Source organism: Macaca fascicularis, chromosome 2, assembly GCF_037993035.2.
Source record: "Macaca fascicularis isolate 582-1 chromosome 2, T2T-MFA8v1.1".
NCBI classification, from domain to species: Eukaryota; Metazoa; Chordata; class Mammalia; order Primates; family Cercopithecidae; genus Macaca; species Macaca fascicularis.
This window is the reverse complement of record NC_088376.1, coordinates 174,584,594-175,144,927: the sequence shown is the minus strand read 5'-3', so window position 1 is coordinate 175,144,927 and position 560,334 is coordinate 174,584,594. Positions and strand designations below refer to the sequence as shown.

General features: G+C 39.5%; 4 protein-coding genes and 2 long non-coding RNA genes across 17 annotated transcripts; 1 reads left to right on the top strand and 5 right to left on the bottom strand.

The window, feature by feature from the left end:
- Nucleotides 1–59,900: 59,900 nt before the first annotated feature.
- Nucleotides 59,901–71,901, bottom strand: LOC141409738 (uncharacterized). Its single transcript, XR_012431724.1, has 3 exons — nucleotides 71,535–71,901; nucleotides 62,528–62,664; nucleotides 59,901–61,685 (listed from the first exon to the last, which is right to left on the bottom strand). It is a non-coding gene; the product is annotated as an uncharacterized lncRNA (long non-coding RNA).
- A 17,783-nt stretch (nucleotides 71,902–89,684) lies between these two features.
- On the bottom strand, nucleotides 89,685–138,587 carry CD47 (CD47 molecule). Of its 9 annotated transcripts, XR_001488934.4 has the most exons (12): nucleotides 138,418–138,587; nucleotides 127,314–127,667; nucleotides 117,431–117,520; nucleotides 107,120–107,227; nucleotides 105,846–105,938; nucleotides 104,712–104,804; nucleotides 103,846–103,938; nucleotides 101,719–101,765; nucleotides 98,157–98,188; nucleotides 96,809–96,833; nucleotides 95,854–95,886; nucleotides 93,657–93,884 (listed from the first exon to the last, which is right to left on the bottom strand). XR_001488934.4 is itself a non-coding variant. In XM_005548232.5 (11 exons), the coding sequence occupies exons 1-11, from the start codon at nucleotides 138,461–138,463 to the stop codon at nucleotides 93,880–93,882; spliced, it is 972 nt and encodes a 323-aa protein (XP_005548289.1). In that variant the 5' UTR covers nucleotides 138,464–138,587; the 3' UTR covers nucleotides 89,685–93,879. The 9 variants fall into 9 exon arrangements, 4 of the variants coding, with proteins under 4 accessions (XP_005548289.1, XP_005548291.1, XP_005548290.1 ...); XM_005548232.5 differs by lacking the exon at nucleotides 101,719–101,765 and having other exon boundaries at nucleotides 89,685–93,884; XR_012431723.1 differs by lacking the exon at nucleotides 95,854–95,886 and having other exon boundaries at nucleotides 101,719–103,484.
- A 7,469-nt stretch (nucleotides 138,588–146,056) lies between these two features.
- LOC141409739 (uncharacterized) lies at nucleotides 146,057–146,892 on the bottom strand. The gene is made up of 2 exons (XR_012431725.1): nucleotides 146,765–146,892; nucleotides 146,057–146,232 (listed from the first exon to the last, which is right to left on the bottom strand). It is a non-coding gene; the product is annotated as an uncharacterized lncRNA (long non-coding RNA).
- Nucleotides 146,893–211,205: 64,313 nt separating this feature from the next.
- On the bottom strand, nucleotides 211,206–275,101 carry IFT57 (intraflagellar transport 57). The gene is made up of 11 exons (XM_005548231.5): nucleotides 274,788–275,101; nucleotides 272,067–272,229; nucleotides 271,179–271,297; nucleotides 266,559–266,649; nucleotides 259,666–259,734; nucleotides 244,347–244,469; nucleotides 217,037–217,108; nucleotides 216,099–216,230; nucleotides 214,678–214,740; nucleotides 212,601–212,667; nucleotides 211,206–211,590 (listed from the first exon to the last, which is right to left on the bottom strand). Exons 1-11 carry the CDS (start codon nucleotides 274,997–274,999, stop codon nucleotides 211,412–211,414), a joined length of 1,290 nt encoding a protein of 429 aa, XP_005548288.1. The 5' UTR covers nucleotides 275,000–275,101; the 3' UTR covers nucleotides 211,206–211,411.
- HHLA2 (HHLA2 member of B7 family) lies at nucleotides 230,006–414,304 on the top strand. 4 transcript variants are annotated; one of them, XM_065539227.2, is made up of 8 exons: nucleotides 230,006–230,137; nucleotides 394,106–394,189; nucleotides 395,743–396,105; nucleotides 397,426–397,692; nucleotides 400,177–400,494; nucleotides 404,681–404,791; nucleotides 412,432–412,499; nucleotides 413,197–414,304. In XM_065539227.2, the coding sequence occupies exons 2-8, from the start codon at nucleotides 394,132–394,134 to the stop codon at nucleotides 413,245–413,247; spliced, it is 1,236 nt and encodes a 411-aa protein (XP_065395299.1). In that variant the 5' UTR covers nucleotides 230,006–230,137; nucleotides 394,106–394,131; the 3' UTR covers nucleotides 413,248–414,304. The 4 variants fall into 4 exon arrangements, with proteins under 4 accessions (XP_065395299.1, XP_065395300.1, XP_005548285.3 ...); XM_065539228.2 differs by lacking the exon at nucleotides 230,006–230,137 and adding an exon at nucleotides 337,784–337,847; XM_005548228.5 differs by lacking the exon at nucleotides 230,006–230,137 and adding an exon at nucleotides 338,670–338,762.
- Nucleotides 414,305–416,663: 2,359 nt separating this feature from the next.
- MYH15 (myosin heavy chain 15) lies at nucleotides 416,664–545,554 on the bottom strand. Its single transcript, XM_065539230.2, has 41 exons — nucleotides 545,264–545,554; nucleotides 540,622–540,728; nucleotides 536,610–536,753; nucleotides 535,015–535,171; nucleotides 534,355–534,382; nucleotides 532,953–533,046; nucleotides 531,000–531,092; nucleotides 528,359–528,422; nucleotides 527,760–527,855; nucleotides 521,662–521,765; nucleotides 520,326–520,464; nucleotides 511,658–511,776; nucleotides 505,693–505,842; nucleotides 505,043–505,213; nucleotides 499,220–499,396; nucleotides 497,670–497,802; nucleotides 494,968–495,035; nucleotides 494,033–494,120; nucleotides 491,436–491,553; nucleotides 490,408–490,531; nucleotides 488,704–488,840; nucleotides 478,996–479,251; nucleotides 475,565–475,807; nucleotides 474,283–474,459; nucleotides 472,030–472,175; nucleotides 466,660–466,750; nucleotides 464,303–464,692; nucleotides 456,865–456,991; nucleotides 452,542–452,660; nucleotides 449,979–450,175; nucleotides 445,991–446,340; nucleotides 443,700–443,824; nucleotides 440,757–440,872; nucleotides 434,594–434,786; nucleotides 434,145–434,348; nucleotides 429,494–429,619; nucleotides 427,191–427,361; nucleotides 424,380–424,484; nucleotides 420,089–420,184; nucleotides 419,004–419,138; nucleotides 416,664–416,981 (listed from the first exon to the last, which is right to left on the bottom strand). The coding sequence occupies exons 1-41, from the start codon at nucleotides 545,349–545,351 to the stop codon at nucleotides 416,967–416,969; spliced, it is 5,781 nt and encodes a 1,926-aa protein (XP_065395302.1). The 5' UTR covers nucleotides 545,352–545,554; the 3' UTR covers nucleotides 416,664–416,966.
- Between the last annotated feature and the right edge of the window lie 14,780 nt (nucleotides 545,555–560,334).

Genomic DNA, 560,334 nt, shown 5'->3' with positions numbered 1-560,334 from the left:
TAAGGAGGGAAGATTCATACTACCATATCTGCAGGTGTATTATAAAGCTACAGAAAATATAGCAGTATGTCATTGACAAATAGACCGTTGGAGTAGAATTGAGACTCCATTGTCAAAACATAAATATTTGGGGAGTCCATGGCACAGGTAGCATTATGAGAAAAAGTTAAGCTATCAATAAATACTGCTAAAAAGTGGCTATTCATGTGAGAAAAAAATAGACTTCCTACCCATACTGCACTTAAAAATAAATTCCAGATGGATCCATGTAGAAGCAAAATTTTAAAACTTTTAATAGAAAATTTAAGAAAAATGTTTTTATATGAGGGAAGATAAGTGTTTCTTAAATGAGACATAAAAAGTACAAACCATAAAGTAAATAATAATAAGCCAATATTTATTAAGCTATTCTATGTACTATACAATATTCTGAATATATAATCTAACTAACTCATGTAATTCTCATGAAAACCTATGACGCAGTAATTATTATAATCTTCATAAAAGACAGAGGCCTAGAGAGACTATTATCTTCCCTAACTTGTGTGGTAAGTGGTAGAGGTGTCAGTTGAACCCAGGCATTCTGGCTCTGTACTACCTCTCAAGATAGAAAAATTGATTACATTCAAGTTAAAATAATATATATTAAATGAACTAATTAAAAATACAACCCAAAGACAAGAATATCTTTTCAATGCATGTAACCATCAAAAGAATATATATATATATTTTCAAATCACTATGAAACAATCCAATAGGAAAATGGGCACAGACCATGAAGAGCCAATTCATCAAAAAGGCACATAGCCATAATTACATGAAAATATGCATGTTAATAAACAGATAAATCAGTATAATCACTTTGGAGGGCAATTTGGCAATATCTACTAAAGTAGAAGGTATACATTCCCTATAATCTAGGAAACGCTTTGTGTATATAAAGGTAGTGTTTGCAGAGTTGCTACAGCAAAACATTGAAGAAAATAACTCAGTAAAGAAACGGTGCAATAAATTGTGAGATAATTACATTTTGGAATGTGTCTAATACATCTAAATGTGTCTGAATGGATAAAGTTCAAAAAGAAATGTTGAGTGAAAAAAGGTAATTTGAACAGGACATATACCATATGATAGCACTTGGGCAGAGCCCAAAATCTCATAAAATCTTACTATCTATTATTATGGGTACATAACATTGCCACACATAGATTAGCTTCAGAATAATGGTAATTCTTGGGAGATAGGGGAGTAGGGAAGTGTCATCCCAAACCCCTATCAACCTCAGTAGGGATGGCACCAGAGTCAAGAGGCTGAAGAAGAGACTGGGAACCAGCAAACAAGACATGGGGTTTTACTGGAGGCTTACGTACAAGACATGGGGTTTTACTGGAGGCTTACGTACAAGACATGGGGTTTTACTGGAGGCTTACGTACAAGACATGGGGTTTTATTGGAGGCTTACATACTGTCAAGTGGTGGTGGGCTGGACAAGAAAACCACAACCCACTTGCAAACAGCATGCAGCTGACATGGCATTTTCACTTAATATCCTCCCCCTAACGACCTTTATCTCCAACCTTCATTTAACCCAAGACTCAGGGCCTCAATTCCCTGAACAGCCTGTGTTCCATGGGACAGGCAGGGGGCTCAGATGTTCCTCATAGATGAGGAATGAATCTCTGGGTTGGTCACTCCTGGATTCTCTAACTCAGAACACACATTCTGGTGCATCTGCCAGATAGGGTCATTCTAAGGGTACGCATAAATTAATGCTATTAGATGTGTTTACAGAAGGACATAAACAGGAAGAGAGGTTTAGCGTTATCTTATTTTCTTTATTTATGAAAAAAAAAATCCTTAAGGAGACATGGCAAAATATTAAGATGTGTTAAATCTGGGTAGTGGGTCCTGAGTGTTTTTTTATTTTCTATATATTTGTAATTGTTCATAATTACATGTTTTTGAATAAATAAAAATATGATCACCACTTTCATTATTTTTAATATGCAATTGTAATTCTTTTTCCTGGTGATTAAAATGCATGGGCTTTCTCCTTTCTGCATATTATTTTTTGAGGTATCCTTTCTACTCATTTTTTATAAAGTCCTAGAATAGGAAGGAGATGTAGAAAACATTTGTTCAAATCTACTACTTAACAAAGGCACTTCTGAATTCAAGTTGGTGTTCCAGGTAAAAACCCTTGCTAGAATTTTCTTTTATGCTTAATAATCTGGAAGATATGGTTTTGGTTAACTGACTATTTTGCTTTAACTAAGTCAATGTTCATGGATAATGAGTTGTTTTTTTTTAAATGTAGACCATACTCAATTACACCTAACATTGATACTATACTGAACACATAGTTTTATCTGTAATGACACAGTGGCTGCGAAGAATCTCAGTGTTATCATCATAGTCTTCAGTTATCATTTTAGTCATATGTGAAAGCGCCAATTGAAAGAGAACTGGTTGGCAAAATGTCAGATAACCTGGAATAAGGAGAATACAGGAAGAGGCGAGAATTACCGTTTATTGAGGTATTGTAGGTGTGAAAGTTGTCAGAATCAGAATGGAGTCAGTAATATTAAAAAGCAAACACATGAACAAAAAACCCTGACATATATAGCTGGAGAAGGCTATGAAGAGAGGGTTCTTATGCTCGTATGCCCAAAAATAAAACCACCACAAAAGACTCTGCAAAAACCACAACTTTGTCCAAAAGCCATCATAACCTTACACAAAAAATACTTCTGCAAGGACATCTGCCCAGCAACTGCCTGTCAACCTCAGACAGGCGCCACCTTGTTATTGATTTTTGTAGCCAAGGGTAATTATCTCGAAACAATTCTGTAATAGTCCTCCTCATTTTTTCCTTAAAAACCCTTGTCTCACTTTACTTCCCTGAATACGCACAAAATTTACTATGGCACGTGTATTCCCACTGCAATACTCAATTCTCAAATCAACACAATTTTCTTTTAGAGAGCCTCTCTCTGCTATTTAGGTTGACATGGGAGGTGCTTTAGATACATGATTTTCTGCTAATCTGTAAGGTAGATGTTGTTATACTCATTTTTCAGAGGTTCAGAGAGATGAAGTAATTTGCCCTACATCCTGTTAAAAAACATTACCTCAAACCTGAATATAAGGCAAAAAGATGCCTATATATCATTTCAATATCAAACTGGGCCCAGGAGATTATTAATTCTATTGGAGACTATACCTTTGTTTGACTTACTGTTTACTATTGATTAGGACTAGATTCTATGAATCTGTGGTTAGCTGGTAGATTTTTGTTTGATAAAAATGCAAATGAATTCTGTTCAGTAAAAAGTATAATGTCAGAGGACATTATCCATCTATCTACCTATTTATCTGTAAATATATATTTAGTCTCTTTGATTCTGGAATCAATTTTAAAATCCTAATGCTTCCCTCATTAATAATTAAGTTTTACATGTATCTTTGTATTTTTCTATGACAGACAAAGTTTTGACTTACTATAATTTATACCCTGAAGATCTGACAGCTTATAACTGAGAAAGCCAGTACGCAAGCCAGGGCTTTAGCTCTAGAGCTGATGCTCTTGCTCCCACATCCACTTTTTCTGGCCATATGTAGTGTACTGCATTACTGAAAGCTTATGTTCAACTAAAAAGCTAGTCCTCCAAAGTGGGGGTAGGGAAAGATCTCATTATCAGAAAAACAGTCCCATTTTTCATGTATCTGAGAGTTAGAAACAAAATGGAGAAATCCTATCTCTGGATATGAATCTCCTAATATATAAAGGCCTTATCACTTGGACCCATACAGTTGCTCTCTCCTATAAGTGTCTTCCCTCTCCCCGTCCAATAAATAGAGGAATAGAACAGATTATCCACAATTCTGTACTTCGTATAACCCTTCATAGTCTGGGCTATATTGAATGCATACTATAAATGACTAGTCAGTGTTCCCACTCTCAGCTTCTATCACCATCCCTACTCAACCAATTTGTAGCTCTACACCAAATCCCCATAACCCAAGGCATTTTACAAAGATAGTTACATTCTATAAACTCCAGGAACATACACTCACAAACAGATACGGTAAAATCCCACTTGTTCAGTTTAATCAAGAAAGTTTGGACTGAATTAGTGAAAATATGGCATTGTGGAGTATTTTTAAAGAACTGAAGTAGTATTAATTTCAAGTATCTATATGATGGTATTTCAGTTATAAAACTATACCTGGTATTTGTCCTTGGGGACTTAATTAATGGGAAGATAAAAATGGTATGTAATCAGCTTATCAACGGAAGGAAGAAATGTGAGCCTTTCTTAAGTGATTGCAAAGTTTGTTCTCTTAAGCAGGTTAAACAACTCCCAGTTTCCTTGTAACCCTTTCCAGATTCTAAATTAATGCACAGTATCATGTCTTCATAAAAAATATCGACTGAGCTCTTTCAAATCCAAAGCAAGGATGTGTAAACTAAGGAGGTTTTATTGCTTCTACATTTTTTCCCTATAAGTTCCTTCAATTAAAGGAGCCAATTACTTAGTCCATGTTCCTGGTAACACCATCTTGAAACAAAATGTTGGACAAGGTCTCCTGGCAACCAGTGGCCACCACCCTTTTGCTCAGAAAATGGGGGCTACTGTTGTACCAGCCGGAGCCCAGAGGACACAGGCAGGCAGCCGGCAGCACTCCCTGCTCATGCTAATGATCCCAGTCCAGCACTTCCCTTCTGGGGAAGAAGGAGGACAGAACTGGATGCCAAGTTCTTGCACAAGGTCAAATGTTTCTGGAGGAAAGGAGCCAAGGTTAAATTAGCAGTCAGAATGACATAGGAAGCTGGGTGGAGAAAAACACTGGCTGAGGGGGGAAAGTCTGGAAACGCAAATGGAGACAGCAGTAAAAAGTAATTACTAACACATTTCCCAACTTGGAAAGCCAGCCACATCCCACACCAGGGCCAGACTCAGAGCTCTTCTGTTCCAAGGAGGTTGGAGCAGGCTCAGGGACAGGAAAGGATTTTGCAAGCCAGCCACCTCCCTCTCACTGGCTTTGGAACTGTGCTCCCTGAAAAGTGGAATTCATCCTGAAAGAGAAAACAGAGGACATTTCTGCCTAAATTCTCCATTAAGATACACATTTTCCATACATACAGTGTATCTATCCTTTTAGTACCACTCAATAGCAAAAGATAATCAACATCAAAACAAAGGAAAGGGAAATCTTTGAGGAGAATGTAAGCTTTTGCAAACCTAAAATATCTCCCTTCTCTGCCTTTTATCAACATCACTGGAGGAGAGAAACTGTTTGTGGGAGGGACAGACCTAAGGAAAGGAGGAGGAGGAGGAAAGAAAGCGGGAGGGAAAAGAGAAGCAATGCTCCCTGGTGTCAGGGAGAAATTCATGACTGGATTGACTGTTTTGACAGTTGATTTTTACTTTTTTTTTCCTCTAACTTCAGAACCATGACAGACAATTGCCGAACATCAAATTGATGAGTGAACACTTCATCAGATCTGCTTGCCTTAACAACAAAAATAGCCAAAATGTTAAGACAGTCAAACTAGATTGATTATTTTTGATACAATCTGTGGGTGGTTGACCCAAGAATGCTCAACCTAATCACGCCTGTAAACACAGAGACTGTATCCACAGATGCAAAAGCAGCCAGAGGACAAGGGAGAAATTCGTCCGTCACCTGGATGCCTCATCTCTACAATGGCACTGAACAGCGTCTGGAGAGACACCCGCAAGGGTCTGTGAGTGACTTCTGGGTGCTGGGTCTCACAGGAGGCATCTACTTTAAAAGCTGGGAATGCTGATCCTTTCAGTTTCTATCAAGAAGACAAAGTCTGGCTTGTAATAGTAACACAGACTCCCCCAAATCATTGTCTAGAGGTGCTGAATCATGCATGAATGTCAGCAGATGATGCCAACTATGGCTCCCTTTCCTGGGGACTTTATCTGGTGTGAACCAAGAGAATCCTACTTCATGCATTTTTTTAAACATCCACAGATAACTGTTGTGCTGTGTCATAGACCAAAAGGGAAATTACATTTTTCTTATAATTGGATTGGGTACTTGTAGGCTTTCCTGAAGACAAGGAAAAGGAAATTTATTTTAGATTCTTAAAAAATCTTGAACTAAAAAAATTCGATCCGCATATCAGGTGCCTATCTGAATTCAATCGCCACTGTGGCAGAGATGGATGCCTTCATGTGCGGGTATAGGAGAAAAAGGTTCCTGAAGCTTCATTCTTGTTTGTTTGTTTGGTTGGGCTTTTTCTTTTCATTCTGAGTTCTAAAAAAAATTATTACTTGATAGCTTGGTGGCAATGCAGTCTGTGTTGAGAAAATAGGAATTGATTAAGAAGTGAGAGACTGTGAGAGACTGAAAATGAGTAAGAAAAAAAAGCCTACAAAGCATTTACAGTGTAATTTTCCAATACAGATTTGAGTAGATACTGCATGCACTTAGAAACAGATGCATTGTCAAGCCTTTATTATTGAACAAAGAATAAGTTTTGAGTTTCCCCCTTTTAAAAAGAATCCAAGAAAATACAATGCTAAAATCTATATATTAGCACAGCATTCATTTGAATGCCTAATTGCTTGAGACTTGCAAGATTCTGTCTCAACTCTTGGAGGTCCTGACGTAACTCGTGTATGGCTGGATGCTAAGGAAGAATGGTTGCAATGATCATCTGTGGAAACAAAACACTAATCTATAAATCTCAATTTGCTGGGCTAATTACCAAGGATGTTAACTTGATGTATTGATTATTAAAAAATAAATCTGTGGATACATTTAAATGTATGTTTGTCATAGTCTGTTTTGCATTGCTATAACAGAATACAGCAGACTGGGTAATTTATTTTTGAAAATGTATTTTATACATCTCTGGAGTCTGGGAAGCCTAGGGTCTGGGAGCCACATCTGATGAGGGCCTTCTTGCTGGCTGGGACTCTCTGCAGGCCTGGAGGTGGGACAGGGCATCACATGGCAAGAGGGCTCGTGAGAGACAGCCAAGAAGGCATTTACAGCAAACTGACTCTCACGATAACTAGTCATTCATGGTGACCTAATTACCCTCAAATGATTCCACCTTTAAAACTGTTGCACTGGGGATCAAATTGCCAACACATGAACTTTTTGGGAACACATTTAAACCATAGCAGTGTTTAAAACCTAGCATCACGTCTCCTTAATATGCTTTGTATTTTACAGTACCTCTTACTTTTCTTATTTAAATTGATCCATGCCACAATCCTTTGAGGTAGACATTTCCATTGGACTATGCCGATTAATATACATTAATATGCTGGCATGCCTGTATTTCCTTACAGCTTGAATTGCTAAGAGCTAAGCTTTTCTTTACACAAGAGTGGTTGCTAAATGAACAAGAAAAGATGTGACCCAAACACAATCCACTTTGAGGCCAGCAAATTATCCCTTTCCTGAGAATTTGAACCAAGAAATTCCCAAAGAGTAAGAGAGTGGTGAGAGCTGATGTTGAAATGTCTTAATGTAGAGAGATGTGGCAGAGGCCATGAAACTATCTGAAGTTCTAAGAGCAAAAACTATGAGTCAGCAGAAGTGGTAAGGAAGAGACATAGAGACAGCAGAAGGTGGTTAGGGAGTAGGAGGCAGAAAATGAAAGGTAGAGAACAGCTAAGTCAGATAGATTCAAGAGCACTAGAGTGAGATTCCATGACCTACTACTGTTAAAGTCATGAAGATCCACCTCCAGTTCCGGGACAGCTGTAGTTCCTGCTTTTAGTCTGTTTTTTTTTTTTTTTTTTCTGGAAACCCTTGGTGACATGAGTGAGTCTCTATTCCTTGCATTCAAAGGAATTTTACTAAAAAGCATTGTCATCCTCCATATTGCTATTGAGGAAACTAAAGCAAAAAGAGATTATAGGTCATAACCACACGAACAGGAAGTGGTAGAGCCAAGACACATGCCAAGATTTTTCTAGAATTGGTGCTGATTCCAGTTTATCATACTATAGCAGTTTCACAAAATGGCCCCCCAAATCCTTTGACCCTCCATTCATCAGAAGGAGGTGCGTATGTCCCCTGCCCATGAGTTTGAGTGGGGGCTGTGACATCTCCAACCAGTGGAGAATGGTAGAGGTAATGCTGCATGATTTTTGAGGCTAGGTTAGAAAAGACCAAGCAACTTCAACCCTGCCTTCTGGGAATGTTTGCTTTTGAAACCTAGCTACTATGTCGTGAGGAAGCCCAACCTAGTCCACGTGGAGGGACTATCTGGAGAGATCCTGAGACTACAGTGGGGAGGGAGAGAGAGAAGAAGGGGGAAAGGGGGAGGGGCTCTGGTCAGTTCTCAGCTGCTCCAGTCTTCCTTTCCTCTCCCTGGTTGTCCTCTTTCCTCTCCCACTATTTTAGGTCCAACAACTGTTTGACTGCAAGTACACGAGAGACTCAAACCAGATTCATCTGAATGATACCTTCCTGAATTTCTGGATTCCCATGGAAACTACGAATAAAATTATTACTGTTTTAAGTTATGTTTTGAACATAGCAATAAACACTTGGTCTGAGCACTGTTACAAAGTATGTAATATGCTACATCCAGAACCTAAAGAGGCCCACCAGGCGTTATGCTTCCTCCTTAGTGGTGGGAGGGGTAATATACAATACTTTGTTCTTTGCCTTGAGAGGGATGTCATGGTATGCCCAAACCACTAGACCCCACCCCCCCACCAAGAAATTTTCTTGATATTTCAGGGCCCTCAATCTTCATTAGATGTATTTTCCACATTCTACAATTCACGTGTCTCACCAAGGCCTCCAAAATGCTTGTGACCTCCTGCTTAAAGTGGAGAAATGTATGGCTCTCAGGAGTTCACAGTCTGGTCACTATACTAGGAGAGAGGGAAAGAGTTAACATAGTCCTGGGGCAAGATCACAAGTATATATTGTTGTTCATTTCAGTGTAGATCAATGGCTCCATGCCATGTCTGGTACATAGGAGAAAACCGAACCAAAGTGCTTTTTCTATTCTCCCACTCAACAATCAACAACAGATCCCACGGGCTGAGGGCTCAGTCCCACAAGACTGCCCCACACTTCAGATGGTAATCACAGGCTCAAGGTTGTTTGACCTCTGTTTCTGACCTACTGTCTGTAAATCAGGGATCCTGTGACCACCTCCTTGAGTTCAATTAATTTGTTAGGGTAGCTCACAAAACTCAGGGAAATACTTACTTATGCTATCTGGTTTACTATAAAGGATATTACAAAGAAACAGCTGGATGGAAGATATACACAGGGCAAGGTATGGGAGAGGAGGAGCTTCCACGGCCTCTCTGGGCACACCATCCTCCAGGGATCTCCATGTGTTCTGCTGTCTGCATGCCCACTTGAACCCTGTCCTTTTGGGTTTGTATAGAGGCTTCATTACACAGGCATAATTGATTATATCATTGACCACTAGTGATGAACTCAACTTTCAGCCACTCTCCTTTCCCTGGAAGTCAGGGGGTGGGGCTGAAACCTCCAACCTTCTAATCCCATAGTTGGTTCCCTGATCACTGGCCCTCATCTAGAGGTTATGGGAAAGCCCACCAAGAGTCACCTTATTAGAGCAAAAGAAGCTCCTGTCACCCATAAAATGCCAAAGGACTTAGGAGCACTGGGTCAGGATCCAGAGTCAAAGACCAAATATTAAAACAAAAGATGCTTGTAGCACCCCTATTCATCAGGAAATTACAAAGGCTTGAGGAGCTCTGTGCCAAGGACTGCTGGTGGAAACCAATATGTGTATTTCTTATCATCTTCACAGCACGTATTAGATTCCATGTTAACCTGCTCTAGCAAAGACACCACAATTTGTCCAGCAGCTACAAGTGGGGCTGCTACTTGGTAGAATTTTCGGTTGCCCACTGTCAAACCAAAGGAGCCACACGGCTTTTATAGATATAAGGCTAGTCAATTAAATAGGGATAGGGTGTGGCTTCTAACCCTGCATCCTTTTGGTCTTCAAGATGGACCCTAATCTCTGTCATTTCCCCCAGGATGCAATATTGTTCTTGATTTAATGTGTTGTCCAGAGTTAATATAGTAGTATCAGAGGCTTCCACTTGGATTTCCCATTATAATTCTTATCTTATAGGCCAAAAACCAATAGAAGGGTTCTGTCAATTGTTTATTCCAATTACATATTCAGAAACTAGGGAAATACCACTGGTTGGGCCCATACACCTAACTGATCTACTATGAGCCAATTTTTATCCAGAGTCCTCATTTGTACCCTTTTAAACAGGTGTGTGTGTGTGTGTAACTGATGATGCTTTGGGCCACCAGGTGTTCATGTTAACACTCAGTTCTTAAAAGGCTTAAGTGTTCCCCTTCCTCCAGTACATTGTTACCTAAGTAAATGATTGTAGGTCCTTTTGGAGAAGGACAGGGAGAATCACTGGAATTAAAACTTGCCATGATTTTGCAGTCTCTTTCTCATGAGACACAGCCTTTCCTTCAGTCATGTGGGCTCAGGGTAGAGAACAGGACCAGGTATAGAAACTCAGCAAGAAACTGTGACATTTTATTGGGACAGCAGCCCTCAGCCTTTGTTTCTTTTTGTTGTGTAGATTGAGAAATAACCTCATTGCCTGCTCATTGTATCTTGACCCTGGAAATGCTGTTTTCTATTAACTGTCTCTATAGCACTAGGTGAGTCATACCACTCTACCCCAGCCTGGCTACTCTTTCCAGTGATTGAGCTCACCTCGCTTTTGACAGTTAAGTGCTACCATCTGTCCTCTATCCTTTTTAGGCATCTACCAATGTTTTGCTATCTGAAAACCCATTTTGGGGACAGCATCTTCCAAAATCAATCCTGGTCTACGGAGGTCAGCCACCACTGAGATTTTTAACAATGCTGGTCCCCCCAGTGCATCCCATTTAACTTCGGTAAATGGAATGTCCTCTGAACTCTGTCACAGAACATAATCAGCTAACAGGTTTTCTGACATTGCAAAATATACGCACTTCCATATGCTCACTTTCCATCCTTTTCTTCATCATTTGCTCCAACAGTGTTGGTATGTCTCTTGAGGTTTCTGCCAGGGTCAGAAATTCTGTACTAAAGGTGAGTGCCCCAAAAATAAAGTATCCTTAATCCAACATTATATTCCACCTCCTTTGATGCAGCACCTCCAAGAAGCCAGTCCATTTGTATTCTGTTGGCCCTTTCCAGTAAATGTTGGCTAGGTCCTTCAGCTCCTTAGTGTATAATCCCTTTCTTTGCTTTGCAATCCCAGCACTTCCTCAACTGAGTTATGTTGTGGCTTGACCCTACATTGTTATTCTGGTGATTAGCAGGGGAGATGGGGTAAATTCTTAGGGTTGCATGTTGTCTTGCAAGGCAGAGGCTTCTGCAACAACTTCAAGTAAAGAGAAGGCACTAGCATTTAACAGAAAGGAAGGGGTTTTTCTTTTTACTAGTCCCAGAGAACCCAGCAAAATCTGAGATTTTAGATTCCTCAGCCTAAATCTCACGGTCCCACTTTTTCCCAAACAGGCCCTTGACTTTGGTGCAGCCAACCTGTTAAGTTGAGATTTCAACCTCCAGGAAGCTCTGCTACTCTTCCACTTAAATCCTGGCCCTGACCCTCAGCTTTTTCTGTCTTCCTGCTGCAGGAGAAGAGCCTTCAAATACTGCCAAGGAGAACCTCTGGCTCCCATGCTTTGCTTCCCCTGTTGGTTAGTTGCCGTCAGCTTTTCATTGATTTTCTCTAATACATGGGTGGCCCCTAGCAAATCTTCCAAATCCAAAGTCCTAATAGTTTTATCTACCACAAAGGTATCTGATGCCAGAAATACTGCACTTGCTACTGTATTCCCTTTCACCAATATCCCATCCCAGTTCACCCCATAAACTTAACAACTGTACTGCAAGTATATACCAAGGGCTATTCATGCTTCATCTCCCACCAATGATGGGGTCATCATTTCCAGGAGGCCCAAATCTGCTCTCTCAGGCCACTTTTGGTACCATCCTTGACAGGTCAGGTTTCCAAGGAGACAGACTCTGATAGTATTAGATTTGTGTGCAGGAGGTTTATTGAGAGCATACTTTTGAGAACAATAGCCATAAGAGGTAAGGGAAAGTGTAGGGCCTAATAAGAAATGGAACTGTAATTCATTTACAACAAAGGCCTCAGCCAAGCTTATAAGGACTTCTGGAAAAGAAATGGTCTGTCAGAGCTGTTCTGCCCTGAGGAAGAGGTGTTGGACTTTTATAAATCACTTCTCCTTTAGCCAAACATTCTTCTACCGGAGAGGTGAGGATGATCTTGGTGGAGGCAACTATCTGGCTGTTGCCAGTTGCTAGAGAGGAACTCAGACAAGAGTGCCCAGAATCTAGGGAAGTGGGAGCTTTGGTTCTGAAAGAGGGATCTGATTGGCACACCATAACTTCCGTTATAAGGATCCACAAGATAAAAACTATTTTCTGACTCTGATTTAGGTCTACCAAACACTCCTGACCGATGGACCGTGTACACCATTTTAGACACAGCAGAGTAACAGAATGGGCAGAATTAGAGAGTGGCAATACAGTGAGACAAACACTATCAATAAGAATTCCAGGTCCTGACTTCCTATCTTCCATCAGGTGATTCTGAACATTTGGCATTACGTGGTCCCAAAGCACATGGGAAGTGGTGCTCTAGGCTTTCCAGGAGGTTCTCGCATCAGACTAGATACATTGCTCAAGTCCAAATGCTCTATGAAGTAAAGGAAAGGCTACCAAAGCAACAAGGTTTGGACTTTTATCATCATTTGGGCCACAGTCATAGGTGGCAGCAGTGTTGTGGGGAAATCCACTGCCCCTGGAACGGGAAGACAAAGATGTTTGGAGTCCAGCCCTGGCTTTGCCGTTCATTAGCTAAGTTGTGGTGAGCAAGTCACTTCACCCCTCTGCATCTCAATCTTCCAACTGTGAAACAAACATAATATACCAAAGTTATGTTACACTCATTTTACACGTGGCTATAACAGCCAGAGGAGCAACGTCTATGAAATCGGAAGGATTATTATTGTTTTGGTTAAAAGGGGAATTTCTTCAAGGATTGTAACAAGGTATCTAAATTGACTTGACTTTTGTACTTCACTAGCTTTCTATTCCTAATCGACAAATAGTTCCAAATTATACTTACTATTTTACATTAAAATGGTTGTTTTCTCATCTCTACAGGATGCTAAAGGTAAACCCAAAAGAAATCTTGCCAGCTGAGACTCACTGACAATCAATCTAGGATGCTTTGGTTTGGAAACCTCCCCTCTGATGGTATAGAAAGGACCAATTTCAAACAAATCACTTAATAATAGGAGATGGCCATTTTCCACAATAGTAACCAAAAGTAAAACCATGCATAATGCTCACTGAGTTTCCCAGGAAGGCAATCCTTTAAAAGAGAGGGTGGAAACAGGAGGGGTAAGAGAGTGAAGAGGAAGTCAGGCGGGACTGACAATGATACTTTATATTCATATAGATTTTTCCCTCCATTGATTCCCAAGCATTTGGCAAACTTTAATTGGCTAATCCTCACATATCCCTTTGAGGTTAAGTAGGCGGCAAGTATTATCTCTAATTTTCAAATGGAGGAATGAAGGTACAAAGAGCTTAAGTGCCTTGCCTAAGGTCACAAACATGAGCTAGTGAGAAAGCTGACAGCCAACAAGACTTACAGGGCCCCTAACTCCTCATCCACAGCCTGAACTCTGAGGCTCACCCTGCAGAATCATTTAGTCTTTTCTTGATCTTTCTGAAGCAAAATCCTTGACAATTCATTTTACTAAAGGTGGAAGATATGACATCTTTATTCCAATATAGCACTTGCTTTGGATCAAAGGAAAGATACATATTTTCAGGCGTGATGAACTTTTCCACAGTTACACAATGCTCAGTGCAGGCAGAAAAGAAGACACGTGTGTGTGTGTGTGTGTGTGTGTGTGTGTAATTTTCAAGAAAGACATTGATGTCCTTTTCTGACGTTGCACATTGTTTGAATCCAGCAGCAAGGCAGGGCCTGTGAACAAAACCCTTTCTATTCACTTCAAAATGTAGTATCTTTGCTAGACATTCTTCAGAGAATTCTCAGCTTTGTCTAACAGATTACCAAGGCTTCTCTTCAAACTACCCGGCTGACCCCTGTTCATCTAGTAGCCTTAGTGTTGCCAGGAGAAACAGATAGTCCTCACAGGATTAAAGCTTGCTGTGGGGTGTAAGACAATTTTGTATCTTAAAAAATATATATACCCCGGCAAGAATTGCAAAAAGTCTTTAGGTATACATGCAGGCAGAAAATCTATGAATCAATGAGAACAGAATTATTTCACCTTATTGAGACTTACAGAACACTGGACACTTTACAGCCCAGTCATTGTGTGAAGAAAATGAAATTTTCACCCAGGTTTGGTTAAGTGCAGTTTTATGTTCAGGGAACCCTGCTCTAACTGCGGCCCTGAGCCTCATCACAGAGTCCTGAGACCCTCAGCTCAAGGCCCACAACACTGGTGATGCTAGCACGTCCTCCTAAGGAAGTAAAAGCCTGAGTTCCTCTGAATTGGAAGTACAGAGGGAGAAAGAGTGGGGGGATATTTTCAAGGGAAGAAGGGAAGAGAAAAGGCAAATTGAAAAAGGACAATTTGTGTCATAACAAATTGGTAACAATCCCCAAGCCTCATATTTAAGCCAAACTACACCCATTTCCGATGCGAGGGTGAACATGTGGTTAGTCCAAGGCTCACTTCTCTTGATCCCAGAGGTTCCAGGTTGAGGGCAACTCTGACCCTCACTGTATCCAAGGCCTTGGGTCAGATTTTTGATATTTATGGGTCTTAGTTTCCTCATAAATCCAACAAGGGAATGAGGGAGTTTGAAGGCCCTCTGTCTTAGTCTCTGAGTGACCAGCAGCCAAAACAACCCATCTGTCCTCCTTTCCTCTTCACTTCCTTGCTTCTGACTGGCTGGTGGCCTGTGCTAAGGCCCGGATACTATTCAGATGGGTTACCTGGCCATTTTGGTTTTTGCCTTCTAGGAATCTCTTCTTCCCTCTGCTGGCTGCTCAGAGCTGTTTAGGTACATCTCCTGGGAAAGAGGGAGAAAGAGCACTTGGGGGAAAGGCAGGAAACTGTCTGTGTTGTTGCTCATGCTTGTGGAGCAGGCCCTTTGCATATCTAAGTTCATGGTACAGAGGAGGAAACTGAAAGTCGGAGGAGAGAAAATTATTTCTGAGATCATGCAGTCATAGAATAGAGTTAGGACTGACAATGTAAAGCGTGAGGCTGAGTGCAAAAGAAAATTGTGAGGCCCCTTGTTCAGACAATTTTTATTTATTTATTCTATTCGAGACAAGGGCCCATCACCCAGGCTGGAGTGCAGTGGCATATCACAGCTCACTGCAGCCTCGAACTCCTGAGCTCATGAGATCCTCCCGCCTTAGCTTCCCACAGTGCTGTGATTACAGGCATGCACTGCCACACCAGTCTCAGATATTATTAAAAATTTCAAGACATGAGAGCAGAACATGAAACCAAGGACAGGGACCTTCTGCCTTTAGGCTCTCTGTGAGTGTGCGGGGTGTAAGCCACCCAGAGTAGATTCAGAACGTGAACGCTGCTCTCTCTTGTGGACACGGTGTCAGGATTTCTTCCACTTACTGCTCCTGATCCACTCCCCATGCTCCTCCATCTTGCTCTGTGCCCAGGAAGTCGGCCTCTTGGATTTGGCCTCTGGCTTCTGGTTGGCTTGGCTGGAGGGTGGGGAAAGTGGGAGCTTTCTCTCCCCTGGGCTGCTGTTTAGTGGTTGCTGTGTTCTCTCTCTCTCCAGCTCAGGGACCAAGCTGACAGTCAAGGCTCCTGTAGATTTAGGTAATGACTCCCCTCCGTTACCCCTTCAGGCCTAACTGTCCTCTGTTCCTTGTCCCAATGCTCTTCTCCATCCTTCCACGCTGTCCACGCTGTTGGAAGTAGTCCTCTTTTAAGAGTGACATCTGTTTTCTTACAGGGTATCCTATTGAGCTTTCCCAGTGACTCTTCCCTTTTCTTTGGGAAACTGTACACTGCTTTTTCTTGGGAGAGCTCCTGTCCTGCCCCCAGGTACCCAGAGGTCACATGCTTGGTCGATCAACATCTCTGGTCTCCCTTGCCACATTGACTCTTCAGGGAGGACTCCTCTCTCCCTGGGAAGTTTCTGTTAGAATTGATGGAGGGACTGTCTCTTACCTTCTAGGAGTCAGCAAATTTTTTCTATAAAGGGCCAGATAGTAAATATTTCAGGCTTTGCAGGCCTTCATTGTTTGTTTGCTTTTACACAACCTTATAACAATTTAATATCATTTTAACTTGCCAGGTGTGGGAAGGGGGGGTATACAGAAACAGGTTACCAGGCCAGTAGGTTGCTGACCCCTTAGGGTCATATTAGAGAAAAAATGAGGCAAAGAAAGACTCATAGCCCTCTTCTTTGCTAGAATAAAGGAAGCCAGCACGCTACCATTTAATGAGGTTTCATTATAAGCAAGTACATGCAAACATGTAGGTGTGTAGGTATGATATAGATACACACACACAGCAAGGAGAGAAACTCCTGGAAACATTAAGATCCCCATTATAGTTCATAAGTTTCTGGTTCTATAACTCTTTCTTCTACCCGTGAGCCACCCAGAATTCTTCCTCGTTACTAAGCTAATCTGAGCTGGCTTGAGTTGGTTTTGTATTACTTGGAAATGACCAAATCCCAGCTACCATATCATACTATCTCCAGAACCCACAGTCAGCCCCTCCTTTGATTCTAGTGGTGGCCAGAACAATTCCATGCAGCCCATGAACTGTACAGTTCTTGGTCAAGGCTACTTGATGAGGCCCACTCTGGCTAAAAGTTTCACACATATATATCTTCTAGAATGGGAAATCGGAAAAATAGACAGTCATTACAAAAAATGAATGTGAACTGAACTCCCTTTGCACAAACATTTAGAGTCACAGCTCACAGTTCAGGGGGCACTGCTGCTTCCAAACAAGGTCTCCGTGGCATCGCATGCGGGAACCAGAGGCCTGGGACCAGGAAACCAAAGCTTTTGCAGCAGCAGCTGTCTCTGCCTCTAATTCAGTCAGTCCTGATGAAGTGGTAGCTCTCTGGCAAGTATGCATTGCAAGTCACATTCAGAAATTGCTGTTGCAAATAGCCTGGTGTCCTGCCCGTGCAGCTGAAATAAAGGGGCATCGAAAAGGCAGGGTGTGAGGCATTCATTGAAGAGGGGACGCCAGGCATTACCTGGGCCAGCTCCATCAGTGCAGGGACTGATCTCCAGAAGAAGGCAGATTTCCATGGTGTGTCTGCTGGGGAACCTTTTTTCCTTAGAAGAAATGTTTAGGCAGAGAAGTTCATAAAAAGCTACCATATAGCCACACCCATGGCTAGAATAAAAGGGGCTGGAGTGGTGGACTGTTTAAAATAATTCTTCCCCTTTTTCAGAAATAGGAAAGCAAACTGGTTATGAGATAGGAGTAAAAAATAGCGATAGTGAAACTCAATGTCAAATACTCTATCTCATTCTTTCCATTAGGTGAATTCGTGTTTGATTTGACTATGTGCCTAGATTTGGGTTGTAGAAAAAATGTTGACCACAGGAGAGATTGTCCTGAAAAAAGCATTGTGACTGGCTGGGTTGGCCCTTCCAGGATCCGGGGAGTGTTGACTAGACAGCAGCACTTCCCAAACGTTAATGTGTAGGAACTTCCCGGGGATCTTGCTAAAATGGAGATTCTGATGCATTTCTAACAAGCTTCCTGTGATGCAGAAGCAGCTGGTCTGTGGGAACATTATGAGTAGCAAGGGACTAGAGGACAATAGTGTCTTAACCCTGGTGGCATTTGTCACTAATAAATGTTAACAATGGCTACCACGTACTGCATGCCAACTATGAGACATGAAGTCACAGAGCTTGTAAGGAAGGTTGCTAGAAACTGTCTCTGAAATGTATGCTCTTGCCATCACTCCAAGCTGGCTCACTACAGGGTACTGGGGTGAGTGGCAATGCTCTGGCCCTCACAATCCAACTCGAGGCCCAGACCCCTTGCAGCCCGGGAGCCGGTAGTCCAGGTGCAGCACCTGGAGCCCTCCCTGGGCAGATACTTGGCCAAGTTCTGTGAAAAGCATTCCAGGCTTAAAAAAAAAAAAAAAAATATGTACATCTGGCATTTCCAGACACTGATGAACAGGCTAGCCTTTCTGCTCAGCCAACCTGACTGATTGTGCAGTAGTAGGGTATTAGGATGAATGAAAGTAGAAAAATCTTGATCTGATTGAAAAATGGTTGTTTGTGTACAAAATACAGTCAAATGATGAACGGCTCCTCCAGGGCAAATGCAGGATATCTTTGTGCTATCCACAGAGGATTGAAGTTGGTACTGAGTCCTGCCTTTGTTTCTCCACTCGACAGTTAAGAAAACATAGGGCCATGATGAACAAATTATCCAGATGGAAATTGTATTATCTGTCCCTGAAAAGAAGCCTGGATCCCAGAAACTTTTGTGATGTGGGTTTATTGTCTCAGTCTTTGTGCTGATTGGACTCTGGACCGGCATGACTAGGAAGAAATGTAATCAGCTTTTCAGAAATGTGTACCCCTGGAAAACCTCACAGAGGAGTTTATTTTCCGCCCTCTCTCTTTGGCCTCCTTTCTGAACAGCTTTTCTTGTACGGCTCCAGGCAGAAGCAGCTCCAGGCAAATTGGGACTCAAGGGAAATTTCTCTCTGACATTTTCCCACCTCTTCCATCTGGGTTCTTTCTTCCTACCCTCCACCCCCTCCAGCCTCCTCCACTTCCAATGCTGCACCCCATCCACTGGCACAAGGTGTGCTTACATTTGTAGGGGATGGAAGGGATGGGAACAACTACTTGGGTATTGTAGTGATTCATATTTATTTTCTATTTTGATGAAAAATTACCCATTATTTATTTGTCACAAGTAGAATCATGACTTATGTTCTATAATTTATCTAACTGATTTCATGTACAAATTTTAATTAGATTTCTGACAGTTACGTATCACTTTCCTCTTCTGGAAGGATGACGGTGCATGTCTCCCACTTCTGCCCACCTGTAGTCATCTCTGGGCTTGTAGTTCCACATTGTTCCTCCCTGGGTAGTAATTAAGTACCTGAAGTATTTACTGATGAGAATTCAGACTATCCAGACTCCAAAGGCCATAAGGCCCATGAGGTACTGTCCTGGTGGAAAGGCCTTGAAAGAGTTAAAGTGGATGACCCAGGTCGTTTGCATCTCTGCTCCATCAGCACGGGGCACTGTGGGAGACCATGTGAAGACCGATGACCAAGAGCCTCGAGGTTTTGAAGAGTAAGTTGAGGCTCCCTTCTACTAAGGAAGAGAGAGCCATCTGTGATGAGTACACTTATTCAGCAACAAACTTCACTGAATGACAAATAACTGGAAATACTTATCAATGGTGGAGGCAGGGCTGGCCAAAGATTATGAAACTAGTCAATAAATCATGGTATTGCCATGACAATGAAGCATTAAAATAATAAGTTAGAGCTGCATGAGCTGTTAGGCAGAGGTCTCTAAGCATATTGTCGAATGAAAAAGGTAAGATATGCAAAATTTGCTGCCATTTGCTCTTCAAAAATCATAAATATATCATATATATTTATGTATGCATATAACATTTCTAGAGTAATACATAAGAAAATATTAATAATGATTGTCATTGATAAGGGAAGCTACTGATTTTTATAATACTCTTGCTATTATTAATAATAATATTAGTTAATATTTATTGAGTACTTGCCCTGTAGCAGACAGCGTTCTAAGTACTTGACATATATTACCTCATTTAATCGTCCAAAAAACCCACAGGACACATTTTAATTTACCTTTCCATAAACTTTAGTTCATCTTTACCTTACCTTTGTATAAATGGGGGTACAGAGACACCAAGTGACTTGCCCAAGGTCACACAGGTAGCCGGTGGCAGAGCTGGGACTTGAGCTCAGCCTCTAGAACCCTTGCACTTCACCACTCTGCAATAGTGCCTCTACTATCAACTCCTTTTTATAGATGTAGAGATGGAGGCACATCATGAAGTTAGGCAGTTAGGCAGTGAATCTTAGATTCAAACTCAGGTGACCACATCTGTTATGCTACATGATCCCTTTTCTTGTACTGTTTGAGTTTTTACCAAGCAGACGTATTAATTTTCAGAATTTAAAAATCTTGACAAAAACTGCAGATATTCTATAACTTTAAAAATTATTTGAGAAGTTACTGTGTATTTGTTCTGTGCACGGAATACAGAAACTGACCACCCTGTCTTGCCCTTCAGGGCTCACAGTGGAATGGGAGCTACTTACAAATGAAGAGACACTTTGAACACAGTAGTAGAGAGGTAAGTGCAGGATACTATGGGAGCCCAGGCTCAGGCCCCAGGCTGGGGAGGGAAGGACAAGGAGGGCCTCTGACCTGTGACATCAGAGCTGAGTCCAGAAGGATGAGAAGGAAGAAGTTAGCAAACGAAGAAGTTGGTGAATACAGGGTGAGGGGGAGCTCTGTGGGGAGGGGAAGCAAAGGCAGAGGCATAAGATAATAGGTACCTCCAGGAACTGCAAAGTTCAAGATGGTTCCAGAATAAGGTAAAGAAGTTTGAGTAGCCAGAAATAAAAAATCATAAGCCAACCGGCGTAATTCAACTCACTATCTGTTGTTTTTTTGGATAGCACAATTGTTCATTGGGCAGAACTGCATCTTCCACCTCAAGATTTTTAGCATCTCTGATCCTTGCCCAGTAAATGTTGGTAACATCCTGGCCATTGAGAAACCCAAAATAACCCTTAAAGAGATGATACTGTGGCTGGGCATGGTGGTTCATGCCTGTAATCCCAAAACTTTGGGAAGCTGAGGTGGGAGGATTGCTTGAGCCCAGGAGTTCAAGACTGGCCTGGGCAACATGGCAAGACTCTGTCTCTACAAAAATACAAAACTTAGCCAGGTGTGGTGGCATGCACCTGTGATTCCAATTACTTGGGAGGCTGAGGCAGGAGAATAGCTTGAGCCCCAGAGGTGGAGGCTGCAGTGAACCGTGATTTTGTGATTATGCCACTACACTCCAGCCTGGGCAACACAGCAAGACCCTGTCTCAAAAAGAGAGAGAGAGAGAAAGAGAGATAATACTGCCAGATCCCAACCTCCTTTGATAATCACGAGATAAAAGATTCTTGTGGGTGTTTACCAAAAGGCAATAGGAGACATGGAAGAAGAAGAGTATCATCAAATTTGTGTTTCAGAAAAATGTCCCTGATTGAAGGATTCCACAGGCTTTGGAGATGTGAGAAAATTGGAGGCAGAGAAAATAATTAGGAGGTTGTTACTAGAATGCCAGTAAGGAATTGTGAGAATTTAGAAGACAGCAGGGGGGAAGTAGAAAGAAGATTAAACACTATGAAGAAGATATTATTAACATATGTGTCTATCAACTGAGATAGAGGGTTTAAGAAAGAACAGCTACGAATGTTCCCTTGGGTAGAATTTGGTGCCTTTGGATAATGGAGGTACTTGCCACAGGAATATAGAATGAGCAGGTCTGAAGTGGGGAACAATGATGTTATTCTGGACATCACAGATTTGGGGTACATTTGTCACATCCAAATGAGGATGCCTGACAGGTCAGAAGAGAAGTTGAATTGGAGATGCATATTTGAGAATTATTCAGGTGTGTGCAGTGCTTGAAGTCAAGGGTATCCAATGAGCTTCGCTGACTTAGGCAACTGATGTGAGGTCACAGTGCCTCCTTAGGCAAAAAGAACCATTAGATAAATCATCTGAAATTGCCAATACTTAACTGCTTTTTGACCAATGAGAAAGGAATTTCAAATGATTCAAACTAAAAGTAGTCCCATCTTTATACCTTATTACTTTATGCCTTATATTACTTTCACTCTCACCATCTGCAAATAGGGATTTAGATCATCGATCTCCTGCTTGAGTAGAGGGAGGAATGGAAGAGGTGGGTGGGCTGTGGGGTGGAAACTGGTAAGTAAGACATCATCCTCAAAATATGAGAGTCTTGGCAGGGTCAGCCAGGAGAAAGTCAGCCCACAGTGAGACAGGGAGGTGTCAATGAACTGTTCCGCTGTGCAGTTAAGGGGGGATTCATTTTGGGGATGGAGTTCCTACAAATCTTAAGAGGAAACAGACCCTTCTGTCTTCTTTACAGGAAAACCCAGAGAGATAGGGAGAGAGTTGTTAGCAAAAGAGCAGTGTGCAGGTAGGTCAAAAGCATTTTGGCTCAAAGAAGGTAGTTGATGAGCTGATTTTTTCCAGGCCTGAGCTTATCTTGTTAGGAACAGTTCAGCCTCTCTCTTTAGGCCAAGAAGAATAACTCAGCAAGCCAGCTATACCTTGGAGCAAACGAATGTGCCCTTGCAATCCAAGTATAAGGCTTCTCTGCGTAAAGAGTTCCATCCTTCTAGAGTACTTTGAGAAAGAGGGGGTTTATCCAATGTCTTCTACTGAGCTATCTGCTGGGCAGATGTTCCTTCACATTATGTGTTCTTTATTGCCATTCTTCCAACCACCATTCACATTACTGATGGTCACAGTCTCAACCCCGGGACCGCAGGCTCCCTTAATAGAAAGCTGCTTTCCACATGTGGTTAGTAATAGAGGGATAAATGTGGAAGTTAGCCATACTTCCCTTTACTGTCCTTACTTCTAGTGTCTAAAATGCTACTATATGGGAGGGGTAGCATCATTATGCAAAATGTTCCTTAAGGATTGTGTATAACTAAAAGGATGCTTGGCTGGGGGACAGGGATTTTTATTTTGCCTACATGTTTTTTAGGGAAGAGAATGTTCTATGAATATCTGACATTTCTTCAAAGTCAGGGTCCTCTGAACAAAGACATTTACAGCCAAATCGAGAATACTTGTATAAGGAAATATTCCAAGACAGTAAACCTTAGAGATGTTTCCCTCTCTGGAGATGTTGCAATGTAGCATAGATAAAAGCCTACACTTCCTTCACCCAAAGAAGGGCAGTTTAAATTTCAGACTAAAGATAATACTTTTGTTTCTATGGATAGTATGATGTGCAGATCACTTGCGGTTCTATATAAGACCAGAGTTTCCTAATTGTGGGGTTTCTTTCCAATAATGTACCCCACTGTGCATATAGGTGCCATTTGGCCTTCACTGCATAGCTCTGTGGGGGATATTACTCTAACCTGCTGATTTTGCTGAGAGTAATAAAAGATCTTTAACTCCGACCCAGAGATCTCATATTTTGTGTATGTGTGTGTATACATATATATGTATTTATATATATGTTTATTTATCTGTGTGTATGCATGTCAATCTGTTAAATTTATATATAAATAAAACTGTGGCCAGCTAACTTGTTAGCTTGGAAGTAAGACAAAATCTCAGACCCTTCACAAATTCTCATTTAACAATTTTATATGTAGATCTCCTCCAAGCAAATCTGCTCCCCAGCTAGAAGGAGTATCCTGGCCTAGAATCCATCCCATCCTTCCCCCAGGAAACAGTGGGGATAGGGACTTTTAGGCTACTTCAGAAAGCATGTTTTTGCACTCCGAGTCCAGGACTGTTTGTGGTGTTTCCTATAGAGTGAAGTACGGATTGTCTCCTCACTATGCAAGGTCATCCAACAGATTGTCACTGAATCAAGTGCATCATATTCTCGCAGGTAGATAAGGTCCTAAGACAATCATTAATTATCAGAGACAGAAATTTCTGAATCTTACTGAGGAGGAGACACTCTTTCTAATGGCAGCACTAATTTTGTACAACTAACTCTCCCTCTAGCAACCTTAGCACTTGACATCTGCCTGCAGAGCAGACTTCAGCAACACTTTATTTCTCTTCCAGTTCCAGACCATGCCTCAAGGCCTGCAGATGCCAAAGAAGGGGCCGCTCCTCAGGCACCACCACATCACGGCAGCATCTCAGCAGCTCAAAGACCTGGCAGCTGTGTGTGTGCTCATAGAGAAAAGCTTCAGCAGCTTTGAAATTAGTGTGTGCTTGTACAGAAATGCTTTGTAATTACAGCCCGGCTTCCCTTCCCCACCTAGAACATTCTGCAACTCCCAACAATTCTCACTACTCAGAGGTTCAAGCAGTTGAGGAACTTTAAGCTCTATTAACTTTAGAGAAAATCTACGTCTCTTTTTATGTCTTTCTTTTTGCTGAGGCTGCTTCATTGAAGTCCCCCCACACTTTCAAAATTTTAAAGGGAACAATGCTAACAGGAAGTAATGCTTAAGGTCATTATATTTCTGATCAGGGCACACTTAAAAATTTTTATTTTGTAGAGACAAGGTCTTGCTGTGCTGCTCAGGCTGATTTCAAACTCCTTGCCTCAAGTGATCCACCTGCCTTGGCCTCCAAAAATGCTGGGCATGAGCCTCTGTCTGGCATCAAGGTCCACTTTTGATGCACTCAAATTATTACCTCTCCAATCCCCACCCCCTCACATCCCCACATATAGATACTTACTTATCTCCATCTAACAAAGCCAGCCTGCACCGTGCATGAGATGGTGATCTGTATGGAAGATTCCAGACTTGCCTTTATGGAGACAGCAAGACTGTCCTGATGACCACCTCCGTATTTATTTTTCCTCTAGGATGAAATTTATTCTAACCTCCCAGTTGTCTGCCCTGTCATCCACTAATAGAAAAGATTTTGTGTTAATCCTACCTCTTCCATCCAGGAAGGAAAAAAAGAGCTCATCCCAGCCTGTTGTGCAGCACCACCTGCCCGTTTGTCCATAGCCAAGCAATGATGGATCTGTGCTAGGGGGATGAATGGGAATTGTGTTTATTTTATGAGCTGCAGAAAGTTGGCTAGGGAACCCAGCAGGAGGTTTAACAGGAAAAAAATGATTTTATCTTATGCTGTGTATCTGCTGTCTAGAAAAATATATGGCATTATCCTGGCTTGAAATTGAGAAAGAAAATAAAGGAGGACGGATTTTTTTTCCCCAAATACTGGGTTTGAGGGATTAACTTCAGATAGGTCTTTCTCTGTTTTAGGGGATGACCTGCTCAAACCGAGGGCCCTCTGCTCAAACTGGGTGGTGGCAGGAAGGGAGTGTGAGCCACTCAGGGACAGGGGCCTGCCAGAGGGTCCCCAGGCCAGTGCTCAGTGACCTGGAGAGAGTCCTACACTATGTGCAACCTTTTGGATGACGGGAGGGTGCAGCTGTCCTCAAGAATTGTTTTCCTCATGGCAATATTATGGTTTGTTTTCTCTTGGAAGTCACTACACTTATCTTAATGAGAATTTAGCTAAACAATTTAATATGGAACTGCTTTAGAGGATGTTATAAAGAAAAGCTCATTGTTGAAGTCTGCACTTTTAATTTTGATTGACTGATTGATCCATCGATTGGTCACAGTGTCTGAGTTGCTTTCTGGCTAAAGCAGATCCCCTAAGTTTTATTTTCCACAAGATCCAGATTGACTCAGGTTGTGAGAAGAGGGTTTTGGTGTGGACATTTGAAAAATATCTCACTTGCAATTCCTGGCTGGAAAACTACTGGGAAGGGGGACATAGTGAGAAAAGGATCTTATTGATGAAAAGAAACAGTGCCAACAGAGTCAAGGCCAGATGGGATTTCGTTCTTAATGTAGTAACTGTATGTCTTGTTTCTCACTCTCTTTATGCCATATGAGAGGAGACAGATACCGCAGAAAAATACAGAGGGCAATGGGAGTAGCGTGGGAACATTAGAAAGACAAGTAAAAATGGTGCCTTTAAGTTGCTCTTGCAGCCCAAGCAGTGGTCCTTGACTATGACGGAAGAGCTGAGGACCCCTGCTAACCCAGGTAGCACCTTTATACAAATTAGAAAATGAGCCCTTTCCTCCAGGAGTTCAGGTAAGGTGAGAGAGGAAGGGTTGAATTTCAGCCTCTCTGCAGCCCCTTGGGAAAATGCCCTTGTGCGGTAAACAGCCTGTAGTCCTGGGAGAGAAGCCCCCAGTGACTGAGGAAAGACTCATGAACGTGAATGTCTTCCCTGGGATCAGTCTTCCTGGGAGTCCCAGCCCTCCTGGCTGGAACACAGCTCCAGGACTTCTGGGCAACCCAATTAGATGAGGGCAAATGTCGCAGCCACAAAATATCTTTTCATTTTTTTCTTCAGTAAGAAGCCCTTTCCCATCAGAGTCCACTGTAATTAACCCAAGAGAGAATAAGCCATCCTTCCAGCCCAACGAGCAGCTGCCATCACAGTTTGACATATTTAAACTGAAAATCTGTTTTCAGGGCTCACCCAATGTATATGTCCTTCCACGTGAAAACCTTATAGCTAGTGTTTAAAAAAGAAAGAAAGAAAAGAAAAGCCACGTTTGCAGTCCATCTACCTTTATCCCCTTCCTCCTAGATCCACACCAAGTCTAACCATACAATAATCTATATGAGGGAGTTTCTCTGCTCATTAAGGAATCAGACAATGACAATCCTCTTGCCTGTGCCAGGGTGGGCGCCGGCTGCAAGCTCCTTTGTCTAAATGCCACAAATTGTTACAGTTTTGCTCTGCACTTTGGGTGTTGGCGTCATCACCCTTTAATTGGCCAGACGACTCTGCTGTAACATTGAAAAGGAATAACAACATTCTCAGTCCCTGTCCGCTTTTCAATATAATTATTTGTCAGAATCATATTAACCTGATATATGACAAACCCATAAAATAGATTCATTTAGGTCTCCAGGAGTCCTCCCTCATTAACTCTGATATTTATAGCCATGACTTCAATGCTACAATTCCTCCTCCTGTGAAACACTGAGCAAGGATGTCAGATTTCTCTGACGCTATTAGAGGAGTTGTTTGTTTTCCAGTGTTGTGAAGAGGAACAGAAGAAACCTCGCCTTGGGTCCAGGCCCCTGTGAACCCTGATTGGCTCTTCTGCCCATTCCTCTCTTTTTAGGGAAGGGGAAGCGAGCTAAAACTAGTCCTTGCTCACAAATCCTACACATTTAGTAACTTACCCAAGGTAATGAGGCAGAACTAATTAGACTGAGTTATTCAGAAAGCTTGTTCTGAAATGCAACTTCCTGGAATCAAAGTCTGGCTTTACCACCTCCTAGCTTGGATAAATTGCTGTATTTCCTTTGACTTTGGCTTCCTCATCTTAAGTGAGGGGTAATAATAGTTCCTAATTCATGGGGTTGCTGTGGGGGGTTCAATAAATTAATGTTAAGTTATTAGAATAATCTGTGGCACATAATAAGTGAAAAATAAGTGTAACTTAAAAGTGTGATTATAATTAATAACATTACTGTGGGCCGCAGCTAAGCCAAGTTTTCACCTGCAGGTGTATGCCCTAGGCCAGCTGGCTCTACATTGTGTTTTAGGGATCCCTGGGGTTGGGTAGAGATGGCTTAGGCTCTCCAGAGATAGAGGTCTCTTAGCTGTGGACAGCGTAGTGGGCAAAAAATTCATCAGAAAGGGTACCCCTATCCTATAGCCAGAGCCTTGGCACTTTTATTCGTTCAATGTATTGGAATTCTAGATGAGTTCTCATTTAAAGAATGGGTTCTAAGCTCACAACAAATGGAAAACTGTGGCTCCCCACCTCATTTAAGTGGCCCTGTGAGCACCTGTCCCTGCTGCTTGCCAGGAGTTCTTCACGGAACTGTGACCATGAGGCCCACAGAAGTTTCTTTTACATCTAAATCGTGGGAACTCACATGGCTGCAACTTTGATTTCCTGGCATTGCCAAAGGCTAAGCGTGCTTCTAAGGGGTGTAAATGGCTGTGTTGGAAATGTTGTCCAGGACAACCATGAAAACGTGAGCTTTTGTTCCATCAGGCTTGACAAAGATGGGCTATAAATAATGACAGGATCTGATTTCATTGAGGTATTTCTCCTGTTGCGTTCTTCATGGCTGATCTTGTTCCAGGAATCCAGGGACTATTGTGTTCTCAGATTGTCCACCTGTCTCCTGGAAACCAAGCGTAAGGCATTTGCAATCAGCTCACATTCCTGGCGAGGGCCCTGTTTGACTCCCACAGAGCCCTTCAGGATTGATTCGTTAATTCTGAACAATAAAGAGAATGCAATGAAGCTCTGTCCACTGATACCAAACAATCTAAGTAAAACACCAATTTCATCCTGTCATTCATTTCCTCAGAATTTTAGTATCTCCTCCATACGTGTGTTGGATAAAGCCCAAACCTTCAAGCCTGGCTTTCAGGTTGACCTGACCAACTTTCTTTCTCCCTGCTCCTCCAAAACAAACTTTCTGATAGAGCAAATTGGTTTCATCCCCACCATCCAAATCATCTTTCCTCCATCCTCTCCATCTTTCCAGAACAGATTCATTTTCTTAAAATCCATCCCTGGCCCCTTTTTGTTTCTGAGACTCCCTTGACCATTGAAAACAAAGTAATTATTTCCGTCTTTGATCTACAACTGTGCCTCCTATCCGCTTTGCTTATTTGGGCCCTTATTCTGTGATGCCAATTGCAGGAGGAAACGGATGATGAACTGGACCAAGGGTCTGACAGGGTCTGATTTCATGGAGGTATTTCAAGGAAGATTGGTTGCAGTTACCAAGACAGGATCCCAAAAAGTGACATCTGACTCAGGGACATGGAGGGAGGCTAACCCGATAATCCAGACACCAAAATGTAAGTCAGAATGCTCATTATGAAGAGACACAGACCATTCGTATCAGCAGCATGCCAGTGCCGGGTGTCCTGTCCAGGCTCCTTTCTCCCCGCATCAAAATGTCAGGGAAGCTTAATTGGTCATTAGGAGGTTGAGTAGATGTTTTAGCAAAGAAGGCAAATAGTCCTGTAAACTCTAGTATGGGTTACAGTGAGAGCTGGTTACATACTTCTGCTCCCTAACAGCAATGGAGACCCTAGTGACCAAATGCTCCAGTCTCCCAAATTCAGTGTCTCTCTCCAGTGAATAGTGTCATATCAACAATAAAAGTATCTGCCTCCCTGTTCTGAGGTTTTCCTAAGCCCCCAAGACTTTTTCCCTCCTATGACTCATTAATTGTATTCTTTTATTCGAGAAATATTTGCTGAACATCAGCTACTGCACGCCAAGTGCTGGGAATATAAAGGTGAACAATACCCGAGATGCTTTCATGCCACTGGTTTTACTATGGCTGAGTCTTGCTGTAGATCTAATAGTCATTCTTTCTTTCTAAGGTGACTTTGGTGTGTCTGATCTGATCCATTTAGGCCTCAATATTGATATCCAGCATAGCACTATTACCTAACTTTCCTGAGTGAAAATCTTATCGCTTCAACAATATTTTAAGCTCCTAGAAGGCAGAGAACACCACCGTTTCTGGTGGATCCCTTGTGGTGTCTAGGATAATGTTGTGTACATAATAGCAACTAAATATGTGTCTCTTTACAAGAGACATCATGTTTCTTACCAGCCATAAAAAAGGGAGGCAGTCTTATATGATTTTATTTTAGATTCCCAAACCAGTGGTACATATAGGTTAAATCCAGCCAGCAGATATGTTATATTTGGTCACACAGTGTTTTTGTAATGGAGCCAACATTTTAAACAGTTAGATTTCTTACACACATACGTGAGGTGTGTGCATATGCAAGAATTCCAAGCTCCTCTGGCTTTTCAGCTTTCCTTAAGAAACTGGAAGACTTGCAACCCTTGGCCTTACACCTGATAGGCAAAAGTGCTGGCATGAAACTACGCCGGACCGCTTCAGAGAGCAAGCCTTCCCAGTATGTCGCAGTCCCTGTCACTCCGTGTCTCATCACACTTAGCCTGCCTCACTTACATAACAGCCTCATCCTGAGGCACTGGAATCTGTGACCTCTGTGGTACACAAAGCCAGGGATATAGGGAAAGGGGAGAGGAAATATCCTCCTCAACACACTGCAAAAGAACAACTCGGCACTGCCGCTGTGTTTCCTGGCACACTGGAGGTGAGGACAGGCTCGCAAGCTTGGCCAGGGGCGGTGCTTACAGCGAGCCTTCTCTGGAATGTTGGTTTTTCCTGCCGGGCAACCTACTGGGGCTCCAAATGGCCTGTCTCCTCTTATCCAAACGATTCCAACCTGCCTCCCAGGCCTTTTGCCAACTGCCCCGAACCCCGTCTCAGCAGCTTCTGGCTCATTGCTCGCTGCCACCGCTGCTCCTGCCAAGGAAATCTGCTGGCCTTAGCTTCCCCTCCCCACCTCCATCTCGCTCAGTTTCTCCTCAGGCCACAGGCAGGCCTGAGTGGAAAATGGCAGCGAAGAGGAAGATGAAAAAGGGAGGAAGAACGGGAGGAAGGGAGTCCGAAAGAAAACATTCAGAGGGGGGAGTTTATGTACATTATCCAATTGGATGTCAGGTCCCTGTCGACAAAGATTTTAATCATGTGTGGGTGTGTCTGTGTGTTGTGTGGGTATGTGGGGTGTGTGTGGTAGTTTATGGGGAGAGGGAATAAAATGAATAGTACAAATATATTCACAACTGTTATTCAAACTAAGGGGGAAAATCTATAAAGATATTGAGCTTATGACACAGGAGGCAACCCTGTCAAGACACCAAATATATATATATGTATCTGTGTGTGCATGCCTGTGTATGTAGAAATATGCACACACACAGGTATGCATTTCTTTTTTAGATTATAAATTATTTGCTTATTATAGAAATTTGAGAAACAGAATAAAAAAAAAGGAAAGAAAATGGAATAAAAACCAGAGACCCTTATCACTCAGAGATATAATTTTTAATCTATTTCCCATTTCTATGTATACTACATATTATTTTATATGATGAGAATTTATATTGAATATTAAATTTTAGTAGCTTGCTTTTTTCCTTTTAAAATTATATCATACCTCAATGATATTAAAAAAGAACTATAACTAACATTTTAATAGTTCCATTACATCCATAGTGTGGATTTTCATAATTTACTTAATCAATCTCCAATGTTTGAGCATTTAGATTGACAGCACTTTTCGACTTTTTTAAGTATCGTGCTAATGAACTATGATCAAGTCACTGCACTCCAGCCTGGGTGAAGGAGTGAGACCCTGTCTCTTAAAAAAAAGGAAAATAACACACTAATAATAAAAATCTTTATGCATCGATCTTTGCATTTAGCATTCTTTCTTTGGAATAAGTTTCTAAAAATGGAATTACTGGACAAAGAGTAAAAGTGCCTTTAAAATTCATGGGGTATGTATTGGTAAATTGCTTTCCTAAAGGTGATACTACTTTATCTTCCCAACATCCTTATATAAAAGTGGACACTAGAAGGATCGCTGAAATTTTCTAGTGGATACACCTAGCTAAGACATCTAGCCATCTACAAGAAGGGGTTGTTTTATTATATAATTTATATGTTACAACAGAATATGTCATTTAAGAATAATCAGAGTCACTAGCTGGAGTTTGCCTATTCCATCCCCGCAAATCAGTCTTTCAAAGAGATACACAAGAAACTCCTGGGTTTGTTCTCAGATACAGCTCTAGGGTCTTCTCCCTAATTCCATCTTTGATTCCAGCACAAACCCATAGCGTGTCACACAATTGCTTGTGGAAGAAGCAGCACCCTGTCTGCTACTGGCAAAGATGGCTGCCTGCACCATCCTAGTGGCCAGAGCAGGAAGTCCGTCACCGCCACAGAAGTGCCTTGCAGAGCCTGTGGGGCCCCATTTTATTTCTACTGCCAGTTTCATTACCAAGTCTCTCCCAATCTTCTTCCAATGTGTGATCCTTGTTTCCCCTCCTTTCCATACCAAACATCTCTCTCTGAAATGGAAGAGAAGAAACACCTCTTCAAGGTATACCGTAAGTAAAGCAGTGCTGTCCTGTGCCTTTAGATGTTGTTTGTTTGCATGTTTCTTTATTACTGCTGTTATTATATTTTGCTCTGTATCACAGAGCCGTTTCTCCTTATAACTCATGGAACTGGTCCAAATGAGGCTGGCTTGGTAGCCAATCTGGCATCTGCTATTGAACCTGCATACTTAAGGAAATTACTGCTTACCTCAACTCTCCTGCTCCTGCCTGGAGGGAACACTGCCTGTCCTGTACACTGCTGGAGGCTGGGTGAGGGGAGGGTGTTTAGAGGTAAACTTTGTTTTCCTCTGGCTTAAGGATTTTAGAGCCATGGCTCAGTGGTCATCCTCAAAATGTCCAGTCAATTTCCCATGCCGCGAGGCTCCTTGGTATCCCACCCGAATGATGGCTTGAAGTTTGCCCACAGGCCTAGTAGACATCCCTGAAGTTTCAACTTGTATAGACCGTAAGCCCTTCCTGGAGACTCAGTTATGGACCGTTCAGTATAAAACATGTAGTGTGGTTTTGATGTTTAAACCCAATCCCTTCCTCCTAAGAAATAGTAAAACATCTCTTTTCCTATCTTTTCTTAGGGATTGTCAGCCTGATTCTCTGTCTTTTGCTAATCCTTTTGCTTTTCATTCAGTTTGTTTCAAATTAGTCGTTTCCATTGGTCTGGGAATTTACATATATATATAAAATAAATATGTATATTTATATAAATATGTATATATAAAATAAATATGTATATATACATGTATATTACATTTACTGTTTTACTATAAAGGATGCTACATCTCTTCCTACATGAAGAGATGCATAGGGCGAGGTACAGGGAAGGGGTGTGGAGCTTCCATGCGTTTCCTGGGTCCACCACCTGCCAGGAACCTCCACATATTCAGCTATCCAGAAGCTCTAGGAATTTTTATATTAATTGCAAAAAGTTCTCAGTCTTTCTGTCTCTGAGCTTCAACTATCTGAATTCAGCAACATGTGAAAGGTTTTGATACCTCCTCCTTCACTGGCCGGAAGAGAGCAACTTGAAGGCCGAACACAGTCTGAAAAGAATTCCCTGTTGTTTAAAAATCATGGCCCTATGATGAACTCTGAGTCATAACATCAATCATTTCTCTAGGATGCAGCTCCCTAAAGATTTTACTAACTGAGCGAATTGTCAGGGAGATGTTCCCTATACCCCGGTCTTAGAAATTCTGGGTCTGGAATGATGACAGTCCAGCTGATAAGACAAATTGCTATGATGTCCCTTTTGGGTTTTCAGTTTTCTTTTTTTTTAAAAGCCCATCCATGAAGGTAACCCATATAGGTCTCTTTCTTGCTAACTTAAAGACCCTACTTAATGGACTTGAGGATTAAATTAAGTTTATCTGTTTTTAATTTTTTCCTCATGTTATAAATGTAATTCAGATCTATTACAGGAAATTTTAAAAAATCAGTTAGCAAAAAATAAAATCAATAAAAAATTACCTGCAATTTACCAAGATAATTTTTGCATATATTCTGCCAGACATTATATATATATATGTGTGAATATGTATATATATTTAAATGAAAATAGGATCCTATGGTTTGGTAATCCTTTTTCTTTTGTGTAAAGAGTAATGTCTGCTTTGGATTAATATTAAACCTGAAAGTGACAATTCTTCAATTTTCTCCATAGTGAATAGAGTTTTCTGAAAGTCAGGCAAGAACAAACCAAAAATAAATGCAATAGCTTATAAAATCTCTAGGTTGTGTGCATGTTGCACTTCTTCTCTTCATTTTTCTAGTACTGGAAAATAAAAGTAAAGACGAGATGACAGGGAAGAAAGGAACCTATACCCTGTCAGGTCATCATGCTACCTCTCTCTACACTGGGTCTTGGCTTATTTATTTTTGACCAAGAAAGGAGCCTCCTCTGGGTAGCATGACAGGCCTTTTGTAGCTTTGGGCTCTTAGGTAGGCACCAGTTAATCATCACATAATAACGGGAAGTGGGTCCTACGGCTGCCTCATGTCGGGGTGCCTTGTTTTCACTCAACTGGGTGTGGTTACAACATGGAAGTGATGACCAGAAGCTCCCACCAGAGTAGGGGTCCACCCTCTTGATCCCCTGACACAAATACTTCACCCACTTTGTATGTTGGAGTCCAAGACTTGACAGACCCTTTTAATTAAATATTTCAGTTATTTTAGTGAATGTTCTCTGCTATCATTTTAGGTGGTTTATAGAGGTGACCTTGCTACAACTTCCTACTTCATAATCATCACAATCCATATTAAAAAATATTTCCACAGCTGTATGCATGAGACACAGCTTACGAGTATTTTAAATACTAATATTTTGGGGTAAATTGTGACACTCAGACAAATATAAAATGAATATATGTTATTCATTTATTCGTTTTGTATTTATATTTATAAATAAGATTTTATTTATTTAGCTCTAACTAACGAATAAGCAGTAAGATGTTACAACTGGTTCCAAGAAGAAGCCATATATATATATATATGGCTTCTCTCTCTCTCTCTCTATATATATATATACACACACACATATATATATATGCAGGTATGCTGAAATAAATAGGTAAAAAACTGATGAATATGCTCAGTGCAATAATCAATTGCATTTCAGCAGACACAATTCACTGCTTTCCTTTCTGTAGATAATAATATTTTAGATGATCAGTTTTCTATAACTTACAGAGTTGTAAAATAGCTCAAAGACAATGAAAGTTAGAGATAACCCCTTGACAAGACACCCAGTGATCCTTTTTACCCATTTAAAAATCTTTCACATTTACATTGGAGTTTGTGCGCCCCTGCCTTAGCTGTAAGATTCTTTTCCATGTAGCTATTTGCCATTAAGCAATGTGAATGCAAGCAAGGGAGTAAATAGTACCCAATGGAGAAGCTGCTCTCATGCAAAAGTTTATTGCCACACCCTCTGGATCACCAGCTTGTCCCTGAGAGATTGGGTAGAAGAAACAGTAAGAGGCTGGCTTCTTGAGTGAATTCCCTTAATACCAGTGAAGTATCTGAGCAACCAATGGGATTCCAGATAACACAGGGATCAGAAAGCCTAACTCAGATCATCCTGATCCAAGAACCTCATTGTCATCAGGGTCGGAATCACTTTCCATGGAGTGAAGCTGTGAGGTCAGGTTGCCCTATTAGATTGAGCCAGAGGGTGACTACAGAGTGAAATCAACCAAATTCACACATCTTTTTAAATACACATTTTCCTACCACATAAACAATTTAAATATTTAAATCATTCCCATCAGCATCAGCTTCACTGGGATTGTTATTAATACATCTTCCAATTCTACTACTGCAATTAAAATGCATTAACATAACCTTCAAACAGGCCTGCCAATGCTCAATTTAAATCATCTCTTTAAAACTGTGTGTTTACAGAACTAGCCAGAGTAATGCATGGCCTCTGGAAACCAGCAAGGGGAAGCATTATGAAATTTTCTGTTGTTAGCAGCAGACCAGCTCTCCAGGGGATTTCCCAGACTGCCCAATAAAATCAGGCCTCCTGGACAGGAGGTGAAGTCCTCATAAAGTACAGTAGATACTTGTTTTGGCGACAGTCCAGATACCATGAATGGTTTTTTCTAAGTCAGTTTGATTCTAGCTTGACTGGGAGAAGACACCCTCCCTGTCTACTTTGCCTAAATGAAAGGCATGAAAGAGGTGGGGCAGAGGAGAGGCCTTCTATCATTCTCTAAGACCTAGAAATCTACTTTCACAGGAAGAAACAGACTTCACAGAAGAATTGAGCAAGAGCCAGCATGGAAATATTGGACAGCTTCCCAGCAACTCTTGAGTCAGGTCATTATTGTGCAGTTTCATCACTTTGTTTGAAGGGAATTCCCAGGACTATAGGCGTATTCAGGTTCATATGTTATGCAGAAATGCATTCCAAAATTAAAAATACAGTTACTGTGATTTGGGACTTTCTACCCCTCTACTTCCTGCTATCCACTAATATAATTATGCATGTTTTATAATTAGAGTATGTTAGGATACACATTTGCATCTTGTATGTGGTTGGGAACACATTCTCAAATCTATTTGTGGGCCCAATAAGCCATGTGACCATGGCAAGTTTCCTCATGGCTCTGTATGTCAATGTTCTCATCTGTGAGCTAGAGGCAGGGGTGCCAGATGGTCTTTCAACTCCCTTTGACTCTGCACATACATTTCCATCTCCAAACTAAGTCTGAGTTCCTTTAGAAAAGGTGTCAAGAGATTTGTGCCTGGCCAAGACCTTGAAGGATGATGGTGTTGCACTTCGTCTAGTTATTCAAGTAAAAGTAATGACTACTTATATATATTTTTAGGGTCTCTCTGCTAGGGTTAAGCTTCATGAAGACAGGGATGACATCTTTCTTGCTCAGCACTGTCTACCCAGTGCCTAACACAGTGCCTGGCACGTACAAAGCACTTGGTAATTATATGTTGAATGAATGAAGGTCACCAGGGGCCTGGATTCTTGTCTGTTCAACCTAGGTGGTGAAGAAGCCTGGCAAGACTAGAATTGGGAAAGTTTCTCTAGCTGCTCTGAGTTTAAAGGCAACGGAAGAATCCAGACAATGGTGACCACCTTCCGGGGCCTCTTCTGGCAGCTGAGCCTGCAGGATCTGCAATGCCCAATCCCTAAACCTTCCTAGCCATGTCCTCACACTCCAGGACTCACAATATTAACACATCCCCTGCAGCTCTATGCTTGCCTGGTCTTTACCTGCAGAGATGGTGGGTGGGACCACGTATGTCAATGCTTAGGGGGTTCCTACATGAGTTTGGTGCTGCCTCTCACCTCTGCAGTTTGAACCAGGCCTGCCAGACCAACTCTGGTTCCACTCACAGAGCTCCACATGCATCGCTGCAGCCCTGGGCACTCTCCTGCCAATCCCGATGCCACTCTGGCAAGTCCAAGTCACTGTAAGGATCACTGCAAGGACACTCAAGACAAGGAAACAAGTGACACCTGGAACCCTGCTCAAATTCCCCTCCCTAGCAGTGAGCCCTGCCTGGCATAAAGTTTTGCTCAGCAAAAGGAAAGGCAAACACGGAAGGGTGGGGTTAGAGAAAGCCGTAATCCAGATGAGTCACTTTTAATACTTTGCATATAGGCAGCCCTGCCAGAAGCATCTTTTTTTGGTTTTTCTTTTAAAAAAAATCTAAATAGTTAAGTGTCCAATATATGCTGGTGGGTCAATACATTTTATATCAAAGTGCAGGATTTGAGTATTTATGTAAAGTGCAGAGCTTGCTCTGTGTACCACCGCCATGTGGAAGCAGGGCTGGTCCATTCCCCCTTAGTTACGCTTGAAATTTCTTCATCCGGGCTCAACTCAGAGAAGGAGAAGCTGGGAGAAAGCTCTGTTTTCCCTGGCGTCTTGGGGCAGCCCTGTTTGCCTCGCAGACAGAGAAGAACCAAGCCCTGTATGAACACGCGTGGCCTCTCCCCAGCATACAAAGCAAGATATTTTCACCTAATGTGAAGCTGAATTTTGGTAACAGTATCAAGCTTTACAATGTTCCTTATGGCCTCCACATTTTGTGTCACTCTTTTGAAATCTGTGATCTCCACTAGAGATCTCTAAACATAACATTCAGAATTTGGAATATCAGCAATTGGAAGTCCCACTAGCATTGTGATTGAGTTGGGGCTGGGTGGCAGAGTGAGAGTTCAGTTGTACTTGGGCAGGCTCTCTGCTTGTCTACAGGGCTTTAAAATTTCCCAGGACTAAACCATTTGATCAGTATATGATTTTTCCATAAACATTGTCCATAGATTATGATCAAAAGTAATGTGCACTTAAACAAAGATATGTGAGAATGAACACACTTCTTTTCTCTCCTTTGCTGAGTCTTTCCTTAGGCTCACAATCCTAAGTCTTGGGGGATGTTTGACGATGTCAACATCCATTTTTAAATGTCCAGCAACTTCTACACATCATTCAGATGGGATGACAATTAACAAAATGAATCTGTTTTGCAAACTGCTGAATGGAAGATTTGTAATTATAAGATATCTGAAGTTCACGGGTTTTTTTTTTTTTTTTAATTTACTAAAAGTCTACAGGGAAAGGAAAACATTGAATTTTAAGTGTGTGTGCATGTTGTGTGTGTATGTGTATGTAAATTGTGCAAAGGATGGGGGAGGGCAAAAGAACAAGAGATGACTGAAAGTGCTTCTCTTTTAATAATAAGAAACAAATGGAAATGATTTGGTCTGGGAAGTCTCACTGTACTTCTGCAAAGTCATTTGTATATTGGCTAAGTGATTTGCATACTGCTGGGGCTACCGGCTCCCTGAACTGCATTCCCCCCAGGCCTCTCTTTTTGCTCCTGCTCCTGCCTTCTTCTTTCCACTAGGAATATGGTAATAATTAAGCTAGCAAGGAAACACGAGAACAAAAGACTCAGTGGCAGGCGTTCAAAGTCACCTCTTACTTTTAACTCCATAAAGATCTGGGGACAGATCTGCCCTGTCAGCTTCTCAGAAGAAGAGTCAGACATTAATTTCTCTCTTCTAGAAAGGAAACCCATTTGAGGGATTATGAATGTTACTCCCTGTCTGGGTCTGAAGTTTAAATCTTTCCAAGCATGCAATTATTAAGATGCCAAGTTGCCTCACTTAATTACAACCTTTATTATAGTATTGAATACTTTAAATGCACTATTTATCACACCTCAAGAGAAGAGCAGTGCTGCTTTAATGGACCACACCCAGTGGGCCATCTATTGATTATCTTCTCTACTGAATTAATTCCTAGTAATCGCCTAGTGAGCAGTCATTAAAGGAACGTCTTCCTGGGCATCCAGGGTTGGGGTGGATGGGGTCTGATGGGCCTTTCAGATGGTAGCAGCTTTTGTCCCCCTTACTGCAATTTTAGCCGTGCCCTTATTGAACTAAGTTCTTGAGACTACATGGTGTCTTCATGGTAGAAAGGCTTTGTTCATAGGGAGGCACCAGACAGAGCAGGACAAACCAATTCCTTCCCTGTGAGTGGCTTTTAAGCAAGCACACCTGCACTTCCCTTGCTCCCCACTGAAGATCGCTTCTGATATCAAAACAAGAGACTATTCTGTTGAAGAAAAGTCCAGCCCCAGTAGAAGGATAGTGCTTCGGGAGTTTTCATCGTGGGATGGGTGTTACCTGACATACGCGCTCTCATTTCACTGAATTTAATTCAATCATTGAATGAATTTCCTGTTCAGAATGTAAACTTCCAAGTATGTATGATGAGTCCAGTATTTAGTTGAGCTGCCTGAGGTCCGGAGAGGTTATATATGTCGTCCAAACAAATAGGTGGTAGGTGGCAGCCCTGTCCAATTTCAAGGAGGAAACCGATTTAGAAAAGCAGCATGCTGAGTTTCAACAGGGACAAGGAAACGCAATCCAGAGCTGTGATTTTGCCTTTCGCTTGGGGAGGAAAGAGGTCCCTGCAGACCCATCATCTCCCAGGTGACCTCGGTTCTCTTGTCCTTTTATAAATCCCATTCAAGAGTCACTTTATAGCACTCAGCAGAGCCTGCCTGTCACAGACACTTCAGTCTTTTACAAATGAACTGCCTCCTCTAATTTAATTCCACTGCAATGCCCAGCGGCCAGTGTAGAGGTAGATTTGCAAAGCCAAATAATGAATAGTCGGGTTGGCTTTCTCTTTTCAGACTTCTCTTCCCTGTGCTGGACCCTAGGCCACCTGCTCCCTTCCCTGGCCTCCTCTTCCCGAGCCAGGCCACAGAGGGTGGCAGAATAGGGAGTGAGATGATTTTAGGCAAGCCACCAAGTCAGGGACTCTGCGGTCCCACAGGTGCCACACTCAGCCTAACACAGAAGTTGGTGGAGTTAGATTTGGCCCCCCAGAATGCCTCTAAGCTTGTGTTCATGACCTCCAATCTACTTCCATGCATCCTTTTCTTTCCTTGTGATATCTTATAATAGCAACAATAATGATACTTTTTCAAAATACCATTTATTAAATGCTTATTGAGAACCAAGCACTATGCTTAATGCATTACATGTATTACTTCATTTAATTCTGACAACAACCTAATGAGTTAGACATGGTTGTCTCATTACTAATGAGAGTCTATGACTGTCAGCCCTCGCCGTACATTATAATCACCCAAACAGTATTTTAAAATGTAGGCTGCCAGGCCTGCCCTGTAGAGGCTGTTTTAATTGCATGGGGGTAGAGCCTAAGAATAAATGCAGCTCCTAACAGGTGCTGCATATTGGAAACACCTGGAGAGCTTTAGCAACATACTGATCCCTGATCCCACTCCCACATAATTCTGATTTGGTTGAGCTGGGATGAGGTTCAGGCACTGGGATTTTTAAAGTTTCCCCAGGTGTGTTTCATGTACAGTCAAGATGGAGCTCCCCTGTACTGGGTTGAATAATTGGCCTAAGATCTACAGACTCTGGGGAGTAAAGCTGGGATTAAGACTGGCCAGCCCCAATTTGTGTGTGATACCTGTCCCTTTCACTCATCATTACAACACCTATTATTAACCTCTACACCAATGAGTTCTTATTATTACACCCCTACACCCCTTTCCTATTTGTAGAAGGAAACCACTATATATATTATACTCCATGGAAATTATTTAAGGATCCTGGAAGCTGGTGGAAGCATTTTAGAGGTTAGAGGGAGCAGAGCCCTGCCCACTAAATTTCCACACCTGCCTTTACGCATAATACCAACGCAATGCATCCTAAGGGTCGCTGTGCTCAGTGGCTGCTAGGACCAGAGCAGAGACTACGTGTGCTTCAAGTCCAGGTAAAAATGTCCTCTGAGACCACCCTCCTGCTCCTCTCCTCCTGATATGATAGTTACTCTCACTTTGCAGCTTAATTCTCACTCAAGGAGTAAACAATTTTTAAAAAATTCTAATAGAGTGGGCCAGGCGCGGTGGCTCACCCCTGTAATTCCGGCACTTTCGGAGGCTGAGGCAGGCGGATCATGAGGTCAGGAGATCAAGACCATCCTGGCCAACATGGTGAACCCCGTCTCCACTAAAATTACAAAAAATTAGCCAGGTGTGGTGGCGTTCAGCTGTAGTCCCAGTTACTTGAGAGGCTGAGGCAGGAGAATAGCTTGAACCCGGGAGGTGGAGCTTGCAGTGAACCGAGATCGCGCCACTGCACTCCAGCCTAGCGACAGAGCAAGACTCCATCAAAGAAAAAACCAAAATCGAATAGAGTTAAAAGTTGAAAAACTCTCATCTCAAACGTTTTAACCATTTGAAGTCTCCCACCCTTGATGTGGATCTCCACTATTGTTTTTGTCCCAAATTTAGCATATAGCACTTGTCACCCTGGCCGTACTTGGGGCTGTCCCAGCTGGGCATGGGCTGCCAATCCTATTCCAAGGTCTGGTGGGATGCCAGGTTCTCTGGAAGCCACTGCTTAATGGAAGACCTACATAGTCCCTGCTGCAGGCGTGGTTCCCACCAGGCATTTCTGGGAGTTCCCAGCAACTGTCCTGCATTTCCTCACAAAGGAACTCTGTCCAACCTGTTTTTCTTCTCCCCAGTCCTGTCCTTCTCTGTATACACCTGGCAGCCCCCAATAGGGTGGCGGGAGAGGATGAGGCACAGGCACTGGGACTCCCACGCAGTGTCATGGCTAGGTTCTGCTCAGGGCGGGGGCCCTGTAGAGATTTTAACAAACACTGCTCTCTTTCAGGTGTTATTCACATCATTCTTTCTCCCTGGGACCCAGAGAGAAGTCAGTAGAGCTCTGGGCTGGGGACAAACCCACGGACCAGGAGCTGCCTGTGCTGACTCGGCAAGTTCCCCACCCCTTCTGTTACTAATGACTAAGTAGTCATCAGTCTGGTGACTCTTACTCTCTTTTCCCTTGGGGAAAGTTCTCTTCTGGGAAAGGCTTCAGTTGCGCAGAAAGACTCCTAGGGCCCACGCCCTAGTCTTTGCCCCCCTCACCCTGTGCCTTGGGTGCACCAATTTGCTGAAGCTCATACTGATTGCAGCTTAGGCGTGCCCAGGGCCAGACCCTAGGGACACTTTTTAAAAAATACTTTCAGTTCTGGGGTACATGTGCAGAACGTGCAGGTTTGTTATATAGGTGTACACGTGCCATGGCACACTTTTGAAATTGCCCTGTGACTGAGAAAGACCCTGCCTGCATATTGGTTCACTGAGGCTGTATCTTTATAACTCTCAGAAAACTAATAGCTGAGAACTTTACTGAAAGAATAAATTAGATAAAACTGGGCACATCCGCTGCATTCTTCCAGTTGCCCATGATGCAAAACCTTAGCCTTACCCTTCCCTCCTCTCCCACCCCACATTCCACGGGCCAGCAAAACCTGAGAGTTGGTCCTTCAAATCACATCCAGAGTCTGACCATTTCTCACCACCTCCACTGCTTCCAACCTGGTCCAAAACACTATCTTCTCTTTCAACAGCTTCCAACATCTCCTTTCTTGCTCCACCTTTGCTGCTCTGTGGTCTAATCAATGCAGTAAATTGATGCTGCCAAAATTAAATCAGATCATGCCACTTCTCTGTTTAATACCCTCCCATCAATGGCTTTCCAGCTTGGCGGAGTAAGGTCAAAGTCTCTACAATGGACAATGGCTGCAAGGCCCTCTAAGGTCTGGCCTTCTGGAACCTCTCTGAATTCCTCTTCTGCTGTTGTTCTCTAACTCATTACATTTCAACCACAGGACCTCTGCACTAATTGCTGTGCCTGCAATGGTCCTCCCCAAAGTACAGACATGACTTGCTGCCTACTGGGCTTTATTCAAATAATTACTCCATTGCATTGCATTGAATTCTAAATCCGGGTATTTGACTTTAAGCTTTTGTTTCTCATTAATCAGTCAAACCTGTGTAAAAGACAGAGGAAAACTGCCCATAAATCTGCACAGGTAACTCCACTCCTCCCCTGCCCTCCTTGTTAAAGATTTTGCATTTGGCTACATGTGGTTTATATATTATGGCACATGGAAGAAATAGGTCCACTTGATAACAAGAATATCTCAAGGGATATCTGAATGAACCCTGGGCAAGTTCTGACAACCATTTTTGACCAACAAGAACTAACTGAAGTGTGAATTTATTTTGAAAAATGGCTATTAGTAATGAAAATGTCAAGCAAATTCTGACTTTCTATAACTGCAGTAGATGGATTCACCTTTTCACAAAGCTTCAGCAAGCAAAACAGGTTCTGATCTTTCACAAGGATAAAAACCTATTCAAGGCTATGGCTGGAAGCCCACGGCAGTAGTAGGAATTTAATGGTTTTTAAATTATGGTTTTGGATGCCTCTAAATTATTCTCAGAACCTGGGTAAGGCCAGCCTGACCACTTGAATGTATTCATTTTCAAGTTAGAATATTTCACAGATTGGCTGCAACATGGAGATACAAAATTCATACACATATGTGAAGTAAGGAATTCTGTGCCATCTCAATTTGTAACTGTCTATATTATATATGGTTAATCTATGATTAAGCAAGAAGAAATTTAGAAAATGCTGGCTCAATGCCAGCTTGAATTATAGACTCTAAGTTAAAACAGAGTTTAAAACTCAAAGTGTCTTGGACCTATCGTCCCACTCAGTAGTTGAGTATTTCTGCATATTTCCTCAAAATCTATACTCTAAGTCTTCAGAATCTGGCACCAGAATTTGAATCTATGATGGTTTCCTTTTATGTACCAGTTGAAATTCTTAAAACTAACAGTCTCAATTATAACCTGAGGCAATGAATAAACACTTGACTTCATTTATATTTACATAATGGTACCCTATAGTTAACCATGTAATTAATCAGTCTAACAGAACTGTACATTCAAAAGGAAGAAAACAGAACAGTTTCCCGCATTTGTTTCCTACCCTACCTATCACACAGACAATGTCCTCCTTTGACACAGCAGTCATGCTGCCAACAGAGAGTAGTTTGAGGAGGAAGGCATGCTGTCCTCTTTAGGATAAACTACGTCAAATGAAAGAACCAGCTGTTTGCCTCTGGCTGGGCTGAGGAGAGGGGAAGTTTAAATTGCAGTTATTTTTCTAGCTTCATCTGTCTCTCACCTCTTCTTTTTGTTCTTTATTTTTACCTTTTCCCTCTTCCAAATGGGGGTAAAAACGGGAAAGGCTTGAAATTAGCTGGAAAATCAAAGGTCTTGAAAAACTGAAACATCAAAAGAAAGGAAGATTCTACATGTCAATACTGCCTTTGAGGTTATTTCTAAATTATCTCTATGTCCATCTACTTGCTTTTCTTTCACATTCAATTAGTACCATCATTTCTATCACCTACCATGTGCTAGGGCACAATGCCAGTCACTGGAGATGTTCCAAAAACCGAGACAGGACCAAGAGACGCATCATGATGTAGGGACACACATGTGAGCCATCATGACATCATGGGAAATCACCAAAGACACACAAAACTCAAAATCAGTCAAATTCCCATCGTTTTAAAAACATTATATAGTAAGAGGTAAAGTGAGCGTTTCAACCCACTACTGACAATTAAACATCTTCAACGGTTGTAGACGTTTTCCTGTGCCTCTGCATAAATAAAGCCATGTGTTCATGCATTAGGGGCCCTCAAGATCACTGCCAGTTTCTCTGATTCGCTAGAAGGACTAAAGGACTCAGCATATAGTTTTACTCCCGCTAAGATTTATTACAGTGAAAGGATACAGAATGAGATCAACAAAGGGAAAAGGTGTGTGGGGCAAAGGCTGAGAGAAACCAGACACAAGCTTCCAAGGTTCCTTGCCCAGTGGATTCACATGGAACATGCTTAATTCCCCAGGCAAGGAGTTGTGACACATGTTAAATGTCTACCAGGGAAGCTCCTTAGAAACTCAATGTCCAGCATTTTACTGGGGACTGGTCACACAGGCAGCCTCTAACTGGTATATATCAAAATTTCAGAATCTGCCACAGGAAAGCAGATGTTCAGCACAAACCACGTGGTTCCTATAAACAGTTTGGGCGCAGGGAGCCGCTTTTAACAGTTGGTAATGGCAGGAACTCTCCTAACTTCCAAGTTCCCAGATGCCAGCCAAGAACCTTTCAAAGGATAGCAGTCAGGCCTCCTGTGTTAACTCTTTCTTGCACAATTTATCTGTACATTTTATACAAAATGCCGTTATGTTCTGTCTACAAATTTTCTTTTAAAGATGACACAGATATCTTTCCACGTTAGTTCATATAGACCTTCCTAATTCTTTGTCATAGTTACATAATATTCCATTCATAGGCAATTTAAGCATTCTTTCATAGGTAGATATTTGGCTTGTTTCCAATTCTTAAGCTACAAATTATGATGCAATGAGCATCATTAGACATATATTCTTCATGTAGTCATGTTTATTGTTTCTGTTACATAGGCTTCTTGAAATGATACTCCTGATGTCATTCAATTTGTAAAGGAAGGCCACTGTATTGAAACTTTAGCATGTATAGGCCAGGCACAGTGGCTCATGCCTGTAATTCCAGAACTTTAGGAGGCCAAGGTGGGTGGATTATTTGAAGTCAGGAGTTTGAAACCAGCCTGGCCAACATGGTGAAACCCCGTCTTTACTAAAAATACAAAAATTAGCTGGGCATGGTGATGCATGCCTATAATCCCAACTACTCGGGGGGCTGAGGCAGGAGAATCACTTGAACTGGGGAGGTGGAGGTTGCAGTGAGCCGAGATTGTGCCACTGCACTCCAGTCTGGGTGACAGAGTGAGACCCTGTCTTAAAATAAAGTAAAATAAAAATAGAAATTTTAGCATATGTACTAGATGTAGACAGAATGTCAGAAAAGAGGACAGTGAGGAGGCTATTGAAATAATTTGGCGACAGTTGATCAGGGCCAACAGAAAGCTGTGGCAAAGAGCATGGTGAGGAGCAGAAATAGTGTAGATTTAGAAGCCAATATAACAGCCCCTGACAATGGATGAGAAGAGGAGAATGAGCAAGGAGGAATTAAGGGTGATTCCTAGTTATACCATCTGCTGGACAGCAGCTAGGTGAAATGCAAGGAGAGCAATTATGAAGCAGTTGGAATAATTTAGAGAAGAAATAGTGGGGGCTAAGATTAATTCCTCTCTGCTCACTCTCCTCTTCCTGTCCATCATCAGGGGCTATTGTATTGCCTTCTAACTAAGTCTACAGCATTTCTGCTTCCCCGCATGGTCCTTGCCACAGCTTAGTTCAGGCCCTGATCAACTGTCACCCAGATTATTTCAATTGTTCATTCATTCACCCATCCATTCATAATACGGAACATCTGTTGTGTGTCAGCCACTCTGTTAGTTGCTTATCACTGGCGCAATTTTTTTTTTCTTTTTTCTATTCTTCTTGCCAAAAACATTGAGATAGAAATTTGATGCAATATAGATTCCAAGTAACTTCCAACTAATTTGGCCATTAATTAACTTCACTGCAATTCTTTTGTGAATGGCACAAAGCTTAATAAAAGCTGCAGTGAGTGATGGTGCATTGGGTCCTAGATGCTTGAATAATTTGCACACACTTTGGAGTAAAAATATGAGAAGAGAGAGAAAAGGAATCAAGAAAGCAAATAAAATCTCTTTTATGTCTAGGTTTGAAGACAGACTCCCTCCCACGCATCCATTTCAAGCAAATGCCCTTAGCAAACGTGAGCAGGTGATCCACCTCCTTACTTCCACCAAAGACTCTTCTCTCCTGCACAGTTCCAAGTATCACTTGTGTGGGCCTTCAGTGTGATGTGAAAGAGAAAAGTCAGCAATCAGTTCTCTTTATTTTTTTTTTTTACTGACTTGCTGTGCCCATCACATTTGCCCTCCTTCTTACCACATGAACCTGAATGGCAACTTCCCATCATTTGAAGCCCAGAGTCATAAAATTACAATTTGAATGATAAGGAGAGTTTTATTTTTATAGGATTTTATGTAGTGTTTAATAGAAATTCATGTGCTTTAATGCATTTTATTTCACAACTTGTTTGAGTTTATATTGGAATCTGCCTTTTGATTAAGTTTATTTGACTAGGCAGAGAAGTCCCAATCTGCATTTGTTCCTACCCAATTTATGTAAGGAATGTGATCTCACACATTCTTTACAAATTTTTTTTCATAATTTCTGAGGCCCCAATGGAATCACTTTTTTCCCTTCCTACAGACTTAAATTTCTTTCTTCTTTTTTTAATTCATGTAAAAAGTCAAGTTACATTTTCCCAAGAAGATATATAAATGGCCAATAAGCACATAAAAGGATGTTCAACATCACTCATCATTAGGGAAATGCAAATCAAAACTACAATGAGATACCACTTCACACCCATTAGAATGGCTATTATTTAAAAAGCAGAAAACAACACCTGTTGGTGAGGATGTGGAGAAATTGGAATCCTTGTGCATTGCTGGCGGGAATGTAAGATAGCACGGGTGCTATGGAAAGCAGTATGATAGTTCCTCAACAATTAAACCTAGAATTACCATGTGATTCAGCAATTCCACTTTCATGTAGAATTTTTTTACCCAAAAGAATTGAAATCAGAGACTTGAAAAGATATTTGTACATTAATGATCATAGTGTTACCAAACAGAACCTGGATCTGCCTGCCTGGTGCAGTAGAGTCAAACATCCACATGGAGGTTTGCAGCGAGAAGAAGGAGGGCATTCATTTGCAGGGCACCGTGCAGGGAGAACTGGGAATGTTTAAGACCTGACCTCCCTCATAGCCTACAAGCAAGGGTTTTTAAAGACAGGGCTACATTTTAGAAAAGCAAAAGTCACAGGCAGAATTGTAAATCAATACATGAGGGTCATATATTGGTTTGGCCCAGGAAGGCAGGCTACCTTGACGTGAGGGCTTACAGGTCATAGGTAGATTCAGAGATTATTTGATTTTCAATTGGTTAAGCAAATAAAGCCTTGTTTAAAACTTCAGGTCATCAGAAAGGAATGTTGAGGTTTGGCCTGTGGGCATGACTCTCCAGGCCCATTCTCTCCAGGGAGAAATTTAGAACAAAAAAATGGCACTCAGAGTTCAGTCCTCAGTGCCCTCTTACCTGAGGTCTATGTGACCGTGCTCAGCATTTTCCATCTGGTGGGGGTCCGGCTTTGTGAAAAACAACTCGGGGACATATGTCAAGATATAAAGTTAATTTCTTTATATCTTATAAGGAACCAAACAGCCTGTGGCTCTAACCTTTTTGGGTGACTATTGTTTTGTAATTACTAACCTTCATGCATATGAAGTTGCTCATTCCCTTCACAAGGCTAGTTAGGTCCCTGTAATTTCTCTTGAAGAAACTCAAGATTTTCCTTTATTTCCATCCTTGGGGTTGAGGAGGGAGTGGCTGGCAGGGCCCAAAGAGAGGTCCCTGCTCCGTCTCAACAGTGGCATTATTCACAATAGCCCAAAAGGTGGAAACAATCCAACTGTCCATTGATGAAAGAATAGAGAGAAAAAATATGGTATAAACACATAATGGAGTATTATGCAGCCTTAAAAAGGAATGAAATTCTGACACATGCTACAACATGGATGAACCTGGAAGACATTATGTTAAGTGAAATAAGCCAGACACAAAAGGACAAATTATTGTATGATTCCACTGATATCATGTTCCTAGACTAATTAAATTCATAGAGACAGACAGTGGAATGGTGGTTGTCAGGGGGTAGCGGGAGGGGAAAATGAGGAGTTACTGTATAAACAATGAAGAATTTCAGTTTGGAAATATGTTAAAGTTTTGGGGATGGATAGTGGTGATGGTTATACAATATGAATGTGCATAAGGCTACTGAACTATATACTTAAAATGGTGAAAATAACAAAATCTATGTTATGTATATTTTACAAAAATTTAAAACATTAAAAAAAGTCAAATTATAGTTAAAGCTGCCTGGGCAGGCCTGCACTTTTCTCCACTGATACTTTTTCCTCAAGCTGAGGGCTTTTCTCTCTTTACTGTTTCTCATTACAGCTTCCTCCTCCTGCCCTGTTGCTTTTAGCACCCTGTCCCCTCTTCCTCCTTGACACAGAAAACCTTCTCTAAGGACAGACTCTGATATAATCAAATGATTCCCGGTAAGTATCTGAGCAAATATGATAGCTATCCCTGGCACATTTTCATTTTAAGCTTATCTGTAATTGAGAATATAAGATTGTATTTTCTGGTGAAGATGGCCTTCTAGAGCTCCCAAAATCTCTATGCCGTGGCCTCTGTGCTTTGCAGAGGACTGATGTATTGGTTATGGATTCATTCAAGAAAATAAAAGTCTCTCTAGGTATTTCAAGCAAGGAGGGATTGAATATAGGGAGTGAAGTTCCCAAGTTGTTATAAGGAAAGGAGGAACACAAATGGGAGTGAGGGTAGTATTGCTGCCCGGAGATCAGGCCTGCAATTTACCTGTTTGATCCCTGTGTGAAGTCACTTGCCCCTGAGCTCATGGGACTCTGCATCCCTGCTGCCTGCTCAGCTGCTTCAGAAGCCAGCTGTCATCAGCCACGGCCTGGAGAATCATGCTGCTGCCACCACCCACTCTGCAGGAGCTGGCATTAGACTGTCACTGCCCAGGCTGCAGTCAGAATGAGAATCCCTCTGCCTGCCTCCTGCTCTCATGCCAGTGCTTTCCATAAGCAAAATCTAAACTGAAACCCTCTAGCAGAGAAGTCTGAGGAATGTAGTTTGCAGGTTTCTAGCCCTTGTGACTGGAGGATAATGCAGAAAAGTAGAGGTTTATACATGGCAGGTAATTTCCTGTGCAAATCAATGTTGTGTGGCCATGGAAATGAGCACCTTCTCAGAGATAGTCTGAGCCCTGCATGATGAGTCAGCCCCAGGCTCTAGAAGGATCACAGTTCCCAAGGCAGACAGGCTTGTCTTACCAGTCCTGTAATCTTGGGCAATAATAGCAATAGCCATTTCTCAAGCCCTGCCAGGGAGCCAAGTGCTCTGTGAAGTGCTGTGAACTTTACGCCAACAAGCTTGTGATGTAGGTTTTACAATTTCCATTTTACAGACAAGGAAACTGGAGTCAGAGAGGACAGGTCACATAGCAACTAAGTGGTGGAGCTAGGGTTTGAACGAGGGTCTGATCAACTCCTCGGCCATTTAACTCTGATCTTCAATTTCCAACTCACAAGGGGTGTGATGAGACCCTGGATATCCATCTACAGTTTTACGTTTCTGCTTCCTTATCCCTAGGAGTGTTGCACTTACCTCTTTCCACTGGCTCCTGATTTCAGCAAGCACCTCCATCCAGAGCATGCACTGTGTGGTCTCCTTCTCCTCTGAGATTCGGCACTGTCCTCTGCACAGATCAAGTGCCAGACAATACCATCGCCTTCCTTGTCTGACTTAAGAAAAGTCATAAGAGTCAAAAGACCTGGTCCTGGACTTAAGAAAAGTCATAAGATTCAGAGTTGCTTCTGCCACTGGGCAACTTCTTCGCATGACCACCTGTATTAGTTTCCAGTGGCTTCTGTAATAAATTACCATAAACTTAGTGGCTTTAAACAAAATCAGTGTGTTCTCTCCCAGTTCTGGAGGCCAAAAGTCCAGAATCCAGGTGTGAGCAGGGCCACATTCCCTCCAGAGGCTCTCGGAGAGAATCCTGCCTTGTCTCTTCCAGCTTCTGGTGACTCCAGCATTCCTTGGAGGTTCTGCCTCCATCTTCACATCGCTGGCTCCTTCTTTGTGTCTGTTAAATCTCCCCCGCCTTACTCTTCAAAGGCTACCAGTGATGACTTTTAGACCCTTTCCCCAAATAAGATACCATTCACAGCTTTCAGGGATTAGGAAGTGGTAGTGTCTGTGAGGATCCCATTCAGTCCGTGCCACCTTCTTGCGACCTGGAAGAAAAGAAAGGCTTTGTGTTTCTTCCTCCTCCAGGAGCATCTCTTTAGATCTAGGTCTTTCCCCTTCATTCTGTAGCTTCTTTCCTTTCCTTCAGTATCTTCTAGGCATTGCCCCTGCAAAAATGAGAAACTGAGGCACACACTAAAAAGGTGGATATTTACCAACGCAGGTGTGTGGTCCTCTTTAGTTGGGTGAAGTTAATGAGCTCAGTCCAGGATTGTTTCCAATTCAGGCCAGACAACACTTCTAGGAGCTCCCTGATCTCGTGTCAGAAATCCCTACATGGTCCTCACCTCGGAGGAACTAACCAAATTAATCTTTCTTCTTTCTGGCACTCTGCTCTGGACAAAAATGCAAGAGAAGCCTCTCCAACTAACTATTTCCCTCTGGCTTCTTCATTCTAGACTCTATTTCACTAAAAACCGTTTCAGTGTTTTCTCGTCAGTTTCATCCTGCACGGAGCCCTGCATTCAAACTTTCTGTTTCCTCCCTTCCGCATCTCCATCCCCAGCCTCCAGTAGCAGAAAGCATTCACCGCATTTTTACTTCTTGTTCTCTTCCCAGGCTGTCATTAATAAAAGTGTGAAACACAAGCTTTGGGCAACTCAGTGACATTTTCTTGACCGAGGAAGAAGTGATTACTTTGGTTTCTCATGCAGGATTTGAGAGAAGGGGTTTCCGCTCTGAAACTTCAATGGCAAAATGATCGGCAGGCTCATCTCTCTGCTGTCTCTGCCCAGAAACACTAGCCGGAAGCACAAGGGTCATCTTTCCCTATACGGGGTCAATTCTATAAGAAATGAGATTTGCAGGCTCTCACACAATGTGGCTCCCAATCTGAGGGGGGGTTTTTGTGGGCTCCCTTTACCACTTGGTAGACGTTCCCATTCACTGTGACCTGGAGGCCTGGCCTTTTGATTCTCATCTATCCACATGACTTGTATAGACACAGCTCCTGTAAACACCATTAAAGGCCGAGTGTGGTGGCTCACACCTGTAATCCCAGCACTCTGGGAGGCTGAGGCAGGCAGATCATTTGAGCTCAGGAGTTCAAGACCAGCCTGGGCAACATGATGAAACCTTGTCTCTACTAAAAATATAAAAATTAGCCAGGCGTGCTGGTGCACACCTGTAGTCCCAGCTACTTGGGAAGCTGAGGTGAGGGACTCACCTGAGCCCAGAGAGGCTGAGACCCAAAGAGCTGTAATCCTGCCACTGCACTCCAGCCTAAGCAACAGAGCAAGAGCCTGTCTCAAAATTAAATTAAATTATTTTTTAAAACACTATTGAATAATAGCTTCCATTTGCAGACATTTTCACATATATTTTTATTTGATCCCGGAAACAAACCAGTGAAGCAGTTGGCTGGATCCCACTGATACAGGAGCAGCGCGGTCAGGGAAGAGAAAGGCGGGTCCCTGGCTCGGGCTCCACCCTTGGGCCTATGCCGTGGACCTAGGTGAAGACAGGCACTCTTGCTTTCGTGCCCAAATGTTGCATTTTCCAAGACCACCCTGGCCCGGTACAACCCCATCATGTGCCTATAAAAACCCTGAGACCCCAGCGGGTAGACACACAAGCAGCTGGATGTCCAGAGAAACGCACCGGCGGAAGAAGGCACAAGTGGCTAGACGTCAAGAGGCGCGCGGCTGCGTAAGAGCACACCGACAGACCCACGGGCGGAATGAGCCAGAATTTGAACGGTGCTGTCAGAGAAGCCCCCAGGCCGCTGAGCAGCCTGACTCCAGGGGAAAACCACCTTTCTATTCCGTCTCCTTTCTAGCTCCCTCATCTGCTGAGAGCTACTTCCACTCAGTAAAACCTTGCACGCTTTCTCCAAGCCCACGTGTGAGCCGATCCTTCCTATACACCAGGGCAAGAAAGCCTGGAATACAGAAAGCCTTCTGTCCTTGTGATAAGTCAGGGGGTCTAATTGAGATGATAAACAGAAGCCGCCTACGGACGGCTAAACTAAAAGAGCACCGAGGTGTAACACATGCCCACTGGGGCCTCAGGAGCTGTGAGCATTCAGCCCTAGACACTGCTGTGGGATCGGAGCCCCACAGCTTGCCCGACTGCCTGCTCCCCCTAGGGGTTTTGAGCAGAGGGGCACCAAAGAAGCAACCACACCCTCATCGTGTGCCCTGCGAGGGGGATAAGGGAGCTCTTCCCATTTCATTACTAACCTCATTTTACAGATTAAGAAACTGTGGTTATATGATTTGTACCAAGTCACCAGCCTGTGTGTGGCAGAGCTGAGGCCCCAGGGCAGGAATTCCGGTTACACAGGCAGCTTGCTTTCTGCTCTTGGACTTGTCTTCTTGTTCCCTTTTTTTCTTTCTCTTTTCATTTTCTCTTTGCCCCCCAGACTCAGTTTCCTACCATGTAATCTTCCTCTCTATTCTAATTCTTTCTGCTATCATCCTATACTAGCTTCACTACTTAATAACTGTGTGACCTTGCACACATTTCTTAACCTCACTGAGCTTCAGTCTCCTCATCTTAAAACAGGAATAATGTTGGCTTCTTCATAGGGTTGTGGTGGAGGTTTTATAAGATTATATATAGAAGGCCTGGTGCAGTGGCTCATGCCTGTAATCCCAGCACTTTGAGAGGCTGAGGGGAGTGCATTGGTTGAGCTCAACAGTTTGAGACCAGATTCAGCAACATGGCAAAGCCCCGTTTCTACAAAAAATACAAAAATTAGTGAGGTATGGTGATGCACACCTGTAGTCCCAGCTATTCAAAAAGCTAAGATGGGAGGATGGCTTGAGTCCAGGAGGCAGAGGCTGCAGTGAGCCAAGATTGTGCCACTGCACTCCAGCCGGGGCAATAGAGCCAGACTTTGTCTCAAAAAAAAAAAAAAAGATTTTATGTATAGAGAGAGATAAAAAAGAATAAGATAGAAATGAGAGAGTGAGAGAAAGAGGCAGAGAGAGTAATTAATAGTCTCTGGCACTTGGTTAGCAGTCCGTAAAAATTTTCGTCCTCCATTTTTTTAATGGCGTGGACTCATGGCTACACCTGTATGCTTTTGTCCTTCATTCACCTGTGTCATCCTTATCATAGAACTGTTGGATTTGATTTATCAGGAGACCCTGGTTGTGCCTCTGTGACTATGAGCCGTGGCCAAATGAGAGAAGCCTGATAGATGTGGTCGGAGTGATTAATAGCGACCTGTCTCCAGAGCTACGAGAGTGGTGAGTGAGACGCACTGCCCTGACTCCACTTCTCATTCTGTGTTGTTCTATGCGGCTGTTTGGCCAAGCAGAGGCTCCACACCCACAGCACGGTATCTGGCTACAAGCCCTGGATTTCCTGGGTCACCAAGATAGATTCTTTCCGTGGAAAAGAAAATGATCCGGGGCAATGGTATTTACCCAGAGCAGGGTGTGAGCACAGGGCGCATGTGCAGCTGCACTTCCATCCCTGACTGATTTCATCACTGGACAAAGTGTGAGCTGGAGAAGTCACAGCAAAGGCATGTTGGTGCAGGTTTCACCCCATTCCTGCAATGCCATTATCTGGTGCTTTCCCAGTGAGAAATTCATCAGTAGGACAGGATGCCCAGGAATGTGAGAGCTGAGTCCAGGGAAGTGGTGTCTGTTTTTAGACATTATAGTTGCTAAGCTTCACCATCTTCTGCAAATAAAATAGCATTACTTTGCAAAGCCAGGTACTTACCTACTTCTGTTCTGCAGATATCTAAATGTCCTAGCATAAGGAGGATTAAACAGAAAAAAATCTCCGGATATATCGTTGTGACTTACTAATGTTAGGATTTTCTTCCCCCAGCAACATGTCTTCAACATTGTCAGAGCACTTACTGATTGCATTCAAGGGAAAAAGCAATGGTGACTATATCTTCCTTCTCAAGCCAGTTACTAAATTCTTAAACAGAGCTTCCGGGACTGTCATCTGTCAGGAAAGGGGAAATCGAGGTCCTGGTGTGCTGGGCCAGCGGCCCTGATCTTAGCCTAGCAGTGGAATTGGAGACAACACCACAGTTCCTATTTGAAATTATACAGTTGGATGATGTTTTTCTTGGCTTCAACTATAAAAGCTGGTGCCCAGAGCCAATTTTTGGCAAAACTGAGAAGTATGAAGTTTTTTTTTCCTTCGAACATTCCCAGCATCCTTCTTTAGCACTTTTTGTCTTGATCTTCCTCCAAGTTCCCCAAGACTTCTTTCTTCCTTTACCTCATCCACATGTGAACAGTGAAGGCTCAGAAACATATTGTCTCTATCTGTAAGTGGTTGATAAAATCTGGAGCAGTGCTTCACAACTGGATGTAGGTATGAACCTCCTACTTTTTTTGTTTGTTTTTGTTATTTGTTTTTTTGAGATGGAGCCTTGCTCTGTCGCTCAGGCTGGAGTTCAGTGGTGCGATCTTGGCTCACTGCAAGTTCCACCTCCTGGGTTCAAGCTATTCTCCAGTCTCAGCTTCCCAAGTAGCTGGGACTACAGGTGCCTGCCACCATGCCCCGCTAATTTTTTTTTTTTTTTTTGTATTTTTAGTACAGACGGGGTTTCACCATGTTGATCAGGTTGGTCTTGAACTGATGACCTCAAGTGATCCACCCGCCTTGGCCTCCCAACATACTGAGATTACAGGCATGAGTCACCGCATCCAGCTCCTATGTTTTTAAAATGCAAGTTCGGATCTGGGATTCTGGAGTGAGGTCTGACTGAAGGTCTGCCTTTCTAACCAGCTTCCAAGTGATGCTGATGTTGCTGGTTTGTGGACCACACTTTGAGTAGCAAAGCTTTAAACCAATCCTAAGGGGAAAAAATGGGAATGGGGAAAGGTCCCTTTGCGGTTTAGGGAAGTACATGTGCGTGTGTGTGTGTGTGTGTGGTGTGTGTGTGGTGTGTGTGTGGTGTGACTTTTTATCCTACTGACTAGTTATATCCTTGTTCTGTCTCTAGATCACACAGTATGATTGGTTTACTTGATCAAAATTTTAAATTAATTGCTTAGGTTTCAGTTCTCAATGCTGTGATAAATACAATGATCACTTTTTAGAAATGTGTTTTCCCTTGAAGAGAGACAAATCAAGAGATCTCAGACTTAAAAAGTTTCTTCCAAACCTTGTTTTCCTACTCTGTGTTTGGGGGTAGAGGTGAGTAGAGAGGAGTCCCTGGCTAAGGGTGAAAGGAAATGGCCTGAGCTTATGGACCGCTGCCATTCATTGCATCTAGTGAACTGCCAGAAGAAACAATTTGCCTGAGACACTGAAGAGCCTTCAGATGGAACTCATTTTGGAAAGCAGAAAGAATCCAGCCCACAAACCTGATCTAGGACCAAAGCCACAGTCCTCGGTGATACAGATTGATCCTCATCCCAGCCTTCCACTGACTCAATTATGCTGTTACAGGGAGAAAGAAGCCTGTGAACCAACACAAAAAGTTTATTTTCATGATGATTCTGGCTTTAGTACCCTTTTACCAGAATGGAATGCATAAAAGAAGGAGGTCAACCTTAGACAGAGCCTTCCCATCTCCACGGCCTTAGCGGGGATACTCACTGCAGAAGGTGGCAGCAGACGTGCCCAGCAAAAGCAGTAGCAATGCCTGTTGGATTTACCAGCATAGACTCCACCCTGCATGGAGTCGAGAGGGCAACAAAGGCAGGGGAGATGGTGCTGTGTGGGGAGCTGGCCAATTTCATTCATGATCATAGGTGACAAATTCTCTGGAACCTTCCAAGAAGATTCGGGAAGAGGTGGCAGTGAAGGGGGATTTCGCAGGGACAGAGACCCCACGTTCACTATTAGGAATTAAAGGCTAGGGCTATGAACCCAATGTATTCAAAATCCCAGGTGGTGTATAAAACAAGAACATAGGCTGAAATCAGTGGTTTGAAGTCTACATATATGCTTTAGTCGGAGAAGCTCTGTTCTTTCTTATGGGACTTCCATGTATGATTCATTTGAGGAAAGCATTCCTAGGCTAAATACCCTGAGCAGGATGCTCTCCAAAGGTCCGTCCACCACTAGGACTCTATGACTCTCTTCCTCTATAAGTAAGGAAGCAGTGGGCTTGTCAGAGCCAGGGAACCAGGCCAGGAGAGATTATAGTTAAAGAGGCGATTCCCAGGGTCTGTGTTCAAAGAAGGGTTTTGTGGTCAAAGAGGAGATTCCAGAAGTCTGAGCCCTTCAAAGCTCAACAGCTCTAAGTGCTGATGAAGTCCAGTCCCCTGTAGACACAGAAGTCACCCAGGACCATTGTGGCACCATTTCGAACAGGGAGAGAATCTTCAGGACAGGGGCCAAAATCCCTGGAAACAATGGTGATGGGCAAGGCCCCAGGCCTTGCAGGCTATTTTAAGCCAGGAATTGAGAAGCTATGGCTCATACTCCTAGCTTTGCAGTATTCAAATTCAGGCCCCATCACCAGCTGGCTTCAGCCACTCTAAATGTCCCCAGGGAGAGAGGCCATTTCTAAATTAACCGGGACCCAGATCAGAGACCTCATTCCACTGTGATTGAAATGTTCCGAGTAATGGGATTGTTAATAAATTAGTTATTCATCATGGAAGAGGTATTATAGATAAATACCATACCTTATTGCTATTCCAATCTGTCTACCAGCCATCTCTTTTAAGGAGAAAAATAGAGGAATTAATGTCTTTCCGAACAGTGATCTGCTTAATGATTTCAAGGTTTTTATCTGGAGAGGATTTCAATAAACTACTTTAAAAGAAGTGGAATGCAAAAAAAAATTGTGTGAAGGGCTTGTATAATTGCTGAAAGGTTGGTTCTCTAGGGCTAGAAATCAACAAAAAGGGTGAATGTTATGGAAAGATTTTTAAGTACTTTTTCAGGAGAAACTAAATAGAAAATCAATCAGGAAAATAAAAAATTCATAAATCCAATTGCTTCTAATTGGCTCAGAACATAGTACAGAATTCGAAATGTTTGGCTGTGAACAGCTCAGTCTCTTGAAATTTTAATTCTTATCATAGGAGAGTACATTTGGGTTATGCTTTTTTTCCATCAAAGAAAACTCATCAAGGCCAGAGCAATCCTACAAATGGCTCAAGCTGAAAAACTCTTCATCTTGACTATTTATGGAGAAATTTCTACTAAAGATTTACTCAAACCAGGGGAGAACATATTCTTATTTCAAGTCTTTAAACATTGATTAAGCCCCTATCGTGAACACAGCACTAGGCTGGGCCCTGTGGAAGGTACACAAACTAATGAGGTATGATTCCTGAGATTTCACAATTTAGAAGAGGAAATGAATGGGCAAATGTCTAATTAGTCTTAGGTAGGACGAGCACTAATGCAATCAGCCTTAATAATAGACATATCACTGTATAACATGAGAAGAGAGAGGGGGCACAGACTATTTCTGACTAAGGGGATCCGAGACGTTTTCTTGGAGGAGGTAAAATCTATTTCAAGGGCTAAGAAGATATTCCACATGGAGAAAAAACTTTGAGCAACTGTTCAGTGGAAACGTGAACTAGGCTTAGGGAATTCAGAATATTTTATAATAACTTAAAATAGTTGGTACAAGGTGAAATCCTGAAGAACGCGACATTTACATTCAGCACTGTAATCTCCGCCTCTCCATCTTCAGCTTTTGTGGGCATTTATCATTTGTGTACTGCGTTTGTTTCTCTTGTTGGGATGAAAATATCCCAGTAAGCATACACACCCTTAAGTGTTACTGACTCAATAGGTCACCCCTCCCAAGGAGTATTTGCTTTTTACAATCAAAAAACTTTTAAAATGTATTAGTTTAAGGTAAAGAAGATTCAAGATATAAAAGTATTCATAATTTAAACAGTAAGGACAGCTTTAAGAAGCTGCTGGTCCCCTTTTCTTTATTGTAAGCATTTTCAGCGTTTTGAAGCTTGCCCAGTGTTTGTTTTGATAATTACAACAGGGGCATGGGAAAAGAACCACGTTATTTTCTTCTTCTTTTTTCTTTTTCTTTTTAGTTTACTTTAAGTTATTGGAATACGTGTGCAGAATGTGCAGGTTTGTTACATATGTATTCATGTGCCATGGTGGTTTGCTGCACCTATCAACCCGTCATCTAGGTTTTAAGCCCTGCATGCATTAGGTATTTGTCCTAATGCTCTCCCTCCCCTTTCCCCCAACCCCCTGACAGGCCCTGGTGTGTGATGTTCCCCTCCCTGTGTCCATGTGTTCTCACTGTTCAGCTCCCACTTATGAGTGAGAACACGCAGTGCTTGGTTTTCTGTTCCTGTGTCAGCTTGCTGAGAATGATGGCTCCCAGCTTTATCCATGTCCCTGCAAAGGACAGGAACTCATTCTTTGTTATGGCTGCATAGTATTCCATGGCATATATGTGCCACATTTTCTTTATCCAGTCTATCACTGATAGGCATTTGGGTTGGTTCCAAGTCTTTGCTATTGTGAGTAGTGCTGCAATAAACATATGTGTGTATGTGTCTTTATAGTAGAATGATTTATAATCCTTTGGGTATATACCCAGTAATGGGATTGCTGGGTCAAACGGTATTCCTGAACTATGTTATTTTCTAAGACCTAACCTTTCTGTGGTGGATGGGTTGCAGTCATCTGTGTAAAGATGGTATTTTCAGACAGGAAGTTTCACCTAAGAAAACCTCTAGGAGTTACCTTAGTCTTGAGGAAAAAGCACACGTTTCAGGGACAGACAATCCTGGGTTCTAATTCCAGCTCTGCCTCTCAGAGTGTTGAGTCTGGGGCAAGTTGCTCTGCTTCTCAGAGACTAGACCTCCACGTGTGCAAACTGGAAGTGATCACAGATGACCAAGACCAGAGTGTGGCACAAAATCCCCTCAACTCACAGCAGGATGTGGCAGCTGATTTCATCTCTAAGCAAAGCCACCCCTAGCACAGATGTAGTAGAAGAGATCTTCTGGAAGTGCCCAGGGCTACAGGCATCCCTCAGAGCAGCTGCAGGTTGAGGCCAGGAGCACGTGCTGCTTGAGTGCAAAAGAGCTCCCATACCCTTCTCCCACGGCCCCTGCTGGCCCCCACGCTCCCTCTTCCTAGCCTGTTTCTCCCAGCTGATCTGCTCATTTTTCGTATCTCCAGGGATAATTATTTCTTCCAGGGCACCTTCTCTCATTCTGCAGAAATGGGTTCGGTCTTATCTCTTCTTACTCCCATGGCAACTTCTAATTTACTAACACTCAATGTCTGTGTTCCTAGCTAGATTGTAAGAGTCACAAGAGTAAGTACCAACTCAGTATGGTTTACTGCCTGGCCTGTGGTAGATAGCCTTAAATATCCTTGAGTGAATTAATAAAGGAAAACAGAAATGAAGAAAGAAAGGGAGAGAAAGAGTAAAGGAGGGAAGGAGGGAAGGGGAGAGGAAGGAGGAAGGACCCTGTTAAAATTCATTCCATCATAACCAAATAGACCATGCAGAGAACTGAAGGATGGTGTGTTCAGAGTGCTGTGGCAGCCGCCGAGGAAGAATCAGAAGTCGTTCCCATTAATATGCTATGATCTTTTTGAAAGAACAAAAAGGCAGCACCGGGGCCCACTCATTCCTATATATGTCAGCTTTGCTTTCAGCGCTATTCTTGCTAAGGTTTAAATGCCAACATCATGACCCCAAGGCCCTAGGAACTCCATACAATAAATTCCCACGAACTGACACTCTGCTACTGTTCAAGAGTGAGCCTCAAAATATCGTTCACCTGCTTTGCAAATCGACCCTCTTTTACTAATTAGGGTAGATGAATATTTTAAAATAGTCTTTCAGGAAAATATAGCAGAGTATTCCATCAGAAAACATTCTGCTTCCGTTTGCAATTCAAAATATTTGATGGGATCTGGGAATGGAGAATTTGGATTGTTCTTTTCATTCTTATCTTGACTTCAGATGAGAAGTTCTAGCAAGGGGGAGAGTGAGGTTAGAGAAAGGTGAGGATGAGGTGATAGGAGATTAGCAATGGGATTTAGCATTCAATTCAATGCAAAGAACATCTATTAAGTGCTTATTGGGTTGAGTGGATTAAAATAATTCCAAGTGTCAGACACAATGTTAATAATAAAAATGTTTTATGCAATTATGGTGCCAGGTAATAAATGATCTCATTTAATCCTATCAGCTCTGTAGTTGGTATGGCACTACTGTTATCCCAACTTCCAGATGAGAAACCAGACACAGAGATTAATTTTAAAAGTGCAGAAAAAGCCCACAAAACTTCAGAACAACCTAACAAACAAAAAACACCATTTCCAGGGACTCTTACTTATTAAATGGTGAAGCTGAGAATCCAATGTGGGCATCTGACTCAGCCTGTGTTCTTGGCCACTGTGGGAAGGGGCAGGGCAGATGGAATGGGAGGACAAAGGAATATGGGTGTGAAAGGAAAGACAGACAGAGAAGGAAGAAGGAGTGAGCAAGGCTAGACAGAAACACGTTGTCTGATGATTTGGCACCCTTTAAAACTTTGTTCTTTAAATATTTATCCAACATTTGCTTAAATGAGAGGCTGAGCTCTGCCTGGGGAAAGGGCAGCAGACAGGCTGCACTCATTTGTGCCACTGTTCTAATTTAGCTCCAACCTCAAACATCATGGCCAACTCGGCAAAACAGAAGGTCTATGGGAAACAGGGTCTACCACCTCCAAGTTGTCCCTCTCAACCTACCTCACGCCTCACTCCAGCCACCATCTATTGTTCCTCCAGCATACCCCTTGGGTGTCTCATCCCCTCACCCATCCCCAAGTATCTTAAGCTTTCCAAAAACATGCAGAAATCTCTGAGAGGAGATATTTCTCTGCTAACAATTTGATGCCAGGTTACATTTGGTGTTTCTCAGAGAAGCTGCTCCAGTGGAATGGTTCCAAGCTTATCCTTGGCCTACTTCTGAGATGAGGACAGGTGAATTGCAGAGGGTCAAGTTCAAAATCACACAGGGCATTGGGAGTCACTGAAGGTTTTAAATGGAAGTGATCTGGAGACAGTTCACAGAATCCTGCATGGGGCATGATTGGTAGGTCTGGAGAGCTGAGGGCAAGAGAAATGGAAAGAACAGTATTAGTATCTCCCAATCTCAAGGCTGCCTAAGTGCCTGACTCCTTTTCAAAAATAGCAATCATTTTTGTCACTGTGGTCACCACCATCATCATAATTTGCAGGACTCAGTACAAAATGAAAATGCAGACCCCTGAGAATTTCAAGCCAGCCACAGCAAGTGGCGGCATTTCTCAGCACAGGTCACATGCCCATGAAGCCAGTCCTTCTAGGAGTCATCTTTTCTCTGTCCTAGAATTTTCTTTCTTTCTTTTTTTTTCAGACTGAGTCTCATTCTGTCACCCAGGCTAGAGGGCAATGGCGCGATCTCGGCTCACTACAACCTCTGGCTCCCAGGTTCAAGTGATTCTCCTGCCTCAGCTTCCTGAGTATCTGGGATTACAGGCACACGCAGCCATGCTCAGCTAATTTTTGTATTTTTAGTAGAGACGAGGTTTCACCATGTTGGCCAGGCTGGTCTCGAACTCCTGACCTCAAGTAATCCTTCCAAAGGGCTGGGATTATAGGTGTGAGCCACCACACCTGGCCATAATTTTCTGTAGTAACTCAGCCACTCCCTGTTTCAACTTCTTGTTTCACTGTTTGTTGACTTTACTCTGCTTTTTTCTGCTTTATAGTTTCTGCTCACTGCCTTCTTTCTGTATGTCACCTGGCCTCTGACCTTGCTATTGACTGATGATTGTCTCTGAATATCTCATTTTCAGACTCCACATAAAAGAGGGTCTGATACATTGAAATAGACACTCTAATCTAGTGGAGATCATTTTTGTTGGCAAGAGCTCTAGCAATATTTAATCTCAAGGTCACAGACTGACCTTGACTAAGGTGTCCACTCCTGGCCAGACTGGCAAGGCACCTGGGAAGATGGAGGTCCTGGGTAGGGCAGGCACAATTGTAGGAGCCTCTTCTCCAGTGAAAAATGTAGGAATGAGTCCTCTTCCAGGCTTTAGAGCTATAAAGAACGAGAAAAACCTGGGGGCTGGGTGTGGTGGCTCAGGCCTGTAATCCTAAAACTGAGTACCCTATTTTGAAGGTTTCTTATTTTCTTTTCCTTCTGCAGCTCTTTGTATTAAGCTTTTAGTAATGCAAATGTAATCTCTACCTTCCTTTCTTTCCACCAGGTACTCCCCTGCAAGGACTGCTAGCTTACCTAATTATATGTTTGCTTAGAAGTTCCAGGGACCAAATCTTAAGACAAACAAGGTACATTCAAAATTCTCCACCAGGAGACTGCCTCAAGACAATGATTAATTTACAACCTGGTCATGCCCACAATGGTGCCAGCCAGACCACCAGATGGCCTATCGCTCAAGATAAGTCCTCAGAGCAAATCTTCTAGGCGCCACACCTCCATGCCCTTCCTGCATGCCCTGCATACCAAAATGTCCCTTCTTAAGACCCTGCTTTCTGCCCAGAAATCTGAAGTGGTTCCTTTAGAGGTGAGTCTGGTCACCTCCCCACTGCTAAGCTCTGGAATAAAGTAGCTTTCTTTTTATTGAATCTCATCCTTGTCATTTGCTTGCAAAGCTGCAAGCGGCGAGCAGCCAAGCCTGCCCTTGATAACAATCTTAGTGCTTTGGGAGGCTGAGGAGGGAGGATCACTTGAGGCCAGGAGTTCAACAGTATTGCTCACTAGACAACAGACAAGAGATAACAGAGTGAGACCCCATCTCTACAAAATATAGGAAAAAAACACAAAAAAACAATTAGCCGGGCATGGTGGCTCACTCCTATAGTTCTAACTACTCAGGAGGCTGAGGTGGGAGGATCGCTTGAGTCTGGGAGTAAGAGGCTGCAATGAGATATGATCTCAGCACTGCACTCCACCAGCCTGGGTGACAGAGAGAGACCCAGTCAAAAAAAAAAAAAAAAAAAAAAAAGGAAGGAAGGAAAAGAAAAAGAAAAGAAACACTGTAAACACTGTAGTCTTTCTTCCTGCACTCACAGGGCTTATACCCTTATTGGGGAGATAGGACATGGCTAAATCATGCTAGGAGGCATCAGGCAGAACAGAAATGAGAAATAAGAAAAGCAGCTCACTGGTTATCCCCACCCTTGAGGCCATACCCTCTCCTCCCGTGCTGGCCAGGAGGTCGGACAGCCCATGCCACCACATTCCTGCCCCACCACTTGATTGTGCTGTGTCTTGGGCATGTTCCTTCACATTTCTGTGCCTCAATGTTCTCATTTATGCAATATAAAATTAGGATATTAAGAGTACGGTCCTGATTTCACAGAGTTTTGTGAGGTTAAATGAGATAATCAGTTCCTAACTCAATAAGTGATTAGACCTAGCATTTTCTACCATAAGCCATTCTCTCTTCCTTTACTCATTTCTCCCACTGCTCTTGAAAGGGCAAATCTTACCTTTTTCCATCCAGAAGGTCGATGCTCGTTTCTGCTCCTGGGATTCTGCTCAGGGTTCATCTATCACCTAGTGTGTCCTCCCTTCTCTCAGCCCCCTTTTTAAGCGTGGTCTGTCTTCACAGCTCAATTTAAGTCCCAAGACTTTCATGAAACTTTCCTTGATTGTTTCAACCCACATACAAAGACTCATGGGGCAGGACGGGGTGTTGAAAGCACTGAGACCTCAGGGCACAGCCCCCCTTTGTAGCTCAGGAAATGGAGGCTGACAGCCTCACCTCTGTCTCTCCCCAAATCTCCTGCTTCCATCACTCATTTGTATCACCCATCATGGCATTTAATCATCCATTGCCTCGCTTCCTCCTTCTTCCTGTCATAAAAACTTCCCATCTTAGGCATCAGGCCTCAACTCAAATGACTCTCAACTAAGTCTTCCTCTCCCCAGAATAGATCAATATTACCAGTCATTCTTTCTCATCACCACCTGTTTTTCCCCTCAGCAGACTTCATCAAAAGGTGATTTAAGAATTACTGCTGTAATTAGTTGCCTAAGCTTTGGTTGTCGTTGTTTAAAAAATCAAACATTTACCAGATGCCTAGGTGCCCACTATGTGTGTGGCAGTGTGCCAACTGTGGGGATTTGATGGTGAACTGGACAGATCTGGTCCCTGCCTTCATGGATTTTATATATAGCTATGAAATTAAGAAGTGAGAATGAGCTCCTAAACCTTTTGGGAACCCTCATGGACTAGAAGGAGCTTTAAAAAAAAAAAAAAAAAGAATAGTACTGGGAATTTCCTCTACACTAACTTGAAGCCAAGTAGTGAAGTGATTTCTATAGTCAAACATAAGCTGATAGAAATATTAAGTGTTCCATGTAGCATAATAAAGAAAATGAAATACCATCTTCCTTAGTCTAGGGTCCTCTTTCAAAGGGCAAGAGTCAACATTTGTTTTAGTCTTACTTGTCTACACTGATGTAATGCTTTGTTTTTTTCCAATTATTTGTTTCACAAGAAACAATCTAGGTCTTCATTATGAAGGTGGCATGACCGCTGAACACCCAAGCAATTGTCTTCCTTTGTTAACTAATCTGAGTGCAAACAAAGCCCTTCATTTGAAGGTCAAGAGTTTCTTTTGCCCTTTATTTAAAGGAACTAACTCCTTCTGAAATGGCACTAAATTATAAGCACCCGATCCATTTAGTGTGAGATTAGTAATTTTATAGGCTCCAAATTGTCCACTTATGGGGACCTCCACCTTCTGCTAGCCTGTTTGAAAATACCCTCCTTAGAGATTACAATGTTCACATCCTTCAAATGTTATGAGGTTCCAATTGCCTAAAGGGCATTTCTGCTTAGCTATCTCCACAGGCACTTCAATAACATGTCTCAAATAAATTATGATCTGGTTACTCTCTTTTTATTCTTAATATCTGTTAATGAAACCTCCCAACTAGCAATCCGAGATGCACTCTTGACTCCTTATTCAAATACAAAATCCTGCTGTTTTTACCTAAACATCTCTCACCTCCCAGCCCCTAAACTTCTCAGCCCCTTCCTTTCAACACTCTTTCCTCTCTTGCCATACCTCCTTCCCCTGCCCTGGCTGAGACTGTATTATCTCCATTACCCTTGAAAGTACTTGAACTGTGGCTTCCTAATTTTTCTCAAGCCTTCACTTTTGTCTCTCCAATCTCACACTCCCATTGCACCCGAATGATCTGTTCGCAATTCCTATCTTGTCACTTCTTTCTTTAAACCCCTTCGGTGGTTCCAATCATCACCCAGCAGTTTTTCTCAAGGGAATGGAGCTCTTTTATAATTTGGGGAGGGACAAGAACATCTTGCTTGTGCTGGACTGTCCATCACACTGAAAGACAGTAAGCTTGCCTGGCTGCAAGGCCACTAAATGCCGACACACAAATTTCCAAACATGCCCTACGCTGCCTCAGCTGATAATAATCTCTAAGAGAAAAGTGTGTGCTTCCTAATATAGCCTGCAAAGCCCTCCAACACCTGGCCCTTTTCTCAGCTTCCAGCCTTCCTCACTCTTGCCTCACACTGATTCCCTGTGAACAGTGGACTGCTGTGCTGTTCTCCCTGCCTGATGCCTCGTCCAGCTTCCTCCCCCAGATGATGTCTTCTCATTCTTCAAGACTCAGTTCTTGGTCTCCTTGAACAGGTTCCCTTTCCTTGTCTCCATGACTGCCCTTCCTCCCACTACCTGAGCACCGATTAGACAGGTGTGTCTCCCAGCTCATGCTAACTTCTAAATGCCTCTAAAGGTTCATGTTAACTAAACTCATAAGGCATTAATAAATATAAATCTGCATAGCTGTTTGTTAATTTTCATGAGAAATTAACATGAGGAACACCCCTCATGTCAAGTAACGATGCCCTGTTTATGCTTGAAGGGTCCACGGGTATTTCTGAGGAAAGTGTGGCAGAGGCAGATGCACTTTTCAGGTGTGGCATCAAGGAGGTACTTGCTGTCTGTATTAGCTTCCTAGGGCTTCCATAACAAATTAAAACAACCATAACGTATTCTGCACAGTTCTGGAGGCCAGAAGTTGGAAATCAGGGTTCAGCAGGGCTGCGCTTCCTTTACAGGCTCTAAGGGAGCATCTTCCCTTGCCTCTCCCAGCTTCGGTGGCTCCAGGCCCTTGGTTTATGGCTCTACAACTCCAATCTCTGTCTCCACATGACCTTCTTGCCTTCTCTGTGTCTTTTTTTTTTCTTGTTTCTTATAAAGACATGTGTCACTGGATTTAGGGCCCACCCTGATGATGATCTCAACTCCAGATCCTTAATTATATCTGACAGGACCCTTTTTCCAAATAAGGTCACCACGACAGGTTCTGGGGGTTAGGAGGTGGATCTATCTTTTTTGGGGGGCACTATCCAATCCACTACAATCTCCAACACATTTGTGGGATCCTCTTCATAGCAGAGCTGTGTTAGACCAGGTGACCTGAATATTGGCTTGAATATTGGGATGGGTCACTGAGAATTAGGCTACCTTGTCACCTGGCAATGATTGGAAATACCCATGGCCAAGCTCTTTGTCTTTTACTTTACTTTCCCTATACTGGCACAGCTCACTTTCTCTCTGAGTATCCTTCAGTGTTAATTTATGGAGAGTCTTTTAAGCCTCTCCCTGAATGAGATGCTGAGGTTGCTATAGAAGAAGCCTAATGGATTTCCTCATCTTCCTGGGGCCAACCTTCCTCTTAAGAAAGATGATGATTACTTGTCATAATGAATGGTAAAGAAAAGTGGTGGCTTCAGAAAGGGAGCATGGCTAGGCTTTGTCAGACTCAATTTCCTGAGCGGTAAAGGGAGGCTGCACCCTGAGGTCTACATGTTTTCAACACCGGGTACTTCTCTGCAAGTCTCTCTGTGTGAATGGAAACAATCAAGGAAAAATTTCACGAAAGCCTTGGGTCTTAAGCTGAGTCATAGAGTTAGATCAGGCTTCAACAGGGAAGAAAGACAAGGAAAGCCAGTCCATCCAGCCTGAACAAACATATGGGGACAGGAGGGGGAGGGGTATCTAGAGGAAAAGGACTAGAATTCATCTGCTCTAGAGGAGGAGGCAGAACTGGTTTGGGAACAGAGGGGCAGGGTTAGGATATGAAACAGTAGGAGATAAGGATGGAAAAAACCACAGATGCGCAGGGCTTAGAGGCCAGTCTGCTGCAAATGTGGAGTCATAGAGCCATTGAAAGAGTTTCCAGACAGGAGGAGAAATAGGAGTCGAGGTTATTAAAGTGGTATTTGTTTCTTCAAAAAAGTATTTAAGGCACGAAGAAAGGGTGAGACCAGGAACGAGAAGCCAACTCAGGATACTGTGACAGTTGCCCAGGTGTATGACAGGGTGGGACTTGGAGTAAGGTAATGATAAGGCTAGAAACCTATGTGAGTTGTTGATTTATTAATTGGTCTCTTTAAAGAGAGAGAAATCTCAACTCGTGAGTTAGGAGGCTGAGGGACACCTAGAAATCGGGACATTTGGGAGTCGAACTTGAACGTGTTGAGTTGTGGTAATGTCAGGACATTCAAATAGAAATGTCCAGCTGTTTGTTAGAGACAGCTCATTGCTGCCCTGCCACTGCCACAGCAGTGTCCTGTCACAGTCTGTCCTGATGGGCTGTCTCTCCATTGCTCCTGGGAAGACAGCCTCCTGTTAACTCCACGAAGGCATTCTCTGTCTTATCTTGAATGTGACCTTTTCCTTAATTTATAATAGTGGCTCCTGAATCTTTTGTTGTGTTAGCATCCATTCTCCACTCTCTAGTGGTTGAAAAAGAGGCACAAGGGGAGGTCAGGGCAGCGTCCATTTATCTATTTGTTCAGCAGATATTTATTGAGTACTTCTTACTTTGTCTCAGGTACTATGATAATCACGGGGCATCTAAGAGTCAGTAAAACCAACCTGGCCCCCTTCAAGGTGGGGCAGATAGATGGCAAACAAGGGTGAAAAGTGCAAGAAAGGAAAGTGCAGGATTCTTAGAGCATAACACAAGGAAGCCAAATAACTCTGGAGTGGGGGGGCTCTTCACTCTGCAGGTGCCTGCTAAGGAAGCAGAATTTAAGTGGAGCCCTATGGAGTTATTCAGGGCAGGGCTGCAGGATGGCACAACTCCAGGGGGCACCTCATACATCACAGTCTGTCAATGGGCCCCTGGAGATGTGCAAGAAAATGGCCTAGGATAAGGGCTGGGAAATAAGGTGGGGCATGGGGCAGGGTTGGACTTTTTGACCAGAGGAGAATCTTGGGGAACTCATTGCAGCTCAAGTCTTACAGGGACCTCTAAGCTGATCAGAGTTGATACCAACTCGTGCTAACTAAACTCATAAGGCATTAATAAATATAAATCCGCATAGCTGTTTGTTAATTTTCATGAGAAATTAGAGTATATCTGTCATGCAGACCAGAGATTGACAGCTTTGAGGTGCTGACTCATACTAACTAAACTCCCAAGACATGAATATATGCAAACCAGCATGCTGGCTTGTTAATTTTCCATGAGAAACAGAGTCTATCTGTCAAGTAGACCAGAGATTGACAGCCCATCCTCTCCCTGTGTGAGGGGCTCCCTGGGAAGCCCAATTATCCCAGGGTTTCGTGGTGAGCCTGAAATCAGAGGAAAGAGCAGTTATTACACGACCTGAAGATTTACAAACCTAAGGTTCTGTGCCTGATGCATCCGCCGCCTGCTGGGGACAGGCTCAGGGGGCTTGTCAGGGGAAAGGGGCAATGTGGGGTCTCTGCTCACAGGAACCTCTTTGTGCCCCTCTGTGCCAAAGCTCATTTAGTCTCCTGATTCTCATACTCTTGAGACAGAGTAGGAACAAGACTTGGCCTTGTTACCGGTGGTGAATCCGACTGCTCTGCAGCAAACTCGATCCTTGCCTCCTCAGAGGAAGGAATTTGGCCAAGGGGCAGAAGTAGGTTTAAGGCAGAGGCAGAGACCGAGGCAAGTTTTAGAGTAGGAGTGAAAGTTTATTAAAGAGTTTAAGAGCAGGAACCAAAGGAAGTAAAGTACATTTGGAAGGGGGCCAAGTGGGTAACTTGAGAGATCCAAGTTCCCTGTTTGGCCCTTGACTTGGGGTTTCATACATTGACATGGTTCCAGGGTTTTCATTTCTCTTCCCTTGATTTTTCCCTCGGGATGGGCTGTCTGACTATGCAGAGGCCTGCCAGCACTTAGGAGGGGCCGCACATGCAGTGTGTTTACTGACACGCCCACTTGAGGTGCTTTTCCCTTAGCAGCTGAGCATTCCTAGAGGAAGGTCATAGACCAGTTAAATTCTGCCATTTTGCCTCTTAGTGCACATGCTTGAGCCCACTTGCCCAGCTCATGAGATCTTAGCAGGAAGCTGCTGATCGTGAGCATCAGGCATTTTCTATAGGGAGACTGTCTTTCCTTGTCACCAACTACCTGACCATCACCTGATGATCACCCAACATTCCTTGCGGTGGGGGCCTCTCCTGCCCTGCTCCTGTCTGCCTACCTACCTAGTCTAACAGCTTCAGGACACTTCCACTAGAGCATTCTTGCATGCATTCCCACTGACCACAAGCCCTACACCACTACCTCACTGCCTTTTACTTAAAGATGTCTGGGAACTGGCCTTAGGAAATCCAGATACACAAACCAAGGTTGTGTAATGTTTCACCTCAGAAAGGAATGCTGAACAACTTATTTACAGCCTTGTTGCTGCTGGCCAGACCATTGGGTGGCCCGTTACTCAAGATAACCATTGAAACCAAATATGGTGACCTGCATACCCTACCCTTCAGTGCTTTGCCCTTCCAAGTCCAGCCTGCATACTCTACTCCTGATGTCATTTCCTGTGTTTTGCCTAATAAAAAAGCCCAAGCATCTCTTTTTGGAGAGCCAGAGAATTCTCTCTCTCCTGTGCTGCCACCCTTATGTCCAGACATAAACTCCAATGAAGTCTTGTCTGAGAAAACTCTTTTGGCTTCATGTCAATTAGTGCACTGAGAGTCCAAGAACCCTCGTTAACACTCTTCTTTTCAATGTGTGGATGCTAACTGGAGCCTGGGATTAGCCTATTGACCTCACACAACTGTATAAAATCAATGTTTGTGTTGATTTTAAGAATTTAAAATTAACAGGGGCAACTCATTGTTCAGGTTCTTGGTGGCACCTTCCTGCTGTCCTCAGTCCTACCCACACTTACAAGCTAATTTGGTATCATGGATTGTCAGTAACAGCTTTATGGTTTTAGAGAACGCTGAATGCAAATCAGCCTGTAACCAGGTAAAATGCAGGGTAGCTTTGGCCATTGTGTAAGTCATTTTGCTAGGATTAGAACTCACACCTACAGACTTCCTGCCCCGCTCTGCTGGTGCTGTGAAGGCCTGACTAAACACTACCCTACTACTGTGGGGGCAGGGTGCCTAGGCTCTGGCCTGATCTACACTGGTCCCTCCTCAATCTGGATACTCAATGTGGTGGCAGAGTAACAGCCCCCCAAAGACCTCCACATGCTAATACGAACCTTATATGGCAAAAGGACCTTGCGGATGTCATTAGATTAATCAAGTCTTGAGATGGGGAGATGATTGTGGATTATATGGACCCAATGTAATCTCAAGGGTCCTTATAAGGGAGAGGAGTTAGATGAATGAAAGAATGAGATGTGAGGGTGAATGTCGAGGTCAGAGGTTTGAAGATGCTATTCTGCTGGCTCTGAAGATGGAAGAAAGGGCCATGAGCCAAGGAACATGGCAGCCTCTAGAAACTGGAAAAGGCAAGGATACAGATATTCCTCTAGAGCCTTCAGAAGAGACACAGCCCTTCTGATGTCTTGATTTTAGGACTTCTGACCTACGGAACTGCCAGATAATGAATTTGTGTTGTTTTACCCGCATCTCAACAATTGGAAATGGATACAGTTGGCTTCTCCTGTCTTCAGGACTTACCTAGCCATGTTCACCTTGCTCTTGAGAGCCCCATCACTCCATACACATGAGAGTCTGTTGGTGGGAGACAAGTCATCAGAATTTGTGCAGCGTGGAGAGTTACATTTCTCACAAGCTGTGCAGTGTTAAATGCCCCAGCTCATTGCTCCTCATGCATAAGTGGTGATTCCATGCCCTGGGCCAAAAATACAGTTCCATTGTCACCGCCTGTGTCCAACACAGCTCTCCTGGGGTGCTGATGAAGATGTTGGCTTTCTTTGAAGCTAGTCATTCAGATCAGCTCTATGGGGGCCGTATGCAAGATGAGAAATAGATCCAAGATCCTCATCATCATGCAGGTTTTGTATCAAAATGCACAATGAACTGACTGGAACAGGAAATAATTAATCAGGACATTACAGAGCAGTTAAGTATAATTAATTCATACAAAAGAATGTGAGTGTGCAGTTTTAGCTGCTAGAGTGATTTTATTTCCCTGCAAATTTAGTTCAAGATAAACAAACATCAGAATAGTCTTTTCAGGTTTTTCATGACTCATGGGTTATTTCCTCCTTTCTAGTTACCAAAAATATTATTAAACTTATACACTAGCACCGCCAAGTTGATCATATTTTAGAAAAAACTCCTTGCTCATAGTAAATGGGAAATTAACTCTATCATAGAAGTCACTTTCCACATATGTTAATATCTGTGTGAGTATGTGTGCGTGAGGCAGAAACCTAGCACTTACTGCAGAATAAAAACTGGAGGGAAATTTTGATTTCTGCCCAAATATCTTAAAATCTAAGCAGAATGCATAAAAAATTATGTTGTGAAAACACTATCTGAGAATGCAACTTAATCTCAAGGGTAAACTTTATTGATATTGTGTGGGTTTTCCTTTCCTCTTTTTTTTCTCTTCTTGGAGCTGGGAGCTCTTTATAAGAAGAGAGGTGAAAAATGTCAGGCAATATGGGTTGGTGATAGTAGCAGCATTATTGGTCTTCTACCAGTTCTCCTGTCATAGTCGGGACACTCAAAAAGCCAAAAAGACATGCCCTGTGAGCAGAACTTAATGTAGAGGTAGAAAAATTCATCATGCAGGAGTGTTGGAGGGAATATTTTCTTCTCTTTGTGGCTCCAGAGAACACAGTGTGTTCTGTCGAGCTAGAAAAAATAGAATTGGGCTGGTGTGATGGATGATGAGTGTTTGGAAGTGCCAATCCATCAAGGCCACAATAGAAAAGGCAGGGCTCCTGATGGCTTTCATCAGGCCAGTGTGCTTCTCTCCTCCAATGGATCACTGTAGGATATTGATTCACTTCCAAGATTAACCGGATCACACATTACAACCAAAGGGCTGTTTGACTACCTATGTCACATAATGTTTTATTATGTGACAAATATAGACATGCTCCAATTTCTGATCTAATTCACAGGGTAATGATGCTCCAGTTTCTTAAGCCATAATTCTTGTATTTGGAATCAGTCTAGTTCCCAAGAACTTCAGTTTGATGCTCTTCAAGTTCTACCTTCACTATAGGATGTGGTTTTCAAGATGAAAGTTATGACCCACCCATGGGTTTTGAAATAAATGTAGTAGGCTACAACCAGTATTTTTTTTAACAAAGGAATAGAATAGAAAAGAAAATATCAGGATATATAATACATGGAAAGCATGATAATATGTAAAACTTTGGTTTCAAAGATAATATGTGTGTCTATTTATATATCTATTTCATACCATACATGCTGACTACATACCTACATGTTTGTGTGTACTTGGTTATGATAAAAATTTATTAAATGATGGTAAAAACATGTTTGAAAAAACAAATAATTCAATCTAAAAATGAGAAAAGCATCTCAATAGACATTTCTCAAAAGAAGACATACAAATGGTCGACGAGAATATGAAAACATGTTCAACATCTCTATTAGGGAAATGTAAATCAAAATCACATGAAATATCATCCAACTCCCATTAGAATGGCTGCCATCAGAAAGACAAAACAACAACAGCAACAACAACAAAAACCAAGTGTCAGTAAGGATGTGGAGAGAAGGGAATTCTTATATTACATTTTTGGTAAGAATGTAAATTAGTACAGCCATTATAGAAAACAATATGGAGGTTTCTCAAAAACCTAAAAACATAACCGCCGTATGATTCAGCAATGCCACTACTTCCCCAAAGGGAAGGAAATCAGTAATGGAAAAGACATCTGCATTGCCATGTTTATTCCAGCACTATTCACAATAGCCAAGGTATGGAGTCAACCTAAATGTCCATCAACAGAAGAATGAATAAAGAAAATGTGGCATGTATACACAATGGAGTACTATTCAACCATATAAAAGGAATGAAACTGGGCGGGGCATGGTGGCTCACGCCTGTAATCTCAGCACTTTAGGAAGCCGAGGTGGGAGGATCACCTGAGGTCAGGAGTTCAAGACCAGCCTGACCAACATGGAGACACCCCATCTCTACTAAGAATATACAATTAGTCAGGCATGGTGGTGTATGCCTGTAATCCCAGCTACTCGGGAGGCTGAGGCGGGAGAATCGCTTGAACCCGGGAGGCAGAGGTTGCAGTGAGCCGAGATCGTACCATTGCACTCCAGCCTGGGCAAGAAGAGCAAAACTCCATCTCAGAAAAAAAAAAAAAAAGGAATGAAATCCTGAATCCTGTCATTTGTGACAACCTGGATGAGCTTGGAGGACATTATGTTAAGTGAAATAAACCAGGAACAGAAAATATATGTTCTCTCTCATACATGAGAGCTAAAAAAAGTTGGTCTCTTGGAAGTAGAGAGTAGACTAGTGGTTATTAGAGGCTGGGAAGCATAGTGGGAGAGGTTGGTTAACAGACACAAAATTACAGATAGATAGGGGAATAAGTTCTAAGTGTTCTATAGAACTGTAGAGTGAATATAGTTAACAATAATTTATTGTATATTTTTAAAAATCTAGAAGAGAGGATTTTGAATGTTACCAATACAAAGAAAAGATCAATGTTTTAGGTAATAGATACGTCAATTACCCTGATCTGGTTATTACACATTATATACATGTATTCAAATAGTGCTCTGTATCCCATAATATGTGCAATTATTATATGTCAACTAAAAATAAAAGGAAAAACATTTGAAGGCTTGCACTGTATGTTTTGAGCCATTCTAATGCCTGAATCACTTACAGAGAGATGCAGAATGTGATGAAGCTAGTCTGAACTGAGAAAAGAGATGGCTAGAGCCAAAAAAAGAAAGGGACATATGGAAGCATACTCACAGTGGCTACTCAGCTCCCTACCATTGCCTCTGACGAGTTGAGGTCCCCAGGAGGTCTCCTTATACACATCGTTCTTCCGTGATTGCCTGTGAGATACCTCTTTCCTTTCTTTCCTATCTGTATACACAGCATGAGTTTCCATATGCTAAATGGGACATAACATGATTGATTAACTAGGAGACATGTGTAGACCCTCTTATGACCCACACAGAAGTAGAGTGTGTGGGCAGAGAGAAAGGCCTGTTGCATAAGTGCCACAGCCTCTTTGTTGTGCTAAAAGTAATGGAAATGTCTAAGAAGTATTGTGATGGCCTCAGACATCATTCCTGAGCAAGAGCTAGATGGAATCACACTCCACATTTTTACGTTTACAATTCCAGTGTTCTAGCTATATACTTGAAACTATAAACAATGCTTTTGTTATAGAGATTCCTGCAGTCCCCCTGCCCCTCTTTTTTTTTTTTTTTTTTTGGTTAACTGAAACAAAAGTGTGTATAATGCTGTTTTTGTTAAGGTAAGGTTGCCTGGGCACACCACCCTCACATCACTGCAGAACACACTATACTAGCGCCTACAGTCGTTTGGGCCAACCCAAGGGAATTGCTCTCCCTTGTAATCGTAATGACCTAAAAGTGAACAGGTAACATACCCAACATCTCCGATTCATTATTTTTAATGTATATTTTTTTGGTAGCTTTAGTATGGGGCAGTCACATCAAAGGTGCTTGTTATAACCTAAGCAATCATCCTCAATAGCTGATAACATCCAAAGAGAGAGACAACCAGACATCATGCACCTTCTGATTACAGTACCAAAAAATGCAAACTAAGTCTGCACAACCTCCGGCTCTAAGTACCAATGCCCAGGAAACACAGGAGAAAAGGAAACGTCCTAAACAATGTTATTATGGGAATGCCATTAACCAAAGCCAACATGTGGGAGACTACCAGACAAGATTTAGTTCCTTTAACAACATTAACAACACAGCAAACAGGGAAAAAGAGGATGGAGCTTTCATGCCTCAGGGATACTGAGGCAAATAAACTGTCAGTAAAGAAAAGACAGCAAGGTAGAAAGAGGCTATCTATAGGATAATTAGGAAAATGTAAATACTAAATGAATATCTGACAATATTACAGAATTATTAATATTGGTTTTTAGGGAGCTGTGATGATTCTTAGGGAGCTGTCATGATGCTGTCATAGTTGCTTTTAAAAAGGCCACTCTTTGTCTTTTACAGATCCACACTGAAATGTTTACTGATGAAATGCTCTCTAACATCTGGGATTTCCTTCAAAATTATCTGGGGCAGAGAGGGAGTGGGTAGGGGCAGAGGAAATAAGATAGGACGTAAGTTGAAAATACTGAAGCTGAGTGAAGGGAGTTCATTGTAATACACTCCACACTTTGGTATATGTTTGAAGATTTCCCTAATAAAAAAAATTCAGTGTCTATTTTACAGATGTATTTGTCATTTCAACAAACATATATTGAAATCATGTTGCACACTACGGATTGGAGACATATAAACAAATTAGCATTCTGGCCAGACTGTTTATCATTACTTCTTATTTCCTCTTTGTAAGATGCCACTTGTCTGGGCAAGGTAGCACATGCCTGTAATCCCAGCTCTTTGGGAGGCTGCAGTGGGACCATCACTAGAGGTCAGCACTTGGAGACCAACCTGGGCAACACAGTGAGACACCATCTCTACAAAAAGTAAAAATAAAAAAATTAGCCAGGTATGGCATCATGTGCCTATAGACCCAGCTACTCAGGAGGCTGAGGTGGGAAGATAACCTAGTCCCAGGAGTTCGAGTCTGCAGTGAGCTAAGAAGATGCCACTGCACTCCTCCCTGGGTGACAGGGCGAGACCCTGTCTCTATAAAATAAAATAAAATGCCATTTATTTTAAGACACACAATTATATTAATTGCAGCTTTTGAAGTCTCCCGAAGGTCAATGCTCACTTAGAGTGGGAGAGGGGAAAAAAAGACCACCATGTTCAAATTAAACATTGATTTTAAGGCACATCCTAGTTTCAGACTATCCAAACTATGTATCTTGAGATCAAGGAAGAATGGTGATTCTCACTTTCTTTTGGATCTATAGTAAATATCTAGTTATAAAATCCAAGTGTATCCTAAGGGAAAATATTGTGTTCAGTGTAACTGGGGTTTTGATCCTATAGTTTTTTCTTTCTTCTTCTTTTTTTTTTTTTTCCAATGTGTCAGAATCTAGCCATCAAGTTGAAATAGGTTAATCTGAACTTATCACCAGCAGATGCATCTCAGTCATCTGGAAGAAAATGCTGTTATAAGAAGTAACTCTGGGTATGTGCTTCAAGAATGCAGTTGTGGAAACCATGTTTGCAGCTGTTTTAAACTGTTTCCCAGGAGTCAAGGAAAATTCAAGAGTCTGAGACCAAATGGTACCTTCAGCACAGTCTTCCTTGGCACAGCTGTGGAGAACAGGGCCAGGGCTTTGAGTCAGAGGAACTGGGTTGAAACCTGCGTGTATTGGTTGCCAACCTGGTGACCTTGGATATCCTTTTAATTCTCTGAACCTTATATTCCCCCTGGATAAAATATATCTGATGAAACCTGCTGTTGCGTGTTCTGGGATTTAAATGAGTAACACCATACCTAAAGCATTTGGTGCAGTGTTAGGACGTGTAGAAGCTTAAGTTGTTATTCTTCTTAACATTTTCCTGGAACCAGGGTGAGGCTCCCCGAGCATGTGACTTTTTAGCTCCGTCTGATGACTGGTCCCTGCAGTTAACTGATCGTTCTACAAAGCAACCATTTGCTGAATTCATTGCCAAAGAATCGATACAGGTGAGATCTCAGCTCAAGCTGCTATATCAAAATACTATCGACTGAGTGGCTTAAACCACATTTATTTCTTACAGCTGTGGAGGCTGGGAAGCCCAAGCTGAAAGTGCTGGCAGATCCTGTGTCTAGTGAGGGCTGTCTTCTTGCTGTATCCTCACATGGTGGAGAGAGAGGTCTCATGTTTTTCCATTTCTTTAATGAGGGCATTCATCCCGTCATGAGGGCCCCACCCTCACCCTCATCACTTAATCTAACCCGGTGACTCCCAAAGCCCCTACCTCCAAGTACCATGAGGATTAGGGTTTCTACATATGAACTGAGGGGAGGAAGACACAAACATTTAGTCTATAGCAGGTGAACTGGCTGCTTCCATCCTGGCTTGGAACTTCAGACACAGAAGCCTTGGGACTTTCTCAGGACTTTCTCCAGGTCTGACTCATGCTCAGCAAACAAGCATCTCTGTGGATCATGTGACCTTAGCCAGAGATGTTGGTGTAACTGTGTGTTGATCTAGGTACCTAGCCCATGCTAGGTGCTCATCAAGTAGCTTTAGTGAGTGACTGTGACTGAAAAGGCATCCTGGGCTGTGCTTTCACACCACCGGTGCCAATGCTGTGCATTTGTTCTTTTTCCAGGTTTTTTTTTTTTTTTTTTTTTTTGAGATGGAATCTTGCTTTGTCTCCCGGGCTGGAGTGCAGTGGTGCGATCCTGGCTCACTGCAACCTCCGCCTCCCAAGTTCAAGCAATCCTCCTGCCTCAGCCTCCCAAGTAGCTGGGATTATAGACGTGCACTACCTTGCCCTGCTAATTTTTGTATTTTTGGTGGAGATGGGGTTTCTCCAGGTTGGCCAGGCTGGTCTTGAACTCCCGACCTTAGGTGATCTTCCTACCTCTGCCTCCCAAAGTGCTGGGATTACAGGTGTGAGCCACCATGCCTGGCCTCTAGGATGTTTATATGCTCTCTATGCACCATGATATTAGCGCCCTGGCAGAGCAGTCTCAGTTCCACTTCTGAGCTGGGATGAGTATTTAACTCCTTCCCCATCCCCTCCCTGAAGGGAACTAGGCAGCACTACAGGGCCAGAGGCAGAAAATGGGGAGGGCTTCTCACCTGTCCTTGTCCATGAATAGCCAATGCTCTGCTGAGGACTCCAGGAACCCACTCTTCATGATCAGCCTCAATTGGCAGTGGCCATCTCCTCTGGCAGCAAGCACCAGTGGATTTCTCTTCCTGCCCACATCTGCTAGATGAGGGTGACCCCCTGGAGAGAGGCTGGGAGAAGCTAGCCAGCCTGTAACCAGTGAGCCAGTGTGTGTGCATATTGTATGCATGCTGGGGGCAGAATTGGGTGTGGGGAAGGGCACCTTGCTTTCCCCAGGTGAAGAAGCAAGGAAATGTGTCCTTCCCAACCTTCTTTCTAGACCAGCTAATACTCCACTTCCACCCTTTGGGCAAGACACTTATCTGTCTGAGCCTGAATTCCCTCATGTATATGAAAGATGGAGAAGACCATCATAGAAATTCATGTTTATTAGTATTCCAAGCAAAAGAGCTAAAGGTTAGTCTCTCAAATTCCTACCCCTTTGAAGACTGATGGATAAGAGTCTTTAAGTTTACTGCAGGTGATTAAGCATGTAAGGGCTAAAGACAGCAGAACTTTTGCCAAAGTAGGTGCCACGGTAATTCTGCCATGACCTATGTAACAGGAAATGGGTGGATTAATAGTTGCAGACTATCTACAGATTTCCATCCTCTAAGTCTTCCAGGCAGAGGCTACAAAATAAAATACGCTTAAGAGCCAGGCAGGTAATGAGAGTGAGTGGTGCATGCCAGGGGTTTGCATGGTAAATATTAGCACTATTCCTTGCTTCCACAAAGGCACTTTCTGCACTTGCTGGTAAAACACACAGTCCTCTGGGTATATGTTTTGTTTTCTCACATTTTGTAGATTCATGAGCACAGATAAATATTTCTCCACTACTAGCAAAACACTAAAATATAGGCTCAAGTAGCAACTGTGGAAGGAGCCCTGGAGAATTGGGAAGCATATGCACTCTACCCAAAGAGGACCGAAGCTGTGCAACTCTAGCTCACCGTTAGGGGAGGGGAGTAATGTGGGCCCAGTGTAGCCAGATCCTCTACTTCTTTATTAACAGAAACTGGAAATTCAGATTTTTTAAAATGTAGAGTCTCCTGCTTTTGCTGTTTTTCTTCTTTTTCCCTTTTAACGGTGCACATGTATTTTTTTAAAACTTTGTGCACACCAAATAAAACCCACCTGCCGGTGGCCTGTCAGCCTCTTACCTTCCACACAGCACACTGAATTTTGAAGGGTTCTTGCTGAATCGCTCTGAATCTGACATTCTGGGTAACCTCCTCATGCAACTGGGAGCCTTTGGAATCTTCACAACCAAGAGGGCCGTGTCTTTGACCTTGATTTAGGCCTCGTGTCTTCAGGGCATGCCAAGGGGCTGGTGCAGGCTGGACAGAGGTGTGATCTCCTTTTCTCAGCATAATAATTTCCTTCCTGGGGTTTTCATATCACTCTGAGGCAGGAGCTGGGGTGTTGGCTTCTTCTGAAGGTCACTTTCTGGCCTTTGCCTGGGTGGAGATTAGAGAAGAAAGGCAATCCTGGAAACCTGATCAGCTTCCCGGGAGAGATGATAGGCAAGTAGCGCTGGGCGAGCCATTGAGGCATCTGGGCCAAGTCCTTCATTTTACAGACAAACAAGCTGAGATGCAGGAAGCCACAGCATCTTCTCTGGGTCCCCAGTTCATCAGCAACAGCTAAGGGGTGAGATCCCGTGTTTCCCGCCCCACCACCCAACGCTTCATCCACTGTGCTTTTTGGCCTCTGCCTCTACAAAGCACACTCAGCCCCTCCCAGCCATCTCTGGAGTTTAGTTGGGATTTGAACTGACTGAATGATGGGACTTCACTACTAAGCCTGAGGACCTAGGTAAGGCCAAAGGAAAAGTTGAGGAAGGGAGAGGAAGAATTGGAAACACTCGTTTTCCTCTGGCTGTGAGCAGAATTCACCTGAGATCCACCCGGAAAAGGGTCTGTTGCTTATTTTGTCACCAGGGTCTGGAGTCGCCCATGTCCAAAGTGCCTATCAGGTCATGAGGGACAGACCTGGCAGTGGCATTTCCATGGCTCTCCACCAATTTTCATTGGCCTGTTGCTTGATTCAAACGAGCACCTTTCTCACTGCCAGCGAAGGGTCTGCTCCCCTCTGGCAGGTGTCCTGACAGAAAAAGCTTGGCTGAAAGAATTGTTTGTCCTGTGATTTCTGACATACGATTTGCTATTTAATCCTAAGTAGCTATTTTTTTTAATCAAAAGTTTCAGGTTTCTCCCAACACCACCCTTAAAAAAAAAAAACTCTTAAAAAATGGGGAAATGTATGGATTTAATATTTTTCTTTTCCTGCTTATGACTGGGGGAAAAAAAGTTTAACATTTGTTGAGCTCCTAGTTATATTCCACTAGGCTCTTTTATATACATTATTTTATGTAGTCTTCAAAATATTTCCAGGGCCAGGCATGGTGGCTCACACCTGTAATGCCAGCTGTTTGGGAGGCCAAAGCAGGAGGATTGCTAGAGCCCAGGAGTTTGAGGCCAGCATGGGCTACATAGTAAGACCCAGTCTGTATGTCTCTACAAAATGTTTTTTAAAAAATTAGCCAGTATACTGGTGCATGCCTGTAGTCCCAGCTACTTGGGAGGCTGAGGCAGGAGGATTGCTTGAGCCCAGGAGATCAAGGCTGCAGTGAGTCATGATCATGCTATTACACTCCAGCCTTGGTGACAGAGCAGTACCCTGTTTCAGGAAAAAAAAAAAAAAAAAAAAAAAAAAAATCCAGAATGTATGTATCACTATTTTAAAAAATGTCCTATGTAATAAATGAGGGGATCAAAGTTCAGAGAAAGTAAAAAATGTACTAAATTTATATCTCCCATCTTGGAGGGACAGTGTCTGATCCTGACTGTCTTCTTAGGCCTTGCATAGTGCCCAGCACAGAATAAATGCTCAACAAATAGCTTCTGATAATGTTATTTCCAGGGTAAGAGAGTCAATAAATGATGAGCCTTTCATGAAAGATTAAAAAAAAAAACACGCAAAAAAACCTTGTGAGATAAAGAAAAGAAAGACATTTGCATCATTACTAGTGAAATAAGAAATGACCGTGATTTGTGGACCATCACATCTTTCTTTCAAGGATTTGGCTTTATTTGACGTGGTATCTCACTTGTCTCTTTCACCAATCCTGGCAATATTCCTGACAAGTGAGAGGAAGTGAGACAAGAAATGATAGAGTAACGGCCAAGTATGCAACTCCAGGGCCAGGCATAGTCATTGTCTGCTTGGGCCCCAGCTCCTTCCTGCACCCCCGGGGTCATCAAAGCACACTGTCTCTTCAGATTCCTCTGGAGAGAGGGGTTTCTGCCTCTTACCCCATCCCCTTCACCTAGGAGAGAATGGTCATTAAACTCAGCAAGCAAGATTATCTTATCGCCGGGCGCGGTGGCTCAAGCCTGTAATCCCAGCACTTTGGGAGGCCGAGACGGGCGGATCACGAGGTCAGGAGATCGAGACCATCCTGGCTAATATGGTGAAACCCCGTCTCTACTAAAAATACAAAAAACTAGCCGGGCGCGGTGGCGGGCGCCTGTAGTCCCAGCTACTTGGGAGGCGGAGGCAGGAGAATGGCGTAAACCCGGGAGGCGGAGCTTGCAGTGAGCTGAGATCCGGCCACTGCACTCCAGCCTGGGCGACAAAGCGAGACTCCGTCTCAAAAAAAAAAAAAAAAAAAGATTATCTTACCTTAGGTTTTTAGTTAATGGGGGTAGACACAAAACAACTAAGGAAATTGACTGTGGTAAGGTATTTAGACAAAGCAGGTAGAAACAACCCCTGCCCCCTAATCTGACTTCTGCACATCTGACATTTACTGTGTACTAAAATTTAGTTGAAAAGAAGCAAAATCCTAAGTCAACGTTTTGCTGAGCATTTATGTATTGCTTTTAATTGCCAGAAAAAAATAACACCACACTGATACTTTTAGCTATAGCTCTAGATACAAGCTTTGCTTATATTAGCCCAACATGGTATCTTTTCATCAGAATCACAGAGTAAGTTATAGAAGTGGCTTTACAGTCACATTCTTCTAGAAGATTTCTATACTCCAACTGGAGATCTACAGACCTGTCCACTGCAGGGCAATGGGAAGTTTGCATGAGACTCCTGCTTACACTCCTACCGCTACCCATCTTAAAAGCTTGTGTGAGACACGGAAGTCTTGATTAAATGCAGACGACAGTGTCCTGAGTTGATTTTTCTCATTTGACATTAGACTGTCTCGATTTAAGTAGCTCGGTAAGAAGTGAGACATAATTGGGTCTTGCTTTTAATTAAACATAGACATATATTTATTTACTAGTACCACTGAGATACTGCTTAATTTTCATTAATGCTGTTGACTTTTTCCTCTCCTTAGAACAACATTCTTGTTAATCGTGCGGCTGCAATTAGTTGTCCTGTGTTTATCTTTCCGGTTCCACAGCTAATTCCAGTGTAGAACCAATTTATTTATAGTTTTCACTGCTCAGAACATCCTACCCACTAAAAATTCATTGATAATGCCATAACTGAGTGTCCTTTTATTTTTGGGTGGAAGGAAGCAGGGATTGGTTCGGAGGCAGAAGCAAGAGGGAGGTGTCAATAAGATCCTCTTCATTTGGTAGCATAGAATGGCAATGTTCCTAATGAAGGACACAAGCATACGCTTTCTGATATAATTACGGTGTTGAGATTGGCTCTTTGCATCACTTTCTGTTCCCTGAGAAGCAGACGACAGCCTAACAAAGAACTCTAGTATAGTTATTGCATTTCTAAACACCAAACAAACACAAACAGGGAAGCATCTTTTAATGGAATGTGACATATTGATTCACCACACATCTCTGGCCAAGTTGGGAGTCAGGAGCTAAAATGCCTTCATATTAGGACAGTTTAGTTCCCTCTATATGGAAAATATATACTTCTGTAGCATTAAAGGCTTAATAGAAAACCATGCCTTCAAATGGACTTGGAGCCTTTAATCAGGCTTTCTTAAAGCAAGTTTCTGTGCTCCACTCGAAGGACTTAGGCCAGTTAGCCCTGCATGGTGTTTTATTCCTGCTTGAACTGGGCACCATCCGTGGCCATATGAGTAGGTGGAGAAGAGGTAAATAGAAGCCACTTCCAAATCACAGCATGTCACCAACTGCCTTTTCTGCGTTCCACAGCCACTCAGGAGGACTGATGGAACAAGGACTCTAATCATTTTAGAGAAGAGAGCAGGCTGATTACAGTATAAACCTAAGCCTTATCAAAACCCCCAACTGAAATACTTCCATTTGCTAAATAATATTTACTAGGCCTCAATATTTTCAACATCCATCTTCACTCCCAAATACTTGGATTTAGTTTCTGCTGGTTATTAGCCTGAAGACAGCTCTAAGTTCCTAATCATATTCTTTCTGGTGTGATTGGAGAGCCTGCTCTTAACATATTTTCAGAGGTCTTGAGAATCTGTCACTGACATGAATAAATAAACGAATGAGTTGGCAGGAGGCGCCGGGTCCGAAAGCCTCTTCGTGTGCTACAGGAGCGGGCGCCTTTCCTTCCACCTTCTTTGCATTCCAGGAAAGGGCAAATAGGATCACCCAATGCCAAATGTCACTTTCTGTCCTCTGCTTTCACTAAGGGAACCAGAGGGTGGCCTAACGTGAATATTGTGCTTGGAGTGAACATGTCTGCAACTTAGCTGCACTTGTTATATTATTTTATATTCTCAGTCATTTTGTGTCCTGTTTGCTTCTTTGGCAATAATCTAGCATAGGAAAATACATATTCCAGCATATGTTATGTTCATTGTTAGACTGTGTCATGGTAAGCTTTTTCACCTTGGCTAAAGTATAATAAGAGGACAAAGACAAACAGCTTACATGTATTGAGAGCTTACATTGAGCCAGGCACCATGCTACCCACCTGACATGCTTTCTCTAATTTAATCTTCACATTTAATCTCCATTTTACAAATGAAGACATTGAGGCACAGAGAAGTCAGGTTATGTGCACCAGGTCACACAGGTGGGGAAGTGCAGGCTGGGGCACTCAGCTCTGTGCACACTGCCTCTCTTCTAAGCGCCTGCACCAACAGCCAATGTCTTTCATCAGGTGCTCAGAAGAGATGAAACCTGGGAGCACAGGAAGCACTTCTACTCCGTGGAAAAAGAAGCAATTATCAGAAAACATAGACGCTTCTGTGGCTGTCTCTCAAGGGCAAGAATAAATGTGCTGAACTATCCTCGAAGGCACTAATAACTGGGCTGCTGAACACCACCATGGCGATTATTGTTTTCCGGCTGACACTTGGCCAGTTCTTTCTCCTTTTTACTTTCAGGCTAATAATTAGATTTAAATCCCTGACAGGACTCTAACCATCTCCTCAGGGGGTTCTGGATTTCTTTACTATTGCTTGCAAAGATTTCATTTTTAAAAAGCCCTTTGAAACTATAAGTAAGTTACACTAGCAACAGCTTTTTAAAAAATCTATTATCTTATTGAGTCTTTTGAAGAACATATGCTGCTCTCCTCCTCCTAACCTTGAGAGACCAACCCTTATTTTTATCTCCAGTTTGAAGAATAAAAAATGCCCAGGAGGACGAGTAAAGGCAGACTCATAAAATGTGGTTTCCACCAGTGCTGGTGTCACTGCCAGGCTGATTTGGACAGCCCTTGGAATGTGTTGAATCAGGAATTTCGTTTCGTTTTTGATTAAAAAAATTTTTTCCGCCGGGCGCGGTGGCTCACGCCCGTAATCCCAGCACTTTGGGAGGCTGAGGTGGGTAGATCACGAGGTCAGGAGATCGAGACCATCCTGGCTAACACGGCGAAACTGTCTCTATTACAAACACAAATAATTAGCCAGGCGAGGTGGCGGACGCCTGGTCCCAGCTACTCGGGAGGCTGAGGCAGGAGAATGGCGGGAACCCGGGAGGCGGAGCTTGCAGTGAGCAGAGATCCGGCCACTGCACTCCAGCCTGGGTGACAAAGCGAGACTCCGTCTTGGGAAAAAAGAAAAAAAAAAATTTCCTATAGATAGTGAAAATCATTATGGTGGCTTTGCTTCTCAGGGGTGGGGGAGAAAGAACTGTTCTTTCTATGAGTAAATGACACTCTGGACCTCTGCGGCGGGTTGCTTTGAGCAAGGCAGTTAGAGGCGAGGTTTCGCAGACAGCGTTTTACCCTCCACGGCCCTGCGCTCCTTGGACGCCCATACCGACGGCCGAGTGCACTCACCTGGCTGTGACTGTGGAACGCCGCTTTTCTCCCTGTGAAGACACCTGGCCCAAACAGGGCACTTTCAAGCCTTGAAGAGTAAGATGGAGTCATATAAATAAGTAACTGGGTCAGGTGAGGACCCACTGGCAACCTGGCCTCATTAGCACTGTTACAGCAACGGAGTGGCCTCCCTGGAGGCTCTGGCACACACGAAACATCTGTTCTGGGGCCTGTCACCTTATGACTACTCTGGAGAATCCCAGTTGCTTCTGAGGAGAAGGCGGAGAGCCTGTTGGTCTCTGTATTGAGTCTGATCTATCCACACAATAAAGAAAAGCGATTCTGCCCAGAAGGCCCAAGGATGAGCTATGGGAAACTAGTCCAGCCAAGCCCTTCAGCGAAGCTTTTTCCGGGAAAACGAATTTAATACCTTTCCAGAGACATAAAAATAATACAAGAATATTTAATTTTACTCGGCTGGGTGCGGTGACTTACGCCTGTAATCCCAGCGCTTTGGAAGGCCCAGGCAGGGGGATCACCTGAGGTCAGGAGTTCGAGACCAGCCTGGCCAACATGGTGAAACCGTGTCTCTACTAAAAACGCAAAAATTAACCGGGGGTGGTGGCGGGCACCTGGGATCCCACCTACTCGGGAGGCTGAGGCAGGAGAATCTCTTGAACCTGGGAGGCAGAGGTTGCAGTGAGCTGAGATCCTGCCATTGCACTCCAGCCTAGGGGACAAGAGTGAGACTTTGTCTCAAAAAAAAAAAAAAAAAAAAAAAATTTAATTTTACTAGAGTGTTTTTGAAAAAAACTAAAAAAAAAATTTCGATATAACTTCAAGGATCATTCTTTTAGGCAATTAATAAATGCCCCATCTTCTATCATCATCAGCTTAAAGCAGAAAGGTTCTGTAATTTTCTGACCACTTTCCTTGAGCAGAAATGAGAAAAACTGATTTTTGTGGATGCTTTCAAACATATTCTCGCACAGGATCCATGGTAATCTTTTCTGTTCCCTGTAGTAATAGTTGTTAGCAGACAATTCCCACTGCCACTGATAGCTAGGCATATAGCTAAAGACAGGAAGAGACGTGGGCTCTACTGAATTCATGATAATCAAATTTAAAAATCTAAGATATGTACCTAACCAATTCAATTGTGAGAAGTGAATACTTGATAGTATTGCAATAAAGGTTTATTCGGGTTACCAAATATATACAACTTGCCCAAGTGACACTTATAAACATCACATTCCAAAAACATTAGGTTGAGCTGTGGATGAAAACTCTGCAGAGTATACGGAGCATTCCTAGAATGAGCTGCCTGGGAGGCAGGGGCTGAAGGCAGCCGACACAGGGCTCTCATCCCATATGGTGGGGCCGCTAGTCCTGCAACTGCTGGGGGAGGAGGCTGCAATGGTAGGGAGAGCAAAGGGTCTAGTTGTTCCCAGTTAGCATGCCAGAGACATATTTCCTCACAGAATCTGTGACATATATGATGATTGGTAGAGACACAGGGGTTCACTCTGCCCACAGTGCAGCTTAACCACAACACCCTTCACAAACAGTACTTTTAATAAAAATGAGTAAAAATTAGAGAGCTCCACAAAAGACATATTCCATGCTGTGTTATTTTAATTATTATTATTATTCTTTGAGACAGGGTCTCGCTCTGTCTCCCAGGCTGGAGTGCAGTGGTGTGATCATGGCTTCCTGCAGCCTCTATCCAGGGCTCAAGCGATCCTTCCACCTCAGCCTCTCAAGTAACTGAGACTACAGGTGCCCACCAGCACCCCCAGCTATCTTTTGTATTTTTTGTAGAGATAGGATTTTGCCATGTTGCCCAGGCTGGTCTCAAATTCCTGGCCTCAAGCAATCCACCTGCCTCAGCCTCCCTAAGTGCTGGGTGAGGCAGTGAGGCAGTGTCCGGCTTGTGTTATAAACAATATGTTTAAATTTTTTAAATAATCCATTTGTTTAGAAAGTCAAACCACTTACAGGCTGTTAATCTTGAAGAATTTCTTAGGCAACCCAGAGAAAAGTAGGAAGCAACATTATAGTTTTGCTTTTTATTAGGGGAGGCCTACGATCAGATAAGATTATTTTCAGTAGAGGCTTCCAGAAAGCCTGTCCATTAAGTGAGGAATGGTAGCAGTCTTGCAGTCTGGCTTCAAAACTGACATAAGACTGCCGTCTTTAGATTTACAAATCACTTCTCTCCAAACTGGACTTCTTACCAAGCATTTCTCATCATCCAGATTTGGAAAATATGCCTAGTCTTTCACAACTGGCTATCATCAGAGCTGAAAAGTTGCTGCCTGCTATTCAAGTGATTAAATACTTGCTAAGTACATAGAGTTCCAATCATTAGCCCCACTGTTCTATGTAGTCATAGATACATAAAATAACCAGGCCAATTATCCCTAACTTAGGAGTAAGTACTTCATTTCCCTCTGATTTGGTGAATGGGTACTTAGTGTGAAGCTTACAAAAGATAAAGATTACTTCTAACACCAAACACTGCCAATTGTGCTTAAATCTCTGAGCCACCGGTAAAATCATGTCTTACCTGCATAGTGTTACCGTAGCCATTATTTTCTAAAGCTATCAAAGCTAAGGCCTTGAGGTGGACAGGTGCTGCACCAAAATGAAATTCAGTTGCGTTTGGAAGCCTACCCCTCCGTGGGAGTTCAATCAAGTTGAGTACAGTTGTGTGCTGCACAGAGCAGCTTTCAGTGCAGGAGGCAGGCCATTAAATGCTTTCTGAACTCCATTAGTTACCCCTGCTGAGAGTGAAAAGTTCTCATAAGTGCATAAAATTTAAATTGCCTATGAGGTAAGGAATGAGACGGTATTTTGCTGCAAATATTACTTTCTGTTCAAATGGTCTACAATCACACATATAATGCAGAATCATAGAGTACAGACCTGAAGGAATGAAGCGTTGACTAGGAATACTGTGCCTCAAATCAAATCTCATCATCTGGAAAGACCCCCCGAGTTTGCTTCAGGTGAACTTCCCTCCGCCTGGCACCTCCAGCCAGGTACATGTGCTCCAATGGAGGCCAGAACTTCCACTCCAGTCTAGACTCAGGAGTCAGCCAGGCCCGATCAGAGCACCAGAGACGCTTGGCCTCAGTGACTGAAGGAGGCATGGCACATGACTCAGAGCACTGAGGTGAGGTGCAACCCAGGGTGGACAGGACTATTAAGAGAGAGAGACATGTGCTCTTTTTCACCCCTCTACTCTCCCTGAACCTGGGAGAAAATGGGTTTGGGACTGCCGCTGGCCATTTGCCATCACAGGAAACCTGGGAGAGTAAAGCCACATGAAGGACAGTAAAGCTGAGAGCTGGCAAGACATCGTGTCCTTATCACACTTTTCAGAGGCCCAGGATCCAGTTGCATGTCTGAATTTTCAGGTTACGTTAGCCAGCAGATCCCATTTTTCTTAGATTTAAGTTTTCTTTCACTTGTAATCAAAACAGTCCTAACTGATAATTAAAATGGAGAACCATACATTTCAGTCTTGAAGAGACTTATCTCATTCTACAGGTAGAGACAGACACTGAGATCCAGAGAAGTAGCTTTCCCAGGTCCTCTGCTAGCTGGTAGTGTAGCCAGGACTAGCACCCAGGTCTCCTGCTTTCTCATGTGATGTTTTCACTGTGCCATGGAGAAAATTAAAAAATAATTATGAAACACATTGGACTGGTTTAAAACTTTTAATTAAAACTCTGCTCTAATTAAAAGCTTATTGGATATTATACTCAAAAAATCCATAATTAATATTTTAAATCATTCTTTACATTGTTACCTAGAATATAAGCAACTTAAAAATACATTAATAAATTAAAATTTTCAGAAATGTGCTTGTGGTCTGCTGTAGCAGCAATAGAAATAGCCCAACAAAATAGCTTAAAATGTTTTATTAAGTATATATAATATTACAGGGTAATATTTACAAAGTTATGTTTTTTTTAAATAAAAAAGTACCTTGGCAAAGATTGCAGATATTCAAAGCTTCAAACAGTGATAAATTGATTTAATACATATAAAAAAAAAAAACCTTTAACGGTAACACAGCTGTTAAACAACTTTGGTCTTCAAATCACTGCAAAAAAATGGCTACTGACAAATAGCACACCTTTAATTGCTATGCAAAAAAGCTCTCTAGAGAGGATCTTGCACATAGCAACACTGGAGTTCTCTTTATTTAGAATGGTTAATAGATATTTATACGATGTGGGATCTAATTGTCAACAATGGCTTTTTGTAAATAATGCTCCATTTAATAAAAACAAAATGTTTTCTTCTCTCACCAGCCATGGTAACAACACTTTTAAGATTTAAGATGTTGTCTTACAGAGGAGCTTAGTACAAATGCTTTCTTTTTTTCAAAAAGAGAAATTTATGAGAAAGCTGGTTTTCGATGATCATAATTAAGAACTGTCAAAGTTAAAGGCAGAAAAACTTCCTGGTCACTCACTGCTCATCTCTTCAAAGTTACCTGGATTATCCCTATTAGTCACTGAAAATGACTTAACAAAGGACCCCCAGCAGGTGATGGCAGTTAGTAATTTTAAAATATGACACAAGTAAAACTGTTTATAAAAAAATCCCTCAACCAAATAAAATACAATAAAAGATAAACGGTTGCCCGACAATCATTTCTCCAGCTTCCAACAACAGGTAAATTAAGGAGTATGTGTTTCCACACACACACCACAGATCCCCCTTTTTGAATACCATTTTAAGACAAGAGAAACCTAGAAGGTTGATTACAGCTTAATTTTTATTATTGAGATGGAGGAGTAAACTTATCGTGTTTTGAGCTTTGTTAGTGCAAATAACAATTTGGTGGTCACTTACTAAATTGACTACAGCATCCGGAAAAAATAAATATTTCCAATTATGGGAAAGACCGTTATTTTAATTCTGACATTCTTAGGGATTTAAACAGAATGGACCTGGAGTTTCCAGGAGAAAAATAATCACCTCTGAAGGTTTTTAGAGCATGTGAAATTCGTCAAAAAAAAAAAAAAAAAAAGACAAGAAAACTCTCAAGCTCATCCTATTAAAAAGTGATAAATCTAAATACAGCCAACTCTCAATCATTTAACTTATGTACCTAGCTTCTGATGTATGCAAAACACTGCAGGAAGAGAGAATGGAAGAAAGAAAAGCTCTAGCTATAGAAGGAATTTTAAAATCAAGGGAGAGGAGCAAGACCAAAAAACTAATAGAACTAAGCAAAGATGCATAAAGTACTGTAGGAATGGTAAGTTAAGAGATAAAAGAGCAGCTACACAGATGGAGAGAGACTGCAAAGGAGAGCTGGGGGAAGGGGCTGCAAGGCTGGAGAAGAATGTTTTGAAGGAGAAGACAAATAGAATTTGGCAAAAGCAGCTGGAAAGGTTGTTGCAGAAAAGGACAAATGGTGTCACTGTGAGAACAGACAATAAATAAAACTGAATGGAAGAGTCGACAGCAGAAACTGGGATCAGGGAGTAAAAAGCATATTATGGGACAAAACAGATACATAATGTGTAAAACATTGTCTGCAATTTAAATGTAATGCGATGGAATTTGGGAGCCATTACAAATCTGATTTAAAGAGAAGGAACTGGCCCAATGATGCCCAAGCAGGAGGACTCCTGCTGCTGTGGTCCCTTATCCAGAGAAGCTGACAACTAGTTAGAGCAAGAGTTGGTTTCATCTGGCATTTCCCCCACTACCTCTGGTGGCATTGTCTAGGGCAGTGAATGCCTCAAAAGGCAGGCAGCATTAAAGAGAACACAATGGATGGATGAGATCCAAGAGTGAACCCCAAATAAATGAGAGTTTACTACATAATAAAAGGTACAACTTTAGTTTATAAAAGATTTTACTATAAAGATTTTCATACGTTTCCTAATAGGAGTTTGGATGTTTTTCAAGTCCATCTGCTTTTCCCTCGTTTCATCAAAACTGATTTTTAAAGTAACAAACTATGTTAGCAAAGTGTAAATATTTTCAGAAGGAAAAAGTGCTGCAGGAGCCATCGGATTTGTATAAAGGAATACAGCTCCCTCTATATATGTTATTATTTTGGACAGCTACACAATCAGGGAATAATATACATGTGTGTATAGATATACGTATATATAGATATACGTATATATTTGTGTATACATTTCTTTTTTTCAAGAAGCGCTGTCTTGCTAGTATGTTCAGTTTTCCGAGAGGCTTCAGCAGGTCATAAATTTAGGTTTGCCGTCGGCAAACTACTTGGTCCCAACATGGAATATGACCATTAATTTGGCATAAAAGAGGCACACGGGAACATCTGATGGACTAAGAAATAACTATTATTAATGCAACTACAAATATGAATATCTCATTACACAAACAGGAAGAATTACGTATTTTTACAGGGTATTGGTGAGCAGTCAAAAAGCGTGGCGAATTACCTAGAAGTTTTAAAAGTTTTAAGTGATCAAATATTTGCATCAAATATAATTCCACCCAATAAAGAACTTTGTATTTAAATGTTTTTACTAAAAGCACAAAATTAACCTTTGCTCTCCTGTAGGTACCCCACCTTTGTCCATACAGAAGATGCATGTGCCCTTCTCATACATATGCACATACAAACACACACCCACAAACAGGTAAAAAAACGAGTGCTAAAAGTCTAAAAGTACTCCAGGCGATCACAACTGTCAGAACGTTAATTTTCTTCTAACCAGGATAGGAAATGTGGGTTTTGTTTACTTTTCAATCATAGGGGAAGGGGAGTACGAGGCAGGACTACAGGAGGAAGGTGATGAATGTTTATCATGCAACATAGATACAACAGTAATAAACCCCCATTCAAGGGCTGGCCCATTGGCCTGATGGTGACACACATTTTGTTGCCATGCAGGAGACTCATAGTTCAAATTTCAATCTTGCTTTTTCATGCCCCAGATCAGAAAAGAAGTGAAGAAACACTGTAGATTTTTGCCTTCAAATCAGAGGAAGGGAATACATATGTTACAACCATAGCTATTTTTGCTGAAAAGTGTGAACAAAGTGCTCTGAGAACACGTCTGGCTCCTTCCTGCAACTGGTGCTACCGTGTCACTAGACCATGTTCAAAGAGGAGAAAAGGTGCTACATCTTGTACAGCAGAAGCAAGTAACAGGAGGACAAGACAGAGTTTCAAGGGGTTATGTGAATAAAAGGAAAACATATCCATCAATAAAAGTACCCTAAATCTGGGAAGGACCTGTTACACTGTTTGTTGAAGGGGAAATGTGGGAATGGCAACCCCCAAGAATGAGGACCACTATCTCCATCAATATCACATCATATAGAGATGGCATACAAGATGCTCCCAACCAAATTCCTGCCTGTACTTAATTTATTATTCCCTTGACCCAGAAGTGGCGGACACATCTCGGCTAGTGCCATACTGCCATAACTGCCCAAAGCTGCTGTGAACCTGAGTTGGCAAAGGTTTGATGGAAGCCACTGGTTTTCATAGCTATCTCTGGGTAATCACCAGGGCAGTGCTAAGTAGTTATCACCCTGAACCAATTTAAACCGGTTACCTAGAGACCAGAGGCCCTAGGATCTGAAAGGCATCATTCTTGGAAATTGTCCATTTTACTTTTGCCCCTAATTGATGAAAAATAACAACAAAAAACTGGATCTCAATTGGGCAAACAACAAAGATCATAATTATTTTATTAACTAAATTACAGCTGCTTTGAATAAAAACTTAACTAACAATCACGTAAGGGTCTCATAGGTGACAACCAGTTACTTTTCTTGTTTCTTCTCCCCAACAGTGAATCATCAAGGCCATGGTGCTTAAACACAAGTGTATTCCTTTCACGTCTTACTACTCTCCAAATCGGAGTCCATCACTTCACTTCAGTTATTCTGGAAAATTGAAAAATGAACATATAATCACTATTCGTGTCTATTTTCTAGCCATTAAAAAGTTGATGCATTAAAAAATAGTTTCAGATATATAGTATCTAAAAATTAAGAAAATACATCTGCAAAGGTCAGAGACAGAAACCAGGCGGATCATTAGCCTTTTTAATTTCAGTAAGAAAAAGGCCAATGCCAAATCAAAGTGAAAAGTCAACACAGTCTGATTATCTCTGTTTGCTCGGTTGGCTGAGGAAAAGCCAAGAGATGTTGATTTTTCAAAGCAAAAGACATTGATCCTAGAATAATATTCTATAATATTCACTTTGGATCTCCACCATTCAGTTAATGTAAGTAAAATAAACATCTGATCAGCTGTAGATGAAAGAGAAAAACGGTACTGACTCTGATCCCTGGGAAGCACCTTGAACCTCATTCATTGACAAGGCAGACACACTGTGAGCACTGAGCAGCTGTCAGTGGGAAGCACCCGCCAGACAGACATTTTAAAAACAAATGCTGATCAGGTGAATATTAGCAAAATTAAGGGAATCTTGAAGATCATCGTAGATTTCATCACAAATATTCAAGGCAAAACTGATTTACAATATTTCCTGATGCAGTAGTTTAAAAAAGTCACATCTTAAGAGAAATTAACAAAGGAAGAGGCACTCAAGATTCTTAGATTGCTTTCCTGAAAATGGAGAAAAGTTTAGTTTCTTCATACAACTACAGAACAATGACACCACCAAGGAAAAGGAAAGGACATAGAAAAAAAAAAAAAAAAAAAAAAAAGGACATCAGACTGTAAACATTAACAAACCATGCCACAGTTACTGGAACAAACCATGCCACGCCACAGTTACTGGAACAAACCATGCCACAATTCCTGGTACCAGTTGTTTTTTGTTTTTTTAATATCTTTTAGTTTATTCCTGTGAATTTATTCCTTGAAGTCTTTTTTAGGAGGGTAATGGCTTACATAACAAAACATGCTTTTAAAGGCTGTGACACAAACGTACAAAAGTAGGATCATTCTGTGACTCCATTTTGAATATACATGGTTTTAAACTTTGTTCACCAATGCATGAAGTGTTTTTAATCTTATGCAAATATTAATGGTACTTGGGGGAATATAGCTTCCTGAGTTAAATGCTGCACTTTGCTACAGAAGTGGGCAGGTAACGTCACAGACTTTAAAACAGTAAAATATAAAGCAAACTATTTACATGACCGAGGAGTGATTATAAATATCAAAGGTAAGAAGATGTTTTTGATACTAAATGCCAACAAAACTGAGGAATCATAATATGTTAAGGTAAAACCAAAATGAACGCTTGTAGCACTCAATATCTCAAACCTATGTATCTTTAAGAACAAATATATATCTTTGAAATATTCTATAAAGATTAGAAGTTATTAGCCCAGAGTCCTTAAAAAAAAAAAAAAAAAAAAAAGCAGCAGCATCAGCAGCAAAAGCTCAGGACAAAACATCTCTCTTTCTCTCTCTCTCGCTCTTTAATCATCTCCCAAAAGGTTAGAACCAAGCTCCTGATTGGAAAAGCAGAGATGTTAAGTCCCCATGGGTTAAAAGCAACAAAATCACCAACACAAGCAAAAAAGAAACTTTGTCAAAATGATAAAGATCTGTGGCAGATTATTTATGTGCCTTATAAAAGGCAGTTTACAGTCACCAGACACTGAATCTGAAAAACGTTTTACAAAAAGTGGTAATTTCTCTTTGCTGAGAGCCATATGACTGGAGTCTGATTCGTGACACCCTACAGCTTTTATAGTAGTAGTTTTGCAATTTTTAGCGAAGTAGATTTAAGTTATATACATCAAGAAATGTGAACCTTTATTATCTGACAGTGTCCCTTTTACTAAAAAAGAGCCACATTTTCAAGAAGCTTTTTTGTTTTTCAATGTCCGTGTTTTAACTGATCTATAATTATTAAGTGCAGTTTATACTTACCATCATTCATCATTCCTTTTGATTCTTTGAATGCTAGGGATTAGTAACAAGCCAAGCAGGCAGTTAGTAAGGTTCCACAATTGGAAATCATTTCTAAATCAACAAATATGCCATGATATGCTAACTAGTCTACAACTCTACAGCCAAATTAATTGTAAAGCTATCATTTTATTATGTAGCCTTTTTGTGGATCATACCCACAGCATTCACAAAGGAAACAGACTTAGCTGGGAAATCAGATCTAGGTTTACAAAGAAAGGAAATGAGATGTTTTGGTCTCACTGTGTGGCAACAGCGTGTATCTTTCTAAAACGTGTAAATCAGAAATTGGAAGTAATTGGGATCCTTCTCTACTAGGGGGTGTCACACTTCATCTGAGCCAGTACCAAAAGGCAACGATCTCCTTGCCCATATAGCACTTGGCTAAGGTAAGCAACTACTTAGACACAGAATGTGCATTTTTCCCACAGGTGAGAATATTATAAAATATTCATAATTCTTTTTTTTTTTTTTTTGAGATGGAGTCTTGCTCTGTCGCCAGGCTGGAGTGCAGTGGCACGATCTCGACTCAATGCAACCTCCACATTCTGGGTTCAAGCAATTCTCCTGCCTCGGCCTCCCGAGTAGCTGGGAATACAGGCATGCACCACCACGCCCAGCTAATTTTTGTATTTTCAGTAGAGACAGGGTTTCAACATGTTGGCCAGGATGGTCTCAATCTGTTGAACTCATGATCTGCTTGCCTCGGCCTCCCAAGGTGCTGGGATTACAGGTGTGAGCCACAGTGCCCAGCCAATAATTCTTGATGAATAATCAAGAGTAGAGATGCCAAGGCAAGAGGAAAAGAGGAAAAAACTCTATATTCTTCCTAAGGCATAGACGGGGCATTCTACAGTTTTGCGGGCCAGTTCAAATTATGATCTGGTAAGGGATTAAGAGTGAAATAACCACATACCATTAAGGGGTTCCTCTACAGCTTTCTGAAAAATATTTAAAATATATTTACATAAAAATATAATTTGTCATGTCCTTTTATAGTAAAACTTATATATGCTAATATTTAAACTATGTAGTAAGCAGTAAATCCTACAGTCCAAAAAAAAAAAAAAAACCATGAAATAAGGCTATAAATGTTAAAGCAAAGCTTGCCAAGTCTGGTTAATAGTTTAGTAATAATTGCATTATTCTCTTAATATTATTTTTCTCAACAGAATTTCCCACTTCACCACTCTCAGCTCAAGAAATTCTAACTTCTAAAAATATTAAAGTGCAAGCATAAATAGCAACAACAGAATAAATAATACAGTGAAGAGGTGGAAGCAAAACAGAATCATCTTTAAGTATCGCAAAATTGCGCTCAGTAACCAGGAAAGAAAATGTGTTAGGATTTACAGGTCCGGTTAAGTTGCTGGCCTCTTGTGACCAACGTAGCTATGGCACCAATCTTTCTAGAATATACTCCTGTGGTCGACACACATACCCGCCCCACCTGCCCTTTAAGCACACTGAGGCTTGTCAGAAGCATTATGTGACCTCTACCTCCGGCCACAGACAGAAGACTCTCTTTGGCATTCCAGATAAATCTATCATCACTCCGTAAAAGGAAGCTAAGTACAATATAATCCTTTCCAGAGCTTATCTCCACAAAATAGCCGTTGGGCCTGTCACCGTGATAAGTCTATGTTTATAAACATGCTTTTCTCTTCATTTATGCCCTCCTAAAATTACTCCTTTCTTGGAATTTTCTCAGATGGCTTAATAAGGTATCTAAGGTACAATGAAACCTTAAGCACAGTTTTAAGGGAAAAAATGTGTAAAACATTTGTATGGGAGGGGATCGAATCATAACTCCGAATAGATGTTTTCAGCAATATTTACATTTGTTTTTATAATTATCATTTTTAATGATGTCAATTTAGTATGAATTTCTCCTCATTTTTAAGCCTGAAATTGTCATTCTGTGTATGCATATCCAATGAATCCAAGAGGTGAGGCGATATATTGGAATCAGCTTCCTTCTGATTGCAGAGATAATATAGCCATTATTCCTACTTTGCAGTTCTGGGTGTGAGAAGTCAGTACAATCTTAAGAAATCATGTATTCCATCCCATTGATACTAAAATGACCAAACACAGGTTTTAAAATAGAACTGGGCCCATTCATGCAAAGGTCATGCAATGACTTCAAACTTCTCTTAATTTGATGTGACACTAAACAGATAGCAAAATATATCAATTACCAATTTCCTCAGTCTAATCCCTCAAATGATCATTCACAATTCATTTAATAAACTTTAACTTACCCTAGGAGGTTGTATAGTCTTCTGATTGGAAGCTGATATAAATAACAAATAAGAATATAAATTTAATAAATGAAATAAACTAAGGCATTTGGTAATGTTTAATTTTAAGATAAAATGTTCAGGGCTAAAACTAAAGGTGCCAGAGATGTTAATGAAAGAGTTCCAGCTCTGTCTATTCAAACATGCTGAATATTCTTGATTATATATACTGATTTGAAAAATGAAGCAAATAACCCACCTACATCAAATAATAAACACATTCTCTCATTTGTTAAGCTCATCTTTCCCCCAAATCAGCCACTTGTTAACACTGGTTGGTGGGAAAACGCTGTCACCAACATACCCCCACTGTGGGTGCTCCATCCTCCCTCCTCTGTCTACCCAGAGTGTGGACAGAATGTGCCAGAATTTGTCCCCACTACTCCATCTCCCTTAGCTCACTGTTCCTGTTTCTTACTGCTCAGTCTCTTTCTTCACACCACTCCCTGGGTCTTTCCAGTTTCAAAGCTCCAAAGAGCTAACAAACTAAAGAAAATACTCAGATCGCTCTGAGTATTCCTGCAGGTATTTCTTTTTAGCTTTCGGACTCGCCTTCTTCACTGCTTCTAAATGGATCCATTAATGAAGCTGAAGGAATATAGGACATGAGCAAAGTGGCGAAAGGGAAAAGAAAACCCTTAGTTGGGTAGGGAAGAAGAGATAGCTTCCTTATAAAAAACAAATGAGAAGGCCGGCCGTGGTGGCTGACACCTGTAATCCCAGCACTTTGGGAGGCCAAGGCAAATAGATTGCTTGAGCTCAGGTGTTCAAGACCAGCCTGGGCAACACGATGAAACCCTGTCTCTACCAAAAATACAAAAATTAGCTGGCATGGTGGTGCATGCCTATAGCCCCAGCTGCGTGGGAGGCTGAGGTGGGAGGATCTCCCTCGGCCTGGCAGGCAGAGGCTGCAGAGAGTTGGGGTCACGCCACTGCACTCCAGCCTGGGTGACAGAGCGAGACTCTGTCTCAAAAAATAAAAGAACCCAAAAAACCAAATAAATACAGAATTAGAATCCTACAGATGGAAAAGCATCGAACAGAAACATGCCATGAACCACGCAGCAGGAGGGGGATCCTACTGAACAGAGAGGTCCATTCCACTGAGACCTGGGCTGGATGACAGCATTGGATTTTCTCATCAGCAGATCGAGGCACACCTCTAGGACTGCTCTGTGTTCCTTACTATTTATTTACCACCACTGCACACCTGCACTCTGTTAAGCTTCTGAAGCTGGCAGGGAAAAGGGCAGGTCCTGACCCAAGGAAAGCCAATCTGTGAGCCAGCCAAAAGCTGACGAGTCTTTCTCCAACAGGAAAAATGGCAAAGGACTGGACTGACAAGTTTCTCCCCACCACTGGACTCTAAGGAGAAACAGAAAAAAGACCAGAAAGTTGGTGATGGGAAGGGAAAGTGAAAAAGAAACAGAAAGGAGGCAAGGACGAGCTCAAAGCTGTAGGTAAGAAAAGCTGTCTGTGAGAAGGCATGAATAGGATAAAAAACGGGGGCATAAAGGAGAGGGTGAGCTAGCTGGCTAACAGGCAAAGAATCAAAGACAGAGGAACTCAGGAACTATAACCGACAGGAGCATCACCTTACTCTCGCGGCTGAGAGGGCAACACGATGCTTCAGCTCGTTGAGATGGAATGGATCCTTCCAATTCCTAGACTACATACTGTCCCACCCCTGTGAGGCCCAGTTATGTATCTGAACTCATAGGAGTCCAGTCTCTGTTAGTGCCATGGGTGGCTTTAAATAGACCTCCCTTACTGTGGAGGAACCTGGGGGAGTGATCTGGTCCTTGCATCCAAACAAGAAGCCAACCTCTTTTTAAAGTAGAACGGGGTAAAATGGGTTGGGATGCACTACATTTAGCAGCTTCCCCAATAAACCAAGCAGAAATATAGAGCTTTATTTGGCAACATCAAGATAGCTACATGTATATACAACTGAACTTCAATGAAACCATGCCTTATATCTATGTTCTACAAAGAAAAAGAGAACTAAACAGCTACCTAAATTTCTGATGATAATATATAAGGTCAGAGATACGGTTTTAGAGTTACATTTTTGAGCTCATAAATTTACTTATCAGAATAAACATTGCCAGGTGTGGTGGCACATGCCTGTAGTCCCAGCTACTTGGGAGGCTGAGGTGGGAGCATAGATTGAGCCCAGGAGCTTAAGGCCAGCCTGGTCAACATAATGAGACCCTGTCTCTAAAAACAAAACAAAACAAAATAGAATATTGCTAACTGCCAAGTAACTCATTTTCTTCCCTAATAATGTGTAAAGAATAGTTTCTAGTTCTAAATCTCACATCCAAGGGATGTCACATTTGGCTGTCCCATTCTGAAAAAAGAGATTTATGAAGAACGGTACTTCAAAGGGACATCAGTCAGTTGTGATCCCTCTAAATATTATAAAACCAAATAGTGTAGAAGTTAATTTCACCTGAGTTAATTCTCTCCAATATGGATATAACCCATGTGACAAAAGAATTATTATGATTAAGCTACTGCTATCATAAGCCTAAGACATTGACAGCCATATACAGATATTTTTTTTTAACCACAAGCCTTAAGCATTCCATACGAGCTTACTTGCAGAGCTTTTTGATTTGTTCTTCTCTCCCTGAAACATCTGACTCCATGCCATAAATGTATTTCCAGGGTTTAAATTTTTCAAAAACATTTTTTCTACTGATACCAAATTTACCTCTCAAATTGAACAAGAAAATATCTGAATTTATACCTATACATACATATAAATTCTACATATACATTCTGCATCTGCATCATTCTAAAATATCTGGGATGTTGTGGTAAATATGGTTCTTACTGCTACTAGATTGATTTGTATCAAAACACTATATGCCCTTATATTGAACTAACTGGTAATAGCTTTAAAAATGAGAAAGTATTGACCCTTATAATCATATAAACGTTCTCTACAAACAACAAGCCCAACTTTAGTGAGTTTGGTTAGTTGCTTGTAATCTTTTCTATGCTTTCACATTAAGTTATTGTGCCCAGTCCTTTGTCTCATCTTATAAAACTAAAATGCTTCCAATAAAAGAAAAAAAAATACAACAGTTTAAAAAATTAAAAAATAGAAAGTGAAAGTCACTTTCACAGAAAGTTGTAGAAAGTGAAAGGCCTACTCTTTAAAATAACAATTAAGGCTACAAATTTAAAGTTGGAAATAATAAAAATTATAAAAGTTAAAAATCTCATCGTGACATTAACTTCTTCTTGAAGAGAAAGCTTGGATTTTTAACTATCTGAGGATTTTATTGCATTTAAATCAAAGCACAATCATTAGAGTTTTCTAAAATAGAACACATGCAATGAGTAAAAATTGTTTTGGAGACACTTAAAATTTTAACTTCCTAATACAAACGCTCAAATTTGCAACCTTAATGTAACATAGATTCAGATTTACACAGTCAGATTATATAAGCAAACCATATTAATGTTCCTCCTAGTCTACCACATTATCTAAAGAGCAACTTTCCTGTACCTTGTCTCTTCTTGCCTTTCAACTGACCGTAGGTGTCCCTCTGAACTCTGGCATCAGACAAGTTGATTTAAAAAGTTAACTTAGGATACTATCAATAAAATTAGGACACTATCAATAAAATTGCACTAAATTTTAAACATATAGCATAAACTTTAGCATATAGTATACTTATATGCTAATCTATGACAAAGAAAAAATAATTTGGGGTACTTGTCAGGATTTCAGTCATTTTAATTTTAATGTCAGAACAGTGACAGATACAGTAGAGTGGTTTCACAGGCTTGGAGGAATGTAAGTGATGGAGAAGGCAGGAGAGTGAGGTTAAGGAGGTGGCAGATAGACAATGCTTAGTTCCACTTGAGGCATTGTCACCAGACCTGCTAGCAACTGTACTGAAGATCATTCTATGCTAGATATGGAAGGTATGGGGTGGCATGGGAGTAAAAGGGAGGACAACCCAGATAGTGAGGAAAAAATAAGAGCATGCTGCCCATCAGCCAAAGGTATCTAATACTAATTAACCAGAGTTGTATGGATACTGCAAATCACATACTATTCTCAGGCATTCGTGGGGAGCAACAAAACCAGGAGTGTCATCTTCCAGAACCAGACACATGGTGATTGGAAGATGTAGCAAAAATAGAATATGCACCAACATTCAAGATGTTCACTGTAGCTACCACATGGATTCCATTCTGCTTTAGATGTCTCCATTGTATTTTATGGCATTATGTGGTATAAAATTAGAAAATTTCATTGAGCAACAACTAAGACTTATGAACTCATATGCTAAAGATAGGTAGATTTTGGTTAAGTATTTTAATTATCTAATAAGCATTAATTAAAGAAAGACACAGAATATATGACAGAATTGAATTCAATTACCAAGAACCAAAAGTTCAGAAATAAAGGTAAAATTTTTTCGAAACTATTATGTGAGTCATATGGGAAATTATTCGACTGTAACAATTCAAGTTTTGTATTAGTTTTTAGAAACACATACAGCAAAGTTTACCTACAACAAAGCAGAAACACTATTTTTTTACTCCATTAATTTATAACTTTGGATTATTAAGAGTATGTTTTATTTCATAAAAAATATAATTTTTTTTTTTTTTTGAGACGGAGTCTCGCTCTGTCGCCCAGGCTGGAGTGCAGTGGTGCGATCTCGGCTCACTGCAAGCTCCGCCTCCCGGGTTCACGCCATTCTCCTGCCTCAGCCTCCCGAGTAGCTGGGACTACAGGCGCCCACTACCGCGCCCGGCTAATTTTTTGTATTTTTAGTAGAGACGGGGTTTCACCGTGGTCTCGATCTCCTGACCTTGTGATCCGCCCGCCTCGGCCTCCCAAAGTGCTGGGATTACAGGCGTGAGCCACCGCGCCCGGCAAAAATATAATTTTTTTAAAAAGGGAAACTAATATAAATGACATTATCGGGAATATCTTGAGCTTAGGTAAGATGACATTAGTTTCAGGCACAATTAAAAATATCTCTCTGTGTGCACATATCTCAATAAAAATAAGAATTTATGCAGAAACACTACTTGAAAATTGGCAGATTAAATATAAAAGTTAGAAACAATGAAGTAAATTCCATACTTAATAATTGATTTTAAAAGGAGTAAGTCTACATTTTGAAACTCAATGTTTTCATAATTTGGTTTTAACTAGAACTGTTTTAAAGTCATGCATTAGAGGTCACTGTTCTTTAAATGAACAAAACGGATAGATTGTGAATCTTCATTCCTGTCTAGGGGTGTCTATGTCTGCAAGAAAAAGAGCAAGTGATAAACAAACAGGTCTCTGCAGGAGAGCTCTACACAGAAACACTGCAACAATTACAACTCCTATTCTATTACTTAACATGGATCCTCAAAGATAGCTCCCCTTTTACTTAGTATAAAAAGATACACATTCTAATAGGTAAAGCCATTTTCTTTAAACTAGTTTGAAAACCAAACTTTTCATTAATCCTATATGTCTTCCACCCTCTTTAATTACCCTCAAATCATTCCAATTGTATTTTCTGATTTTTGGTCTTAAACTGGAAGAACAAACTAAAAAGCATTTTCTAAGTGTTATATCTGAAATTACTGGCATAGGTTAATGAAAATAAGATTGACTTACCCACAAATTTCATATAAACTAGTCCAAGTAATTGTGCTAGAGCTAAGATACTCAAACCTGAAATCAGAAGAGGGCCATGCATTGGTATACACGCTGTAAAAAAAAAAATACAATTCTGTATTAGAAAAGCATATGAAACAACTTACTAAAAAACAGTAATGATCCCAAGTTTTAAGAGTTATTCTAATGATCAAAAAACAAAAAGTATCCATATATGTTTATTAACTTAACCAGTAAAATGACTCAAAATTATTATAAGAACAAAGCCCTCCTTTGCATAACACATACCTTATCATATCAAGAAATGGGAACCAGTGTTTCAAGTCTAAGGCTCCAACCAATTTGAGCCCAGTTATTTTAAAAGTTCTTCCATAAATACAGGCATATCAGTTTGGGTGCTAGAACAATCAGCCACAAAGTCATATATACAGCTAATATCTTTGTAGCAAGGAGGAAAGCACTATTACCACTGGGGTAAATTGGAAGTTTAAAAAGAAAAGCTCAGAATGCTAAATGCTGTCAAGTATATGAATAAACAAAAACTCTTATTTATTGGTGGTGATAATACAAAATGGTACAGCCATTTTGATACAGAGAGTTTGGCAGTTTATTACAACATACTCTTAACATACAGTCCAGTAATTGCACTCCTTGGTATTTGCTCAAACAGAACTGAAAACTTATGTCCACACAAAAATATGTATTTGAATGTACTTTCCACTCAATTTTGCCATGAACCAAAAACTGCAATAAAAAAAAAATCAAGTCTATATATTTTTAAAACGAGAGAAAGAAAAAGAAGAAAAAGGAAGAAGAGCTCTGTCCAAGAGTAACCCAAATTAGGTCTACAGAAAGATGACTCTTACCCGCAATACAGAGACTCAGTCCAACCACAGCGAGGATATAGGCTATCACCTGAATAACCAATATGGCAATGACGAAGGAGGTTAATCCAATCGCTGGAGGAAGGAAAAGGATGTAACAGAAGCGTGTCAAGAGTATTTAAAAAGCAATCACCTCCACTTGCATTTGGTATAATCAGGGATCTCCTAAGACCAAAGACTGTTCATTGTCTTTGGTCTTAGGACCAAAGAGTTCATTGTCTGATGGTAGATGTTAGCTCAGTGATCTAACCATTCCACACAAGTAGTCAGCTCCAAATTCACACATTCAGCAGCCTTTAATTTTCACAGTCAGCTAAGCTGGACTGGAAGTTTTTACCCTAAATCTTAGAACAATGCTGCTTTTACCACACTCGTGCATTTTACAATATGAACGGCTATTATGAATGGCTTCTCCACATGCACACAGAATTGCTCTTGCTGAGAGAACCATTATGCAAATCCGTGACTGTAAACATCATGCTCTCTATCTCTAGATCTGTCATTTTATAACAAACTAATACCTTTCCAATGTACAACAAGCCAGAGATAGGCTCTAAGACCAAGTGTTAAATGTGACTCTTTAATCGTAATAACTAAATATGGTAGTGATCTACTTTCAAAATGCAGTGTAAATGATACTGATTATAGTTTGGATATCCATACCATCTTTTAAAACTACAGTATTAAGGTTTGCTAATAATTAAAACAAGTATGTTTCTACTATTTGTGATTCATAATTCCATTTCATAGAACCAGTCTTCTTAATACAGAAGCAGAAGCTTAGCAAAAGAAGAGAAAGACTGTTTAGCATCCACTTATAACTTCAAAAAACTGAAATTAGAATATGAAAATAATCATTAAGAAATGATATGGCATAATTTAAAATTATGCTGATTGGCATCAAATACATACGAAAATCACTTTTTACAAAATAGCTAACCTAGAATAAACTTAAAGTTAATATGAATGGGAAAATGTCACTAAGAATAGCATGAAAAATCTTTTAATAAACCAACTCTTATTGAGTTGTAAAAAAACTATGAGTATTTTCACCAAAACTACTGTTTTGTAAATGAAAAAGGTAGGCAAAGTCATACTGTAACAACAAATACTCACCTGTACTAAACACATAGTAGTGAAGTAATATTAATATCCCTGTAGAAGTCACAATTAAACCAAGGCCAGTAGCATTCTTTAATGAATATTCACCTGTCAATAAATAAAAACATTTAAAATATTTTCCTGCATACTTTTTAAATGTACTAATCTAAATTCTACGCTTAACAACTGTGAAAATTTAAAAAATATACGTTTCCCTGAAAACCTCATACAAAATTAGTGACTATTTTTTCATTAAGACCAAACTTAAAACATCTAAATCTCAACACTGAAGTTTCAACATGCTGAAACCATGAATTGGCTCTGCCTCCTTCTTAACTAGCTTACAGAATTCCAGATGAGAAACTGGTATTCATCATTCACCGTTCCCTTCAATTGCTGTGTTCAGTATGTCCCAAAGTCAACTCAACTGTTCTTTCAAGTTGTCTTCTGAATCCACCTCCTTCCTCCCGTTGTCTTCACTAACTTCAGATACCAACAGAGCTGCCAGGCCCATGTTCCTAAGCATTACATCCGTACTGCATTCTTCTCCAGAAACGATGGTGTGCTATAGTTATCAGGTTGAGTCCCAGCTTTCCTTTGCTTTTCTTGTGCTACATATCCTCATTTCCCACTCACATTCCCATTCTCCAAATGCAACTGCCAATTTCCACCTTCATTCCACTTTCATGTCTTGGCCAATGGAGTTTGCCTCTGTAGTGAGTTGAATGATGGCCCTAAAATTATTTCTACCTCCTAATCCCCAAAACCTGTGAATATTACCTAATAAAGCAAAAGAGTGAATACTGCATTATATGGCAAAAGATATGATGAAGTTAAGGATGTGGAAGGAGGAGCTTACCCTGGATTATATGAGTGGGCTCTAATTCCAATGACAAATGTGCTCGTAAGAGAGAGGCTGAGGGAGATTTAACAAAAACACACAGGCAAAGACATAGAGGAAGGAGAAGGCAATGTGACCAGAGAGGCAGAGGGTGGAGTTATGCTGTCACAACTAAGGAATGATAAACACCGTCATTCTTTAGCAAATTCCAGAAGCTAGAAGAGGCAAAAAATGGATTCTTCCCTAGAGCCTTGAGAGGGAGTATGGCCCTGATGACATCCTGATTTCAGACTTATGGCCTCCAGCGTGGAGAGGGAATTGCTATTGTTTAAGCCACCCAGTTTGCAGTCATTTGTTCCAACAGCCCTAGGAAACTAATGCAGCCCTCCTCACCTTGGCATGCACTCATCTACCGCCTGTGTTCCTGCCTAGGAACTGCACATCTTACCTGGGACGAAAAGAATGGCTCCAACAATGACAATGACAGTGATCATCAGTCCAGCAACAAGTAAAGCAATCGTTTTCTCATCCATACCACCGGATCTATATTTAAGTGCTTAAAAAAGAAAAACAAAGAATTACATGAACTCAATCACAAGTGAAGCCATTTTAATAACTTATACAGAGACAAAGTGACAAAAGTACTATAACGTAATAACTTCTGAGGAACAACTCCTTCATATCATCAAGTCACCTCACATCTCTTTCACAAGCAAATGGATACTGTCACGGCATATAAATATGGATGGTGAATTTATAGGTGACACTTTATTTTCCTACACTAACAAATGAGGTTCTATACATCAGTCTTTCTCGGTTGATGTATTACTAATATCTTGAGCTAGATAAGTTTTCTGGGGGAGGGGGGACACTGCTCTGCATAATACAGAATGTTTAGGAGCATCCTTGGCCTGTACATACTAGATGCTAGTAACTAGATGCCAGTTATGTCAATCAAACTGTTTTCAGACATTGTCAATGTCCCCTGACGAGCAAAACCACTCCAGACTGAAAACACAGCACTGAGGTACGTAATACTAATGGGAAACAACAGGTTAATTAACAATATTGAGAAAAAGAGAATTTTGTTCCACCTTATATAAAATTAGTAAACCATCTGGAAATCTGGTTATTTTGTTTTGAAAAAAATGACAGAATAAAACTGGGCAAATTACACCCTTGTGAAATCCTGATGAAGAAAAAAAGCTTAAATTGTTCAACTGAAATATTTTAATAAAAACAAACTGCAAAGACTCAACAGGAATCATCATACATGTTATTGTTTCTGCTGCTAGCTCTACTGTCATGTATCTCGTACCTCCTCTGAAAGACAAATGGCATAGATCAATCTGCAAATGTTAGTTCTTTTACTATATATGAATCTTTTAAATTTTGGTTAACACTGAAGTTGATTTTTTCACTAAGGAAGTCGTTTAAGGTAACCTAAAAGCAAACTGAGTAGCAGAAAGAAACAGTGTGTGACTGAAATGCTTCTGTGTGTTATCCACATAGAGATATTCTCCATGCCAGTAATCAATGGGTGACTGTCATGAAGGGAAAAATATTTTAAATGTTATATTTAGCATTTAGGTTTTTTTTCTTCTGCAGTGACAAACATTAAATAAAGTAAAAGCAATAAATAAGCCCCTAAATGATCATGATAAAAATCTATGTTTAAGGTATATGACAGGTACCTAAATATTTTTGGAATTTCTATCTACCTATACTTTATAACCTCAATTTTAGTCTCTTTACAGGGAGATAAGTCCTAAGCAATAAATAAGCAATAAATAACCAATTTATTAATGTGGATACTCAGAGTAACTGAAATCCACATTAATAAGAGAAGAGAATCCATATTAATCAGAAAACATCCAATAGCAAGTTCCCCAAGTTTTTATTTGATTCGTTACTTCCGCCCAGCCCTGGGATTTATGTGCCTAATAGTCATAGCCTTGCCTTCTTATAAGGCACAGAGTTTTTACAGCTTCCCTATTTTCTAGGCTAAAATGCTGGCTAGAATGAAACTGAGTGTGTAAGTCACAAAAGGCACACACACAGAAAAAGGAACTTTCTCTAGATATATGTCACATTTTCCATTTTAATCCCATATATATTGTGATCTAAATAGAGCTTGAAGGTTCTGCAAAGGGTTATAAAATAGAAGCTGTTTCAAACGCACCTCACGATCAATCAAACATTCATAAGAAACTCTTCCAGGTTTAAGTCAATGCATAAAAGAGCTACTAAGATCAAGCAACAAGAATTTGCCTTAGAGTACAGTATAATTTCATAGAAAAAGGTTGACTTACGTTCTTCTTCTATTTTCTTTCTTTTTTTTTTTTTTTTTGAGACAGAGTCTCTTGCTCTGTTACTGAGGCTGGAATGCAGTGGCACAATCTCGGCTCACTGCAACCTCTGCCTCCCAGGTTCAAGTGACTCTCCTGCCTCTGCCTCCCGAGTAGCTAGGACTACAGGCACGTGTCACCACGCCCGGCTAATTTTTGAATTTTTTTTTTTTTTTTAGCAGAGACGGGGTTTCACCATGTTGGCCAGGCTGATCTCCAGCTCCTGACCTCATGATCCGCCCGCCTCAGCCTCCCGAAGTGCTGGGATTACAGGCATGAGTCACTGCTCCCAGTAACTTACATCCTTCTTAATAAAAATAAGAGTTTGAATCTCATATAAAATTTATCCTCTTCAGGCTTAGAAGAGCTGTTATAGGAGAAAACAGTGTGAACAATAGCAACAAAAATAAAACACCACAAAATACTACCATAGACAGGGTTCTATCCTAAAATGGTCTGTCTCCCTTTGAATATAAGTACACTATATATTGGAAGTAGCTTTGGTTCCTGTTGATTAGTTCAACTACCACTTGTTTTCCAGGCCACCTTAACCTTTTCCTTAAATTAAGCGGCCATTTCCAACAAATACACACGTTGAGGATCCCAAGTGTGAAAAAATCTGAAATCCAAAACACTCTGGTCCCAGGACGGACACTCCACTGGTCTCTGTGGGGTCTACCTAATAACCACAGGCAATGAAAGAGTATCTCCAGGTTTTCTTCAGTGAATCTTCAGAAAGAGTTTCTTTTGGCTCATTTTCTTTGCTAGCATAGCCACATTTCAGCAGGTACCATGGCAAATGTGGAGTAGGTATCTTGTTGCTAGCCCAGTCGTCAAATTTCTCAGTGTAGCGAAAGGGCAAGGAATTTGATACAACAGATACCATAGAACCCAATAACCTCAAGGATCTTACTGATCTTTTCTTATCCTTCAATAAGTGGATTTATCCTTATTTACTGTATGTATCAAAACATTAAATGCAACAAAAAAATAAATTGAAGTAATTCTCCACTTAGTATTAAGACAAAAATAACTTAATGTGTTCTTAACAGCAGGCTCTTATCAAATTTCCTAGTATGATTTTCAGACTGCTTGGCAAGGCAATCTATGTAATTTTTAAAATCTGTGTGCTCTTAAGGATTCCCTCAGCTACAACTACTGAAATCAATACACAAAATAAAGTACATGAGAAATAATAGTAGTTACACGCTTAACAAAAAATTTATAACCTTAGTGCTTAGCCTGGCACAGGAAAACCAAGTATCAGGGGAGGCAATATAACATTTTTGTGAACAAATTACGTATTCTAAAATTTTCTTTTATATGTTCTATAAAATAATCAATAACCAAAAGCAGGCTACTTCTCAGAAATCTGTTGGGTTGGTTCATTCATTTGTTCTACAAATATTTACTGTGTACCTACAATGTACCAGCCCCTTCTGCTAGTCTACATCAAGGAACAAGTAGAAGATTACTTAATTTGACAATAATTGATTGAGCACTATCAATCTGTATGACAATCACTATTCTAAATGCTGACGGTGAACATAAAAAGCAAACACAAGGCCTGCTTCAAGGCCCTTACATTCTAATGGGTGAGTGTGTGTGTTTGAGGGCAGGAGAGGGTGAGTGATGAGTATGTTACTCCCAAAACTTCTTTCCCAGTTAAACAGATGGTGAAGGCCTACTCTAGTCTAAGAAAATTCCTTTATGCATTTAATCTTTCGAATTCATGCAGATGAAGCAATGACATGTCCCTCTAGCCGCCTGAGAAAACAGCTAATGTTATGGATGGACAAGAAGGTGTTCTGATTTTGTGACTGATAGACAGCACATATAAGATAAAATGCAGGTTGTGACTGATGAAATCTAATGAAATTACCAAGTCAACTTGGGGATAAAATCAAGTCTATCATGTTAAGTTTCCATGACACCCCAAAGACTGGAGCTGACACACCCATATAGGCTCACACAGACTGCAGTCCATCCAAGGAAACCCAAAACCCAGGAATTTAATGCCTGCCCAAAGACATGACATTTGGAGTGATTGGTAAGTAAGGAGAGAGACAGGAAGGCTTACCAGGCTGATGCGTATCAGACTAAGAATAAATCATAAAGAAAGATGGGTTTGATTTCATTATTATAGTGCTGTTTTCTGATAACTCTAGGAAAGTAATTTTAGAATCTTTTTCGTATCTGTTGAGCTGTAAATGAATATTGTTTTCAGTGCAGAATAAAGCGCATCTGACACCTTTACACATAAAATTACTATTTCATTTTTTAAATTATTTAAATTTAAATTACTATTTTTCAAATATCTAATACACCTATTTAACACACACAAGCACACACAAATGAAAGCTTCTGAAACTGGTACTGGAAAAAAAAAAGAACATTAATACCAATTATAAACTGGTTACTTGACAGAAGGCAAGTTAAATAATTTTATAATAAACTCCATACACTATCCAACTTGCTCTGATGAAACAATTTTGTCACAATGAATACTGACTAGACATCAGTCTATAGGATAGAGATAAAAGAGCCCAGGCTTTGTGCATCAAGTACTTTGAACATAAAAGATGAAAGAAGAGGATGTCCAACAGACCAAACTTCCTTTTTTTTATTATCAACTTTCCCTGCCTTGTGGATTTCACAATTTTAGAGTGTATGGAGAAAGTTGTGATGTCCGGATTTGGAAAAGGTCAAGGGATTTCTACAAAAGAGTAAAATGCTGAGCTATAGATTTGTTCAATTCCTCCTACAATAAAATCAGCACATAATCACATTAATAACAGAACGTGCTCATTATATGGACAGGACCAAGGGAAAGCACTGGGAGTTCAAGATTATTGAATAGAATTCACAGTAAGGGGCCAGGCACGTGGCTCACGACTGTAATCCCAACACTTTGGGAGGCCAAGGCAGACGGATCATGAGGTCGGGAGTTCAAGACCAGCCTGGTCAATATGGTGAAACCCAGTCTCTACTAAAAATACAAAAATTAGCCAGGAATAGTGGTGCACACCAGTAGCCTGTAGCTACTTGGGAGGCTAAGACAGAAGAAATGCTTGAACCCAGGAGGCGGAGGTTGCAGTGTGCCAAGACCACGCCACTGCACTCCAGCCTGGGCGACAGAGAGAGACTCTATCTCAAAAAAATAAAATAAAAAGAATTCACAGTAAACATAATAACAAAGTCTTATTATCAGGGGCCATCAACCAGGTCACAGAATGATTCTTTGTGATAATATTTATTGTATATTTTACTTTCTTGGATGGAAATTTCCTAGTCCAAGTTAGGATATGTCTTCACTTTTTCAGAGTATTTTCTAATCTATGAAGAGATTTCCTGTTCCATTACTTATTTTAAATATGCTTTCATGGCCGAATTACTTTCATTATTAAGCTGTCCTCAAGTCAAAACTCAAGGACTTAATAGGATCTCAAGGTAGTATAATGAGAACTTTTTTCCTTGAATTTTCTAACAATGATTCTACAGGAACATCTACTCAAAGACATCTGAGCCATAACCAAAATCTCTGTGGAATAATTTTGAGTAGGGAGGGGAAAGTTGAAAAAAAATTAAAGATGCCTAGAATACACAATTTTAAATTTGGAATCAATTACAGCAGTCCTCACTTTGCACTATTCTGATAGGAATTCCAGTTACCATGGTTTAATCAAATAAATTCCTCACAAATAGTCCAAATTTCAATTACCACAATATATTAACTGAGTAACTGCATGAAGTACAACTTCACTGCTATTTCTTCAGTTCAAAAATAACTATGTAAACAGCAGATGCCCCATCATGATCAGTGGTCAATCATGTCACTTCTTTTGAAGACTGTTGGTGACTAGTCACTGTACATCTGACATTTCGGTCATGCACAGACAGCAAAGTATGGAGTTTTGTTACCTCCTTGTTTCCCAGTGATAAACCCATGTGACATTTTATAATGGAGAAATCAAAAGAGGAAACTAGGCAAGAAACATGAAAGAGTAAAGAAATAAAAACTGACAAATGCTGGGAGTGAAATTTGAATAGACCATAAACAGAATAAGAGAAGAAATAGCTGACTGTGGGAATGTTGACATTACTGCAATGCAAGAAACTCTAGAGACGAAGCCAGAAGAACTCAGCGAAGGTGGACTTACTGATATAAATGAGGAAAGTGAGGAGGATGTAACAAAAAGAATAAAGCTGTCCCAAAGGAAGTGACTGGCAATAAAATAAACTTTAAACATTCAAAAACATTAAAGGAATTCTTTCATGACATTGAGAGTGCAAAGGATAAAACGGTAGAAACTGATCCAAACTTAGAAAGGGGTATGACAATTCACCAAGCCACAGAGAAGACGCTTGCTCTGTATCCAAAGTTATACAAGAAGAACACACAAGTGTTGTTCAAACTACTCTTGATAACACACTTTCATTCTCAATGTTTCTAATGGTTTAATTTACCACATACTAAATACTAGCTTTACTATTTTTCATTTCTCAATGTCATTGTTATTGATAATAACAGAGTTTTTAAGGTTTTAACAAAAAAAATTTTTAAGGTCATGGAACAATACAATAATAGTTTTTCCCATTCATCGTGAAGATTGTTTTGCAGAATTTCAGCTTACACGGTCATGTTTATGGTCTTGAAGCAAGTATTGCCTGTATAAGACACAGTTATAAAGGCAAAGAAAGAACAGACAGACCTATCTCAAAGAATTTCAAAATGTTAGCCAGTTCTTTACATACAGCTGGACCTTAATCCTGCAGGAACTGGAGCTGTAGGTGGACAGAACTTAAAATGATATCAAAGAGTGAGAAAGAAGAATCCTGAAAATCAGCCAGGAACTTAATTGTCAGTAGAGTGGCAAACTGAGTTGGTGTAGTTTTCAGAACACAAACAAAGCGTGTTAAATGCAACACTATCAGTTAAGGCTTGGTGTCTGATTCTAGCAATCTCAGAGTCGTTTGCTAAGCATAGAGATTCTGCTTAAAAGTTCCTCAGTTAAAGCTAAGCTAAAGATGAAGGTATTCAGGAACATTTCCCTGTGAGAGGCCTTTATCTTTGACACATGGTCCAGGGCTCACCAAGTCCTGGCTGGGCTCTGGGAGTTTAAGAGTCTTCTCGGGCTTCTTCCTCAGGAGGACCAATGGCATCCTGAGATACCATTCAAGATACAGCTCTGGTATAAAGAAACTCTTTCTCTGCAGTGAGCAAATGAGGGCATAACCTGCTGTCTTTACTGAAAGTTTAGCCTGGTAAAGGTCCAGGTTTTGTCTTGGATCACAAAGTCTCACATGCAGGGCTGGAAAAACCACTGAGAGAAATCCCCTGTAGCCAAGTACAGACCACAAATGGTAATCAGGAAAAGTGAAAGAGAACTAGAAATCTATAAAATAAAAGTCATGGGTCTGAGTTATTATGAATGCTTTAGGGGCTTTACCATACTGGATTCTAAAAAACATACATCGAAGCAGGTGGAAAATAGAGGTGCTTTCTGTTTCTATTTGGTGGAATGCTCAGGCCATCAACAGGAGGCACTAACAGAAAAGTCAGATTTGGATCCATGACTATCTCGAAGATGTGACAAAGCACAGGATGCACATACATACATGCCTCCCTGGCTGCAATGACTTAAATGTGGGTGCTACAAAGCCAGGGCAATATGCACGTCATACCCACATTTCAGGCATGTAGCTAGCTCAGTGCCCAGCAATCAGCAGGCATCCCATCACTAGGTATTTGCGAGTAAGTAAACAAATTAGGTCAACATTCTGCTCTCCTAATAAGTTTTAACTACTCACTATTATGTGCTTAGGTACAGGTTCACCCTTCATGGAAAGAAAATCCTCAAAATAAATGCAAAATGGGGAGGCAGCAGTACAGTGCAGAGGTACACAGTACTAGTTCAAATCCTAGTACTACCAGGAAACGGCTGGGGGATTGCGGGCAAATTGCCTCATCTATCTGTGCCTGTTTCTTATCTACAAAATGGGAATAACAACAGTGCCTACGCCCATAGAGTTCCTGGGAGAAATAAATGTCATTTCAGATACAGAGTACTTTGCACAGAGCCTGTCATGCAGAGCAAGAGCTCCACAAATGGCTAGCTACTATCATCATCAACACCTTTAAACGTGAGCACAGGCTGGGTGAATCGTGCATAGACATACCTCTTCCATGCACATACACACACATCTACCTGTTTCAAGATGAGCCAAAACAAAAAATTCCCACCAAAATACTTCTTTAGGTTTATAAGCACGTTCCTTAAAATATGACCAGTATAAAAAATATAAAAAAAGAACATTCCACCTAACACAAAAATTTCAATTAAAATAAGATGCTTTTTCACCCATCGAATTAGCAGAGATTTTAGAGTTATAATATCAGAATTATAACTGAGGTGAAAGACAGGTATTCTCATCTGCAATAGTAGTTGATACAAACGTTTCTGGAAAACATTTTGGCAGTATGTATCTAGAGTCTTAAAATATCTCTGCCATTTCCAGGCTTCATATCTTTAGCAGAGTTATTTTCATAGTATCAAAAAAATTGGAAACATCCTTAAAATCCATCAAGATGAGAGTTAAGTAAATTATAGTGCATTCACGAAAGTAGAACACAGGCAGCTATAACAAGATTTCTGAAGACACGGGGGAAAATCAGAATGTACAAGCGTATAAGCTGTATGAGTCCATTTATGGTTACCTTTTTAAAAAAAACATAACAAAAATGAATAGAAAAAGACAGAAAGGGAAATAGGAAATTCACTAGAATATACCAATAGTTTATTTCTAGGTTTGGGGACTACAGATGAGTTTTTTTTTTTTTCAATAACTTCCTACTTTGTATGAGGTGTTCTAAAGTGACATGTATTTTTTTTTAAGTCAGAAAAAATATTGTAAAGCTCATTTTGTAAAAATACAGCCAACAGTGCACAAACTCACTCCTGGTAGTTCACTAAAAATAATGTCACCAATGATAACATCTGGATCAGCAAACATCCATCAAGCCAAACTCAAAAAATCGCACTATGTGAAATAATTTCATGATCTTTAAAAAACGCTGTTCCCTGCCCACATCATATGATTTAGCGCTTAAAAAGCCTGGCTCTACCAATATGGTTAAAAGCTTTCCCTAATATCACTGATGTCAGAATAGGTCTTAATGCTATGCCAGTCCTTTTCTTGATATAAAAAACTAAGAAATTCTAGGGAAATTTCAAAAAGAAGTCTAGGGACTATCTTGAAAGTAAAAGTTATTAAATGTCTTGACAATTGCCACTGCCACTCCTTTCTCCCCCTTTTTCCCTTTCAGACAAAAGTTGAGAACATTTCTGAAATCACTGAGCATTTCCAGAATGCCATACTTTGAGAAAAGTGCTTAAAACATATAATCAATCAGTCATCTCCCTTCCATGTTTATATATCACCATAGATATACACAGCTTAAACTGCTGAGTAAAAGTAAAATTCATAAAATATACAACTGGGCAATCCACTGCAATATTTTGCTAGCTTTTGTATGTTTAAAGGTTGCAGAATAAATTAAAGAAGCAGTATTTATTCCTTGCCTATATAAATGTTTACTGGTCTTCAGGATGCTACAAGGAAAGAAGGAATAAATCTTGTATTTAAAAAGCTTAAAAGTTTAGACTGTCACCTCTGAACTTCATTAATTTTGTAAATTTTCTTTACCAAAATATGAAAATATGGTTGATTAAACATTAACCATAATACATATTACCTATCTGCCTAGTAATGACAATTCTATATTGTTGAAGCTAAATCTAGTGCAGCATCAAGATCTGCCCTAGGAAGTCTGGTTATGTTACTATTATAGGAAAGCAAGATCAGAGAACATAACTCTCTGGTAGCTGCTTCTTTAGAGGCTGCAGAACTGCACAGAGAGGAGGACAAAACATGGTTCCATGGGACTTTTCCAAGGGTGAACACATGTACACAGAGAAATTCAAACTGGGAAAATAAAAAGAGGGGAATCTAAATGCTCCAAAGTATAACATCCTATCTCAAAACTAATGCAGGCTGTCACCACCTGTTTACCAAATAACATAGTGTGTGTGTGTAGATGTTCTGTGACTATTAAAATGTGACATGGGTTTCAGGTGTTGTTACTAATATTCCCACTATCCATTCTTAAGAGATTAAAAAAAAAAAAAAACACCAAATGAAAACCACCTTCTTAGGAATTAAAAGTGAACTACAGCAAAACGTGGGTGACAACATATACTTCAAGGAGACTAGCAGTATTCAAATTACATACTCATATTTATCATAATAGCACTTTTCCTAGTACAACTTTAAATATTTCACTGATAATGTCTCCTAGAAATAACTATATCATCACTGAAGCATAAATGAAAAGTAGAAATAATACTTACTTTTAATACCAAACTGTCCCCAAAACAGGAGTATAGCAAAAATTGGGAAAATAACAATGAGAATATTTTCATTTGGAGAAAACCACGAAACTGGGGAAAAAGAAAACAAAAGTCACAATTAATATTTACTGTAACACTTTAAATCCTGCTAATGGTCTATAATACATGCTTTATTATGGAGATGGAAAAAAATTAAAACTGTGGCCTTATTTTTACATATATTTATTTATATACACACATATATTTTATGTATACACACATATAGGTAAAACAAATCACATATACAAGGTACTTACGTAAATTTTATTTATGAAAAAATACTACACTTACTTAAGCGTTTCTTACATTTTTTCCTATGTTTCACGGAAGGAGGTAGTGCAGTGCAGTGGCTGAGAACAAGGCTCTGTGGCCACACTGCCAGGGTTTGAACCCAACTCTAACTTAACAGTCTGTGGAACCGTGACCACCACTTGACACCTCTTTGTTCTTCGGTGTCCTCAACTGTTACACCAGTATAGCACAGTACATGTATCTTGAAGGACTGTTGTAACTACTAACAAAGTCAATAAAGTACATGCAAAGGGCTTAAAACAAAGCTTAGCACTCACCAGTACTCAGTTAACTAAAATTAGTATGTGTTCATGTGCTGAGTAGCTGTGTATGTGAAGTCCCAAGAATGCACCTTCAAGTAACAATGAAGCATTCCTGTAAAGACAGACTCAGGGAACCTAAGCGAGGAAGACGCACCACTAGGTACTCGCTTCTCACTGTGGCTAAGATGGAGAGCAATGTGCCCGGTCGGTCTTTTCTCAAACTCACTCTGCAATTATCCATGCACAATTAGGCTTCAGAAGGACTGTTTATATGTAAAGTAACATGAGTGGCTTTAGGGTATTAACGAAGCTGTTATTAAGTGGGTCACATGTTACTTTTATCATAAAAATATATCCACATATCCTATATAAAGGAAATTAAGATATTAAGACTTCAAATAAGATTTGTGAGAACTTTTAAAAATTAAGTTTAATTGCCTCTTATAAACCCCTAAGACCATAATTTTAGCCATGAAATTTCTGCTCTAACAATAAAGCCAAGTAAATGGACTGAAAGTATTCCGGAGTTTGCCTGTACAAGGGGACGTGCGGCTGGAAGAGTACTTCTGATACTGCCTTAAGCAAGCACTGGCATTCCTCTGAAATCAACATTTCTTTCGAATTCAACCATGCACTACCCCTCAGGTCAACAGGTGAGGAATTTTCCAACCTTTTACTCCATAATGATAGCCACATGTTTCTTGTGTTAAGCTTATAATGCTATAATAAATCCTGGTAAAATGCTTATATCAATCCCCAGAATACAACAACATTATAAACTCTGCTTTACAGATACTAGCTTTTCAGAATCCAGCATTTTGTTCTATTCGTAGTAGAGACTCAATATGTTTGCTGTTGAAGGTTACAATAGTCATAAGACAGTTTCATGAGTGAATGGAAGACCTTTTTTTTTTATGCTTCTTTGGTTGTAGATCTCTACCGAGAGATGTTTTTGGATACTCTGAATCAATACCTTAATTTCCAATTGTATAACTGAGTATCTTCTTATACCAAAGAAAAGTCACTTCAGTATAGCCTAAATCCCTACCAGGAAAAAATTTTGGAGATCATGCTTGGATTTTTGTACCTAATCCCCAATGGATTTGGTAAAGCTGTATGATCTAATAGCCATGCTTAATCGATGTACTTTTCCTTACTTCCTCTGTGCTTTTGTTTTTAATTGTGTACCTAAACTCAAGTCCTCACAATTATCATGTGAGAAATTATTAACCCCTCCTTATAGTCATAGAAACTGAGGAACAGTGAATTCAGGCTCTTCAGTTATCTTAACTGGTCAAGTTCCACACTGAATCCTGGTATTGCCCTCAGCCCATCCTCCACAAACTCCCCCTCTCATTTTCCTCATTTCAGTCGTGGTGACCCTATCTCTCCAGTTGCTTGAGGCTGAAAACCTTGGAGTTATACCTGACTCCTTGATTTCTCCCACATCTCACTCTAGTTTTAAACAGCAAATCCTGCTGGCCAATATCTGATCTCATATTCAAGATGAGCTGACAATGAAATGTTCTTTCATTGGTCTCTGCCCCTGTACACACAAAAAATTTAGAATATATTAATAGACTATTAATATACTAATATTAATTTGAATATATTAATAAAAGTAAGAGGTGCCTTCGACCCTGGAGTGACCACTCATTTTTCACTTATTCCACGAACACTTATTGAAAGTCCACCATGGAGAGGAACTCCTCTATGCTCTTGAAGGCCAGCAGTGAACAATGCAGGGGACCCTGAGTGTACAGAGTGGGAGAAGCTGAGGCAGTAAGGAAAGGCCTCTAGGGAGAGGAACAAAACTAAGCCTAGGATGGAAAGGAGCCTACATTGTGAAGACAGAGAGGAAGAGATGCCAAAGTAACAGCAAGTTTGAGAAACCAAAGGATGGCCACTGTGGCTGGAATTCAGTGATGAAATCAGATGGGAAGAGTTTGCTGGGGCAAGACCATGTAGAGTCTTAACAGCTTGTTGGGAGAGTTTGGATTTTATTCTAAGAGCAATGACAAGCGGCTGGAAGGCTTTAAACAGGGAAGAAAAATAACCTGACTTATTTCAAATCTTCTTTGGCAGCCACATGGAGAATGGATTACAGGGAAGCAGGACCTGTCAGAAAGTTACAGCAGCAGTAATTTGGAAGGGAGAAGAGTGTGACCAACAAATGCAGTCCTGAACTCAGTTTTACTCATCACATTTGAAGATATAACAGGGAATTGCTCCAAAGGAAGATGACTAGAATGGGGATCCTGAAACCATGAGCAATGGCTAAAAGAACAGAGATTTTCATCACAGAGAGGAATACATTTGAGAGAAATACTACAGCCCTCCCAGTGAGTGAGAATAGCAGCAAGTTTTAGCTTGACTTAAGGAAGAACTGAAACTGCCTGAAAACAGACCAAGATCCTCTGGGAAGTAACAATGTCTCATCACGTCAAGTTTTTGGTAAAAAATCTGAATCGCCAGCTACTTGGGATGTGATAGAAATAATTCGTAAATTAGATGATGATATAGACTAGATGACTACTGAATGACTCCCAGATTCTACGTGAAAACAAGAAATATGAGACATTTCAACGACAGAGAGGAAGATTATAGAACAAAAAATACTGTCTAAATGATTCTTTTTTTTTTCTTTTGAGATGGAGTCTCACTCTGTTGCCCAGGCTGGAGTGCAGTGGTGCGGTCTCAGCTCACTCAACCTAGCGGGTTCAAGCAATTCTCCTGTTTCAGTCTCCCAAGTAGCTGGGATTATAGGCAGGCGCCACCATGCCCAGCTAATTTTTGTAATTTTGGTAGAGACAGGGTTTTGTCATGTTGGCCAGGCTGGTCTCAAACTCCTGACCTAAGGTGATCCACCTGCCTCAGCCTTCCAAAGTGCTGGGATTACAGGCGTGGGCTGCCACACCCACCCTAAGTGATTCTTAACTGGAACTTATCAGTTTGTCACTCTCCCTTCTCACTATTGTGCCAGGATTTTAAATTGTTCCCTGGTGTGTGTGGGGGATGGGGAGGGCAATCTATGGAGAAGGGCATCCATAATTCTCTGTTTGAAATCACTGTTGCACATTTCTGCTGGATTTGAGCTACAGTCACTGATGAACATGTTCCTCCTCTAATTTGTTACAGTGGGAAAAGTTTGAGGATCACTGAATTAGATATTTAAGAACCAACTGAGATGCTGGGAGAAAAAAACCAACATTTTATATAAAGACACTTGCATGCCTGTTAATCTATTGATTTGTTATGGTAGTATTGTCAGATGACGTTAACTCTTGTTCCTCAAGGGGAGAGTGAGACATGATACTTCTTTCAGCTCTGAATTTCTATGCCACTAAGAACATAAATTAAGCTTAAAATGGACTAAGAACAATGTCAGATATTTTTCCATCACAAGATTAATAAAGGTAAGCCAAGAACATTCACATCCTTATTCTACCCAAGCTATGGCTGACAACTGTGTCTATCATTCTCCACCAATTCCTGGACAGGCAGAATGGCTTTCACAAAAATGAACTTCTTGCTAGTAGAAAGGCAAAGAAGTGATATTACAAGGGTGTAGTCTACGAACGAGTGTCTAATTTTTACTTCCAAGCTTAAGTGTTATTAAAACCCAGAAACCCAGGACCTCATTTGTCTTACCACCGTACAAAAATGAGACAACCTAAAAAAGTGAAGACACCATTTCTATCAACAAAGTGTCTCCTTCAAACCTCCACAAACACAGGGAACACCAGGTTACACACACACCCCACAGTAACATTTACAATACTAAAATGCAAACTAAATTTTTACTTGATGTTTCAGGATTGTGATGGCTTTTTTTGATGTGTTGACTTGCTAGGCTACAGTCCCATTATTTATTTAATCAAACCCAGAATTCTAAGGTGGTCCCAAAACCACTGCCCTAGCCATGCATCTTTTATACTTCCCTCCCCTTGTGTGTGGGAGACTGAGACTGTGGATGTATTGGATTTCATTTCCGTGCTTATACCACCTCGCAAAAGGGAGTCTGCTGACGTAATTAAGATCCTGAATCAGCTGACTTTAAGAAAGAGAGATTATTTTTGAGGGAGAGCGAGCTGACCTAATCAAGTGGTCTCTTAAAAGGGTCTGGGTTCTTCCTGGCAAAATAAACTCAGTATGTGAGAGGGATTCAACAAGAGGAAGATTCTCCTTTGCTGGCTTTAAATATGCAAGGGGCCAGGGGGCAAGCAATGAGGGCAATCTCTAGGAGCTGCTAGAATTCCCTGGCAGATATTTAGCAAAGAAACAGGGACCTCAGTCTTACAATCACAAGGAATTGAATTCTGCCATAATTATGTGAGCCTAGAACAAGACCCCAAACTCCAAATGAAAGTATGCCCTGGGCAACACCTTTAGTCTTTTAAGACCTTGATCAGAGAACCCAGTCACGCCATGACCAGGCTTGCCACTTACAAAACTGTGAACTAAAAAATGAGTATTGTTTCAAGCTGCTGTATTTGTAGTTGTTATGCAGCACTAGAAAATTAACACAAAGATCTTGCAATGCCTTCATGTCTTCATCATGAACAGACCGTATGTCCTGTTGATAATAACGGAACTGGCAACTCTGTGGAACTTGAACTGACCTTTCTAAACAAAACTCTAATAGCTTAGAGAAAAATAAATTTTACGTTTTCAAGTTTTGGTATTGCTAATAGAATAGAAATATTAACGACAAATTTTATGGTTACTATTACTTGCATTTAGTATTTAGTTATTTACAAGCTGTTGTCACATGAACCACATACTATGGTGGTAAAAATACTGGGTTTTGATGCCAAAGAGATCTAGTGTAATTCCTGGCTATTACTCTGACCTTGAACAACCTTGAATCTCTTTTGCTTCCCTGTTTGTTAAATGGTAAGACCTCCATCTATCTCCTAGAGTTCTTGAGAGGATAACAGGACACGACTTACATAAAGTATGTGGCACATGTGCAAATAAATGTTAGGTCACTTTACATATTTGTACTGCAACTACTTCCTTGAAATCAGCAATGATGTCTTCTTCATCACGGAATCTGTGATGCCTAGCATGGTACCTGACACATGGTAGGCACTTAGTAAAATTTTGTTAAGTAAGAGAGATATTATTTATATCTCAAACATTTCCATGATGGTGATGGCATCTTTATTGTACTAAGAAAAATTTGAGGGCCAGATAGGTTGAGTTTCTTATCTAACTTTTTTTAAAGCTATTAAACAGTAAAGTCTAGAAAACAGTGAAGTCTAGAAAACAGTGAAGTCTAGAAAACAGCTTTGTAAATTCAAGTCCAGTGCTCCTTCCAATGGACTACACTATACACAGGCACAGAGGTATATAAAACTATATCTTACAGTGTTTCCATGTATTCAGTCCTAGTCCTCTAAAAAATAAAAAAAGGCACAAAGAATGGTCACTATTATCTGCGTTCTATTAAGTATAATTCACTTCTCTATTGAGCAAATTCTGTTTCTCATTTATGCCTGTATTTGCAAAAATCACAACATAGTAAAAATGGTTTCTAATGCCTAAATCCTCAAAGTCCATAACAGGTAAGTATTCTTACTAGAAAAAACTTATTCTCCATAGTAAGAGTCCTGCCCCATTTAACCTTTTTGTGCAGATAAGTTTTTAACTGTTTTTTGTTTGTTTGCTTGCTTGCTTTTTTTTTTTCAGTTAAAAATGGTTACAACATAGTGGTACCAGATACTGCTGAGGATGTGGAGAAACTAGATCACTCTTACAATGTTGATGGAAATGTAAAATGAAATAGCCACTCTGGAAAAGTCTGGCAGTTTCTTTAAAAACTAAGCATATACTTACCATATAGCCCAGTAACCATACTTCTGAGCATTTATCCCAGAGAAATGAAAACTGTGTCTACACAAGAAACTGTACACAATTGTGCACAGCAGTTTCATTTGTAACAACCCAAACTTGGAAACAACCAAAACGTCCTACTGTAGGTAAATGATTAAAAAACTGCAATATATTCATACTAGGGACTACTACTCAGCAAAAAAAGAAAGGAAAAAAAAAACTATTGATAGATGCAATCACTTGAATAGATCTCAAGGGCACTGTGCTGAGTGAAAAAGCCCTCAAAACGTCACATCCTGTATCATTCCATTTATATAGTATTGCTGAAATGACAAAATCATAGATATGGAGGGCAAATTGGTGCTTGCCAGGTTAGGGACAGTGGGAGGTGGTGGTATGACTAGCAAGAATAAGCATGAGGGAGATGTTTGTGATGATGGATAGGTCTATGTCCTGATTGTGTAGGTAGTTATGCAAATATACACATGATAAAACGAGAGAGAACCATTCACACACTGCACCATTGTGAATTTCCTGATTTTCATATTGTGTTATTGTCACCTAAGAGGAAACCACTGGGGGGACCAGGTGAAGGGCACATGGAACCTATCTTTGAATCATCCTGTAAATCAATAATTATTTCAAAAAATTAAAATGGATGCAAAGCCAAATGTCTCAAACCTCTGGTAGAATTTTCTACATTCTCTATAATAAAACAACACTTTCTCCTTTTAATGGCCCCCAAAATAAGTCTAGTTCTTATTTTTATAGGATATTTTGAAAACAAAGAAAGATAAAACAATCTTTCAATCACATGCAAAATAATAAACTGCTTTCTTCTCAGATCCTGGCACTCCTTTCTCTTCCATCTTCATTTCATCTTCTGGCCTTTCGAATCTCGCATCTTGAGTTTTCCAGTATACCTCTCAGATGATCTAACTCCAGTTAGCTGCAGTGCATATGACTGACTGATTACACCCTTCCTGAAAGGTATACTTAACAACAACAAAAAAAGCTCCTTTGCCCAAATAAATATCAATAGTAAAAGCTACAATGTAAGAGAGAGTTCTTAGCAGAAAGACCTTTCAAATTCTCCTTGCCTACTCGGAGCCATTCCCTGCCCATTCCTCACTGCACACAAATCCCTCTCACAATGCTCCAGGCTAACTTCAACAACTTGATACCTTCCTTCACAAAATAAACATCCCAGGAAAACAACTAATGTTTACAACACACTTTGGTTTACAAAAAAACATGTTTACACGGGATCTCATTTGATGCTCATTAGACTATAGAATACATAAAAGCAAGTATCTATTGTAATCTCTTGGACATGAGGTCACTTGGACTCGGTTAAGTACCTTCTCAAGATCACACAGGTGAATAGTAAGTTGCTGAACAGGGGCTGTAACTCAGACCTCCTGATTCTCAATCCTAAGTAATGTCCAAACATTTCATCAAACCAAACACCCCATTCCTAATCTGGTAGCAGATTATTTTACAAAAGCTAGGCAAATAGTTGATCCAACTGAACAGAACTGAAGCTACCAGAGTTAAGGTTCACAGAATGTGGTTAACCCATGATGGGTAATATGACAGGTAATTTTATTTTATTTTTTTGAGATTTTTTTTTAATTTTTAAATTATTATTATTATACTTTAAGTTCTAGGGTACATGTGCATAACATGCAGGTTTGTTACATATGTATACTTGTGCCACGTTGGTGTGCTGCACCCATCAACTCGTCAGCACCCATCAACTCGTCATTTACATCAGGTATAACTCCCAATGCAATCCCTCCCGCCCCCCCATGATAGGCCCCGGTGTGTGATGTTCCCCTTCCCGAGTCCAAGTGATCTCATTGTTCAGTTCCCACCTATGAGTGAGAACATGCGGTGTTTGGTTTTCTGTTCTTGCAATACTTTGCTGAGAATGATGGTTTCCAGCTGCATCCATGTCCCTACAAAGGACATAAACTCATCCTTTTTTATGGTTGCATAGTATTCCATGGTGTATATGTGCCACATTTTCTTAATCCAGTCTGTCACTGATGGACATTTGGGTTGATTCCAAGTCTTTGCTATTGTGAATAGTGCCGCAATAAACATACGTGTGCATGTGTCTTTATAGCAGCATGATTTATAATGCTTTGGGTATATACCCAGTAATGGGATGGCTGCGTCATATGGTACTTCTAGTTCTAGATCCTTGAGGAATTGCCATACTGTTTTCCATAATGGTTGAACTAGTTTACAATCCCACGAACAGTGTAAAAGTGTTCCTATTTCTCCACATCCTCTCCAGCACCTGTTGTTTCCTGACTTTTCAATGATTGCCATTCTAACTGGTGCAAGATGGTATCTCATTGTGGTTTTGATTTGCATTTCTCTGATGGCCAGTGATGATGAGTATTTTTTCATGTGTCTGTTGGCTGTATGAATGTCTTCTTTTGAGAAATGTCTGTTCATATCCTTTGCCCACTTTTTGATGGGGTTGTTTGTTTTTTTCTTGTAAATTTGTTTGAGTTCTTTGTAGGTTCTGGATATTAGCCCTTTGTCAGATGAGTAGATTGCAAAAATTTTCTCCCATTCTGTAGGCTGCCTGTTCACTCTGATGGTAGTTTCTTTTGCTGTGCAGAAGCTCTTTAGTTTAATTAGATCCCATTTGTATGACAGGTAATTTTAAATAGAGATTTCAAAACAGAAAGAACAGACTCATATGGGGCTGAAGAACTCAGCTAGCACAGCAGGAAAGAGCAAAGAGAGGAGACTATTCAGCTAATTTTACTACCTTCTACACCTCACCAACCCAAGTTTGTGACAAAAAGGGCAGAATCATGGTGCTATAATCAAGTCTGAATTTGAATAAATTAATTTGAATCCCTAGCTCTCTCATATTTTGGCCGAGAAAAAGAAGACCAAAGTAAGGCTAAGCACAGAAAATCTGAAGAAATCATCCATGATAATGTGATTTAATCTCCTGATTCTCCTCTACTATCTCCAGAGGAAGCATGGCTGGGACTTGCCAACCCTTGGTCAAAGTGTAAGGTTAAAAAAAAAAATACCAGAAGGCTGAATAATTGGAAAGAGACTTTAAAATTAGTCACAGTAAAGAAAGTATTTGGATGGCAGCAAACAGAAATGAAGAGTACATTACCCCAGGACCAATCACCCAAATAGAATGGTCCTTAGACCAAAAGTTTGAGAACCACACAACATACAAATTAACAAGTAATACAAATTAAATAGTAAATGTGTTTTACTGTGAAGAGTAGACTAACAAATAGGATAGAAATCACAACCTTAAACCTGCTAAACATTACATCAACATTTATTATTAATAGCCTGCTTTTTGATTCAAAGGAGTACCTATCCCCATTTGGCCTCCTCTCGAAAGAGGATCAGGTTGTACCAGGACAAATAAAAAAAAAGAGCTTTCATAGAAGTCTTACCAACACGATATTTTAGCTCAATGATCGTTTCACCTTCTCTGGTTAATTCTGTTACTTCACAAGTGTAGTTTCCTGTGTGTGAGACAGCATCACTCTTATCCATCTTCAAAGAGGCATCTCCTTTTAGTAATTGTGAGACTTCAATTTTTGCACTACTAAAGTTAGCGGGGGCAGTGGACTTGTTTAGAGCTCCATCAAACGTGTAAATATCTCTTCCTTTAAATTTCCACTTTACATATACTTCGGTAGTGTTTTGTGCCTCCATATTAGTAACAAAGCATGGAATGACGACAGTGTCATTACAGAACGTGAATTCTACAGATTTTGTTTTATTAAATAGTAGCTGAGCTGATCCTGGAAAGGAAAAAGAAAAATATTTCATTAGTTATAGAAGTCTGTACTGTAAGATCTTAAGTTACAAATCCTTAGGATAAACAGCAACATTTCCATTGTTCACTTAAGTAAACAGTATAGCAATGAAGAAGACCTATTAGGTGAAACATGGAAACAAATTATATTTTAATATTAACTTGCACAGCTGGAAGGCATCATTATGACTTTTCTTTATTCATTCTCAATAATATAAAGTATACATTACATGCATCTTGGGAATAAATTCAGCAACTATGTTAGAACATGCAGGTGTAGTATCTGGCTTGCAAAGCTTTGAAGTAATCATTACTGCCTAGTGATATATGTAGAAAAACATTGTACTTATCAAGGTAAAATTTTGAACAGAAAATCAAACCAAATATTTTATTCAGTTTCAACTTCAATACACTGCTAAACAGAACTTGCTGAACTGATATGAAATTTATCTTTACCCTTATGCTGCATTTCCAAAAAAAGTGGCAGGTTCTACTGTACTTTAATATACAAAGTAAATAGGATGAATCAAATCATATCTTTCCACTAGGATGGAAAATCCTAAAATACTAATGAGGAAAAAAACCCAGTATCTGTGGCTACTTTCCCATTGCAAAATATAGGCAGCAATAGACATTTTGTATGGGAGTCTTGAATGACATTTTTCCACCCCTACATTTCATTGACACTACAGAACAACAATCTCCAAATGTGTATTACAGGTATTCTTCCTCCAAGAAACCACAAAACAGTGAAAAAGCTAAGTAAGATACAAGCTGAAACCAAGAGCAGTTACTGCTAACAAGCATCCTTTCAACACTTCTCAATAGGATAAACTACCAGTTGTTGCCTTATAGAAGAGGGACTGGGTAAATAAATGTAATCACTCATTGTTCAACTAAAACGTACAAGAATGTGTAGGAATTATAGTTATCTTCCATATTCTTCAGCCACTCAGCAATTCTTTTATCTAAGTAGCTACTTGGCCTTCCCCTCAAAATATAAACAAAAACAAAACACAAATTACTAACAAATATAAATAAAACATCAACTTTGTTAATAGTTCACAATTAGGATTTCCTTCTACATAAACTGGAATAAAAATCAGAGGCATAGAATGTTTCTATTGTAAGAACACAATGTTTATTCAATAAATACCCCATGAATTGAATGCAAGGATGCATGGTGGAATATGTACTGGATAATGTTCAAAACACCTGAGTAAAAATTCTACCTCTTTTTAATATGCTGCCTTAAGCAACTCACTTTTCTATGCCTTGATTTACTCTCTAAAATAGGCGGATCTCTTAAATAGGAGGATCAAAAACAAACACTGGGCTACTTCACAGAACTGTGTTGAGCATTAACATGGAAAATACAGCAGCAAGTACTCTCTAAACAATACTATGCTGTAAAAACGTAGGGCGATACTATAAAAACTAGATAATCTGGCATTTTAATGTAATGATATGGACCTTCTTTGACTAGTCCAAATGGTTATATTTCTGGGAAACTGCAGTCTGAACCTACATTGTGGGCATCCACAGCTCACCTCTTCCCAGTTTTCTACATTTCTAGCTGCCCAAGTATGAGGAAGCCCAAGGCAAAACCTGGACTTCTGTTGCATTCTTTAAAACTTTGGAATTGTGAATTCTTTCCCCTGAGAGAGAAACACTGAGGTAGAGAGAACGTAGTATACAAGAGAAGAAAAAGGGGGTGAAGATGTTCAAATTACAAAGGAAGGCAAGTATCAGAAAATATGGTCAAGATTTTGAAAGGGATACAAAGATTACTGGGTATTCTTTCAGCGAAGTGCTGGGCAATGTCTAACAGACCCTGTGGAATTACCTGACTCTATAGAAGCCTGCGTCTTTCACTGACTTTGACTGGGCTGTTTTAGTTTCATAAGTTGTAGAAAACTGAAGGTAATTCAAATGGATTGGTGTCCCTAGAGATAAAAATAAATCGTGTTCTGCAATTGATTTCCACCTGGTGGAAGAGAGGACTCCAAAAGATTACATTTTACTGCCCTGAGGATATTGACCAATTTGGAATTTATTAGCAAATTCACTTAGGCATTCTTGATTACCTATAAAAGTGTCTGTTTTTCCAATTTTCTTTTAAAAGGGTTTTGCCTTCTTGCTGGTTTGCTTGTTAATTAATGAGTAAAATAAAATCTTTGACATATTTTCATTTTATATTTGCATGAATCATGGTTTGACTTTTTAGAGATTATTCTTAAAAAAAAAAAAGAGGTACAAATGAACTCAGTCATCCTATGAAACTTTTTGCAAAGGCTTTAATTAAGTAAGTAAGAAGTAGTTGGTGAACAATCCACAATTTCATAAATGTTTAGAGAATGAATTTTCAAAGGAATACAGAAAGCAATAATTGCACTGCATTATGTTATAATAAAAACATTTTATAGCTGAAGCAATTTAAGTAGAATAAATGCTACTAGTAAAAATAACAGTAAAATTGACCTGGATAAACCATAATTTGAATAACCTTTGCACTAGTAATTAATAAATAAGGGCAGGCCAAAAATATCACTCTAGCTGTTAACTACAACTTCAATCTCTATACTAAGATGCATTAAAAAACTATTAAGCAGTAAAACTGTCTGATTTGGGGTTTCTTCCTTTTGCCTACTGCCTTCTCATAAAACAGCAAAGTGAAGAAACTATTTAAAATGTAGAGAGCAAATAAAGAAACACAGATAATTAACATGAATAAGAAAACTCTGAATAAACAATAATGCTTATAGCAGTCTAAATCAGATAGAAGTAAACAAATGTAACCAAGAGTAATGCCAGAGTTATAGATAAATTAGCAAATAAAATGGGAAAATAATTTTATATCAAATGCCAAAAGTATTAGACTTGAAACCTTCACTGGAACTGTACAAGTACTGGTGAATATAGACTATCAGCCCAAACCATCTCAGATCACAGTCTAGAAAACAGCTTTTTAGTGGCAGAGAAGACTCAATCCATGGTGGTCACAGCACACAAGTTCAGGTTAGAAATTTTAAAAATGCAACCAACATTTGTCGAGAATTACCTGTGATGAAATATTGTGACAGGATGTGGGGATACAGCAATGAAAAAATATAGTTATTATCTTTTACGAGCTTAAATTCTCATATGGGCGATGATAAGTACTTTATGTAATACAAGGTTACAAGTGTTATCTTCTCTGTATGGATAACGTCCTTATGGATGGGCAGAAGAGTAATCGGTCTTACAGATTTCTAAGAAAATTTGTGTTGCTACTAGGCAAAAACAGAAGAATGTCATAGTCCCTGCTCCTCCAGGCCTTCAATCTTTATCCTTTTACATGTTTCATGTAAATGTTCTCTTCTTTTTAACAACTCTTAAATTACTCCCTTTTGCCTTTTATCCCACACTCTCCAACAGTCCTGTCTCCCTATTTCTTAATACAAACTGAATCCTTCAGAGGAGAATCCTGAAGCTTCCAATACTCCTTCCCTATAAACTTACCTGCAACCCCAACTATCCACACTGTTTTTTGTTTTTGTTTTTTTTTTTTTTGCTTCCTTTTCAGAAATGAATCCCATCACCTGAGAGCTAGTTTCCATTTCTGCATCAGTCTCCTCAAGGACTTCCCTTAGTTGATTATCAGCCTCCCACATCCCCCATTCCATTTACAAGGTGTTTTGTGTGTGTCTTTAAAAATTGCTTGAATATTCGCCAATTTAAAAAAAAAAATCCCTCATACTTGTCTCTCTCTTCCCTAGCATCCCAAATTAACAATCTAAAGCATTTCCTCACTTCCAATTCAATCCTTAAATCTGTTACCGGCCTCCACCCATTCACCCCTATTTCTTTACTACTACAGCTCTTGCCAAAGTCACCATCAATCCCTTGTGAAAAATCAAATATGCATGGTTCACTTTCTGTCTTGTCTTTTCCACAGTTCTTGAGCCAGTGGGTGGTTTCTTTCTTGCTCTTCTCTCTTGGCCTCCATGGTATCTCCTGATTATGAATTTCCTCCTGCTTGGTCCATCCCATGCTAGTTTGCTTTCTTTGTTGAAATCTATTCCTTGACTCACACTAAATGTTAGTGTCCCTAAGGGCTTCCGATTCAGCACCCTCTGCCCCCCAGTATTTTCCCTGACTCCCATGGTTTTCTTCACCTGCAAACTTTTAAATAAAAAACTTAATCATGCACTGCCTTTCTTCTAAACTGCAGATGTTGGACAGCCAACTGCCTGCTGCGCACTTCCACTTGGATATAATACAGTTACGTCAAAGTCAGTATGTCCAAAAATTTATGTACCCCCTCAGCCTAAATCACTTTGCTAAAGCATTTTCTATCATCTACCAGTGAACCAGACCTGGACCTGAGAATCACGTTAGATTCCTCCCTCTCCTTAGCCATGGAGAATTCTTAGTAGGTTCAACCTAATTAATAATTCCTAAATCCAATGTCTGTTGAATGAATGAATTAGACACTTATCCTCTCCCTCGAACTACTGCCATACCCTCCTAACCAGCTCCCTGCCTCCATCCTCAAGGTTTCTCCATCCTGGCCCTGACGTATTTTCTACAGTTCCCAAAATAACTGTTCTAAATGCAAATGTGCACTCCTTTGCCTAAGATACTTTAACAACACCCTCAACCCTTTTCAGGCTAAATTCTAAGTACATTAGCATGGAATACAAACGAGGTCCTTCAAGATCCTTTCCAGCCCCACCTCCTGTACTCCCTCATTTCCACACTAAGCTCCAATCATAATGACCTTACTGCAATTCCATGACTATGCAAATGCACTCTCACCCCCATGCCTTAGCACACATACTGTTCCTCAAACCTAAATAGCCTCTTAACTATTATACACTATTACCCCACTGAGTACATAGGGTGTATAATAGTTAAGAGCACACATTTAGGGGTCAGACCCTGGTTTAAGGCTCAGCTCATGCACTTATTAGCTGTATAACCTTGGGTAAGTTACTTACCTCTGCCTCTCGGTTTCCTCATCTATAAAATGTGAATACTGGTGGCATATACCTCATAGAGATATTGTTAAGATTTAATAAGATAATGAACATGTTCTTGTACCACCTTTCACATATACAGCAAGTATTCAATAAATGGCAGCTACAGTTGCTAACTTTTGCTCTTCTTACAAAGGCGCAGTTGAGTTGTTCAGTCTTGTTTCCCTTCCCTACCATTACTCAAATGTATTCTTCCCCTCCTTATTGCTCCCACTGCCTTGTGTTCAAATGTTGTCACTGTACCTACTACTGTATAATTACTATTTTACTTAACTGATCTCTCCAGGCTCAGAAAGTAAGACATTGTCTTCATTTGGTATCCCAAGAATCTAACACAGGGTCCAGAAAGTAGGATTCAGTACATTCCTTGTGAATGTAAACAGTTTAAAGTACAAATTCCATAGAAGAAAAATCTAAAAGTCATGTGGAAGAAGATACACTTTTCTTCCATATTTCAAGAGAACTTGCCACTGCTTCTCACTTGTATAGACTTGATTATGAAATCATGAAGCTGCATATTTTCATGGAAAATCTCAAGTCACTTGTATGGTTGGATAGAAAAGTTCCTTAAAAATCACAAGAATGTGTCTTCCTAGAGGGTGAATGATCTTCCTAGAGGGTGATGTTTAAACTGGGTCTTAAAGGATGAATAACAATGTTATGGGAAAGAAGGGGCTTTCTAGGCAGAGTAACGTGTACAGCCAGAAAGTGAAGAACGGAAAGCAGAGAATTATTTAGGTGAGCTCTAGGAAATGAGGTTGGAAAAGATGATTAAGAAAAATTCTAAAGGGCTTCCTTGAATGTCATGCTGAGTTTAGACTTGATAACATAAACAATCGTAAACCACTCAGATTTAATTTCATTAAAAAAAAAAAATAACATTGACAGCAGTGTAAAGGAAGGACTGAGGGCAGCAAGGGAAAAGAGAAAGGGAGATCCATTAAGAGACTATTGCAATAGTCCAGGTAAAGAACAACTGGAGAGAAGACCTAAAACAGTAATCAACAGAAGTTAGTTGTGGAAAGCAGGTGAGATAAAGAGGGGAAAATTGAAATTGTTAACCAAAATGGTATGCATAGCTAGTTGAATGGTAGGTTAATTATAGAGAAAAGATGCTTAAATATTTGTGGGGAATATCTTTCCATCTGTTAACGGACTACTGAGATCTGATGTACACTATGTTTGAGAAATGAAAGAGAAAGAAGATGGCTTTATCAAGCACTTAAAATATATTAAGTGGCAGTGATTCTTTTACAATAAATTTGGCAGTGTAAGAAAGTAGAGAAGGCAACAACTGACAATGTGGAAGCAGGGACAAGGGCAAGGACATTTTGGTTCTTGAGGTTTTTTGTTTTATTTTTAAATATGGGGTAAATTTGATCACGTGTGCAAGCTAAGGGGAAGGAGTCAATGGAGAGGGATGGATCTAAGATGCAAGACTGAAGAATTAAGCTGACTGAGCAGGTCTCCAAGATGGTATAAGTGAAAAGATGGTAGACAGGTTGTCCTTTCCTTGGAAAGGTGAGTAGGTTTTCTTCTGAAGCTGGATGAGGGAAGAGAATGAGATGAAGGTTATCTAAGACGTTATAGATCAGTTTAGTAATGGTGGGAGGGAAGCTGAGGGAGTCCAAACCACACACCACTATTTTTTGCGGTAGAGTAGGAAGTTAATTATCTGCTGGGAATGGATGTTCAGGAATAGGGTAAGAAGTCTCAGCAGCCTCTAAGGTAAAGAAGCAAAGATCACCAGTAAAGATACATGCCAGAAAGGAATTCTACCTACTTTTGCCCTTAGAACTAGCGTCTGGCTTGAATAACTGGAGTCTCTAACTAAATTGGGTTATGTACAGAAAGGATGAAGGCAGATCTCTCCTCAATGAATGCTAAAATAAAGGTCTGGGGGTAGAGTGGAGTGTCCACAAGTTGTACTTAGTTCTGACCCAAAGCAATCCCCCTAACGAATTTAAAAGTAGCCTTGGCTGGGTGCGGTGGCTCACGCCTGTAATCCCAGCACTTTGGGAGGCCCAGGCGGGAGGATCACGAGGTCAGGAGATTGAGACCACGGCGAAACCCCGTCTCTACTAAAAATACAAAAAATTAGCCGGGCATGGTGGCGGGCGCCTGTAGTCCCAGCTACTTGGGGGAGGCTGAGTCAAGAGAATGGTGTGAACCCGGGAGGCGGAGCTTGCAGTGAGCCAAGATTGAGCCACTGCACTCCAGCCTGGGCGACAGAGCGAGACTCTGTCTCAAGAAAAAAAAAAAAAAAAGGTGGCCTTATAAGAATAGAAGAGGCCAACTTAGAATTACAAGGGGCAGGGCAGTTTAAAGTCAATAACATCCAGAATTATGGCCTTATCAAGCACCTAAGTACCATCAGGGGATAAAAACAGATATCCCTATGGTCTATATACTACATCTTAAGTCATTAAGAGACATACTGTCTGAAATTTGTCTATATGCCAAACAGGGCTTTGCAAACTGCTTGGTGCATAGCATAGGCCCATACTTGCTTGAAATGGAAAAAGTGGTTTTGACAGACCTTGAACTTGCCAAACCCCTTGCTTTACCTTTTAACCTACAGGTGTGATATATATTCAAATATGCACATTAATTCTCCTAATCTGAATCTCAAACCATAAGACTGACCAGATTCTGACTCTTATGCAACTGCTCCATGGATTTGGAATGAAATATTCAGAGGTGGGTATAGCTTGATTTCTGTTTCAACACTGTATAATCATGAAGAGGAAAACCCCAGATTCTATTGTCTTAGTCTAGATATATCAGAATCAAATTTCCTGGGTGCTCTGTATTTTCTACTTCAGTACTACAATGAGTTTAACAAAACTGATCCTACACTATTATTGTTGCTCTTTTTATCACAGAAGAATTATCTACACCAGTATACAAAGTGAAAGTAACTTCATGATAACCCAAGACAATATTATTAAAATCAGACTGAGATATAAGATATGAAAATAGAAATGTTTATCTTGTATAAAAAGGTAGGCAGAAACCTAAAAGACAGGGAAAGTGATTGAAAATTATGTCACAAAAAGAACATTACTATATTAAAAACAATGCCTATATACTAGCTATAGCTGAATTCGTATTATGAAATGTAAATCTAGTTTTGCTAACATGCGTGATTATTTTGGATTTAGAATATGCAACAATTTGGGGGAAAGTCATCTATCTCTCATCTTTAGAACCTGGCCTTTCAAATCTCCATGAACAACTCAGTGGCAAAGATAAAACATCTGCCAAAACACAGATGACAGCATGAGCAAGTGTCCTAATGGTAGGCATTTAGTGTAATGCTTTAAAAAACACTGCCTCTAGACTGCTGGGGCGGCCCCATAAATACGTACTTTTAAATAGGCGTTTACTTCCTTAAAATGGCAACTTGTATTTAAAAATAATATATTCTTTAAGAGAAAACATTTTTATTTAAACAAGCCGAATTACTACTAGACTTAGACAATGGAAAAAAATTTTATTTAATCATATGTGCCCTGATTTAAAAAAAAAAAAAAAAAAAAAAACAAACTCATTTTGTACAAAGAGAAATCATTCAACCACTAAAAAGACAGTTCACAACACCATCATTATTTATTTAAGGTTTTATTTGCTAGCTAATAAATACCACTGAAACTATGCACTTTTAAACAAAGTATAATTGGACATGAGTGGGGGCAGAGTGGAACGCAACATAGTAATTCATTCCACATCTCGCAAACCATTAAGGTGCCTTGCAGTTTGCCTGTAATTGCATGAAATGAGTATCTGAGATAACTTCTTTCACCACAAAGGCCACTAGCACTGTAGAGGGTGCCAGGAAAGGTCCCTGATTCCTGGGGCTTAATTAATGAAACTGAAAACAAAATCAAACTTCAACAGAAATGAATGTACAGATCCATGACTTTCTTACTCATTCTAGATTCTAAAGTCAGTCTCTCAAACCCTTGGTTTGCTGAGACATCTTCATACATGTCCCTTTCGAAGCTATATATTAAACACATACAAAAACATATTTTATAACAAATACTATCACTTCCTGTTTTACAGTCCACACTTAAATCAATTGCATAATGCCTGTATTTTGCGGGTTTTTTTCAGGTTAATATTAACTAAGTACAATAAAATACTATAAATTCTGAATTCTATGACTCTAGGGATTCGAACACATTAAAATTGTGTGTAAACGAATGCTAATTACATGATATTAACTATTACTAAAGAAGGCCTAACATAAATCCTATCAAAGTACCATTCCAACAGTTCTAATCTACTTGATTTAAATCTAACCTACCTGTTTTAAAAATAGTATACGGTTTATACTTTTTACTATTTAGGCAATTTGAATAAGTGATACTGTATCACTTCATATCTGGATCAAAATGAAAGCGTTCTGAAATTATTATGCGATTATACAACACATCTCTGAAAGCAGTTTTGGCAATAATGATAGTAAAGGCAACAAGCATACTAAACGTGATGACAGGAAACACTAACATCAACCATTTAGATAACGGAGATGTTGATTCAAGTGGTCAGCAGAGACTTAAGGGCATCTTGGAAATAGCTAAAGTCACAAGCCTTTAGGAATGGCACACTGAGGCTAATAATCAGTTTAAAATTGAATTAATTTAGCATTCTAGGATAAATGTAACAATTGCTGTTACTGGTACTCAAGCTGAATTCTGAATCTTACAAAAGTTCACAAAAGGCTCTATAGATGTGAAGTGTGACAGGCACTCACTGTAGAGCTACGAATGTTTCTATTCCTCGCTCAGTTTTTACAGACGAAGCACACGTTTTACAAAAGCGAAATGGATTCCAAAAGCTCGGGGTGGGGGGTGGCGGGGGGGAGGTTCTTTGGCGTCGAAAGACACCAAATCCCATTCTGTTGCACATGTTTTGACTGGAGGTTACTGTCTTCCTATTTCAGGCGAAATCCAGATTACTTTTAAAACGGTTCCCCCAAATAAAGTGGGAAAAACTTCAACGTACAATTTAGAATGTATGCAAGTGGCTGATGGGGCGTGGGGGTCACGAGAAAGAAAGAGTTTCCAGCAAGCTTATTTTTAGGATTAAAAACTACAGCAAAAATTACACGGCCGGAAGATTCTTCTGATTGAACGCTGAGTTGAAAATGAAACTTAATTGTGTCCTTTACGTCCTCTTCGCTCCTATGTTCATGTGGGAGGCAAACGGCAGAAACCCCTTCTCACCGACTTCGCCAAAATGCGCACTTCCATCGCAAGAGGCCCGGGCCCTCCCACTCCCTCCCTCAACCCCAAATGCGTCTAAGCACTGAGAAGGGAGAGGGGTGCGAAAGAAGGGGATCCCTGGCAGCTGCAGCCCCTCGCCTCCGATTGCGCCCTTTCTTTCTAGTTAATTTTTGCGCGAGGTGCGCGGTTTAGAGTCTTCCTCTGCGTGTGCATTTGGAGATGGAGAACCGGGGGGAGGAGATGAGCCCCGCTCTCACCCAGGGGGAAGACGACGACCAGGGAAAGGAAGGGAGGAAGAAAGGGGGCGCCCGATTCCCCGCGGGGCCCTCCCACGTCTGCACTTCGGGCGCTCGGGGCCCGAGCGTTCTGCGACCCGGCCACCCTCTTTTCAGGGCGCCGCCGGGCTGGCTGGGGCGCAGCCCACACACCCGCGGGGGCGAAGCGACAGCAGCCGCAGGGCTGGGAGCGAGGAGCCACTCACCGCAGCACGCCGAGCCCAGCAACAGCGCCGCTACCAGGGGCCACATCTCTGCGCCCGCCGCGGGGTCGCCGCCGCCGCCGCCGCAGGTGTCTGGAGCAGCAGCCGCCGCCGCCGTTACAGGCAGGACCGACCGCCGCCGCCCGTCACAGGCAGGACCCACTGCCCAGGCTGCCCGGCCGCGCGCACGCGCGCTCCCACCGCTTCCCGCCCGCTCCCCCGCCTGCTCCCCGCCCGCGAGAGCCGCGCACGCGCACTCGGCCCCGCCCCGCAACCGCGGCTGTTGACGCGGCGCCCTCCCCAGTCAAAGGCTCCAGACCCGGGGCCCGCCTGCCCGCTCCACGAAGACCAGATGCCTGCTCTAGGGCGGTGGCACGCGCCGCGCTTCCGGGTCACGTCCTGTCGCACCCGCCCGCCCCTGGGGTCCGCGTGCTCTCCCGCCGCAGGAGGCTGAACCCTGTGTTCCCACGCTCGCCGTGGACCTCCTTGCACCCGTCCCTCTCCGCGGGTCTGTTCCTGCCTTTCGCGCGGCGCTGGGCCCCACTGTCCTCTCTCTCTACTTTTTCCCTCTTTGCTTTCACTCTCACCCTCGCGCTTCAGGGGCCCGGCCCCGCCCGCCCGGCCGCAGCCCTAGTCTCTCCCTGGACCCGACGTCCGGCTGCGCGCGTGGACCCGGACGCCTTCTAGGCTTTCACCAGCACCCACTTCCACCGAACGCGGCCGTCTGGTCCCGAAGCGCACTCGGCGTGGGGGTGTCTCGCTGCTTCCAGCGCGTCCCTGAGCCCGAGGCCGCCACGCCCAGGGCAGGGCGGCGGCCCGGTCCTTGCCCGCAGGGAGCTTCCACTCGCTCCTGGCGGGCTCTGCGTTCCGCTCGTCCACTCGCTCTGCTGTTTCCTATGCGGTTCTCTTCCGTCTTTCTCACTTGGTTCTTTAGTGTTTTCATCCTCTGATCAGGGTTAATCAAACAAATTCCATTCACGGTGGTAAACATTGTTACCTGCGAACACCGCCACCACCGGGACTAGCGAGTATTGTCGCAAACAGGCATTAGCAGCGTATCCAACACATCCCCACCAGCAAGGTTATTCAGCTTGGTTTGTGACTGCCCCGTGTGCAGCCCTCTGCGCTGCGCTTGGGTTTAACATGCTTGAAAAATGGGTTCGAAATGTGGCCGCAAGCCACAATAGGGACAAGGCTTCCTAATTTATCGCTGAATCACACAGGCCACATCATTCATCCTGAAGCAAAAATACTTTTAACAGTATCTTTACTTTTGAAGATACTTTTAACAGTTGTTCTAACTGATGTACTCTCGTCAAAAAGTCAGGCTCTGGTGGCTGCTGTAATGGGGTGCCCATCCTGTCCACCTCCTTGATTGTTTTTCTCCTACCTGCTGGGAAAGAAAGCAATTTCCCACCACAATACCCCACTTCTCCAAATCCTCTACACAGTGCGGCTCCTCCCAAGCACCCCATTGCCACAGAAATAAAACCCAGCATATGAAAGTGGCACTGTCTATGACACTCTGTGCCAGTGTATTGTGTACTATCGAGCTTCTTCCTGTAATTGTTTTTTTGTGTGAACCTCTTCCCCACAGCATTATCAATTCTTTTAAATCCGAGAGCATTTAAAGTATTCCCTGCTCCAAGACCTTCCATTGAGCTCGGCAAACAGAAGGGGTTTAATAAATGTGTTGATGCAACTTGAGGCAAGCTTTGCTCTAGTGAAATTTGATTGCTTTTTTAATGATTAAAAAATAAAGAAAAACAATTGTCTGGCAGACATCTCACTAAAACAATGGTTAATAATTATGGTGGTAATGATTTGAATGGCAGCCTTGACACCCCGAGGCAACCAAAGGGACTCATCGATTCTCCTCCAACTGCTGCTTATGTGGATACAAAAGAATCATCCACCAGACTTTGAGCATTAGGGACATTGTGTATCACAGAGCAGCTGGTTGGCTAAATAAGGCTGTCAGCTGTCCCTGATATCAACCAACCCCCCTAAAGCTGAAGAGTGGCTAGAAAGGACTGTCCCCAACCTTCAGAGGTAGAGATCGGGTGATGTTCTGTTTTACACTGGGAGCTACTGAGCTATATGTTTAATGTCTTTTTGTGCAGAAAACGGGATGAGAGGCCACCTGGGTGACCACTGCTGCTCTTGGGAATCTAGCTGGGGTATGTTTTGGTGGTGAGGGAAGAGCAGGCCTCTCTCAGGAGAGACAGTCCAAAGCAGCCTGCCTAGGTTTGATTATCCTCTCCCTGAGATAACCTTAAGCTCTTTTCAGTATTTAATCATTTTAAAGGTTTCCCTTTTAACTTTTCGAAGCATTTTAATTTAGATGTTGAGCTCATCTGTATGTAAGGAGTTTCTTGGGTGGAGAGGGAGGGAATAATACATATTAGAATGTTTTGAACACAGGAAGTACACATTAGCTATATCACCTAAGTTAATCTTCATAACAACCTCAGAAAGCATAAATGTTATGATATCCCTTTTTGAGATGAGGAAACAAAGGGAAAGAGGCATGGTGAGCGCTTTGCCCACAGTTATACGTGACACTGCTCTCTCTCTCGTCTCTCTCCCTTGTTCTCATGTTCATCCTTTTTTCTTTTGACCCTGTAATATCAAAGTTGTTGCAGTTTTCCCTTTACAGATAAATAAACTTACAAAAATCACTCTTGTTATCTTTATAGATAAGGAAAGTGAGGCTTGGTCACAAGCTCAGGGTGGACTGAAGTCTCCCTGACTTCACGGCCAGCGAAAAAATTCACAAACTTCCTCTCTCAATGCATAAAAATTTCCCTTTCCCTCATTTCTGTCTCAAGGATACATCAGGCCGGGCGCGGTGGCTCAAGCCTGTAATCCCAGCACTTTGGGAGGCCGAGACGGGCGGATCACGACGTCAGGAGATCGAGACCATCCTGGCTAACCCGGTGAAACCCCGTCTCTACTAAAAAAAAAAATACAAAAAACTAGCCGGGCGAGGTGGCGGGTGCCTGTAGTCCCAGCTACTCGGGAGGCTGAGGCAGGAGAATGGCGCAAACCCGGGAGGCGGAGCTTGCAGTGAGCTGAGATCAGGCCACTGCACTCTAGCCCGGTTGACAAAGCAAGACTCCGTCTCAAAAAAAAAAAAAAAAGGATACATCTACTTTTATCTTCCTCCCCACACAACATCAAGATCCTACCACATAGTAGGTATGGATATGATAGTATCTTTAAACGTTTACGTAGATACAATTGTATCCTTATTGTAACTTTTCATTCAGCAAATGTTTTGCGCCATACTGGTGTGTCATGCAACGACATGAGACAGTGCTGTCTCCTGGTACCCCCAGGGGTTAGCTTAGAACTGTATGTGCCTACCTACTCATATTCTGTGTTTTGTGTAGGGCCAGATGCATCTTTCAACATAAGGGAACATAACAGCAAAGGATCCCACAGTAAATCAGGGTCCAAGATAATGCCAGTATAAGTTAACTGCTCTTCTCTGTGTTTTAGTCTCACTTTGGTGCATATCAGTTACCATCTTTTATTGAAATTATCTGTTTATATAGTTGTCTTCCTGTTCAGTAGCCTGGCACATAGTATGTACTCAACAAATGGTTGTTAAAAGAATAAATAGAATGAAGAAATGAATGACTGAATGAGTAAATAAAGCTCTCAGGGTCAGGAACCGTATCTTCCATCAGTGTCTGACAAAGCACCCAGCATTAAAGGGTGTTGTGTAAACATATGTGAATGAAACTATTGAACTAACCTTGGAGCTGACCTGACATATTAGAGGTTCTTAGCGTCATTAAGTTCCTATTTTTGACTTATCAGTCATCAGCTAGTTGTAGTTTCTGAGTATTACCTCTTTCTTCTTAGTGTCTCTGAATATGTGCTTTCTTTTGTAATTAAGATTCGTCACTTGGTAATAATTCTGGCCAATGGAATGCAAACTAACATCTGTTGCATGGCCAGGCAACACTAGCAACACTGGATTATTCCATGCCTGGACTATGCAACTTTCAGGCTTTTGTGCTTCAATTACACTGTTTGCTCTGCTTCTCATAATTCTCCCTCATGTTTTCTTCTCTGCTCCTCAACTCAAAGAATTCCAACTCATTCTTCAAGGCCAAGATCAAATATCACTTCCTCAAAGAAGCCTTTCTCAACCCTACTTTTTTCTTTGCCATGATTCTCTATCATTTCATAGTTCTAGTTATCTCTCCCATGATGCTTTGTTCATACACTAACAAAATGTGTCAGTAGATATTTGTTTCTATGTAATAGTTTCCTCTTCTATCACGTTAGCTTGGAGAAAATGAAATTTGTCCTGAGTATATTTGCATGTCTGTATTAGGGTTCTCTAGAGGGACAGAACTAATAGGATAGAGAGATAGGTGGATTGGCTCATGTGATTAAAGAGGCTGAGACATTCATCGATAGACCATCTGTAAGCCTGGAGACCCAGGAATGCCAGTAGCATGGTTGTCCAAACTGGAGGGCCTCAGAACCAGAGGAAGCCCTTGGTGCACCTCTCATTCTGAGGCTGAAGACCTAAGAAGCCAGGAGGCCACTGGTGCAAGTCTCAGAGTTCAAAGTTTGGAGAACCTAGAGTTCCGATGGCCAACGACAGGATAAGAAGAGTGTCTCAGCTCCTGTAGAAAGAGCAAGAGAGCCTTTCCTCCGCTTTTTACTCTATCCACACCCCCAGCTGATTAGATGGTGCCCACCCACGTGGAAGGAGGATCTCCCCAACTCAGTCCACTAACTCACATGCCAATATCCTCTGGAAATAACCTCATAGACACACCCAGAAATAATGGTTTAACACCTATCTCTTAATCCAGTCAAGTTAATACCTAAAATTAACCATCACAATCTCCAAAGTCAAACATAGTGCCTGGTTGGAGACCTACATGTGTCGAATCAATCAAGAAAACTCACAGTGTGGTGTGTAGTATACAGAGTTACTTTAACCTAGGTCTGAGTTATAGCTCAAGCCACTTACTACCTGTTAACCTTGGACACATTATTTAACCTTTCTGAACCCTTGTTTTCTCATTTGTAAAGCAAGGATGATAAAAATAATATAAATTAACTTTTGAACATGGCTTGAGAATTTAATGAGTTAACACCTTTACAGTTATGTAGAGCAGTGCCCGAGGCACAGTAGGCACACAATAAATATTAGCCCTTATTTTAATAATCATCTTATGTCGTGAGATTGGTCTCCAAGAAGGGCAGTGAAAATATTATCAAAAGAATCACCAATTGCTTCTCAGGAGCATTGAAGGAGCACTTTGAGTTGGAAAAGTGTCAACAATTTTCATTGAAGCTAGATGCGCATGTCTATGCCTAGTGGGTAGCCCTTAATTTGCTTTTTCTTCACATTTCTTGGCGATTCAATGCTGAGGGACCCATGTCTCTGATACCTGGCTCAGAGCCCAGTCTCCAAGGATGCTATTTCAACTTGACCCAGCTATAAAAGCATAGGAGCCCCAGTCATCAAATAAAGCAGCAGAGCAACGAAGGTCTGTGCTGTCTGGTCAAGGGTTAGATTTAGATGGTTAGGGAGCTGGAAAATATTGGTATGGGATTGTGGGGTTGGAGAGATGGATTTGGCTTAGGAGAACGGAAGGAAGCCTCCAGCAGCAGGAAATCATTTTCTTGCTAGCCTGTGTTTCAGTTAGGGGCAAATATTAGAAGCAGGAACTGCCTCAAGGTAGGAGATAATAGGACTGAGGGTTTTAGGTAAGGGATATCCTGCTACAGAGATGATAACGTGATCTGGTATGTGTTTTTCTCTGCATGTCAAATGAATAACAAGGATTCATTTGCTTTTGCCACAAGATGCACAACATTCTCTACTCCTCCCTCTGCGGTTGCTGCTGGAGGCCACTCATGTAGGGCACCCATATTCATGACAGCTTGAAAGCACCAGAGACAGCCAGCTTCTATGTTACATTGTAAAATTGCAGCAGGCTTATTTCTTTGAGAGCACGTACTGTTTTGAGTCCTGAGAAGACCCCTTTGTATCTTGCCTACCTCTCCTCTTTGAGAGCCTGTAACATACGTGCAGTGGGCATAGAGCATGCACCAAGACTGCGCTGTGCTAGTGGATTTACTTTCGATTGCTAGTATAACAAATTACTACCAATTTAGGGGCTTAAAACAGCACCCATTTATTATCTCACAGTTCTGTAGGTCAGAAGTCCAGTAGGCTCAGATGGTTTCTCTGTTTCAAGTCTCACAAGACTGACATCAAGGCATTCGCTGAGCCGCTTTCCCTTCCGGAGGCTCTAGGGGAGAGTCCATTTCCAGGTTAATCCAGGTAGTGGGCAGAAATCACTGTCTGTAGGATTGAGGTCTGTTTCCTTGCTGGTTGCCATCTGGGCATCTCCCTTGGTATTTAGAGGCCTCTTTTGAGTCATTGTAGGTAGTCTCTGCACACCCAGAGCTAGGAATGGCATATTAAATTCTTCTCACCCTGGATTTCTTCTGTCTCTGCTTCTTGTGCTGCGTCTCTATGACAAACTCTTCTGCCTTCCACTTCTGCTTTTAAGTGCTCAAGTGATTAGATGGGGCCCCCTTGATAATCCACGATAATCTTCCTATTTTAAGGTCTGTAATCTCAATCATATCCACATTGTCTCTCTTGCCATGTAAAGTAACGTATTCACAAGTTCCCAGAGATTAGGGCTTGGAAATCTTTGGGGGACATTATTCTGCCTATCATAGCTAGGTTCTTTTCATATTTTTCTCCCATAATCCACATAACAGCCTTGTAAAGGAAGCATTGTTATACCCACGATACACGTATAGTAGCTGAGGTTCAGAGAGGTTCCTATTACAGCTGATAAACGGGGAAGCCAGAGTTTGAATCTTGCTTCAGAGCTCACACTTCTTCCTCTGTCAGAGAGGGAGGGGTGGAAGCAAAGCCATCGTTTGACCTGCCACTCTCATTGCATTTCCCACGATTGTTTCACTAGAGCTGCTTCTCAATTTAGCAAGGTCGTCACTGTGTCCACCAAAGATTTCTAAGGCTCCTCCTGGGTGCATGGTATGTGTGTCTGCTGGGTCTCAGCAGAAAACAGATGGCATGCTCAAATGAAGTTATTGAGAAGAGATTAATAAAAGGACTGTTTACAAGGCTGTGAGTGGGGCAATGGGAAACCAACCAGGAATGACAGAGCACGTTGGCTAACAACAGCTGTTGCACCCCGCGCCTAGAGGAGCATGGGGAAGAAACAAGTTACTAGAACCCCGAGAGAAAGGAGAAACTGAAGGAGGAGCTGCCTGGCTGGAGCTGTGGCCTTCCATAGTGGAACACCGCTACAACCAGCCTGGCAGGGAAGTAGGTGGCAAACTAGATGACTTCACTCTCCTCACTCCCTCTGAACTCCCACTATTGGCAAATCTTAACCAGGAGCCAGAGGAAAGGGGAGTCTGTTTATGCAGTTCTTGAATTTTAACTTTCCAGGCTCAGAGCAGAGTATAGAAAGGTAGAGGGTGGATCTGAGAGAGACTATCCAGCACTGTGAGACTGTCCTTCCCTGTGCCGTTGAAATCGGGTATGGCAGTGGGACTCACTCAGGCCGGTATGTTAGTTTCCTAGGATGACCATAGCAAATTACCATAAACAGAAGGCTTAAAACAAGAGAAGTTTATTCTCTCACTATTCTGAGGGCCACGCCCTCTCCAAAGGCTCCTGAGAAGACTGCTGCCTTCCTAGCCTGGCAGCCTTTGGCATTCCTTAACTTGAGCTGCATCACTCCAGGCTCTGCTGCTGTCTTCGCGGGGTCTTCTCTGTCTCCGTGTGCTCTCCTGTTCGTATAAGGACATCCATCATTAGATTTAGGGACCATCATTAGATTTAGGGATCATCTTGAGATCCTTAACTAAATATACCTGCAAAGACCCTATTTCTAAATAAAGATCACATTCTAAAGTTTGGGGTGAACATGAATTTGTGGAGGGAGGTGGGGTGGATAATATTCAACTCACAAGGCCGGGCACTGTGGCTCACACCTGTAATCACAGCACTTTGGGAGGCCGAGGCAGGCGGATCATGAGGTCAAGAGATTGAGACCATCCTGGCCAACATGATGAAGCCCTATCTCTACTAAAAATACAAAAATTAGCTGGGTGTAGTGGTGCACACCTGTAGTCCCAGCTACTCAGGAAGCTGAGGCACGAGAATCGCTTGAACCCAGGAGGCAGAGGTTGCACTGAGCCGAGATGGCACCACTGCACTCTAGCCTGGCAATAGAGCGAAAGACTCCGTCTAAAAAAAAACCAAACAAACAAAAAAACAGAATGAATGAATGAATAAATAAATAAATAAAATTCAACTTACAATAACCATGTACATCTGGACCAAAGTTTTTAGGCCTAGCTTGCAATTTTTTTCTTTTTTCTTTCCCTCTGCCATGGCAATCAGCAATGCTCAGACAGCAGCTGCCCGCGCAGCCTGGGTCCTAGAGTGAGGATGAGGCAGAGCAGAGCCCTGGGTGACCTACAAAGGAAACATAACATAAATAGAGATAAATGTGTCATCTCTCCTGAAGTATGCCACGTATGTACGGTAGTTAATGACCACAGCCCATCCCTTCAGAGATACTGCCGGCAGCCACGGTAACTCCCTACTTCCTTCCTTTCACACAAACACCCTTGAATTGACCGAAACCATTCTATAGACTCATTGTTTCTTTTAATCCCAACCCCATTGGCAACATTTTCCTGCACTGGAATTCCTCTTTGGGGCCAAGGCATAGAAAGAAATAGATCTCCAAGGACTGCCTTTTGTATCCTTAGAGGGAGAAGTTTTGTAGGAAAAGAAAATGAAGGCTAGAGTACATGGGTGTTCTCTGAAATGAGCTGCAGAGTAGCTGTCTGCATTGCAGACTGACAATTTCAAATGAATCCTCCATCAGAAGCAGCCAGGAATGTCTGTTGAGAAAACTGTTTTCTGCCTACACAGGGCTCTCTAGGTGCACCCTTCTCTGCCCTGCTATGACCACTTGTGCAAAACCGCTGGAGAAACTGTGCCTCATGAAGTTTTCTTATTGATGCTACTACATGAGCTCTCTGAGTTCCATCTGCCAATCTTCTTTTCTCTAATACTGACCTCATTGCTATGGGTGTGGGCCAATGGACTCGAACTATCTTTAGGGGGCCTTAAAAGTGAAATGGATAAACTGGGTTTGAACAGACGAGACAGACAGACATGTCTGGAATCATGAGAAAGGTTGCCTGATTCCAGGCCCCGCCCACCTCACTAATCCGTCTTGAACAGCCTCTGAGTTTGACTGCTCCCACATACTAACTGCTGCTGCAGAAGCTGCAACTTCCCTCATCTCTTCACCAACCACAAGCCCTGGGAACCACAAACGGTAGCAAGAAAGAAAGATGTTATACCAACACTGAGCTTAGAGGGGTGGTTCTGAAAGGGTGCTACTTGGATTTACAGCATCTGCAGCACCGGGAAACTTGGAAATGCAAATTCTTGGGCCCAGCCCTAAACCTACTAAAGGAGACACACTGGAGTGTGGCCGAGCAATCTGTGTTTTATCAAGTTTTCCAGGTGATTCTGGGGCATGCTAAAGTTTGTGAGCCACTGGCTTAGTGTCCGACCTCAGAAGACAAGCAGCCTGCCTGTTCCATGATTTATCTTGGTAAAAGTATCACCAGTTCCTCTGTCCCCTTTGCTTGGTCAGGAGGGATCCACCTGTAGTAGAGTGGAGAATCCCTGTGAACCCAAGTTGTATCCTGGCCTCCTGGGTGTTTTGTATTAGCTTCAGGTCACAAGTGCTAGTCGGGGTTGTGTAGCACCCAGGAGACAGGAACAAGTCAGCTACAAGTGAAGCCTCTCATGTGGACAGCAGGATCTCTAACATCTGTTAAAGCAGCACATGTTCTACCTTTGTTCTGATAGAAACCAATGTGTACTTCAAAGTGGCTTGAGGATCTCTTTAATTCTATATTTGGTGAGTTTAGAAATACTTTAAGAAACTGGTTTCACTGTAGTTTACAAAATGCCCTTTTTGTGTGTCTATCAAAGTACTTTGTATCTGAAATCTTTGCTAATCTCTTGTGAGTTTCCATTTACAAGATGCCATTTTGATAAAATGCAGGAAGTGTCCATACGGTTATGCAATTGTATCTCTTTGTCTGGAGAATGAAGGAAACGAAACTGGGGGATCCCCTGGAGGAATGACAGATCAATAACCCATTTCACCAGGTGGAAAATTCAGTGGGTCCCATGAGGCAGTGTGTGGAGTAGGGGAGAAATGAGTCATACTCTATAATTCAAAAGAAAATGATACGTTCATTTTTGACAGCCATCTGGGCTAGACCACCTGGAGCTGTTTCTGGCGCACTAAGGTAAAGAGCTCATCCTAACCTGCCCTGTCCTCGAAAGCAGCGTTCTCTACACAGGACTTGCATCAGTGCTGCACTGGGCTCCTGGCAGACAAATCAGTCAGACCTAACCGATGAACTCCGCTTCTTCAGTAGTTTGGATAATTCTCTTAATTTTGTCTGATAGTACTGAATTGCCTGAGAAAACTCACTGGTTTCTTGCACAGCGCAGTCTGTGAATCAGGATTTTTTTTTTGTCCTTTTTATGTGAAAAAGTTGTACTTCTTAATCTTGTCCTCCTCTCCACCTTCAGAGCTCTCACTGTGTTTTGGAGTGTGGTAAGTATGGCCCCAGGAGGCCAATAGAATCCTGTGATTTGTGCTCTAATAATCTGTATCCTGCCTGCCTTTTTGGGGTCTATTAGTCCATTTTCACACTGCTGTAAAGACATACCCGAGACTGGGTAATTTATAAAGAAAAGAGGTTTAATTAACTCACAGTTCTGCATGACTGGGGAGGCCTCAGGAAACTTACAATCAAGACAGAAAGGGAAGAGACACATCTGACGTGGCGGCAGGCAAGAGGGACAAAAGTGAGTAGTGAAGAGCGAAGAGCCTCTTATAAAACCATCAAATCTTGTGAGAACTAAGTCATTATCATGAGAACATCATGGAGAAACCACTCCCGTGATCCAATCACCTCCCACCAGGTCTCTCCCTAGACATGTGGGGATTATGGGGATTAAAAGATGAAATCTGGATGGGACATAGCCAAACCGTATCAGAGTCTGAGCCTTATGCCTATCTGCCTTCATTTTTCTTCCAAGAAATGCTTTGTGTTAATGGGACTGTAAGCTAGGCAAAAAGGTATCAAAGGGCTAAGGGAAATAGTATATGTAAGTGAGCATGCATATCACAAGTGACAGCTTTTTTCCATGGAAGTTAAGATGGTCTCAGTGTCCCTAATTGGCACCTGCATATCTGTGTGCATGCACACTCTGAGGGGGTCATACATGGCTGAATCCACCCTACAGAGCCCGAGTGGACAGTTGTCCACGGGCTGTGATTGAATTTTGCTTCAGGGACCTCTTGATGACTACCCCAGCTGGTCCAGGCCAAGTGCCTGTTGGAAATTCCCACAATCTTTGAAAGTTGGACTTAGGCATTGAAAGTTGTTTAAATGCAAATTACTTTCCACAAGGTAGAGACATTATTATTCATTAATATTTGGGCTTTAATGAATCTATCAACTTAGAAGAGAATGTGCCAGGGTCCTCATTTGGCCATGCAAGTCAAAGAGAGGTGTTTTAATAATGACAGTTCAAAGAGGAAAGAGTAAGTTCTGAAACGTTGTAGAAACTAAAGCCACAGACTTAAGGAGTAGTATGAGGACACTAGTGATTGGTAAGACATGAAATGAAAAAAGGGAAGTGGGAAAGTGGAAGATAAAATGCCTTCATAAGTCCACAGGTCATTTCTGCCTATGGCTCCTAGTGACTGTCCTAAGCACAACTGTTTGTGGAAACCCTTGCTGAGACACTGATACATTTTACCTCTGCTGTAGCGTTATTGCTTCAAAGAATTTATTCATTTATTAAACACCTGGAGCATGCCTATACACCGTGGGCGTATCAGGAAAACAAAACAGGCAAAATCCTCTGCCCTCATGGAGCTTGCATTTTAGTGGTGAGATGGGGAGAGACAACAGACACAATGAATAAGGAAAATGTGGTGTTAAATGGTGTTAGATGCTATGGAGAAAAGTAAAGCAGTGAGGGGGTGCTGTTTTAAATAAGGTGGTCAGAGAAAGCTCACTAGGAGATAGCATTTGAGTATAAAGTGAGTAAAGGGTGAGCAAGCCAGGCAGATGTCAATGTAGAGATCGTTTCAGACAGAGGGGAAGGTCCATGCAAGGCCCTGCAACAGGAGCATGCCTGGCTTATAGAGGAAGATCAGGGGCTCGGGGAGTGGTCAGTTTGGCCAGCCCCAAGTGAGAAAGGAAAACAGCAGCAGATGAGATCAGAGAGATCATGGTGCAGGGACGGGAAGGGAGGTGGGGATGGGGAAGTTCAGATCATACAGGGCCTTAGAAGACTTTAACGCTGAATGAGGGAGTTTTGAGCAGGACAATAATATTATTCAACTTACAATTTAAATAGGCTATCACAGGGGTTAGCAAACTTTTTCCGTAAAAGGGAAGAGATGGTAAATATTTTTTCAGGCCGTGAGATCTCTTGCAACTCACTGACTCTGCCATTATAGCATGAAAGAACCACAGACAAGGTAAACTAATGAGTAGGGCTGTGTTCCAATACAACTTTATTTACCAAAGCAGTTCATAGGACAGATTTTGCCCATGTCGACCCCTAGGCTATTGCAATAATCTGGAGGAGAGATGAAGGTGTTTTGGATCAGAATTGTAATAGTAGTAGAAGCAAGAAGGGGTCAGATACTGGCTGTATTTTCAAGGTAGAGCCAGCAGGATTTGCTGTCAGACCAAATACTCCAAGGTTTGTGGTCTGAGCAACTAGAGTCACACTGTTGAAATGGGGAAAACCAAAAGGGGAGGTGGGTAGGAGGAGAGGTATAAGGAATCCATTTGGGACATGAACATTTGAGATTCCTTTAGGATAAAAGAATTGGATTCAATGTTCTGTAACTCCCCTTCTAGCTCTAATATTCTATGACTCTACAACTGTGAGAGAATGACGTCTACCCCAGTGGCTTCTGCTGTGATCGTGTTCTTCAGGGAGACCTTCCACACTGCATTACTCCATCCTTCCCAAATGCAATTGGTGATTATGTTGGCTAGAGATAAGTTGCTGGAAGGAAGAAATGCTGAAAGGGAGGCAACTTCCAGCTGAAACTAGCAGAGGGACTTGGAAGAGTGTCTTAAACAGTATATGTGCCGGAGGAGGCTTTGAGGGCTGGAGGCAAGTTCCTGTGTATCTTAGTTTCTGGGGGGTTACTAGTAATGGAGTGTTGTCAGTGGAGCAGGCTAATTTTTAACATGTTTTCAGAAAAGAGCAATGCAACTTCTTAAACTTCACATTTACTCCATGGTCAAAATGGCCAGACTTCAGTTGTGCTTACCCTCTGTAGAGATGCCCTGGAGCCCTATGTGGATTCCGATGGCCTCTATACGCCTGCAGGACACAGCCGTGGTCTTTGTCACTAGCTTCCCAGGCAATTTCGTCTGTCTTCTCTCTCATCTCTCGTCACTGGGAGATATGTCTTCTGTCTGCCCAAATTCTTTCCACCCAAAAAGTGGCTGTGTGCCAGTGGGATTGTTTGCTATATGGAGAGCCGGCAAACCACTTTGGGAGTGAGCTGATAGCAATATATTTAAAATATGAGCATTTATCAGAAGCAGCAGATGGAGGCAGCAGAGTGGAGCTCCCAGAACTGAGGGCAGGGAGTGTTTCATTCAAGTGTAAAGGCACACCATCTAGACTCAGCTGGCACCAGCTCATGAAACCAGTGAAGAGAAGGAGGGGAAAAAAAGGCCACCTTTGTGCTAGGTTCGGAAGGTCACAGCGTTCCCTGACCTTGAGTCCTCGGTGCCTCAAAGACAGCATTCACTCTACGACTGGAAAAAACAAAAACCTTCCCGGTTGCTCTCTTTAATATTTTTTACTTCCTTAAAGCCTAGTAAATAGAACAAAAATCCTGAAGCTCAGAACAAATGGAAATATAGCCCATTTCATTTATGCATGCGTGCATTAATTCATTGGAAAAATGTTTGTTACATGGCTCGGACATGGCAGAATCTATGGAATACTCTGGGGCAGAGAACAGCAAGGCAGAGAGATATGTTGTAATTATTAAAGATTAAACATGTTGAAAGTATTTTAATTTTAATTTTTTATCACTGTCTCCTAACCCACCCCTAAAAATAAAAATATATTCACAGCCTCTTCTACTATTTGAACTAAAAGAAGTATATGTTTCAGTTGTAAATTTCCTCAGGGTACAAGTAACAAACTCAATGCATTAGTGGGAATAGGGCAACAATATTAATTTCAAATCACCAGTTTGAGAAGAGTACCATGATGGTGACATCCACTTGGAAAGGTCAGTTTTAACAGCTGATGTCAGGTCTGCAGATGAAGGTGTTTTGGATCAGAATTGTAGTAGTAGTGGAAGCAAGAAGGGGTCAGATACTGGCTGTATTTTGAAGGTAGAGCCAGTAGGATTTGGGCCCCAAGGAAAAGGCCCGAAGTCACCCAACAGAGGGCTTATACATTATACCCATAACAAGGAACCTTTGGGGAAATGCTTGCCTTCAGTTCTTTTTGAGAGACTTTGAAAAGTGCCATTAGTGAATAAATCACGTATTTCTTCATATTGCCTTTATATGAGAGTTTCAAAATATGAATCTTTTCAAAATATGGAAGGTGTGGATCTTTGGAACTGTGTAGAACTGTCTTTTGAAAAGTTCTCCCCAAATCCCCTGGTCAAAATTAATCACTCCTTCCCTTGGTGCCATCAGGGAGGCATAAAGTCACATTTAACGTTACCAAGTTATGTATGTAGCTGTTTCTCATGATGCATTGTGAATTTGCCAAAAGAATCTGTCGCTCAGTGCTTGGCACACAATTGACACTCGAGTATGTTGAATAAAGGAGCAGAGATTGCAGAAATTGTTTCCGTTATAATGAGGGAAAAATGAAAGATTACCAAATGTCCATTTTTATCATACTATCTTCAGGGTAAAATAGATATATTAGAAAACATTCCACTTTAATGGATGCCAATATCATATTTACATACTCTCACAGTTTTTCTTTTTACTTTTTTTAAAAGTCATTTATTCCACAATTTTTGTTACACATTTACTCAGTTTCAGATTGTGATGTCCTGGGGGGTACAAAGGTAATTAAAAAGCATTCCTGATGTAGTTAGTAAAGTTAAGAAGAGAAGGTCATATTGAAGTGGGGTTGGCCAGTATGATGGGTGTCCAGTATGACGGGTGTCCTTATAAGAAGAGGACAGACAGAGATGAGGAAAAAATGTCATGTGAAGATAGAGGAATAGAGTGATGCATCTACAAGCCAAGGAATACCTGAGATCACCAAAAGCTAAGAGAGAGGCATAGAACATCAGCTTCTTCCCTAGAGCCTTCAGAGGGAACGTGGCCCTGCCAGTACCTTGATTTCGGACTTCTGGCCTCCACAACTGCGAGACAACAAATTTCTCTTTTTTCAAACCAGAGAGAGGGAAACTCTTGCTAACAGCTGAGTACACTAAAAAGGACTGGGTTAGAACTACACTTCGGGGAGCTGGGAGAGCGCCATGGAAGGAAAGAACCAGGAAATCACCAGAGACGGAGAGAGAAACTGTGTCACTCTCAATTGACTTCCTTCCTTCCACTGAGGCTTGAAGGAAGCTTTAGAGTGTGTCAGGTTGTCTTAGTTCATTTGTGTTGCTATAAAGGAATACCCAAGGCTGGGTAAATTATAAAGAAAGGAATTTTATTTGGTTCATGGTTCTGCAGGCTGCATAAGAAGCATGGTGCCAGCATCCGCTTCTGGTGAAGGCTTCAAGCCACTTGCACTCATGGTGGAAGGCAAAAGGGAGCTGATGTGTGCAGAGATCACATGGCAAAAGGGAGGAAGCAAGAGGGAGGATGCAAGAGAGAGGGGAGGGGGATACCAGGCTCTTTGTAACAACCAGATCTCTCAGGAACTAATACCAAGAGCTCACTTACCCCTCCTCCCCTAGGAAGGCCATTCATCTATTCATCAGGAATGAGCCCCCATGACCAAAATAATTACCAGTAGGCCCCACCTCCAAAATTGGGGATCAAATTTCAACATGAGGTTTAGAGGGTCGAGTATCCAAACTATGTACAGGCAGACCAATATTCTCAGTAGGAAAGGCATTGGCCTCTCGGGGAGTTTGGAAATTTTAGGAGTCATTACTGGTGGTCACTGATGGCAGGACAGCTCTGGCATATGGTGGATGAAGGCCAGATATGCTAGATGTCCTGCTGTGCTATGGTTTAATCTTACACGACAAAGATTCATCCTGTATCCAGCATGATGTTTGAATGTCTCACAAGATATCCATGTAGGTGAAAATGTGGTTATAATTATCTGAACCTAAAACCTAACTCATGTCACATGTACACAAAGCATACTTTACACAATTTTAATGAAAGCTGCATTTTGCAGAAATATGAATCCCTTATGAATCAAAGGAATATTTTGTTTTGCTATCTTTGGAACTTTGCCAAAAGCAGTTCACCGTCTTGGAAAACCACATCACCGACTATCTCATCGCTCATGGTATTTGTATGTCCAATGTAATACACCTGAATCAGTCTTGTATCTGTCAATCCCCAGTGATCCTAAGCAAACATCTCATTACTTTTTTATGTCTTTGAGTATAGTCATACCAACACATTTAAATAGAGAAATAGGGAGGGATAGCATTAGGACAAATACCCAATGCATGCGGGGCTTAAAACCTAGATGATGGGTTGATGGGTGCAGTAAACCACCATGGCACCTATATACCTATGTAACAAACCTGCATGTTCTGCACATGTATCCCAGAACTTAAAGTATAATTAAAAATAATAGAGAAATAGATATTTTATTTCATATTACTTGTCTTTTTCAACATTATAGTGAAAGCATTATATTGAATTTTTAAAATTATGAGTATAGATCATATATGATATCCATAACATTTATTCCAAGATTGTAAAGGGCAGGTTAATGTCATTTAATATATGCCAAAGGGAGCAATGGATCTCTAAGGACAAGAACCAGTGAGATGGGCAAAGTAGGAAGGAAGAACATTTTAGGCAGCACTTTAAAACCTTAACGTGCACATGAATCACCAGGGGATCTTGTTCCAATGTGGCTACTGCTTCAGTAGTTCTGGGGTGAGGCCTGAGAGTCTGCATTTCCAACAAGCCCCCAGATGACGCTGATGCTGCTGGCCCATGGGTCACATTTTCAGTAGCAAAGTTCTAGACAGAGGGGATTGAAGGTGCTAAGGTTTGAAGGTTTGGAAGAGTTTTTCTGGGAAACAATCAGTGACTTGGTATAATCAGAGCACAAAATGCAGAGCATTACATGATGGTTGATGAGACAGTCAAGGCAAGCAGGGTCAGAGCACGCAGGACCTGATTCCTGTGTTTGGGCTTCATTTTGTAGGCAATGGAGGATCCTGAAATGATTATAAGCAGAGTTCTATAATTTAGATCTCCCTGCCACCACGTGGAATGGCTCTGCTGGACACAGAGAGTCCAGTGAAGATGCTTTTCCAATTATGTTGCCAAGAAGTAATAAGGACCTGAACTGAAGAAGCCACAGTAAGAAAGGAAGGAAGAAGACAAGCTCGTTTTTTTAGAGTTAGATTTCCTGAGCCTTGGTGATTGATTGAGTGTGAACTGTGAAGAGGAGGGAGGTCGAGGATGACTTGTAAGATCCTGACTTGTGCTCTGGGTGTATGATGATGCCATTGGCCAGCACAGGGAGCACAGAAGGAGATGCAAGCTTGGGAGACAAAGTTCGGGGGGACTAGCTTTCAGACATGTGAATTTGAGATGCTGTCTTATCAAAAACCAGAAAGATATCTGTTTGAACTTTGATGTTAAGACTTTTATTAAAAGTGTATTGAGTTTCATCATAACAGGCATCACTCATATAGGTGTGTTCATTTGCCAGGCTTCTGTGGATTTCTGAGAGTGGAGGGGGAGCATGTACAATCACCACAAGCTCCATGGCTGACCAGCACAGACATTAGGGTGAGAAGAAAAGGGGCAGTACTAACTTTTCCGTACGTTAAGTATTCACTTGGGGAAGCTGAGGCGAGAGGATCACCTGAGATCAGGAATTCCAGACTAGTATGGTCAACATGGTGAAACCCCATGTCTACTAAAAATACAAAAATTAGCTGGGTGTGATGGTGCATGCCTGTAATCTCAGCTACTTGGATGGCTGAGGCAGGAGAATTGCTTGAACCCGGAAGGCACAGGCTGCAGCTAGCCGAGATTGCACCACTGCACTCCAACCTGGGCAACAGAGCGAGACTCCGTCTCAAAAAAAAAAAAAAAAAAAAAAAAATGAAAGAAAGAAAGAAAGAAAAATGTGTAAAGTATCTAATCAGCATGGTGTCAGAAAGTAGGAAACACAGTTGGAATCCTGCTTCCCAGGGTTGGTCTTTCTATCTCTGTCTTTTTGTCTGTCTCACTCACACAACACACACCCCACCCACACTACTGTCTTTACTATACCACTGGTTCACAGATGTTTGCAGGGTGGTGAGTTTGAGGTGGTCCTATGAGACGACAGGCCTGGTGTCCCCATTTCGTGTACTTAACCATGTCAAACTCCACCAAGACCGTGCTGCTAGTCTTCAGTGAGTGCTAGGGGCCAGGTCTTTGTCCATAATCATAAACAACATAGCTCTAGGAAGAAATTTTATAAATAAGTAAATGGAAGCTTATGGAGACCAGATAATTTGCCTCAGGTCACACAGAGAGAAGAAAAGGTGAATCTAGCCTGATCCCATTTCTTTTCTCACTAAGGCTACAATTCATTTCCTCTAACCTCTCCCAGTCCTACCGAAGTAAAACTGTCTCTCAAACACAGCATGCTGGTTCACATCTCTGCACCTCAGAGTATTTCTGCTTGGAATCCTCCTGTCTGATATTTAACTGTCAAAGTCCTACCTAGTAATCTGTCAAAATCCTACCCAGTGATCACCACATCTGTGAAGACTCTTCTAAGTCTTCTGATTTGATGCCCAGTGCATATTTCCTGTCTTGCACGTTTCATGCTGCACTGTAACTGTGTGTTTACAAGTCCCTTTCTCTCTCAAGGCTGTGGGCTCCTAAAGGGCAGGGACCATGTCTTAGTCCTCTTCCATCGTTGTGTCTGTTCCCGTAAAGACTTTTGAAGTGAACTAGTGTGCATAGTCATTAGAGGGTTCTCTGTAAATTTCATGGATTGTAATAATGCCTGGAAAGTATAAGCCAGTTTCTAAAGAAAGCAGATATTAGTAATGGACAAAAAAAGTGGCTTGGAAAATCATAATCTTTTAACACATTATTTACATACACAACTTTCTATAAAAAATCGGTTTCACAATGGACTCTCTTCCTCCTCCCTCCTGTCATCCCTCACCAGTAACATTAGGCTTAATTATTTAAATTAATTTAGTGGGAGTCAATAGCTAATTTAAAGTCTAATTCTTATTAGGATTTTAATAAATAACATTTAATATCTACCAATGACACTTCAGCATACAAGAATGCTTAATTCTTAACATTATTAATTTTTAAATAGACTCTAATGGAAACAATTACTCCACACGGAAGTCTATACCTTGACCAAGTTTGAATTCTAAGTCTTATCCTTGGTTCTCTTTGTGTTGCTCATGTCTGTTGCTTTCTCTCTCTCTTTTCCTATTATTTCTTGAGTGGGTTTTATGTGAAAGAAGATGGACTTCCTTCAGGCCTACAATAAAGTGAAGTGACACTGACTTAAGAAAAACAAAATATCATTTATGTTTATATACAAGAAGATATAAAATGTCTACAAATTAGCGGATTTGGGTTTGAACATTAAACTTCATCATTCGCATGCTGCATTATTCTGTAGCATGTGTTTAATTTTGTCATAAATTATCAAGTACTTTAAAAAACATGTAAAATGCTGTTTTCTGACTTTTGTAATTCAGATAACATTCTGGAATGGGACATACACACACACACACACACACACATACACTCTTATATCTCCCTAAAACCACTACATTAGTTAGGATCTTAAGGGAACAGTCACCCAGATAACATAAAGTAATATAAGTTTATTGTAAGATCATATGTCTCAAACTGAGGTAGCCATGTCTCAAGGGATTACATGGCATTAGCCAAAAATTATGGGAAGTAACTGAAACAAAAAAATACGTCATGTCTCTCTAAATTATCCATTTTAAATGAATGCAACATTTTTAATAAAAAATAATACCAATCTCTCAAGGAGGAAAATGTAAATGGAATTTTGAAGATGAAAACAACATGAGACGGCAAAGAAATGCTAAGCTCGTGATAAGCCTCTTGGGCTGTGCCCCAGACAGCTAGTAGTACTAGCATCTCCTTTTCTTTTCTTTTCTTTTCTTTTGTTTAGTAGAAAAGTCAGAAAAGTGTTGTATAAGATTCACGTAGAAATAAGGACAATAACAAGAGCTGCACAAGAGTTGATACTGGAGACTGGAATACTACTCAAAGAACAGAATTCCCCCAAACATGCAAGACGACCCGTAGCAACTGAATTATCTTGACATCACCTCAGCAGTAGAGTGCTGTTAGGTAACTCTGGCAAAGGTATACATATAATCTGCTTCAACAGTCCTTATTTCCACCAACCAACTACCCTTCCTGCCCTTTGTTTATCTTTTGGTTACAGCTTTCTTATAGCTGTTGCCGACTTCTAATTTCAGTATACCCAATGGCTTTTCACAATATCTACAGCTGACTTTCTCTCTGGGTATCTTCTGCTTCCACTCCATCTTCCAAATGCTCAAACCAATTTGTGCATTAAATGTTAAAAAAAAAAATCACCCAAAGAAGCATATCATTCCTTCAATTAATCACCATCATCCCCATTTTGACAAAGATTTTGTGCCATGCTGCCCGTAGCGCACCGGCCAGTCTACATGTTGTTTGCCTTTGAGTTCACTTCCCACTTGTGGCAAGGCTGGCTGTTGTTCTGTAGCAAGGTAACACAGGCTAAGAATTGAGATATGTCAACTTAAGGATTCGCCGTGGTCAGGTTTCCTCCGCAGAAGACCATGGAAGTGTGTCATGGGCATTCTGACTCTTGCCCTCTTCAAAATAGCCCCGCTAACAGGTGTCAGAAACTGATTCCTTTGGTAGGATAAACAAATGGTATCACCAGATAAGGCTTTGAAGGCTTTGCAATGAACCCCAATTTGTAAGTAGTTGCACAGAAATTTAAAGAACGGAATCTCTGTTTGGATAGATGTCCTATATAATGCAGGTATCCTTTTTTATTTATTTTCCTTTCCATTTTTTTAAGTTTTGTATTTCAGCCACAGTGGTTTCAGTTAATCATACTTCTTAGTTCCTATTCCACCATTACTACTGGTTCATCACCTCCTTAGTCCTTTAGTGCTACTGTAACAAAATGTCAGTGGCTAGGTAATTTATAAAGAACATAATTTTATTTCTCTCAGTTCTGGAGGCTGGGAGTACAGAATAGAGATGCCAGCAGGTTTGGTGTCTGGTAAGAACCTGGTCTCTGTTTCCAAGATGGTGCCTGTTGCTTTATCCTCTGGAGTGGGGTAATGCAGTGTCCTCACATGGTGGAAGGGATGGGAGGGCAAAAGGGTGCTTCCTCCAACCTTGAGGTCTAAAGGGCCTAATGCTAATACTGTTTTTTAAGATGAAGCCCTCGTGACTTAACTACATCTTAGAGGCCACACTTCTTAATACTGTTGCATTGGGCGGACAAAAACATTGAAGCCCTAGCACCTCTGTTGATTGGTTGGTTGATTGGAATCCTTTTCACAATCTCTGACAGGGATTTTAACCTACTGCTGGAACTTACTATCTCATAAGGGCAACAGCTTATTTCATATATTGAACTTGCTAATTCTCAGTTAATTCTTTCATACATTAAACCAAAAATAACTTTCCCTTAACTTTGCCCTAATGTCCTCAGTTCTTTCTTGTAGAACCATATAGAAAATGTCTATTTCTTCCCCCAACACAATAGCCTTTCAACCCTACAAGGTTGGCTATTAACATACCTGAGTCTTCACCTTTCTATGTGAAACATAGTCTGTTGTTTCATCAATTCTTCATATGATGTGGGTTTAAGGCACTTTACTACCTAGTCACTTTCCTTTGGACACACTCTAACTTGATAATGTCTTTTTTAAATATATATATACATTTAAAAATAGATATGCTCTGCCATTGAAGAACATGGTGGGTACAACCTTGTCCCTCCCATCTCTAGTTTTGGTTTTTATTAATGCATCCCAAAATTTTTATCAGTTTTTTTGGAAATAATATCACATTTTTGACTCTCATTGAACTTTAAATTTTTTTCAAGTGAACTGCTGTCAATTCAGAGCTTTCCTACCTTATATTTAAGTAGTTGATTCTTTGAACTTAGACGCAGAACTTAACATTTAACCCTATTAAATTGTATATTGTTAATTTCATTCCATCCTTCTCCTTTTCCAAGGTCTTTTTCAAATTTGATTCTTTAATATTGTCTATCAGCTTTACCTCCAACTTTCAGCCATCTACTTGATAGGCAAAGTTTTTATTGAAATTCACCCAATTCACTGATTAAAATGTTTAGAATTTCAGAATAGAAGACAAAGAATCACTTTTAGTAGTGGTTCTAAAATTTTAGTGTGCAAAATAATTACCCAGGACATTTGCTAAACTTGCAGATCCCCAAGTCCCATTTCCAGAAATTTTGATTTAATAAGTCTGGGATGTGGTTCCAGGAATGCACATTTTTAACTAGCACCACATTTGATTCTGATGCTTTTTGTCCTGGACTACACCTTTAGACATATCTTCAAAATTTTCCTTTTGGTCTAAATTGACATTAACATGTTCATTAATTTTAATAGGGTGCTTTTTTTTTAGTACAGTGTTGGACACATGATTAATACTGAATGAATGACTGAACAAAAGAAAGAATGAAGGGTGGAAGCAGTGCTCAACTAATAATTCAGCTACATTTCTTCGTTTTAGTCACAAAGTCAATATGATCAGCTTTTTCAAATGTTTTGTTGTAATTGAATTATATTATGTCTTTGATGTTTCCCACCGAGGGAAAAAAAGAGATGTATTTTGCATGACCTTTTCTTAATGAACATATGTTTTCTCTTAGTGATCATTGCTTTCCTTTCTAAGTGCTCACAAATCATGTATTTAACTCTTCTGTCTACAATTTCATTGGAAATTAAAAGTGTGTTATATTTAAACCTGGAAATCTCCCGTTATGAATTCTTGCTTTACTTTTAAGAAATTAGGGCATAGGTGTAGTGTTTTACTTATTTGCTATGCTTTAGGCCATGTTAGTTGTCCTTTATGTCTTAATATGTTTGCAGATAAATAAGAACTCAAGTACTGGACACTTCGGCAAAAAGAAATGTCTTACTTTTTCCTAGAATTCATATTTACAAAAACTTTCAAAATCTGCAGAAAGACTCAAAGAATATTACAATGTTCTTAATCTAGAGCAACAATTGTTAGCATTTTGCTATATTTGTTTTTTTTTTTTTTTTTGAGATGGAGTCTCGCTCTGCCGCCCAGGCTGGAGTGCAGTGGCCGGATCTCAGCTCACTGCAAGCTCCGCCTCCCGGGTTTACGCCATTCTCCCGCCTCAGCCTCCCAAGTAGCTGGGACTACTAGCCCGCCACCTCGCCCGGCTAGTTTTTTGTATTTTTTAGTAGAGACGGGGTTTCACCATGTTAGCCAGGATGGTCTTAATTTCCTGACCTCGTGATCCGCCCGTCTCGGCCTCCCAAAGTGCTGGGATTACAGGCTTGAGCCACCGCGCCCGGCTATATTTGTTTTTTTATATCTAGCAAGATATATAGCTAGCTAGATTTTCCCTTCCCCGCCTCATGAACCAGTTGGCTGCCATGTTATTTAATCTCCTTTAGTCTAGAACAATTTCTCTGCACTGCTTTCTGCCTTTCAGAATGGATGCCTGAATTCTCTGATTATACTTCTTGGTTTTCTCTGTTTAGTTGAGTTTTGGCTTTTGAGCCATGTGAAGTTTTATACGTTCAAAATAAAATTAAAGAGGATTAAAAATAGCAAATTTTAAAATTTTTTCCTAAAGGGGAACTGGGGTGGCACATTACCATGTTCATCATCAATTTTAGGGAAGCCAGAGAAGGCTGATCCAAAGTACGGAAGAGAGGGAAGGGAGGCTGGGCGGAAGAATACTCGACCGCTATGAAGGCTCGGAAACATTCAGCAAGGTCATCGGGGATTTCCCCAGATAAAAATCAGCTATCACATCAGTCGCCTGCTCCCAGCAAGGGGCCTGCCTCAGTATCCCCGCTGGCTCTGTTATCGGCTGGGAGCATCCAGGGCAAGGCGCGGCCTGCGCGGTGCAATGCAGCCATGGATTTCAGATCTCAGTCCGGAGGGCTGTGGGAGGAAACCTGAGGTGACTCTCAGGGTTGCCAAGTCAAGGCCCAGCCCCTTTCGAGGGGTGGCTGGGTGATTGATTGCAGGGATATCAAGGACCCATCTCTAGCCCCAAGTCAGGGAAGATGTGGTGGTCCCCACTGAGGCTCTGTCAAGATTTCATCGCAGCTCGACCTTTTGCTCTGCTCTGCTCAATCCTGTTTCCTTCCCTTCGCTGCCCGTGGGGCTGATTTTACGTGCACCCCCTAATAAACCGCCTGCGTGCCCATCTGCAAGCATTGCTCCAAGCTCTTATTACCCTGTTAACACGTATGTAATCCTCACAACGCTGAGGTGGGTGCTGTTAGCATCTTCATTTTATGCATGAGGAAACTAAGGAACAGAGACTGGCTAAGTGGCTGCCCAGAGGAATGCATGCTCCTGGGAGGTAGCAAAGGCTTGCCTCAAACATAGACATGGTGACTCCCTGCCGCCCCCTTATCTGCCACTCACTGCTCTTCTCTGTGACATAGAGATTGCTGTTAGCATACCCAGTATCGTAGTCCTATTATATTTCCCAGATGCTTTCCTAAGCAGAAATGTAGAAAAACTTCCTGGAGACTTAGCGTAGGAGGAGATGTGCCCTGATTGTGTGAAGGCAGTTCCAACCTCAATCTATTCATCCGCAGGGCTTTAGCTCCAATCTGGAGAACTAACTTCACCCTGTAAGTTGCATTCCCCAGCACTCAGCTTTCCTCTGGCAACGTGATACACCTGCCACTCCCATTCTGCAAAAGGAAAGACTATGTACAGCACAAATACCGAAATGGGAGATAAATACTCTCCTCTTCCCTAAGACAAGAGCTAGTTCTTGTTTCCTGACCTATTTGACTGCACATTCAGAGCTTGTATAACGCAGCTAAACTAGCCTACTTAGCATTTATGCAATCTGCTCTGTTTTCCACAAGCTCTTTAAGATGTGACTTTAAAAAATCTTCTAAAAAAATAACGGCAAGGTCACAATAGCCATTTGTATAGGGAGACTGAGGAATGATCAAGACTCCGGTTGCAATTTAGGGTGGGGAAATCTTTCCACTCCGATGAGCTTCTCAGGTGTTGGAAGGGTCATCAGTTGTCCCAGTTTTCCCTGGGGCTGATAGGTTTCCCAGGACATGGGACTTTCCTCTCTGAAACTGGGAGAGTCACAGGTAAACTGCGACAATCAGTCACCCTACAATGCACACTTTAAGGCCTAGCATTGCTATGTTACAGAAATATCTGCCCCTCTACGGTAACTACTTTGTATTATTTCAAAAAAATACTGATTTTTTTTTTTATTGGCCTAGGAAATTCCCTATAGAAACTATGGAGATAAACAAAGAGAAAAGCAAAAACCATTCAGTAGCTCATTATGCAGAAGTCAATGTTTAAACCTTTCAGCATCTTCTGTGTTTTTCTTTGCGTGTGTGTGTACACATATCTTTTATACATCTAAAATTGTGCAGTAAGAACAATTCTGTACGCTGATTTTCACTTAGTCTAAGCATTTTCCCCTATCAGTAAGTATTTTTTGAAAACACCATTGCTATTGATTGCATAATTTCCACTGAGGATGTACTACATTTTATTTAATCATTCCCTTATTGTTCAGCATTTAAACTAATTTTTGCTGTTAACGATAATTTTGCTGTGAAGATCTTTGGGTTTCTAATGGTTTCTTTTGGAGTGGTTTCTAGCACTTTACTGGATGAAAAGTTATGGGCTTAGTTAAAGCTACTGAATCCTGTTTCTAAAATGCTTCTGGAAAAGGCAGTAAGTCAGCAGTGTTAATGCCCACTCCACTGAACTCCTGCCAACACTGAGAGTTTTTTCAATCTTCACTCACTTATAGATTTTTTTTTTTAAAGTTATACTAGACAATCTTCATTTCTTTGTTTACTAATGAAGTCCAAACCTCTTTCATATCTTTCTCATTTGAATTTTCCTGGGAAATTGTTTGTGCATATATTTTTCCAGATAATTTATTGAGTTGTCATGTCTTCTCAATTTATATGAACTCTTTACAGACTAACTACAATAAGTCTTTTTAGGTCATAATTGTTTCAAATACATTTTTGACTCACTGTTTGACAGATGTCTTAAAATACCCTAAAACCGTTTAAATGTTTATGCTCTTTAAGCAGTATTTTAAGCCCTGCACTCATATACATACGCACTTGGTGGAGGTTTATGCTTTCCTTTAAAAGTCTCTGATTTTTTTCACTTTTAGCCCATCTCTGCTGATTTAAAACTATTTGGTAATATTTGAAAAGAATATGTGTAATGCATATGTAATCATAAAGATAAAAGGTAAAACAAAATTACATGAGTCCACCACCCAACTTAAGGAGTGGAACATACCTAGTTCACACACTAGAACATATACCCTGTGTTCCTCCCCAATCTCAGATCCCTAATTTTCCCAAGATGGAATTGTCATCCTGCTTTTGCCTTTGTTATTTGATTGCTTTTAAAAAACTAGTTTTATTATATATATGTTTGTGCCTCTAAGCATATGTTTAGTTTTAATATTTTTGAGCTTTACAAAACTAGATTCTTCTTTTATCTCTTCATCTCAGTCTTGCTTTTTTCAGTAAGTACTGTGTATGTTTATCCATATTTTATGAGAAGATGTAGTTCATTCATTTTCAGCACTGGATAATATTTCATTTCATTTCTCATCTATATGTATGTAAGTATTCATGGTGCATATGTACAATAATTTCTCCTAGAGAAATATTATATTATATTATATTCTTATTACATATACTATGTGGGAGTGGAATTGCTGGGTTGGAGTCGAAGTGCATGTTCAATTTTACAAGCCATTGCTAAATTGTTTTCCTGAATGGCTGTACTAATTACATTCCCAACTGTAGAATATAAGATTCCTGTTGCTTGACTTTCTTGCCAATACTTTGATATTTTCAAGTATTGAAATCTGGTAGCCATTTTTCACCCAGTAGAATTGCCCTCACTTTTAAGGCTTATTGGTACAAGTTCTTAAAGACTGAAAAGGAGTTCTCAGAAACAAATCAAACCTCTTTTATGTGGGTTTCTCGTTTCTCCTTGGGGTCAGACACTTAACAAGCTGTTCATAATATGCCATGCTGGGCCTAATGTTCAGCCCTTAGAAGAAAAGGCCGTATCAGCTGGGACAAGTGAACAGCAGACAGAGTTAGGAATTAGGAAGCTTGGGCTCTAACCTGCTTCTGTCACTGAAGCTTTGCAGGGCCCACGTATGAGTCATGTCCCCGCTCCGCATCCTATCTGCTCACTAGGCATAACAGAACTGACCTTCCTCCCAGCCCCGCCGTGAGGATGAAATCCTGTGTGGAGCACTTTGAAATCTTTGGATGAAAAGCACGACAGAAGTGCCAAGTATGATTGTTACCCGTGCCAGCCACACTAGAAGACAGCATAAAAATAGGAAGCAAAGAAAATTTCATTTTACAAAAGCTTCAGTGAGAAAATTGGCTGGTCAGAATGTCATTCCCTGGTTTTGATTCACATACACGTTGTCTTTTATAAAATTAGAAGAAAAAAATAATTGTACACATTTTTAACTTTGCCGGGGAGAAGCCCTTTGATCACCGCCATCCCTGTAATGCCAGGTGAGTCCCTGATGCAGAAGGAAGATCGATACATGAGGAGACCATGTGGAATCAGTTCTTTGTAGTTGCTCACCAATTTCTGTTTTTCATTGCAAGGAATCGAAGCCATAAAGTCTGAGGGGATGTTACAGGTTGAGGATTAGGGAGTGTCTAAACCTTGACGTCATCACAACATAGGATCCGAGATACCTCCGGCTGAAAAGGAGACTGTGCTTTCAGAACTGGCCCAGCACCCGGTCTCTACTCCAATGCTCTCAGGATCTGGCCCTTAATAGGAGAACATGAGAGTTGCAGATTAAAAAACCCAAGAGGGAACTTTGCAACAACCTTTGTCATTTTAGGAATCCCAAAATAAGGTGAGTCATGCCCGTTAGTGTGCACCTTCGTCCTAAAAATGACTTAGCTGTAGTTTTAATAGCTTCTGTCCATCTTGGTATAATGCTGTAAGTGAGTTGTGATAAGCTGTAATCACCTTTGCTTATAAATTGGATAGACTGTGGAAACAGTTGCAAACCACGGAAAAGACATTTCAAACTCTGAGCTTCCTGCCTGATATGACACGCAGAGAATTTAGAATAGGAGTTTTGGATGCTGTTGCCACGTCTTTACTGCCTGTCTTTTACACTGGAGTTTTAAAAAGTCAAAACCCGACAGGGTGGTTTGGTTGCTGCATCCCACTGAGAAGCTGAGAAAGTAAAAGGTAAGGGGGCGTAGCCATGGGCTTGTCAGGGGGACGTGAGTGACACGAGTCCACCCACAACAACTGTTCCATGAAGGTATGAATCATATTGTACTCGACTTGTAATTTCCACCCAGGAAGGGAAAGCTACTGAGCACTATTGAAATGTTTTGTTCAGAAGTTTCTCAGAAGGAGGGTCTTCATAGTGTTTTATGGAATAATTTGCATTCTAATCGGCATAATTGAATTATTGCCATAGAATTTGCATGGTATGGCTCCAGTAGAAATACTTTCCATTAAGAAATAAATACTTTTTAGAGGGGAAAAAAATGTCCATCAACTGTAGTAGCCAATCACACAACAATCTCTATTTATTCCTCTTCATAACCCCATGAGAAGGGTCATCCTCACTGGATTTTCAATTTCTTAACTGAAGAAATTAGTTGAAAAGTGGAAATCCAACCTGCTGATAGTTTCTTTATCTGTCCACACCTCATAATGGGTTTGACTGATTCTTCTATTTAAATTGACAGATTATTTACACCTCTGTGAATTACAGTGTTGCTATGGTCTTTCTTTCCTTTACATTTGTGTGTGTGCATGTGTGTAGAACGTCTGTAGTCAGGCTAAAATTCAGATCCCATCTTTATAATTCTTGTTTGTGTAATATGAATTTATCACAACGGCAAGATAGTGGATTATCATACAGCCTTGAAATATCACACTGATTAAGACAGTGGAGAGCCATAGGGAAATGATGGCATGTTAAGTGGAAAAGAATATGAAATTATATCTTTACCAAGCTTTCAAGTACTTAAATTGTGCATATAGAAACATGAGCTGAAAAAGAAATATGGAAAAAAGAAACAGATGGTTGGTTGAAATTATGGGATTATGAGAGTTCCCTCTCCACCTTTTTATTCTTTTGTTTTCCATTAACACTCTTACAACATTGCCTGTGTAATAAACATGGTATTAAAATTATTCAGCTGGGTGATTAACAATAGCCGAGATATGCAATCTACTTAAGTGTCCATCAACAGATGAATGGATAAAGAACATGTGGTATATATATACAATGGAATATTATTCAGCCATAAAAAAGAATGAAACCTGTCATTTGCAGTAACATGAATGAGCCTGGGGGCCATTCTGTTAAGTGAAATAAACCAGGCACAGAAAGACAAATACCACATTATCTCACTCATATGTGGAATCCAAAAAGTAAAAGGTAAGGAGGTGTAGCCATGGGCTTGTCAGGGGGACTTGAGTGATACGAGTCCACCCACAGCAACTGGAAGTTGCTGGAAGTAGAGTAGACTAGTGGTTACCAGAGGCTGGGAAGAGTGGGGTGGGGAGTGGGGAGAAGTTGGTGAAAGGGTACAAAGTTACAGTAAGGCAGGAGGAAGTTAGATAGGAGTGACATAGCAGTTACAGTCTGGGGGTGGTGGCTCACACCTATAATCCTAGAACTTCAGGTGGCTGAGGTGGGCAGATGGCCTGAGCCCAGGAGTCTGAGACCAGCCTGGGCAACATAGCAAAATCCCATCTCTACAAAAATTAAAAAAAAATTAGCCAAGCATGGTGGCACGTGCCTGTGGTCCCAGCTACTCAGGTGACTGAGCTGGGAGGATCACCCGAGCCTGGGAAGGTCCAGGCTGCGGTTAGCCGTGATCACACACTGCACTCCAGCCTGGATGATAGGCTTAAACATTTTTGAAACCCCATCTCAAAAAAATGAAAATAAAAAATAAGAATAGTTACAGTTAGGTAAGTTCTAGTGTTCCATTGCACAGTAGGGTGACTATAGTTAATAAAAATTTATTGTGTATTTCAAAGCAGCTAGAAGAGAGGAATTTGAATGTTCTCAACACAAAGAAATGATAAATGTTTGAGATGACGGATATGCTAAATATACTTATTTGATCATTAAACATCATATACAGGTATGGAAATATCACATGTACCCCATATATATGTACAATTATTATGTATTGATTAAAAATAAAATATTAAAATTGTATTTCAAAAAAGTACTTGGTTACAAGAGAAGATCTATCATAAAACGAATAAAGTTTAATAAACAAAGGACCTGAGTTACAGGTCCTTTCCCATGCAGGGCCCCTGTGAGAGCCTGGGTTGCTAAGAGTGATAGAGTTCCAGGTGGAGAGAGGAAGCCGGGTTACAATCAGGAAACATTTCTATGTCAGCATTTCGGGTAAATTGCTTAAAGCGATCTCGGAAGAAAAGGAACTAATTCTCCAGCACTCCTGTAATTTGTCATGATATAATTTCTCATTCTAAGTAAATATTCGCTTTCATGCCTAATTTTGTATTTGCAATTTTGCATTCTTCTTCTTAAAGAGGGCTCCCATAATTGTATAAGCCTCATGCCTCACAAAACCTGAAGGTGCCTTTGGTGAGGCGGATCATCAGAACACCAGCTGAGCACCTTGAAGTGTGAAATCTAGCATTGGATTCCATCCCTGACTTTTCCTAAGAATCACTGTGAATGCGCTGGACAAACTGCTGCTGCGCCGGGTGCTCCCTGTGTCATCACACTTCCTCATTGTACTTCTGGGTCCTCTGAAGCTGTTCCCAGTGCTTAATCATAAGAAAAGTAGCTCCAAATACTAGTTCAGAAACTCAGGTAGAAAGAGATCTTAAAGGTCATGTCCAGTCACTCATCTGATGCTTGGGTCTTCTCTTCAGGAGGCATCTGGGCCTGAGCTTGGACCTCTTGCCTCAGTCAACCTATTAGAAAGGTCTTTCCTTGTCTTGAGTCAAAACCAGTCCACTGCTACTGGCATTGCTCTGTACTTCCACGCTCTATAAAAGGTGTCTAACCTTTCAGATGAGAATGGCAGAGGAAAGCGAGAAGAAATTTTAGTTGTTCTTCAACTTCCCAATTAGGCACGCCGTTAGGGATTTTTAATACGGTGCTTGATTTAATCTTCTCATTAACTTTCTGATGTAAGTATTATTATTTTATTCTAGGGGTCCCAGATGTAGCAAATAAAAATAGAGGATGTCCAGTTATATCTGAATTTCAGATCAAAACAAATGATTTTTAAAAAACGTACACTCTCAAAAGTGTGAAATTAATTTGTCCTTGGACAAGAGATATGTAAATGTCATGTATTTTACCTGGAAATCCTGTTACTATGCCCATTTTTGGAGCTGAGGAAACTAAAGGTCGGAGCCTAGGTAAGTAGTGGAGCTGGAATCTAAGCCCAGGTCCTTGATTTCAAAGCACCACCCCATGGCCCACAATATCTACACTGATTTAGTATCTGCCTCCTACCTACCCCCAAGAAAAATGTGAAATTAATTTGTCTTTAGATAAGAGCTACCAAAGTTATAAAAACAAAAGAAAACAAATGTATTCACAACTAAGAGAAGACAATCTCCAGGAAACTACTGCTTCATTTATTTGATACTGGGAAGAATTTTTGATGAGAAATCAGCAAGATCATAGCCTGGAGTGAACACTGGAGGCATGAGATGTCCTAGAGAAAGAGGCTAGAACAGAGGGTGGAACACCTCTTCTATTAAAGCGGCTGTTTTCCAGAGTCTCTGGAAGGCTCCCTCCTTTGTCATGGCAGTGGTGGGGAAGGGCAGGCTGGGACCCTAATGCATGACTTTCCACCTGGGTGTTACTGGCACCTGATGTCCTAATCATATTTCCCTGTCACCTCTCAGTGCTGATTTACTTTCTCTTCCCATTCTACACGCTGCAGAACTAATTGCCTGCCTAATTGCCAAAACTAATTGCTGTGACATTCGTTGTTCATCTGCTCCTTTCTCTGGCTTGAGCTCGGGCAGGTGGCTCCCATGAAGGCAAGGGTGGAATTATTCCTGCTTTGGGGCCAGGATGCTTCAGAGTGATGGCCCAACACTTATCTTCCTCATGGAGGCGGACCAAGGAATCACCTTCCTCACTGAGCAAGGGACAATAATTCTTGGCAGGGGTTCACCTTCTTCTGGTGTGAGATTGGGTAGCTTTGACAGATTGTGAGTCAATTAAATTGTACTTTTCAGGGAGTTCCTCTCTCCCATGTAGAGATTAGGATTAGATTTGTTCGTGAGGAAATTGACCCAGAGAGGTGAGACAGCTCCTTGCTGGCCACATAGCTCATTCATGGTGAAGTTGAAACTGGGGCTCAGATATCCCAATTCATAGCCCAGAATAATTTCTACTGCACCACACCACAACTGTTGCAGTTGCAATAATTACAGTTTTATATTTCCTAATAAACTTTTATTAAACCACTGTCGAGTAGTATGTCCTCATTGGTAGCAAGAATAATAAATATTTATTGAGTTGTTATGAATATTAAGCCCACTTTTTTTTCATGTAATCCTGAAAAAAGACAACATGACACAGATGCTCTCCGTATCCTTATTTTATATCAGGGAAAATGGAGGCAGAGGGAGGATGATAACTTGCCCAGGTCTGACGCCAGATCCCATCCTCTTACCCCCACAAGGCCACGTGCAGACTCCTCCTGACAGCTTTTGGATTCTGATACACGAAAGAACTTGTGAAGATGACTTGAAGGTTGGAACTGGAGCAACATGAAACTAATCAACCAGATTATGCAAATTATTATGTAAACTCCTATTATTGAGCCAGGATTCATGATAGTCCCTCTCTTCCAACACGGCTGAGACAAAAGCAAATGGATTGCAACACTAGCTTGGGATGAATTCAGGGAGCTTGGAAAGAATTCCTGGGATTTTCTGGGCAGTGGAAAAGACAGTGGGTTGGGAGTCAGGAACCTGAAGTTTAGTTCTAGGTCTGGCACTAGGTAGCTGCGTGGCCCTGGGAGGACCTAGTGCCTCAGTTTCTTCAACTGTGAAATGAGATAAGACTCCATGCTCTGAAGACCCCTGCCATTCTAGGCATCTCGGATGGCATGTCCAAGATGGAAGCACACAATGACAGAGGCTTGTAGTGACCTTCAGGACAGCTTTCCAGTAGCTGTAAATAAAAGTCTTATTGTTTGGTTCTTGGTCTTTCCCCCCTGTCAGTGACAGGAAGAATAATAAAAGCAATGGCACTATTGTGTGAAATAAGTGTTTTCTCATCCAAAAGAAAACATGACATATACAATAGCAAACCATTTGCAAGCTGAAAAAGTAATTAATTGTATAAGTCATTGAACATGATAGGAAAAGTGAATTATGATAAGGGAGGACTGAAAGTTAACAAATGAAAATTTTATTTAAAAGTTTAAAAAGACAGTTTTTTTTAAAAGGAGAGCATTGAAAGGTGATTAACCTACAGAAAGAAAGAACTATTTCAAACACATTTAAAAAGGCACAATTAGAAGAATACTGGAAAAATAAAAAGAAAAAATCAGTTTGATCTGAGGAGGGGGAAAAAAGCTGTCTTCATGAAAAACAGATTTTGAAGTACTTTTGTCATCAGTTTCCTTTCAATTCTTCTGGTTAATTTCATGAAGGCTGTGCGAACTCTCAACTTCCCAGTGTTTGTAGGAGGGGAGGGTGGTAAGGTGTGAGTGGAAAAAAAATGAATTTTCAAGGTATGGGATTTTATAGTAGAGACTTCCTTAGCAGGATGGACCGTAACAGGGTGTTAGTGATGGAGACCTTGGGAGGAGCAGGCAGAAGATATGGATTTGAGGCCTTGACGTACTCTGCCTGCTGTATGATCTTGGACAAGTTCGACCCCTCTCAGGGCTTCAATATCTTCTTACCTACATGAAGCGATGGGATTGAACACCTCTGTGGCCCTCTCTAGTCTATATGTTTGCATTTCTAACAGTATAGCATGATTAAAAAAAAATAGAAAGTCAGTGGTCTTTAGGTTACTAGTCAGGATGAAACTCAAAAAATCTATTTTTAAAATTGTGAGTATTGGGTGTGGTGAAAATATTCATATTTGGGGTCAGAGAGTTTTTCTAATAGAATCAACTCTAGAGTATTCAGACTTGCTCTCACTCCAAAGAGGAAGTGAAGGCAAGCTCTGCTTTCTCCTCTGCTGCTTTCTTTGTTCATGGGAGTGTGCAAATTTTTCTGGCAACACAGAAGACTGAACACAGGAAGCCTGAACCCCGTGAAGCCATAAGGCTTAGCATGGGCGTGGGGGGTGATCAGCCCTTCATCTGTCATTCAGAACTCCATGCTGCAACACAGAGGGGGTAAAAAACCTTCTGCTCTCTGTTTCAACCTCAAGGGCAGAGCACACAGGCCGAGTTGCTGTTCTTGTCTCACAATCTGGAGGCCAGAAGTCTGAAATCAAGGTGTCGGCAGGGTTGGCTCCTTCTGGGAGCTGTGAGGGAAGTATCTGTTCCCGGCCTCTCTCCTTGGCTTACAGATGGCTGTTGATATGGTTTGGCTGTGTCCCCACCCAAATCCCATCTTGAATTGTAGTTCCCATAGTCCCCACGTGTCATGGAAGGGACCTGGGGAGAGGTAATTTAATCATGGGGGCAGTTATCTTCATGCTGTTCTCGTGAAAGTGAGTGAGTTCTCAGGAGATCTGATAAGGGGACTTTCCCCGTTTTACTCACTCAGTTCTCTTCCTGCCACCACTTGAAGAAGGACATGTTTGCTTCCCCTTCTGTAAGTTTCCTGAGGCCTCCCCAGCCATGCTGAACTATGAGTCAATTACACCTCTTGCCTTTATAAATTACCCAGTCTTGAGTATGTCCTTATAGCAGCATGAGAATGGAAATACAGCCATCTTCTCCGTGTGTCTCTTTGCATTGTCTTCCCTCTATACGTGTCTGTTTCTGTGTCCAAACTTCACCTTGTTATAAGACACTAGTCTTATTGGATTAGAGACTCTAATGACCTCATTTAAATTTGATTACCTTGGTAAACACACTGTCTCCAAATAAGGTCACATTCTGAAACATTCGGGGTTGGGACTCCAGTAATATCTTTTTGCGGGGAGACACACTTTAATGCATAACATACTACAAGAGAAGGGAGCTGCTTATCATTGTCCATTACCTGGAATCGGTTCAGACAACCATCATCTTCCTACATGCAAAGGAGAAAACAGTTCACCTGGTCATTTTTGCTATGGCAGGAGGAAATGTCAATACCAAACCATTGGAGAAGGTTGCTGAGTCATTCAGTTGTGGCAGCAACCACCTTTCTTCCCTGCACCCCCTGGCTAGGCTGCTCCATGTTGAGAGGCAGGGTGTTCAGTACAGCCACCGTGAGCTGAGTGAGGGCTTCAGCTGCAGGCTGGAGTGACCCAGGGAGGAACTGCCGCCTATCAAACGGAAACACCTGCCACGGAAGGTTCACTGAAGCCCAAGAAAATAAACGTCAACGGCTCTGGGCTGTGCCGCCACCAGTCTCCACCACTATTCTGGGGCAGAATACACCTATTGGCTCACAATGCTGTGAAAGAAAACAAGAAAGTCATGATGGTGAGCACTGCCCTACAGAGATAATGAGCCACTGGAGTAGTTCTGAGGCAGGAGCCAGAGGAGCTGCGATTCAGAGGCAGTCAGGGAGTGGGACTGGGGTCATGGGAGAGACTGGACCCAGTGGTCTAGTGGGTCATCTCATTCCAGATATGTGACCTAAGACCTGCATGTGTGTGTCTGTGCATGTGTGTGGTGTGTGCCTGTGCATGTGTGTGGTGTGTGCCTATGTGTATGTGGACGTGTGGATACATATATGTGTGTGCATGTGAGTATGCATGCATGTGCATGTGGGGGGTATGGGTGACTAGATAGGGGGAGCATGGGGAAAGGAAGGGAAAAGAGAGGGTTAAAATCATGACAGGATAATAAGCATCTGAAATACTTAACTACAACAAAATGTTCTGAGGCTTTGTACAGCCATATTTTCCAAACTGCAGGTTGTGGCTCAGCAGTCAGCTGGGAAATCAATTTACCCATGCAGAGGTTCTTAACCTGGGGTCTGTGGACACTGCCCTCTCCCCACAAGAGGCCCAAGGATAGAATTGTATTTCAATATCATTGATTTCCTTTGTAAGCCTACGAGTTTTGCTTTATGCCTTTAAAAACACTCCAAGAAAGGATCCATAGACCTCATCACATGGGGTAGAAATGGCACGCGCACACACACACACAAGCGCATACACACACACAGATACACACACACACACACACAAACACATACACACATACACACACACACACACACACAAGATTAAAAATCTCTAGGTCAAAACCAGCATTTTAAAAAGTTGTTAAGATAAATAGATTATAAAGAAATTAAAAAATTTGAGCTATGCATGTAATGAGGGTATTGTTTTGTGAAACTTTTGTTTTAGATATACAAATACTTGTGTATGTAAAATATACATATGTATATGTGTGTATACATATTTATGCACACACATATTTATTTATTTATTTTGTGATGGAGTCTTGTTCTGTCACCCAGGCTAGAGTGCAGTGGCATGATCTCAGCTCACTGCAACCTCTGTCTCCCAGGTTCAAGCGATTCTCCTGCCTCAGCCTCCTGAGTAGCTGGAACTATAGGCGTGCACCACCATGCCCAATTTTTGTATTTTTGTATTTTTAGTACAATTACTAAAAATAAAAATTTACTAAAAATTACTAAAAAATTACTAAACAATTACTAAAAAAAATTTTTACTAAGTTTTGTATTTTTAGTAGAGATGAGTTTTCACCATGTTGGCCAGGATGGCTTTGATCTCCTGACCTCGTGATCTACCCACCTCAGTCTCCCAAAGTGCTGGGATTACAGGCATGAGCCACCCTGCCTGGCCATTTATTTCTAACTGTAGAGCATGGGGCAAAAATTTGATAGCCACAGTTCAATAGCCTACTGGACATTAGGGTAAAAGATTAAAAAAAAATTTTTTTTTTTAATTATGAGTGAGGAATGTAGTGGGCCATTTGTGTTTTGGATTGGAGGGCTCTGCTATTAGGCAGACATTTGACTTTTCACTCAGCATAGCCACATTCCAGCCAATCTCCCAGGGAATGGTGATAAGCTGGTCCTGACCATGCCTGTATGGCTATAGCCCTCTCTGCCTTGTTGAGGCCTGAGTTAATTGTAAGTGTTGCAGAGACATGTGTTGATTCCTGCGGCTACAAGGCTCCTGGAAGTGTCAGAGGCAGGGATATTGTTTCCTGGGAGGGGTGTCTTCCTGTGTACCGCTGGTGTATGCCTGCCCGGAAGTTTGTTCTTTCACACTCACAAGGCCACCCGAAGAAACAGAGAGAGGGTCTCCCACAGAATGGGGCAGCAAAAGAAGTCAAGCAAAAGTGAAGAAAAGAGAAATAGGGGACAGAGAGGGGAGCTGTAACAAGTGTTCAGGAAAAGGGGGGTCAGATAGGAGAGAGAAGCAAAGAGAAAATCGCAAGTGTATAAAGCAAGTGGCGGGACTCGCTGAGCCGCAGGTGTAGTAAGAAGCTATGGCACCAGCCCGTTAGCTCCCTGCAGGTTTCACAGCATCAAGGATGGTGAAACCGAAAGAAAGAAAAGGCAGTTCAGCAGGAAAGATCAACAAGGACAAATCCTGGGACAAATCCAAACTGCTGTTAGGATTGAACCAAGCAAAGATATGACTACCCATGATAGCGACCTGTTGCTTAGTTTATTTTAAATGAAACTCATATTTACTTGATTAATTTAGAAAATCTGAGATTCACTAGAGCAGGAACTGTGCCTTCCTCAGTTTCTAGATCAGTACCAGTTACATGGTGAAGGCTTAATAAATATCTATAAAGGAATGTTAATGAATCAGCTGGTAATTGATATGTAAAATTGCTTGAAATGATAAATAATAGTGATAACTAAAAGTAATACAGTGCATAATAGTATAGAAATCAACTTCATGGTTATCTCATTTAATCCTCACACAGTCCCATCAGGTATCACCATGATCATCCGCACCTTAAGATTAAGACACTAGTTCAAAGCCACTCTATGATTGTGCCTGGGATTTTAAACAATATTCTCTGATGCAAAAGCCAACATAGACTTTGCCTCTTTGGGCGTGTTGTGTATGCCCACTCATGACGAATGCTTTGTATATTTAAGTAGGCATATCCATAGTAGGTATGGGTATCAGTTTGGATTCTCCAGGAAGCAGACACCCCGATGAAATTAGGAGTGTGTGAGGAGGAGGGGGTCACACCTGGGAAAGATAAAGGGAGATTGATCAGGGTGGGGCAATGTATTAGTCCATTTTCACACTGCTCTAAAAAAATACCTGAGCCTGGGCAATTTATAAAGGAAAGAGGTGTAATTGATTCACATTTCCACATTGCTGGGGGAGATCCATACTTAGAATCACGGCAGCAGACAAAGAGAAACCAAGGACCTTCTTCACATAGTGGCAAGAGAGAGAAGAGCCAGTGAGTGAGGAAGTGCCACACTTTTAAAATTATCAGATCTCATGAGAACTTCCTTACTACCACGAGAACAGTTTGAGGGAAACCTTCCCCGTTATCCAATCACTTCCCACTAGGCTCCTACCTTAACACCTGGGGATTACAACGCAAGATGGGATTTGGGTAGGGACACAAAGCTCAGCCATATCAGACAGGGATGCTGATGTGCCACTTATGAAAGGAGAGGCAGAAGGAAGCAAGATGGAGCTGGGAGTGCCTCAGTCCATGATGTAGATCTGATGAAGTCTTCGCCAATACAATGGAAGTCCCATAGCAAGGACTGCCTGCAAAAGAGCCTCACACTGGATAGAAATGGCCTGGCCTGGCCGTGAATCTCCATGCTCAGGCAATGTCTGGGTCTGCCTAGGATGTGCATGACCTTGGCTTGAAATTTAAGGTGCATTCTACAGGCAGTGTAGCTGGATGCTGTCGGCTAACTGCACATCTTGCAACCGGACAGCAAGTTCTTCCTTGAAGGGAGAAGCAAGTGGTGCACCTCATGACTATATATGTTTACAGTTTTAAAGACATGACATTTTAATACAATTCCTACTTAAATGCTTTAGCTGGCTGTTGTTTTCTTTACTATACCCTGACTTTCTAGTTAGTGAACCATAGCCAACATAGAGACCAAATGTCCCAGTTTGAAAATACTAAATTCCTACCTACAGGGTTAAGAGAAGAGAAGGGATTATGCTAGATTGAGCAATTAAAATTTGATACACTGGATCAAGTCAACTGTTACAAAAATACAGGTGCTGCCACTCCATTTTTCACATCCGTGGCGGACTTGGCCGATTGATCACAGCACTCTTCCTTATGAGTTGTGTTGTCTGCCTCAAAATTATTTTCAACATTGTGATCCAGACAGCCATTCCCAATCTACCACCATTGGCACCTAAGATGAAACCAATTTATCATCCCATCACTAGGTAATGGGGGGAAAACACTGGTCTTGGAGCAGGTGTGTGTGCCCAAATGCTTGTAAGGGTGCTAATGAGAGTGTGAGATTGAGGGAGATGTAATGAAAATAAACACTTGAAGTTGTTTATCAATTAGAAGGTAGGTTTTAATGTTTTAATTAATAAATCTGTTTGAACCCAGAATACCTTTTACCCAGAGGCAATATTACAAATAAGGATTATATACAAAAGTCAGCATCTAAATCTCTACCTATGTATATATAACTATTAGTGAATTTGCTTTTGGATCCTAACAATAAACTCAGAGCTCATTGACCTTAACAAATAGAGGTTTATTCTTTCTCCCATAAAACGAAATCCGTAGGTAGGCAACTATCAGCATACATTCAGGCTTTTAGCAACAGATCTTTGTGATTCTGTTGCTACTTTCCTCGTAGTTACAGAATGGCTGTTGTTTCAGGCATTGTCTTCAATATTATTTGGAGGTAGGGTGCCCCTATTCATCAGGAAATTTAAAACTCTGTAAGTAGTCTCCCCCAGAAGAATTCCATGTACATTTCATGTGCCAGACAGGATAACATGACTGTCCGTAGCTTCAAGAACGATGGGCAAACCACATATCTTATATTCCAGCCTCTGTGCTGGGAGGTAGCAAGGGAGAAGGGGTTAGACATAGCTTTTAGATAGTTTGCCAATAGTGAATGGTACTTAGACCTAAAAATAGCAGTACTAGTTTTCTAGAGGTTAAAATAATACTCGATGTTTTCGGGCATGAGCAGAAATATCCTACGTTCACTCCTCTACTACTCACGTCCACTTTCTAATAAAAAAGAATTTGATAAATGTAATGAGCATGTCTGTATATTTGCTGGATGAGCATGGATTCTACATGTTTGTGCTTTAGCAAAATAGTTCCTACTTTGAGTTTCAATAGACTTATGTCTTAAAATCTAGTCATTGGATAGCTTTAAGCTGAAATGCTGTTGATACATTACTATTCACTGTAGGATTAACCTGACAACCCACCACAATTTAAATGGGAATTTAAAAATTAAATTAACAATGAGTTATAAAGAAAGGTAAGAATGGTAGAAACGGAAATCTCCAGCCCACTCAGGATAACACTCAAAATGTATAGCATATTTACTAAAAATTACAGAAGTTCCAAACTATCTCCATGTCTCTAAGTGAGTCACGTGCCAGAATTAACAGTTCTTTGGTGCTCTGCAATCTTCTTAGCAGAGTACAGAATTAAGTCCTTGGCAAACTGTAATAATGTGTTAATTTTAGATCATTATGCCATAATGTAGTAATCCTTAGTAAATACTTAGTAAGTTACTAGAAAGTAGCTCTTCATCATATGCAAAAAATAAAATTGAAGACATTGCATGTCATTGGCTTCCAAGAATAGGAGAAAGGAGATTTTAGAGTCAGTTTCTGGTTCATCTATAAGACAGTGTGTTGGATCACATTGTAAAGAATTGTGATGCATAGATGAGAGCACTAGTTTGAAATCAACAGCTGGATTTGAATTTCCATTCCACCTATGACTACTCAGGACAAGTCTCTTAAGCCCTGCATAGCCCAGTTTCCTCATTATTAGACTGGCAACTACTAACACAGAAACTATTCTACTTACAGTATGTTTGTAATTGAATCTATTTGTTGGAAATTCCAAAGTGACTAAGCTTGCCGTCACAAATGCACTTCCAGGAACAGGAGCATGAATCAGTTTCTCAAAGCTTTTAATAAAAGCTGGTGTGCTTGTTTATACATGTTCAATGCCATGTCTGCCTAGGTGATAAAATAATGCTTGGTACACAGAAGACACTAAAAAATATAGCTTCTGAGTGAGTGAAGGACATTTTCCCCCAAATTATTGTCATTTGTCTCTGCTGGAAGTCTGTGGGGGCAGATAACTGTTCTCCTTGGGGATCTCCCAAGTGTCCTGAGGAGGTCCTTAGGAGCCACAGCCTGCATTCTTGTCGCCTCACCCCTCATGTGGATGTGAACCAGACTGGAAGAGGCGTTCCCTTTGCCTTCATGCAACAGTTTCAAGAGCAGAGTCTCTTCTGGCAGCTGTTAAACTTCTCCCACGCTAGCCCTCCCCGGAATGAACAGGAGGCTCCTCTGCCCATCTAGTGTCGAGGTGTTGACTCAAGAAAAGTCATCCTTTGTCTTCGTCTTCCATTCTCTTGCTGATATTGTCCACGGGCACAGGCATAGCACTTCTGTATGTTGCACGATTTGCTCTTTGCCCTTTATAATCATTTCTACTATTGAATAATTCATCTTATATTGCTGTGAAGAGTTCCTGTGTCTCTCATCCCTTCTAGTTTTTAAAAATCTCTTCTGTTTCCATGGTAATTGTATATATCAACAAGGACTTTGAACACTCTCCATTTTCTTGGATTTTTTGAACCTGATGTGGTTAATAATGCTTGGGAAAACTTCTCAAAAAAAGACTCTCACAAACACAGCAAAATGCATTGATGGTGAACAGCACAGTTTTTTAGTTCAAAAGGCAACATATACATTCCATATCATCTGCTGGTACCATATAGTAGGTTCTCACAGGAGAGCTTGGGATTTTACCTGTGGCTATCCACAGGTTGAAAGCTGGCAAGCAGAAGAATATCTGTAACTAACCTACTTTTTTCTGCAGTTTTGTTGGGATAAAAGTTAAAGTGCTCTAGTGCACTGTAGCCTATAAAATGTTATCCTTTCTGTGACTCGTGCCCCATTTCCACAGTGCCATGTGGGGACACAAGGAACAGATCTTTGTCCTCAGGAAAAGTGGAAACTCAGAGTTGAATTTCCTCCTCACTCCAAACATCACCATGCACGCGCGCATGCGCGCGCGCGCGCACACACACACACACACACACACACACACACACACACACACAGAGGCATAGGCACACAAACTCCTAAGAGCTGGAGACAGGGACACAGCAGGAAGGATAGTATAGACAAAATTCCTAGTTGCTGATCACTTGCTAACTCTCTTCATTTTCACAAGAAAACACCTCCTGGCATTTGCTTAATGGAAGGCACCTTTCTAGTCAGTCACTTGACAAGTGTTCTAAATTGGATTTTAAAAGGACAGAGGTTGAGATTAGGGTTAGGGATTTTTATTACATCTCGAAGTGCCTGTATAAATTACACAGTGGGGATTTTCAGTTGAAAGCTTTTCCAGATAATAAACAGGAGACTCATGTATTGGCATTTTTGTAATGCTATAAGAATGAGGAAGTGTAGGTGCTGGCACGTATTCATGTAAACAAAAAGCGAGCGACAAATTTTTACCTTGAGTTTTAGAATCACACTCTCCTAAATAATTTACATATAAGGAGAGATCATAGAGATAACCTGTAGGAAAACAGAAAGATGAATTTTTTTCCAGCTAAACTTGTCTTGCTGCATAACTATCTTGGGCATATCAGATTTTATAAAGATACTTTTCCTCTTACATTTCACACTTCACTTTCACTATCGAGAAGCCAAGTGGAGGCATTTTCCCTGGTGAGTGGGAGTTGTAAGGACTAGCTCAAGAGTAGAATAGGCTTAGGCAAAACGATAATGTAGGTGAAGTCATTCATGTAACCTGAATCCTCTTTTAGTGTCTTGAGCCTAAGTCCTGTCTTAATCCCCAGAACCCCAAAGTTCTGCAGACAAAAAGTTCCCCATAGAAGTGGCCTCGTGATCTTTAAACAGAGCCCTGGGCTTAATCTTCCTTTTGCTGCCATCTAACATTTAACAATTCTAGTATTCATTTCCTCAGGGCCTCAGCTTGTGGACAAGCTAATGTGTGCCAACATACCCAGAGTTCTTATGATCTAAAAGTGTTATTCTCCTGGGTAAGTGGTAAGTGGTTTGCATTTCAGCAAGGATAAGTAAATGCCTTGGTTCAAAAGAATAACAGGATAGGATTGTTAAAAATATTACTTCCTCCAGGAAGCTTCTGCCTCCCTCTAGCCTCGTGGATTAGAAGTTCCTGGGAAGGCTCCTAAGTAAAGCGTGCTTCTCCTGTCATGGTACTTGGCACTCGTCATTGACAACACTTGTTTAATAAGCTCTGTGGGTTCAGCCCCATGTATATTCATATACATGTACTGTTATATTAATTCCCACCACCCGGCTCCCTGATGGAACACTTGCAGGACATTAATAAATACTGTCGATTGAAGAATGAACAATGCTAAGGGTGTCAGGAACTCTAGAAAGATAATAGAGTGAGGGAGAGAAAAGCAGTATTTGAAGGCCAGATGGCTTTCACTGATTCTTCCTACTTGGTTATTTTATAACTGACAAACATCTGAAAATAACACTTAAAAGTAATAGTTTTCAGTATCGCTTTAAGTGCTTTAGAATCACACTCAGCATTGGATGTAAATAGTTAAGGAGGGTAGCCTTGATCTGCTACTGCCATAGGTACGTTTAACATACAGAAATTACACTGAAAGTGTCACGGCTTTCTTGTTTTACCCAGTGAGAAAATCCACTGCTCAAATTGAAACCAATGTGGAAATTACTCCTTCCATCAAAAGGAGCAGAGAATGAAAACAAAAACGACAAAATCTCCTCAGCTCCACAGTGATGACATAGAATGTTCAGATAAGAAAGAGAAAGAAGGCTTTGGGAAAACAACAATAAGAAAGTATTTCAATGGCATTCCAAGTAAATAGTGACTAGAGTTTTGGCTCACTGTAGTAGCAACACAGTGATAAGGGCTCTCCTCAAAGTAAAGTGAACTTGGAGCAAGTGAACGAGGAAACACTGAAAACAAGGGTGGGCTGAGAAAAACGCATCCTCTCAGAGGATGCAGTGAAGGCTCAGCTGAATTAATACTAGGAATTACCCCAGACTATAGATCACTCTGTTAACCTTTCTGATGGGAGTCTTCTTCAGTTATTAGTGAGGGGGAGTTGTAGGTTTATATTAGATCTGCATTGTAACACAACACAGAGTTTAGCAATGCACTGTGGGTAAGACAACGGTGCGACCAACTGGATGTAGTTCTCAGTGATAGCACACTTGGTCATTTTCAATTCTGCTTTTCTTTCGTTTTCCCTTTTTCCTTCTCATTTTCTCTCTTTCTATCATACTTCAAGTTAAAGAATCTCTTTATATGCTGCCATAGACAAATATATATGAACCACGTAGACCAAGAAACTAGGTAGTACACAAAGTGACCAAACCCAGTAAAAGCCTATAACTTCTACATGTTTTACACATACACACACACTGCACTCATTTAATTCCCTCAACACCTCTACTCTGTAAACATTTTATACCTCCCCTGCTTTTGGATTAGTAAACAAATTCAGGTAGGCTCAGTCATTTGACCAATGACAAACGACTAGAACATGGAGGATGAATTTGAAGCATCAGAGTCGGTACCCTTTTCTCTGAATATCTTGGGAGATAATTGGCGTACAAAGTACATAAAAATCAATATTGTCATTATTGTGTACTTAGATAACAAAGCAGTGTCTTCATTCATAATGGATTGCGGCTCCCCGCTCAGAAAGAGGACATTTTTTAAAACTACAAGATACAACTGAGAGCTTGGAAGCTATCCATGCATAAGTTTTAAAACCCAGCAGCTTCATGGCTTCCTTCTTCCTTTGGCCTGGCCAGTGGACACAGTGGTCACGTTCCTGGCATGGAGATGTCATTCACGGCAGGTGTTCTTGAATTGGAGCTTAAGGCTCCAGGATTTTTGTGGGTTCCTCCAGAATCCTACACTCCTTATACACTCCCACAGGGTGCCTGCCCAGGTGAGTGGCACGCTTCATGGTATCCTTTCAGATTCTATCACTAATACTTCTCCAACCGTGACTTACAATGTAACCTGAGGCAGGATTAGAATGTTGGTATATTTTAATTTGCTCCTATGCCAAATCACAGTGCTTATATTTGCAACTCTGAGAATTGATGGGGGCAATAAACAGATTTAGAATTCACATGTGTGAGCACCACAAAGTACTTTGAACTTCACTAAATGGGGAGAATATAAGACATTACATTTAGAAACTGTTTAGGAGCAGTAAATGGAGAGAAGCAACATTTTTGCTTAAAAACAACAACAACAACATCACAACCCCTTCATTATGTGCAGCACACAATTTAACAGGTGTGTGATTTATTCATTTATTCACAGACTCATGGACCAACCATTCGACCACAGCACTATTGTCTGTGAAGCAAAACACGTTTACAACAAACTGTATCGGCTCCTCAGAGAGACTGAATTAGCCCATCTAAAAACCCTTTGCTTCCGATTGAAAAAAGGGTTAATAATCATCAAACTGATGTACATAAATAAACTTTACCTCAGTAAATTGTTTCCATCTTTGGATTTCTGGGTCATCTCGAATCAGTGCTTGATATGAAAGGGGGAAAAATAAAACTTATGTATTATCTTTAGTGGATAAATGAAATATAATTGTTTCTCCATGTGTATTTAGAATTACGGCCTTCTTGAGAAAAGTACCACAGTCTGTCCCTTCCCTGCTCACTCATTTCTTTTCTTGGGAGAAAGACAGTTTTTCTGATTGGTGAGACTGGAGAAAATTTGATACTCACTCTCCCAAATTTCTTTATCTCACACAGTTAAGTGTTGATGAGTCATTTCTCTTTTTCTCTAACTCTCTCAGACCCAAGTGTTACCAGTGAAGGGGTGTCCAGGTTCTTGGCGCTTTGAACAAAGAACTGGACAAAACTCACAAACAAAGCAAGAAAAGAATGACGCAACAAAAGCAGAGATTTATTGAAAATGAGAACACACTCCACAGGGTGGCAGTGGGCAAGCAAGCAGGTCAAGGGCCCAGTTACAGAAATTTCTGGGGTTTAAATACCCTTTAGAAGTTTCCATTGGTTACTTGGTGTACACCCTATGTATAGGAAGTAGTGGCCTGTGATCAGTCTGATAGGTTGGAAGGGATCAATCAGAATGCAAACATCTGATTGGTTGTGGAGAGTGACCAATTAATACTCCTATGCAAATAAAGACTTTTTCCACAACCAACCTGTGAGAGGGGACCGATCAGAGGTACTTTCATTTTTTCACCTGTGATGCAAAAAAAGGGTGGCAGGGGAGAGGCGTTGCAAAGGGAGTAGCCTCTGGTCCTTTTGTTACTTGAGCACTTGGGTGTGGGAAGTTGGGGTTTTCCTTTTGATTTAGTTCTAGGAAGTCAGCATGAATCAGCCTTAGATTCCCTGCCTCCAGACCCTCCTGCCTCACAAGTGCTCCTAGGAGCTGTACATGCCTCTCTTGTGTCCCCATATGATCAGCTCATTACGGGTGGGTCCTGCCGGGTCTCTCGTTCTTGTCTCTCCACTTCAAGATGGCTAGTAAGTCCTGGTCCAGTGAGTCCCCAGTGCAGACATAGAGCAGAAGGGAAGTAGCTCCGGTTGTATTTCCTGAAGTTTAATAAAGAACCCTATGCTCTCCGTCCCATTACCTAAAGCTGATATTGTGCTTGGAACGTGCAGTGTTATCCAATCCAGCTTTACCACTGCTAAAGTTGAACTACCCTTTGATCCTCTGCTTGCTCGTTTTGCCAAGTTCTTAACTGCCTGGAATTGGAAGTTGAGGGCTGGATTATTGATTTTTCACCCTGCCCCCAAACTCCAACAGAAACCAAGGGTTCCTGAAGAGGGGCAGGGCAGCAAGAGGGAGACTGTAACTGGGGCACCAGAACGGAATGTCTTTGAAGTGTGTGTTTGCCTAAGGTGTGTGTAGAAAGATAGCCACTTTTCAGTTTCTGCCTGCCTTTAATACATTACAATGTCCTAATTAAAAACATTTAAAAAGCTACATTGGAAAATGATCCCTGAGGCTAGAATGCTGTTGGCACAGTGAAAAAGATGCAATCAATAAGTAAACAGACAATGTCAGCCCGAAGACCTTTCAGAACAACATGTGTACTCCAGGGAAAAAAAATTAGAAGTCTCTTTAGCCTATTTAAATATTTTCCAAGATCTTTGTTAAATTTCAGGTAATAGTATTTCTTCTTTTGAACAAGCATTGTATGTTTGCCTTTGACTGAGAATGGCCTAGGCTAGAGACCATTTGGTATTCAACCTGTGACTATTTTAGTGTGGGGCTGGACCCCAAAAATTCATGCTCGATGAAATGATTTTCACTTACTGAGATGAATTTACTTTTTCTTCCTTCAGCAGTTCATCAATCTAATGGAAGAAAGAGTAGCTATCATAATAATGAGAATAGACTTCTAGGAGCATGAGCCAATGTCAATACTTTATTTAATAACGCAAATTCTATTACTATATATTTGGTCTCAATCCAAATTTGCTTTAAATTGAGTTTTCTTGCCATTGCACACTCCTATCTCTCTGAACACACACCACACACACACACACCACACACTTGTTTTATTGTGTTTCATTTTATTGCACTTCTCAGAGAATGTGTTTTTTGCAAATTGAAGATTTGTGGCAACTTTGCATCAAACGAGTCTATTGGCATCATTTTTCCAAGAGCATATGCTCACTTCCTGTCTCTGTGACAGCATTTTTTAGCAATAAAATATTTTTAATGAAGGTATGTACATTGTTTTTTAGACATAATGCTATTGCACACTTGACTAAAATATAGTGTAAGTATAATTTTTATATGCCATGGGAAACTAAAAAAAAGTGACTTACTTTATTGCAATATTTGCTTTATTACTTTGGTCTGGAACTGAACTCACAATATCTCTAAAAGTATGCCTATATAGCTTTTCATAACACAGATATCACATTTTACCATATCCTATTGTTACTGAACAATGTTGGTGATAACATTGATGATATCAATCACTATTACTGGTATCATTATCAACATATCAATAAACATTTTTAGAACATTTTGAAATTGTCAGCTGGGTTTTGGTTAAAGTAAATACTTCTTGTCTGATATATTATATTCCAAAACAATAACAGTAACTGAAACTACCGAAGAAGATATACTTTTCAAAGTAACATATTGTCCTTATGTATAAATATCAAAATTTCATACTGTAGCATGACTGATATAAAGAACACTTTGTTGTTGTTGTTGTTTTGTTGTTGTTTTGTTTTGTTTTGTTGTTGTTGTTTTGAGACAGATTCTCGCTCTGTCACCCAGGCTGGAGTGCAGTGACCAGTGGCACAATCTTCACCATGTTGGCCAGACTGGGCTCGAACTCCTGACCTCAGGCAATCTGCCCACATCGGCCTCCCAAAGTGCTAGGATTACAGGTGTGAGGCACCATGCTCAGCCACAGAACACTTTTAAACCATTGAACTAGATAGAGGGGCTATAAAACTCTCATATTTCATTCTTTTTTTTTTTTTTTTTTTTGAGACAGAGTCTTGCTCTGTCACCCAGGCTGGAGTACAGTGGTGCAATCTCAGCTCACTGCAACCTCTGTATTCCGGGTTCAAGCAATACTTGTGCTACAGCCTCCTGAGTAGCTGGGATTACAGGTGCGTGCCACCAAGCCCAGCTAATTTTTGTACTTTTAGTCAAGACAGGGTTTTGCCATGTTGGCCAGGCTGGTATCGAACTCCCGACCTCAAGTGATCTGCCCGCCTTGGACTCCTGAAGTGCTGGGATTTCAGGCATGACTGACTTCACCTGGTCTATTTCATTCTTTATATGCAGAAAAACTCTAAATCTAGGGTTGGTGGTTCTGAGCAGTAGGCATCTATGTATTTAAGAATATTATGGAATCTTCTGGTTTCTCCAATCCTGTCCACCTACCTTCATTAGGATGTCCTGGGCATCTCATGTGTTACAGTGCCGTTGACCCTTGAACAACATGGGTTTCAACTGCCCTGGTCCACTTATACATGGGTTTTCTTTTGCCTCTGTTATTCCTACAAAAACAACTCCTTCCTCTTCCTCTTCTGCCTCTTCAACATGAAGATGATGAGAATGAAGACCTTGATGATTGATCCACTCCACTTAATGAATAATAACCATATTTTCTCTTGGTTGTAATTTTCTTAATAACGTTCTCTTTTTCGAGCTTACTTCATTGTAATAACTCAATATATAATACATATTATATGCAGAATATGTGCTAACTGACTGTTAATGTTATTGGCAAGGCTTTGGGCCATCAGTGGGGTATTCGTAGTTAAGTTCTTGAGGATCAAAAGTTATACTTGGATTTTCAGCTGCATGAGGGGCTGGTGCCCCTAATCTCCACATTGTTCCAGGGTCAAATGTGATTTCCCAGCCCCTGTGTCTCTGGTTTCTGACCTGCTACTGACCTGTTTCCAACTTGTTCCTGACTTGGATTTATAGTCTCCTACTTTATGTCCCCCTTTATTCCTTGAACCAGGCCTTTGACTTTGGGATTCCTTCAAGAATGCTTGGCTCCTTCCCTCTTGGCTACACATACACATTGTTAGGAGAGATAAGCACCCTAGCAGGCTCTAGATGCAGCTGCTGTCCTAGTTTCTCTTGTGGGTGGATTTGGGACAGCAGGGATTCAGACCATAACGTGGTTGTTCCTCATCCTTTTTTACCTATTAAGCGTTGGATTTCTTCAAGGCATAGTGCTAGGGAAGCCTACTTACTAACTCTGTATGCTCTCTGAAAGAAGAAAAATCCACATTTATTGAGTAGTTAATTGAGTGGTTACTAAATACTGAGAACTATGCTAAAAGTTTTAAATGCAACAAGCCATTTTAATACTCCCAACAGCGTTATAAGGTAGAGAATAGTATATTCTCTGTTTTAAATATATGGGAAATTTGGAGTATTTGAGTAATTTCTTCATGGTTGCACAGCTAGGAAGTAGCAGAGCTGGGCTGCAAACTGAGGTGGCTTCATTCCAGGACTCCTGCTCTGAACTACTGCCTTATATTGGCATTGGTTTCTATGGAAATCTTTAAGTTATCTCATCCACACTTTTGAGTGCAGTTGCCATCAAAGCATTGATGACTCCCAAACTTCAGTTGCCTACTCAACATCTCCATTGGAATGTCTCAAAGACACTTCAAACTAACCACATTGAAAAGGGAACTCAGGTACACCAACCCCTTCAAACCCGATCTTCTTATGTGTTTCCTTCCTCAGTGAAGGAAATCATCTTACATTAGTAGTATGAGCCAGATACCTCGGTGTCATCACTGGCTCATCACTCTCCTTCAATTCTGTACCCAATCCATTATTAAGTCCAGTGATTAACACCTCTGAAATACATTTCAAAGCAGTCCTCTTCTCTCTGTCTTCACAGCAACCACCTTTGTCCAAGCCACATTATCTTTCATCCAATCTAGTAGATAATGCTGTGCTAGTTAGGGTTTTTCAGAGAAACAGAAACAATAGGCTATATAGACAGTCCTTGACTTTGGGTGGTTCAAGTTAAGATTTTTTGACCTTACAATGGCGAGAACCTGTCTCAGTTTTGACATAATGCAGTACGGTATTCAATAAATGACATGAGATATTCAACACCTTATTATAAAACAAGCTTTCTGTTTGATGTAGTCTACAGCCTCAACTGTAGGCTAATGTAAATGTTCTGAGCATGTTTAAGGTAGCCCGGGCTAAGCTATGATGTTTGAGAGGCTATGTGTATTAAATGCATTTTCAACTTATAATATTTTCAATTTACAAAGGTTTATCAGAACATGACCTCATCATAAGCTGAGGAGCCTCTCTCTATATAGATGTATAACAAGAGATTTATGAGGGATTGGCTCATGTGATTGTGGAGGCTAAGTCCCACATTCTGAAATCTGCAAGCTGGAGGCCCAAGTCAACCAGTGGCTGAAAGACCTGAGAACCAGGCCAATGGTTTAAGTCTCAGCCTGAATCTGAAGGCCCAATAATTGGGAGCACCAATTTATGAGGGCAGGAAAAGATGGATGTTACAACTCAAGCAGAGACAGTGAATTTGTTTTTTCTAAAGGGGATCTCAAAAAATTAGATGATGCCCACCTATGTTGGTGAGGTGATCTTATTTACTCAGTCTACCCACTTAAATGATCTTTTCTTTTGGAAATGCCCTCAAAGATACACCAAGAAATAATGTTTTCCCAGCTATCTGGACAGCTTTTCGCTGAGACAAAGTGACACATAAAATTAACCATCGCAATCCCTGGCTGGTCTCCTCCTATACGGCCTTGTTCTTCTTCATTTGCTCTTTACACTTAGTCTAAGTGATCTTTTCAAGATGCAAATCTGACTATATCAACTCCTGCTTCAACTCTTCAATGGTTCTCATTGTTCTTAGAGAATCTGCTTAGCATGAGACCTTGCAAAGTTTGGCCTCTGCCTGGAGCTCCAAAACCATCCAAATCTGTTCTCCCTTGCTCTGCGCTCAGGCACAGTTGCCTTCTGTCATTTGGACCTCTTCAAACCACTGCAGAACCTTTGCACATGCTATTGCCCCCACTGTTTGAAAGGCTCTCTAACCCTGAGTCGGGTTAACTTTCACTCATCCTTCAGTTTTTAGATCATCTATCAATTCTTTATGGACATCTTTCCTGGCCCCCTCGCAGACCGGGTTAGGTTGTCCCGTCATATACCCTCACAACACCATGAACCTCACTGTCATAAAACTTAGTACAGTTTATAATTATGCTTTTATTTATGTGATTATACAATGGCTGTCTTCTTCAATGGAATATAAACCCCATATGGGCAGGGACCAGGTCAATGTCAGCTAAGCATTATATACCCTGTAGGCATTGGATAAATATTCATTGAGTGAATTACTTTAAAAACACAACAAAGTTAATTTAATTTAATTTTTTTGAGACAGGGTGTCACTCTATCACCCGCACTCAAGTGCAGTGGCATGATCATAGCTCACTGCAACCTCAAACTCCTGGGCTCAAGCAATCCTTCCACCCCCACCTGCCAAATAGCTGGGACTACAGGCATGCCCTGCCATGCCTGGCTAATTTTTAAAAAATTAGTTTTTTGTAGCTACAGTGTCTCACTATGTTGCTCAGGCTGGACTCAAACTCCTGGCCTCAAGCGATCTTCCTGCCTCAACCTCCCAAAGTGGTGGGATTACAGGAGCGAGTCACTGAGCCTGACAGTTAATTTTAAATATAAGAGATTAAAGGGTAAACACTAAATCTATGGTGAATGATAGATCATATATTAAATTTTAAGTCAGTTAAAGTGTTTCTCCATTCTATTGTGAACTTCTTAACATACTCTGAATATCTCATTGTATAATCCTTTTAATTTTCTCAGTGGCATGTGACAGAAGGACATGATCTGGTCTTTTCCATCCCTGGGTCCTGAGACTTGTCCCCACTCTGATCTGTGGAGGGAGAGCGGGCTGCTCCAGGACATTGGCTGGCTGCCTGCTTTCCATCACACCCAGGACACTTCCCTGCATCTCCTCCTTCTGGTGTTCCCAGGTTCCTGCCTTGATGTCAGAACTGCTTGCTTCGGGCAACTCCTCAAACTCTTCTTTCTGTTTTTGTTTTTTTTTGTTGTTGTTGTTGTTTTGTTTTGTTTTAAAATTTTATGTTCCTATAGGTTCAGCAGAAGTCGGGAATTGGGGGTTGGTGGGGGTAAAGGGATGGTGGTGGTAATACCGATGGCTGGGCTAATTCCTGGGTCCTGGCAGTAGGAGAATTTGTGAAGATCTGACCTGAAATCCAAACTGTCTGGAAGAAGGGACAGGGAGTTTGGGATTGCATGGAAGAATGAGATGCTGGTAGGAACCACAATTTTCAGTGTGTTTTGGGAGAAATGATTAAGTGGCAGGTCTACCAACTCTCATCCTCTGAGACTAGCCCAGAAATCTGCATCTTAATCTGCAGCCCAAGTAATTCTGAGGCATTTGGTCCCTGTATTGCAGTTTGAAAAATTACTGGCATAGAGATACCTTTGGCTGGGCATGGTGGCTCACCCTGATAATCCCAGCATTCTGGGAGGCTGAGGCAGGTGGATCGCTTGAGCCCAGGAGTTTGAGACCAGCCTGGGCAACATGGTGAAACCCTGTCTGTATGAGAAATACAAAAAATTTAGCCAGGTATGGTGGTGTGCCCCTGTAGTCCCAGCTACTCGCCACAGCACTCCAGCCTGGATGACAGACTGGACTGAGACCTTGTTTCAAAAAAAGAAAAAAAAAAAAAAAAGAGAGCGATATCTTTTATTCAAAACAACATTAACCCTTATTCTTAAAACAAAAAAGCCCTACTATATTCTCATTTCTAATGACTTGCTTGGAACAACATACACAGATGCCATCATATGGGCTGATCCACAGGTCCCTTCCATTACAGTATCATTATAGTACAGTAATGGGTGTCATTGTATTTTTGTGCTAAGAAGCATGCAGGAGCAATTACCTGCTTTTCTTTGTGAGTCTCAGGAACACCTGTAGACTAACACCTGGTGTTTTCTGTAACAGGTGTATGCTAGAGCTAGCAATGGTAAAAGAATCATATGATGTTAGCCTACATTATCATCTGCAGCCTGTCTCTCCTGCCAAGTGGGTCAGCTGAGATAGAGACCACAATTTGAGCAGATGTATATTAATAATTAAGAGAAGCATCACAATATTACAGTATAAGAATATGGAAGAAATGGGAAAGGCAATTTTCAACAGTTCAGGAAATTAATTTTCTTCCTTTCCCTCCATAAGTTTTCATCCCCTGCTCTACTTATCCACAAAGCTTTAGCTCCTCCCAAAGACTTTCTGAAGGAGATGAAAATAAGAAAGTTGTTTGAACAAAGGAAAGCAGTTGCATAAATGATGGAGACACATCAGAGTTGGAAGGACCTCAGATAATCTGGTTCAAGCTCTCCATTATATGATGAGGAAATGAAGGCCCAGGGATATTACGTGACTGAGCCAGGAGATAGGCAACATTATCTTTTATTCTGTTTGGAACCCAAAGCAGGACTGGAGTCCAGGTGTCAGATGTGCTTCATTAGTCTTTCCACAGTACCACAACACATTAACTCAAAGAGCACTAGGTAAGGGAAATTATCAATGATATTCTCTCTACTACGATGGAAGTTGTATAACAACAGACACCTTGCCTATCTGGTTCACCACTGCATTTAAAATAGTGCTATGCACACTTTTAGTGCTTGGTAAGTGTTAAGAAGGCCTGTGCAGCTTCCACTTTTGTGGTTCTGAGAAACTTGAACTGCTTGTAAGTTCTCTCTCTGATGGAGAGTCCATGTAATGACCACATGGAGAGGTGCACTGAGCTGAATAGTATCCCTCCAAAATTCATGCTCACCCAGAACCTGTGAATGTGACCTTATTTGAAAACAAGGTCTTTACTGATATAATCAAGTTAAAATGAAATCATACCAGTTTAGATAAAACCTAAACCTAGTGGCTGGTGTCCTTATGAGCAGGCTATCTGAAGACTAGACACACAGAGAGAAGGCCATGTGATGACACAACAGAGATTGGAGTAATATAGCTGCAAGCCAGCGGCATCAAGGATTGTCAACAACCACCTAAAAAGAGGCAAGTGGGGATTCTTCCCTAGAACCTTCAGAAGTAGCATGACCCTTCTGATACCTTGGCTTTAGACTCCTAGCCCCCAGAACGGTGAGAGAACAAATGTCTGTTGTTTTAAGTCACCCAGTCTATGGCATTTTGCTATGGCAACCCTAGGAAACTAATCCAAGAGAAGAAGGGATGAAGACTAGCTATCCCAGCATTCTGGTTAACCTTTCAGGTGACTCTAGTGCCAGCTGCTGTCTGACTACAACCATATGTGAGACCTCATAGAGACAAACTGAACTCTCAAGGACTGAGGGAATTCCAGTATGCAGAACTTTTAAGGGGGCCTCAGACACATGAGTGTGCTGGCATGAGACATCTTAGACATTCCAGCCCGGAGAGCCCCCAGATGATTACAGTCACAGCTGTCAACACGTGAAATAGAACCACCCCACTGAGTCCAGCCAACCCACCAATTGTGATGACAAATATTGTGAGAAATAATTAAAAAGTTGTTTTGATCACTATATTTCACAGTTGTTTATCACACAGCAACAGATCACCAAGGCATTTGAGCTCTCCAGAAGCAGGCTCTGAGATAAGGAAGTGATTTGTTAGGACCTGTCCTCAGGGAAAACCAGAAGCATCGTGGAGTATCGGGACAATAAAGTGAAGCAAACCAAGTAAGTGTGTTATCAAGCAAAGTTCTAGGGAGGGTAAGTTTGATTTAATCCTGCAGGGAGTTTTGGAGACAGTGTAAGTCATAACTCAGCACTACCCAATCAGGGTCAAAGGCACTAGAGTACCTAAGCTCCTTTAACTGTCAGTCATTGGTTAAGGGCTGTGTCCAGGATACAAAAACTTGCAGTCACTTTAGAGAAGTGTATCCCTGGGGAACAGTCCCCATGGCCCACTCACTGGGGGAGTAGACACAGGGGCATTTGGCAGCCTAAGGGAAGTCTTCCAACAAGGAGACACAGGTGTCAGTCTTTGGGAGTGAAGGCACACCCAGAGGCAGTCTGTGTGACAACGGTAAGCTTGGGTGACCAATTTATTCTGGTTTCCCTAGGACTGTCCATGTTTAAAACGGAAAGTTCTGCATCCTGGAAATTCCCTCAGTCCTGAGCAAACTGAACAGCTGGCCACTCTAGAAATGGATCCCAGGGGTCACAGGCAGAGCCTGATAATATCTTCTACAGCCAATGCATGAATATCTCCAAACTAGAGTAAGTGGGGACCACAGGATCCTCTAGAGGCGGGTCTGTAAGAGGCCAAGGATGTGGGAGGTTAACAAGCAGGCAAGAACTCTTTTAATGATAAGAGCCTGTGATCTATGACAGGGATAAGCAGTTTCACACCGTGTCAAACAGTGCAGCAGAGCTAAGGATCATCTTATGGGAAAATGTCTTTTAGTTTGGCAATTAGAGGCATGGATGAGAAAAGAGGCACATTGGTGCTACTAGGAGCTGGGCTGGAATAGGAAGCTCAAACAATGGACACATGGACACAGCATCATCCTCAGACGAGGATATAAAGGGAACCAGAGCTAGGCTAAAAACTGGGGCTAGAGGAAGGATGGGGGACAGGAAGAGGTGAGTTTATTGTTAGGATTTTGAAACAATTTTCTGTGCTTCAAAAGTATCATTTTCGGATGTTTTCTGAGAGAAAGGAGTTCATGGATAAAAATGCAAGTAAAAGGTAGTCCTGGGGTAGTGAGGCTGGTGGCTTTGTAGAAGGAAGAAATGGAGGCCTAGTCACCCCAATTACAAACAGAGATGGTTTCATTTGCATTAAGGTTTATGTAACCAACAGGATGGAAATTAAGAATTTGTTAGCAGGAATCAGAACTCTTCTGTGAGAGAAGACAAAGGTAACCGGGAGATTTCATTAAGGTTTATAGGTGTATTAGTCAGGGTTCTCTTAAAGGGACAGAACTAATAGGACATATATATATATATATCCTATTATATATATAACATATACTATATATATTTCATATCCCTGGCACAGCACCTTATATATCTGTATGTAAAGGGGAGTTTATTAAGTATTAACTTACACCTTACACAATCACAAGGTCCTGCAATAGGCTGTCTGAAAGCTGAGGAGCAAGGAGAGCCAGTCTGAGTCCCAAAACTGAAGATGTTCGAGGGCAGGAAGCACCCAGCACAGGAGAAAGATGTGGGCTGAGAGTCTAGGCCAGTCTAACCTCTTCATGTTTTCCTGCCTGCTTTATATTTGCTGGTGGCTGATTAGACGGTGCCCACCCAATTAAGGGTGTATCTGTCTTCCCCAGCCCAGTGACTCAAATGTTAACCTCTTTTGGTCAACATCCTCACAGACACACCTAGGATTAATACTTTGTGTCCCTTGGTCGGGCGCGGTGGCTCAAGCCTGTAATCCCAGCACTTTGGGAGGCCGAGACGGGCGGATCACGAGGTCAGGAGATCGAGATCATCCTGGCTAACACGGTGAAACCCCGTCTCTACTAAAAAATACAAAAAACTAGCCCGGCGAGGTGGCGGGCGCCTGTAGTCCCAACTACTTGGGAGGCTGAGGCAGGAGAATGGCGTGAACCCGGGAGGCGGAGCTTGCAGTGAGCTGAGATCCGGCCACTGCACTCCAGCCTGGGCGGCAGAGCGAGACTCCGTCTCAAAAAAAAAAAAAAAAAAAAAAAAAAAAAAAAATACTTTGTGTCCCTCAATCCAATCAAATTGACACTCAGTATTAACCATCACAATAGGTTAATAGATGGTTCAAGGACAACAAACACAAATTTGTTCATTTAACCTCAGAATATTAGATGAAAGGGGTGTTTTGAAATTAAGAAAGAAATTTGTACAAGAGAATCAAAAGGAATACCATTTTATTTAAATTCCACAAGTAAATATATGGAAAAGGCTATGCTAACAAGGCCTAACACTTAAGGCCTAACCTGTCTTAAACAGGTTCAAGACAGGTTTGGATAAATTAATGAGTGCAGATCAGTACCAGATTAACAAAGAAAGGTGCTTAATCTTTACCTGTTAATGAGAACACATGGACACAGGGAGGGGAACATCCCACACCGGGGCCTGTGGTGGGTGGGGGAGCTAGGGGAGGGATAGCATTAGGAGAAATACCTAATGTAGATGACAGGTTGATGAGTGCAGCAAACCACCATGGCACAGGTATACCTGTGTAACGAACCTGCACGTTCTGCACATGTATCCCAGAACTTAAAATATACTTAAAAAATTAAAAAATTTACCTGTTAATTTTTTCATTTGTATTTTATTTAGTTTAAATATTTAAGAAACATAAAAGTATAGGCAGTGGCAACTTGCTGTCTCGCATTTGTCCCATATCTGCACGGCCCCTGCCTCCCCAAATAGAAATTACTCATATGGGTTTCTTGTGTATTGTTTCAAAGATTTTTAAGCATGTATCTAAAAGCAAATAGAATAACCTTCTTGAAGGCAGGACGTTAGGTCTATTTTCTCCACTGTGATATCCCTGGTAGTTAGAATGGTTCCTGAGACACAGAAGATATTCAGTAAATACATGTCAAACGGTTAAAAATATTTAACCCCACAATTTTAAACAATTAGTATCATCTGATATAGTTTGGATGTGTGTCCCTGCCTGAATCTCATATTCAAATGTAACCCCTAATGTTGGAGGTAGAGAAGGTGGGAGGTGATTGGATCATGGGGGTGGATCTCTAATGAATGGTTTAGCACCATCCTCCTTGGTACTGTCCTCCTGAGAGTGAGATCTAGTCATTTAAAACTGTGTATCACCCCTCTGTCCCTCTGCCCCCTTGCTCCTGCTTTTGTTGTGTGATGCACCTGCTCTCCTTTTGCCTTCTGCCATAATTGGAAGTTTTCTTAGGTCTCCTCAGAAGCAGATGCCGCTATGCTTCCTGTACAGCCTGCAGAACCATGAGCCTCTTTTCTTTATAAATTACCCAGTCTCAGGTATTTCTTTTTTTTTTCCGAGACGGCGTCTCGCTCTGTCGCCCAGGCTGGAGTGCAGTGGCGCGATCTCTGCTCATTGCAAGCTCTGCCGCCTCCCGGGTTAACGCCATTCTTCTGCCTCAGCCTCCCTAGAAGCTGGGACTACAGGCGCCCGCCACCACGCCCGGCTAAGTTTTTGTATTTTCAGTAGAGACGGGGTTTCACCGTGTTCGCCAGGATGGTCTCCATCTCCTGACCTCGTGATCTGCCCGCCTCGGCCTCCCAAAGTGCTGGGATTACAGGCGTGAGCCACCGCGCCCGGCCTCAGGTATTTCTTTGTAGCAATGTTAGAATAGACTAGTACAGCATCCTATACACACTTGAGTGTGTGCATCTTGCTTTATTTACTTACCATTATATCCTTGAGATTGTTCTTTATTGATACATAATTTTATTTATTTCTTTATTTTTTTTTTTTTTTAAGCTGAGTTATAGTCCATTGTATATATACCACAACGTATTCAACCAATCCCTTATTCAGGGCTGCTTAGTCCATTCCCAGGTGTTTTTTTTTGCTATTACAAATATCACTGCAATGAATTTTCTTGTATGATTTTTGTATCTGTAGGATAAAGTTTTCAGAAGTGCAACACTAGTTTTTAGGAAGTCATGCTATCCCACAAATGTCTCAGATGATGGTGACAGAATTCTTGATCAAATGGACCACAACATAGGCATGACACTGCCTATGTTCTTTCAGTGGTTATTGGGATTGCTAATGCCAGGTGTTTTTGGCCTGCTTTTTAAAAAATGCAGAGAGATTTTGCAGAATGAGAAATAGTGACAAGCGATGGAAGCAGTGAAATTGACACATGTATGCTCACGGTGATGCTGAATGATCAGAGCAGAATCAAATCTAAAATCCCAGTTCTTGTGTGGCCATGGCTCGGATCTCTAAGCTGGCTGTTTTAACTGTGAGGTTTAGGTTTTAATTGCCATAGTATACTAATACATATCTGTGTTTTAGATATTTTTCTAAGAACATTTGAGTACCCAGGCCTATGCATAATGGCTTCTTTGCCCATCTCCCTTTATCATGGCCTTTCATTTTCATCATAGCCTTAGGGCTTTGATCTTATTACTTTTGGTCAGACTCTGATACTGGGGACATCAGGCTGAAATGACAGCACCCCACGTGGTTTATCTCAGCGTTGTTCCTTGTGGGGGAGGGCAAAGCCGAATCAGACATGGGCGATGGTGCTAAAAGCAAACAGTCTCTGATTCCTGAACCCAGACACACAGGGCTCTGCTTCTTCTCACTGCCTATTTCCATGTGAAACGTGAAGATAATGATACATGCCCCACACCCTTTGAGGTTGTGGTGGGGAATATTAATGAGATAAGCTTCAAAATGCAGTTTGAGCCTTCAGGCCTGAGGTCCTTGATAAAAATTGGGTTATAGAATTAGTGATATAAAGGAGCACATTCAAACCATGACCATTTTTCATTAAAGACTACCTTGACAACTGCTTTAAGCCTTTAACTCCAATACAATACCTAGGAACTTTCACTACAGTGCAAATGTATTTGTAATACTCTGCTTTATCTTCTTATGTACTAACTGCCAAAGACAGTGGGTAGTTTATCCATTCAGCAGATATGTTTTAAATGTTCACCTAATTCTGATGGAGTCGTTGGTCTCAGAGAGAGCCTTGGGCTGCCAGCAGGGCAGTCTGCTTTTCTCTGGCTCCACCTCAACCATCTGAATGGCCTTGAGCACTTTAGCTGAGCCTCAGTTTCCTTTTCAGTACATCAGGGTAATCAGAACTTCTGCTCTTTGTGGATGAATGGAAAATTTCAATGAGAATGGATGTACAAGGTTGCTCAGTAGAATAAGGTCCATTAAAAATTAATATTACTATGAACGTCTACACAGGTTACTTTTCAAGTTGAAAAGAAAACTGAGATGTTGGGAAACAGACCGGTATACTCTAGGTAAAGGCTTCCTATCAACTGAACCACAGACCAGTAACAAATCTAAATTTTCTACTGTGACATAGCAAAATCATGTAGGCCTAATATATATGCATAAAACATGTGTAAAAGATATATGTAAAATACGCACATATGGGTACAAAATATAGGGATAATAGTTCAGTAATAACAACAACAAAAATCTTTTCAGCCAGTGCACACTGAACTGGCCTCTGCGGGGACTGGCTTTCTGTGCCCTGGAAGAGTTAGGATGTGTCAAAGGGGCCCAGTGTCAAACCCAGGGCCCTGCCGGCATGCATTGCATCCTTAGGGGTAGTCCCATGGCCTTTGGATGGTCTTGGGAGCCTAGTACAGAGTTTTATTATGAGAGCTCTAGGGACTCGAAGAGAGGAAAACCACCTGTTGATCTTTTATTTTTCCCACTGAAAGTGGATGGCAACATGGAAGCTGGTGATGCTGGTAGCTATGGTGATGATTAGAGTCCAGCGGGCAGTGAGAATTCTCTAGATTCCACTTAAACGCCATCTGGGCAAAGTTGATAATGCAGAAGAGTAAAGCAGGTGAGATAAGGATTCTTATAACCCAGGGTCATTATATTTAGTATTCAGAATTGCTACTGATGGTCTCATTTCAGGAAGACAATAGGGAGTGGTGAGGACTGAGGTACAATGGAGAACAGTGGTCTGCTTGATCTGATTTTCACAGGTGGGAATGCAGGCTTTGCATTGTGGCATCTTTTGTTTCTTAGGATATCCACAATCTGGATTTTTATGTGAAAGTCTCTTTTATGAATGTTGGTGTGTGTATACACATGCCCATACCTTTACAACCACAGATCATGACATGAGGCAAGCTGGAGTGGTCTCCTCGGGGACCCTTGGGTCCTCTGGTGGTGGAGGGGAGAGGGTGGTACCAGGCCAGGAGTGGAAGATACAATTTTAGCTTAGCACTGCAGCAACATGATCCTGAGTTCCCACTTCCCCTGCTCTCCTGGAGCTCAGCCCAACCTCCAGAGAATGAGAGAAAGATACGGTTTTTCTAGCGCCTGAGGCTGGTAGGGAACTAGCAAGTAGGTAAGGATACTGAGTGAGATTCCCCTACTTTTGGAAGGGATCCAAGAAGTCTGAGACATCAGAAAACTCTATGTGGCTCTCAGAAACCATTCAGCAGCCCACAGAGAGGCTTCTGGGCCAAGAGGTAAGAATGTGTCACCTTCCTAGGGACTGGCAGCTGAGAAACGCTGCTTTAGAACTGTTTTAGGTTTCCCATTTGGTGTGTCCAATATCACGGGTCCTCTTGGCCGTAGGGAGTTAACATGTGGATAATGGAATTATGCTTTGGATGCCATGTGAGTTTCTAAGATAAACTGTATGAGCTGTATTACAGGAAAGGTGGGTCCATGAAGCGGAACTAATGGTGACTCCAGTAATCATAAACACCAGCTATTTCTAATAAGGGGGAGGGTAACAGGCCAGTGATTCCCACCTTTGCACTTGTAAAATGCACTGCTGGGGTATAATAGCTAAGCAGCAGACATCTTCCACATGATTCTGGGGAACTGGCTTGCTCCAGAATTGGAAGGATAAGCAGCATTAAATGATTCATTATCTTGCTTCTTTCCACTTCCTGGAATGTCCCAAATGGTAAGCAATGGGCAGGAAAGTGTTGGCCAGGGCACAGACTACAACTATGAATTTGGAGACGGCACTTCTGCTCAGCTGATTATTTCAATTTTCTCACCCATAAAAGGGTATAGCCAAAGAGCACCTTTTCAGTACACTGTGAAAGCTGATTTGAAAACCAAAGGCTTGATTCTTTTTTTTTTCCTCTCACTGTTAAGCCTGTATGTAGAAATCAATTGAACCCAGTTTAATCAGACTTGTTTCTGTTTTGATGATAAGATCAAAGGACTAATAAATGAAGGCATATAACCCCCGGGAAGGGGAGAGTGGGCAGTGATGCTGGGGTGGTGAGAATTAATACACATTTGAACACCAAATAGGTGCAGTTACCTACATTAGCCCATTGAATTCTCACAACTTCCCCACGAGGGAGGCATCATTACCTTCTTTTTCCAGAGAGGGCAGTTTTCTTTTTGAAGGTTTGTTCCAATTACAAATCAAAACTAAAAATAAGTGAGATACACGGGAAATGAGGGAAGAAGAGAGAGGAAATGTTGGAAACTACATTCTTCTCCATTGCCTTTAACTTCTCTGATGAATCTTCCTTAGTTTGCTTCCTCTGATCAGTCCTGAAGGGGAAGCATTTCCAAGTCTTGGTCCTTTTCTCAGCCTCTATTGCTGACCCATCTTACCCACTCTGGGATTGAAGCATAGCTTCCAGGTCGATGATTTCCATTTCTAGCTCTGATTCTACCCCAAGCGCCAGAACCATGCCAGCCTGGCCCCCTCCTGGAAGGCTGCCTGAACACATAAATGAGAGGGCTCAACTGCTCATGGCCAACCAGTGTGTGTCAGGCAAGCCCCTCTGGCCTCTCCAGAATCCCAGGAAGTTTAAGACTAAATAGCATCTGCTGAAACCAAAATGTCATGAATATGACTGAAGGGGGCGCCTCTGGATCAGCTCGCCTTCTGGAAAGCTCGTGGGCTGCTGAATGGTTTCTGAGAGCCACATAGAGTTTTCTGGTGTCTCAGACTTCTTGGATCCCTTCCAAAAGTAGGGGAATCTCACTCAGTATCCTTACCTACTTGCTAGTTCCCTACCAGCCTCAGGCGCTAGAAAGACCGTATCTTTCTCTCATTCTCTAGGACCTGGCATTACTCAAAGTTTAGTATTTGGTATTATACCAATACCAACTCTTCTGCCCTGATCCCTGGCTTGCTTGCCCCAGATTGAAACTCTAGGACTGCCACTTCCTCATTCCTAACTGGACGAAATCATGGCATCCTTGGACAGACTTGGTCTTTGCCCTACTGGCCTTCTCTGAAGGAATGGAAGCTTGGCCTATTGCTTCATATTTCATTATAGTGTCTGGTCCGGTTGCCCCACCATTGCTTATTATAAGATATTCCCCTAGCAAATGCTCTCTAATGCTATTTGCAACTGACTCATTGAGCATATCCACATGGACATCTCCAATATGCTTCAAATTCAACAAAATTCAAATCTAGTAGGGTCTCCCTCTTGACCCCGAATCAGAAACTTTTTCTGTTTGCATTATGTAGGAAGGGTCAATGGCAGTAGGCACAGAATAGTGTAGTAGTCACCCATAGCTTCCGAAACTTCCTTGCTCTTTTTCCACTGATACTGCTCTGAAAAGTCATGACTGGAGTCCTCTCTCCCACCCTTCACCAGATCCCTCTGCCCTTTTCATATGGGAGAAATTTCTAGCTTTGCTACTGACTAGGTGACTTTGGTCAATTTTTTTTCTTCAAGCTATTGATTTAATACACATACAAAGTTCCTTTCAAAATAGTAGCTGCTCAATAAAGGGTATTTACAATTTTAAAAATTTTACATAGCCAGCTTGACTTACTATTGTCCTCATGTATCATGTACCATTACATTTCTCAGATTGAAGGTTTTATGGCATAATGGATTCATATAAAGTCCACTATTATGTGGCCTTGGGCATGTTACTTATCTTCTCTGGATCTCAGTTTTATATCAGTAGAATGGAAATAATACCTCCCTCAACTGCAGAATAAAAGGTGATCATATAGACAGGATGCTCAGCACAGGGCCTGACACACAGAGTGATAATAATGGTCATCGATACTATCTCAGTGCCTTTGCTCATGTTAGTTCTTCCTCCTGCTGCTTCTCCTCTTTTTCATTTTGAAAAATTCTAAAAGACCTGGCTCAACATATTTTCTCAACTGTGCTCCACTGTGCATAGTTTTGTTATCATATTTTATTGTTTTATGCCTATTTGCATTGCCCACGTTTTCTGCTTGACTCCTTAGCCTAGCATTCAAAACCCTCCACTTTATCCTTCTTTCTCTCAGTGTTCTTCTAATTCTTCCCCTCCACCACCTGATCCCTTGATGCCCTTCCAGACCTCAGGACTTTGTGTCTTTTTCTCTGCCCAGAATGGCCCTTCCCGTTTTTCTTTGCTACCAGGATCTTATTCATCCTTCAAGGACCAACTCTATTAATTCTTACTTTCCTCCATGTTAGAATTCCTTCTTCACCCCCATTTCAATAATAGTGTGTTTATATCTCTATTATTAAACTCACCACTATAACATTTTAATTATGTACACAAACATTTCCCATTAGACTGTGAGTGTGCAGAGGGAGGGATTGTGCCTTGTTCATTTTTGTTTCCCTCAGTACCCATTACTGTGTTCAAAATATAATGGGTAGCCATCAAATGTTTGTTGTATTTGCATGACATAGATGTACTATGTTACATCTGCCTAAACCAAGAGGCCAGAAATGTGATTAAAAGTGATGCTTCTGGGTCCACAGCCCTCTCTGTAATGCTTGTAGGCCACTGAATGTTTTCCAAGTTCCAAATGAAAAGGTCTAAAATGTATCATAATCTGTCTGAAATAAAATATCTAGTCACAGCTGGGTGCAGTGGCACAAACCTATAATCCCAGTACTTTGGGAGACTGAGGCAGGCTGATTACCTGAGGTCAGGAGTTTGAGATCTGCTGGCAACGTGTTGAAAACCCATCTCTATGAAAAATACAAAAAAATTAGCCAGGTGTGGTGGTGGGCGCCTGTAATCCCAGCTACTCGGGAGGCTGAGGCAGGAGAATTGCTTGAACCCAGGAGGCGGAGGTTGCAGTGAGCCAAGATCATGCCATTGCACTCCAGCCTGGGCGACAAGAGCAACACTCCGTCTCAAAATAAATAAATAAATAGTCACAAACATAAGTATAGGCTAACACTTAATGACTAATGAAGTTCAGGAAGCATAAGAGAAATTGGGTCACATGTAAGGTAAATAGGCCAGCAAAACAAAGAAAAAACTGTAAACTCTGGCTATGATATCTAGTCCCTGGGTATTATGTAGAATCCTTATTGAAATTTATGGTTGTGGAAAACTGGCCAGTTTCATTTTCAGCATGGTCGGGTCAGGGACATTTCCTCTTATCAATAGGAAGCTGCTATACAATTAAATGGATCAATGATGCAGTGAGCTGAATTAGTTTTTTTATGGTCATATAATGGGACTAGTTGTGCATTCTACATTATTTCAGTTGTACAAACATGATATTTGAATCTATCTTACAGGACGATGCTTGGGCTGCTTTAGCATATTGATTTGAGGAGCAGTAAAAGGAACTGGTGATAGGAAGGCAGTAAAGTAATATCAATAAAATTGTGCAGGGGATGCACATTTGACACACTGAATAGCTTTATGTAGACTTAATGATTTTTGAGAATAATTTACAAATCTGCTCTAATTCAATTAGTACTATAATAATCTACCTTAAAATATGGTGGGGTATTCTGTTATGTATTTACTGCATTTGGTTCTGGTCTGTGGAACATTATGACACTTGTTATCAGTGGCATGCTGGTAAACTGGCTCTATGTTTTGTTTTGCTTTTTAAAACCCTGATTTCTAGTGTTTTCCTACTTCCATGGTATAAATACAGTACTCTCATAAGGGGCTAGTTTTAAGATACCAACAGTTTAACATCTAGCTTTCGAAGTTTCTGAATATGTGACAGTTTGCTTTTTGGAGATGGTTAAGAGTGGCCTCCAGCACACCACCGAAAGCTATTGTAAATAAGATAGTCTGCTAACAATTTAAAATCCCAAAAGTTTAGGACTAAAAGCATTCAGAATATTCTAGACCTACCCCTACCTTTGTAGGAAAAAAAGATTAAATTGAAGAACAGTGACATCCTAAAAGTCATGCAGTAAGTTAGCTTGTGATATGAGAAATAGATATTTGGTCTTTGTTCCAAGTTTCTGGTACAAAACTCCTAAAACCCTTGTAATTTCCTGAGTGATAGGGATTAAAGGAGCATCAGTTGTTATTCATAATAAGCCTCTTTCAAGCATACTTGAGTTTAGGCTGATGAGGTAGCTCTTGGAGGATAGTGGGTTGAAGAACCATGTGATTAGACAGTAGGAACTTCTACACCACCCTCTGACCTCTGGGGAGAGGAGAGGGCCTGGAGATTGAGTTCAATCATCAAAGGCCAATAATTTAATCAGTCATCCCTATGTCATGGATCCTCCATAAAAACTAAAGGATTTCAGAGAGCTTTCAGGATGGTGAACACATGGAGGTGCTGGGACAGTGGCATGGAAACTTCATATTCCTTCTAATACCTTCCCCCATGTCCCTCTCATCTGGCTGTTCATTTGTATCATATAAACTGTCAAACATAGGTAAAGCGTTTTCCTGAGTTCTATCAGCTGTTACAGGAAATGCTCAAACCTGAGGAGGTGGTCATGGGAATCCCCAGCTTACAGCCAGTTGTTCAGAAGTGTAGGAGCCCTTGACTTGTGATTGGCATCTAAAGTGTCTTGTGGGATTGAGCACAGTCGGGTCTGTGCTAACACTGGATGTTTAGTATCAGAAATGAATTGTTGGACGCTCAGTTGGTATTCAAAGAGCTGGAGAATTAGTTGTTGGTGTGAAAAAAAACCTCACACATCTGGCGTCAGAAGTGCTGTGAGTACAAAAAAAAGGTGTCTTTTTTTTTTTTTTTTCTGTTTACTAGCAAATTTGGGATTGGAATCAAGGTGTCTGGATTCCCAGTGTATTCTATACACAAATCTTCACATAGGGAGGATAAAAGTCACTGGACATGAATGAAAACATGACTGTATAATCTTGACTTGAAATATGGATGGGACAAGGTGGGTGACAGGAGCTGTGGTCATGAAATTCTCACAGGGCTGCTCCAAACGACACTGAAAACCATTTAGGAAACCATGCAATTGGTTACCCTGCTCTTTGGTTTTCTGATTTAAGTGATGGTTTTTAATATCAGTATGTCCTAAAGTCCAGTGTGTATTAAGTCATCTAGGGTATTTATTAAAAATCTGCCAAGGCAGGGCTAATGTTAAGGCAATCCACAGGCCACACTGAGAATCCCTAGTTCAGATCCTCTTTAAAGACCCCTTCTGAGCTAAGATGCTTTGTTTACACAGAGCCAGGGGAAAATTCTAGATTGGTGGCTCCCTAAAGTGGTTCTTAAGTAAGCTGCATCAAAGGCACATGAGAAACTTTTTAAAATTTCTGACCCCACCCCCCTCATTTCTACCCAAGCCGATGAAATAAAAATTGAGGGGAAGGGAGCTGAGAAATTGTATATGAGGGACTTGAGCATATATGCATTTCAGTATACTCCGGGGGTCCTGGAACCAATCTTCCAAGGACACTGAGAGGCGACTGTATATATTTGTAAAAAATAATGGGACATTTGCTGATTGCAGATTCACAGCGTAGATAGGAAATTGTGAAGAAAATGAAACAATTCTCAAATTTCCTTGATTACACAAACTTTTGTTTTTGCGTAAAACTCATGGGAAGTGCTGACCTAGATAAATTAGAGGGCAGTAGAAAAATACTTCCTTAGAATTGTCAAAAAATTGTTCTACTTGGCCAGCAAACCAATGACTATAAAATTATTAAAGTTGTGTTCAATGTACCACAGAATTTTATTGAGAGTGAAATCCTATTTCAATAAGTTGATTAGCTATTTGATTCAGGGACAGACTGACTTCCATATAGAGCACATAATCTTTAAGAACTATCATTTTTTAAACTATTATTTTGAAATAATTTCAGATTTATAGAAAAGTTTTTAAAAGTACAGTTCAGTATTTCCTGCTCCCACATTCCCAAAATGTTAGCAATTTCCCACATTTTTTCACTATCCTTCTCTCTGTATATGTATGAATATACAAACACACATACTTTTTTTTTCCTGAACCATTTGAGAGTAAGTTGGTGACAGGGTGCCTCTTTAGAATCAAATAGATGTGTGTATTGGTAAAAGTATATTCTCTTATGTACAGCATAAATATCAAGAAATTAACATTAATGCTATTATCCAATCCACAGGCTGTCTTCAAAATTTTCCTGTTGCACCAATAATTTCCTTTATACCAGGGGTCCCCAACTCCTGAGGCCATGCACCAGTCCCAGTCCCAGTTCCTGGCCTGTTAGGAACTGGACCTCACAGCAGGTGGTGAGCAGCGGGCCAGCCAGCAATGCCACCTGAGCTCTTCCTCCTGTCAGATCAGCAGTATTAGATGATTAGATTCTCATAGGACTGGGAACCGTATTGTGAACTGCACACGCGAGGAATCCAGCTTGTGTGCTCCTTATGAGAATCTGACTAATGCCTGACGATCTAAGGTGGAACAGTTTCATCCCGGAATCATCCCCGTCCCCTTGCCCCTGGTCAGTGGAAAAACGGTCTTGCACAAAAGGGGTCCCTGGTGCCAAAAAAGTTGGGGACGACTGCTTTATTATATATGTATAATATATATGTGTGTGCATGCACATATATATGCTATATATTATATATACACATATACACAGACACATTAAAAATATTCATATGTATATATTTTTTCCTTTCCTGGCCCAGGGTCCAATCTGGAATCTCCTCTTGCATCTAGCTGTCTTATCTCTTTAGTCTCCTTTGCTCCTGAACTGTTCCTTAGTATTTGTTTTTCATGACATTTTTTGAGGAATATAGGCTATTTTGTACAAATCCCTCAGTTTGGATTCATCTGATGTTTCATGAGTAGATTCAAGTTATGCATTTTCAGCAGGAACCATGTAAGTGTGTGCTCTTCTCAGCAGGCCTTTGGTCTCTATTTGTCCCATTACTAGTGATGTTAACTATTATCACCTAAAGTGGTATCTACCAGGTTTCTATACTATAAACAACTTTTTCCTTGTAAAGTGTCTTACATAATTCAAGACTATGTAAATATCCTGTTTCCATCAAACTTTCACCTACTAATTTTAGCATCCATTGATGAGTCTTGCCCTAAACAATTACTACCATGGTAGATGCCATGTGGTTATTTTCTAAATCCAGCATTCCTCTTACATGACCAGGAAGACCTTTCTCACCTCTCCATTTATTCATTCATTCATTTATATCTGTGTGGACTCGTGGTTTCTTATTCCATGTGTTACTATTCATTACTATGACAATTGACTTTGATGCTCAAATTGTCCCAGATTGGCCGATGGTAAACCCTCAATCTGCTGTGTCCTTTAGATATTTCCCATCATTATTTGAGTACTTCCTTTCTGGCAGAGAAAGTATTTTAGACTCACCTTGTGCTTTTCCTGTTGCAACCCAGGAATCAGAAATCTAAGACTTCCTTTTTTTTTTTCTTTAAAGAAGAGAATTTAGATATCAAGATCTGAGTGTCCACAGTTGTAGTTGGGCTGTCACTGCTACTAGGCTCCCTCAGAGCACAGAACTAGGAAATATGTGTGTGTGTGTGTGTGTGTGCCTGTATTTCTACATTTTAAATATTTCTGTATTTCTATTAATCTATACATACTTTAAAAAACCCATGAATTCATACTGATGCTTCTAATTCTAATCCAATACCATAGGAAAAGAACTCATTGTTTTTAATCACTCTCTTGAAACTATACCAAGCATGCAGGCTTAATGTCATTAAACTCTTCATGCTATAGAATAAGAGCTAGAAGGTATCTTGGATCCACATAGTGCCAGTCATCTACTCATCCATTTACTAACTTAATACATTTACTAGACACTTTCTATGTGCTGGGTACCTGGCAAGGAATATGGAAATAAAAGATTTTGTACTATCCTAAAGTAGCTCAATTCATTAGGTAGGACAGAAGAAAATAACAATATAGTATAATAAGCTCTTTATTCAAGGTATGCACAGTGTTCTATAGGAAGAGAGGAGGAGCATAGAGGCCAACCTGAGTTAACTGAAACATTTCAGAGAAGGAGGTAAAAATAGGAGGCTTATACTACTCATTGGAAGAATTTTTAGATTTTTACATGTTTGCATAAATAAAGGGTGTACTTTGCTTCTGATAGAAATGCATTTTAAGGAAAGTTCTGATTATCTAAAAGTGTTCTCTGCGTTGATTGAATTCATCAAAAAAACTGCTCAGCCATGACAACAGTCATGCAAATAAATTCCCAGGACCAAAAGTTATGTTTCAGTTTTTGTACTAGACTCCTCCCAAAGACCATACAGGAAAAAAGCAACTTCAGATTTTTAAAAATGCTTATTTTCCCATGGTGGGTTTTCTGCCTTCTTTTTTTTTTTTTTTTTTTCTTAACAAATTAAATACACTGGCTTATTTGTCATTGTATTGATGGTCATCCTCTTGCGTAGTTTATATACACTAACTTTCTCCTATCTAAACTTATCTTAAACTAAAGGGAGGTCTAGTAAGGAAAGGGAAAGATTTATGTATGTGAGCATGTTGCAGGATACATCTAGAAAGTAAAAGCTAAGAAAAAAATAATAATATTCAGTGGAGAAAAGTATTAGGGTAAAAAATAACTTTTTAAAATTATTTTTGTTGTCCTAAACATAAAGCATTCTTATCAAATTTTACTACCACTGCTTTTGAAAATTATTTAAAAAAAAATAATGCAGGCTGTCTCCTGCTTTGTATTCCCCTGGCCAGTTTTCCCCAGTGCTGTCTGGCACTCTAATGCTGCTTTTTTCACCAATTTAGAAATCCTAGCCTAGAAAGTTGCTCAGGAAGATGCATAAGTAAAGATCATCAGTACTAGAGGCTGATCTTCATGCGACCTGTCGTCGTTCCTTCTTCTACAAAATGGTTCCCTAGTATAGCTGATACCACAGAAAAAGGTAGAAATTGAGACATGCATATGCACCTTCTCTTCATTCTAAGACCAGAACCAAACACGACTGACTTATCATCATTCATTTATCCTTTTATTTAGTGGCCTTAGATCCTAGAAGATAGATTCCCTATAAAATCATTTTAGCCATGAAATATTCATAAGAAATAAACTTCAAATGTTAATGAGGATACTGAAGTTTTTTTTAACCTAAAAAAAGTGGCAATTTTAGGTAGCCATAAAGCTGAGGCAAAGGTAGTTTGGGTTCTTGGAAAGAATCCTGCCTACCCATCTTTAGTGGCCTCTGGGCACAAAGCACTTATGATCACTGTAGAGGTGGAGCGATGCAAAGGACTGTGTCAGCAGTCCCTGTTGTGACAGCAGCAGCATCTACAGAAAACATAGGTCATATACCTTGGCTTACACAAGGAATGCTAAGAAAAATGAGCCACCAGGTGGGAGCTTTAACATAGGAATGATTAGTAAAAGCTCCTTAGAAAGTGAGAATTTGTAATTACTTTATTAAACATTACATTCAGTGTAAAGGCTTTAACCATCATAATCACCATGATATAATACGTGAGTATGTACATGTAAAAAAAAACCTATTGAACATAAAATTATGTTTTGAAATCTATGCAACATGAAATATAGTCTGATATAAAAAACCCAACTAATCAGAAACATGAAAACCAGTACGTTTTAATAAAAGCCTGTTGCTGGTTCTGGAATAACTGTGGCATGCATGTTCCTAGTCATGTTGGACTTCTCCTTCAGCTTTGATTGGAGTAGTGTGTGTTCCACAATGCCAATTCTAATGTCCATCTCTACAGTTTCTTGTTTCAGTTTTGTTAAGCTCTGTTTAATCTTCACCAAAGGAGCTGCAGAATGAAAATAACATGAAATGAAAATGTTCATTTGGAGTATCAGTGTATTACAGAATTGTATGACATTTTCCTCACTTTGTCTTAAGCCAAAAATAGGGTTAAAAACATAGCCAAAAACTTACTGACATTCACACAGTTTTGCTGTGGCATTTTAAGCACCTGAGATTTTTTAGGATGAAAAATGATGTAGTATTTGATGTACTGAGACTAAACTTTCTTCCTTTTCTAGGGGAAGAGCTGCTAAACAGGTGTTTAAGGAGGTGTTCAAGATGATTTTATGAGCTAGTATATTTGTCTGTAGGAAAAGGAAATACAAAGGGGGAAAAGGGGAAGAGAGAATTATCTTTGAGATGTAGATAATGGGCCCACTTAAAACATATTGCAAAAAAAAAAAAAATTCCTAAACATTCCCTTTTGCAAGATCATTCGGTATATATCAATAGAACTCTAGAAAATTTTTCTAGGGCATAGAAAAGCCTTCAGCAATCACTACTAGCCCATATCAAAGTAACCTGCTCACAATGGAGGATGATTACCAGAGGATGATTAATTCTTCTCTATTTGACCCCTGCCCAGTCAGTTCTACTGGGGAGGAGGGAAAATAAATTAAGGGTTATCACATCACTGCCTTAGTGTCATTTGGGCATATACTTAGTGCCCTTTTGTACATAAAATAGAAAAAGTGAAGCTCATTTGATGAAAACAGAACACAATATTATTTTTTAAATTGGCATAACAAAGTACATATTTAAATACTTCCCACTCTTTGAATCAATAGTTTGAATTTTTAAAACCTCTAAATTATAGTAAAAAAGCCTACCCTTCTCAGCTGATTTGTAAGACAAACAGTACGCTGATTATCAGACATTTTTGCACAACGAATCTCTCTTCAAACAAGCAACAAATAATTTGTTTTATATATTAATACTATTTTGTTAAGTAGGTGTCTTGAAGAGCTATTTTTCTCTTGCTCAGTTTTTTCCCTAAAATGAGCATGTACTTACCACCATCAGTCATGCTGCTGCCCTTTTCTTCCATTTCTTGTTTTACCTTTTCTAATTCTTCCATAACCTTTCATGAAAACAAGTTTTCATAAGCATTACATTTTAATAAACTTTCAAAATTTTTGAATTACGTACTAAGAAAATGTAATTTAGATATTAGCCACACATATAGAAAAATACAGACATTAGGAATATTTTGGACATAATTCAAATAAGATAAAATATGCAGATATACAAAGCTTTTCAGTTTTTCAGAATGCTCCTAATGATAAACTTCACCAAATGGCCGCCACGTCCGTTTTCTCATGTTGCAATATACTAGACACAATCAAAGTTGTTTTAGTCACTAGACACTCAAACCTCGCAATTATCTCATCGCATATACTTTGAAATTCTCTAACAATTGGTTATTAATTAAAATAGTATAAACATCCTAAAGAGATTTTAGATTTCTAAAGGTTTTCTGGATATCTTTCTTAATATTATAGTTCTATAAGACATTATGTCACTTTTTCCTCTATAGGACACTAAAAATGTTTATATCGGCCGGGCGCGGTGGCTCACGCCTGTAATCCCAGCACTATGGGAGGCCGAGGCGGGCGGATCACAAGGTCAGGAAATCAAGAACATCCTGACTAACGCGGTGAAACTCCGTCTCTACTAAAAAATACAAAAAATTAGCCCGGCGCGGTGGCGGGCGCCTGTAGTCCCAGCTACTGGGGAGGCTGAGGCAAGAAAATGGCGGGAACCCGGGAGGCGGAGCTTGCAGTGAGCCGAGATCGCGCCACTGCACTCCAGCCTGGGTGACAGAGCGAGACTCCACCTCAAAAAAAACAAAAAAATAAATGTTTATATCATATGGCTATGTATAAGAATATTCTTATTGCTTTATCCAAATCATGAACTCCAAACTCCAGGAGGCATACTTTGCTGTCACACTTGTTCCTATCTGCACTCTATTTGGCGATTATACTACCATAGCCTCTATTATTAGCAAAATTCCAAACCAGCATTAATATAAGTAGAAAATACCATCTTTAAGAAATTGAAACATTTTACATGATCTACAACTAAGCTATAATTATTGTGACTTAGTAGGCTTTATTTTTATCATACTGGTGAGTAAAACTTTCCCTGGGAATAAAGTGCTCATCCAAGTAAAGCAAATTAATTTTTTCAGGCACCTGAAACGTTACAACTGGGGATAACTATCTACTCCAAAAGAAGTAAATGGTTCCCTGGACTCCCTTCAAGTGTTAATTTACCTAACATAAGTGAATACTTTACTTCTACATACCGTTTTATTTGCTTAGAAGCACCACAGGATTAGAGTCTAAATATTTCTAATGTAATATTTTTAGTGTTTTAAAATAACTTTATTCCTCAAATAATTTCTATAAAAAAGGCTTAATTCTTTCCTGTCAAAACAGTAAAGTTTGTTCCAATTATACTGGATTGTAACCAAAGATCATCTTGGATTTTAGTCCCAAATAAACTACTGACCTTTTTCCAAGGTTTTTTCCTCCTTTGGCTCTTCATTGAAAAATGGGAAAATATATCAGGTCCTGCCTCTCTTGCAAGATCATAAAAATAAATGCAACTATTTATTTTTATGCAAATATCCTAAAGGAGGAGGTTATAAGCCACTCCCAATTGTGGACAGAGAAATACACTCAGGATCACACACAAGTTATCAATAACAGTCACTAAAAATAAACCTCATATCTTGCAGACTAACGTTAAAATTTGTTATAGATTCCTTAAGTCAGTGCTTTACCTATTCATCTCCATGTTAATAATAATTATTATGTAAAAATATTGAGGAAAATTATAAGTGTGCTAATATTATGAGCAGGTTTTTTGTTGAATTTAATACAGAAACTTCAGGCATCTTGTGGAAACAAGAAATGTATCAATTATTGATTCAGTGATAGGAAAATTAGGGATTATCTCCTAAAGAAAATGATTTAAAGGCACAGAAAGCAACTGAAATTAGCAGTGTTAAACCATCTGTAGGTTCTCAATGGCTGGGGCCCAGCTGACAGGTGAGAAGCAGGGCGAAAGCATTGGTGTGTACCTCAGAGAGGAGTCTGGTTCTTTCCGTTACTCCTCCGTTTCCCTGTTGGTATCGCTCCTTTGCCTGAAAGGAAAAACATTTTGTTTAATGGCAAATACAAAGCAGCAGAAGATTAAATATGACTGACCTCTTTGTGTCTGCAATTTCTGCATGTCATTTTATGACAACCCCCTCCTTGTTTGTGAATACATTTGTGAAAGTGACATTTAACTGTAGCTGTTTTATGTCCCTAATAGGCACCATGTATTTAACTAAAGCACTACAAAATGATGAACTACCTTAACCTTCATAAACTGACTGTGTACCTCGCATGGGCATGGTTCACAATAAAAACTGTCCTTGGTCATTCCTAAACAGTTTAGGAGAGCGGCTCTTGGTCAATCTAATTTGCATGCTATGCAGAGAAAATCAGTCTAAAACAAAAAATCAATCAAAGTAGAGCACGAAGCTCAGCAATTAATAAGGATTAACATTCAGTAAGACAGTACAATCAATTGGAGTATGTTAGAAACAAACAATTATACAATATTAATATTAGACAAATACATGGTGGCTTCAATCAGAGAGTTTTACATTATTTCGATAGTTAAAATATTCATAAGTAATTGTGTATATGAGGGAATACATTAAACAAATAATATAATCGAAAAGTACAGATTTCTATTTGGTCTTTGAGAACTTCTGAAAGTATAGAGGTATCTCAAATTTATTTCTACTTTTTTCTCTTTCTCAACTTTGTCTGCTAAAGACAAAAAATATGCCTTCAACTGATGTTTACAAGTGTCCTTACTAGTCTTCTTTAACATCAGAAAATAGAGGGCATAAATCCCAAAGGAAAGCTTTTAGATCCCTACTGCTGGGACAAAGAACTGGTGCTTTCAAAGTCTAGTGATTTTATTTTTTGGTTAAAATTCTAAAACTTTGAAAGAATGAAAAATTTGTCTTATTTTATTAATTAAACTGCTTGTCTCTGAATGTGTCTTGCTTTCACATTCCTTATTATGTGGTTGTAAGCCAGAATGGCAAGGACTGTCTTCTTCCTTTGACACATGTAAATGCATACTATTCTTCCTCCTATGCCAATGGTAAATTAACAACAGACTTAGAAACAAAACCAGGTGTCCTGATACTCTGTTCCTAGTTTTCAGTTTTAAGCTATGTTCCCCCAACAGCATATGCCTTCATTTACTTAAATCAAATGAAGACGTGCATTTAAAGGCTTCTAGGAGAAAACAACTTCTATTACATGTAAAATGGAAGTAAGTTCACTTGGCTCTCTTGGCTTCCTAAAGTGGGCAGAAAATTGATGTTTTGCTGTTTATGAAAAGCATTTCATGATTCTCAAATGAACAGTATTGTGTCAAGTTTAGGGTTTAGGGTTGTTAACTTGAATAAATCCCTGGAAATAATTCTTAAATTACCTCACTCAGCTGGGCTTGAGCTGCACGATATTCTTGAACCAAATTCTCAAGCTGATTGTTGATGTACTTTTCTCGGCTGCCGATCTTTTCCAAAGTCCTAGTAATTTCATTATGGAGTTTGTCCAAAAATCCCTAGAAATTCCATGGAATTTGCAGACAGAAGAACTCACAAACATATTTTTTCAAAAATAGTTAAAAATGGGTTAAATCTCAATCTATTCTACAAATAATCAACTACATGTGCAAAAGAAGACACCTTGAAATTTTCAATAGCATAAAATGTCTGTGATGAGAAATATTTTAATCACACTTAGAGGAATTTTAGAATAAAAATGCACCTGGCAGTGTTAGTCAATTCATTTGTCATTATACATACTATAAAATTTATGTGACTATAATTAGCATTATATAATGTTCACAATCAAAGTAGGTAAGGGAATAACATGAGTTTTCTATAGCACAATTCAAGGGGGACTGAAATATTCCAGATGGAAATAGACCCCTAAGCCTATAGCTCTAGCCTGGGACACATAACTTCTCAGTCTAGCTTTGCTTCTTTGTGACATTCTCCAAAGTCCCTATTTCTGGCAGGGCAACAAGCCTGCGGAGGCTGTAAGTTCTAGACATTGCTGGCCTGGTGTTCTCTCCTCCCTTAAGATTCAGAGAGGAAAGAATGATGAAATGTTTCTAATATATGTATTATCTATATATTATACATATATATCTTATGTATATACATATATAGCTTTTATTAACATGTAAGTTAGCTTTCTTTAGTTGGCTTAAATGTAAGGTCAGTTGAAATGTAATACGGTACATTCAATTAGTAAGTTTCTTAAAGGCAAAAATTGTGTCTTTTTCTTCTTTCATGTTCTCTTATAACAGGTGTTCCACAGATGAGTAAATGTACATTGATTCACCTAAAGTAATTCATATACCTTGGTCTCCTTTAGAGCAGATTCAATTCCACTTTTGTGCTGGTGCATTTGGTCAACATGGATTCTCCAATCCTACAGGCATAGAGAACACAGAACTAATGTAAAAAATATTACATTTCCTTCTTTCCCCTACTTCTTTTATTTATTTATTTATTTATTATTATACTTTAAGTTGTAGGGTACATGTGCATAACGTGCAGGTTTGTTACATATGTATACTTGTGCCATGTTGGTGTGCTGCACCCATCAACTCGTCATTTACATCAGGTATAACTCCCAATGCAATCCCTCCCCCCTCCCCCCTCCCCATGATAGGCCCCGGTGTGTGATGTTCCCCTTCCCGAGTCCAGGTGATCTCATTGTTCAGTTCCCACCTATGAGTGAGAACATGCAGTGTTTGGTTTTCTGTTCTTGTGATAGTTTGCTAAGAATGATGGTTTCCAGCTGCATCCATGTCCCTACAAAGGACACAAACTCATCCTTTTTGATGGCTGCATAGTATTCCATGGTGTATATGTGCCACATTTTCTTAATCCAATCTGTCACTGATGGACATTTGGGTTGATTCCAAGTCTTTGCTATTGTGAATAGTGCTGCAATAAACATACGTGTGCATGTGTCTTTATAGCAGCATAATTTATAATCCTTTGGGTATATACCCAGTAATGGGATGGCTGGGTCATATGGTAAGGATCTTTCCCCTACTTCTTGTGAAGTTGTAACCTTTAATTACTTTGGTTCCTGCCCTATTTCAGGTGGGACAGTCCTATTTATAGCTTCCAATCAGATTATAAAGAAATATGTGTAGAGCACTTTAGGATAAAAGGTTCTAAATAAAGGTAAATTATTTTACATGTTCACAGAGTGATGTCTGACAATTTAAATATAAATTATTCCTGCACTGCTGGTAGTTAATATTTATGACTACCCATCAAAATGAAAAAAAAAAAATTCTAATTACTAGAAAAGAACTACTTGTTTAAGCAGTTACAATTCCGTTTGCCAAAAGCAATTCTGAACTCAAATATCATATATCAAAGATTAGTTTGTCCCTTGGAAATGAAAATGGGGCCCTCATCTTCATGAAGCCTTTTGAGTCTCTTTCTTAATAAAGGAAGTTTATAATAATTACTGGAGTTCATGTATTTTAAAATATCATCTATTACTATTAGACTGATCTGAATTAGTGTGCAAATCTGAAATCTACATCAACATTTTAATTTCCTACAAAATATATTTAAAATATTTCAGTTTACTACAAAGTAATAATTTTTTATTTTATTTTATTCTACTTTAAGTTCTGGGATACATGTGCTGAATGTGCAGGTTTGTTACACGGCTATACATGTGCCATGGTGGTTCGCTGCACCCATCAACCTGTCACCTAGGTTTTAAGCCCTGCATGCATTAGGTATTTGTCCTACTGCTCTCCCTCCCTGTCCCCCATCTCCCAACAGGTCTCGGTGTGTGATGTTCCCCTCCCTGTGTCCATGTGTTCTCACTGTTCAACTCCCACTTATGAGTGAGAACATGCGGTGTTTGGTTTTCTGTTCCTGTGTTAGTTTGCTGAGAATGATGGCTCCCAGCTTCATCCATGTCCCTGCAAAGGACAGGAATTCATTCTTTTTTATGACTGCATGGTATTCCACGGTGTATATTTTCTTTATCCAGTCTATCACTGATGCAGATTTGGGTTGGTTCCAAGTCTTTGCTATTGTAAATAGTGCTGCAATAAACATATATGTGCATGTGTCTTTATAGTAAAATGACTTATAGTCCTTTGGGTATATACCCAGTAATGGGATTGCTGGGTCAAATGGTATTTCTGGTTCTAGATCCTTGAGGAATTGCCACACTGTCTTCCACAATGGTTGAACAAATTTACACTCCCACCAACAGTGTAAAAGTGTTCCTATTCTCCACATCCTCTCCAGCATGTGTTGTTTCCAGGCTTTTTTGATTACCACTCTAACTGGCATGTGATGGTATCTCATTGTGGTTTTGATTTGCATTGCTCTAATGAACAGTGGTGATGAGCTTTTTTTCATGTTTTTTGGCCACATACATGTCTTCTTTAGAGAAGTGTCGGTTCATATCCTTTGCACACTTTTTGATGTTTTTTTTCTTGAAATTTGTCTAAGCTCCTTGTAGATTCTGGATACTAGACTTTTGTCAGATGGATAGATTGCAAAAATTTTCTCCCATTCTCTAGGCTGCCTGTTCACTCGGATGATAGTTTCTTTTGGTATGCAGAAGCTCTTCAGTTTAATTAGAGGCTATTTGTCAATTTTGGCTTTTGTTAACATTTCTTTTGGTGTTTTAGTCATGAGGTCTTTGCCCATGCCTATGTCCTGAATGGTATGGCCTAGGTTTTCTTCTTGGGTTTTTGTGGTTTTAGGTTTTACATTTAAGTCTTTAGACCATCTTGAGCTAATTTTTGTATAAGGTGTAAGGAAGGGGTACAGTTTCTGTTTTCTGTATATGGGTAGCCAGTTTTATCCCTGATCAACATCAATGTGAAAATCCTCAATAAAATACTGGCAAACCAAATCCAGCAGCACATCAAAAAGCTTATCCACCACAATCAAGTCGGTTTCAGTCCCAGGATGCAAGACTGGTTCAACATACACAAATCAACAAATGTAATCCATCATATAAACAGAACCAATGACAAAAACCACATGATTATCTCAATAGATGCAGAAAAGGCCTTTGATAAAATTCAACACTCTTTCATGCTAAAAACTCTCAATAAACTCAGTATTGATGGAACATATCTCAAAATAATAAGAGCTACTTATGACAAACCCATTGCCAATATCATACTAAATGGGCAAAAGCTAGAAGCATTCCCTTTGAAAACCAGCAAAAGACAAGGATGCCCTCTCTCCTCACTCCTATTCAACATAGTATTGGAAGTTCTAGCCCAGGCAATCAGTCAACAGAAAGAAATAAAGGGTATTCAAGTAGGAACTGAGGAAGTTAAATTGTCTCTGTTTGCAGATAACATGATTGTATATTTAGAAACCCTTATGTCTCAGTCCCAAAACTCCTTAAGCTAATAAGCAATTTCAGCAAAGCCTCAGGATACAAAATCAATGTGCAAAACTCACAAGCATTCCTATATGCCAATAATATACAAGTAGAGAGCCAAATCATGAGTGAACTTCTATTCACAATTGATACAAATAAAATAAAATATCTAGGAATACAACTTACAAGGGATGTGGAGGACTTCTTCAAGAAGAACTAAAAACCACTGCTCAAGGAAATAAGAAAGGACACAAACAAATGGAAAAACATTCCATGTTCATGGATAGGACCAATCAATATCATGAAAATGGCCATACTGCCCAAAGTAATTTATAGATTCAAAGCTATCCCCATCAAACTACCATTGACTTTCTTCCCAGATTAGAAAAAACTACTTTAAATTTCATATGAAGCCAAAACAAACAAACAAAAATCCATACAGCCAAAAAAATCCTAAGCAAAAACAACAAAGCTGGAGGCATCACACTATTTTGACTTCAAACTACACAAGGCTACAGTAATCAAAACAGCGTGGTACTGGTACCAAAACAGATATATAGACCAATGTTAACAGAATAGAGACCTCAGAAATAACACCACACATCTACGACCATCTGATCTTCAACAAACCTGACAAAAACAAACAATGGGAAAAGGATTCCCTATTTAATACAAAGTAATAATTTTAAGAAAGAAATTGAGAAATACCCATTGTAAAAGAAAAATATAGTAAGTTAAAGTAAGTGATGCAACTAGGCGATTTCTTCATTGCACATATATGTTTGCATACCCTGATGCTCCACTTTGCTATCTACACTATTTTGTGAGTAAAAGGATATTTTGTGAATAGTCCCATTCTACTATGACTTGACTTTGAAATGGCCTAGTGACTGCAGGGTAAAAAACTACTTGGGTACTTCAAATGTAACAATTATAAAATTATAATATATTAAAGCTGCAAAGAACCTCAAAAAGCATCCAGTCTCAATCTTGTCATTTCACAGATAAGCAAACAGAGGCCTGGTGACAGCAAGGGGAACACCCAAGGCCACATAGCTATTGTTGCACCTGCACAGAAGCCAAATGTAGTCATTTCCACACAACACATACTGGCAGTTTGACGTAAAGAAAAGGGGCAACTGGCTACCTGATAGTGAAGGTGCTAGAGTAGAAAACCAATCAGCACTTTCCTTTATCCTTAAACATTTTTCTGTTTCATGAGCAAAAAGTATCTCAGAATTGGAGAGCTGAAAAGAACCTTAGAGATCTATTCATCTACTTAACAATCATCTAGTGTAACGTTTTCATTTTATAGTTGAGGTGACTATTCACCACCCGTGACTATGACTACACAGAGTTGGCAACGGAACAAGGCCCCTCCAAGTCAGCTAATCAACACTGAAATAGAGAGAAGGGACAACTGGCTGGCCTCCTGCACCTGGTCCAAAAATGGCTAAGCCTCAAAATGGAAACCTACTGAAGCCCAGGTTAGCATCTTTATGAAAGAAAGTGAACCTAACATGCATCATTATATTATCATTAATTTTTTTGAAAAAGAACTCATTCTGCCTGGTTCCAAAAAGAATTTCAGAGGCCTTAATAAACACCAAGCTCAAGTATTTACATTGTTTCCCTCTTCCTAACAGTCTCTGTTTCTCTTTGCCTGTTTCTCTCCTTATATATGTATTTAGAAAAATGTATACATACATACATAGACAAATATATATTTTTATATATAGCTTTATTATAATGGATATGTTAAAATAGTTTGTGTTCTGCCATTTCTACCCAGCATTATTTATAAATATATTTTTGCATGTATTGACATTTAAAACATTTTGAGAGAAGCAACCATGCCTGACTCATCTAGGTATAACTATGACAGTGTACACTGATGTAAAACTCCATGGAGGGGTTGGTATTTCTGTGGAACCTTGAAGCATGAGTAGCATTTCAACAGGCTGTAAAGATGTGGGGAGGAAGCATGTTCTTGGCTGAGGGAGTAACATGAACAAGGAAAATACATGGAGACCAAGCAGCCTAAGGCTGGCTAGCATGGAAAACACAAAGTTCTTGGGGTGGGCTCGGGAGGATGGATCACAAGAAAATAAAGCTGGAGAGGGAGGTTCAATTAGATCAAGGGCTTTTCTTACAACAACTAAAGAGTACAGATTTTATTATGTAGATAATGGGGACCTATCAGATATTTTTGGTTTCAGTTTTAAAGATAAGTGTGTGTTTTGAGAAAGTAACAGCGTAAAGAACTGATTAGAAAAGGAAGAGACTGAAGGTAGGTAGGAACCCAGTTAGGAGGCTAATAGTTCACATGACATAGATTAGCCAGGTCTGAATTAGAGCAGTGCTTGTGAGAATAGAAAGGAAGGGATGCATTCAAGGGACATTGTAGAAGCAGAAATAGCAAAACTTGAAGACTGACTAAAGGGAAGTATGCACATGGGGTGACTGAAGATGGAGTAGTAGAGAGAATGTGTCTTTAAGGTTTCCAGCCTGAGGAACTGTGGGGATATTAATACTACAGTGTGACAAGAACAGCACAGATTTTAGGGAAGTCAAAAATACTAGCAATTTGTGTTTGCACTTAAGTTTGATAAGCTACTGGGACATTCTTGTATTTATAAAGCCCATTAAAGTGCTGATGGGCCAGCATTGATTTGTAATTACCTGCGAGGCAAATCTTAATATTTGTTTTATTAAAATCTTCTACATGGACACATTCCTGATATAAAGTTAAAAACAGTCAAAAGGTATTCTTACTTTAACTTTTAGAAATTGTTCTCACAGAAATAATTGGAAATACACAAAGATTAATGTATAAGTTCTTGATAAAAGTAAAACAGCAGAAAACTAAATATCTAACAGCAGAGGACAGTTTAAACTAATTTTGTAATATTCATTCCACTACTAAAAATAATGCAGTATGATACTGTTTTTATAAATCTGGAAACCAAGTAAAACTCAGTGATACTCTGTTTGGAGATACAAACATATGCGAACACACACACAAAAAAGACACTGTACACAAACTTGAGGATAGTGATTATTGTGGGTGGGAAGAGGCAGCAGCAGAGGAGCACACAGCTAACTTCAAGTGGTAATGGTCTAGTTCTCAAGTTGGGGGTTGGTTTATTATTGGGCTTCATAATTAAAATTGCTTCTCAACTTAAGATGGGGTACAACCTGATATACCCATCATAAACTAAAAATATCCAGTCAAAACTGCATGTAATACACCTAACTTTCCGAACATCATAGCTTAGTCTAGCTTACCTTCAATGTGCTTGAAAGGCTTACATTAGCCTCAGTTGGGCAAAACCATCTAACACAAACCCTACTTTATAATAAAACAGTGAATATCTCATGTAATTTATTAAATATTGTACAGAAATTGAAAACCAGAATGGAGTTCTGGGTGCTCAAAGTACAATTTCTACTGAATGAATATCACTTTTGCACCACTGTAAAGTCGAAAAATTGTTAAGTTGAACCATGGTAAGTCAGGGACTCTGTGTGTGTGTATGTGTGTGTGTATGTGTGTATATAATCAGGAAAAAAAAGACAAAAACCTTCTAGATGCCCAAGAAGTTCTTGAAAGGGGTTTAATATAGTTATAGTGGAAATAAATATAAATGATTATAACCGTGGCATTTTAAAAACATGAATATAAAAAGGCAAAATATGTATCTTTTGAAAAACTATTAATACAACTTAGATAGTCAAAAGCTTTACAAAGGTTTGTGTCAAAATGAAGAAGAAATGGGTTTTAATGATATGTAAGGACTTGAAATCTATCTGGATCCCTGAAATAAATAACATTAAAAGGAACTGTTAAACGATAAGATTAATTCTTAACATTAGCAGAGAATCCATTAGATTACAATGCACTTTTATATGACTTCCTTTATTTGAGACTCACAAAGGTTTGGAGAGATTAAGTAGATATGGTCATCTCTTCTTATACTTCTACCTTCCCTTAAAGAGGGTTATGAGATTTGCTGGCTGGTTGTGGCACGAGTTCACTTTCTTGCTTCATTGATGCTGATCTTGACTATGTGGTTCTCTTTAGTCTGTGGAATGATGGTGGACATGGTCTACGACAGGATTGTGCAGAAGCTGTCAGAAGCATCCATTTCCCTGCTCTCTTGCTGTTTCAGACATGATAATAATAAGCATGCCCCACATAGGGACTATCCTTTCAGCCTGGGTCTGAGAGTAAGAAACATAGAACCCAGCTGGCGCAGACCTGCAGCCGAAGCAGGTATCAGCAGATACGTATTGTACATGAAAATAAATGTGTTATTGTAAGCCACTGTGATTTGGGGGTTGTTATGCAGAAAAATTAACTACATATATGTATCTTATACTGAGAAAAACTAAGAATCAGATAGGCTAATTGACTTTGGCAAAGTTTTATGTCCGAAAAATGGAGTGCGATCTCAAAACTGTGTTTTCCACATATTACAGAATGCTTTTTGGGGGGATAAAATAAACTACCAAAGAATTTATAAGGTAAACCAAGAATTCTTTTTACAATTTATCAAGTTCTTGCTGGGGTCTACTGGTCAACTATTCTAAAGTGCTCTAACATGTTCATTTGGCATCATTTCTCCTCTCGATTGAAGATGAATATTTCACAAAATTTTGCGTATTTTCTCTCTCACTGGAATTGAGAACACTAATACTACAGTATATCATTTCTTTAGAATTTCTATTTTTCAAAAATCCTCTCATATGAAATCACATGTATAATGCTAACACTTATTAGGTAAATAGCAAAGGTATCAACGTAACCATAGATCCCCTTCCCACTCCAAATTCTTTAGCACTGAATTATAACATTATCTATCTCCCTTCTTCAGAAACTGAAAAACTGTGATGAAGTATCTGGAGATGGTGATTCATAGTACTCCATAAAATCAAAAAGTATGAGATCTAGTTGCAGCTGTTAAGGTGACTCGCAGGACTATAAGGATCTCTGGGTTTTACTTCAACACAATGACACCTGAAAGATTTCCTTTGCATATGCAGAGACATGTTCTTTGTGTAGATTTCCAACTCAATGTTTAAAGCTTCTCTCTGAAACTGCAGGAGAAAGAGAAACTAAATCATGAGCTACAGCTAGAGATGGTAAATGGAACTTACATCTGTGTAGAGGTTTCATTAATTTACAACTTGTAAAATACCAAATCCTCTTTTTTTTCAAAAAAAGTTGACTTTATGAGTGGAGAGGCATAGTGCTAAAGAATTATTGATAGAAAAAAGCCAAAGAAGTCACCTTCCTGTGTGCTGTGATGCTTTTTCTATGCTCAGAAAAAACCCACGCCAGACCACAACTGACCATAGCAGTTCATGGAGGTCTATTCGCACTTTTTGCTTCTCCCTGCAAAAAAGCAAGAGCAGAGCTCCAAGGCTCTGATGTGTGTTGAATCATTTCCCATCACAAAAGCGTTACTTATATTCTGACATTGACTCTACCCTTCCCTATTTTCACTGACCACAATTATAAAGGTAATTACGATTCCATTATAATTACCGGTGAAACCTTAATTCAATGTTCTGTTTTGCACTTTTAGTGAATATAAAACTATTTACAAGGGGGATTATAGGCTCCATTTAAGACATCTAACTGCATTTTTCTCAGGCCATTGTTTCAACACAGAATTCACTTTCTCTAGAGATTTTCAAGATCACTCTAATGTATGGGAAAGAAATCCTATACCTCCATTTCACAGATCGGGTAACAAATTGAGGTTGTGTGGTGTTTTAACACCACCAATCACAAAATGAACAAGAAACCAAGTATCCTTTCTCTCTCTTATAGGTTTTCTATTATATCAAGCAGCCTCCTTCATTTCCTTTCTTTGTTACCCAATTTCAATAAGAAGCACAAGAAGTTCTTATAACTCTCAATTCAAAGTCTGCAATTAAATGAATGTTTATTATCCTGGTTGTTTTGCTAAAGCATGAACACTAGGGATGCTTGCTGCTTCTAATCTTCTGCAGACAGACAATCCAGATAAAATAACCTTGCTATAATCATCACTAAAACTAGGATAAATAAGTCCCAAAGAAGGATTTATAGGACTCTCCTGCAAACAAAAGGCATAAAGCTTCAGTACAGTTTCTTTTGTGGTATCTACTTTAGTTACTTAGAAATTTTTAATCTCTCCTTCCTTGGGTATGGAGTAGTACCTCAACAGTCACATCCCTCCAGGGATCTTTTTAAATCTAATAATGATAATTATAATGTTAACATTCACGGAATGCTTAGTATGTGTCAGGCACTATGCTAAGCACTACTGGTACATCAACACATACAATTCTCTTAAAAAGTCTACTAAGATGAGGAAATTGAGACTTAGCTATTTTTAAGTAGACTGTAAACTCACACAGGTCAATCCATTGGTAGAGCCCAAAGTTGCAATGACCACTATATCATAACATCATTTTCCTTGATAAAATGCAGTAAAGTATACCTAAAAATTTTAAGTGGATAATGGTTAGGGGAGACTTCAGTTTGCTTGTAATATCTGAGTTCTTACAAGAAGGTTATTCATATATTAATAGTGCAATAAAAATGAATTGAAAACATTCTTAGGATAAACATATGTAATTATCGGTGTTATCAGAAAAAATATCCAGCCCCCAGATGGCTTCATTATCTTCCCAAACATTTAAGAAATAATTAACAACCTTATACAAACTCTACCATACAACAGAAAAACACGGAGAGCAATTGCCAACTTGTTTTATGAGACCTGCATAACATTATACCCAAACCTGACAAAGATCCCTAAAAACAAACAAAAATTACAGATCAATACTTTTTGTAATTATAGAAATAAAAGTCTTAAAATATTAGCAAATCAAGCCCAGTGATATGTAAGGAGGATAATATATCATAATCAAGTTGCATTTATTCCAAAATGCAAGGTTAGTTTAACACCAAAAAAAATCAATCGATATAATTCAACACAAAGCGGGGGGCGGGGGTGGAGAGGAGACAGGAAATTGTATAAATCATTTCAATCGATGAAGAAAAAAGTTATTTGAAACAAAATTTAATGTCCTTTCATGACAAAACCTCTTGCAAACAAGGAACAAAAGAGAACTTCCCTAATTTACTACAGGATATTTCTAAAAGACATAAAGATAATATCATCCTTCATGGTGAAACTGAAATACTGAAAGCATTCTCCCTGATAACACTGCTTACAGCCAAAATAAGTCTACAGTTCTTAACCAGTATAACAGGCAAGATAAAGTAAAAAGACAAAAGGCTCACAAAGAAAGGCGACTGATGTTATTTGCGAATGACATAATTATAAATCAGAAAAGGCAAAATAATTTACAGGCCTACTGTTAAGTTAATTTAGCAAGTCACACACACACACACACACACAAACACACACACAGCTAGATACAGATATACATAAAAAATTGTATTTCTATATACCAGCAACAAATAAACATAAAATATACTTAAAAGATACCATTTTCAATAGTATCAAATAACAACAAATAGACTAAAGTGATAAGATACAGAGTCCAGATACAGACCCGCACATACACGCTCACTTGATTTATGACAAAGCAGTGTACTGGTGAAAGAATAACCTTTTCAGTAAACTGTCTGGGTCAGTTGCATATACATATGAAAACCAAGTAAGTCTTGAGTTCCACCTCACAACCATACACAAGAATCAAACTTAGATGGACTGCAAATCTTCTGAAGGGCAAAACAATAAAGCTTAAAAAAGAAAACAGTATGAGAATATCTTCATAATATTGGGGTTAGCAAAGACTTCTTAAAACATATGTATTAGCCATACTTACTCCCTCCAAAAAAATCATTTTGAGTATATTAACATTAAGTCACTGTTTATCATAATACACAAAGGAAAAGGAGAGCTAGAGTAGATATTTGCAGTACACGTATCTGACAAGGGATTCATATCCTGCACATATAAAGAACTTCTATAAATCAAAAAGAAAAGGAGATGGCCCGATGGCTAAACGTAAAAGAAGATATCCAAAAGCTAAATAGGCATATGAAAAAGTGGCTCAACCTCGTAAGTCAACCGGGAAATGCAAATTAAAATGACAATGAGATATCATAACATACCTACCACGATGATTAAACTAAAAAAGACTAAAACACTACTGAATGTTGACAAAGATGTGAAGTAACTGGAAGTTCATACAGTGCTGGCAGGAATATAATTTTTTTAACCGCTTTCAAAATTTATTTGGCAGAGTCTACTACAGCTGATCACATACCTACACCATGACCTAGCAATTCCACTCCTAGCAGAAATTCCAGTAGAAATGTACATAATGCTATGAAAATTCTTCTATATGCTAAAACACATATAGAACAATTTTCATAGCAGCATTATGTATAATAGTCCCAAACTGGAAATAACTCACATATACTCAGATGCAGGAAGGACGAGACCTTGAGTTACGCAAATCTGCCACTGAAAGAGTGGAGAGCTAGAGACTGTCTGCTGACCATACTTTCTGTGGCTGGGCAGCAAGGCCCTGGGGATCTGGATAACAAATCCCTATTTCAACCACAGGGAGAGACTCAGTTATTAAATTTTTAAATTTTAGTTGCAGTGGTAGAAAGGTAGGGCCAAGTGGGAGTTATATTCCAAAAGTGACAAGTCTTGCGATTTCCTATGACATGTCTAAAAACTCATCTAGGGTCAACAATTCTTTGCAAATCTGAATGGCAGAAAATCTGATTAAGTAAAAGGGGCAAGGAAAATACTGTGATAGAAGGAGGTGCACATATCTAAGTTTACTCTAGGAAATACTTCTCAGACAAAAATCTATAAATTATCATGCTTTCTGCAAGGATGTGAGCAGCATATTTCTTTCATCCACAGAAAATCCTCCCTTCCCTAATAAAAGAACATTATCTGTATTCTCTTTTTGCCACTTGGCACAAGCAGATTTGCAATCTCTTCTTGTTCTCATTCTCAGAGTTATCTGTTTCATTACTGCACCCATTTGTGTATTTATTTGTGTATGTATGTGTGAGAGAAAGAGAAAAAAAGAGAGTGAGACTGTCTATTCAATTAAATAACTTTTAAAAAATGAGACTGAATTTTTCTAATGAAAAACGCCCATTAGGTTACAGGATAATTATAGAATGTGGTTTTCCTGAATTTTTAAATCTGACATTTTCTTCCATTGTCAGCAGCTTAAAGTTTTCTATGGTACACTCTTGTGGTGTAAAAGCATAATTTTTATTTTTATGTGTTAAAGAACTACACATATGACTTAAAAAGAGTTAAGTAGCTATGTGTGGTATATATTGTGCTAATAAGGGAGGAGACCACCCCTCATATTGTCTTATGCCCAATTTCTGCCTCCAAGGGAAGAAGTAAAAACTAAAAGGCAGAAATGAAATCCACAAGCAGACAGCCCGGTGCCACACCCTGGGCCTGGTAGTTAAAGATCGACCCCTGACCTAACTGGTTCTGTTATCTATAGATTACAGACATTGTATAGGAATACACTGTGAAAATCCCTATCTTGTTTTGTTCCGATCCAATTACCGGTGCATGCAGCCCCCAGTCACGTACCCCCTGCTTGCTCAATCACGATCACACGCACCCCCTTAGAGTTGTGAGCCCTTAAAAGGGACAGGAATTGCTCACTCAGGGAGCTTGGCTCTTGAGACTGAAGTCTTGCCAAAGCCCCTGGCCTAATAAACCCCTTCCTTCTGTAACTTGGTGTCTGAGGAGTTTTGTCTGCCGCTCGTCCTGCTACATTTCCTGGTTCCCTGACCGGGAAGCGAGGTGAATGGTGGATGGAGGAGGCATCTCCTTAGGCGGCTTAAGCCTGCCCTGTGGAACATCCCTGCGGGGGACTCCGACCAGCCCGAGCCACGCGCATCCTGAGAGCGCTCCCGGGTAGGCATTTGCCCTGGTGGGGCGCCTCGCCAGAGCAGTGTGTGGCAGGCCCCTGTGGAGGATCAATGCGGTGGCTGAACACCGGGAAGGAACGGGCACTTGGAGTCTGGACATCTAAAACTTGGTAAGACTAGTCTTCAAAACTTGCCCACTCTGTTTGAGTGGAAGCATGGACTGATCACCCACAGTGTGCCTTTATTGGCACTTTGGTTTTGGTTTTGATTTGGTTTGAATTGCTTGACAGGACCGGTCTTGGGAACTTGCCCACTCCGTTTGAGTGGAAGCATGGCCTGATCACCCACGATGTGGCCTGATCACCCACAGCGTGCCTTTATCGGCACTTTGGTTTTGGTTTTGACTTGGTTTGAATTGCTTGACAGGACTGGTCTTGGGAACTTGCCTACTCCATTTGAGTGGAAGCGTGGCCTGATCACCCACGGTGTGCCTGTACCGGCACTTTGGTTTTTGTTTTTGACTTGAGTTGGATTGCCTGATTCTTTGGTTTTGGTTTTGACCTGGCTTGGATTTCGGATACTCTGATTTTGGTTTTGATTTTGGTTTGGTGTAAACTACAAAAGTGTATGTGTGCCCTTTTTACTCATTGTGTTGTGGTGTGTGTGTGGTGTGAGCGTGGTGTTTTGTCTAGAGGAAACATGGGTGAGGCACAAAGTAAACCCACCCCACTAGGAACTATGTTCAAAATTTTCCAAGAAAAAAAAAGGGGGTGCAGAATTTATATAAAAAGAGTGTTATATGGTAAATTCTTGTCCTGAAATAAATTAACTGGTTGTTTAAAGAAATAAATGTTTGTAAAAGCCAGAAAGTTAAGGCATGTCAAAAAAAATTGCCTGTAAAAGTCGTGAAAGAAAAAAAGGTTATAAAAAAAGTGTTTAAAAAAAAAAGAATTTATGCAAAAAATGTTGTATAATTTAAAAGTAACTAGGCCTCCTGAATGTAAAACTATAGAAAAAACAAAAAAACAAAAAACAGTTTATGTGCAAGGTATATGAGAAAAGCAAAATACACCTTTGGTAAAAGGATTATAAGAAGGCATAAGAATGTACATTTTTACCTACATTAAAAAGTTAAAAATTACTGTTTTGAAGGTTTAAGCAAGGTTTAAAATGTTAATGGTAAAGAACATTCTGTGTGTAAGCATATTAGCTAAAGTTAAAGAAGTATCATCCAGTTTTTCTGTGAACTGGACATTAAAGTAAAAGCCTAACAGGTTTCTCTTAAAGCACCAACCTGCTCTTTAGCAAAAATTGTAAAAGATTAAAAAGAGTCTATAAAATCTTACCTTATGATCAAACATTAAAAATTAAATAAATATGTCCACAAGGTTTTATTAAAATTAGGTTTAACATTAATAACACACTAATATAAAGATAAAATTTAGCTTATCTGGTATAAAAATCATATGAGAAGCATTGTTAAATGTAAAACGGTATTTGGCTTTCTTTGGTTTAAAAACTAATAAAAATAGCTGCTAAAGGAAATTTCTCAGTAAAAAGGCACTAAGGACTATAAAGTCCACTGCCAAGGTCCCCACATTTAAAACAAAAGGTCAATTTCTTAAAAATTATATACTTGGTTTATCTTCCACTTTCCTTTCCCGCAAAAGAAAAAAAAAAAAAAACACGAAGTCTTTTAGCACATGTACCACCCCTAGAATTTCCAGTAAGCCAACACCAGCCTGAAGATCACATTCTCATCAAAAGGTAGAAAAAAGAAAAACTCGAGCCAGCCTGGGAAGGACCCTACCTTGTGCTGCTAACCACCAAGACTGCTGTTCGTACAGCAAGAAAAAAAAAAAAAAAAGATGGACTCATCACACCCAAGTCAAGAAAGCGCCAACCCCTCCAGAGTCATGGGCCATAGTCCCAGGGGAAAACTGTCATGCGCGTCCGTGTGAAGAGACCACCAAACAGGCTTTGTGTGAGCAATAAGCTGTTTATTTCACCTGGGTGTAGGCGGGCTGAGTCCGAAAAGAGAGTCAGGGAAGGGAGATGGGGTGGGGCCATTTTATAGGATTTGGGTAGGTAAAAGGAAATTGCAGTCAAAGGGAGGTTATTCTCTGGCGGGCAGGAGTGGGAGTCACAAGGTGCTCAGTGGGGTAGCTTTTTGAGTCAGGATGAGCCAGGAGAAGGAATTTCACAAGATAATGTCATCACTTAAGACAGGGACCGGCCATTTTCACTTCTTTTGTGATTCTTCAGTTACTTCAGGCCATCTGGGTGTATACCTGCAAGTCACAGGGGAGCACTGGGGATGCGATGGCTTGGCTTGGACTCAGAGGCCTGACAAAAACTCTACTAAAGTAAAGCTAAGAAAAATTTAACTCTTTTAATCTATTCTATTACTCTTTCTTCTTTCCTCATTCTATTTGCAGACCATCTAGTTATTAATATAACCAAGTCAATTTCGCCTCAAACTATTGCATTTGATGCTTGCTTTATTACACCCTGTGAGGACTTGCCAAGTCAAAGACAGCTTTCTACTTCAGAAAAGTACTTCTGTCCCTCCTGACTCTCCTCAGACTAGACATTAGTAAACTAGGACCATTTAATCCGGGGAGATTTCGATAAAGACCCCAGTGCCAACCAGGAATGTTGCCCCCCGATGTACAGCTTTCATGCCATAGTTGGTCCAACGTTCTGTGGACCACTAAAGAGCAAGGATGGACTGCCCCAATTGGTTTCTGTAATTTCCCTAAAACCATACATTCATTTTACTAGAGGATCATAGAAGTTAAAGACTTAAAACAAACTTTAGCAATTAAGACAGGATACCAAGATGCAAATGCTTGGTTAAAATGGATCAAATATTCCATCTGCACATTAAACAAAAGCAATTGTTATGCTTGTGCACATGACAGGCCAGAGGCCCAGACTGTCCCCCTTCCACTAAGGTGGTCCTCCAGTCCACCAGGCATAGGATGCATGATAGTTCTTTTCCAGGATTCTACAGCCTGGAGTAATAAGTCATGCCAGGCTCTCTCTGCTATATCCCAAAGTCCCTGCGGGTCAGCCCCCGAGGGCCATCCAGCTTCTGTCTCCCAACACTAAGTTCACTTCGTGTCTCTCACAGCACGGAGGAAATTTAGCATTCCTTGGAGACTTGAAAGGATGCAGTGAGCTTAAGAATTTTCAAGAGCTTATCAATCAGTCAGCCCTTGTTCATCCCTGAGTGGATGTGTGGTGGTATTGTGGTGGACCTTTACTAGGCACTCTGCCGAATAACTGGAGTGGCACTTGTACTTTAGTCCAATTGGCTATCCCTTTCACCCTGGCATTTCATCAACCAGAAGGAAAAATAATAATAATAATAAGACATCATAAAGCGAGAGAAGCCCCTTAGGGGTCTTTCGACTCTCATGTCTATTTAGACACAATTAGAGTCCCTCGAGGAATACCAGATCAATTTAAAGCTTGAAATAAAATAGTTGCATGATTTGAGTCAATATTTTAGTAGGTGACAGTTAATAAAAATGTGGATTAAACTACATCTATTACAACCAATAGCAACAAGCTTTTCATGAGTTAAAAGAAAAACTCATGTCGGCCCCAGCCCTGAGGCTACCTGACCTGACAAAACTCTTTACACTCTATGTGTCAGAAAGAGAAAAAAAAATGGCAGTTGGAGTTTTAACCCAGACTGTGGGGCCTGGCCAAGGCCAGTGGCCTGTCTCTCAAAACAACTAGACAGAGTTTCCAAAGGCTGGCCCCCAGGTCTAAGGGCCCTAGCAGCAAAGGCCCTGTTAGCACAAGAAGCAGATAAACTAACCCTTAGGCAAACCTGAATATAAAGCCTCCCCATGCTGTGGTAACTTTAATAAATACCAAAGGATATCATTGGTTAACAAATGCTAGATTAACCAAGTACCAAAGCTTGCTATGTGAAAATCCCCACATGACCATTGAAGTTTGCAACACCCTAAACCCCACCACCTTGCTCCTGGTATCAGAGAGCCCAGCTGAACATAACTGTGTAGAGGTGCTGGACTCGGTTTATTCTAGCAGGCCCAACCTCCAAGACCATCCTTAAACATCAGTAGACTGTGAGTGGTACGTGGATGGGAGCAGCTTCACCAACCCCTGAAAAGTGACTCTGAAGACGACGACAAGCCCTGCTCCAGTCACACCCGGAAGCTGACTGGTCCACGCACGGCTGAAGCATGAGGAAACTCATTGCGGGACTCATTTTCCTTAAAATTTGGACTTGTACAGTAAGGACTTCAACTGACCTTCCTCAGACTGAGGGCTGTTCCCAGTGTATACATTAAGTCACTGAGGTAGGACAAAAGGTTGCTACGGTCCTATTATTTTATGGTTATTATAAGCGTACTGGAACTCTAAAAAAAAACTTGTTTGTATAATATTATTCTATACAAGGTACGTAGCCCAGGAAATGACCAACCTGATGTGTATTATGACCCATCTGAGCCTCCCATGACCACAGTTCTTAAAATAAGATTAAGGACTAAGGACTGGTGGGAGCTCATAAATGATATGGGTAAAGTGTTAGCCAAAACAAAACAAAACAAAAAGGTTGCCCAAACAAGTCACCTTAAAATTTGATGCCTGTGCTGTCATTAATAGTAATAAGTTAGGAATAAAGTGTGGTTCTCTTAGTTAGAAAAGAGGCTAAATGGCAGAAAATAAGTACATCTGTCATAAGTTAGGACTGTGTGAAAATAAATGTAAATACTGGTCTTGTGTCATTTAGGCCACTTGAATAAAAGAAAAAAAAATGATGAAGAGGATCCAGTCCACCTTCAGAAAGGAAAAAATTGCCCTTCCTGTACTAAGGGACAATGTAACCCCTTAGAGTTAGTAATAACCAATCCCCTTGATCCTCGCTGGAAACAAAAGGGGAATGTGTAACCCTAAAAATTGATGGAGCTAGACTGGATCTTCAAGTAAATATCATGGTTTGAAAAGAAGTTTATAAATGCTGTCCTGAGCCAGTATCAAATCTTCTATAATAAACTAAATGTGCCAGTACCAGAAATTCTAGGAAAAACAAGAAATTTGTTTTTGCAATTAGCCGAGCATGTAGCACAGTCTCTCAATGTCACTTCATGTTATGTATGTGGAGGAACTGTAATGAGAGATCAATGGCCATCGGAAGCCCAAGAATTAGTACCTACAGACCCAGTTCCTGATGAATTCTCGGCTCAAAAGAATCACCCTAATAATTTCTGGGTCCTAAAAGCCTCAATTATTGGACAATATTGCATAGCTAGAAAAGGAAAAGAATTCACTCAGCCCGTAGGATGACTTAGTTGTCTGAGACAGAAACTGTGTAATAGTACCACAAAAACAGTCACTTGGTGGAGTTCAAATCATACAGAGAAAAATCCATTTAGCAAATTCCCAAAGTTGCAAACTGTGCGAACCCACCCGGAGTTCCACCAGGACTGGACAGCTCCCACTAGACTGTATTGGATACGTGGGCATAGAGCTTACACCAAATTACCTAACCAGTGGGCAGGTAGTTGTGTTATTGGCACTATTAAACCACCTTTCTTCCTACTGCCCATAAAAACAGGTGAACTCCTGGGCTTCCCTGTCTATGCTTCCCACAAAAAGAGAAGAACAGCTATAAGAAATTGAAAAAATGATAAATGGCCCTCTGAGAGAATCATACAATATTATAGACCTGCTACTTGGGCACAAGACGGCTCATGGGGATACTGGACCCCCATTTACATGATCAACTGAATCACACGGTTACAAGCTGTCTTAAAAATAATCACTATAAAACCGGCAGAGCCTTGACTATTCTGGCCCGGCAAGAAACTCAGATGAGAAATGCTATCTATCAAAATAGACTGGCTCTCGACTACTTATTAGCAGCTGAAGGAGAGGTCTGTAGGAAATTTAACCTTACTAGTTGCTGCCTACACATAGATAATCAAGGGCAAGTAGTTGAAAACATGGTTAGAGATATGACAAAACTGGCACATGTGCCCGTGCAAGTATGGCATAGATTTGATCCTGGGGCCATGTTTAGAAAATGACTCCCAGCGCTAGGAGGATTTAAAACCCTTATAATAAGAGTTATAATAGTAATAGGAACCTACTTACCGCTCCCTTGTTTGCTACCTGTACTTCTTCGAATGATAGCTTCATTGCTACCTTAGTTCACCAAAATGCCTCAGCACAAATGTACTATATAAATCACTATCGATCTGTCTTGCAAGAAGACATGGATAGTGAAAATGAAAGTGAGAACTCCCACTAATAAAATGAGTGACAGTCTCAAAGGGGGGAATAAGGGAGGAGACCACCCCTCATATTGTCTTATGCCCAATTTCTGCCTCCAAGGGAAGAAGAAGTAAAAACTAAAAGGCAGAAATGAAATCCACAAGCAGACAGCCCGGTGCCACACCCTGGGCCTGGTAGTTAAAGATCGACCCCTGACCTAACTGGTTCTATTATCTATAGATTACAGACATTGTATAGGAATACACTGTGAAAATCCCTATCTTGTTTTGTTCCGATCCAATTACCGGTGCATGCAGCCCCCAGTCACGTACCCCCTGCTTGCTCAATCATGACCCTCTCACACGCACCCCCTTAGAGTTGTGAGCCCTTAAAAGGGACAGGAATTGCTCACTCGGGGAGCTCGGCTCTTGAGACTGAAGTCTTACCAATGCCCCTGGCCGAATAAACCCCTTCCTTCTGTAACTTGGTGTCTGAGGAGTTTTGTCTGCTGCCCGTCCTGCTACACTGTATTTGTTGCAGGCAATGTGGGAATAATCATGATCACTGGAAATATGTGTTTCCTCAGGGATGTTCCTGCTTTCTAGAAATTCCTCTCGTTGTAGAGAAAAATAAAACATTGTACATCATCGGTAAGGAAGGCGATGATAATCACTGGTATTCTCACACCTACCTATCACATAATTGAAACTGGAGATCTATAATCTCTAAATATAATACCTTTTAGTGAAAAAATTATATTTCTAACATGCTCAAAGACTATCTTTACTGAAACTAAAGAGTTTTCATATGTTGACTCAGACCTATTATTCATGCTTACTCTATTAACACCCCCTTTCATATGGCCACATTGATCTTCTGAGTGAGAATTTCCAGGCTTTAGAAGGAGTTACAAGCAAAGAGAAGAGATTTGGCAAGTCAGACAGGGAGTGAATCAGGCCTCTGTGAGAATGTGGGAACACCCAGAGGCCAAATGAGAATTTAATTATTTTATAAGATGCTGAGTAACTACAGTGGAACACCAGAACAGGTGACCCCAATAGTACTCCCAACTTCAGGAATGTACGAACCAAAACTTGGATCTCATGCTGATAAAACTCCCCACTTCCTCCCAGCTCAAAAAACCCTAAAAACAATAGAGGTTTCTCCTGTATATTTGAGAAACCAAGAAACATAAATTGTTACTTGGTAGAAGGAAACAAAATCAAATTAATGGGATAAAAACCATAGAGGTAAAATTTGTTAGAATATTAAGAAATTTTTAATAAAACTCAGTGATAGAACCACTTTAATATAATTGATTAGAAAAATGAGTCAAGCCAACAAAAAGTACATTTTATAGGAAGGTCCATATGACAAAGGCTTTATGCTTCAATTCATAGTTCATATTAAGTAATTTTTAAAAATCATTCTTTGCAATAATAAAATATTTAGGTAGTCTAGAAATTTTAATTATAATCAATGTGTATTAATTCACTGCTTTCAATCACAAATGTCTAGTTGAGGTATATCAGCAGTGAGGCACCAGCAACTTCCCTCTGCAGTATTTATATAACATGGAGTCTATTGGTTATTTCCTTAAAACTGCTACCACTGTTGATGCTCTTTAGTTACAACTGATGGTAATCTCTAAAGCAAAAACAGTCATTCTCTTATTTCAACTTGTGATAAATGGAAACTTTCTCTGATCCAGTTGAAACATTTATCACACTCAGGGTAAACAGGAAGGAAGGAATCATCAACTATCTTTAAACACAGAATATCCTGAATGTTCAACAAGACTATGACAGAAGCAACTACAAATCTTTTTTAGTTGCTTAAGAATAGCTGGGTTTTTCTCCAACCCTTTACTGTATTTTTACATGTATAATTTTAAGCACAATATTCCCACAACTTTGATCTCTGTCCAGGATCCACATGAAACAAACAAACAGCTGACCTTGCAATACAACTTTAAGTCCACAAAATAACACTTGTTTACAAATACAACAGCCCAAAACAACATTCTGTTTTGTGTAGTCTTTTAAAGAAAGCTTGTCTGTGAAAGTCCATCAGTGAATAGTTCCCCTCATTCTCTGGGACGTCATGGCAGTTGAGTAATCATACAAGCTGCTCTAAAAATGTATGTGTGTCTAGTTAATTTAGGCTGTTTATTTTGATAGCATTCACCTCTTTCTGGTTATAGCAGGTGTTTTAAGAATACATTCGCTGAAAATTGTATTTTGTTTAAACAACAGCAGCATGTACATTTATGGCCTTACTATATTAAAAAGCATTTATTGTCTGGCAGCAATAGATACGATTACAAACATTTGTGACAGTAATTGGAGCTATTATTCCTGCATCGAGCCACATGGAGACCGACTTATTGCCACCTGTATTTACATTTGTTACTGGTAATTGTAAAAGCTATTTTTTTTTTGTTTGGCACCTTGTTTTTCTTTAAATTACGTGGATATTTCTCAACAGAAGGTCTACCAGAAAATCTTTAAGAATTATAACTGTAGTTTCTCCATTATTCAAATAACAGGCAGAGTCCCATTTTAATAACGATTATATACATAAAACGTATTCCCATATTCTAGGCCACAGATTATATATAATATATATATTATTATATATTGTATATGTGGATTATATATATATATTTGCTCATGGATGCAAGAAACCTACCAACATATCCTAACAACCAGAGTATAAGTCTTAACAAAGACTCTTTATTCCTAAATCATAACAATTTATAAATCCCTGCAGGTCAAAAATATTTAGAAAAGCTAAATTTTATTAATACCCACTTATACTGCATCCATGGCAGAAGGTCAAATCAAGTTACCCTCTCCACTGCTTTGGAATGAGAGGGAAAAATCCTCTATTGTTTCTAGAGGATACAGATTTGTCTATAATATGAGAAAGTCTACCATTGTAACTTTCTGCAGGATTTGGCTTCCAATTCTAAGAGACTTAGATTTAATATAGCAATTCTGTGGTCCCTCCAGGTTCATTCAAATGGAATTCTACCTGCTGATTAAAGGAGGCCTCTCTTCTCTCTCTCAGGTTTTGGCTCTCACTGTGACTAGAGAGGCCCAGGGGCTCAATACTATTGCAATGATTCCATCCTTAGCACAATGACTCTTCTAGAAATGTTTCCTGCTGTGAATCACTCAAGGCAACGCTTATACAGTTTATTTATGTTAAAACAAAATCCAATGGCTTGGAGTTGAAATTTAAAGTTTAAGGTTCTTTTCACAACTGCACTCTAAGTCAGACACTAAAGGAATAGGTAAGTATTAAAAAGCAGTGCAGTAAATCAAAGGTTTGAGATAATTAGAAACACATGCTGTAATACTTCCAAGGCCTTTTAAAAATAATCTCTTTATCTAAATTCCTTGTAATGAACCTGAAGATTTACATAATTATTAATACTAGAGACATTTTGGTGGAATGAAGGGGATACCTACCCAACTATCTTTTAAAACAACAAAGTAGGAAACATTTAATTATAATTTGGAAAAAATTTACTTAAGTCATTAATCAAAATTCTAATTACAATATCCACAGGGCATTAAAGCATGTTAGAACATTTTTTCATTGCATTAAATACCTAATATTAAATCACTATAATGCACAATCGTTTAGTAATAAGTACTGCATAATTGAAGAAAAGGGCCTAAGTAGGGTTTAGTTGAAAACTGATTTCACACTTTCTGCTCTTCCTTATTTCTAGAGAACAGGAATAAATATTATTAATGATTATTTGGTTTCCATTGTGATTAAAAAAAACTTGCCTTGAAAAAAAATCATGCTCTTGATAAAGACTAATAGGATTGATGATTTTAGAAGCCACTTTCCTTTGGGTCAATACATGAAGTTGAGACACTAATTGTACAAGTAAACAACAGACAACAGCCAGCTCATATACAAATATGTAACTGTGACCCACCATCTGCAGCAGCCAGACCAGGAAGCAAAACCACAGCCTCTGTATCAATCAGCCCCAAACAGGGTTTAATCAATGACTGCTGGCTTTTCCACTTTTGCGTGCCACCCACTTCCAGTGTAGGACCAACCAGACAAAGCCAAATATCCTCCCCTCCCTTAACCAGCCAGTCACATATTATATCCTGCTTCTAGTTTAGCCCACCTGAAGATTACCAGCCATATCTGAACATATAGTAAATCTTCCCTTTTTTCCACTAAAAATCATTTAAATTTCCCTACCTGCTTTTGAGTCTTTGCCAAACAGATATGACGGTGGCTGACTCCCTTGCTATACAGTAAGCTCTGAATAAATAGCCTTTGCTTGGTCTCACTTGGGTGGTCTCCATTTATTTTAACAAAGTCAAAGGTTTGCTTTGTATAGTAAAAAGAAAACTCAAAAAGATAGAATATTCTTCCTCAAGAAACAGTATTAAATATTTCTTTAGCAATTTAAAATTAATCAAAATTACAGAAAGTGAAAATTTATATGAATATGCATTGACCTTTTCTATTTCTCCAGAAATATGGAACATGGAGAATTCATTGGCAGCTCAGCTTCAACTTTTGTTATATTCAACTCAGCAACTTTCAATTGATTCATTTAAAAATTTAAAAAGTTTGCATGTTACTATAAGGAATTTAAAAATTTTCAATTATGTAGGAAAATATTATCCTTCAATAATTGTCCTAAAGGACTACTCTAGTTTAGGTATCCTCAGACAGTCAGTTTCTAAGAAATTGACTCCTGAGCTGTACTCATTAGGTCATAACTGAGGCATTACTAAAGTGGCATGAGCTAGGATTTCGCTGATTTTTACTCTCTTAGCAGAACTTCTGGCTGCATCTTTAGCCACATTATTCCAACTTGGGGCAGATCTGAATTGTTCTCTGGATATATAACCACCCTAGAAGTGTAGTTGGCCCTTGAACAACACTAGTTTGAACTCCATAGGTCCACTTATATGCAGATTTTTTTCAATAAATACATACAAAAAATTTCTAGAGATTTGCAACAATTTGAAAAAAGTTGCAGATGAACCACATAGGCTAAAATATCGAAAAAATTAAGAAAAAGCTAGATATGTTATAAACACATAAAATATACATAGATACTAGTCTATGTTATTTACTACCATAAATATACAAAAAAACTATTACGAAAAGTTAAAGTTTACCAAAATTTATGCACACAAACACAGACTGTACATGGTGGCACCATTTGCAGTTGACAGAAATGTAAACGAAGGTAGATATGCAGTATTAAATCATAAGTGTATAAAATTAACTGTAGTATAATCTGTACTACTATAATAATTTTGTAGCCACCTTTTGTTATTGTGATGAGCTCAAGTGTTGCAAATATTGCTTAAAATGTGTGAGGTTAATCACGTCCAAGTGAGCAGTTAGTCTCTATAATAAATCATGTATCACAGTAAAAAGTTATTTCTTGAGGTTTTCATGTACTTTTCATGTTTAGTGCAATATCTTCAAGTATTTTTCATGTTTAGCGTAAACCCTGAATAACACCATGGGACCCATACAAATGTCACCTGCAATGCTGGAAGTGCTCCCAAGAAGCAGAGAAAAGTCCTGACATTACAATAAAGAGATGAATTCCTTGATATGTACTGTAGATTGAGGTCTGCAGCTGAGGATGCCTGTCATTTCAAGATAAATGAATCCAGCATAAGAACCATTGTAAAAAAAAGAAAATTTATGAAGCCATCACTGCAGCTACGACAGCAGGCACAAAAACCTTTTACTTTTTGCAAAATACTTTTTCTCTTTTACTGAAAATGCAGCTTTTATGTGGGTGTAAGAAAGACATACTTACAGCCTCCATTATGATTCAAGAAAAAAGGAAGTTATTATTATATGACAATTTAAAGCAAAAGGAGGGTGAAGGATCTAAAGCTGGAGAATTTGATGCCAGCAAAGGATGGTTTGATAATGTTTGAAAGAGGTTTGGCTTTAAGAAGTGTCAAGGTAACAGGAGACTCAGCTTCTGATGACTAAATGGCAGAAGATGAGTTCCTAGGTGCCATTAAGAATATCACTGTGGAGAAAAGATATCTGCCTAAACAGGTTTTTAATGCAGACTAAAGTGCCCTGTTATGAAAAAAATAAGTGTCACAAAGACATGTATTAGTAAGAAAGAGATGTGAGCACTAAGATTTTTTTTTTTTTTTTTTTTTTTTTTTTTTTTTTGAGACGGAGTTTCGCTCTTGTTGCCCAGGCTGGAGTGCAATGGCGCAATCTCAGCGCAACCTCCCCCTCCCGGGTTCAAGCGATTCTCCTGCCAGCACTAAGATTTAAAGCAGGAAGGGATAAGCTAATTCTACTGTTTTATGCAAATATAGTTGGGTTTATGATTAGGGCTGCCCATGTATAAGTTTTGACTCCTTAAAAATTTAACTACTAACAGCTTACTTTTGACTAGAAATGATACTGATAATATAAACAACATGTATTCCTTATGTTATATGTATTATATACTGCATTCTCACAACAAAGTAAACTAGAGAAAAGAAAGTGTTATTAAGAAAATCATAAGAAAGAAAATACATATTTACTATTCATTAAGTGGAAGTGTATCACTAAAAAGATTTTTATCCTCATTGTCTTCATGTGGAGTAAGAGGAGTGGTTGGTCTTGCTGTCTCAGAGGTGGCAGAGGCAGAAGGGGAAGAGGAGGTGGAAGAGGATGCAGAATAGCAGGCATACTGGGTATAACGTTTATTGGGAAGTCTGCCTATAAGTGGACCTGTGCAGTTCAAATCCTGATTTTACAGGCTACTAGGCAGAAGGTACTTGCCTTGTCTCAGATTAACCTTGTCTTTGGACTTGGACTTTTGGGGTTAATGCTGGAATGAGTTAAGACTTTGGGGGACTATCGGGAAGGCATGATTGTGTTTTGAAATGTTAAGGACATGAGCCAGGGGCAGAATCATATGGTTTAGCTTTGTGTCCCCACCGAAATCTCATCTTGAATTGTAATCCCCAAGTGTTAAGGGAGGAACCTGGTGGGAAGTGATTGGATTATGGGTATGGTTTCCCCACGGGGTTCTTGTGAAAGCGAGTGAGTTATCACGAGATCTGATGGTTTTATAACTGTCTGGCATTTCCCCTGCTCACTTCTTCTCCTTCCTATGGCCTTGTAAAGAAGATGCCTTGCTTCCCCTTGGCCATCTGCCATGATTGTAAGTTTCCTAAGGCCTCCACAGCCATGCTGAACTATGAGTCAGTTATACCTCTCCTTTATAAATTACCCAGTCTTGGGCAGTTCTTTATAGCAGTATGAAAACGAACTAATACAACAGTATTTATCAAATTGTAACTAGAAAGGAAGTAGAAACTTGATACAATGGGTGAATTAATCTGGTCTAATCCCTAAATCTTATTAAACATGACTTCTTGATTATTTTAACATTTTATTTATTTATTTAGAGATGGAGTTTCGCTGTGTCATCCAGGCTGGAGTGCAGTGGTGCAATCTTGGCTCACTGCAACCTCTGCCTCCCGGGTTCAAGCGATTCTCCTGCCTCAGCCTCCTGAGTAGCTGGGATTACAAGCGTGTGCTACCATGCCCAGCTAATTTTTGAACTTTTAGTAGAGACGGGGTTTCGGTGTGTTGGCCAGGCTGGTCTTGAACTCCTGACCTCATGATTTGCCCACCTCGGCCTCCCAAAGTGTTGGGACCAGCATTTTATTTTTAATCACATGTATTGAATAGATTATCTAAGAGCACTTCCAGACTGCTTTCTGTTTTGCCATGCAGCAGAGCTCTGACCTATCTTATAACTCTAATCCGTTGGTATGGTCATGGAATTCCTATTCATCTAAACATAATATGACTTCCTAGAAAATCTTCTGAGAAAATACCCCTCAACACCAGGCAAATATGATGTCTTCCAAATCACTCTTTTAAAGATCTTTGCTTCGCTTTTTGGACCAGATTACATTATTCAGTTATTCAACAACAATTTGTTAAATCCTTATTAAGACAAAAATGCTGAAAACTGAATCCTACTGCCCTTCTTTAATAATTTTTATAATTGGGAGTACCCCTAACCCTGAAGTTTCCTTATAACATTTTTTTTAAGATAATGTGTTCCCTCTTTGATACCTTATTGTCAGTCCTAATCGTGACTTTCAGTTGCGGTAGTACACGTTCCACTTCTAGGCTCCATTCCGCAGCATCTGTTGTGGATTCCAAAATATCTTCTTGTTTGGCAGTCTCGTTCATATCCTAAGAAAGGAAAGATATCACAAGATTGAGAGTTTATAAAAAGAAATGGTAAAAATTTGAGGCATTTTAGCAGTACTGCACAATTTAAATCAAGAATTGGTAGTGTTAAAATTATAGTGGAAGAAGAAATTCTTTTCTGTCTTCCTACAATGTTGAAAGAAAATAATGCACCAACCTGGTAGAATAGCAAAATACATATTAAAAAAGAAGCAAATATATGATTCAACTATTTTTACAAGGAAAAATGTTTCTAAGACATCAGATTGAACTCAACAGGAATACCATCAAATGGACCAACAAGCCATTTAGGTATGTTAATTGGTAACAGTAGAAAAGATGTTTGGTAAGAAAACTCACTCATGTTTGGTAAGAAGGCATGGTGGCGGGTGCCTGTAGTCCCAGCTACTTGGGAGGCTGAGGCAGGAGAATGGCATAAACCCGGGAGGCGGAGCTTGCAGTGAGCCAAAATTATGCCACTGCACTACTCCAACCTGGGTGACAGAGCAAGACTCTGTCTCGAAAAAAAAAAAGAAAAAAAAGGAAGAAACACTTAAATTTATTATACTGAAATACAAACCCCAAATCTGAAAGACACAATATAAAAAAATTCCAGAAGGAAAGAATTGCTATTTACAAAATTTGTATTCATAACTGAAGTGAAAATTTATTAGGTCAAATTATAATATAGCTTAAAGTGTAATTTAATATAGACATACTTGAACTCAAATAGGGAGGGGGCCAAATTTCTGCATTTGGTTTCTGCATTGGAATAACAAAAATCCATCATAATTGTTTTTGAATTACAACAAAAAAAGGCCCACTCTTTTTTTTCCCCCCACCCCTTCACATTTCAGCATTATGTATGGATCTGAAAATATAAATAATGTAGATTAATGATTTAAAGATAAAATCTAAGGCAGTAATTCTGGTACCAATTCTTCCCTTTAACTCTCTTAATTATAAATCTAAAGAAAAAATTAAAATATCAATGTTTATATAGAGAAAAAGAGACTAAAGAGATATAAACAGACATAAAATGTATGAATCTTATATGAATTCTAATTTTAATAATCTATAAAAAGATATTTTTGAGACAATCAGTGAAGTTTTAATATGGGAGAATACTGGATGATATTAAGAAATTACTAATTTTATAGGTATGACATGACATGGTTTTGTTTAAAAAGGCCTTATAAGTTAGAAATAAATGCTAAAATATTTACTGATGAATTGACAAGATGTCTGAATTTTACTTTGAAATACTATGAGGCAAAGAAAAAAAGGGAGGCAGCTTTAAATAAAACATGATTGACAAAATGTTAACAACTGCTGAAACTGGATAATGTGGCATGTTCATTATCTTATTCTAATTTTGTATACATTTGAAACATTCCATAATACAAAATTTAAAAATAAAAACTAGGTGAACAACCTCATGATGAAATTACATTCCCAATATATATTTATGTCACTAAAATCACATTTCTTAAATGAAAGCTCATTGGATTAGTCTTTCCAATCAGATGTAACACTAACCAGAAGATTAATCTTACATTAGGGTTTGTATTTCTGTGGGAGCCTGAGGTCTTTAGAGGCTTTGAACTCACTCCCAACTAAGACTCTGGAACAGTGCTAACATAAGAAAGCCTCTCCTACCTCCTAGCTCATAACAGCAAGTCCTGTTTAGACTCAGAGCCTTAAAGCCTATACTGCTTTTTGTTCAGATTCAAGGGACTATATATTTTTAACTTCACCATTTGAGAATGGATAACTAATACACGTTTTTACACTTTATAATACGTGGTCTGAATGTATTCCATTTAGAAAACCAGAAGTATAAAAAACCAAAACATTAAGTAAAATGTGAAAAAAAAAAAAAGCTCAAGATTCTACTTTAAATATGGAAACATTGTATTATTTAGAGTACTTAATGCTGTATACTTCTATATAAATTGGATCTAGGGTAGCACAAGAGTATCATAGCTGGCGAAGGAGGTGCTTCATTCACAAAGTAGATACGTGTGAAGTTACATGAGACTGTGTATGACGGCAGGAAAAGAGATAATGGGTCTCTGTGTCAAAACCTAAAGCAATAGGGAAGGTTCTCTGCCATGTAAATTCACACTGGCATCAATAAGATGCATATGTTTGGAAGAACTAGGCATATGCACATTCACTGGCACATCTGAGTACCTGTCTTAGACTCCACGAGACCCAATTTCTCATTTTATATACCACACAGGATAAACTAGTGGGGGCTGGGGTAGGGAGGACATATGCCTTGCTAGTGGTATATGAGCCCTGACCTCAGGGCATGTGTGTGGGTATACACACAGGGTTACTCCTGCCAAGGTTATGGGCCCCCACATCCCAACCCTGCAAAATCAGGCTGCAACAAGACAGCATGCCTTCTCAGCAGCAGTTTTGAGTGATTCTTAATAGAATGTAGATACTGCATCAAATGATAAATTCAGTAACGTTACAGGGAACAAAATCAATATATAAAAATCGGTATCATTTATATATGCCAACAGTAAACAATTTGAAGTAGAAACCAAGAAAGTAATCCCATTCACGACAGCTAAAATAAAATACCTAGGAATAAACTTAATCAAAGGAGTGAAAAAATCTTTAGAATGAAACTACAAAAACACTGATGAAAGAATTGAAGAGGACACAGAAAAGGGAAAGATATTCCAAGTTCATGGACTGGAAAAATAAATATTATTAAACTGTCCATACTACCCAAAGCAATCTACAGATGCAATCCCTATAAAAATACTAATGACATTCTTCACAGAAATAAAAAAAAAAAAAATCTAAAATTTATAAGGAACTACAAAAGACCCAGAATAGTCAAAGTAATCCTGAGCAAAAAGAACAAAGCTGGAATCATTGCATTACCTGACTTCAAATTATACTACAAAGCTACCATAACTAAAACAGCATGGTTCTGGCATAAAAACAGACACAAAGACCAATGGAAAAGAACAGAGAATCCAGATTTAAATCCATGCATTTACAGCCAACTCATTTCTGATAAAAACACCAAGAGTATACATTGTGGAAAGGACAGTCTCTTCAATACATAGTGCTGGAAAAACTGGATATTCATATGTAGAAGAATGAAACTAGATGCCTATCTCTTACCATACACAAAAATCAAATCAATATGGATTAAACACTTAAATCTATGACATGAAACTATAAAACTACTAAAAGAAAACACTGGGGAAATGCTCCAGAACATTGGTCTGGGCAAAGATTTCTTAAGTAAGACCTCAAAAGCACAGGTAAACAAAGCAAAAATGGACAAATGGGATCATGTCAAGCTAAAAAGCTTCTGCACAGAAAAGGAAGCCATCAACATAATGAAGAGACAACCCACAGAATGGGAGAAAATACCTGCAAACTACCCATCTGAAAGGGGATTAACAATCAGAATATATAAGGAGCTCAAACAACTCAGTAGGAAAAAACCCCAAATGATCTAATTAAAAAATAGGCAAAAGATCAAAAGAGACATTTCTCAAAACAAGGCATACAAATGGCCAACAATTATATGAAAAAATGATCTCTAATCATTACTAATCACCAGAGAAATGAGAACCAAAACCACAAGATACCATCTTACCTCATTAAAATGGTTTTTATCACAAAGACAGGCAATAACAAATGCTGGCAAAGATATGGAGAAAGGGGAACACTTGTATACTGTTGGTGGGAAAGTAAATTAATATAGCCACTATGGAGAACACTTTGGAGGTTCCTCAAAAAAATCTAAAAATCTATCATATAATCTAGCAATGCTGCTGTGGAGCATATACCCAAAAGAAAGGAAATCAGTATGTTGAAGAGAAATCTGCATTCCCATGTTTACTGCAGCACTATTCACAATACCCCAGATAGGGAATCAACCTAAGTGTTGATCAAGGGATGAATGGATAAAGAAAATATGGTATATATACACAATGGGATATTATTTAGCCATAAAAAGAATGAAATCCTGTCATTTGTAGCAACATGGATGGAACTGGAGGTCATTATGTTAAATGAAATATGCCAGGAACAGTAAGACAAATATCACATGTTCTCACTCATATGTGGGAGCTAAAAAAAAATGTAGATTTCATGGAGGTAGAGAGTAGAATGATGGTTACCAGAGATTGAGAATGGTAGCGGGGAGGAAGGATAAAAAGGGAATGGTTAGTAGATATGAAAATATAGTTATTTAAAACTGCATTAGTTATATAGAAAAAATAAGACCTAGTGTTTGGTAGCACAATAGGGCAACTATAATTAACAATAATGTATTATATATTTCAAAATACCTAAAAATGTGGAATGGGAATGTTCTTAACACAAAGAAATGATAAATGCTTGAGGTGATTGATATCCCAACTACCCTGATCTGATCATTACGTATTGTATGCCTTGTATCAAAATATCACATACAACCCATAAATATGCACTATGTATTCATAATAACTAAAGATAAAAAAATTAAAAAATAAATAAAAATAAGTTTGATTTATGGAGTACCATTGGGGTGAACTGAAGCTAGATGCTGTTGATTAAATCCCAAAGCCAGGGCTCTCCAACCCTCATTTCCACCCTCATTTCCAACCCTCATTTCTACCCCCTCTTTCTTTCTCTCCTTACAAGATTGAAGTTCAGAATCACCAAACAAGACAAGGGGTCACACCCATCCATACTCCCACTTTCTTCAGGCCTGGATGCGGGATTGTTCAAGTTGTGAATAACATACTCAAAATGTTTTACTGAAGGAAGGGCCTTTTTCATAAAGACAGATGGGTTTGCAGTGGCCGTTTGAACCAGACCTAGAATCTGAGGCAGTAGGGTACATAAAGATCAAATGCTGCATTAAGGTATGCCAGTGCATAAGCTATTTGTTTTTATGTTAGACCCTTTAGTAAGTTGCATTTACCCTTACTAGCTTATTATTTGGTTCCCGTAAGCAACAATTTGCTAACTCCCACTCCCAATGTCCTAAAATGATTTAACGTAGGAGCTCAAAAATTTTCACTCACTCGTAGGCCATAATTAATATATGAGGGGAAATGGCCCAGTTACTAAATGAATAAAGGGCAAAAAGAGAACATTAGATTTGGCAGAGCAGCATTAACTTATTCAAACTATACGGTTTCTTTCTACATCCATGGTTGCATATCTATTTCATAACCTCACTCCTCACTCAACATTTCTTAATGCCTAATAACTGGATACATTAACTGAGCAAGCCCTATATATAAAGTATAAATCATTTTAAAACTATACTGTGCCTTGGTTATAATACTTTGAGAAAACTTTTCTTCCCAATTGTTTTTCCATTTAACAAATGGTACTTTATGTGGGTTACTTGAAAAAGAGAAATAAACTGCTGTTTCTTTTAATCAAAATTTTATACCATCATGACAAAGTCCCTCTCTAACATGTTAACTAAGATAAAACATTGCTTTTGGGAAGTTTCATTTTCCAGTTACTGCTGCAGAAGAAACAATTAGAAGCTCATAAGGCACAAGTTATCTAGAAGTCTCATTTATAATTAATTAATTAAACTAATAATCCATTTGTTAAACTCCTACAACATTCAAGGTAAGAATTCAGGCACTGTGCTTGGTGTAGAAAGCTAAAAGGATTTAATTGCTGCCTGCAAAATTTGCAGACTACTAGGAAGAGCCTGAGGCCAGTTAATGGGAGTAATAATTGGTCCTAGGTAAAAAGAGAAACTGATGAGATGGGAACTGATCCTGACTGCCAAAGGAAGAATTGAAAATAACAGTCTACACTATCCCATAAAGTAACCTTGGGCTCAAACAGTGGGGCACACCATCGAAGTCATTTCAAGAATCAAACATACAGTGTTAAAAATCTACTCAGAATCCTGTTCCAGTAATTCTCTGGTCAAGCATCAAAGAAAGGCTATGTTCTGTAAAAATAAACATGAGATGGCAACCTCATGGATATACTAGTGTCCAGATTCATTTGAAGAACTCAAATCATATACCTACTGAGAGGGTGTTAAAAGTCAAATTAACTCTCAAGATTAAATACTCCCAAGACTCAAGGAAAAGGGAACTAAGTTGTCTTAAGAGTCACAACAGCATGGTGTAAATGTTAAGAGGAATGGGTCTGGAATCACATCTGCTCAAATCCCACCTTCATGACTTACTAGCTGTTGGTCAAGTCACGTGACCTCTCTAAATCTCAGAGTACCCATCTGTAAAATGAGAATAACAGCACCTTCCTCATTGGAAGGGGTGCTGTGAGCATTAAATGAGACAATGTATTTAAAAGGCTTGCACAGTGTATAATACATATTAACCCCTGGTATATTTTAGCAGTTATTATCATTATTATTACATGTCAAACATGGTATTAGATGCTTTTACATATAGGTTAAATGCCCAACAATAACACCATGAAACACGGAGTCTTATTACCATCTTTTAAAGTGAGGAAACTGAGGCACAGAATAGGTAGGTGACTTTTTCAATGTCACATCCAGTGATTGGTAGGTCAGGCAGCATTACTCTAGAGCACAAGCTCTAAAACACCTTACCATATGTCTATCAACCCTTTGTCACCTAGGCTATAATTATTTTTCTCCAGTTTGTCACTTGTATTTTAACTTTATGGTGTTCCCCACTCTGCTTTCCCATAATATAAAGTTTTAATTTTTATACATTCAGATTTGTATTTTATGTTTTGGATTTTCTTGTCATGCTTAATTATGCCTACTTCAAACTGTAACACTTGTCACTCCTCATGTTTGGTGTGTGAGTGTGTGTGTTTTGTTTTGTCGAGACAGGATCTCGCTCTGTCACCCAGGTTGGAGTGCAGTGGCATGATCTCGGCTCACTGCAGCCTCTGCCTCCAGGGTTTAAGTGATTCTCCTGCCTCAACCTCCCAAGTAGCTAGGACTACAGGAATGCACCACCATGCTAGGCTGATTTTTGTATTTTTAGTAGAGATGGGGTTTCACCATGTTGGCCAAGGTAGTCTTGAAATTCTGGCCTCAAGTGATCCACCTACCATGGCCCTCAAAGTGCTGGGACTAGAGGCATGAGTCACTGCACTTGGCCTCATGTTTTTGTTTTATTTTTGTGCCTTATTATTTGTTATTGTGATCCGTGTGGAGTTAATTTGGGTGTAATGTATGAGGGAGGAATCCAGCTTTTTCTATAAATGGATTAGCCTATTATCTCTTCACCATTTAATTGAATAGTTCAGTTTTCCTCACTGATTTGCATTGCTTCATATACTAACATGACCACATATTTGTATTATTTTATAGATTCTATACTACTTTGTTAAATTCTGTGTATATTTTCAGACTTATAAAAAATTGTATCAATATTACACAAAAAATTTCCATATACCCTTCGTTCAGATACCACTTCCAAATGTTCTCATCTTACATAACTTTGGGCTAATTACGAATAAAAGGGTACAATGTTTCTATCTGGATGCTGAGATTTGGGAAACTTTTCACATTTTTCTTTACACTCTTTTGTTCTTTCATTTTTTAGAAAACACAAGGAACATATTTTACTTTAAAAAAGAATAAAGTTTTTTCAATAAGCAGGTAAAAATAAAATTTGATTAACTTCCAAAAACCAGCAGGTACAGGTGGTATGCTGTAGGAGTCTGAATGAGAAAGACAAGTATGTTTTAATGCAATAGTGAGTTTTAAGTTTAGCCTTGCAAGAATGTATGGGATATAGACAGGCAGAAAAGAGACAAGCCAAGTGTTTTCAGTGAGGAAAACGGCATAAGCCAAAAAACTGAAATAGGAATGAATATAACTTGTGAGGATCAAAATGAGAAAAGAGTCTAGGGGCTTAAAAAGGTGAATACTGGCTGGGTGCGGTGGCTCATGCCTGTAATCCCAGCACTTTGGGAGGCCGAGGTGGGCGGATCACAAGGTCAGGAGGTCGAGACCATCCTAGCTAACACGGTGAAACCCCGTCTCTACTAAAAAAATACAAAAAATTAGCCGGGCGTGGTGGCGGGCGCCTGTAAGTCCCAGCTACTCGGGAGGCTGAGGCAGGAGAATGGCATGAAACCAGGAGGCGGAGCTGGCAGTGAGCCGAGATCGCGCCACTGTACTCCAGCCTGGGGGGACAGAGCGAGACTCCGTCTCAAACAAACAAAAAAAAAAAAAGTGAATACTGGAGAGGAAAAGAGAGTTAAGTACATTGTGAAAGACCTTCAAATCTAGGGTAAGGAATATGAATTTTGTCCTCCAGCCAGAAAAGAAGCCAAGAAGTTATAGGCAAGGTACAATTACTGTATTTATTAATACTTATCCAACAACTATTTATTTAGTGCCCACTATGTTCCACATACTGCTATAGTCCAGGAATAGTGACTACAACAACAATCCTCACGAATAAAACATGTTAGCTATGTTTTATAAAGATGTATGGGTTTTTGTAGATTTTGGGGTTGGCTATGGGACTAAATGGGGCAAAGTGATAAGGGAAGTGTCATTGAGGAGATAGAAGAGATAGCATTTCAGCTGAACCTTGAACATTTGAGTCAGGTAGAGAGACAGTGGGAAGGTATTTTAGAAAAGAGATAATAGGAAACAGAAGCATTGGATGGGAGCAGATATTCTCACAAGGTATTTGAAAGCCTATGAGGGCACCCATTTAACCGGAATAAAGGGTTTGTAGAAGAAAATGAGGTTAGCTGTGTAGACAATAATCAAATTGCTAAGGGCCTTGAAAGTCAGATCAAAATTTTATTCCTCTATACTCTATATAAATGGACCTGTAGGCAATGAAAGCCATCAAACGTTATTGAATACAAAATGACCTGTAATAGTCATGTTTCAGTAAGTCAGACAGAGAAGCAGGGTGAAAAATATTTTGACAAAGGGTGGGGGTGGGATTGAAAGAGGAAGACCAAAGACTATTTAGAGCATTACTGTTATATAGTCCAGACAGGCAATGAAAAGAACATGGCCTTGCAAGACAGCTGAAGGGATGGATATAGGAAATGTTTCAAAGGCAGCATCCACGGGTCTTAATGACTACATAGATAGCCTGGGTAAAGATGAATCAGACATATATTCAAAGCACTAACATTGCCAGGGGTAAGTGGTAAGTGGCGATCAGGATTTGAGAGATGGGTGGTTTTAAAAAATACAAACTTGTAGAAGACTGAAAAAAACGTATATAGTCTGGTACCCATTTAATATATTGAATTACATAATAAATATCTGCTACTAGTGTTGATGGAAGGAACTATAACCTACCTATTTATAGAATGACAGCTCTCAAATAATATCTTAAAAAATCATTATTTTATTACTTTTCATCAGATCTCCCTGAGTCATTTCTGTAGGAGAGATCTTGTGTGACAGCAAATTTAGTCTAGTGGGCCTTCAATAATAATCCATGTGACAGATTATGAAAATAAAGCCATGACATCACCAGGGCTTCCCAATTTACATAGAAATGCAAGCTTCTTGATAACTTATATCCTATGTAAGTATCTTACTCAAAAATACTCATGGCAATCTAGGGACTCATTTGTATTGAGGGATTGGGGCTTTTTCTAGTCTTCTATGGCACATAAGAATGTTGAGAACTAATTCCAGTTTCTAGGAAAGGTAAAAAATTATAAAAAATAAGAAATGCATGAAGCGCATACTCTATGCCCGCACAATGTCAGGTACTGCCCACAGGTTAGGTTTTAATAATCTCAAAACAAGACTGGTTAGAATTATTTGTGTCCCATTGCCAGATAAGAAAGCAGAGTCACAGAAGTTAGTTAACTTGCTATGGTCATGTGGCGAGTGACACACAGTCAGGAATTCATCTAAGGCTGCTATTTCTGCCATAGAATCTACCTTGAAGGTATGGACTCAGATCTGGGAAGGGACCTTGAAAAGTCCTTGCTTCCTACTTTTTCTAGGCCTACAATGAAAGCAAGAAGAAAACAAGGATCTCTCTTACTTCAAAAGTGGGTGGAAAAGCTACATTGTAGATCAAGCAAAATTCGAACTGGGTGTCTTTTACACCCAGCAGGAACTGCCATTTGAGCCTCCACTGAGCAGTGAGAAGCAGAACTTTTTTCTCTAGCCCACATTTCCTATTCACCTCCAGATGTAAAACTGATGGGGGTGGTAAGGGTTAGTTACCAGAGAAATAAAAGCATTTACTCAGTCATAATGTGTCCCATCACACTGAAACATGTGGCATTTTAATTTCTCCTGTGAAATATCAACCATAGACTTCTCTCATAACACAGATAGGAGGTCTAACACTCAACTGTTTTAGGAAAGCAGAAGAAAAAACATTCTCCTTAAGCAGGAATCAAAAATTAACGGCAACTGATAGGGCAAGCTGTACATAGAACAGTTTTTTCTCCTAGATTACTTAGTAAGGATATTTTGTCTAAAATAAAAACATAAAACATATGTAAAATTTAAAAAATTAAAGTATTTAAGATATTAACCAAAAAAGATCCATCTTCTTCCTCTCTTTGATTACAATACTGCAGTTTTGCCTAGATGAAACTCTAAACCTGAAATGACATTTTTACTCTAAGCTCATATTTTTACTTCCTTTCACCTTTTGTGTTTCAAGCTAAAAAGTCTCTCATTCTTACTTGGTATCATGAATTTCTTGCTAAGTAATTAAAAACCAATTGTGTTTAAACCTTTTGAGATACTTGGTTTTACACTGTGTAACTCAGGATTTGGTTTCCAAAACCTCAAATTTAGCATCCCAAGAAAGAATAGTATCTATGGCATGTTTAAAGAAATGTTTTGAAATGAGGTGATGGGCATTTAGAAATAGAGAGTGCGTGGCTCCCTCTCCTCTTTTCTCACTGGGGGAGGAGAATGACACATCTGCATCATGCTGCCAGAAGTCTGTTGCCATGATTCTGTTGAGTTTCACAAGGGTGAATGGAGATACCAAGACTACTCATAATTACAGCATAGCCACTGTGAACACGCAAGCAGTGCCCAATTGACATATGCAAATTAGAAATGGAAATGACTAGCACACCTTGGTACCACCTCATCACTAGAGTCTTCCTTTCCTGCTCCCACTCCCTAAAGCTCTGAATAGTCTACTATACTCTAAACATCACAGGCCCAGTCCAACTGTCAGAACTTTAATTCAGCACCAGTGTCCTTTCTCATGGCCACTCTTAGGGTAACTTTGGCTAAATTTCAGACTTCAAAAACACTCAGGAATCAGAGGGACATAAAGAACATGGAATTCTGTGGACTAGCCTTGAAGCCTAATATCTGTTCGTAATGCTTTCCTTCTAAGAAAAGTTATCTCAAAATTCAAGTAATTAAATTACAAATGAAATTGTGGAAGATGAAGCAATGCGTCACTAATTACAGTTGTCGGCAAAATCATAATTGGGGTAAGGGAATTAGAATGGAAAATCACACAGAATGACTTTAAATGTATTTTTTAAACCTTAAATAAATGTTCTCAAAAGCAACTGCTTCCAAAACAAACCAATGTCATTGTTATAAGCATTCATCATCAGTAGGAGGAATATATCTCTTTCAGTGTTCATGAAACTACTGCTGTGTCATGATCGACTTAGGCAGATGTTTAAAGTTTAGTCAATGGGCAGATGGTATCTCTTTACAAATTCTTCAAGTTAGCAGTTACAGGCTTCAACTATGCTGTGGTAGTTAGGAAGATGGGTCACCAGGACCTCTTTCAAGGAAGATCTTGCTGCTGAGCTTCAGAGAATGTGGCTAGCAGACAGCCTCCTGCTGTCAGCTCCTGCAGAGAGCCATTTCACCTGGGAGTATGCCCTTCCCAGGGCAACTGGCCTTCAGCAGGTGAGCTAAGCAGGCAACACTTGGCTCTACCAGGTTGGCCAATCTTTATCAGGCCTGTATCGCAGCATGACTTCTCCCTCTGCCCAATCCTACTTTCCTCTCCCCTCCTTTCACATGTGTCTATTTCTAATAAACATCTTGCACTCCAAACTGTCTGTATTTGCATCCAGAGAACACAACCTGCTTATGACATGTCTTTTTCATTTGCATTCTCACTTCATTTTACTGCAAATCTCAGGAATATGCTTGTGTAGGTCCAACTCTTGGAATGATCATGATACTTAAAGAGCATGCTTTTCAGCGTCTAGACTTCACTTTATTTAATGAAAGAAAAGAATATAGGTAGATTTCTCCCTGCATTATCCCGCATGGTACACAGAAGAGGATATAATTATTGTCAATAAGTTCTTTTCTCTATGAAAATTGCCTATAAAACCATAAATGCAAAAATAGCACACATTCAGGCATGTATTCCTACAGTATTATTGATTATTGAGCAACTTCTACACACAAGGCACAGGTGAAAAAAGCAGTGAAAAAGCTCCTGCTCTAGAGGAGTTTGCATTCTAGTGGTTGCGACAGAAAAAATAAATCAGTAATTAATAAACGTAACGCAATACCAGGGTCTGTGAGGAAAAATAAAGTAGGGTAGGTGAGAGGATAGAAAATGATTGAAGAAGCATCTTATTGTCTTAAAACTATAGACAGCGAGGAAATGCTGCAATCCACACACGGCTGGGCTTGCACAGTCACATATACATTTAGAAAGTCACTTTCCTTGACAGTATGTATCGTTTTTGTTCCAGTGAAGAATTCATCATGCTCAACTTTCCTAAAATAATATTTCCTCTGCATTGTGAGTCCACCTGCTGCATGAGACATAAAATCTTAAATCTATGATACTAACCTATATAGCAATGTTGTCTTGGGGAAAGAGCAGCCCGAACCATCATAAGCTGTAGTCAGACACAGCTGTCTCAGGCAGATGGCTTTAGTGGGCAATATCATGAGCTTGCCAGGTTTTTTAAAATATGAAAGGGTTTTCTGCCTCATTAGTACTCCATGGTTGACCATCCACAAACACCTGGCGTTCACGCTTCTTCCTCTTGTGGAAATATCACTATACATAGTCTTAGCTCTAAAGGATTTGTTATATAATTTTTGCCCAAAGAATCTAATACTTAGATAATCTACAAAAACACCATTTGGAAAAACCCTTCCTCATGTAGTTTGAGATGAAAAATTGAAATCAGGACCAATAAGGAAATGGTGTAGTGGAAGAAGCACACTAAATTACTTTGCTCCTTCTCAGTACTTAAACTACTTTGTCCAGAAGGAATCCCAGGTGGCCTTCACAGTTCTCTGTTTACACCATCAATATAAGAATGAATAACACAAACAACAGTTTCTTTCCAAGAATAACTGTGTGCATCTCTACTTTTTTCTTCTCACACTCGACAAGCACTTTGTCATCATCATCTTCAACACATACATTAGGTAAACACCAACATTACTAATTATAACTTGCTAAAGGCAAGAATCATAACATATCTACACCTTGTTCAACCCTTGTTATGAGGTAAAGCAGAAAAAGCAATAGACTTGGAGTTTGGAGAAGCAGTTTAAATTCAGGTACTGTGATTTATTAGCTTCTTAAAAGATTAAACTGTCCCAAGGTTATAAATTTCAGTGTTTATATTTGTAAAATGGAGATAACATCCACCCAAATACTTTACAAGGTCAGTAAAGAAATGTGTTTTAAAGTACTTGAAAACTACAAAACGATCTGCAAATGTAAGGTATTGATATCACTGGAGTTTAGATTTAAATTTTAACATATTATTCTGATATAATTTTCAATTGATCAATAAAAAATACCTTCATTTAAGAGGTCTTTATTCACTACCTTCTGTGTTACACTATGGGGAATATTAAAAAGGATAGCTATCTATGTTATCAAGGAGCTTACAAATCAGATTTCAGAAGGGGAAATATGGAGGAAAGATGTGGTTTTGGTTTTTGCCAGTACTGAGTACTTTCTATGTGACAGATATTATTACAGTGTTTTACATGTAGTAACTCTTTTAATTTTCAGAAACCTACGACAAAGGTAAAGGTAATATTTTTATCTCATTTGCAGTTTAAGAAGATGAGGCACAAGAAGTTTGGAAACTTGCCCAAGTCTGGAATCCTAGTAACTATTAGAGTTAAGTCACACACTCAGGCAAGTTGACCACAATGTTATATTACATCTCAAGTTCGGCAGAAAACACACACACATATATGCATCATTAATAATAACTAATGAGGATTAATAATACTAAGGCATCAATGAGGATTAATACTACTAAGGCAGTATTGATGCATCAATACTATATCAATACTGCCTTAGTATTATTGATCCTCATTAGTATGATAAATACAAAGATCACCCTGGGGAGGGGTAGTCAAGGAAATCTTCATGATATGAAACCAAAACTAGATCCAAACTTGTTTTGAGGATTCAGATAAGAAAAATTAAATAAAGGACTAACAGAGTATCACTTTCCATATGTACTTTTTGAGGGTACAATAGGTATATATCCTTGATTAATATATAACATATTATATAATATATAAATTATATAACATTACATAATAAATAAAATATACTATAACATATAAATTATATTTATATATTATTTAATTAATTTAACATATATTTATATATTATATATTTATGTTATATATTAATATATTATTTATAATACATAACATATATTACATAATTCTATATTTATATATTATGAATATATTAAAATTATTTATAATATATAATATATATTAATATATTATATATGGAGAATGTAAAAATACAATATATATCTGAAATATCTCATTGGATATGTACTTTTATAGACTAGAGTTATTTCATAATTAAAACAGACTTAAAGCAATGTCTGATTACTTATCCATATACCTACCAGTCTTAATCCATTTTATTTAAAGAGCTACAATTTAAATATTTTCCTATAATCAAGATCATTAAATCTTGGCCTATTAAAATGGAAAATAACTTGAAATAGAATACTTGATGTCTTTTCATAATAAAAAAATGCCACCAGGCAAATTATTTTCAGTCTGCATGAGTAGCACTGTGTCAATTTTCCATGATACAGACAGGAGGCTGCCTCACTCACTCCTCTGGGTTTTTATATTTGCTGTAATTATAACATTTTATATATAGGAAAGCAATTTTGAGAGCTACTTTTCAAGCGGCATACAAAACAATGGCATCATTGAAATTTCCAGCAGAACATGTACATTGATTGCTTGTTGGTCCTGCATGTAGCTGATGAAACTTACCAAGTGATATGTCTGGGCCTTTAAAACGTTGAGATCAATAAAGTTTTCTTCATTATCTGTCTCTTCTTCCTTAGAAAATAAACAAATTTTTAAAAAATTATTAAAAACTATAATTAAAAAATATATTTCCAGTTTTCACCTACATGCTATACTAGGCTATATTAAACTTGATATAAAGACTAGTGTAGGAAAGGGTATTTAAAAGCCTAGTGAACGTGTGCATAAAGTAGGGCACAATATTATTAACAGTTCATCTGTTTTCTGAGGTTTTGATGGTATTACTACTTAAATAGCACCATTTTTGCAGTCAATAAAGAAAGGAAAAAACGGGGGGAGGGAAAGGAAGGGAGCCATTGCTATAGAACTACAGATAAATATAAAAACAGAGCAAGAAACAAACCCAAGTGGCTGGCAAATTTGATATAAATAGAAGGAGTTAATGGATATTTTTGAGCAATAAGACTGAAATGGACAAAAATGAGAGGCTCACAGAGAATATTCTCATTTGCTCCGACCAATCACACTGATACATATTTTTGACATCTCATCTCTGGTATGTTCAAGCTTGATAAAATAATGGTTACCAGTACTGGTTGGTCCATGGTACTTAAATCTATTACAAAGGATAGTTTAGGTGGGTGCCAAGCTAATCCTAATCTGTAGACCAACTGGATGTAGAGGGCAGGGGTAGAAAGTGACCCTTTGAGAACCAACTCCCTCCCCAGTATGCAGTAAATATGGAGTCTGAGCAGGTTCTATGAGCATGTAAGACAAAACATGAGCTCCTCTTTTTTCATATGTCTTTGTGGTGACAAGTGACATAGTAAGTAACAAAAATTTAACAAGGATATTTCAACCTCAAGGACACAATAAAGACAATGGAACTGGGCCCTCAAGTCATTATTTTATAAAGAAAAAAGAGAATGTCAGTTGGTGAACACTTCCATATGTAGAACTGTACAAAGCTGTAGTAGATTTCAAAGATAATCCTTATCTTCAACCATTTATAAATATATAAGATACTGGTTCTCCAAGTGTGGTTCTGAGAGCAGCAGTAACAGCATCACTTAGGTATTCCTTAGAATGCAAATTCTAAGGCTCTATCCCATATCTCCTCAGAAACTATGGGGGTTGGAACAACGAAGGTAAGGTACGAGAACTATGCTAAACCTTGGAGAACCAGAAACATTTTAGTAAAATAAGAAACAACATAAATGTAGATTCTATACACTCCAGTGACGTTTACTTTTTTTAGAGTGGGGCAGTAGAACAGAAATGCAGACAAAAGTGATCACTTTATATCTTAAAACTGAAGCAGAGGTATACACTTTTGACAAATGGCTTAGTCTAGTCTGTGTTTGCACTAATAAGAGTCTACTTAACAACCAGAGTAAATGAGTGAAATGTCAATGACTTAATGCCCATGGGAGAAGAGACAAGTTTATAATGCTTTTACAATAATCTGATCAGTACTGTTTACATAGGCAATCAATAGATACTTGTTGAACTATACTGGACTGAACACTAATAGGTAAAAAGCTTTAATAGTAGGTACTAGAATGAATCAGCAACCAATATATGGTGCTGTTTCTCCCACAGCCAGGATTTACAGGTCCAGGAATCAAGGGGTGGAAATGGAGTGGAATCACTTGCTATTACCCCTAGTAGCCCACTGGCAAAATTCTTGCTTCCTGTTCCCATGATCTTATGCTTTGCTGGCTTAGAGGTCTTAGTTCCAAAAGGAGGAATTCTTCAACCAGAAGATACAACAACGATTTGATTGAACAGAAATTAAGACTGCCACCTGGCCACTTTGGGTTCCTCATACCTCTGAATCGACATGGCAAAGAAGGCAATTACTGTATTGGCTGGCATGACTGATCCTATTAACAGGACACTGGGCTACTCCAAAATCGAAGGAAGAGTATTCTAAAATACAGGAGATCTTTTAAGGCATGGTATTATCATACCCTGTGATTAAAAATCAACAGAAAACTACAACAACCAAATCCAGGCAGGTCTACTTACTGGCTCAGACACTTCAGTAATAAAGATCTGAGTCACCCCACCAGGTAAAGAACTATAACCAGCTGAGGTGCTTACTGAAGGCAAGGGGAATACAGAATAGGTAGTGAAAAATGGTAGTTATAAACACAACTACAAGCATGTGACCAGTTACAGAAATGAGAATTGTGATTGTCATGAATATTTCCTAGTTGCTATGAATATATCTGTATGTGTTTTTGTTTTCTTTACTCTTATTCCCTTATCATGTAACACAGATGTACTGACTTTATATCATAGTATTTAAGTATTGTTACTTTTGTAATATTTAAGTGATATCAGGGAGAAGAGTAGATATCACTTATGGACTTTATCTCCTCTTCTGGAGAAGGAATTAGAGCAATATCTGTTGTATGCAGAGCAGTTACATTCTATTAGATGAAATTATAACCATGCTATGTATGGTCTTTATTTGAAGATTATGGTTTAAGAAGATGTATATGGCTGGTAAGGTGACAAGGGGTCGACTTTTGATGGTTAATTTTATGTGTCAATTTGACTGAGCCACAAGGTGCCTTGGTGTTGGTTAAACATTATTCAGAGTGTGTCTGTGAGGGTGTTTCTGAATGCAATAAATAATTGAATCAGTAGACTGAGTAAAGCAGATTGTCATCACCAATGCGCATGGGCTTTATTCAATCCACTGAAGGGCTGAATAGAACAAAAAAGCTGAGAAAGAGAATTTATCATTTTTGCCTCATTGTCACTGAAGACATTAGTCTTCTCTTGCCTTCTGACTCAGACTGAAACAAACTATCAGCTCAGCTCTCCTGGTCTTCAGGCCTTCAGACTCAAACTGGAACTACCATCAGCTCTTCTGGGTCTCCAGCTTGATAACTGTGGATCTTGGGGCCTTCTCAGCCTCCATAACCATGTGAGCCAATTCCTTAAGTCTTTTTCTATACGTGTGTGTGTGTGTACATCCTATTGGTTCTATTCCTCTGAAAAATCCAAACTAATTCATAGAAAAAGGATTAAGTTACTAAGTATTATTAAGAGAGCATTTAAGAGGAATTCAAATGTAAACAGGCTTAGAAAATTGTTTTGTAAGCTATTAGAATACATGAGGATTCTAATTTCAGTAAGTCAGAAGGCAGTCAAAAATTTCCTATTAGTCTAATATGCCTTCTTAATTCTGACTGCCAATTACTATGGATATGATTATGTACAATAGGTGGGAATATTTTGTGTTATTGACCCCAACATATTTATAAAAATAATTATTAATGTGTCCTAGCTTGATATGGGCAATCCAAAATTAAAGGTTTCTAGTTTCTAGATGATTATAGGAGAACTTTGACTGTGAGAAATAATCTTTTTTTTTTTTTGAGACAAGAGTCTTACTCTGTTGCCCAGGCCAGAGTACAGTGGTGCAATCTTGGTTAACTGCAACCTCCAACTCCCGGTTCAAGCAATTCTCTTGCCTCAGCCTCCCAAGTAGCTGGGACTACAGGCACATACCACCACGCCTGGCTAATTTTTGTATTTTTGTAGAGATGGGGTTTCACCATGTTAGCCAGGCTAATCTCAAACTCCTACCCTCAAGTGATCTGCCCACCCCAGCCTCCCAAAGTACTGGAATTACAGATGTGAGCCACCACACCTGGCCAACCTTTACCATCCTTGAGCAACGCCACAAACTCAGACAACAGAATCATGTAATATCCCACCATCAAAAGGCTTCCTGGTGGTGACCCAGTCCTCCTTAAAGAGAAGAGTAGAAGTAACAGAGGGCTCCTTAGAATAATATGATGACAATAAAGAAGAAAAGAAATTAAAGAGACATGATGCAAGGGAATGAAGAGCCTCAGGGCCAACCCCTTTGAGGAAGGCCTTCAGTTTGCTCTTATGATAGTAGAAGGTCTTCACCTCATGGCTGGGAAGAAATGTGTGAAGAGACTGCTTTCCAGTATATTTCTCTAAATTCACACCCCAAATAATGGTGCCTTGAACTTTAAAGGGTTCCCAATTTAAAATGAGCTATAGTTTCTAAATGTTACACAACGATGTGCTGACAGTTTGATTTTATGGTCAAATATTTAATGAGTATGTATTATGCACCAGGCCCTGCACAATAAGCTGGACACACAACAATAAGAAAAATTACACATAGTTTCTGCCCTTGCAGATATTTTTCTTCTGACTAGTGGGTTTTTCTTTATTCCCCAGACTAGCAGTTTTTAGCTATATGCCTTTGAAGTTAAATATTAATGTACTAGAACCAGGTATCTGTTCATAAATTATTCATAACTATTAAATAGTTATTAAGAAGATAAGGGAATAAATAAGGTGAACAACTGGGGATATATGAGTACTTAATTTCTGAGCTTGAATGGAAAGATCTGTTACACAAAGAATAAAGTCTAAACTACTTTTCATGCCCAAAACAATCTGAACTCGGTCTATCTTCCAAGTTAATCTTATGCTACCCACCCCCTCACATAGGAACTCTGGCCATAGTAGTTTTCTCTTAGTTCCTTGATGATGCTAAGCTTCCTCCTGCCTTCAAAGCTTTGGCACATGCTACACAGCCAGGGCCTTGCCCACTGCCTGCTACATAACAAGTGCTCAATAAGTATATGCAGAATGAATGAATATATCTTTGTCTTGACTTTCAAAATTCATCACATTAAAAAGTATCTTTCATATTGACAAGTTTTACAATGGTCTTTTTCCTTCTGTAAATAACAGTCATCTTTTTTTACATATATTGTTTAAATAAGGTTTATTTACATTGCTATTAAAAATACATGTTAAAACGTTAAAAATGCAAAGCATAGAAAACAATCATTCATAATTCTCCTACCCATATATAATGAACGCTAATATATTTATTTTTACCATATTTTACGTAATGTTATAACATAAAATTTGGAATCCTCTCAGTTAATTTTATAGCATATAGTATAAGTTACATTCCCATGTCAATAACTTTGTATTTTTCTTTGTAAACTTTGTAAACATTTTTTTTGTAGAGACAGGGTCTTGCTCTGTCACTCAGGCTGTAGTGGAGTGGCATGATCATGGCTTACTGCACTTTCAAACTCCTGGGCTCAAGTGATCTTCCCACCTCAGCCTCCTGAGTAGTTAGAACTACAGGCATGCATCACCATACCTAGCATTTTTTTTTTTCTTTTTGGTAGAGATGAGGACTCACTACATTGCCCAGGTTGGTCTCAAACTCCTGGCCTGAAGCAATCCTCCCACTGCTTCCTGAAGTGCTAGGATTACAGGTATGAGCCAGCATGCCCACCCAACAATTTTTAATGGTGATATAGTTTGGATATATATGTCTCCTCCTTTGTCTCTGGTCCTTCTCCCCTCCTCTGCTCCTTCTCTGGCCATGTGAGATGCCTGCTCCCACTTTGTCTTACCATGGTTGTAAGCTTCCTGAGGCCCTCACCAGAAGCAGATGCTGGTGCTACACTTCTGGTATGGTCTGCAAAACTGTGAGCCAAAATAAACTTCTTTTCTTTATAACTTACCCAGCGTCTTAAGTATTCCTTCATAGCAACACAAAATGGACTAATACAAATGGCTTTATAATATTCTATTCAGATAGCATCTAATCTATTTAATGGTTATTTTTCAGCATTTGCTATTAAAATTTTGCAGTGATTAAAACCTCCATAGCATATACTAACTTAAATACTATACTAACCTCAATGCCAAATTTCAATTACTTATGTTAAACTAATTATCTATTGATTTTAAAAATTACCCAAAAATTTTAATTGATTTATGACAGCAAAATATAGTTGACCCTTGAACAACATGGGTTTGAACTGCATGGGTACACTTAAACACAAATTTTCTTTCATTTCTGCCACCCCTGAGACAGCAAGACCAACCCTTCCTCTTGCTCTTCTTCCTTAGGCTACTCAATATGAAGACAGGGAAGATACTTTTATGATTATCCACTTCCACTTAATAGTATATATGTTTTCTCTCCCTTATGGCTTACTTAGTAACATTTTCTTTTCTCTAGCTTGCTTTTAGTGTAAGAATACAATATATAATACATATACAAAATATGTGTTAACTGTTTATGTTATTGGTAAGGCTTCAAGTCAACAGTAGGCTATTAGTAAAGTTTTTGGGAGTCCAAAGTTATATGTGGATTTTCAGCTGTGTGGGGGCTGATGCCCATAACCCCCACATTGCTCAAGGGTCAGCTGTATACTATAAAGTTGTTTTTTTCCCCACCATTTCTGCTTGAAATCACATGTATACTCCCTAAAGTACCAGCATCAATCTAATTCAAGTTCTGAGAATTATCTTGAGAAAAAGTTCTTTTGTCTCTGTCATCTTTAGCTGCACACTATGGATGGCATGTAAAACATGTAAAAAGGCGCAGATTCTGCCAAACAACTTAAATAATGTTGATTATTTAAAAGCACTAAAAAAAATTCCTATTCATCCTAATTGTAGATGAATAAAGGAATTCCTTAGAAATGAATGGTATGCATATAAAGCAGAATTTATTAATCCCAAATTCTTTTGTTCTGTTTTAAATTATTTATTAGTCACAGTCTATCTAACATCATGAAGGGTTGTTATTAAAGTATTTACTCATATAACTAGTGGTATATATTTCCCTGAACAGTTTAAGAACCTCTGCTAAAATTCAGACCTCAATCATTAGCGAATACAAACATTAACTTAATCAAAAGTCTAAATGATGATACTCGGCACTGTATTTAAAAGCTTTTCTTCTTTAGAAACAATGAAATAAAATATATTCCAGATAATGGAAGTCTGGGGGAAATTAAGAGAATGGAAAGTGGCCGAAAGGTGAAAATGAACAGAAAGTTCAGCTACACACATACCACAAATTCTTCATCCACTTTATTTAATGTTAATTCTGCATCATCTTCTGCAACAGTTTCTTCTTCTAATTCTTCTACTGGGTATATTGGCCTAAAATAATAAGGTTAAACATGAGATGCTAAGTTTAATATTTAGTAAGACGAAAAATCATAATGCAAATATTATCTCTTCTATGCCAGGTTTTGTCCTTTTTCACTCCACTTCCATAATCACTGTTAAATGTTTCATGTATTTTTCCTAAAACTTTCTATGTGAAAAGCAAAAGTGGTTATCTTCAAATTTATTAAAAAATGAGATGATACTACGAATGGTGTTACCCAATTTAGTGCTTCTCACCAATACACCATATTTAAATACATATGTATTTCTCATTATTTTTTACATACCTGTACTGTATTTCATTGAACAATCAATACCATAATTAATGTAACTGGTAGCCTATGACTGAACGTGGAGGCTTCTAATTATTTTGCTAGACAATATTGCAAAGATCATCTTTGTACATTTATCATTACACATACCGCTCAGAATAAATTTGTTCAAGTGAAATAGCTGGATAAACAACTTTGTACATGTTATTGTTTTGCTATATACTGCCAAAATTGGCTTCCAAAATGTTACCCTAATTTAGACTCCAAACAATACTGAAGGAGAGTGACTCTATTTCCATATATTCACCAATATGATAAATAATACAAACTTTAATTTTAGCACATCAACCACGTGAAAAAAATCTCATTCTTGTTTTAACTGCATTTCTTTGGCATGAAAATGATTGAACATCTTTTCATATTTTCATTGGTTATTTGCACTTCTTTTATGGTGAAATGTCTATTTATACTCTTTACTTTTTGGCTTTTTGTATATTAAGAAAATTAATGTTTTGCCTAACCTCTCAAAAATTATTCCCCTAGTATATTACTTATAATCTTGGCTATTCAAGATTGTTACAGTTCTTATCAGATAGAGTTGGTAACGTTTTCTTGCACAGACCCTAGCTTTAACATCATATATTTGAGGCTTTCTGTCATACTACAACCCCTATACTCCTCTGGTCTTTTAATACTTCTATAGTTTTACTTTTCACATTCACACCTTTGATCAATCTGAAGTTTATTTTAACATAGGTAATAAGAAGGATTCCAGCTTTCTTCTTATTTCCAAAATGTAAAATTAGTGGTCCTAACATTAAACTTTGAAAAATCATGTATTCATCAAGATTAATGACACATATCCTATATTAAAAGTACTCAAATGTATTTGGGTTTATTTATGAAAATTTATTTATTTTTTCCTTTTTTTATCCAATAACAAAGCTAGAGAGAAAACTTGTATTAAAAACTTCTACCTGGCTGGGTGTGATGGCTCACATCTATAATCTCAGCACTTTGGGAGGCCAAGGCGGGTGGACTGCCTGAGACCAGGAGTTTGAGACCAGCCTGGGCAACATGGCGAAACCCCGTCTTGACAAAAAAAATTAAAAATTAGCTGGGAGTGGTGGTGTGCACCTGTAGTCCCAGCTATGCGGGAGGCTGAGGTGGGAGGATTGCTTGAGCCCAGCAGGCAGAGGTTCACCCCAGCCTGGGCGACAGAGTGAAACCCTGTCGTAAAACACGAAAACCCACGCCTCAATCATGTTAACAGAATACAAAAATCAACATTTACTATTATGCAAAATACTGTGAACTAAATCAATCATCTTAAATAATAAATTTCCTAATTTTTCATTAATTAGAAAATATCTCAAAGGCCATGTTCTTCCAGGATTCATTTTGACATTTAGAGATATAAAAAATTCATCTATATGTAATGTCTATCTCATTTACATGTTACATAGCTGATATATTCTCTAATGTTGACTACTTTTCAGCTCCCTCCTTTTATTCCTCATTTAAACATAGTCCTTATAAGTTATCCAAGTCACAGTCTCTTCAATAAATGGTGCTAAAAAACAAAAAAAGAAAAATAAATAGTAATGGGAAAACTGGATATCTACACGCAAACGAATGAAACTAGACCCCTACCTCTAACCACTTATAAAAACCAATTCAAAATGGATTAAAGACTTAAATATACAATCTGAAACTGAAACTAATAGGAAATGTGGGAGAAAACACTTCATGACTTTGGTCTGGGCAAGAATTTTTTGAATAAGACCTCAAAACCACAGGCAATAAAAGCAAAAATAGACAAACACGATTACATCAAACTTAAGGAAACAATCAAAAGAATGAAGAGACAGCCCACAGAATGGGAGAAAATATTTGCAAACCACCCATCTGAGAAGAAGTTAACATCCAGTATGTATAAGAAACTCAAGCAACTCAATAGCAAAACAACAACAAAAACTAGTCCAATTTTTAAAATGGGCAAAAGATCTTAATAGACATTTCTCAAAAAGTACTATAGAAATAGCCAACAGATATATGCAAAAATGCTTGACATCACTAATCATCAGGGAAATGCAAATCAAAACCACAATGAGATATCATCTCAACCCAGTTAGAATGGGGATTACCCAATCCCTCACCCCTCAAAATAACAAAGCCTGATGAGGATATGGAGAAGGGGGTACCCTTGAACACTATTGGTGGGTATGTAAATTATTAGTACAGACACTATGGCAAACACTATGGAGGTGCCTCAAAAAAACTAAAAATAGCACTACTCAATTATCCAACAATCCCACTACTGATTATATATCTAAAATAAATGTAATCGGTATGTTAGAGATATCTGCACTCCCATGTTTATTACAGCACTATTCACAATACTCAAGATATGGAATCCAATCTAAGTATCCATAAAAGGTTGAATAGAAAAAGAAAATGTGGCATATTTTCACAGTGTAATACTATTCAATCATAAAAGAGAATGAAATTCTGTCATTTGTAGCAATCTGTATAAGCATGGAGGACATTATGTCAAGTGAAATAAGCCAGGCACAGAAAGATAAATATAGAAGTAGAGAGTATAATAGTGGTTACCATAGAATGGGAAGGGTAGGGGGAAGGGAGGATGGGGAGAAGTTGGTCAAAGTGGGTGAGTACAAAGTTACAGTTAGAAGGAATAAGTTCTAGTGCTCCAATGCACAGTAGGGTGACTACAGTTAACAATATTATATATTAATTAATAATATATATTTGAAAATAGCTCAAAGAGATTTGGAATGTTCTCACCACAATAAAATGATAAACATTTGAAATGATGAATATGTTAATTTCACTAACTTGATCATTGTATATTGTACACATGTATCAAAACATCACATTGTACTCCAAAATTTGCACAGTTATGTATCAATTAAAAACAAAACTAAAAAATAAATTATCCAAATTACAATACATAGGCCAGGAATAAGAAGTGCTGAGAAACAAAGGAAGTGCAAAATAGAATAGTGTTTGAGATATTACATCACAGCTTCTGGTGAATTTAGAATATGTTAGGCTATGAATTTAGTAGTTTTTTAAAATGCTAAATACAGCAGCACATCTCATAACTTATTTTCTCTTGAAATTTAATAAAGTATTATGCACCATGTAGTCATTCTTTATATTGTACTAAATAATAATGTTTGGATTGAAGCATATGAAATTGCCATTTTTTTAGTTTAAAAATAGATGAATATGAGTAATTTCACATGGCTCATCCCAATGGTAACCTAATTCAAGGAAGTTATTAAACTTAATAGGGAGATTATACCTAAAAGAATATAATTGAATATACATTAAAATGTTAACAGGGAATTTTATACATATGTATATATATACACACACATCTTTCTACAGAAGTTAGTTCTAATAAAAAAAAAAAAACACTGCTTACTCATATTTACCTGAATAGTGCCTTCTACATTCTAACCTATTAAAAATCCCAAACTGCAGAGCATAAAATTTATGTTTTCTAATTATAATCTCTATAAATTGAGTTTCCAAATGTTCTATTTCATCTATATGCTCAATATCTATTAAAACATCTAAGATAGACCAAGCATTATGCTAACAGAGTACTTGTGAAGATTTCATGATTTCTAGCAAGAACATCAGAATAGTAAAGAACAATTTTATACCATAGGATAAATATAATAATAAATATAATAATAGAAAGAAAGCACTGTCAGGTTGGACACAAAAGCAATGAACAACGTCTAGGAGAGTGTCAGGTAGTTTCTTCAGTATTATTCTTGCCCAGTAACTACTAGCAAAGGAGAAAATCCCACTTAAAGTACTATATTAATTTCAATTTTTTTCCTTAAATCTGTAGCTATCAGTTCCCTCTGTGTATATATTACGCTTATGTGTGTAAACACATGTACAAGAGACTTTTAAAAAAATGTCAGAATTTACAAAGATACATAGTCACAGTTAAACCTTCAATAATTACATATTTGAACAGAGAAGGGGCACAATAATATGTAACACATTACTTCAGAATTAGTTTTGAAGACATCAGACATTCTAATTTTGTCTATACTGGCTTTTCTTAATTATCTGTGGCATTTTCAATTTAGAATAGTCAAAAGGAAATAATTCTTTTACGTTCAATTAAACAGCTCTGCACCCTCAGAGGAAAATGCTATGCACATAAAATTACTATTATCAGGTTGGGTAATTTTTTACCTTTTCCAGGTGAAACCAATATATTTCAATGCTTCTTCAGCTAAGCAATCAAGAACATAGCATACATGTTCTCCATAACCTGACTTTAATTTTGAAGGAGGAAAATCTGCAGTTCTCCCCTGAAAAACAAAAGAAAAAACAGGGTATTATTTGTCAGTTATACTCCAAATGTAAAAATTTAAGCAAAGAACTGCTGAATGGATGTATCACTTTTCTTTCAAATGATTTACAATAACTGTAATTACATTGCTTCATAGAAATCCATTTCAAGTCTTTGTAACCTATTGATACATAAAAATACTGAAAATAAAGATTTTATTGTTAAATGTATCAAATTAAAAGGCAGTAACATTATAGCAGAACAAATTATTGATCTTATTAGAGTGAAAAGAAACCAGTAAAACTATTTAAATAACTATGTTAAGGACAGAATGATTCACTTGTCAAAAATTAATAACATTTGTACCAAAAAATATCTTACTGCCTGCCCAGGAAAAGTCAGAAATGAAAAAGCACAACTGCTATCATGGTCTTAAGTACAAGTTCCCTTTCAGAATATAAAGTGTTTTGACTTTGTAGGGTATATTTTTTAATTATCATTTTTTACATCAAGAATTAACCATTCCAAAATTTACCTCTCAAATATATCAAGACTTAATATATATATATGTATATATTACTTTGGGCTAATAAAGAGTATATACTGAACATTTTCAGAAGTGACATTAATGTTATAATACAAACTATTTTAAGGAGGTTTTACCTGAAAATAAATTCATAATTATATTTACAGAGGAGTCATCTAAATGGCTAGCATTTGTTATTAAATTATCAGTGTTAAAATTCATAACTTGAGAACATGGAGAAAGAAGGGTTGTTTACACTTACAAACGACCGAAGCTCAGATAGTATGTTAGATATCGTGGCATTAGGGTCATCATATTCTTGAGGCTGCTCAAAGGGACGTCCTGCTTTATTAATCAACCAAGCAGCAAGAGTACAAAACATGTAGAACTGTTCACCAGGGTTGGTAGGCAGTGCAAAATAGTGTCTGTTTCGAAACAAGGAGGAATGGGGGTGTATGTGAAATAATGCAAATAAGTCTATAATAACTAATAGGGCCGAATTCACAACTGTCCAACAATCTTTCTTCCCCCCAATGGCCATCAAATCAAAAGGCCTCGATAATTCACCCTTTCAAGTTTCCAGTAATCCACAGCACTCACATTAAATTTTTAAATCATCAGGATTAGCGCAATTACTACTGTACTCAAAATATGAGATCAAAGACCTTACACCCGGGAAATGTAGTGCCTGTTAGAGCACAGAGCATGTAGAGTTTTTGTCAAAATGATTTAAGTGTCAGTAATAATATGTTAGTACCTTATTAACGAAAATGGTAATCTGGAAGAACCTCAGAGTTTAAAAGAGATCTCAAAAGATTACTCATTATGCATTTTTACTCTTTCTAACCTATCACCTATGGTAAACATTTGTTTTTATCTTGGCTGCATATTCAATCACCTGAGGAGCTAATAAAAATACTGGTACTTGGCCAAACATTGCTTCTTCCCTCATGAATGAATTAAATCAGAACTTCAGTGAGTGTAGGCCCAGTATGGGGTATATTTCAAAAGCTTTCTACATGTTTATAAGGTGTAGTCAGGATTAAGAAACTGTGAATGTCACATCACCAATCTAAAAATCATCTGTGGGCTCTTGCTTAATCCCCTGGTCTGCTAAACACAGTTCTATGAGGATCAGTATGATTTATACCTAAACATTATAGGAATAAAACTCACTAGCAACAACATTCAAGTCAGTTTAATCAAAGATCTTATTTTTCTTGTTCATGTGTAGCTATCATTATTATGTTTGCAATGTATTTACAACAATTATAATCATTGTCATAAAAATCAGTCGTGTACTCCTTCATGTTTCCCAAACTTTATCCTGCAGGATAAGTGTAAACGTTCTGGAAGATAACAGAAAGCTGGGAAGAAAAAAGGCCATGAAGTCCTTCCAGGTATATGCTAACTATCCTTTCAAAGCATCCACCCACCAAAAAGTCATCTTTTCGTTATTGGCAGATAACTCCTCTAGAGCACAGGAATGAACACCAATAGATACTGTAAACCTAGGACAGTGGTTCTCAAATATTAGTGTCCATCAGAATCATCTGGAAGACTTACTGAAACAGACCACTAGTCCCCATCCTTATAATTACTGAAAAGGTAGATAGACCTGGGAAAGGGCCTGAGGCATTTCAGTTCTAGTAAGTGCCCAGGTGATGCTGATGCTGTTGGTCTGGTGATCACACTTTGAGAACCATTAGACTAGGATATTCCCACACAAATCCATGATTCAAAGTGTCCTGCTGAACCCCTGAAGACACAGAGATGACATCAACAGAACCTTAAGGTCATTTTCTTTTCATTTGAAAAATACACTTGGAAAAAAATGCATTTTTATTAATACAGGAAATGTTGGTTGTCTATATATCCTGATCGATTCACTTTAATAATCCCAGGACTACCTTTTCTAACATGGATCAAGCAACACTACTTTTTTCCTTTATCTTTTCTCCGACTATGGACTAATTTAATATGAACAGTTTACATAAAGCCTACATATCTTTCAATTCAATTTATTGGAAGAGAGCAGTGGAATGAGATTAAAACTATCAAGGGAAATTATTTGAGCCTGGCTGTAGACATTAAGTACTATAGATTCTTACTATTGATTGCCTTTTATGGAATAAAATAAACGTAAGTATTAAAGTGAAAGAAAAGCTATAAAACTGATTTACCTGGCTACTGCTAAGCTACAGTGATTTGAGGAGAAGGTCCTAGCCGACCACTACCCTCAGCAAGTAATGGCACTGCGTTCAGGATATGTTGGACTTCTCCCCCACCGGAACAAGGGTAGAACTTTAGGTTCTATGATAGGAGACAATTCAATAGTTGTCATTCGTCTTTTCCACTTTTCAGTTTCTGAGAGTATGGTTATTGCAAAGGCAGAAGTCTTTTAAACCATAGCAAGTAGTTAACAAGTTTACTAGCCGCATTTAAAGCGCTCCTTAACAGGGTCGTAAGTACCCACGGTCCCCAGTTGTATAAACAGGGTCTTAAACAACAACAACAAAAAAACCCCAAACTAGAAAAAAAGCCTTAAGTGATAATGGCATTCCTCTCTGGAGACGAGATTTTGGGCGGTTTTATAATTTTTCTAGACATTTTCTTGTGTTTTTCTGAGTTTTCTACAATGAGTATTTGTTTTATCTTTACAATCATAAAATACAGTTTGTGTTTTGTGGTAATGCGTGTGTGTTAAACAACAACAACAACAACAAAAAAACAGGCAAGCTGTCTTCCAATCCTTTCTGCCGTTCCAAAACTTATTTATTCTCTCTACAAAAACAGCAAGTCAGGGCTGCGTGAGCTCCACGGACCTCCCCGGAGTTTGGAGTGAAGTGCCCTTCTCTGGCTAGGCAGACGGAGGCAATGAATTGCTAACCCGCTCTCACGGAATTGGTTCCCAGCAGGACCAAGGAGGGCATCTCCCTGGAGGCTAGCAGGCACCCAGGCGCTTGGGGACACCGGCACCCACCTGGACGGGGCCTTCAGGTTGCTCTTCCGGAGGAACTCCTCCTCGTAGCGGAGCAGCTTCAGCTTCTCCACCAAGTCCTCCATCACCACGAACATGTGGTAGGCCGCGCCGGGCCCCCGCTCCACGACCACTTCCCCGGTCCCTTCGCCACGGGACCTAGGCACCCCATCTTCCAAACCCGACGTCGTGACGACGGCCAGGGCAGCAGTCATCGCAGGACGGACAGAGTGCAGCGTGGGCTCAGGCCCACAGACCTCTGCGGCCTAAGCCGCCAGCCCTGCAGCAGCCAGTACAGCCACGACCGGTTACCAGGCGACCACCGGACAACCCGTCACCAGGGAAACTAGACTCCGCCTCCTTCCCTCCAATCAGGGCGGCTTTCCTGAATGACGTCGCCCGTGGCCCGCCTCTTGCCCTGCCTCCGCGGAAATGGTGGTCGGGAAGCAGCACCGCCCCTCATGGAGGCGTGGTGTTCGCGCCCCACCCCCCGCTGCCTCTCCTCCCTCGGCTTCTGGAAGACTGAGGAGAGGCGGCTAGTGACTCTGAGCTGGCTTGAGGTGTGTTGGACCTGGTGGTTGCTAAAGGCAACTAAGCGGGCATCTGGGTCAGCTAGTAGCTGTTAAAAAGATTAAAGGGAGGTGAAGACGTGCAGTATTGAAGGCTGCACTGGCCCACTGATACCTTTATTTTCTCAGAATTGAGAAGCTGTTCATAGTTGTAAAGATAGTCAATACCATAGGTTTCACTTTTACTGCAGGAACTTTCCAACAAGAGGTTTCTCTCGTTCTTTCTTTTTTTAATTTTATCTTTCTCTCACTAGGCAATGCTGCACATAACAGTATACTGTAGAGCTTGAAGTACTGTATTGCATTGCCTGGCTATTACTCCAGTGCTAGGAAAGTGGTTGGAAGGATGAGGAAGAAGACAACGAACAAAAGGAGGCATTTGGGAGGCTTTGTTTTACTTCAAAAACAAGAATACTAAGCTTCCAGCCTGCTGCTTAATCTGTTTCAAACCCATAACATGTAGTATAAAGTTTTTGGGTACTTCGTTAAATCCAGCAGAATAGAGATGGTCTTAAAAGGAATTTCCCTGCCCTAAAGCTCTAAGTGTGGCTAAAGATAGGGTGTTACTACTGTATTCTGCAGTTATTGACCTAGAAAATTCAAGAAAAGGTACATAACTGACCACAGAAATGGCCCAGCTTTACAGTTTTCAAAAGGATTGTGTATCGGGCAATTTTCTTAACAGTTGCAAAAAATGAGGTAAGTGGTGGATGCCTGGCAGTTTTTTGGAAGAAAACTTAATACAAGAGATTGAACATATATGTTCGTGTTTATAACGTGACTTTCAAGGGCTCACTGATCTCTTTCTTGTGTCTGCCACTACAAAGTATAGAAGGGCCACATTTTTGGATAACTGAAATTTGAAATGTATCTACAATATCCTGTTTTTGTTAGAAAAATGAGAACACACTTTTCATTTTAATCCGTCTACAGCTAACTTGTTTCTGATACTAATAAGGTTATCAAAGTGAAAAGTCAGTAGGGCAAATACCATTTGCCCTATTCATTAAAGAAAGGAAGTATTTAAAATTACATTCATTAAAGTATTCATTAAAGAAAGGAAGTACTTAAAATTACAGACTTGTGTAGAGAATAACCTGAAGCGGAGCCCACTGAGAATTGCTTTTTAAATAAATAACATTGCTTGCCTAGCACAAGTCATGAGCCAGCTGCTTTTAATAAAGTTGAGTGAGAAAATTGGGTTTGATGTTACCCCACTACCAAATTGATCTTTCCGGGTCTTTGCCTTTTTGGAACAGTGATTCTCCCCATACGTCCATACCCCAACCACCAGCACGTGTGCAGCCTGGGGGTGTTATATGTTTGTATAACAGTCACAGTAGTGTAAGATAGATGTATGGCTTTGTAAGACTGAAGAATGAAAGCTTACATATATGTTTTGGGGTCCTAAGTTAACTAACAAGCAAACTGTGGCTTTTTACATGACTCTGAAAAAGCTCTCAGACTTGGGAAGTAAATTTATTACACTCAGGGAGGGAGATGTTCTTGCCAGGCATGCTGCCTACTTAAGATATTCTGACATTTTCAGGAAGTTACGTAACACTGTATGAAATAGTCAAACGTTGCTTTTTAGCTGATAAATCCTCCAACAACATATGTATTTTAACTTGGGGGAAATAAAACGACTCCCAGAGTCTTAGCCATTTCCTTCCCAGGTACAATACTAACTCAGCCTGGCTTGAAAGTAGTATCAAAGAATAATTTCCCCCGCTTAACTGTGAAGAAGGAAAAAACCCGAAAATATAAAGTATTTCCAGTAATCGTGGCACAAAGAGAACAAAAAAGCTAACTGTTCAACACTGCATGTTTCCCCAATAAAAAATTTTTGAAAGAACACTGAAATTTCATTGTTCATTTCAGGGATTTTTGCTGATTCCTTGTTTACCTGTAATAGTTTGTAACACATCAAAAGGTCTTTTCCTTGATAGTTTTCTTCAAGTGTGTGAAAAAATGCACTCAAATCCTCTTGTAGCTGTTTCAGCCACTTGGAAGCTTTGGGGAATACATTTATATTAGGTTTTTGTTGTTTTGTTTTTGCAGGACTAGCTTATTTGTTGACTAAGGAGTTAGAGCTTGAAGAGAATGAACCATGTTCATTCTTCCTGTAAAATATCAATTTCATCCCTGGTTTTATTTTATTGACCACTATTAATAACTGGTCTTCTGACTTTGACTTTTATTTCTTACAAACTATCTGTGAGGTAACTGAAGGAATTTTTTTTTTTTTTTTTTTTTTTTTTTTTGAGACAGAGTTTTGCCCTGTCACCAGGCTGGAGTGCAGTGGTGCAATCTTGGCTCACTGCAACTTCCGCCTCCTGGGTTCAAGCAATTCCCCGGCCTCAGCTTTTTAAAACTCTTGGATCTTTCTGTGAAACTCTGAAAACTAAATAGCATTCCAGGCCGGGCACAGTGGCTCATGCCTGTAATCCCAGAACTTTGGGAGGCGGAGGCAGGCGGATCATTTGAGGTCAGGAGTTCGAAACCATCCTGGCCAACATGGTGAAACTCCCGTCTCTGCTAAAAATACAAAAATTAGCCGGGCGTGGTGGTGGGCGCCTGTAATCCCAGTTACTCAGGAGACTGAGGCAGGAGAATTGCTTGAACCGAAGCGGCAGAGGTTGTAGTGAGCAGAGATGGTGCCACTGCTCTCCAACCTGGGTGATAGAACGAGACTCTGTCTTAAAGAAAAAAAAAAAAAAGCATCCCAGTCAAAGCCAATTTAAGCTCAGTGGATTTCCCTGAAAGGTGCTTAACAAGGCTGGAGGTGAAAAGGAGGCAGATTGTAGACTGGAGGAAGGCTGTCCAGCCGCATCTTCAAATAGAAGAGCAAGTCCTTCAGGCAAACTTTAGGCTTAAAGAACAAAGCTGCGCTGTGTTATAAATGGCTTAGTACCACCCATTTGGGTTGTTAAAAACTTAGAAAATCGCTGACTGAATAAATCTTCCTTGAAACTATAGAAAAGGAAAAACTTTTTCTGCCCTCTTTGGAAGTAGCTGTGCCTGTGAGTTAAATGAACATGAGACAGGTAAACAGGAAGAAAGCACACAAATTTTATTTAACATTTTTACATGCACATGGGAGCAAAGGAAAAATGAAGTTGATACGGCCAACAGTTTTCACACCTTTTTTTTTTTTTTTAAGAAAACAAAGAATGATACATTTGTAGGGAAGTGACAAGACAAAGGAAAAGGGATTTAAGCTTGACAAACTGTAGAAAAGTGACTAGGAAAAATATGGGTAAAATTAGCAGAAGATAAGGAATATTTTAACAGGTTTGTTTCTGCAGAACCGTTTTAGCATTAATTTCCAGTCTCCCATCATAAAAATGTTATTCTTCTCCTGGTACAGGGATGGCTTCTTTCTCATGGGAAATTTTATGACTTGCTTTTAAGTAGAAAGGGGAAGGTCAGAGAGCCCTTCATATATCTGCTGTATCGCAGGTGCCTTCAGATCACAATAATCAATATGCAACAGCAGCATATTTTGGGGTGGCATGTTCTAAGCCCCATTCAACCTCATCAAAAGTATCTGCCAAAAATCTAGAAGGAAAAAAATCATATTTATATGTAAATCTTTAAAAGCGATGCCTTGTAAAGCAATGTGAAGACATTACCTCTTCAAAACTGTCCTATAGATCAGAACCAGTGCACTCAGACAACAAAATAGGAGTAACTATTGCAGTTGCTGTGATTAATTAAAATATCCAAGAGAATCTACAGACAAGTTTTAAGACAGCTCAGCAAGTTTGCCATATATGAGATCCAAACTAAAAAGAGTTATTGGATGCATAGTATTCTATTGACTATTTGGAATTAAAAGCACTTAAAACCCCAAAAAGTTACTGGAGATGATAGTTAGAAAAAGAAACCTCACAATAAGCAACACATAGCACCCAGGAACAAACCTATCATTATCTTTATATAGAAATTGTTAAACTTTACCGAAAGTTTTGGAAAAATTCAAATAGGAATACAATGTTTATAATGAGAAAAATCAGCATATTTGCCCAATCTATAAATTTAGTATAATTTCAACTACAATTCTAGGAGGGCTATTCTGAAATTCATATGTAAGCATAAATTTTATAGAAGTATGAGGAAAGAATTACAATGTATCAGCAAGATTCCTAGTACAAGTATAAATTAATGATATTATCAGAATATATACAAAATAGCCTGAAAGCAGATGAGCATTCATATGGAAACTTAGTGTGCAGCAGAATCAGTGTTACCTCCTAGTGGAAAAAAATCAGCTATTCACAAAATGCTATTAAAACCATGGGCTATCCATATGGAAATAAAATTATATCTATGACTTCCATCACATAAATTTCAGATGGATTGAAGACAAATGTAAAACATTTGTAATGTGTAGAAGAAAGCAGTATCTTTAATCTCGATGTAGAGAAGGAGTTCGTAAAAGAAAAGATTTAAAAAGAGAAACTTATAAAAATTTAAGAACCCAGATACAAAATAGGCCTCTATAAACAGTGAATAAAGAAGATACTTGTGAGCCATATAATATCAATGGATTAATTTCCAGGATACACAAATAGATCACTGCAAAGGCTCTGCCATTCTAGAGGATTGTAGGTGTGTTAGTCTAGGTTGGGGTTTCTCATTCTAAGCTCTATTGTGATTTCAGGCTGGATCATTGTTGGAGGACTGCTGTGTGCATTGCAGGATGATTAACAACATCCTTGGCCTCTACCTACTAGTTGCCAATATCACCACCCCTAATGTCTAAAATGTCTAACTAAAAGTGTCTCTGGACATTGCCAAATGGCCCCTGGTCGGGGGTGGGGGTGGGTGGCGTGGGGTGGGGGTGGGAGGGCAAATCACCCTGATTGAGAACCACTGCTCTAAATTCATGAGTGGAAATTGCAAATACCTTTATAAGGATGAGGCATGTAAAGGTAAATGAGTGACATGTGTGAGAGACCTATGGGGACCCTGAAAATTCCTGCACCATCTCGAGGAGGGGACATTTTTGTCAGGCAAGAATGCAGCCCAACTTTGCCATGTGTTCTGATTTTGCAAGGATCTGAAGCTAGATTTGTATGTCAGTGTGAGATCCTAATGCTCTTGAGGGTGACCTTTTTGCACAGAAAATATTTCACAGGCCGCTTTAGTTAAAGATATTTATTAATGCATTAAATTTCAAAATTTAGAAGCCTTGTTCTGAACTTTTTAGTTTGACATTCAAATCTTATTCAATTTATAAATGTAGTAAATTTGTTACAGCTATTTAAGGGGGGGGTTACAATTTAAATTTCTGTAGAGGTTTTACTTGTTTATAAATTCATTATATGCTCTTTAATGACTGACAAACCATTCCAGATACTGATAAATTCCCTAAATCTAAAAGTAAAAGAAAAAGGTGGTGGGGCAGGGCCGGGGTGGGGGTGGGGGGATGGCAGTGCGGGGGCAGGGGCGAGCAGTGCAGTGGATAAGCTCTAGTAAGTATTCCAATACTGTTTGTAAACATAGCTTTCAATGTAAAACCAAAAGTCAAAGTTATTCAATTACATGTTATAAACTGGAGTCACAAGTCAGTCTGTTTCTTTAATAGGCCAAAATTTCAACCTTTAGATACTTAAATATCAAATATGCACAAATTGTTCTTCAACAGAATTATCACTGCTATGGGTTTACTTTCATCATTGCTGTACTTCATGTCAAAACATTCTAGGATTAAAATATATTCAGCCTAGGAAAGAATTATCCCAATCTAAGACTAAGAAGTGTTCCCATACAATGAATACCGCAAGATTCCTGAGCCAAGCATAGAAGGAATTCTTGTCTAAACTGCAACTACTTTTGCACTGACCTAATAGTTAACTGCTTCAGCTGACTTTTGCTCTCAAGGTAGAGAAATGCCATCCAATTATATTGTACATATTACAAGGCTTTGTTTCGCTCCATGGTGCCATTTTTTTCAGGGAGAAACAAAATGTATGTGTGAAGTGACTTCAGTTTACTATCCCTGGGTAGGTGATGAGGATGATTATTGAAGGATTTTAAGTAGGTATGTGCTGGTGGGGGCTGGGGTAGATGACATTCAAATTTGCATCTTAGAGTTCTGGCAATAATGTAGAGAAGGGACTATAGAAGGGTGAAAATTGATTCAGAAGGTGATTTGAATAGTTCGATGAGAGATTGTCCTAAACTGGGATGAGTGGCAATTAGAATAGTGAAAATATGATAGTTAACAGACTTTAGGAAGCAGAACTTAGTAACTGACACCATGAGATATTCTCTAAGGCATGAAAGGCACTATGAAGTTGGCCCACTTTGGGGCAAGAAAGGTAGCCTTTATACCCTTGTATCACTGGAAACTCTGAGCTTCCCCAGACGTCTGTGGTTGGGGTGGCTCTTATTGGCCAAGGGTAATTTTCTGGAAAAAGATGCAGCTGTGAATGCTGAACAGCCAATACTCGTAGCAGCTGGAGAGTGAGTACATCAGCCTGATGAAAGAGGAATCTGGGCAGACACCAGCAGCTTTTGCTACAGTAGTTAACATTAAAATACAGTTCTTCTGAATTTCTTTATGTGGAATATGTACTGAAGTAGTGAAACTTAGATTAAAAAAAGAAAGGTTGCTAAAGGTACAAACCATACAAACTGTCAGATAGGAAAAATAACATATAAGTAACTGCAAATACTGAAACATTCAGCCTAGTTTCCTGATAAGAGTTCTATTGCATCATGTATATTAGTAACACTTTGATTTGATACATTTTGGGTACTAACAAGAAGGATTGATCTGATCTGTCAGAGTTTTGAAGGTTAAATAGAAATTGGTTTATTCTTCAAGGGCTAGATTTAAAAGATTCAATTTATTTTACAGTCTGGGACAACATTCTTCCCTTAAGGAAAAATTAGATTGAAAACAGAGAGTAGTGTTAAAAATAAATGTCACAGGAGAAAGCTCTCTTAATAGGGCTCCCTAGAGCCTAACAAAAGCAGAATCGGCTAGATGCTACCTCCTGTGGAATTATCATACTTTCATGGTACAACTCTGAATTTCAATGCACAGTATGCCAGACTTTCTGATGGCCTGTTTCACAAATAGTTATTGGCACCTTATCTTGAGGTTTTGGAAACGGTTGCCCAAACCATTACACGGTAATAAAATGTTAAGTCCAAATGCCTTATTTTTATTCGTAGCTCCTTCCTATTCGTGGAGATGAATTCCTACTCCACACCTTTACATTTTGCTTCTGAAGAGAAAAAGTAATCCATTTTGCATTTGCATCTAGTAAGATTTTAATGAGAGATTCTTTTCTTTCTGAAGGTGAGAGTGTGAAAAACCAAACTAATAGATCCAGGGATCAGATTTTGGCTTTTTGGCAACCACAGAGAGAGGGAGAAAGTATTTTCTAAGATTTATGTATTTATTTATTTATTTAGGTACAACCAACACTTTAGCACACATAGTATGTTAGGCACTGGGTTTTGGATGGTAATGCAAAGACTCATGGGCCTGGTGTCTATGCCCAAATAGCTCGTGCTTTAATGCAAAGACACATGTACTTGGCAGCTGAAAGGTAGTATGATAGAGAAGTAGAGAGTGTTTGGGATGAAAGCTTTCCAGACATTTATTTAACCCCTACTAAAAACAGAATTGATTTCTTCCCCTTTGTACCCCCATAGCCTATGGTACTTCCTCTCTCTGGAGTCTCATTTTTCTCCTCTGCATGGAAGGATCAGGAAGAATTAGGCAAGAGAAATTAGTAGAAGAAGCAATATATTTGAAGTAAGTATCCTGCCTTGAGAGGCAAACTTCAGAGCAAAGGTGATGGTTCCTTTCTTTTGTGTCTAATGTGGAGGCTGGTGCTGCTTACCATTTTGCCTAGGTATACAGGGGTATAAGTTGACTCTCTTTGGCTAAGAACTTCAGTAAGGGGTCTGCCAGATATAGTCATATATTTCCAGGATCTAGAAGCACATGTCTATCCACTAAGAATTCTAATTGGAACGTGTTTAATTTCATTCCAAAGAACTCACCCCAAAAAAGTCCTAAATCAAAGGCATAAACTAAAATATTTTTAATGACTTTCTAACAACTTATAATTTTCACTAGATATGTGCCCAGTGTATACTTTTTCTTTTAATTGTAACTATGGACTTCAGAGGAATACTATAAGCTCTGTAAAAGACTTTTCTCCCTTCTACCCAGTACCACAAGGCAGTGCGTGGATTTATAATAGCAACTTTCTGAGGAAGAGTAGACAATTGAATGTAGGATTTATGGTTGTCTAAGCCCCAAGAAAGACGGGGAGATCCTCCCCATAGTTTACCCATAAAGTAGAAGTCAATAATGATTTTCCTTTTACCTCATAGAGTTGTGCAAAAATGGCTGACCATCTACCAGCTCATTCTTTCTCTATTAATGTGAAATGTTTACGCGTATGCTATGGTGTTAATATTTGTCCCCTCCAAAAGTCATTTTGAAATTTAATTGCCATTGTAATGATATATATATATATATATATATTTTTTTTTTTTTTGAGACGGAGTCTTGCTCTGTCGCCCAGGCTGGAGTGCAGTGGCCGGATCTCAGCTCACTGCAAGCTCCGCCTCCTGGGTTCACGCCATTCTCCTGCCTCAGCCTCCCGAGTAGCTGGGACTCCAGGCGCCCGCCACCTCGCCCGGCTAGTTTTTTGTATTTTTTTAGTAGAGACGGGGTTTCACCGTGTTAGCCAGGATGGTCTCGATCTCCTGACCTTGTGATCCGCCCGTCTCGGCCTCCCAAAGTGCTGGGATTACAGGCTTGAGCCACCGCGCCCGGCCTGTAATGATATTAAGAGGTAAGACCTTTAAGAGGTGATTAGGCTGCAAGGCTTCATCTTCATGGGTGGGATTGGTGTTGCTATAAAAGGATGAGTTCAGCCCCCTCTTGCTCTATCTCTCCATCTCATTTTTTACTATGTGAGGACACAGCAAGAAGGTCCTTGTCAGATGCCAGCACCTTGATATTGGATTTCCTAACCTTCAGAACTCTGAGCTAATAAATTTCTGTTTATTATAAATTACTCAGTCTCAAGTATTCTTTTAGAGCAGCACAAAATGAACTAAGACAGCTTACATGGTCCATTTCTAGACTTCAAACTTCAAACTGACTTCAGTAGATATTTTTGCTTATTTTTATGCCTGCTAAAACTGTTTTTGTGGCTTTAGAGTAAGATTTGCTCTTTGGTAGGACAACCCACCTTTTCCTTTCAGTCTTCTTGATTACTATACATTTATTTTTTTAAGATCAACTATAAATGTATTTAATGTTGAAATATATACTCTAAATATACTTTTAAAAAATAGTATTGAGCATATCATCCAGGGATACAGTGTGTACTATTTGAGTCTCTTATTGGGCTAAAAAGGTCACAGAAGAACTCTCATTTTTCTTATTATTGCACTGACATTTTATTTTAAAACAAATACTTGCTATTTTCCTTATGCTAGTAAGTTAGCACTGTTGAGTATGAAAATTTCATATTTTACTTTCTGAAGGCAAGAACAAACTATTACACTGTGAAAGATTTTAATCTCCTCGGCTTCTTGGTGGAAGAATAATACTTCTGAAATGGGAAGAGGGAGCTTTTAAAAGTAAAATTAGAAATGCCTCAGAGGATCTTGCTCTTTCAAAGGAAACACCGACTCTTTTTATAAAATAAAAAGCAAAAGATTTTTATTCTTGCTTGGAATACAATGACGGCTTCCTTATGGTTTTCCCCCCAGATCTAACCCTCTTTCAGTCTTTTGTCTACATTGTTCCCAAAGTAATCTTCCTAAAATGCAAATATGGACATGCCTCTGTACTACCCGACATTCTCACATGGTTCCCCTATACAGGACAATATTCAGTTTTCTTAGCTTGCTGTGTAAACGCCAGGGACAGAGTCTGGCTTTGTGGGGCTTGAAGCTTATACAGTTGGTGGGGGTGGGGGTGGGGGTGGGGGAGGCAATATTTTTAATAAGAAGAAATACAAAATTTTGAATTTGAAATCAGCTACTGTACTTTGGAAGGGAGCATGCAAGTAAAGCTCCCTGGAACATAAACTGCACTACTCTTTTGGTACATCTGCCTCTACTGGGGAATTGTTTACCATCTGAAATTAGGTGAGGTTACCAGATCAATAAATAATGACCAGGATAGGCTGGGCATGGTACCTCACACCTGCAATCCCAGCATTTTGGGAGGCTGAGGCAGGAGGATTTCTTGAGCTAAGGAGTTCAAGACCAGCCTGGGTAACAACCAGTTAAGACCAACCAACTCTGTCTTAAATAAATACATAATAACCAAGATAAAGTAACTATCCAACAAGCTGACATTGATTATAGCCCAGAGATCTCTAACTAGAATTCAAGAGTTAAGGTGGCTGCGTATAGCCAGGATGGTGCTTCCTATCAAGAAACAGACTTGCTGACCCTTTATTATAGTCAACATTAAAAGGAGAATATTATGCTCATAGTTTTAAGACTAAATTGTTTTCATATAGGTTCAAGTTTGGCCCTTAAATCACCTAATTAAATAAAATTAGTTAAATTACTTTCATGTGATTTGAGATTGCAACCCTCTACCCAGGCAGCAACTAACTTCCTGTATTAATCCTTTATTATCTGGTTGAAACATTTATTTAACAATCTTCCTGTCTGGCTGAGTCACAATTCTTAACGATATTTTAATGGTGGCTGATTGGATTCTGTATCTTTTACACCTTTGTCTGGCTCTGCAGTCAATACCACTAAAATCATGCTAATGGCACTATGATTAACTCCTCATGCCAGACAAGGGGTCTTCCCCAGTTGAAACTGGAGAAGATTTAATGACAGGAATGCTACACATATTCTGTTGTCATTTTGGCCTACCCTATATAATCATCCTCTCTTCATATTGTAAATTTTAGTCCTCCCTTTTTTTTCTTCTATAGCCTCTTTTTGGGATTCCTTTTCCTTTATCTTTTGTGATCTTTCTCAAAGTATTTATGTTAGGTTGGGTCCTCCAAGAAGCAGAGGCCAAAATGGGATTAGATATGTAAAAATTGTATTAGGCTGTTTGCCTGGAATAGAACATGGGAAGGGACCACAGTCAGATCTTGATATGAGACTGTTCACAAGTGAAGAGTAAAGGGAAGCAAGGTTGGGTGAAAGTGCTCGCTCTGTGCTGCCATGCAGTCTAAGGGCCGCCTATATATGGGCTAGATCAATATTCTTAGGTTTGGAATCTGTTACCTCCAGAAACCAAAAAGGCTTTCAAAATGCTGTGCTTCCTTCCTTGTGTAGGAGATGCAAGATACAAGTTTGTCTTTTATTTTGGAGAGGTTGTCTCAGCAGGCCCCCAATCGCTGAATCCCCAAAACTTAACTGAAGTGACTGCACCTGACTCTTTGTTGGGTTAATTTCTCATCCTCTAGAGTGCATGCATCTTACCAAGACCTCCAGCATACTAATAACCTCTTGCTCCCACTCAATCAGCATCATGTCACAGATATAAGGGGCCAGTGTCATGTTCTATGGAATGTCCTGGAGGTCCAAATCTCTTTGAACTCTGTTATGACAGAGGACAGGACAGGTAACATAGCTCTGAGGAAAACTTCAAATAGATATTGTTGTCTATTCCTGTGAATGCAAACTGTTTCTGATCCTTTTTCCTGATTGGGCTTAAATAGAATGCATTCACTAGATCAGCGCCTGCATAATGTGTATCTGAGGACATATTTGTTCTATCAAGGATACCACGCTGGGCACAATAGCTACAAACTAGGATACTTCGTGGTTGACTCTGTGATAGTCTACAGTCATTCTCCGGGAGCCATCTGGTTTTTGAAGGAGCCAAAGTAGCAAATTGAATAGAGATATGATAGGAACCACAATTCCTGCATCCTTCAGATCTTTAATGCTGTCACACATATTTGCCTTGCATCTCCAGGTGATACTATATTGTTATTCGTTTACTGCTTTGGGATGGCAGTTTCAGACGTTTCCATTTGGCTGTTCTCACTGTAATAGCTCTTACTCCACAGGCTAGAAACCTAGTGTGGGGATTACTTTACTTGCCAAATGTATCGGTTTTATTCATGCATTCAAGGACTCTGTTGTCATGAAACATAGTTGCTGTGATGAGGGAGTGTTCTCCTAAGGCCCCAACCCCTTCTTTAGCCTATAGGTTATAGATGTGAACGTTTGTTGTGGTCTGGGAACTGACCAAGCAAGCAATTGTGACATTGTTGGGCAGCCACCCAGCATCCTGCTCCTCCATTCTTGTCTTTATTTCATTGTAGTGTTAAGCAGCACCCTTGTAAACTGCCCATCTGTTTTGCCCCTAGAACTACGATGCTCTATTAACCATCTCCACAATTCCTTGTGGGTCAAGCAGCCTTGGCTGCCCCCTGTTCTTGCCAGTCATTGTGGTAATTACAGCCTCCTGCCTTCTGATGATAAGTGCTGCCATCTGGCCTCTATTACGTCAAGGTCCCATCATCTTAATGATATTAATCAGACCAGCTATGTGACTGCCTCTAGCATCATCATCCCTTGCCTCCAGAGGGAAACATCACAGAGTTCCTTAGTGGTGTTGGTGTTCCTATCACCAATATATTCCCGATGGCCTTGGGGAATGGTGTGTTCTCTAGGCCCTTCTGAGGAACATAATCTTCTGGTGGGTTTTCTGGCCTTATGGCGTATATCCATTCCACATGTCTGCTTTCCTCAGCCTCAACTCCTTCATCTACCTACTTCTAGGGCACCTTGAACATTCCCACTTTATTGAGAATTGGCTAGGCTTCGAGGAGCCACACCAGCTGTGAGTTTACCCATCCCTTGAGGTCCTTGCTAGGGTGTTAAATCCTGGGTCTTAAGAAAGTGCTCCCAAGTCAATGAATTCTTTTTATGCAGTTGTACTTTCTGGCCTCTTTGATCAAGCACTTCCAAAATCCACTTTCGAGAGGAATTCACTGATTCCTGCTCATATATGCCAGCTCATTCACACAATTCTTCAGGTATAAAGTCTCTTTCCTTCTTTATAAGGCACAGCACAGCCCCAGGTAGGTAACACTGGGATTTAACCCTAGTTATTGGCCTGGAGCTAAGGAGAGGTAGTAGAGGTAGCCTTCCAGGGCATCATCTGTTGCCTTGTATGGGAAAGACTCCAGCTGTGCTGGGAGATGCTCCAGAAGTACTAGTTCTTACTAAGGAAGGGTGGGCTACCTCTGCACGCTTACAGGATCTGGAAGGTTGCAGAGTCACCCTCTTCAGAACATTCAGTCTCTTTTCTCAGAGTTCCAGGTTTTCTCCATCAGGGAACTGATGCTTACAAAATTGACTTGCCTTAGCTGAGTATTAAAATATCTCTGCCTGCTTCAGGGTAGTGAGACTTCTTAGGGCTTCAGGTTTAAGCATTACAGTGAGAAAGGAACATCATTTATGATAGCTTCTACTGTGTTGTATTGCTCATAAGCCTACTCAGCCTCAGGAGGAGGGAACAAAAATACCTTTTTTAAAAAACGTGAAGGTTTGTTACATAGGTAAACACACGTCATGGGAGTTTGATGTACATTTTATTTCATCACCCAAGTATTATTGTGATAACGCAATAGTTATCATTTATGCTTCTCTCCCTCCTCCCACCATCCACCCTCAAGTAGACCCCAGTGCCTGTTGTTTCCTTCTTTGTGTTCATAAGTTCTTATAATTTAGCTCCCACTTATAAGTGAGAGCATGCAGTATTTGGTTTTCTGTTCCTGTGTTAGTTTGCTAAAGATGATGGCCTCCAGCTCCATCCATATTCCCGCAGAAGACATGATCTTGTTCTTTTTTATGGCTGCATAGTTTTTCATGGTGTATATGTACCACATTTTCTCATCTAATTTGTCCTTGAAGGAGGACATTTAGGTTGATCCCATGTCTTCGCTATTGCAAATAGTGCTGCAATGAATATTTGTGTGCATGTGTTTTTATGGTAGATGTGTTCCCTTTGCTCCACTAACTCACCAGCATCTGTTACTTTTTGAGTTTTTAATAATAGCCATTCTGACTGGTGTGAGATGGTATCTCATTGCGGTTTTGATTTGCATTTCTGCTTCAGCCCCCTGTCACCTTAGACACTTCAAAGCCTGAAGGCTGGAATGGCTAAGTTGTCCAAACAGCAAAGACGGTGGCCTGCTCCTCCCTCTGGGAGCTCCATCCCAGGGAGGTTACAAATCTCTTTCAGCCGGAGAACACCAACAGGGGTGGCTAGAGGCCCTGGTTGGGAGGGCCCACACAGTGAGGAGGAATGGGATTAGGGACTCGCTTAAAGAAGCAGTCTGGCCATGTTTTGGTACAGCAGCTGTGCTGTGCTGGGGGATCCCTTCAGCCCCTGGTCTGCTCAGACACTGCAATGCCCAAAAGCGGAAACAGCTAAGTCTCCCAAACAGCAAAGACAGCAGCCCACCCTTCCCTTTGGGAGCACTGTCCCAAGGAGAATTCAACATTCTGTTGGCTGGAGAACACCAGTGGGGGTGGCTGGAGGCCCCAGTTGGGAGGTCCCACCCTGTGAGGAGGAACAGGATCAGACACCCACTTAAAGCAGTCATCTGGTCACATTTTGGTGGAGCAGCTGTGCTTTGCTGGGGGGTCCCTTCCACCCCCAGTCGATTCAGGCTCTTCAAAGCCTGAAGGCTGGAATGGCTAAGGCACCCAAGCAGCAGTGATGGAGGCCCACTTCTTCCCGCAGGAGCTCCTTCTCAGGGAGGTGCAATACAGCTACTGGTGGGTGGCTGAAATTCCAAGACAGTGGGTCTGATTTTCTGAGGTGTGATGGAAGTACAGCCTGCAGGCTGTTACTGCTCAGCCCTCTGGATTCAGCCTTTCCCCCTGTATGTACAGGGGTCTACCCTCCCATTTTGCCAGAGCTGGAGCTACTTTTGCCAGAAAGTCTGAGTATTTAAGGCTCCAGGGTCTCCACACATGCCTGAGCGACTGCTCCAAGATTACACATAGCTTTGTGTGTCAGACTGAAGGCCCTGGTGAGGTGGGCTCACAAAGAGATCTCCTAATCCAAGGGTTGCAAGGATCCATGGGAGAAGTGTGGTTTCCCGGGGTTGCACATTTACTCAACACCTCCCTGGGCAGAGGCGGTTCCCCTGGCTCCATGTTGCTCCCAGGTCCTGTCTTGCTTTTCTCTATTTTCCATAGGTCAGATTGTTTTCTTGATTAGAAAGTACCTGAATGTTTCAGTTGAAGGTGTTGTATTTTCTTGCCCCTTCCATTTCTCTCCGTGAGAGGCACACACATTAGCTGCTTCTAGCTGACCATCTTGGCCACTCCCTACTCCCCTTTCGATGGAAGGAATACCAAATAATTTCGTGGCCGTTTTTTTCCTAAGCTAGCACAACCAGCCAACAGGCTTCCTGTAAGGAAGGTTTAGAAAACCTGCAGCTTGATTGGTTGCTTCTCAGCTCTCGTTCCATTGCTAGCTTCCTGGATTTATACTGATCATAACCATCTTCAACTTGTATTGAAGATACAATATTATTGTATTGTATTGCCTATTTACTTCTGTTTCAGTCTTCCTTCTTTCCCTGCGCCTGGTACACAGGTGCTTAATAAGCACTCAATTGACTGTTCTTCTCTTAAATCTACTTTGGACACAAAATTAACATATATAATAGTGTATAAGGTAGAAAAATAAAATCTAAAGTTCATGTGGCCCAAATCATATCAACAGAGCTAGGTTTTCTTGGATCTCTCATCTATTATAAATTAAATCCAGGTTAATGAAATCCAGGAATTATCGAAATAACAAATTATAGGGAGCTGTTTCAGGATTCTTTCTTTTTCTGAAGTGGTTGATAAACATTTTAACAACAATCTGACATATAATTCCAAAATAACAAAACCTAAACTTGCCTCCAGAAATGCCCTTTCTGAACTGGGAATTAGGGAACTGAATTCTCACCTAAAAGCAATTAAATAGCCTTGAATAGGTAAGTTATGACTTCGTAAGGGTGTTCTCAGTGCAATCAAGAGCCATGTGTTTAGCATGGTAAGAGAACTGTAGGAGAGTTGGGCAGAATGACAACCCTTTGTCCTGAAGGATGTTCAGAAAAATTATTTCGCCTTTTACTAGTCATATCTCTCTCTAAAAATCTTACCAAAATGTAAATGAATATTGAATTATAAAATAGATTATTTAATTTCTGTCTGCACAATGGTTAAAATGCAAAGTAACAAAAGAAGCAAAGGGAAATGAATGAAACTAAAGCAAAATACATCTTATGGCTGTGTATCAAATTACCCTTGAGTTTGTTTAATCTCCATATGATTTATACATGAAGAGCTAGCTAATTTGTGATATTGTTTGGAGAACTCAGAGGTATCAGAATGAAACCAGTTTTTCCAAACTAAAATGAGTTGGGAAGATAAGAAAATCCACCATTTAAAATAAATTGGCTCAGGGACTAGCTAAAACTCAGGACAAAGCTATATCACAATGAAATCCTTATTGGAGACTTAGCTTTGACCTATCAGTAAATACAAAATTCTCATTTTAGTCCTTTGCAGCAATAGATATCATTTATTTATCAAGTTGATTTTGCTGTGACAGTTTGCATAATTCAATAATTTCAGAAATTTACACAATTTTAAAGACAAAACAAGGATGTATTAAAATTAGAAAAACAGATTTTCTACCAATCCATGCTTTTCATAATTGATTTAATAAAGCAATAGGTTGGCCTTCAATTGCGCAGAATCTAATTATTGGATTTAGTCCTGTAATTCTTGAAGATTGGTGGGATTACACCTTTATCTTCCTTGTGTTCCCCTTGTTTTTGTAGTCAGACTAGAACAGAGCCAAGTGGCTTGCTATCTCTATTATCTTCCTATCTCACTTCTGGCAGGCCTAATCAAAGAGAGAATATATATGTGGAGATGGGAGATAATAGCTTTTTTACGTTGCTTTAGCATAAATTCTAGTGGGTTGAAAGCTTAAAATAATATTGAAAAGTATTATGACTCCAGAAAGCATCTGGTTGGGTAACTATATACCAACTAGGGGTCAATTCTAAGAATTATGGAGAGAGGGGAAGCAGGGCAACTATGTCTGACATCAATTAAGGCTGCAAAAATAAAGAGTTTCTTTTTGTTGTTTGAGAAACTTACTGAATTTGCCCGTCTTAGAGAACACAATAATTCAATGTATATTCAGAAATACATGTATTTTGTGATACCTATTTATCCTTGGTAGTTTCTAGCTGTGAAGCCCATGCCATTAATTGAGAATTAACCCTTTTAGGGACCAAATTTAACATTTGATGGAAGTCTTCTCAAACACATTGTGTAAGTGATCCTGGTCCATTGAAAACCGGTTCATCAAACAGCAGTTGTGCTGCTACACAGATGTCCATCCTCCACCAACAATGGCCTTCTGACTTAGGTGTTTGGATGGAGGCTGTACGTTTGTATGTTTTAAATTTCCGCCATTGACTCTGAAATGCAGCTAGGAGTTATCCTCTAAGGAAAGTCACTGCTCGTAGCTTGCATCTTGTTGCTATGGATAAGAATTCAGAGCCACCTTATTTCTATTTCACAAGCTACTGCTTGTCAGATTAACTACACTTCCCTGTGACATTTTGCAATGTGAATTTTGCTCCCATAGTTTTCACTTCATTCCATTCATCCTGGGCTTCGACTTCCTATTCATACCGTTCTACCTTACGGTAAAGATTTTTCTCGTTTATGAAGAGAAAATAAAATCAAAATTAAGCAGTTCTACCTTCTTTCACTTGATGACTTTTTAAAAATATTTTTCAAGTAGTAAAGTCTATTCTGTCTTTATTGCTGTCTTTTTCTGCAAAGCTAGTTTCAACTTCCTGAGGCAAATCTTTATTGTTTTCTGTTATATCCTGCTCCCTGAAACTATAATCTGAAGAGTTGAATTTGTTTACATGTTTCTCTTTTTTCTTTCCTCTGTTACCTGCTAAGTGATTCAGGTGCCAGAGTTTAGTTTGAGCCTCCCATCAGGACAGAACTATCTTTCACAATAATAGACTATCTGGCATTTCAGTGTTCTGAATGTTTTGAAATAAACCTTTCTTATACCTGGCACATTTTTCATAATGTGCTTGACATTCTTTTCTTTGGTTATAATAGATTGTGAGGTGTTTTCACTTTCTCCCAAAGTTTCTATTACTTCTACTTCAAAAAGCATTAATTTATGTTGGTCAGAGTGGAATTAATTCAAGGGGAACAAATGCTTTCTCCCAAAAAAGCAGCTTCTTAAAAATCTTGCTTCGTCCTTTTCTAAAGGATTTGCCAGGCAAATCAAGAATTTAAGAGTATATTCTCTTTTTTCAATAGACCCTCTATACAAACATTTCTATATCAATAGTCAACTCAGACAAGGTTTTATGTAAATAGAATTTTTAATTAGTTTTTATAATAGAAAAAAAATTGGAATCATCTAATGTGTCCAGTGGTCCATAGTCAATATTTAACAGTATATATGGGTGCTAATTTAGGCAACATTGAAAAAGGTGTTTTGAGATATGACATGGAAAAATACTTATGTAACACAAAAGTAGATCTGAAAATTGTGTAAACAACATGTTCTAAAAATACATGCATACAAAAATCAAACTTTTAAAAAGTTATTTTATTATGATTATTGCATTATGTTTTTCTTCTTTAATTTTCTGAAGTTTCTATTGTCATATACTATTGTAAAAATAAGGAAAATTTATTAGATCATTTTTATCACATACACATTCTGTCAATGAATATCTACCTGTAGTTGCACCAGACCAATCTGCTTCAACTTTTATGTAACAAAGTTGTAAATTGTTTTTCGGTTGCCATGAACTCTTAGGTCACATAACCTTAGGTTGTATGCCCAGATGAACCAAGTGTGCAACCACAGGGGAAACCTAAGTGCCTAAAGAGTGGGAACTGAATTAAGAAGCTGACATTGCATAACAAGATCTAGGATCCAATCAGATAGAGCTCTGGCATCATTCCATGGCAGGATCCAGTCAGATCATGACTCCTGGCATCACCTCATTGCAAGACCCAATCAGGTCACAGCTCATTATCCTATGCTTATAAAACTAGACCCAGCCCCCAGCTTGGGGGAACATTGCTTTGAAAATTATCACCAGTGTTCTCCTTACTTATTACAAGTCATAAAATCCCCTTGCTAAATCTTCCATCATTGTGGTCATTGGGTTGATACCTGCTAAGTGTCCAAACCCACCCACTATGTAGTTAACAAAATTCTGGTGACCCAGATGGAACTGGGACTCAGGTCCTGACCCCAAATTCCTCAAAGGCTCCTTACGAATGAAACAGTAGGCAGAGGCAGCTTGCCTGGACTAACCGACTTACGCTGCCTGAGAGGGGTTGGGTGCCATTCTCATGGGCCTCCAGCTTGGTGTCCTGCCCACTGGATTGTCACTAGGACCTACCCTGATGGATCGCTGGGACATTTTGTTTGACATTCTTTTGGGGAAGAAAGTGAACTTTGCCCTGTGGGCTGACTAGAAGGGTAATTCTCTGCATGTAGCAGCGAGATCTCTGGACCAAGCACAGCACACCTCTGATTGTGTTTCTGTCCCTGGCTGCTTTGTAATCTGGGGGATTGAGAGACATCCCTGTCCTGATAAGGGCGATCTGGAGCTAGATAGCTGACTGTGGGACTAGTTTTAGGAATTAGTTTTGTTGAGAGACAGGTTTTCATAGGAGGTGGAAGGGCTTGGTCTCCCTGAGCCCCCTATTTGCCATAATCTGGATCATCTACCAGAAGCTGGAGCTTTGGCATTTGATGCAAAAAAGAAAAAGAAAAAAAAAGAAAGGCCAGGTGTGGTGGCTCATGCCTGTAATCCTAGCACTTTGGGAGGCTGAGTTGGATTGATCACCTGAGGTCAGAAGTTCAAGACCAGCCTGGCCAACATGGCGAAACCCCGTCTCTACTTAAAATACAAAAATTCGCTGGGCGTGGTAGTGGGTGCCTGTAATCTCAGCTACTAGGGAGGCTGAGGCAGGAGAATTGCTTAAACCCGGGAGGTGGAGGTTACAGTGAGCCAAGATGGTGCCATTGCACTCCAGCCTAGGTGACAGAGCAAGACTCTGTTTCAAAAAAAAAAAAAAAAGTTGAACCCAGAGTGGACCAAGAGTTGTGGGATCTGTGTCACCACCAATCCTGCCTCTAAGCCTCTGGTGGCTTGCACTAGACCCTGAATAGGGATCCTAGGAAATGGGGAACATTGTAGCAGGACTCTAGCAGCACAAGTCATACAAGTAAACTACAAAAAGTAGAAGGGTGATTGGGAATGCTGATATCTCAATTGGTCAAGATTGCTTTTAAGGCATTTAACAGCTGTGACCAAGTCCAAGAAGGGCAAGAACAACTTGAGATGAGACAACAAGCTATGCTACTTACCACAGTTCTTAATTGCATCCAGCCAACACACAAGACAAAGAGCCATGTGTAAGAACCCCTAAGGTCCTCACTGCCTAGCCAAAAGGGCTACCCACCCTTGAGGCCACAACAATGTGCATATTGTAAACTAGAGGGCAATTAGAAACAGGAGTGTTCTAACAGTCTCTGGGGGATAGAAGAAGGAGAAATAATGAGACCCTAAGGGTAGGGGGCTCCTCTACAATCTAGGAACCCTGGGTAACAATTGCTATGGGAAAGAGACTCATGGGCTTTCTGACACTAGAGCTAAACTTCTTCCATTAGCCTCCCCTTCCTGCTGCTCTGCCTCTTTGCTACCCTGTTCTCTCTAAAATTTGATGAAGGGCTTCAGCCATGTGGGATAGATGAATTTCAGCTAAAATTGCTAGTCTGACAGAGGCACAGTTTGAATCTAACTGTCCTTTTAAGTAGTGAGTTGTACCTAACCCATGGTTAAAGTTTGAAAAAATTAATGCTACAAGATCATTATTTACATCTGGTGGTACATACAGGTCTAACTGTATTTGTCTATGGTACCAAATTGGCATATAAAAAAATAAGTACTTCTAAACTAAGCAAATAAAAGTCAATGCTTTTCAAGTTCATGTGCCTGAGTAATCATTTAGAGAATAAAACCAGTCTTAAGTCTTAATAAAACTGTTGGTTTGATGGGGATGTTTGTCTTTTGAAATTTAACTTTAAGGTTCTTACTTTCATGACACTTACCTGATATGCAGTTATATAAAGTAATTAACAGATAATTTGCAATGATGACTAGCTTTGTCTAATGTGTCAGTTCTCATAAGTAATCTAGGTAAACTGCTAAAAACAAGTTAGGTAAAGGTAAATGGGATAAATATCTATAAATAAATTTTTTATGTAATTTGAAATCCTAAATTAAATAATGGATACTCATTGAATCTGTGGCTCAGTTCCAAATTAGACAAAAACTGGAAAAAATTGCTGATTGGCTTCTTATATTTGATAGAAAGACTGATGTGATTTGACTGTGTCCCCACCCAAATCTTATCTTAAGTAGTTCCAATAATCCCCACATGTCATGGAAGGACCCAGTGTGAGGTGATTGAATCATGGGGGCAGTTACCCTCATATTGTTCTTGTGTTAGTGAGTGAGTTCTTATGAGATCTGATGGTTTTATAAGGGGCTTTCCCTGCTTTTGTTTGGCACTTCTCCTTGCTGCTACCGTGTGAAGAAGGATGTGTTTTCTTCCCATTCTGCCATGATTGTAAGTTTCCTGAGGCCTCCCTAGCCATGCTGAACTATAAGTCAATTAAATCTCTTTCCTTTATAAATTATCCAGTCTCAGGTATGTCTTTATTAGCAGCATGAAAATAGACTAATACAGTAAATTGGTACTGGTAGAGTAGGGTGCTGCTGTAAAGATACCCGAAAATGTGGAAGTGATTTTGGAACTGGATAATAGGCAGAGATTAAAACAGTTTGGAGGGCTCAGAAGAATATAGGAAAATGTGGGAAAGTTTGAAACTTCCTATAGACTTGAAGAGCTCAAAAGACAGGAAGATGTGTAGAAGCTTGGAACTTCCTAGAGACTTGTTGAATAGCTTTGACCAAACAATGAAATCCAGCCTGAGGTGGTCTTAGATGGAGATGAGGAACTTGTTGGGAACTGGAATAAAGGTGACTCTTGCTATGTTTTAGCAAAGAGACTGGCGGCATTTTACCCCTGCCCTAGAGATTTTTGGAACTTTGAACTTGAGAGAGATGATTTAGAGTACCTGGTGGAAGAAATTTCTAAGCAGCAAAGCATTCAAGAGGAAGCAGAGCATAGAAGTTTGGAAAATTTGCAGCCTGATGATGCAATAGAAAAGAAAACCCCATTTTCAGGGGAGAAATTCAAGCCTGCTGTGGAAATTTGCATAACTAACAAGGAGCTGAATGTTAATCACCAAGGCAATGGGGAAAATGTCTCTAGGACATGTCAGAGGCCTTTGATGCAGTCCCTCCCACCACAGGCCCAGAAACCTAGTGGGAAAAAATGGTTTCCTGGGCCAGACCCAGGGCCCCCTGCTGCATGCAGCCCAGAGACTTGGTGCCCTGCATCCCAGCTGCTCCACCCATGGCTATAAGGGGCCAAGGTAGAGTTCAGGCTGTAGCTTCAAAGGGTGCAAGCCCCAAGCCTTGGCAGCTTCCATGTGGTGTTGAGCCTGCAAGTGCACAGAAGTCAAAAGTTGAAGTTTGAGAACCTCTGCCTAGATTTCAGAGGATGTATGGAAATGCCTGGATGTCCTGGCAGAAGTTTGCTGCAGGGGCGGGGCCCTCACACAGACCCTTTTCTAGGGCAGTGCAGAAGGGAAAAGTGGGGTTGGAGCCCCCATACAGAGTCCTCAATGGGGTACTGCCTAGTGGAGTTATGAGAAGAGGGTGACTGTCCTCCAGACCCCGGAATGGTAGATCCACCGACAGCTTGCACTGTATGCCTGGAAAAGCTGCAGACACTCAACACCAGCCTGTGAAAGCAGCTGGGAGTGGGGGCTACCCCATGCAAAGCTACAGGGTGGAACTGCCCAAGGCTGTGGGAGCCCACCTCTTGTATCAGTGTACCCTGGATGTAATGCTATCAAAGGAGATCATTTTGGAACTTTAAGGTTTAATGACTGCCCAGCTGGATTGTGGACTTGCCTAGAGCCTGTAGCCTCTTTGTTTCAGCCAATTTCTCCCATTGGAATGGGTGTATTTACCCAATGCCTGTACCCCCATTGTATCTAGGAGGTAACTAACTTGCTTTTGATTTTACAGGCTCATAGGCAGAAGGGACTCGTGTTGTCTCAGATGAGACTTTGGACTTAGACTCTTGGGTTAATGGTAAAATGAATTAAGACTTTGGGGTACTGTTGGAAGGGCATGATCATGAGATTTGGGAGGGGGCAGGGGCAGAATGATATGGTTTGGCTGTGTCCTCACCCAAATCTCATATTGAATTGTAGTTCCCATAATCCTCATGTGTTGTGGGAGGGACCTGGTGGGAGGCAATTGAACCATGGGGTTGGTTACCTTCATGCTATTCTCTTAATAGTGAGTGAGTTCTCATGAGATCTGATGGTTTTATAAGAGGCTTCCCCAACTTTTGTGCAGCATTTCTCCTGCTGCCACCATGTGAATAGGATGCATTTGCTTCCCCTTCTGCCATGCTTGTAAGTTTCCTCAGGCCTTTCCAGACATGCTGAACTTGAGTCAATTAAACCTCTTTCCTTTATAAATTACCGAGTCTCAAGTATGTCTTTATTAGCAGAATGAGAACAAACTAATACAAAGACTAAATATGTTTGGGTCTATAAATATGCATAAAAATTACATTAAAGGAAAACATGTTTTTCTAAAAATCATAAAATGTTTTTTGTGTGTGAAATACTAATATCTTAGAGACAATTGAAGTTTTTGTGCTTACTGTGTTTTTAATAAAATTTAGGAGTACTGAGAGTTTAAAAAAATTCTAACTAATTTATGATTCTATATATGAGGTATGCCAAAAGTAAGATGTGTTATTAATAAGAAAAAAATATGAGAAAGACATAAAATGTGTTCTTTATTGAGAAAAAGAGTAATTTTGTCTTATTTGGAAGTTATTTAAAGGAAGGTCTAAAATATGGATTTAGGAAGAAATTAGAAACAAGATAGAAGGGAGCCAGCAAATAGGAGAGAGAGAGAGATGTGAAGAAAGTTATAAATGTGAAGATGTATGGTTTGTATGAGGAAGAATCATGTGTAGTAAATCTTTGTCCTAGTGTGAAATGACTCATTATTGAAGAAAGATAAAGTATAAGGCAAGGCAGAAAGTCCAAGCATGTTGTTGACCATGTGAGTAAGTAGTGATAAGGTTTATAAAAAGGAAGTTTCTGAAAGAAATTTGAGGTTTGATTAAATTGACTGTAAGTAAAACAATTATTTATAACATTCTTTCTAAAGAATGAACTTTGATGTTAAAACACACTGATACATAACTTAAAATTTTGGTCCCCCTTTTTAAAACAGGAGTTTCTTAAAATATTAGTTTGGGAGAGGTTTTGATTTTTAGTTCTGAAATTTGTTTCTTTAACAGCCTTTCTCTGAATTATGAATTAGTTTCTATTTCTGTCACATTCCTTCCTAAGAACTGTCTAGTTTCCCTGGTTTCAGATTTATCTTGAAGGTTTTAGAAAAGCAATGTTTTACTCCAGTATAACTTGATTTTGTATTAGTGTTTTCTTAATGTGTCTGAATTGTTTCCTGTAACAAGAACTTCTATGCTGTTGCTAAATGTATTCCCCTGCTCAAGGTTACTGCCTAACAAGCAAAGATTGTTTAGGAAAACTGAGCTTTAAAAGGGTTAAGGTTTTTACATCCATGTAATTACCTGTATTGCTATAGAAGTCTTTTGATTGTCACTCTGGTTCAATGAGTAACTATTATTTAGGAGCAACCTATGATTCTGTTGAAGGAAGTACTTTGATTTTTTTTTTTTTTTTTACATCTTTGGCAGATTTTACAGGATCCAAATCTGAATTCAAGCCTCTTAGCCTAAAATTAACTTTGAGATATTTCCGGGTGGGCCCCCTGGAGAGCCTCAAAGAGTATATGTCTCACCTTGTGGAGGTTTTAAATGATTAGACTTATTTGGTAAATAATATGAGAAGTGTTGTCAAATAAGGAATGATGCTTAACTTCAAGTTATATTTATGTATGTGTGTTATTAAGAGGTGTGAAATTGTATGAGATTCCTAAAATACTGATATGCCAAGATACATGTCATAATTATGATTATGGTTTTGAATGGTTGCATGCCAAAGAAATACATAAATTTCCTTGTCAATTTTAAATTCTCATCAGATCTCTGAATATGTCTGTTCTAGGTTTTTGTTATGAACAGTTTATTATTTTAAATTCTTTTCTGGAAGCATTTGCAATTGGCTGTAGTCCAAAATTGCCAAATAAGATTGAGCAAAACAAAATTAATTACATGAAATTAAGTAATTGATAAGGATAATGTTTTATGACTTAAATGTTTTATTTTCCAGATTCAAGGAAATTTTTTGTCATAAGCTTTCTATAGTTTGCAATAATCGGATAAAGTATCCTTTGTGAATAATGGTGGAAGCATTTTTTTTCTCTATTTGATTTTTTGACTCCTACAAAATTCAGAAACTTTTTGTGAGTATTCTTACTTTTATTTAGTAAGTCTAGTAAAAAAAAATTCTCTCTTTGTAAGTAGGATACAATTGGAAACATTGGTTATATTACTAAAGTTTGGACTGAAATGTCACATTTTAAAATGTACATGAAATGCCTGGTTTCAAGAGTTCCCAGCTTTACAGTGAGTGAATGAAAACTGTCACTTCCTAGCAAGCCCAAGAACTTTAAGACAGTAAGTAAAATCTAAAGCTTACCTTGGTTTGGATTTCTAGTTGCAAGAGGTCCTAAATCTGAGATTTCCTATATGATCAATGTGGAGAGAAACAGTTATGTTTCTAAGGAAAGCAAAAGTACATTTGTTACTAGATTGTAACCTTGTGCATTGTGTTCAAGTCCTTGTTATCTGCCTGTAGACTGGACTAGATCCTGAATTCTCCTCAGTTCCCCTAATATTTGGTTTTAACTAATTCCTGATGAACTCCCCCAGCCCTCTTCCCTCAGTCCAGGCTAGGAATGCTCTAAGGACATTCAGGGGATTTCTCCTTCTTAAACCTGACCAACTAGAAGAATTAGATTTCAGAATTGGCGACAAGCTAGACTCAGGATACTAGGGTCTCCTTGTCTCAAAGCAGTTGATGCTGTCCCTTCCTTTGTAAAAGCCACAGAGAAGATATTTATGGGGCCACCCCTGACTGTCTACATTCCATGCTCTGTCGAGGCACTCCTCAATTTACATCACAAGCTGTCAAGCAAACTATGTGGATCTCTTTCTATCCTCACTTCGCCTTACCAGCATCCAATGTAACTTGCTTAATCTTACCACTTCATTTAACTTTCCTCATGCCCACTCTGCCCAACAAGCAGAACTGCATGCTCTTACCAGGGCATGTCTTTTAGCCAAAAGTTAAAGGCCAATATCAACAGGCCACATCCATGGCAGTAGCTAAGACCCTATTGGAAAAATTATACCAACCTGGTATAATTCTTGAGAGCTTCCTAGTGACTAATACACTTATTTTACAGGAAAAATTATTCAAATGTTTCAAATTTTGGCCTATTTATCAACATCTCCATTGTGCTTACCACCCCCAGTCCTCTGGACTAGAGAAATAGACCAATGTACCAATGGAATAATAAAGCCCTATTGGTGAATATCTGTGCAGCATTCAGCATGCCATGGCTAAAAGAAGGAGACCCTTTCTTTAGTTTTCCTTAACCCATGCAAACATTCTTGGAAACCCGCTAGGCCCACATTTTCTTCTCCCAAAAAGGGGGAAATAATACTTAAGTTATCCTCACCAGGAGATTTGGCCATAGAAATAGCTCTTACCCAAGTTCCTACCTATTCAGTTGACCTCACCAATGCTACCCACCCTGCTCTCCAAGAGCTACGTGAGAGTTTGGGGGCAAAATCCAACACCAATGATAACCCTGCACATTATAATTGGGGCCACTTTCAAGGATGCGATTTACCCAGAGGGGTTAACTCTAGTGAAGGGCTAGAATAGGAAGGCTTCTGGGGTCCTGGTTTGTACTGTGTTGTGTTTGCAATGGATATATGGTCAGAAAGCTTTCCTGCACTGTTAATAAGGTTGCCCACTTCACCACCCAAGCCATCAGGACACAGCAGAGTTCGCTAGACAACCACATTGCTATCGACTATCACCTCACTGCACAGGGTGGTGTTTGTGCTGCTGCTAACACTTGCTGCTGTACCTGGGTAAATATTTCCAGTCAGGTTTAATTGGGAACATCTAAGGCCTACAGCGAGCCAAATCTCTGAAAGGGACACCTTTCAGGGAGCCTCCTAGTTGAACCTGGTGGGTACAATTTCCAGTGTTGAGATGTTTTCAGAGGATTTCTCCCAGTATAGGATTTCTTCTGTGTTTCACCCTACACGTCTTAATGATTCCCCTTATATTTGAGCTAAGCACTTAGCTCTTCTTTAAAATTATTCTAGCCTATTTCAACAGATGTCTGTAAGAGACCCCCACCAGGATCTTGCTCATGCAATCTTTGAGACTTTAAATTCACTCCAGCTGGAAATCAGAACAACTCAAGAGACTTTGGTTCAAATTTAATAGGTACCTTAGTGCCTCTCATAAGTAAGTGGGTCTAGTTGCTCAGTTGGCCACTGCCCTGCCTCTAGGATCCCTGACAGGGACCAGATGGACCTGAAACAAGTAGCCAACTACTTCTGCACTGTCATAGAATGCAATGTGGTCCACCAACAGGTTTAAGCCAATTCTTCAAGATGGATCTTGAGTGGCTAACTGGGCCTCCATTTAAAATAGAGCAAAGCAGCCATTTGCTGAGTAGGGGTGACATACATCCTCTGAGTTCCTGGAAAGCCTGCAGCATTTAACTTTGAGGCTTTCAGGATTCACACAAACCAGTCAATTAAAGCTCACCAAGTTAGCTAATCAGGGCTCAGCTGTATTGACCAATCAGAACTAAGTTAGTTTCAAGTTTCAACCCTACATTTGCATAGACAGTCTTGATTTGGAACCTGGGTGGAAACTTTTGCTGTAAGACTTAGGGTTCTCTTTGTTCTCTGGAACTGGTAATGTTGTTAGCCCTTTATGCCTTTACCTACAACCAGATCAAAACATCTGAAATGTAACTCTGATACCAGGGCACTGAACAATTACATTCCTCTGACCGAGGTCTATACCCCTCATCAGCAGGAAGTGGCTAAAGTAGTCATAGCTCATGTTCCCTCAAGATTGAGGAATGGATATAAAAAGGGGGGGATGGGTAGCTGCACCAAACCAGTCTGGTTCAACTTTTATGTAACAATGTTGTAAGTTGTTTTTCAGTTGCCATGGACCCTTAGGTCAATCAACCCGAACTTGCCCAGATGAACCAAGTATGTAACCACAGGAGGAACCTCTAAGTACTTGGACCAAGGAGTAGGAACTAAATTAATAAGCAGATCCAGGATCCAAACAGATGAAGCTTTTGCATCACCCCATGGCAGGATGCAGTCAGATCATACCTCCAGGAGGATCCAGTCAGATCATACCTCCTGGCATCACCTCATTACAGGATCCAGTCAGGTCACAGCTCATTACCTATGCTTATAAAACCTGATCTAGCCCCCAGCTTGGAGAAACACTGCTTTGGGAACTAATGCCCAGTGTTCTCCTTACTTGTTACAAGCAATAAAATCCCCTGATGCCCGCTAAGCGACCGAAACTCCTCATTGTGTGGGTACTATGCCTAGTTGAGTTTCTCATTTTTACACCTTGTCCTAGAATCTGTTTAATAATCACTTCTCAGGTATAACATAGAGAACACAGGAAACAGTTGCGCGCTAAGTAATTGTTTTGATTCTCTCTCCTTCATGACAGCTAGCATTTAAGAACTTACTATGTGTGAGGCATAGTGCCAAGGTTCAAAGTACAGTGTTTTATATATCTAATTTAGATATTGCCTTGCTTACGCCTTAACAGAAATCTTGTGCTTTGTAGATGAGGACACTGAAGCTCAGATTGCCCAAGGTCACACAGCTGATATGTGGTGGGATGTATTTGACACAAAGTCTCTAATGACAAAGCCATAATCTTTCTACTACAAAGTGAACATTACCGTACTTCTTCCATACCACAGTACTTGGCTAATATAGCAACCCCTAACAGAATTATTTATGTAATAATTAGACAAATTAGACAAATAATTATACAAATAAATCTCCATTCCCCAGCCTTTCAGTGAAATTCTTTTATTGAATTAAACTGAAATGTGAGGCAATTTTAGATTCACATGCAGTTGTAAGAACAATACAAAGAGATCAGATATACCCTTTACCCAGTATACCCCAATGGTAACATCTTGCAAAACTATTGTAGTACAATATTGTCACTATGTTATTGACATTGATACAGTCAAACTACAAACATTTCCATCACCACAAGGATCCCCCATGCTGACCTTTTGTAGCCACATCCACCTTCCTGCCCATACCACTTAACCTCTGGCAACTACCAAGCTGTTCTCTATTTGTATAATCTATCATTTAAAAAATGTTAAGTGAATAGACTCACACAGTACGCAACCTTTGGGGATTGACTTTTTAAACTTAACCTAATTCTCTGGAGATTCATCCAGGTTGCTGTAGATAGCAATAGTTGATTCCTTTTTATTGCTGCGTAGTATTTTATAGCGTGGAAGTGCCGCAGTTTATGTAGCCATTCACCCATTGCAGGATATCTGGGTTATTTCCAATTTTTGGCTATTATACATAACATTGCTAGGAACACTACTGTATACATTTCTGTGTGACTATAAGTTATTATTTATCTGTGATAAATGCTCGGGGGCACAATTGCTGAGCTATTTGGTAGCTGCATGTTGTGTCTTCAATGAAACTGCCAAACTGTTTTCGAGAGTTGCTATATCACTTTACATATTCGTCAGCAGCGTATGAATGATCCAGTTTCTCTACATCCTGGTCAGTGTTTGGTGTTGTCATCATTTTTTATTTTAGCCATTCTGAAAGATGTGTAGTGATATAGTGGTTTTGATTTGTGTTTCCTTGATGTCCAATAATGTTAAACATCTTTTCATGGGCTTATTTGATATCTGTATATCCTCTTAGATGCAACGTCTTTTTATGTATTTTGCTTATTATCTCATTGTAGTCTTTGCTTTTTCACTATTATTGCATTTATTCAAGATGCTAGTCCTTTGCCAGAAATGTGCTTTATAAATATTTTCTCTCAGCCTGTAGATTGGTTTTTTGTTCTTTCTCTTTTTTTAAAGACAGGCTGTCACTCTGTTGCCTAAGCTGGAGTGCAGTGGCATGATCATGGCTCAATTCAGCCTTGACCTTCTGGGCTCAAGGGATCCTCCTACCTCAGCCTCCTGAGTAGCTGGGACTACAGACATGAGCCACCATGGCCAGCTATTAATAATTTTAAAATTTTTGTAGAGATGGGATCTCACTATGTTACCCAGGCTAGTCTCAAACTCCTGGCCTCATGCGATCCTCCTGCTTTGGCCTCCCAAAGTGTTGGGATTACAGGAGTGAACCACCGTGCCTGGTCTCTCTTAATGGAGTTTTTCACAGCATGAAAGTTTTAAATTTTGATGAAACCCAATTAGAAACTTTTTAATGGAATCTTGTGTTTAGTGTCAAGTCCAAGAACTTTTTGCCTGGCTTTAGCTCCTGAAAATTTTATCATTTTTTTTTTCCTAAGAAGTTTTACAGTTTTAAGTTTTACATTTAAGGCCAGGCTTATCTTGGACACTTCCTATCCTAGTGCTAGAATCAGCAATTTCTCCAGGGAGCCCCTGTTTCTTTTATTGGAGGATGGTATTAGAAACCAAGATCTGGGTGCTAGGCATGCTCATTGTTATTGAGCTGTCATTGCTTTTAGGTTCTATCAGTCCACAAAGGAAGAAAATACACTAACCCACATACTAAAGTTTTCATATATGTTTCTATAAATATTTTATATGTAAACATCTATATTTATATTAAGCTAAACATGAGTTTATACTGATACTGATGTCTTCCACTCTACTCTGTTGCCACATGGATTGTTCTATCTTCCTTTCTTTGCTTACTTGTAAATTCCCAATACTGAGAAAATTGACTCCTGTTATCTACATCTATTTACTTAATTATTGATTCTAGTATCCATGTGTAGTAGTATCAGAATTGTTAGGCTGTACCTCAGTGGGAAATAACTTTACTAACTAGAGTACAGTGCACATGTACAGTAACTTTTGCTTTAATGTTGGAGACTCCACTCATTTCCAAAGTTACTTAGGTCAACACCTATTTCCTCACCCTCTTCAGTGAGATTGTTCCATACATTTGTAATACAATTGGATTGTTTTTTCACCATCTGCATTCTGTCCTGGGATTTCCTGACCTTCTAAATGCTTTTTTAAAATTTGGATACATTAAGGTTTACTCTTTGTGCTATAAAGTTCTATGGGTTTTGATAAATGTGCAATATCAGGTATTCACAATTACATTATCATAAAGAACATATGCCCTAAAAAATCTCCTGCACTTCACCTATTCAGCCTTCTCCTTTCTGCCTGGCAACCACTGTTCTCTTTATGGTCTGTATAGTTTTATCTCTTCCAGAGTGTCATGTAATTGGAATAATATAGTATGTAGCCTTTTCAGACTGGCTTCTTTCATGGTGTAATGTGTGTTTAGGATCCATCCATGTCTTTGTGTGGTTTAAGATCTCATTTCTTTTTTTAAATCACTGATTAATATTTATAAAATTAATATTCATATTATCCAATATGGTGCATATGGATGCACCATAGTTTGTCCAACACCAATTGAGGGACATCTTGGTTGCCTTCAGTTTTTTTGTGTGATGATGCATAAAGCTACTATAGACATTCCTGTGTAGATTTTTGTGTGGACATAAATGTTCAAATCAGCTGGGTAAATATCTATAAGCATTATTGCTAGATGTATGGTAAGACTATTAACTTTGTAAGAAACTGCCAAGCTATATTCCAAGATGACTGTACCTTTTTGCATTTCCACCAGCAATGAGTGAGGGTTCCTATTGCTCCAGATCCTCACCAGCAATTGGTTGTGCGTGTGTGTGTGTGCATATGTGTGTGTGCGTGTGTGTGTGTGTGTGTTTTAAATTTTAGACATTTTAATTGATGTGTAGTAGTCAGTTATATTTTTATTCTTAAAAACTACCAAAGGACAGCATTTTTTTTGTTTATTTTTTGGCGATGCAGGAGAATTTTAGGCAAAGATACTGTTCAAACACTGAGAATCACTGACTTGGCCTCCATCTTACAAAATGAGGATTGGCCTCACTGCTAAGGAATTTGCTTTAAAGCCTGGGAGAGCTTATGTTTGTAACATTCCCTTAAATCTAACCCTATCAGACTCAATGTTCCCTTACAACAAATGTTTGTAATGCCCTGTTTGCTATGCCAAAATGAAAGTTATCACTAATATAAGCTAACTATATAGTTTTTAAAAAATCAATGTAATAAAAAGAGAAATTTTTAAAAATTAAGAAATTCTATGTCCCAATATGTAAATGTTTGGTCTTAATCACATTAAAAGGCAATGAAGTAGTGAGACATCAGTGCCTTCTTGAATAGGTAAGTAAGAAGAGCAAAAGTTATTCTATATAAGACAGAAATTGAAGCAGTGATAGCTTAGTCCATTTGGGCTGCTATAACAAAAATATCATAGTGGGTGGCTTAAACAAACATTTCTTTCTCATAGTTCTGGAGGCTGGGAGTCCCAGATCAGGGTGCCAGTGTGGTTGGGTTCTGGTAAGGATGTTCTTCCCCATTGCAGATTGCTGACTTTCCATTGTATCTTCACATGACTGAAAGAGAGCTAGAGAGATCCCTGGGGTCTCTTGCATAAGGGTACTAATCCCATTCATGATGGAGACACAGACATTTAGTCTGTTGCAAGTGGTATGGGCGGACACTGGAATAAAATCTAGTATTATTCTTGTGTATGAGAAAAAGAGGGCTTATTTGTATATAATGAGAGGGTGTTCCCCAGTCAAAGTATAAATATATTATAGACTTGAAGTGGAAACAATGAGGATATATGGTTATTGCAAACAAGTTCAGAATTACAAGTATGGGGTTAAAATTTCCTATATTATGATATAGGATATAATAGTGATGAAGTATCACACCTCCGCCTATTTTGAAATCCCATTACATATTAGAACATATGTTCAGTCTCGGCTAAAAAGGCATGGGAGGCTATATTCTTCAGTAGGCAATGGGGATTATAGAGTGGATTAGAAAGAAATAGTAAAGTAAGAGGCTATACAGAAATTGTGTGGTGAACCATCAGGGATAGCTGTGGAGTAAGAACTGAAAACAGACAACCCCAAAGTAATCTTAATGCTATTTTCACAACGTAAGTTTTTATCCTTGTACTACAAAAATAATGTTAAATGTAATCATGTGAAATTAAAAAAAAAATTTATAGTGAAATGTAGTGAGATCCCCATGTGTTCTGATAATTTAATAATATTTGGCATCAAGTCACTTAAAAGAAGTCCCACATCTATTATGTATTTGCAATCTGCCTTGTCATTTTTGCAGTAATTTCACTTCTGCACTAAAACCCTTTTTAACTAATATGCAATTGGAAAGTTATACTACATTGAGTAGATGGAAAGCAAAGAGTAAGTAAATTATTCAACTGTTTCAAAATAATGTCTTTATCCCATTTAAGCTTTTCTCTCTGTAACATTCTTCACTTTAATTACATTGACTTATTGCATAAACATGTAAATTTTTTCAGTATTTCATCTAGTAAAAAGTATCATTGATTTATACTTGTAGTGGGTTTGGCATCATGGGACATTAAAACATTGTGCAAGACAGTATTTCCTGCATTGGATTGTCCTGTGTGTTTTAGAGTATCTAGCATCCTTGTTCCTACATACTAAATGCCTGAGCTTCCATGTCTCTGTCCCCAGTCATCAGACAACCAAAAATGCTCCTATGTTTCCAAGATGGCCTGTAACCTACAGTACCTGACTTGTTAAGAATCACTCAGCCTAAATCTATGGATTCTATACTTGCATGATGAGTATAATAAGTTTCAGCTGTTTGATTTTATAAAAAGAAGTTTGGACAAATGGGTTTTGTAATGATTTCCTTGTGTCAGAAGAAGACATAATATATATGTTTGATGAAATGGGAGTGTTACAGCTGAGGTTAAATAAGTGTCATATTTTTTAAAGGGGGGTACAGAAAATGTTCTTAAGGAGTAAACCAGCTATTAGCAAAGAAGATACTGGGAAAACTTAGATTAGAAACTAATTTGCTCTTATTTTGTTCTTGTTCTTATTGTTTTAGTTTACAAAGGTAGGTTAGGATGAGGAAACTAAAAAGAAAAAGAAACTTATGTAAGCATATACCATGTCCCAAGGCTCTACTGACACCTCCAAATCTAATTTCATAAAAGCTCTTTCAGGAAATTGTACTGTCGTCACTTAATAGTGGAGAAAAATAGTTTTCTGAGAAATTATACCTCTGTTGTAAAACATAATCTGCTAAAAAGAGGAACAAGGAGAAAACTGAATGTTGGAGCATATTGGAAATTACCCATTCTGTTGAACAGGCAAGCAGGCTCATCGGGTGAGCCACATCAATATGTTCTGAGGGAAATGGAAAGCATTTGTAAACTGGTAGGTCCAGACACTCTGTACTTTTTAACTTGATCTATGATCTTTTGTCCAAGTTGTAACAATATGCAACTGTTGTACTTTGTTCCTTGTGGGTGGTAGCAAAATAGACCACCCAATGTTTAGACTTTTTGATTCAGGTCTAGCTAGACCCTTGTTAAGCAATGGGGTCTAAGTTTGTACAATAAACATTTCAATCTGAACAATGAACAAGGTTTCCCTTAGCTCAGTTTAAAGAGTCAATGCAGGTGAAATGAATTACTTTCTGAGAGATTATGGACAGAAAACCTCTAAGTGTTTTATGTGCCACCCTTGGCAAGCTCTGCATTTAGATTACTGGATCTTATGCTTTAATTCTGGAGTTTCAAAGGCAGTGTGCTGGAGCATGCTCCTACCAGCTTGTGAAGGTCAATTGTTAAATTCTTAAGAATTTTGCCATGTGTTAGTTAAACTCAGCCCATGATGGGAATATTTACATCACAGAAATCAGCAAGCCCTACAAATCAAGTCTCTACTCTTCCTACCCAGAGCCGGTTGTTAAACATTTATCTGTATACCACTGTTATAAAATCATTCTCCTATGGTTACTGGCCTTTGCTTACACTCAAAGGATCTTGGATTTCTCAGGGTTTCTTTATAGGGCTTAATGTCTTTCATCATATGACAATTACTGAAAAAAATATTTGCTTTCTGGCCATAACCAGTTGGAATGAGGAAAATAACAAAGTTACTTATTTGGGGGTAGATCTCTAGTGCAGATGGTAGTGCTAATCAACAAGGCTCATTATCATTAAGGCTTTTATCATTTCCATTTATCTTCATTCTTTACTCCCATTGCCCTCTGGTGTCATTGGTGAACATTCTAATCAATTTAATGTCAATCCTCTTTTATATATGTTCTTGTAAAATGTGTACTGTTCTGCATAAATCTATGAACTTATAGAAATAGTTTGTCTCATTCTATTTTATTCTATTTAATACCTTTTACACCCAGAACTAGTTTTAAGTATTCTTCACTTGACTATGTTAGTGACCAATTGCCCTGTTAAAAGACTGCACTAGTCCACTTCCCATCAGCCATTCTTGAGGACTTCCATATCTTGACATTCTTGCCAACAGTTAACAATTATCTAGCTTACTATTTCCAGGCTAATAGGTATAAAGTGATATCTTTTACAAATTTACCTTTCTGATTACTTAAGAGTTTGAGCATCTTGTTATATTCTTGCTAGCCTTTTGGGTTTTCTTTTCCATAAATAGCTGATAGATATATACTTTGCAGTTTTTTTTTTTTGCCATGGAATTTCTGTCTCTTATTATACATTTCATTTTAAATATTAATCTCTCATCAATTTCATATCCTGCAAATATATTTGGAAGAACAAATTTAAGTACCATTAATATCTAGTCCTTAAAATTAGAAGCCCATAATTTTATACTTTTTAGGGATTGTGTAAAAAAAGAAAATGGTCCCTATTACCTTTTCCTTCATCTTCCCCATTGGTTCTTTTATCAGTCAGGATTGATTAGATTATGTTGCACTAGCAAACATCCCCCAGATCTTTGTGGCTTAAAACAGGCTGCAAGCCTGAGTGAGAAATGAACTGTCAAGTACAGATCAACAGAGAGTTTTTTCTTGTCATAGTTGCTCAGGGACTGATGTATCAGCTATCATGTTAAGCATTGCCGGCTGCTAAGACAAAGGGAAGACAGAATTCTGCAGGGTCTAGCACCAACCACTAAATAATTTGCCTGGATGTGACACATATTGCCCACAAGCCACTGGCCAGGAGTAGTCATGAGGCCTTATGCATTTCCAAAAGAACAAGGAAATAAAATCCTGCCATTTTCTAAGAAAGCAGAGTGATACAAATAGTCAACAAAATACACTAATTTGCTTTTCTGGCCACCAAATAGGCAGGTCACTTCTTTTTTTCCCCCACTGCAGACAAAACATCCTTTCTTGAGAGAGACCGCCCCAAAGCCACCTTCAGTCAGCACATACAACTCAAATCCCAACATCTCAACTCAATGAGAGATAAATATATGTCTTTATAAGATGACAAGTTATTAGTTTCTCACACATTCAATGTATTTTGCCAGAATAACAAATGGATAACAACAATAAACAGTCTTGTTCAGGTGGGAAAAAAATGGGACACTTGGGATCAATGGAATGTAGCAATTCTGAAATCACCCTGAACATATGTGGAGGCCCAGGGCCCTTTATGCTGAGGCTGGGAGGTTTCTAGTTAGGGCTCAATTCTACTTCCTGGGAGAAACTTCCTACTTCCTTGTTCCCCAGTGCCTATGGCTTCACCCTTGGGGAGTTTCTTGCTTCTTCATTATCTTCCTAGGCCCTCTTTGAGGAGAGCATGAGAGAATGTATCCTTCTTAGTGGTTGAGAAGCTTTCTCAGTCTATGCTTTAGGGCCCAAGTGTGATTTTAAGTTTCAAATAGTCATCAAATTGTGGTCTAGTTTTATGCTTCTTTAGACTCAACTGTAAATGTAATTGGGTTCTTATCTGTTGGATTCCAAGCAGCAGCATGTGCCAATAGACAAGTTCACAATTATTTTCAAGACTGTGCTACTTTTAATTAAGTGCCCAGCTTGAGCTTAGAAGGTTGTAGTGGGAAAATCATAGCCTTTGTCTCTTTTCACTCAGCCTTATTGTCCTCTTGAAAGGATGCTATAACCTTAACGGGGCCTGTGCTCTATGATAATTGATCATTCAGAAGTTTTAAGCTTTGGCCATGCCTTTGATGTGGTTCTTGCTGTAAAACTAATTTCTAATAAATCTTTGCTACTCAGAAGCCTTCTCATTTTTCTCTTTTGCCAGCTGGAGATGAGAGGCAGTGCCTTTCCCAATAGAGCAAGTTTCAAACCTTCCAGACCTTCTCTGTTCCTTTTTCTTCTTGCTTGTAAACCAGCCAATTATTTCCTGAGTTAATTAATTTCTTGTTTGTTGACAAATACAGCCAATGGTAACTAAACTTCTCTTTTCCAACCTCTTGTCTCACAAATACAAGTTTAGCAAGCATATACGTGATCTGCCTACCACTGTGTCACAAGTGACATTTTTATCAAATGTTTCACCACTCTTTAATATGGATTGTTAACCTTCCAGCCTCTAACCTTCTTGCCACCTAACCCCTAGGTCAGTGCCAAACAATTTGGGATTTTAGTTATAGTAACGCCCCATTTCTATATAGTTATTTGTAGCGTGATCCAGGTGTTCTTCCCTCCAACATGGATGACTAATGTAGCAGGTAACTGTGAGGTCATGCTGTTTACTGGACTATCTTCCCCTGTGTCACTGAGAAGAAGAAGACAATTAATTGTTTTATTTTCTTGGTATGGTTTGGCTGTATCCCCACCCAAATCTCATCTTGAATTCCCACATATTGTGGGACCCAGTAGGAGGTAACTGAATCATGGGGGCAGGTCTTTCCCATGCTGTTCTTGTGATAGTGAATAAGTCTTATGAGATCTGGTGGTTTTAAAAAGGGGAGTTTTAAAAAGGAGAGGTTTTAAAACGCTCTCTCCTTGCCTGCTGCCATCCATGTAAGATATGACTTGCTCCTCCTTGTCTTCCACCACGATTGTGAGGCCTCCCCAGCCACGTGGAATTGTGAGTCCAGTTAAACCTCTTTCTTTTGTAAATTGCCCAGTCTCGGGTATGTCTTTATCAGCAGCATCAAAACGGACTAATACATTTATCTTAAGGCCTAATATTTCTAAACTAGTTGCCCAAATATAACATTGAAACAATACTGAATGAATATCAAAATCTAAATCATCGGTATCTACAATTAATAGAGCTAATATCTCTTTTCCCCCTTGCTACAAATGTAGTGATGTTGAGAAAATTCCTCATATGATTTGCCTTCTTACCACACATTTTAATATTGGTATAAAGAATAAATGGATAACTTAGTAATACCTGTCTTTTGTCAAAATTTGTTTGTGTAATCAGAAATTTTCAGGGAATTACATTGAGGTTACTCTGGGTCCAGCTTCATGGATTTGTCCTTTTAATGGACCCTTGAGTAACTTTAGACATTAATGTATTGTAGTACATATTTTGAGAAATAACAGAAATGAATGATGCTCCTCTACCCTGGGGGTTGGGGTGGACAACAGACTCTTTCATAAGGCTTGAGTGGGGCTGGAACCAGCTTCATGTTTAGAGTAGAAATAGGACCAGACCCACACGACAATGCTAGGACACCAGAGGTGGTTGGAGAAAGCAAAGAAGTCTGAATAGGCTAGAGAAGGCCAAAGCAACCCCTAATTAACCACAGCTATGAGCTTAACATGAAGAAGACTCAAGCTCCTCACGAACCCAGGTGGTTAACACTTGATCATTGAGTATAAGAGCACAAACACCACAGAACTGGCAGATGGAGAGAAGTGACAACATTGAAGAGAAATGTGGGCCAGTTCAAGGGATCCATATGTAGAGCAGAGGTTGGCAATTTTTTCCTCTAATGGGCCAGATTGTAATACTTAAGGCTTTGCAAGCCATATATGGGCTCTTTCTCTCCTCCTTCTTCTTTACAGTCCTTTAAAAATGTAAATACCTTCATAGTTCCTAGGTCATACAAAATCAGGCTGTAGGCCACATTTGACCATGGGCATAGCTTGCCAGTCCCTGGTATAGTCCCTGGTATAGGTTATATATAATCTTCGAAGGATCATGTATATTTGGAAGCCACCAAGGAAGCAAGGAGCATCTACAGGAAAAACTCATGCCATATGATGGAGTCCTTATTGGCCAATGTCTGTGCTATAAGACCAAATCTCTAGGCACCAGCAGCTATGCAAAAGAACCTAGAAATATATGGCTATCCCCTTTCTTCCCACAGCTTAGTGGACATCACTTCTCAGAAACCCAGAGAGTGCATGAAGAGAAAGCTTCAAAATGCACCTTTAAACATGAATGCAATTAAATATTTTGAACTTGGCTGGAAAGAAGTATTGTTTTAGACCACTTTTTCTAGTGCTGAATGGGAGTGAGGCTCCAGAGCTAAGAAGAAATTGATTATAGAAGAAGAGTTTCTGTTATATGCTTTCCAATTTGACTTTCATATCTATACTGTTTTTCCAAAGATTTTTGAATAACCGCCAGTGAATATTAGGGGCAACCAACATACATCTCTCTGCCATGGTCACTTTGAGTGCCAAGCTTGCACACTGCCCATTCAATACCACTTTTACTCTGTGGATACAGCTTTTGTACTCCTTTTGCCTTATGTACATTTAAACCTCTGATAAGAGATAAATGTATCTCAGAATCCACAATTATTTTTAATCACTTTGTACAAGTGAGGTAAGATCTATTTCATAAATCCTTTATTTTATTTAGGTAACTTTTTCTAGACTGTGAAAATTGGGTACTTTCAAACCAATCCTAAAACAATACCAAACCCAAGGAAAGATACTCTCAAAACTTACCTGATTAGGAAAAACATTAACACTATCTAGGCTATAAGAAAATATCAGAAAAATTAATTCTGATTACTGGAAACATTCAAGTTTTTAAAACATCAGAAGCTCAATTATAAAAACAAACTTCAAAATAACTGCTATACTTGTAGTTTGCTATTCTCAATACAAAGATCTGTAGATCAAAGATGTCCTCAAATCTTGAGCTAATATCTACGAAGGGTTTTTTGACTCCTTTAATGCCTTGTGGGTTTTTTAGCTTAAGAAGTAAGAACAATCATGCTCACTTTTGGGGCAGTTAAACTCTTTTAATTACAACTTTTGAACAGTAATACTGGGAAAATGTCTTTCATGATTTTGAGGAATCCTAGTCCATGTGCCTTCAATTTTCATTCCTCTTGTTTTGAAAGTCTTACTGGGGTTTTTCCCTGGTTTTTACCTTTGCATTCTACCTGCAGACACATGTCAGGGAAGAGTTGCACAGGGTTTGAGTTAGGTTGGTACATATGGTATAAACCAGATTGGGCCTTGTGGAATCCCCAGGGCCAAGGCAAACAGGAATTCCAATGCTGGAGTATGGCTGTCAAAAGTGTATACACACCAGCTTCATGATGGTCTTTGCTGTCTTTAATTCAGAGGCAGCCCAAGTCCCCCTGCCAATTTCTATCCTGACTTTTCAGTACTGTAAAATTTGGATTTAAAGAGCACTTGCCACTTTGGAAGGCTGAAATAGGAGGATCACGTGAGGTCAGGAGTTTAAGACCAGTCTGGGCAAAATAGTAAAACCCCATCTTTAAAAAAAAAAAAAAAAAAAAAAGCAGCCAAGTGCAGTGGCTCACACCTGTAGTGCCAGCACTTTGGGAGGCTGAGGTGGGCAGATCATGAGGTCAGGAGGTCGAGACAATCCTGGCTAACACAGTGAAACCCTGTCTCTCCTAAAAAATACAAAAAATTACCCAGGCGTGGTGACAGGCACCTGTAGTCCTAGCTATTCGGGAGACTGAGGCAGGAGAATGGCATGAACCTGGGACACAGAGCTTGCAGTGAGCCGAGACAGCACCACTGCACTCTAGCCTGGGCGACATAGTGAGACTCTGTCTCAAAAAAAAAAAAAAAAAAAAAAAAAAAAAAAAAAAAAAAAAAAAAAGCTGGGCATGGTAGTGCATTTTTGTAGTCCTAGCTACTCAGGAAGCTGAGGTAGGGGGGTCGCTTGAACCCAAGAGTTTGAGGTTGCAGTGAACTATAATTCTATGACTGCCCTCTAGCCTGGGAGACAGGGTAAGACCCTATCTCTAAAATTAAAAAAAAATAATAAAAATAACACTTGCATTTTATCTCTTGATCTTATATACAGTAAGATTATATACTCGAGATGACAGGCATCTTCAGAAAAATTTGAGCCAGCCATTTTTCAGAGACGAGTTACTGTTTTAACACAATCTCTATGAGATAAGCAGAAATTCTTGGAAGGGCATGCAGTGTGTGCCTCTGGGAACAATTCTGTCCTGGTGGGTCCCTAGTCTATCCAGTTACTCCTTGTCTGACCAATCCTTGAGCAATAGAGAGTATAACAATGCATGGTTCTGGACATGTTTAAATTTTGGGCATGAGTGAACTTCACGCCTTTAGTGATCTGCTTGAAGTTAGCATTTGACTTGTAGGTCAATTGACCTCAGCAGGATCTTGAGTCAGCAGTTGACCTGCAAATTCTCTGAAGAATGCTTCCAATGGTTGAAAGTTATAACCGTTAAAGTCTCTAATGGTTGTAACTTTCCAAGTCTGTTAAGAATCTTTCTACTTTCCCAAAGGATTTGGGGTTAATAAAGACAGTGAAGTTTCTGAATAAAAGACAAAGTCTTTTCATAAATCATGAATAATTGCCCCTGTAAAATGTCTTTCCCTAGCAATGAAGAGGATAAATGTGTTAGGATGGCCTAGATAGAAACCACGAAGACTAAAGTCTCTCTTTCTCTTTTTAAAAATTATGCCACTCTAATTGCTGTGGCTTCAACCTATCCAGAAAGTAAACATGCTATTACTACTACATTTTCACTCATAGTGGACAATTTTATAAAATTTATTTGAAGATGCTCAACCAATTCTGTCATTCATGGTTTCGGTCTCTATCACTTTTACAGTTTTTTTCAACATTATGTTAGTTACAGATGAGACACGAAAGGACATATCTTCTCTAATTCTAGAGAAGTTTCCACATCAGTGTTGAGTATCAGAGCCAATTTGTCTCAGTGGTAATAAATTGTACCATGGAAGATTTTAGCAAAGTCCATTTGAAGTTATCTGCTGACACCAAGCATCCTTCCTGGATTTGACAGACCTTCTCTTCATGAATTTTGAAACCTGATGATTCCATTTCTTTTCTATCACTGATGAGTACTAGTTGGCAGTCCAGATCTCTTTGGACTATGAGAAAGGACCAGAGAACCGATATCCCCAAGGCAAAACTATAAAGAAATTTTCTTTGTTCTATGTGAGTGCAAGAATTTCTGTTTCTCATTCTTGATGAGGCTAGAAAACATTTATTAAATTCATGGTTGCATACCATATACCTGAGGCCTTATTAATCTTCTCTAGCAATGCTATCACAACCAGCATAGTGGCTATGATAGGGGCTACTCTTTGGTTGAGCTTGTGTAACGCCTAAGGTTCTTGCCTAGCCACGCTGAAGAATTGGTGTGGCGGCTGACCGCAGCACATGATAGAGACACGGACTGAGAGAGAGAAAAAGCTGTAGGCTTTATTGAGCAGAGTGAAAGTACAAAGCTTCCACAGCATGGAAGGGGTCCCGGACAGGTAGCCAGAGTTAGATTGTGTGATTGCCTTTTAAACACTAATGCGGGAAATACGTGCGGTGAGAAAATGTTACCAGAGTGAGAATCAAAAGGCAATTAACCATTTGTGACATGTCTTAGATCTTGAGGAAAACCGGAATTGCAACTTAGGTTTTGTCTACTTTATGACCTTGCAGCAGCATGGCAAAAGAAACAGGATCTTACAGGACTTTACAAAGTATGTTCACAAGGAATTGGAATTGGGAGGATAGATAAAGTCCACTGGTCACAGAAAAACAGGCAGTTAACATTCCTTTTAGGGGAAGAGAGAGGGAGAGAAGGACACAAGGAAACTTACAGCAAAATTTTCGCTGTTTGTAGCTGTCTTGGGGAAGAAAACACATGCACAAATCCTAGTATTAGGAATATTTTAAGCATATATCTTCAATATTACCCATCCAGGACCGCAGGAAGTCCTGATGCAGGAAATGAGTGAGTTTCACAGCTTTCTGAGCCCCTACTCGACCCAGGAAGCCCAGCTGGCCCCTCCTCTCACTTGCAGTAGTCTGCAGTTATTCTCCAGGATTCACTCCATTTCTTTACAGTCAGAGTAATAAACTAAGTGGTGATGTGATAGGGACCACCATGCTTGTATCCTTTAGATCTTTAGGGATAGTACTCTTCTCTGCCACTTTTTCTGAAATGTGGGGGTTTTGTTGTTGTTGTTGTTGTTGTTGTTTTGAGACAGTGTCTCGCTCTGTTACCCAGGCTGGAGTGCAGTGGTGTGATCTCAGGTTCAAGCAATTCTCCTGCCTCAGCCTCCCGAGTAGCTGGGACTACAGGCACACGCCACCATGCCGGGCTAATTTTTTGTATTTTGGTGGAGACGAGGTTTCACCATTTTGCCCAGGCTGGTCGCAAACTCCTGAGCTCAAGCAATCCACCCGCCTTGGCGTCCCAAAGTGCTGGAATTATAGGTGTAAGCCACTGTCCCTGGCCTCATTTTTTATTGTCTATTGAGTGTGGGGTATTTCGGAGACTTCCTTACTATAATTGTCTTCCCTACTATAATGGTTCCTACCAATAGAACCAAGATCCAATTTGAGAGTTATGCCAACTTCCAAGTTTGTCAGCCCTAGTTATACACTTGAAGACTAGTGAAATAACTGCTAGTCTCATTAACTAGCAATAATGAGAGTGATAACTGCACCCTCATTAACTGCTAATTTATTTTGTTTCTAGAGACACTGCAACTCCCTGCAGGCTAAGCCCCCTAGGCTGTGTCTCTGTCCCTGCTGGTTGATACGTAATTTTGACCCCCTAGTTTCTGGCATGTAAGTACCACAACATTGTCCCTCACTAGCTCCAATGCCATTAATGAGCCAACTTAGACCAAGTAGATATACTGTAAGCCAGAATCTATTATCTGGTATTTGTATGCCAACTCTAACAGCAGAGACTTGATTTTGTTCCTTGGGTATCAGTGTCAACTAAGAACCTATAACTAAAAGTCCTTGAAATGTCTGAGTATTCCCCTTTTCCTTATGTTCAAGTAAATGGCTATAGATCTTGTTGGGAAATGACTGGTGGAATCATTACAATGTATCATTGTATTAGTTCATTTTCATGCTGCTGTTAATGACATACCTGAGACTGGGTAATTTATAAAGAAAAAGAGGTTTAATGGACTCACAGTTCCACATGGGTGGGGAGGCCTCACAATCATGGCAGAAGGCAAAAGGCATGTCTTACATGGCGGCAGGCAAGAGAGAATGAGAACCAAGTGAAAGGGGTTTCCCCTTATAAAGCCATCAGATCTTGTGAGACTTATTCACTACCATGAGAACAGTATGGGGGAAACTACCCCCATGATTTAATTATCTCCCACTGGGTCCCTCCCACAACATGTGGGAATTATGGGAGCTAAAATTCAAGATGAGATTTGGGTGGGGACACAGCCAAACTGTATCATTGTGACCCTGGTCCCTCCCAAATCTCATGTCCCCACATTTCAAAACCAATCAAGCCTTCCCAATAGTCCCCAAAGTCTTATTTCAGCATTAACTCAAAAGTCCACAGTCCAAAGTTTCATACAAGACAAGGCAAGTCTCTTCTGCCTATGAACCTGTAAAATCAAAAGCAAGTTAGTTACTTCCTGGATACAATGGGGATACTAAGGTATTAAGTAAATACACCAATTCCAAATGGTAGAAATGGGCCAAAATGAAGGAGCTGAATGCCCCATGAAAGTCTGAAATCCCATGGGGCAATCAAATCTTAAAACTCCAAAATGATATCCTTTGACTCCATGTCTCACATCTAAAGTGTGCCGATGCAAGAAGTGGGTTCCCATGGTCTTGGGCAGCTCCACCCTATGGCTTTGCAGAGCACAGCTTCCCTCCTGGCTGCTTTCATGGGCTGGTGTTGAGTGTCTACAGCTTTTCCAGGCTCATGGTGCAAAGTCACAGCACACCCACTTCTGGGGTCTGGAGGACAGTGGCCCTCTTCTCACAGCTCCACTAGGCAGTGCCCAAGTAGGGACTCTGTGTGAGGGCTTCAACTCCACATTTCCCTCCCACACTTCCCTAGAAGAGGTTCTTTATGAGGGCCCTGCCCCTGCAACAAACTTCGGCCTGGACATCCAGAGGTTTTCATACATCCTCTGAAATCTAGGTGGAGACTCCCAAACCTCAATTCTTGACTTCTGTGCACCTGAAGGCTCAACACCATGTGGAGGCTACCAAGGCTTGGGGCTTTCACACTCTGAAGCCAAGGCCAGAACTGTACTTTGGCCTCTTTTAGCCATGGCTAGAATGGCTGGAATGCAGGGCATCAAGTCCCTAGGCTGCACATAGCAGGTGGGCCCTGGGTCTGGCCCATGAAACCATTTTTATTTTCCTAGGCCTCTGGGCCTGTGATGGGAAGGACTGCCTCAAAGGTCTCTGACATGCCCTGGAAACATTTTCCCCATTGTTTTGGTGATTAACACCTGACTCCCTGTTATTTATGCAGATTTCTGCAACCAGCTTGAATTTCTCCTCAGAAAATGGGTTTTTCTTTTCTATCACATTTTCAGGCTTCTATTTTTTATTTTATTTTATTTTTTAAATTGTATGCTCTGGTTTTTCTTTTAAAACTGAATGCATTTAACAGCACCTAACTCACCTCTTGAATGCTTTGCTGCTTAGAAATTTCTTCTGCCAGATACTCTAAATCATCTCTCTCAAGTTCAAATTTCCACAAATCTCTAGGGCAGGGGCAAAATACTGCCAGTCTCTTTGCTAAAACATAGCAACAGTCACCTTTACTCCAGTTCCCAACAAGTTTCTCATCTCCATCTGAGACCACCTCAGCCTGGATTTTATTTTCTATATCATCAGCATTTTGGTCAAAGCTATTCAACAAGTCTCTAGGAAGTTCCAAACTTTCCCACATTTTCCTGTCTTCTTCTGAGCCCTTCAAACTGTTCCAACATCTGCCTGTTACCCACTTCCTAAGTCACTTCCACATTTTCAGGTATCTTTACAGTAACACCCCACTCCCGGTACCAATTTACTGTATTTGTCTGTTCTCACACTGCTAAGAAAAACATACCTGAGACTGGGTAATTTATTTAAAAAATGAAGTTTAATGGACTCACGGTTCCACGTGGCTGGGGAGGCCTCACAATCATGGCAGAAGGCGAAAGTCATGTCTTATATGGTGGCAGGCAAGAGAGAATGAGAACCAGACACAAGGTGTTTCCCTTTATAAAACCATCAGATCTCATAAGACTTATTCACTACCATAAGAACAGCAGGGAGGAAACTCCCACATGATTCAATTATCTCCCACTAGTTCTCTCCCACGTCATGTGGGAATTATGGGAGCTACAATTCAAGATGAGATTTGGGTGAGGACACAGCCAAACCATATCACTAAATGAATTCTTGCAGTTCATTTGGGACTTAATTTCTCTCCTCCCTTAAGAAAACTGGCACACCCTCAGCTGGCTTGTGCTGTGACTTAACCCTAGATATCAGCCTAAGATCTAGGAGACAAAATGGGGGCATTTCCTGAAATGGGTGCCTGATGCCTTATGAGGAAGAACCCTTTGAGGAATCTTCCTGCATGAGGTCAAAGTTGGCCTTTAATAGGTAGGGCTGAGCCACTTTTATAGGTTCTGGTTCAGGGCGTCCACAGAGCCACAGTTCACAAGGACACCTATCCAGACACTTTTTACCATGTTCCCCCAAACAAAGCCTTGTCTTTAGTATAACGAACGTTAGCTGAGCATTATCTTGAAAGCAAGATAATGATAATTCTTGCTTTCAATTGTCTTTGAACCTTCTCAGTTTTAATTATGAAATTTGGAGTTTGTTCATCAGTTGGGTCTGCTCTCCTGTTCTGAAAAACATAAGGGCTTCTTTGTAAGTGACTAAACAGGCCCTCTAGTTCTCATACTTAGTTTTCAACTTTTTTACTGCCTTTAGTGTCTCATAACCCCTCTGTAGTTAGTTAATGCAACTTATTAATAACCAGCTAATTCTACTTTCCTTGTATATCTTGTTACTCTTATTATATTTTAAATGCCTGAGTTGTCCCACTAGCAAAGGTATACCTCCATCAGGATATTTATCTTGTCCTAACCACCAGTGAAATTTTTATCAACTGGGCCTCTACCTGTGGCAGGGAGTAGCCTTTCCCCATATATCACTTAATATGAGGTACTTCTTACTACCCAGTTGGTGAGTGACAAGTCCCCAAACTGTATCTTACTACCTGCTTTCTTAGACCATCCAGGTATACCAATTGTGTGAGATTTGTCTTCCAGGAAGCAGTCACAAAGACAGAGATAAGAATGCTTGAGTTTTATTGTTGGCAATGCCTATGAAACATAAAGGGAAAGTAAACAGGAATAGGGAAAGCCTTCAGACTGAGATGCAGGTCTGACACCTATGAAAGAAGGCAGGGAAGGAAAGGGGATTGGATAGAAGCAGCATGAGACCGAAGTACAGCTTTGAGAGTCTTGGCCAACTTGATAGAGAGTTCCAGAGCAGACTGCCTATCACAGGAGATTTGCATTGGCCATAAATAGCTGCACTTTGGGATCCCTGATGTTCTAAGTCATTGGCTGGGAGCTGTCTAGGAAAAGTTGTCCTTGGCTCAAACACAGCAATAGATCCCAAAGGTGCTGCAGCTAGAGGCTATCAATAGACTACACTCCTCATTACAGGTTCTCTCTTAAAAGGAGATATGAGCAATGCACTTTTGAACTATTATGCTGCCAAATTAGGTATTAGCTACAGGCTAGGCATTACTTTTTTTACATTTCATCCCCTTCATGTAGAATTATTTCCCATCTGTTTGAATAACATTCATCTGAATTTACTAGAGAAGTTCTGGGTTGTAAAAAGTAAAGTTTTTAACGTCTTGTTTTCTTGAGAATGTCTCTAGGTATAGAGTCCAAGTTTTCTCTTTTCCCTACTTTAAATAAATCAACTGTCTTCTGCCTTCCATGCTACTCTGATGGTTCAGTCACGATTCTAATTACCTTTATTTTGTAGATTATCTTTCATTTCTTTCTGACTACTTTCACAATCTATCTTTCTGCAACATTTATGATGTGTTAATGTGATTTTATTTTTATTTTTACTGCCTTGGACTTCTAAATCTTGGCTTATTAGTAATTGTAAAAAGTTACCAGCACTATCTATCTCTCCCTTAGGCTTTCACATCCTTTTGGAGCTCCAGTTAGAACTGTGTTACTTTTCATTCTATTCTCCATATTTCTTGCTTTCTCTTTTATATTTATATATCAATCCTTCTGGGTGTGTTTTGGAAGTCTCTTCACGTTAGACTTCCAGTTTAGACACAGCAAAAATAAAATGTATAGCTTAATTCATGCTCTAAATTTCACATTTTATGTGCTGTAGTCTTCTTTTTCTACGTATTCTATTTGATTGTATTTAAAATCTCGTAGTCCTTGTGCTTTAAAACTCTCTTGTTCCAAGTTCATTTTTAAGGATCTCATTTCTTTACACATATATGCTTTTTATTCTGATTGATAATTCTGATATCTGAAACTTTTGTGGTTTACTTCTGCTGGTTCTTACTCATAGTATGTTTTCATTATTATTTTGTGATCTGTATTTTGATATGTGTGTGTAGATAAGCTTAATTTTCTGGAGATTTAACTGTGGAATTCCACAGGACCTGTTAAATTACTCAGCGAGGATTGATATTTTCTTTTCTCAGTAGCTTGCTGGTATGACAAATCCAGGAATTCAAATTAAATTCTGTGCTTGAGATTTCCTTGAACCATACAGGTTATTTGAATTTAGACAGCAAACCTGAGAACTAATATATGATTATGTGTTCTCAGGGAAGAATTTATTTTCTTTTCCCTTTACCTACAACAAAGTTTGAGAAGGAAAGTTTCCTTGATTTTATCTTTTTGGCAACTTTTTTTTCCTTATATCCTGAAAAAGTCAAAATTTCATGCAGGATCTCCCCCTATGTTCCCCAACTAGATACACCACAGGATTTAGTTCTTCATATTAGCTCACAAAGAAGCAGCTCAAAAATCTCCAGAGTTCAGCAGAAACTGACAGGTCAACAGGCTGATTTGGTGGTACCTGAGTATCACCCAGCACTCCTAGTTTTAAATAATTTGAGGAATTTTTCATATTCTTTAATTTTTTATCAGCCTGTTGACACTTTCTAAAAGATTTTTTTATATTTCTATTCATTCTCTTAGATTCATTGGGTGGGGTTTTTCTTAGGATATCTAATCTACTATACTCGTGGAAATATAAATGCTGATAATTCTTTATCTGTTGTATTTTTGATGGAGTCCCAATTTTTCCCCAAATGTTTCTTACTGGGAAATAAGATTGCATATTCTGGCAACTGAGTACTTTAAATAAAACCAACTTTCAGTAAAAATCTAACTTATCCAAAAATATTTCTGTGAGAAAAGCCCCCTGTTAAGAAGAAAAGAAAAAGAAGTTCATATAGTCCAAGACAGATGAAGAACCTGTTTGTCACCAAAGGATTTTTTTCCCAAAGTAAACTTGATGTTTTCTATATTATCTAATACTATCTTGATATCAACAAAATTTCCATCTCTTTCTGGTTTACTCGTACTCAATTTCTAGAACCTCCATGTTTCTTTCTTTTGATGGCTTATCTGTTCCTTTCCATCCCCACTGGAGTCCAAATTTTCAGGCTCTGTTTTGAATGTTCTCAAGTTAAAGCAGCATTAAATCCATTGGAAAGTAGACACATACATTTTCAGTGACCCTTGAAAGACCCTATTCCCAACTGTTCCCCTCTTCTTCTCACTAAACCCGGTTGCCACACCATTGTCTGCTAAACTGTGGCCTCAATCTTGAGTGTCTTATTCCCTGCAGAACACTCAACTTGAACACTCAATATGTTGCAACACTTTAGATAAATGTTTGAGTGAACTCCTTTTGATTGTGTGTTTTTTTAAAAAAATCTTTTCACATTAATTTCATTCAACTAATGCTTACTAGTTTCTAGGCAATGAGCTAGGTGCTGGGGTGACAAGGAGAATAAATATGATCCCTGTCTTCAAGGAGACCTTTTAAATAAGTTACATAAAAAAGTAAATAGTTTCCATGTGACTTGAGACATTCTTCACATCCCTTGGTAACCAGAGAAATGTAATCCAAAATCTGGACAAACTTGGCTTCTACAGAGAACTAGGAGAAAAGAACAGATGAATGTGTATTTGACTATCTGAAGATTACAAGCCTATATTTTTGAGCATAAGAGTTCCTTCTACAACATGCACAAACAAAATATATTTCCACAGAGGAAGACACCTGATAGTCACATAAGATAGACTGGTCTTAAGGAATCTTATCTTTCAATTCCCTTCCAAAGTAGGGAAGGAGATTCTGGAAAATTTGCTTCTTCCAGAAAAATAAAAAAAAATGGGTATGTGAAAGTTAGATGGAATAATTTATTGTGTTTATGGTAAATAAAAAATTTTAAATAGACTATTGGTATGGCAATCTGATTACTATATCTGAGGTTCCTCAAAACACCTGAGAGAATCTTCACCTTAAAATTACCTTGACTTGACAGAATGCAGAAGCTGAACCTATTAACCTTGAGATTATGATTTTCATACCTTGCAATTTTCTCTAGCACTAAACCTAAACTAGTTAAGAATCATTAGTAACTAATAACTATCAATAACTTAAAGAACATATCATTGTATACTCCATTGTTATAGAGGTATAAAATTAATTAATGTTTAGTATTCTTCACCCAATAAATGATACATTTTTAAAATGTTCAGTTTAGACTTGCTATGCAGAGCTCTCATTCAATAATTTGACATAGGAGAAACAAGGCTCTATCTATACATTACACTAGCAATGTACCTATAGTGCTGTTTTATAGTAAAGGAAAGCCTGATCTGTGATTACTAGAATGAAGTCCTGAGTTTTCCCTTGTGGTGGCTGTAACTCCTTTACAAGGTAGTCCTTGACTACTGGCAACTGTCTCTACCTCTGTCCTACTGGCTTCACTATAATCCTGCTGTGAAACACTGGGAAACTGGGAATAAGGATAGGGCAAGACACGTGAAATAGCAGGATGTTATTGTAGCTATGTGCTTTTTTTTGGTAAAAGGTGAAGATATTATTCAGAAGAGAGTGTTTATATGTGTAGCCACTTTGTTCCTATGAAATAGATGTCAGATGTCATTCCCATTTTGTTACTGAGGAAATAGCCCTGTTGCTGAGGATTGGCCTAAAGACTCATTGTAAAATCATAATAGTATAGGAGGAACTTGCAAATGATTAGGCATTTGAGTGTCTACTATGTGCTAGGGCTTTGCTAGGGAAATCACATTTTCCTATACATAGCAAGATCACCAATCCCAAGTGGGAAAGTCAGGGGTAGTTCCAATAGTGTTGAGAAGTTATGAGGGTCTGGCAGATATTAAGTCTCCTTGGAACTAGAAAATTCAGAAGTCTTTTGTGATACATATTTGAAAGATCAGAAGAACGGTAGCATAGTTTCATTTCAAAGAGGAGCAATTCAATATTTCAGTATAAGTCAAATACTTTATATAGATTCTTCTGACCACCCTGTGAGGTAGATGTTTTCCCCCCTCGCAGACTAAAAACCTGTGATATAAAGAGATTAAGTAACTCACCACAATCAGTAAAATAACAATGAAAGACTTCCAGGAAGATTGAGTTGAAGTACTTGTCCATTCTCCTTCCACTTAGTACAATAAAAAACCTGGACATTATATTAAAACACACACACACACGACCCTAAAACATAGAGAAAAGGCCCACAAGCTAGGAACCCTAAGATACAAGATCAACAGATGGGGTATTCCCAAGGCTTTCTTTTAGCCTCATATATCTCAGAGTTGGAACTGAAATGGCTAGCAAACTGGAAATGCCAGTGGGCATAGACCAAAAATATCCAAACAAAATCTTTCTTTCTGTACTAAAACAATCAGGAAAGGGGGAAACCTAGCAAGGCAGAAAACTTTTAGGTAACAACTTCTTTACTTCAGCCAAATATCACAGAAAAACTGGTGGAGAACTTAGGGTTTCACTTTCTGGAGGCTATAAGGTGGTATAAGGAGTGTGAGTTAGGAATGTGGACTTTCATCCTCTTAGGCAGTATCAAGGACCCTGCCCTCCCCAGGGTGTCAGTGAAGACTGTGTGGAATACCTGGACTTCCACCTCCACTCTGGAGTAATGAAATGGCACTCCCCTTTTCCCCTGCTGAAGCTGTGTCAGAAAAAAAACAGCTAAAACACCATGTAAAAATAAGATATAAAGTCTCATAAATGAAAACTTTCACACTGCAAAAGTGTCTGTTAAGAGGATGAAAAAATAAGCTACAAACTGAGATAAATTATTTGCAAACCATCTATTTGACAAAGGACTGGTATCTGGAATATATCAAATACTCTCAAAATTCAATAGTCAAAAGAGAATCCAATTTGAAAATGGGTGAAGGATATGAAGAGACATTTCACCCAAGAATATATACAATTGGTAAATGATAGTTGTTAGGAAGAGTGTATACAATGTTGAAAAGATGTTCAACATTAGTAGACATCAAAGTGCAATTTAAAATTACAATGAAATATTACTTTACACCTATGAGAATGACTAGAATAAAAAATAGTGAGAACACCAAATGCTGATAAGGATTGAGAAAACTTGGACCACTTATATTGCTAGTGGAAATATAAATAACATAGACCTTCTGGGAAACAGTTCGGCAGTTTCTTAAAAAAACTAAACATTCCAGCAATTGCACTCCTGGGTATTTCTCCCATAGAAATGAAAACTCGTGTTTACTGAAAATTCTGCACATGGATATTTATGGCAGCTTTGTTTGTAATAGCCAAAAACTGAAGACAATTCTGATATTCTTCAATGGATGAATGGTTAAACTGTGGTACAACCATACCATGGAATACTACTCAGCAATAAAAAGGAATGAACTGCACAACCATCTGGATGAACCTCCAGAGAATTATGCTGAGTTTAAAAAGCCAGCCTCAAAAATTATATACTGTATAATACCATTTATGAGACATTTTTGAAATGATAAAATTATAAAAATGGAGAGTAGTTTAGTGATTGCTAGGGTTTAAGTGGGCTGTGGCAATGAAAGGTCAATATGAGAGATCTTTGTGGTGGTAGAAATAGTCTGTTTCCTGACTGCATCAATATCAACATCCTGGTTTTTATGGGCCAAATTGTGTCCCCTCAAAATCTGTCCATTGAAGCCCTAATTCTCAGCACCTCAGAAAGTGACTATATTTGGAGATAGGGTCTTTAAAGAGGCAATTAAGTTATCTTGAAGTCATTAGGATGGGCCCTAATCCAATATTTCTGGTTTCCTTGTCAGAAGGGGTGATGAGGACACAGACACATAGAAAAGGAAGACCTTGCGAAGACACACGGAGAAGACAGCCATTTACAAGCCAAGGAGAGATGCCTCAGAGGAAACAACCCTGCTGACATGTTGGTCTTGTACTTACATCCTCCAGAATTGTGAGGAAATCAGTTTCCGTTGTGTAAGCCACCCGGCTTGTGGTACTTCGTCATGGCAGCGCTAGCAAACTAATACACTAGTTATAATATCGTACTATCGTTTTGCAAGACGTTATCTTCCAGGGAAACTGAGTAAAGCACACACGGTATCTCTTTATATTAGTTCTTAAAACTGAACATAAATCTACAATTATTTCAAAATAAGAAGTATTTTTGTGAAGTTATTCTGAGGTTCAAATGCAGGCCTGTCTGTTGCTAAAGTTTATGATCAAACTGGCCCAAACTTTTGACTTGGTCCTGTGTCAGAGCATCTAATTGTGAGGCTATCAGTAATCCAAACTATGAATTCAGACTCAAGAGTTTGACATAGAGTCTTAGTAGTGATGGGTCAAAATGTAACATTCTATGGGGTTTTCTGATTTTCTTTCTTGTGGTTGATTACTTCTGGACTGCCTTCTTCCACAGAGAAATGACCCTGTCTCACAGACCCAGAGCTTTGCATAAGAAGTGACCTCAGTGCTGTTGCTTTCATCTGTAAGTGAAAAGACCTCAGCAATCTTAAAGGTAATTGATGCCACATGGTGTTCTGTGACTTTCCAAAAGTCATACTACATAATTTGGAGCGCAACCATTTTGTAGTCATTAGGAACACATTGCCTTTTTTAAGATGTCATTGGCACCAAATTTCCCCTAAATGTAAGCCACCTACATTGGGTCTGCAATTGAAAAAGTAGTAATCAGAACTAAAGAAATAGTAATTGTTTCTATGCTTTAAAAATAAAATAAAAATCTCCTGTCAGACTCAAGAAGCTTCTTTCTGTTCCTTATGTGGTAAGGGATTTTCATAAGGCATTTTCAGGGATAATTTTGACTTTGTGAATGTTTTGTTTCATATGCTGACTTTAGAAATTAACCTCCTCATAAAATTCAATCCCACTTTGCTATTTTGACATTTCCTTTGTTTGAAAGTATTCATTAACATTTCACATAATTGCCCTGTTTCCAGAGCAAGTATGTAATTTCCTACAAAATGAAGACCTCATAATGCATGTCCAATAAAGTCCACCCTGCCTGCCACTAGTTGATACCTTAGCCTTATCATGGGATTGAAAGAATGTTTCTGCTGTTGGTCCTGTTGGATCTTGTTGAATCCTGTTGGTTGTCTCCACCACTAAAATGTGACCACCAGCCACGGCCATTTATAGCACCTACTATTTTCAGTCATTGTTGTTCTCTTTGTTATGAACTCCTGACTCTTTTCTTTTTCTTTTTCTTTTCCTTTTATTTATTTATTTATTTATTTTTATTTTTTATTTTTTATTTTTATTTTTTTGAGATGGAGTCTCGCTCTGTCACCCAAGCTGGAGTGCAGTGGCACGATCTTGGCTCACTGCAACCTTCGCCTCCTAGGTTCAAGTGATTATCCTGCCTCAGCCTCCCAAGTAGCTGGGACTACAGGTGCACGCCACCATGCCCAGCTACTTTTTGTATTTTTAGTAGAAATGGCGTTTCACCATGCTGGCCAGGCTGATCTCAAACTCCTGACCTCATGATCCACCCTCTTTGGCCTTCCAAAGTGCTGGGATTACAGGCGTGAGCCACCATGCCCAGCACTCTTGGCTCTTTTCTGAATATGTATACTGCTAGTGATTATTGCCAAGTCAGCATATAGAATGTCAAGCAAATTGATTAGAGCACTTTCATAACATTAACTTTACCGAGATGGCTATGTAAACATCTATCAAATTTTCATACAGTTGGATACTAGGAAAAGCCATGATAATATACCTATGAGAACTTACATTCTAGTAAAATGTGAAGTCAGGGGATGGGCTTATAGAAACCAAGGTTTTCACTTTCTGACCAGAGTAAATTGCACAGAGCTTCAAGAGGAATTTTTAAAAATGAAATGTGTGTGTGCGTGTGTGTGTATGATTAAATATATTTAGTCAAGGGATGGGATTATAGAAACAAACATAAATATATTTAAATATATTTTTAAAAATATTTTAAAAATGTATTTATACATAATTATATATATATATTTATATATATGCTTATTTAAATAAAAACATATTTTCCTAAAGGATTAAAAGCAATTATGTAAACAGCTTTCACTTTATAATTTTTTCAACTGAAGTAATCTGTTCCAACAAACTATAATTAAAATGTTATTTAATAATTTTATCAAGTTATTAATCTTGTGGATAATTCTGGTGTTCAGATTATAGAATAGTAACTGACATAGGTATTTCTACGCTTTCAGGGAAATGGATTACTTGACTAATTTATGTTAATGTGTTCTTCAGGCAAGTCATGGAATAAACTCAATCAGTTGCTCCACAGTGTTAAATATTTTAGTTACTAAATCTAAGATCCAGAAACTGGGTCTTAGTTTCCTTTCTTCATATTTATAACTTAACACATTGCCTTTCAATCTTTAGTGACAAGCAAGCACAGCAATGTTTACCCAGGCTGCTGATTCCTGGTATCTGTCAAATATTATAAAGTGATACTTGTTGGCTCTTGTATTAGAAGCAGTGTTGCCAACTGATCTGATAGTCTGCATACACTGAATAGAATTGCTCCCTTTGGACTACTATTTAGGTCTAGATCTGTCCTTTCCAAATCAAGAATTGTTTGATATTCAGCAGTTGGTTTTTCTTGATCTCGTGCTCGTATGCTGGTAGCTCCTAGTACTTCATCTAAGAGTCTTCATTTATTTTTTACTCAATATCCTTATTGTACCAGAAATAAATATAAATGGCCATGTTTCATTCTTATAAAATTGTTGAAGGACAAACCTCCCTTAATACATATATGCATATATAATTACACCTGACAAACACTGGTATTATTGCTATTTTAGAACTCAAAGCTATAAAGACATCATTCTGTTTTTTCTTCCTCAGTGAGGCTGTTTGAAATAAGCCATCAATATATCTAAAATAAGCCATGAGAATAAAATCTTATATCTTATTAGAAAACATAGTATGAAAAGAAGCCAGGCAGAAAGCTTTATAGACTGACCCTAGAAATGTCATTGAGTTAAGATAGTTATTTCCAGCTCTCTCAAACCATCTGTTGAATAGCAACTTACGTGTTTTTCTTTATATGTACACATGCATCCTTCTGCTTAAACAATTGCTACCTTAAAGATCATCACAATTCTTGTTATTAAACACCTAATGTATGCAAGTGAAACAGAGCATAAAGAGATGATTAAACTTGGTTTTCAAATATTAAATCTTATAGCCTTTGTCTGTGATTGGAAATGAAAAAAAAAATGAGTATTGAATTTTAGGTCTGGTGATTAACAGAGTAATGAGAAGAAGGAACCAGAAAAATCAAAAGAATGTGTATGCAGCCTGTTTTAACTGAGTTTTCCCAAGCAGAGCCTGAAATAAGTCTTTCATGCAAGTACTTTTTTTTAATTCAGAGAAAATGTCCTTTAATATAACGCTTTCAAATTGTTTCCTTCATTTTTAACTTTTATTTTAGATTCAGGAGTACATGTGCAGGATTGTTTTATTGGTAAACTCGTGTCATGGGGGTTTGTTGTACAGATTATCTCATCACCCAGGTATTAAGCCTAGCACCCCATAGTTGTTTTTTCTGTTCCTCTCCCTCCTCCACCCTCCACTCTCAAGTAGACCCCAGTGTCTGTTGTTCCCTTCTTTGTGTTCATGAGTTCTCATCATTTAGCTCTCACTTGTAAGTGAGAACATGTGGTATTTGGTTTTCTGTTCCTAAGTTAATTTGCTAAGGATAATAGCCTCCAACTCCATCCATGTTCCTATAAAAGACATTATCTCGTTCCTTTTCAATAGCTGCATAGTATTCCATGATGTATATGTACCACGTTTTCTTTATCTAAGCTGTCATTGATAGGCATTTGGGTTGATTCCAAGTCTTTGCTATTATGAATAGTACTGCAATGTATATTTGTGTGCCTGTGTCTTTATGGTAGAATGAGTTATATTCCTCTGTATGTATCCAGTAATGGGATTGCTGGGTCAAATGGTAGTTCTGTTTGTGGCTCTTTGAGGACTCCTCCCCAACTCATTCTGTTAGGCCAGCATTATCCTGATACTAAAACCAGGCAGAGACACAACAACAACAAAAAGGAAACTTCAGGCGAATATCCTTGATGAACATTGATGCAAAAATCCTCCACAAAGTACTTACAAACCAAATCCAGCAGCACATCAAAAAGTTAATCCACCATGATCAAGGAGGTTTCATCCCCAGGATGCAAGGTTGGCTCAACATACAAAAATCAGTTAATGTGACTTATCACATAAACAGAACTAAAGAAAAAAAAACACATGATTATCTCAACAGATGTATAAAAGGCTTTCCGTAAAATTAAACATCCCACATCCCTTCATGTTAAAAACTCACAATAAACTAGGTGTTGAAGGAAAATATCTCAAAATAATAAGAGCCATTTATGACAAACCCACAGCCACATTATACTGCATGGGCAAAGGCTGGAAGCATTCCTCTTAAAAACTGGCACCAGACAAGTATGCCCTCTCTCACCGCTCCTATTCAACATAGTATTGGAAGTCCTAGCCAGAGCAATTAGGCAAGAGAGAGAAACAAAGGGCATCCAAATAGGAGAAGAGGAAGTCAAACTATCTGTTTGCAGATGACATTATTCTGTATCTAGAAAGCCCCATTGTCTCAGTCCAAAACCTCCTTCAGCTGATAAACAACTTCAGCAAAGTTTCAAGATACAAAATCAATGTACAAAAGTCATTAGCATTCCTATACACCAACAACAGCCAAGCTGAGAGCCAAATCAGGAAGGCAATCCCATTCGCAATTGCCACAAAAAGAATAAAATATCCCAGAATACAGCCAATCAGGGAAGTGAAAGATCTCTACGATGAGACTTACAAAACACTGCTCAAAGACATCAAAGACACAAACGGAAAAACATCTCATGCTCATGGATAGAAAGAATCAATATCATTAAAATGGTCGTACTTCCCAAAACAATTTACAGATTCAGTGCTACTTCTATCAAACTACCAGTGACATTCTTCAGAGAACTAGAAAAAACTATTTTAAAATTCATATGGAACCACAAAAGAGCCTGTATACCCAAGGCAATCCTATGCGTAAAGAACAAAGCTGGAGGCATCACATTACCTGACTTCAAACTATACTACAAGGCTACAGTAACCAAAACAACATGGTACTGGTACAAAAACATAGACAGGTGGAACAGAATAGAAAGCCCAGAAATAAGGCCACACATCTATGATCTTCAAAAAGCTGACAAAAAGAAGCAATGGGGAAAACACTCCCCATTCAATAAATTGTGCTAGGATAACTGGCTAGTCATATGCAGAAGCTTGAAGCTGGGCCCCTTCCTTACACTATATACAAAAATCAACTCAAGATGGATTAAAGACTTAAATGTAAAACCCAAAACTATAAAAACCTTGGAAGACAACCATGCAATGCCATCCTGCCATAGGAGTGGGCAAGGTTTCATGACAAACACACCAGAAACAATTGCAACAAAAGCAAAAATTGACAAGCAGGATCTAATTAAACTTAAGAGCTTCTGTACAGCAAAAGAGATTATCAACAGAGTAAACAACCTGCAGAATAGGAGAAAACATTTTCTAACTATGAATCTCACAAAGGTGTAATATCCACCATCTATAATGAACTTAAATTTGCAAGAGAAAAGCAGGTAATTTTTTTTGGGAAGTGAATCCAGGCAACAGGGGAGGGGCACTTGAGAAGAGTAAAACAGGAAGGAGGGAGAGCTAATACAAGAGTGTGCTGTTCAGTTAGCTATGCCTATGGGTAACTGGAGCTTAGTCTTGGTGGGGATGCTTTAAGGAACCACATAGAAGACCCTTCAGGATTGTCAGCCAGAGAAAAACAGGGGAGCAGCCTGACCTCCACAGGCTAAAATTAACACTGGAGGGTTTGTATTTTCTCTGTTTTAGGAGTCTCACTAGAAAGCAGAGAATCCCTGGGATAACAAGCAAGACAGATGCATAGTACAGCTGGGATGAAGTGCTGGTAAAGGCACCTGTGTAAAGCCTGTTGCCTCAACAATGTCCAGGACAAAATGGTGAGCTGAGGGATGTGAGAGGGGTATGGCAGGTGTTTAATGTAATGCCCAACTTTGACACTTATTCATTAGGTGTATCATTTGTTCACTCTTAGCACCTGTTTCCTCATCCTAAATGAGGCAGGAGGATCACTTACCCTGGCTGTTTCCCAGAATGATCATTAAGAGAGTTGTAAAAGCACTTTGAAGCAATTTAAAAGCTAACTCACTGCAAAACTGAGAGTGGTTGATGCTATTGTAGACCTGGGACATGAAGCAATACCAAGAAAACGGAGAACTAAGAACAGGTCACAGAGAGCATCTAGAAGGCCTCAGGAAGCCCCTGCACTGATATGGCAATTCTGTAGTTATATTAACTAGGAAAAAAAATCAACACAGATGCCAAAGAAAGTAGAGTTTATTTGCGAAAAAAAGAATTGCAATTCAGGTACACTGAATTAGGGCAACACTAAATAGTGTCCTTTAAGGTAAGCTCAGGTTTTTAATAGGAGATTTCTTCAAAAAGTTGTTTTGGGGGGCAATTTATTGGCTGGACAGAAATCCTACATTGCAGAGCTGTTCTGAATTGGTAGTTAATTAGGGTACTCCCAGCTGAGGGATGTTGAAGGCTAGTGGATTCTGACTTAAGGTCAGTTGGTACCTTCTGTGGCTTAACATTTAGCAGGTATGAGTGCAGTCCTCTCTTGATCTTCCAATTCTACTTTAATGCCTAGGCCTAAATTACTTTATTTCCTTTCACAACAACAATGGACCAGGAAGGCATGACATGCACAAATGATGACAGGCACCACACTTAGAATCTTGGAAAATGAATATGTGAGTTTAACGCCTGAAGTTTTTTAACAGCTGAAATATTAGACTTTTTTGCTGGAAATAAATATTGATTGAACTGATTCAGTAAATGCCTAATACATGAGGACCGTAATTCCTAATCTCCCTGTCAGACTAACTTAAGATCTACATTTTAGCCACGTCTGTCCACCTCTCAGCTTTAAAGTTTAAATTCACTTTCTTCCGCAGTATTTAGACAGTTGAAAGACTCCAGTTGGATTACTAATTTCAGCCCTATTTGATCTGAGGATGCAACCGGTAGCTACTCTCACATCCTCAAGTTACAAGACAGTTATACTTTTTATTTCCTCAGAACATTTGCCAATTTAATAAATGTTCAATCCCAATATTAAATTCTCCCCTGAGCCTTAGTGCAGGTACGTGTGCATAGATATAATCAGCGTTAACAATATTCCATATGCCATTTCTTCTCCCAGTCACTTGAAGACATCGTGGAGGCACTTTGCAGAGGAGAACCAAAAGTGGTCTTGAAATGGTAACACATCTCAAAGCCTAACAGCTGAGCTGAGAGCCCTGGGGCTTTCAACCCAGTTTCCAGTGGGCAGCAGAAGGCTCACTATGGATGACTCTGAGTAGAGAAGAAGGAAGTCAAGGAAGAGATGGGGAAGAGGAGGGGAAGAGTTCCCCAAATGTACCTTGCCCTCTCCCCTGAGTGTCCATGTGTGGCAGGAGGTTAACGTTGATGTGGTGAGTAATGCAAGCAGTGGCCCTACAGGTTCCCCTAATATAGGGTCCTAATGGTGAATCCTACTTCCTTTCAGGTACTCCTTCCTGAAATGACGAATATGTTGCAAGGGAAAGGCTTTGTAACCTAAAACTGTTGATCTAGTCTTCAACAATGGCATACACGTTATAGTCACTTTCTCTGTGACATAAATTGCAGAGAAGTTGCTCTTTCCTTTCTCAGCCATTGATATTATTTAAAACCATGATTCTATTTTTGCCTTCAATTTGAACAATCTCTGCATAACAAGCATCTTTGCAGGCACACGGCATTTCTTCCTAAAACTTCAAAAATCTTCAAAAAATATGTAATTCTTCTATTTTCAAATTCCAGGAGAGTCTGCTCTCCCTATGTGTACGCTTTAGGAGCTCTGCTATTTCCCTAAACTAATATTACAGTGGTGTGATGTACCATTAACTACATGACCGTGGAGATTCAGAGGTGAAAGCAGGGATTGCCTGCATCTTTTAAGTCCCAGTTTGATTTTGATTTCATTTCATAAGAGATCTTATTAATGATAAAAGTTGGCATGGGTGACTTTGGGAATTCTAGGAAGAGCCCTGGGGCTTTCAACCCAGTTTCCAGTGGGCAGCTGAAGGCTCACTATGGATGACTCTGAGTGGAGAAGGAAGAAGTCAAGGAAGAGATGGGGAAGATGTAGGAAACAGGAGGGAAAGAGTTCCCCAAATGTACCTTGCCCTCTCCCCTGAGTGTCCATGTGTGGCAGGAGGTTAACGTTGATGTGGTGAGTAATGCCCAAAGGCTCTAAAGCTAGACAGGGCTCTATGATTATATGATCAGGGGATTTGTGTGCTATGCCAAGGCTTGGATGGCATCCTTTGTTCCAGACAGAAGGGTCCTGTTCATTGTGCTCCTAAGGTACTTTTTTGTTCACTTTGTAACTTTTGCTGCCATGCACTCAACAGATACTGACCAGCTACTATGTGCTAGTAAGTAAGTGGTAGTTGTTTGGGATACAACAGTGAGTAAAACATGACTCCTAGCATCTGTTGTATGTGCATGCATGCCATGTGACATGCATGTGACACTGAGGGAGAGCAAGATTAAGTGATATGACAGCATAGAGGCTGGGCACCACCTAAGCTTCCATGTGGAATTCAGAGAGGTCTTTATTTCTCTGAAGCTGAGTTTAAGCTTGGGTGTTCCAGCAACCAGAACTGTAATGGGAATTGTAGGTGCAGATGAACTTTGTGTAGGGTTGTGGTTCTTTCTCACAGAACTATCAGCACCCACTGCAACCAGTTACACAACTTTCTTTACAACTCTGCAGCAAGCTAGACAGGTCACAGGCAGTCCCAACTCAGGAGGTTGCCTGCATCATGTTGATGGTGAAGCTGACACCATAGCATGGAAACCGGAGTCCACTGCTCCTACAGCTCGATGCTTAGCTGTTTCAATATAGTATCTGAAACTGCATCTTTTAATTCCTGGACTTTTCACATCTGTACTGACTCAGATCTGGGTGGGGCTTAGTTTGAAGGAGGGAGTCCTTGGTGATGACGTGATTTCCTTGGTCTGTTATAGGTAACTAATCAAACGTACCTTAGACTTTACTCTCTGAGAAATTCATAGCTGAATTCAATGTTTGTTCTTATGGACTACTTAGCATTTGACTAGACGGTGTGAATTTCTAAGTAAGGTAAGGATTTCTTTCTAAGTTGTTTTTACCTAGAACTTAAAAGTGGGCATGAATAAATCAAATATGGGTGGTTTTTATTTTCCTGTTAGGAAAAAATTAGTGACTGATCTTTTAAATTGACTTAGTGCATATACTATGTATTGTGCATATGAACAAACAAATACTTAGTAAAAGGTTGTCTTGAAGGGACATATTGATATATTTCAAATAAAAGAACTTAACAAAAATGAGGCAAATGCCTAACATTCTGGTAAGACAGTGAAGGAGGCATGAGCAATGTTTGTTTAGAAAATTATCTGAGAACTTTAAACAAATCTCTGAGGGTATATTCTTACTTGTAATTGTTCATCTAATTACACTACAGAGGCTTATTAGCTGCTCCAAGATGCACTGCTTTCCATTCTGTGGTGGAAACAAAAGGACCGTAGTAGTGGTTATCTAGCAGAAGAATTGTGATCTTTGAATTCTAATACAAGAAACTTAGAAGTCTCTTAGTTATTTCCACTGTCTCAAGGGAGAATCATTAAGTTTATGTCATTTTCAATGCCTAAAACAAGAGTCAAAAAGTTAAGATTCAATTCTCACTGGGTTGCTATTGTTTGGGACTTTGGACAATAGAAAAAAGTATGAACAGGTAATTTAGGGTTTTTTGCGTTACTGGTACCTGACAAAACAAACTTGAACTTCCCTATTTCCTAGAAACTTGGAGGAAATAATTTCTGTCCAGAATGGTAAAGTGGTGTCGTATCCCATTTATAAGCATATTTTAATCAAAAGATGTAATAACGTGTAGTGGTCAAGATCATAGTCTCTAGAGTCAAGTAATCCTTGGTGCGTTTACCTGCTTCATCATTTTAACCAGTTGTATATTTTTCTCAGAGCCAGTTTCCTAATCTGTAAAATGGGGGTAGACTAGGATTGCTGTGAAGATTAAATGAAATTTATCAAAGTCTTTAGCAAAGTGCCTGGTATGTAGAAAGTGTTTAATAAATATTATTTCAGAATATAGATGTAAAAGTCAAATAATTTCCTATATAATCATATTGAGTAGCCTGAAAGTTTGGTGGCTCTTAAATAAATCTGTGAATGAAGGCTTTGCCTACTTTTGGTGTGTGGCCCACCAGCATGTTCTATCAGTTGGCCTGAGCTGAGAAAGAAATCAATTCCTGTGTTGAGTTTTCCTCCAGGTGCTTAAGATAGACCATACCTGAATATTTTGATCATTAACCAGTGATCCTGGGTGGCTCCTTCTTGCTCTGGTCAGTAACCGGTGTAGGTCACGTAGTAAGGCACTAAACAAGGTGTTTTTCCTCCTGAGGTTGTCATGTCAACTCTAAATTCCCAGAGGCTTGCCTAGGAGTAGAGAGTTTGTTCTGAGTTACATAACCAGCATCCTCTTTGAGGCTTTGAATGTCTAACTGACTTCTGACTGCAGGCACGCAAACTTTTCCCCTGCCTAGTAGGAATGAATACCCCTTTTCCAAGCGTCTACATAGCAGCCACCCAGGAACTCTCTGAGAGCCAGTTGCTTCCTGACTTAATTTCTGGGAAGAGCAATTGCCTACTCAAGACAAATTCCTTCCTCCTTATTCTTCTGTCAGATGAGACTAGCTACTAGGTATTCCCTCCCTAGGACTCTGACCTGACTCTCATAGAAAAGAAAATGAGGATCCAAGTTCATTCCATTTAATTGGGGCTATAAACATATGCCACCAGAAAAATCCTGCTATTCTGGCTTACTATAACTTTAGGTTCTCCTTTCTAACACAATACTATCTTTATAAAATGTACACACCTTTCCTTGATATTCAGTTGTGGTGTTTATGTGTTCAAGATCCTTCTAATTTATCCCCAACTAAAGTTCCCAGTATGTATTTGCAGGCCTCTTTTACTGCATCATCTTCAGTAAAATGCATATTTCTCTTTCTTCAGCATAGGCTTCACCCTTAGAAGCTCGCTTTTCTCTGGATATTCATTTCCAGCAGGTCTCGGAGATAATGTACTGTATTGCATCTTTTTCTGTTGGAGACTAAAATGCAGTTAGCAGGTGCAGCTTCTTATAACTGCAGATTCAGAATTTTTTTCTCTCTGTAAAAACTGTTAAATGTCCCCTTAGAGGCTCATTTTAAAATTGAGTAAGGAATGGGGGCTTGTTTTTCCTTAGTCCTTGATCTTGGAATATTACACTCTGACATTGCACATTGCTCCTTACCATTTAGAGTTCAAACCACTAATTCCCAAGTGATAAGAGATTAAGATACAAATCAGAGACAGGCAAATGTACATTTGTAGCTTCCTTGCTTTAATACTTCTGTTTCAGGTGGGATGTCTTCTCCAGGGCTATCCAGGTCTGTCCTAGACACCACCTTTGAAAAATGAGATCCTTTCTATCTAATTTAACCTAGATTAGAGGCATCACTGAGAACACCTTCTGAAGGTAAAAAGCTTTTGCCTTTTCTTTCTGTCCCATACTCTATATTCCTTAACTGCAATCACTAGAATGTCCTGTCAGTTACACAAAATTAATGTTACTATGACTGACTTTGATAATATATCTATTTACAAATTGATAAATTATATTCCTAATCTAATTACATTCATGCAAAGCTAGTAGCTCTGTAGTTATATCAACTTGGCAACAAGGAAAATAAACTTAATTTTTTTAAAAAGGCTCAAAAAGTTAAGTCACTTTTGTAAAAGACCCAGAAAAAAATATATATATATAAAATCATATAACTATTATAATGCATAAATATATAAATATGTTATATAAATATACTACATATTTACTATAGATAATAAGTGAAAAGGGTGAAATTGGTGGAGTCAGAGCTTAGAAATCTTGTTAGTGTGGTGGGAGGAGAGAAAGGAGAGGAGTAGTCAGATTATGAAGAATTCCATCGGGATAGTATGTTCTGAGTTTGCAGGTTCAGCGGTGGAACAGAAATTTCTGGGTGATAAGTGCAGGAATCCATGGAAATGCTAGACTGAGTGGAGTAGAAGTAACTAGTTTTGGAGTTCTTGACTTTTTCTTCCTAGAGTTTTAGATTTGCTGGTAAGAATTTAGTAGATAAGAGAGGAGGAAGGGGCATAGAAAAGCTCAGATGACCCAAGTGATAAGCATTTCTTAAATATTTCAGACCCATAAAGGTACAAATAATATTCTAACCCAACCATATATGCCCCATCCAGCTTAAATACCGTTGACACTCCCTAGGTACCCTTTCGTGTAGGAGCAAGGGTCACTTTAGAATAAACTTCGATTCTCACAGTGAGATACAGAATCCCTAAAGATACAGAAGCAATGGCTTGGAAAGAGCACAGTTGGATGAAGAGATTGCCAGCTTTATTTTCAGATTCCAGTGTGGCGAGAAGATGGTAAAATGAGCAACTCTTCTTCAGAAAAAAGAGATGGGGAAATGGTTCTTTGGGGGAATTGAATTCCCACTGCGGCGGGAAAGCAGCAGGAATCTGAGCAGGCTGTGGGTAACGGGCAGTTTATTGGGTAATGACGTTTTCAGAGTCCACAGGGAAGAGGTTTGAAAGGACCAATAGAAGGGGAAGGCTGGGTGGGTCGAGGGGAAGCATCACAGAACCTGGGAGAGACAGTGTGTGAGAAGATGAGTAAGCAAGCGTGAGAAGATGTGTAAGCAAGCGTCCTGTTCACAGCATGAAGTACCAGCTTTTGCAGAGACAGGAGGCAGGGTGGGAAGAAACAGCCCAGGGAATTCAAGGGCAACCTGCCACGGTGTTTCACTGCATACCTTTGTTTCATAGAAAGGATTTCACCACAAGGAGTTGATGCGTCAAAGACTCAGGTGTAAGTGATTTATTAAAATAGTGCTCTTAGAAGAAACCAATTAGTGGTAGGGAAAGCCAGAGTGATGGGTAGGTTAGGAATATAAACCAGGTGAGTCAATAATAGGAAAAACATGGTTTGCTGGGGCTTCCAGGAAATAAGCTTCTCTCCTTAACGAGAAGTGCTGGTGAAGCTCCAGTTCTTTTCATCTGAGTTTAGTGGTGTGTGATGTCAGGCTGAAACATCTACAGCCACTTCGTTACCACGAGGGAAGCGAGGTTGTGTATAAGGTAAACCCGCAGGAGGCAAAGCAGAGACGTGAGGCCTGGTGATGTATGTCCTGGGTAGACCTGGCCAGAGGCTCCCAGAAGCCTCAGTTATATTTCTCAGAAGATTTCCTTTGTTCCAGGATATTGCTCTTATTGCTTGTAACAGAAATCTAAATTCCCAAACACTTTATTTTAATAATGCTGTCATATTTATCTAAATGTGCTTTAATCTTGGAATTGAGAGTAATCAAAAATGACTAATGACATCAAATATTTACGTTTAGCTTCTAACACAGCTGAAATATTTCATAGCAGTACAATGAAATGAGAGAATTTCCTTTCACACTGGAAAGGAAGGAATTATACATGCACAAATATCTCTTCTAATTTATGTCTTCTGATCTTGGAGTTAGTCTCCTTAAAATTTGAGTGTGAGGAGACCGAGGCCCTCCAAACCAATTTTCCCCATTGAATTTAGCTTTTTATTTTATATGCAAAACAACATTATATCCTAAGTGTGCTTTGTAGATTACATTTCTAATTCTTGTTCATTCTTGTGCTTTTAGTGTTGCATGCTCTGACATAGTTCTGCAAGCTGTCTTTGAAAAGCTTTTTACCTCTTCTTTTTACTGTTCTTTTGTCTTCCCTGTGAATTCCAGAGACATGACTGCAGAAACAGATGACTGAATACTAAGTATGTATAGGTTCTATTTTCCCGCTTTTATTTACTTTTCTGAGGATTCCAAACACATTTGTTGTTTTTGAGGCATTTGCTTTCTTCTAGAATTACCTTCTTGCAGTCTTTTTTGTTAAGGTAACTCCTATTCAATTCTTACCCCTTATTTTTTTCACCACCACAATTTTCCTCCCCTACCCCCAATTATTTCAATTGTCCTTGTCTCTTATATTCCTGTTTTCTCCCCTAGGCTAATTTGAGAGACTACCTTGTTTCTCTTTCCCTTTTGGAATTTGAGGGTGGCCCACGGTAGTTTCAATCTGTTTGGCATATTCTTGTAATCTTTTCTCATAAGGATTCTACTCCTTTCTCCCTCAACTCAAGCAGCCTCAAGGTTATCTTGCCTCCTCCTTTCTTCTCGGAACCAAGCAGCACATTTTAGTTTTCACTTCTTCCTGCTCGCTACCTTGACTCTTCTATTGTTTCTCTCCTGCTTCTAAGTTGGTTTCATCTGAGTGACTTGCATTTACCAACTATTGCCTGTGAGCTCAGTGGTTTGTGTGCTGCCTGTACAATATAAAAGGTAATCCACATAACTGAGCTGAGGTATTGGGTTGGTATTCTCATTTTATAAGAAAGTTGAGATGTGCAATAGTTTAGGAAATAAGACAAGTAACAATCTAGATTTGATTTCTGTGTTGCTATTTATATTCACCATCTAATTCATACAAGAAGTTACACTTGTGAGTTACATAGATCTGATTTTTGTAGTAGGGAAATAAATATTAACATGAAGATTAAACAGTCTGACTTTGACATGGTATATAAATGAGTTTGAAAGAGAAAATATCTGATTTCATTTTCTGTTTTGTTGTAGTAGGAGGGTTAGTCATTCGATAAGAGGTCTGAAATAGCATAATGCCTGGAAACCATAATTACTGGAACCTGTGAATATTTTACCATCCAGGGTTCAACCTCCTACCCCTTATTCTCCTGACAGTATGCTGAGACAGATATTTTATTGACTAACATCTCTCTCAACATTTTCCCTTGCTAATTGCACTTTGATTGGTTCAAATTCCATGTGGGGATTCCTTGATTCTGACAATCCAAGACATTCAGCTGTCTTCAAGTCAAGTAATTGACTTTTTTGAATTAGTTTTCAGTTTCATTTTGTTTTCCCCAATTCAAGTTGGAAACACTTCCTTAGTATTTCCTTGCTACATGGGCTTTAGCAAACGCTACTTTACTCTCCTTCCAGCTACTCAGGAGGCTGAGGCAGGGGAATTGCTTGAACCCGGGAGGTGGAGGTTGCAGTGAGCCTTTTCCTAGTTTTATTGTTGGAGGCCTAACTCACGGGAGAGATTATGCAATACAGTTCTGAAGTCAAGGGGGAAGAGGTAGGAAGGGAGAGGAGAAAAGAAGTCCCTTGAGGGCATTTACTAGAAAAGCCTCCTGGTGCTGCCTTTTCTGTTCTGGGCTGGCTCTCTCCTTGAAAACAGCACACACTAACAGCAAATAAAAAAAATCCTGGAATCAGTATGCTCTGCTGTCTTTTGTGGGGAAGTCAAAGCATCTTCTTTTTCTTCTCCACCCATGTCCCACCTCTTTGTTGCTTGTTTAGGCAAAAAAGTAAAATATTTCTTCCCCTTATTTGGCATTCAACTGCTTAATTCAGTTATGTCTTGGTTCTGAGTTTTCTGTATCAACTTTTCCTAGACTATGGAAACTTTAGATCAACAGATTCAATCCTGTCTTCATTTTAGAAAAGTTTTCTTATATTTTATTTGTGTATCAACTCCTTGATTTGATAAGTTCTTGACTTTAGGGACCAATATCAATTATCCTAATACTGTGTCATTGATGTGCTATAATGTAACCTCATCTAATTGCATTCAATTTATGTTCTATAGCTCAACTTCATCTAGTGCATTCATCTCTTTAAGCTGAATTCATCAAGATATCACAAATCTTCCTCTACTTTGGCTTTCAGTGATATCACTTCTGTACTTTGCTAGCTCTACGTTCTTATTAGTTATCTCTAGAAATTTTAGTCCGTATTTTGTTTCCTCATGTCTACAATCCTCTTCTCATCCTATTATTTTGTTTAGCTTGTTTTTGAGTGCTTGTTTTGTTGTGTACATATCCTGGGCATTAATTTCTAATATAAAACATATAATTATTGTGTATATGTTTTCTAGAGGGTATAGACCTAATATAAGTGAAGGTTTTCTTTCTGCTCTTTGAACTGTTTTATTCCAGGTTGGGCTTTATTTTATTTTTTGGTCATTTGCATGCCATTCCTGTACCCCACCTCTTTTGGACTATAGTGTATATTATGTAGCACGTCGTTTTTTTATTTTGCTCAGTCAGTAGCTAGGTAATCAAACCAGTTCTGACACAGTAGGTGTGCGATGGGCTCTTGATTTTTTTTTCTCATTTTGTGTGAGACCTATAATCCATTATTGCAACCACCATTGCCACCACCTCACAGCAGGTGACTCTGATGGCTGGGTATGTTTTGTTCTCTCATTTGCTTAGGCTGAGTTATTGGCAGAGGTGGAAATAAACTTTTTGTTAGATAATCGAACTGACTTTCATTTTTGGACCTACTGAATATCACATTCCAGTGTTTGCAGCATTTAGTTGGGGGTGTGTATACACGTGTGTAGTGTTCTAAAGGGGAATGCACTGGGGTTTTGAGTGACTTCTCCCTGTTCAATGTATCATTGTATAAGCTATGCTCCCATTGTCGTGATCAATGCCATTGTTGATGTTCCCATTTGTTTCCTACTACTCCCCAATCAAGAAAGAAAGAAGAAAGATTTCTCTCCAAATTTAGGCATTGTATTAGTTTCCTCAGGCTCCTTTAACAAACTACCACAAATATGGTGGCTTAAATTAAGAAAAACACATCCTCCCATAGTTCTGAAGGCTAGAAGTCCAAAATCAAGGTGTTGGCAGACCCACACTTCTGAAGATTCTAGGGGAGAATCCTTCCTTGCCTCTGCCAGCTTCTGGCGACTCCTGGTGTTCCTTGCCTTGTATCAATATAATTTCAGTCTCTGCCGCCATCTATGTGTCTTTTCCTACCTCTCATAAGACTTAGAACACAGCCTAACCCAGTATGATTTCATCTCAGTCTTTACCTTAATTGCATCTACAAAGAGCCTATTTTCAAATAATCTCCCATTCTGAGGTTCTAGGTGGATATGAAATTTTGAAGAACAACTAGTCAATCTGTTACAAATATATTAGAGCTTTCAGGGCTTCAGCAACACACCACAGATTTACTGTGTCTGAGAGTGGGCCTCACCTCCCTACTAACAGCCTGTTCTGCAGATCCCTGATCTCTCTAGATTTGGTAAATTGTTCCTTCAGCCCAGGATGATAGGGTACTTGTCCATGTTGCTAGTCTTGAGGGTACAGCATCATTCTTGTTAGTTTCACTTAACCCTGCCTACAGCTGTATAAATAGTCACATTAGTAAACTATTCATGATTGCTACAATATGTTGTCATATTTGCTGCCTGAGTAGGATTACTGGTTGATTTTGCATCCTTGCCTTATAATTGATTTTAAAGGGACTATTTCTAATGTTTCCCCAGTGAAGATTCTGTTTTTATAGCGTTTTCAGACATATTCTTTGTCACATTAAAGCCTTTTACTCATCAATGATGATGAGTAAATTTCCAAAATGAGGAATTTACAATAACTTTGTACATTATCTATTTTTTTCTGCATGTATTCAGAAGATTGGTTTTTCAACTCTAATCTGCTTTATATGCTTTTAGCGTGGGTTTTCTAGAAAACAGAGCCTGAAGCAAGGATTAAAATGCTTATGCTTTATTTGAGAGGTAAAAACTCAGGGCTGTGAGAGAGAAGGAAAACGGAAGCAAGGCAAGGGAAGATGGGCAGCTTTGTAAAGGGACAGATTACCATGCTGGCTACTGCTTCACGAGTAGTCAGACAGACACCCAGCAATTCTCTTGGTCATAGCTAGCATTCATCAGTGTGAAGGACTTTTCTGAATGAGAATATAGAAAACTGTGCCTCACAGTCCTCCACGGGAGGAAAGAAGATGGGGGATTCATCTGCCCAGATCTAGTCCCTCCTGCTGGTTAAAATTTACCTCACAGGAAATAAACAGCTCCATATATCCCAATGTCATCATCTAGTCCCTTTAATAGCAGCTCAGGGTGCCAAGTCCCATGCCCTGCTGTATAGAGTTCCATTCCATTCCAGAAGTATCAGGAGGGACCAGACACTCCAGGTATGTGCCTGGTTGGCTCAGCTCTGGGTGGTGGCCAAGGAGGAAGGCTTGGTACTCTCAGGGCAAATGACTCAACAGAGCCTCACAGTGACAGTTAAGGTCAGTGACACATTTGAGCCAAGGGAATCTGAGGCACACAAGACTTCGGTCTGATACATGTGATAAATCACATTTATAAATCTTCTAATGCTAAATATTCTTTGGATTCCTGGAGAAAATCCAACTTGGTCACTGTGGCAGCCCTGAAAATGTGGGCTCACATCTCCTGCTGCGGGCAGTGTGGGCCATTGCAGCTCTAGGTGCTGCTCTCTGGTCATCGCCACCTTTGTGTCATGGCCATGACTGTCTCAGCCGATGCGCCACCGATTATTCCCTCAGTGATTGAGCACAGTGGCAAGGCTAACAAGGGACTTCTCTAACGGATGGCTTTGGTGCCAGGGCTCGCCAGTCATCTGACAAAACTTTCTTAGAACTGCGGCAAGCCTGATGTTCCTTTCACTCCATTTCCGCCCTTCCTCTCTCCTTTAACATCTCAGTTGGAAAGTTCTGCTTTCCCCCTTTATCCTTCACAGGAATTTTCCTCACTACTATCCCTTGAACATCGTGTCCCATCTTGGTGTCTGCTTCTTGGAGGACATGATTAGCAGTCATAATACATTATCTGTTTTAATATGGTTAGATGTAGTTTACGACATTTTGTCCAGATTTTCATATCTCTTTTCCTGAGTGAAATAGATTATCTTCTGTCCTCATACAGTCTTTGTCTGGGTTTAAATAATACTGTCCTTGAAGTTTGGTAGAATGTGTCTGGAAAACCATCCGGACCTGCTCGAGCTCTCCCTCTCTCCCCCTGTGTGTGTGTGTGTGTGAGGGTTTTAAACCGCTGTCCAATTTCTTTAATAATTACAGGACTCTTTAAGATTTCTATTTTGTGTTTATCTCAGTTAAGGAAAGATTCTTAGAAAACTGTTTTTAAATCCACTGGCAGAATGTTGCTGATAATATTATCTTTTCACATTTCTGCTTTATCTGTAGTTATGCCAACTTTTTTATCATACTACATTTTCTCACTTAATTTTACCAGAAGTTTGTCTATTGTCAATTTGTAGTCTTGTTAATCAATTTTTGACTTTAACGTTTTCCATTGTATATACATATATTTTTTCTATTTTATTTCCACTATTATATTTTCCTGCTACTTTTTTGAATTTTTCTTTTTTTTTTTTTTTTTTGACAGAGTCTTCCTCTGTCACCCCGGCGAGAGTGCAATGGCATGATCTCGGCTCACTATAACCTCCACCTCCCAGGTTCAAGCAATTCTCCTGCCTCAGCCTCCCAAGTATCTGGGATTATAGGCACCTACCACCATGCCTTGCTAACTTTTGTGTTTTTAGTAAAGACAGGGTTTCACCACATTGGCCAGGCTGGTCTTGAACTCCTGACCTCAGGTGATCTGCCCGACCCTTTTTAAAAAAATTTTTCTAACTTAGATTTTATACTTATTTAATATATGCTTACCTTTATTCCTTTTTAATACAAATGCTTGACTAAATTCTCCTTAAGACTGCTTTTATTGTATTCTACCTCTTTGCATACATTGTGCTTTTTCATTTGGTTCTGAGTAATAAACCATTTTTATTTTAGAATAATTTTAGAGTTACAGAAAAGTTGTGAAGGTATTATAAGAGTTCTTGTTGGCTGCGCGTGGTGGCTCCCACCTGTAATCCTAGTACTTTGGGAGGCCGAGGCAGGTGGATCATGAGGTCAGGAGTTCAAGACCAGCCTGACCAACATGGTGAAACCCCATCTCTACTAAAAATACAAAAATTAGCCAGGCATGGTGGCAGGCACCTGTAATCCCAGCTACTCAGGAGGCTGAGGGAGGAGAATCACTTGAAACCAGAAGGCGGAGGTTGCAGTCAGCCAAGATCGTGGCACTGCACTTCAGCCTGGGCAATACGAGCAAAACTGTCTCAAAAACAAAAAAAGAGTTCTTGTTAACTTTTGCCCAGCTTCCCCTATGTTAACATCTTATATACATGGTTCATCTGTCAAAACTTAAGAAATTAGCATGGTACAATATTACTAGCTAAACTACAGATTCTATTTGAAGGTCACCAGTTTTTCCAGTAACTTCCTTTTTCTATTTCAGGATCCAATCCAGAATACCACAATGCATTTAGTAGTTAGGTCTTTTATTTTTTTATTTTCAATTTTAATTTTTGTGGGTGCATAACAGGTATATATATATATATATATATGTATGAGATACATGAAATGTTTTAATACATGCATGCAGTGTAAAATAAGCACATCACGGAGAATGGGGTATCCATCCTATTAAGCATTTGTCCTTTGAATTACAAATAATTCAATTACACTCTCTAAATAATTTTAAAATTTACAATTAATGTTATTGACTATAGTCACTCTGTTGTGCTATCACATAATAGGTCTTATTTATTCTTTCTAACTATTTTTTGTACCCATTAACCATCCCCACCTTCCCCACAACCACCACTACCCTTCCCAGCCTCTGATAACAACCCTTCTACTCTCTAGACCCATGAGTTTAATGGTTTTGATTTTTAGATCCCACAAATGAGTGAGAACATATGATGTTTGTCTTTCTGTGCCTGCCTTATTTCACTTAACATAAGAATCTCCAGCTCCATCCGTGTCATTGCAACTAATTGGATCTCATTCTTTTTTATGGGCTGAATAGTACTCCACTGTGTATATGTACCACATTTTCTTTTATCCATTTATCTGTTGATGGACACTTATGTTGCTTCCAAATCTTAGCTATTATAAACAGTGCTGTAACAAACATAGGAGTGCAAATATCTCTTTGATATACTGATTTCCTTTCTCTTGGGTATATACCCAGCAGTGGGATTGCTGGATCATACAGTAGTTCAATTTTTATTTTTTTTAGGAACCTCCAAACTTTTCTTCATAGTGGTGTACTAATTTAGATTCCCACCAACAAGGTATGAGAGTTCCCTTTTCTTCACAACCTTGCCAGCATTTGTTATTGCCTGTCTTTTGGATAGAAGCCATTTTAACGGGGGTGAGATGATATCTCATTATAGTTTTGATTTGCATTTCTCTGATCAGTGATGTTGAGCACCTTTTCATATGCCTGTTTGCCATTTGTACATCTTCTGAGATAGGTCTATTCAAATCTTTTGCCCATTTTTAAAAATTGGATTATTAGATTTTTTTCCTATAGAGTTGTTTGAGCTCCTTATATAGTCTGGTGATGAATCCCTTGTCAGAGTGGTAGTTTGTAAATATTTTCTCCCATTCTGTGGGTTGTCTCTTCACTTTGTTGATTGTTTCCTTTGCTATGCAGAAGCTTTTTAACTTGATGTGATCCCATTTGTCCATTTTTGCTTTGGTTGCCTGTGCTTGTGGGGTATTACTCAAGAAATTTTTCCCCAGACCAATGTCCTGGAGATTTTCCCCAGTGTTTCTTGTAGTCATTTCATGGTTTGAGGTCTTAGATTTAAGTCTTTAATCCACTTTTATTTGATTATTGTATATGGCAAGAGATAGGGTTCTACTTTCAGTCTTCTGCATATGGATATCCAGTTTTGCAAGCCCCATATATTGAAGAGACTATCTTTTCCCCAGTGACTGTTCTTGGTACCTTTGTTGAAAATGAATTTATTGTACATGTGTAGATTTGTTTCTGGGTTTTCTATTGTGTTACACTGGTCTATGTGTCTGTTTTTATGCAAGTACCACACTGTTTTGACTATTATAGCTCTGTAGCATAATTTCAAATCAGGTTATGTGATTCCTCCAGTTTTGTTCTTTTTCCTTAAGATAGCTTTGGTACCAGTTAGGTCTTCTTAGTCTTCTCCAAACTGCAAGTTTCTCCTTTTTCGTTTTTTTTTTTTTGTGACCTTAACAGTTTTGAGGTATAATGGTCAGGTAATTTGCAGACTGTCTTCAATTTGGCTTTGTCTTATCTTTTTCTCATTATTAGACTGCGGTTGTGGGTTTTGTGGCAGAGTACTACACAGGTGTAGTGCCATTATCATGTGTAGGGATACATAATAACAACATGACTTACTGATAATGTTAATATCAATCACATGGTTAAAGTAATGTCTGTCAGGGTTTTCCATTATAAAATTACTATTTTTTCCCCCAATCTCTGGTTGTTAGAACTAAATGACTAAATCCAGCCCACACTCAAGGGGAGGGGAATTAAGCTGCCCCACCTCTTGGAGGCAGGTAGTATGTGTATATATATTATTTGAAATTATTTGGTATGGAAAAAAAGGTATGCATTCAACCATTTATGCACATTAGTGGATTATTTATATTACATGGATTTTTTTATTCTTTGGGTTATAATCCAATATTATAATTTATTTTGCTGCTTAAAATTTCTAGCTTTGGTCATTACGGGCTGTTTGAAGTTGATGCCTGTGTCCTTTTGACATAGCCCTACTTTTTAAAAATTAGCACTTTCTTTCTTTCTCCTCCTCATGACTCCTCAAATTTGTATTCTTATACCGTTTATATTTATCTAGATCAGAGAAAAAATATTTTTCCAGAGAGAAATTTTAGGCTAAATTAATAAAAGATGTTATGTTAGTCCCAGTTTTGATATTTATAGGAAAAATAAGTCTTACATGAATAAAAAGCAATTATACATTTTACATATTACCTTCAGGGGAAAAATACCCAAAGAATTCAAAATTCATCAAAAATATCTGTTAATATGTTTGTGTTATTTTCATCCATCATATTCTGTAGAGGTTAATGACATATTGTTCCCCTCTTATTGGAAAAAGTCAGCTGGTTTAATTGTTAATTTTTTTGAAATTTCTTGGCAAGTCAGAGTAATTCATTTGGATTATCAAGAGAAATGTTCATAGTATAATGATCTGAATTCTGATTCTCACAAGTCATTAATCACTGAAACTGAACTGCATCCCACATCCACATTGGCAGTGAGAATAAATTTGCTTGTTTGTTATGATTATGGATTTGATTTCTCATCTCAGCACTTATAGAACTGGATGCCCTTCTGGTGCATCTCAAGGCTGATTTGAAAGCTTGAGAGACCATTGAGAATTGGATTTGGGGAAGATGTGAGTACTTGCTATACTATATTTTACTCTATGTGTATAAATTCCTTGAACAGAAAATTTTTAATACAACATTTAAAAGACATATTCAGTCATCATCTTTAGCACAAATGAAGTTTTGGCAAATGTATGCAGATATTCCTACACAAAAATACTATTTTTTGCATAAGCTTTTACCCTTCACCAAAATGCACTATAAATCTAGTAGAGGGTTATAACTTATAGACCCTCCATGTTGTTTTAAAGAAATACAGAATTAAGAACATTTACAGAAATCTGTTGTTTCTCACTTTACCAAGTGTAAATAGGGGTATGTGTCTGTATGTAGCATAGGTACTTAGGTATTAGAAATTGTTCTACTCATAACAAACTTATGGTCTTTTTTCAGCAGTGTGATTTGCAAGTTGTAGAGAACAACGCCTGGGAAGCTTGTCTTTCTGTGTTTTCTAATAAGCCTGTAATCATTTTGTTAAGCCCCTTGGGATGGCCTTTGTCTAACCTGCCTCTTGAGTAATCCCAAGTACTGGCACAACTTGACAAATAATAATTAAAGACACATGTAAATATGCCAACTAAATTTGGACCTATGTTTAATGCTTACTTATTTAGTGCACAGTGAAATATTTAAAGTGATGGCTAACATTTTGAAAACATCGTGTAATATCAAGCATTAGGTATTATTTACCCAGATATAAGAAGGAGAACATAGAGATTCAAGTGAGAAGAGCATCCTGGTAAATCAGCCTGTGCCAAAATTACGGATGAAATGAGCTGGATTCTTGATACTACCTTCAAAAACCCTCCAACTTTTCTAGAGCGAAGCTCTAGAAAAAGCTTATCCCTTTTCCTAGATTTAAGGTTGGGTATTGGGCACGAGAAAGAGTGTAGCTTTCAAGATTGGTCTTTTCCATAGTTGAGAACTAGAAACTGAGCTGGAGAAACCACACATGGTATATACACATTTGATTGCAGTAACTAGGGCCTGACATAGATTTGATTACTTCTATTTTAATCTAAAGAGATGTCTATGTCCCCAAACTAGTCTACTCTACATAATAGCAGAGAAAATGGACAAAACACAGATGTTTTGGTAAGCATATCACTCACTTGGTATGAACGGAAGTGTGCAGATGTACTGTAGCGGTGTGTCAGTGCCTGCTTAACAGTTCTTGTTCTCTTTTCTGCCACATTGCAAGAAACCACATTTCCCAGACTGCCTTTCCCTCTGGCTTCTGTGTATGTTCGGCCAATGGCAGGCACAGGCAGAAAACGGGAGGGCTGGAGGAGAGGGGAGGGAAGACGCCACGTTCCCCCTACTCACCATTCTCACTTCCTGAGGTGTCCTGGCAGAGGCTGCCTCTCTTCTGCATCCTCTTAGTGGCTCTAAATCCCCCCAGACAATCCTGACTGCCAACAATACCTTCTTCTGTTGTCCCTCCAGCCTTGTGGGTTGTAGCAGCTTCTTTGTTACTGCTAATTTCTGGATTGCTTCACTCACCGCTATTGCTTCCCAGCTATCACCCACATGGCCAAGTTTCTGTAAGATAATAAATTTCTTCTTTATCAAAAACCTGTGGTGTTTCTACTCCCTGGCTGGACCTTGTAGACTACTAGCTATGTCAAGGGACGGGGATCAGTATGAACAGTAGGTCCTGTTGATGTCCTGCCCAGATCCCCTTTTCTAGGCAGGTGCACTCAAACTCCAGCTGCTGTGAGTGCTGGCTGCTAATGACTTTTGTATGCACTCTTTTCCAGAGACTTACCTTTGCCCAGAGATGCCTGGGAAGCTATGATGTTTCCCCGGGGGCAGCCCATGCCCAACAACAGACTGATTTGAGGACAAGCTGGCCCCTTGCGGCAAGGGTGAGCAAGTCTGTGGTGTCACTCAGGTTCCAGTGCTCCTCATGCTATGAGATAGAGACCAGATCTCAGCCAAGCTCATTTTTTGCTTGGCATCTTCCCTTTCTCTGTCCTACTTCCTTGATTCCTTACAGTTTTCTCCTGAAAGCTCACCCTCAGTAATTCCACTGCATGATATTCACCATTTCTGGCTCTGCCTCAAGGGAACCTGAACTAAGCGTATATTTTACAGAGGGAATGGAGAAAATCTGTTTAATCTGGTAAGATGGGGAAATGGAGGTTGTGAACACAGTTTCAATATAGTGATGACGAAACTAAAAAAATGTAACAGCTGAACATTCTTGAGGAATGAACAGTTGTGGGAGGACTCCACGTTTTGAAATTAAGGCGAAAAGTGGTGCCTTACCCAAATTAAGGTCTGGAGAGGCTAGTTTTCCTGGCAAAAGGACAATGCTGTACTTCTGACCAGTGTAATGTGGCATTCCGAGAGTTTTCAAGAGTATCGATACCTGTGGGGTAGTTAGAAATGCAAGTCTGTTCTAAGACTAGAAATATACATTCTGTGAGATAATTATATAAAGACAGTTTTTCTCAGGCTTGAGTCATGCACAATTCTTTATTTTGGAAAAAGGCTGGTGTGGGCAGTCTTGTGATACCCATGGGCAGGACTACTGTGATTCAGGGGGAGTGAAACCAGCAATGAGGGAAGGTCAACACAGATGTGTTATTGATTGGATCCCGACCATTGGGAACTATGCTCAATCCTGGGGGGTTTTCTGGAGAACGTTAGGAAATATGTTTCAGAACCATTCAACAAGGGCAAGGAGTGGAAGCATTTATTCACCCTCTCCAGGGCCCCCACGGATGTTACCTCCTCTGTTTCTGGGTTGTGTGTGCATGTGTTGTGGGGGTGCTGAGAGGATTCCTGTGGTGCTCTCAATCTCCGCTTCAGAGCTCTTTGGGCAGTGGTGCAGCATCAAGGCAGAGTGCCACTGACTGCCCCTGTAGCTGCCTGGTTAAAACCTTCACAGAACTGACTGCTACCATGTGGCTGGAGTAAGAGGTGGACCAAGTAGGTTGAAGTCCTACTTCACAACGAGTGTCCCGTATGGACCCTACCTGTAGTTATACCCATGGGGTAGTGAAAAGTCTGGATCTGGAGTAAGGTCTGACTCTTTGCCACATAGACATTAACCTCTGTGACCTTGGGCAAGTCAGTCCTAACTTACTAGTGTGGAAATTGAAGCCAAGAGTGTTCAGGAATTGAACTCTGAGCATATGTCTTTCAGGGTTATGATGACTTCATCAGAGCCCCTCCTTTTTATCTCCAGACCCCAACTAAATCCTTCTTCATTTAAAATGCACAATTTAATTATCTTTGGGGACTGCAGTCAATTCAGAGAGGAGGTATGACTTTCTCTTCTGAGTTCCATCATTCCTAGCATTAACTCTAGTACACACCGTGATGCTGCATAATTGTATATAGCTTTACTTCTGCTATGTGGAGTTCAGATTGATTTTTTTTTATCTTTGTGCACACGAACACTAGCAAACTGGCAATCTGCTGTACTAAGAGTTGTGCCTATGAATACTTGATACAGAGAAAGAGGTCAAAGGAGAAAGAGATGGAGGAGACTGGGGGAACAACTGTAGCACTGCATTCCATATTCTTGTGAGCACCTACTCTTGTCAGGAGGAGCAAGGCAAATCCATGATCCTATACTGTCTCTTAAAAAAAAAAAAAACTTTTCCCACTCCTACATCCTTAGGCTGACCTTTTTTTCCATTTTGTGGATTCCTTCCCCTTTTGAATCTGTTCTTGAAGTTATTGAAATTAATTGCTTCCCAGTTTTTAAATAGGATAAGAATATTGTTGGGCAGTGAGGAAGGTTGGCAGGGATGGGGAGGGGTTTTCCTGACCCCAGATTCCTCAGGGATGGGCCTGGCCACACCACGGCTCTTCTCTCCATGTCACCTGCAACCTCCCCAGTCAAAAGGACAGCTGAAAAGACAGGGGAGGGTGAGGAGACGGTGGTAAGATGTGAACAAATATTTGTGTACCTATTATAGAGCCAGACATTTTACTTCATCGGTTGATATGAGGATGAAATACATTATTTTTATCCACTGCCACCTTGAACCTCCATTTCACCAGGGAGGAAACAGTTGAAAGATATCGTATTATGAGTCATCTCATTTGTAAATTTTGGAGCCGTAAGTCAAAGCCAAGCCTGGCTCCAGAGCCCACGCTCTCGCTGCTTCCTGCTAAAACACCCACTGAGTTGACCCCGAGGCTCAGGTGTCACCACTGTGGAAGAAGCCTGCCACTCTGAATTGGGATTTTTTCCGCTACTTATCTGACTAGAAAGTTTGCTGTGCCTACTAAGCAAGATATCAAGCTCTGGGCCAAAACTTCTTTTCAGCTCTTCGGAAGAACAAACACCCTTATTTTCCCAGATGGGTGGCAAATGGTGCTTTTGTACCCACGTTAAACATTTTATCAGAGGTTCTCACCCTGTGAAATTAAATTCAAGGGGGCTCAGCAAGTGTGTGCCGGGGGTGCATCCTCTTGCCTCTCTGCCCTTAGAAGAGCCTTGAGTTCAGAGCTGAGCCCTGGGTGCTCCATAAAAGTGCTGTACCTGCTGATTGAGCCCTGCAGCTTTGCAGACAAGAACTTCAGCTACTGGAGAATCCTCAGATATGACCAAGATGGTTCCCATTCCATAGAATGGGGAATACAGTCTCTTATAGCCTAATGTGTGTCCAGGGTCCATGTCAGTGTACTTTCTCAGAGCAATTACCCTATCATTGCAGGTGATATATGTCTTAAAGGAGTCATTAAGCCAATTAGGATATATTGCCTTCTGTATATTTTGTGCTAAGTCCTCTTTATTAGAAAATAATCAGAATTTGAAGCTTGATTCATGCTTGGCCCAGTTTTAAGTATTATTTACCAAACTAGAGATAGCTACTCTAATCCATTTAGGATGTTAAGAGCAGACCTATAGAAGCCTCATGGGAGAATAGAGTCATGATGCTTGTTCAAAATCTTTGGAAAGCACCCCAGCTGGCAGCTGGCTTTTCTTGGTATTTTAAAAGGGCATATAATAAGCATAAATAGAAGTATATGTGGTGGTTTTCTTATGGTTGTTTGTTTTTAAGCTAGAATGCTATGCCTTGCGTTTTCTTTTATCTTGATTTTTCAAACGTCTACCTCCTTCACAAGCCTGATCTATTTGTGTAGTTTATATGTGTTGGATGTTTATTTGGGTAATCTAAGGTAGCAGAAGAGGAATATATTTAGTCATCTAACCTTTACAATAAGGAACATTTGAAATGTCAGCATTTTATTTCAGGAACAGGTGAGCTATTGCATTATAAGGCTTTTATTTATTTATTTACACCCTACATCTTTCTGAAATTTGAAACAGCTTATGACAAACAGTAAAAAAAAAAAAAAAATGAAAAAAAAAAGATGAAAGAGGAAAAAGTAAATATTCCAGCCAGAAAAGTCAACATAGTTGCTGTGATGAAGTATAATCCTGTGTCTAAGATTCTTGGAAACAGGGCAAGGTGAGAAACAAATTATAAAATCTTTAATATTCAGAAAGAAGGGAAAAAGTTCCTCTGGTTAAAAACAAGTACTAAGGTGGCCAGATACTGGGTCAGGTGCCAGAGGCAAAACTACATAGGCATGAATGCTGTTCCCATGAAGCTCACAGTCTAGTAGGCAAGATAAATATTAAATCTATTGATATATAACTAATTATGCTTTGCTTTTGTATCATTTATGGAAAAGTAACAGTTCCTAAATTTGCTTAAATGTCTCTGACTTAGAATCATTCCTTGACTCCCCAGTCAGAGACCTGAAAGATTAAAAGTCATCACCCAGGTTCAGAGACTAAGAGAAGTGATGGCGTCGGCTGGAGAACCTGCAGACAACTGGTGTACCTAGGAAGAGTGTGGCCCAGAGGATGCTAGAAAGGCAGAAAGTGACAGCTAGGTCAACCACATCCCAATGCACTGATTAAGCTTTACTTTATGAAAGGAAAAATATGGATTTAGGTAAACAGCTTTTATTTCTCCAGAAATATTGGCTTTTATTTTGATATTACTATGCTTATTAAACTGCACACTTTAGGCTCTATTTTTTTTTTTTCCAAATAAAACTTGGCAACCCTATGTCAGTTCCCGAAAACCATTTTCTTTAGGAATTTAACTGGTCCATGAAATCCAAAAAGCTGTGAACATTGGTCCACTAAGACCCTCAACAAATATGGCTGGAGAGATAGGAGGACAGAAAAAGTTTAGAGGTGAAGCATGACTTAGTGACAGGATTTCTTCAGGGGACTAAGTTAATGTCTTCTGAGCACAAAAATCATGGCTGTCATGGACAGTTATCAAGATTGAACAGTGTACTAGGCTCATGGGGTAAATAGAAATTGCAATCCAGTCCTGGTTCTTCTCACCAAATCATGTACCATGGTAGGAGGCAGGGTCTACATGGAAGAAGGGGAGCCTTTTGTCTTTATAGGAAGACACTGTGGCCAGTGACAGCACATATTCTTCCTGTGATCCAGCTTAATCCAAGGATAGAGCTTAACGAGTCTGTGGAAGTGGATATACGGTGTGCAACTAGGATCTCTGTGACATTTCCAACCAGGATTTTTAAAAGTATACACATATTCTTCATCATCCTCTAGCAGTGCGGTCTAAAGTCCCAGCTGTTGCTGATTAATGATGGATATACAGGCTTTATAAATTAGGCAGGCAAGTGGAGGAGTGAACAGCAGTGAGGGAAGAAGGGAACATCTAGATGTCCCAGCCCTTGAGGTTGGTGCTTTATTATTTTACATAGGCAGGATGTAAGTTTACTAATAGAATCCTGATTAATCAAATCTGTAAGAGGGTGAGGTGGCCTAGGATAGTAGGGAGATTACTTCTTTTTTTTTTTTTTTTTTTCTTTTTGAGATGAAGTCTCACTATGTCACCCAGGTTGGAGTGCAGTGGTGCAGTCTCAGCTCACCGCAACCTCCGCCTCCTAGGTTCAAGTGATTCTCCTGCCTTAGTCCCCCGAGTAGCTGGGATTACAGGTGCACGCCACCATGGCTGGCTAATTTTTGTATTTTTAGTAGTGACAAGGTTTCACCGTGTTGGTCAGGCTGACCTCGAACTCCTGACCTTGTGATCTGCCCACCTCAGCCTCCCAAAGTGCTGGAATTACAGGCGTGAGCCACTGTGCCTGGCCCGGGAGATTACTTATTAAAGAAAATACTGTCGGGCGTGGTAGCTCACACCTGTAATCCCAACACCTTGGGAGACTGAGGCGGGTGGATCACCTGAGGTCGGGAATTCGAGACCAGCCTGACCAACATGGAGAAACCCCATCTGTACTAAAAATACACAGTTAGTCGGGTGTGGTGGCATATGCCTGTAATCCCAGCTACTCGGGAGGCTGAGGCAGAGAATCACTTGAACCAAGGAGGCCGAGGTTGCGGTGAGCTGAGATCATGCCACTGCACTCCAGCCTGGGTGACAGAGCGAGACTCTGTCTCAAAAAAAAAAAAAAGAAAAGAAAAAAAAATTAGTATTAGCTTTGACTATAGCCGATTTTGAATTTGGTCCTTATGGAACAATATTTTTCTTCAGACCTCATTACAAAGCAGAGTAGAATGGTTCTAGACGATAGCTTTTCATGGAGGGTATAGCCAGTCATCATCAATGGCCATGGATAAAATCCTAACTAAAAATTCTACTTTGACAAACATGGTCTCCTAAATATGTCTACCAGGACGCGTTAGCTGCAAAGTGCATCCATCCATCCATGGGTTACAGGGTAAACTGACCTTCTCCATGGAGTCCTCTTATAATTCACCAATTATGTTGGAAACTGTGCTGAAAACAATGCCTGCACTTAGCTAATGCTCAGTCTAATTCCTGGAAATACGCAGTCACCCAAATTATTTTCCTTTTCCCCCAACATCTTTTTCTTCATATTATACTAATTCATGTTCATTGAGGAAAAATTAGAAAATAGAGAAGAAAAAAAATCATCCACAACTCTATCGTGTAAAGAAACAACACTAACATCTTATTCATGCTGTCAAATATTTTCCTACCCACATGTATTTTGTCTGTGTCTGTCTTTAACTAAGATATAAGTTGTGTTGATCTTGCTTCTTACAACCTACTTTAGATCAGCTTTACTTCCATCCTACACCATATGGAAGTACATTCTCCAAGATTCCTGGAATTCCTCAGAGATATATATTTATCTTTGTCTCTTTGTCAGCATTGGTTATGACATCTCATTTCTTTCATTTTGTAGCTATTTCCTTATCTCCACTTTGCAAATAGCTCCATTCTCCCAAACACATACAACATCACTCACAAGGCAGCCCTAAGTTCTTTGACCACTGACTACCTGGTTCCTATGCTCTTTCTCTGTTCCTTCCCTCTTCTCTTCTTACCTTCCCACATCCGAAATTCCTGTTTATTTCTTATTTATGGTACCTCAGGAACATGCCTTGATGAGGTAGTTCAGAATATGAGGGCCTGGATGGGAAAGAGGCAAAGACCCTAAAAGAAATTGTAGTGATAGCTAGTAAAACACTTTTTTAAAAAAAAGTGTTTTACTAAAGACGGATAATAGTCATGCCATATTCACACTGAAACCCTCACCTACCTTAGCTATATTGTTGAAAATAGATTTAAGCTAATTTGGCCATTTTACAGTCATCAGGTTCTTTTTGTTAGTTATGTTGTTTCCATTGATTAGATTATCTGTAAGGGCACTCATAGTCTCTACTAAGTGCTTCGGTTCAGTCTGAGTTCTGCCAGTCACTATAGCAATTGTGAAAATACTCAGCCTCCTGCTCTGGGAGCATAATTGACGGGCAGTGCAAGCTGTTGAACCTCTGAATCTACTGCTTCATTTACACTCAGGTCATGCTTCCCATGGCTGCTCCCAGCCAATCACTGAGCACACTTGGGGTTATTAATGCAGGTCCCTTATGGTAAGTATTGACTCCTCTCTTTTATGACCTTGGCATACAACTTCTCCACTGGTCAGGCTGAAGCTTTCTTGGAACCCCACTCTAATCTGAGACTCTTCCCACTTGCTCTTCCTTCCTCGACTCTTTTACAAGTGTTAGAACTTTATTATGGTCTTAAGCTTCTTCTTGCCTTCTTCAGCTCCCTCTCCTTGTCCTTCTTGGATATTCTACCAATAAATTTTCTGCAATAATTCTGTCTTGGCATCTGCTTCTCTGAAGAACCCAAAATAATACACACACATTTAGCAAGTGACCATAAAGAGTCATAAAATCCGTTCTTGCAAAACTTGGTGATGTACCAAGCTCGTTTCTTTTAGGTACTTGAAGGTCCTTTCATGACAAGATTACTAGAGGCAGACACTAAAATATTCTTGCTAACTGCTCTTGTGATTTCTATCATACTCCTATTAATGCAAGAGCAGATGTGTCTGTACATTTTACCAACAATAAAATATTTTGAGTATCTCTTTTGCTAGTTAGCAAACCCGATACTAATGGAAATAGTTCTCATTGAAGTACTTGTAGTAGCTGCTTCTAAAGCACAGATTTGTGGAGTGCTTGCTCTGAACAAGATTCTTCAAATATCAACTAACCATCCCTGGGGAGCAGATTCAACCCGTGCATGCATGTACATATCACATGGCCTATGCATATTTGAAGTAAATTTCAGTATAATGTCGACTTTACCCATGTCAGTAAACAGCAGCATGTCATGACTGCATAATGGTCAATTGCATGAATATCCCACTTATTTTAATAAATTCTGCAAGATAGGGTATTTTGGGCTCCTAAGTTTTCACTGTTTCTGATTTAGCAAATCTGTATACTTTGCACAGTGTCCAACTTTTCAGAGACTATTTCCTAGAAGAATTATTGGCTTAAAAAGCATGGCCAATTTTAAGGTTTTTGATATTTGTTGCCAAGAAGTCAGCCAGGAAGTTTGTTCCAATTTACACTTCAACCATTTCTATATGAGTAGGCTTATTTCTTTTCCTTTTATTTTCTGCATGTGAAATTATCTGTAAAATGTAGAGTCCAAAGAACAACAGAAAAAAAACCTAACCCTTGAATCCTCCACCAAGGTTATGAAATAGAATTTACTAAGTTGGTGCAAAAGCAATTGCAGTTTTTTTCATGACTTTTAGTGGCAAAGACCATGATTACTTTTGCACCAACCTAATAGAATCCTCCTGCGTTTGCTGATTCTTATCATACTTCTTCGAGGCTCCCCTCTTCACAGGTAAATCATCTAGAATTTAGGGTTATGCATTCCCTTGGTTTTCTTCAGAGTTTTGATAGTTTAATGATAGAGTGTGTGTGTATATATAACTATATGTAGCCCTAAATATTATATAGATTTTTAAAATGTGGGCGGCAAATACAAAGCTAGTTGTGTGAGGAGAGCGTGATCACCACTGTTAGGTAAAGGTGTCTAGGACAAGATGAATCTGACAGTCTTCTGCATCCTGGGACTTTATAAGGGGCTTTCTGGTGTACTCAGAAGGAGAGACCATGAGGCTCACCACAGTCCATACATTTGCAAGGACTGTAATGCAAAGCAGGTACTAACCACGTGATCAGTGGGAGTGGCATGAATTACCCTGGGTTTCTTGCTGCTAAGCTTGTTCCAGCTCACAGAAGTCAGTGAAAACAGAACACTTTGGTAAAATGAATAAATGTCCACAGCTGATTTAGGCAGCAGGACCTGGAAGAAAGAATAAGGAATTTATTAGCAAATTGTTAAGATCACTAGATTTGTATCTGGACCAGTCTCTCCAGAACATTTCTCCAGGTGTTTAAAAAAAAAAAAAAAAAAGACTGTGCCAAAGCAGTGGGGATCATGGTCCTAACAGGGAAAGGCATGTCCTTTTAGATTCACTCTTCTCCAGTCTGGTCCAGATTCCAGCTAGCATTTTGGAATGTCTGTTCACCATCCTCCTAGGAATCCCTTTACTCCTCTTCTCTTTTGAACTAATTTCCTGTGTCACGTCATCATCTTTCTTGATTTGTACTTTTATTTTGGTGGAGCACATTTTCCCATAGCTTCTTGAAAAGAGAGGATGGGTAATACATTTATTTTGTTTTTGAGATAGTGCATGTCTGAAAATGTCATTCTGTCCTCCCAAGTTTGGGAGTTTGACCATACTTGCAGGTTACAAGTAATTTTTCTTTAGAATTCTGGATGTGGTTGCATTTTCTTTTTGCTTGCAAGTCATGCTGTTGCAAAGTCTGAAGCCAGTATGATTCCTGGCCCTTTCTATTAGCTTTTGTCTCCTGGAAGTTAATGGACTCTTCTTTTTCCCTAGTTTTCTGAAATTTCAAAATGGAGTATCTTTGTGGGAATGCTTTCATCCACCACTTTTATTCAGTAAGCTTTTTTTCAGTAATAGCAATTCATTTATCGTTCTGGAAAATTTTCTTAAATACTTTTGTTTTCTACCCTGTTTCCTGTTTTCTCTTTTTTTATAGATTTTTTCGAGTTGTCATCTGATTTTAAAAATATTTTTTGTTTATTTTCTGCCTCTGTGTCTATTTACTGTCTAGAAGACATTCTCTACTTTATTTTCTAACCCTGTTAATGACTTCTGCTCTTATGTTCTCAATTCCAAGATATCTTTTGTGTTAATTTCTTATGCCATTCTGTTGCCTTTTTATGAATGTAACATTTTCTTATCTCTCTGAAGATGTTAGTTATAGTTTTATTTCATTTGGTTTTGTTGATTTTCACCCTCGCTTGCTTACATATTTTTATTTACTCCAGGATATCTTTTTGTAAGGGAGGTTGGTTTTGTTTATTTCTGTCTTCTGTGCAGCTTTCCTCAGGGTATCTGGTAATCCCTCAATGTCTGCTTAACATTAAGAATGAAGGAAGCTTGTTGGAGGCTCTCAGAGCTTGGACTGTGGGCCATGCCTCTCAGGTGGAAGTCACTGTAGGGTGATGTAGGCTGGGGGATGGGCTGGGTCTCTGGATTCAGCATTAGATATCTGTTTGATAAACTAGTCTTAACCTCTACCTTAACTCTAATCTGTGCCTGGACCATCAATTCACACATTATTATGCTTTGTTTCTCCATGGAACAAACCTCCAGATTTCTCCAAAGAAAGGGACAATGTTCAGTAAAGTGGAGTGCAGGACAGAATCTCGGGGGTTTAACTTCTTAAATAGTTTAATAGAGTCTGACTCCATTTTTTATCTTTGACTGCTGAGAGCTTTCATGCCCACCTCTTCCTTCCTCTTCTGCCCCATATTTCAGCAAGCTGGTAAGAAAGCTGGTGCTGCACCCTGGACACAGCAGAAAGTACAACCTATGTGGGAGAGTGGATTTTCCCTCATCCCACCCCCTACCTATGATAAAAACCAAGCTGCTTATTCTCATTTTCACTTTCAAGACATTCTCAAGCCCATTCCAGACGAGCCTGGGTGTTGTCCTACTATGTTTAGAAAGTTCCATGATGTAATACAATGTGTTCTCACCTCTTGGTGTGTGCATGGCGTCATCAGCCAGGACATCTCACCTATTAATTGGGAGGGGGCCATCCCACCTGTGTTAGATGGCTATAAGAAATAGCTTTCCTATGAGGTTTTCTTATCTTGGTCTTTTTTTCTTTTTCACTACCAGTTCCAAAGCAGTTCCTATGTCTTTTGAGTACTACCTGGTACGAGTTGGTGGACTTTCACATTTTCCCATGAACTAGAGACTCGTTTTCTTGGGTCTACTAAGTCAGTTACCACTTACCCATTTTTCTCTAGTTTCGAAAGTTTTGCTGATTTTTTTTTTTTTTTTTTTTTTTGGCCTCTCCTCTTTTTCTGCTTTATCCATTTCTTTAAAAAAAAAAAAAAAAAAAAAAATTCCTTCCCATAGTGGGGGGTCTGTGGTTGGGGGACAGTGAGGTGGGGATGGTTAATGGAATAGAAAGAATGAATAAGACCCACTATTTGATAACCCAACAGGGTGGCTATAGTCAATAACTTAATTGTACGATTTTAAGTAACTAAAAGAGTATAATTGGATTGTTTGTAACTCAAAGGATAAATGCTCGAGGGGATGGATATACCATTCTTCATGATGTGATTATTTCACATTGCAGCCCTGTATCCAAACATCTTATGTACCCCATAAATATATACACCTACTGTGTACCCACAAAATTTTTTAAAAATTGAAAACAAAAATCCCTTCCCTAAATTTTTATTGAGTTAAGGAGATAAGAAACAAAATTAGAGGCATGTATTTAAGCTGCTGTCTTAACCCAGAAATCCTGAGTGGGCTCATTTCTTCACACCTTGTCAACAATGGGTGCTTTCCCATTTATTTAGTAAATGGATTTCCCTGAAATCCGTACTATGTTCTAATCGCTTTGACAACTCAGATTATCCATATTATTCGATTCTGGTCTAAACTACTTGTTCATATGACTAAAAGTCTAAAGGACAATTTCATGATTTGTGGCAGATTCTTAAATTTAGCCATTTGGTTTGCCCTAAATTTGCTTCCATTTTTTAGTAGTGCTCTATTGTAATGCAGATGGAAAACATCACAGTGTTCTAAAAGGGAGCTGAAATGAAAATGAATTATCTATACCTATCTCCACTCCACTTACGTGAGGGAAATTGAAAGATAATCACTTCATGGGTATCCATTTAAAATAAAAGCCACTTTTCTTTTCTTATTGGTTGTGAAAATTCAACCCATCTTTGGAACAAATTTAGCAGTGATTTACAATTTTTGGTTAAAAATGCCAGACTTAAGATTTCAAAATGCAATCCTTTGTTAGAAAACAATGATTTCATCAAATGGTAACTCTGCTTTGTCTTACTAGTTAATTCACAGGTTGGTGAATCTTTATATTATTAAATGTAATTCAAAGGTTATTTTCACAGTAAAAGCATACAGAGAAAAATTAGCCCCTGCCTCTCATAAATACCAGAGTCCTAGTCTCCCCTCTCAGAGGCAGTGGGCTAGATTAAATTTATTATTACATATGTTTTGAGAAATGATTTATGTGAGTACAAGCATGTATATGAGTATGTGAGCTTTTTTCATATAACAAGAGCATACCATTTTTTCTGTTCCGTGCTTTGTTTTATTAACTATACATTTCTGAAGATTTTACTATAGCAGCACATTTAGATCTTCCTTATACTTTTAATATTTTTGTGAAAATAGAATAAATACAGAGAAGTGCACAAAATATAGCTAAATGAATCAACACAAAACAAAAGCCCATGAGATAACCACCTGGTTTGCCAGGCAATCAAGCACGCCTAGGCTTTCACGAGGCTCCTTCATGTCCCCTCCAAGCCACTACCTTCTCTCTCTCTGTCAAAGGAAAACACTTTCTAGCTTCTATGGTAATCCTGTCCTTGCTTTTCTTTAGTATTATACCTCAGTATGCATCCTTAAACAGTACAGTTAAGTTTTGCCTGTTTTCAGAATGTCAAGTAATTCAAATCATACAGTATGAGTTATTTTGTGTCTGACTTACTCAGTGCTTTCTATTCATCTCATCTATTCTAGGGCTTTTATATGCTCCAAAATTTTCCTTCCTTCTGGGCCTTGCTGCAAATTTGTAATTCTGTTTTTCCCCCTACGTCTTTAGAAATTATACATTCTATAATTCTTTTACTTATGAACCATAAAATTATGATATACCTCATTGGTTCTTAAAATCTTACATTAATTGGTACTTTATACTTTTCATGGGCAATGAAAAGATTCTATATTCCTTTTAGACAGCTCACTTTTTTTTAGCCCCTTCTAAAGCCTTAAGCCATTATTGGGTACTTTAATTCTGTCTTTAAAATATGAATGTCAGTGTGTTTTATTTATGTTTAAAATTCTTATATTTAAAACCTTATTATTGTCATTAATCTCATTTATTTTTTTAGAAAGACATTTATTCAGTGTCATGCTCAGACTATTAGATTTAGAAATATACAGCATGGGTGCAAAAAACAAAAAACTACATAAACCCTATGTTGGAATGCTTTCAACTTTCCACAAACAGAAACTAAAATAACCTCTTATGCAATTAGTCACAAATACAGTTCTTCAGTTTTTTGCTGATACACGTGAGTATTGTCTTAAATGTGTCTTCTTTGCAGCAGCTAGGCCCTGTCACCACTGTGCTTGGCTGAATTCACAAACCTATGGTAACCTGTACCTCACCTGTCACTTCTCTGGCTCTCCTCTCCTGTTAAGCTTTGCTTCCTGGCAATAATTAAAACCTTCTGCTACGATTGCTACTGGGACCATCACAGCCATCTTGGTTTTGTAGTTTGGCAAAGTATTGGCCTCCCCCACCATAGGAACCAGAGTTTCTGCCTGGTTCCCTACCTTCATAGGCCCAAAATTTGAAGATTGATTATTACAATTGCCAAAAACCATTATAGCTTTCTCTACCTTCAAAACTGTTTCTATCTACCGAATCTACAATAGCCATGCCCACAGCCGCCATATCTACCACCACCGTGGCTGCCACCAAAACCACCACAACCACTGAAGTTTCTGCTACTACTAAAGTTGGCATTCCTACCAAAACTACCTCCACGACCACCACTTATATCTCTAGAACTACTTTGACCTCTTTGGCCGGATGAAGCACTAGCCATATCTTGCTTCAATAAGGCTTTCCTTGTTTCACAATTGTGGCCATTCACAGGATGGTATTTCTGAATGACAGTATTATTCAGGGAGTCACAGTCATCAAAAGTTATGAAAGCAAAGCCTCTCACCGCTGCCTCAGTCAGTCATGAGTTCAATCACTTTAATTTCCCATAGTGCTCAAAATAATTTCTTAGGTGATGGTCTTCAGTGTCTTTTTTTAATGCCACTACAATCTCTTTCGCAGTTAAGTGGTTACCGGGTCTCTGAAGATCTTCATTTGAGACAGCTCTGTTTGGTTCCACAACTCTTCCATCCACCTTGTATGGTGTATTCATCCATTTTCATGCTGCTGATAAAGACATACTCAAGACTGGGTAATTTATAAAGAAAAAGAGGTTTAATGAACTTACAGTTCGACATGGCTGGGGAGGCCTCACAATCATGGCAGAAGATGAAAGGCACATCTTACATGGCAGCAAGCAAAGAACAAACGAGAACCAAGCAAAAGGAGTTTCCCTTTACAAACCGTGAGATCTCGTGAGACTTACGCACTACCACGAGAACAGTATGGGGAAAACTGCCCCCATGAATCAGTTATCTCCCACTGAGTCCCTTCCATAACATGTGGGAATTATGGGAGCTACAATTCAAGATAAGATTTGGGTGGGGGTACAGCCAAATCATGTAAGATGACTTTGCATTCATGGCTATATCCAACTCCATGGTGACATATGGGACAACCCAAAACCCCTGGAGTGCTTGGTGTTTGAGTCTCTCATTGCTACACAGTCCGTGAGAGTTCCCATTGCTCAGAATGGCTCTAGAAATGCTCATCAGTTATTTCGAAGATCAACCGTGTGAGGAAAAGTTTCTGCAGCTGTTCAGGCTTTTTAGGAGACTCTGACTTAGACATGGCTGCTATGGAAAGAGAGACTTCAATGATGCTTCTGCAGCAACATCCCTGGGGAGAAAGCTAGTCTACTTATTTAAATTTGCCCTATATTCATAGCTCTTTATCCCTTCCTGAATTTGAGCTTCCCCTGCCCTATATTCATAGCTCTTCATCCCTTCCTGAATTTGAGCTTCCCCCGGTATCATTTTCCTTCTACCTGAAAAACACGCCTGTAGCATTTCACTTAGTGCAGTTCTGCTGGTTTCAAATTATGTTTTGTGTGTCTAAGAATTATTTCACTTTATTCTTGAAATCTTTTGGCTACAATTTTGGGTTGGAAGTTATAATTTGGGGGTTGCAATTTTGGGTTGGAAGTCATTTTCTTTGATCACTTTGAAGAAATTTTTCTCTCATCTTTGGCTTCTATTCCGTCTGTTTAAAAGGCAGGTATTTGCCTAATTGTTGCTCTTTTGAAGGCAACCTGCCTTTTTTGTTGTGCCTTCTGACTGCTTTAAAAGTTTCTTTCTCTTTGGTTTTTAACATTTTCAGTGAGGTACCTGGTTGTTTATCTTGTTTGAGGTTTATAGGGCTTCTTGAATCTGTGAATAAATGTCTTTCAGTTTTGGAAAACTGTCCTTCATTATTTCTTCAAATAATTCCTACACATTCTCTTTTCTTTTTCTTAGGATTTCACTTATGCCTTCTCACTGTGTCCTCTGTTTCTCATCTTTCTTTCTAATGTTTCCATCCTTTTGTTTCTCTTTGCTTCATTCTGAATAGTTTCTTACAGATCAATATCCAGGGTACTTGTTCTCTTTAACTGTCTAGTAGGCTGTTAAATCAATCTTCTGTTGCTAATTTCAGTTATTTCCCAGTTCTTGTAGTTTCTGTTTGGTTCTTTATCATGGTTTTCAGCTCTCCGCCAAAATTGTCTATCTTGTCTTGTCTCTTTGAACAAAAAAAGTATGGTTAAAGTCTATATCTAAAAACTAACATCTGAAGTGCATGTGAGTTTTATTTTCAGTTATCTGATTGTTTTCTTGTCTCCAAGTGCCTGGCTATTTTTTACTGTGTGTCAGACATTGTATTTGCAAAAATGTTGTAGAGGCTGGCACAGTGGCTCATGCTGTAATCTCAGCACTTTGGGAGGCTGAGGTAGGTGGATCACCTGAAGTCAGGGGTTCGAGACCAGCCTGGCCAACATGGTGAAACCCTGTCTCTACTAAAAATACAAAAATTAGCAGGGCATTGGTGGCAGGTGCCTGTAGTCCCAGCTGCCTGGGAGACTGAGGCGGGAGAATCACTTGAACCCGAGAGGCAGAGGCTGCAGTGAGCTGAGATCATGCCACTAGACTCTAGCCTGGGCAACAGAATGAGACTCTGTCTCAAAGAAAAAAAAAAAGTTGTAGAAGTAATTTTCAGCTTGGTATAATATTTTCTTCCAAAGGGAATTTGTTTTTATTTTGCTAGTCATCTGGGGCATTGATACTCTGGGATTACCTTAATCTAATTTTATCCACACAGCATGTAGGAGAATACTAACCCTGCACAGATTGTGATGGTGATGTAGAATATACTAAAGCCTAGAAAGCACCTCTTCTGGTAAGTAGGGAGATACACAATGAGGTTTCAGTATTTTCTGTGCAGCTATTTATTTGAAAATTACTACATGACCAGGAAACATTTCAATTGCTTTGCAAATATTATTAACGTAATTCTTATAACAGTGATTTGGAGGTGAATATTATTATCCCTGTTACTAGATGTGAAACTGAGGCAAAAAGGAGTTAGGTAACTTGGACAACAGTACACAGCTTTAAATAGACCTGGGCTTTGAATCCAAGTAGTAAGACATGATGCTGTCGAGGTGAATTTAGACTTTGCACACTATATTATTCTGAGAAATGGTAAATTTTGGAATTATGGGGGAGGGCAGTTAGGAGTGGCATTTTTTATTTTGATAATTATAAATTTCGAACTGCATTATCTATGTGCCACTTTGATAGTGGTACTGGGGTGTTTAGGAGAAAATTGCAATAGTAGTTGTTAGATAGGGAAGGGGACACGCCAGGAAAGATCTCAATTTGTGTTCAGTCATTGCTGCAGTTCAGAATTGGGAGGAGGCGGAATTGTGGATTAAGTATGGGGTCTCTAAAGACTCTTTTGCACTGAGAGCAGCAGTATGAAGAAATTACATCTTAGAATCAGAGTTTGTGCTGGATTCATGCGTGGGATTTGTTGATTGTGTTTCTTTCTACAATGACTGCTCAGGCTGCTTCAGCATGAACAGTTGGCTCAGTACCCAGAGAGTGTTTGATTAGCTAAGTTAGGATGCAAAAAGTCACACACTATAGAGGAAATTTACCCTGGAATAAATGTAGATCATTTAGTCAAATTGCTATATTCTCAGCATGTTAAGACATCCCTGGGAGAAAATGCCACAGGAGCTTTCATAGAAGTACAAGTAAACAGAACTTACTTTCCAGGAAACCTGAAAAGCATGACCTAACGTGATTCAGGATCAGCCAACATGACCTTGGAGGAAAAGAGGTCCTAAAAAAGGAAACATCCTGAGTGAGTCCTGAAACTGATCCTATAGAGGGTTTTATGAGTCAAAACCCTTGGTTGCAAGTGAACAGAAATCAGATTCAAGCCTAATCAGAGGCATAAAGTGGGGGAGGGGTGGCCAGCACAAATTACTGTCTTTGGCTTGACTACGTTGCATGTCGGTATAAATTTGTGCTTGCTGGAGTTGGAAAGAGAGACCCAAAATGTTTTCAGCAGGTCTACATATACTTTAAAGATTCTGAACTTAAAGGGGAGTGGAGGAATGTATTGGCTCATGATACTGGGAACAACAGGCATGGCACTAATTCACAACTGACTGGGTCCGGTCCAGAGGCTGAAAAATTACCACTGCTGCTCTTGCCTCATCACCCACTTTTGGTGTCTGCCCCTCTCTTTGTGGGTGTGTTAACTTCCGCTGCACCTGTGCTTCTCCCATATTGCTATGGAAGAGGGACACAGGCATCTTTCACTCTTCCTAGATTAGTCAGCCTGGGTCAGGTGTTGATGAACAATCTACTACTGCGTAACATATTACTCTAAAAATTAGCAGCTTAAGACAAACATTTATCATCTCAGTTTCTGAGGGACAGGAATCTGGGAGCAGCTTAGCTGGGTCATTCTGGCTCAGGGTTTTTAATGGGGTTGCAGTTAAGCTATTGGCCAGGGCTTCCATCATCTGAAGGAGCTGGAGGAAATGCTTCCAAATTCATTCACGTGGCTGTTGGTGGAGAGGATTCAGTTCCTTGCCATTTGGGCTCTCTGTGGGGCTATTCATACAGCATAGCAGCTGACCTCTTCAACAGTGAGTGATCAGAGAGTGAAAGAAACCGAAATGGAAGACCAAAAAGTGTCTCTCATAACCTCGTATCGGAAGTGACATATCATAAGTTTTGTGGTATTCTATTAGTTATATGGACCAGCCCTGGTACAGGATGGGAAAGGACTGTACAAGAGTCTGGACCAGGAAGTGATCATCAGGGGCTGTGGTAGGACCACTGCAGGTGCTGTGAAGGCAGAACTCTAAGGTGGCCCCCAAGATTCTCGCCCTCGGTGTACACACTGCGTAATTCTCTCCCTTTTAATGTGGGCTGCACCTGTGAATATGATTGAATAGTTACTGCTTTGATACGGTTACCTTTCATAACAAAGGTAAAGGAATTTTGCAGATATAATTAGCAATAGCAATAGATTTTTGAGTTAACCACAAAAGAGATTATTTGGGTAGCCCTGACCAATTCCAATGAGTCCTTTAGCAGAGACTCAAAGACTTAAAGCAGTGGCCCCCTGATGGCCTTGAAGAAGAAAACTGCGATGCTGTGAAATGGTGGGTATCTCTAGGGTCTGAGGGCCTCAGTGCTACCTCTGCAAGGAACAGAATTCTGCCAACAGCAAGTGAGCTTGGAAGGGGATCCCAAGCCTCAGATGAGATTGGAATCCTGGCTGACAGTTCGACGGCAGCCTGGTAAAAACCCTGAGTGGAGGACCAAGCTGAGCTCTGCCAAGATGCCTGACCCACAGAGATGGTAAGATAATTAGTGTATGTTATTTACCTGCTAAACTTAGGGCATTTCGTTATTCAGCACAGAAACATGTACAATGCCTGCTTGTGAAAGATAAGGGTTTAAGTGAAGGTCTTCTCTGTCCATCTTTCCTCAAATTGTGAATTGAGGTGAGGTCCCCAAGGAAAGAAAGTGCTGTTAGAGGGACAAGGGGGATGCAAAGGCTGCTAGGCAAACAGTCTACAGCTGCCACAGTTTATTAGGGTGTTTCAAACCTGGGCACTTCAGCCGGTTCGAGAATATGTCGTCAAGCCAACAGTGCTCTCCACTGCTGTCTAGAATATTGTTCTCAAAATATGGTCTGTGTACAACCGGTGATGGAACTCTCTGGAGTGTTTGTTAAAATGTAGGCTCCTAGGTCTCACTCCAGATGTATTGACTCAGTCTCTATGGGGATTTGTATTTTATTTATCCTTTCATAGTTTTTATATTTTGAAGATTTTTCAAAATCAAAAAAAGTTGAAGGAAACAGAAGTGTGAGCATTTGTTTGCCTTTCACTGAGGTTCATCCATTGTTAATATTTTATCCCATTTTCTCCTCATATACATATTTATGTATATAATTTTGTTGCAGAACCATTTGAAAGTAAGTTACAGTAATCATGACATTTCACCCCTAAACACTTTAGTAATATAGCCTACAAATAAAAACTACCTCATATAATTACATGCCCTTCTCACACTGTAGAAATGAAACATTGATGTATTAGATAAAATACAGTGAAATTTTTCCCATACGCCTCAAAATGCCCTTTGGAGTATTGTTTCTCAAATTTTGATCCTTGGACTAGTAGCGTTGCACCATCATATTTTAATAAGAACCCAGTGAGTGACAAGCGCACCCATTTGAGAAGCCCCGTAGCAAGTTTTTGATTGAATATCTAATCAAGGATTGTATTACATCTGGCTATCAAAGTTTTCTTTACTCTTTAGCATCTCTGAGCTAGAATCGTCCATTTTTTCCCTATTCTTTCTTCCTCTGCTGCCTGCCTCCCCCTCCCCATTCTACCTTGATGAAAACAATTGTGAAATTTTAAAACACTCCCATGCTTTTGAAACTAACCACATAAAGTTGTGTAAGTGCTTAATGACTGGTACAAGCAAGATGGAGAGTAATCTTGTGGCAAGCGAGATCACTAAAAGTTGACTGAGGTTTCATAAAAGACGTGGCATTTCTGTCGATCTTAAAATTGTAGACCAAGTTAGTTTCTCTTGACTAACTAGGAAACAAAGGACATTCACTTTAAAAGGTAAGCTGGAGTCAACTGAGGAATTTGGTTCAAAAACAATCAAAATTTTAATTTTTAAAAATAATTTCTGGACTCAGAAAAAATGTTAAAAATAGTTTCTGGACTCAGAAAAATGGAGGCTACTTAACTGAGCACAGTTACCTCCAGGCGGTGGGACTAGTGATTTCCAATATTTTAGTGTATTTTATGTAACTCTTTTGTAAAAAGACATTTTTGTAAAATTCTGACTTGCATTATAAATTTCATGTGAGACTTTTCCGTAAGAGTAAAAATCCAGCATTAAAAATCATTTCATTAATGTACATTTGCATATCATAGTTTTCTTTCTCCCCTGTCATTGGACATGTAAGTTGCTTCCAAATCTTCACTGCAATAAGAAGCCTTGTTCATACAATTATTACATCTCTGATTATTATAACAGAGTCCTAACAGTAGAGTTGCTGAGACAAAGCTTACAATAGACTCAAATTGGGGTGTGTGCCCAACTCATGCAGATTCACTTGCAGGCTCTGATAGTGCCATCATTCTCAGTCTTAACCCTAACCATTCTGAGCCAGTAATAGGACATCTGGATTCAAGTTGGGTGAAAAGAAACCTGGAAACCTGACATACAAACAGGCTACTCTCAGGTGAGGACCTGGTGCAAAGATGCCAGGCTTCTAAGCTGGGTTTTGATGTTGCTTCTGCTGTTCCTGTCCTTCCTGAAGCTGGTTTCTGCAGCCCTTCCTTAGGTTGTGTGAGCAACCTTAGACTCCTTCCCTTAAAAATCCATGGTTTCCTTGTTATTCTGGGTTCCTTTCTGTTGCCAACAAAAAAAGAAACCCCAAATAATATTGATGGCAGATTTTATATGATAGACACCTATAGAAAAGTAATATTTGGAGTTAGCCATTGGACTTTATTGGGGCAAAAGGCAGTAAGGCTCCATTCTGTGTTCTAGTGCAGAAATTTAAGAGCTCATGGTAAGTGGTGGCCAAATAGCTAGTCCATTTATCACCCCGAGGCAACTGGGCATCTCTTTGGAAGTGAAACTTTGGGTGTCTGGATAGCTGATGCCAAAATGAAGAGAATGGAGGCTGATGAAGCACCCCAACTTCATAAATTATGTGGCTAATTCTGGTCCAGAGTCACATAGTCATTAAGTAGAGGTGACGTGATTCAAACCCACACAATCTCATGTCATAACCTTAGTTTTCAACCACTTATTTTTATTCTCTTGCAAAAAGCAGCAAAGTCTCCTTTATATGAAAAGAAGTGAATGCCAATGGCTCCTACCCATAGAATTGTCAGATTTAGCAATTAAAAATACAAGATTCCCAGTTAAATTTGAATTTCAGTATAAGTATGTCTGAGGTATTGCCTGGGATATACTTGAACTAAAAAAATTATTAGTTTATCTGAATTCAAATTCAACTGGACATTCTGGACTTTATCTTGCAATCCTATGTGGTCCAACCCTATATGTCTTTTCAGTGCTGCTCTCTCAGTAACCAAAAAAAAAAAAATTAATTTAAATTCAGCACATACATGCCTCAGAGGATAGAGAGGAAAAAAAAATTTTAAGAGGAAATTTCAGAAATTCAGATCTCGCCGAAATCATTGCTATAGTACTCACCAGGTAGTCTGTATTCAATGAGCTAGCCTAGGCAGCCAGCTTTAATTTCAAGTTTGATGGCCTGGTGAATGCAAACCATTGTTGAATGCTGTCTTACGCCAGATGACATTGAATTCCATCCCCTTCATTATGCCAGAGTCTTTTTGACTCAAAAGACTGTAAGAGCTACTATTGGTTTGGATACATGTATATGTGTGTCTCTGACCCACCTATCTCTCATTCTGTTCTGCTTCAGGGCCCAGAAGAATCTTTTCTTCCCATGGGAAGTAAATTGTGAAGGCAGGCCACAGAATCCTTTAAAATGCACATTACTGTTCTTCATAGGCCAAGACTGCAGCTGGGAAGGTGCAATGAAAATGGGATCTCTAAACGAGCAGAGTTAGGAGGAGTCATGCTGAAAACAGGCAACTGAAGACTCCAAGGGGGTGTAGTCACAGATTCAAAGGCAATGCAATAATCAGGGCCCAGGAAATGGTCAGAGAAGCAGAAGTCTCTGGCTTAGATTAAACATGAAATCTTTGGGAACCAAACTGATGAGCCAGCCTTTAAGGTCTGTGTTTTATTTTTACTTTTTGATATAAAACAAAACCCAAAACTTTCATTCCCCAAGTGTCATCAGTGTTGTATCAATGCTGAGAAACTAGATGGGAATAAGGTACAAGTATCTGCATATATATCGTTTAGTCTTTTGAAAATAGCCTAGGATGTGGTGTTGCTTCTGATCAACTATTTTAAATGTATGAGGCAAACAAATTACAGCCACTTGGCTCTCCTACTGAAATAGCCTTTTTAAAAAAGGATGGGGAGCTAATTTGTGGATTCAGGAAGTTGCCAAGGATAGACATCCCTATTATGGACTCAGAGACAAATGTTTTAATTATATTCCACAGGGCCTATTATGAGTAACTTTAACTGACCCACAGGTAGAGTCTGTCCAGGAAAATAGCATCCACCAAGTATTTACAACAGAGGGGATTTAATTCAGGGAACTGGGAAATGAAATCAAATATGGTGAGGAGTGCAGGTAACAGTAGGGTGTCACTTTCATGCTGGAAGGATGCTATGGGATCCCAGGGGTGAGCTCACTTTATGGAAGCTGGAATGGCAGATCTGCCCATCAGGAGCTTCAGTCATGGAAAAGGTGGCGCTGGTGCCAGAAAAGCTGTCCAGCATGTCATTACTTAATCAGGTGGTGATTCTCACTGCAACTGCTGTTCCACATGTTGTCTCCTCATTGGAGCAAATTAATGCAGTGACTAAGGCAGATCTGAATACTGAATGATTCCTGTGGCAAATCCTAATATAATTGCAATAAAAGTTTCTAGATCTTGGAGAAAGGCTTTGTTCCCTTTAGCAAGTAATTATTCTTTTCAGAAAATGTATCTGAGTGAATCAGATAGTACACAGTACATGAAGATGTTTGAGTTTTAGATTCTATGATCGGGGATCCAGGATCCACAACAAAGCCAGGGACAGAGTTGAATGTGCCTGGCCATATTCCATCAAACCCCTAAAGAACAAATGAGTTGCATGAGCGGATTGTTTACATGCCCACTGAGCCCACCATACCACTGTTTCATCTGCAACCTGTGCTTGTGGTCTCATGGGGAGTCCCTTTAACAAGCTATTGAGTACAAAGGATGACTTTTCAGGATAACAACTACTACTGACTATAAGTAGATTTTGCAGCTTTAGAGCCTTTGACAGGGCTAATCCTAAAAGACAATGGAGAAGGGAAAGCCTCCCATTAGGTAGAATATTGGGTAATACATCTCATTGTAACTTTACCTGAATGAAGATGAGGCCTAAAGTCAGGCTCTGTAACAAGTTCTTGGGCATGTTGGTCAAGAACATAGAGGAATACTGACTATAGGATTCAGAAAAAGGATGTGATCATGGAACATTCGAATGGATCCAGAACATGAGACAGTTAAGGAGTACGTTGAGCAAGCATGAAAAGGAGGCTGAACTGACCTGATGGTATGAATGCCTATTCATGCCATTGAGAGCTGCTGCTTCGGTCTTTCTGATGAGCATCCAGATAGAACATGACTGAGGCAGCCACAAAAGTAGCGATAGGGCCTTTGTACAGACTCCACAACACAGCCTTTCCCTCATCAAAGCAGACCATGCTAATACGATAGCTGAGTGATCCATTGTCAACCTTAGAGACCAGCCCACATCTCTGATATGGCATCATAACTAGTAAACACAGTGAACTCCTTGTTGTATTATATCTAGTTGCTCTCATTATGGAAGGGAACAGCATTTCTTTTCCTACTTCCTCCCTGTTGTGCCCCTGCCAGTACTACCAATTGCAAACTTTCCAAATGCTTCATACACTATCTTGTTATCCCACCTAAATTGGCTATGAAAGGAGTTATTTGATCAAAAACAAAGAATGAAGGCAATGGACTAATTAAAATGTAATTCACTGTTTTATGTTCCCTATTTATGAAGTAGTTAGCCTTATGAGATGGTGCAATGGTCACTACAGACAGTGCTGCAATCTCACAGGGGATCTTCTTCCATCTGATGACATAGCTACTTTGTAGAACACTGGTTAGGCTCTGAACTAGTGTTTGAAATAAGAAACACTTTCCCCACAATTAAAAGACATGGATCTAGGAACCAAGGAGAGAGGAGGGACTGATGTATCTAACAATGATAACTAATTAATCTATTCCCAAAATTTTTACTTGCTGTCCCTCTTAGGGTGACCCATCTCTTGTTAGTACTTAAGGAATGCTTTCATCATGTAATATATACTGTGATTGCTCTAAATTGGAAGCTAAAACTGGTAATTTGGGCTCTTCCTGCTAGGGGACAACAAATGGCAGAAAGTGGGATACTGTGTTAGCTAAGGTGATTGACCTTGCCTAGTAAGGGAAGATGAAATACTGCTGTACAAATAGATCTAGGAGGAATGTGAAAGGAACTCTGTGGATCCTTACTTTTCCTCATGTGCTCAGTGGGAAAGATGAATCAAAGATGATTGCCCTTCTATGCACAAGACCACTAGGAACTGGAACAACTCAAGAACCAAGGTTCAGGTTATTCCATTAAAAAAAAAAGCTGAGGGGCTGGCCAAAGGTAAGGAGATTACATTATGGATAATAGCAAAGAGAACACCTAATACTGGTTCTGGCTTGGGGGTAAATGGCAGAAAGAAAGATCTGTTTCCTTGCTTGATGTGTCATGACTTAGTGCAAAATGTTTTCTCTCCATATTTTACAGTGTGCTGGTGACGGTAAAGTATGCCTTTTGGACCAGAGGTTGAAGCAGATTTGAGGGGAAATGGCATTACCAAGAGTAGTACTATTCAAAGTGAGGGGTCTGCAGACTGATGCTGGTGTGTGAACTGTTTATTACTGGTTCATGATAAGAGAAGTGCAGAACTAGAGTATTTAAAATTATGCTGTCAAGGTGGCATTAAAATTTCTATGCCTATTGTATGTAAATTGAGGCTTGCATTTGAAGTTCTTTAATTTCATTTTTCTAGCAATTCATTTTTATTTCATTTTCCCAATGAATTTGTCCATGACAGATTAGAAACAACAGTTTACTGCTGCTTTGCTACAGATAGTTTGAGAAACACTGATCTTAATGAGCAGTGGCCTTGTGAAATATATTGTAACTCCCAAGATATAAGCTGCTCAGTTAACTCATTGGTATATTTCTATTCATTCAACTTTGACTGTACAAACATGCAGATTCCACATAGACAAAGATACCTCCACCTAACACCACCTAAATACTCTATGAACAATGGCAAGCTCACTCGTCTTCACAGTGGCAAGTGACCAAAGTTACCCACAGCTTTCTTGGAATTGTCTGGGCCTTTGCTCTTTTTGGTGCTTGATTGTTCTTCCTTGAGTTCTGGAGTTACCAGTATCCTTCTAATTTCCTTCTTGCTTATGTCCTAAACCTGTTTGTTGCTTGTCACTAAACTCACCTTAAATGATACAAAAGGTGTTGCAATTTTAAAGGCATTTGAAAAATATCACCAAGTTGCTTTCCAGGGACTTAATTATCAGTGTGTGGCCTCACCAATAATTTAAGCCACTGTCTCCAGGTATGTTTCTCAGAACTGAATATAAAATGTATATAAGTGTATGTACAAACACACACATACACATATGTATATATGTAGAGATATCTGTCTATATATAGACATATATATCTCTATATCATAGATATCTAGATTTGATATCTATATATCAAATATATATACGTATATGACATTCTGCCAGTTTGGACATTGGGACTTTAAAATATTTCATATATTTGAACATTATTGAAGGTGAAATTTTAGGGATATGAGGTGTCAGTACACTTTTATGTGCAAGTTATAGAAACAAATTTCCAATGCGCTTAAGCAGAGGGATTTTATTAGCATTACATAGAAGGGGAGGTTACTGGGGTAGTTTATAGAATTGAAGTAAGAGGCATGGGAACCAAGTCATGAGGACATGCTTGTTGGGGGCACTCATGTGTGCTCCAGTGCACTTGACTGCTCACCTTCAAGCACTCACCCTCAGCCTTCCTGTTCACTTCTCGTCGGTTGGTTTCTTTCTGTTGAAGTTCTCTTTGTGTGGCAGGAATTACTGCTGCCAGTAGTTCCAAATATATGCTTTCTGTCTACAAGCTTAGCAGAAAGAGCTCTTGTTTAATTTGCAGTAGTACTCTGGCCCTTCTTGGATCACATGTCCCCCTCCCACCTTGGACAGGTTGCCATGATTATTCACACCTGGATTATTTAGCCTATCCTTAGATGGAGTGGTAGAGCAGACCATTGTGATCAATGTGGTTAATAGTCCCTCCAGAATGAGATAAAACAGGGAGGGAGAGTTGTCCTGGAGGCAGGATTTCTGGGCATGCCTAAATGTCCTCTACACACTTAGCAAGAGCTCTTGCCTTTTGGGCAGATGGATCACATATTCAAATCAATGTTTTCAGGAGACTAAGATGGCAATGGTACATAAGTAGCTTGATCATATAATTTATCATTCATACGGGGACACTTTTGAAAGTAAAAGAGGCTACTATTAATAATTAATGGAATGCCTGCTTGCCACAGGAAAGCTGAGCAACTGAAAGCAGACAGACGATTTTGGAGTTGTTGCACTAACTTCTGATGTGATACAGATCTAACAGTAGTTATGACTATAAAACCATACATAGTTTTACAATCACTGTCAACCACTGACTGGGAGAAAATAACTTTTTGGAACCAGGGATAAGACTCACAAAAAGGTCAAGATTCACAAAAAGATTAAATCTACACTGAAATAAACTATCAGCTTCTCCATAGTTGGTTCTCAGCGGAATTGCCTTGGGGTGGTGAATCACTGATGTGATCTGTGAGATTTCACAGTAGAGTGGTTAATAGAAGGCCTCAAAGTCATAAGCCCAACTTAATTTAGCCTTGACTTTGCCATTTGTCAATTGTAAGCTTGAGTAAGTTCTTAACCTCTCTGAACCTCAATGTCTTCATCTATAAAATGGAAATTATAATACTTTATGTGATTGTGCCTAGAATTATGGTGTATTACTATCTGCTATATTAGTATATAGTACATAATATATATGTAATGCTTATATTAGTATATGTTTAGTAATACTGAAAGGTTAGCATTAATACTACCAAAAGGGTTAATAAGATGCAGGAGAAAATTATTGATTTTCTTTTAGCAGGTAAAATCTCCTATTAAACACTGTTCATTGATTCTTTCTTCCATCTTTTTTTACTTACGTGATCTGCTCCTCTGATCTGACAAACTTACCACAAGTACAAAAGAACACCCCATTTGTTGGCCAGGGAGGAGTGGCCGGACCTCTCTCATTTGGTTTAAGGATGTCTTTGGTTTGTCAGTGGTGTCACTTGGTGCCCTTCAAAAATAGCTTTAGAATTGGTAAGAAAGAAAAATCTGGTTCAAAGGACTTTAAATAGTGAGCATGGAGTGAGCCGTGGCAACAGATGTGGCCCCAAATAAAACTTGGAAGGTAAACGTAGATGGGAATTAGGATCATAACTAGAGGGGACATCAGGGTCAAGGAGTGTTACTCAGTGTGTGGGAGCCTGGGGAAAGAGCCCCTCTGTGAAGGGCCAGGCAGATTAGGAGGAGGGCTAAGGTTTAGGGAAAGATAGGAAGAGAGAAAATTGAGGCAAGGAGGAATTACCAGAGATGGGTTAAATAGGGAGGAGAGTAGATGACAGAATTTCTGTTTCTCAAAGAAGGTGGTAGCTGATCTTTGGACAGTAAGAGATTGGAAGCCAAAGGAGATTCGTTCTATAGTGACTCATGCTGGGCCTGGATCTCACTGCCTGAGCAGATGGGGGCATGGGTAAAGATGCCCCACTTAAAGAAATCTTCTTACCCTATAAATCGCTCAGCATTGGTTACACATGCCCCTCTCTTGCCTAAATTTGCCAGTCTTTACTAAACTCAGAAAACTTCCTTGGAGAATTTCTAGTTATAGAAACAAATAGAACTGAACAAAGGGTGACCTACATGGTATATCTGGGCAGCTTGATTTATATGAACAGACCAACATACTCATCTGTTCAAATGCATCAAACTCAAGTTCTCTGTATTTGAAAGTCTATATACCAAATTAAAGCTTTTATATTGTCCCTTCTTTAGTCTTACCTTTAGTGTTGAATTTATAAAGTTAAGGCATTGAAATACATATAGTTATGTCATAAGATGTCAAATTCACTTTTCCTACAAATATTGAAGTCCCAGCTATCTACTCTCAAGTTATTTTATTCCCTTATAGCCTTATTTTTAAAGGTCTCTTGAAAACAAGGATTTATTCTTTTTTTTTTTTTTTCTTTGAAGGAAATAAAGAAACAGGGGTCCTGGAAAGTAAAATAGCTAGCCAAACTCTTTTCCAAACTCTTTTCTTTTTCCTTTCTTTCTCTCTTTCCTTCCTTTCTTTTTCTTTTTTCTTCTTCTTTTTTTTTTTTAAGATGGAATCTTGTTCTGTTGCCCAGGCTGGAGTGCAGTGGTGCAATCTTGGCTCACTGCAACCTCCGCCTCCCAGGTTCAAGCAATTCTCATGCCTCAGACTCCTGAGTAGCTGGGATCACAGGTGCTCACCACCACGCCTGGCTAATTTTTGTATTTTCAGTAGAGAAGGGGTTTCACCACATTGGCCAGGCTGGTCTCCAACTGCTGACCTCAGGTGATCCACCCGCCTCAGCCTCCCAAACTGCTGGGATTACAGGGATGAGCCACCATGCCCAGCCTCCAACTCTTTTCTTGTATAAAAGAAAATTCCCACATTTGCAAGATAATGCTTCAGTTAATAGTCAGTGTTTTCTTTTTAATGTTGACACTAAAAATAAATAGGAATTTTTAAGTTAACATGGTTTTTCTGTCAGAAAACTCCTATAAAAACCATAAGGCACATTAAACTTACTACAAACTTCCAATGGCTCACAACTAACGTTTGTTTTAGCTTCAAGATTAAAAGTGTTTTTGCTACCATTACTAAGTAAATGTGTGTCTCTTACATTTTACATTACTCTGTTAAAATATAACACATCTTCTTTCAACGTTTTGTTGTGAAAGGAGACATTTGGTGTTCATTGATGTATTTATTTAAACAAACAAAAAAACAGAGCCCAGTTCTTGTGTCAGTAGCTCTTCATCCCTTAGTTTTCTTAATTAATTATCTTCATTTTGTGTTACTTTGGAATGTCTGGAGACATTTGAAAATCCAACTCACAGTAGTTTAAATGTATTACTTAATTAACAGGAAGACTAGAGGTAGAGGCCTCAGCACAGACAGGAGCAGACTCAACAGTGTCATCACAGACCCAGCTTCTTTCCATCCATCTGCTCTGTCATCCTTGTTACTGTGACTTCTTAATCCTCCTACTTGTTTCCTCACAACTGTAAGATGGCAGCTCTAGCTCCAGACATCAAATCAATGCTCTGAAAGTAGAGGGAAGGGGTTTGCCATCATGTTCTGCTCTTGCATCCAATTTAGAGGCTCTCACTTCCATCCCAAGTCAGACATGCTCATCTCATTTACATTTCTGGACACTTTGTCAGTTCTTTTCAATATAGGCAGTCGCGTCCTGAAACACAGCTTGACAGAGGAGTCGTTAGCAAGGAAGCAGAGAAATGGTACTGGTGTCTGTCACAGTGTCCTTCCAAATGTAATCATCTCCTACTAAAGTCTTCTTTTAATGGTATTCTATTACATTTAGCTAGTTGATGCTTCTCGGCTGGCTCCCTTTTTTTTTTTTTCCATGAGATGGATCTTTACTCTTGTCACCCAGGCTGGAGTGCAATGGCATGCTCTCAGCTTACTGCAACCTCCAACTCCCAGGTTCAAGTGATTCTCCTGCCTCAGCCTCCTGAGTAGCTGGGATTACAGGCACCCACCACAATGTCTGGCTTATTTTTTTGTATTTTTAGTAGAGACGGGGTTTCACCATGTTTGCCAGGCTGGCCTCGAGCTCCTAACCTGAGATGATCCACCCACCTCTGCCTCCCAAAGTGCTGGGATTACAGGCGTGAGCCACTGCGCCCAGCCTGGCTCCTTTTACTCAACCACTGTAATCCCACTGGTGTGATCTTTCTAAAACACAACCTGACTTCATCATTAGCTTTCTAGTGTGGCTTAAAATAATGGTCACGATCTACTCCTGGGACATCTTTCCAGCATTTTCTCTTCCATGTGGCCTGCTGGACATTATTATCATCATATAGGATTTATGTTCTCTCTTGCTGCTGCATCTTTGTTCTATTGTCTGTCCAGAATAACCTTCTACTCTTCCTTATAGGCCAGTGTCTCTTTGTCCCTCAAACCTAATTCTTTGAGAGGTCTTCCTTAACATCCTGCCCCTTCCAAGCTCAAGCGTCTTTCCTGTGTCCTTCCACAGCACCTGGTGAGAGTCCTTCTTTCTGCCTGCATCTCTGTATTATGATTTATTTGTTTATGTAATTCACCTATCTTTTGGTGCCAGATGGAGCTTTCTGAGATAAGGGACTGACTCATCCCTGTATAGTTTGTGACCCATAGGTGATGCTGAAATCATATATTTTTAATGGCAGAAAGGATGTTAAAACTTTCCGGATGACAGTGTGAGGTACCATACAAAGAATGACCTAGCCCTGTTTCCTAGGAGGTCAAGATAAGTTGGAGGGCATTTTATTTTCTCTTGTTTCTCAGAACTTGAACCTTTCCTGGCTCTAACTTAGGTATGGATTGTGAGTAGAAGACAAGGCTGCTGAAGCAATGAAGCTTTGCAAACCAAAGTTATTTGGAAGAATTGACTCTGAGTACCAAAACTCACTGGTACAAAGCCAACATGATAACCACTGTACTTAGGAAATGACTCACTGAATTGCATACACAGAACTAGGCCAGGAGATTTTCTTTTCTTGTATACCAGCTAGTCAGGGTAGCAACCACTTTAAATTCTGCAGACTGATAGCCACTAATTCAGATGTACATAGGCACAAGTACTTGATAGAAAGCAGTCTATTATAAAGTATCACTTAATAAAAGCTCTAAGTAGTCTATGCAGGTAGGAGTAAGTCTTATAAAAATTAGGTTTGCCTATTCTCCACACCAATTCCTTGATTCCGATATTCAGTTACAGGTCGCCCGCCCCAGCACCTTCCTATGTAGATACAAGTAGGTGTTCTTTACTTCTAGATTTGAAACGATGACAAAGGGATTGAGTGGGAATGATTAATCTCATACTGGGGAATGATGATTGCTGGATGTATCACTTACCACACAATAGATGTATTTAAATGTAACAGCTATAACCAGCATAGGATGGAATTCTGATATCAGGCATAGGTGATAAACTTAAATCAACATTGGAAAAGTAGTTTCCAGCTTCTAATTCAGTGTAGTCCAGATGTTTTGACCCCACATACTGTTGATCCTCCTCAATGTTACAGAAATTTGGTCTCACATTATCTGTGTTGAGAGTTCACCGTATCATTGTAGAACTTTCATTATTTCACTGGAAGTCCTTACATCTGACATAATCAGATGTGTCTAATTAAAAAACTAGTTAGTCTAGCTAAGAAAAAGTTATTCAGATTATACATTTTGAAATTTTTAAACCTAAACATAAAAGTCCACTCATTTTCTAGTCTTTTGGGGAAAACAGAGTCAAAGCCTTCTCCTGAGTATGGTGCCACTGTTTGATTATTTTTTTCTGTATCCATAGAACAAGCTAAATCAATAATGCATTATTCAGTATTTCCAGTTTTTGTTTCTTAAAAATGGCCAGAAACCTTTGCATTCAAATATGTACAAAAAAGTCCAGTTCCTTACTCTTACAATTGACTTTGAATCTTTTGCCATTGTCTCTCCCACACCTAATACAATTTAACTGATTTTTTTTTTTCATCTTTTTTGTGATTTGCTTTTATTTAGCTTTTCCAAAGCATTCATCTTATTCAATTAGTCATTGAAGATATATCACGTTTGGTCTTGTCCTCCCATTTAATCAATGAACATAACATTTTGTTAAAGTATTTGATGATAACCTATGGAACTGCAGGGGGTGGAGGTGCACAGAAAGAGCACACTGGCTTTCCAGAAGCACTTGGTGTGCCATGGGCATCTAGCAATATGTTTTACAGAGAAAAAGGTGACTATTTTCAAGAAGTCCTTGGCCTTACATGTGCACATGTTCAGCACCAACTTTATTTAATGGAGTTCTGTTCAATTGCTCACTACCTTGGTGTACTCGACAAAATGCCTGCTGTCTGCCATGTTAACCCTGGCAATTTCTTTTGTCTGTTTTCTTGGCTTTGCAGCATTCTTGCTAAACAACAACAACAACAACAACAAAACCCCACTCTGTCAAGCTATATTCTGATATAGAGAGCTATTAAGGAGGATTATATTATCTACCCTTTTGATAAGAAGAAACAATTCGTGATTGAAGGCTGAGCTGGAAAATGGTCCCTGGAAGCACGAGTAGTTCCCTGGACCCCCTTGTGTAATGTGGATTCCTGTACAAGTGCATCATCTTGGGCTCTCCTTCCAGGGAACCAACCCCTCCTGAGATGGGGATTTGAGGGCAAGTAAAGAGAGGGAGTGTTCTCATTAACTGTATGAAACCTGTAAGGAAGAGTGAGAAGCAGGATGACACAGAGAAAGACACTAAGAAAGAATGTGGCTTCAGGTGAAGGCTCAGCCTGAATCCAAGGGAGCTCTGGGCTATAGGATGTTTCTTGCCTTGAAGCCACCACTGGGGCAGGGAGTTGCAAAGCAACGTCACCTGAGAACTGCAGCTTCCATCGTCCAAGTACAATCCTCCAAAGAAGGTTGAAGTTATGTGAGCAGGTAGCAGCAGCTAAGCAACACGTGCATGAAAACTAAATTGATAAAAGCAGTAAAAGGGGATCTGTGTAGGTGATTAACTGCAAATTCACAGAATATCAGATAGTAAATGTGTGATAGTTTTTAAATAGCTACTTTTATTGGACCCAATTTATGAGCCTCCCTAAATTTTCTGGGTTTCTCCTGTCTCTTGGGCCCTCAACTGGTTAGACAGAAAGAGACCAGGCCCAGTTTCCAAATGTCACCAGCTGACCCATCTCCTCTGGGAAAGCCAGTTTCAACATGTCTTCCATTATGCCTTCCACCATGGGAAATGCAGCAGCTGCAGAGTCCAGACATGACCCAAGGAAACACACAGACTGCGGTTTCACCTTTCCTCTGTTTCCAGACTCAAACACGAAGCGTCATACAGTTAAAATGCCATACAGTAAGGCATGGCATTTGGCTTTTGTAGTGGTTGTCCCAAGGAGCCATAGCCACAACCAGGAAGAGGATAGGAGTTAATGCCCATTGGGGAAACTTTAACCAATGGGGGCAACCTATAGATAAATTCCTTTTTGCTCTCTTCCTCTGATGGATTGTTTTGAGCTGCTGTGCTTCTGTAGAGCGTGTCTAGAGATTGTCCCTCGTGACTGAGCAAGTGGCTCTATTTTCCATTTTGAATCTGTGGCTGGCAAAGCAAGCACCACCTAGTATGTGCTTTTCATTGTTCCTTGTTTCACTTCCCCTTTTCTCTCACTCTTCCTGCCCTGCAATTGCACCTTCTCACCTCCCCCAAAACGTGTTAGCACATAATCTTAGCCTGATTTCTAAAATCAACAACAACAACAACAAAAAAACCCACCAAAACAGAACCACAGGCAAAGACAGCACCCCTAGAGATCAAAGTTTCAGTACATGTATAAATCCCCTAAATGGTGGGATTTCACTGTAAAACATCAGGAGAGATATTTTGAGTAAAGAGAGGGTAATCCTGAAATTGTTCTTTTGTTCTTTTTCTGTCTAAACAGTCACTCCTATTAAAATCTAAGTGGATGCTAAGGAGCATCCCCAGGATGCTACAAAGGTTTTCCTTTGTTAAGATGTCTTTTACAAACTAGCTTGGTGTCATGAGCACTGTGGTGAAGCACGGAAAGTAAAAACAAGGCAGAGGAGAATGTAGCATCCTAGAAGCTGCTTTTCCTCGAAGGAATGCAGAACATTCATGAACTGGCGTAATGATGAGAGTGATGCAAAACATTCTTCTTTTTCAGAAAAGACAATTGACTTGTTCTATGGCTCTGGTCAGATTGAGACCAGCAATTATGAGGCCAGGACTAGTCTTTTAAAAAAATATTGGCAGATAACATTATATATTTTTATCGTGTACAACATGATGTTGTGAAGTACATATACATTGTGAAATGGTTTTGAGCGTTACTAATGTGCAGGCTAGAGAATCTGTCCCAACCGCAAGTGATGTTTGCATCATCATTGTCACAATTAGTACTGATGGCTGTGGTCAATTTAGTCTGGAGCTATTAAGATGGGTATGGGGGAGTTGTTCTGTTTTCGCTATTTTATGCTTGTAGAAATGGCCTCAATTTTCTCTTCTGTCTGATTAGTCTTAGCATATGGATTTCTTTTTTGCCATATTCTATTGCAGAGGCTGCCTCTCTCTGCTTTTCTCCCTCACATCTGGAATCCAGCCAAAAGCACCAGAACAAGATGCTTCTCACATTTGAGCCCTTTTGTAAGGGTGCTGATTGCAACTTGGGTAACTTCAGTATAATCTAAGGTGGAAGCTTTCTGCTGCTTTTGGGGAAAAAATAAATGTCTAAAAATAAAACCTAGGCATAAAAATAGGGCCAAATACTCATTAACTGCCTCACTTAGCTGAACGCTGAAATTATTTCAACAGCACTAAATCAAGCCTTTGTGTAGAAGAGGTTGGGTATTTTTTTATCCATAGTACTTTATCTTAGATGTTAAATGGGTTACTGTAATTTCTAACTTTATTCAAAACATGAGTTAAATAGTCCTCAGAGACTCAATTTTTGGCTTATGCTCATGCTGACCCTTGACTTGGAGCACTTGTGTTCACAGGCCTCCAGGAATGTATTTTGTGGGCTGCTGTGGGAAAGGATGGGGGGACAGACAGGACCAGGAGCAGAGTATTCAAGGCTTGGGATGCTAGGGTTAAGAATTTGGATCTTACTCTCGGTGTGGTGGGAAGCCACTAGAGGGATTTAATTAGAAGAATATTACAGAATGACTTCTTTGTTAAAAATATGACTCCTGACTGCTGTATTGACAGTGGATTGGAAGGAGACAATAGTAGGAAAAGGGTAACCAGCCAAATGCCTATTTGTAGATATCCAGGTATGAAGGGATAGTGGCTTTCGAGCAGGATTGAAATATAGTTGGAGAGAAGTAGACAAATAATGGAGTTTATCTAATTCATTAACAACAAAAAGACTGGTTAATAGACTAGATATGGGGCATGAGAGAATGGAAGAGTCAAGACTGATTTCTAAGTTTCTGGCCCAAACAACTGGAAGAATTTGGTACTAGCTGAGATGAAGACTGGAGAAAGAACAGGATAGTTTTTGATGTTTTGTTGTGTTTGGGGTGGGTCATAGAGCAATGGAAAAGGGAATGAGGTTGAAATGGTTCATGTTAACTTTGGGAATCTAAATGAATAGTTCAGAAGAATAGTTGAACGTATGACCTTGACCCAGTAGTTAAGTTTGAGAATCCTTGATGTACAGATTATATTCAGAGTCATGAGACCAACTCACCTAAGGAGAGAGTAGACAGAAAGGAGAAAACCTGGTAATATTCCATATTTCCACATAAATAGGGCAAGTAGAAGAGAACCAGTAAAGGACTAAGAAGGGACAGCAGTGAGGAAGGAAAAATAGGAGAGTATGATGTTCCAGAAACCAAGAGAAGACTCTTAACAAAGGAAGGTAACAGTCAATTACATTAAATGCTGCTGTGAGGTTGAGTTAGATGAGGACAAATAACATTACTGTTTTTGGTGTTCTTGGTAATATTGACAAGGGCAGTTTATGACATGTCATGCAGAAAAGAGCCGAGAGTTGATAGGAGATTGTAAAGTGGGAAATGAAGACAGCTACTTAGACAATTACTTCAAGAAATTAATGGAGCTGAGAAATAGATAATCAAGAGTAAGGGGAGAATTTTTGTTTTTTTCCTCATGTTTCTAAGATGGGTGATTGGAGCATTTATGCCTATAGAATTGGTTCAGGAGAGAGAGAGATCGATCCTGATGATGTGGTAGAAAGGAAATATGATTGCAGGGACAAATTTTGTCTTTTTTTTTAATTATACTTTAAGTTCCGGGTTACATGTGCAGAACACACAGTTTTGTTACATAGGTATAAAGGTGCCCTGGTGGTTTGCTGCACCCATCAACCCGTCACCTACATTAGGTATTTATCCTAACGTTATCCCTCCCCTAGCCCCCTACCCCCTGACAGGCCGCAGTGTATGATGTTCCCTTCCCTGTGTCCATGTATTCTCATTGTTCTACTCCCACTTATGAGTGAGAACATGCAGTGTTTGGCTTTCTGATCTTGTGATAGTTCGCTGAGAATGATGGTTTCCAGCTTCATCTGTGTCCCTGCAAAGGACATGAACTCATCCTTTTTTATGGCTGCATAGTATTCCATGTGTATATGTGCCACATTTTCTTTATCCAGTCTATGGTGGATAAATGATGGACATTTGGGTTGGTTCCAAGTCAAAATTAAAAAGAACTAGAGAAGCAACAGCAAACAAATTCAAAAGCTAGCAGAAGACATGAAATAACCAAGATCAGAGAAGAACTGAAGCAGATAGAGGAACGAAAAACCCTTCAAAAAATCAATGAATCCAGGAGCTGTTTTGTTTTTTTTTTTAATCAACAAAATAGACCACTAGCCAGACTAATAAAGAAGAAAAGAGAGAAGAATCAAATAGATGCAATAAAAAATGATGTAGGGGATATCACCACTGATCCCACAGAAATAAAAACTACCATCAGAGAATACTATACACACCTCTACACAAATAAACTAGAAAATCTAGAAGAAATGGATAGATTCCTGGACACATATACCCTTCCAGGTCTAAGCCAGGAAGAAGTCAAATCCCTGAATAGACCAATAATAAGTTCTGAAATTGAGGAAGTAATTAATAGCCTACCAACCAAAAAAAGTCCAGGACCAGACAGATTCACAGCCAAATTCTACCAGAGGTGGAAAGAGGAGCTGGTACCATTCCTTCTGAAACTATTCCAAACAATAGAAAAAGAGGGAATCCTCCCTAACTCATTTTATGGGACAAATTTCTTGAATGCAGAAAGGCATGAGATGCAGAGTACAGGGAAAGGTTTGGCTTTGGATAAGAGCAGAAGGAGAGACAAAAAGAGTGCACCTAGATGTTAATGGGTTGGTTGAGTTACTGATAGGAGGATGAGGGAGTAGCCATAATCAGTCACAGCAATTAATGAAGTCAGAGCATCAGCTGGAAAGGAGGTGAGAAAAGGGAATGTCAGTTTCAAGAGAAGGTAGCAAATATTGGAGTCATTCTAGGCAGTGGGAAGATGAACCTCTAGTAGGACAATGGACATGTAATGTTTCAGGGTTACATTAAACAAGGTGAATTTGAGTTAATTTTTGCTTGGAAAGAGACTGTAATTAAATTTTAAGGTTTTTTTTTAATGGCATATAGAGGCAAAAGGTATTATTACATGTTTACATATTTTCATAGTAGAAAAATGAGTTTAACGATTACTTGTAATCTTACTATTCAGAGATAATCATTGTGATATCCTTTTATATATTATACATACAAATACTTCCATAGGAAGAAATATAAAGGTCTTAATCTTGATACCAATACTATTTTAGAACAGTTTTGACTTTACCAGCTATCTTAGTTATTGCTCTAAGAGAAATAAAAACAAATGGAGTGATAAATTTGTCATATTGCAAAAGTATTTCTATATTTTGTTGCTTTTTCCATTTTTATAGAGATATATCTGTAGTAGAAAATGTACAGTTAATGTTACAAGGTCTTCTTCCTAAGGTTGTGTTTTCAATAACTTTCTTATGGTCTTTAAAATGTAAAAATGAAACTCTAAATTATTAACCTGCCAGGTTTTATTTTGATAAGATGTGATTAAGGAATCTAATTTTACTTTTTTTTAAGAAAAAATTGTTATTTTAAATTCAGGAGATACATGTGCATGCTTATTACATGGATATATTGCATGGTTAATTTCACTTCTTAAAATAGTTTTAAGTCATTCTTAAATCACATTATCTCACAACAAATATAGAACATATTCTTGTAATAATAGAGCTCCTAAATGATATCTTTTTATTTATTTTATTATTATTTTTTGAGACAGAGTCTCACTGTCTTGCCCAGGCTGGAGTGCGGTGGTGTAGTCTCGGCTCACTGCAACCTGCGCCTCCGTGGTTCAAGCAATTTGCCTGTGTCAGCCTCTTGAGTAGCTGGGACTACAGGCACATGCCACCACACCCGGCTAATTTTTGTATTTTTAGTAGAGACAAGGTTTTGCCATGTTGGCCAGGCTGGTCTTGAACTCCTGACCTCGAGCGATCCTCTTGCCTTGGCCTCCCAAAGTGCTGGGATTACAGGTGTGAACCACCATGCCCAGCCACCAAATGATACCTTTAAAATTTTCTTTTAGAGATTTTTAAAACCAACTGTATGCTATTCTTTAAACAAGCTATGTAAAGTGTAAAAATTATCTTTAATCCTATCCTCTGGGAAAATCAGTTATATTGTACTTGCTTGAAACTGTAATGTGTGTACATGTTTTGCCATCTGTATTTTCTCACTTTTTTGAGTTTTTGAAACATTCTTTGTAAACCATGAATTTAATGACTTGCACTAGTATCAGATATGTAAAAATATATTTTCGGGTTTTAGTTGTTCTTTATTTGTGATTATAAAAAACATCATAGTTAATACCACTGGCACTTAATATTGAATTTAAATTGATTTTAGTATTTTCTATCATAAAAGCAATATGTCCATGTAGAAAGACTTAAAAATAGCAAACTATTATCCAGAGAACCACTGCTGCATATATACCAAATCTTTATCCATTCAAGAGCCATGTTTCAACACCTGTTAATAGCAGTCACTGCTTCACATATGAAACCTGCTCTTCATAGTTAATATCCTCATATATTTAGTCATATATCTTGTCAGTATCCTATGAGCAGAAATGTGTATGCTTTTATAAAAGGAACCATGCTATTTAGAAATTGTATTGTAATCTAATTTTTCTCCGATAACCCATTAAGAAATTCCTTCCATGCCATTGAACCATCCTTTATAATATCATGTTTAATGGCTACAAAAGAATTATTCGTGTGAATATACCACTCTTTTCCAATTCCCTTTTGCATTTTAAATCCATAACATGTGCACTTTACTTCTCTTTGATAGCATGACTAATATGTCCTGCACGAGACATGAAGGCACAGACGTCTTTCTTCCTCATTCTCATATCATCTCTGAGTGGATCTCAAGGTAATTTCCTTTGTAATACAAGTGTTAGTTATTTGCATTATCAGATAGAAACATGAGCACACAATGCAAGGTGGCTATTTCTTCCATAGCCATAGCATTGTGAACTTTCCTAAATCATCAGTTAATCAGAAGCAAGGAACAGGCTAGAAGTCTGCATGAAGACTAAAAATTATATATATATTTTGTGTCCACTCTGATTAAGACTCTTTCTAATCTGTTATCTGCTACCAGAAATAAGTTCACTGGAAAAACAAGTTTGATTGATTGATTTTTTTTTTTTTAAGTGTAAGCTTGGTACTTACCACTTGACAGAAGGCATTATCAGCTTTGCTAGGTCCTATGACAGGCATTCTTAATTATCCAGTGAAACATTAGAGGGGTTTAGCAGAGCAATTAGGGAGATCGACAATCACTCTTTTCCTTGCCCATCTTTCCGTGTCTTTCTTTCGGCATAATGCCACATCCCCCTAGCTCTCTGAAGAGAAACTAAGTCTCTCTGAGGAAGACAGGTAGGACATGGTAGGGTAGAAAGAGCCCCAGAGGGAAAGGCGGAGGATAAAGACTGTGACAGAGCCACTTGGGCACCCAGTTCTTCCATCTTGGGTGGCCTGGGCCATGAGCCAAAGGAGTTACTCCATTGTCCAAAAAGTAAGGACCTTTCCAGTGCTAATATCTTAGAATCCACAGACAGGGCACAAGATCTACTTAAAATATTTTGTAAATCAAAGCAGTTAGATTACTGCCTTCAATGATAGGAAGTGTCTGCGTATATTTTCTTTGCAAAAATCTCTTATTCTGCTGATTTCATTTGCTTTTTGAAATCAACTTGTGAAGTTGACAATGAAAAGAAAACAAAACAAAATAAGTAAATCAAGATAATTGGGGATTAGGCTTCCACATTTATCTCCAGATATTCCTTACCTACATTTTGACCAACTCAGGATATCCTGAGAGCAGTCTTAAAGTCAAAGCAAGTGAATGACTCCATTTTCCTTTTGGACTTCTCCTGCTCATGTCCTGCCCTATTTAGATCTAGTCTACAGATATTCCTATCAGATTCCTGAACCCAGCATTGTCTTCTACGTGCTCCAAATATTTTCTTACCCAATCAAGCTGAGTTTATTCCATTCTTTTACGGCCCGCTGGCTGTTGCTAGCTGGATAAACTAATTTATTATTGCTATAGTAGGAGTTAAATGTGAATATGTTCTGGGAATGAAATCAAAAGGAGTCTTTCAACATACATGATTTCCAGGCCAGGATTGGGAGATGAGATTATTGATCAAGTGGGCAGCAAACCAGTGTTTCTACGCCTTGGGCTGTTACCAGTTCTCCCAGTTACATTGAATAAAACGGATATTCAATTAAAATTAAAACTCAGACACAGAGCTTCATGGTTTGTTTCTAATAATCAGACAACAAGTGTTTTTGATGATGTGGTCTATTAATAATCAGGCTGCCAACCTAGGAAGGTTCTTCTGGGTAGTTCTGGTATAATCCTGACTAAGCACACATCATTAATTCTCTTTATAACTTCTCTGCTCTTGACTGTAGGCATATTCCTTTCAGCTTTCTTCACTTATGTTCCTATGAATGAACAAATCATCATCGGAAGACTTGGTGAAGATATAATTCTCCCTTCTTCATTTGAGAGGGGATCCGAAGTTGTAATACACTGGAAGTATCAAGACAGCTACAATAGCTACAATGTTCACAGTTACTACAAAGGCAGTGGCCGTTTGGAAAGCCAAGATACTAGATATGCAAACAGGACATCCCTTTTCTATAATGAGATTCAAAATGGGAATGCGTCTCTATTTTTCAGAAGATTAAGCCTTCTGGACGAAGGAATTTATACCTGCTATGTAGGAACAGCAATTCAAGCGATTACAAACAAAGTGGTGCTAAAGGTGGGAGGTAAGTGTGCATGTAAATTTTCATGAAACATAGCAATGACATCATTCCGTGTTATTAGTAAGCATATTTGTCCTAATATGCCATGAGCTTCCTTCCAAGTCAATACATGGAAATCTCCTCATTTTTAATGCACAGTATCTTGTAGTATACTAATGTTATAAATGATACAACTGTTCCCCTGTTGGTGGGTATTCAGGCATTTCCAGTGTTCTACATTACCTGGTTGTGATGAACACCCTTATAGCTGTACTTAATACCAGGAAATAATCTGAAAGCAAAGTACCAGAAGTAAGATTTAAAAAGGTTACTGACACTAACAGCATAAGACTATCCACTTTCTCCTTAGTCTTATCAGTACCAAATAACTGCCAATATCATGACTGAAAAAATATTGAATTGTTGATTTAAATTGCATTTTTCTATATTATAAATGAGGTTAATTTTTGTATTATATGCTTTCCTTCTCTGTATTAGCTATATATAACACTATACCTATATAACTATAAGTCATTAATATAGTTAATATATGCAGTTATGTATAGTTAATATCACTCAAACACAGCTTCATGGTGGTTATATATAACTATATATTAACTGTATTACTATATTAACTGTTGCTAATTCTCATAGTTATATTGAACCAAACAGGTATGAGATTAGATTAGAAGCTCTTTGAAGAAACTCAAAGAGCTTCATGGCTCCTTATTACTAGATTACCAAGAGTTCCTGATGATGTGCTCTGTTAATGATCAGGCTGCTGATCATTTATATGTAATATAGTTAGTATGTAGTATAATATATAGTACAATTTTACATATAGATATATACACATATATATGCAGTATTTTCTTATGGATTGTTTTTCCCAGCACTTGTTTCTTTTTCTTCTGTCCCTTTTAGCTGCTTCAGACCTTGATTCAGAAATCACAAAATTATGTGTAAACAGAGTCAAATAGGTGCTCTGAGTCAGTATTTGAGAAGTGTAGAGTGCCACATGAACTCTATTTTATAGACTTAGACACCCTCATTTTGGTTTCTCAGTGAGGCCATTAGATTTCTTTTCCAGCTATGTTTCTAGAGAATTGAGATTGCTAGTTGCCACATACCCATGCCTGCTCTTTTTTTATTTCTTCTAGATAACTACACTATATCTTAAGGTTCTACAGAGGTGGATTTTTTCCCCCCTTTCAGTAACTGCCAGATTTTTTTCATAAAACTTAGCTTTTCATTTCATGGGTATTAAACAGTATTCTGCACAGATGGCCTATAAAAAAAGCCAATGATGGCAGTTTTTCATGTGCCCTTTTTTCTCCTATGTAGTTTTTCTCACACCCATGATGAAGTATGAAAAGAGGAACACAAACAGCTTCTTAATATGCAACGTGTTAAGTGTTTATCCTCGTCCAATTATCACGTGGAAAATGGACAACACACCTATCTCTGAAAACAATATGCAAGAAACAGGGTCTTTGGGTCCTTTTTCGATTAACAGCACGCTGAATATTACAGGATCAAATTCATCTTATGAATGTACAATTGAAAATTCACTTCTGAAGCAAACATGGACAGGGCGCTGGACAATGAAAGGTAGGCTCCACAGGACTTTCTGTGTATGCTATTTCGAGGTTAGGGGGTAATGGGGACTGATTTTCAAGGAAAGAAAGGAAGATGAAAGAAAAGAAAGCAAATCCATCCGCAGCAGTTAGAAGACCAAGACCGGAGCCCGAGGGCTGGTTCTTCTGACTGTATTACATTAAGCAATCATTCTTACTTTTGAGCATTAGTACCATACCTCATTGATAAAATAGAAGTAATTCTTACCTTGCTAGGTATTTATGAGTTGATTGAAAACATTTATGAAGTGGAAAGAAGCAAATCTATTCTTGAATATTAGTGTATTTCTCAGTGGCTCATCCTTCAAACAGGATTTTCTATCAGCATTGCTCTTTAAAAAATCAAAAGAGAAAGAATACGTGTCTTTCAGCAGATCACAACTTCGTCTTTCAATTAAACAAAATATTAATTAGTATAATTGCTTCTTTTTAGTTTCTTTACATAGTATTAGCCCATCGATCTTTATCCACTACCTCTATCACAACATGGTCAGTTTTTAGTACTCTTTCTTCTCATTTATTTCAACAGATCCAAACTCTGATCAATCTCTATATCCAAAACCTGTTTAATAAAAATTAATTTGCTATCTCCATATTCAATTCCAAGCAAATTTGTTTTCCTTTTGAGATGGAGTCTCGCTTTGTTGCCCAGGCTGGAGCGCAGTGGCGTGATCTCGGTTCACTGCGATCTCGGTTCACTGCGATCTCGGCTCACTGCCACCTCAGCCTCCCAGGTTCAAGTGATTCTCCTGCCTCAGCCTCCTGAGCAGCTGGGATTACAGGCATGTGCCACCACGTGTGGCTAATTTCTGTGTTTTTTAAGTAGAGATGGTGTTTCACCATGTTGGTCAGGCGAGTCTCGAACTCCTGACATTATGATTTGCCCACATCAGCCTCCCGAAGTGCTGGGATTACAGGCATGAGCCACTGTGCCCAGCCTGTTTTTCATTTTATTCTTAATAAAGCAAAAATTTTCTGTCAATCTCCCTTATATGGGGAAAATGGAGGGTAGCTGTTTTTTTCAGCCTTCTCTTTCCTAGCATCTCATATTCTCAAAATGCTCACCAAAAATATACTGAAATTGTGGGTGATTCACCACATTTACATGAGTCCAGTGTTAAAGGAATGAGTACCCAATGTTCATTCTCCATCAGTCAGGCAGCAATGGAAACATGGGAAAGGGTTGCAAATGTTAATATTATAAACATCATCTTTGGAAAATCCTAATTTCTCATGTTCATTTAGAATTGAGTGTCTTGAAGCATGAACAGTTCTTTAGGCTCAGTACTGTTTGGTCTCGTTGAAAAGCTATTACGTGCCAAGTTTTGTTGCTCACAGACTGTGAACTTAAGAACATGGTCTCTACTGATTTCTGGATCCACAGCATCTAGTACAGATGTAAAAATTAAACTAGGAACATAGCTTACAAAGGGAGTGATTAATTCTACTCTCTGTGGTGGGGCACAAATGGGGTTGTTACAGAATATGTGCTTAAGAAAGTTGCATAAGGGCAGAATTTTAGAAGAGTAGTAGGATATTCCAGGAGAACAAGAATATTCCAGAAAAAAGCACAGAAAAGTAAAATTGCCTGGATTTGTGGAATCTACAGATCAAGAGATGAACCTGGAGAGGGAGGCAAAAAAAAAAAAAAAAAAACAGATGAAAGACCTTTTACACATTGCTAAGGAGCTTGTTGAGTGTTGGAGATAGGATGGATCAGAAGAGGGATTTGAAACATCAGAGAGCCCCTGGATTTGCCTTTTGGAAGGCTTGCTTTGGCATCACTCTCCTGCAGGTAGACTGGAAGCCAGCTGAGTCTAGAATCAGGGAGAACAGTCCATGGCAGTCCATAGAGGTCAGCCTACGGCACTACAGAACAGGAAGGACAAGACAGAGCTGGGTCTGGAGGGGCAAGGCAAGAAAATTCAGCAGAGTCTCTCCTAAAAGGGCTTAGTCCAGTGGAGGTTGCCTGCACTACAGCTGGAAATATTCTTACATGCAGAAAATGAGATTTTTGTCTAGATAAAGGGATTAAGAAGTAGTGAGGCCATAAAAGTTAGAGACCACTAGGGAGTAGGTAGGGTAACAAAAGGGGTGTTCTGGGGAACACCAGCATTAGAGAGGCCAAACATTGAGTTTAATAGGCTAGCAACTGGTAGCAACATTCCTGAGTGCTTACTGTCAGGTTCTAAGAGTTAAAACAAGTACATCACCCCTCTAGCTGGCCCTGGCTTTGCCCTCCTTGAAGGTTTAAACTAACCTTGGTGGGAAACTTTAAAATAGTGGTAGTAAAACTTGTCTTGTAAGAAACCACAGCACAAATATAATTACTTTCCAAAAAGTTATTTCTAAATATATCAATATTAGTGCCTTTGTTCTCTGCTTTCTAAGTGTAACTTAGAGAATTCTTTTGAAATGTTTATCTTCATTGATGTTTTCTTTTCTATTGTGTTGTTAGATGGCCTTCATAAAATGCAAAGTGAACATGTTTCACTCTCATGTGAACTTGTAAATGATTATTTTTCACCAAACCAAGACTTCAAAGTTACTTGGTCCAGAATGGAAAGTGGGATTTCCTCTATCCTGGCTTACTATCTGAGCTCCTCACAAAATACAACTTTCTATGAATCCCGATTCTCATGGAACAAAGAGCTGAAAAACCAGAGTGACTTCTCTATGAATTTGACGGATCTTAGTCTTTCAGACAGTGGGGAATATTTGTGCAATATTTCTTCGGATGAATATACTTTACTCACCATACACACGGTGCACGTAGGTAAGCTGCAAGTAGGTTTGGATAATGGGTTTTGGCTATAGCATTAGAGATTTGTGAATATCAGACAGAAAATTAGGTTGACTTTTCAAGAATACATTGATACCCTCTCAAAATATAATCTACAGGGGTATTTCTGGTCAGGATGTCGATTATCCTCCCTCCTTCAACCACATAAAAGTCCTGTCTTGAAAAAAAAAATTACTCCCACAGATTTCCTTTCAGGATTTTGGGGCTTCAGAAATGAGGAGGAAACATACATTTTGATGACTCCATGGGCTGAGCATCTTCCATTTCTGCTCACTGCTGTGCCTAATATATACCTTAGCCCTAATGTTTGGGGAGTCAAGGCTAGGGACACATTAGGAAGTTACAATTGGGGTCCTGAAGAATGCTGGGAAAACATGGCAGTGTCTATGAACTTGGAAATAATCACCGCACAATATTTGAAGCACCAAGTATATATTCCTGGTTCAGTTCATTTTTACCTCTGTTGATAGTTCACTGCCAAAAACCATTATCTAAAATATTTCTAGTCAACTAACCATCGAGTCATGGAATATATACTCATGAAGCTGACCTTCTAGGTGAGCTAGATGGTCCCACCCTTAAACTATCAACTTCACATCATGGCAGACCATGGTAGCTCTTTCTGTCCTTCAATAAAGATATTTGAACCAGTGGAACTTATGTTTTAGAAGTGTTTCTATCATTTCAATTGTGAAAACTAGGAGGTATAACATTTGAAGTTTTGGTGATTCTGTGTGGTGAGATTTGGAGACAAGAGCAGAGGGTTGTCCTTTAGGTTATGTGATCTTCAAATACTTGGAAGCTTCTGGACATTGAGTAATAACACTCCCTTTGTAGAGCTGCCACTTTGAGAGTAGAGAATGAAAAACTGGGGCTACATTTGAAGCTCCTATTTTTCTCCAAAAATAAAAGTGTCAGTTTTATGTAAAATACAGTTAAGCCTGCAATCTATTTTTAAAAATGTTGCCTCATGTTGGATTCATTTTGGAGTGTAAAAAAAAATAGTCAAGAAGAAATGTCCTAAAGACCACATATGGCCCGTCTTCCCACCCAGAGATCTAATTTTCAGTTCACACAAAGTGAAACATCAGGACCATTCCATCTCTGACAAAAGAGTATTTTCGGAACCTCTCATTCTCAAATAAATGTTGGCAGGTGGGGCTGGGGGAGGGTGTGCTTACCCTTCCCCACCAGGAAGAGGACTTGGCAGGAGCCACCCTAGCAGGGCAGGAAACAGGGCAAACAGTCTTGGTACCTTAAATATCATCCTTTCAAGGAACTTGTTTCCTATTCTGAATTGTGACTTTTCCATTTGTTGTCTTTCCCAGGAGGTGCTACAACAAGATAGGGGTCTTATGATTCCTCGAATCTAGATCTGGTCAATTAAGGTTGCACCAAGCTGAATGGAATTAAATAACCCTTGCTAAGTTTTGCTGCTGAATCAATACGTGACCTTGGGCAAATATCTTTAGAGATGGGGGAACCTGAGGGTCACGAGTACAGTGAGAAGTAGACTTGTAGATTTCCTTGTAGGATTTCCTTTAGGAGGAAGAAAAATGCAAATGCAAATGCAAATGAAAACACTGTAGAAAGTCAACCTAATGTTCCTACTTAATATCTCCTTTATGTAGGTACATTAGTCCCCCCTTTCCATGGGGGATATGTTCCAAGACCCCCAGTGGATGCCTGAAACCATGGACAGTACCAAACCCTATATATGCATTCCCACATGGTACCAGGATTAATCTGTCTTTCCATGTTTATGCCCTGGTGCCTCATTCACACTTCTTATGATTACAGGTTCTACTGGGCATCTTCTTCCAGCAGAGCTTGTTTTCATTGCAATTAAAGACTTGCTTTGGATGGAAATGTGGCTGTAGCTTCATCATCAGCAGACACAGCCTCTCCAGTAATCTTTATATTTTTCAATCCAAGCTGATTTCTAAATCTGTGTAGCCATCCTCTACTTGCAGTAAATGGCCTGTTTCAAGGGATCTCTTGCTGAAGTCTTCATAAAAGCCCAAAGCCTTCCAGTGTAACATATCATCAAGCAGAACACATTTCTGTTCATGTCTTCCACCCTCACATTTAACGCCATTTCCATCTTAGCATATACAACACAGTGTGGCTATAACTGTTGTAGGTTGAGACAACACAAATTTTCTTCTTTCTTTCTTCACAACTTTACAGATAGAAGATTCATTTTCACCATAGATCTCAGCAACCTCAATATATGATTTTTCATATGTCAAGAGCTTTAATTGTTTTAGTTCAAGGAAGCACTTTATGACTTCTTTTTGGTACATCCAAATTGCCAGCATCACTACTCTTGTGCTTTGGGGCCATTCTTAAAGAAAATAAGGGTTACTTGAACACAAGCATTGTTATACCATGACAGTCAATCTGATAACTGAGATGGCTAGTAAATGATTCATGGTGGTAGTGTGTACAACATGGATATGCTGGACAAAGGGTGCAGTCACATCCCAGGTGGGGTGTGACATCCTCAGAATGGCACGCAATTTAAAACTTAAGAATTGTTTATTCTTGGAATTTTCCATTTGGTTATGTTTGGACTACAGTTGACCATGGGTAACTAAAACCTCAGAAAGTTAAACCATGGATAAAGGGAACTCCTGTATGGAATTTCAGAATGACACAAATAGGTGAAGAGATTAATATTTTATTAGTTGTAAAACACTATCGTATGTTCATAGAAAATTACATTTGTTATGTAAACAGAGGTATTCATTCTAAAGGATAACCACAAATATTTTCCTCCTGAATTGACCTTTGTGCTCTATCGCTTGCTGCCCATATTTTACCAGAACATAGACCATAAGGTTAGCAGGGTTCTGACTTTGGTAACCCAGGGTCTCTGGAGTCCCCACTTCCATTAATACTACTTTCAACAATTCTAGTCCTGACCAAGATGTTGGAGAATGGAGAAAGTTTAGGCTCCTCCAGTTATTTCTGAGGAGCTCTAAACACTATCAGCAGGTCCTCCTTTTCTGCAGTTCGTTACCCAAAGTCAACCGCAGTCTGAAATTTTTAAAAGGAAAATTCCAGAAATAATGTTTTAAATTGTGTGCCATTCTGAGGAGCATGATGAAATTGCATGTCATCCCGCTCCATCCTGCCTTGAAGGTGAATCCTCCCTTTGTCTAGCATGTCACACTGTGGATGCTGCCCGCCTGTTAGTCATTTAGCCCTCCGGATAATCAGATCTACTGTCATGCTATTGCAGTGCTTGTGATCAAGTAAGCCTTATTTTATTTAAGAAAGGCCTCAAAGCACAAGAATAGTGATGCTGGCAATTCGGATACACCGAAGAGAAGTCGTGAAGTGCTTCCTTTAAGGGAAAGCTCTCAACTGAAGGGAGAAAAAAGCATATGTTGAGATTGCTAAGATCTACAGTAAGAATGAATCTTCTATCTATAAAACTGTGAAGATGGAAAAAGAAATTAGTGCATACTATGCATAAGGTTTGGTACTAAGGTTTCAGGCATCCACTCAGGGGTCTTGGAAGGTATCCCCCATGGATAAGGGGGGACTACTGTGCCTATTATCTCTGTGGTCACCTGCCACCTCTAACTCAAGACCATGGCTTCTACTTAGCTCCTTTTATCACCTCTGAACTTACCACTGTTCCCTTAGGACCCTGTCTTCTCTGGGCCAATGGCGGACTGCACTCTTACTTCATCCTCCAAGGTGAACACTGGGCTGAGGCTAATTTATGGACATAATTATTCCTTTATAAAAATGTGTTATTTCTTATTACAGTATAAAGCAATAGAAACTGAAAAGGCATAATAGACGTATTGCCTCTCCGGTTTTCAGACTTTTCTCCCAGCTCTCCCAACCCCCACCAATCTCTAATAATATTATGGTATCTGTAGGTTTCCCACAATAGATACACTGAGACTAGGAGATATTTATGCTCAAGACAAACTCTCCTGTCCAGTCTGGGTTCTTGGCTTTATCCTAAAGGACCTTTTTATTATGCAAAGTGTTTTCATATTAATTCAGCCTCCTACCTGTAATGCAGAAATAACTAGTTTTAAAAATAGTAAACATACTCCACCCTCACCCACCCACAAATTTCTTATTTGGTACCTTTTCTTCCAGTTCACAGACTTTGTTTCTCTGTTTTATTTAGAACCAAGCCAAGAAACAGCTTCCGATAACAAAGGCTTATGGATTTTGGTGGCCAGTCTGATTTTGGTGCTCTGTCTGATTTGGCTGATTTGGAAAGTAAAATGTTGCACAGGTAATATCTCAGGAAGAATTTGGGCTCTGCCCCACATGTTCCACATCATGTATATTAAAGATAACATGGAAATACATGCCCAAACAGCTACTGGGCATGTAAATTGATCTGAATTTTCTGGAAGGTCATTCACAAAATTCACCCAAAATCTTTTAAAATGCTCCTACATTTCCACCTAACCGTTCCACTTCTAGGAATTTATCTCACATTAAATGAGCAGAGGTACACCAAACTATATACAAGCATATTCACTGCAGCACACTGCTATTGCTTTAGATTTCCTACTATTGTCAATAAATAATTGAGAAATTAATTAAATTAGATGATCATACTTTTTAAAATTTTAGTATTGAAATGATAACCAGGATGACTTAATCATCCTGCATTAAAAGGTAACTGGAAAGAAAAAAGCCAAAGCTTTAAGAAGTTGCCTTTGGAGTGATGGGACCATGAGTTCTTCCTTACCCTCACACCTCAGAAGGAAGCCAGATACCCCCTTAAGTCCCTGGGCTCTGCTTGTTCTCCCTTGCTCTGAGCTTAGTCAAGGTTGGTGCTCTGATTGAAACTGCATTGTTCTTTTCTTATGGGTCATTTCATTTTAATTGTTGTTCAATTAATTTTTTTCTAAATTTTAGGCAAAAAACCTTACTAGTAATTTAAACTATCTTAAGATGCCATGATCATGGGAAGTACTTTTAGGGAGTACTTTCTTAGAGTACTTTGCTTTTAGTAACAGAATTTTGAGCTAGAGAGCATCTGGGCAAAACTTAGATCTGGTTGATCTCCACATTTTACAGATCAGGAAACAGGAATCCGGGCAGTTAGCTCAAGTGCTAAGTAGGCATGTGAAACAGATTTAGGTGGATCATTTAATAGCACCAAGCCAGCTAGTGGCAGAGGCAGGTTCAGGCCCCCAGAAGCCCTCCCTTTCTCCACTATCCCCCTGAGGAGGCTCTGGGTGTCCTGGGAACTTGAGCTAGATCCTGTGTCTCTTTTATCCGTCTTTCTGGTTGATATTTGGCTATTGCCCCGCTGAAGTTAGGAGATTTGGGTTATAGCAGAAACTATTATTGAAGATATAGTTTTAGGGGCAATGGAGAGCAAGCATCTCACCAATTCTAGCCCTGTGATCAGTCATACTAATAGGTAGGCTAGTTCCTGTCCCTTGGCTGGCCAGAAGTAGTAAGAGACCACAGGCAGTCTAGCTTGTCTACCAAGATCAACCATTGACCTAATATACTGATATCTGTGATTGGATTAGGTTCAAATTATGGGAGAGGTGGTGCTACATCCTACTCAAGAATGATAGTTTAGTTTCTTTAGTGGAAGTCTGCATAAGTCAGTTCTCAACTGTAAACACATGGCACACTCAAAACTGGATAAAGAACTTACGAGACAGTATATTCACAGCTGGGAGCACCCAATTCACTAGCAAACTTAAACTTTAAGGGACAAGGACAGAGAGCAGTTCCCAAAACTTGAAAGGAGAGAGTCACATAAGATTAGTTGCCTTGTAAGGACAGTGACTGACTTCTTTTTTTCTTTCTTTCTTTTTATTTAAGTTCTGGGATATATGTGCTGAACATGCAGGTTTGTTACATAGGTATACATGTGCCATGGTGGTTTGCTGCACCTATCAACCTATCATCTAGGTTTTAAGCACCGCATGCATTAGCTATGTGTCCTAATGCCTCCCTCTCCTTTACCCTCATCCTCTGACAGTCCCTGGTGTGTGATGTTCCCCACCCTGTGTCCAAGTGTTCTCATTGTTCAATTCCCACCTATGAGTGAGAACATGCGGTGTTTGCTTTTCTGTCCTTGTGATAGTTTGCTGAGAATGATGGTTTCCAGCTTCATCCATGTCCCTGCAAAGCACATGAACTCATTCTTTTTTATGACTGCATAGTATTCCATGGTGTATCTGTGCCACATTTTCTTTATCCAGTCTATCATGGATGGACATTTGGGTTGATTCCAGGTCTTTGCTATTGTGCATAGTGCTGCAGTAAACATATATGTGCATGTGTCTTTATAGTAGAATGATTTATAATCCTTTGGGTATATACCCAGTAATGGGATTGCTGGGTCAAATGGCATTTCTGGTTCCAGATCCTTGAGGAATCGCGCCACACTGTCTTCCACAATGGTTGAACTAATTTACTCTCCCACCAAAAGTGTAAAAGTGTTCCTATTTCTCCACAGCCTCTCCGGCATCTGTTGTTTCCTGACGTTTTAATGATTGCCATTCTTACTGGTGTGAGATGGTATCTCATTGTGGTTTTGATTTGCATTTCTCTAATGACCAGTGATGAGGTGCTCTTTTTCATGTTTGTTGGCTGCATAAATGTCTTCTTTTGAGAAGTGTCTGTTCATACCCTTCACCCACTCTTGATGGGGCTGTTTGTTTTTTTCTTGTAAATTTGTTTAAGTTCCTTGTAGATTCTGGATATTAGACTTTTGTCAGATGGATAGACTGCAAAAATTCTCTCCCATTCTGTAGGTTGCCTGCTCACTCTGATGATCGTTTCTTTGGCTGAGCAGAAGCTCTTTAGTTTAATTAGATCCCAGTTTGTAAGGTGTAAGGAAGGGGCCTAGCTTCTATTTTCTGCATATGGCTAGCCAGTTTGCCCAGTACCATTTATTAAACAGGGAATCCTTTCCTCATTGCTTGTTTTTGTCAGGTTTGTCAAAGATCAAATGGTTGTAGATGTGTGGTGCTATTTCTGAGGCCCCTGTTCTATTCCATGTATCTGTTTTGGTACCAGTGCCATGCTGTTTGGTTACTGTAACCTTGTAGTATAATCTGAAGTCAGGCAGCTTGATGCCTCCAGCTATGTTCTTTTGCTTAGGATTGTCTTGGCTATATGGGCTGTTTTTTGGTTACATATGAAATTTAAAGTAGTTTTTTCTAGTTCTGTGAAGAAAGTCAATGGTAGCTTGATGAGAAGAGCACTGAATCTATAAATTACTTTGGGCAGTATGGCCATTTTCACACTATTGATTCTTCCTATTCATAAGTATGAATTTTTTTTCCATTTGGTTGTGTCCTCTCTCATTTCCTTGAGCAGTGGTTTGTAGTTCTCCTTGAAGATGTCCTTTACATCCCTTGTAAGTTGTATTCCTAGATATTTTATTTTCTTTGTAGCAATTGTGAATGGGAGTTCATTCATGATTTGGCTCTCTATTTGTCTGTTATTGGTGTATAGGAACGCTTGTGATTTTCGCACATTGATTTTATATCCTGAGACTTTGCTGAAGTTGCTTATCAGCTTAAGGAGATTTTGGGCTGAGATGATGGGGTTTTCTAAATATACAATCATGTCATCTGCAAACAGAGACAATTTGACTTCTTCTGTTCCTATTTGAATATTTTCATTTATTTCTCTTGCCTGATTGCCCTAGTCAAAACGTCCAATATGATGTTGAACTATGGTGATAAAGGTCATCCTTGTCTTGTGCTGGTTTTCAAGGGGAATGCTTCCAGCTTTTGCCCATTCAGTACGACATTGGCTAAAGGTTTGCCATAAATCGCTCTTATTATTTTGAGATATGTTCCATCAATGCCCAGTTTGTTGAGAGTTTTTAGCATGAAAGGGTGTTGAAGTTTATCGAAGGCCTTTTCTGCATCTATTGAAATAATTTTTGTCATTGGTTCTGTTTACATGATAGATTACATTTATTGATTTGCATATGTTGAACCAGTCTTGCATCCCAAGGATGAAGCCAACGTGATCATGGTGCATAAGCTTTTTGATGGGCTGTGGAGTCGGTTGGCCAGTATTTTATTGAGGATTTTTGCATTGATGTTCATCAGGGATATTGGCCTGAAATTTTCATTTTTTGTTGTGTCTCTGCCAGGTTTTGGAATCAGGATGATGCTGGTCTTATAAAATGGTTAGGGAGGAGTCCCTCTTTATCTATTGTTTGGAATAGTATCAGAAGGAATGGTACCAGCTCCTCTTTGTACCTCTGGTAGAATTCGGCTGTGAATCTGTCTGGTCCTGGGCTTTTTTTGGCCGGTGGACTATTAATTACTGCTTCAATTTCAGAACTTGTTATTGGTTTATTCAGGGATTCGACTTCTTCCTGGTTTAGTCTTAGGAGGGTGTCCAGGAATTTATCTATTTCTTCTAGATTTTCTAGTTTATTTGCTTAGAGGTATTTATAGTATTCTCTAATGGTAGCTTGTATTTCTGTGGGATCAGTGGTGATATCTCCTTTATCATTTTTTATTTTATCTATTTAATTCTTTTTTCTTTTCTTCTTTATTAGTCTGGCTAGCAGCCTATCTATGTTGTTAATCTTTTCAAAATACCAGCTCCAGGGTTGACAGACACCTCATACAGGAGATCTCCAGCTGGCATCAGGCTGTTGCCCCTCTGGGACAAAGCTTCCAGAGGAAGGAGCAGTCAGCAATCTTGCTGTTCTGCAGCCTCTGCTGGTGATACCCAGGCAAATAGGATCTGGAGTGAACCTCCAGAAAACTTCAACAGACCTGCAGAAGAGGGGCCTGACTGTTAGAAGAAAAACTACCAAACAGAAAGCAGTAACATCAACATCAACACAAAGGACCCCCATACAAAACCACATTCAAACATCATCAGACTCAAAGATCAAAGGTAGATAAATACATGAAGATGAGGAAAAACCAGCACAAAAATGCTGAAAATTTAAAAGACCAGAATGCTGCTTCTCCTCCAAATGATTGCAGCTCTTCTCCAGCAAGAGCACAAAACTGGACGGAGAAAGAGTTTGACAAATTAACAGAAGTAGGCTTCAGAAGGTGGGTAATAACAAACTCCTCTGAGCTAACAGAGCATATTCTAACCCAATGTAAGGAAAGTAAGAACCTTGATAAAAGGTTACAGGAACTACTAACTAGAATAACCAGTTCAGAGAGAATATAAATGATCTGATGGAGCTGAAAAACACAGCACGAGAACTTCATGAAGCATACACAAGTATCAATAGCCGAATCAATCAAGCAGAAGAAAGGATAGCAGAGACTGAAGATCAACTTACTGAAATAAGGCGTGAAGACAAGATTAGAGAAAAAACAGTGAAAAGGAATGAACAAAGCATCCAAGAAATATGGGACTATGTGAAAAGATTAAATCCGTGATTGGTTGGGGTCCCTGAAAGTAATGAGGAGAATGGAATCAAGTTGGAAAACACACTTCAGGATATTATCCAGGAGAACTTCTCCAACCTAGCAAGACAAGCCAATATTCAAATTCAGGACATACAGAGAACACCACTAAGATACTCCTTACGAAGAGCAACTCCAAAACACATAATCATCAGATTCTCCAAGGTTGAAACAAAGGAAAAAAATGTTAAGGGCAGCCAGAGATAAAGGTCAGGTTACCTACAAAGGGAAGTCCATCAGACTAACAATGGATATCTCTGCAGAAGCCCTACAAGCCAGAAGAGGGTGGGGGCCAATATTTAACATTCTTAAAGAAAATAATTTTCAACCCAGAATTTCATAACCAGCCAAATTAAGCTTCATAAGTGAAGAAGAAATGAAATCCTTTACAGACAAGCAAATGCTGAGGGATTCTGTCACCACTAGACCTGCCTTACAAGAGATCCTGCAGGAAGCACTAAATACAGAAAGGAAAAATCGGTACCAGCCACTGCAAAAAAACATCATAATATGAAGACCAACGACACTATGAAGAAACTGCATCAACTAATGTGCAAAATAACCAGCCAGCATCATGATGACAGGATCAAATTCACATATAACAATATTAACCTTAAACGTAAATGGGCTAAATGCCCCAGTTAAAAGATACAGACTGGCAAATTGGATAAAGAGTCAAGACCCATCAGTGTGTTGTATTCAGGAGACCCATCTCATGTGCAAAGACACACATAGGCTCAAAATAAAGGTATGGAGGAATATTTACCAAGCAAACGGAAAGCATAAAAAAAGCAGGGGTTGCAATTCTAGTCTCTGATAAAACAGACTAAACCAACGAAGATCAAAAAAGACAAAGAAGGGCATTACATAATGGTAAAGGGATCAATGCAAAGAGAGCTAACTATCCTAAATATATATGCACCCAATACAAGAGCACCCAGATTCATAAAGCAAGTTCTTAGAGACCTACAAAGAGACTTAGACTCCCACACAATAATAGTGGGAGACTTTAACACCCCACCGTCAATATTAGACAGATCAATGAGACAGAAAATTAACAAGGATATTCAAAACTTGAACTCGGCTCTGGACCAAGCAGACCTAATAGACATCTACAGAACTCTCCACCCCAAATCAACAGAATATACATTCTTCTCAGCACCACATAGCACTTATTCTAAAATCGACCACATAATTGGAAGTAAGACACTCCTTAGCAAATGCAAAAGAATGGAAATCATGACAGTCTCTCAGGCCATAGTGCAATCAAATTAGAACTCAGGATTAAGAAACTCACTCAGAACCACACAGCTACAAGGAAACTGAACAACCTGCTCCTGAATGACTACCAGCTAAATAACGAAATTAAGGAAGAAATAAATAAGTTATTTGAAAGCAATGAGAACGAAGACACAACATACCAGAATCTCTGGGACACAGCTAAAGCAGTGTTAAGAGGGAAATTTATAGCACCAAATGCCCACATCAGAAAGCAGGAAAGACCTAAAATCGACACCCTAACATCACAATTAAAAGAACTAGAGAAGCAAGAGTGAACAAATTCAAAAGCTAGCAGAAGACAAAAAATAACTAACAGCAGAACTGAAGGAGATAGAGACACGAAAAACCCTTCAAAAAAATCAGAGAGTGACTTTCAGTTGAAAGACAGAGCCAGACCAAGGTGACCGTACAGGGAAAAAGCTGGGAGAGTGAATACCTAATTTCACTCTTCCCTGTCTCTGATCTCCAGCCCAAATAGAAGCCAGGAGGAGCAGATACCCTGCTGATGGAGCCCAACGAGGTCAGCCTCCCATGGCTGAGAGAAGAATGGATTCTGGTTCTGGAGGAGTAGTCAAAAGATATGGGCAAAAACTTTGTCACAGTATTGGCCACTTTAAAAAATAGATATATTCCATACTTCTGCAGTGAGATGGGCTGAAAATATATTTGAAGCTGTTATATGAAAAGCCACAAAACCTTTCCTAGCTCCAGCTCCCTGGTTGCAGTTTCATGACTGTGGTTCATATGTTTTATTTTTAAATTCCCTTTTCTATTACTGTTTTAAAATGTACTTTGTCTAAGATATGTATTAAAGGGCCATATTTTATGAAAGTCCATAAGGAGGCCTTCTTTGAGAAATGACATATCCCTTTTTCTTTAACCATCACTCTCATCCCCTCTTTGGCTATGACATTTCCATTGTTAGCAGTTGGTAGGAACCAGGCCAAGGATCACAAGAAGCCAGGAATTGCTGAGCTGACTGAACTGCCTTTACTCCCCTGCTTTGGAGCACCTGGATCAACCATACACATTTACTGCTGCTTCTGATGATGTGTTTTTACATTGAATGCATTTTTCATGTTGTTTGTTAAAGATATGAAGGGAGAGTAACTCAGATGATTCTATTAACATAATTATATTGAGATAGGACTAAGGGAGAATTTTGGTGTTTGCAAAGAAATTATTTTTAAGTTCTCTTTTTTTCCTGTAGAAAGACGTCGTGTCTCTACTGAGAGCACTCACGATGATAATGCCTCTGATAATGCCGAAGAAAACATGGTAAGGCATTATTTCCTTTATCAAACAATATACAGTATAAAAATGCTTCTTTAAAAGGGTAATCGAAGTTCTGACTGATTCACATATCATCACGCAAGACTTTTATATAGAAAAAAAAACAGCAAGGAGGGGTTGCAGGATAATATAGCACGAAAAATATAATTAGACTTTTCCCAATGTCTATAATTAAACAGGCTCTACTTGCTTAAATACATGGTTGTTCTTCTTGTCTCCTATTGTTGTTTGTAGAGAAGATCTCCAATGGCATTGTGCATATGAGGGTGAGCCAATGTACTTATGATAGAAGCATGAAACATGGGATTGTATACAAGTGGAAAGAAACACAACTATAATTCACTTGCAAATTATAGTTTGATTGTATACTTCCTTTTTACTGCATTCCTTTTATTATTTACGTGTTCCATTAATCAGAATATAAATAAGGGCTAGGAGTATGATAAACTTGTTTTTCCCACTGTTAAAAACCCTGAAATAGCTAGTAGGGAGATTAAAATTAACTGATAAGACTCAGACTTATTTTGTAATGGTCTCATGGATTTTTAATTACAGATGCCAGCAATAGACTAAAGCTTCTTACCGCCCACCCCAAAACACTACTATCATTAAATATTTAAGATATAAATGGTTATTCTGACTTGAACAACAGACATTTAGAGTCTATTTTTCTCGGTTCTAGCGTCTTTCAGGAAGAGTACAGCAAATGAGAGAAGACCTTGACAACTCATGACAAGCATCCTTAATATCCAGTGACTTCATATCCCCTTTCTGCACTGCAATTCTAGGCAATGGCCTGTCAGACCAGACAGTTCTACCACTGCAAAGACTTGTAACCATTTTCTAATATCACATTTTACTTTTCAAGACATAAGGATCATTCACTGACCCACTACCTGCATTGAGTATAAATGCCCGGATGTTAAGGATTTCAATTTAACTTTGAAAAGAACTGTCTCATTCATTTACATTCCTGTTCCAGTCAGCCCAGGAGGTTACAGTGAGCTCTCCGCTAAGAATCTGGAAGAAATGCATCACTAGGAGTTGGTTCCCAATCTGATCAACTGATAATGGGTGAGAGAGCAGATAAGAGCAGAAGTCACCTTAGTGGAAAGGTTAAAAACCAGAGCCTGGAAACCAAGATGATTGATTTGACAAGGTATTTTTGTCTAGTTTTATATGAATGGTTATATCAGGTAACCAACTCAATTTGGGATGAATCTTAGGGAGGCCAAAGAATAAGACTGTCAGTATCTTTAAGATTGCTAGGAAAAAGGGCCCTATCAACATAAGAATCTCTGAAGTTAGGTTACACCTGACCACACGAGGCTTGCATAGTTGATTGACTAGCCATGAAGATAATTTGAACTCTTCTGGCTCAACTGGCATATTACTAATCAGTCTTCTAATAAATTTAGATTTTCATATAAATTTTTAAGCAAGAAGAGAAGCGAGAGCTCAGCTAATCTAATCTGTTTCCCTTAATTTTAATCATCAACTTATGTAAAAGAAACAGTCTACTCTTAATGCTTGTGAACTTGTCACTATAACCAGGCTTTTGTGTGACTTAGTCGATCAAGGTTTTGACTCTATAAGAGAAAGCAAATTCTGAATTGTGGTGTAACTTCCACCTGGTCCAATTTTATCATATGACCTCAGTTTCACAATCCTATACCTTGTATGTAGTTAACTCTGTTTTTGCTACAATGTTGTGATGGGTTATCACAAATAGCAAAGTATTAAGAATTCCAGTCAGAATGATGATTATTAAAAAGTCAAGAAACAACAGATGCTGGCAAGGCTGTGGAGAAATAGGAATGCCTTTACACTGTTGGTGGTAGTATAAATTAGTTCAACCATTGTGGAAGACTGTGTGGGCAATTCCTCAAGGATCTAGAACCAGAAACACCATTTGACCCAGCAATCCCATTATTGGGTATATACCCAAAGGATTATAAATCATTCTACTATAAAGACACATGCACACATATGTTTATTGCAGCACTATGCACAATAGCAAAGATCTGGAACCAACCCAAATGCCCATCAGTGATAGACTGGATAAAGAAAATATGGTATAAACACCATGGAATATTATGTAGCCATAAAAAGGAATGAGATCGTGTCCTTTGCAAGGACATGGATGAAGCTGGAAGCCATCATCAGCAAATTAACACAGGAACAGAAAACCAAACCATGTGTTCTCATAAGTGGGAGCTGAACAATGAGAACACATGGACACAGAGAAGGGAACATCACACACCAGGGCCTGTTGGGGTCTGGGGGGTGAGGGGAGGGAACCTAGAGGATGGGTCAATAGGTGCATGTATTTGTTCTTGATGTATCCCATGTATCCCAAAACTTAAATTGTTTTTTTTAAAAAGTAACTTACATATCTTTAAAAAATTCCATTGTGAAGAAAAATTCAATTGAGATAATATTTAAGTGTCTGCCATCTCTGCTTCCCCCTAACCTTGGTTCCTTTTAAAAATTATGTCCTAGTGAAAGAATATGATACTTAAAACTGGATGTATCCCCAAGCTGAAGTTTGACTTTACTGAGTATGTGCCTGGGGTGTGCAGAAACAATAGCATCCTGACTTCAGGATTGGTAATACGATAACAGCAAATTTCTAAGAAAAGGTTTGGGATATAGAGATGTTTCCTGAATTTAAACACTGGCTTATTAAAGGATAATTCCAAACTTATTTTTTACTGAAGTTTTTAAAAATTACCATTTCAGGAAAACAAAACCTAGAAAAGTTCCAAGTTAAATGTTTTGTGTTTTCTCACTGGGTTGAGACCGATGATAAGAAGGAGCGACTGCTTTGGATACAGCCTGACACACATCCCTGCTAGTCCACTCTGTGGCTGTGCATCCCCCTCCACCAACCACAAAACTCAAATTTGGTTTGCCTTGCTCAAAATGGTACCCTAATGTTTCAAGAGGATTCACTTTGATCTGTCTGAGCCAACCCTGGCAATTGCAGTCCTCTTGCCACTAGACTGGTTCAGCATAAGAAGGTAAAGAAATCTGTTCCGTAGGATATGAGGAAAAGTATTCCAGAGGTCTGTTTCTGGGAAGGTGTTTCTCCATTTTAAAAAGAGGTTATTGTATGGGGAGGAAATGCTCAGGACTGCTGAAGTCCTCTTACAATGACAAGAGATTCAGACAAGAATGAACCTGGATCCTCTGATACCACTGAGTCTCTGAATTAATCTTCAAGCTACCCATATGAGTCAGGGTTGGATCAGGGAGGCAGAACCGGAGAATGACAGAATAAAGATTTATTATAGAGCTTCAACCTTACACAATTGTGGGTGCTGGTGGAGAAGTCTATGCCAGGCTGCTCCCTCTGCATCTGGTCCTGGGCCTGAAGTCACGGTAGGTCGGCTGTGCATGCAGCGAGGATGAAGGGAAGTCCATAAGAACAAACAGAACCCATGTCTGCCTCACGGCCTCCACTGCAATGCTGTGGATGATCTCAGGAAAAGCTGGTGCTGGTTGCCATGGAGCTGCACACACACCTGGCCAGGACTCTGCAAAGCTGGAGGAGGCGGCTGGCAGGAGCTGGAAGAGCTCTGGGTCCAGGGAGCTGTCTCTGGTCCTTTCTAGTGCCCCTTTTTGGCCAGGAGTCATATTTTCAAGCTGTCACAATGCTTGGGTCTGTACACTGACCTTATGAGCGTAAAATAGCTGATTTTTGCTTGTCAGATTAATGCAAAATTCTTTATGACCTACTCCAATCCAGAACCACGAGAGAGGAATTCCGGGACACGTTCCTCCGGCTGAGCTAAATTGGCACTGCAGAAATCCAGCACATCACCTGTCACTGAATGTCTTGTGTGGGGTTACCTCCATGTTTAAAGTGTGTACCAGCATATAGCCTACATGTGCGTTGATTAGGAGAGTTTTGCCTACATGTTCAAATTGCCTAACTATGGCTACATTTATATCACAATGCTGAGGAGATTTTATGACTTTCATTCCACCACTGCCAGCTCACAATATACATTCATAGACGTAGGGGTGAATCAAGCCAAAGTTGCCTAACTTCAGTAAAAACCATTCACCAACATGCCCTAGTCCCCATGGAGCGTGATTGGTCTAAGGACATCTATGAGTCTACCCATTAAGAGGAAATATGGACAAAGGATTAAGTATTTATTCATTTTTTAAACATCAGAATCGAAAAAGTTCTTCCATTTATTTAATTTGTCATGTGAAACATTACAAGGTAGTTTACTTGCATTTGAGGATCAAAAAATCCTCATTAACTGTGGAAGCAATGATATTCCCTTTAATTATTTTTCTAATTGCCTTGTTTATATGGTGTGAAAAGCAATTTAAACATGTTTTTAAAAAATGTTTCCAATGCAAGCTAAATTTTTGGCCATGAAACAGCACCTTCCTTGTACTTCTCCAGCTGTTGTCCTTTCAAAGCAGGGGATACTATTCTTTTTGAACCTGAAAAACAGAATGTCAGTGTGTTCTGTGAATTTCCTGTGATTTTCACCAATGGAACACATGCCCAGAACCAAGCTGAGTCCTTTCCAGAGGTAAGCAGGCCTTAGCCAACTCTTCATTAACTTCAAAGGGAGGCAGGGAATTGAGACAATTATCTGCATTATAGAAAGCAGACCCCGGTAATTCACCCCAAGGGCATGCTCGGTCACTCTCAATTTTCTGCCTGCCTTGTCTTGCCAGTGAAGGCAGCGCCCTCTTTAGCCAACCCCATGAGGAGAAAGATTCTGCAGCCACACCACCAATTTGCTCCCCAGCCCTGACACAGAATTCTTTCAGCAAACCTTTTCCTTGTGTGTATGACAGTTGAGGGATTTTTTTGGCTTTTCTTCTGTGAAGGGGAAACAATTGGTCATTGCACTGCCAAGGAAGGTTTTCCTATTCCTCTCTAGCCTCTCAAAAGCAATTTCTGCTTTACTCACTGTGTTCTTTGTTGAAAAGAACTGTGACAAAGTCGAACGCATGGCATCTGTTTTGGAGGCCCTTCGACCTCCTGCAGCTGAATGCAATTGCAGCACATGGGAAGCACCTCCCTAAACAAGTAACATTACATGGGGTTGCTGGCGGGCTCTGCAGAGAAGACCCTAAATCCAGTGCCACAACACTTCTCAAATTGGGGCCAGAGTTCAAACCTCTTAATTGGCCCTCTCACATAGGACTTATCCTTGAGGCAGCTATTCAGACATCAGTAAAAAATTTCTGGAGTCTCTCAATGAGTCATATGTCTTATATTTATATCTAAGTATCTTCTATATAACCAACTCTTAGGCTCTCCTCCAAAAGAGATGCTTTTGACCTCCCTTAAGGTTGTATTTATGCATATTATTGGCAACCCTATCAACTTACCTTGCAGGGTTACTAGTAATTCAGTTTGGGCCTGGAAAAATTTGTATAAAATAATCAGGAGTCCATGGAACAAGATGATTTTAAAAAGCACAGATGGATCAGCTCAAAATTTGGAGTGCACTCTTTCCATAGTAGACACATACATGACTTTGTACCATGTCAATATGGAGTTGAAGAGGGAAGATGTTTAAGATTGAGGTAGTGAAGGAAAACAAATGAAAGAGTCTTGCTTTGTATTTCTCTGCTTTATATTCCTGATTCTGCCCAAAAACACAGAGAAATTGGGCTAGTGATGCACCACGTTTAAAACAAAAATGAAATGATGGTGCCTATGTATGCCAGAAGCTACGCTCAGTGATTTCAGGCAATCTATTAGCTAATATCGCATGATCCAATCTCCTCGGATTCTTTTCTCCTAAAGCCAGACCTCATTTAAAAACTGTGTGTTCCTGGGAAAATTTTAATAAGGAAGCCGAGACTACCTGACCCTACCAAACATTCAGTACATTGTTCTTTGTCACTCTACCAGTAAAATCAGGGCAATGGCCTCTACCATTAGATTAGAAGAATCATTTCATGGACCAAAGAGATATAAAAAGATCCTTTCTCTGTGTTTTCAGGCAGAATCAGGAATATAAAGCAGAGAACTACAAAGCAAGACTCTTGCATTTGTTTTCCTTCACTGCCTCAATCTTAAACATCTTCCCTCTTCGACTCCATGTTGACATTGTACAAAGTCACGTATGTGTCTACTACGGAAAGAGTTCACTCCGAATTTTGAGCCGATCCATCTGTGCTTTTTAAAATCCTCTTCTTTCCATGGACTCCTGACTATACACAAATGAATCCAGGCCCTCAATCTCAGATCCTGCAAGTTAACATGGAAGCATTTGAAAAGTATAAATACAATGTGCATGCCACTCAAATGCTTAGCATTTCATCTACCTGGACAAGTATAATTTAGTAAACATGGGAAGACCTTATTGGAACCCTTTGTTCTTATCTTTTAAAAGCTTTTAAAGAGAAAAACAAATTTCTTGTTATACTGGTCCATGCAATGACATCAGCCCTAAACAAACATGATTGAAGAGTTAGAACAGAGTTGAATACCTGCCGTACCTTTTTCCCAAACTCTCTTGCTTTAATCTTGAGTTTATTGACTTGAGATTCTGCCACCTCTGCCCTTTCCTTCACTTCATTCAACTCATGTTGCTGCTTCTTATACTTGGAAAGGTATTGATTGGCTTGTGCTTCCTATAAAAATAATAAAAAAAGAAATCTCCATGCCTATATAGTCAGGTTTTTTTTTTTCTGCTCTGACATGAAAAAGTTGAATAATGTGAAAAGAATCTAAACTTCTGAGTATTGAATGGGATATCGTATTTTGGTATGATATATTAGGATTCAGACTTTCTAGCAGGTATAAGATCCATTTTTTTATAACTTTTGTTCCCTGGAAATTCAGAACCTAGTTGGCACTTTTCATCAACTGGATGCAGTAGAGCTCTCGCAGACTGAAAATGTGCTGGAATAAACACAGTTGTCTGTTTTGTCCTGAGTTTAACATCCTATTCTACCCCTGAGTAGAGGGGGCTTGTCTTTAAAATTATATGGGTCAACAGGTAATTATTAGACCTTGAGCTAGAACAGGTAGTATTTTAGGCCAAATCATTGAAATGATCAAAACCCCTCAAGAGTTAATATTAGGGATAAATCAATATATATGGCACTTACCAATTACATTCCCTGTAGTTATAGATACTGACCCAGGGATGGCAAGTACATTTCAATTTATGGTGGTTTTGTCCACAACCATATCCAGGATCATCAAGAACAAATACTGTGAACCATGTTTATGTTTACCCTAGGTTTGGGGATGAGGGAGGCCCCAGGGTGACTACCTTGCCCAAAACCGGCCTTCCCTACATGACACTCTGCTTTTTCCTAGCTCATTTCTTGTTGTGCACCTGTTTGGGTGAAACCACAAAGGTAAAGGAGAGAGCTCTGGCTTCCTGGAGGGAAAAGCCACACACATTTTTGCCATGGGTGAGAATTCTAACTTGAGAAAAAAACTGAGAATGAGCAGACTCTAAGCTGAGCTGGCCCTCTCTGACAAGCTGCTGGCTGAGCTCAGGGCCACAGATCTCCCTTAACCAAAACAACACTGGAAAATCCAGGAGGCTGCAACTTCCCAAGGCACTCACCGCCACCTCGACTTGCTGCTTATAATTGTGCACTTTTAGCTGAAGTTTATCCATCTGAGTTTGCATCCTGCTCAGATTCTTCTTGTCTTCCTCTGCCTGCAATACATAGGCACGTATGGGGAAGGTGATTCAGAGGATCCAGCAGTCTACAATGGGGTAGTCTCATGTGGGGAAATAAGGGTTAGGGAACTTTATTAAACATCATCTCACAGTTGTGATTTTTAACAATGGGTTTAACTCACCCAAGTTCCAAGAAATTGATAAACAGAACTGTCAGCACTAATGGTCATTTGTCCTGATCCACCAACCTTTGCTGAAATGGGAGTTAAACCCATTAGGTTCAGTTTGGGTCTGAATGTCTTTCCAGCTCAACCAAGCTATATCTGCCTGAAGCTGTATCTGTATACTTAAAATTAGTAGTGAATTATCTACTGTTATATTTTACTTTAAGGTGGTGGTGGTGGGGGTGCATTCCAGATGACGAGCTAAATAAAAAGCTATATCTTTAGCAGGAATGAAGTGCATTATTATAAAAGCCACATATGCAAAAATGAAAACCAATTGCTCCCCAATCAAAACAACTATTCCTTTGAACTTTCTAATTGACTCTTGGTTTTGAGTAATAGAACTATAGAAAAGATAAATTTTCTGGAATTCTGATGCAGACATCAGCAGAGATAGCAACGAAGATTCTACAAGCTGTGGGAACCATGGTGTGCCTATTCTCATTGCCTCAATTACAATCCAGCCTCGGGCTGGAGAAAGGAAATCTGGTGGGATAATGTTTCTCAACTGTGCTCCACAGAGCCTTTGGTATTCCAGGGAGAGAGGAGGCTAAAGGCAGGCAGGTAGATAAGGCTCTGCCTGCCCCCTCTTTCCTCATGTCCCTTTAACTGGAGTATTTCCACACTGGAGCTATTGAACTTTTCAAAGGCAGAAAATACCTCAATTTGCTCAGGGTGGAGAAGCTGATTTAATCAAGAAAGATCTACTGCTGCTTAAAATTTTTTTCTGGCTCCATTTGACCTATTCCATCAAGTATGAACTTTTTTGGCAGCTTTAACGTTCACCCTACTTACCTTCCATTCCCCCCACCACCACGAACCCACTCCAACCAGGTCACATTCTCCTGTTTCTGCAGAGCTCCCCTGCTTACTTTGTCCTCCTTAGGTTTAGCCAAGCTGTTCTCATCATCTGGAATGCACCCCCACACACACACCACCACCACCTTAAAGTACCATATAAAAGTAGATATTAATTACTAATTTTAAGCATCAGGAGACAGGGATGAATATATATATGAAAGAACCTAGTTGGGGAACTGAGACAAGTCTGGTTCAAATAAAATCCCTTCTTTGTTTTTATCTGCCTATCCCTCGACTTCTCAGGTTTATAAAATTCAAAAAATTTGTAGCATTATGTGCTTACAGTAAATTATAAAATCAACACAAGTTTAATTGCTAACAATCAGTTTACTGAGAGGAGAGTAAATTGTTGGTAAAGGAGGCCACACAGAAGAAAACTGAAAAAAGCTAGAAGTGGTTGCTGATGTTCCTGATGTCCCTCCCATATGGGAAGGCAAAGCCACTGATGTTAGGCCTAGGTTCCCATCTTAAGCTGTGGGGCATTGAGTAACTGGTGGCCATGGCTATGCACGTCCTAGATTTCCCAACAAGAAAAGAACTTGCCATTCAGCTGTGAGAAGTGCCGTTACCTGATAATCTCCAACTGTAGTGCCTTTGGGACCTGCCACAGCATTAGCATTGAGGCCACACACTTCCTAGGCAGCCCCCAGGCAATGGCTGGGCACAGTGAAGTCACCAGAGTCTGGCCATTTCTGCCCAACATGGGAGTCCTTTCTGGGCTATCTTCGTGCTGGATGCTTGCCCAGAGCTGCACTACCATCTGACACTCTTCCCATCCCCTCTTCCTCCCTCAGCCTCTCCTTTCACGTCTCTGCCCCATCCTGCTTGCTTGCATCTTCATCTTTCATAGATGTCACTTCTAATAGATCCCTTGTACATCTAACTCTATCCTGGCATTTGGTTCCTAAAGAACCCTCTCAACACAGCAACTTAACCAGATTGTATTTCCTTATCCCTAAAAATGATACTACATTCTTGACTAGATGTGTAAAGATTAAATAATATCTACACAGATTCTTGGATGTAGGAGGCAGTTGATGGTAGAACTGAGTAGGTGGGTGGAGAGTGAGGGGCAGAGGAACTATCTTGACCTTCTATAGCAACTACAAGTACCTAATCTTATGTTCTGCTTTATAGCACATTTTTCTAGGTGCTGGAGAGAGAAAATAGGACAACTTTCCAAATGCTAGGGGGATATAAAGGAGAGGATAAATGCGGCATGGGGACCAGTCATAGAACTGCCATGGAGCGGGACCACACTTGACTCCTTTCCAGTAGCAGAATCTTCCCAGAGGACTTCTCCTAAGAAAATGATATTTGTGCCCCTTTCAAAATGACACTTTTAATTGCACCTAGGAATGGGCTATCACCAAACACCCTGCCTCCTTGTCCTGGTGGTTATTTTGATGATCGAAATGACTCAGCATTAACCTTGAACATTTCAAAACCAAGTACCAGGAAATGTGGAATGTCCTCTAATATCTTTTTAAACTTACAGGGTCTAGCCTAATAGATATTAGCTGATCTGATGGCAGAAAATAGGCCTATCTAAGCATTCTGCAGACACTTGGAAGAAATTAATAAATGCACCTCATTCTAGCACATGAGAAACACTAGGATTATTACAATGAAGAAACAAGGGTAAGGCACAACAGAACAAGAATGCATTCCTTGGGACAATGAAAACCAAAAAAAAAATATGTAACTTTGGTTTTTTGTTTTATAATGAAGTTGTTTACAGAATAAAACAATAAGAATAATCAATAGGAAAATAAAAAGAAAAATCCAGACATTAAAGCAGCATTTCACACCATCAACACGGGTGGCTTCTCCACCCTCCTCAAAAGAAGAGTAGAATAGCAAACTTTTAAGTTCCCAAGGTGTTTACCTACTTAGCCATACACACCATGGGCCCACTTCTCAGTGGCTTTGATATACCTAGCGTGGTCTAAAGAAGTGTCAGACTAACTCATCTTACAAAAGGAACCACTTAATAATAAAAGAGCTGTGCAAGTAGCTCATTTCGTCTTAATTAGCCCAAGATGATGCTTCTGAAGTGCTGTGCTTTCTTATCTATCCTTCCTGCTGCAAGGGAAGAAGACTTTGACATCTTTAACAACTCAGCCTCAGGAACCAGAATCAGTACTAAGCAGATCTTGCATTGGCTTTGTCAAAGAAGCTGTAAAAATGGGTGCCTAAAATGAATTTGTCTTTGTATTGGAATAAGCTATCATGTGCAGTGTGAGAGAGCTGGGATAAGCTATCATGTGCAGTGTGAGAGAGCTAGGATAAGCTATCATGTGCAGTGTGAGAGAGCTGGGATAAGCTATCATGTGCAGTGTGAGAGGGCTGGAAAGTGACTTATAGCATCTGTGTTCAACAATGGAAATCACACATCTACTGTGTGACAGGGGGATGCCAGACCCTAGAGGGGAGAATAATATAGTGCCTCTGCCATCAGAGAATCTATGTTGACTGCATTAGAAAGAAAAAGGAAGCAATGATTGAAAGTGAAAATGTAAATGATGATATTTTTACTTTAGAAATGCATTAGTTACTTGTAAGAAGTCTGCCCACCTCTTTTCAATTATTGCTTGAGACCAATGTTAGTCAACAGGTGAGATTCAGAAAGCTTCAGAGGTCTCTCTTTAGTGTTTTGTTTCCACCTGGCACTAGCAACAGTGTCCTCAGTGGCCTTGAGTGTTTGTGCAACCAGAAAATAGGAGTGGAAATGCACCCCGCTCCAATTGAGTCAGCATCCCATGTAACCTGCCAGCTGGGTAGCCACCCGAGCCTCTGCCATTAACTTCATTTACACATTGTTCTCACTCAGCCACTCACAGGAAGGCATCTTTATGAAAGCACTGCAAACACTATGTGTGAAAAAATCCAGATGGTATAAATAGCTTTTCACTTCTAATTGCAACTTGCCGCTCACATTTTGTTTCCTGAGAGCTCTGAAAAGACTGATCCAAACCACTAATAGCACAGGAGCTCTGGGAGGGTGAGTCAGTGTCTACTGCTGAAGGAGAACAAAGATGAAGAGAGAACTGCAGGAGTCCCAGAAGGCCATTTCAGGCTTGAAGGAGCACTTTTCTGCAGGGTAGCGCCCAACCAGCCAAACAGGGAATGGTTTCCCGGAGTACCTGATAGGTCAGCTCTTTGATGCATCGCTCAAGTCTGCGGGCTCCCCTCTGGGCCTCTGCACTGCGACGGATTTCACCCTCCAGTTCACCTTCCAGTTCACGAACCTGCAACCAAAACGTGACCTCAGACCACATGCTGCCAGCAAGGCTGGCCTTCTATTTGCCAATTGGCACAATCATTGGAAAGACAGCAAAGTGTCAAGGGAACATGCACACACCATTTCTGGTAGTACTTAGACAGGACAGTGTCTCGGGAAAACTCTCTCACCAAAAGTAAGATCTTTTATGGATTCATAAAAGAACTGTTTAGACTGAAATATGTGAAAGGCTAATTCACACAGATATGAGAAGCTTTTTTCTTGAATTACAAAATCACACCCAAAGTGTATGCATGAATGTATATGTAAGTATAGAGAGTAAGCAATGTGTAGCCCACTTGAGGATTTTGTCAACATACTACCTAATCTTCAGCTGCTTTCTCTACATCCAGCTCTGACTCTCTAAAGATATCGGACACTGAGTTTATGTCCCATGTATGTCACCCACAACCCTACAGTCCCGCTTTGTGGGAGAGCTATCACACAGACAACTGCCTGCAGCCTTATGGAATTACACAAACGAGCTTAACATTCATTCAACGCAGGTGCCTACTACATACCACACCCCAGTGCTAGGATACAGCAGTGAACAAAACAGACAAAAATCTCTCCCCGGAATTAGCATACATTCTAATGAGGGGAAGCAGACAGACAAAACAAAGTAAAATGTAGGCTATGTTTGATGGGGACAAGTGCCACAGAGAGAAATAAGGCAGGAGAGGGAGTAGGGAGTTGATGTTCGCTGCTCCCCCTGGCTGGGGGGCTCTTGCCCAGGTATCCTCTTTTCCTGCTTTCTCCTTGACGCCAATGCCACCTTCTCCAAGAAGCCTTCCTGAGGACGGGAAGGCCAGTGCCCTGTGCCTAGCGCATCTGACCCCACCTCTTACTCCCCACTGGAGCCATTCTTCCCTCCTGTACCTCCTCAGAGAGGTGCAATGTGAAGGGAGGGGAGCAAGTGTGCAACTTCCTTGTGGATGAAGCCCATTTAAAGCAATCTTCTGACACCTGTCATATAGGAACCTGACACACAGTTCTGTCTGTCAGGATGTGAGCTCTCACAGGCCCTTCTACTTTTTTTTAAGCACTTGTTAAAAATTTTGGGGGGAATTAAAGTGATTAAAACACCTTGGGGAAAAACTGCTCTACTAAAGCAAATCCTAGACATCATGTAATTCCACCAGTAAATACTATTGGATATCATTCTAACAGGTAATGATGGCACCATGGTTGTGTCTTTAAGAATATTAACCATCATTCCTTAGTATTATCTGATATTAAGGAGTTCATTGCTGGTCATTACTACTGAGTTATCACTGGTTCTAGGCCATAATAGTGAACAAACAGCAATTGAAAATAAAATCTGGAAATCTTAGAATTGAGTTGGAAAAAACAGTTTCGTGTATTTTTTAGGGGGAAAATGCATACTTTTAAATGTTATACCTATATGCCATTTCTCTTATACCAAAAATCTTGGTTCTTATATATGTCATTGGATAAACAACAGTCTTACTGCTAATAGCAATTAAATGTTGGTATTTTGAAGTTATAAATGCATGGTTTTAGCCATTCTCTTGTTATTTTGTCCTTATATTGAGGGATGTATGGACAAAACACTACGTTTAAAGGTCACTGAGAATAATTCCTACTTGTGTATGTTTAATGCCCCCAATTTAATATGTCATTAACTTCATTTGCTTCCACTGGTGTTAAAATTTTAGGGACTGCTGAGTTTTTTTCTTTGACTTAAACTTGTTTTTTTAATTATAAAGTATGCAAATGATTTATATGATTTTTCCAATCAAAACAGTTAAACAAGATACATTATGAAGGACCGACTGTCATCTCTGTGTTATCCTCTTATAGATAGCCATTTTTATTTTTCTGATTTATCCTGTTACCATTTCATTTTGAAAATACAAGCAAATGTGTACACCCTCATCTTCCCCCACTTTCTTGAACAAAAGGATATATGCTTTCCACATTGCCCTCACTGTATGACTGTATGGAGGTCCCCGAAATGTACATTGGTATTCCATGGTATGGATATACCATAGATGTGCAAAGGTGATACCCTATTTTTCAGAGGCCCTTTTGAACAATCGAATCCTAGTTGAATATTCTTTCCATTCTTGTAGCATTTATCATATGCCTTGTCTGTAGTCATTAAAATGGATTCCATAATTTTACAAATCTTATTTTCAAGATGAGTTACTACTTGTTTTTAAGCTCCCTGAAGGCAGATACTACATCATTTCTGTCAGTCCTTACTGTATCTTCTCTGAGTCTTTCTTGATCATTGATTTAGTTGTTTTCCCTCTCCTTTCTCTGGCTGTCAGAAAATGGGCATTCTCTGCAGAGGAAATAACAGGAGCAAAGGCACAGAAGCAAGACTGCCAGGGGTGTGTTTGGAAACACCAGGTAGCCCTGGAGTGAGAGCCTGGAGCTGGTGAGGTGAGCAGGAAGGGCTGTGTTGTTAGTTAGCAGGAGGGAAGTCAGATTTCATCCAGGCCAAGGAAAGTCCTATGTGCTCACCCAAAGTCAAGCAAAGAATGAATGCATATATTGAGATCTGACACTCTTAAAGATCTGAAAGTGCTAAAATCAAAAGTGATAAAGGGTGTGTGTGTTGAGGGGCAGATCTGGTGTCACATTCCAGGACAAAGAGGTCTTGAATTGGGGACTGTCAAGCCCTCATGATTACCCAGACTCCTACCCTGGATTCTAGTTTCTGGATTTGTTTTCTACTCCCCATCAGGGCCGTCTGTTCAGCTTCAGCCAGCCTTTTCTGTAAGTCTGTAATTGTCTGCTCCATATTTTCTCTCGTCTTTTGCAAGTGGGCAATGGTATCTTGCTTCTTCTTCAGTTCTTCTGACAAGTTTGCTGCCTGGGGTGGGGGAGAGAGTGAAAAAGGGACTGAGCTAGTGCAGCGGTAAATTGATCTTAACATTTTTACCCATGATCTTCAGTTCCTGGTCTGACTGGCTGCTGCACCTTGCCTCTGTATATGTGATCTCTTCCCATGATAATCTCCCTAACCACTACCACCCTCGAGTTTGTTAACAGTAATGCAATAGAGACAGCAGTAGCTACAGGAAAGAACAGGGTAAGGAGTGGTGGAAACAGACCAAAGATGAAGAACCATATGAACACTATTATGCAACACCTGTATTAAAAGAAAGATGACCAACTGAAGCAATGGCTTCTAATTGAATAAAGTACTGGGATGATTGATTATTGAATAAAGTAACTTGTGTCACATTAATGAACCAGGAAAGATAGGGAGAAGTGCCTACAAAAATCTATTCACATCTCACTTCTATAATTCTGTGACTCACTACACAAACAAGTTTGGCTCCAGGAATTTGGCAGTAACAGATGCTCTCACTGCCAATAATCTGGCATGAAAAAGGTTAATTGTGAAGCCTGCTCTTGGCTTTGGCTATGTGTACGAGGGCTTGGTGTCTCGATGCAATCATTAAGAACTGTTTTGAGAATCTCTAGGTGCATTTAATGTAAGAACATGGCCCTCACAGCCAAAGCTTTTCTATCAGGTTACCAACCATCTGCAGAATTTAAGTGTGAGACTTTCATGCAGATGGTGAGGGCAAAGAATGAATTACGTTCCGTGATGTGGGGTTGGGACTCAGAGTTAAACTGTAGGAGGTTTGGAGGGTGGGGTCAGAGATGAGTTCACTTTTCAACACAGTGTCAAGAAAATCTTATCAAGGCAAGATTAAGCAGACAGCATCTTCATAATGTACGATTGCATAAATTTATCAAACAGGAGCACCATTTTTATTCCTTTCTACCTATGTGGATTTTCCTAAATGTTACACATATTTGTTCCCTTGGCCATCAAACATCTTCAAGGTTTCACATACCTCGTTTTCATCAGAGATCAGAATACTTGCCTTGACACAAAACGGAGGAGTGATAGGCATGGTTGCCCATTCTTAGAGGGGGCTGGGTTCTACAATGATTAGGTGGTTGGGATTTGGTACAATGGTTTTGTTTAGTTCCGCAAGTGTTAAATAACTTGAGCAAATACAGACACAAGCTCTTTACCTCCTTTGAATTTTAAAATGACTAACATAAAATATAATCAAATGTCCTGTCTCCTAGTTTAGCAGGGGGGATCTGCTTCCCTTCATGTGGGAGGATCAGGGCTGTTGCATGTGGTTGTGCATTTGATGGGCTGCACAAAAGCTCTTGATGGAGAAGGGGTGAGCAGAGACAGAAACCAAGCCGGAGCCCCACTCTGCAATGGGACCTTCAAAGCTGAATCTGCCACACACAAACCTCCCCCTCCACTAATATATTTCTCCCAGTGGTACCTTCTGCTAACCATGCCCTCTGAGAGAAGTGCTGCATCTGCCCACAGGAGGTACCCAGAGGGTGGCCTTTTTTCAGTCCCTACAAAGGTTCACTAAGGTTGGCAGCCAACTCTGAGTTCAACATCATTTAGGAAAATCACTGCCATCAACAACTGGAAAATAAAGAAAGTATAGCAGCCCTGAAACCCTTTTTTACCAACCTGATTTTGCTCTTCAAGCAGTAGTACAGGTTGTAAAAAAAAAAAAAAAAAAAAAAAAAAAAAAAAAAGTGAATTAAGCATTCTTTCCAAATCATCATCATAAAACTGTTATAGACCCTAGGAAAAATAGCTTTTTGTAAGGAAACACAGAAAGAATTGTTTCTAGACACTAGATATATTGATTCACAAATGAAAAGTGGCTTAACCGAAACAAAAGAAGACTCCTGCTTCTTTTGTTTATATATAAGGTTTTGCTTATAGCAATTCAACTGCTCCTTTTCATCACCAGGGTATGTTAGTGGGAGGAGCTAATTGGCCTAATTTTTCAAGATGAGAACAAGGAGGCAGAGAGGTCAGACTAACCTCCTCTTGGCTGTATGGGAAATCAATGGAATACTTTTTGGCTGCAGATGTGCCCCTGCCCCTTGGCCACTGCGCCACTGAACTCTGGGAGACAGGATTGAGTAGGTCAATGGACCCACCTCAGTGGCTGCCTTCTTGGCCTTCTCTTCTGCATTTTGACACTCCTGCACCACCTCTTCAGCTTCTTTCTGCATCTGGGCAACATCAGCCTCCAGTTTCTTCTTCTGGCTGAGGAGGCTTGTGTTCTAAAGAAAAGCAGCATTCCTATTAGGCAAGTAAAAGCCAGCAATGTAAATGCAAGCTGGTCTGTTCAGGACATGCAATGGGAGTCAGCTCTGGCCAGAAGCAAATTTTATTATAGTGAGCCATATTCCCTTAAGCTATGCTCCCAACCCCAAAAGGCTTTTGCCATCAAACTTGAATGGAAGGGATTTCACCCATTAAAAGTTCAGGACTAAAGAGATTGCAGCCTGAATCAGAAGGGAGGAATGGTATCTAGATAACCTACAAGCCTCAAACATGCGTTTGGTTTTCAATGGGTTGAGGAAATGTTTCTCTGCCGTTTGCTTTTGGATGTGGTAGAAACAAGTGTTCTAGAGCAGAAGTTGGGGTCAACTGCAGACATCTGAGGGGCAGAGGTTGGGGAATAAAAATTGTACATCCCAGTATGCTGCTCCAGAAACAAAAAAAATCATTCCTCTTCTTTTTCTACTTCCCTTCCTATCTTACTTTACAGTGAGGAGGTGGGGAAAGTAGTTCAGAATAAGCCTCCTCCTCCAGCCCTTAGGTACCCTCATTACCACGGAGGATTCTTTGTGTTCTATGGTTGGTGCTGCCCTAATTCTTTCCTTCCTGAGTTGTGACACTAGAGGTCAAATATCCTTTTGCTGCTATTTGGTCTGTGTTTGAAGCCCAGCTTTTCTGAGGGTGTGAAAACTCAGTGTATATAAAAGGCATAGGCTTTCTATTTTTTTATTTCTCCTTTCACTTTATCCGTTTCACATTCACTTGCCTCTGGCTAGTGCCTTTCTCAGTAGCACGATGAAGACTTGGAAATAGAAAGATATGCCAGGCCAGGTGCGGTGGCTCAGACCTGTAATCCCAGCACTTTGGGAGGCTGAGGGGGGTGAATCTCCTGAGCTCAGGAGTTTGAGACCAGCCTGGGCAACATGGCGAAATCCCATCTCTACCAAAACTTTTACCAACAATAGCTGGGTGTGGTGGCATACACCTATGGTCCCAGTTACTCGGGAGGCTGACGTGAGAGGATTGCTTGAGCCTGGGAAGCGGAGGTTGCAGTGAGCTGAGATTACACCATTGCACTCCAACCTGAGTGACAGAGTGAGACTCCGTCTCAAAAAAGAAAAAAAAAAAAATAGAATGATATTCCAGCATCACTGGTTCTATCTACCCCACTTTCTCTATGACATGAAGCATCTTTATCGAGACTGCCATCTTTTGTCCTTGTGGAGAGCCAGGCCCTGGATACCTCCAAGATTTCCACTGCCATGGCCTGAGAGATGGGGTGGAAATAAGTTGTATTTTCCTGAAGTGTTTTTTGGATGCTCACAGCACAGACCCTATAGAAACTATTTCTTTGTAGAGGAAGGTACAAGTACAAATACTAATTTGTTTGTACATAGAATCATTTAAAATTTGCTAGGGAGACAAGGGCTTAAATCTTTGCAAACTGAATTACTCTCTAATTTGTTATTTTTATTTTTTTTAGGAGAAAGGGAGTTAGGGGGTATTTTGCAGAAAGGTAATCTAGATTGTCACAGCTCAGGTTTGAAAAAGGCACTTGTAATCAGTCAAAGATAAGTTTAGCCTCATATGTTAGTCCTAGGCTAGAGATCTGGAAATGCAGCAGGTAGCTAAGAAGGCTCCCTAAAAGGTTCAATATGTTTTGGTCGGTAATGTTCTAGTAACTGCAAGGTGCCCCAGCATGGTTTAGGTTGAGGAGAGGTCCTTGTGAATGATATAATATCACCTAGACCAGTGCTGGTCAAAAGGTACTCTTTCTATGAGCAGTAGCACCTGAGAACGTGTTCACTTTCTAGGTCCCAACACAGAGCTTCTGATTTAGTGGATCTGGGGTGAGATCTGAGAATTTACATTTTTTTGTGTTAGGGATTCTTATATGTACACATCAAGTTTCAGAAACTCTGCCCTAGAGATCAGGTCTCCCCTGCCTAATTTTCTTCTTCCCCAAATCCTCTCCTCTCTATGCATGCTTTTTCTCTAACTGATCCTCATCTCTCTCTAGGCTAGTGATTTTGCATCATATTGGATCCCACTGGTGCATTATTATGTATGATATGCATGGCAAATGATTTGTTACCAATAGCAATTAAGTACTATAGACCAGTGGTCCCCAACCCTTTTGGTTTCATGGCAGAAAATTTTTCCACAGATCAGGTAGGGGGGTTGGGTTGGGGGATGGTTTGGGGATAAAACTGTTCCACCTCAGATTATGAGGCATTAGATTCTCATAAGGAGCATGCAGCCTACATCTCTCACATGAGCAGTTCACACGAGCGTTTGCGCTCCTATGAGAATCTAGCGCTGCTGCTGACCTGACAGGAGGCAAAGCTCACTCCCCTGCAGCTCACCTCCTGCCATTGCAGCCCAGTTCTTAACAGGCCCCAGACCTGTACTGGTCTGTGGCCCAGGGGCTGGGAAGCCTTGCTCTAGACAGTGGATGAGTTACTTTTTTAAAAGTCTATAGTCCATTTTATAAGAATCCAACTCATTGTATTTAAACTTTCTTGAAGAAGAAAAAAAAAATGTTTGAGTTAGTTTGTTGGGAATTATCTATAACCTACAGATTATTTGTTCTATACCACGTGGTACCCAGATGGGATTGTGTCATAGACAGGGAAAAAAAGGTCAAACTGTAGGCACAAACTAATTGCAACATCTTTCAACAGGCACATTACTGGTTTATACTTTCTTTTATCCAGTATTTTTCAGTAGGGGACAACTGGCATTCTGGAAGGCGCAGTTCCTTGGGCTATCACCTTGAAGGAGTTTTGATGTCTCTGACCCTACTCACTAAATGCCAGTGGTATTGCCCAGTCACTGTGGCAACCAAAATGATCCCACAGATAGTTCTGAATGCCCCAGAGTGTAGCAGTTCTGCCCTTAGGTGCTTTAAACTGTCCTTCACAATAATCACCAGAGTAAAACTTCCTAAAATGCAAATCTGATAAGTTCACTCTTAGCTACTCAAAATTCTTCAGTGGATCTCCATGAGCTGCAAGACAAAATTCAAATTCCATCAGTCTCAGGCTCAGGGTCCCTGGTGACCTGGCCCTGCCTATCTCAGCATGATTTCTGCTCCTTCTGGCTATCCACCCAATACTCTAGCATGTGAATTTCCCTTAGACTCATAAACTCCTTCCCCCCACACCCCATGCCTCTGCCCTTAACTTTTCTCTCTATCTGGCTGGCTTCTTAAATGTCCTTCATGACTCAGACGAAGCATACTGTGCATCTACCTAACTCTCGGATTGTCAAGGAAGGCCTTCTGTAGGGGTGTGCTTGCTCTATCATTATACTCTTAGCAGTGTACTACAATTGCTTAGTTCAATCTTCATTTTTTTAGGACAGTGGAGACATTCTGTGTCTACATCACCCATACCAGTCCAGGTTATGGGGGGGGGGGTGCCCTATAAACACTTATCACACAACCCATTTACTGTAGATGCTTGTCCTGGAAACTATGGCTTCTTCTGATTCTAGGAGAAGGAGAAGGATTTAAGAATTCTTGCTTCATGTCACTTACATAACCTTCCATTAGAAGCCAGAATCTGGACAGCGTATCATATCTGTCAGCAGCCACTCAGAACTGTCACGGCTTTCCTGGCTCCAAGGCGGAGCACTGTTTTTATTCTGGGATGCTGGGGAAGCACATGGCTTAGAGAGAGCAGGAGAACCAGGAGCAGGAGTGGTTCTGGAACATTAGGGGATGCTCATCCCTCCCTCCCCAGCATCCTGGCTGTGGATGCCCTGACAATCCATTCTTCTGGCATAAGGCTTATTGTTATGGGTTGAATTTTGTCTCTCTCTCTCACACACACACACACACACACACACACAAAGATATGTTGAAGTCCTAACCCCCAATTTATCAGAACGTGACCTTATTTGGAAATACGGTCTTATTTTGTTTAAAAGGAAACTAGAAAAAAGGGAAGCAGCGGGGTAAACGAGTTAAAATGAGGTCATTAGGGTAGAACTTAATCAAATATGACTGGTACCCCTATAAAAAGTAGCAATTTGGACAGCAACAGACCCTCACAGGGGGAAGATGCTGTGAAGACACAGGGAGAACACTATGTGAAGGCAGAAGGTTGGAGTGATGCATCCATAAGCCAAGGAATGGCAAAGATTGCCAGTAAGCCACCAGAAGCTAGGAAGGGGCAAGGAAGCATTTCCCTACAGGTTTCAGAGGGAGCATGGCCCAGCTGACACTTTGATTGCAGGTTTTCAACCTCCAGGAATGCGAGAAAATAAACTTCCATTGCTTTACGCCACCCTGTTTGTGGTACTTTGTTATGGCAGCCTGAAGGAAATAACATACTTGGGAATAAATGAAGAGTATGACTGTGGCTCTGCTGCACAGCCTGTCCCTGTGCTTCACAGGCATATCCAAGACTTAACAGGGTGATTGTGCATGGTCCAAGGCTGCAACTGCATGGTCCAAGTGTGGGAACCACTGCCTTCAACCAACTGGCCCAGCTAATACGGAGAGTATATGGGCCCCACCTGGGTATAGAAAAGATTGATTCTTTCTGTTGCTTCCAGGAGCTCTTCTTCTGACAGCCTGCGGCCACGCTCTGTCTGCTCTTGCAAGGACCTTAGATCCTCTAGTTCAGACTGAAGAAGAGAGTTGCGCCGCTCAGCCACAGCCACCTGCTCCTTCAGATCACTGTTCAGTTGTGTGCTGTCATCCAGCTGCATCTGAAGGTCCTGTGAGAGAAAAGATGGGCCTGGAGTACAGATCCCTCTGAGTTCAACATAGACTATGCACCTATGTATGCATGCTCTGACCATAGTTCTACGTATTTAGACATAAGCATGCTCCTTCACTCTGGAAAGATTGTATTTGTTGTCCTCATCTTTATTGCTGAACACAACAATCTGTTGCTTAGTTTACTTCCATAAGCAGAAACATTTTCCACCCCTCCCTACCCCATCTTACAGTTTTAAAATACCTTGATTTGAATCTGAAGCTGGCCCATGGATTTGGTTGCCTCTGACACCTGCCGGTTGGCACAGCTAAGCTGGAGTTCCATCTCATTGAGGTCCTCTTCCATCTTCTTCTTCAGCCGGGTAGCCTCAATTCTGCTTTTAGCTTCAGAATCCAGACTAGACTGCATGGAGTCAATGGTACACTGCTGTTTCCTCCTAATTTGAAATAACAGTTGGAGTGGGGGAAATGATACATCCAAATTAATCAAATTCACCTGCTATGTTTAAAACAGTACAAGAAATAGAAAAAATAAACTAAAATCCAAGAAAAATATTAAGTAACTAACAAAATGAGTCTAAGGGCTTTTATTTTAAAAACAGAGAGAATGAGAAGTTAGGTTAGTGAGTATATATCCACCATAATGGACTAAGTAAGGTTTCCAGACCAACTTCCCTGAAGAATCCAAGAAAATACAAGAAGCTTTTCAAGGTTCCTGTGAGGCAGCTTTAGTCTCATCTGATATCCCATAAAGGATGATCTAGGGCAAGCACCTGGGTTTCCTGTGGTGGCTAAGGATGAAGGAAGGATGCTCTTTCAGACAGCCATAATATTTCAACTACTTTCAATGGTGAAAAATATCTGAACAAGGCAGGAAAAAGCCACTCAGGTTGGAACAATTCCTGAGATGCAGCAATACTGCTACAGTAGCCTGGAGACACAACTCTCCTAGAATAAAATGGTTATCTTTCTCTAGGAGTTTGAGAATACACCCAAGGATTGGCTGACAAAACCAATTGTGTGATACTGAATTACTTTAACACTTTAAATTCCCTCCTAAGAACAAAAACTAGAACTAAAAACGTATTTGCAAAGTGACAGAAAACAATAGCTATGTGTTTAGGAAGGCCATAAAAAAATAAAAAATTGAGAGAATCCATGGGAATTTTTATTTCCCAAACTGTTTGTAGTTAGTTTGGGACCATGTGACTAGATTCTGGTAAATGCACTGTGGGCAGTAATGAAGTTTACCATTCCAGGGCTGGCCCATAGAAATGTTCACTTGTGAGTTCCTGCACTCTCCCTTCCCCCTTTCTGCCAAACTTGATGGCCACATACAGAAGATCATGGAATCACAAGATGGAAAGAACTTGGGTCTTTCAATGACTTTGAATGTTATTGACCCACTCTTCATCCTACCTCACAATGGCCTCAAACATAGGCAAAAATAAACTTCTATTTGTTTTAAGTCACCAAGATTTGGTGATTGTTAGGACAGTTTAACTTCTATAATAGACATATGCCCTGTTAAGCTCAATTCAGAAAACAGGGACCTGGTGCTGGACAGATAATAGAAAACAGAGAAGGCAAAAGCCTTTCTATTCTTCTTTCTCATAGAACCTATCTACACAAATTAGATTAGATCAGAATTCGATTCCATGTTGAATTGTCATCAAGTCAGTGTCCTAACCTCTGTGAGGTCGATCAAGAAAGCATACAGGCCGGGCGCAGTGGCTCATACCTGTAATCCCAGCACTTTGCAAGGCTGAGGTGGGCAGATCACCTGAGGTCAGGAATTTGAGACCAGCCTGGCCAACATGGTGAAATCCCATCTCTACTAAAAATACAAACATTAGCTGGGCATGGCAGAATGCATCTGTAGTCCCAGATGAGGCAGGAGAATCACTTGAACCCAGAAGACAGAGGTTGCAGTGAGTCAAGTTCACACCGCTGCACTCCAGCCTGGGCAACAAAGCAAGACTCTTGTCTCAGAAAAAGAAAAAACGGCATACGACCTACAGGGGGAAGAGAGGGGTCAGAGCTTGAAATTGGTTGACAGGTGGAGGTGCTGCTTTTCATGACCTCCATTCTGCCCATTGGTGAGGGAGGCCTTAGAAGCAATTATGGAAATGTATAGAAAATAACTCTGTCTGACTCCAGAGCGCAATGTGAGCACCTGTCCTCTGCCTGTCCTTAGGCTCTGGGCTTTTGTTCAGCTTCCAGATCAGAATCCTATAGGGATCTCAGTAGGTAAAGTTAATATGGACTTTTAGGGACTGCATTATGTCCCCCACAAAATTCATATGTTCTTGCTTTACCCCCAAGACTTCAGAATATGACTATATTTGGAGATAGGGCCTTTAAAGATGTAATTAAGATTAAATGAGGCTGTTAGGATGGGTCCCTAATCCAATGGGACTAGTTAGTGTCCTTATAAGAAGAAGAAGAGACACAGGGATGCATGTGCACAGAGGAAAGAACAGATGAGGATGCAGTGAAAATGTGACCATCTGCAAGCCAAGGAGGGGCATTGGGAGAAACCAAACCTGCCAACACTTTAATCTTGAACCTTTAGTCTCCAGAGCGGTAAGGAAATACATTTCTGCTGCTGAAGCCACCCATCTGTGCATTTTGTGTTGACACCTGTAGTAAACCAGGACAGGGATGCTCACACTCCACATCACCAAAAGCTGTCAAACACTTATCTGTCCTACACTGGGAAACTCGCATTTTTGCCACAGTTGACACTCCTTACACAGGAACACTGAAGCATCCCTAGCCTGGTGTCAAAATCCTCTGTACAGAAATACATTCTACTTAAGCAGGCAAACTGCATGTTTTAAACTACACTTTTCCCACAGTTGTTTATGAAACTTCATGAGTGCCTGCAGACAAGTAAAAAGTGAGATGCTTTAAGAGACATGGGTATAATACAGTCCTGGAGAATGGCTGCTAAACAATCAACACATTTCATACAGAGTCAAGAAATCTTTAAAATGAAAACTCCCTCAAGTACATTCTTTAAGAAAAACGATGCATCCAAGACCAAGGGCAATATAGGAAGAAGTACCTTCTTTTTCCTAAAATGTGAAACACAATTTAAAAGACCAAATGCAAAGAAAAATCAAGATGATAGAACTTTGAAGAGCTAATGATTTTAAATCATTAGTTCAGCATTTAAATCATTGACAATGCAATAGGTCATTTATTTCCCTTAAGATATTTCTAATCTATGTCAGAGAAATAAGGGATTTTTTTCTTAATCCAAATACATATGAGCCAGCTTTAAAATAATTAACAAGTTATTTTGCTACCATGTCTGAGTTTGAGATTCTAATTTTCAAAGACATTCGAAAATATTTTACTTAGAAGTGGGAAAAGATTTGAGCATATTCTGGCAGAGATTCACTCAGACAATAAAAGAAACCAAGTCAGATGTATATATAAATTAAGACCACGTGGCAAAGTTTGACATGACTGAGATCAGAGGAGTGGACTTTACAGAAGGAACATTACTATGTACCTGGGGCTCTAGACTAGGGGTGGGAAAACTATGGGCTGTGGGCCAAAATCCCACCATGCCCATTTATTTCCTATTGTCTATGGCTGTTTTCAACCTACAACTACAGTGTTAAGTAACTGCCACATCTCTGTGGCAAACGAAACGTGTAGCTAGCAAAGCAGAAAATATTTAACATCTGACCCTTTAGAGAAAAAGCTTGCTTAGCCTTTCAATCAGTGATTAACCAAAACAAACAAATGCAGTATGATAGAATAAGGATTTCAGTGCCTCATTCCCAAAAACACCTCTCTGGGTGTGTCTGGGAGAACAGAATACAGCTCAGAAAGACCAGGGCTGTGGACCAGTATGATGACTCTCATGTTTCAACATTTCCTCCAATCAGAGAATTACCTGAAGATGCAGGATGCACCTGACCAACCTGTTGTCAGCTCAGTCTTGGGCCATGCAGTAGGCCTTCAAGCTGGCCTCGTTTCCTCTGTCTAATAAGATGGGAAGATCAAAGCCAGCTACCAGCTCTTCTTCTCCTTCCATCAGTGACTGCACCATCACCTCCCTACCTCAGCCTATGCCAACTATAACATTATTTATTTATTATAGAAATAAATAGAATACCCTATCATCCAAAAGTGTCTATGAAGGCCTGACTAGAATATGAGGCAGTGTCTGGTGAACATTAAGCACTCCAATATCTGTTGAACAAGTGAAACATATCACACACATACCAGCTGTTTGTACTTTTCACCATCAACAGGCATCCAGGCTGGGCTCATTCAGAATCAGGCCTCACCAGAGTGGAAGACATGGCTTGGCAGCAGAGCATGAGTTGAATGAGTTACCCAGTTTGCTGCACTATGAAGGTTTTCCTTTGCCTGTGGGTCACTTTCTCTTGCTTTTTGGTCCCTTTAACTTACTCACCAGGTCCTGTCTTCCTGGGAACCTTCTGTTTCTGTGGAGTTAATGATGGGTTATATGGGCATATGACCTGGAACCTGATCTTGCCCTCAGGCAATATTTTCCTTGTTCTATAACTTCCCTGGCTTATCCTTGATTGCTTGGAATCTTGTACTTGGCTTATTTTGTTTTTCCTGGCATTCTATTCAGTTTCCTTAAGATGCCCTGCTAGCCCCAAAGTCAAACTATCGGATTAAACCAAGGCATTTTGGTACAATCTATGCTCCGAGTAGAAAGGGTCTGGGCTGGTATTTGTGATATTTTGTAAAATAAGCTCATCTTTTCTTTCTGGATATTCCTATTATAGTTATTATGAATCATTAACTAAAATTTATGAATAGCTCGTCCCCCTGCTTCCAGCCCACCCCTTCTTTTCTCAGCTCCTCATGGCTTATGCCTATTCTTCAGTTCTTTCTTCTTCCAGCCCTAGCTCTTTGGATCTCTGGCTTTTTTTCACACTAAGATTCTTACAATTGGTGAACTGCTCAACGACATTCAGATGTACCTGACGAGACACAGGCTCTCTGAGGATTCATTTCTCCTCAGCTGGGTTTATTTATAGGCACAGGTCTGATATTACTTGAAATCAGTGTTATTTGTTGCTTAAATCAGTGTTATTCGTTGCTTTTTTTAAATCTGCACAAGGAGACATTCATTTTTATTCCTGGTGGAAAGAAGTAGGGCAAATATCAAGGCCCAAGGTTTTTGCCCTTCATCAAAAAAATTCTTTTAGACACTGACTCAGAACCTCTTAAGTAGATCAGAATTCCTCGCCACAGTCAGTCCTATAGAAGAAAGTGCCAGTGAGTGAGAGCAAAGATAACTCAAAGCACATAGAGGGCCAAATTTGGCTTGACATCCTCATTAAAAAATTGACCCCCTTGAGAGTTTTGTCTAAAAATGGGCTACAGGAAAGAGGTCAGTTCAATTGAACATGTTAACAGGGGTTTTTTTTTTCTTTTTCTTAAAAAAAAAATGGTTTAACAAATACATTGAAAGTAAGTTGCCAATTGAATCTCAGGCTCAAATTATTTTTCTTGCTAACATATGGCATTGACTTAAGGGAACAGATTAGATAATATAATCATCGTTAATTCCATGTGTTTATAATTGTGCCTTTGATCTACAGCGTGTGAAGTGCTTTGCCAACATCAGACTACTGATCTTCCTCACCACCTTCTGTGACATGTAGGGGCTGCTTTTATCCCCTCACTTCACTGAGAAGCTAAGAAGTGGAATGTCTAAAGTCATCAGCTTGTTATGACAAAGCTAAGAAAAAATTCTGCAACCCATGAGTCCTGTCTAATTCAGTTTCCTGACTATTAAGACTTAGCTGCTTTAACAAAGATTCAATAAGCAGCTTAGCTCTTGGCTTCTGCTCCTCTTCAAACAAATGGCTACAGGTACAAGCAGGGGGTATGGGAAAACTTCACTCTGGTCTGAAAGTACAGCATTGAATTTTTAATTTTTTTCTCCATGGCTCAGCATTTTCAGTCAATTTCTCAATGCCCAAGAAAGTGGCATTATAGGGACATGCAGACAGTATGCAGAGTCCTTATACATATAATCATTTATTTGGTGTTATCTTGAGTCTCATATGACAGCAGAAGCTCCTCAAATATAAGAAAATTATAAAATCCAGCAATAATTATATATAGATATTCCTTTATATCAATAGCGGTGAGCTCTCACCACTATTGATATAAAGGAATATCTATATACAATTGTGTATAAAGGGATATCTAATTGTGTATAAAGGAATATCTATACATGATTATAAATATTGTATATAAAAGATACTAATATACAGTTACACTAAGTTTCTTTGGTAATACTCCAACAGGGGCCATAAAAGCAACTGGACATAATGAGCTCTGTTTAGTCAAGGATTCAGAAATACATAATTGTTACATATCAAAATCATCTTAAATACCTAAAATTTTCTAATTCTTCATCTTTCTCTGAAAGCTTTCTTTCAAGTTCTGCTTTAGCTTTCAAGAGTTCAAGCTGGAAACGAAGAATCTTGCTTTCATTACGTTCCAAGGCTCCCTGGAATACATAGATAAAAAGCATTAAATGAAGTCCACTTTTAGACAAAAATTTTATTTTTTTCCCAAAACATATGTCGCTAATGTAGCTCTCTTAGAGTTATTGGGAAAGATATAGGTTCAAGTCAGGTCCCTAGAGACTGCAACACAGTGAGACAAGCAACTGCTTTCATTTGTCATTTCACTTATAGATTTGACATTCTTAGGTCTTTCAGCTGTAGCTCCAGAACTAGAATTTTAAAGCCTATTTTAAAATAGAAAATTTGAGTCTTGTCTGTGGCTATATTTAAGCTTTTTAATGTATTACTCTTGACTTTTTCTAACATATTCCAACTATGGGATAAATTTTAAAAAGTATCAGAGCTAGAACAAGGAAGGTGATAACTCCTACCTGGAATCTTCTATTAAATTCTGGACATCACGAGGGAATAGAGGAAAAGTTGGATGCATTCAGAGAACAAACAACATGGTAGTGTCCAAATATTGTCATGTGAAGAGCAAATAAAGGAATTTAGGATGTATCTGACACGTAACACTCAGCATGAGCCATTATAACCATAATTGGTACCACTACTGCAAATGAATTGCTTTGATAGGCAGGAAGATTCCCTGCCCCTTTGTGTATTCAAATATAGTTAAGGCAATTATTTGCAGGGATGTTATAAAGGCAATTCAATTCTAAAAGCATAGGTTTGGCTAAATCTTTAAAGCCTGTCCTGAAGCTAAAAATGTATATAAAAGAAGAAACCCAAAAAGCACTTGCAGAATACCAATGATATAAGGGCATAAGGGGTGATGCAATTTTGTGGTCAGTTAGCTACAGGCAGTCCTAAAGGCAGAAGTAATTTTTTTATAGCCTCTTTTGAGGAGTGCTTAGCAGATACGACCAAAAGTAAAAAAGTAAAACTGAGTTGCAATTTTAAAATAAAAATAAAAAGATGATGGGAATTTTAATAAGACCTCCCTTGATGTTCTCTTGATACTACCTTCAATATAAAAGAAAATAAAATTGCTAACGCACACTCAAAAACAAATGCTTGGATAATAGTTTCCTCAGAGGGAATAGTGTAGTTCCTTCAAGAGGAGACTGTCACCTCTAACCCTCTAAAATGCACTGAGAAAGTGAATCTTTAGGGAAGACGACCTGGGATAATTTGAGTTTCATGGCTTTAAAACAATCTGATACAGTTTCTCATAAAGGCTCACCCAGGAAAATAAATAATGCAATGCTACAAATACATGTCCAAGTTGATGAAGTATTTATGGAGGTGGCTGATGACAGTTGAGAAAATGCGAATAGAACGCATTGCCATCTAGTGGTACTAAATGGTTTGAGCACTCTGGCCTTCCTGTCATTCTCACCCTTGACCCATGTGCTGATCAACTGAATATACAAAGATGCCTCTATGTTATACAGGACAAAAATTGCCAGTGCCAGTTGTATTTTTCATTGACTTGTCATAGTGCTTGAAATTTCTATCATAAAATTTACTTCTTTTAGTTAAGGTGGTGGCTTCAAAAAGTCCCTTGCCAGGATGGCCAGAGAACCAAAGGGAACAAGTAAACAAAACAAAGTTCACCAGCTGTATAAGGACCAGCTGTGCTAGAGGGCACCACACTGCCAACCAAAAGGAGTCTGTATAAAGTTAGATAGCCTCAGGAAACGTGTATGCATAACAGGGCAAGAGCTGCTGCCTGACAACTCTATACGGAGGGTAATATGGAAACATTTGCTTGGCAAGTTTCTTCTGGAATCATAATGGTGAGGTAAATGTAACAGACAATGCTTGGCACAGAGCGGTCCTTTGGGGTCTTGTTTTCCATCACCATACCTTCCAAAAGGCCCCTACCTAACACTGACTGCCACATCTTTCAAAAATCTTTTTTCATTTTCTACTGGTGGGAGGGTAGGGCTGTATTTTAATGTGTCTGAGTACTTGCTCAAAGGTTGAGTCAGGAAGACGAAGTTCAGCTCTGAGAAGAGGCTACACAGGGCTTCTTAACCACCTAATAATCATGATAGGGTGACTTCCTCCTCGTTAGTTTACCTTCTTTGGCAAAACATCTTCTTAGAGGTCCTTTCAATTGCTAATGCACACTCAGAGATAAAGTCAGAGACTTTTCCTGAACTGTGAACCCATAACACTGAAAACCTTCCTGTCAATCTGCACAAAGATGAGCTTTCAGAAACCACTGTTTGACAGCATTGCTTTGAATCTTATTTCCAAAACTACCAAAAGTTTTTGGGGAAAAAAAATTGAAAAGTTTTTGTGACTGACTCTTTAAAGAGGGGACAGCTATGAGAATATTTATTCATTCAACATTTGACAAATATTTACTGAGCCTCTACTACACGCCAGGCAATGTTCTAGGCCAGTGCTTCTCAAATATTAATGTGCATATGAACCACCAAGGGATCTTGTTAAAATGCAGAATCCTGATTCAACAGAGATGGGCAGAGGGCTGAGATTCTGAATTTTTAACAGCCTTCCAAGTGATGTCCATGGGCCACATGTTGAGTAGTGAGGGTCTGGGCACTGGGGATAACTGGCGAACGAGATAGACATAGTTCCTGTTTTTACTACAATCAGGAGATTTGCATTCACTGTTTGTATCCTGCTCTCTGAGTCTCAATTTCCTCTTTTATAAAATGGGGACAGTAGTTTGCTACAGTGATTATATTAAAATTATGCATTTGGCAGAGTGCCTAGCATATAGTAAATAAACATTTGAATACATGTCCTTTTGTTGGTGCTGTTGTTATTGCTAGAATGCAAATCTTCTGCCTTGTCACAGTGAAAACTTTCTTTTCTCCCTGGTGATAATACCTCTGTTTCTTCCAGAGTCACCTGGACTTCTGTCTTCTCCTGTTCAATTAGTTTCTTGACCTTTTCCATTTCAGTTAAGTTCTTGGTCCCTTCTCTAACCTGGTTTGTCAGATTAGAAATCTCTTCTGGAGAGAGAGGTAAGAAAAACAAAGTTAGTGAAAGGGCTCAGTCTCAAACCAATGATACCAGGCACAACAGACTGTTCCAGCCCACTGGAACAGTGGCCTCATGCCACCCTTGGTAACTTGATGACCTAGCCCATATGGGACCTAGAAATTTTAAAGGCATTCATTTTTTCATATAGTCTTTTGCCATCTGAAAATTGTCTACAACAAATGGTGAGGATGGTGCTTCAGAATATTGTACACTAGACAACCTTTGCAACTTTGCATGGCAGTCCTGCTCATTAGAGCCATTCCAGGTTCTACCTGGAAGAACACAGACCTGGAGTCCCTACCCTTCCAGTGTAAGTGCTTAGCTATCAACACTAGTGGCTGCCATTGTTTCAGTCACCACTCGACACCGAGACAGGAACTTAAAGTAGAAGCTGGATCACTATCTGCCAGCATCCAAGGCGTGGCTCCAGATAGGCCAGAGAATCAGAAGGGGCCCAAGTGGCTTTAGCTCAAGCACTTCAGTGTTGTTTCCTAGCCTTTCATGAACATTAGCCTTTGACAAACAGAATAGGACATCCAGAAGTCAAAAACCTCTTCCACCTGATATTGTTATGGTCAGTTCTGCCTTTAGTACCTAAGAGGTGTGGTATAGGGCCAAGTAGCTCAGAGAATTACCAAGTTCAGAGGTGGTGGAAGGAGCTCAATAAGTCACCTGCTCCTCTGGTTCTGAGATCTGGGCTGTGATGTGATATGATGAGAATTTTTAGAAGTTACAAAGACAAATATGTTAGACGGAAATTTTCATTGCATAATAAATTCTTCTCTGATAAGCTCTCTCTTAAAGATGGGTTATCAAGAAGAAAATCAGGGAAGAGGTTCTCAACTCTGACTGCACCTTAGAATCACCTGGAGAGCTTTGGAAAAAGCTCACTCAATATTCAAACCCCACCCCCCCAGTCCAAAGGTGGTGCCCAGATCAGCAGCACCGGCCTCACCTGGAAAACTGTCAGAAATACAAATCCTTCAGACCTACTGAGTCAGAAACTCTGGGGGTGGGCCCCAGCCATCTGTGCTTTAACAAACCCTCCAGCTGGTTTGGATGTAGCTAAAGTTTTCTAACCACTGTTTTAGCACCCCTCATGTCCCCAGCTAGTGCCTTGATCATAGACTATGTAGGTCAACAGAAAGTAAGCTTCATTTACGCCTCCAACAGTAATGAACTTGCTTCCAGGGCATCTCAGGGTTTTCATGCACATTGCTGTTGGTGCTGGGATAAGTTGGCAGCCTCTTTGAAGGGCTGTTTGGCAGTAAATCAAAATTTAAAAATTCATTTCATTAACCCAGCAATTTCTTTTCCAGGGATCCATTCTACTGAAATATTTTTACATGTGCATAAATACATGTATAGGGATGTATAATGTAGGATTATTCATATTTGTGAATAATTGGATCTAAAATTATAAAGTATAGTTAAATGATAGCCATCTTTATTACAAAACACTATGTAGCTATTAACAGGCTTGTGGTAGGTCTCCATGTACAGGCATGCAAAGAGCCACAAGGTACGTGGGAAGGTTGCACAGCTCAGTAGTTAAGTGCGTATATGCTGGAGCCATGGCTGGGCTCAAATCCCAGATCTGCGACTTATCAAATGTGAATTTGGACAAGTTACTCAACTTATGACCTATATAACCTTCATTTTACATATGAGAAAACTTAACACTAGACTATTCTGAAAATTTAACAATAAATAGTTAAACAGTGCCTGGTACGTAGTATGGGCTATAGAAATATTCATTAAATCGGGAAATATATTCATATATGAAAAAATAAAACGTGTAGAACAAAATGTAGTTCGGGTAAAAAATACACCCTTGAGTATAGCACACATGGAAAATCTTGGTAAGGTTGTGGATATCAAGAAATTCTCATCAGTGGCTTCCTTTACAGAGGAGAACTGAAGTTAAAGGCAGGAAACTAGTCTTCCTTTTAGAATTAATTTCATACAAATAGCATCTAAAATTAAAAAAAAAAAAAACGGTCAAACAGAAGTATAAAAATTGAAAAGTTAAAACATGATGGGAACGTGAAAATGCTGAAGACAGCTTTGCCTGTAGCCAGGGCTCTCCCTGAGCTACCCACTCCGGCTTTGGCTCCGAGCCCAGCTTGGTGTACCTTGGAGGTTCTTGTTCTCCCTCCTGAGTGTCTCCTGGCCCACGATGCTCTCCTTGTAGGCGTGCTTGAGCTTGAGGAGCTCTGTACTGAGAGCCTGGATTTCCTTCCGAGAGGCATCCAGCAACGTCTGCGACTCCTCATGCTTCTGCTTCCAGTCCGCAAGGGCCTTGCCAGACTGCAGCTGCTTCTGGTCCAGCCTGGCTGCTGCAGAGCGGACCTTCCCGAGGTCAGACAGGGCGTCCCCGAGCTCCAGCTGCAGCCGGTGTCTGGCTCTCTCCAAGGAGGCATTTCTGGCATTGGCCACCCCCATGGCTTCCGCTGCCTCCTGCAACCTAATTGCCAGTTCCTTCCTGAGAAAGGAGGATACCCAAAGAGTGAGTGAGGCAACAACTCTCAGAGAGCTCACCAAGTCTGCCCTGGATTAAAGATAGAGCTTGGGTGCAAAGTAAGATGGCACCTCTGCAGTGGACTTAGTGGTACAAAGCAACAGCAGCTCCTATCTGAAAGTGACCTCACTGTCTGTGACCACCATCTTCTGCCTCCTGTGTGCATGGGGTCTTTATTTTCCCCCTTTGCAAGCTGCACTTGGAACTCTGGATCTCTTTGAATTCCTACAAGTATTTGCTTATCCTAAATCTCTAATAAGCAATACTGACTTGATTATTTCCTAAGAAGAGGGAAAAAAGGAAGATTGTACTGAACACCCTACCAACAGTAAGCACCTTTCAAATCTGTAGCCATGTGTAGTCACTAAAGAGCTTCTTGGCTGTGTTGCTTCTAAAGAACACTCTCTTGCTTTTTCCTGCTTATTCTCTCACATCATGTGGCTCCTAAACATGACACAATTATTTCTTCTCTCCGAGTGTGTTCTCCACCTCAGCTCCTCTCTCCAGATTTATATTCCCAAACCCATCTCATTATGCTCACTCAACAGGTCCTGCTGTTCTTATGGGGTACTTTAGCCCCCATCTGCTGTTCCTTGGGCATCTCTGAGATGGAGTGGTTTATTACAATGCTTCTTTCTCCACCACCCCCATAATATGCTACTATTAGGAATTCTAACGGATGAAATGTGTTCTGTTGCTTACATCTCCTGCAGGGTTGTTGGCAGTCCCATTCTTACTCACTTATTATACTTCTTAGATGAAAAGTACTATATGTACCAAAGCTCATCTACTGCTATTAAACAGAAAAAAAGTTCTCCGGAATTAACAGGACTGCATAACTAGGCCAACAGAGCAATGTGGTAATAAAGCCCCCTTTGGGTGGAATCCTGCAAAAACCCCTATGTGCTTGGGATCCAGGAAGCATCTAGGCTCTAACAACATCCTGCCCCCAGCTTTCTAACCATAGTCACTTCACTTCTTTGCTTCACGTTTCTTAAGTGTGAAGAGGAGATTCTGATGCTTTACCTGACTTAAGGCAGTAGCAATGAAATAATTACAGGCAGTCGAGTGAAATAATTACATATATTTTAACTACTTTAGAAATGCTTGTTGATCAAAGAAAATAGGAGTTTCACTTTGGGTGACCAATCATACTGGATTGCCTGGGACTGAGGGGTTTCACCAGGTGATATGGTTTGGCTGTGTCCCCATCAAAATCTCATCTTGTAGTTCCCCTAATCCCCACATGTTGTGGGAGGGACTGGTGGGAGGTAATTTAACCATCAAGGTGGTAACCCTCATGCTGTTCTCATGACAGTAAGTTCTCATGAGATCTGATGGTTTTATAAGGGGCTTTCCCCTTCTTACTCACTCACTTCTCTTCCTGCCACCATGTGAAGAAGTACGTGTTTGCTTCCCCTTCCACCAGGATTGTAAGTTTCCTGAGGTCACCCCAGCCATGCTGAATGGTGAGTCAATTAAATCTCTTTCCATTATAAATTACCCAGTCTTGGGTATGCCTTTATTAGCAGTGTGAGAACGGACTAATACACCAGGACATGAGATTTTCAAAGCTAAAACAGGAAACCTCCAGGGTAAACTGGACAAACTGGTTAACCTCGTTTTACCAATAACTTGGTTCTATGTTTAATATCAACTACTATTTTGCTCTTTAACTTGCCAACCATAAGCACCTACTTAGTTATCTCGAATATGTAAGGAGGATCTCGAATATGTAAGGGGATATTGGAAATTAAGAAACTAAATCCTGCCGGGCGCGGTGGCTCAAGCCTGTAATCCCAGCACTTTGGGAAGCCGAGACGGGCGGATCACAAGGTCGGGAGATCGAGACCATCCTGGCTAACCCGGTGAAACCCCGTCTCTACTAAAAAATACAAAAAACTAGCCGGGCGAGGTGGTGGGCGCCTGTAGTCCCAGCTACTCGGGAGGCTGAGGCAGGAGAATGGCGTAAACCCGGGAGGCGGAGCTTGCAGTGAGCTGAGATCCGGCCACTGCACTCCAGCCTGGGCGACAGAGCGAGACTCCGTCTCAAAAAAAAAAAAAAAAAAAAAAAGAAACTAAATCCTTGTCCTTGGGAACTTAGAATTCAGAAGCAGTACACTGAGTCTTAGGTGAGCTTGAGTCTGCTAAACTAACTCATCATTTGAACCCCAGCATGGAAATCAAAGCAGGCAAATCTTTAACTTCAATAATAAAAAAGAAACCAGGACCCTAGATTGTTTTGTAGCTGCCTACCTCCCTGAGGTGATTTAGAGGAAAAGATAATAATACAGACGTTTTATTTATTCAATGTCCCACCAATTTGAAAGTAAAAAAGTGTCTTCAGAGAGTACCATGTTTGCCCATTATTTTCTTTAGTTATTACATACTACAGAACTAGTTCCAACAAACCCATGTGGTCATAAAGTAGTCTATATTCTTTTGCTCTTTCCTATCCAACCCCCAAAGAAACCATCAAACAGAATGATAGATAGGCAATTTCACCTGAATTCTTCAATCATTAGAAGGGGGGGAAATCTTACTTCAGAAGTAAATACCATATTTGGATATAAGAGGGCATCTCAGTTCAAAGCCAAAACTTTCTGTGGTCCAGAGTTTTGATAAAACACCTACTGCATGTATTTTTAGTATCTGTCATTCTAAAGCCCTTTTTAAGTTACTGTGGGTACAGAGATGGATCACTTGCCCCTTCTGGGACAAAACACAGCAGCTGTTCAGCAATTGCACAGCAATGCCTCTCAAAGATTTAGGTGAAGAACTGGAAAACATTATTTCTGGTTGAAGCTAAAGAGAAATGTATTGATCTTCCCTGGATTTTTGCCAAGCTACCAAGCCAGGGACACATTCTTTTGAGTAAACCTTTAATGATTATAAGCTGGGGTTTGACAATTTCTCTTAAAAATAGAGTTTCTTGGTCTCTAAGCAAAATGCTTCAGTTCTATACCCTGATACTGAGTCACAATTCAGCTGTGCCCCAAACTTCTGTAACTACTAAGAACTTTTAAAACCTTTACATAGAAATGGCTATAAAATTGATATTCTAACCTTAGGGATGGCCTGGGGATGGTTTCTTTTCAAAGCAACCTTTGTCCTAGAAGATATGACGACAGATCCTAACATTTTTTCCAGCTTCCCTGTCCATCTTCACAGACTACTTTGTAGTCTACAAGTTGTAGACCAGGGACACGACGACTTTGATGGAGACACGTACACACGTGGACTCAATTATTTTGGCATTACGAATGAAATATAGGGTTTTAAGCGATAGCCTATTTTCACACCGTGGCTCAAAGTCACATCTTTTATGAAAACTTCCCTTGTGTCCCTAGAAAGAGCCTCCTTTCTCTCCCCAGGACCTCTTTATAGTCTCTGTCACTTTGTATTACACTTTTTATATTTTTAGTCCCTCTACAGAGTGTGCTTCTTACCAGCAGTGAATGTTTCAGCTTTGGTTTGGGGCTTGTTCCTGCATGTGGCAAGGATTTGTTAAATGCATACCACGAGGCCTTGGAGACGGAGTCATTATGAGTGACTCCTCCATGTGACTAACTCCAGGTTAAGCATAGCCTTGCCCTACTCACTTGGCATCCTCCAAGTCTTCTGTTTTCTGGATGACATTGTTTTCATACTTCATTCTCCATTGCACCATTTCAGCATTGACTTTGGATAAGGTCCGGTGCAGCTCAGCCTTGACCTCTTGTTCTTCCTCATACTGCTCTCGTAGAAGGTCACAGTCACGCTGGGCCTTCTGCAGGGCATGGGCCAGGGCACTCTGGGACTGTAGGGAACACACATTAACAAAAAAGGCATGACCACCACAAACAACACAAGTCTTGAAAGTAAGATAATATATTTTTAGGTAAGATTAACCTGCCACAAATTCAAGCTGAACCTGAACCTAGTAAGATAATACTAGGGAGAGAATTTGAGACAAGAGAAAGGATAGATAGAGTATCTAATTGCTGCCATTAAAACAGGGAAGGGAATTCTATTTAGAGAAATGCCAGCTTGACTCTGTGGACTTAGGCCTGGAATTCTAGAAATAGTGGAGAATGCAAGGATAGCAAAGACAACATTCACCATCATTTAGGCAATAAGATTTATATTTAGCAATATATTAGACTCAGAGCTTGTTCAAACCAGAAAGAACCACTGAAATTTAGCCTTTTCATTCCACTGATGAAGAAAATAAAATCTTTTATTTCACACTGAAATCTCTAAAAACCTCAGCTCCTAATACTTCAAAATAGTACTACAGCCCAATAGAACTTCTGTAATGATGAAAATGTTCTCTATGTACACTGTCCAATATGGTAAACACCTAGCCACATGTGGCTACTGAACATTCAAAATATGCCTAGTACAATGTGTGATTAAAACTGAATTCATAATTTTATTTAACTTTAATATAAATTTAAATAGCTACCTGTAGTGTAGTAGAGGCTTCTATATGTATTGGACAGCCCTGCTGGGTTTAATAAACATTTTTGTCATTTAAATGGTGATCTGGCTAACCTAGCAGCATCATTCCTCCGAGACAATCTAGTGTGGAAAGAACCAGGGTCCTGACGGGTCCTCATGGGTCCTTTATGCAAATTAGGAAAAAAAAAAGCACATTTTCAGGAAGATACAGCTCTGAGGGCACAAGGTTTAGTTAATGGCAGCCTCAGCCAGACCCCTCTGGGTGGTAAATGAGGAGCCACAATACACAATGACACTGAAAAGGATGCAGGCCTTGGAATCAGATGAACCTGAGTTCAAACTGTGACCTCTCCTCTTGTTTAATTTTATTTTCCTTTAAAGGAAAAACTTTTAAAACCTTTATGTGGCATTTACATGGCATATATTTAATTATGGAAGTAAACGAGACAGACAAAATCCCTGCCCTAAAGAGCCCAAAAGAAATAAGGGGATACACAAAATACACATGCAAATAAACTAATAAATAAAATTTCTAATAGCAGTAAAACAAATACAGCAGATAAGCACGATCTAGAATGTTTGGCTCCTTCTCATCATCCCCCTAAGACCTTGGGGAAGGGCCTTTAAGCAACAGGAAGGACAGTTATAAAAGTCCTAAGGCAGGAATGATGGTGCCTGGTTTAAGAGGCAGACGGGAAGCCAGGGCAGCTGGGGGGAGTAAATGAGGGAAGCAGATGTAGGAAGTAGGTCACAGAAGGATGCTGGAGCCAGATCAGGGGGGCTTGTAGGCCAACTGGAAGTCACTGGGAAGGCAGCCAGAGAGATCTTCTAAAATATAACTCATTTCACTAGTGCTTAAGTTCCTTCACAGTATATCACTAGGTGTATGACCTTGGACATGTTATTTTTCTTCTCAGAGCCTTGGTTTTTTCATATATAAGGATGCAATTCTATCTGCTTCATTTGACTGATATGAAGATTGAGATAACATGACAGAAGTGTCTAGTACAATGTCTGATGCACAAACAATGATAAATTTTTAAATTTGTGTATAATATAGAAAATATGGAGAGTCAAGGGAATAAAATGGTACAATATTTTAAAACAGACTCAACTACCTGCGTTTTCAGAGTATATGCCTTCATAGTATGGTCATGTACAAGTAAGATACTTTGGGGTCTTAGTAATAAGATGCCTTGAATATGAACTAAGAATTCATTTAAATATCAGGGCTCAAAGAATTCATATCTCATGTTGGTCACTATGCTATCATCTTCCAGAATCACTTTCACTGGAGTCACCTTCTAGCAACATTATATACTCATAGGAAGAAATGACTAATTTCTATAATTTATTGACAATTTAAAAGTAATATTGAGCTATCCCAGTCCCACTTATTTTATTCTAGGCTTTTATTTAATTTCACTTTTTCATGAGCAGTTTCAGAATCAAAATCCAGAAAGCGCCTTGCTGCCCTTCTGTTCAAGTACTCACACAAGATGGAAACACACTTTGCTTGCTCTAAATCTGCAAAGAAGCGATTTGAATCACCAAGGAAGATCCTTCAGTCATCAGGTTCTTCCTGGCATGGTTTTTCCCCCATAACTTGTAGGGCATTTTCCCTTCTTCTTTTACAAAACATCTGCAGGCTGATTCATCAAGCACTATTTTTTTAAAAAAACACACAGTCAAGTAACAAGTGAGAAATAATAGATACATTACTTTGGTCTCCTTTTCCAACTGCCCTCTCAGTTCTTCAATTTGCCGAGTGAAGTTGCTCTTTTCACTGGAAAGTTGGTTTATCAGAGCTTCCTTCTCTTCAAGCCTCCGTAGGAACTCGCCTACAGAAAGATTTCACAAAAGTACATAATTACAGTCTTCCTATCTATTGCCTCCTCCACTTGACTTACTGACTTTAAGGGCAGCCAGAATGACTCCTACCCACATATTTTTGATATTTAGGAAGGGTCTGAGAGTCCTATTATTCAGCAAAACCATGACAATTATCCTTTTCAGGACTCAGAAGAGAGTTCTAAAAATGAACTGATTTTTACTAATAAGTATGAATCAATAACAGATGATATTAGTTACTATTTATTGAGAAACTTCTATGCTCTACTTAACGTATGTTATCTAGTTTAATTTTCATAACTCCTTGATAATGTAGGTATTATACTAACCATTTTGCAGAGGAGGAAACAGAGCAACTTAAATATGACTGAAACAGAAACATACACAGTTCGTAATTGGTGAAGGTAGATTCAAACGAAATTCTTGAAGACCACATTCTTCTATACCATACTCCCTTGTTTATTATATGTGACTTTGTACACTTCTGTCTATATAATTTTTAGATAATTATAACTTTTATTACCTCATTTGTAAAATGAAGATAACAATAAAAGGTTCTTAATGAAAACTAAATTAGTGTGAACTAAATTAGTTCAGTTTTATAGACTGAACTGCTAAATAAATATTAGCAGTAGTCACTAAATGGTAGGAAATGTGACCACGAGAGGGAGAAATTGTATCATACTCTAGTCTATCGTTCCTGCTTAACTTATCCTATTAATTATAGTCGGGCCTTCCATATCTGTAAGTTCTATTTGTGGATTCAACCTACAAAGGTCCTCTACAATTTAACTCAATTCTGACACTATCTTCCTAGAGACAGTGTCAGATACACACATACACGTACAAGTATATATGTGTATATATATATATACACATACATATAAATATGCACATACACACACATATATACACACCTATATGTACATGTATATATCTTATTATAAATCACAATATCACATACAATATTTTTAAAATCATATTTGTTAACATCACTGCTGAGCTCATCAGAAAAGTCCAAGAATTGACAGCCATCAGCCTAATGATGGCATATACGTTTTCTAAAATATAATTTTTACCTAAAAGCTCCTATTTTGTTATTGGCAAGAAACGTTGTCAGTTGCTTTCCCTGCAGTGACAGGTTTCCTTTGTTCATTCTTGAGAAATCATGTGCTAAACATGTGAGTCTAAATAAGCCTAGTTTGCTTGTCAGTCATTCTTTCAAGTAAAAGTGATACTCCCTGAAAAAACTGCTAGCTCAGCTCAGAGCTTAATCACACATCTTACTCCAGTATGAAACAGGAGTTCTTCATGCATACTTCTTGTTTTGTCACACAGAATAGTAAAAAGATATATACTCAAGAGTTGAGATGTAAAAAATTCATTTCTTCTCCTTCTTTAAGGACGTCCTTAAGTGAAACTGACTTTTAAAAAACCTGTGAGTACATATTAGGGAATACAATTTTTACTAGTATGTTTTAGTGCTACTACCTTAACTTGTGATCAGGCTCCAGCAATTTTAATCATTGTTGCTTTTGCACCATCAGTACAAATGGCAAAAGAATTTAAGTCGCAAATAGTATCTTAGTATTATACTAAAATAGCTTCAACCTCATAGACCCCCTACAGGCTCTTGAGAATCACTTGGGAGTGAAACAAACTTTAAGAGTATTTGGATGAAAATGTCTGTGGCTTTTTTTTTTTTTTTTTTGGACAGAGTTTTACTCTTGTTGCCCAGGCTGGAGTGTACTCGTGCAATCTCGGCTCACCTCAACCTCCACTTCCCAGGTTCAAGTGATTCTCCTGCCTCAGCCTCCCGTGTTGTTGTTGTTGTTGTTGCTGTTGGTGTTTTGTTTTTTGAGACAGAGTCTCACTCTGTTGCCCAGGCTGGAGTACAATGGTTACCTACAGCCTCTGCCTCCCGGGTTCAAGTGATTCTCCTGCCTCAGCCTCCCAAATAGCTGGGACTACAGGTGCCCACCACCACGCCTAGCTAATTTTTGTATTTTTTTGGTAGAGACAGAGTTTTGCCATGTTGCCCAAGCTGGTCTCAAACTCTGTGCCTCAAGTGATCCGCCTACCTAGGCCTCCCAAAATTCTGGGATTATAGGCATGAGCCACTATGCTGGTCCAAAAACATCTTATTTAAAAAGATTCTGAAGAAATATAAATGCACTAGCTGGTTGAGACTAATATATCATGTATATTACAGAGCCAGTAGCCAGTTACTGTGGCTTAATTGATCACATTTACTATTGGTTTCCTCTGAAAGCAGAGAAAGCTGACAGGACAGGGCATGAGAAAGAAACTTTGGAGGTAACCACCAACAAAAACAACAAAAGAACAAAAAACAAAAACAAACAATCTGGAGCATGGACCCAGTGAGGGGAGGATAAGCTTGGATAAATTTGTACTTTGAATTTAACTTACACAAAAGCCAACCAAAAAGTAAAGTTAAAAAAAGGAAGAAAAAACTCCTGCAGCCTAAGCAGAATTATCATCTCAGACCCACTTTCATTTTACTCACTACCCACTCATTTCCTCGTCAAAAAAGTGAGTAGAAAATTAATGCCAATAACTAGGGGGAGACAGCCAATGTCTATCAAAACAGATTTTACACAGCACTTCCTTTAGGGCCAGACAACCAGGTATTCTCCAGTTTTGTGTCTGGACTGTGGAGTCTGCATACCAACTAAATCCTACATAGCACAGATCAAACTGGGGGCTTGGTAGCAAGGCCAGGTTTCACATACCCTGTGGTCAGTATAAGAAGAGTCCTATTCAGTGTCCTTAATAGAACCAAAAATACTTTCTTCTTCTAGATTTCCAGGTTTTTAGTTTTATCAACTAATTTTAATTTAGCCCTGACCCTAGATTTGGCATCTGGAAATAGAGGTGTCTACTGGAGGAACTGTGTTATATATAGCCCAAATGTGTTCATTCTCTTTTTAAAAGTGTATGCCGCTTGAGCATCAAGAATACATTGTTTATTTTCATTGACCTAGGAATTCCATCTCTCAGAATATATTACTAAAACTGATTTTAGTTATAGATAAACATCTAGCCACATGCTGTTCATAGCAGAGAGGCAAGTCAAGTTGCAGGCAAGGTTAGGTATAGTCAATCTCAATGAACTAGAAGCATACTCAAAATACAAAAGCTTATGATAAATTGAAAAAGAAAAACCCCCAATAGATTGTTACAATGTAATAGACTGGAAAAACAGAAAAAAAATATCCATAGTGGTTGATAGTAATGAATAAAGTATGGGACTTTTTTTTTACTTTTATTTATTAAATGTTTATGGAAGATCAATAAGTGCCAGGCAGTGTTCTAGATGATTGACATACATCAATGAACAAAGACCCTTGACCTCATGGAGCTTATATTCTGACAGATGGAGACAAAGATATTTATTGTGTCAAATATGTAGTTTGTTTGAACTTAATAAATACTACGAAAAGAGAAGCACTTGAGGAAATGAGTCGACAGTATTCAAATGTCACCTTCTCAACAGAGCCTGTATCCTGACTTGCTCCAGATCTCTACTTGATTAACCCTTATCCCCGAGTCTTTCCAGAATTAATAAGGTGTTCCAGGCAGAGGAAACAGCTAGGGCAAGACTCCAAGGTGGAGTATGCCTGGGGTGTACAAAGCACAGTATAGAGGTGGATGTGGCCAATGCAGAATGAGAGAAGGGGCAAGTAGGAAAAGAGGTCAGAGAGAACGAGGTCCAATCATGCAGGCCCAGATGTGTCTTTACACTCAGTAAAAAGAGTTATCCAAACATTTAAAATTCATTATCCAAACATTTAAAATTTCATTATCCAAACGTTAAAATTTTTTTTAAATTTAAATATTCAATGAGTTAGAAATTGTAAAAATGTCATGACTAGTAGACTGTGGTTTGCCCCTCCCATCCTTTGATCTGGAGAGTTGCTTCTGCTGATGGCATATTATTATGACTTTCTACTTCTTGGAAGGGAACTAGGCAGGGGTTCCCAAGTGGCACAGAGGTAACACTTCCTAGACAAGAGGCATGTGTGTGGCAAAGCTGTCTCAGAGGCTGCATTCCTCCCCTAGGATCTTCAGATGCCCACCCAACCTCAGTGGGTAGTTCATTATCTCAGTTGCACCTCCATGAGTCTGCTGGGATTGAGAATTGCCTGTGAGTCAAGCAACATACTTACTTACCACTCTCACTCCACAGCTCTGTCTTTTGTGCTGCCAGGTCATTTGCCAACTGAGTCACCTTATCTAGCTTTGCATTTGCTTCATTCAAGCGCTCTTCGTATAGAGTACAGAGTTTCTCAGCATTTGCCTGTGAGTTGAGAAAGAAGGGCTGGTCAGGGCTCACAGAGGATACTCTGAATCAGCTGCACAGAGGAGGAGGGGAAGAGTGACTCCGGGGATCCGCACACTCTCTTCTGTGGTAAAAAGCTCAGCCAGCATTGGGAGATCACGTCTTCTGATTTCGGCAAGTACAACCAACTCTAGGGTCTGGACCCCAAGAAGCCTAAACTTTGCAGAGTACAGGTGTCACGGGAGACACCCAACTTCCTGGGTATTAGGATTCTTTCTAGAATTATTTACTTTTCTGGAGAAGGAAACATGTCAAACACTAATGAGGTACATGATCCTTTTCTGACAGTATATATTTAAGTGTCTTTTCCACTAGAATATAACTTTCATGAGGGTAGAGATCCAGTTTAAAGGTATACACCCTGTTGTCTAGAATAGTGCCTGGCACATATGAGAGCAATATGCAAGGGCGGAGGGGCAGAGGAAGGGGAAGGAAGAGAGATAAGAGAGGGAAGGAGGAGGAAGAAAATCTAGAAGGCTGCCCAAGCAGGATAGAAGAAAGTGGAGGATCTGAGCCACAACAGCCTAATAAGCAAATGTGAGCTGCCAAAGCAACTGTACCCTCCTGATCACTATGGCTACAATCTCAAGATGACCCTAACAGGGTCATCTTCAATCCCCAAACCCTAACAGGGTTAACACTTCAATCCCCAAACCCAACTTCTCAGAATTGGCTTTTCGTGCCTGGAGAAAAAGATATGACATTGGCCTTTGCACTTTCACCGGATTTAAGTAACCAGTCTAATCGCCAGACTCTTGCCACACTCTGAGAACTCATGCTAGCGGTTTTGAGACCCAAGATCCTCAAACAGGACTAAGAGCTGCCAAATGCAAGATGAGGTATCCCCTTTACATACAAATTAACTGTAGTTTGCATTCTTTATATATATTATTCCATTTATATGGTCAGAAACAGTAAAATTACATTGGTGGTAGACTTCCATGGTTCTACAGATTTTACATAGCTGTTTTAATGAAACTCATGTATAAGTTATCTTTTTATAATTTTTTTTTTTTGAGACAGAGTCTCACTCTGTCACCCACGCTGGAGTGCAATGGCACAATCTCAGCTCACTGTAACCTCCACCTCCTGGGTTCAAGTGATTCTCCTGCCTCAGCCCCCTGAGTAGGTGGGATTACAGGCGCATGCCACCGTGCCTGGCTAATTTTTGTATTTTTAGTAGAGATGGGGTTTCACCATTTTGGCCAGGCTGGTCTGGAACTCCTGACCTTGTTATCCGCCCACCTCAGCTTCCCAAAGTGCTGGGATTATAGGCAATCTTCAAATGCCTTCCATCTGCCCCATTGTTGGCGATGATGATGACACTATTAATGACAATAGCAGGAGCAGTTAACATTTATTGGGTGCTTGTTACATACCCAGCTCTCTTCTGAGCTCTATGTTTTAAATCTCAATTAATACAGCAGCCCATGAGGCCTTTGTATGCTATGGAAATGGAAGAATTGGGAGACAAAGAAGAGATTATACCAATGAAATTTTGAGAAAACAGTGAGGTCTGGTGAGATGGTGAAAGCTGATGGTGAGCCTAATAGTTTCAATGTTAAACTAATTGTTATGATAGAGCAATGGGCAAAGGACCAGGAATGTTTCAAAGGTGATGCCTGGTTTAGTCCTCAGGAAAACTTTTGTACCAGCCAAAACCTTGGTCATCTCTAGCTGGAGCCTATGCTCCATTGAAGATTGTTTCCTTCATGCTATGTTGCAGGACTTTTCCTTAGTTCAGCTAAAGACGGGGTTCTTTGTCCCCGGCCACAAAAATTCAGATTCATAGACAATTTGAATGGTGAGTAAGACAGGGTTTTTTGGGGTGAAAAGGAAGAAAAGGGGGAAGTAGGGACTTTCCGGAGGCCAGAGTCCCTGCTTGAGTGCTTGCCACTCACAGCTTGAATCCCAGGTTCCACACAGGAAGAGGAGGGGCCAGGCTCCAACCCACAGCAAATGGCGTGAACTTTCCGAGGCTCCACTCCAGTGGGCAGGCTAGTTGGAGTTTCTCCAGGGACCCCCTCCCACCTGGCTGTCTCAATTACTAATGGCTATTCTCTGAAAGACTACTGAATTATGTCTTCTTATATCTCCAATGCGGTGTTATGTAGTTCCAGTTCACAGATGTCCTTCAGCACACCCAGGCTTGGTGTAAACAGACTTAACAGAGATTCGATGGCCAGTTTCTCGAACGATGCCATCAGCCTCACATAGGTTAGAGCATTAATGTTAAATGCCAGGCAAGCTCAATTGTCCCCACTCTCCACTCCTAACTAGAAGAAAGCTATAGTAGTGATCAATGTGACAGTTTTTAGGTTGTCTGCACAGTTTCTAATTATATGTTGAATTTGTTTGCTCTCACTTCTGAAAATGACTTTGACAGTCAAAGTTGACATGCTCATTTTTTTCCTCACGATATCTCTCAAAAGTTCACATTGCCTCTTTTTATAAATGAGAAAACTGAGCACCAGAGAGGCTAAATAACTAGCCCAAATTCACACAGCTATTAAATGTCAGAATTGGAATTCGAACTGAAACTGCCTGTGCAGATGCACACACACACACAGAAAATGTCAAATATTAGATTTCTAAGCATCTGTTGTATGAAGTAGTGATAAAGGAAATATTAAGGATTAATTGATGTCCTAGGTGGCCCAATTTGTCATGAATCCTGGGTTCCAGAGGAAAATGGATAAAAATGGGATGATTACGAAAACCATTTTTATCTTATGATGTCTCCAATAGTAAATGACCTGTTAACTGAGCCAGGAGGAACATATCCAGGTGTGAGAAATGGCATCTGTTTATGGCCCTGTATATGCTGTGCTATGCGCCTGTTTGCTTAGGGTGAAAACGCACAGATGTCTGCAAGACAACTTAGTCAGTGGTGTGTGGAAATGGTAAGAAAAGGAGCCAAAGACTTCCCAGTTTTTCAAGAGAGGTCTCCATGTGGTGAAGGCCAGCTGGGCTGTGTGTATCTGTAGAGTGGGCAGCCCACTTGGACAGATAGAAAAGGCACTTGCCCTTAGGCATAGCTTCACATGGTAGGTATCCACATAGGCACTGCTAACCAATGGTATAGTGTTTCCATGTATAAAATATTTTCATAAACAGGATCTGCAAAAAGACAATTAGATTGTTTATCTAAAAGTGGCCTATACGGGGATACAGCATGCAAAAGAGTTGTACCCTCAAAAGAATTTTTAATTTAAGCATAAGGATAAGCGGTATGTTTTGATACCAGGGATGAGAAGGTTAATAGAATAAGGCACATTTATCTTATAGCTGATTCTTAAAATGATGCATAAAAATGCTGCCTCCCAGAAATGCAGGGACCAATGGGAATTCAAAATAATCAAGATAATTGTGAGATTTCCTATATCTTCTAAATCGCCCTGAGCCTCTCTGTCAGCATAATATGCTTTTGAAAATGCTTCAGTCCCCACTGTACCACTGAGCATTGACATTCTCGCCATTATAATTCAGAAAATGATAAAGTAAACAATTCAAGGAACAGTTTAGCCTAATGTATATGCCTATGAGTGTTAACAGAAACAATTTCTCATGCCAACAAATATTTAAAGCAGCAATAGGACATGCTCACCAACAGACATACACAGGATTTGGAATTGAAATTCATCTCTTCCATAGAATTGTGTGACCTTGGACAAGTCACTGAATCTATGAGCTCCAAGAGGCACATGTAAAAGTCAATGCTAGTAATTGAGTGCACAGACTCTACAAAGCACTGTAGTAAACATGGAAGTGAGACCTACTTTCTGCTTTCAGTGTCAGCAAAGTTAAAAGACTAGATAATGCATGAGTATAAAGAGGGACCCCAAAAGTGCTATAGGAACTCAAAAACAGGTAAGTCTGTAATGCAGGAGGTTGAACTTGAGCATTCCAAAGAGAATAATTAGTTTGGAAAAGGCACATCAGTGTAAAGATAAATATTTGGTGAAAGGCAAGCTGAAATGGAAGGTCCATGAAACAAAGCAATGGGATCTATAACTTGCAAGACAAGTTGACTCTGATCACAAGTTACAGTGTACCTTGAAAGCAGAAGTTTGGAGTTCATTTTTAAGCAGGGACATAATTCAATAAATCCATGCTTTATAAATATTCTGAGTACTTTATAAATATTAAATTGGGCATATAAATATAGGATGATTTGAAAAAAGAAAGACTAGAAGCAAAAATGATAATTTAGGAAACCACTGCAGTAATATACTTAAAAGGTAGAGAGACCTATATGGGAATGGGAATGGAAAACTATGAGGTGGTAAAGACTGACCTGCTGCAATAATTGACTGAAAAGCAAATAGGGAGGAAAGAAGTGGTTGAGGCTTAGAACCTGAGTTATAAAAAGAAACCAGGTGCCAGTGACAGAGATGTTCAGAGGAAGTGCCAGCTTCAGGAGAAATAAAGACAGATGGCAGGGATTAAAGGAGTAAGGAGGTAGTGAGATACACACCTACTGCTAGAAAAAGCCTATATTCCCATGCATGGAACATTAAGAATCCTTCTGATGAGGGGTCACAAGAAGAGGAGAGCTGTAGAGAGAGAATTAATCTTCTTAGAGATTAGTTGGACGGCTGTGATTACAATGCTGATAGTAATACAGCCAGAAAAGGCAATTCTGCTGAGGTCTTAAATGGAAATGGGGAATATCCTATTGGAAACTGGAAGACAGACCATCCTTATTACAAAGTTCCAAAGAACTTGGCTGAACTATGCCCTAGTCCCTTGTGGAAGGCAGAATTTAAGAGTGATAAACTAGGATATTTGGTGGAAGAAATCCTTAAAGAAAGTGTTCAGGGCTTCCTGGCTTCTCTTGATTGCTTAAAACAAAATATGAAGAGAGAGAAATAAAGATGAAATGTATAATCAAAGAGAAGCAGAATTTAAAGATTTAGAAAATTCTCAGCCTGGTCAGATTGTGAAGAATAAAAAAGTATTTTCAGAAAAAAACCAAAACAAAACAGTAAGGATGTAGACAACCAAACATTTGATATGGAAATTAGTGGGGGTTGAAAGAAGATGGGTGCTATTCATCAGGACGATGGAAGAATGATCCTGAAGGCATTTCTGAGACCTTTGTGGCTGTCCCACCCACATAGGCCCAGAAGGCCAGGGCCTTGATGGAAACATGATTTCAAGAGAGGATTCCCGTGAGACCTCAGAGCTTGCTGCCCCGGGCTGCCTCAAGTCTTTGCTCCCCACATGCCAGTGCAGTGCGCCTCTGCCACTCAGGCAGGCCCAGGTTCAGCTCAGGTTACCACTCTGGAAGGCACATGCTGTAAACCATAGCAGCATCCATACAGTGCTAACTCTGCAGGAGGTATAGAAGCATAGCTCCTCCACTTAGATTTCAAAGGATATTTTGGAGAGGCTTGGGGTTCAGACAGAGAATTGCCATGGAAGCAGGGCCACCACAGAGAGCTCCCACTATGGCAGTAGTAGAACTGTGAGGGCAGAGCTGCCCCAAACACCCCAGACTTATAGAGCCACCAGCATGCAACACTAACCTAGGAGTAGTCACAAGCACCCAACTTCAATTCCTGACAGCTCCTGTCAGGGGGGCACTGCTATGTGGGGCCCTGGGGACCCAAACTCCACCCCAGTATGTCCAGAAGGTCAGACATGGAGTCAAAAAAGATTATTCCCAACTTTCAAGATTTAATGTTGTTTGCTTTGTTTTATGTTGGGCTTTTCCCTTTGTTACCTCTTTTTTCTTTCTGATTTCTCTTTTTTGGGAATGGGAATGTCTATGCTATGCCTGTTCCACTATTTTATTGTGGAAACACATAACTTGTTTGATTTCACAAGCTCACAGCTGGAGGAGGAATTTGCCTCAAGATGAATCATGCCTTGAGTTTCACTCCTATATGATTTAGATGAGACTTTAGACTTTTGAGTTGACGCTGAAATGACTTAACTCTTTGGAACCTACTGAGGTAGAATCAATGTATTTTGCTTATGTGAAGGACATAAATTTGGGGGGCCAGAGGTAGAATGCTATGTACTGAATACGTCCCCTAAAATTCACATGTTGAAACAATCGCCAGTGTGATAGTGTTAGGTGGGGCCTGTAGGAGGTGATGAAGTTATGAGAATGGGAGCCTTCATCAATGGGACTGGTACAAGGGAGCATCTGTCCCTTTCCCCTCTTTGCTCTTCTGCAATGTAAGGATGTAGCAAGAGGCACCATCTTAGAAGCAGAGAGACCTCACCAGACAATAAACCTGCTGCTACCTTGATCCTGGACTTTCCAGCCTCCAGAACTGTGAAAAATAAATTTCTATTATTTATAAATTGCCCAGTCTGTGGTATTTTGTTATAGCAGCAGGAATGGACTAAGACACACACACACATACACACAGAGAGAGAGAGAGAGAGAGGGAGAGAGGAAGAGAGAGAGAGAGAGAGAGAGAGAGAGAGAGAGAGAGAGACTGTTTCTTTCTACTCAGTATGGTATTTAAAAGGAATTAATATTAAACATTTCAGAAACCACTCCATATCATTGAAGATATTCTACATTTTTCTGGCCATAGTCAATGGAGATCAAGCTTTATTGTCAGGCCATGTCTTTCCCAGACTTTATAAAATCTGTTTACAAGGAGAGAAGGTTGCAGCAACTAGTCATTTGCTCTGCTTAATCTAAGGTAAAGCTCCTCTCAACTACCAGAAGACAGGGTCGCTGATAGCCATGATCTCATAGTAACATTTGACATGACAGCTTGCAGCATATAGGCTAATGGGCTCAGCAAAGAAAGAACATGTGATGAACCTTTCTTATAGTACTGGCTGATTAAAAAGATGCCAGAGGACATGAGGGAGAAAAAGATCCCTCCTCTCAGCAAAGCTGTTTGTGTACACCATTCATTCAGATAGGCTCTAGGAGTATCCAGGCCATCACTGAGGAGCACTCATAACAAAAGCCATTTTTCAAGAGAGACATAGATAATGGCCTCAGATTTCCAGCTCACTTACTTGTGCCATCACTAAAAAAGTCCATAAGGAACATGGATTGGAATTCTGGTAAAACCAGAAGCCACTGTCAGGTCACATTCAGGTGATGGCTGTGTGACCTTAACAATGACCACTAAGGTCAGGCCTGATCTATTCCATCTGAAGAACTATAGTCTTCATTAGAAAATACACTGAGCCACTAAGCTGGCTTATTTTTCTTTTCCCTCCCCTCCCATTTCTTCCTCTCCCTACTTCCATGTTCAAAAGCCCACGAGGATGGATGGGAGTATTTACCTTAGCCCTTGTCATCTGCTCAATACGGGTCAGGAGGTCATCTACTTCTAGCTGCAAGTCACTCTTATCTTTTTCCAGTTTCTGCTTGACCTGCTGTAGATTTTCTACCTGGCCCTCGAGCTCAGCCAGGCTGTCTGCATGTCTCTTCTTCAAAGATGCAGAAGTTGCCTCAAAGTGCAGCGTGGCCTCTTCCATGTCTCGGCGCAGCTTCTGGAATTTGGTTTCCTGTTTCTTAGTTATTTCCAGCTGAGCCAAACTGGCTCCTCCTACCTCCTCCAGTCTCTCATTCAAGTCAGCCAGGTCTTGGGTGAGGTCAGCTCTCTCCTTTTCCATCTTGGCTCGAGTGGTCCTTTCAGCTTCTAGTTTCTCTTTCAAATCCTTTATTTGAGTCTGTAGCAAGAAATAATTTTGATTTTTACTAAGCACTTGTAGCAAGAGCTTTACTCTATTTTTTTTTTTTTATCACAAAGCTAACATGAACCTTTTGGTTCCCAATTTATAACTAAAGAAAACAGAATACACAGAAGTTAAGTGATTTGCCCCAATTCAATACCAAGACCAGAATTAGAATTTGCAGTTCTGCCAAATTGCTCAGCCCCTGATGATGGGCAAGCTCATTAAATTATATACATGAAGGGGAAAGCTTAGTAAAGAGCACTTCCCAAAGAAACAGGAAAATATCTTTCATGTGACAAAAAAGTGTTTAAGAGCATTCATAAAAATTGGAATGGTAAATTTTATACACAAAAATCTTCCTCATCTGAAATTCGTTTATCTGATCTCACCTATCTAGGACTTGGGCAAAAATCTGATCAATAAAATGAACATCTTCAAGTTCAAGCAATTTACTTGTAAGAAACAGCCTCAATTTAATTTTTACACACAATTCTAAAAAACTTGGTTACTTGGTTTTCTAGTCTACAGGAGATTTCAAGGAAGAGATTTGAAATAACAAAGGAGAGTTGGTGAAGGAATGTGGACTACTAAAGTGAGTAGAGACACGGTATCATCAGAAGCAGGATTATTGGAAAAAGAAGTGATAACAACTCTCAGAGCCCCAAGCCCTTTTAGTAGAGCTCAAATAGGTCTACAAATAATGATAACATCACTGTATTACAGTACAATGAAGCCATTGATGTTACTATCATCACCTTAAGTAATCAGGCATAGATTAGGATGGGGAGAAAACAAGATAGAAACTGTTTTAGAATATGTTTTCCTTTCCATTAAATAAGACTACTGTAGCTTAGAAAAAACTAATTTCTAGATTGTATCAAATAAGTAGTCTATCAGTTCTATAGATGAGGTATGACAGAAAAGGTGCTTAAAAAAAAAGTATGATATCCACATTCAAGTAACCATGATCCTCTTCCAACTGGTTATCATGGGATCCAAGAAAATATTTATCCCAAATAATACCACCATTGAACCAAATATTTCTGAAATGTTTTGTCAGAAATAATATTTAGAGAACTTTTTGAGTCATCAAGGTAAGGAAATTTGTCTTTTGGATATATTGAAAAGTTTGTGGGTTTTTTAAATGTTTATTTTTATTTTGGATAAAGTCAAGAGTCATTTGAAGACAAGCCTGATGAATATGATAACCACTTGGAGATTAATAGCATGTCTGAAACTAAAATATGTTTACAAAACATTGAGATTGGTTTTCTTATTTGGCTCAAAATATCTCAGAAGATAAATATCAGAAAGAGGTTCCAAAATTATTTTGAGTCATGGTTATATTACTAAGATATTTATTTAGCTCCAAAGGGAAATTATCCATCTAAATGTGTGTGTGTGCATCTGTGTGTAAAATTACTTTATAACATGGTCATATGCTATAAAACTCACATGGTCTAAAACTTATAAATAGCTATCCATTATCAAATAATGTGTTGAGGCCACAAGTACCTATATAACTTATTGATTTTCAATCACCTTCTAATCACAAAGAATAATCATCATAAAAATTAAATTGCTAACAGTGAATGCATACCATGGGTCAGGCACTGTGCTTACTACTTAAATATATTGTTGCATTTAATAATATGAGCTCAATGGTTGCCAGAAGGATTCATGAGTGAAAAAAAAACAAGTTTTGGATTTTAGCACAATGCCTGGTTCACAGCAAGGATTCAACAAATTAGCTATTCATTTTTATTATTCTTACAAGGAAATTTAAGCTTAAATCCATCTGTGGAATGCCACAATTTCCCTTCTTAACCACTGTTCTTTTCTGCCTCTGCCTGTGATTGGCTAAGGATATGAATACCTTGGCAGAGAATTTGTCATTGACCCATGAGTCATCACCCATGGATCTAAATGTAAGTACACAGGCATATTTGATAATTGATTACCTGAAGCTCTTTAACCATCTTCTGAAGCTGAGCTACCAGGCCTTTCTCATTCTCCACTTTTGAATTCATCTGACTGTTTTCTAATTCTTTTCTGTTTAGAAGAAGATATCAAATACAATTGTTCAGATTAATAACATTTTGTTTAAAGTAGTTAGAATTGTAATATTCCTAACACAAAGAAAAGATAGATGTTTGAGGTGATAGATATCCCAATTACCCTGATTTACTCATTGTACATTGTATACAGGTATCAAAATAGCACATGCACTCCAAAAACATGTACAATTATTATAAATCAATAAAAAACACAGCCAGGCTTTAACCAAAAGTAAAAATACCATTTTGTTTAAATATTTTTTTAATTATAGATATAATACAATAATTCATTCTCATTTTAAAACTTCAATGATTATGCCTACATCTGAAGTTTTCTTGGCTATGATACCTGATATGGTTTGTCTATGTCCACACCTGAATCTCATCTTGAATTTCCACATATTGTAGGGGGGATCCAGTGGGAGGTAACTGAATCATGGGGGCAAGTCATTCCCGTGCTGTTCTTGTGGTAGTGAATAAGTCTCACAAGATCTAATGGTGTTATAAAGAGGAGTTCTCCTGTACAAGTTCTCTCTTTTTGCCTGCACCATCCATTTTAGATGTGCCTTGCTCCTCCTTGCCTTCCACCATGATTGTGAGACCTCCCCAGCCATGTGGAACTGTAAGTCTGTTAAACCCTTTTTCCTGTATAAATCACCCAGTCTCGGGTAACTCTGTATCAGCAGTGTGAAAATGGACTAATATAGTAAATTGGTACCAGTAGGTGGGGCACTGATGAAAAGATACCCGAAAATGTGGAAGCGACTTTGGAACTGGGTAACAGGCAGAGGTTGGAACAGTTTGGAGGGCTCAGAAGAAGAAAGAAAAATGGGGGAAAGTTTGGAACTCCCTAGAGATTTGTTGAATAGCTTCAACCAAAATGCTGATAATGAAATGGACAATGAAATCGTAGCTGAGGCAGTCTCAGATGGAGATGAGGAACTTGCTGAGGACCAGAGCAAAAGTGGTTCTTGTTATGTTTTAGCAAAGAGACTGGTGGCATTTTGCCTCTGCCCTAGAGATTTGTGTAACTTTAAATTTGAGAGAGATGATTTAGGGTATCTGACAGAAGGAATTTCTAAGCAGCAAAGCATTCAAGAGGTGACTTGGGTGCTGTTAAATGCATTCAGTTTTGGTTTTTTTGGTGTTTTGTTTGTTTGTTTTTGAGACTGAGTCTCGTTCTGTCACCCAGGCTGGATTGCAGTGGCACAATCTTGGCTCACTGCAACCTCCACCTCCCAGGTTTAAGCAATTCTCCTGCCTCAGCCTCCCGAGTAGCTGGGACTACAGGCTCATGCCACCATGCCCAGCTAATTTTTTGTCTTTTAGTAGATGAAGGGTTTCACTGTGTTGCCCAGGCTGTTCTCTAACTCCTGAGCTCAGGCAATCTGCCCGCCTCAGCCTCCCAGAGTGCTAGGATTATAGGCGTGAGCCACCGCACCCCGCCTGCATTCAGTTTTATAAGGAAAGCAGAACATAAAAGTTTGGAAAATGTGAAGCCTGACAATGTGATAGAAAAAAAAAATCCCATTTTCTGAGAAAAAATTCAAGCCAGCTGCAGAAATTTGCATAAGTAACAAGGAACCAAATGTTAATCCCCAAGACAACTGGGAAAATGTCTCCAGGCCATGTCAGTGGTCTTCGCTACAGACCCTCCCATCACAGGCCTAGAGGCCTAGGAGGAAAAGTTGGTTTCATGGGCTGGGCCCAGGATCCCCATGCTGTGTGCAGCCTAGGGACTTGGTGCCCTGCGTCCCAGCTGCTCCAGTCATGGCTGAAAGGGGCCAACATAGAGCTTGAGTCATGGCTTCAGAGGGTGCAAGCCCCAAGCCTTGGCAACTTCCACCTGGTGTGGAGCCTACAAGCACACAGAAGTTATATTGTTATATTTAATATTTTTAATATATTATTGAATTGAGAATGTTATTATTTTTTTTGAGTTTCACTCTTGTTGCCCAGGCTGGAGTGCAATGGTACAATCTTGGCTCAATGCAACCTCTGCCTCTTAGGTTCAAGCAATTCTCCTGCCTCAGCCTTCAAGCAGCTGGGATTACAAGCACGTGCCACCATGTCTGACTAATTTTGTATTTTTAGTAGAGATAGGGTTTCTCCATGTTGGCCAGGCTGGTCTTGAACTCCTGACCTCAGGTGATCTGCCCGCCTCCGCCTCCCAATGTGCTGAGATTACAAGCATGAGCCACCACACCCAGCCTGAGAATTTATTTTTATCAATATATTAAGCTTAAAAATCTTAAGCTATTATATTTTAAGATAATTATTATTATTAATTCAATAATATATTTTTCTACACAAGCCTACACAGAGTACTCCACTTAAAAATTAACTATGACATAGTATTTCACAATTTAGACATTCCTTAGTTTGTGAATTTCACAATAAGCACTTAGGTTTTCCTTAATATTTTGCTTTTACAAATCACACTATTAATAACCATGCCCCTTGTATACATGAGAGTGTTTCTCTAGAGTGGATACTGAGCAGGAAATTGCTGGGTAATGTATAGGTAAGTGCTGAAAAATAAGATAGCCCTGTCCCTTGCTCTCCACTAACAGTGTGAGATCATTGCTTCTCTACATTTATTCTTAATATCATACTTCTGAAATTTTCTTAGAAAATAGATTACTATTTCATTGTTTTATCTGCAATGCCCTCATTTACTAGTAATGACTGCATCTTGTCAACTATTAGTATATTTAAATGGTCAATAAACCAAATGGACCGCCTGTTTGTGTTATTTGCCCATTTTTCTATTAGGTGTGTTCATCTAATTATTTAGTTATAGATTTTCCTTGGATTCTTGACATTTTTTATATGTGTTACAAATTTTTCTCTCACTTTATAACCTGTCTCCATTATATTTGTATTGGCATTTGCCACATGTTTAAAATTTTGATGTCAAATATATCAATATCTCCCTTTTGTCTTTGGCTTTTTGTGACTTGCTCAAGAAGACGTAGCCTGTCAATTTCCTAAGACTTATTGACTATCTTTTATTCGAATTTTTTAAAAATTGTGGTAAGAACACTTAACATGAGCTCTACTCTTAAATTTTTAAGTACAAAATGTAGTATTGTTAACTACAGGCAAAATGTTGTAAAGCAGATCTCTAGAACTTAATCATCTTATATAACCAACTTTATACTCATTGAACAGCAGCTCTCCATGGTTTCTCCCTCCTCCCAGCCCTTGGCAAGCACTTTTCTATGAATTTGTTTCTATGAATTTGATTATTTTAGATACCTCTATCGGTGGAATCATGCAGTCTTTTTCCTTTTTGTGACTGGCTTATTTCCCTTAGTATAATGTCCTCCAAATTCATCCATGTTGTTGCACATGGCAGGGGTTTCTTTTCAAGGCTCAATAATAGTCCATTGTGTATGTATATTTTATATGTGTATATATATGTATACAGATGTATGTATGAATATGTGTGTGTGTGTGTTTGGGGGTTTTTTCATTTTTAAAATTTTATTTTTTATTTCAATAGGTTTTTGTGTATATGTATGTATGTATGTATATATATACACATACACACACACACACACACACACACACACCCCACATTTTCTTTATACATTCATACATCGGTGAATATTTAGGCTGTTTCTACATATTGGCTATTGTGAATAATCTGTCATCTTCTAATGGTTTTATGGCTTTGTTTTGATATTGAGTTCATTAGTGCAACTGAAGTTTGTGTGTATAAATTGTATGAGGTAGCAATTTCTCTCACCTCAGGAAATTAATAGCCAATAATTCCAATACCATTTACTATATCTCTTGTCATTGTTAATTTGAAATGCCACCTTTATCACTTATTGTTTCAAATATACATAGGTCTATTTAGGGGAAAAGTTTTTTAATAAAGTTACAACTTTTTAAAAATATGGATTTATAAAATGCTAAAACTCTTGACCTGTGGCCTACATGACATAGAGTATCATTTACACTTTGCTGGTTATCATTTGTACTGAAACACAATCTTCACAACTGAATGCTAAGGGAACTCTATCATCATTTTGTTTTAATTATTCCATTCCATTCATAAGGTCGCTTGTTTCATCATTCTAGACACCTATTAAGCCCAGTAACTTATTAGCAGAATATGAGTCAAGTCTCACCAAGAGCATGTATAATAGCATATATGTATATACCAACAAGAAAGCCAGACGCTCACAGCTGGTCAATGGACTCTCTTTCCTCTTTCACTGTGGGCCTCAACCATTGATCTACTACCATCTTTAATGTGGCCTTTTTTGAGACAGAGTCTTGCTCTGTCGCCAGGTTGGAGTGCAGTGCCACAATCTCGGCTCACTGCAACCTCTGCCTCCTGGGTTCAAGCGATTCTCCTGCCTCAGCCTCCCAAGTAGCTGGGACTACAGGCGCGTGCCACCACGCCCAGCTAATTTTTGTATTTTTAGTAAAGATGGGGTTTCACCATGTTGCCCAGGATGGTCTCAATCTCTTGACCTCATGATCTACCCACCTCAGCAACCTGACCTATCTTACTCTTCATCCTCACTGTTTTCCTCTCTTATTTGGTATAATCTAAATAAATTTAACCCTAATGGTTAAAAGAAAAAAAAAGTCTAGTTAAACAGAGGAAGATGACAAAAGGGAGAAGGTGAGAAAACCCATGTCACTGACTAGTAGAACTAAACTGAGAAAGCCATCTTGCTCTGAGTTCCTTGGGGTGTAAGGAATCCAAATAAGTTGAAAGTTTCCCTAATTTTGATCATTGTCATGGCTTGTTTTAGATTTTAAGGTTTAATATTTATATAGTAAATTATTTCACCAAAATTCCTATATAAATATTAAGTTATGTCTGACAAACATATTATTTAAGTAATCAGAGAGTATGTAAGTCTTCACAAGAGGATTTTTTTTTTTTTTTTTTTTTTTTTTTTACATTTTATGCCATTGGTCTCATGAGTAAAAAAGAATCATTTTTATTTTTTTGACTTACAGCTGCAAGTTCCCAATAGTTTACATCTCATATATCTTACACCATTCTTTCTCATTTTCTAGTCAGATACTTTCTTCTTTACGTCCTTCCAGATTATGCATTTAGTCTCTTTACAACTATAAAATAAAGTCCAGAAAAGAAAAAAAAAATCATTTCCTAGGTTTGTTATCCTTGCCTTGGGTCTTGAGCTATCTGGCCCTGGAGTCCTAAGGAGAAATGAAACAAGAAAGCTGTTCCTTCTAACATAAGGTCTCCAAGAATCTCATGTCAACAGAAAGGTGGCTTACTTCCTCAGCTCTTCTGCCAGGTGTCGCTGGCTGCTTTCCAGGTTCTCCATACTTTCCTGATTCAGCTTTAAATCGCCCTCCAGTTTGTGCAGTTCCCTTTCACAGTTAATTCTCGCTTTTCTCTCCTGCTCAAGGGCACCCTCAAGCTGACAAAAGGAGACATTATTTAGTCAAATAAATAGGTAGAGTTTATACTTCACTAGATGTGTTCATTAACCACTTACCTTCTGGAAAAAGAAGGACACAAGCACAAATTCTATAAATGATGCCCAGTAACACAGATATTTCCAAATAAATATTGCATATGTCAATAGGTTAACAAAAGAATCCAGAAATCACAGGGATGGAAGAAAACTTTAGAAATTACAGAATAGGAGTTCTGTCTTAGGGAAGGAACCAACAAGAAATGGCCAGTGAGCCCTTGATTGATCTCTTTCCAATGATAGGAAGCTCACTTCTTCACATGGCAGCTCATTTCACGGGTGGATAAGTCCATTTACTTGGGAGTGCTTCTTCATAAGAAGCCAAAATATTTCCTGTAAATTCTCTCCACAAGCACCAGCTCTGCTCCCTGGAGCAACACCAAGCAAATCAGTTTCCGCATGATCATCCTTAATAATTTGGAATAACCCTAGGCATCACTGGCCCATTCAAACACATTCTCACATGGCATGATTTTTAAGCCCTGTCACCACCTTGCTACCCTCTTCTAGTTCATAACATCATGTCATATTCTGGTTCCTCACTAAATGTCCTCCATCAGAACATTCCAGTTTTGTATGGATTAGTATTGCCAGGAATTATATAGAGGTTAATTTTCCAGGAAGCTAGATAACAGTCACAATATGGCTTTTTATTTATTGATACGTTTACTTTAAAACAATGGAAGATATGCTCTGTAACCAGCCAAAGAGATGAAATTAAAATTGGGAGGGAGGGAGAAATTCTGGAAAGGATATATGTAAAAATCAGAAAGTAGATGAACACTGAGTTCTGTGGACTGAAAGTCTATGTCCCCGCCAAATTCATATGTTGAAATCCTAATCCCCAGTGCAATGGTGTTGGGAGGTGGGCCCTTTAGGAAGTGATGAGGGCATGAAGGTGGAGCCTCCAAGAATGGAATGAGTCCTTATAAAAGAGAACCTGGAGAGCTTCCTTGTTCCTTCTGCCATGTGAGGACACAAGGAGAAGTCACCCTCCATAAACCAGGAAATGTGTTCTCACTAGACACCAAGTCTGCTGGTACTTTGATTGCAGACTTCCCAGTCTCCAGAACTGTAGGAAATAAACTGCTATTTATTTGCCACCCAGTTTATGGTATTTTATTATAGCAGCCTGAATGGACTAAGACACCAGGAGAGAATAAATGTGTGGGTGTGTGGGTGTGGGCAGGTGTGTGTGATGTGCATATACATGCACATATATAAACACCCAAAAATCCTTATGCTGAGGCTTTGTGAGATATGTAATTAGTGGAAATAGGAAGAAATGTAACACAACGAATAAGTAATAGAAGAAACTTATATAGAGGCAGGAAGAAAGAGCAGCAGACAAGGAAAAAAAAAAAACCTAACCACCCTTGTCAACAATTTTATAAAGGCTACACTTTATAAAAGTGGGGACTACTGTGAGCATAAATGCATAGCATACACTATGTCAGCTGGGGTGGGAAAAAGGAAGAATTATGAACCCACACATTGAAACCGGTGTGCGGTGTGAAACAGTTTTATTTCACAGGGCATTTAGAAGCAAAACAAGGGCATCATCTCTAGAATCTTAAAAGTAATTTCCAATAGTGTAGGTAGAACACAGCTTGTGCCTCACGTATCTTTCAACCATAAATAAATCTCAGCACACCACTGGAAACACACACGGCCTTTAAAACGAATCCTTCAACACCAGTGTCAAATAAAGTACCAGCATATCTGTAGCACAAAACACCAGGTTCCGTGGGAGATATGGGGAAAGCCAGTCACCTAGAGTGATAACCCTTTACCATGCATCTTAATGCTCTTTTACTATCATCCAGGGTTGAATGAAATTTGCATTTAAAAACTGATAGATTATATGCAGAGACCTCTCTTATACTGTCGTGGTTTTGTGTATAAAAAAATAACCCTTTTATTCTGAATAATCAGGAAAACTATGCTACTAGGTTTTCTTGAAACTGTCAAGATAAATTAATGAATTAAAAACTGGAGATATGTATATATGTAGACAGATAGCTAACTAACCAGATACACTGTTACTGACCCCAACAACTTGCTGTTCCAGCTTCAGATTTGCTTTGCTCAGGCTGCTGAGCTTCTCCTCCTCCATGTGCAGGTCATCTAGGGTCTGCTGATGGGCCTCCTGCACAACTTTGGCTGCTCTGTTAAGTTTGCTGATATCCTCATTTAGAAACTCTACTTCCTCAGTCAGGTTCTTGACCTGTGGGAAGAAGATGACAGCTTCATTAAAGCCACTGCTGGAAAGTTGGGCATAACACTGAGGGTCATCTCCTTTTGTCGTCCAGAACAACGCATGAGGTATCCAGTGTCATAAAGAGCTGTATTTAGCCAAGTTCCTGATACACTTTCTAAAGCTAAATCTAGTTTTTCTCCCACAAAAATGATCTGTTATCTGTCATGGTCAGGAAATGGAGTATTCTGTTTAAACATTAATATGAGTAAATAATTAACATTATTCATAATTATTTAACATTATTAATATGAACTAAATTGGATGGCCAATTTAATTCACATTATTATATAACAGTAACAACACTAAAAGCAATTGCGATTTCTTTTGAGGAGTCATGGCATGTACCGATCGTGTTGTGCCTCAGTATCCCAAGAAAGTGGCAGTTAAAGAAGGGTTCCAGCTGATAAAACATGCAAACGTGGAAGTTGACTGTATCAGGCCCATGTGCTTTTTATGAAAGGGAATCAATAAAAATAAGAGTGCTATTTAATAGCCTGACAAAATTACGGTGTCACTTTGGAGACTGTATCAGAGGCTTGATGCAGACTCCTCACTGTCCTCAATCTACACACAGATGCGCAAGTTAAAACCCTCAAACAAACTCTCAGCCAAAACAAACAAAACACGAAAGTCCTTAACTAGAATTAAAGTGACATCTTCAAGGTCAAACTCCAAATCAATGACACAGCTGGGGACTCAGGCACATCCCAAATTATCTTTTAGCAAACCATATCATGCTCATTCTCCTTCCAAAAAAAAAAAAAGGGGTTCTTACAGGCCCCATGAAACCATTTTACTCTATTATAGAGTTCAGATGCAATAGGATTGGAACAAATGAAAATGTTTCATTTGGGAAGTTAAATAAGGTTCCATAAGTTCAAACTGGAAATCTGAATTGGGAGAGCATAGTTTATCAGACCCTATATTTTGTGCCAGTTCTGACTCTCAATGCTGCAAAGTTGCAGGCCACTGTGTTAATTAACTTAAATAGAACAAGTCAGATACCAAAACCTGATTTGAGAGTGGAATTCTGGCTGCTAGGCCTTCTAAACTAACATTATGGAAAAAGTACCTTGTGCTCTGTAGTACGTTTCTCCTTCTCTGACTTCACCAACATTGTTTCCAAGTCATCGATTTCTTTCTTCAACTCCGAACATTCATCTTCGAGTTTCCGCCCCCTGGCAGTCAGCTCAGAATTTATCTCCTCTTCTTCCTCCACCCTCTCCGACAGCTCTTTTACTCTGGCCTCCAGCTGGATCTTGGATTTAATCAGCCACTCGCACTGCTCTTCAACATTTGCCAGTGTCTCTTGCTCCTGCCATGATGAGGAGAAAATTGTTGCCAACAGCTGGAAGTAATTTATCAGCTAGGCGAAAATGCTGCTTAACACATAGCAAAGAGATAATTGCCTGCCCTCTGCCCAGCACTTTCACCTACCTTTCCTAAACAGCTGCAATAATATTCCCAGGTCCCTGATCAGATCACTGAGAAGTGGAGAAGTTGCTTGTGTTTGGAGGTGCTTTCGATCTCTCAGGCCAATTCAGTAGATTAGATTACCTCTTCTAAAGCACTTAATAGAATCCTGGTGGCCTAAAGGAGCTAGCGTGCCTCCAAAAATCAGTGGTGTGCTGCTTAAACCACAGCTTCTGGAAACATCCATGCGGGCACAGAGTTTGAGGTAGATAACTGCTCAAAAAATCATCTTTTAAGAAAGCAGAGTTCCCTCAGAATATTGCACTATAACTATTACAAGTGCACGGATGTACATGTTTAATATACATCTCTTCTAATAAATTGAGCTGAGTTATATGTTTTTTAAATTCATAGGCTAAATTTAGAATTCATAAGTTGCAAGTCACTAACTAGATTTCACTGTTATTTTGAACTAAAATTTTTGCCTCAATGATTCTGATAGTACAAAGTTACACAAAGAGCATATAGTACTCTTTCCTTTATCCTTGCACAGGCACTGCCTCCAGCTCTTACTGGGTGACCCATTGTTCCTGTGTTATGGGTCAAGTAAAAAGTGTGTTATGGGTCAAGTAAAAAGTAAAGGGGGTTTTTACTACAGAGCACCTTTCATAACTTTAAACCTCTCTAACTTGTCTTCTTTAGAGGCTGAATAAAACCTCTTCTTCATAAGCAAGCTCTTTATTGTTGTTGGTCTTGCTGTAATATAACTTTACATACATTTTCATCTTCCATCTCTAGACCTCATCCATCCTTCACAACATGCCAGTTTGGGCAATGTATTAATAATCCATTTGCCTCACTTAGCTTGTGTCTGCTAATCAGATCAAGAGTGGGAGACTGGGGAGAGATAAAAATCCAGGCTATTGGCCTCTGAGTAGCTCCTGGCTGGAGAATGGCTGCCTACCCAGCAAACGGGGCTCAAAGAGGCACAGATGGAGAGAGGTATGGAATAATAAATGTACAACTTCACTGAAAATCCCAAAACAGGGGCTAAATTAAAAAGGAGTATCAGGACATTTAGGAATGGTGAATGCAAATCGGAGAAGCTTCCAACGTATGGGAAATAATGGGGACACTTTATCTTAGTTCACCCCAGATTGACAAGCAGAACAGTTTTTGCTGCATTCCATTCAGCCTGTATACAAGACCTGTCACCACCACTGAACAAAGAGGACAGTCCAATCGACCATCATTGATCTCTTCATTAAACATGACAGCAGGATTTGGGGGCTGACTGAGCAATGGTGTGGCAGTTTAGCAGTAGGAAGATTCCTTCCCCAGTGGCAGCTTTCTGACGTAATCACAATGTTAATTGGAACGAGGTCACTCAGTTCTAGTGGAATTTTGACTAAGCAAAGAAGGATTTCAAAATACTTCTTTTTTTTTTTTGGATTATTTTGTGTTTAGCTTTCTCCCTTAAAACAAATAATCTTAAAATAGATATTATATATAATAATATATAATGATAGCTCTGTCAACTTCTTTATCACAGTTACAATCTGAACTCATCTCAGCCTTCTTGGGTTTGCTCTGGAGTTTGCTTCCATGTGTTTCCCATGCTCCCCATGATGATCTTTGACATGCACCTTTGTCATGGTAGCTACTTTGCTACTTTGACATGGTAGCTTTTGTCTACCATGCCCTACACAAGCTGGGTCCATTTCTATCTCCTGCATCAACCCAGGTAGCACTGGCTACTTTCCATCAGTAGGAAGAATGATAGAAACTGGGAGGCCCGGTGTCAACCAAAGTTACCTTTTCCCTAAGCCAAAATATTTTACAAATTCTGATTCTTACAGTTCTTACAGTAGCTTTGAAATGGGGCCCAGGAATTTGTATTTTTAACAAGCACACCAGGTAAGACTGGTATACACTGAAGTTGTAGAATCACTGCTATGTTAAATATGTATCAGAAATGCGGGTTTGGGTGTAAAGTCTTACATAAAATACAGCCTCTTGGCATGCTGGTAGATAATACAGCTTCAAAATATTAAAGAGTAATAACAATAAAAGAATAACTTGTGTCAGTCTGAAAGTACTAAATTTTCTCTGTTTTTGGTAAAGTTTAAAAATAAGAAAAACTGTTGTTTCTTATTTAAAAAGCAAGAAAAATTATATTTGAACACAGAATTTTTCAACTTAACACTGTGCTAAGTAGAGAGGAAAGTATTATAAAGGTGGTTAAAATTTCATCCTGGCCCTTTGGGCTGTTTTGGGATCACAGTAGTCCAGGTGGCTAGGGAGGAGTAACATGAAAGACAGTGAGTAATGACACATTAGCATCATACTGTAGACAGAGGCTTGAATACCAAAACCAGGGGTTTGGAGTCTAAAAATGTACATATTATATGATCTGAGGGTTGCTCACCCGGGAAGCGACATGATGCTTTTTTAAAGACAATGGTTCTTAATCTGGACTGGATATCAGTGTCACCCATAGAGATTATTTGGACCTACACAGAGTCTGCTTAATCAAAATATCTGAGAGTGGAGTCTAGGCATCCTTATTTTATTTTTTTAATGTTTCACAAATGACTTTGATACAAAGTCAAGGTTAAGAACTGTTTTAAAAACTCAACTCATTAGTAATGTTGATTTGGACCCAGGAAGGGGAAGTAGGGAGACCAAAATCAGGATATCTGACTAGAAGCACACTGCAACATTCCTGAAGATCTCAGTCAAGCTTTTCTTGGGACCTACTAAAATCCTGTCTGCTGATTTGCTAATGGGTCATGGGCTACATACAAACTTTAAATTAAGATCCAGAGCTTCCCGGCCTCCATCATGTGCTATTATACAGTAAAAATCCATCTGATAATTTGTCCCTTTTTAAAAGACATCTTGCCAATGAAATCACTTCACTATGAAACAGGGTATCTCCTTGTTTTCATTGTCTTTGGTTTTATAAAATCCTTTGGTATCTGAAAAGCACATGCATCTATTTTTTTTTCTTCCGTGTCAACACTGCCTGATTAACAAGGAAGTCTAATTAAAAACTTGATTTAAAGAACAAATGGTGTGGCTACTCACAGCCTGAAGCTGAAGAATCAGGTCATTTTTTTCCTGAGTGAGGGATACTTGCTTTGCTTTCAGTTCCTCCCTCTGAAACTCTGATTTCTCCAAGGCTTTCTGTAATTGTGCACACTCTTCCTTCAGTCCAGCTATTTCTTCTCCTCTTTCTGAAGATTTAACAAGAGGCTTGATCTTGAAGAAGAGCCTCATCCAGGCCCAGTTCTTCACAGCCATGAAAGCTCTTATGTTCCATTGTATCAAAATGAGTGCATCCCTAAATCAAGAGAGAAAAAAGAAAAGCAAGTTAGCCCCGACTAAAGGAAAATTAGTTCCCAAATTAAAATCCTCAATAAACACATCTTTTTAGGAGTCATAAAAAATTCTTATTAGTCTTCAAAGCACTTTTATATCTGGACTTTCACTTGATTCTGGCAAAAACTCTCCAAGGGGTATCTGGGGTTAGCAGTATTATGGACTAGATATCCTAAAAATGTTCCCATCACAAACATCCTTTGAATGAGAGCTGAACCTAAAGAGAGTAAGACATATAGAAGGCACCAAAAACTTGAGCAGTAAGTGAATGCATGCATAGCTTGGCCATCTTTACGGAAGGAGGAAAGAAGTCTTGGTAATGTAAGAGTCTGTATTTTCATATTCACATGGATAAAAAGGCAAGGCACAAACCTCCAAAGAATCTTACCCTTAATAAAAAGGAGGACTGAAAAATTCACCTACCAGCAAAGAGAGATATCAAATTAAAGTACATCTGATTTGGTGTGAGTGAAGACAAATTCTACTTCAGATTTTTTTTAATGATCCAGTACCACTGAATTATTTAAGGTTTAAATTATACTACCTGAATGGTACAAAAATATCCAAGAAATTAGCACAATGATTTTTTTACTCTGATAATAAATACCTTTTCAACCCTTGGAGTAGGAAAATGCAAAATCACATTGAAAAAAAAAACACCTTAAACCCAAACACCAGAAGTTCTCCTACATAAGGCACCCTGAAGGGGTTAAAATCCAAAGTTACAAAACACATATAGGAAAATTAAGTTGAGCACATATAATAAAAAGTTTGATGAAACCCCCAAGATTTTCAGATAATTGTACTATCTGATGGAGACTATCAAATAATTATGTTAAAAATTATTGACCAGGCTCAGTGGCTCACACTTGTAATCACAGCACTTTGGGAGGCCGAGGCGGGTGGATCACAAGGTCAGGAGAATGAGACCACGGTGAAACCCCATCTCTACTAAAATTATAAAAAATTAGCCAGGCGTGGTGACAGGCACCTGTAGTCCCAGCTACTCAGAGAGGCTGAGGCAGGAGAATGGTATGAACCTGGGAGGCAGAGCTTGCAGCGAGCCGAGATCATAGCACTATACTCCAGCCTGTGCGTCAGAGCAAGACTCCGTCTCAAAAAAAAAAAAAAAATTATTGTCAAAGGTAAAAAGGAAAGAACTTTAGAAACAATGAACCACTCTGATAAAAGGACATACAGATTTGAAATAAGACCAAATAAAATGTCTAAAACTAAAAAATATAGCAGTTGAAATCAAATACTCAGTGGAAAAATTAAGCAGGTTATTAGAAACACTGGGGGAAAAAAACTAGTGAATTGAGAAAAGAACAAACCCCCACAGCTCCAGACTCCAGGATGGCCCTATAACCTCAGGTTCCAGGCTTGCCCCAGTGCCAGTCCAGACATGTAGCCCCAGACTGCAAGCCTACCCCCAATGACCCAGACTCCAGGACCATCCCGATAATCAGTCTAGTCCCCACAGACCCAGGCCCCAGAACTATCCCCATGGACCCAGTCAATAAGGGTGTTCCAGTAGATCCTAACCACAGACTGACTTTCATGGCCCCAGGATCCAGACATACCCTCACTAAGTCCACTACCATGGACTTAGACACCAAGGCTTGCCCATGTGGATCCAAGATCTAGTGTATACAGCCTCCAAGCTAATCTTCATGGACCCAGGAATTGGGCCTGAATGTGCACTGAAACTGCCACCAAGCCATCATGCCCCAAGACTCCAGCAGCAATCCTACCAGTGGACACTGCCAGCTGGGCTGCCCAGAATCTCTGACCAAGCTTACTGCTGAAGAGGTTTTCCTGTTGAAACCAGCCTATAAAGACTAAAAGATGTACTACTTCAAATGCACAAACACTAATGTAAGGCCACAAGGATCATGAATAATCAAAAAAATATGACACCACCAAAGGAACAAAACAAAACACCAATAACCACCCCTAAAGAAATGGAGATCTACAAAGTAACAAAATCAGACACTGGAGAAAGCAAGAAATTACAGGTTTCTGAAACAAATACACAAACAAACTGAACAGCTGGAGCAGTGAGGGACGAAGGCCTAAAATCTCTAGCCAAGATGTCTGGTGAAGATCTTGCCCAGTCAAAGCCAGTACATAAATATGGAGGAGGGGGACTACTGTTTCTTCAAATGTACAGACACTTATGCAAAGCTATAATAATCATGAAGAATCAGGAACACAAAACAGAATAAAAAGAATGAAACAAACCACCTAGAAACCCACCCTAAATGGAGATCTATGAATTGCTGACAAAGAATTCAAAACAATGATCTTAAAAAAAAGTTTAGTGAGCTACAAGAGAACAACTAAACAAAGTGAGAAAAATAATACATGAACAAAAGGAGAATTTCAACAAGGAAATAAAAACCATAAAAAAGAACCACATAGAAATTCTGGAATTGAAAAACACAATGACTGGACTGAAAAATTCCATGGAAAGTATAAATGCAATCAGGGGGAAGAATCAGTAAGCTCAAAGACAGGTCGTTTGAAATTACTCATTTAGAGGAACAAAAAGGAAAAACAAATGAAAAGAATGGAGAATGCCTACAGCACTTATAGGATATCGTCTAGCTTACCAATATATACATTATGGGAGTCACAGAAGGAGCACAGAAAGAGAAAGAAACAGAAAGCTTATTTAAAGAAACAATGACAGAAAGCTTTTAAATCTGGAGAGGAAAACGAACAACTAGATTCATTAAGCCCAAAGAACCTCAAGTAGATCAAATACAAAGAGATCTTCACCAATGCACATTATAATGAAATTCTCAAAAGTCAAAGAGTTTCAAATGCAGCAAAACAAAAGTAACTTGTCACATATAATGAAACACTCCTGAGACTATGAGCAGATTTCTCAGCAAAACCTTGCAGACCAGAAGACAGTGGTATGATAGAATCAAAGTGCTGAAAGAAAACAAAAACTAAAAACCACCAACCAGAAATACTGTATCCAGCAAGGCTGCCTTTCAGAAATGGAGAGATAAAGACTGCCACACAAATAAAAACTGTGGGAGTTTATCATCACTACTTGCCTTACAAGAAATGCTAAAGGGTGTTCTTCAAGTTGAAACAAAAGGATGCTAACTAACCACACAAATATATATAAAAGTGTGAAACTCACTGAAAAGACAAGAACATAGTCACATTCAGAATAATACTGTAATAATGGTGCATAAATCACCTTTTACTCTAATATTAGTTAATGTACAAAATTATTTAAAATAACTGTAGCTACAATAATGGATTAATAGATATACAATATTAAAAAATATTAAATTGTGACATAAGTAACATAAAATGTGGGGACAAGATAAGTTAAAATGAAGAGTTTTTATATGTAGTTGAAGTTAAACTATTGCCAGCTTAAAAATAAGAGGTTTGTCAGCTTAAGATAAACATGTAACTACAAGATGTTTTATGTAAGCCCCATGGTAACCACAAAGAAAAAACTTCTAGTAAACATACAGAAGATAAAGAGAAAGGAATAAATACCTAGCATTACAAAATATTATCACATCACAAAGGAAGACAGAAAGAAACAAACAATTTTTTAAAAAGTCATAAAACAATTAAGAAAATGGCAGTAGTAAGTCTGTATCTATTAACAATTACTTTAAATATAAATGAAATAAGTTTGCCAATCAAAAGACAGAGTGGCCAAATGAATAGAAAAACCAAACCCAACTATATGCTGCCAACAAGAGACACACTTTAGCTTTGAGAACATACACAGGTTGAAAGTGAGAAATGGAAAAAGATATTCCACGCAAATGGAAATTGAAAAAGAGCAGGAGCAGCTATAGTTACATCAGATAAAATATATATAAGTCAAAAACTGTAACAAGAGATAAAGAAAGCTATTACATAATGATAAATGGGTCAATTCATCAAGATGATATAAATATCTTTATATTTGACAAGATTTAACATCCATTCATTCATCCATCATAAAAATTCTCAACAATGTAGCTATAGAAGGAAGGTACCTCAACATAATAAAGGCCATATATGACAAGCCCACAGCTAACATCATACTTAATGGTGAAAAACTGAAAACTGAAAGCTTTTCCTCTAAGGTCAGGAACAAGACAAGAATGCTCACTCTCAATAGTTTTTTTCGATATAGTACTGAAAGTCCTAACCAGAGTAATCAGCAAAAAGAGGAAACAAAAGCCATTCAAATTAGAAACAAAGAAGTTAAACTATCTCATATAGAAAACACTAAAAACCACCAAAAAATAGAATTAATACATTTGTAAACTTGCAGGATTAAAAAAACACAAAAAATTGGTAACATTTCTATATACTAACAATGGACTATCCAAAAAAGAAGTCAATTCATAATAGCATCAAAAAATAAAATAAAATAAAATAGATAGGAATAAAACTTACCAAGGAGGTAAAAGATCTGCACGTTGAAAACTATAAAACATTGAAAAAAGAAATTGAAGACACAAACAAATGCAAAAATATCTTGTGTTCATGAATTGGAAGAACACAGGATATTTTTGGTTAAAAGTCCATAGTCCCCAAAGTTATCTACAGATTCAATGTAAACCCTTTCAAAATTCCAATGGTGTTTTTTACAGAACTAGGAAAAAATTCCTAAAATTTATATGGAACCACAAAAGACCTCAAATAGCCAAAACAATAGAAACAAAGCTGGAAGAATCACATTACCTAATTTCAAAATACGCTACAAACTATAGCAAAGAAAACAGCAAAGTATTGGCATAAAAACAAACATATAGTCCAATGGAACAGATCGGAGAACCCATAAATCAATCTATGCATTTATGGTTAATTGTTCTTCAATAAAGTTGCCAAAAACACACAGTATGGAAAGGACAGTCTTTTCAATAAATGGTGTTAGTAAATTAGATATCCACATGCAGAAGAATAAGTGGATCCTCATTTCACACCATATACAAATATGAACTCAAAAGGAACTAAAGACTTAAATTTAAGATCTGAAACTGTAAAATTACCAGAAGAACACTTGGAGAAAAAGTTTATTGACATTGGTCAATAAATTGCCAATGATTCTTTTTAATGTGACCCCAAAATCAAAGGCAACACAAGCAAAAATAGACAATGGGATTACATCAAACTAAAAAGCTTTTGCACAGCAAAAGAAACTATCAAAAAGGAGAAGACAACCTATGGAATGGGGGAAAATATCTGCAAACTATACATGCAATAAAGGGGTATATTCAAAATATATGAGGAATTCAACTGTATAGCATGAAAACAACCCCATTAAAAATCAGCAATGACCTGATAGACATTTCTCAAAAGACTACAAATGGCCAACAGTATATGCAAAAATATTCAACATCACTAATTATCAGGGAAATACAAATCAAAACCACAATGAGATGTCACCTCACACCTGTTAGAATGGCTATTAATAAAGACAAAAGATAAGGGTTGGCAAGTATGTGGGGAAAGGGAACCCTTGTACACTGTTGATGGGAATGTAAATTGGTACAGCCATTAAGAAAAACAGTACGAAGGCTCCTCAAAACATTAAAAATGGAACTACCATAGGATCTATCAATCTTAAAATACTAATGAAATTTGAATTTTGAAGACATATCTGTACTATCATGTTCATTGTACTATTATTCACAATAGCCAAGATATGGAATCAACCTAAGTGTTCATTGACAAATAAATAAAGTGTGGCATAAATATATAATGAAATATTATTCAACCTTAAAAAGGAAAACATTGTCATTTTTGACAACATGGGTTAATCTAGAGGACATTAGATGGCTAAGTATAATAAGCCAGGCACACAAAGACAAATATGGTATGATCTCACTTATATGTGGGATATTAAAAAAGTCAAACTCACGGAAGTAGAGGGTGGAATGGTGGTTACCAGCAGCCAGGCCATAGGGAAAATGAGGAGATGTTGCTCAAAGGACACAACGTTTCAGTTACGCAGGATGAGTAAGTTCTGAAGATCTAATATACAGTATGGTAACCATAGTTACTAATTCTGTGTTGTATACTGGAAATTTGCTAAGAGAGTAGACCTTAAATGCTCTCACCACACACAAAAGATAACTTCATAAGGTGAGGATTAATCAGTTTGATTGTGGTAATCATTTCATAATACCTACATATATCAAAACATCAGATTATACACCATATATCCAATTTTTGTCAATGGTAACTGAATAAAGTTGGAAAAAGGAAAAAGAATAAACACAAAGTAGAAGAAAAAAAAGAATAAAGGTAAGATCAGAAATTAATGATCTAGAAAAAAAGTTTAAGTGGTTTATTAAATAGACTAAATAAAGATGTGGCATGAATGGTCAAGAAAAAGGAAAGAAGGCACAAGAAAACAATACTAGGAATGATAATACTCTAGAAATATAAATAATTTAGGATTATGCTCTAGGAATATAATATAGATACAGTAGAGATTTAAAAATAATAAGGCCAGGTACAGTGGCTCATGCCTGTAATCCCAACACTTTGGGTGGCCAAGGCAGGCAGTTAACTTGAAGCCAAGAGTTTGAGACCAGCCTGGTCAAAATGGTGAAACCTTATCTCTACTAAAAATACAACATTTAGCCAGGTGTGAAGACACAGCCTTTAATCCCAGCTACTCAAGAGGCTGAGGCACAAGAATCACTTGAACCAGGGAGGCGGAGGTTGCAGTGACCTAATATCATGCCACTGCCCTCCAGCCTGGGTGATAGAGAGAGAGTCTGTCTCAAAAAATAAAATAAATAAAATAAAAAATAAAATAAAATAAAATAAATCGATCAAATTGAAAAATTCAAAAGAAATGTAAAATTTCTTTTTCAATAAAAGAAAGCTTCCCTGCACTAATTCAAGAAGAAAATATCTCATTAGACATGTAACCAATAAATAAATTGAATCAAAATTGTAAGACCTATCACAAAAGAACCACCAGATCCAGATTATTTTATTGGCAATGCCTACCAAAGAGTCAAAGACCAGTTATAAACTGGTTCATGTTTTGAAGAGAGAAAACATTCTTCAACTGTTTATGAGGTTAGGATAACCTTGATTCAAATTCAGATAACACAGCAGATGAAAATTATAGGCCAATCTTATTCATGCATATTGATGAAAAATCTCATGATGATATTACAATCAAACCCATCAATGTATGAAAATATTTCTTAACCAAAGTAAGTTTAACTTTTTAAAAAATCTGTTAATATATTTCCACACATTTATAGATTAATTCAGAAAAACCATGTGATTGTTTCAATAGATGCAGATAAATGATTAAATAATTTCCTGATAAAAATGCTTAACAAAATAAAATAGAAGGAATGTCCTTCGTACAATAAGTAATTTCTACAAAAACAAAACAAAACAAAACAAAAAAAACTACACTGAACATCATTCTTTAAAGGGAAATGATAGCTTTCCCCAAAGTCAGAAATATGAAGACATTTGGCAAAAGTTTCTAAAGGCTGATATACCACAAGTGAGTGAGAACATGGGACAACGGGACTCTCATACATTGCTGGTGGAGAATATGGCATATTAGAAAGCAATTTGGCAACATCTTGCAAAGTTGAAGTTGTGTGTGACCTAAAACCTATTATTAATTCATGCCCTAGAGAAGCGACACTCAAAGTGTGTGCCTCAGACCAGCTGCTATCCACAAACTGTTATCAGAAAATGGAGTATTTTGAGTAATGATGTCCTCAATAAACTCTTATATATACGAATGGGGAGACATTTACAAAAATGTCACTGCAGAAGTTACTGGCCAAAAAAAAAAAAAAGAAATAACAAATTTATATTAGCTGGAAAATGGATAAATAAATTATGATATATTCATATAATGGAATACTATACAGCAGTTAAAATCAATAAGCTAGCCCTAGATTCATTAACATCGATATATTTCAAAGAATAATACTGAATATAAAAGACAAACTTCAGGACAATATATACAAAATATTATTTACATGAAGACTAAGCACATGTAAAATCATGTCACATTTTAAGGATATCTGCATATCGAGTAAGCAAAGGTATGAAAACATACTTTTATATGACATATATAAAACATGGAATGAGAGACACAAACTCAGGGTCTGAAAAGGAAAAGGTAAGACTTGGATTACAGCAGAACTATATGGGGGCTTCAACTATGTATGTTAATTTTTTAAAATGTTGTTAGCAATTACAGAAAAAAAATGTTAAGAGTTGGCTGGGTGCCATGGCCCATGCCTGTAATCTCAGCACTTTGGGAGGCTGAGGCAAGAGGACTGTTGAACCCAGGAGTTCGAGACCAGCCTGGGCAACATAGGGAGACCCTGTTTCTACAAAAATAAAAAATTAATAATGTTAAGAATTGAAATGCCTTCATGATGACTCCATGAGTATGTATTACAGTATTTTTTGTATTTTTTATTTGCTTGAGATCTTTCAAAGTAATTTTTAAGTCACAATTTAGAGAGAATGGATCATAGAGGTTTCACTTCAGACATTAAGAAAGTAAACTATAGAGAAATTAAGAATCTTACCCAAGTTTACACAACTGGTCCTAGAAGCCATGTTTCCTGACCCCCAAACTCCCATACCACACTGACCACTATATGAGAGTCACAGAAGACCCTTAAGAGTCATCTCTCTATTATCTTTGACATCACCATGTAATAACCATTTTCTCTTGGGAAAAAATAGAATTAACAAATTGTCAATTAAACAAGTTACACCAAGATCTGTAGACCTCTCTTCAGAAGACAATATATGCTAAGGGAAAAATAAATACAACTTCAGCATCCCTTGCTCACAGTCCCTTTGTTTGGAGATTTTGCTAGCTTGCTTTCCATGATTCTATTAAACAACAGACAAAACCAATGCCTAAGAATGTACAAGCATGGTGATAAATGTCCCTAGTGAACCTGTCTGAAATAAAGTAAGAAAGTTATGATTACATGTCAACAAGAGCCACAGTTTCTGACCCACGGGACGTAACAAAGGGGTCAGAACACCTCGGTCTTTGAAGCATACTTCCCCACAGAGGTGGCTGTGGGATATATGCAAACCTTTCAGGTCTGCTTCTGATATAAATTGTGAGTCGCACCACTCTCGGAGATCCAGACTTCTCAGAATATAAAAATCTCTCTCAAAGGGAAGCCTGAAAGCATGGCAAGAAATATCTGAATTATGCCTATACTTGGTTGAATAGAGCAATAAAAGCCCTTTGCACTCTGTCTTTTTGTTATATTATGATTTAAAAATGTTTAAGACCCAGCCTAACCAGAGAAGGCAGCTCTTGACCTACTATAAGACAATGAGATTAGTTGCACTGGTTAAGGCACACTATTACCCTAGCAGTGGGGGTGCAGGGTGGGCATACAATACCTTTCTTCCAGAATCTTCTGGAATTTGATTCGCATCAGTTTGCCCTGTGCTCTGGCTTGGAACAATGTGAAGACTTTAGATAGTCTCTCATCTCTCATTGCTTCCAGTTGACCCAGAAACCCAGCTTTAAAAAACACCTAAAAGAAAAGTCAGGTGTTAGCTCCACTCATAATGGGTATTCAGCAAATGTTTATTGAATGATCCTGTGAGCAACTGTTGTGTTCCTAGGGATAAATATATCAATTCCATTTCTTGTAAGTTTTATTTAATGTGTAAAATCTACACCCTAGAAAGTTTGATTTTATAAATCTAAAATGTGAAAAAAAAACCATGTTATTAAATCATGTGGTTCTGTTGTTTGCTTAAGAATGTAAACTATTCTTCCCCTTATCTATTAATAATGTGTCAATTGTTCAGGGAAGCTGGTTTAAGTTTGAAGATGGGTTCAGGCATGCAGTGCTCCAAAGTACCAGGTAGCGTTCTGCAAACATTTTCTGTAAAGAATCAGATAGTAAATATTTTTAGGTTTTATGGACTACATACAATCTCTTTAGGATATTCTTGTTTTTTAAACAATTCATGAACCATCTAAAACCATTTTTAGCTAGTGGACAATATATTAAAAATAGGACCAGGCTCTTGGGCCGTAGTTTGCTGACGTCTGTTCTAGAGTAAGGCACTTTTGTCTAAGGCATCAAATAATCCACAAAAATATTTTTTCAAGAATAATTACTAACAAACAAGGTGAAATAGTGAGGTGCCTAAGGCACACATTTTATGGAGGCACTAAGTGTGAGAGTGCCCTGAGAGTGTGTGCCTCTCAACCTCACTTGCTCAACCCTGAGAATGAAAGCCTCTTTGAAATTTGTGCCTTAGGAGCTTCACTTGCCTCATGTCAGTCTTGGCCCAGAGGAATAGTATACAGCAAAAATAACTAAACGCACAAGGAAGGAAGGCATCATCAGTGAAAATCAGCAGAAACAATAAACAGCAGAAACTGATTCCTAAGTACTCAAAATGTGGGAGCCAACGTTTTATAACCATATACTACAGAATTCTAATTCTATGAGGTCTTTATCCTGAATTTTCCAACTCTCCTTCAAATAATTTGTTCCTTATATGGATGTCATTACGAACAAACTGATGTTGACTGCCAGATAAGACCAAATCTATTGATTAGTTATAAGTTTCCCAAAATATGTGAATCCCAAGCTCATCTAAGATGAAGTAGAATTTAGGGAATCACATTTAAGGAAATTGGTTTTGGATTAATTTTTTTAATAGTGGGTTACCTTTGAAGTTTTAAATTACTCAGAGAAATTAGTCCCTAAAAGAATATTGCGGATGAATCAGTTCACACATAGATAAGCCATTGCTCTAGGAAGTCGATTCACCTTTTTCCAGCTCTGATATATACACATTTTCTCACAACACCAGGTTGATTCAGTATTTTATATCTTGGCACAAATTTGCTTAGATGACTAATTATAAAAATGTAAATGTAGTCAAAACTGAGGTTTAAAAAACATTGAATATTTTTCTCAAACAGCACTGAAGTTTTCACCTTCAACTAAGATCTATTTGTGTTATTTATGGTCATGACAGCTGAAGAATGCCTTATAATTGAGCATTCACAGGTATTTTAAGATACACACTCTTCCCCCAATTCGTCTCCAAATGCATTCTTTGCAGTTTTCTGGTTACCTTAGTGATTCCAAATCGGTACTGGGTATGGTCTATCTTCAAGGAGCCAAGTAATTCTTCAGCTGCTTTTCTGCTGCTCACAAACTTGCTCTTTGGAAAGGTCCTTGGATTCAGAATGCAGTACCTAATTTAAAATAAAGAAAAAATCCTGGGGTTGGGAAATCATATTATTCAAATAAAGACTAATCTAGACAAATGAGGTGAAAGGAGATATAGATTTTTATCTCTGTTATTAATACGTTCAATTTTCACAAAATTCTTAGTAACAATAATGAGGGTACAAGCAATAATCCCTTGCATTGGTATAATAGTTTGTACTTTTCATATTGCTTTAGAAGCAACCTCATTTGATTGATTGCTCAATTAGGCAGGGGTGGGGTTGGAAGAGGAAAGAGAGGGAGGGAGGAAAGCATAAGTATCTCTACTGTATGGATAAGGAAACTGAAAAGCAGAGACATTAAATGTCTTTTCCAGGATTCCTTCACCCTGTTGGTGAGTTGGTGGAAAACAAGAAATATGCCTCTTAATTCTAAAGCAAGAAATATGCCCCTTTTTACTCTACCAGACTTTGCTCAAATTGACTTGATGACCTATAATTTAAACTTCTAGAATCCAGGAAATAGAAAAGACGCCACTCCTGCCTCCTGCCATATACCCTGCTGGCTTCCTTCCTTTCAGGGGCTTGCTAGTAAAGCCACAGCGTGCTTGGATGGCAGCTACGATTAAGTATACACAACATTTCAGAGACTCAATTCAGCCTCCATATGTTTCTTCTGTATTTATTTCTTCTATATGTGGGTCTATTATCTGTTAATAGAGATTTAAGGATATTACAGTTACATGGATGTTGGATTTAAGGGGAAATAATAATGGAACTCTGTCATCATATATCTTCCCACCACCAAAACACATCGATCTGTAGTCTGGAGGATATTAACCAAACAAACAATGCATGCCTAAACACTCGGAAAGGGAGAAAAACAGAATGAACTGCCTCAGGCTTCTTGGATCCTGGAAGGTATGTTTACCTTTGTTTAAAATCAGCATACTGCAGTCGGTTTGGAAAACCTTCACGGCATATCCTAATCCCTTCCAAGACACCATTACAGCGTAACTGCTGTAGAACCAAGTAAGGGTCCAATATACCTGGAAAAAAAAAAGAGTCACGGTGGATCTGTGCCTGAAAAAAAATTATTGGCCCAGATTTTGTACCAATTGCTGCATCTTGGGTTAAAAGAAAGTCTGAATTGGATAGTTTCCACATGATAGGTCATAGGAGTTCACTCACTTATGGCCTGATAGTACTCACAGTAATCATCCTATTATGTAGGCATCTCCAAATATGATTTCCCTGAAATTCCTTTAAAATGGAACATGCCCCTTAATTCACAGTTAGATGAGATGTTTCTAAGCAAATATTCTTGGAAGGCAAAAAGATTACAATTTTTGCTAGAATGTAAATGGCTGGTCTCACGTTCATTTGCCAACCAAAAACCAGCCAGAAAGGGTGATAAGAACACAAAAGAGAACTGCCTTCTCTGCGCAGGATGGGGAAGGGATAAGGAGGAGGAATAAAAGGAAAGGGGAAGACGGACACAAGCACAACATTCTGTTTACAGTTGTGCTTAGGAAGGACTTGTCCACATGCCAGACTTCATTCTCCCCTTATTTTCATGAGAGTGCCTACGTCCTATTCTGTAGTATAAGCATCCTTCTGTCACCTTCTCATTCATCAAAAGAAGCTCTACTGTAGCTGTCAGCTGCAATCTCCAATAGAAGCCTTTGAAAAACCATCCAAGAAGCCACTGTCCCTGCCCTCAGAGAGTCTTCTGAAACAAGCCAAGGACCACATCTCCTATCACAAATTTCTACTACGGTATTACATGAAAAATGAAAACAAAAAAGGACTCCATGCCCAAGGTCACAGAAATAAACTTAAATCATATACCCATATTTCTATACTCCAATCCCTTTCACAGACAGAAACAGATAATCTATAAGAAGGCAAAAGTAGGCCAGCACAGCGGCTCATGCCTGTAATCACAGCACTTTCGGAGGCTGAGGCGGGCAGGTCACTTAGGGCCAGGAGTTCAAGACTAGCCTGACCAACTTGGCGAAACCCCGTCTCTACTAAAAATGCAAAAATTAGCCAGGCATGGTAGTACACGCCTGTAGTCCCAGCTACACAGGAGGCTGAGGCACAAGAATTGCTTGAACCCAGGAGGCAGAGGTTGTGGTAAGCCGAGATCGTACAGCTACACTCTAGTCACTACACTCTAGCCTCAGGGACAGAGCAAGATTCTGTCTCAAATTGTTACTTTTTTTAAAAAAGGGGAGATACAGGGAGTAGAATCCTATGACACCTTAACATCAGACTCACTCATTCTCTTTAAGTACATATAAATAACTGTTTTGATTAGATCATGAAGCGTTTCTTACGACTTTGTCTTATGACTTTAAGAAAAAAACCAAACCTGCTGAAATCCAAGTTGACTCCATGGGAAGCAACTCTAATAGGTAACAGAATTGCTCCAAAATAGAACACAGCTAATTAGATTCCTTGCTAGATGGAAGCAGTGTCCCTAGACACATCCAGAAATCCAGCTGATAGGAAACAATGAGGCAAAAACATACAGCCGTGAATGAACATGAAGTGTTTGTATTGCAGAAACTCTAACGGCAACATCATTGTTTTGTATCACACTTTCCCAAAATAGGCCATAGTGTGTCAGGATTGGGGTCTTAATTACAGAAGGTTAGTAAAAATGCAAGATACTAAGGAACCTCAGAAATCAGAACCAGCAACATCTGGCTACATATTATAAGGGTGGTTAGTGCTCTAAAGACTTAGGGCTTGTCATATACACTCCTTGGAGGCCGACAGCCTCCAAACCAAGCTCCAGAGGGGCCTGTAACTCCAAAGAGATGGCTGGGAATCGTCAAGCTCATGAAGTAAGGAAAGCAATCCATGTAGTTATTTTTGGTAAAACCCTTGTTTGGGGAATTGAAAACATAAAAAAAAAAAAAAAAATCACCAACATCCACCTATCACATCATCCCCCGACAACTATTCTCTGACGAAAATATATCCACTGCCCAGAATTACATAACTATAAAAAAATAAATGCTATTAGAAAGGGGAAGAAGATGTTGGCATTGGCAAGGAGGACTAGAGGGTGTTGTCAACAATTAGAAATGGATTTAGGAACTGTCTTTATGGTCAATTTAGATAACTCAGACCAAATAACTTCCTTTATGCTGAAATATCTACCTTAATCCCCTAATTGATTATTCAATTCCCTTTTTATTATAGTTTGCCCTTGTAGACAATGGCATGGGAGCTCATCCATGTTCAGCATAAAATTCAAGGAGGAATTTAAATAGTAATATCAAACATTCTAATGTTGCCCAATTGAGACTGCTCTGTGAAATCCTTCTGTATGTCCATTTCAATGGCAATATTGAGGAGGTTCCAAAGACCTCATTTTTAACATATTTTCATTTTTCTATACAAAATTCTATCCTTATATAAAAGGCACCAATAAATATTTCTTTAAAAGATATTCAATATAGCTAATATCAAATCTATTTCCTAGAGTGAATTACAAAGAAATCTAGTTCTTACCCGGCATTTTATTCACATTGGGATTTATGCATCTCACAAAATGAGGTGCTGTTGATTTCAGATTAGTCATCAATTTATTCAGGTTTTCCTAAAATGGAGACCATAATAAACATAAAATCACTTTGCAAATCACTAAAAACACCAATCCACCTCACAAATGTCTCCAAATCTATCAACTCACTCTCACAGCCAAGATGTATTCTAACAGTAAAATAATGAATTCAACATTCTTTCCTGCTTACCCAATGCACGTTATTTCTTTCCTATGGCAAGTCAATATTTATTTGACAGACATAGTTCAATTGTGAATCATCTCTACCTATTTTGAATTTGATAGCAGTATCAAAGTTATGGCTGGGCAATAAAATGGCTTGAAAAAAGAAATTGTTTCTCAAGTTCTCTCTCTGTGGAAAACCTCTATCTTAGGTTAGATTCTCTAGAAGCCAAACCTGAGATGGGAATTCTGGTTTGAGAGATTTTTAGGGAGTGAAGAAAGCTGGGAACAGTAGGGGAAGAGAAAAGCAATGACTCAGACTCAGCTTTAGTCTGATCCTTGCAAGCAAGAGCTGTAAACACAAATGCACCAGTTGCACCATAGGTGGTCCCCCTTGAGGCAAGGGAGAGGCTAAAGTCTGGAGAGGAGGGCAGAGAGGCAGCTTAGTTTCCCCTTTCACTAAGTGCAATTCTGACAACTCAGAGTTGTTATGAGCCAATATGCACATCAGCTGGAAGATGGGTGCAGGGATGATAAAGGAGTTGTAGGTGGGAACCAACAAAAAATAAAGCCCTTAATTATAATAGCATAAACTTCAACTTTTCCAACTTGCTAATTCCTGATACTTTATCCTTATTTGAGGATGTGAAATGTCAAATAAATAATAACACATGCAGATTGTGAGGCAATTAATATATGAATAGATGCAATTAAAAATTACTTTATGCAGAGATGCAGCTGTTTGGAATGAAGTTCCTTTCTTTCGTTTCTTTTCCCCAAATGGTATAGCTAGCAAAAAAAAAAAAAAAGATGAAAACATGTAAAAAGCTCATTTTTGTCACATTATCCTACCTCGCTGATGGAAGCATAAATTCATCAGAGTTCTAGAACAATATGGCAATATCTACCAAAAGCTTCAAAATATGTATGTCTTTTATCACAAAATGTATATTTTTAGTGCTTTTCCTTAAGGGTATAATCAGGCAACTGTGCAACAATACTCACTGAAGCATTATTTAGTCACTGCAAAAAAATTAAGCAAAAACAAAGTTAATCCACAAATGCACACCATAGGAGATTAATTTATGAGAGAATATGCATACAGTGAAACACTGTAAGCTTTTAAAATGATGACGTGGATCCATATAACTTATATGGAAAGATTTCTAGGATATTTTTAGAGAAAAAGTTTGTTTGCAAAGCCTAAATTTTATATATGATGACCTTGAGTATGTACACATGTTTTTAAGTGCAGCTGTGTTATGGGTGACTATAAACATGAAAAATGTTGGGGGGTGTAAATACCAAAATGTAAATAGTTGGTTAATCTATATGAGGTTACAGGTAATTTTTATGTTCTTTTTTCAGTTTTTCTATATTGTCTGTGTTTTTAGCTACATTCATGTATTTATATTCATGATTTATAAAAAATAATAAGTCTATTTCCATTTTCTTGAAGCAAAAGAACCTGTGCTAGGCCAACCAGCTTTATAAACATTTGAATAATGCTAAGTCACTAAGATGTGCAACCCAGCAACAACAAAATCCATAGGCAAGTTGGACAGAATAGGGTAGCTGTCAATATGGAAAACTAATAAAATATTCTCTGTGCCTGAGTAGCAACTGTGCCGTGGCAGATGTCATGAAGCTTAATCACTAATGTTCTTTTGAAACACCCCAGGTCTCTCAGTGAAACTCTTGACTTCTTTGTACTTCAGTTTTTCCATCCATGAAAAGGGAATATTTCATTAATTTTTAAAAAAGAATTATAACCCTGGTTTAAATTATTTGGATTCCCCGGGAGAAAGTATGGTTATTACTAGCAATTTAAAGTTTGAATCCATCAGAAACTTGGAGGCAAGCATTTTCAGAGGGTGTTTTAGAATTAAAAAAAAAAAAAAAAAAAAAAAAAGGCCATTCTGAACAATTCTTGTCTTTTAGTTCCTAAGAACACAGTACACACCCTGAAGAGTTAGAAGATGATTTCTCCTCTAATTCTCTGCCCAAACCATTCTCTGATCTCTTATGATCAGAGAATTACTCAACTGGGAGTCATAAGCGTATGTGGCTACTATCAAACAGACTTCTCAGAGGTACTTTAGCAGCTATTAGAATCAGGCAAATGTACTGCCTGAACATTAGCCGGGTCCGGACACAATAGCTTTCTTGAGGCAGGCCCAGAGGATTTCAGGCATGTTCCAGAATTATGTCATCATGTGCTGATAAAGCCAGAAAGTGCTAAATTTTCTCTCCATTCCCTATGTCAGTCAGGAGAACCAATCAGCCTGATAGGGGCTGGGAGTTAACATGCAGCTGGGTGTAAGATAACAGCAGGGTATGTTTGAAAGTGAGAGTACGCACCCCATTTAAAGAACAGTTGGTGTACTGTTGCCATGGGGAAATCAGAACCCAAGCTGGCTAGATTATCTATTTCCCCAGAATTTCCATTTTTCAAAAGAAAACGGAAACTCAAATGTGTATGTGAAATCTGATTTTTTAAATTTGTGTGGACCAAACAAAACGTGTTTGAAGGCCAGTTTCTGCTCAGAGGCTGTCGATCTGTGACTTTTGCTGTAAATCGTGGAGAGCTTCCCTCTGTGAGTAGGTTAGCATTTACTTCAGTGAGGCTGGTGTTAGCAACTTTGGCTCAGTATCTTCAAATCCATCATATGATGGTGCAGAAGTTTTCACTGCATCCTAAATGCAGTGATATGCATTAACTTCTCTTAAGTAGCATCCCTGATTTTACAAATCTACTATATGGCAAAGCTTAGGTAGAAAGATAGGAACACTGTACATATCTTAAAGTGTCATGGTAAGAAATAAGTAAGATAATGTATCTAACAGTACTTTGTAAATTACAAACTACTAAACAAGATTAGTTGTCAGAATAGAATGCCTGCTAAACAGGTATTTGCTGCATGCTAGAGGCTACAGTTGAGCAAGTCAGACATAATACCTGCCTTCACAAAGCTTTTAATAATCCTAAGTGCACAGAGTGCTGTGAAAGAGAATATTTCAAGATATTTGGGGCAATAACTATATATATATGTATATATATGTAACTATATATATGTGTATATATGTATGTATATAGTTATATAGTTATTTAGATATTTGGGGCAATAAGTTATTGCCCCAAAATCATTCATCAAAACATGTTTTTTGTTTTCCCTTTGTAGCTAGGTGAAGTGGAAGACAAAAGCAGGCCAGGAACAGACTTCTTGAATCTATCTTAGAGCACTAGTAACATCTCCCTGAAGAATCCCCGGCCTGAAGACAGAAAGACTAATAAGAGAGGACGACTCAGACCACAGGGAGCAGAAACATATCACAGGAAAGAAGCAAGAATTTTTGTAAAAGCTGAGGCAGCCATGGGTTCCATTCTGAGGCTGAAAAATCAAGGAAGATTGTATGACTCACCACTGTCAGTACTCATGTAATTTTCAAAAAGGCTCGCCAGGAGTCTGTTGGAAGACTTCTGAAATACAGCTACCACTGTTTCATTAAGGAGGTCTTTGTTCTTTTCCAGCCAACCACTGATATTATAAGGTACCTTTGGAAAGGCATGCATTTCAGGTAATAAAAAGAAAAAAGATTGCATAAGTTAACATAGAAGGCTGTGCATTACCTTTTTTTTCTTCTTCTTTTTTGAGACAGGGTCTCATTCTGTTATCCAGGCTGGAATGCAGTGGTATAGTCACAGTTTGCTGTAGCCTCGACCTCCTGGTCTTAATCAATCCTTCCCCCTCAGCCTCCAGAGTAGCTGGGACTATAGGCACATGCTGCCATGGTTGGCTATTTTTTTTTTTTTTGTATTTTTATTTATTGTGCGTGTGTGGAGATAGAGTTTCCACATGTTGCTCAGTTTGGTCTCAGACTCCTACGGCTCAAGCAATCCACCCATCTCAGCTTCCCAAAGTGCTGGGATTACAGGGAGCCACCATGCCCAGCCTGTGCATTACTTTTAATAAATCACAAATTATGTGGGTCCTTTACCTTTAAATCAGTTTAAGGTAATAGTACTGAATAACACTCCAAAAGTCCACTGGGCATCCCAAAAAGATTCTCAAGATTCTTATCATTAACATTGTCAAAAGAAAGGAACAGACAGGATGGGAAGAAGTGAGAGAGATAGGGGAAGAAGTAGAAGAGAGGAGAGATAAGAATGGGGAGAGAGAGCAACAGAGAGGAAGGAAGGATTGAATGGTATTTCACCCCATCAGTCCTTTAAAGGCAAGAATGATAAAATAATCCAACTGTCTCTGACACACAGTGAACACTCAAAAAAACCTAGCAATTACAATGGTATTTTACTGTATATATCATTATAATTAATATGCCAGGATATCAAAGAAGAGAACTATAAACATATCTGTGTACAGCTGGCAGGCCATTTTCAGGTCAAAGTATTATTTTATCCTTTATCAGTTCTCTTTTTGTTCCACCCAGAATCACCATCCAGAAGTAGAAGTGCAGAAAAAGGGGCATATACGCCGGTGAGGAAATGAGGAGAGGTAGCAAGAGTCATCAGAAACCTTTTTTGGCCATAGTTTGGAGACCATTACTTCACGTTGACTATTTCTTTATGGGAGAATAAAAAAATCTTCAATAAAAAGATCAATTGAAATCACTCATTCACACAACGTTAAGTTAAAAGGAAGGACAAATGGGGAGAAACTATGACTTTGATGGTCTCCATGCCTTTCTGAAGCTGCCTTGCTTTGAGTTGAGGTTGACAGAGTCCATTTGGAGATTTTTGACCTCTGTGCACATGGAATGCTATTGTAGTATGGCCATTTCATTTCCTGAGTGCTAAATGGTTACACTACCTTTTTTGTGGAACTGAGATATATTTTGTTCTTCTCTTCATTTAATCTAAACATTACTTAAATATCATCTAAGGGCTTTGGCTGAGCATATTTGAAACAAAATCAGGAAAATTCAAGACCGGGGGTCCAGAGGTAACTCACCACTCCTGCATAATGGACAAGTTCGAAATGAGCTTCAAATTTCTTCTTATCAGGCTTGGGCTTCTGGAGATGAACCGACTTTCCAAAATGGTTGTCAAAGAGTTTGGTCTTGAAAGTCAGGTCTGTAGCCTTAGGAAACATACACTCTTCTTCAAGGATGGAAAAGATGCCCATTGGCTGTTGAAGAGACATAAGAGCAGCAGATTTTTTTTAAAGCCACCTGCACTTTCAGTAGGGGGTCAGTATAAATTATTTCCCAGGAACCCAATCAATTGACAAAGGGAAGAATATTCACTGCATAAAACTAGCAATCATCTGTTGGGAACAGGTCCTCCAAAATCTGGCCATAAACTGGCCCCAAAACTGGCCATAAACAAAATCTCTGCAACATTGTGACATGTTCATGATGGCCATAACACCCATGCTGGGAGGTTGTGGGTTTACAAGAATGAGGGCAAGGAACACCTGGACCACCCAGGGTGGAAAACCGCTTAAAGGCGTTCTTAAACCACAAACAATAGCACAGCGATCTGTGCCTTAAGGACATGCTCCTACCGCAGATAACTAGCTAGACCCACCCCTTTGTTTTGGCCCATACCTTCGTTTCCCATAAAGGATACTTTTAGATAATCTAATATCTACAAAAACAATGCTAATGACTGGCTTGCTGTTAATAAATATGTGGGTAAATCTCTGCTTGGGGCTCTCAGCTCTGAAGGCTGTGAGACCCCTGATTTCCCACTTCAAACTTCTATATTTCTGTGTGTGTGTCTTTAATTCCTCTAGCGCCGCTAGGTTAGGGTCTCCCTGACCAAGCTGGTCTCAGCAATCATCCATTCAACATATATTAATTAAATATCTGCTACTTAATACCCTTACCAGTAACTGCCGGTGATTGATGCAGCTGTGAGCCACATACACAAAGTGCCTGTCCTCAGGGTGCATATGTTCTAGTGGAGTGGCAGACAATAGGCAAGTAAACAAAGAAATAACTCCAAAAAACAAATGACTTAGTTTCATATAAATGCTCTGAAGAAAACATTCAAAGTAATGAAATAGAGAATGACAGGGGGTAAGGAGGTTTTAGATAGAGTCATTGGGTAAGACACTTCTCCTAAATGAAAACAACAAGCTGAGAAGATCTGTGCACAAGTATTCCAGGCAGAAAAATGAAGAATGCAAAGGCCCTGAGGCCAGAGCCCACTTGGCAAGTCTGAGGTCCTGCCAGACGCCAGTGTGGGCAGAGAAAAGCTAGCTTGACGGAGTACATGTTAAGAGAGAATGTCAAAGAGGTAAGTAAGTAGTAGCTGGATCTCAAAGGCCTTATAGGCCGTAGTAAGACATGTGGCTTTCATTTTAAATGTAATAGGAAGCCTTTGGAGACTTTTTAAATGAAGTACTGTGATTTCATTTATGCTTAAAGAGGATCATTGATTTAGAAAGTAGGGCTCGTGGGCTCAGTCCTGCCTGCACTCTGTACTGGAAAGCCGGTGAGCTAAGAATGGCTTTTACATTTTTAAAGCGTTTTAAAAAAACAAACAGGTTGAGTGAGGTGGCTCACACCTGTAATCCCAGCACTTTGGGAGGCTGAGGCGGGCAGATCACCTGAGGTCAGGAGTTCGAGACCAGCCTGGCCAATATGGTAAAATCCTGTCTCTACTAAAAATACAAAAATTAGCCCGGAATGGTGGTGTGTGCCTGTAATCCCAGCTACCCGGGAGGCTGAGACAGGAAAATCACTTGAACCCGGGAGGCAGAGGTTGCAGAGCCAGATTGGGCCACTGCACTCCAGCCTGGGCAACAGAGAAAGACTCTTGTCTCAAAAAACCAAACAAACAAACAAACAAAAAATGTTACTGCAAATCTCATGAACTCCATTAGCACACTTTTTCTCTAGAGGACCATAGAGTCTCTCTCAGACCTTTGCTATCCACTTAGTCATTGAAGCACTGAAAGCAGCATGCAACAACCTGTAAACAAAATGAGTGTGGCCATGCTCCCATCAAACTTGATTTACCTAAACAGGCTGCAGGCTAGACTGGGTCCACAAAGTCAGTTTGCTGATCCCTGATCTAGAGTAGTGGTAGTGTTGGAGCTTATGAGAAGTCATTAAAAATAAGATATGCATTGAATTTAGAGCTGAGTGCCAACTTGCTGATGGAGAGAATGTGGTGTGTAGGAAAATTTTATTGCATCATATAGCACATAATTTTTTAAATGCATTTTTTACATTTATTAGACTTACAAATCCTTTACTTGACTGCAAATTTCCTGAAGGCAAAGCTATTTATAAAAAATGCTTATATTTCTCTACAGCATTTTATACAGAGTCTTATATACAGTAGTGTGGTAAAAGGCCTAAAATTGAGGCCCAACATTATGTGTGCCTTGGCATCTGGGAAAAACCAGGAGGGGCTCAAAAGTTCCCTTTCTGTTGTGCTCCCATGTGTTATGTCCCTTAGCCAAACACTCTCCTTATGGCAGGGACCATGCATAGTGCCTGCTTATCCCTGAGTAATGGGTTTCATTTCTCTATCAGCCCATGAAATTATTCAAACAAGCCTATCGCACCCTCTTGTAGAATTCTACTGTCACGTCACCTATAATTACTACAAAGTCTGCCTCCCACAGCCCCTGCTTTTTCACTCTTTTCTCAGCACAGCCCTCCTGTGGCCCTGCATGGTTCAAGGTGTACCCCGTGTAGGCTGTGAGCATATGTGGCTACTAAAATGCTGGTCTCATCTGTCTAGTGTTGAATGTCACATGTTCAGCCTTTCCCATAAACCTAGGGCAGGATTCCCTCCTTCAGCAAAGGGGTGAAGAGGAAGCAATCAAAACAAATAGTTGCAAAGTAGACTTACTTGTTGGTTTTAAAAAAAAGTAAAAGCCTTTGTTTTAAGGCTTATTTCCAATAATACTAGAAGTTCCTGGAATGCCAGGATGATGCCTTCTGGGGTTTGCACATCATAACCCTTATCATAGTAGGTTCCAAGGTAACTAAAGTGTAGGCCCTCAGCACATTTCTGCTAAGTAATTAATTGACAGGTGAACCCTGAGACATACAGGTCTAAGTTCTGGGAACTTGACTGCTTTGCTGTGATCAATTATCAAACAAAATGTAAGAGTTGCCAATCAAAAAAAGCATGGAGGTATGTGTTTAAAGAAAATACTCATGTGCATACAAGAAACAATTAGATATTAATATGATTTCATTTTATATTAAAAACACCAAGAATGAACACATCTGAAAAGTTTCCCTTGGGAGGTGATAACATATAATGCCAAGATGCTGCCAGTAGTTAAAATATTTTAGAACTTTCTTTGGGATAGCTGATACTATTAACTACTGACATCAAAAATTCCTATTGTCTGATGGAATATCATTATATATTATTCAGGTCAAGTCAGGCCAATAAAGTAAATAATGTAATCAAACTAGGCAGTGTAGTTTGGACTCAAAAACCAGTGAATGAAAAGTATTGAAGCAAATTTTCTCTTGAGGCTGGTAAAATTCTAAAATCTATCCTAATCCCAATATCGTGAGAAATTTTCCAAAGAGCTAAATTATTGGAAGAAGTATGTTGCCTTCTAGGGTGTTTACACCAAATAGTAAGTTTTTAAATGTATAATTTGGAGAGTATTTATTAAGAAATAATAGGGAAGATCTCTTTACCAATGCCTTATGTATAACCATAAATATGTCATTATATATTAATACTTTAGTTTGTAAATTATTAATGCACAAGTTCTAAACAAACTAGAATATTTCAAGTAATAAAACATGAGCAAATCCTATAATAGATTTGTTCACAGCATAAATGTGAAAGGAGGTCACTATAAACTTGAAGACCAAATTAACAATTAAAGTTTGTGTTAGAATACATTTTTTATTTTAGTTTGATATAACCTTTTTTTTTTTTTTTTGAGACAGAATCTCACTCTGTTGCCCAGGCTGGAGTGCAGCAGTGTGATCTCGGTTCACTACAACCTCCACCTCCCAGGTTCTAGCTATTCTCCTGCCTTAGCCTCCCTAGTAGCTGGGACTACTACAAGCACTTTTTTGTACAAATATGAAACTTTCATGTAATGAAAATCCTTTTTCCTTATATGTATACAGAGATGCATGCTATACGACATTTTATACACATTGATATGTTTTAGTTCTTTCGAATTTTAAAAACATCCCATGATGCATTTTATTTCAAGGACTGAGTTTGATCATTAATATCTGCTACAAATCTTCTTCAGATAGCCCCAACCAACATAATGGGTCTTTTCAAAATTTAGAATCTTTTCAAGGAAGTCTTTGGTATTTTCATTTGCCTGACCTGGATCCTGTTGAAATTGTTTGTCGAAAACCAAAGACTTATCTTTTCCTTTCATCATCTGGTCAGTAATTTTTTCTCATTTTATTATATCAGTAGAAAATACAACAGGAAATTACATCCATGACGCTAGTGTGTTAATTGGAATAACCAAGACTGGCACAAATGAGGCAACAGACTTCAGATCAACTAAAAATCAGTAACATTCACAGAACTTGTCAGGATCTGAACGTCTATGTCCACGTTCCTGCCTGGAAACAGTATCTTGTGATAATCAAAGTGTGTATATATGATAGGTGACAATTGCCAGGAGCTAAATCTGTCCCTCTGAGGACCTCCAGTTCTTTTTTTCATTTGTTTTGTTTCATTTCTAATCAGACAACTACAGCTTTTATAAGGCCAGAATACATTTACCAGATCATGGTTGGTTCATGCTTATTACTATTTTTAATCAGCTCATGGTTGATTCATTATTATTATTTTTTTATCAGCCTGTCTTTCCCCCAGAAAGTTAACTTGTTATAAAATAAATAAAATCAATGGGATATCTACTCCCGTTGGAAATAATAGTTATTTTCGAAAAGATCTAAAGCCTAATAAATGAAATTGATAGGACACAGATTGATAAAACCTGAGGCTTGCAAAGGACAGGGAAAGGTCAGTTGATCTAGCTCCTTCCTAGCAGGATTGTTGAGAATCAACTGTGACAGCATAGCTAGAGTTTTCAGGAAATTAAAGGCTTCAGACTGCCCAGATCCATCTTCAAGATTCACCGCAACCCACGATTATGGCGAAGCCCAAGAGGCATGTAACTGCTAACATGCCGCCATGCTTGCTCCCTTGGAGAAAGCCACAGAAAGGACATACATAATTCCCCAGCAAACCCCGCTCATCTTTCCCAGAACATGCAGAAAGATTTCAGAGTATTGGGATATCACCAAATTCAGAAACTGTACACTGCAGCTAATTTACTAATAAACCATGACGTACTGTCATAAATTACTTTAACTGGTACTTGTCCAATTAAATGAACAAACTACATCCTGCAAGGTAGTGGCCTTGAGGATTGATGGCAGTTGTTTGTTTGCATGCTAATTTGCCAAATTTCGTTAAGCTGCTCTGGGTCTACTCATTCACCTTATGTTAATCAGTCAGGCCCTACAGTGCTCATATTTTCAGCTCTGTGTTTTTCCAGTCAAAAGCACAACAATTTTTTAATCTCGACAAGTTTCCTCTCACATTAACAGTGGAGGCCATGCATTAGCAGCAAATGTGCAGTGAAAGCCTGCGTTAGAGATGATGGAGGGGGCAACTGACAAGAGAGTTTCGTTCGGATGCCATGGGTGATGCACACAAACACCATTAAGACAAAATGTGCAGGACTTTCCGTCCCCATTTCCCATCCTCTGATAGAGCCTAAGTCCTGACATGGATCAACGTAACAGGCAGGGACAATTCTCCCGAAATGAAAATGGACAAGGAGAAAAATATATATTACCTTCTCAATGAGATCTATGCAAGCTTGCAAATCCAGACCAAAGCCAATAGACACCCATTCAATGCTTTCTTTCTTATATTCCTCTTGCTCCAGAACAAACATGTGCCGATTGAAGAACTGTTGTAACTTTTCATTGGTAAAATTAATGCAAAGTTGCTCAAGGCTATTATACTTCAAGGATATGAATAGGTAAGAAGAAGAGATAAAAATAAAATTGAGGTCCACTTTCAAGAACATCAGGTAAAGAAAAAACCATAACCATTATTATATGATCGGAAATAGACCCAACAAGAAACAAATGCTCAATTAACTCAATTAATTGTAATTTTGAATTGTAATATCATTAAGTGCAATTTTCTAAAGATTATTACAATAACACAGAACTTAATGGTATTAAAATTTAAAATCACAATTAATTCCTTTACCTCTATTTACCTTTATGTAAGACAGAATTAAGAAATCAATAAATACTTAATACCATTAAGTACAACAATAATTACTATTAATTATAGCTCTTCTCCAATCAAGGTAGCCCTTAAGGTATGCACAGAATGATCCTCATGCTTTGACCATATTTTCCCATCTTCAAGTAACATTTTCTAATCTTCTTATAAATGTGCATTGACTTCCTTCTTACCAGATACACTTACCTCAAGGATTTCAAAACCAGTGATGTCAAGAATGCCAGTGAAGAACTGCCTTGACAGCTTGGCATCCAGGGCCCTGTTGATCCGTGCCACCAGCCACTTAAACATCCTTTCATACATTGACTTGGACAGGGCGCCAACAGCACAGGTTACCTAGAAATTACATTGAAAACACTCCTTCATCTGACTGAAGTGTTCGTTTTAATACTGGGCATTCTCTATCAGCAACCACCTTCTAGTCAAATCAGGATGTGTTTATTGACCTTCTGTGGTTCCAACATTCTGATGAATACAGTGAGAAAAGGAAGAAAAGAAAGAGAGAGACAGAGAGAGAGAGAGAGACAGGAAGAAAGAAAGAAAGAGAGAGAGAGAAAGAAAGAAAGAGAGAGAGAGAGAAAGAAAGAGAGAAAGAAAGAAAGAAAGAAAGAAAGAAAGAAAGAAAGAAAGAAAGAAAGAAAGAAAGAAAGAAAGAAAGAAAGAAAGAAAGAAAGAAAGAAAAGGAAGGAGAGAGGGAGGGAGGAAGGGAAGGAAGGAAGGAAGGAAGGAAGGAAGGAAGGAAGGAAGGAAGGAAGGAAGGAAGGAAGGAAGGAAGGAAAAGAGAGAGAAAGAGAGAAAGGGAGAAAGAGGGGAAGGGAGGGAGGAAGAAAGGGAGGGATGGAGGGAGGGAGGGAGGAAGGAAGGGAAGGAAGGAAGAAAAGGAGGGAGGGAGAAGGAAAAGGAGGGAGAGAGGAAGGGAGGAAAAAGGAGGAAAGGAGATGGGTAGGAGAAAGGAGTAAGCTAGCCTGGTGCCTCCTTATGGAAACACAGATGAGAGGAATCACGTTCCTATTATTAAAGGACTAACTATCCCGGGTTATGGTGTGGTAATGTGTCCCAAAGCCTTGCTATTCAAAGTGTGATCCTAAGACAAGCAGCAGCAACACCACCTAAGAGTGTGTTAAAAATGCAAACTCTCAGGCCCAGTCCCAGACCTACTGAATTAGAATCTGTAAGCTAACACAATCCCCAGCTGATTACTATTGACAAAGACTCTCTCCTTGACCAAACTTTAATGAGGATCCTCTGACCCCTCGCCGCCACCTTACCTGTCCTGTCTTCAGCCTGTCTAGCCCAGCTACAGGAAGAAGTCTGCTAAGTCACTCACCCTTGATCTCTGATTAAGTTCCCCTATCCCCCACCTTTGATGTACATGTTATTGGCCTGCCTTTAGCAAGAATCCTGTTAGGTCAGTTTAAAAAAAATACTCCTACCCACTGTTAGTAATTTTCCACCCACTGATCCCCTCCCTCTGGTCTTGGGCTATAAATCCCCACTTAACCTTGTTGTACTTGCAGTTGAGCCCAGTATCTCTACCCTGTTGCAATATATCTATTGCAGTCCTTAATGAAGTCTTCCTTACCATTTTAATAAGATTCAGAATATTTGTAATACCATGAGTAATAGTTTGAACATAGTGATATAGTACATTAGAAATTTATAATCCCTAATCCTTGTTCTGCCACTGCTGTAGATGCCAATGAATTGTGTAACCTTTGGCAAGTGATCTAACCTTTCTGGAAAGCAGCATCTTCATCTGAAAAACACTCTTAAAGGATCTTCCTAGCCTTAGCTTCCAACTCTTTATTATATTAGTTCCCAGTGTTGCTCTCAACAACCTGGACAGAGAATAGCCATTTGGTGCATCATTCTGACTCAGATTCTCCTGCTGTAAAACTGAGGCTGCCTTTTCCTTCCCTGGAGGGGTGTGGCAAAGGTTCTAAAGTAACCCACTGGGGACAGCGCCAACCTTTGTGCCTGGATGATGCTCTACACATGCATATCCTGCTTCCATAACTCAATAGCACTGCTGTAGTAGCAAGTTTCTGACATACTCCAAGGAGGAGAGAATTTTAGTTGGCCATTCTCCAAGCCTGGCAACAGAACGTGCTCCAACCACTTAACATTTAAAATAGGCCTATCACATCCATCCTTCTGCCCAGGAGACAGCACGCAGCAGGAGCCAGTTGGTTTCTGGTGGTGATTTAGTTATGAGTCACCCACTCCCTGATCAGTTATCTTGAGTCATTTCCACAGTAATCCATCAGCCGGATGGCATCACAGTTTTTTATTATCAGCATCAAGAGCACACACGTACAAATAAAGCATCAAGAATGATTTTCATCCTCTGTAACACCGAAGAAATCACTCTGTCTATAGCAGTCACTTTGAAACTTTTAAAAGAACATGACTAACTTGCTTACCCCCCTTTAATTCCCTAAATACTTGAGAAGTGGGAGTGGGAGAGACACTGTTAGGTCAGGTGGGACAAGTGGTAGAGAAACATAGGAAAAAAGCCTGGAGATGTAGGCAGTAGGAGAAATGGATGGTAAACATCTGCTGATGAATTCATGAAACAGATCAATATGTTGCTCACTAATTAATCATTTTCATCATTTTTTGTCCAATGAAGAGGAAATGAGGTGGCTAAATCTATACTTCCACTTTTCAGGGGTTAAGTGCACCCATTTCTTAGCTCTTTTTAAAACAACCTCACAGAAGACTTTGGTTACTGGGGGCAATAGTGCATGATAGAAAACAATAGAAAAAAAATAATGAAGTCAAATAGTTAATTTTTTTTTTTTTTTTTTTTTTTTTTTTTGAGATACAGTGTTGCTCTGTTGCCCAGGCTGGAGTGCAATGGCACGATCTTGGCTCACTGCAACCTCCACCTCCAAGGTTCAAACGATTCTCTTGCCTCAGCCTCCCAAGTGGCTGGGATTACAGGCCCACACCACCACACCTGGCTAATTTTTTTGTATTTTTAGTAGAGACGAGTTTTCACCATGTTGGACAGGCTGATCTCGAACTCCTGACCTCAGGTGATCCTCCCCTCTTGGCCTCCCAAAGTGCTGGGATTATAGGAGTGAGCCACCGTGCCCAGCCAAAATTTTTAACTATGTTGATCCCTGCCTTTCTCATCTGTAAAATAATAATAATGAAATATGCGTAGCTCAGGGTTGTTGTGAGATATCCAATGAGACAGGGGATGCAAACTGACAGCACATTTGACACTTAGTATCCAATAAATGTTAATCCTCCCTTTTCCACCCCTTTTCTGCTTTTATCACTTCCTCATCCTCACCCCAGTATTTACTTACTAGTTGTGTCGCCTTGAGTGGTTAATCTTTCTAAGGGTCACTGTCTGCAGCTGTAAAATGGCAATAACAATATCTACTTTGTAGGCTTTTTATTAGATTAAATGAGATAATCCATGCAAAGCACTTAGCACATCACCTATAGTTAGTACTCAGTGGACATTATTATTATTTTATTATTAATCATAAAGGAACTTATTTCTAGGTGACATAGTTAGAAATATCATGGAATCATGAAATACTAGACCTGAAGATCCTTAGTTCTCGATAGGCATATATAGTGGTTTTCACCTTGGGATGGTATCTCCTCAAAGGAGGAATGCATTTGGAAATGCAAGTGGCATTTTCTGGTTGTCACAGTGACTAAGAATGCTACTGGCATTTAGTTACCTGGGGGCCAGGAATCCCAAACATCTACAATGTGCAGGACACTCTCATCCATAAAGAACTGTCCCATCTTAAATGCCAATTACATTGGGAAATACAAAGTTGTTCAGCCACTTCACTGCGGTGCTCAGAGAGATGAAGACAATTAACCAAGGTATCAGAGTTAGTTAGCATTATAGCTAGAACTAAATTTTGTATAGAATGTTAACGCTGCAAAATTTTTTCCCATCTTTTGCAATTGTCATCAACAGAGCATACATGTCTCTATTTTTAGCAGTGACAATTGTCTCTATAAAATCAGTAAAATTCCTAAGGGGAAAAAAAAGGCTTAGAGTGTGCTTTCTTACTATGTCTCCAGGAGAGAGAGAGTGAGAGACAGAGAAAGGAGGAGGTTTTTTTATTTTAATGTTGAATAATAATATATTAGCTTGTTTCACTGGTCCTGTTATAGTAAAGGCTGGAGTCCCTACTATAATATTATGTTTTTAGTTCCTCAGAACACAATATGAGAGAACTGAAGGCTTGATCTCAGGCCTCCTATAGGCTCATTAGTTTTATTTTTATTTTTTTGCTTTTATTATCATTTTAATTTAAAAATAATTGTATATATTTATGAGGTACAGTATGATATTTTCATACATGTATACAATGTGGTAATGATCAAATCAGGGTTATCAGCACATCTATACCTCAAACATCGATCATTTCTTTATGTTAGAAACATTCAAAATCTGCTCTTCTTGCTATTTGGGCTCATTAGTTTTATACAGAGAAAACCCCTGTTCTATAATCATAGCATGTCATGCATGTTGTGGTGAATGTCTAAGAAGGCACGCAACTGCTGAACAACTCTAACCCCACTGCCAAGAAATAGCTCAATTATGTGTCCTGTTGATCGTGATTCAAGTTTAGCTCAATGTAGTCTATTTTAACATGTGTGGAGCACTTACGGCTTACAGGGAATTGTTTCAGATGCTTGGGGCACTAAGATGAATTAGACATAGTCCATGCCTCAAAGAGGTTAGAAGACAAAAATGTAAGCAAATTATTTCAATATAGTAAAGTTAGTATTATAGTAGAGGTAGAATTATCCATTTATAGAGTAAGCTAAATTAATAAATTGATTTTGATTAGTCATTTAAATGTTTTAAATAACACAGACACATCAGTTACCTTAATACACCAAGGGAAACACATCTATTCTAGTCATCATATAGAAGATGACTGTCTTATATTACAAATTTGTACGTTTGTCTATTTTTCTTTCAGAGTTAGGGTGTATACTGAGTAAGACTGGGTAAGAATGTTACTTAACATTCCCTTTGACTCAGTTTGCTCAACTAGAAAAATCATAAATTATGCATTTCTGTCCTACTTAGCTCTGAGTATTATTGTAAGAATAGAAGGCAATAATACCTGTGAATGCTTTATCCATACTATGTGTGACACTACTTCCTCTTTCCAGAAAGGCTACATTTCTCAGCCCCTTTCTGTAGCTAAAGGTATTATTTTACTAATTCTTATCAATGAACTGTTAGTGAAAGTGATATTACTTCTAGCCCAAGCAGTTAAAGGTGGTTGTACTTTCTCTACAAATGATCTTTTCTCCTTGTGCAGTCACTTTGGAGGCCATGTGTCCCAGATGACACAGAACTACAAAGAACAACATAGAACTACAAAACAGAGAAGGCTATATACTCTGTATTGGACTTCATGTAAGAAATATTTTGTTGTCACTGAGATTTTAGTGTATATGCATTACTGCAGCCCAGCTTATCTCATATTTTCCCTTACACATTACAGCTATAAATTATTATTTTTGAAACTTACTAGCATGTTTAGATGGTCTCATTACCCAGTGGCCCTGGGAATATTTACTGCATTAAGGCAAAACCTCAGAGAATTTGTTATTCTCCACTACAACATTCTTATGGATGCTAAACAAAGTCTACATGACATTCCATCTCTCATTTCTGTTCTCAATAGCCACCTCCTTTCAAATATTGGTTTTTAGCATATGTCCTAAAACTGTTTCTCAACTAACATGTCACCATGTGTCTTTTATGTCAAAGGAGCCAATATGCCAAATATGTGAGGCATGCCAATTTGCCAATTTTATCCATGTTAGGAACGAACAACTTTGAAAGCTTCCTTGCTGGATGACAAAGATGTTGATCACAACAAGTGGAGGGTTTGTCTGCATCTGCAAAGATACTTGCTACCTAAGGGAAAACTTTCAAAATGTATGTTTCAGACAAGAGCATTTACTGTGGTGTGCATCACAAGTAAAAACATTTGGAATAGTCATCCCAAGAGCTCTTTTTTGCTCATTTATAGAAGCTTTTATTATTGCAAACATCCTTAGTAGTTGAAAAATATACAAGTACAATATATAAATAATTATTGGAAGATCATAGAATAATAATGCTCTTGAAATATCACCTTACCTGTTCTATAGTTTGACCTCTGGTAACATACTCATTACCAACTTTGATTCTAGGATGGATCAAGTCCTTTACCAACTCAGAGGAGTTAATGCCCATGAGGAAAGCAGCTTTGTCAGCATCTGGTCATCAGAGATAGAAGAGAAGGAAGGAGAGAGGAAAACACTGTTAAAATTCATTCCATTATAGCCAAACTAACTATCCAAAGGACAGAAATATAGTGTGTTTAGATCAATGTAGCAAGGTAGATTGTAGTTTTCAAATAAATGCCTGAATCCTAAAAGTTTAAAGGAATCTATTTCTTGGAAATGCAAGTCAAAGCCACATTGAAATCTCACTTCATCAGTTCGTTGGCATTAATGAAAAAGAAAATATAATGCCACTCACACCCACTAGAATGACTGTAATCGAAAAGGCAGACAATAACAAGTGTTGGCAAGGATGTAGAAAAAATGGAACCCTCATACATTGTGAGCGGGAATGCAAAATGGTGTGCATTTTCTGTAAGAAACAGTTTGACAGTTACTCTGAAGTTAAGCATAGAGTTACTATAGAACCCAGCAATTTCACTTTCAGGTACACACCCAAGAGAAATGAAAACATATGTTCACACAAAAAATTGTACACAAATGTTTCTAGCAGCATTATTCACAATAGTCAAAAGGTAGGGAAAAGTGAAATATCCATCACTGATGAATGGATAAAAATATGTGGTATACTCATATAATAGGATATTGCTAGTCATTTTACAAAAATGAAGCATTGATGTGTGCTATGACATGGCTGAAACTTGAAAACATTATGCTAAGTGAAAGGAAGTCAGACACAAAAGGCCACATATTGCAGGATTTCATTTCTATGAACTGTTCAGAACAGGCAAATCCATGAGGACAGAAAGTCGATGTTGGTTGCCACAGGCTGAGGAGAAGCAAAAATCAAAGTAACTACTAATAGTTGCTACTAGGAGTTTATTTTTGTGATAATAAAATATTCTGGAATTAGATAGTGGTGGTTGCACAGCCTTGAGAATATACTAAAACCCAATAACCATACAGTTTAAAAGGGTGAATATTATGGCATATGAATCTTCTAAAAGAGGACTAGTATCAAGAAATAGACTCTTAAAAATTGAGATATAATTTGTCTGAAGGACATGGAAAATGCCATCTTTATTATTTGTTTTCTCTTTCTATGCATGTACTTGTGGACTCTTTCAACAAAACACGGACTTGGGCCATGTAATCTGATAATTATAGACAAGCACCAATCAACAGAAGCCAGGACACTTGCCAGTTATCTGTAAAACGCCCATCCTTTCCCTGCAAAGTCTCTGTTTACTCCGTAGTGCCCTCTGCTGTCCAACAATAATACTTACACCCCACAAAATTGTTTTATGAAAGAAAACTTCCATTTCCTAAAGTAGTGGAGAATAAGTATTATCAGAAGGAAAAGTAAATAGGCATGCATCACTTTAGGTATGAAAAAAATGACATAAAATAACGACACAGGCAAAAAGTTATAAACATATTTCAAATTGTGGATTATTTCAGTTACCAAACAAAATAAATATTCCGCTCATCCAAAACCTCTCTCTGCTTTCTATTTTAAATGAATTTGGAGATATGCTAGTATGTCTGGCATAGTCATTCTGTTGAATAATGTCTCATAATAGAAGGTAGTGCAGCGTTTCTTTAATTCACTAAAGAAAAAAAAACCTGCAAATTTTCCTGAGCAATAATCACAAACAGAAAATAAAGTAAAAACAAAATGCAATTAGAGAGGTCTATCTCATCTGTATTAGCAATATCAATTTCCTTTTCACAGCCTTTTAAGTGTCTACAAGGCTTAAAATGTTTGAAATGTTTGATTTGCTTATAAACTAAAATCAATATATATTATACATACATTGCTACAAGCTACATACCTACTTTATGTTAGTTTATTTGCAGTGATAATAGCCTGGGTACTTGGTTGCTACGAAACCTTTCAAAACACAAAGCTTATCTGGAAAAATAAATGAAAATCAAAAGTAGAGCAGATATGCCCATCCTGTGCTGAGATGAGTCTGCTAACAGTGCCAGGTTTGGAGGCAAAAACTTGACAATTTCAAGTTAAGAATCCGGTATGTCAGATCATAGACTTTTTGAACTGGGAGAGACTTTACAGAGTATCTAATCCAGTGTGAAAATATGTAAAAGATGGGAAGAAATAAAATGTGTCTGGTCAATCTGAGTGGAGATGAACAGTAACCAACAATGTGAAAAACAATTTTCTGGTATCTGTCTGGGTTTAAAAAAAAAGAGGAAACACTTGTTTTTTCTAAGCTTTGGAAGCATGCAGAGGCATGATACAGGTAATAATAGTCTCAAGGAATAGTTTCCCACGCCGAGAGTCTTCATATATCCTTTTTCCAGTGTTAAGCACAGTCCTGTGAGTCTATTTTTATCCATGAACAAAAGAAACTCAAATTCTCTCAGGAGTACCCCACCTTAAGCTTAACAGAAATAGCATGTAACATTACAGGATTATTTCTCACTTACTCCAGAGACAGTTGAGTATCTACAGACAGGACTAGTGTGCCCTGGATTTACTCCAGAGATTTACATTATGCATCACATATGTTCTCTGTTTTGGGGGGCGGAGGAAGCAATAGAAGTCATCATCTTCCAAAAAGTAAATTACTTAATTTGCACTAAATGTTTACAGTTTACAACCAAGATGAAAATAGCGTAAATCTATGAATAAATGCCCATCTGACATTCAGGAACTACTATTGTAAAGATAGCAATGTGTGTAAACATATTTTAATCGTATTCCCAAATAGGCTTTATGAAATTCCCACCCATAAGCATCAGTGCCTTCAGGACCTTGTGAATGAACCCATGGACTTTAATTAGGCTGCATGATCTTACCTGGGGGAGGTCACATTTAGCTACAGTGGTGGTTCTCAAGCATCAGTGTGCATTGGCATAGCTGGAGAGCTAATCAAATATTAAACAACAGGCTCCCTGAAGCAGGTTAGGGGCTGGGCTGCTCTAGTTTTATCACGTTACCCAGGTGATTCTGATACACATACAAGTTTAAGAACAAAGTTGTTATTGCGGTAGTCCTCAACTTTGACGGCACATTGGGGTCCCTGGCAAGTTGTAAAAACAAATACTGATGCCTGAAATTCACCCACAGAAATCTGGTTTGTCTGGCTTGGGTAATGCCTGAGCTTCAGGATTTTAAAAGTTCCCCAGTGATTCTGGTGAGCAGCCAAGTTTGCAAACTACTGTCTAGCGAAGAGTAACCAGGTTTGGTAAGTTTATTTTGAAATCAGGAAGATGGAAAGAACAAAGTATGACTTCATCTGAAAACAGGTAAAAAGGTAGAGAAATTCAAAAGCAATCTTTTCCAAATTTACAATTCTATCCCAGTTCAGTCCCATCTGCAAATAACCAGATATAAAAGAATGAAACAAAATCCAGTTTTGTCAGTCTACAGGGGTTATGATAACGATATTAATCTCTTTTATGGAAGGTTATAATACAATTTTTGAGTTGTTCATATTTCATTAATTTATTAAACAAAGTTTACTGAGCATTTGCTATATGTAAGCCCTGATGCTAGATAACGTAATAAGAAAATAAATAAAAAAGGCAAAAATCCCTGGCATCAATAAATTATAATCTATGAGAGTAAGTAAAACACGGAGAAAAAAATAATATGTCAGTAAAACAACTGCATAAGAGACACAGATATCGAGTATCACGAAAGTGTGAAGCAGAGCAAGAGCCCTTCTGGGCTGCATGACTGGGGAAGGATTAAAAAAGAAACAACATTCCATCTGAGCCTTGAAGGATGACAAGAGTTTTTGGAGGCAAATATGGGAGAACAAGAGTTTCTGTAAAAATGAACAGCACTACTTGAAGCCACAGGCATTGAAGAGTACAATGTATGGTCCAAGAAGAGGTTATAACCCAGATGGATTGGACTACAGTGCCAGGGAGAGTGAGAAACTGAGAAAAGTGGGTGATTTCTGGTTGCAGAAGACATCTAATGCTGCTATAACGTATTAATTAAAGAATGGGGAAATGTTAAAGGAGCTGTAAGCAGAGAAATGACATAATTAGAGTCAGGCTTTAGAATGCTTAATTTTGGAAATGTGCAAGACAGACCAGAGTAGGAAGAGTTTTAAACTACAGAGTGAACCCATTGCAGAATGCCCAAGTGTCAGATGCTGAAGCTCCAAATTAGTAATGAGAAAGGAAGAAAGAGAGAGACTGAGAAATATGACTAGGAGGTTTCCAGTCTGAGAAGTAGAGAGAAGACCAGTACCGTAAATATGAATAGAAATGCCAGTAGGAAGACATCACTTAGGGGAGAAGATGATGGACTTTTAGCCATGCAGAGTTTAGGATACTAGAAAATATGCAGCTGAGAGTTGGAAATATGGAGTTGGAACTCAAGAAAGAGGCAAAGGCTAGGATGCCCCTTTGGATTTGGGTGCCCTTCCCCTTTCCCTCTTCATCTGTCAAGCTCCTTCAATTCCTTCCCAAATAATTAACTGGGAAAAATTTACCAAAGCTTAATACATTAAGAACCCTTAGAATTAAAGAAAAATTCAACACCTCTGTTTTTAAAATGAGCTAAAGGTAGAAGCATACTGAAAAAAACTCAGTATCCAGTAAGATGCTTAAGTTAATTATGGCACATTCACACAATGGAATATTTTGTAGCCATCTAAAAAGATATTGCCGAAAAGACAAAAGATATTCAAATATAATTTAGTAAAAAAAAATACTAGCATGCATAGGATCACAAATTTTTATTTTAAAAAGTTGTATGTGCATATTCAACTAGAAAGCTACATTAAAAAATATGTCCTTTGGCATTCACAGTGATTGTCCCTGAGTAGGTAGGATTCACATAACAAATAATTATCCATTACTATGTGCCAGGCACATTTTAAAACCTGGAAATATAGCAGTGAACACACCAAATGAGGTCCCTGCTCTTACAAAGCTTACATCTGGTAAAGACTGAGGGGTGAAGGCTAGGACAGTCAGTAGAAACTAGCTGTATGAATGACATGAAGGAAAATATTTAGATTAGGGGGATAGTGGTGGAGGTAGCTAGAGAAGGCTTTTCTAATAAGGTAAGATTCAAGAAGTTACTTTAATAAGTGAGGGAGTAAGATATGAGGACAGGAGAAAAGTTCCAGGCAGAAAGAGGAGTTAGTGAAAATAGTCCTTCAATAGGAGTGCTTACAGGCTCCAAAAACAACCAAGAGGCCAGAACATCTGAGTGGAGGGGAACGAGAGAAGAGAAAATGGTAGATTTTGCTACTAACGGTAGGGATTAGAGAGAGAAGAGAAGTATTGGTTGGCGCAAACATAATTGCGGTTTTTGCTATTAAAAGTAATGATAAAAACCACAACTACATTTGCACCAACCTAATATAGAGGTTAAGGAAGCTGTGACAGGGATGTGGGGTTTCATTTGGAGTAAGGTGGGAGCCATTGTTGAGTTTAGAGCAGAAGCAGGACATGGTGGAACAAGGGCTGACTGACACTATGAAAGGACTGACAGTAGCTTCTGGGTGCAGAGCTGTCCACCTATCCATCATAGGCAAGGGTTCAGGCAGGGAGACAAGGAAGGAGGCTGTGGCAATAATCTGGTAAGAAATGGTGGCTTGGGCTAGGTGGTGGCAGTAGACATGGCCATGGTGATAAGTTGTGAGCTTTTGGATTTCAAAGGTAGAGACAAAGAAAAAGAGAGGAGTCTGGATGATTCTGAGATTTGAGTCAGGGTGACTGGGAGAACCTAGCTGGCATTTTTGAAGAAGACTAGAAATGAAGAGTTGGTAGTAAAGGCAGGGTGGGATGAAGAGTTCAGTTCTATTCATGTTCAGTTTGAGATGGGCACCAAAGAAATGAGTATAGAGAGGGAAGAGGAAAGATTCAAGGGTTGAGCCCTGAGCAGGCCTAGAGCAATTAGCAGTAGGGAAGACAAGGAAGCTCCAGCAAAGAACCTGAGAAGAAGCCAAAAGGGAGAGCGGATGAGATTACACATTTCATTTGCTCATCTGTGTTTTCTGATTTATTAATAAGTATGCCTTGTTTTTTGTAATAAAAACCATTCTTCAAGAAAAACCTTTGTTTTAAAGCATGGAAAAAGCAAACGGGATGGCAAAAATAAAATAAGATGCCATAAAAGCATATGTGAATATGTTAATGTATAAGATGTTTACAAAATCTTCATATTACATTGCCTCACTTCATTCACATCTGTGCTGAGTCCTCTTCTCTGAGGGACTTCCTGACCACCCTATCTACAACAACCCCTGTATCCTATCATTCTTTATTTTTTAAACTCTGCTTTACTTCCTTTTTGTATGGAACTTGTTACATATTTATGTATTTATTTTCTAACTCCCACACTAGACAGGACAGGGACAATATTTTGTTCACAGATCTATCCCTAGCATCAAGAATAGACCCTGGCACAGCCTGGCCTCTAAAATTATCTGCTGCACAACAGGCCAGGTGTGGTGTTTCAGGCCTGTAATCCCAGCACTTTAGGAGGCCAAGGTGGGTGAATCACTTAAGGACAGGAGACCAGCCTGGCCAACACGGGGAAACCCCACCTATACTAAAAATATAAAAATTAGCCCAGCATAGTGGTGCACTTGTAATCCCAGCTACTCGGAAGGCTGAGGCACAAGAATTGCTTGAACCTGGGAAGCAGAAGGTGCAGGGAGCCGAGATTGCCCCCCTGTACTCCAGCCTGAGCCACAGAGCAAGACTCTGTCTCAAAAAAAAAAAAAAAAAAAAAAAAAACCAGAAAACTTATTTGTCAAACAACAAAAAAACAAATAACCTAATTTTAAAAATAGGCAAAGGACTTAAATAGACATTTCTCAAAAGATATACGGATGGCCAATAAGCACATAAAAAGATGTTCAACATCACCAACCAGGAAGGAAATGCAAATCAAAACCACAATAAGATACTACTTTATACCCATAAAGATGGCTACTATAAAAAACAAAACCAAAAAACAGAAAACAACAAATGTTGGCATGGATGTGAAGAAACTGGAACCTTCGTGCATTCCTGGTGAAAATGTAAAGAGGTATGGCCACTGTGGAAAACAATATGATGGTTCCTAAAAAAATAACAGATTTACCATTTATTCTAGCAATTCCACTTGTAGGTATATACACAAATGAATTGAAGGCAGAGACTCAAACAGATATTTATATACCAACATTCATAGCAGCATTACTCATAATAGCCAAAAAGTGGAAGCAACCAAGTGTCCATAGACTGATGAAAAGATAAATGTGTTATATGCACACACTGGAATATTATTTAGCCTTAGAAAGGAATGAAATTTTGATACATGCTACGACATGGATGAACCTTGAAGACATTATGCTAAGTGAAATAAGCCAGTTACAAAAGGTCAAATATCATATGATTACGCTTACATAAGGTGCCTAGAGTCAGAAAGTAAAACAGTGGTTACCAGGAGTACCGGAAGGGGATAATAGGGAGTTTGGGTTTAATAAGTACATAGTTTATTGAGGTTGAAATGATGAAAAACTTCTAGCAGTGGATTACATTGCTAATTATATAACAATGTGAGTGTTCTTCATGCCACTGAACTGTACACTTAAACGTGGCTAAAATTGTAAATTGTATGTTATGTATATTTCATGCATTAAAAATATAAAATTTAAAAAATTAGTTGTTGAAAGAGTTGAATGAATGGGTTTTCTCTTTTCATTTCAGTTGTAAGGAATTTTAATATTAAATGGAATAACTATGCTTTCTTCTTTTCATAATTGTGGGGATTTATTTTAATGATCATTCTAGACAGATCATTCATTGTAAGGTGCCATAAATCTTTCTGGTAAGCAGAAAAGAGTATAGCTTTTTTTAAATGTGAAAAAAAAACAAGGGGAAATAAAGCCTCCTGGTCTCACCCCTATGAGTTAGTTACATCCCGCGGGAATTCCAAGGGCCTTAGTTCACATCTCCATTATGTCATTTAATACATTTTATCATAATTTGCTCCTTATTATTTTTATTTTATTTTATTTATTTATTTTTTTGAGACTGAGTCTTGCTCTGTCACCCATGGTGCCATCTTAGCTCACTGCAACCTCTGCCTCCTGGGTTCCAGCAATTCTCATGCCTCAGCCTCCCATGTAGCTGGGATTATAGGTGTGCGCCACCACTCTCGGCCAATTTTTTGTATTTTCAGTAGAGACATGGTTTCGCTATATTGGCCAGGCTGGTCTTGAACTCCTGGCCTCAAGTGATCCACCTGCCTCAGCCTCCCAAAGTGCTGGGATCACAAGTGTGAGCCATCGTGTCCGGCCATGATTCGTTCCTTTCTCTCATTGTTCTCAATAATCTATGTGCTAAAGGCATTCTCTTTCACCCAAGTTTAGCAAATTGACTGGATCATCAATAATTATTGAGGAGTGCTTCTTATTCTGTGATAGGAGGATTCTACATTAGAATGGTAGTTGACAGAACCATTTTTGAAGAACAGCAACCAAGGGAGACACTATTGATTAATTTTAAGTAAGAGGTGAGGTTAACTGCAAGGAAAAGGTGGCAGGCTTGGGCCCAGGGATTTGAAGTATATACCGTATCTTCAAAGTAATTCTTACTTTCTGTGCCATCTGCTTCCAGTTGCTCTTCTCTAGGTTTCTGTTTAAATTTCATGTTTCCAAAGTGCATGATGGCTCCAGTGAGTTTATAGCATCCATACTTCTCATCAGGAAGAAAGCCCAAGATGTCCATGGCTTGCTGTAAAAACAGAAACAGATGGCCCTGTCTTCATTTGCCTAATGGCTGCAGTGAGCACCTCACCCCCGCTGTTACACCTCGGGGCTGTGGGCTGAAGGGAATGAGATAGACAGCTCTGTTCAAAGCAATGCAAATCAGCCCTGTTGGCACTTGGTCACCCGCAGTCTGCTCATCCCTTTAAAAGAGAATTAGGAAGGCACAAGACTAGGCTTGTTTATTCCCCAGTAGTTTTAGAACTTTCCATCAATGCCCTGCCTCTCTCTGGTTCCTTCCAGCAACAGATCACTAACTGGCTGTATCAGGTCAATTATTTTGCCTTTCGTGGTTATGGCAGAAAGCACCATATCTGCTGAGTTGCTTGTTTCTGTGATCCCATGTGTTCTCCTGACTTTATTCTAGAGCAGACACATTTCAAAGACTGGTGAAAAGAAATGTTTAAGAAAAGCCACCTCACCATAAAATTGCATCCTAAGTATCCACTGCACAAGATGTGCATTCTCATACACCCCAAGAGGGAAAAAATTGTTCCAATCTTTCTAGTGGTTAATTTAGAATATGTACCAAGAGACTATAAAAAATTCATAATCCTTCGTATTTTCACTTCTAGGAACCTAGCATAAGGTGAATCTGATATACAGAAAAAGTGTTAAGCTACAGAGATATTCACCTCAGTGGGAGTGAAAAAAAATCTTGAGTCTAACACTAGGAGAATAGCTCAATAAACAACAGCACAAATGCCTGATAAAATCTTAAGTACCCACTTAAATGTTTATGAAGAGTTCCTAAAGATACTTGAAATGCTTAAACGATTAAACTGAGAAAGCAAATTCTATATGCCAAATGTATATGCAGCATAATTACAGTCTTTTGGTAAAAAACAAAAAACACTAACATGACCATACAAAAGCAGCTGCAAATAGATAAAAACAGAATAAAGACTGTAAAGATATACACCAAATAAAAGAGATGTTTGCCACTGAGTTGAAATATCTTTCTACTTTTTCATAGCTTCCAAAGTTACTATATTGACAATGTGCAGTTTTCTCGTAAGTCAGTAAACTTTGGACAGAAGCAGCCCTACACCCCTATGAAAGCAAGACCACTTCTCTGGGTCCCTGAAGAACAGAACTCTAAGATGCTGTCTTTCATTTCTCATTGCCATTACCAGATTTCGCTTTGACAACTAACAAGCCTTACTTCTGTGGCCAGCAATTCTTCAGCATCATCCAAGCTCTCCACAGTAACTGCTCCACAGGAGCAAAAGTGGAAGTCTGAGGGATTTGCAGACACCAGGAGCATGTCTAGAGTGGGAAAACCATTCGTTAAACAGCTTAAAGAAATCCGCAAGGCCTTAGAAAATAATGGGTCAATATTCACAGTTTACGGTTTAAATCATACTTGTAAACAAGCTAAAATAAAATCCATATTTTAGACCCAAACTTCTACAATCAATGTTTGCCCTCTATTAACTTGTCAGTAATGTGTTAATGCCTCCCAAGAGAAGACAGGCTGGCAAATTCCAAAAGCAGATTCAATTGCAGCAGTTTCAATTGGTGCAAAAAAACAAAAACAAACGAATAACAACAACAACAAAACACAGACAATGTGTGCTGGTAAAACTTTGAAAACAGGAATTTGGCCTAGATTTATGACTGAGGGCTGGAGGACAACGGTATTTTGTAAAATTATAAGTAGAACAGATCTGAGTTTCAAAAGCTAGGAAGCAGTCAGACCCTGGGGTCAGCGCCCAGGGAACATTAGCAGGGCAACCCTGTCACATCACATCCTCCCTATTAGGGAGCTGAGTCTGTCTTTCAAGGGATCCATAAGTCAGCTGCTGTGTTCAATGCTGCACCCTGATATGTCTAAGAGTCCTGACATGATTCACTTAGTCAGGAAACATAATCCAGGCCGAAGCAGAGGCAGGCTGTCAGCCACGCATCAACTGACTTGGCAGAATCATGTTAACCTCTCACTGCCCAACACTTGATCCCAATGAAGTTTTCTTGAGCTGATCTTATTTTTCTATTTATTGCTCAATGAAGTGAAAGTCGGTTATCTTGAACCCCAAATCTCAGAAACAAAGAAATTGGGCTACATAAACGTTCACAGCAGCTTTGTTAGAAAACAAGTCAAATGACCATCTGCAGTTGAATGGGCTAACAAACTGTTGTACATCCATACAGTGGATTATTATTCAGCAAACAAAGGAATGAACTATAAATACGTGCTAGAACATGGAAGAATTTCAAAATAATTATGCTGGGTGAAATAAGCCTGACAAGAAGAATATACACTCTATTTTTTTTGTTTTGTCTTTAAACATTCTAGAAAATACAAACTAATCTATGGTGACAGAAAGCATATTAGTGGTTGCTTAGGGACTGGGGCTGGGAGAGGAGGGCTCCAATGAGTGAGAAGGGATAGGAGGGAGGTCCAAGGACCTTCTGAAGATCCAAGCACACTTTTGAAAGTATACATGCATTATGTTGATTGTGGTGACAGTTTCATACACACACATATATATGTTAACACTTACCTGTTATATACTTAAAACACATGCCGTGTACTTTAGTTGAAAAATACTTCAATAAATTTGTTTTATAAAACTTTAAAAATAAAACAAAATTGGCCTAGCTTAAATCAAGCAGAAGGTTAATATATGTATTTTAATAAAAATGACCTGTAAAATTTTTTACAGTACTTGTTTTTTAAATGATTTTTATTTTTTAAATAGACAATTTAAAATTGTATATATTTATGGTGTACAACATGATGTTTTGATACATGTATACATTGCGGAATGGCTTATTCCAGCTAAGTAATGTATCATCATTTCACATACTTATTTTTTTGTGTGGTGAGAATATTTAAAATCTACTCTGTTAACCATTTCAAGCATATAATACATGGTTATTAACTATAATCACTGCGTTGTACAATAGATCTTCTGAACTTATTCAACTTTTTTAGATTCCACGTGGGTGAGATAATGTGGTATTTGTCTTTCTGTCCCTGCCTTATTTCACTTAGCATAATATCCTTCAGGTTCATCCACGTTGCCATACTTGACAAAAATAACAAGATGTTCTCTTCTTTTCTTTTCTTTTTTTGAGACAGGGTCTCACTCTGTCACCCAGGCTAAGGTGCGGTGGCACGATCACAGCTCACTGAAGCCTCAATCTCCCAGGCTCAAGTGATCCTCCCACTTCAGCCTCCCTAGTAGCTGAGACCACAGGTGCATGCCACCATGATCAACTAATTTTTTAATTTTTTATAGAAACAGGGTCTTGCTATGTTACTCAGGCTGACCTTGAACTCCTGGGCTCAAGCAATCCTCCCTCCTGGGCCTCCCAAAGTGTTGGGATTACAGTCATGAGCTACCATACCCAGCCAAGATTTCCTTCTTTTTCTTTAAGGCATAATAGTATCCTATTGTGTATATAGACCACATTTTCTTATCCATTCATCCTTCATGGACACTTAGGTTGTTTCTCTATCTCGGCAATTGTGAACAATGCTGCAGTGAACATGGAGGTACAGGTATTTCTTCAGGATACTGAGTTCATTTCCCTTGGATGTATTCCCAGTAGTGAGATAACTGGATCATAAGGTAGTTCTATTTGTAATTTTTTGATTAACTTTCATACCATTTTTCATAATAACTGTGCTAATTTATAGTTGACTCAACAGTAAACAAGAGTTCCCTTTTCTTCACATCCTTGCCGACATTTATTATCTCTTGTCTTCTGATAGCAAGACAATATCTCATTGTGGTTTTTGCTTTGCATTTCTGTGATGATTATTGATGTTGAGTCTTTTCTCACAGACCTGTTGGTCATTTGCATGTCTTCTTTGGAGAAACGTCTGTCAGGTCCTTTATCCATTTTTTAATCTGGTTGTTTTCTTGCTATTGAGTTGAGTTCTTTATATACTTTAGATATTAACCCCTTATTGATATACAGTTTGCAAGTATTTTTTCCCATTCATTCAGTAGATTCTCTCATGATGATGCATGATTGTTGTATAGTTTATGAAGCGAACACTCAGGGTATGAGGCCAAATGTCAAGGATTCCAATATGGAAGGACCTCTTGGTCACTTATCATCACTCCTGGAATCTATACACTAGTTGAATAGCAAGAATAGGTACAATAAATAAATAGAAACAAAAAAAGTCAAAAGAAAAAGAAAAGAAAAGGGAAAATATACGTAGGACCAAGCTATGCAGATGGCAGTGAGAACTAAGGATTTTGAATGAGCCCTGTCCAAAAGAACTGAAGAAATGAGTCTTAGCTATGCCTGGAACAAGGGTCAGATATAATTGAGAGCAAAGGGGTGAAGGGGTACTCATGGCCATGTAGAGGTCAAATAGGGACTGGCTCTGAGGTAACATGTCCCCTCATTTCCTTGACTCCTTCAGTGGTTGGCCAGCCTCTCTGCTGTGATTTCCATACCCAATTCTTTTGTAGTGTGGACAAATCCTCATATTTCAGGATATGTGGACATCATCCTCATATTGTTAAGATACGCCCTCTTGTATTAAGCCTCAGGATACTCTGAAGCTCTTCTTTGGCAAACATGGATGGTAAGAGTTCCAGATCATCTTTTAAAATGTCCCCCAAAAGGACAATGGGTGCTAAAACAGGTAGACTGACAATACCCAGTTTGGACCACCAGATGTCAGGCTTTGCACAGTAATCAATCTCAGCAACCCCCAAAGACTGAAGGAGATAAATGAATTCAAGATAAGCATGAATTTTCCATAGCAGCCCAAAGGCATCAGATGCTTCTATTAGTAAACAGAGATGCTCTGAAAGTAATCTTGCAGTCTCTGCTGGTACCTTCATCAGATCTTATGTGTCAGTCGCCCTATACCATCCAGAAACACATGTCAAGAGTGTTAGATTTGATAGGGTTAATCAATGGAAGACCAAAAAAAATCCTGTTCCAGGTTGAGGTGAAGAGAAGGTGGGGAAGAGAATGTACTGCTTACATAACACCAATTACATCTATGGCAAAAATAATTGTCTCGTTCGCAGAGCTTTCCCCATTTGGTAAGGGTACTTTAAAGACCAAGTAGTCAAAACACTGCTAGATTTATACCATACTTAATCTAAGCATAATGGACTGGGAAAATTGTTCCCATCATTTCACTAGCCTGGATCTGTAATCTTATCCTACGTCCACTTCTGTGGGAGCATTGTTGTCCTCAAAAGCTTACCTCAAATACAATACCTTGGAAATCAAATCAGCATGTCATTCTCTCCTTCCAATGAATCCCTATGCCACTTTAAACTCTCTACCATGGTCTACAATGTGCTGCATGGTCTAACCCCTGCCTACTTTACCCTATGTTACCCTCTCTACCACCCACAGTGGCCATTTTGCTATTCCAATAGTAAATCAAATGCATTCCTTCCTCAGGACCTTTGCACTCACTGTTCCCTCCTCCTGGAATTTTATTCCTGGAAATCTTTGCCTACTTGCTCCCTTACTTATTGAGGTGTCTGTAAAAATATTGTCTTTTCAGAGAAATTCCCTGACAATTTCATCTAAAATAGAACTATCCACAACCCTACCAAACCCCATTTCTTTCTGTCCCCTCACTGCACTTTATTTTTCTTTATTCACCTGCCATATAACCTACAAAGAAATTAGAGCATTTGTTTTTTTCTTTTTTGAGACAGAGTCTCACTCTGTCTCCCAGGCTAGAGTGCAGTGGCACATTCTTGGCTCACTGCAACCTCTGCCTCCCAGGTTCAAGTGATTCTCCTGCCTCAGCCTCCCAAGTAGCCACAATTACTAGCACCTGCCACCATGCCTGGCTAAGTTTCATATTTTTACTAGACACTGGGTTTTATCATGTTAGCCAGGCTGGTCTCAAACTCCTGACCTCAAGCAATCCACCTGCCTCAGTCTCCCAAAGTGTTGGGATTAGAGGCATGAGTCACTATGCCCAGCCTAGATCATATATTCTGTACTTGTTTGTTGCCTGTCTTCCACACTAGACTATAAGCTCAGAAGGGCAGAGGCCTGTCTATCTTGTATCACCACTGTACCCCCCATGATTAAAAAGCAGTGCCTGATGTACACATGGAAGCTCCAGAATAAATATTTGTTGAATAAATACATGAAATTCATTCCCTTATTCCACAGGGATTTTTTCTTATTTTATGTTTATGGCACTATCATTCTCCTAATCAAATCACAAAACTTGGGGATATTTTTGACTCATCACTCTTCCTCACTCCTACATTCAGTCACTACCAAGACCTGTTTATTCTTCCATGCATCTATCCCTTTTCCCCCACCCTTCCATTCCCAGACACTCTTTTAGATCACTGTCTTGTCATCTCATACTGGGACATTTGCAATCCCTTCCATCCAAATCTCTGCCTCCACACCATCCTGCCCATTACCAGCTTAATCGTCCCAAATACTGCCCTCAATAAATCATGACCTCCTATTGCCTCACTCCCCACAACACACTCACACACTTGCTCTGCCAACTCCCTGAGTTCAGAAACCATCAGAATAAAATCTCCACTATTCCTCTATGCAAATCTTTTCCTTTAGTCAAACTGGTCTCTCTGTTCCCTGCTCCTGCTTTGCCCTTTCCCAACATTGTGTACACTCTTCCTCCTACCAGAAGTAGCCTCCACTCTTCACTTTGTCGACTGAATCCCCTTCCCATTCTTCGTTTCCCAACCTAAATTCCCCTTCTTTATAAAACTCCTGAGCCAGACACGGTGGTTCACACTGTAATCCCAGCACTTTGGGAGGCCAAGGTGGGAGGATTTCTTGAGGCCAGGAGTTTGAGACCAGCCTGGCCAACATGGTGAAACCCCATCTCTACCAAAAAAGAAAAAAGAGAGGAAACTCCCATTGACCACCACACACTATGATGCTATCTCCCTCCCCGGGTCTCTTATCTTTACCACTCATGTAGTTCTAATTAAGGCCTTAAATTAATGCTTTTATACACACACACACACACACACACACACACACACACACTCACCCACTCACCTCTGCTGGGTATCCTACCCACTTTCAAACACTCTTCTTCCTTTTGCTACCAAATTGAAAAAGAAGTGTTGCCATTTACTGTCTGTCCATATAAAATTATACAACACTAGTTCTATAATTGGTTCAACTCCCTAAGTTTTAAGGATGAATATACTGAAGTCTAAATAGGCTAAGAAACTTACTGAATAACACTTTTTCATCCCCCAAATATGGCTTATTTTTCTTGTTTTGGAATAACCCTAAGCTCCAGAATCCTACACTTACCATGAAGCTCTTTTTGTCCAGATAGAATTTGATAGAATATGTGGTAGTTCCTCTCTCCAGGCTGCTGGAAAATCACCCTGGACTTTTCAAGAAAATCTGGATGATGAGAAATGAATAAAGATTCATACTTAGGCATTCTTGCAAAATGTAGAACAAAAGTAATCAGGCTGAGTGCAGTGGCTCACAACTGTAATCCCAGCATTTTGGGAGGCTGAGGTGGGAGGAGCACTTGAGGCCAGGAGTTTGAAACCAGCCTGTGCAACATAGTGAGACCCCGTTTCCACAAAGAAAAATTTTAAAAATTAGCTGGGCATGGTGGCACATGCCTGTAGCTGCAGCTACTTGAGAGGCTGAGGTAGAGGATTGCTTGATCCCAGGAGTTTGAGGCTGCAGTGAGCCATGATCGTGCCATGGCACTCCAGCCTGAACAACAGAGTGAGACCCTGTCAAGAAAGAAAAGAAAAGAAAGAAAGAAGGAAGGGAGAAAGAGAAAGAGAGAGAGAGAAAAGGAAAGGAAAGAAAAGAAAAGAAAGAAAAGAAAAGAAAAGAAAAGAAGGAAGAAGGAAAAAAAGTAATCAGATAGTGCAATGACTACTTACAGATATCAATGTCCACAGATGACAGCATGCCTCTGGCACCAAAGTGCATCCTGATGAATTTGCCCTAGTGTGGACACAGAACACACTCAGACACAGAACACAGTTTCCTATTCAAATTTTCCAAGCACTTGCAATGGCTTCACTATATGTAACTCTCAAAACGACTACTTCCTCAAAAGTAAGAAACAAACAAACCAAAAAAAAAAAAAAAAAAAAAAAGAACAGAAAAATGCAATGTGGGTTTGAGATGAGATAGCACCAGCTAATATCTGGAGGAAGCCAGAATGATTGTCAGGACTAGCAGTGGTTCTGGCTTGTAGCCCCAAATCTGCTGATTGCTACCTGTGTATTCTTGCGGGCACTGTGAAATCTCTCTGGGCCTCACTGTTCTTATCTAAAGATAATAAAAATATTTCCTCATCATATTTGTTTGTTCATTCACCAACATTCATTGAGCATCTACTAAGATCCAGGTAACCTTCTAGGCACTAGAGATACCACATAAGAAAAATAGACATGGTCCCTACCCTCACAAACCTTATAGGCTAGTGGGTAAGCAGTTACTGCAACAGCTCTGACATAAAATCACAAGAAAAGCCAGTATCCTAGAACTTAGAAAGTCAGAGAAAGAAGGGGCATAAAATGGAGTTGAAGAGGTAGACAAACTCCATATCATGTAAGCCATGTAGAACATGGGAAAGGGTAGGGTTTTATTTTTTGTGTGCTTGGGAGACATTGTAAGGTTTTAAGCAGAGGAGTGATGTGATCTAATTTGTTTCAAAGCACACCTTGGCCTAAAGAATAGACAGATACTCTTTCTTCCTTATCAGTGAAAAGCCATAAGGCAGGATCTAGAGGGGCAGAAATGCTGTCCAGAGGTGCCAGCACCCATGTCAGAATGCCAGATGCAGCTAAGGAGGTGGCACCATCTGGTTGCAGCTAGAGCCTGTGGGATGAGGATGCTGGAACAGGGAGGAAGTCAGCCTGGTGGAGGTTGGCCCATGCCAGGAAGGCACCAGGGCAGGACAGCAGCCTGGCAAGAAGAGGTGAGTAGCTCTGTACAGGGGGATCGAACAGGTACATTAAAATATGTAGGACAGTGGGAGTCACACACACAAACACACATGTATATATACCCATACATACAAACGCGCAGGTACATATATATGTGTGCACATACACATATACAGAGGTATATGTATACATATCTATTTAGTATTAATTGAAAATTTTAACCCAGATTTCTTGATTATTTTGAACTCCTTTTTTTTTCTTCTCTCTTCTTTCTTTCCTTCCATTGATCCATCTTCATGCTTATTTTTCTCCTCTACTTCTTTCCTTCTGTCTTTCCAACTTTTCTCTCCTTTCTGTTCTCTTCTTCATCGTTTTTTAAGGCAAGTTCCTGCTCTGTCACCCAGCCGGAGTGTAGTGGTATCATCATAGCTCATTGCAGCCTCAAACACCTGGGTTCAAGTCATCCTCCTGCCTCAGCCACTTGAGTAACTGGGACTACAGGTGCACACAACCACTCCAGGCTAATATTTGTGTTTTTAGTAGAGACAAAGTCTCACTGTGTTACCCAGGCTGATCTCGAACTCCTGGGCTCAAGTGATCTGCCCACTTCAGCCTCCCAAAATGTTAGGGTTACAGGCATGAGCCACCACACTTGGCTATCTTTCTTTTTACCTGATGTTTTTCCCTTTCTTCCTTTTATTTTTTTCCTTATCTTTCCTCTTTCCTTTTTAAAAATGTTCTTTTTCCATCCCTCTATTCCTTCCTTTTTCTTCCCTTGCTTTTTTTTCCCCAGCTTTCTATCTTTCATGTTTCAGCAGAAAGTCCTTTAGCATTCTAACAAATCCCAAATCTACCAGTTGTTTTATGAACCAGTATTAGTGCCTGCTATGACCAGCCAGACACTGTAAGCACATCTAAATGTGAACAGAGCAGCTCTAAGGCTTTGGATGGAAACTAGCCAAATCAGCATGTGGTTATTATTTAATTATGCCGGGAGACTCAAACAGGAAGCCTTCTGCAAATTTTCTGGTGAATTATACAGTGGCTCCCTGCCACTCATTCTTGGCATAATATGAATTTGTTAAACTAGGTTTAGAAATCCAAATTCTTCCTCTTCCGTGGGAGTTCTAGTTATCAAAAGCTACTTAAAAATACTTTCTCATCAGACCCCCAAAAAAGTCTTCAGTGAAAAATATTCAGGGGTAAGGAGGCCATAGGCAAGAGTACAAACAGTAATTGTAGTAAGTGAATTAGGAAGTGCCTACTGGTTTAGGAAATTACGAAGGAGAAAATATTTCAAATATGTACAACGTAATAAAATATAAGGCATGATTATAATTTTTTGGGTGAGCTTCTCTACTGGGAGTGGAATTTGAAACTATTAAGATAAATGCTTTTTTCTTGAAATTGACCAAATAGAAACTCTTCAGATGTATATTTATTTATAAAAATTTAATTGTCTTAATGATATAGATGGTAAATGTTTGTGAGAAATCTAACATTACAAACTTTAATCAAAGAGCTTCTTTGGTGTTCTAGGATTTTTTTCATACCTATGTGCTTACATATGAGTTTTACCATTGCATACAAATTATACTTTGATATTATGCTAAATCATGTTACTTACAAAACGAGAGGAGTTGTCATTTCTCAGGGTTTTAGCATTTCCAAATGCTTCCAAGATAATATTCGCTTGCATGATTTGCTCTTCTAACGCCCCCTGAGACACATGAAAGAGAAGTACAGTTGATTAAGCTATTAGTAGAATTCTGTAATGTGGCAAGCCCTCCATCTCCAGGTCAAACCCCATTCTTGCTTTGATAACCAATGGCCAAAACCTGCTTCCAAATTTGGTTATATTATCTTGGAATGAGAAATCAGAAAAACAGTTGGATGACAGAGGCTAACAATATACAATACCCCTATGAATACGTGGGAGCTCATTTATTTGCAATGCTTCTTTTTTGGTTGGCATTGGCCTGAGTGGGAAAAAAAAAAATCGTCACCAAATAAAAAAGAAAAACATACCAGCTTATTTACAGACAAATATCATATCATGTATTTCCCCCATCATTAATCTTCCTCTCTTCCCATCTGATCTTTGTACCTGGAAATTTATCCTAGCATAATACAACAGACTCTTGGTGTTATTAAACTACACTTTTGCTTGCTTCTTTTCCTAAGTAATCTAGAGGTTCCCACCGAGTAGTGACTTTTAATAGTATTGATCTTGAATTTGAATCACGTGTGCTCAGGCTGATGGGCCAAAACATATCATCGACCTATCTACCATATCTACATGGCTTTGTTGTTTTCCAGTCAGCCTCAAAGACCCATTTTATGGGGGTAACTATATAGTATATGGTATTTAATAATTTATGGATTTATAAATATTATATCCCTTCTTATATCCCTTCTACTATATAATACTCCCCATTTTATGGGGGAACGTATATAGTACATCGTACTCAATAATTTATGGATTTATAAGTATTATATCCCTTCTCAGTAATATGGGTTTACTGTCCTTCAAATAATTTAGAGAACATTATATATATATGAGCAAAGATTTCCATAGAAGTGTTATATATTATGTATTGTATTATATCATAAAACTCAATGGCTAAACCAAACCATTTAATGCACACCAAAAAAAAAAAAAATCTAAAATGCTTGTAAAAACAAAGTTATAGATATAACTATCTATAAATAAAAGAGTTCAATGATATCCAAAGAAATCAGTAATCAAACTCAGGAATGTGGTCGTTAGAAAAGAAACTTCTATAGTTTAAAAATTGAGCCAGATGACTATTTTAATATATTTCTTACTTTGCAAAAACAGCAAACATACAGTATCTAATTGAAAAAGCAAAATAATCATGCCAGACATAGAAAAATGAGAGGTCTAACAGCTCAATAACTCATTGATTTTGAGTTCCATTCAGCATTACCTAATTTTATTTTGCATACCAACGTGTATGGTCTTAGTTATCCTCTAGTTATTATGATGTCCATTAACATGTTAATGGAGCTAAACTAAAATGAACAAGTTTTTTTTTTTTTTTTTTAAATAGGGAAGGCAAAGGTTTTTCTGAACGTGGTATGTGATTAACATTGAGGGATATGTCCATTAGGCATTTAGAACTTGATCCAGGAGTTAGGTATGAATGAAGAAAACTTTTATTGGTGCATATTTATGGGAATTTGATATCTCACAGTAGCTAAAGGGATTCAGAAATATCCAAGCCACCGATGACCCTAGACTTTAGGTAAGATGGTTTGAATCTTGAGGACTTAACTTACAGATCCAACAAACAAAGACCAGGCCAGAAAATGCCCCTTTAAGCAGATGTGAAATTGATTATGTAATTAATGTTTTCATGTTATTGTTTGGAGCACTTGATGATCCTCTCAAGGAGCAAAGGAAAGATTTTAAAAAAAAAAATACTTTTCTATGATTTGCAAATTGTCCTGTGGCACTTGTTGCCTCCTTACTTCCCAAAAGTGGTCAGGACAGAGCCTCCATGATCCAGTGGATAGGGCCACCTCATCTTTTCTGCCAAGCTATATAAACACTTACCGGCTTTTTCCTGGGTTCACTCATGGCTGCTATGGTGGCAAAATACTGGATAATATGTTTGCTGTTCACAGTCTTTCCAGCACCAGATTCTCCTCTGTGATTTGAAATTCAGTGACACAGTTAACTAGTTCTGATTATCAATGCAATGAAAGAAAGGTAATTTTGATTATATAGGCTATGGCAAGCAGGGAAGCTTTTACATAAAAGTAGAGCTTCTGATGGAACTTGAGGACATATTGACATTTAATTGGTTGGGAGAAAGGCAAGTACATTTCAGGCTGGAAAAACAGCATGGGCAAAAATCTGGAGTTAGAAAGATCACAAATTTTGTAAATATTAGGAAGCCTCTTCCTTATGGTCCTAATAACAAAGAGTAGGAAAGCGCCTCTTCTAACTAGACAAGGCTCCTCATGACCAGCTGTTCAAGAGATTTTCACATATGAAGGCTACCATACAGCCAAGTCCAACCCTCTTCTCAGAAAAAGGCTACCAATTACTTCACCGGGCAGTTGGGCTTTAGGCTTTACCTTACCTTTGACAACCAGCTAACTTTGTAATGTGGGAAGAGCACAGTGGTAAATCTATAGCCTCTTCAATATAAGCATCATTGAATCAAGGCCTGCCTGCCTTTATCTATACAAAACTCCAGAAAATAGTTTATCATCTCTATGAAAGTCTGAACTCCAACTGTTCATCTAGCTCTAAAATTCTGAGACCTTATGATTTCTCCTGGGATAACTGAAGCCAATGGAGAGCCCAATGTACAAGATGGTATCATCATCATTGCATGGGAAGGTAAAGGACTTTAGCACTTCACAGCCCCTTGAGTCTCAGTCACCATGCTGACACTTTACCTGGCCGGCCACTACTCTTTTCATCAAAACTCACATACAATAAGATACCACTGTGACCCTTCCTTCTATCCTTTTCACTCCCTTTCTTATTTCTCTAAATGTCACCATCTTTTAGTTTTCACTGCTTCATGTACTTTGGCCTGCCCCAATCTGGCTGCCCACAACTGCTTCTTAAATGTTCCATGGGCATACCTACTGGACATTCAGCCCCTCTGCTTAGCCAGTCCAGAGGCTTTTGAAGGTGACCATTTGGGACAGTGTAGCTCTCTTAATCATCAAGAAAGTAATTAAGATCAGCTCATGCACTATTTCTAAAGGATCTCTGAAAATGAGGGAGGCAGACTAGCTGACACCATATTTGGAGTCATCACTGACTAAAGCACAATGACAATTTCCTGAGTATCTTTTTCTTACCTCAAAGGTATTGCACCTAAAGGGCAATTAATTCAAAGATGGTGAATCAAAGTTTTATTCCCAGTGAAATGGAGGTATCTATTTCCACTGAAACTTACTTCAGGCCAAAAAAGAAAAACAAGGCAAACACTTACGTAAAGAGTATAGACTGATTTTCTCGATCTACAAAAGAAAGAAAAATGCCAGAATATTCGAGGATTATGTATTAGTATGAACTTATTCAAAATTTCCCTAGCTACAATTTGAAATCAGACACAAGGGAAAGGATTAGCATCATTTATAGTTAGAAAAACATAGCACTCAAATGGTACAGAGTAAAATCGATTTTCTCTTGCCCCTATGTATGCCAGTCATAAGAACATATAAATTAAAGGCCTATTTCTTTGCTCTACATACAAATGGTAACCAACTAATGATTGAGATTCTTGACACTTTAAGCCTTTTAAGAATCATTGTGTAATAATATCTATAGAATAACTTCTTTGTGCCAGACACTAGAGCAGATGCTTTATATAATAAAGGCTAACATCTACAGGGGGCTTACTCTGGGCCAGCCACTGGGCCAAGCACTTTAAATGCATTATCTCACTTTGATGTACAAACTAATCGGCCCAATAACCCTAGGAGGTAGGTACTATTTCGCCCACATTTTATCTAGAAGGAAACAGAGGCTTCAAGTGATTAGCTAACTGTAAAGGCCATGCTCCACTCACAATGCCTAAGTGCCTCTTAGGCACATAGAAAAAAAGTAGATCAGATATTTTTACTTTTCATTTTGTAGGGCAGCTACTCACTGTGAAGCATGTCCTGAAAGGCATTATTGGCAACAGCAAAGATGTGAGGGGGAGCCTCTGATCGCCTCTTCCCTTTGTAGGCCGCCACGACTTCTTTCTTATACACGGGAAGCCATTTGTAAGGGTTTATGGTCACACAGAAGAGACCTGAATATGTCTGAGGGAAGATCAGAAAAGATTTCAGAAACTAGATTAGAAATACTTCCAGGTTTGTCAGCTCTTCCACTGTCAAGTAACATTTGCTCAAATGTTACTTATAAAGGAACTCAGAGGAGAGTTTTTGGAATCATGTAGAGAAGGGACTTCTAACAAGAAGAGACAGAACCAGGTTAGAGTAACATCAGGACTTGGGATTACCTCTCTCCTGGGAGACCTGCTAATTACTAACAAGTCTGACACATGGAGCTTCTGAAGACAGAGAGGACCCTAATGGTAGGACTGCAGAGATTTCAGTAACCAGCCATCAGGCATTTGAGGCCAGAGGGGATTCTCTGCCTCAGCAAGATTAGGGGCTTGATTTTTAGGGCACTGAGAAGGAATAGCTCATGTGGGTCACTCAGTCACTGAAGGGGTTGAATTATGGCCCCTAAATAGATATGTTTATGTCCTATTCTCCAGAGCCTGTGAATGTGATCTTATTTGGAAAAAATAGAGCCTTTACAAATGTAATTAAGGGTTAAGGGTCTCAAGATGATGACATCCAGGTGGGTCTTAAATACAATAACTTGTGTTTTTATAAAAGACACACACAGGAGAAGGTGATGTGACAATGGAGGCAGAGATGGAGTGATACAACCAAAAGGAATGCTAGAGCCGCTAGAAGCTGGAAGAGACAGGGAAAGATTCTCCCCCAAAGGCCTCCAGAGGGAGTGCAGCCCTGCTGATTGGATTTGATTTTGGACTTCTGGCCTCCAGCACTGTAAGAGAATAATTTCTGTTGTTTTAAGCCACCCAGCTTGTGGTAATTTTGTTATAGCACCCCAGGGAAACTAACACAGTTACGTGGTAAATCAGAGAGCTGAGGAGCAAGCTTGTTGCATGCCATGGTTCCTATGGCCACGGGTCCCAGATGCTACATCTTAGCTTAAGCTACTCAGCATTGCTTCTGCTGCATAGGTTTTGAGCAAGTCAAAGAACCTGAGCAACCAACCATCATCAATTTAATGATGATGAAGAAATCATCTCACTCATTAATCACTAACTAGGTGACATGCATTGAACTAGGTGCTTTACCTACATTCTTTTATTTAATACCCCAGGCTCCCATGGAGAGGCAGACATTGTTATCCCACTTTATAGATAAGGCAACTTCAAGAAGTTAGGAAACTTAACAAGCAAGTGACAGTGCTGATGGCTAGTCTGTCAGGCTCCAAGCCTCATGCTTTTAACTAAGGGTGATCTGTGGGAAGGCACATGAATGTTGACAAAATGAAATTGGGGAAATGCTAAGATAAGGTCCCTTCCCAGTAGACATTCCTCAAGGACTATCCCCATGTGAGCATGCTTAGACTCAATGTGAGAGAGCACCCAGGAGAGACTGGGACGTGCAATCTGAGTGCCAGCATGACAGTTCAGCAGGAAAGCATATTACACACATAGATCATCCACTGGCCATAGCGCCGCTTCAGGGCATGCAGCACGGATGCCTCATTGAGGTGAGTCAGCATTGCCATATCTTCAATCATTTCAAACTCTGGAGGATTCATCTGCTGGATTTTGTCCTCTTTTATGCTCAGACTCTGCAGAGAGAAGAAAAATACACGATATATTCCCCTGTCTCCTATGCTTATTCATTTTCCCATGCATCAGAAAGAATATTCAGACTCAAAAAGAAAAAAATGATGCCTCATTAGGGGATGGGGCCAGAAGAAATTAAGCCAAACTTCATGGAAAAAAACAGGTGCTCCCTGAAAAAGTCCTCTCCTTCCCTAAAGATGAAGTAAACATAGTATTTTTGTTATATCAAGATTTTCTGTCATGCACTACCCTAATCTTGTGGCTTCTGGCTAGCCCTGATTGCCTCTAAGAGTACATAGATCACATTATGCATGATCTAACCCCCAACTTCCAGCCCTTGATGTCCCAACATACCTTGGAAATTTAGAAGCAGCAGCTTGGAGTGGAGGATTAAGGAGGCAGACCTTTTCCTTCCAGACCTAGTTCAAAACCTGTCTCCTCCCTCAAACCTTCCCAACTACTCCAGCTTATTAGTTTGTCCTCTTTTGTTAAGTCTTACCACTTGTACTATCTTTACATTAATACTCTTGTGTATGTTTTAATAATTGACTATGTTAGACTATTTTCTGGCTAGACTATAAATACCTTAAGAAGGATTTTTGATGTTGTCTTCTTTAATGACATTCAAAAACTTGGACATGCATGTTCATTTTTGATGTTGTTGTCTTAATAACTATAATTATTAAATGCTTAGTAACTATAATCACAATGCTTGGGATATGGTAAATAATAAATATTAATATCTTGATGAATATGGATGCATTTCTACTATCAAATACTTTCTTGAGATTCTTCTCACAGGTTTCCTAACACCCTTTCTATACCCCTTTTCCATGATTAATACATATTTGTGTCAATTGATTGCCCCATTTAATCCTAGTTGGTGATGGCTTCTTCCCAAGGCTCTCACACTCTTTACATTCTTGATTCAATTTCTATCCATCTGTCTTCTTCGACATTGTTCTAATAGTAATCCCTCTTCTTTTGAGTCCCTTCACTTTCTGTATTTCAAGGACTCCTCATCTCCCCTCAAACCCATGCAGAACGTAATCCTATCTCATACATCTTCAAAAACCTCCCCTTTTCCCTAATTCTATTTTTGTATTTTTTTCATTACCAACTTTCATCGATAAGTAGTACTTTACACCCACTGGATTTATTGCCTTTGTTAATGTTACAAAGACCAAAGGTGATTGGAAGTGTAGTCACTTCTAACATGAGGAAGAGGAATCCTGGAGCCAGGGAGACAAAGAGTAAAGCTAGGGGAATGGGACCTTCATAACATGAAGGAAGGACAAGCAGGACAAAATAAACCACCTTCAGACTCTTCTTTCTACCTGCATTAATGGCTTTCATGCTCTTCTTTGTATGGTTGTAACCACATCATAGTCATAAATCACCTTAAGTGCTGTTGAAGGCAAAGTAGTTTGTTTTGGAGAATGTGCTCAGAAGAGCAAGCCTCACATCTGGAGGCCTAATAAAATTTAGTTGGTCATCATTAAGAAAATGAGAAGACAATACATAGACTGAGAGAAAATATGTACAAATAATACATGTGATAAGGGATTTGCATCCAGAAAGTAAAAAGAACTCTTACAACTGAATAATGGAGAGGCAATAGCCCAATTAAAAAAATGGGCAAAGAGTTTGAATAGACATTTCCCTGAAGGAGATAAACAAATGGCCAATATGTACATGAAAAGATGCTCAACGTCATTAGTCACTAGGGAAATGCAAATAAAAATCACATTCAAATACCACTTTATGCCCAACAGAATGGCTGTAATCAAAAAGAAAATAAAATGTGCTTGTAAGAATATGGAGAAAGTTTCATTCTTATATGTTGCTGATGGAAATGTAAAATGGTAGCCACTTTGGAAAGCAGTTTGGAAATTTCTCAAAATGCTTAATACAGAGTTACCATATGATCCAGCAAATGCACTCCCAAGAGAAATGAAAACATGTGTCCCCACAAAAACTTGCACATGCATGTTCATAGAAACATTATTCATAATAGACAGAACATACAAACAACCCAGTGATAATCAACTGATGAATGGATGAACAACATGGTATATCCGTAAAATGGAATACTATTTATCCATAAAAGGGAATGAAATAAATATTTATTCATGTGACAATGTGAATGAACCTCAAAAACATGATACTAAGTGAAAGAAGCCAGAAACAAAAGGCCACTGATTCTATGCTCGTGTTTATCTGAAATTGCTAGAATAGGCAAATCTATAGAGATAGAAAGTAGATCAGTGATTGCCTGGGGCTGGTGCAGGAGGAAAGAAGGGGGAATGACTGCTAATAGGCACAAGATTTCTTTGGGGGATCTTTTCTAATAAAATATTGTCCCAAGGCTAAATGACCCTGACTGAGTCTCTATTTCTTCGTTTACTGATTTAGGACTAAGGAAAATTTCTTGCTGAATTTTCCCTTGTCCACCTATTTATGTTCCAGTTGAAAAGGACCAAGTTCTTTTCTTAATTTCATGAAGAGTCAAATAACATCTACCTAATTTGAGATTTTTTTACATAACAAATATTGACTGTCAGGAAGACATATGAAAGCATTCTGTGTGGTAGTTTATGAGTGGCTTCCAGAATTTTAAAAATCAGATGGCAACACGTTAGATGGTAAATTGCCTAAAAACAAATAGAGCATTAAAAAGACAAACTTTCTTGATATCAACAGTATCTGCTTGTTATAGGATGTGGCTTGTTATGGATTTGGGAAGAGACAGAATTTAAAGGAGTTTAGAGAAGTGAATATTGGCAGGGAATCATCTGTAAAATCTATAAGGAAGCGTTCACTGAAGTAGGATAAAAATGGGGCCCAGCTTATACCATGGGTGGCAGGTAATGTGAAGTCAGCAATATAGGCAAAGGTTCTGAGAGTGAGCTGTCTTCTCAATGTTACCCTGCCTCTCTGAATGCCTTGGTGGCAGGGAGAAGGGGCTGGGGGTATTATGGCTTCACTACACATTTCCTCTGTGAAACAGTCCAGCTTGTACCCCAACACTTGGCATAACCTTTTCTTTCAAAGGTCATAGGTGACCTCCTAATTCTGAAATCCAAGACTTTCTCCAACTCTTAATCTCCTTCTGTAGCATTTGTCATTACTGGCCATTCATGCATCACTTGGTCTCTGTGACACTATGCCATTTTTACTCAAATTATACATCTCATTCTTGATCCTACAAACACAACTTTCTTCATGATTCCTTAAGTCATTATTCATCCCACAGGATACCTTTTTAAAAAAATACTAACTTGAAACATTGATGAAAAAGTGGAAATGGCTGTGAGTTCTGGTCAATAATCTTTGCCACTGGCAATTGTGTTACTCTGATTTATTCACTGTTCTTCATTAAATCTTTGATGGTAAGAGGAGTTTTTTTCTGTTTATTTATTTGTTTTTGGTGACAGGATCTCACTCTGGTTGCTCAGGCTGGGGTGCAACCAGAGTGGGATCCCTGTTCACTGCAACCTCGACCTCCCCAGATTCAGGTGATCCTCCCACCTCAGCCTCCCAAGTAGCTGGGACTACAAGCACATACCACCACACCTGGCTTATTTTTGTATTTTTTGTAGAGACAGGATTTTGCCATGTCACCCAGGCTGGTCTCAAACTCCTGGGCTCAAGCAATCTGCCCACCTCGGCCTCCCAAAGTGCTGAGATTACAGGCATGAGCCATTGTGCCCATTGACTTAAGGAGGAGCTTCTTAAAATGAATGACTTCACAGTGAGTCAGTGGTATCTCCTACTCCAGGTCTTTAATTAAAATATTATAGAAATAATATATTTAGTTATTTGATAGAGAACATAGTCATCAACACAATGAAATAAAAATTTCTTTACCTTTCCATCTGTTGTCTCAACAATTACTGTTCCATCATCTTCACTCCCTTTTACCTCAGCCTCGATATAAGCGTTCTCACCATCAGGAATCCAGCATTTCTTCTTCCCTGTAGAGAAAAAAAAATGGATTATAGCTATAGTACTTACAGAAATATACACTGGACACTTTCATACTGATAGATCTAATCTCATTTCTGCTAAATCGGCTTGTTGACTACAGGAACTTGCAAAGTTAGATAAAATCATGAAAGCTCATCCTGAAGACACACTCACTCACATAATGGCTCTACAGGAACAAGAAACATCTCAGCAAGCGGCAGCTTGGGGGCGCCATAGATCATTTTGCTACAAGACAGTTACCTCCCAACACCCCTTCCAACCCCAACACTTTCCTCCACTCACACCCCAGGATTTAGGTAACCACCCTGGTGCTTGCACCCCTTCCAGATTCCCTCCCCAAAAAAACTCATTCAGAAAGGTCTGGGAACAACTAAGTGAAAATTTAGATTAATGGTTACATTCTTCAGTGTTTCTTTAGACCTCATGTCTAATCTTGGAGTGAAAGTCAGCTAAGTGAAATTACATGGTTGAATTGGCAGGGGGGCAGGTTGAGAAGAGAGAATATGGGTTGTTTATGTCACACAACATAACCAGCTCATATTATTTGCCCCCCATATGTTCTTTTTCTCTCTTCACCTTTCTCACTCCCATACCCCATCCCTAAGCAAAGTAGCCCTCCATAAACTGATTAACCAACAAGAGGTCTGGGGTGAAATGAGCCAGAACTCTTATGAACACCTGAGGCAGCTTCTCTTTCTCTCCCACTTGAAGCAGATAGTGATGATGAATAAAAACTATGATTTTAAGGGCCTGGGTGCAGTGGCTCACATTCATAATTCTAGCACTTCGGGAGGTCAAGGTGAGAGGATATCCTGACCCCAGGAGTTCAAGAGTAGCCTGGGCAATATAGCAAGACCCTTTACTCCCCCAGTCCTGTCTCTACAAAAAAACAAATAAGGCCAGATGCGGTGGCTCACGCCTGTAATCCCAGCACTTTGGGAGGCCGTGGCGGGCGGATCACGAGGTCAGGAGATCGAGACCATCCTGGCCAACATGGTGAAATCCCATTTCTACTAAAAATACAAAAATTAGCTGGGCATGGTGACATGTGCCTGTAATCCCAGCTACTCAGGAGGCTGAGGCAAGAGAATCACTTGAACCAGGGAGTCGGAGGTTGCAGTGAGCAGAGATCCCACTACTGCACTCCAGCCTGGGTGACAGAGTGAGACTCTGTCTCAAAAATAAAAAATAAAAAAATAAAAATTAGGCAGGTGTGACGATGCATGACTGTAGTCTTAGCTACTCAGGAGACTGAATGAGGAAGTTCACTTGAACCCAGGAGTTGGCTCATTTTCCTTTAAAAGTATATATATGTATATGTAATATATCACACTTTCCTTTTGAAGGAAAGTGAATATTATTTATATATATATATATATGAAAATGAGCCTTAGTAGAAGCTCACAGAAGTCCCCAGGTCACAGCTACTCAGGTAGATGGGGAAAGCCTTTGGCTGAAAAGGGGAAAATGCTAGCCAATGAATGGCTAGGGAAGACACAGGTAAAAACCCCACTATAACCACAGCACTAACAGGTAATGTGAACTCAGTCACCACCATCACCTCTAATATACGAGTCACAAAAGCTAGAGAGGGCTCACTGCAGCAGGACAGATGGTCCTTATTTCCCAGAGGAAGGCAGTAAGACTGGGGAAGGAGTGTGTACAAAAGAGCTGAAGTTGGGCACCATTCGCCCCTTCTTCCACCATGCTTGTTTCTGCAAAGAATTTGGTTGCTCATGACTTTCTTGCTATCAGCGCTGCCTTCTTCGTTTCCCTGATTACAAACAATTCACCACTAAAACTGCTTGGCAAGAGGAGTTTATGTTCCCATCTAGCTGATTGTGCATTTGCTTTCTACTTATCGTTTGTGTTTTAAATACTGGCTTTGCATTGTATTCATTATTTTGGTCCCTTTTTGCAAAAACTGATTTTGCTTTGTGTTATGTCTATGAAAATATGCTTGTTTTTGAAAAGCACCCAGTTAGCATACATTTTTTGTGTATGTTTAAGGTAAAATGCTCTGCATTTTAAACCAAATGTTATCACTTGAAAGAAACTTGAAGGTCACCTGGCACAGACTCTCTCCCTCTGTATCTCTCTCTCTTTTTAGAAAAAGAACTTTGGGAGAGAGATGAAGAGAGTTGCCCATAGTCACATAGCTAATTAGTGGCAGTCACTGTAATAATGTCTCTAGAAATGAGATCATCACCTCCTGAATCAGTGCTTCTCCATTACAGCCTGCCTCCTCTAACACATGCTTAGCTTTTTCTCCTCCAATTCTTCTCTTCAGGAGTAGGCTCATCGCCTGCCTCATGATGAAGTCTCTCTTTTACCACCCCTGGAAAAACTTAGTAGGGGATAAAAATTATCAGAAATCCTTTCTCATCTGAGGCCCAAACCCTGACAGGGGCATTTTAAAAAATGAAGTAAATGAACTCCGTCAATTTTAATTCCTGGTGTTCATGAATAATGCAGAGCTGGAAATGCAGATAGCAATGGATTTGAGTGAGACAGCCAGAATTTTAACACTGGCTTTGCTTGTAAAAAGATATAAAGCCACATGTCTTCATCTCTTTTGGCCGTTTGTATTCTCATCTGTAAAGTAGGCCTTTTCCTATATGATTTCATAGCTTTAGACAATTAAATATCTTTTCCAATATAAAGCTAATATGTGCTTATTGAAGAAAACTTGAAGAGTAATGTATGAAGAAAAGAATGTTTTTAATCACCCATAATCAAACAACTCAGAGATAGCCACTGTTACGTATTTGAAGTATTTCTTTTGACTTGTTTTTCTAGGATATCGATTAAATTGGGGGTAATACTATATTCAGTTTTAGAGTTATTTTAAATAGATTGCTTACATGTTCTAATATAAGAATTATTTACATTTGGCTTTGGACTGGTGTTCTGTCTTAGCTCTAAAACCACTTGGGCTTCTTCACTGACACCCAGGAATTCTAGTTTTCCTTCTCAGGTATCATAATAATACATTATACTTATTTTTGTCACATTTATAGTCTCATTTGGTCCTCACAGCAATAGAGGAAGGTAGACAGGACAAGTATTATCTCCTTTGACAAATGAGGAAACCAGAGCTCAATAAAGTGAGGTGATTTGCTCTAATTACCCAGCCAGAGATGGTCAAGGACAGGGAATTTGAACCCAAGACTACCTGCTAAATACTTGTCATCACACTGCTTCCATTTGACCCGAGTTCAAAAGAGCAAACTCCATTGTCTACCAGCCTGGGAAGACGAACAACTTTTGCTAACACTTGTCTCTTTGCTGCCAGTGCATTTCTATGAGGAAGGATTGTTTGGTCCAAAAAATTAATAGAAAATTATGTACATTGCTATGTTTTAAGTAATTATTTACGGTGCTGACTTTAATAAATGCATCATCCAATTATCTCTAATGCTTAGGCCCAATTTTTTTTTTTCTTCCTGGCACCACTATTATCTTGTCCTCCATTATCTAACTACCTGCGATAAGCCTCTGCATGACCAGTTCTGACCTCAGGGATAGTTCGGTTATTGTTTTTGATTTGATGGATTATAATTAGCCTAAAATCTAATCACAGTCATGAATCCAATGACTGGAAACTGGGAACTGATCCAGGACTGGTCTGTGATGGAAATATAATATCCTCCATAACTGGCTTGAATTATAATTGGTCATATTGAAGTCTAATGTTGACTAATTCTGAATACTAGAACAACATTCAGCAAGTCCTTCTGTTGCACCTACTGAATAATTTTGGATTAAGACATGTAGGTAGCTTGATGCTATATCACACTGTGAATCTGATTTCTACATCTCCAATTAGCTGAAATTCAACACAGACATGTAAAGGTAGCAGGAAAAAGAATAACATTTTAGAGATTTCAATGTAGAACTTAGCCTTTTTTTTTTTTTAAGGCTAAATCCTCATTAACCTTTGTCCTTGCCTGTAACTACCAAGGAATTATGAATCAGGGTGAGCAAGTCTCCTAATTATCTTTTGCTTAGTGTTGGCTGAGTGACCCTGCTGACCTAGAAGACCGCCAGAGGCAAAGCTCCAACATCAGAAAATTCTGGAGAGCCAGAGACAACTTCAAAGTCTGCAGCCTTACCAGAGTCTTTCCCTTTCTTCTTCCCCACAATGTACAAACATCACCTACCAGTCTAAGTCACAGGCCCCTCGCTCTACTGTGGCATTCACTGATAACTAAGAGGTTTCTAGGAAAGGCTTTGTCTGTGGCCATTCCTGCAGGTGTCTGTGTTACAACAGGGGCTCCTTGAAGAGAAAACCTGTCTTAGGACCAAGTGTGTAGGGCCCAGGCCTAGGCTGCCTCCCAGCCACCATTCCTACCCTGAATACTCAGAGGCCTTCAATTGCTCAGTTTCCTAGAGGCTGATCACACCCCAAGCAAATAAGTTAGGCTCTAGAACTGATGGCTCCTCTCTATCAATCAAATATCTTAGTCACCACCTTGAAGGAGCAAAATAAAGTGAAGCCAGCAGCCATCACATGTCTCACCGTCCAAGGCTGTGGCCTGTAGTAGAAGCAGCTCAGCTTCGCTTCTTCTGAGGAAGGCTGCGGCTTCTCCAAGCTCTGACAGATCCATCCTTATTAAAGCAATCCACCAAAACAAGGCTAGGCCTAAACGTGAGTAGAAAAGATTCACTCTGGGGAAAAAAAAAAAAATTGGTACAGAGAAGAAAAAAGTGGAAATCAAGCTCTAAATGAGCAATCTTCATATACAAAAGACTGTTAAGTTTTCCTATTACTACCTGTGCCTCTTCTTTCTCTTTGCTGTGTCTCAAATTTATACAAAATTGGACTCAAGAATATCTGACTCTAGCAGGGCTGACTTACCCACTAGACATAGAAGGTACAGTGCCTGAGGCCCATGGTGCTCTTAGGGGCCCATGAAAATGTTTAATTTATTTTTATTTTTTATTTTTTATTTTTTTTTAATTAATTTATTATTATTATACTTTAAGTTGTAGGGTACATGTGCATAACGTGCAGGTTTGTTACATATGTATACTTGTGCCTTGTTGGTGTGCTGCACCCATCAACTCGTCATTTACATCAGGTATAACTCCCAATGCAATCCCTCCCCCCTCCCCCCTCCCCCCTCCCCATGATAGGCCCCGGTGTGTGATGTTCCCCTTCCTGAGTCCAAGTGATCTCATTGTTCAGTTCCCACCTATGAGTGAGAACATGCGATGTTTGGTTTTCTGTTCTTGTGATAGTTTGCTAAGAATGATGGTTTCCAGCTGCATCCATGTCCCTACAAAGGACACAAACTCATCCTTTTTTATGGCTGCATAGTATTCCATGGTGTATATGTGCCACATTTTCTTAATCCAATCTGTCACTGATGGACATTTGGGTTGATTCCAAGTCTTTGCTATTGTGAATAGTGCCGCAATAAACATACGTGTGCATGTGTCTTTATAGCAGCATAATTTATAATCCTTTGGGTATATACCCAGTAATGGGATGGCTGGGTCATATGGTACTTCTAGTTCTAGATCCTTGAGGAATCGCCATACTGTTTTCCATAATGGTTGAACTAGTTTACAATCCCACCAACAGTGTAAAAGTGTTCCTATTTCTCCACGTCCTCTCCAGCACCTGTTGTTTCCTGATTTTTTAATGATCGCCATTCTAACTGGTGTGAGATGGTATCTCATTGTGGTTTTGATTTGCATTTCTCTGATGGCCAGTGATGATGAGCATTTTTTCATGTGTCTGTTGGCTGTATGAATGTCTTCTTTTGAGAAATGTCTGTTCATATCCTTTGCCCACTTTTTGATGGGGTTGTTTGTTTTTTTCTTGTAAATTTGTTTGAGTTCTTTGTAGGTTCTGGATATTAGCCCTTTGTCAGATGAGTAGATTGCAAAAATTTTCTCCCATTCTGTAGGTTGCCTGTTCACTCTGATGGTAGTTTCTTTTGCTGTGCAGAAGCTCTTTAGTTTAATTAGATCCCATTTGTCAATTTTGGCTTTTGCTGCTGTTGCTTTTGGTGTTTTAGACATGAAGTCTTTGCCCATGCCTATGTCCTGAATGGTACTACCTAGGTTTTCCTCTAGGATTTTTATGGTATTAGGTCTAACATTTAAGTCTCTAATCCATCTTGAATTAATTTTCGTATAAGGAGTAAGGAAAGGATCCAGTTTCAGCTTTCTACTTACGGCTAGCCAATTTTCCCAGCACCATTTATTAAATAGGGAATCCTTTCCCCATTTCTTGTTTCTCTCAGGTTTGTCAAAGATCAGATGGCTGTAGATGTGTGGTATTATTTCTGAGGACTCTGTTCTGTTCCATTGGTCTATATCTCTGTTTTGGTACCAGTACCATGCTGTTTTGGTTACTGTAGCCTTGTAGTATAGTTTGAAGTCAGGTAGCGTGATGCCTCCAGCTTTGTTCTTTTGACTTAGGATTGTCTTGGAGATGCGGGCTCTTTTTTGGTTCCATATGAACTTTAAAGCAGTGTTTTCCAATTCTGTGAAGAAAGTCATTGGTAGCTTGATGGGGATGGCATTGAATCTATAAATTACCTTGGGCAGTATGGCCATTTTCACGATATTGATTCTTCCTATCCATGAGCATGGTATGTTCTTCCATTTGTTTGTGTCCTCTTTTATTTCACTGAGCAGTGGTTTGTAGTTCTCCTTGAAGAGGTCCTTTACATCCCTTGTCAGTTGGATTCCTAGGTATTTTATTCTCTTTGAAGCAATTGTGAATGGAAGTTCATTCCTGATTTGGCTCTCTGTTTGTCTGTTACTGGTGTATAAGAATGCTTGTGATTTTTGCACATTAATTTTGTATCCTGAGACTTTGCTGAAGTTGCTTATCAGCTTAAGGAGATTTTGGGCTGAGACAATGGGGTTTTCTAAATATACAATCATGTCATCTGCAAACAGGGACAATTTGACTTCTTCTTTTCCTAACTGAATACCCTTGATTTCTTTCTCTTGCCTAATTGCCCTAGCCAGAACTTCCAACACTATGTTGAATAGGAGTGGTGAGAGAGGGCATCCCTGTCTTGTGCCAGTTTTCAAAGGGAATTTTTCCAGTTTTTGCCCATTCAGTATGATATTGGCTGTGGGTTTGTCATAGATAGCTCTTATTATTTTGAGGTACGTTCCATCAATACCGAATTTATTGAGCGTTTTTAGCATGAAGGGCTGTTGAATTTTGTCAAAAGCCTTTTCTGCATCTATTGAGATAATCATGTGGTTCTTGTCTTTGGTTCTGTTTATATGCTGGATTATGTTTATTGATTTGCGTATGTTGAACCAGCCTTGCATCCCAGGGATGAAGCCCACTTGATCATGGTGGATAAGCTTTTTGATGTGTTGCTGAATCCGGTTTGCCAGTACTTTATTGAGGATTTTTGCATCGATGTTCATCAGGGATATTGGTCTAAAATTCTCTTTTTTTGTTGTGTCTCTGCCAGGCTTTGGTATCAGGATGATGTTGGCCTCATAAAATGAGTCAGGTAGGATTCCCTCTTTTTCTATTGATTGGAATAGTTTCAGAAGGAATGGTACCAACTCCTCCTTGTACCTCTGGTAGAATTCAGCTGTGAATCCATCTGGTCCTGGACTTTTTTTGGTTGGTAGGCTATTAATTATTGCCTCAATTTCAGAGCCTGCTATTGGTCTATTCAGGGATTCAACTTCTTCCTGGTTTAGTCTTGGAAGAGTGTAAGTGTCTAGGAAATTATCCATTTCTTCTAGATTTTCCAGTTTATTTGCGTAGAGGTGTTTATAGTATTCTCTGATGGTAGTTTGTATTTCTGTGGGGTCGGTGGTGATATCCCCTTTATCATTTTTAATTGCGTCAATTTGATTCTTCTCTCTTTTCTTCTTTATTAGTCTTGCTAGTGGTCTGTCAATTTTGTTGATCTTTTCAAAAAACCAACTCCTGGATTCATTGATTTTTTGGAGGGTTTTTTGTGTTTCTATCTCCTTCAGTTCTGCTCTGATCTAAGTTATTTCTTGCCTTCTGCTAGCTTTCGAATGTGTTTGCTCTTGCTTCTCTAGTTTTTTTAATTGCGATGTTAGAGTGTCAATTTTAGATCTTTCCTGCTTTCTCTTGTGGGCATTTAGTGCTATAAATTTCCCTCTACACACTGCTTTAAATGTGTCCCAGAGATTCTGGTATGTTGTATCTTTGTTCTCATTGGTTTCAAAGAACATCTTTATTTCTGCCTTCATTTCGTTATGTACCCAGTAGTCATTCAGGAGCAGGTTGTTCAGTTTCCATGTAGTTGAGCGGTTTTGATGGAGTTTCTTAGTCCTGAGTTCTAGTTTGATTGCACTGTGGTCTGAGAGACAGTTTGTTATAATTTCTGTTCTTGTACATTTGCTGAGGAGTGCTTTACTTCCAATTATGTGGTCAATTTTGCAGTAAGTACGATGTGGTGCTGAGAAGAATGTATATTCTGTTGATTTGGGGTGGAGAGTTCTATAGATGTCTATTAGGTCTGCTTGCTGCAGAGATGAGTTCAATTCCTGGATATCCTTGTTAACTTTCTGTCTCGTTGATCTGTCTAATGTTGACAGTGGAGTGTTGAAGTCTCCCATTATTATTGTATGGGAGTCTAAGTCTCTTTGTAAGTCTCTAAGGACTTGCTTGATGAATCTGGGTGCTCCTGTATTGGGTGCATATATTTTAGGATAGTTAGCTCTTCCTGTTGAATTGATCCCTTTACCATTATGTAATGGCCTTCTTTGTCTCTTTTGATCTTTGATGGTTTAAAGTCTGTTTTATCAGAGTCTAGTATTGCAACCCCTGCTTTTTTTTGTTCTCCATTTGCTTGGTAAATCTTCCTCCATCCCTTTATTTTGAGCCTATGTATGTCTCTGCGTGTGAGATGGATCTCCTGAATACAGCAGACTGATGGGTCTTGACTCTTTATCCAGTTTGCCAGTCTGTGTCTTTTAATTGGAGCATTTAGTCCATTTACATTTAAGGTTAAGATTGTTATGTATGAACTTGATCCTGCCATTATGATATTAACTGGTTATTTTGCTCGTTAGTTGATGCAGTTTCTTCCTTGCCTCGATGGTCTTTACATTTTGGCATGTTTTTGCAATGGCTGGTACCGGTTGTTCCTTTCCATGTTTAGTGCTTCCTTCAGGGTCTCTTGTAAGGCAGGCCTAGTGGTGACAAAATCTCTAAGCATTTGCTTATCTGTAAAGGATTTTATTTCTCCTTCACTTATGAAACTTCGTTTGGCTGGATATGAAATTCTGGGTTTAAAATTCTTTTCTTTAAGAATGTTGAATATTGGCCCCCACTCTCTTCTGGCTTGGAGAGTTTCTGCCAAGAGATCTGCTGTTAGTCTGATGGGCTTCCCTTTGTGGGTAACCCGACCTTTCTCTCTGGCTGCCCTTAAGGTTTTTTCCTTCATTTCAACTTTGGTGAATCTGGCAATTATGTGTCTTGGAGTTGCTCTTCTCGAGGAGTATCTTTGTGGCGTTCTCTGTATTTCCTGGATTTGAATGTTGGCCTGCCCTACTAGGTTGGGGAAGTTCTCCTGGATGATATCCTGAAGAGTGTTTTCCAACTTGGTTCCATTTTCCCCCTCACTTTCAGGCACCCCAATCAGACGTAGATTTGGTCTTTTTACATAATCCCATACTTCTTGCAGGCTTTGTTCATTTCTTTTTCTTCTTTGTTCTTTTGGTTTCTCTTCTCGCTTCATTTCATTCATTTGATCCTCAATCGCTGATACTCTTTCTTCCAGTTGATCGAGTCGGTTACTGAAGCTTGTGCATTTGTCACGTATTTCTCGTGTCATGCTTTTCATCTCTTTCATTTCGTTTATGACCTTCTCTGCATTAATTACTCTAGCCATCAATTCTTCCACTTTTTTTTCAAGATTTTTAGTTTCTTTGCGCTGGGTACGTAATTCCTCCTTTAGCTCTGAGAAATTTGATGGACTGAAGCCTTCTTCTCTCATCTCGTCAAAGTCATTCTCCGTCCAGCTTTGATCCGTTGCTGGCGATGAGCTGCGCTCCTTTGCTGGGGGAGATGCGCTCTTATTTTTTGAATTTCCAGCTTTTCTGCCCTGCTTTTTCCCCATCTTTGTGGTTTTATCTGCCTCTGGTCTTTGATGATGGTGATGTACTGATGGGGTTTTGGTGTAGGTGTCCTTCCTGTTTGATAGTTTTCCTTCTAACAGTCAGGACCCTCAGCTGTAGGTCTGTTGGAGATTTCTTGAGGTCCACTCCGGACCCTGTTTGCCTGGGTATCAGCAGCAGAGGCTGCAGAAGATAGAATATTTCTGAACAGCGAGTGTACCTGTCTGATTCTTGCTTTGGAAGCTTCCTCTCAGGGGTGTATTCCACCCTGTGAGGTGTGGGGTGTCAGACTGCCCCTAGTGGAGGATGTCTCCCAGTTAGGCTGCTCAGGGGTCAGGGACCCACTTGAGCAGGGAGTCTGTCCCTTCTCAGATCTCAACCTCCGTGTTGAGAGGTCCACTGCTCTCTTCAAAGCTGTCAGACAGAGTCGTTTGCGTCTGCAGAGTTTTCTGCTGTGTTTGTTATTGTTTACTGTGCCCTGTCCCCAGAGGTGGAGTCTACAGAGACAGGCAGGTTCCCTTGAGCTGCTGTGAGCTCCACCCAGTTCGAGCTTCCCAGCGGCTTTGTTTACCTACTTAAGCCTCAGCAATGGCGGGTGCCCCTCCCCCAGCCTGGCTGCTTCCTTGCCGGCAGATCACAGACTGCTGTGCTAGCAATGAGGGAGGCTCCGTGGGTGTGGGACCCTCCCGGCCAGGTGTGGGATATGATCTCCTGGTGTGCCTGTTTGCTTAAAGCGCAGTATTGGGGTGGGAGTTACCCGATTTTCCAGGTGTTGTGTGTCTCAGTTCCCCTGGCTAGGAAAAGGGATTCCCTTCCCCCTTGCGCTTCCCAGGTGAGGCAATGACTCGCCCTGCTTCAGCTCTCGCTGGTCGGGCTGCAGCAGCTGACCAGCACCGATCGTCCGGCACTCCCCAGTGAGATGAACCCAGTACCTCAGTTGAAAATGCAGAAATCACCGGTCTTCTGTGTCACTCGTGCTGGGAGTTGGAGACTGGAGCTGTTCCTATTCGGCCTTCTTGCTCCGCCCCCTAATTTATTTTTAAATCAGAAGAAAAATATAAGTGTAATATGAATGATACATATTAATGAACAGAGCCTGGATTATATTCATCTTTAGGCCAACACAGTTATGAAATCTGATTTTTAATATTTTTTGTGGAGAAATGGTCCTTAAAGACAGAAGTGCCTGTAGTGAGTGAAAGTCATAATGCCACCCTGGGCCATGGAGTTCTGACAGGTGGTAGGATGGTCCAGATAGAGAAACATCAAGTTGCAGACACTAGGCCCTTTCATAGCAGTGGAGAGGTGTTTCGAGGTATCTAATTACCCCCAAGTAGACAGACCGTCATAGACAGAGTATGGTTACAAAGAGAAATGGTTCAGATAAATGTTCAGTAGTAGACAGTAAAGGGATAAAAAGATAAGTATCTTGGCAGACATAAGTGTCTGGGAGCAGATGATTTACAAAAATACAAGCACAGATGGGCATTTGGGAGACCTGGCCAAGAGCAGTAATGAAGAAGCCCAGGCTGAAGGTGACAAGCAGGTTACAGGGTGATGTGAGTGAGGCTGGAGTAAATAAAGAAGTTCATTGGCTCAAGTCAGGCAAGTGTCAGTCTTAGAGGGACTGAGTTGCTGGGCAAATTATCAAAGCTGAAGTCATTGAGCACCCACTGTATACCAAACACTGGACATAGTTTATCTTTAATTTTCTCACTTTACATTTGATAATAGGGAGGAGAAGAAATGGAAACTGGGCCTTCATGATCTTAAATGATAAGCTATTATTCTCTCTCTTTGGACAAAAAAAGTCTTCCTCTTCACTCAAGCGTGCAAGGCAAGTGTTACTCGTCCCATTTATAGGTGAGAAGGTAGAGAAGGACTTGCCAAGTTTGCTTAGCTCAGGTGCTGCCTTTGAGGACAGATCAGCACCCACTTCAGAATGAACTGCAATCACTTACTCTCTTGCAATGAACAAATCCAATAAACTAATGTATTTTACTGCCCTTAATCTGCTTTTCTTCTTTGTGGTGGCTTGGATAGGTGTAGTGAGGCCACTTTTAGGATCTAGTTTAAAGGAGTATGGTTTAAAGCAAAGACTAGTGGTCTAGGCTAAGACTTAGTTTTATTTCTGCCAGAAAAGAGGCATGTGACTTGTGGGAAATCACTTAGCCACAGTAGGTGCAGTTTCCTCGCCTGTGTAATGCAAGGACTAGCCTTAATGTACAGGAACATTTCCTGAAGTGGAGAGAAGAAAAGATGCTCAAGAGAAACAACATACATCATGGCCCTCCAGAGTTGAGACTGAAGGTGGTATTTCTCAGGGAAAAAGACAAAACTGATTTTTCTGTGGATAAGCATTCAGATTCAGGTTTTGTAATCATTATAACAGTAATAACACTGTTAGACATTTGAATATAGAAGAACTCAAGATAAAGGAAAGCTCTGAAAGTAAGGCAGAGAAATTTAGAAATAGATGATAGGAAACATCATCAACTCTGTGGGCAGGAGCATGAGGAAAGCAGTATTTTGGGAAAATGGCTCTGGCAGCATATTCTGGGTAGATGGGGATGAGGAAAAGCCGTAGTCAGGGAGACAAGTTGTGAGTCTGGATTTGTGAAAGAATGCACTATATCCTCCTCCTCTCTGTATGTGTGACTTCCTAGTGGCTTGCACTCAGTAGACAGTAGAGCTCAGGAAGTATATTGGGAATATAAAAGATATCCATTAATACACGTGTGTACAAACTTCCTGAAAAGATACCTAAGAAATGGATATCTGAGTAGTGAGAGCAGGAGATGGGTGGGAGAAGGAGAGAACTACCTTTCATTTCATTCCATTCTGGTCAGTCAATGTGTGCCATGTGCTTATATTTCATAATTAACAGATTTTTTACAAGTAGTTCTTATTATAACATCAGAGATGAAAAGATTACAGCAAGACATAGAGCACACAGCTGTGTAACTCTCCCTCCAAGTCTGGAGCATTTAACATATTTAAAAGAATACAAGGAACAGAATATGCAGGTGCAGGCACTAGAAAGTAGGAAACAGTAGGTGCCAGGAGTGGAGCAGGCCTGGCCATCATTTGGAGATAGGTAACTGAAGCCAAGAGAATGATTCACCTGAGCAAAAAAAGGATCGAAATCCTTCTTTCTCCTTGGCCCCCTCCAGCATCCATTAACCCCTTAATGTCCTACTGACCTCTGGGTCCCTTTAGGTTCCAGTTGCACATATGGCTTTACAATTTTATACAATAACACACTTGTCACAGCCCAGTCCTAGCAACATCTTAAAATAGAAAATGAAAGAGCCCAAATGCCCAAAAGAAGTAAACAAATTAACCTTCCCAGCAAAAGAATCAGGAAGCTCTATTTTGTGAATGACAGAGAAACATAGATGAGTATAGAACTCAAGGTAATTCTCTTAGAAGGAAAAATTCATCTACATGTTGAAAGGAAATTATATTTGAGACTGGTATGCTCGTGCATGTTTATCGGAGGATTCTGACGCCTGTCATAAACACTTGTATCTGATACTGCATATATTTACAAGATAGAAGAGAGCAGGGGGTAGCACTGGAATCCTGGGAGGAGAATAGGAAAGGATAGAGCAGACGGGCTGCATGCACATTGCTGGGAGTACCTCACTCCTAGGACCTAGCTCTGCCTTTGAACATTCAGGAGCTTGATTTATCGATACATACTGGAGCGATTAGGTTCTGGGAATCACATAACTATGCTCAGAAGTGTGCATATAATTCATCACCCAAACCTGGACCTATTTTTTTTACTGGGATTTTTAAGAGGGGATGCCATTAATATTTAAATCAGGACAACAAACTTAATCTAAGACTGACCCAAGCGAATGGGGACATATTGACACTCCACTAATAAGAGAATTGATGACTTGAAATGGTAATTTCTAAACTGACAATGAGTGTACACCTTTTGCATAACTGCAAAGTCCAGGTTACTTGTCTGCATGATCCACAGGGCACATAGACAATATCATCACTATCAGAAGGTTGGATTCAGAGAAAGACATTAGATCATCATGTCCATGACATAATTCAGTTTGTAACACAGCAAAATAATGCATCTTGTTCTGTTCTAGAGTTCACCTTTACAGGGACTGAGCACCATATAAGCCATCGGTATCCTGTTTACAATGATAGAGCACAGTTTCCAGGTGTATATTAGTTACCAGTTAACAAAGTAAACACAAAGAATGGGAAGCCCTTACAGGGAAGGGAGAGCTGAGATGTAAGCTTTTCCTCTTGGCCAAGAAAGAATCATGTTGGTCTCACCTAGCTGCCTTTCACAGTAGCTGAGATAAGACACGAGCCTGGATGACCAACCATTCCTGTCTTCCCGGAACTGAGGTATTTCCCAGGGCTTGAGACTTTCAGTGTGAAAACCAGAAAAGTCCCAGGAAAACTAGAACAAGTTGGTCAACCTACTTTTAAGTGTAGTGCCTGTAGTTCTTTTAGAAATTCAATCACTATTTTGGAAGTCAGCTATTTTTATACTGGTTGTATTTCTGCAGCTGTCCCCCTCTCCCTCCTCAGGTATTTTGCAAACCTCTTTTTGAAAATGTCCTTTTCAAATATAAATTTGAATATATTCATGCAATATAAATGTACTGCCCATCTATAATTGCCCATGTTAGGCCCAGGGGTACAATAATGCACAGAATAAATACTGTGCCCTCTTACAGTAATAGATTTGAGTAGGGGTAGAAGTTTCTTCTGTCTTGAATTATTATGCATTAGACAAATCTGTAGAGAGAAATTTTCACACTTTGGGGTGGGGGGTGGAGCTGGTTATATGGCAAAGGTCAGAAAAGAAGCCCAGAGGGGGACTGTAGAAGCGAAGGGAAGAGGTGAGCTTGTACAGCTACAACTCCCAACTCACTAGTCTGAATGGAAACCGTAGGCAGAGTTATGTTTTCTTAAGATGAGAAAACATATTCCTCACATTATTGTTTCACAGGCTCTTCCACTGTCTCATTCTCTGCCCACCATTCCAATGGAAGTGACTCATCCTGGATCCTCCCAATCCCCTATGATAGAACCCTTGGAGTCATCTCAAATTGCTCCTTCTATCTCATGCCACATTCAATTCATTATCAACTTTTGTTGATTTTATAATTACCAGTTCTTACCCACTTCTAGTTAACACAGTTTGGAGTGCCTGTTGAGCCCACACTCCTATTAGAAGTGCCTGCTCTCATCCACAGGAATAAGCCAAAAGTAGCCATGTCTGTAAAGTGACACTGGTATCCTGGCCCAGCTTATAAACCAGGCTTCAGTATCTGATCCTGGGACAATCAGAGACAATCAGGGTATCCTGCTGGACTACAGATTTGGGATTTAGATGCCACTCTCCTTCTGGGCTCTTTGCTTGAATGGAGTGATGCAAACTTGAGGGCTGAGGTTGGCATTGTGGTGTGGTCATGTGGTGCCACATGCACACTAGTCAGCAAAAGCATCAGCAGAGAGGGAGTCACAAGGATGAGGAGAAGCAGCAATAAGGGACCAAAGGAAGAGAGAGATCACTTTCTTATATCCCAAAGACCTTTCCTGGTAACAGTACCTCCTGAGACCGACATTTAATTTCTGCCTTTGATTTCCATAAGCTCTCTAAATGACCTTCCAGTACATTCTAATTTCTTTCCCAACTTTAAATAATGTCAAGTGAATTTGTTATATGCCATCAAAATATCCTTAACTAATGCATTATGTCTCAGTCTTTGCCCTAACACAGTTTCCTCGTTTCTCTCCTAAGATGATGTGAAGATTGTGTATAAAACTCAGCACATTGTCTGGTGCATAGTAAAACCTTAATCAACGTTAACTGTTCTTTTTGCTATTCAACAAGCATTTATGCAGTCTTTGAACACTGTGCTAAATATGTAAGAGAGTAGCTTTGCTTTCCAAATTGCTTAGTGAATTTGGGATGTGCAAAACCATAATGAAGGATGGTACCATAGGGAAGTAAAGAGGTAATTCACATAGTGGCAGCTACTAGCTGAGTAGATGGAGGTGAGATAAGGGAATTGTTTATTTGGATGGTGATCACTCCTGAAAGGTCACACTTTCTAGTCCTCTTACTGCTGCCCACAGTAAATCTATCACTCAGCACTCATCTCGTTCAAACAGAGCTAGACAATAAATGTGGGGATGAGGGGGTGCAGAAATCCATATCACCTTGGCATTTCAGTGCCTTAACTATAAGCAGAAACTCAAATGATGTCTATGAAGTAAATTGTTAAAAGAGTTAAACTCTTTTCATGTTAGCAGTCCTGACACATTTTTAAGTTGGTTTCATCATAATTGATTAGATTCGCTTGAGTTCTTTATCAAGGTACGTTATTATGCATGTTTACTTTCAAAGCCTTCTACTGCTGGGAAGCCATGATGCAAGTAATAAGAACAAATATTAATATTCCTTTGGGTAAACAAATACTAAGCATCTTTTGACATAGCCTCTTCCATTATTAAAATTGGAGACAATGCCTGAAAATGAGAATGGATTTATCCAGATGTCAACAGCTGAAGGGAAGAATTATCAAGCACGTAAATGATCCCAAACAAGCTGAAACATATGTCTTAAGGCAGTAAATGAGACACATTTGAGTTACAAGGCCCAGTGAATGCCACAAATCTGGGGAAATGCTGCAAGATGCTCCTAATTAGGGACACTACTGGGTAGAAAAATGATGCTGATGCTTCCTAGTATTCATGCTGCTGGAATAATCATGTTATGTGCCTTAACTCAGCAAGGTTTCCTCCATAGAAAATCTTATGTGGTTAGTCTTTAGGCACAAATCTACCACCCCTTAACCAGCTATACTACCTGCAATTTATTTATTTATATGCAGCTTATTTCTCTACAAAAGCAGGGGCTTTAGGCAGGTTTATCTTCTTCAAAGAGGAATGTTAAAAGGTTGAATTACAAACCAAGAGTATTGCACAAATTATCGATTATTTAAAGCATTTACTTCAAAGGGTAATTATTATTACAGCTACAGGTCTCCAGGCAATGCAGTTTACACTCCTAGATTGTGTTCCCCACTCCCCTCCCACTGGGAAGTGGCTTTTCTTCCCATACCTCCACAGAAACTGTTCCTTCTAATGATCTCCTAAAGACAAATCTTAATTGGGTGCTTTTCAGTCTCTAATCCTACTCACCCTCTCTGCAGCATTTGACATTCCCTGGTTTCTGGGGTCCCTTCTTCTTTTTATTCTCTTTCCCAGTTGTTCATTTACTAATCAAAGGTCCATCCACAATAAAAATTGTGAATATCAATGACATTTCTCTTTTGCTCCCTCGTTTCACTAGTTCCCCTCTCCCAGCTTTTGCTGGCTCTTTAATCCTTTCCAGAACTGCCTTCTCCTACACTTTCCTACCTCCCAATCTCTGATCAAAATGCTGGGTCTTTGCACTGATCTATTCGCTATTGATCCAGAGAAGAACTTCTGATTAAATTCTTTTTTTTTTTTTTTTTTTGAGATGGAATTTTGCTCTTGTTGCCCCAGCTGGAGTACAATGGTGCAATCTCAGCTCACTGCAACCTCTGCCTCCCGGGTTCAAGTGATTCTCCTGCCTCAGCCTCTCGAGTAGCTGGGATTACAGATGCCCACCACCATGCATGGCTAATTTTTGTATTTTGAGTAGAAATGAGGTTTCACAATGTTGGCCAGGCTGGTCTCGAACTGACCTCAAGTGATCCACCCACCTCGACCTCCCAAAGTGCTGGGATTACAGGTGTGAGCCACTACGCCCAGCAACCTTCTGATTAAATTCTGTCATGCATTCATTTTAAAGTATGTCCTCTTAGGATCTATGGATTAAAAGAGTAATAAGACCTCAAGAAGTTTCCACTCTAATGGACATGGACAACAGAGATATAAATCAGTGACTATAATTCAATATGATAAATGCTAGGTGCTAGGCTAGAGCAATGTGCAGGGTCATACAGGTCAAGGAGGCATAATGCTGTATGTGTATTTTTAAGAATAACATTTTACAACCTAAAGGAAGGAATCTCAAACATCCCTGAAATAATACCTTTGGAGACAGTGCCAATATACTATTTAATAAAAGCAAATCTGAGTTCTGAGTGTGTATCACACACTAGGAACTAGGTTAAGTGTTTTATACATAATAACTCTTTTAACTTTACAGTAGCTCTATGAAGGATGTATGTAATAACCTTTATTATATGAAAACACTGAGTCTTAGAGAACCAGCAAGTGTTATTTCTAGTTTTAAATCCAGATACATGAAAGTCATTCTTGTTTCCTAGTTTGTTCACCTTTACACCCAATCAATTGCCAAGCTCTGCTGACTCTTTCTAAATATCACTCAAAACCATCTACATCTTTCCATCACCCCTGCCAACATCTGGATCAAGGCCATCATCATTTTTCTGGGGGTTTATTGCTGTATTCTCTTACTTAGTCTCTTGACAGCAGCCAATCCAGAACGAGGCCCCCAAATAGAGAAATGCAGTTACCGTACTATCTTATTTAAAATCATACCGCATCCTATGATAAAAGTCCAACATGTTAACAGATCCTATAGGGCTCTCTATCCTCTTGCTTGGCTGACACCCCCACCTCATCTCTCTTGCTGTCTCATCCTCAGGCCTGACCTGGCTGGGGCACTACTAGTAGATGCCAACAGCACTCTCTGACCTCTGGATGTTCACACATTATGTGACCCCTGCTGGGAACATTCAGCCCTGTTCCTCCTCCTCTGGCTAATTCTTAATCATCCTTTGAGTCTTCAGTAAGCAACATTTCTACAAGAAGGTATTCTCTTGGTTCGTTCTGTCAGCTAGATGTGTTCTTAGATTTCTTTGCTACTTGCATTATGATAATGTTCATACTATTTTATTATTATTTGTTTAATTGCCCATCTTCTTAATGAAACATAAGTAATCTGAGGGCAGGACTAGGTCTGCAGCACTCAGAGAAGACTCTAGTTCTTTGGGTAGAGCCTTAATAAACACTTAGGGAGTGAACCAACAAATAGAGCAGACCCATCAGTCTGACTCCTGAGTCCTTGCTCTTAAGCATGATGCTATACTTCCTCCTGGCTGAGCTCCAGCCAGCCAGGAGGCTGATGTTCTTGGTTAGAAAAGCATCTAACCAAAATGCAACACGTCCATACAGGCAACATGTCCTTGGTTTAAAAAGCATCACCACTTCATTTCTAAGTTGGATGAGAAAAATTTAGATTTATGGTTCAAAAGAAGTATGCTAAGGATAAAAATCAACTGGTATACCATATCAAGAAAACCGGACTGGTAAGGAAAGATTTAAATAAGTAGTTTATTTTTTAAATAAAGTATTTAAGTCAATACATCTGAATTGTATTGCCCCAAGATTTTTGAAACCATGGGGTCTTAGAACTAAAAGTTCTTTAATATCAGCTGGCTCACTGCTTCATATTTTACAGGTGAGTATGCAGGGACCAGCAAAATACATGAT

Coding starts and splice junctions, on each gene's coding strand:
- CD47 (XM_005548232.5), bottom strand. CDS start 138,463: ATGTGGCCCCTGGTAGCGGCGCTGTTGCTGGGCTCGGCGTGCTGCG. Junction 117,521..127,313: donor TGAGCTAAAATATCGTGTTG/GTAAGACTTCTA, acceptor CTTTTTCCCCAG/TTTCGTGGTTTTCTCCAAAT. Junction 95,887..96,808: donor TGTAGAGGAACCCCTTAATG/GTATGTGGTTAT, acceptor ACTAATCCCTAG/CATTCAAAGAATCAAAAGGA.
- IFT57 (XM_005548231.5), bottom strand. CDS start 274,999: ATGACTGCTGCCCTGGCCGTCGTCACGACGTCGGGTTTGGAAGATGGG. Junction 214,741..216,098: donor CTCAAGCCCAGCTGAGTGAG/GTAATTTAAGAA, acceptor TTTTCCTTTCAG/GCAAAGGAGCGATACCAACA. Junction 212,668..214,677: donor GAACCAGACTCCTCTCTGAG/GTACACACCAAT, acceptor TTTTCATGAAAG/GTTATGGAAGAATTAGAAAA.
- HHLA2 (XM_065539227.2), top strand. CDS start 394,132: ATGAAGGCACAGACGTCTTTCTTCCTCATTCTCATATCATCTCTGAGT. Junction 394,190..395,742: donor ATCTCTGAGTGGATCTCAAG/GTAATTTCCTTT, acceptor TCTTGACTGTAG/GCATATTCCTTTCAGCTTTC. Junction 400,495..404,680: donor CATACACACGGTGCACGTAG/GTAAGCTGCAAG, acceptor TGTTTTATTTAG/AACCAAGCCAAGAAACAGCT.
- MYH15 (XM_065539230.2), bottom strand. CDS start 545,351: ATGGATCTGTCAGAGCTTGGAGAAGCCGCAGCCTTCCTCAGAAGAAGC. Junction 520,465..521,661: donor AAGAATTGCTGGCCACAGAA/GTAAGGCTTGTT, acceptor CTGTTTTTACAG/CAAGCCATGGACATCTTGGG. Junction 427,362..429,493: donor CCAAGAAGGCAGCCACTGAG/GTGGGTCCATTG, acceptor CCCCCACCCCAG/GCAGCAAACTTGTCAGAAGA.